Here is a 525,912-nt window from a genome sequence, read left to right as displayed (position 1 = left end):
CTGTAGTTCGAGTGCGCGCTAGCTGACTCCATCCGCTCACTCACCTCCGAATTGGGTATAACCCTGTTTCATATCACACAGTCTCTGGACCAACATTTCCACCGGGATATCCTCGTCGTACGAGAAAAGGTGTTTCTGCGCGCTATTTCTGGCAAAGTTGACCAAAGAGTTGGCATCGGACGTGATACCAGCGAGACCAGCGAGTATGTTGCTGCAAGCCGGATCGGGTCAGCTATCGACCCTTCAGTACTTCTAGATAAAATTGCGGCAGCTCACTTGTTCAACAAGAAAATCTTCTCACCACCACCTCCCATCCAAGCTTCCGTACCTTCTCCACCCATGCCTGAACCACCTGGAGCAAGTGAGAGATCCAGCAGTTTACCAGTCACCTTCTTCTCGGCGGCCATCGCTATACCTTCTTTCGAGAGCACGGCGAGGACTGTTCCCGCGTGAGAGATGGCTTCCATGGCATACTCGACTAGACGGGGACAGTGAGTGTCAGCGCTTCATAGAGTGACGAATGGAGTATGTGAAGATGTACCTTGGAACAGTCGCCCTAGAAAGTTCAGACACCGTCAGCTGATTCTTCAGATGCGAACGTAGCACTAGAGGCAGCTTACCCTCTGGGGAGAAGATTGTTGTCCGACCTAAGGAATCACAGTGGTCAGCGACATCGTCCACGTCTATCCTGTTATCCAAAGCTAGGATAACGAGTTGAGCTGAGCAGTACGCACTATCGTATCGTCTGGCCTACATCGCAACAAGTGGATCAGCTCGTGGCGCCATCTCACGATGCGGCACAGAGGTAAGCTGACTCACCATGATGACTGTTGAGTGCGTGAGAGGTGTCGTTCAAGAAGCAAGTGAGAAGCAGCAGAGTCGAACGATCCTCTGATGTGTGATCGTTGTATGTGTAAAAGGTAGACGCGAGTGCGTTTGAATGGCGTCGTGCGGGGAAAGGTAAAGCGAGATTTCATGACGTGGCAAAAAAGAGTGAACTGGTGATAAGGTGGGGCGGACTCTATGTCCGTGCCTTGGGAATCTGATAACGACCGAGACGTGTCGTGACCATGATTGAACTGAACTGAAACAACATTGACCGATTGACATGAGTACCAATTCAGCTGGACCGTTATCATACAGTCAACAGAGATCATGTCATCTTAGAAATCATATACGGATCTTCAGTACGTCCCGTCCCGACGATCCACCTCAGCCCTCAGCATGTCAGTCAACCTCTCTGAAGCGGAAGAGTATGAAATGCCACCACTTCGCTCGAGCGAGGAGGTGAACCGACAAGCGGGAGCCCCAGCGTCCAAGCTCTACGCAGAGGATGACGCTGGAACGTCGGATGAAGATGCGAGACTGCTCCACACCAGCTTGGAGGCTGGAGGTAAAGTTAACGAAGATGGAGAGGAGGAATTGGACAATGATCCTGTGTCATATAGGCGGGCCGTCACGGATGAAGAGATGGTAGGCAAGGGATCCAATGTGGAGGCTTTGATTGCGCGAGTAAGTCCAACGACTCCGTCAACAGAACTTCTCTGATATCTTCCTCATATTCCGCATACGTGAACAATTCAACTCCTCTCAGTCGGCTAGTGTTCTCGCTCACGCCCTCCCCCTTTTAGACTGTTCCTACAACAGATGACCCGTCTCTTCCGACCTTGACCCTCCGCGTTCTTCTCCTCGGCATATCATTCTGTATATTGGGGGCATCCGCTTCCCAGATATTCTACTTCAAGTCCAACGCTCCCACTTTCTCATCCTACTTTGTCATACTGGCCACCTATCCTCTGGGACATTTGTTGGCCAATGAACGTATGATACCGAGGGGAAAACGGATAGGTGGATGGGAGTTGAATCCTGGACGATTCAGTATCAAAGAAGCGATTCTGGTCAGGTGAGCTTCGAAACTATGTTTGCATTCTTGATTCTAGCCGAGATTAAATGTCTCTCCCGAATCTTCTCGTAGCGTGCTGAGCTCTTCGGGAGCTTCATCAGCCTACGCCGCAGATATCCTTGCGATCATGGAATTGTACTACGATACACCTCTGTCTACTATCTCATCTCTGCTCTTGCTCCTGACGACCCAATGTATTGGCTTTGGCCTCGCAGGTGTGTTCTCGTACAATCCCCACCCTCTCAATCTCTTGCGCTTACAGGGGAACGGCGGCCTCGCTGACTTCTGGAACTCACAGGTATGGTCCAGAACCTCCTCGTGTCGCCTCCGGCAATGTACTGGCCATCCACCCTAGTTACAGTTCAGCTGTTCACCACGCTCTACTCCACCACCTCTTCTGCACTCTCATCCTCAGCTCAGCAGCTCACTACAAAGCGACTCCGCATCTTCTTACTGGTCTTTCTCGTCACTTTCGTCTATCAATTCCTTCCTTTTCTTCTCTTCACAACCTTGACATCGGTGTCGATGTTCTGCCTCATCGACAACCGTTCGTGGTGGCTACGGACTCTGGGCAGTGCGTACTCTGGTCTAGGGATTGGAGATCTCAGTCTCGATTGGAGCAGCGTTGGATCGACTGGACCGCTCTATACACCTTATTGGGCTTTGGGTAACTATTTCGGTGGACTGGTGGGAATGCTTTGGATCGTGAGTTGTCCTTCCTAGCTAGTCGAGGTTCGACAGCATTCTTCCCTAGACATGACTCTCCAATTCTAACTCGCAATGTCGACTCACGCCTCAGATCATGCCCGTGCTCCTGATGTCTGATTTCTGGGATGCGAAAAGTTTCCCTTCTCCCGTATCCGCGGGATTGTACAATGCGACATTCCAAAAATTCGAGGTCACCTCGATTCTCAAACCGGATCTATCTTTGGACGAGGAGGCTTGGGACAGGGCAAAACCGCTCCTGTTGACGCCTTACTTGTGAGCTGAACGCTTCAAGACATCTAGTTCGAACTCAACTAACGTGATCGACGTCGATTGCAGTGCTCTATCTTACGCCTTGTCGTTCGCGGCGCTGTCCGGAGTACTGGTGCATGTCTGGCTTTGGCATCGAGACGAGATCAAGCAAGGTGAGCTTCCCGACTCTCTCTGAAGGGAGGAGAACAAGCTGACTCAAGGCACTTGTGCAGCGTTATCAAAGCGAACTATCCTCGACGATGTGCATAAGTGAGCTTAACGCATGGCTTTGGACCGCCATCACAAGCTGACCAGGGCAAAGCAAGCTCATGAGAACATATCTGTCCGTACCGTCGTCGTGGTATATCGGTCTGCTAGCTATCAATTTTGGCGCTGCAGGTAAGCGCGGCGGCTATCTCTTTAGAGCAGGATTCACTGACATTACTTGAGCTTCGTAGTCATTCTGGTCAAGATCACTCCATTGCAGATGCCGATATGGGCGTTAGTGCTGTCGATGGCCATAGCGGCGGTGAGTTGCGAAGACTGCTGAGGCTGAAGAACACTGATCTGACCTTTGTTCTAGATCTTCTTGGTGCCGTGCGTCACATCAGATCGAAATGTGTAGTTCCTACTGATCCCTCGACAGAGTAGGTATCATCGCGGCCGTCAGCAATACAACCATCGGTCTCGTAAGTGATCTGCAAGCAATGTCATTCCTGTGTGTTGCTGATCATCCGTTCAGAATGTTCTCACGGAGTTGTAAGCTGTCGTTGCACCTTTTGCTGGCACTTCGCTGATGTAGACGTGATAGCGTTGCCGGTGTCCTGATGCCTGGTAAACCTATCGGCAAGTGAGTGATCGGTTGACAGATCTCGAGCCGAAATAAGACTGATCTGATTTACAGCGTTACCTTCAAATGTTATGGTTGTGAGTCAATCGTAGTCCCTCCCCTAACGAACAAAATTGACCTGTAGCAGACATGGCCATGTCTCAAGCTCTTGCTCTCACAGAAGACCTCAAACTGGGATGGTATACATCCATTCCACCACGGGAAATGTTCGCTTGTCAGATCATCGGAACAGTTCTTGGTGCACTTGCGAACTGTATGTCACCTGTCTTCAGTGATTGCACCTCTCTAATATCTGACTCCGTCGTCTCTAGACGTCACCCTCGAGTCCGTCATGATCTCTAAGAAACCCTATTTGGATGGCACCACAGTCGACCCTACAGGACAATGGACAGGCCGAGCCCCAGCGATCTTCTACTCTGCAAGTGTCATCTGGGGCGCCGTTGCTCCAAGACGATTCTTCAGTGGAGGTTACGAGGTTCTATACCTTGGTTTCTTGCTGGGCGCCGCAGTGCCTATCGCTTGCTACTACGGACACAAGCGTTGGCCGGGTTACAAGCTGAACAAGGTGAGTATGTGACCTCTCCCGAGGATTGTGGAGGGATGAGGCTGACGAAGTGGCTTGCCTATCAGGTCGTTTTCCCCATCATCTGTAGCGGAGCATCGATTGTACCGCAATAGTACGTCACAAGCGTCGTTCTCAATGTCCTTGTAGGCTGACCACGTGGGCTGTCCCCTCAGTCCAACCAATATCATCCTTACCGGAGCCATCGTGGCAATATTCGCCAACAGCTGGTTTGCCAAGAAACATCCCAAAGTACACGGTCAATACATATACGTGGTCAGTTCTGCCTTGGACGCTGGCACGTCCATCACTGCCCTGAGTATATACTTGTTATTTGGAGGTATCGTATGGAGTTGGGAAGGACCGGATTGGTGGGGTAATTCAAGGATTGATTCCGAGCATTGTGTTCCTGGCAGTTAGACGTTTAGAGACGGAAGCATGTCCATCATTGTCAATCGATACAACAGCAAGGACGTTGATGCATGGGATCATTACGGACGCACTCCTTGGATTTCACCTCTTGTTCTTGGCACAGGATGCGATCGGAAGAGGTGCCACACCCCGGACAAGTCACCGTGAGTGACGGACCGACCCGTAACGTGCAGTATTTCGGAGATGTGCGGTGTGAGAGGGGTGATTTGAGGTAGGACAGGACGATAGAGATTGTTCCACAGTCGTCGCGCAGAGCAGAGCAGTCGTCCTTCGATCTCTCACCTCGTGAGATGTGCAGGATCAGCTCGATGACATGGAGAAAAGTGAGACGGATTTGTAACAAAAAGGTAAACAACCGGTCAACTGCGAGTATATATAACTTGGGGACATGCGAAGGGGACACGTCCACCTGTTTGGTGGGTAAGAAGAACCCTAAACACACGCACGCCTATTTCTCCTTGTTCGTAGCTTACAAGCTATTCTATCGTGTGCACATATACGCCTCTCACCGTAGTTGGTTCTTCTGAATTGGCATAACGAGAACTCACATACACACACTGAGAGAGAGAAAGGGGCCCTCACTCAGCATCATCCTCCTCATCATCATCATCATCGTCATCATCATACCTTGTACATACGGGACTTGGGTTCTATTTTTCATCTCATCTCTAAATAGATCATTGCACTCATACACATACACACACTCACGCATCGTACCATTCTTGTGTCGAGTAACCTGTCAAGTCAGTGGAAGAGAGAGGGAGAGATCAAGAGGGCATTGACACGACACGATAACGGTACGGTACGATTTGAGACGAAACGAGACAAGACAAAAGACGCGTTTTCAGTTCAACCACCATCGGCCAAACGACCAAACGACCAAACGACCGAACGACCAAACGATCTGACCGACCAAGAGAGAGATCATTGTGCATTTGTGTTCCCTGTAAAACATACTGCGGTGCAGCGGACTCTCGCATTACAGACAGTGTGGTCCAATTATATCGCCTCGAACAGCCAACTGCGATTCCATCACCTCGGTATCGGAAGGATCAAAGTCAACAGGAACGTTGTAGATCTTCGCCTAGTGTGGAGAAAGAGAAACAAACCCTTGAGACCAGTCAGTGTCCGAGGCTAGGCGAGTCATCTTCGATCCAACGACCAGGTCAGGAAGATGCCGTCCGAGGTGTCGGAACAGGAGATTGAGAGGGAGATCAACACGTTACGGTGGGTGATTGTTCCTTGCTCAGATCCCACCTCGGTGTTCGGCCATCTGCCGCACATGTCCGTCCGTACATCATGATCTGACGTCTTTGCTATTGCAGAAACCTTCGAAGACGCTCAGTGACATCCGCTGGACCGGGAGCTTTACCACTTGATCCCGATCTTCCACCTCCTTCTCCCACATCACGATCGCCTTACTCTCATGATGGATCCACCTCTTACTCCTCCAACGACGATATCACCCTTTCCACCCCTGACGGACTGGACGGCGATGAGGCTGGTCTCTTCTGGGTTCCAGCTCATCTCCATCCTGAACTTGCTCCTGGCGAATTCCGGGCGTTCTTGAAATCACACACCCATCCTGATCCGACACATGCAGATGGCGCCGAAGCGGGGGAAGCTCCGGGACTGAGTAGGAGTCCATCATGGGTCTCTAGAAATCCGAGTAGGAGAGGAGTGGAAGGATTGGGTAGGAAAAGATCAATGCTGAGTAGACAATATCAACCTAAACCAGGTGATAATGTCGAGCAGGAAAGACCACCTTTGCCCTCGAGAAGACCGTCGAGTATATATGGTGGACGATCAGGTGAGAAGGGGTTGACCCTGGAGGATCTGCAAAAGCTGGAAGAGTTGGTGGAAGAAGCCGATGAGGTGGACGATGATCCGAATACCATGAGAACATTGCTGCGAAGGAGTCTGAGTATGAATGTTGCGCCGGGTTGTGAGTGTATTCAGTCATAATCGATCGTGTCGAGTTGCTGACCGAAACTTCGTGTATGCAGTCCTTCAGGACGACATTCCTCAGGGCGGGGACGAAGCCGATGCTCCTCTTGTTGTACCTCGGCCCGGCTCTATTCTTCGTCGGTCGGCACGTACCAAGATCCGTAAAGCAGGCCTACAAGGCGACGGCGGCGGTCATCGATTCGCGGCCACACGAAAGGGACGAACGACAGCCGCGCCTCACATCGAGATTCCAGGTCTGGAAGATGATGATTCCTCTGACCAGACGCATCACCGTCCAGGATCAGACGAGAACGAGACCGAAGACACTAGTGCTGATTCTCACAACGAACAATTCCACGATGCTGTACAACATCTCGAAGTTCGAAGAGGATCCGATGAATCTACGGACGAAGCGAACATTTTTGACTCGTATGCAAGAGATTCTCGGTCGAGCTCCATGTCTTCTTCCTCTCGCGACCACTCTTCTCCAAGTCCCGAGTCTTCTCCCCCAGGCAAGAAACTGTCCCTTCCTCCAGTGATCACCTCCGGACCTATAACAGCCGACCCGTCGGAGGACTGGTTCAGAACAGATTACGACAAGACTCCGACACAGGAAAATGTCGCTGATCCGATGAAGGGATTGAGGAGACCCTCGCCAGGGGCCGAGGTCTCAGGTGACAGACCGGCGATTCCTCTTATCTCCAGTGGACCCACTCTCCAGGTGCCAGGTGTGGAAGGAACGGTACCTAAACCCTCACTGAGTGCCACTCCTCAACAGCGTTCGTCAACACTGCCGACCCCTCAGACAGATCTTCCTCCTGGAATGGCACCGCCTCAACGATCCTCCATACCGCCTAGCGTCGCAGTGCAACAGCAGCAACCCGGTATGACACCTGTCAATCTTGAGAAAGTTACTCTCGCTCGCACCGATAGCGGTGTATCGACCGCCTCTTCAGCCACTTCGACCAGTACAGCCAGCAAGGAGAAGGAAAAGAAGGGTGGCTTCTTTTCGAAGAAGGACAAGAAGGACAAAGACGGTAAGGGGAAGAAGGAAAAGGATCGATTCCTCGGATCCCTGTTCGGAGGCAGCAAGAAAAAGCAAGAGGAGCCGTCATCCTCAGTCGCCAACTTTTCGTCAGCTGGCCCTGCTGCTGCTGCTGCCCTTCTCGGAAGTTCAAAGTCAGCGAAATCCCTCGGACACCCTCCTTCCCCTTCACTCTCTTCGCAAGGCTTCAATAGCTTTGCGCGGTACCCTATTCACGTGGAGAGAGCTGTATATCGACTGAGTCACATCAAACTCGCAAATGCTAGACGCCCACTGTACGAACAAGTCCTGATCTCCAACCTCATGTTCTGGTATCTGGGTGTGATTGGTAGAAACGTGTCCGAGGAGAAGAAAGCGGGTTCGTCGAACGGGGACGAGAAGAAGGAAGAAGCGAAACCTGTCATCGTGAAAGGCACTCCACCGAAACCTGCTGATTCGGGCTCAGCTGGGAAGCTGTCGCCCGTCAACATGAACAGTCCAAAATCCTCATCGCCCGTCCCTGCCGTCATGGCGAATAGCTCGAACGTTGAAACTCTTTCCCCTCAACCTGTCAGTAACAAGAAGACCAGTCTTTCAAAACCTGAAAGAGCTCGGGATGGGCGGAATCATGAAGCGGCTGTCAGGACACCGCAGTACGGAATGCAAAACGCGCAAGTCGATCATGAACTTCGAAGTGGACCGGTCATGAAACCACCACAGCAACAGCAACAACCACCACAGCATCAACAACCACCACCACTTCAACGGCCACCTATTCAAAATCAACAATCCATCCCTCCTCTGGGAGTCTACAATCATCCACAAGCATATCCCCCACAGCAACAACAACGTACATCACCTCAACAGTTACCGCCTCCACAGCAACAACGCTCGATGTCTCCTAATGCTCCGGGTCGGACCATGTCACCACCCGTCAATGGACAGGGACAAAGACCTCCTAGTGGCGGTGGCGACATTTACCAGGGCCATCAGCCCGGCATGGTACATCGCGATCTTCAAGGCCCACCTCGAGGTCTTCCACAGTCGTCTTTCGGGCCTCCTCCCCCTGGTGGCGGCGGTCCACCCTCGCCCCTTGACGAACGACGTGATCCAAGACAAAGAACCATGTCGAATCCGAATCATGCCTTACCGCCTCCGGCTGGTGGACCTAACACAGCGGGTATGCGACGTGTAGTTACCGACGGACGAGCGCCTTCCGAAGTCGGTGCTCCAGCTTCAAGACCGATGTATCCTCAACATTCCGGTCCGCAGCCCGGGCAGATATTCCAGTACCCCGGTTCCTCACCCACGACGAACGGTCCACCTTCGCCATTCCCTCCGCGACCTACAGTCAGTCCTGGTCCACAACCTGGACAGATATTCAATCCTGCTTTAGCGCCTGGTGCTCCTCAACCTGGTCAAATATTCCAACATCCTCAGTACAGTCCATCACAAGGACAACGACCGTTACCTCCCCCCGGCGGTGGTGGTGCCGGTGGCTGGGAACCTCCTCAACGCTTACCTCCCGGTGCTGGACCTCCTCAATGGGCGCCCGGTCATCCTAGACCACCACCTCTGGCGGGTCCACCGTCCTTAGGTCCAGCAGCGGGCAGTCCACCGTATGATCCGAGAAGAGCTGCACCACCTCATCCTCACCCTCACCCTCATCCGCAACAGCATCCTCATCCACAGGGACATGGTCCACCCGCACCGTATAACGCTCATCAGGCTTTCTTCGGTCATCCGCAAGTCAGACCAGGTCAACCGATACCTGGTACTGGACCGCAACCTGGGCAAGTGTACAATGCGTATCCTGGAGGATCTTACGGTCATCATCGGTAGGCGAGGTCGGTATGTCAGGGCAAATGAAGTCGGAGAAAGTGTGATGGTAGACGAAGATAGGGCTCGAACTTCCAACCGGGACTGGGTTTAGAAGCGAAAGGTATGTTCTGCGCGGAGGAAGCTTAACATACAGTATACAGGTGCAGGGCGGGGCCAATGTGTGTATGTGCGAGATATGAGCTATATACAGCTGTTGAGATGGATGGACACTGCATTATTTGTTGGAAGATCTATCAGGAGTGTCGTTTGTCGGTCGCACTCGTCAGGCAGCTTCGCTGCGTGCGGTTCATGACACAGGACACGACGTCGACAGTGTCAGTGTCAGTGTCAGTGTCAGTGTCAGTGTCAGTGTCAGAGAGGTCTTGTCACAAGGTATCAAGTTGCCGTCGCATAGGACACATGAGTGAGGTACTTTTGTCAACGACGGCGTCTGGCCTATGATTTCTGCGAGCAGACCTCTGTGAGATTTCCCTTTCTTCTTCCTGTCATAACTCCCGGCCAAACACCTCCACAGTCAGCCTCGACGATCCAACCCAAGTGGGTGTCACGTGACTCATCTTTCGCTTGTTTTTTCCCGTTCGGAGCAAGTTGTCTGCACATCATTATGACTGATCATACTCTATGACCGCTCACATATCGACATAATCTGACGAACTCGTGTCGATCGATTGAGACTGAGGACCGAACGATGGCTCGAACCAAGACGGCTGCGAGAAGAAATGGGCCCAAGAAGGAGAAAGGACCGAGTGCGAGTGCGACCACAACGATTCATGATGCAGCGAGTCTTATAGGTGAGTCTGAGTTCTGAGTCTGGCTTCTCCCATGTCTCTCTCTGCCCATAACTAGCATGAGCAAAGTCAGCACATCATCCTCTTTTTCCTCCAAATCTCGCGTGACATGATGACTGTAGCTCACTTGTTCTCTTATCTCATATATATATATATTTCGTTATGTGGTCCAGACAAAGCACATACGTTGCTCGCTCAAAGTAACTTCGAATTGGCGATCAAGTTCTTGGAACGTGCTTTGGAGGTGGAACCGACGAATCTGGAAGCGAGAGAGTTGGTCGGTGTGGCGGAGCTGGAAGGAGGCGATGTGGATGGCGGTAGACTGGTGAGTGGAGTTTTTGGGAGACACAGGTCTCGCTGTTTCATCCCCGAGCACTTTGATGTAGACGGTCGAATTCTCATGTCTTCTCAACTTTCCTTGTCTTGATCACAAAGTCACACATTTCACCTTTTAATCCTGTTGAATCACAAGGCCAGACCTCAGATCCTCACTCTATACTGACCTGATCCCTTCTTACCCTTCCAACCCACCAAAGCACCTCCTCAAACTCCTCCCGCCACACACTGCCGAACCCCCTCCCACCCCTCACCGTACCTCTACCTCGCGCAATCTGCAGAAGACCCACAAGAAGCCCTGGGTTACTATACCACCGCGACGGCCATGCTGGAAAGGACGATAGCGGAGAAGGAGAAGATTAGGAAGGGGAAGGGAAAGCAGGAGGATGAGGAGGATGCGGAGGAAGAGGAGGAGAGACAGATGGCCGTGACGGCTTTGGTCGCGATGATTGAGATTTGGATGTCTGATTTATGGTATGTCGTTGTCTGTCTCCTCCTTCTGGTTTCTCCTATAGTGGGCCTGATCCAGCTTCCTCGCTGGTGGTTGTACCGGCATTCTAAACTCATGTTCATCAGGCCAAATGTGCAAATGAGGAGCTGGAGACGAAAGATCTGAAGCTAATGTTTCAGACAATGTGACAGCTTTGAAGAAGCCGCGGAGAAGAACTGTGACGCTCTGATCGCACGGGCGATGAGCATATTGCCTAGTGATCCAGAAGTCAGATTATCCCTGGCGAGCATTAGAATGTCTCAATCGAGATTCGAAGAGGCCAAGCAAGTCGCTTTGGGACTATACAACGAACTCGACGGGAAGGAGTCATGTGAGTGGATCATGTCTTCCGGACGAGAAGCGGGAGTTTCAGCTGACGCGCGGTATGATATGGCGTTTGTCATAGTTGATGATTCGCTCCCTGCTCTTCCTGCGCGACTTGCGCTATCGCGATTACTGCTAGAACACTCTCAACATCTCGAAGCGCTCGATATCCTGTCGACTGTACGCGAAGAAGACTCGCTCAACGTAGAAGGAGCTTATCTCGAAGGATGGGCATTGTATCTCCGAGCGGGAGCTATCGTCGAAAACCCCTCCTTACTCACCGTCACGTCCAATACCAAAGCTGCCTCGGCAGTCGACGACAAACAAGAAGGGGTGGAGGAAGAGGAGGAAGAGACGCCTATGAGCGCTGAAGAATGCCTGAGCGAGAGTATGCGATCGTTGATCGAATGTGCGAGATTGTATTCGGAGCAGGATTACGTGGATGAAGGGATCGGTGCGCACGTCGCGGAATTGTTGGAAGAAATGGAGAAGAAAGGCGTTCAGCCTGCCATGCCTGAAGATGACGATGCAGATGATGAGGACGTGGAGATGACTTAGAATATGTGTATTTTGCTCTTGACACTGACGACATTATGCAACGTTTTCTCGTTTCCTATCGTGTCATGGAGATATCTGGTCTGAAACGATGCAGAAATGCGTGACTTCTTGTTGTACGTGATTTGGTTCGGTCGGATTTGAGATGATACATCTCATGTCCCTCCGTGACCTGGCATCTTACCAGCCCATTGATCTCTATCTCTCCCTTGATCATCTTCCTTCGTGACCTGTGCTGTTTCCCGAGCGTTCCCACCATCACTCAAGACTCTCGAGCCTTTGCTTACTTGTCCATCCCACCACGATCTCATCTCGTCGCTCACGTTGATACGCTGTACGCTTGGATCTGATAACATCTCGAGCGTCCTTGACATCCTTCGGAGCTGTCACGATAAGTAAAAGTAACACAAGTGAGCGAAATGATCAGGTGTAACGTTGAGGGTCAGAAAGAAAAAAAAGAGCTATGTGGAAGAGACCAGCGTCATCGGAACAAGTGATGAATACGAAAGGGGACAGGTAGGATAGTCGCGGTTGGACGCTTGCACCCACCTGATGTTCAATCGCTGTGTAGTCCCGAGGACGTAATGGTGGATGACGGAAGTTGTATCGTATATGTAACAAGAAAGCAGGTCTAGCTTCCTGTGATAAGATAGTTGGATCCAGTATGCTTGTACATCACTCATCAGCTTGACTTGGACTTACTGCTGTTTTACTCATTGCGTTCCTCACTCCTCTGCATACGTCCAATGTCAGCATCACACTCTGCCTCTGCGCGATTCTTGTTGCAGCTGGGACAGGTATAGGACACGTACTGTCGATACATGTTGATGACATCTTGTTGTAGCCCCGATCTGACCATTGTGGTGGTCCGTCCCTTGTCTGCACGTCAGGAGTCTATCAAAGTCTCGAGCAGCTGTGTAAGAAATGACGATCGGATTCCTCTCAATGAGGGATAGATAGATACATCGGTAAGTTTCATCGGTTGAGGAGATTGTGAACCGGATGTCGAGGGTGGAGGGAGAGGATCATCGTAGAGTTTATTTGATCGCCCCATTTATCTTATCCCGACTGGTCATCGCTCGCTCGCTCACTCACTCGACGCGGGGGTTCATTTCAATCGCTGTCGCGGCGTTGCATTCGTGTAGTGATAATACACCTTGACAGTGACACTGCTCACAACTGCTACCCTTCTTGTACTCCATCAACATCCACCTCACACAGACACACACAGACAGAGAACACCTCACGGTCTAGCTCAACGATGAACTCCGTCTTATCACAACTACAACCCCCCGCACCCCATCTCGGACTCGATCAGGAGGAAGATGAGTTCACTAGCTCTGATCCGTCAGCATGGGGAAGTATGGGAGGGTTCGGTAATCTGGCCAGAAATGGGGGTGTACAAGGGATGAGCATTCCCCGTGTCAACGATGTGAGTGATACTGCTTCATCCATGTTCTTGCTTGCAGCTCGTTGGTATAGAAGTCGTAGTGTCATAGCTATGTGCAGTTACCCGTATCGAGTCACCAATCACTTGACCTCTTCCCCTGCCGCGATCCCTCCAATGGTTGTACATATCGGAGAAGACAAAACTCACATCTGATGTCACCTAGCCCACTGCCTTCCTCGACCTACACACTGATAACATGTCCTCCAACCCCGAAGCGAAGATCAAGATCGCACACGGTACCACCACCCTGGCATTCCGATTCCAAGGAGGTATCATCGTCGCTGTCGATTCGAGAGCCACCGCTGGAAGTTATATCGGTGAGTCTGCTTTCTCATCACAAGCACCTCCTCCTGGATCAGCATCGCCAAGTGGTGGTTGTTGACTGACCGTTGTCGTATTGATCATCAGCTTCGGGAACCGTGAAGAAGGTCATTGAGATCAACAAATTCCTCTTGGGAACTATGGCGGGTGGTGCGGCGGACTGTCAATACTGGTGGGTGGTGCTCTCATTTCCTTAGTATGATGTTCGGTGCTGCTTGGACTTCAGTTTCACATCTGCCCCCTTGTCTGAAATGGGTCCTAATGCGCGTCTGGTATCGCAGGGAAACATATCTCGGTATGCAATGTCGACTTTACGAGCTGAGAAACAAGGAGAGAATCTCGGTAGCGGCTGCATCCAAGATCCTATCGAACATCGTCTACCAGTACAAGGGAATGGGTCTGAGTATGGTTAGTTCTCATACCCTTTTGCGATATTTTCTCGTCCTCAAAGTATTTCGGGATAAGCTTAAACAGACGGATATGCAGCTGACATGTGGATTCTGCTGTGTAGGGAACAATGGTCTGCGGATGGGACAAGACTGGGCCGTGTATCTTCTACGTGGACGATGATGGGCAGAGACTGAAGGGCGATCTATTCTCCGTCGGATCTGGTAGTACCTTCGCCTACGGTGTGCTCGATCAGGTGAGTGAATGCCGGGTCTCTGTCGAAGTAGTCGACCTGGACTGGGCGATCTGTAATACACGAGCAGCCACCATGGTGCTGACCACACACTTGGTGTCAGGGATACCGATGGGATCTGACCGACGAGGAGGCTCAAGAACTCGGAAGACGGTCGATCGTCGCTGCCGGTCATCGAGATGCCTATTCAGGTAACACCTCCAATGTCTTCCACGTCAGAGAAAATGGATGGGAGTTCATCGGTGGGTCGTCAGTACTGCCTTGCTATAGAACTGCTCACTGACGACTATGTGTACTTAGGAAACTACGATGTCAACGAGCTGTGGTACGAGTACGAAGTCAAGAAGAAGGCAGCGAGAGAAGCGGCTGCACCGGCTGCTTCACCTATGGCTGTAGAGGCGTAGATGAAGTCGAAGGTGTCATGCATAAGTGTATACCATGGCATGGGACAAGCTAGTGACGGTTCTCGTCGTCAACAAGAGTGACGTTCTTGATCTCTGCAGAGATCGATCTTTGATCGATTCTTCACTGTGGAAAGACGTATGTCACTGCCGTGACAAAAGGACCAATACTCGTACCAAAGATGGGCTGCGCGCCTGACAAGCCCCAACTGACGAAGTCCTCGCTTTGTATGTTGTAAGACCGGAGTTTTGTCAGCTCTGCTCCATCGGTGTCGACCCACAAACACGATGCGTGCAGGCAATGTACCGGGACCAGCCAAAGTATCCTATTGCCACGACACCAATCCTTCGTGTGAACTTGGCCGGCCAGTCCTGGGCTCAGGATGACTTCGATCGGTCCCAGTGATTCCCAGCAATTCTGACGGCCTTGGTGATGGTCAAGAGATGAGGCAAGCCATGAAGTGGACGCAGAGGATTATTGGTAGCTTTCAACGGTGAGGTTGCGAAACTCGATTGGGCGTAGTAGAGAGGAGCGAGCATGAAGTCAGGGGGAAGAGCAGGGCGCCATACGTCGAGACTAAGGAGAATGACAACGAGCAAGCATTAGGCCGATCTGGAAATTGTAATGACAATGGAATTTAGACGACATGAGATGCGTTGTGCATCCAATGGGTCTGTGGTATTATTGACCTGCCGCATCGAGGAAAAGCGCAAGAGACAGTCTGCCAATCGCTCAACACCACCAGTCGGTCACTGCCTGCATTGAAGCGAATGTCAAGTCATAGACATGGCCGTGTAAGTGATACCAGATCCGATGTGCTCCGACCTGTGTATGATCAGGTGCATCGTGATGACGGACCGTATGGCGAACGACTGGATTTAGTTGACTTGACTTGCAGAATCTCGGAGATGCCCTCCGCCGCGCCGAATTGCCGGTTTGTCGCACAGGGCAAGATCCAGTGATGATCAAGATTACTGATTAATCATTCCGTAGACCGTAGATCTTTTGTCGTCAATGATTTGGCAGCTTGATCAGCATCATCGACACGGTAGATCACATCGTGCATATATATTGAACACCCCCCCCCCACCCAAGAAAGATGCTTTCCGACCTGTTATCTTGTCGCACTACCGCCCGCTCCTTCCAAACCATCATCTGTCAAGCACCTTTCTGCAGAAATGGCCACTACATCACCTGTTCTTTTGATCTTCGGAGCGGGACCCAATATCGGTCAAGCCGTGTCTCGCACTTTCAAAGCACGAGGATACAAGGTAGCCCTGGTGTCCCGTTCTTTGAAAGAGGGGGACAGCACAAAAGATGAACTGCACGTCGCAAGTGATCTTTCCGATCCTCAGTCGGTCGTCAAGGCTTATGAGAAAGTGAACAAGGAGCTGGGCATCCCCAGTGTAGTCGTTTACAATGGTCAGTACTCCTGTTCACCTCTATCCTCCTACCATACCATCCCAACATGCCTGATACTGTATCACATCAGACTGTCTGATGGTGTGGATTTATCTGCTGACTCGGCATCTCAGCTTACGCGAGCACTCCTCACAATCCCGCCGACGACCAATTCGCCGTCCCCCTCGACCTCTTCGCCAAGGGTCTGAACACCAATACCGTCTCAGCTTATGCCGCTGCCCAACATGCCGTTCAGGGCTTTGCCAAACTCCCAGAGACGGCGTCTCGGACTTTCATCTATACCGGCAATATCCTGAATGAGGGTCCTTGGGAAAGGCTGCTCGTTCTGGGCACGGGTAAGACGGCCTTTGCGCATGTCATCGAATCTGCTTCGAGGGGTTACAAGGAGAAGGGCTATAAGTGAGTCCACGGGTCATCTCGTTTCATCCGATCCGTCGCCGAGATGGCACGTCGCGCACACCCGATCCACGAGTAGTGTGAAGAGTCAACAATATGAATGCTGATCTCTCACCCTTCCGCATTTTAGCTTCTACTATGCCGACGAGAGAAAGGCTGACGGTACAGCCATCGTCGACGTGAATGGCGATGCCCACGCAGACCACTTTCTGACCCTCGCAAATGAAAAGGAACAGGGACCTTGGCAGCAGACATTTGTGAAAGGTGTGGGGTACAAGCGGTTCCCTATTGCCAAGTAGCTTTCCCACACCACAGTAGCAGATGTAAGAGCGTTTCTATGAATTGAATCGCCAGCGGATGTCTATTCGGTCCGGTGAGCACAATGCTGCTTCCAGACGGATTACATTGTACTGGCACACTCGCGTATGCATACACATGAATCAAACGGATCAAACGTGGCTTCACACAACATCACCCCACATTGCGATAGCATTACTGACGCACTCCGTTTCACGCTTCTCGGCACAGAGACACCACCGGTGCCTTCCAACTCGGATTTTTCCGATTTGACTCGTTCATCCTGTCGATGATACAGTATACACTGCAGCACCTGCTCAAATACACGTGAGCAGATAGATCGATGTCTGCGGGAGTGAGTCATTGGAGCGTCACCATCAGGTCAAGAAGATTGACGACCCATCAATTCCAGATGGAAAACCATGTCGAGTCTTCAGTCTCACGAACCGTCGCCATTCATCCAGGTGTGGTCGAATCACCTCATCACACAAAACATATTCAGGCAGCTTCACCCGGAGGATCTCACCCGCGTCATCCGAGTATCGAGACTGTTCTTCGAGATCGGTGTTGCAACAATGTATCACGCTCTTCCATACAGGTACTGGCCGAGGGTCAGCAAGAGGTGCAAGGATCCCGTAAGCCAACACCGTCCCATAGATCGTCAGCGGTGTTCGAATCCATGCTGATGTGTGGGTGTGTGTGTATCACGGGACACAGAATCGATTGACGACTTATACGAACGCTGTCACGGTGTTGAAGCTCGATGATATGAGCCGAGCTATTCATTATCTGCATTGGCCAGAGATCCTAGCTCGCTTCCCCCACGCATTCCGTATCCAACGATACACCGACGTTTTGACCAGACCGACCGATGGTCTTGCTCGACACACTTTCAACGATGAAGCGATGTACGACTTTAGCTATATCTATCCAACTGATCTCAACCCATCTAACCCATCCCACTCCTCGCCTTCGCCACCAACAGGAGTCCCCAGAGGTTGGAGGACATCACCCCGTCTGTTCATTCGCTCGCGCGGCCGACTTCCCGCAAGCTCCAGGAGAGGAGCGGGATGCAGCTTTTCGAGATGCTTTGGTAGAACGTGTCCAAGCCCTAGGTTTGGATCTGGAGGACCTGGTCATCGACTTTCCCGTCTCCAACGAGTCCATAGCGCAAGCGTTTCAACAGCTGAAGACCGTGGGAATCGGATTACCCAGATCGATTAAATTGCCGTCGTTCGATCGCGACTTCATCCCACTCATGCACATACTGCCGAGCTCACTTGAGGGAAGCCTGTTCGGTCGAAGTGGGACCCCACCATCACCAAATTTGGCTTCAGTGAGCTGATAACTCAGGTGAAGTGAGAGCGGTCTAAGACGTTCAGAGTGGACTGCTGCGGACCTTCGATGTTCATCGAAGGCTCATCAGAATCCCTCATGCGCCATTAGCGAAACGGCACTTTGCGAGATGCAGCGGCACTGCTTTCCGCAGGGTTATGGCACGACTGCTGGACCATCGCAGTTGATATTGTCTATTCGAACAAGCAAGCAGAGCGGTTGGAGTGAAAAATTCTGCTCCATGTTACGGATCGAAAAGTCTGCAGATTTCGACGGGCCCTCAAGGGGAACCTGTAGTTCGGGCTATCAGGCCAATCGGTTTTGTTTGGTAGCATTTGATAGAGGTCGCTTCCTCCCCCTCGCAACGGCGTCTCCGCGGTGGGGGAGCGATGCATAATCAGTCATGCTGATACAATGCCCGTAGTGAGCGATGAGATAGCTGTCATGAAGACAGGTCACGTGACGAAGAGTGTCCAAGTCGGCGACCTCGTACACAAGTGAATCGACCCTTTCTACTGCTACTCGTCTTCTTGCAATCTTTCCTGTACCTCTCCGCCCATTCTGCTAGCTTCAGGACATACAAGTACAGCAATATGGATGACAGCAAAGATGATGTCGACGTCGCCGAGACCTCCAAAGCTGGTTTGCGTCGTATGCGGCGATTGCAATCTCAACCACCGACATTGACGTCCTGGTGAGTCGCTGTGCCCCTTCAATCTGGGTACTTCTTGGATGATTTCGCTGACTACTTTCCCGTTTGCCAGTGCTCAAGGGATAATACATCCCACTACATCTCAGCTGGTGTATCCTGCGCCGCCCAACGCGCGCGTCGAAGGCTATCTCAGCACTTCAATCTTCGCTCCTTCTCATCCTTCCCCCTTGAACACCACGCATGTCTTCACCCCAGGCAAGCAGATCTCAGTCTCAGCAGGAGGCGACTGGGTCATCATTTACCACCCCCATGTGTCTGCAGAGGGTGGAAACCTTGTCGTATACCCTTCGACTCTGCTTTCACCTGTTGCTACCCCTACTTCGGTACCCATCACGACATTACCTCTAAATACCGAACCACTAGCGCTCATCCATTTGTATCCTCCACGGACTCAACTTACACATTCTCGAGCACCGCCCTTCGGTCCGCGACCTCCCGCAAACTATGACACGTCTCATGGACCATCTTTCGTCCTTCTCACCAATTCGAACATCCTCCTCTTCCATCCTCAACAGGTTCATATCCCCGCAAGACTGGATGTCCAACCCCCGATCGGATCCTCCGTCTCGTGGACGACGAACGTGCTGAGATGTCCGCTGCATACGCGATGGCACGCACTGCCAGGAGAAGTCGGACCAGTGGAAGACGTGCGGACGATAAGCAAAGGATGGCTGGGCCTCGTACCGGGCAATGAGGGGGTCTGGGTCGGCTGGGAAAGGGATGGTGAAGCAGGCGTGATCAGAGCTGAGATAGGCGAGGATAGATTAGGGAGATGTTGTGAGTCTTGATGGAAACGAGCACAAAATGTCTTGGCTCCTGGTAGCTGATTGATCGATATCTATCGTCAGACTTGCAAACCACGCCGATGCCGCCTCTTCCTCTTCTGCGAACGCCCCCATTCGGGGGGCTCGAGGACGACCTCAAGTTTCACGCTGAATTGCAAAGCGTAGTCTTCGTGTCCCTGCCGTCTGCTCAATCTCAGACTGAATTAAAGCCAGAAACAATGGACCTTGACGAAAAGGACACCTCACCGTCTAGGACCGTGGAAAGGGTCGGTGCTGTACTGATCTACCATGACTTGGGTACGTTTTGATCCATATATCGGTGCGTGTATCGCTTACGCCAGTTATGTCTTGGTAGCGATTCCGTCGAGCGTTTCAGTGCCAGTGGGCTCAAGAACACGACTTGAAGTTCACTCTTTCGAGCGAAGAGAGGTAGAACTAGCGGAGGGGTTCAACGACATCGCAGCTGGCAGCGAAGGTTTTGACCCTAGCTGGGACTGGGTGAGTGGGACAAGAGCAACTTGAAGAGACTGAGCACATGTTTACTTTCCGCTTTCGAGTCCAGTCTACCGTCCCACATCCATTGCGCGTCACGACTTCACCGAGCGATACCTCCATCGTCGCTCTCCACCCTACTCCTGCCATTCCCCCTCACACCTTGGCTATGACTTTGATATCTCAACCTTCCGGATATTCGCTCGTTCACCTAAATCTCGCAGCGGAGACCTGGACGACTGTCGGCTCTCCAATCGATTTGGGGGAGCTTCGTGGAGAGGTGGAGCTGGGACTGCTCCTAAGTCAAGGAGCTATGAGAGGGCACTTGGGACTTGCAGCCGTGGTAGGGAAAGAGATTGGAGCCATATTGGTTGCTCTACCCAGACTGGAAGGTGAGTTCCACTCCGCCTGAGCAATCTAATTACGAATCAAGTAACTAAGACAAAACTCGCCTCTGTAGACCAAAGGGTTTCTGGACAGATGGAAGAATCGACGATCCCGTACGAAGCTACAGCTGTCGATGCTGTGACATCCGTTATCCTAGCTGAGAGACAAGGCGTCGATTGGTCCGATGTCATTCGTGCAGCTTGCGGTACCGTAGGCAAGGGACACCTGAAAAGTAAGCCTCTGTAGATTATGTTTTGACTACCCGGCTGACGATAATAACAACGTAGCCTTTTTGTCCTTCTTTCTCAAACGAGCCCATACCTTGGTGGCGGAAGAAGTGGAAATGGATCAATTCGACCTTCTGCTGAGGCTGCAGGTTGCGCTCTTCGGGTAAGCTTCTACAATGCAAGTTGCGGTTGTCAGGTCACTGATGCCATTTCCAGTGCAACACACGATTCAAGACTTGATCTTGCAGCTGATATACTACGGCTCAACGAAGCGAGCTTGCTCGTTGACGAGTGTGCTCTTTTTGGCGAGAATGGGAAAATAAGCTTCGATCTGGGTAGGTCTGGTCGGCTTCCGGGTAGATTGCCGTACTGACCTCCTGTGACAGACTCTATTTGGCCTTTGATCGGCGTGATGGAGTGGACAATGAGTGTAATGGCTATCGCCATGAGGGAGACCGTCCTGCTTGGCGCAAAGATGGACTGGGAGGGCCCCGAAGCACTGGAGTTTACGAGTAAGGTTCAGCGTCCAGACTATCGTGGTCGCACGAGGCTCACGCAACGTGTGTTTCCAGAATCATCGCCAATCATACTACTCGCTCATCCGACTCTTCGAGCTTTGGTCTTGCGCCTTCTTTCACAATTATCCCAATTGACGTCCTTCTTGCAATCACTTGAACGGCCAATCTTGCAACCTGAAAGCAGATTCTTGCCCGCTCCACTACGACGTGACGCAACGGCCACGATCGTTGCGAGGGACAGAGTGAGGGATGTAGGGTACAGTGAAGGAGTCGACGTATTCGAGTGGGGAAAGGGATTGCAAGGACGTGAGTCTGATCCGATACCTTTAAATTCAGGCAAAAGAGCTGATTTCCTACCACAGTCACGACGACAATTGATGGAGAGGCAATACAGTCCTCGCTGATAGATCTAGATCTCGCACCTCTCCAAAACGCCTTGCCATCCCTGATCGAGGCATTACCAGGCGTCGACTCTACCCTTTTCCTCTCATCATCCACAATCCAAGGCGGTGGTGATCTCGAATACGACGCGGTAGACTTCACACCTCTTCCCCCTATTTCTTCCCCTTCTTCACAAGCACGGGTCAAATGTGGAAGATGTGGATGGAGAACTGAATCGTTGTCGTCGATTATGATGCAGGGTCATGGTCAGGCCGGTACTCAAGGCGGTAGAGAGAGTCCTTGGATGAGATGGAAGAAAGGGTGGGAAGGGCGATGTATGTGTGGTGGAACTTGGGTCAAGTAGGTCGACAGTGGTAGATCGCATCAGAGTATCATTTAGCTACTACTCTCACATGGTTGGACCATCCCTCATGATCCAGGGTCAATTGCCGTCACGGGTATGAACGATATGCCCATTCATTGATCGATGATCGATGATCCATGATCCATGATCGACGATGAGATGGATTCTGCTCGAACGCATTGTCTGTCGACAGCCGATGCTGTATCTCTTCTCCCAACGATGCATGTCACAGCTCAACTAAACATGATCCAACCCTCTCGTGTCTTTCTCGATTCGTCAAACTAAATATCGAGTGAATTGGAACAACGGCGGACTGATCCCGGGACATACAAGATTCAAACCAACCGGGGAGTCTTTCTGGGATGGGATATATACAAATGGTGATATACAGAAGAGAAGGATATGCAAAGGAAGAAAGCGACGAGATACAAGAAAGTTTTCAAATATAACTAATACATCGACCTGTCCATCAGCCTACTCTTATCATCTTCCGCGTGTCCTTTGTATTCCGGAGCTCATCACTCCGGGATGGGTGTGACGCTTGCGGGGATGGGTGTCTGACTGGAAGACGACGAGGCACCAGGTGCAAAGTTCCACACCATCACGTCTCCATCATCTGAGGATCACAAGGTATCATCAGCATAAGTCTTTTCAGTCTTTTCAGGATGACTTTCCCGACCGGACTCACCTGATCCTGAGATGATCATATCGTCGCTGAGCTGGAGGGAGGTGACGGCGCCTCGATGGCCAACAAGGGTCTGAACGCATTGACCAGACTCTCGGTCCCAGACTTTGATTGTACGATCTGTGGGGCGCATAGCATTGATGAGAATCCACACTGAACGGCAAGCGAAACTGGACTTACCATGTGAAGCTGAGGCGAGACGCAGTGCATCAATGTCCACCGCCCAGACACCTTCAATATGCCTGGTGACAGAATCGTCAGCCCATGTTTCTTTGCTTTGCGCGACGAGCCAATTCACTGACCCAAACAAGGTCGATTGCACCCTTCCACTGTCAACGTCCCAGATCTTGACCGTTCCATCCAAGCTACCGGACGTGAGGATAGCTTTCTTCTCCCTACCTCTCGACCTATCCCTCTGTTCTCCTCCTTTTGCCTTGCCCGTGCCGTCTGGCGAATGAACATACACCCTCGGTTGGATGGCCTGCTGTCTGGACCGACCCCGGGACTCTGCTGGATCGTATTCATCCGACGTGTTGTCCAAATGCAAAGTATCTGACTGTACTTGCGTCGGGGAAAGTGAAGAAGCGGCGACGAAAGTACCAGATAAAGGAGTGATGCGTCGCTGTTCCCGTCTATCCTGAGCCAAAATTTCCTCTTCTGTCATATCCACCATTAAGATTTTGATACTTTGAACTTGGGCCTTGTGGCCCTCGAAAGTCCGGATACAAGTCTGCTCAGTGAGGTCCCAGAGCTTGATAGTCCCATCGTCGGAAGAGGAGAACAACATCGCACCGAGATCGATATCCGGTTGGTTGACTTCGGGTTCGCCGTTAAGGCCAGGTGATTTGGCTTTCTGACATCGGCTGGAGGCGGCCTGTGTGAAGCTCGGCATCGCAGTGGGATCAATGTCTGATGGAGAGCTTTTGCCATCCCACAAGACCACGCTGTTCACCCACTCCTCATGGCCTCTCAGGGTGAATTTGTTTCCGGTTCGGAAATTCCATACTTGGATGGTAGTGTCAGCGGAGCCACTTGCTAGCAAGTAGCCGTTATAGTTGAGTGCAATGACACCATCGGAATGGCCATCCATGACTCGAAGACACTCTCCGGCCCGCCAGTTCCACATGCGGACAGTACCATCCATCCCTCCGGTGAACAAGAGCATCTGGTCGAACTGCAACGCACGGACTGCACGGGTGTGGCCACTGAGAACGCGGACTTCTTCACCGGAGTCGAGATTCCAGACGCGCACAGTCCGGTCGTATGAGCCGGTGATGAGAACGGGATATGATGGATTAGTCAGAGCAGTGTGGTATTGAAGACACATGACACCGTCGGAATGGCCCTGGACATCATTCAGTAAGGCAATTGAGTGCAGAGGACGGTACTTTTACTCACTTTGAGCACTTTCGTGTTACATCTTCCCTTTCGCCAGTTGCGCTCCACCAACAATCTTTCGCAGTAGACGGTCTTCCACGGCCGCGTCAATCTGACTTCTCGGGTCAAAGCGCCGTTCGCAGATTTCACTGACGACACTGTTTCGTCCTCTGATTCACTCCCATCCATCCTTGCCTTCTTGAGCGCCGTCACCGTCGGTGGTTCCGGTGCGGACCGTTTCAATGACTTGAAGATCGCATTGGCGACTACCACTGGGTTCCCGATCTTCACCGTACTCGCATTCTCGTTATTGATGTCGAGGAACATCGCGGGGGTATCGCATAATTTCAGACCCACACCACCTTTCGAATCTATTCCATCCAGATTTCCGGCCAAAACTTCACTCCTAGTGACCAACCGGGATTCTCCATCTTCATCATCATGCCGGTGGTCGTGTTCCACCAATCCTGCTGGACTACGATCCTTCAACTCCACCCTCAATCGTTTTCTTTCAAGAAGAGGAAGGCCCCATCCACACTTCTCACACTTTCTGTCGATGTGTTGGCCGCACATCCGTCGCCAGAGGAGATCATCGTCGGCAAGTGCCTTCCATGATTTCGAGACCTGGGCCGCGCGCCCGAGGGAGAAAGCGTCGAGATAGCCAAGAATCCGGAGCGACGTTTCTCGCGGGAGTAAGGAGAAAGGATCGATTCGGATGATTTGATTCAGTGAGTCTGAAAGGTGGGACAGTTGAGAGCTGTATTCGGGCCAAAAGTCAGGGTTGCAATACCAGAGACAGGACGAATGTGTAAAAATAACTCACAAACAACACATTGTAAGGATACCTTCCAAAATTATCTTTCTTTTCCCGTGAGGAGCGTTTGAGAACGTCGACCACATATGTGTGATGTCTGCTCGTTCCGTTTGACTGAGACTGTCGAGAGACTATCAAGTCGTGAGCTCGATGTCGGGTGATGCACATGATGACTCATCCGGTCGCGCGACTCACTCGTTGCAGCTTTTCATTGACATTCTGGTTCGCCATCTGCTTATGCCGAACGCACAGCTTCCGGCCTGCTCGAGTGGGGATCACATCCAGTGGCTCTTGATCTGGAGGAATGTATGTTGAGGAAGAAGCGTCGACCTGGGCATCGAGTGGGAAGGATGTCATGGTGGGTGGTGCAGAGAAAGGTGGCATGGTCTCGAGTGGCAACTTGAAGTTATTCGCCTTCTTGAGGTCGGAACCAAGACAGAGGGAGGGTGGTTCGTTGAACGGAATGAGAGGTCGAGAGCAGCATTGACAGTCCAGTCTGTCTATACTTGTGTTTCCAAGACGATCAAATGAGAAGGAAGAGATACGACTTGGTATGAAAGAGGAGCGAAGATGAGAAATGTAAGGAAGCCGAGGGGGTGTATCGTAGGTTTACGTATAGATCTGTTGGCGGGTTTGACCTATCCTAACAATGAGCCCGTTTGTATCTGGACATGGAGGAATACGGAAGATTCCTAATCTCAGGGAGGTGGAGTTGTATTTCGAGTGCAAGTATCGATTCCCGAACGGCCTAACGGCTATTTTGTCGACTGTGCGTAGCAGCGGATCCCGTCCCACTTGACATGAGGCAAAAAGATGGCGAAAGACTGCTGCATGTGGTGTGAAAGAGAAAAGCAGGAGTGGTGTGATTCGTAGTGTGTACTTGATGTCGCGCACACCATCTTGCGCCCATTCTCATGCAATCACCGATAAGACAATGCTGCTGCTGCTGCTGCTGCTGCTATACATGCCTTGTCCTTGGGTACGACGCCACGGCACCAGGTGACGAGATAAGGAGCCCATTAGCCAGCTGCATCGCAGATACAATATTGTACTCGCACAGTACGAAGTACGAATCATCACGACATCTCAACTCATCTTGTGATATTCTAATTCCAGATAAACTCACCTCTGACAGTAGGGAACAAGTTTCCGAATTCCAGATGATTCCGAGCGGTGATGTGATGGGTGATCATCGTGACGTGAGTGGGGCAGCTCCACGTGGCAACTCACAACCAGACACAGATCCTCGGCTCTGGCTCAGCCAAATATATATGTATCCACCCCTCATTTACTGCCATTTTATCCCAACCGAAATTCAGCAAGACCTTCTGATTCACTCCAACTCATTCGCTGTCATTCTATCTATCATCTTCAATCAGCTTCCCATCTCAACTTGTTCGACAACAGACATGCATCGCCAGTGATCAGATGGGGCTGCGTGAACGCACATCGTCAGTGCCACGATTCCCGATCCCCGATCCCCGGGTCCCAGTCAACAGCGCGATCTTAGCTCAACCTTCCTACCACGCTACCTCATCGACACCGCTCTCGCGAGTTGCAGGTGTCTCGCAAGCGCAACGCGTTCCCCTTTTCCATGAGATAGATATCCACTTGATTTATCACGCTTCTGACATCTTCCCAACCCCTCATTCCATCCATTCCCCATGGCTCCATCTGCACGTCTTCGCATCACCACCGCGAATTTCGTTTCCTGAACGGGCCTATATCAACTTTCTCTTCTTCGGAGAGATCTCTTCCTTTCCTCACGTACATCTCTTCCACTCTCGAATCCCGAGTGCAGGAGTGGGGAACGGGATGAGGTACAGTCCATACTTGATATCAATTCATCGCTTTTCGTTGCTCTCTCGTCCCGTCTTGACTGTGATCGCCATCGCCCTACTTTTGATCGTCAACCAATGTGTAACAACATGCAATCATCATTCCAGCTCCGAATCGTTGACAAAGCGTTTCGTCCTGACACATTCCCTCGGATAACACACTAAATGGAAGGTGGAACTCATCCGATGCACATACCATCATACAGACCGATCAATATCCGCTCGTAGCTCATCATTTCATCCTCGCGCCCACTGATTTCTCACACTAGCTCGTACCCCGCCCATTAGCTTCCCCTTTTTCTCGCGGCCTTACTCAAGACCTCCTCCCCTTCACCCACGGGAAGAAGTCAACTAAAAGGCCCAAATCCAGCCCCGGTCCGAGGACAAGCTTCACGCCTGATCCCTCTGACCTCGCTCCGTCTCTTTCACTCTTCCGCGCTCAGCGACGGTAATAAGCCAACACCTTCCGTGAAGGTGGCGCGAGAGATTTTGCGGACATCCTGATGGACTTCATCGTTCACTCCTCGGCAGGATATACGCTATCAGTGTGGAAGCATCTTTGTATGCTTCACTTGGTTCATTTACATAATAGCTGCTGCTTCGAGGTATGCATCTTCTCACAGGTAATTATCGTCCATCATCTATATCGTTGTCGTAAAGGTAATCAACCAAAGGAAAGGGAACAAAATCGAAATATGAACATCGCCATCTCCCTCTTGAAAGACAAAATCTCACATCATCTTCCGACCACCTGAGCAAGAATCGAGATCACGGATCAGCGTCTTGCCAATTTCTATGCCTGCCCGACCAGTTAGTAAAATACTCACCTCCAAAGCAAATCTGCCCACCACCCTCTCAGCGTCTCCTCTCCTCTCCACAATCCTCAAATCCACTTCACCTCTGTTCGCTTCAGTCGGTACGCCCCACAATTCCCCATCTTCGAAATGTAACCAATCTGGCAACTCCACCAATCTCTTCATCATCCCTTTCCCTCCTGGCTCTTTCTCCTCTACGAAAGCGAGATATTCTGCTCCTTCTCTCGCTCTGTTCTTTCCCGCCCCTCCGGAGATGGATGAGCTGGTCGACGAGGACGAAGTGGAAGGAGTTATGGATAATGGTGGGTAGAAATGGAATGGTTCCGAGACTCCTAACAGTATCCGCTGAGGACTAGCAAGTGGTGATTGCTGTCTAGAACCGGATGCTGGTTGGCGATGCTTTCGGGAAGTCGCTGAGGTCGTGGAGGGCAGTGTCGGAAGTGCAGGTAAGGAAGGCAGACTTGAAGGTGGCGTGGCACTTCTCGAAGGGGGCAGTGGGACGGGAGCCCTTGGTCGAGCTTGTTGTCGAGTGAAAGCCGCTCGAGGGGGTTGAGGTGAAGGATTATCAGGCGGTGGAGTTACGGTTGTGCCAGATCTAGCCGTCACCGGTGTCCCTCCTGCTCCTGCTCGACCATCGACACTGGTGCTGCTTGCGCCGACGGCGATACCCAACCCGACGCTTCCCGCTTCCACTACAGCACTTTGACTGACAATACCGCCCGTCTGTTCCACTGCCACTGTCCTCTGTCGACCGAAACTGACCAACCTAGAATGGGTTGTCATGACAGGACTGGGAGCTCCACGTTCAGTATGACTACTCGCCAGGCTCGCCGCCGCAGGACTGTCCAGTGTCCTTCTCGCATCGACCCGACTGGCGGTTGTGATAATTACATCGTCCCCGGCCGTATAAGAAGATTCGGTATGTGCGATATCGGAATCGGTCGGGAAATGGATGTTATCGATCGAGATCTCACCCATCCCGTCATCGCTCGAGTCCACACCTGGTGGAGTGGGTGCGCGGGAGGAAGGGACAAGGCGGAAATCCGCTCTCTGTACAGGTGCGTTGGAATCCAATGCTCTCATCGAAGAGAATGCAGTCCCTGTTCCCGTTCCAGTACCCGTCTCATGAGTGACCTCACTGGGTGTTCCCACCGTGGAGGCTCCACCACTGGTACCGGTGGCTCCTACCTCACTTACGCTTTCGCTACCTCGGGGAGTATCTGCCGACGTCCAGACGAACGGGGGCTCGCTTTCCCAACTCGCTCTCGAGCTTTGACCTGAACCGGAGAACCCTGATCCAGCGAATTGGGAATCTTCGGTGATGGTCGTCCGTCTCGTCTGCCCTGTCAAATCTGACCTTTGGCTCGCTTTGCTTCCCGCTCTACTTCTGTCAACCTCACTGCCGGAAGCTGTGAAATCGTCGCCTTCTCCATCCAGATCTTCGTCCTCCATCGTACCCGAAGCCGAAGTTCCTGATCGGCTAGAGTACGCTGTCCCGGTCCGATTCACTATACCCGCAGAATCAACCGCGGCAGCCAGTTGAGCTTGGAACGCAGCATTCGATAGGGAAGGCATTATGATAGGGTTCGAGATCTTGGGAGGGATACGACCGTTCTTCTTCGATGCGAACGGATTGGAAAGGAAGCTTTTCTTGGCGACTCTTGTAGTTGTACTGACACTGGTTGCGTTGGTGATTCCAGTAGGGAGATGTGGAACAGAGTTGACCACTGTCGTGTCGCTGGTCGAAGCCATTCCCATCACAGCGTTCAGCATCTGTGTAGTGGCTGGGTCACCTCCCATCTTCTCGGTGTATTCCAGCGCTGGAGTCTCCGCCGCTTCATAAGACCATTTCCCGGCTTCTCGTTCCTCCTTTTCCAAACCCTCTTCAAGGGCTTTGGCCTGCCGAGATGCCTTTCTTCGTCGAGAACACGTGACAAGCAAGAAGCCCAGAGCCAACATGCCTACCAAAGAACAGATGAGAGCGATTGCGAGGGTCGTTCCCTTTGACAGACCGTGATGCATGTGAGGATGAGCATGCGTTGACGCAGCGGTGCCATTCGACATGAGAGCAAGGGTCAGAGTGGTCTGAGACCAAACGTTGGTCACAAGATCTTGAGCCTGGAGATGAACCGTCACGGAGTCGTAATCTGTGTCTTCCGGTGGAGTTCCTGTCAAGCTCATGTCGCTTGCTGAGTATTTCAGCCAGGCAGAAGTGTCTTTGGGGCTGAAGGTTGCGCTGGTATTAATTGCGTTGGTCGTAGCGTTGGAAAGATACTGCCCAATAGGTAAGTCGAAGGCGTGTCCAACGCGGAGAATCATCGAATCTGGCCGATCGGAAATGAACACAGAAGGGAATAAGTTGATGGCGAGCTTCGTTTGCGCGGTATCACCGTAGTTGCCTGTGATGGTAACGGGAAGGCTGAATGTGAATTGCCCAGAAGGTGGGGTACCCGCCACACTCATATTGCTTGGGGTATAAGTCAACCAGCTAACCGAAGAGGTGTCGAGCGCGAAATTCGCATCGTCTGCCTTTATGTTCGCCTTGCCATCGACCGTCAGACTCCCGAAGACTACGTCTTTGATGGACAGATCGACCGGATAGCCGATGGTCATGTTTATGACTGGTTGTGAGATGACCTGCAAGTCATGAGCTGCAACGATCACCTTGAACGACTGGTGGATATCCGCGTACCCCAAAACGTCCGAGCCGGAGAGAATGAGATCGTACGTTGTCCCACTGACTGATTGCGGCGTTACTCCGTCGAACGTGACTGTCTGATTGTTGAAGTACAACCAGTCGGGTAACGGTGATCCGTCGGCGAGACTCGCAGAGTAGAAGACTCTTGTCGGGGCCGTAAACGTCGACGGTAGGAATCCAAGGGAAAACGACCAATTTGGTGGGACTCGAACTCCGGGAAACAGAGGCGAGTTGACAGGATAAGGGTACGCAGAGGTTATCGCTGAATCCGAGGAAACGAGTTGGTCTGCCAATGGATTTGTCAGGACGATTTCGCCAGATTTGTCCGATACGAAAAGCGTGACATGATCCGTCAATGAAGACTGTCCATCGGGGGACGTCGCAGTGATTGATACTTCACGACTACCGACATCCGCCTCAGTAGGTTGTCCAGTGAATGTCCGTGTGCCACCAGAGAAGGAAACCCAGGGTGGGAGATTGAAGGCCGTGTAGCTCAACGGAGAGGCGGATGAGGTCGTGTTGAACGTCGATGGGGAGAAGGTGAAGGAGTAAGCCTGCTTGACTCTGGCCACTGGTGGCGACTGTTGCGAAAGTGGAAGAATGAGAGTGATTGGTCCGATAGTCGACGCGAGGACCACCTGTGGGACGGCAAAAACTATCCAGAGGAACAATGTCGATGGTAGATAAAGGAGCATGGCGGGAAGGAAGTAAGGGCTAGGAGAGTGATTGTATAAGCTACCGATTGGAAGATGCTCCACGATCTTGCACTCACCAGATGCCCCCTTATTATACTTAATGTTTTCGAGAGAAAGAGCGTGCGGATACAACAGTGTGCGCAGAGATCGGCCAGCGAGAAAAGAGAGTGAGTGCAAAGTGGAAGTCGAAGTTCGATTATAGGTAAAAGAAAACGTCGATACGAAAAGTGAGTGTGGGTAAAGTGTGACGCAGACAAAGGCAGAAGAAGAATGACAAACATCACAATAGCACCTCGGGATAATGCATATGTGAGCGATACTCTGATCACTCATTGTTGAGTTGTGGGGAATGGCGGGTCAGACACAAGACGAAGGTGGAATGACCAACGGTTCTAGGTGATATTGAAATATGGGCTGGGGAGGAAGAAAACCTGGTGATCAGTGGCTGGAACGATCAGCAAATGATCGTCGAATTGGTGTGCAGATGTAATACCTCCATGGTCTGACTGCAGGCCTCGCATACGATTGCTTGACGTGTATCTAACAATTGTATCAGTTTTTAGAGAAACGGTTGGGCGGATCCCGATTTCATTCATGTTGCATATGCTTTTTACGCTGACCGGCATACAACTATCAAATGATGTTAGCTCCCGTGGAGTCGTGATGCTCACTCTAACGTACGCTCTACTCAGACTCACTTAGACTTCTTGCTTGTCGATAACATTCAATCGTATTCCAGATGATCTACCCACTCCTCCTAATCGGCGTACAGACCACCACCATCGCCCTCCGCCCGCTCAACATCTTCATTCCTCTCTCCGCCAGCCTCTTCGACCTCGGGTAAACCCTTCCCGGTCCTCCAACCGTCGATCTCATCTCGCATAGATTCCAACTTCTTGATCAAGGCTTTGGCGACCGTTCCGAGACCCGACGCAGATTCATCCTCAACGGCGTTGATCGCGTCCGTGAATGCAGACGAAAGAGTGCCGAAAGTGTCCTTGAACATCTGGGGCTGCGTTGCGGTCATGTACGAGGGTCAGAATCACGTTCTCGCGATATGATGCTTCGAGGGGGGAACGAGACCACTGGAATGAAATTCGCACTCACGTTTCCGAAAACACCTCTCACATCTCCATGGTGATCGGGTGGTCCTGATCCTGGTACTGTTCCTGTCTCGGCTGAGGTTCCACCGACTTGAGGAAAGACCTAGCAAATGGATTCAGATACTGTCAGTGTCCCATACCGAAGGCAGTAAGCATAGCATGGTCGTACTCACACCTGCGGGGTTCTCGCTGATTGCGAATATCGAAAGAAGAACGATTGAGGGTTAGCGCGCGCAAGCCATGACCATAGAGTTGGGTACATACACGGTGGGCGCTGGTCCCGTTGCTTCGTCATAGTGAAGCACACCATCACCGGTCTTGTTGAAATCTAGAGCATGAATGATGAGCCATCAGCCAGCTGTTTCCAGGCTCTGTTTCCGGACGTTCACCGAAATCGCAGATAGAAGAAGCGCCAGCGACGGTAGAAGCAGTGATACATGCGATCGTGCCAAAGAAGGGATTCACTGACCTTCAGCGGCTGATCCTGAGAGCGACATATTGTGTAAATGTGTTTGATTCTAAGCTACGTAGAAGAGAAGAAGAAATCGAGACGATTCATTTATGACCAAGGTGAAGGTGTATATGGAATGGATGACTTTCTAAAAAGGTCGAGATGGGATTGGACGGGTTTTGACGTCATCGATATAATCTGACCGTAATCTCGTCCGAAAAGAATCTCTCTTTCATTCAAAGAGAAAAGTATCCCCCAATAATCTAGCTACCGAACCTCCCTTGGGTTGTCTCTCCATTCCCATCCTAGCTCCGTTGTGTTCTGCCCCCCAATCCATGACACAAGGTCATCATGCTTTGTGGAATATCATCAACGTTGTTACAAAAGGTTACACAAGATCACCATTGTTTAGAAATATACGCATCTAGGTTCCCGCAATGTCACTTTACAACAGTTCTCAGATTTGATGGGTCCTACTCCGTTAGAGAAGAGAGACTAGAGACTATTGCCCTCATCCTCAGAACAGTCTAACCCTCCTCGCCAAGAGCTGCAAAGCTATTGTTTGACTTCTTTGTGACATGACTGGACATGGGACGTCCTCCAGTTTGGTGTGACAAAGTATGGGTCATAGAAGAAGCAGCCCTCAATAAGCTGTTTTTGGCCTTATCCTCGCCCTTCTCTAGGATTCTGCGTGTACTTTTGATGCAACCAAGAGCATCTTCAGAATGAAGTCAGTGATGCAACCTTACAACAGGATGCTGCATAGAACCTTTGACTTACTTGTATAGAGCTCTGGGTCGGTCCTAGTGCTGCTTCCGTCTCGATCTTTCCATGAGAAGGCTGCAACATGATGCGAGCTCTTAAACTCACAACCTTCACAGTTTGAAGCAGTGCTCAGATGGACTGTTGTTCCACAATCTGCTGATGAGCACAATCTTTTTGTGTCATGGTCAGGCTTAAGTGGCACTGATGCAGTCACACATGCTTTACAGTGTTGACATCCACATAAATTGTAGCCCAGCACATATGGACGCATGTTTGCCCTGAGCATGTGGTTTGACAGTCCTTTCTCCATGCCAGTCAATGCCTTTGACGCCACCACAAATGCCTCTCTGTTATTCATGACTGTTGTGATCTTGGCTATTTTCTCAGGTTGATGTTCAAAGAGCTTTTTGGCACATTCTGGGTGACTGACACAGTACTTTGGCCTATCAAGGCTGGGTGAGGAAGATTCAAGGAAGATGGCAATTTTTGTGTCTTCTTTGGTCAGACGCCCACTTTGGCTGATACATGTGACAGTGTTGCAACCAGGGTTGTTGATTAACCCAGCTGCAGGCTCAATAGTGATGGCTGCAGCATCAGCTTTTAGAAGTGTGTCACATATTTCCTGGCGCTTGCTGGTGAACCATTCTACATCTTCTTGTGTATGCTTGTAGACTGAGGGTAGATCAAGGATGTTTCCTTTCTTTGTCTCTGCACGCCAGGAACCATGATTAGTCGAACTTGGATGTGATGGCTGAGGCCTGTCAAAGGCTTTTTTGCCAGGGTACACATGATCACTGGTCTCATGTGTTCCTTTCTTGGTATTGGATAAAGTAGAAGCATAGGATTCAGTGAAGGGGTTTGTAGTCTTGCCACTGGTCTGCTTTGAGGGTGGGGAACCTACTGGTCTTCTGTCAGAGGTAGATGCGACGGACGCATATGAGCGTGGGGAGGGCTTGATGTTCGATGGGGAGGGCTGGTTGTTTGATGGGTAGGGCTTGATGTTTGATGAGGTCCTATGGGTGACAAAGGTTTTGTGACTGGTGAGCACCAATTTAGGCTTTTGAGTCTTGCTTCTTTGCCCATCAAGATTGGTTGCTCTAGCTTTTGTTTTCTCAGTGTATTGGGCATGCATACCCCAGGGCAGACTGCTCCTTCTCAAGTGATTGAAGCCATTGTAATTGGTGCTAAATTTGGTGAAAGACTTTGGGGTGTCGCATATGGTTTTTGGTGTGTCGGACTGTGGCCCAATCCAGTAATCATCCTGACCTCATAGTCTGCAATCAGGCCCCTTGGCTAAAAGAATCGACTGCCACAACTCACCGGAAGGAAGCAGAAGTATGGGTATTCTGATGAAGAGTCCTGAAGAGAGGACTGGAAAGCCTGATCACTCAACAGTTGGGCTTGCAACGCTTGCTCAAACTCTTGTAAGTCCCTGTCAGATGCTACTGTGAGTCAGAACCGCTGTCTCTCCAGGTGCGCAGCAAGCAGGTAAGCTTGTACCACAGCTTACCATGATCTGTGCTTATGCCTTGATGGTTGGTGGTGGTACTGTCTTCAGATAAACCCACAGTAAGATCATAGTTGTTTGAGGTGTATTGGGCCATTCTGTGATGCAATGTCAATGTTTGGGATGAGTATGCAGAACCTGACAGGTCTTTGTGGTGTGACTTGGGAACTTGTAGCCTTTTTTTGGCCTATGCTGCAGGCCCTCATAGACTACTCGGGAAGGCAAGGGCAGAGCAAGATCATCCTGGACCACATGAAACAAAGGGTGGAAGACAGTTGGTGGTCTTCCAAGAAGCACATGCTGCTCTGTGAGGCTTCTAATTCATGTACAGACTTGATTTGCTTTGGAGAGACTGGTTGTCTCAGAGGGCTTCAGTCAAGAAGCCATATCTTAAGGATCGCAGGTAATGCTAGAGATAGCAGAGTGTACTGGACGTGCTCAGGAGGATGACAAGCAAAAGAGAAAATGCGAAATTACATTCACATGCACCAATGCCTGCCTGCGGGAAAAGTACCGTTTCAAGTGCTGTATACTCGATTGATTCCGACGTGTGGACAATGTCAAACGCCTCGTCACGATAGCAGCTGCGACCCGCCGATATCAATATACATCACATCACCTCAATCGCTTCGAGCGCGACCTCAGTGATCTTCGCTCGGTTGTAGCAGTGTCCAGGTCTGTCAATCTCTCGCCGTCGTTCGCTTCGTTGGACTGCGTAGCGAGCTCAACCCCTGCGAATTGCGTCTCCGACACTTCGGTCTGCTCGAACGCCGGGCTTGCGTCCTCGTTTACTGTCTGCTGTCTTCCTTCCAACTCCCTGTCCCTCGCTACCGGCGATCCCGACGCAGTCGGCATTGTCTGACGCTTCGCTCCTCTTCTCCTCTTCCAGGCCAAGAACTCTTTGATCAGCCCCAAGATGAGTGGTACAGCAATTGGCGCGAATAGCGGAGTATACACCGCGAACTTGTGTTCGTCGGGCTATTTCAGTTCGTACGGATGAGCTCGGCTCATGCGACCGGAGTGAGAAAGCTTAAGACCCACAAAATACAACAAGCCCATCATTGTTGGGTCGAAGAAAGCTTGGTTTGCTAATCCTACCGCATCCCGAGTGAGAATGAACATCTCCAAGGCGGTGTTATTGCTTGATAGCTACGGTAGATCCGGCTCATATAAGCCACACACTTGAAGGAAGCATAGATACTCAGAGACATACCTGCTCCAACCTCTCTACAGCGCCCAACACTTTGCCTCTCACCACTTGTCCGACTTTCATTTCCCGGATCTTCTTCACCAACCTCACTATCCCCATCAATGTCTTCCTGGCCTCTTCACTGTTCTCCCTCGTGCGCGCCAAGAGCACTTGGTGGACTTGCCATGGCGTGATAGGCTGAATGAGACTGGAAGGAGCGTGAAGCGGTGTAGGCGGCGGTGAAGGGTGAATTTTATCTGGTGTCGGAGGCAACGCCAGAAGGGAGTAGAGATGTTGAGTGAAGAGGTGGAACGCAGGGGTGAGAGCTGAAAAAGGTAAATGGTATGTTGAGGCTGATGGAGTAGAAGGCGGTGGGTTGAGTAGGACTACTCCGCCGAATTGTGGAAGGAGGAATGATTGTGCCGAGTCTGCGCTGATATTAGCCAGCCGCAGGTTTGTCTTAACCGGGGCACATACCTGGAGTGGACAGCCGCATGGGTCTGTGTTTGGCGGCAGGGACATAGAGCAGGAATCTGAGTACAGGATTGTTCGTACTTCCGGAATCTGCCAATATCAATTTAGCAACATGGAGCTTCCATGTGAGAAGGGACTTACCGAGAGACCACCGTTCCGAGTTCACGAACACTTTCATTTGCTCCTCATCTATGATCCAAGCTTTCTCGGTTTGCTCATCTGCCAGCTCCTTCGCCACGGCCTTCGCATTCTCCTCGTCGCCCTTGCCTGTTTCTATGGCTGCGTCGATAGCGCGTTGATTGCCAGCTGCATCAGTCGCATTGTAAGTGGGTTCAAACGTCAATGGAGCGTGATATAGTAGCTGTGATTCAATAGTGAAGTTGAAAATTGGCGACAATAGTTCGAGATGTGGAAGCAAGTGGTCTATGAGTCTGCCCTTGTCAGCCCAGCCCGTTTTCCACTCCGACCAGAAACGAGGACTAAATTTCTCACCGCGAATGGCACCTTCTATATCCCAACTTCGCACATAGCTTCCCTCCGACGAGTCTTCATTCAGCAGCACGAAGCTCAACGTGATATTCGGTGAATATTTGAGCGCTCGCAATGGAATCTCAGGAGGGTCGGGAGGGTAAAGCCCAAGTAGAGAGTTGATTATAGCGATTTTGTAGTGCTCTGCGGTGAGTAGTAGACGTCAGCTGTACTGCTGTTTACGTTTTCAGCCGAACGTACGTTTCAAGAACCGATCGCCTATCTGAGAAGGATGGACGGGGATGACCAGGGTGCCCCCTTTGATCCCGCTGGTCATGAGTCCCGTCTCGCTGGCTTGGACGTATGGTTCCAGGGGCCAGGAGGTATTGGCGTGTTCCCAACGTCGGATATGCAGGCGCAGAGGAGTATGTTCGCCTATAAGCGCGATAATCGAGCTTTAGCACTCCTCTCTTGCGCTCTCAGGCGAATGAGTTTCGTTACAACGATGAGATCCACAGCTCACGTTTATCATCGTCATAGACCAAATCCCAGTTTCTGAGCTTCTTTGGTCTTCTCTGTTCATAGATCCCATCGATACCTTTCAACACTTCCCTCGCAAGACTCTGAAGGATTACCTTGTGTTCAAATACGGCCCTCCCAGGTGGAGGAGTTGGGAAGGCATCGACGTCTGCTGTGAACAGTATTTTGGGGCGTATCGAGGGAAGCTGTGATCAGGTCACAAGGCCGGATTAGCAGAAGTTCAAGACAAGATGGCACAGCTGTTCTGTGTTACAGTCGCATGTAGATACTAGAAAGTACTGATCAAGGAAAACGTGAGGGACGACTACCCACTGTAGCGTTTTCCAAAGCGGCTATCCTGCTCTCTGGTAGGGGTATCCTCTCTATCGAAGTGACATACCACCAGAATGGAATTGCCAAAACAATCAACAGAGGAAAAGACAGGGTGATCCACAACCTTCGTTTGGTAGATGGGTTGATGGCAGCCGTGACCTCGGCAGGAGTCTTTCGTATCCGACTAGGTGAAGAATTGGCGGTTTTGGGGCCCGTAACAGACATCTCGTATGACCTATACAAGATAGGGCAGATGGAGAAGGATGGGATTGACTTTTGATTTCGACACATTTGTCGTCGCGTCTCGTCTTGGGTTGTTGTCGCTGAGTGGGGCTCCAACCACCGATCAACAATGAGCCAGTCGCTGTCATGTAAGACAGGGCATATTTCTAGTGTACACGCATCTAGTAGCTCTCTCTGATCGCTCTTGACAAGCATGTTTTTGAGCAGAGCATCGTAAGACGATCGCCGGGAAGCTGAAACGATCTGTCGCGAAATGGCAAGTACACCTTCTACTCGGTGTGCTCAGTGATCTATTTCTCTCTTCACTTCCTGAGGATCACTCTGCAAGAGCCGAAGAGTCTAGAGTGTGCCTTCTTCGACTGATATCACTGCGCCTCAGATTCGCCTTTCATGACTTTCTAACCATTGACACAATGACTAGAAGTCAAGGCGGGGTACCTCCTTTGTCCATCTCGACAATGAAGCCCCCTTGGTCGAACACAGCGTCCCCTGCGACATCATATCGGCTCTTCTCTAGTTGAAAGCATCTTTCACTCTTCGACTGTCCTTTACGCACTCGCTGCTGCACGAAAACACTAACCCGGATCCTCGGAAAGCCAATCATGACCTTCCACCACACAAGTAAGTGGTGACTCGTCCTGTCCTCTCTTCCTGGATCTTCTCGCAGCTGACCCTCACTGTTCTTCCTCTCAGTCACTTTCTTCCTTTCTTCGGCTTCACTTGTGCCATATCTCGCTCAAGACATGTTATCGACCATAAAGACGTGTATCAAACCTGATGGATGTCCTTATATCCGATCTATCACGAGTGGAGTCGGACGACAGGTCAGTTCAGGAAGTGGTGATGGGGTTGCGCGAGTGGTATTCATCCTTGGGTTTGAGGTGTGTCCCTCATGCATGTGATGATATGGCTGTTCGGGTAGAGTTGCTGATACGTCAGTACTAGAACAGTGATGATCTGAAGTACTTTGTCAATGAAGATTCGTCACATATCATGTTCAAGGTGAGTGTATCGCCTCTACAATGAGAGAAAAGCTGACGGCTGGAATCCGTTGTCGGTCCGGTCAGACGCGTTGTGAGACGGAGCTAGGTGTGATGAAGGTGGAGACGACGACATTCGAGGATGCAGTGTACCAGACCGCGAGATCGCTATCTGTGCTGTAGCGATACGAGATGCAATCTGTCGGTATGATCATGCTCAGTGCAACATCTTGAAGCTGTCAACTGGGACCGGTGTCTGTTGAGAGGATGTTCTCTGATGATGTCACCACTTTCTCAGTCTCATTTTGTTGATGAGATCAAAGCCGGATTGCAGTCTCGGAATACTTGCGACCTTGATCCATCTGCTCATCTGATCTCGAGTCCAGTCTATCTGAGCCCTCTCATACGCGTGAAACACCAATGCATGATGCTGATGTCCGACTCGGAACCGTCCGGATCGTTCCCACCCATCAAACCCAACCCCAAGGCCACACTGACGACCATCCTTCCGTCCCAAATCTACATCATCGACAACTTCTTCACTGCCTCAGATCTGGCAGCCGTCCGACGATGGGCCTTAGAGCTGACTATGGAGGGACCTAAGAAAGCGGGAAAGGGTGAGGCAGAACGGACAGGGAGTGAGTGATTCTTGTCGTTGTTCGGTCGTGGATCTGTATGGCTATCTTTGTGCTCTTGGCAAGTCAGAGCATTCGTTGCCTGTTCAATTCTGATGTTTCGTTTGTTCATCCATATAGCACTGAGATTCGACTGTCAATGTTCCTTTCACCTTTCGTTTCAGCTCTTGTTTCGACGACTCCTTTTCACCAAAGACGTGTTCACTATCATGTACGCTTCGCTTACACTGACATATTACGTCCATCGATCTACTATAGACCGAACCTCCCTCCCATCCCCATCAATCGCCTCTTCCCTCCTCCCCCTCCTTACGCCCCACCTATCACATATCTCACCCCCCTATCGTCCTACTTCCGGACCCGCCCTACTCTCCCCTAATATCCGAGTCTATCATTATCCCCCTTCGACTTATTTCAGGGGCCATTACGATATGCCCACTTTGGATGTCGAGAGTCGGAGATTGAGTTGTTGGACATTATTGATCTATCTCACGGAGGATGTACAAGGTGGAGGAACGAGTTTCTACCCTCATCCTAATCCGACAACAAACTCGTCATCGAGAGGGAAGGGTGGGGGAAAGAAAGCTGCTGGTAGTGCCGGTGGCGGTGGCGGTGGCGGTGGTGGTACTGCTTTGACAGGTGGAAAGAAAGGGAAAGTCACAGGATCAGAAGGGAAGATAACCGTCGAGCCAAAAGCTGGAAGAGCATTGTTACATTGGCACGGGATGAGCGGAGGTGGGTGTATGAAACATGAGGGAGATGAGGTGATCAGTGGAGATAAGTGGGTGTTGAGAACGGATGTGTTAGGTTAGGTGACTTTTCATGCTCATGACTCGAAAGGAAACGAGCATTTTATGATGACAACGATCACGACAAACACCGTAGGTACAACTGGTTGTATTAATAGGATAATCCGCTATGTCAGATGATCGTTGCTGCGAAAGAGCTCATTCCTGTAACAGATGCGACTTGGTTTACTCGCGGACGACCTCTTCATTATCCATTCCATTGTCCATTCCAATGAAAGGCCCAATGGCGCCCCTGGCAGAGCTCGGTATCCCGAGGACGGCACAACCATGGAATCGATGGAAGTTGCATCTCCCCATGAAGAGCAAGATGGGTATACGTCAGAAATGGGATATCATGTATCGAATATACAAGCCCAGATGCGAATGGACAGCAAAAAGTAGCGTGAGCACTGCTCGACGCCTAAAAGATGAGACAAAGCGAAAAGAAAAGCGCAAGGTTGACAGGAATACGATCACAACTACCAGCGGATGAGGATGAGACCACGGAGAATGGTTGGGAGCTGCGCAAAATATCTGAAATTGTGATGAATATTGGCTTGGCCCTCAGTGATGGATAGTATGATGCCTCGAGCGACGGAGATGCTCCTTCAGATTCAGGTTGGAGAGGATACCTCGCTTTTTGGGCGGTCTGTATGGGAGAATCTCTTATCAGCATCTCTTGACTGATTCACTCGACGACACAAATGAAACATCTATCACTCACTTGCACACCTTGCCTGTAGGCTGTGCGGGCGTCTCAGAAGTATCGATCGACGTGGAGGGTTTGACCTTCGACGTGGCGGTTTCGTGGTCACCAACGGCAGTGGAGGTGGCGTTCTGCGCAATGGCAATAACACCTATCGCTTCCGTCGCTTCAGCAGATTCGGAGGGGGTATTGGCAGATCCCGCATCGGTGGCGTCCGGTGCAGCTGCCAGGGCAACGACAGGTCCGGCTAGACATTCCCAGAGACCTATTAGCGTTTCGTTTGTAAGGCTGATCTGATTTGACTTACGTGTCACATCAGGCGCCAAGCTGTTTATGATGGCCTGCAGGCTTCCGACTTGCTGTGTATCTTGATTGCTGCCTTCAGTACCCCACTCGCCGACCTTGGAAGCTCCGGTGTCGCCTAGTGATGGTACGATCTTGTACGCTTCGGAAGCGTTGCTGACTTCGGGAAGTGCCATTGGGATGTGGTTCCGGAACTGAACAGATCATCCGTCAGTACTAGTGCTCCGAGCGTGCCTGCCACTTACCTTGAGATTCTCAAAGTAGGTATTAGGTGCGGCCCATCCGGGGTTCTCGACCTTTGGATTGCACGTAGGTTTCTTGCTGACGTCGGACTTCCAGACGGGGTTGCAACCGGGAAGCTTTTTGATAGGACGAACGAGGCCGACTTGTCTGGGCAGAGGGAAGATAAATTAGCCCAGGTAGGAAGGAATGATGGAAAAGGCCCCTCACTCATCTGGAATCTGACCCTCCAGGCGACATTCCCATGAGTTCTCCTCGCTCATCGACGCCTTCAGTGGAGCGCACGCCCCGAGATTCTCCCCTGGGCCGTTGCCATCGCCACACTGTTCAATGGCACTTGCGAGCGTCGACGCTTTCCACTGAGACAGGGAGTCAGAGTTATCGTTCAGCTGGTACAAGCAATGATCTCACTCCGTTGATGAAGTCCGCATGGTAGGTATTGCCACTGCAATCGCCATTACCGAGAATCAGTGTGCAGTCGTCATTTCGCCAAGGGTGTGCGTCGTCAAGGTAGTAGTTAAACTAAGAACCGTAATTAGAGCGACTCTTTGCCAACGTTACAACGCAATTCTCACCTCCGCAAAGATAGTAGGGTACTATAGGGCATGATATGTTAGTTCGTATCTTCTCGACTAGGTACATTCACCAATGAGACCTTCCACTGACCTTGATTGGGTGACTGTATTGGAAATTATAGGTCAGTCTCGCTCCTACTGTATCAACCGAGCTCCACTCACGAGTCTGGGCAATGTACACCGTTTGGATCATCAACGAGATCAGGTCCATTATAGCTCTGAGGCCAAGCTAAATGCGAGCTGCAGCCAATTGACTGTCAGTCGTCCCTTCTCGCTTTGACGAGATGAGAAGGAAGCTTACAAGTAATCGTGCGAAGTAATGGCACCATTTTCCAACCCGCAGCTTGGGAAGAAGATGCCCAACGAAATGGTAGAGCAACCGCCAGGGTGACTAGTACCATTGGGAAGCCAAGGAGTCTGAAGTCCATGATCACAGGAGATCATCACCCCCAATGTCTTGGTGTCTGAGAGGTTCTTGGACATAGCGGTACCTGATATCATCTGAAGAGCAGGCGGGTATGGCTTGACATCTTTCGATTTGACGAAGTAGTAGATACGTGCTCCACCGAGAATAGGTGCAAAGCTGCCATTGGTGAATTGGTAGTAAAGTTGGCTGCAGAGAGGATATCAGCGGCGGGGCGGGCTCGCAATGTAGCATCGGCATGCCAATGTAGGAAAATGAAGGACGTACGGTGCCCAGTAATTAGACCTGTCATCACCGATGATGGCGGAAGAGCACGAGGCCTCTTGTTGAACCTCAGGACTGTTAGCATGCCCTGTTTAATCGAGTCAGCACACGTCACACTTGGGTGTCTCCCTTGATGATCAAGAGATTTTGGACGAATCGAGGTGTCACTCACAGCCAAAGTTGGAAGCACCAACGACGTGGTGCACATGACTACTGACGGCGTAAGGATTGACGATCGGGTCGACCCTCGCCAGCATCAGCGGTTGCGCAGTGGTGATGATCCAGTGGTCTTTGGCGCCGAGTGCCAGACCGCTTAGCATAGCCAGGGCCGTCAAGAGGAAGATGGAGAATGCGGCCTGTGTACGCATCTTGAGGAAGAGGAGTTTCTACCGAGGGTGTAGAAGGTTCGACCAGCGAGAACGGAGAACGGACGTTGTGGGGAGGAGTGAGCGTCGATTGAGGTATACGGGCGGACTGATCGGTACGCAAAGGGTATATGGGATTGTCAAAGGAGTGTAGATTTAGCCGTTGGAGGCGTCCGAGTAAGTGCTCTTCTGGCTTATCGTGACAGTCGTCGTCGTCAGAGAAGAATGAAAAGATGAGGCCGATGAATTGAAGATTGAGTGAGAAATGCTTGATGGCTGAAGAAGAAAGAGGAGAAAAGGAAAAGGGGGAAAGCGATGGTGTAGCTGTGAGTGAATATATGTAGACACAGCGTCGAGACATTTTTCGTCGTGCTTTTGGTGTTGCTGTTCTGGCGTTGATGGTCCGTGCGCTGTACTAAACTTATACTTGATTCAACGTGTTTCCTTGTTTCCCCCCCTTTGTTTCATCTTTTCTCCCGGTTTCCGTCTTCACCCTTCTTTTGTCAGGACAGACAGACAGACAGACAGACGATCGATCGATCAATCAATCGACACAACATGACACAATGGATAGATGTTGATCAAGGTGACAGATGCGCAATGTGCATGTGCAGAGTGAGTATACTGTGACCTGAGTCACGAGCAAGAAGTCTAAACGGTCAGTCTCCATATTAGGCCACTATGTTACCCAAAGGATCTGAATGTATTAGAGAATGCGTACAGACCTTGGAACAATCCTCGGCGCATGTCATTCTTTGTGACTGCGATCTGAAGGTCGTCTTGACACGACATGTGTCAAGTACCTTTGCACGGTGACGCACGGGAAAACGGTGCGCGATCAAATCTGGAACGTTGAGTGATGGTGACGGAGATGGTGACGGTGATGGTGACGGTGATGGTGACGGTGATGGTGACGGTGATGGTGACGGTGATGGTGACGGTGATGGTGACGGTGATGGTGATGGTATGACAACGCATGATTGCAGCTAGAGTCAATCGCAGCCTCCACCTCACCTTTGACATGAGTGAATGGACGGGGTGAATGATCAGTCATATGAGCACTCGCACGAAGAGAGCAAAAAATGTCTGAAACGTTGAAAATGTGCGCTTTTGAGCTTCCGAGATCTCGGCACTCCAGAACACTGAGTGTGTTTATTCCTGAACGTCTCGGAACAGAGTGGCATGGCGCAAAGATGGCAGGTGTCAAATCGATGACTTGCATCTGTTTTTCACATCGGTCCATGCACCCGCTTCAAATCCGTTCCCGTCCCACTGTAGATTGCTGCCAAGCGTACCCGTGCAAGGTCCAGGTCAGGTCCAGGCGAGGGGCGATCCCACTGTGCAAGGTCCGCGAGGAAGTGTCAATACGTCCTGGCATCGACGTGAGATCCAGTCGAAGCTTCGAAGACGGTTGACCATCCGGTGATGAGCCAAGCAAAGGCCAAGAAAGGAGACAGCAAACCACTGGCGATACGTGCTACGACTGCCTACTTCTCCTCGCATTTTCACACACGTTCGCTGAATAATTGCGGAGCCTCGTACAAGGTCCAGATCAGTCAGTATTGAGTTAGGTCAACATGATTATTGAGTTCGCTATGTAGAGCCGGTATGGTCGGTATGCATCAACACATAGCCACTCTGTATATTCTATGCTCTATCACACCAATCATGTGATTTCATAATCTTCATAGGTTGCTTTTGTGTCCACTTGTATGATCCGACAGAGCACAGATCAAGATCCAGTCGGCCGTCTTCTTCACCATCTCAACCGTACAAGTATGACCCGTGTCGTCCTGTAACCAGACCTCCACCTTTCCATCTCCACCTTCACCTTCCACACTCTGCTTGATCCGCTCAATATCCTCTTTGCCCCTTGCAAACGGTACTAAGGGGTCGTCCTTTCCGTGCATGGTCAATATGCGTTTCCCTTTGTACGAAGAGAGATCGACAGCGGGTTCGAGAATCGGTTTGACGGTGGTGGGATATGTCGGTGGTTGGAATTGGAGACCAAAGGATTCGGCTCGTGGTCCCAGGACTCGATGGAGGGATTCGAAGGGAAGTCCGACGATGTTGATCCCGGTCGTTACGCGGGGCTCTACATGAGAGGTCGTCTTGTCAGTATACGATGCACGAGTGACTAGTACACCGCATCTGAATGTGGAAGGAAGCCGAAAGTTACAAAAGAGCACATACCATCTCGGAGAGTCAGCCAAGTGACGTAGCCTGAAAAGCATGTCAGTGATCTGGCATCCACTCAGTGGGACATGAGAGAGGAGGACACATCGTACCTCCAAGCGAGATGCCTGCCGCGACAAACTCCTCGATCACCTTCTCGCCTGATGGGAAGAGGTAGGGAGCTAAGAAATCTATTATCAACTTGACATCGTGATATCCCCCAGCTGACATGGACCCAAAGAGCAGTCAGCGTCTGTGTCCCGGCTTGGTCGACTCCGGACTTACTGGTCGTTGCCGCCATGTCGACTCTACATCATCAGGTGATATCTGTCAGCTGCAGCTCTCCATCTTCTTCATCGTCACACTCACAGATGTCGAGGGTTCTCGTCGAAAGAAAGGTTCGCTTTCCTGTCTTTGATTCTGTCACCATGATTCCGTTGATCCTACAAGCACGGAGTTCACTGCTTGATCAGTGCGATGGACAGTGGTTGGAACGAGGTCCAACTCACCAGTGTGACCACTATCAAGTCCTTCTTCCTGTCGGAATGCGAAGCGATCTCTCCCAAAATACCTTGAGCGAACGGTGCCATACTCTGCATTTTGTTCTTCCGTCCGTGAGTTGCAATCTGTCGATTGATCGATCGATCAGAAAGCCAAGGTCGGCTCATCCCTTCCATCTCGGGTGTGTCCACTTACGAGCACGATCAATGGTCGGCCACTATCTTTGATCTCTTCCAAACCGTGGATCTTGAGGACCAGCCCGGCTATGATGAGGTCCGTTTGGCTGACTGCCGGGTGACCTAGTGTGAGTTCTGCTGACATGGTCCGAAAGAGCTCAGATGGTGTACCGGTCCTTCCTTTTCTGCTGTGCAATGATATCCAAAAGCAGTGGATGTGATCGCGGACAGAAAAGAGAGCACAATGATAGATACTCGCAAGGACGATGTGACAACGTACGGAGCCCGCTCTCTTCGGTTCGTTCAACAACAATTTCTCACTGTCTCTCGGCCTTCGGACGACGCGTTTGTCCTCTTTTTTTTGGGCTCATATGTTGTTTGATCAGAGGCAAAGATCAAAGCGTCGAAGCGTCGACCACTCCATCGCATCCCCTCTCTTCCTTGTCGTCTTCTCTGCTCCTCACCGTCAGACTACCACGACACCTAAAACAGTGTTGGCAGGAGGAGAAAGCCGTACACCTCAAATCAAAGCTGCTATACCTTGCACTTCGCTGAACATTCCGCCTCCGCCCTTCATCTCCTCTCATCTCATCGTATCTCAAGCCAGTTACCTTCGCTCAGCACCTTAGGATACACAGAACGATGTCGGAGTATGAGTCCAAACCAAATACCGGATTGGGATCTACAGCTGCTACGTTGAGAGGTCAACAGCTGAAGGCCGTCATCAAGAATGTGGACAGTGAGTGGTACATTTCATTCATTCATTCATTCATCCATTTCTGCTAGGGAGGCCGCGATTGGGATCATGCTCTATATTGACCGTGTCTCCACTTCCTACACTGATCCCTCGGACGAATCTCACCCGCCTATCAATCGTTCTTACTCACTCCCACACATCCGCTTTCTGACCTCTCGCTGTCTCCCGCACGCAACTTACTCCCTTTCCACCCTTCCGTTTCGACTCCTCCTATTCCGATATGTATCACCCTCTTCTCCAGTGTCCGAAGACATGCAACAGAAAGCGGTCGACACCGTCGTCGCCTCTCTCGAGAAGTACGACCAAGAGAAAGATATGGCCATGTATATCAAGAAGGAGTTTGATAGGTTGTACGGGACTACATGGCACTGTGTCGTCGGGAAAAAGTGAGTGTGTTCTGGCATTGGAACCGAACCACCAGTCACACTCACTCGGAGCCCTTGTATGGTTGAGGGACCAGGGCTGGAGAATGAGGTTCTGTCCATGATGAATCGTGCATGCGTAATTTTGTTGGCTGACGATCTTACCTTTTCAGCTTTGGAAGTTTTGTAACTCATGGTATGTCCTCGACGCTTCACAATCAATTGTTTGCCCTTCTCTCTACTTGACCCATCGTCCCCGATACACTCGCCATCTGGCTGACTCACCTTCGTCTTCCTGTAGAGACGAAAAACTTCATCTACTTTTACCTCGGACCTATCGCCATCCTCCTCTGGAAGACCTCATAGTCGGAAAACGTGCTCACAGTTCCCCCCTCTCCACCTTCCTCCTTCTAAATGCTCATTGTCCCGCTCTCCCTCCTCTAGTCACCACCGAACGCATTTACAGTCACGTCCCCGGATATACCACTCATCATCAGATCCCCCGTCCCTTCCTCATATTTTCCAGTACGTCTACCTTGATCATGTTGACCTATGTCATGTGTGAGATTCTCGATTGCAGACATTATGCAATTGATAATGTTCACAAGAGCATTGCATCGGACCCAAATGTCTGAATCTTCATGAAGAAGAGCACAGAAGGTACGGACCATTGAGCACGACTATAACATCTGAAGCGCATTTGAACAATCATTCTGGTACAGTACACTAGGCACATGAGACCTTCATGCTTGCTCTTTCCTTACTTCCATCCAGCCTCGCCCGCCGCCACTCGCAGCTCTCTGCCTGATCCAAGATGACAACCTGACTACTCGCTCGCCCTACATCTCCTACGCAGCTATGCCGACCACCAAGCCACGAACAGTTCCCGGACCGCCCTACCCATCTATTCGTCCTATGTCCTTGACATGTTCTGATAATGCGTTGTCGTCGCTTCGTACTCTTTCACGAACAATCTCTTCTGCTCCTTTATCATCCACTTCATGATATCGTTGATGTACTCTCGGAGAATGTTGAGTGACTCAGTGTCGATATTTGTGTATGCGATGAAAGGACCAAAGTTGACTGTGTCGCGGAGCAAGCAAACGATCAGTCAATCTCCATATATTATATTGGGACATGATCAGAAGATGGTTGACTTACCAAATAATCTGAGCAGATGTTCGGCCCCATAGATCTCGCTCATCGGTTTATCTGGGTTCTGTCGTTTTTGCTCGACATACTGAGCTCTTTCGAATCGATATAGCAGATTGTTACCCAAAGCTTTGTCAAAGTAAAGTGTAATACCGGAGATGATCTCAGAGAGCAGGGCAGTGGCGCGACTAGAAGAGAAAGCCGATCAGGACGGACTGACATACATAGTATAGGTAGACTTGACTCACGCTGGTCGATCTTGTGTCTTCTTGGTAGCATTCACGTACTGCCTATATTCCTCGAGAAGTTCACGAACATGAGGCTTTCGCGGAAGAGTAACAAGCTGATTGTTCTTCGTGACGTTCTCCCAATCATCGACGAGTTGAAGTTTGAGAACGTCCGGAATGACGATTTTCACTTCTGGTCTCTTGAGGTAATCCGCCTCCTGTATCACACCGTAGCATCAGCGCACTGTTCGCACGCTCGCAATGTAATCGAAAGGTGTAATGAGATACGAAAGGTGGGAGGGTGAAGGAACGTCGTACAATGATTCACTCACCGTGTCAACGCCTGAATCTCTTCCACGTTTCTTCCCCTCTGCCTTTTTCCCTCCCTTCTCTTTACCTTTCGCGGCGGACGGAGGAGGCGCAGGCGACGTCGAGGATCCTGCCGCAGAAGGTGGTCTGTTCTTCTTCGCTTGAGCCTCGAGCAGAGCTCGTCGTTTCGCGAAGCCAGCTTCGTTGAGCTTTAGAAGTCGTTGTTCGGGAACCCATTCATCCCATCTATTGTTCCATCCAAATGATCCAATGAGCTTGGATCGCCAACAGCCCTGAGGCGGTGCATGCACCAACCGCAGATTGATGGGACAATGGGATGTGAGCACTCACGTCTGCTTCCACCCTTTGTAGTGAATGAAGTAATGTGGACCGACAGTACCAAGAAGAGTGTTTGACAGATCCCAATTTTCAGCGAGGATGATCTAAATCGACAGACGAAAAGGTATATATCAGTATAACTCTTCGCATCCACCTCGGATTGGTCCCAGACTCGGCACAAAGTAGAAGAGGGGTATGGAGATGGATCTGAAGTGACTTACACGGGCCTCGTAGAGCAATGGACCGTGATAGGCGAGGACATACTCGTCATTCATAAATTGATTCATCGGCGACGGGGCGGACATGTCGGAGTATAACTCCGCGTAGAGCACAGGTACGGAGATAAGGATGGGATCACAAGAACGAGCCTGAAGAGGAGAATGTTTGAGTACTTGTCAGCTGATGTATGGAAGGCGATTGCGGCCTGGAGGGAAGAATATATGTTTGGGGAAGGACGAGGAATGACGCGTACTTTTTCGATCTGATGTTTACTTGGCGCGGAAACAGAGAGCGCGCAGACTGGTCAACTAGCCCCAATATAGTCGCGGGATTCTCGCAGTGAGTATCTCGGTCGTGCTCGATCCCTCGAACTGATCGCCTATGACTAGAGACGTATAGGTTCGCGGTCGAAGTCTATGTCAAGGGGTCTAAAAACCGCTTTCTTGACGTGGCGTTATCTCTCGCGTCGATTATTCGATCAAAGCGAGAGAAGCTTGTGTGACTAAACGTAAAACGTCAGCTCAGGAGCGATGATGAGGTCAGTAGAGTTGTTGACGTACTGATGCTTGGAGAAGTGGTCGAGTCAGGAGATTAGCAATGTTATGATGGGCTGATGTTCGGGGTGTTGGGATCCTCGGGCGGCGTCGAGGAGGGAAAGAGCAGGAAGTCTTTTGTTGATTGTCTGTCAAAGACAAAATGGGGGGAGTGCACAAGTAACTACCTCACAACAACTCCTGCGTTCATATCAACGAGCACTCAATTCTAGTGGGTCTCCTTCGTTCCCTTCTCCTTCTCTAAAACACCTTTTCTCTACACCTTTCCAACCAAAAGACGTATTCCTTTTGACCTCTGTCATACCTCCTGCAAATTCAACCTTACGGGACAGACGATAGAAAGATAAAGGATCGTCCAGTTGGGGAAAGAGGTCAAGCGGCAGAGAACTGGAAGGGACGGCTTAGTAAGTCTCGTCCCAGAGCTGCAGTTGCCTTTGCCATCCAGTATCATCGACTGCCTTGCGGGGTCTCTTCGTCGCTCATATTGGTTGGACTGGCACATCGCATGACAAAGGGCATGATCTTGACGGGGAGTCGGGGCGGATGCATCATCTTGAATGACTTTGAAGAGCGTGGGAATAATCCGCGCTGACACTGTATTTGCCACCGTCTACCTCTTGTCTCTCACAGAACGCTGTATCTCTCCTGTCGAAAACAAACGACCGTTCGCCCCTCTGAGGCAACCCGTTCATCTGAGCATACATCCAGAGCGATAATCGCTTGAAATCTCGGCCAGGAAACGTTTCTTTCCGGCTTGCTACCCATATCTTTGGGCAAAGAAATCGAAGATGATCGCTCTTGCAGCAGGACCGAAGCCTCCAGGGGTGCGCTTCCTTTCAGCTAGAATAAATTGCAAGCTGACAGGATTGTGAATGGGCTATGATCAGCCGAAGTTTGGCCAGCCTGTAGCGCCCAACCTCAATGTGAGGCAGATCTGCCCCAATTGTCGTATCGACCCTCCCAATATCATTGAGGAGTATTCGAAGGGTGATCTGGTGAGAAATTTGACTTGCTGTGAGCGTCAGAATGCACAAGCTCACTCGCCTGTTCAGGTGTGTGGCGATTGTGGTACCATCTTAGGCGACCGTATTGTTGATACGAGGAGTGAATGTAAGTCGACCCGCGGGATCCATCAGTACACCTTGCTGATATCCCCTAAGGGAGAGTAAGTTTTTGATAGATGCCTTCTCAAGCATCTGCTGACCTTTGTGGTCAGACCTTCGCGGGTGACGAGAATGGTGACGACCCTTCACGTGTCGGTGACGCTGGAAATCCCCTGCTTGGTAGTAATCATCTCGACACCGTCATCTCTCACAAAGATGGACGCACCGGTATCGCTCGAGATCTCAATCGAGCAATGGCCAGGGCGAACGGTCTTTCGAACGGTATCAACGCCAAGACAAACACCGCCACTCTTTCCGCTGTCTTCTCGCGTATTGGCGAGAAGTGCGATTCAATGTTGCTTCCCCGGAACGTTCGAGAACGAGCGCAACACGTTTACAAGATTGTCGACGAGCAGAAAGCCGTTCGAGGCAAGAACGACGCAGCCGTCGACGCGGCTTGTATTGTCTATGCCTGTCGAGATGCCGGTGCTCATCGGACATTTGGAGAAGTATGTAGAGCATTAAGAGTTCCTAAGAAGGAGCTCGGACAGGTATTCACCATCGTGAAATCAACTGTTCAAAGAGCCGGTGGAAGCAGGGGAGCAATGGAAAGCGTCCATGGGTCGACCAATGCTCAAGATTCGGCCGAAGCTTTGCTCGGTCGTTATTCCGATTATCTCGACTTGGGCAACGCCGTCTTCAACGTCTCGAAGCATATCGCCGGGGAGGCTGTGGCGAAGAGCGCGATTGATGGTCGTAGTCCTGTGTCGATTGCTGCGGGCGTCTTGTACTTTACCTGTTTGTTGATGGGGAGGCAGACAACAGCGAAAGATATCGCAAAAGTAGCAACTGTGTCTGAGTCAACAACGAAGCTGTGAGTATCTGGCTGTTATCTTCCGGTGTGGAGCTGCAATCTGCAACCTGCAACCTGGTGACATACTAACTATGTTACCTCCGCAGGATCTGCAAGATGGTCGCGAACAAGCTTGATGAGGTCATCCGACCTGAATGGGTGAGTGTTTAGCTAAGAATGTGCAATAGCAGAAGCTGATGATTGATTGCAGAAAGAGGAATACGCAGAAGGGTACGGTTCGTTAGCGTCGCTAGGTAGGGTTAGCGATGCGTCTACCAAGAACTCGCGAGCCGGCACACCCAGTCGTGCAGCAAATGGCGAAACGAAGCCTGCGGCCAATGGCAGTGGCAATGCCGCTGTCAATGTCACTCCAGCACCGATCGCGAACGACGACGTAAAGGCATAAAACGATTATCGGCATCGAGCGCCCCTTTGCTTGTGTATGTAAAACTAAAAATTCGAGATGGCTGAGGTCTGTGAGGTCTGGAGGCGGCGAAAGAGGAAGACATGACGTGAAGACATGACCTTCAATAATAAATAACACTCCGCCTACTAAAGGTAGGCATCTTCTTCGTGATACTCCCACACTCTTTCTACCATCAATCGTTTGGCGCTTTGGCGCGATAGCATGTATGTGATTGTCAAGTGCTCCTCGATCATGGTGCATTGTATTGTACAACGTCCAGCGTTCATGATATTGTTACCGACTTGTCTCCACTTTCAGCCCCTACTCATCGTCCGGCTCAACACCTTGGCCTCTCCTCTTGACACCTTCCCACCATTCTGTCATCATTAATCTGATTCTGAACCAAATCTCGGTCCAACCCTGCCTATTCTTCCATCTCTTCTCCTTGATCCATCTGATATACCATCTCTGTACTCTCCTTCTTTCCTTTTTCACCTCATCCGGATTGACTTCCAAGATCTGTAATTCTACAAATCTCAATAATCGATGAGTCAATTTCTCCACCCCGCCATACACCTGTCTGAGAGTATTCACTGCTCCGATGATCACCACCAGGATCATCAAGATCGTCCCTATCGAAGCTGTGCCTCCCCCTCCACCGGCGTTATTTTCTCCCCGTAATCTTCTCCTTCCCCAATTCCCCAAAAATCCCGCCCCCCTCAGACCATTCATCAGCTGCAGAGGTCCGAACAAGGAAAGGGAGATGAGGAGAGAGACAAAGGACATTGAGCCCAGGACCGCTAATCCTAATAAGAAACGAACGACCAGACCTACGATCCCTCCCGCCAACCTGAAAGGGATAGGTAGAGATTGGACTAATCTCACTTGAGAGTCTGAAAGAGTGTTGGAGAGATCTACGAACGTCTGAATGGCACCCACTAAAACATCCCAAATCAACGTTCCGCCCCCACTGACAATCACAACGCCCCCTCCGCCTCCGCCTCCGCCACCCCCACCCCCACCCCCGAAGAACGCATGATCGTCAAAAAGATCGTACATGGGTCGAACGGACGATCTGAAGGACGTAGTGGAGGAGAGTAAGGTCCGGGAGATGGCGGGAGAACGATGGAGGAGGAAATGGAGCGATTGACCGAGTAACAGGGTCAACGACGAGAAGACTAAGAAGGCAGAGAGGAGGAGGATAGGTCGAGATGTTGCTAGACCTGCAGCCCGGGTTCCTGGCGAAATGAAAGAGACAAGAGTGTGCGTCAGTCAGTCTCGAGGATGAACAGGCGGGTGGACGGTGAAAACAACTCACTCCTCACTCGGTATCGGAAATGGCATTGAGGGCATTCTACATCCAAGGTATGTGTCAGCTTACCTGCGTTGATATCGTGGGCCGCACCATACAGCACGCAGCTCACCCATGAAGGCTTTCTGCGATCGGTGTGAGTCTCAACATCAGCACATAGAGCCATAACGAGAGCCGTTATCAAGCTACTGTGAAACGGAGCGTAGACTCACGGCGTTGGTCCCAGTCCCTCGCCAGGCGTTGATACATTGCACTGCGAGCACGGAATATCTTCAGTCAAGTACCGACAAGCTGGTCGAATGATCCCAATTGTACTGCAGTGATGATCAAGCGTCACATACCATGGACGTACTGACCCCCCAACGCCAAGCACTCATCAGCTCGTCTTCATGTACAAGCAAAGCAACGTGGAGGACTGCGACTCACTCGCATAGATCCCATACACAGACACGGCGAGATCAACCTCCCCAAGGTATCTTCCTCTTCAACACCGGAGAAACAGATCCTACATTGTCTGTCGTCTAGTTCTGCATCTGCGTCGGGTCCTGGTGCTCCGCTCGTATCTGCTCGTCCCGTCTTTGATTCCGAGTCTGGATCTGACGTATCGCTGCGTATTTGGTGATCCCCTGGTGCTGTGCTCGGGTCAAAGTCGCTCGCATTATGCACTCGCGCGCGTTGTTCATCGACTCCTCCTGATGAGGTAGCTCCATCATCCCTGGTTCCAATACGCAGGAGATCCTCTCCGTTTTCCCTCTCGGCAGTCTCCCGATCGTTCATCGTAGCGTGGTACCAAGCCGTCCGACCACCCTCCGTACCGAGAGGTGTAGAAGGCAATGAATCCTCGACGTGTTCTTCTTCTTCGTAATCCAGTTCCGGATCCAATCGATATCCACTCCTGGGTCCCGCGTCGCGACTCGATCCTACAGTGTCGAGATTCAAAGTCGTCGTTGACATGATGACGAAACTGCGGTCGATCTGTCGATCTTTGTCCGATTTAGCAAAGGACAAAGCAAGTTGGACAAACCAAGGGAGTGAGATAGGACGTGGAAGTGGACAATGCCCGTTGCCGAGTGATGATGCAACGAGTAAACGAGACCGACGGTCAGTTCTTCGGACTTCATAATCTCACGTTGCATGGCACGAGGAATCTTATACTTGAAAGCACATTGCCACATATCCGATATCCACGACACCCGATCCAACCAAACAATATAGACCTGTTTTTGCTCTGTGAATTACAAACCTATAGACGATGATACGGAGAACACTGACTGGAAACGAATCGGTTCTATACCGCCGTCATGGCCCTCTTTTCTCTTTCCTTCTCCGCTGCACTGACCAAAGCTGCGATACCTAACAGATGCGGTTGTCCACCGCCATTCTTCTCCCCTGCTGCCGTTCCCGGACCACCCCAGCTCGTCCTCGGCGACCTCAGTCCCTTCATCCCTTCTCTCGGGTACGGATGATGTCTGGGACTCGAAGGCGATTCTCGGAACCGGTAATCCGAACTGATCGGGGGTAGGCTGATCGGTTCTTGCCTGTGACTGTCTCTCTCCCTCTCTCTTTGAGCTTCTGCTGAATCGGAAAGACTCGACATGGAAGGCAGATGTCGATGCCTTACCGACCCAGGAGAAGGTGATCTCCCACCCATATTCATGCCCAAGCCAACGGGAGGGAACGAGCTGGACATCGCCGTTGATGTCGATACCGCTCGAGGTCGGAGGGGCGGGAGACTCGGCAGGCTGAATCGAGGATATGAGTGTGCACTCGGCGTTGTGATTGACATGGTCGAGGTTGGCGAGAGCGCCGAGTCCATAGACACTCGTGCGGGCGAAGTCTGGTAGAGGCCTAAAGACGAGGAGGGGGGAGGGGGCTCCATGAGCGACGACTGGGAATTTCGGAAGAGCGGCGAAGGGAAGACTGGATTCGAGAACGGCAATGAATAAATTCCCCTTTGAAGCAACTCGTGTCTTTCTGCTCCCCATTCAAGCTTCATCTCAGCCCACCACGTAGTCAGGCGCTCTTCAATAATCATCTGTTGCGGCCCTGGGACGACCAGATTTGACATCTTGAGATGCTCTTGCCAATTCGATATGACGAACAGTGGGAAAAGGACTATGTAAGAAGCGGGTATTGTCAGCTTCGCTTCTGGGTGATATCCTCGATGTTATGCACTAACAGCAACATCCCTCACGACCAGCTTTTCCAATCGTATCCATGATTACAGTGAGGTTCTCCACTGCCTGAGACTGTCTCTGAGCGGTATGGCCAGCCTCGCTTTGCTGAGCCACCGCAGCCTGCAGGTAGAACATCCCGCATTCCGCAACAGCGTGCATGTATGCGTACATCCAGCCAGTGGCCTTGACTGCCAACACCGGCGAGTTGACCATGCCTACCGCATTCGCCAGATTGTGCTCGTCGAAATGCAGATGGCGAGGAAGTCCCATCGCCCAGGTTTTGAGAGCCGATTCGAGACGTGCGGCGACGGTCGACTTCGAACCACCGCCTTTCATGTCGGTTGCCAATAGCATGATATCCGTGAAGACTGAGAGCTAGAGAGACTGTCAGCTGAGCCTACAAATATTCCCTTGTCTGCCGCAGAGCAGAGTCGATAACGCATCGTCAACTTACTATTCGAATGACGTGACCGAACTCCCCTACCCTGCCCTCTTCCCCAGGCCAATTACCACTCAGCGGGGTAATACCGTCTCTCCTTCCCGGTTCTCTTCCACCAATTCCATTCCCACCCCATCTAGCCCAATGTATTTCAGTTCCAGGCAACGGGATATTACCCAAATCATGTTCGGTCAACCGTCTAGACCTTCCATTTGCGGCTGCGCAGAGATCGTGGAAAACTAGTAACCAGAAAGTCCGAGTTCTGCTCTCCAGAAGAGTCATGTACTCGACTGGTCCTAGGCCGAGATGAAGAGCAGGGGGGGGTATATACGCATCCCCTCTTGGACGAAGAATCTCGATCCCGGAGTCGAGGTAAGATAAACCAATTTTCGGCTGTTTGATGCAAGTGAAATACACGCTGAGCAGATAACAAGCTTGCGCGAGTTCCGTTTCTTGCCATGTTCCCCGGTCTCCGCTTAGCTCGTCTTCACTCCATGTCTTGCGTAATTCGACACAGCGCTCTGCAGCTGAATGAGCCCTTCGTGCGAAAAGCTCGCCTCGAAGATGAGGAGGGTGGCCGGCAGGAAAGGTGGCAACGAAAATCGGATTTTCGCAAAGTCGAGCAGCGATGGCGTATATCATGTCGAGCAGGATCGGTGAAACTTGGTTCAGATAAAGTCGATAGTGGAAGGTGGGAGCGTGCAGCATGCATGGTAGGGGCAAGCACCGCTTGAAAAAAACTTTGGCATGAACTATTGTTTAGCTTTCACCCTGGCTAGGCACATAGGATTTTTTCTACTCACTGTCAAGAAGTTCTGCACTCAGAGCAGGGCTCGCCTCAACTACCTGGACAGGCCCTAGCATAGGTCGTCGACTGGACTCTCCCTCAGTGTCCTTGAACGACTCTCTTCTTGACCAGTTGCTATCTCCGCTCGTCCGGCGTTCATTTCCGGAATCCGTCCCTTTGCCGCCGTCTTCCTTGCTACCGCGAGCCGTGACACCTGCCGGGGTACTTGATGAGTCACGAGTACGAGGTGGTGGTATAGGATCACCCTGAGCATTGAGATAGAGACATGGTCGATTTGAGAACTCGCAGTTCGAACATGGGGCAAAGCCATCACATCGTCTCTTGTTTTTCTGCATTCCGTTCCATGTCAGCTTCGAATGCACAATTGAGGGGACGACGGGGGGTCCCACTTACGTGACAGGCACTACAAGCTTTCGCCAACCTCTTTCTTTTGCGACCTTTGGTGGTCAATTCCTCCTTTTCTAACACCCTGTCATCCTCTTTGGCACTTTTTGGTCCCTCCCACGCGTCTCTATCCGTTTCTGACCCGGTCTTCAGCATCAGGCTTGAACTTGTCGGTAGTCCAACGGCACTGTACGCGGTGCGTAAGGGTGGTGGATGGGGTCGATCTCCTGCAAAATGGAAAGACTCTCTCCTATGTGGTTGAGGAGGGGGTACTGTCCGTGACGTCGACGATGAGCCCTCCCCAAGAGAGATAGAAGGAAGATTCATCGATTTTGGTGATGGGTAGCTTGGAGGAGTCCGGGCAGTGGCTGAGGATGGCAAAGGTCGTTGAGAGTTATACGATGCGGGAGTCGTAAATTCTATTTTCGATGGTAGTTTTGAGATTGGTCGAGGTGACTGCTCGATGGGAATGGTCAGGGTCATGGGCACGTTTGACGACATGCAACGATGAAATCAGACGCTCGAGGTCTACTTTGATCCTCTTTGGTTAAACGAGTGGCGAGTACCACTGCGATGATAAGAGCCTGAGACCTAGCTTTCTTGCCGTCGAACGTGAAATAAGCCTGATTTATACTCGATAGCGCAAGGTCTCTGTCGTGATATAGGCTTCGCCAAGCTCCGCGTACGAGCTCCGACTCGGTGTTAGGGTTGACAGCTGAATCTGCACTTCGGACGAAATATCGTTCACTCCGGCGGTCGTTTCACTTGGTCGATTTTGTTTGTTGGTGGGATCACGGATGGTCGTTCCGTTGTCCTATACGCCAGTCGAAGAGTGGAAGAAGGTGAAGGAAAAGATAAGAGAAGGCTGATTATGCTAGATTACGCAGTGTTGAGACAAAGGTGGGTCGGGCGGGGCTCTGCCTGGAAGATCCGTCCGAAAAGTACTGGATGGTTTGGTCTTCGATGGTATCGATGCTTCACCTCTTGATCGCAGTATACTTGCCCTGTGAGGATGATTCAACATTCCATGGATGGTGATTGATATCGTGTTAATGATTGAATGGTTTTCGAGGTATGGGATCAGTGAGCACAGACACGGAGGGTGCGGAGAAATAGCGGGGAGAAAGTGAGGCGCGGGGGCGGATGGGGTTCAAGGTGGGGAAGGTGAAATCCGTGAAATGTCGTGTCGTACGGTAAGTGAGTATGTGAATGAACGAGCGATGACCGAGCCGTGCAGATCGGAGATGATACAACAGGTCGGAGTAGCGATGAAGCGCAACAAATGGTTTTGTTTTGTGTATTCGTGCGCGTGTGGATGGGGTGACGTGCGGGCAAGGAAGAAATAAGTCCGGACCGGACCGGTTGATCAGTGGTTATGTATAGGGTCGTTGAGGTGGTTGGAGTCGGTCAAGCAAGCAGTCGACACAGATGTTGACGAGATGAGGTGATGGAAGAGGTAAGACAAGACAGCAGATCAGTATGGGTCCTACCGCCGGGTGTGAACGTGGCCAGGTGACAAGGAGGCGGCGAGGGGTTGAGAGTCAAAAGTATGAGGATGGTTAAGTTCCGGCCGGTTGTTGGCGACGAACCTTGGGTCTGTCCTACTGGCTTCCTGTCCAGATCAACTAGATATGTACACAAACCGTGTTCTAGCTGAGTATGGATCTGCAGAGACTGCAAGTATGGTCACGTCAGCACAAAAGTGGAAGATCGATGACAAGCCCAATCCAAAGCACTCACCGTGCGCCAAAAACGCTTGTCTGGATGATAATTCCAGATCTGTTCCTATCGAACCTTCTCTGCGTATCACAAAGTCAAGCACGCCGATCTAAGTGGTCGGTGTTTGTAGGTGTGTAGGTGTGTAGGTGTGTCGAGACAGCGTGCTGCACCTATTCGCCGTTCTCCAAAGCTATACGTCCACGAGATAGATATTCGGGGGGATTGAAGGTCGATAGCGGTAGCGGTAGGCTATCGCTCCGGAGAGAACGATAGTGAACCAAAAGGTGACGGTGACGTTACAAGTCTTTGCCTTGCCGAGAGAAAGAAGCGGTTCCAGTCCTTTGCCTTCTTTGGAGATCTACCAGCGATGATGATATGTGGTACGACAACAAGAGATTGTCGAAGCAAATGATACGGTCAATAATCATTCAGTTGGATGCGATGGAACGTATGCATCTTTGAATTGTAATGAAATGTGTGTTTCTGCTCTAGCATTGTAATTCGGGTGGAACTGCTACCGCATCCCTTTTCGATCACGATTGCTGCGAACTCGTGCCGCTGACCTGCAACGCCCTGTGCGTGCGTGCGTGCGTGCTCCGATCCAGTTCAGTACCTGTGACCTAAGTCCTGGTGTTGTCTTGGGCCTCAGAGCCTGGAAATACCAATATAACCACTATGCTGTTCATTCGGTCGGGTGGATCGGTAGGTCCGGTAAAAGGGAAACACACATCTGTCCCACTCACACACACATTCCCTCATGCACTCACCTTTTTTTCCCCGCCCTGTTTTTTATTGCCATGAAGACCAAAACAGTAAGCTTACCCAATGTTCCCCGAGACAGAGTGCCCCGGATGTCCGCCGCCGAGCCCCACCCTCTGAATCCGCTCGTTGCCGCTGAACAAAAGCTCTCCCCCCCTTCTCTTCCTGCCCACGGTCCACGCCGCGACGAGGCCTTGGTTCAGGGAAAGACAAAAACTCCTTTTCGGTTTTGCTCGGGACAATAATCTAATTCCGTTTTATAGGAAAACAAGTCCGCCGGCTATTTTAGACCAAACGGTGATGGGGATGCCGCTTTTTCTTTTTCTTTTTCTTTTCGGTCGATGGTGGTACAGCAGAAGTCAAAATACACACGGCTGAGCGGCGTTGCGCGTGACTCCTGTTCCCTCTTTTCCCTTTCCCGTCGTTTTCATGTCAGTCAGCTTGCGAAGATCGCCATGCTGTCACACAGGAATGAAGCCCCCACCTCGAATGACAGCATCCCGTCTTTCTCGCTTTTTGTCACTGACGTTAACAGCGAGACAACAAACACCGCCGGCACATCATTGTTGTCGGTCAATCCGCCCCTGGAACCCAAACAGACGGACAGACAGACGTAGTGTCGTCACTCCACAGATATTCTTGGTTACCTGCAACTGGCTTTGGTTTCGCTTAGCGACTGGTTGGTGCGGCGTGGTGGATGACTCAGTTGCGGTAGTTAGACCGCCGGAGAGGAGATGGGGATGATGATGTCTTGTCTTGTACCTTAGCTTTCTCGTCCCTGCCAAACGTAAGTGAATCGGTCTACATCGGATTTGAGATGGGACACTTGTGGGGTAGCGGTATGGGGGAAAGGGCCGAGGTGGACCTCCTTTTTGATCAGGGAAAACGACACACGTCGCCGTAGCGGCGCGGGGATGAAAAATGGGGAGAAAACATGGGCGGGGTCCGGGCCGGACCGGTCGGTCCTCTTCGACCAAATGAACGTGAAGAGTAATGAATGACAGTACTCGTAGTAGTAATGAGCCGAAGACCTGAGTGGGACTACTGGCATTTTTGGGGCCGCACTTCGGTGACCGGTCATCCCCATGCATCGTCCACGGCCATCCTGGAGGCAGTGGATTGAACGGAAAGAACTCGGGTCGCAACCCATTTGATCCGAAATGGAGAAGAAATACCAATCCCAAATGTAAAAGGCCATGGAGTGGTCAACCGCCTTTTCCCGTGATACCAATGACGTGGATGGAAGATCATCGGGCCGGCGGTATTCATACCGAGGCACATCCTTGACTTGTGCCGTACGCGGTAACGCTTGTTTACCACCTCAACAAAGATGAAAAACGCTCCGTCCTACAACACACCATGCGGTTGCCATGGACGGTCTTTACGTCCTCTCTTACATCGGAGGATCATGTAAACAGCTTTCTCCCGACGACAAAGCATAAGCGAGAAGCAATTGCCGCCAGCTAACAACAGTACGGCAGAAGATAGTCCCGCCGACACAGACTGTCCAAGTACCGCCGGCCGGTATGCGACGGGACGCATCTTTCGCTTGGTGGATACGTAGCGTCAAAACGTAAAGTCGAACGTATGCCGATTTCGACCTTTTCCCTCCATCAAGAAAAACAACAAGTGGGCTTATGAGACAGGCATACAATTGGCACAGAACGAATGAAGGAACGATGACATGGTCCAGATCTCTGCGAAGCCTTCAGATGATTATGACCCCATTGATCGATGGATGATATTAACAAAGACTATCTGATCCTGGAAACCGACAAAGCTGAACGCACAGTCATGAGGAACCGCGCTTGGGTCAGAGCGTCGGAAAAGTGGACAATCCTTATCTGAACGACCATTGCTCGAATACAGTATTAGCAATGGACTTGTGCAGGGAGTCCTGGCCACCACCAAATCAACGAAAAGGTCTTGGAGCTGGTTGGCATTCAGCCGTGATATCATTTGGAATATGCGTCTCAATGAAGGTCCACGCGAGATTTTCCACAGCTCATCGAGATCCACACGAGACCTTCTACAGCTTCTCAAACCACGCCTCTGAGGCCTCTTTCACCCCAATTTCAGTCACAACACTCGCCTGCGCAGTTTCACCTTTGCCCCACATGTTCCCAAACAGTCCGATCCCTCCTTCTGATTCTGAGACGACAACGGTTCCCGTCCCAGCGGCCGTGTAGAGTATCCCGTCTGTTCCAGTAGTGTTGAGTCTATCGGTAGCATAAATGGCGGTCCAATTGAACAAGGGTCCGTCAAAATGGGTCACGTAAATCGCGGACAAGAAATGCTTCCCCATCCAGGCCATATATACCGGACCTGTGACATTAAGGGGTGCTCGGGTGATCGACAGGATGCTTGACGCCGAAAGAGGTTTCCCAGACGAAGGCGAAACCGATGCCGATACCGTCTCGCTCAGTTTTGGGAGGCTCACCTTGATGAGGTCCAAGTCGCCAACTGCTGGAGCACGGTATACTCCTGCCACTTCGAACGAAGGTGGTGGACGAGGATTTGTCGGAACCTCTGGATATGTAGGTTTCACAAATTGTCCTGCGAAAAATCTTCCTTCCCAATCTATCGGTGCTAACCCCAATAGCTCGTCGAAAATCTCGTTTTGGACAGTTTCGTACAGAGTGGCTCCGAAATCTTGATCGTTCGCAGCAATCATGAGACCAATACCCAGCTCGGGAAGACGCGCCATCACTGAGACTTGTCCGGGCACATCTCCAGTGTGTCCATGAACGGCGAAGCCTCGATAGGTGTACATTCTCTGGCCGAGACCGTATGTACCGACCCCGTACTCGGGGAAGTCGGGTACGCCTGAAGGGATCGAAAAGCCAGTGGTAGCTTTCTTGATGAGATCAGGTGGTAGGACCGAGGGGCTCAACAGTTCCTGAACCCATTTAGTCTATCGCACAGTTTCAGACGACAGATTGTCAGTCGAAAGTCTGACCTTGCAGAGAAAAGAGCTTACCATATCCGTTGCACTAAGAATCACACCGCCCGGGCCAGCATCGAACAACGCATCGCCATCTACCCACCAACCGAGACTTCCAGCTTGGCCCACACAATCTTTCAGGGACTGCTTTCTGTCCTCTTTCCAGCTCTCGCAAGCTGTGAAATTCCTATCGTAATGCACGTACCCATCACTTCGATGGTGCTCAGCTGCCTTCGTTGCGTTGTACGTGGTTGAGTCCATCTTCAGCGGGTCGAAGAGATGGATTTGTGCGTATTCCGGTAGAGAGAGGTTCGTGAGCGTATGGATGATATGATCCATTACCACATAATGGTGATTGTTGTATTGCCAGTTCTCCCGCAGCTCAGCAGAAGGTTTTAGGTATCGTAAGCTCGCGACGACTTCTGCTGGTGGACGTCCACTGCAGAGAGCGGATATCTGGTCAGTCAATTGGCAGCGACAAACAGGAGGGGCTGGGCTCTTTCGCTAGACTCACAGGGAAATGTAATCATGTCGAGGAAGTCCTGACCTCATTGCTAGCCATGCTCATCTGATCAATCTCGGTCGAACGACAGAGCACCCGTCGAGCTGGAACTCACATAAAAGGTCAAGCAGATTGGCATGGTCCGAAGCATATTCGTCCATCAATTTCCATTCCGGCACGATATCTTTGATCTTTGTATTCCACTCGAGTGTAGTCTTTCCGTCCTTCAATATGGTGCCGTTGTGGACGAGGAGACTGACACATAGCGCTGTGAACAACTTGGAGTTGGAGGCGATACCGAACAATGTCTACTCGCCGCACTTTAGCAGATGCGATTGTGAGGTCATCGACAGACAGCAAACTCACGTCAGATGTCACTGGTTCGCCGAAACGGTTGGCGATTCCAAAACCTGCCGTCTCCATCTTCCATTCCTCCACCTCCGTCCCATGTACCCTGGAAGCGAATTCTGGTGAGGCCACCAGCCCGATTGCCAGTCCGGGGACTCCCCATTTCTTCCTCAGGTACTCGATCCGGATTTTGAGCTTCGGGCTGAGGATAGATTTGCTAAGCTGGGAGTCATCTGGGTGGTCAGGACCGCCAAACGTGAGCTGAGGGATCGTGGTCGCCAATGTCGAAAGGAGGGAAATGAGCAGGGAGTATGTGAGAATGAGTCTCATTTTCGGTAGCTGGGTGTATTCGACGTAGGATCAGTGAAGAAGTTCAGAGAAAGCGGTCTCAATATGATCGCCCGCCTGTGCCAAAGATGCCCTCCGCGGCGAAGAGTGCTGCTGTTATCGGTGCTTCGCTCACGATTTCATTCAAGTATGTAGTCGCATACATGATTTCGGCGCTTATCTTCTCGCATCAAGCCCCGCATGGTGACACATCCGCTCATGAGGTAGATATCGGCGGTCACCGAAAGACCGGAAGCGAGCGCTGGCTCGGTCGCGACACGTGGGAGAACCAAGACTTCAAAAGGCAGCTGGGAAAGTAGCAGCTGCAATGTCATCGACGAACGACGCTCACGATGGTTTGGATCGATATCGCAGTGTGACATGCGACGCATTCGAAAGATGTCTGTTTCGCCACTGAAGGCATGTGAGCGTTCACCGGCCCCTCGCCGCGGCGTGCAAGAGGATCAGCTCTTGACAGAGAATGGGCCCACAGATAGGCTGAGCCGCAGTCTCTAGTTGTGTCATCTAGAGTATCACGATCATTGGTGCTAGCGTGAAACATCCTCCTTTGATGAAACGATGCTTCTGTCGCACGTACATTCACCCAACTCATCTCTTCACGGATAGCTGATGCAGAGGGTGACAGGCTCATCACGTGACTTCGAGGGAGGGGAACAGCTTGTCGAATTGATTCCGTTTGATTCCGATCTGAACGCGCTTTTTCCGCGGGTACAACTGGGAGATAATTCATTGGAATAAAGCGCGTCGTTGCATTCGTATCTTCCATATCATCGTCGTCGTCGTCGTCGTCGCCGTCTGATCATCGCAAAGAAAGCTCCCAAGTCGTCATCATTCCAACTAGGATATAGTCCCGCGTAGCATACCGTAAGAAGGACCGAAGGCCGCCCTCTTCTCGGCCCATCTGCAACATTCATCATCATTCGCTCCTGATTCTTCGTCGTACCGTTCCTGACCTGGAAGGTCCTCTCACTGACCCATCACTTCGCAAACCAATCAGCATCTTGGCCGTAGCACCCTATCGGTCTGCACTATCAATCCCATCGCTCGAGTCACTTTGCATCGGCTCGACGCCTCACCACGATGGCACCTGGAAAACAAGCGAGTACGCTCGAAGAGCTAGCCGAGCGGATCATCTACTCCGATCGGTATTCCGACGACAGATTCGAATATCGTCATGTCATCTTGCCCAAACAGATGCTGAAGCTGATTCCAAAGAGGTAGCTTACGTGCACTCCCACGATGAGATAATAATCGTAGCTCATTTTGTTTTTTCTTCCCCCCTACTGTACTGTCTGTCGGTTTGGGTCCTCTAGCTACTTTTCACCGGACGATTCGGGCCTTCTGAGAATCTTGGAGGAGAACGAATGGAGAGGAATCGGAATAACACAGTCGTTGGGATGGGAACATTTCGAAGTGCACGGTGAGTTCTGTCTAAGCGAAGCTGAGCTCGGCTGCACGAGAAGCTTCGTCCGGGCGGAAGCATTCGATGTCATTGTTTGGGATGGCAGAACGGAAGTCGGATAAACAGATGCGGTCGAAGATACGAGTCGCTGACACAGTTTCAATGATATAGCTCCCGAACCACATATCCGTGAGTCTAAGCATCACGACTTCCTGCTACCTAATCGCAGAAATACTGACTCCTTGTTCCTGATATGCAGTCCTTTTCAGACGACCACTCGTACGTTGAATCGTCAGACACTTAGATCGTCAGACGCTCCTTGTTGATACGACTGACACTCCCCCAACCAACAGCCCGCTAAGCGATAAGTCTCGATACTCTTCGATGGCCCCCATTTGGGTTGGTCGTGATGTACTGGGAGGGTGACGGATACGGGTATGATCTTTGAAACAACATATATATTTTAGTTAGCTTTCGTCGTCCGTTCGATTTCATTCTGCTCTTCCCAAATGCCCCATCTTCCCTTCTCCCGTTCCATCATTTTTGTGAATTGTCTTTCTCCTGCAATCTCACCCAACAATCACCATCGGCACACTCTGGTCACACGCATCTTCATTCTCCCCCATTCATTTCGTGTTCGGGTCCGTACTGCTCATCCAGTACGAGCATCCCATCTCTCCTTCTCGGTCGGGTATTTGGATTCCATGCAAGTCTCATATGGGGTCTACGTGTTCTCGACACAATAGCTTGGACTGGGTCAGTACGATGATAATGCGAAGGGCAGATGGCCATCGTACGCAGACGTCTGATTCGTGGGGCCTCAATGACCCTCTCCAATGGCTTTGCATTCTTCTGCAGCTGCAGCTTATTCTTCTGTCACATGATGACGACCCTGCAGCCAGGCAACCATAAGGAGTCAAGCTTGTAGTTCATGAAACGATTGAGGAGTTGGCTCTGCCAACGTCCACCCAATCAGCAACTCAGATTAACGTTGAACACTTCGCGAAACGACGAAGGCAAGATCACGGAAGACGGGGATATAGCAGAGACTGGTACATTGGCCGTTCGGGAGAGTTCATGCATTCTCATCCCGTCAAACAACATGGCAATGGATCTAGCGTTTCCACCAAATGTATCCCGACATGTTCTCCGAGGATCAAATGACACGAGTGAGAGGTCGAAGGAAGTTTCTTTCAACGACGCGCTTAGTCGAAGAGACCGAAGCCCTGTCCGCACACACAAGAAAAACAGGTCAGTATGTAAATCGCGGATTGTTGATGAGGGGAACTCAAACCCACCATGTCGTCGTCGGACTCCTCCTTGGCCTCCTCCTTCTTCTCCTCAGCGGGGGCGTCCTCAGCAGCGGCACCACCGGAAGCGGCAGCGGCAGAAGCACCACCAGCAGAAGCGGAGGCACCACCGGAAGGAACGGAAGCGAGTTTGGAAGAACCCTCAGCGATGAGCTGAAAGTGACACACAGATGTCAGTGGTGGTTGTAAAAAAAAGTCGATCACGGATCGGAAGAGGACCACAGGGGTTGAGTGGGAGGGGATCAGAATGTTGATTCGATTTGATCTGATCTAGATCTGATCCAATATGATCCATTTCTCCCTGCTCCTCAGATCCCAGCAACAAAAGATCAAACGAGCACCCACCTCGTTGATGTCCTTGCCCTCGAGCTCAGAGATGAGCTTGGAGAGTCGGTCCTCCTCAGCCTCGACACCGACGACCTCAAGGAGAGACTTGATGTCCTCAGCGGAGGGAGAGGCGTTACCTCCGATTTGGAGGAGAAGGTAGGCGGCGATAAGTTTCATCTGAAGCAGAAACAAGTCAGCGATAGTTCCTCGAGACCTTGGGCAAAATCTTCTGCTTCTTCGTCCTCTGCCTAAAATTCATCCTCCTGCAAGGCAAAATACCCCTCTACTCACTGTTGGTTAGTTTTCGGATAGGGCGACGTACACCGTGTTTAAGCTCAGAAAGGAGCGGGAGATACGTTAATTGCCTGGTTGAGGTTGAAGAGAGAGAAAAGACAGATGAGATGATCTGCACGAACAGTTGAATGTCGGATGCGTACCAGTGGATTGGTGGGTGCGAAGCGATGGAAGAGGGGGGAAGGGGTAAAGAGTGGGAATGTGGCGGTCATACTAAGATTTATCGCCGATGGGAGCTTTCTATTTCGTCGGATATAAGGTCTTTCTTTTAGGAGCGCGCCTTTCAGCAGCGTTCTTCGCGCGCCTATAAACCGCAATCTTTATCGGTTGATACCGTTAGCCGGCTCGTCCGCTTTTTGATTCCAAATCATGTTGACAACTTCCTCCAGCACACCGCAACAAGATGTGATACTACTGGAAACCCCCCGATGCTCAGCACCCATCCTCTTCGAAGACGGCGAAGACCGCTACCTATCAATAGTGACAACGGGAACGACCTCACCGTCAAGAACAAATCACCTGCGCCCGAGAACGAGGCAATCCGCTTATCGCAGTGGGATCGAATCGGCAGAGCCAAGGAGGGCCAGAACAGTGTCCTGTCAAAATTGCTTGAGGAGACTCCACCTAGATTGAGAGAGCTGGAAGAAGGATGGAGGGACCGGAGAAGGAAAGTCGTAGAAGAGGTACCTTATGGTCGGACCGGATCCGGCGCAGCAGATTCGCAAGCTATTGAGCGTGAGTTGGTAAATCAAAGAATTCAAAAACGGAGCCTACCAAGAAGCGCGGGCCTAGAAGCGAAGCGGACCGGTACAGCCTCAAAACATCATGGCATACACCGACAAATATACGATGGGGCGATGAAGAAAACGAATGTTCGCTTCGAATCTTCGTCGCCATCGGTGCTCCCTACTCCACCCAACACACCTCCGCTGAGCGCTCCGATATATTCAAGGAGAAGGACCGGGATGGCATTTCAGGATCCAGAACCAAGAAGATCGACCGGCTCATCGAGTCCCTCGAGACTTGCTGCAACACTACCTGATGTCACGACGAATGTACCTCAGCCGTTCCGTCAGCACTTCTTTCCCATCCAAGCGGATCCTCTTCCTCCTACATCGCGGCCTATTCCCCTCCAAAGGAACGGGAAAGATACCATACATATTCCCACGTCAAACAATGAGGTCGAACTCATCCTGGGTCTAGCGAATGGACGAATGGTGCAAGTACTTGAGGGAGGCGAACAGATCAAACTCATGGGAAATCTCGCAACCAGGACACGAAGAGAAAAGATCTTGAGGCTGGATGAAAGCGATAGCTGGGGAAAGAGTGAGAAGAGAGATTGGCAAGTTGTGCAAAGGATAGTAGAGGACTTCAAGCGCCGTACCCCTCGGGTGAGTCATACAGATCTTCTTCATGATACACGGAAGCTAACGTCGGCGCAGGTGAAGATCTTCGGTGCTCTTGGACACCTCACGGTGACCTGTTCATCGCCTGCGGACATTATCCTTTCCTTTAACATCAACCTCGCGTCTCAAACAAAGACGCCGCCAGATCAGACACCAGGGACGTCCTCAGACCGTCTTTCGCTGAAACCCCATGGCCACTACGGGATAGCAAAAGGCAGGAAAGTCAACGTAAGGCTGATGTATTCTCGAATTGCGAGCGAACTTCGGATCGATACTTCGTACATCGAAACAGGATCGGGAGATCCAAGCAGGCCACCAGACAGACTCAGAACCAAAAGAATGGTGTCTATCTGGGTAGACGGATCGATTGCACCCGAAGATAGCCTTATGGTTCTACGCGATGCAGCAACAAGTCTGGGTGTGAGAGAAGGGTCATGCCGATGGTTGGATGAAGAGCGGGAAGGAATGAGGCGACTGTGGGAATTGAGAAAAGATTGGACCAGATGGGACGCGGGCTAGAAGGAAGCCTAGCTAGGGCAGAGCCAGCCAGCCGCTGAGGTCAGACCAGGCATGGACCTGCACTGTTCATTGTACATGCTGTTGTATTATTGTTGTATTCGATTGTATGCATCTTGTTCGTCCCCTCATCTTAGGATCGACAACCGCCATGGAGAGTGAACGAGTGCCACACTTCTGCAACCATTCTACGGTGGAATCGGGGTTTTCGGGCATACGCGAACTCTGCACCTGTACGCTTGCACTTTGAGATTTCGAGATGTCTCCTCGACGACAACGAATGATGACTTGATCTTGACTTTTCGAACGTAGTGCGGCTCAGAACATGACATGATCAAACAAGACAAGATGTCCAAGCCCATCTCCCGACCTCTCAGAGGACTCCGACAGACTACGCTCACTCGACCTTTCACCCGATCAGCATCCACCGCACCTCCTCCTGCTGTACCTTCCCGATCAACCGAATCGGAATCATCATCTTCATCCGCAGCGTCTTCGTCCAACGCAGCTTCCTCCTCGTCTTTTTCTTCTTCTTCTCCCTTTTTCTCATCGTCAGAAGTCTCAACGACCACGACCAAGACCAACGACCCCCAGTCTACCTCATTACCACGACCCGCCTTCTCTCTCCCTTTCTCACCGGTCCCCCGACTACCCACATTCCCCAACACCCACCAATCACCCTTACACAAACATTACAATCACCCCTCACCCCTCCTCCCCCCACCAACAGCGTCGACATGGCCGACGACGCTGGCGGAGCAGAATCCGCTCAAGAAGGAGATGAAGCTCAGCGCGATATCGGGTTTGAGCAGGGATGAGTTGAGGGGTCTCAGTCGGTTCACGGTCAGGAGCAGGAAGGTGCAACATATGACCAAGAAGGGGAAAATGTAAGTGTAGACAAGTCACTTGATGAGTTGTCTCCTGCCTGTGAGGAGGATATGGGCGAGCGAGACTTCTTAGACAACGGGGAGACCATCAAGCGCAAAAGTAGGGAGCTGGTGAAGTACATCGCGGTAGGGCTCGCCTGTGGGCGGGCCCAGGTGTGGTGGGGATATGAATGCAAGACGGGGTGTGAAGCGTTGAGGCGGGCATGAAGACGGAGGTCATCAATCGCAAGAACGTCACTGACACCATTCTGGCTATCACAGGGGTGTGAGCCAAGCCTATGTCGTCGTTGGATCGCCTGAAAGAGGTTTGGTCGGATTAGGTAGAGGACGAGGCCACAATAACCTCGCAGCTTCAGATGCTGCATTCCACAAAGGTCAGCTCATCCTCTTTTTTCCGCTCCCCGCAAAGGGTTAGAGAGATGTAAGCTGACTTGACCGACTCGTTTTCAGCTGTCATGAACATGGATTATGTGAATCGATACGAGTCTCGAACGCTATGGGGTGAAGGGAAGGATCTGCAAGGGAAATGGGGAGCTGCGAAAGTACATTTACGTGCGAGACCACCAGGTGAGTTGGCTAACAAAGTCAGACCTGGCGCGACCCACTCGTCTGTCAAGTAACTTGCGGGAAACGTGGCTAATCGATCGGCAACGTTTCAGGATTCGGTCTCATGGTCCCTCCCATGATCCATCGCATCTTTACTGCATGCGGCATCAAAGATGCCAGTGCGATGATCGTCGGTTCCCGAAATCGACCGGATGTTCTGAAAGCAACCATTCAGGTGTTGCATGGTGGTGTAAGTGCACTATCGGCTTGAAGCATGGCCTTGGTAGCGCGGTTCACTGATGATCGGTCAATCGGACTACAGGGTAATCCATCTGGCTTTGGTACCGGTATCTTTGGAAAGAAAGGACCTCGGGAGAACAAGGGTCTTGGGATGAGAAGCAAGGATGAAATTGAGCGCGAGCGAGGAAGATACGGTGTTGATATCGGTAGAAGAGTCTAGACAATCAGCATGCACATCTCTTGCGTTGTGTGTTGTACTGCATGACAAAGCTGCACAGAGGCAAGGGATGTGAAAGAACTTCATCACTCATACAACATGATCGAGATATACCCTCAGTCTACGCGACTCAGAGTCCGGCAAAAGATGACAACCTCCCCAGAACAGCGAGAATGACAACCGCAATGACCCATCTCCAACTCGGCATCCAGTTCGGTTGACCAGGACGAGGGCGGTTATTGACGCGTTGTTCAAGGGGAGGCTGATGTTTGGTAGGCGTTGTAGAAGTATTCGTAATTGATTGCGCGGACTCGGGAGACGAAGCCAGGGGATCTGAGGTGACAGAAGACTGGATACCTGAAGTGGAATCGAGTGACAGGGTCGCGCTTGTCGTGTTCACGACTTTGGAAGCCTCAACGTCCCTAAAGTCAGCTTGACGATGGCTATCCTCGCACCAGACAACTTACGGAAGAAGAGGCAGCAGGTTTGCCCATGTCAGGAAGGTCTGTCATCTGCGGTGTTGCGTACTGGAAATAGAAATTAGCGAATGGCATCACGCAGGTATAGCGCGCAGCACGACAACATACATCTGGAAAGACGTCCTGTACGGGGAAGACAATTGGATCAGCGTCGTCTCGCGATGAAGTGAAGTAAGATGCGTTGACTCACTCTAAACTTTCTGTTGTTCAGGTTAAAGGCGTGACTCTGCTTTGCAAGGGCTCGCTTTTGCTCATCCGTGGTCTTGACGGCGCCGGCAGTGATCCTGAGGAATTGCAGCGATCAGCATGAAGCGGGATGTCATGCACTTATTTGGATATATTCAGACTCACTCGTCACTGAGCATGAAACTGAGCAAACCCGTCAGAATAGTCGCGACGGACCATGCTGCGTTCCACCTGTGTTCCACCTATCGTCAGTTTTTCACCTTCCATTGGTCTCCGACCTGAAAAGCGTACGAGCTGGGATGACTGAGAAGTAATTTCAAGTGTCAGCTTTCGATCATTTGATGAGGAAGCAGCTGAGTGACTTACTAGGAGGTCATGCTCATGCAGATCTTATGCCCGATCTCAAATCTACCCGAAGGTGTAAACATCTTGACATCTGGAGGTTTGAAAGCTGCATCAAACCATACAAGTTCAGCAACGTCAACCGCTTTGACCTGCGCACCAGCTAAGAATGCAAGGAAAGACTTACGATAATCGCTAGGGAACCAAATAAGACCATGGTATTCTCCTCCCTCGTACGGTGTGTCAGGAGGACCACGCTAAGTCAGGTCGTATGAGCATTTTTGCAAGGGACTTGGGGCGAAGGGAGATCTCACAATTATGAAATGCCCTACGTATGCACATGTCAGCATTTGTTTTGAGGCGACACGGGGCGAAGGCGATCACGACTCACAATCTAGGATGTTCTTCTCTTCCGGGGATGCCCAAATGAAAGGTGGAGGTGATTTCTGCATGGCGAGGTACTCCTACAGAGGTGTCAGTTGTGTCTGGAGTCATTCATCACGCGGATAGCTGACCTTCTGGAGCTGCAACGAGAGTCGATATCAGTACAGCTCTGAGGGAAAGGCGGTGAGACCGAGAGCAATGAAAGACGTCGAGTCCATCATCACCGTTCTCGGTAAGCTGGGTATTGGACTCACCCTCTTCTGCGCGACTTTAGTAGCCATCGTCACGACTTCCTACTGATGCACCGCTCAATGTTGAAGCGAGGAGATGGTGTGTCTTGGTATCGAGCGTCTGAGATAAACAAAAGATAGAGAGAGACACACACAAGGGATCTTGAACTGTCTTGTCCCCAAACCCGGACTGAGGTGGCGGTGGCGATTATTGTGGCACAAATGACGTGGAACAATCCACTTCCGCTTCCTTTTCTACGGAGACAGCGACAGTCATTTGAACCTCTTTGTCACTGTCGTACAGCCAGAATGTCGAGACTTGGCACACCAGTGGACTCAAGGCTGGATTTACAGGACATACAAATCCTCCTTCTGTACATACCGGCCCCCGTTCCTTCAGTCACCGCCTTAGCATCGCTCATTACCTTATCATTCTCTGCGGATGCTAGACTATGCTACGTTCTACGATCTGCCATCCTTCTTCCTTTCCCAGTGCCTTTCCTAGTGGAAGCCTACATCAGTAGAATCATCAATTCGGAGAAGTACACACCCAAGTGGTAGCTTTTCGAGATCCTTCGCCTAGTCTCTGGGCCCCAGTGAGCTGATTCAGTCGCAGACCTTTCACCAGGTCTCATCTCAACTCTCCAGCCTTGGGTCGCGCTGCAGACCACCAGCCAATAATACACAGGGCTGTATCAGAACCTGAGCGATGCATCAGCAAGTCACAACCGTTGGTGAAAGCCCTCCGTCCTCAAAAGGTCCGGAATTCTTAATTGAGTGGTCTGTCCTCATCATTGCTGCCGTCCCGCACTGACGTGTATCTGTGTTACCCTCCTGTATGACAATCGTTTTCAGTGAAGAATACAGGTCCTGCTAACCTACTCGGGGGCACAGCCTACCCATGCATCACGGTATCTTGAGACGCGAGAGCCAGTCCCTCCCGGAAAAGCTCAACGAATGCAAATGTGCCACAATGCACTCGTCCTCAGAGCTGTGTCTTTCCGCCCATCCACATCAAGCCTTCGGACCAGCACGATTTCTTTCATTTGAGGGATGTCCGCTACTCACCCATTGTCTGATGTGTCACATATACCGACAAGAGGCAAGGAGACATTCAAGTCAGCATTTGATGATACTTGGTCATATGCTCACCGGCCCGGTCAACGCCGAATCTCCTCTACTCGAACGTGACCACTATCAAACATATAACAGACCGTTACAGATGGGCATTGTGCATCCGTCTTCAATTCTGTTGCGACTCACAATCAAGTAAAGCATATCTCTTACGTTGTCAAGATGGTACAGGGACAAGCGAAGACAGCATCGTCTGCTGGAGGGAAGAGGCAGTTCTTGAAAGTCGAAGGAGAACAAATCACCTTTCATGGGAAGCCCATCATACTGAAAGGTGTGTCAAGAGTGTTCTGATCATGAACCTGGACTGACTATCATGTCAGGTACTGGGATAGGAGGATGGAGTAAGTCCGCCAAACCCATCCCTCCAATCTTTGGTCACATTGTCACCGGCTTCCGTATGCGTCGATATTCGTTGACGCCCGTCTACGATTCACAGTGAACATGGAAAACTTCATTACCGGTTATGCTGGACACGAACACCAGGTCCGAGCCGCACTTCAAGAAGTTCTAGGGACCAAGAAATACGATTTCTTCTTTGACAAGGTGAGCGTGTACACCCTCATCATTGCAATGAGCTGATCAGAGACCACGATCGTCTTACCATATCTAGTTCTTGGAGTACTTCTTTGGAGAAGAGGATGCCAAATTCTTCGCCTCGTTGGGATTGAACTGTATTCGGATCCCCGTATGTCCCCTTCCATGAGCTGTTGCATCGGTATGTGAGGTCTGACCTGACCTGGCGCATGCCCTGTTAGGTGAACTATCACCATTTCGAAGATGACATGAATCCTCGCGTGTTCAAGATAGAAGGGCTGAAGCACCTCGATCGTGTCATCGATTTGGTAGGTTCCCCCTTCTGCTGTAACGCTTGCACTTATTTCGGTCTCACAACCGTTCTGACGTGTATCACAGTGCGCCAAGTATGGGATATACACCATCATCGACCTGCATTCGGCACCTGGAGGTGTGTTCTGCTTGCTCTGCATGCGCATCATGGAGAATCGTGATTGACGATCGCGTGCAGGTCAGAATTTTGACTGGCATTCCGACAATCCCACCCACAAAGCCCTCTGTGAGTGGTCTTCCTTCCCTTCCACTTACCGGTGTGTTGGCTGACAATTGAACAAGTCTACGAACACAAGGATTTCCAAGACCGGACCGTCGTCATTTGGGAACATCTCGCTCGTGTGGGTCACTCAGTCCTCTCAATGTCCCCATTCAAAGTCCTGAAAGCTGATTGCGACTTATCCGACACACTCTGAATAGCACTACAAGGACAATACCTGGGTTGCGGGCTATAATCCGCTCAACGAACCGTCTGATGAAAAACAGTCTCGGCTCATCGAGTTCTACGACAGAGTCGAGAAAGCCATTAGACTTATCGACAAGGATCATATCTTATTCTTGGAGTAGGTCGTCATAAATGCAACCAACGTTGTGCATGACTGACAGACCCACGTCTGCTCATAGCGGAAAGTGAGCGCTGATCGGGCGTACACCGTCATGGACCTTGCTGATGCTCAGGCGTGATCAGTACGTTCGCTGCCGACCTGAGTCATTTCGGGAAACCACTCCCGAATAGCGTGTATACTTGCCACGACTACTCGATGTGAGCCGTCGATCAACAGTCACCCAATAGGCAAACAACCATGTTGACCAAAAAGGCGCAGTTATGGGTTCCCCAATCCCCCGTCCCTCTTCAACGTAAGGGCGTGATATGTAGCCAGGCCGGCCGAGGGCTGGAGCCGCTGAGGACTGACTATCCTTTTCATGTAGTGGTCTAAAGACCAGATTGACTTCCACAAGGAGTCTTTCAGAGATAAGACAGAGTATATGCGAAAGCACAAGGCGAGTCTGACCTACACAGCTCTCACTTACTGCTTGTGCTCCTCATATTGACCATTTCGGGACTTGCTTCGACAATAGGGTCCAGTTTGGGGTGAGGAGTCCGTCCAGCTTTGAAAACTGCGATGGCCGTTTATTTGGAGCTGATCCCGCATTGTAGTCGGCGAATTTGGTCCAGTCTACCAGAATGCAGAGGACGGTGTTGACGATTGGGAACATATCAACGACACTCGATTCGACGTGCTCAAACTTCAGCTGGGGATTTACGCGAAAGCGCAAGCTAGCTGGTCTATATGGTTGTATAAGGGTCAGTATGGCGATGAGCGATATGTGACATAGTCCGACCCGTCTGAGCTCGTCAGGGGACGCTGATGGGTTGAGTAGATGTCGGTTTCCAGGGGATGATATATGCGGGAGAAGATACCGCCTACGTCAAGCTTCTCAAGGACTTTCTGAGGAAGAAGAAGGTGGGTAGAGGGACAGACCCGAAACATAGTATAACCCCGTTGGTACTGCCGCCTTGTGATCGCATTCTTGGTTCCACGAGGAACATTTGTCCGACTTGGTCGTCAATACTACCCTTTCGACCAGACGGCTGATTCAATCGTCTTGATCCCAACAGAACTTGGCAGCGGATAGATGGGGATTTGACGATCGCTCCGTCCGTCATCTCTTCCAGCCGTTGGAAGAATGGATCGAGTCCTCCGCTCCATCTATCAGAGATCGATATCCTGCCACATGGGGCGTCGATGGACATCTATCGAGATTGGTCAGGAACATCTTGTTGTCTGAAGAACTGGTCAAGGAGTTTGCTGGGTTCTTTAAAGATAAGACGTTGGATGAATTGGATCAGTTGGCAAAGAGTTTCGAGTTTGGTGAGTCATCCATGATTGGTCCCGTTGACTTTGCCGTTGTGCCAAGGGCTGATTGCGTCGTGCTATGTGCTAGCCCAGTGTACTCAACGCACAACACTCAATGAGATTCTGAAAGCGGACTCGCTGCGATCAGACAAGGAACGGCTGTCGGAGAAATAACTTTGAGAAGCACAATTCAAGGAGTGGTCGAAGACCCAGGTCATCACGAAAGTGTACCATACTGTTATGTTCGCAAATAGAGACAACTTGAGCACAACGGAGGCTCGATTGTAATGTATTCGAGATCAAGTTAATTGGTGAAATGTGATCTTTGACCTAAACAAGTACAGAGCCGCATAGAATCCGATCACACTTTAACGTGACCCATTCCGCAGCAGAACCATTTGAATCCTTCTACAGCTGCCACCAGTTGCGACTTGTGACAGCTTCTCTAAGATCGTAAAGCAACATATCTGCCCAGAGATATCCACCCGGTAGCAGACTGGGATGTAAGCTGTTTCAGGTGACGTACAGATCAGTTTCTCGCCATCATTGCCAGGGCAGCGACGACAGACACAACTTACTCATCCCTCTGTTGATCTTCTGTACCAATAATCAATTCTCCCCATTTGGAAACCCCCACGTCTTTCAAAGCTTTTCGTTGTTCAGCAGACGCATCGTCCAGATCTTCAATTGCTGACATGGCGGCGTGATGGAGCGGTGATAATCGGTTGAGCTTCTGTTGAGGTCTTTGGGGTTTCTGTTTCTGATCACCCTTTTCGAAAAACCACGGGGATAACGTTCGCAGAGCTATAACACGCAGTACACCCTGTCAGTATCTAGAAAGAGACGGGACAGGCAGAGAGCATGACGCTTGACAAAGGGGAATTGAGGGATAAATCGTGAAGCAGACTCACGATAGTGATGTGTCATCCATTTGAGATGAGTCCGAGGGAAGGTTTTCCGAGTATGTACGATAGCTTGTCTTACTCTGGTTCTGTACCAAGCGAGTCGTCCCCTTTCATAGCTCCGATTATCAGCACCTCTCTGGCTTATGGGGCAATTCAAACTACTCGGCTTCATCTCCCGGTGGGAACGCTGTAGCTGTGATCGGGTCACTCACGCTGATAGAGCTTGGGTAATATCTGAGCCCGCTTGAGTGTCTTCCCTCATGAATCTCGTTGTATCCCACAATGCCGAAGCGATCAACGTAAGGTCAGGTGCAGTACTGGAACGTTCCGCGTTCTCGACGTAAGGCTTTGCGAGCATGCTGATCCGGTCCTCGAACGTGTACGGAGGGACAAAGTCGGGCTAAGTCGTGGATCAATCGGTTGGCCTCGATCCAAGCGATAACGTGGGGACTGAAGGAAAGATCGAAAGTAACGACTCACCCTCAAGGTCCAGAAGTTCTTCTCGTCGAGACCGAAGTTGAAGATCTGGATGAGCATCAAGTCGACACCGGGAAGATGGCAGTAATGTCCCATATATCCCATCGGATCGCCAACATGCGGAGCTGCTCTCTTCTCCTTCTGACGAAGGACTGTAGTTCCGTTGCTGAGAGTGTCAAACTTGGCGAAAGGTTCGGGCACATGCTCGTAATACTCTGATTCGGACTGGGATCGAGATCGAGGTTGAGAATCCCGTTTGGAGCTGACGGGCTCGTCGTCGACGTCGCGGCTTCCGTAGGTTTTGAACTTGCCATCTTCGGGTACTCGAAGCCAGTCGGGTTTGGGTGGTGGGGTAGCTGGTTTGGGAGGTGACCATGGATGGTCCCAATCGATCTCATGGACAGGTTCACCGGCCATCTGTGTGAGCCAGCAATGCTTGATCAGCATGGTTCGATCATTCAACCAATCACGTATGCTGGGACATCGTCCGAGTATCCCTTTTCCCTATCGATCACGTCTCACCCCTCCGGAAATTATCACTTCCACGGAGCACACCGAAATATCCAAATACCACGATGCACACGCGACGGACACCCAGCCTTCGAAGTTGGTTGAAGCGAAATTGTTTCCACTCACCTCGCAGAAATACCTCATATTGAATCTCTGTATACTATCTCCCACAACCAAGACCGTCCTGTTCCTCGCCCAATCCACATTCTCCCACTCTTCGCCATCGGGAGCCATCTCAGCTTTCCACCAGTCGCCCGGCAAGTCCGGTAGACCCTTTGCGCCGTGTTCGGACCACGACGTGCGCAGTAACGACGCGAGCAGAAGAGGCGTCTTGCCGCATGTTGGATGATTGGTGAATGGTGTCCATCGGTTCGCGTGAGGATCGTCTGGTGCGTAGTTAAGAAACCCGTTCTGAGAGTATGGGTTGCAAGTTGGTTTGAATGTCTCTCTGCGCGTTAGGAAAGAGGGAACATGGCGAGTAGTGACGAACCAGAAGGGAGACCGGGGTGAGGCAGGCAGAACAGTTGATTTGGTGTGAGGAGAGGACGCGTGGGTCAGACAGCAGTAGTCAAGGAGGGAAGAGGGGAAAGAAGTCAGACGCGTCAACCAAGTGCCATTTACGTGTTCAGACCACCACCACCATCACCACCACCACTCACCGACCACCAGCGAACAACCACGCCGACAAGCTGAAAAATAAGCCGACCAACAAGATCCACCTCTTCTTCCCACTGTATGTGCCCGTGGACACGCCCTTCACTTTCAGTCCATTACCGACGCCGACACCGGCGAGACCACCATGTTCTAGCATGGTGTAGATCGGTCCCGGACCATTCTTCGAACTCGGTTTTCGGAACGGTGACCAAGGTCTGAACGAGGACGATGATTGCCTTTCCTTCTCAGACATCTCAAGAGCTGGTTATCTCCACAGAGGGATGTGCTGGGAAATCGACGTGGGCAGACTTGTTATAACAGTAAAATCAGTTGCGAGGACGGATGATCACTCGCTCAGGAGATGGACGTGTCGTGATCCAGATACAAAGATCACATCAAAACAATCGTGTGGTTCCAGGATACAAGTTACAAGTTACGTTGTTGGTGGAGGCGATATCAGGGCGTTCTCAACCTAACAACCTAATGAAAGCTGGTCTGAACGGGACGTGACTTGCCTCTGGCTCGTAGGCCAGTGATGAACCGAACAGTTACGTTTTATAGTTGAGCCTGGCGTACCTGTGGAGATAGACTTCGCCGATCTGATCTGATATCATTCACCACGAGTACTATCGTCGCCGGTCGTTGGCTACTAGTATCGCTGCCCATGCTACCTGCATGCGCGTACCTATGCTCTTATCACCCACTCGCTCATCTCCAGATGACCGTCGGAGGGATATGTAACTTCGCGAAACGCGACTTGATGATCTCAATCGCTAGCAACTCCTCTCCCCTGGACGCAGAACCCTCAATTGCATAACCCGCCGGAAAAAGTAAGGCGAAAACTAGGCACCAGGTGCCAAGGCCAGCGGAATTAGTTCAGTCAGTTATTATCAATGCCAATATTACATGCATACACCCCTTTCATTTTGGATTTGCTCTCTCCACTCCATACACGATCTGTGGTCATGGTGAATCAGGAAAATACAAAAGAAAGGGAAAAGAGGGACAAACGGAATGGACGGCTGATGGATGATGGTGCGAGAGCTGGACACAGAAAAAAGAAGAAACAGAGACACAATCATGCTGATGGGACGAAATAGTCAACAACTAGTATCAGGCAGAAACAGACCAGAGGACAACAAAGGGTGTCATATGGAAACAGTCCGTGAGACGAGGATTTGTTGGTCGTCTTTCAACGACCCAATGAACCGGATCCCGAAGTCGTCCTTCGATGTCCGGACTTGGCCTGCTGACTAGATCCCGCTCCTCCCGCTGACCGAGGGCCCTGACTGCCATTGTTCGGTTGTCCCTCGTTCGCGCCATACCACAATGCTCCCAGCAAGTCTTTTGCCGTGCTGGCGATGTTCGCCGCTCTCCCCATGATACTCGCGCCATCATCGTCGTCCACTGGTTGTGATAGAGTAGGTTGTGCATTGGTACCGACGTGGGCAATGGTAGCCTTTGCTCCCGTGGTCGATCCGGAGGAAGTAGGGGAAAGGGTGGTGGGAGGATCGGCTTTAGGTAGATCAGATGTTCGGGTGACAGTGGATGTGTGGGGAAGAGAGGCAGGAGAAGTGTCTTTGAGTGGTCGGAAAGTGATCTTTTTACTTCCAGGTCAGTCAGACCGAATCATGCACGGGGTTTGACATCTCGTCGCTCCTTTTGAATGCTCACCTGGGGGGAAGAATGAGGGGTAGGAGTCGACGATCTCTCTGGAACGTAATCCTGAGAAGGTTGCTGGTTGGGACCGGGTTCCCACGTGATGCCTTCTTGCACCTTGTCGAGTCCAGGCGGAGTTTGAATTTTTCGTGGTGTCGTGGAATTGGAGTTGCTCTCCACTGGCGACCTGGATGAGGTAGAGCTGATAGAGGTACTCGAACTGGCTGATGTACCGCGGGAAGTCGATCGATCATTGAGACCGCCTCTGTCTCTCGAAGGGGTCCTGCCCCGACCACGCTCTTCCACTACGACTGGTGAGGCTATTGGTGAGCCAGTAGGGCCGGGAAGGTCTACATTACCGTTTGAACCCCGCATACCACCGATACCGGTTGCTGCAGATGGATTATAGTTGAAATAGGCAAGTGGGGGCGAAGAGGGCTCTGGTGGTGCGACAGGGCCGGGTGATCGGACTTTGAGAATGCTCCTGGAAGGTTGGGGGGATGTGACATTAAGCGATGACGAGGAAGAGCTCGACGAGGAGATAGAAGACGGTTCCACTCCAGGACTCGGTGCAGCTTGACGCCACTTTGGTTGGGCAGGCGGTTGGTTGACCGTGGGAGGTTTCCCGTAAGAAGTACCGACATGCGCCGGAACAGCGGCTGCTGCTTTGTTGTCTTCATCTGCTATGAGATCCGGACCACCAAAGTAATCATAGCCAACACTCCCGTATTCGTCCTCATCCTCCTCGTGGCCCCACTGACCAGTATGCCTATCAACTTGCGGTGACGGGAAATCGAATGAGCTGGAGGTGTTGAGGCCAGGCGATTGGTACTCGGGAGGCGGTTGGTAGACCATTTGCAACGTAGACCCGCCCGGTGTGTTCATAGTCTTCAACATGGTCGGAGCGATCTTGGCAATAGTAAGGTGATCTGCCGAGCCAGATGACGAGTTTCGGCTCATACTGGGTCTCGAGGATCGGCTGCTGGAGCTCAATGACGAAGACTTCATCTCGAGCATCTCATCGTCTGAATCTTCCAGCGGTGCGACGTCTTGTGGACTGTCCACAGCCACGCATTGCTCAACGAAAGTGTTGAAACTGATGTGCTTCTTCCCGCTGTGCTGAGCCTCTGAGGATACCGGACTGGTAAGAGGCACAGCAGCGGCGGGGTCTGCGGGAGTCTCTTTGCCGGAGGCGTTACCCGAGCTAGGGAAGGGACCACGAGGAGGACTCTTCTGTCTCGCCATCGTCCTGTTCCGAATGATATTGGTATCAGATTTTGTCTGCAGGAGGATTGGTCGCTCGCGCTCGCCGTCCATAGAATCGTCATCGTCATCGTTATTGTTTGACGCCTCCAGAATCGGTGAGGATGGCATGGGAATGGTGAGCATCTCAGAGAGGGTTCGATGTTTGAGGATGGGTTTCTTGATGTTTGACGGATTAGGCCGGTCGATACCTAGACGCTCGTCGGTGGAAGCGATCTTGAGAGGTCGGACAGGTTCGACATCCGCAGTATGGAGCGGACCATAGAGCCAGGTGACATCGGAGTCTTTCAACCTGTTTGGCGAGAAAGAAAAGGGTTGGAACAGGAAGGGACATGGCAGAAGAGGGGAGGGAAAGAAGAGGAGGAGGGGAGGGGGAGGGGGAGGGGGGGAAAGGGGGGGGAGGGGGAAGAGAAGGGAGCCGAAAAGGCATTCTATTAGCGGTGAACTCAACAGACGCCAGCAAAACTTTTCGCCAATGTACATACACACCAGAGCATGTGTATAGAGTATGACCGTAACTCGAACGACATGGTCGACTCACCAATTCAACGTTTCCGGACTGATGGTCTTGAGCTTGTTCCTCTGTTTCTGCCATGTTCTCCAACTGGCATTCTCCAACCTCACACCATTCGCAATCTCATGCTTGTGTCTGGTCATGTTCCTCCATGATGCCCAGATGTCTTTTTCTGACCAGTCATGGGACAGATAATCTACACAGATGGAAGGCAGACGATCTTGGATGTCTTCTACCGAGGGAGCAGCACCGGAATCGGACGGTAGAGAAGTCTGCAAATGCCATCCGGAGGAGTGAGTGATTTATACCAACAACAGTATAGACATCGAGGAAAGTTGTCACTCCATTGCTAACAAGAAAGTCGACGACCACTCACGATAGATGGTATGATTTGTGCCATGACGGCTACAAAAGGTCGAAGGGGGTGATGTGATCACCTGCGAATCGTTCTTTACAATCAGGAAAAGTGCCAAATGTTGCGACGATTACAAATCACCCGGATGATGGAGAGGCAGATACACCGCGACGGTGTGGAATCGCAATGAGACAACCAGTGGCGAGATTGCTTCCCGTCGTACTCGTCGGAGTTGATATGTGTTGTTGTAGTAGCCTAGAGATGGATGTCGGTCGTGGAGGCAACAAAAGAAAGAAAGTCGACTGCGTAGAAGCAGTTGTGAGTTCCCCTGACTACTCGAGTGTTTGTCGGTGGTGAAGAGGAGGATGTGTGGTGAGAGCGGAATGAACCGGATCGTTCGGTATATGTATCTCGCGGCGGCCTGTGTCGTGTCGATTGAACCCGTATGAGAGGGCGGTGATCGGTTGGAAGAGAGTGAACGATGAACGGATGAAATGGATGAGGATCAAAGATGGAATGCTTACAAAAGTGGTGGTGGTGATGTAGGTGGGTTAGCAGGTGTCTGATGGAATATATTAACCGACCCCGCCTGGGAGGAGGGAAGCAGGCAGCAGGCAGCAGGCAGCAGGCAGAGAGAGAGAGAGGGGACCGGAATGAATGGGTGGGATTCATTCGGGGATTACAATCAGGTTTTCTCAGTTTCTTAACTTACTCGAATCAGCAATTTTGGATCAGGTCCTTCTATTTCCTTTTCTCTCCACTTGGGTTTTTCTTTGGTGGCTATTACCACATCCTATCCCACCGCTGTCATTACAGACATGTTTTTCTCTTCGGGCTTTTGATCCTGTGATCACCGTTCTATATCCCCCCACAAGCTGGCATGCAAACGTAACCTCGACTCAGAGGCCGAATACAGCAAAAGACACACAGCTGGAAACATGGAATGCATATGCACGTTGGACGGCCGTGATCATAGCAGATGACAGTGGAAGATCACATCATCGTTGCTATCCTTGTGATCATGATACTGCCACACCAAGAGAAGCACGAACCACCATCCATCATGCCTGTATCTCCACAAACGCCACCTCCATCCTTCATTTCCTTAAGCTGATATAGGGTAAAAGGGCTTTTCGCAATCAACCAGAGAACCTGTGTACCCTGCAGAGGGAGATGGGACCATAGCACACCCTAATGATCATTTCGACTGCGAAATTCAAAAGGGTTTTCTTTCTGGGGTTTTCACACTTTACCGCCGGCGACTTGTGGGACAGGTAACGCAATGATGCAGGTGTTTATACACCAAAACTACTCTGCTGTTGCTGCAAGGTGGAAAGGGAGGAGAAGAATTTCTCCCCCCCTTGGCCCTGCGCCTATCGCCGAGGGCGATGGAGATTTTGACCCCCAGACAGGACGTGTTATGATCGCGGCAAGTTGTTCCGTGTCTCGCTTTTAGAAGCAGTCGACTAATATCTGTGGTTCTGATGTCATGGAGCCGAAAAAAGAAAAGCTTAGTCTCCGCATTCTCCGGTTATTGCAGGTCACTGCTGATCTGCTTCCGCTCGATGATGTTCAACTAACTCGTTGCGTCTGGATCCGAAGGGGAATAGTCAACATCTGTATCGGGATCGTATACGGTCCTGTGGTACGACGTGAGATGCGATGGAAGAGATCAAGATACAAATCCACCCTCGTCGTTATTCCCACGCCCACAAGGTAGCGATCAGGGAAAATCACATGACGGCATGATCCTCGCGGGTTATCTCCTCGCACAGGGGTCGTAAGTACGGCCGAACCCGTTGTTCTGTGTACTTGTATCGCAACGTTACAATAGTATGATCGATGTCGCGTTACATCTGATCGAGAACACGTAGACATCGGTCACTCATTGCATCCTTTACATGATGGTGCAGCTATCATCCTGTCTGCCCAGTTGGTCTACTAGTCCTCCTGCATCTCGAGATCTTGGACCGTCACTTCGTCCCGTCAGATCCACAATCAGAACCCCTGCATTCTCGGGATCGACATGAGCAGTAAGATTATACCTGATCCACGTATGCCTGTTAGCTTCCCGTACCGAACAGCTCATTGAAAGCCGACATGAGGAGTGACAAGTATAGCACGATTTCACGATGAAATGGGAGGAAAAGGCACAGAAATAACAAATGGTTACTCACTTTCTCATCAAATCCTCAACGGCGGGTTTGATCTTGGCTACGTGACCTTGCGAGTGAATTCCCTTTCCAACGATGACATTCAGTGTCCCCTGGCCACGTCGCTGTCCTTGTGAGATGGCAGCTTCCGTTCGTTCGATCGCCTCTTTCACATACAGACCATGGAGGTCGATCGTGTCTGCTGGCGAGTCTTCGTTATTTGCTGGGGACGGGGAAGAGCATGGCAGGATCAGCAACTGCTCTCGCGATGATGATGAACTGATTATCTCTAGCCTCGGTACTGTGGCTAGGGCGGAAGGAAGACGAGGCTTGTAATAGTCGGGGTGACGACACTGAAGCAACACGCTCTCATGAACCGTGTCTGTCTCCTCATTGCCCAGACAGAGCATAGCTCGATTTCGACCCTGTATCTATTCGCACTCACCTTCAAAAATCCATGCACTGGCCTGATCATCCAATTGATCCTGTTTCGCCTGATGAGATTTCCCTTCTACCGATAATTCGTGCGCCCGTGCTCCATCTCCGGATCTACATTGTCCGTCAGCGACCCTTCGAGTGTTCCAAGGTGTCCAGGTATCGACAGGAGAGGGGACTCACTGGTATGCTCGTTGTGATTCGGCGAAACATCTACCAAGTGCACAACGTCAGTCCTTTTCACGCCGGCCTGGATGATAGATAGCCGTGCTGAGGATAGACCATAATTGTAGTCGGGCATTGTAGAAAGATTCAACATCTGGATCAGGACACCCACCTATGCGCTTCATCCCCCTCTCTTCGTGCTTGATTTCTCAGATCCGTATAATGGGTATTAGCCTGATTGACCTGGTTGTCATCCTGCGGCAGCCTCACTCGTTAGTCGTCATTGGATCATCGTCGGGAATCTCTCGTCCTGCACACATTGGACATCCATCTTGCTCATACACCCCACATCGTGCGAAGGGTGCATGTATGGAGGGTATGGTAAAATAGCGAATTGATCACTTACATGATATCCTGGATGATGTGGACCGACTACACCTCCCGCAGGTAAATGATACGGTTTACTAGGTGCATGACCGTTCTGATGATGAGGAGCTGCGGGATGCGATTGCCAAGCCGTCCCTCCCTGTTGATGATGTTGTTGTTGTTGCTGTAAAGGTGGATATTGTTGATTACCCCATGGCTGTTGTTGTTGTCCAGCGACATTCGCCCAGCTGGGATGCCCTTGAGGTGGGTATGCAGCTTGTTGTTGACCGATTCCAGCACCTGGATATCCCTGATGTTGTTGTGGTTGTTGTTGCTGGACCGGGCCGGAAGGTTCTTGTGATGAACCACAGCAGATCCGAAGAAGAGAGGTGACTAGTGAGATCAAGGACATGACGCGGTGCCGAGATGTTTCACAGGCCGGTCGGAGGGCGCCAGGAGGAAGTGATCAGGAGACAAGGGGGGACGGAAGGAAGGATGGATGGACGGGGATGGAGGTGACTAATTGGTATCAAGTGATAGATGGACGAAAAGACTTCGTCAGAATTGATGCTTTGACAACGAGAAGTATGGCGAGAATTCAACGTAATGTTTTCTGACTATATCCATTGACCACAATCTGCCTCCGGTGCTCGACCACAAGCATATGCAAGTGGGGGCATACTACGCGACGACAATGGCTGTAGTCCGACATCCATGCTTGGAATCGCAAGACAGGTCTAGGTAGAGAGAGAGCAGGAATGGCCAGCGGGCTGCAGAAAGAGCGTTGCAACAGGAACAAAGTCATTCGCCGGTGTAGACCGGTCCTCCCATCTCGATGCACGAAAGTCCTACCCACAGCGGGTCCACTTTACACTTTGCCTGCAGCATGTATACAATTCTTCACATCGCTCGTATGATCTACTTATACAAGGCTTGTCTTGATGCCTGTTTCTACAGGCCCAGGTCTTGACCACCTTGCTCCACACAGCTCATAGTAAGATGAGCTTGCGTTCTGCCGCGTTCTATCTTCCCTCCACTACGCCTCAATCTTCTTCAAGTTGGCATGCAACTTCGGTTCACTCTTCACCACTCTCTCGACAATCTTCTTGATCACGGCGTCTTTGTTCTTGGCGACGGCTGCGTCGAGGTCGGACAGTTGGGTGGTGGTGGTTGAATCGATGGAGGATTGGGAGGTTGAGGTTTGTGATTTGTGCTGAATGAAATATCAAGGTCAGCGAGGAATATGAATGGGTTATGGTAGTGATACCAGGTGGAGCGTTGTAGTCGGCCCACAAAGGTGGAAGACATTCAGTGGATCTAGGACACCGAAGCAGTGATGTCCAAGGAGGACTACGGTCTATAGTTCGGCGTGGACGTCATGAACCAGATCATGATAGTACCTTCTCTCCTTGTCGACGAGCTTCTTCCAATTCCCATCAAGAGAATGCGCTGGTAGCAGAGAACACTCACATCCGACTCAAAATTCTTGAACTCCTCATCCTTCTTAGCCTTGTACGCCTCGATCTCCTTGGCAGCTTCTGATCTCGCGTCCTTGAGCTTCTGGACTCGGTCTGAGGCAGACAAATACGATTAGCAATCTTCACCTCATCGGTGCAGCAGTAACACGACGACAGAGACTCGATTAACAGAGGTAAGGATGACCGTCACCGATACCGATACTCACATTGTCTGGCCTTCTGGACAACCTTTGCGGCTTCCTTCTCCGCTTCAAGAAGTGTCTGGATGCCTTGGGAGTTTGCGGCCTGATAAAGGGTAAGATCATTAGCGATAATGAAGGCTATGCGTCAAGTAACTCACCATCTTGAACTGTTGTTTTCGGAGATAGAAGACGAGGTGAAAGGAGAGGAGGCACTCATAGATGAAGCAGATGGACGAATACCAGAGGGCCAGCGAGCAAACCCGAACGTCAGCGAAGCGTCACCATTCAATTAGGCGCGCAGAGAGCCTTTCAGATCATGCGATGTCCGGGAGCCTAATTTCGGTCTTTTGACTTGTTTCACTCAATCCAGCTTTAGCCATTGACTTGGTATAATTCGCTTTCAACAAGCTGTACATGTTGACATTAGCCTCTCCGTCACTACAGCACATTCCCGTTCTCAACTCAGTCGGTCATGTCGCTATACGCCGACGATGATCTCGGTGCAAGTTTACAGATAGAAGATGAGAGACCGACTCTCTCCGCACCCGCCGACCCATTCCACGCACTGCACGCGGCACTCGCCTTACCCCCAGAATCACCAGCTCAGCAGGATGGGCTGACAGCCGCTGCCCAACGGTTCGAATTGCACCCTGACAAGCTACCGGAACTAGTCCCTCAGCTGCTTGGCTTGATTTCTGAAGGTGGCGATTCAATGTTGAGGTTTTGGACGTTGGAGATGATCGCCTTGGCTGTTGGAAGAAGTGGTTTGAAGCTGGAAGTCAAGTTGGATGGTGCGTTCAAGGGCTTCTGAACGGCAAGCCTGTGTACTTCATTGGACTCGTACTGATGCTGCCTGTCCATTAGTCACTCAACAATGTCTCGATGCACTAGTAAAGCTTCTCAACTCCAGCTCCATCCCGACTATAAAAGCTGTTATTCCAATCTTCTCAACGATCTACCCCCTCCTCTTTCGTCTTCTAGGAACGTCCAGACCGCCTCCGCTGGTGGTCGAAGCTTTCAGATCGTCGAAATCCAGGATCCTTGCCCTCGCTCTCGATCCGAATAGTCAGCCCGCGAATGTAGGAGTGAGGGCGGTGGCGTGGAAGTTTGTTCAGAGGGTTTTGTTGGCTGGCACCCGTGCAGCAGGAGCTGATCCCAGAGTAAGTACTAACGTATGGCACTCTGCACTCTGAAGATCATGCTTACAGATAGATTGTTTCTTTAGCTACAAGCCCGGGGAGGACCAAGTACCAATGACATCAACGTCAGCATGGTAGCACCTGACAGTGCACTCAATGCGGCCGAAGTCGAAGAAGAAGGTATACAACTTCGGACACAACTTGTCACGCAGATGTACTCTTCATCGTGAGTTGACCGCTGTAATCTCTGTCACTGACCTTTAGTGATCCTGCGATCTTGCACCCGATCATGAATACTCTTCCGATTCTGTGCAAGACGCGACCGGCACTAGCACCGTTATTAGTTTCTTCGATGACTTCTTGGACACCCGCTGCGCTGGCGGCAGCGGGGCGGCACGCAATGGAGATACGAGCAGTGGAAAAGACAATGCGGATGGTGATGACTCATGTCCTGAGGTGCGTCACAATGCAACTGGAGCCCATTGAAGTCCAATATACTGATGACGACCTTCGCAGACATCCGCCGTTCGCTGCCTTCGCAGCCCAGCTCAACGATGCCCTGGTCCGCCAAAAACAACGGATGGATATTGCTTTCCAAGCAGAATTACAAGCGCGCAAAGACAGGAAGAAGGGGCTCAAGCAAACGCTGAAACATCCGATGGAGGCGGAGTCAAGCGAGCAAGCTGCGAAAAGGGCAAGGCTGGAAGTTCAGCCGGGAGTAGGGCTAGGGAGAGGACCGGAGGTAGACGTGACGACTTTGCCGGTTGAAGCTGTTATCGATGCGGTCATGACTGGCCTAGAAGTGGTCCCACCGGATCTTCTGACGCGCGCTTTCGAGGTGAGCATCGACCAGCAGGACACGTCACGGGAATATCATTGCTAACGGCATCTCGTCCAGAATGCGCGACGTGCTTTGGCCGAAAATACAGGAGATGCAATACCCTTGATGGCCGCTGCATTGGGCGTCATCAAAGAAGAGGTCAAGGACGAGGACGAGGAAGAAATAATGAATCCGCTTGACATGGATCTAGATGATGAGGACCTCTTGGTGAGCTGAGATGAATGGGCAGCGCGAGACATTGCTGATATTCTGCAGCTCGAACAACCGGATGTACAAGAAGAGGAGAATATCGCATTTACAGACTTTGTGTTGCCACCTCCCGAAACGCTCGACCCGTCGGAGAAGGACTTTGTGATGGACAGCGCTATGCAGAGAATCTGGACGATAGGCTCCGATCTAGCGACTCTACCGGATCCGAAAGAGTCGGATGCAGTCAAGACTGCTGTACAGCCGAAGGAGATGTGGATGTTACTCCTCGCAAGATTAGCTACCAGAAGTGCGGACGTCAAACGCAAAGCCATATGCGATTTCGTTGCCACAGATTTCATCAGCAGGTAAGCTGTTCTTCCTTCATAAAGGCGCAGCGGTGTCGGCTGACAACAAACAGATCAAAGTTCGCGTCTGTATGGCTGAATGAAGAATGGTACAACGATAAGATAGGAGTTACTTCCTCCAGACAATACGCCGCCAACCTCGACGCGATCATCACTGCTTACCTTCCAAGAGTTGATGTCAAAGACAAGTCACTCGCCGCTTTCATCCTTACACTACCTGAAATCCCTGCTTCTGTCATCGCCATGCTCGAGACTATATGTCAGGATACCGATCGAAACGTGGTTGGTTTTCTTTCACTGCGCGACATCATCGAGTCGCGACCACCAGTTCGACAAATTGCTCTACGAACGCTACTCGAACTGTGTACGCACCCGGACAGGAAGGTCAGGGTGATGGCGATCATCACTGTGATTCGCAGATGGGGACAAGACTCACCGATGATGCCGTCCTTGATCAAGTTTGCGTTAGGAATTCTATGGCGTCTAGCAGACGGCGTCGACGAAGGAGAAGAGGATGCCAAAGCGGAAGATGTGGTCATGGAGGAAGGAGAACAGACGGAAGAGAAAGTCACATCCAAATTCCTTGGCGAAGTTAGTCCAGAGACAGTTCAACAATATGTGGAACTCGCTTTCGCGCTCTCCAAACGGCAACAGGGCATGCTGGACGACATTTTCAGGCTGTATCCAAAACTGGCACAACCGATCCAGGATGCTGTGGAAGCGCAGCTCATGCCTCTAATCCAGAGTATGGGTCCGAGTGAGAAATTGTTAGAGATACTCAAGGCGTTCCCTGCCGGATCAGAGAAATTGGTCATGAAGGTCGTCGCGCTGCTAAGTTCGGAGGGTGCCAGTCCAGTCTTGGTATCGCTCATCAAGGGATTATTGAGCGAGAGGGAGCTTGATCCGAGGTTCGTCGTGCCCATTGTGGGAGACCTTGACAAGGTGAGTTGATACCAGACTATTCACGAGCAAATTATATATCGTAGACTGACTCTTATCCGACTAGGCGGAGATCGAGAAGCAGCTGCCCAGGATCGTTTCGTTGTTGGGCGATGCGGACTCAAAGGATATGGTTCGAACGGCGTTCGCCTCGATGTTGCAGAAGATGACGCCGGCAGATCTCTTGGTAGCACTGCACCAAGAGGGAGCAGCCTTGAAGTTGACCATCGAAGGTAAGGCTTGCTTTATGTTGAGCTGAAAACGCGTGAGCCGAGCACTGATTGACCTCCTTATAGCTATTGGGATCTGTTTTGCTATGACAACAGTGTTCCGTTCCGACGTTCTTGCCAATGCAATGTCTCGAATTGCCGAACTCCCAACTCTTCCCGTCGTGTTGATGCGTACGATGATCCAGGTGGTCACAACGTACAAATCGCTCATACCTTTCGTTTCGAATCACATCTTACCGAAACTCATCACGAAGAAAATCTGGGAAACACCTCAGTTGTGGGAAGGTTTTGTAAGGCTGGCAAGAATCACCGCTCCAGCGAGTTATGGAGCGTTGCTACAATTACCCAGGGAACATCTCAGGGATCTGTTAGAAAAACAACCGGCGATGAAAGCGGGATTGAAATCGTTCTTGGCCAGTAAGCCGGGTAGTAAAGCGGCTCTAGTCGAGGTGAGTCGGAGTTTTCCTCCTTTCGCCGGTATAAATGTTACGGGCCAGTCTTGTGTCCGTCAGAGGCTCATGACTGATGACCGTGCGCAAACTCTCAGATCTTTGGCGAAGAGTCGTGAGCAAAGGTGGCGAAAGTGGCGAAGACTGGTCACATTATGTCAAGAGTAGAAACGCGATATATCATACCATCACGAACAAATCGAGCAAGAATGGAGGCCTACAACGCATATAGCATCACACAATCTGTAACGTCATGTCCATCCATGCAGATATCACCCTGTGCTTTGTGGATCAGGTGGTTCAAGTTGCCTGGATGGATATTGCAAATATCTTACTGTGCTGTAAACCCGTCCAGACGAGAATCCCTCGAGCTTGTGGCCAATGAAGAAACGGAATAGAGGCCGATCATTTCAACGAGCCCCATCCTGTCGTAGACTTACACACACACACACACATACACACGCGATGACGAAATGTTGCGATAGGTCATCCACACACCGTGTCCAGGTCCGAAACGATCGAAACCGGTCAATTACCCCGCAACTGAGCTCAGACCTCCTCACATCGTGATTAGGGGTCGTACGAACGGCTCGCAGGTCAATCGTGCCCTTTAGGAGTGTCCGTCGTCATCGGACATATAGGGTGTTGGGGGGTCTGATTTCAGTTACGCATGTGGACAGTGCCTTGATTGGGTGATCAGACATGCATGTCAGGGTGACTCATTATCCTGTTCGTCGTCCATTGCCGCTGGATCTTTGCTCATCAACTCCAAGAGTAATGGGAAACAGCTAGAGGCCTATCAAGTCGTCGGTGTTGCACCACTATTGATTGCCTGTGGACTACGAGTGATGAGCAAGTCCTCTTATGATCGCCGTCCATTTCGACTTCCACTGATGGGCTGTCGTATGACACGATCACCCACTCACCCACTCACCCGCTCACCCACACAGACAGCAAACACAGAGAACCGACGCTCGAGCCTGCTCCCATTACCTGATTTGGAGGAACGGATCCCTTGACATGAGACCACACGACATGACATGACATGACATGACATGAATGATATCACCTCATCATCACCCGCATCCCCTCTGTCTTTGTCCCTCTCCTCTCTGCTGCTCTGCCAAGACTGAGCAGGAGCACGGACACAAGAGGCGGTACGACGTTCCTGGGTGTTGATGGTGGGGAGAAAGGGAGAAAGGGAGAAAGGGACAGCTGACTTTCTGGTCAAAATGGGGTGGGGTGGCATTGACAGTGATCATGGATTTGACAGTGAGATATATATACAAGTGAACCGAGTGCAGAGATCAATCCTTCATCATCATCATCATCAATCCTTCACACCTCGCCTATCAATGTCCCCACCGATCACCGGTTCTATACACTGTCTACAAGAAAGACTTATCCCTGTACTCGATCTTCATCACCTTGGTCACAAACACCGCTCGAGCGACTCGAAGGGACGGTTTTTACCTCTACCCTCTATATCAGTTTATTGGCGTTCTTTGTGAACTTTCACGTCTCGATCATTCGCACTCCTTCCTTTGACCCCTCACCCACTTCCCTTTGTTCAGGTTCGACACCACACCCTCTACTCAGCTCACCGTAATTCCAGCATCTCAGCTTCGACCCCGAGATCGAGCGCTTTCGAGACTTCGACGACCATTCCTTTGTCGCTCGTTCCCAGTGCTCAGGTTGGCCGACCAGTCCTTTGTCAATCTTGATATTGGGCGAGTAAGTTTCTTGCACCCTCCGAGAGAGAAAGTAACCGACAAACAAAGCGCCGAAGAGGTCCTGATACAACCGTCCACCCAGTCACTTACCGCGTTACTCTCGTTCCTCGACGATCGCCACCAGCCTAGCAACATCGTATGCTGTAGACACTTGGCGACCATGTCTTCTTCGTCATACTATCAGTTCCAATCCCTATTCGAGACTTTGACCTCACCATTCCCAACACAAATATCACACGACCGGTCTCAAGTTGGACCGCCATCCAATCTCGAACCGGAACAAGATACTCCTGCATCACCGTACATCCCGTTCTCTCATTCTCCCCAACGTTCAACTCCATCTTTACCGTGGTCTGCCCCACCGACGCAACTGAATTTCGAGACACATTCGTCACCCCACCAACAGTCCGGAGAGGGAGCACAAGCTGAGTGGACAGGGATAGAAAAGCAGTGCATCACTCCTCCTCAGGTATCGTACACAAGTCCATACGACCAACAACCCCGATCCGATTTTCGCCACATTCAACCTACCTTTACACCGGCGGTGGGATATGCTCGTCCGCCCATGCATGTTTATCCCGGTCAAGTCGAGTATCCATCGACCATGCACCAACTCTACAAAGCACCCCCACCCCCACCACCACCGCCTGTCCTGTCATCGACGGGTAGCTGGCCCTACCCATCCAGCATGGAATACGCTCAACCAATGGAAAGGCTCATGTCCAGCAGCATGGATCATGAAGATATGTGGAGTGAGAGGCGAGGGGGAACTAGAAATTTGAAGAAACATGTTTGGTGGGTAATTTCGATGTAGAGGCTGAACATGCGGACTGAAAGGAGTCGTCTTCAGCGAGATCTGTTCCAAGAAATTTAACAGACCTTCAGCTCTGATCACACATACATCAGTACATACGGGTGCGAAGCGTGAGTGGCTCTGTCAGATTTTGAGTGCGGCAGAGGCACGATACACTGACACCAAGCTACAATCGAAGCGTTCATGTGTCAGCGAGAGGGATGCGGTCGCTTCTTCTCGGTCCAATCGAATCTTCGTCGACATCAGAAGGTGAGTGAAGCAGCATTATTGGCCACTTGCGTCGTGTCCATTTGACTATACCTTGTCCCCATCTCCCACTCCAATCGCTCCCTGAGTCCTTCAGCACTGACCACTCGCCTCTCGCAGACACACGAACGCAAAGACAGTGAAGCGCGAGAAACACAATCGAAATCACCTACTATCATCTCTCCTCCGGCTCAGGGTTTGTCACCCTCCATCCCTCCTTCCCAGAGACAGTCTCCAGAAGCTCACCAGCCTTCTCCATATTTCTATGATTGGTATCAGTCTTATCAGCAACCTCACGCCAATCCGATACACGATGCCACACCGACGTCTCCTGAAATCGATCACGCCACCATATCAAGGTCAGACGACTCGCACCGGTATATGGTCAGTGGAGGTGGATCAGCGGACAACGTCGCGTCCTACCAGACATCAGCGGTGGCGGTTCCTAGAAGGGCTATGTGGGGTACGAATGTCGGTATGACAGGTATATCTGCCGACTACGACCCATTGCAATGGGCAGCGACGCGGGGACCGATCGGACCATATTAAGCAATGTTATGAGGGCACTGCGAACTCGAGGTGGAGGCGAGACAGATGCGAACGTAGGGGGGGAGGGAGCAGTGCAGAAGGAAAGCAGCGCGTCGACCGCTCTTTGCATCGATTTGAACCCCTCTTGGAATATGTACATTTATCTTGCGCATCTTGCTCACGACGATACTTTAATGCCATGTAAACAGCGATAGACACGCCCCACGTTGAATAAAGGAACCCGCGTTATGAGAAAAACCTTTTTATTCCGCTTTGACGCGATGGTATTTGATTTCGGTGAGGTGCCACCAAACAGAGTGTGTTATCACGTTCCTTTCCCGCGTGATAAGTAAAAGTGCGAGTTAGCGTCGATGCCGTGTTTAGTTAGTACCTCCCTATCCTTCGACGTTTTAGACGACCGACCAGAGTCATCTCGCTTCCATCCTTCATCACTGCCTGTCCTCATATCCATCCTTATCTCTCCCCGTCCTCTTCGCGACATCACCGTTTCGTCCCTTCTCGAACGACTTCAGTTTGTTCAGATCCCAAGTGGAAAGAAAGAGCGACAACCGTACATCCGACGCAGCACTTTCGCCATGTCAAAACCATTCACACCAACACCTGATATCTCGCGACCCGGTACTCCGTCGATATTCGGCAAAGATGACACGACTTCGACGTTGTTGAACAACTTGGGGGGACCTGCTCGAGATGAGAGGGAGAAGAAGGAGACGCCTCAGGTGGGGAGTAAAGAGCAGGGTGAGTCTGGGTCTTAGGTCGTGGGATGGAAATCAGTCCTTTCTCATGGCGTGTGAGGGTCGAGATGTCGGTAGGTCTGGAGGGGTGTCTTGTTGGGACGATGCGCTGGCGATGAAGTGGCGATGAACCGGTCACGAAGACGAGAGGGATGCCTTCAGACGTGTTTGGGACTTGGCTGAACAGGGTTGACAGTTGGGCATACAGACACCCGCTGATACTGACACACTCTTGTCGCAGCCCTGCCGATCCTCGCATACTGCGCTGCGAGTATCATGATGACTGTCGTCAACAAGGTGCGTGCGCGACGCTCTTCACGTCTCAATGGCTTGATATCGCAACCTAGCTGACGTATCGCCTCCTGTGTTCGCTTGTACCCTTCTCCGGTTTCACAGTACGTCGTGTCCGGAGCCAACTTCACCATGACCTTCTTGCTCCTCGCTATCCAATCGGCCGTCTGTGTGTTGGCCGTTTTCTCAGTGAAGCGATTGGGTTACATCACCTGTACGTCCCAAGTATCACACTCACGTCTCCTGGTTTTGAGAAATAGCTCCGCACACTGTGTCTTGATCGTTGATAGACCGTGCTGATGATCATCATCTGTGATTCGCAGTCAGAGATTTCGACAAGAACGACGCAAAGGCCTGGTGGCCTATTTCCACTTTGCTTGTCGCTGTCATCTACACCGGATCAAAGTCCTTGGTGAGCCCAGGTCAACGGTTATCGAAGACTGAAGACCTGGTACTGATACTCTGATCGTTCTTCAGCAATTCTTGTCGATTCCTGTTTATACGTGAGTGATTGGTCCGATTAGCTTGTGGAGAAGACGCTCATCGACCACGTCACACTCCACAGTATCTTCAAGAACTTGACTATCATCCTCATTGTGAGTTCTACGTTCTTCTGCTCATACCTTTGGAAACGACTACTGATAGATCCATTTTAGGCCTACGGCGAAGTCATCATGTTCAACGGTCTTGTTACCGGTCTCACTCTCTGTTCTTTCGCCCTCATGGTAGGTAGATCCATCTCGCATCTCTGCTAGTCAAAGACTGAATCCGTGACTTTTAGGTCGGCTCGTCTATCATTGCTGCTTGGGCCGACATCACCTCCGCTTGGGCCAAGTCACCCGAACTCGATCCTACTACTGGTCTTGAGGTGATCTCTGGTCCCATCTCAACCATTGGTGGACTTAATGCTGGTTACGTGTGGATGGCCATGAACTGTCTCGCTTCCGCTGCCTACGTGAGTCTTCTCGACCCAAATCAAGCTTCCGAAGTTGGAATCTGACCTGTGTGCATCACTACACCAGGTTCTCTTCATGCGAAAGCGGATCAAGATCACTGGCTTCAAGGACTGGGACTCCATGTTCTACAACAACCTGCTCTCCATTCCCGTCCTCGTCGTCTTCTCTCTTGTGATCGAAGATTGGGGATCCGAATCACTCGCTCTCAATTTCCCAGCCTCCAACCGAGTCATCCTGTTGTCCGCCATAGCGTTCTCCGGTGCCGCTGCCGTCTTCATCTCTTACTCAACCGCATGGTGTGTCCGAGTGTGCGGTTCAACCACGTATTCCATGGTCGGCGCGTTGAACAAGCTCCCCGTCGCAGCCAGTGGTATGCTCTTCTTTGGCGACAAGGCGAGCTTTGGAAATGTCAGTGCCATCGGTGTCGGTGGTTTGGCCGGTATTGTATACGCTGTCGCCAAGACCAACCAAGCCAAGGTGGCTGCTTCCAACAGCGCGCGAGCTGCCGGTGGTCGAGCGTAAGCGACGTTGGCAGACCAGGGAGGGCGAGTCGCGTTGAGGGGTCAACGCACAAAACACGTCACAGCTCAGCGAGGACATCCTTCTTTGCTGCGGTGCACACATACACAACACAAACACTTTATAGACATGTTAGGGAAGATTCATTCTGAATTGACACGATAATCTTTCAAGCACGCAATGGGAGATGCATAGACGTGTACGCTACCAACAGCTTCTCCGCCATGACAATCAATCCCTTGCTGCACCTTTCATCCCAACTTGCGCTCATTCTCATCCGATCCTTTCCCGCTAAGGTCGGGGTGTCGATGTCGAGACGCTTAAGAGGGGGGAGCACCGGCACCACGGCCAACACCGCCGAAACGCTGAGTAGAGGGTCAGCTCGATGAGTCTGATCACAGATTGGCAAGAAACTTACGGGTCGGTAGTCGCCGGAGGCACCCTCCTTGTCACCAGCATCATCCCTTCGCCTGTACTCTCGGTCACCTCGAGGAGCTCGGTAAGCACCGTCACCACCGGCACGACCACCACCGTAACCGGCAGGTCGACCTTGAGGTCGAGCGGGCTTCATGTGAGTCTGAGGGACGATCTCGGAGGGCAAGTGGAGGAACTCTCGGAGATAAGCCAAACCCTCATCGGTGAGAGTGTAGTAGTACCACTGCCAAGAGAACTGGGTCTTGACGAATCCCTTGGAAGTGAGAGATTGCATGGCCTTGATGACCTCGAGGTTTCGGACAGAGGGGATGTCAGGGTGAGCGGGTCGGTTAAAGTCCTTGGGAGCGACGAGAACACCTTCCTTGAAAAGGGTCTCGTAGATCTAAAAGAACGCCAAAAACAACAACAACAAAATCAGCAATCCTTCATCTCCCTTTTGGCATGATTCCATTCCATCCCATCCTTCTGCAAAAGACAAAACGCGACGCACAGTTCGTCGGTTCTCCTTGGTGATGATCATTTTGGTCGATTATCTACGATTTTACTGATCGAGGACTAAAAAAGTTTTGGTCGATTTGTTGGTCGAGGTGTTGCTTGAAATGCCGCTGACTACGAACGTCGGAAGAGAAAAGAGGTCAGTCGAATGCTCTGCACTTGTCCGATTCCTCGTACAGCATTACTCACCTTCGGCGTACCTTTCTAATGTATTTCGAAAGATGTTCAAGGAAAAAAAGAGCATATGACAAGAGGTAGCAATCAATGTTGTCGAGGCTGCAGCGACCGATCGCAACAACGGACTCTGCGAGATTTCGCACAGAGTGTTACGAAACTCCGTCGGCGAAATGGTACCAGTGATCATGTGGCATTTTCGGGATGACCTTTCCCCTCCTTCAGAGGCCACGTGGCATTTTCCCGTATCTCATCTCATTTCCTGCGAGTCTAGTTCAGGTGTGCAACAGATGCGTAGCAAATTAGCAAGTATAAATAACTTTGAGAGATATATGTAGCAGTTGATGTATGGTGTTGGGTCAACGAGATGCTACAGCCTTCGGTCGACTGCATCCATCTGGGAGAGTAATGGCTTGATGCCGAACTTGCCAAGCAAGCAGCACCGTTTGTTTTCCCAGTCCACCCAATCCCCCCCACCCAGATACAATAAGCCCGGAAGACGCGTCGTATCTTTTTCGCTTTTTCGCTTCTCGCGCGTCGAAATATCTGACCAGGTCCCGTCTGCTTTTTTTTCCCCCCTCCATACTGGGTCCCTCATGTCTCTCTATTCGCTTCATGTAAGAACCAAATCTCTCGGAATGCACAAGATATGCGGAAGAGTCATAACGTGATAGGACATGCAAGGATGTATACGGTGTTTGGTGCAGTTATGAGTCGTAAGGGCTTCAGAAGCACTTACGGTCTGGTAAAAGGGTGCAGTCAGCAAAATAAACAGTTAAGTTAGGTGTGTGCAGTAACCGCAGTATATGATAGATGATTTCCTGAATCCTCCTCATGGCGACCCAACTGTGGGTCTCGGATGTCATAGATTGCGAGTGAGAGTACGATCCACAGTCTTGTTCTCGAATAGAAGACGACGACGACGACGACGATCCGTTCGTACGTGCATGTCAAAGTACAGGACAACACAACCATACCTTCGTCGATCTGATACGAGCTTTGTTATCGGATCTGTTATCGAATCGGATCATCTCTACTGTTATCGTCAACTTGTTTTTCACTTGTTTGTCTCGGAAATCCACATCGTGCTAGATCCGAATCACGCGTCGAAATCCAGATCGTCTTCTCGACGACGCCTCCGACGTCAGTTTCGAGTACGACACCCGCTCGCTCAATCGCGATGGCTCCCAAGTATCCATGGGCTCGCAACGCCCCGGCTGGCAGTTCCTCTTCGCCCTCCAACACCGCTGGTGGTTCCGGTTCCGGTTCCGGTTCATCCTCGACCCCCACGCGGAACCCGTTCGATTCTCAACCCATCGTCGTCTCAGCTTCTGGTCGTGCTCCCAATTCCCCCGCCGCAGGTCTCACCGCCGATTCCCCCTCCACTCTCCGAGCGCGAGGCGTCTCCCCTCGACAACCTTCCGGCCTCGCCAACGACGTGTTCCAGAGCAACACGTCTTCCTACCCGTCGCCTTCGGACAGTCTATCAAGAGGGAAAAGCAGCAGTAAGCGGAAGAAGGACAAGGGAGGAGCTAAGAACGGAGGATGGATACCGCTAAGCACGTCGTCTCCTGCTCAGAGTCCCGCAAAGGTCGTAGCCGTACCACGTTACGATTCGAGAGGTTATCCAGCCCGAGATGGTGGTTTCGATCCAGTTCATCTTTCACCCGAATCAATGCGATATGGAGAACCATCCTCATCATCTGGACTACGACCCTCCCCATCCCACGATTCCCTCGCTTCGGACCTTTCCTCCACTGGCGCAGGCGTCAATGAAGAAACAGGTCATTTCCTCTCGCCCGAAAGAGCTTCCTCGTACTACGTCCCTTCAGCATACACCCATTCCCAAAGCAGTCACACTCATGTCAACCCTACACCGGTCTCCCTCTATCCTCCTACACTGGATTATTCCCTCTCTGCACCCTCTTACTCCCCTTACGACTATCATGCGAACAGTACAGGCATTGTTCCCAATCCCAATCCATTACCGAGCTTGTACGGCGATTCTAGGGTATCGCTCGCCAGTCAGAGAAGCGGGGATAGCATGACACACTTCAAGCAATTCGATTCGTTGAAAGATGGAGGGCTAGGAGCTTTCAGTATCTCGAGTAAAGGTGGCAAGAGACATTTGGCAGACATGGTAAGTCACCCCCACACACTCAGACCCCCTTCAGACCTTTTGGAGGCGTTGTGACGATCAGTCCTCCTCGGAGCCTGTGCTGTCGCTAATGAACCTCGCCAACAGTTCTCATTGCCTGCCGATCCTGCGACCTGGTCATACCTGGGTCCAGAAGCGGACGACGATTTCCATGATCCCGATCTGTTACCTAGTCGGAAGGTATGTCCAACTCTTCTGACCTGAATCGTTATGTCTAGAAATAATGCTTGGCCTTTCGTCATTCTAGAACCGCTTCCTCGGCCCCATCATGACCTTACGAGGTGCATCGAACCTCGGTTGTCTGTTCCTCATGGTCGTTATCCTCGTCATGCTTTTGTGAGTGTTTCGACAACGGTGCGTCTTCCCGCAATCGCGCTAAATGTTCAACTCGTAGCGCGGGATATCCCATACTGGATAATTACCTTTCCAAGAACTCATCGAATCTAGGAGCCTACAATCTTGGAGGGATCAAGTAGGTTGAAATGCAGCTATCCGTCTCCCAACTGGCGTCTCACTGATGTGATTTACTCCTCTCACCTTCCACCCTTGTTTTCGCCCCACAGCGCTACCGGTCAAATACCTAGTGTCGGTCCTTTCCAACTCATCGACAAAGATACCCCTTCCTCAGCGTACACTTACAAGAGCATGCAAACGGGCGATGAGTGGGAGCTGGTCTTCTCGGATGAGTTCAACAACGAAGGACGCTCATTTTACGATGGTGAGTCATGCTGAGTGACGGAACGGTGTCGCGGGGGATCCAACGAAGCGCACAGGCTTACGGCGTGGGTGCGATCAGGCGACGACCCTTACTGGATGGCTGAAGATCTTCACTATTGGCAGACAAATAACTTGGAATGGTACGCTGGACATCACCATCCCAACCTTTTCATTTTCCCTCGCGACCGCTTGTTTGCGCTGACCTTGTGAGAACAGGTATGACCCACGACAGATAACGACCAAAGGCGGTAGTTTAATTATCACCTTGGATAAGCACGAAAGTCACAATATGAACTATACTGGAGGTAGTGAGTGCTCCCGACAGTGAAACGGTCGTCATGTCGCGCCGATGTTGACATGGATGGACGAAATGTGCAGTGATGACGACGTGGAACCGTTTCTGTTTCACGGGAGGCTATGTCGAGGGTACGTTGCTAATCATCCAGCAGACAGGACGACCTGCTGATGGATCGTGTGTTGATAGCTTCTGTATCTCTGCCCGGTAAAAGCAACGTATATGGGTGAGTGCACGATGACCACGTCGACTTGGAAATTCAACCTGATCCAATGCATAGTCTCTGGCCTGCTATTTGGGCGCTCGGAAACCTCGGTCGAGCTGGCTACGGCGGTACCCTCGAAGGCATGTGGCCGTATACCTACGATTCGTGTGACGTCGGGACTCTACAAAATCAGACATTGAACGGTGAGCTGTCATGCTTCGGTTCATCCTTGCCGTGCCTTTTCTCTGATGCAATGCTTACGTCCATTGGCAACGTCTACCCTTTCAGGCGAGCCTGCAGCAGCTCTAACTGAAGGTGACCCGACCTACGGCGGTACTCTTTCGTACCTTCCCGGCCAGCGATTGTCGAGATGCACGTGTCCAAACGACTCTACCCATCCTGGACCGGCACTTGCAAACGGGACCTTTGTGGGACGAGGTGCACCAGAGATCGATATGTTTGAGGCCACTGTGAGTGCATTCTACGCTGTTTTGATCTCGCTTGGAATTACAGCGAAATGGCGGAGAAAGAAAGCAAGAAGCCAAGTAGATGCCGGAGCTGATTCCCCCTGATTTCAGGTCGATGCGACGAGCCGAATAGGAGAGGTCTCACAATCCGGTCAATTCGCACCTTTCAATCCTGGATACGGTGTAAGTTCAGGCGGAGCTTCCGATACGGATGACGACAACTGACATGTGTCTCAGTATCTCAACACGTCGACCAGATACTACCAGGTCTACGATGACGATGTCACACATATGAACACGTATCAAGGCAGTGTTTGGCAACAAGCCGCCTCGGGATTATCGACCACAGATCAAGTGAGTAGTCCACCTCAAAGAGAGGATCAGAGCTGATAAATGTGCTTCACTCGAAAGAATTGCTAGTACGTTCGCATTCTGTATACCGCAAGTCTTCCTATGTTCGTGCTGACCAGTATCCCCGCAGCACCGCTGACACGGGTTGTCACTCCATTTATGGGTTTGAATACGCGCCTGGAGCGTGAGTGGGCTCACCCTTGATACTCTAATACGCGCGTGGACTGACATCAAGATATAGCGATGGGTATATCACCTGGGTCAGCAGTAACGAGAAAGTGTGGACACTTCACGGTGCAGGTCAGTCATGAAATCACCGATGTCGAGGCGTGCCACATGACGGGAGACTGACGATCCTGCGACTGATCTAGCGATGGGACCGAATTCGGACGTCCAAGTTGGCCAACGACTCATAGCTGAAGAACCGATGTATCTGATAGTCAATCTTGGTATTTCCGAGAACTTTGGTGCTGTCGAGTGGGTTTCATTGTCTCCTGCAATAATAACTCGAAGAAGATAGGAACTAACCATTCTCTTATAGTTATGATGGTCTGGAGAGCCTCTGGCCCGTCACGTGAGTGATCACCTCGCTTTCGGTAGGGGGGCTGCGGGACTGACGTTTACGATGAATAATAGTATGAATGTCGACTACATCAGAGTGTACCGTGAGTGTCTTCCTGAAACCCTATCTGACGACGATTTGGACTGACTTGTGTCGTGATCGCAGAGGATCCGAATGCAAGGAACATAGGATGTGATCCACCCGAAAGGCCGACCGCGAAGTACATCTCCATGTGCGTAGTGTCTTCAACTCAATAGCCTTTGTGAAGGTTCCAGGGACGATATCACTGACATCTGAATGCGGCATAGGTATTCCGAGGCGTACAGTAACCCCAACATCGTAAGCGGACACAGTCCATCATGATATGGATTGGCCACGTACTGATGACAGTTGCTTCAGACGACATTTGACCAGATTTCCGGATCGGTCAAGCCTAAGAATCTCCTCATAGATACGTGTTAGATGGCGTCGAGGTGGGCATTGTATTGGATCAGGAAGGGGGCATAGGATGGGTAGGGCAGAGCGATGAGCGACGGACAGAAAGAAAGATATAGGACGATTTAGTTGGCATTTCTCGCATTTGCACTTCATAACATACCACACAGACACTCGTTATTCACCTTTTTCATCATTATTGCACTGGGGATGGATGACGACAACGACGTCGGTAGCCAAGAATAACAAGGCTCACTCCGCCTCTGTGAGATCTCCGGATGCGCCGATGACCGCAAAAAAGTGAAAGTGGCTGCAATGTCGATGTGCATATCAAGACCACTAATACGGATCGAATCTCTTCTCTCTTCTTTTCTCTCTCCTTATTTCTGACCCTGTTCTACCTCTGGTTGCAGCCCCAATCACCGGTCCATATCTCGGTCCTTCATCTTCCATATCTTCATCCTCATCCTCGTCTTCGTCTTCCGTTTCAATCTCACTCTCTTCATCTTCCATATCGTTATCATCGTTATCATCTTCCAACGGATCTCTACCATCATCATCGTCCACCGCATCGTCTCCCACCACCAATCTCTGCTCGAGGGAGGATAAAGACCATCCTGAGAGGACACCGTCCTCTGATCCGGTGTAGATGGCCTCGTTGGTCAGGTCGTGATGTATTGCTCGGATAACGTCTTTGTGTCCCCTTGATGGGTTGGGGTTGGTGAGGAAATAGGAGGATGGGGTGTACGATTTGGAAGTTGGCGAATAGTGTTGGATGATCATGTCTCCTCTGCGATGAGGATCAGCAAACGTTATCACATTTCTGCTTCATCATCTGTGAATGGTCTTGTCCGTTCCCGACAGACTATTCCTGCTTCACGGCCTCGCCACGAACGATAGCGTCCATAGAGCAGAAAAGATGTCCACAAGGGTGAGAGAAGATGAAAGAGTCAAGCCAACTCACTCGTTCGTGCCGACCGAAACGATCGGTGCGCCCGATTTGCTCACTCCGAGGGAAGGGGTGACGTCGATCAAGTAGTCTGACTTCAGGTGTGTTTTCGATTGTCTCTCCTCTGCAGCTGTTTGAGTGGTGTTCGGTCCTAGTTGTGGGAGTTTGAAATCCTTGAATTTGAACAGATCGCTAGGATATTCGATGTGATTTTGTAGCTGTCCCAGGAAGGCAGTCAACATGGAATGTGTAGGATTCGCTGAGCGAGGGGATCTACATTCGTCTAGATGACGAATTGAGCTCCCCCTCCACCACACCACTCGCACTCACCTCCAGTTCCTCTTCGTCACCTTTACCCACATCCCAGATGGCCACCGCATCCATATCGCTCCTTGCCCAAACCTTCATCTTCCCCTTGTGCATATATCCTCCAGCATCAGCGATACTCTGTCCCCAATTATCGGTCGCTACGACCGCTTCGTCCTCATCGCTCTCTTTCATATTCGACAGCGCCACCAGTCCATCCGTCGAAGCCGATAACAATAGTCGATCAGGAAGGGGCGGTCCGTTCGACGACGACGATGAGGAGGAGAGAAACGTATTTGTCGAAGGGAGTAGTGAGAGATGGGTGATATCGTCTGAATGGGTGGACGAATGGGTGTAGGCGGGTACAGAGGGGTGTCGTGTGTCCCAGAATAAAATGTGGGATTCGGAAGAGACCAGCTCTGTACCTCCGATGACGAGGTGGTCTCGCTCGGAAACGGTGAGCGCGAGGACGGGGATAGGTTTTCGGACAGATGCTGCGGGGAGTGAAGTTCTTCAGCTTAGTTGGTTGTCCGAGATGCACAAGTCAATACGATGATTGTAGGATGAGATCAAAGTAGCGAGTACTCAGGGGACAAGGGGAAAGTACCAGCCCAACTCACCCTTGATCACAGTCGCAGCTCTTCTGGTCCTCTCATCCCATCGAACCACCCTCGCATCTTTCCCAGAACTCCATACAGCTCCCTCTCGATCCGTAGCGATCGCACTGATCAAACCTGTATGTCCACCCTGGAGCTGCTCTATCGGTTGAAGCGTCTGGTTGTCCACTATGGTGATGGAGGGACTCGGGTGTCGGAGGAGGAGATGCGGGAACGAGGCTGAAGGGGTGATCGATAGGATGTACGGTGCTGGAGGGGGAAGCGGGGAGGAGAGCGTCGCATAGGTCATGGAAGGAGGTGGAGGGGGCATCTTGGATGATGGATAAAAGAATGATGATGCCCGATCGAACAGATGCAGAGAAGAAATGACAAAGTCGTTGAGAGTGAGATTTGGATGGGATCTTCGAACGTTGCGAAATGATGATTTCTGAAATTTCAGAAAAGGTTACCACGACAATACATCTTCTTCCTCTTCTTCTGCTTTTTCTTACCACTACCATCTGTCTTCTCGCGACATGTCTATAAAGCAACCCAAGCCAGTACAGATACGACTGCCTTTCACCGTCCCAAGGCCCAATCACTCCACATTGACACCGGCAAAGACTTGCGGCATGTTCGTGAGCCTCTCCTCTCATCTTGACCGATTCTGTCACAATTCGCTGACTCAACACTGTCTGGGTTCTGTATCGAATGCAGATGTCGAAAGAAAGATAGCAAATACACTTGTCCAAGATGTAATGTCGCGTACTGTTCTCTAGACTGTTTCAGAGACGAGGTCAGTTCACCAGGTGCCCCTCACAACAATGCATACAACGAGGCTGGATAAGCTGACAGAACCCATAGAGTCATGCTCAATGTTCTGAACCATTTTACAAGGCCACGGTCCTCGATTCGATCGCTTCCGATCCCAAGGCGGGTTTCGATGAGAAGAAAGGGATGATGGAGATGTTGAGGAGGTTCGAACAGGCTCAGGCGGAAGGTGGCGATGCGCTTGCTGAGCTCGAAGAGGATGACGAAGACGAAGAAGAAAAAGAAGATCCGGACGATGAATTGGCGGAAAAGTTGGGAGATATCAATATAGGTGAGTGGGGGTTTTGTCGAAGATGCAGCAAACAAATATCGTCGTGATGACATGGGACTGAGGAGTACGGTACCGTCGCTGACTGTATTGCGCTGGACAGACCAAATAGACAGTAATCAACTATTCCATCTTTTACCTCCAAAACACAGAGAAGCCTTTCTAGCGGCCATACGGAACCCCGAGTCAGAAGAGACAAAGGCTCTAATCGAAGATGCGGCGGCAGGCGCTGAAGGAGAGGAGAATGCTTTGGCCGGACCATCAGTCTTGCCTTGGTGGGAGGGGGATGGAGAGCTCGGGTCGGACGACTTGGAGTTGGAAAGTGCTTCTTCACCTGAGATCATTTCGGACAATGTCTTGGCTGGAATCTCTCCTCCTGCTGGTATAGGCAAGAAACTGGCCTTCAATGCAATTGCCATATGGTGAGCTTCCTTGCTTTCTCAGGGAGTCTCCAGACATGGAAATTGACGGGTGAACCATGTAGTCTCGCCTATGTCCATACCTTGCTTTCGTTCCGACTACCATCTCTGGATCCCACCTATCTCTCTGCACAAGAGGTTGAATCGGCAGGGCTAAAGGGCTACCTGGGCCAGCTGGTACCGTTTCTTGTGGACGCAAAATCAACTGTACGACACGAGACTTTGAGTTTTGCTTGGGGCAGCGTCTGGGAAATCATTGGCTCGGATCAGGTGAGTGACCACTTGCTTCCAAACGGTCTCTCGGATGGTCCCGATTGACGAGGTTTGAATAGACATCACCTTCCCCTTCAATGTTACACCATCTTCTTTCGACCCTCCCTCAACTCCTTCATCCCCCGATCCTAGCCTCATCACCCCCAAAGATCCTCCTTGTCCTCTCCGATCTATACTCATTCTTTTCGAAACCCAAAGCCGGCGGAGCAGTTCCTCGAAAACTAGCGTTTTACATAAAGGCTTTGCAACAAGATCTAATACGTCAAGATTGGTCAAGTCTAGAACATGAGGTGAGCAAGGAGCTGGAGAAGCTACAAGCGGAGAACGAGGATGTGGGACCAGTCACAGAGCAAGATTCGAGAAAAACATTACAAATCGTTTGATGATGTGGTACAACTTCACTATGTATCGGGGAGTATCTTCAAATCATGATGATTTATCCGAGAAAACGATGCGGTATCACGAACAAATAGAGGTCAAGCCCCAATACTCGAAGGACGCGCAGTAGCGGCGGATGTACCAGTCTTAATCGCTTTCAGACGGTCCAGAATGGAAGGTGGTGCGGGCGGAGCCTTACGCTTAGTGGTCCTCACTTTCGCGGTATCAAATTCCTGGTGCAGCATGGTCAGACGACATTTGACTTGATCTATAATGCGACTCACTTCCAAAACATCGATGTAGGCGGTCAACACCCTGCCGAGTTCGCTCCTTTCGACCGATCCGTCAGCCGCCAAGTTGTACTGGCGAACCAGATACTCGCGAACAATCCCTGCTTTCTACTGCCGAGTCAGAAGAACAACGTATAACTCGACCGTCGACTTACTTGATTTATGATCTCGTAATGTTTATCGGTAAGGGAGAGACGGCCTCGTGGTCCCGAGCTTGTATTGGTAGCAACTGAACATGATTTCTTCGCCGAAGCGCAGAAGAGACACCTGCCAAAAAGAAGAAGAAACAACCCGTCAGAACAATACGTAAGCAAAAACTACTCAACTACTCACATCCACAAGATGTTACGATCCGAACCGATCGGAACAATGCACTCTCTGGGAGCAGTACTATTGGAACAATTGCCACAACAATCTGAACGACTTAGTGATGTTGTGTGTCGACTTATACTCATACGATCCATCGAGTACGGCGAAGAAATCACATCTCGCCATAACTCGAAGAGCGTGATCGCACTGAGAAACGCTACCAGTCCAGGGACCATTTCCACGAGGGCGAAGAAAATTGTTGAAATATTGCTGTTTACGAGCGAAAAACAACGCGACATCGTCACAGGTTGAAAAATGGTAGACATAATAATGGACGAGTCACTTACTCGAATCCGATCGTCGTCCTGATTGATGATACGGTAATTCGACACCGATCTATACTGAGTAGGGAGACGTATACTTGGATTGGTAGGGGGAGAAACCGTCGGCGGGATCACCAACTTGTCGTGCCCAAATGCGGGAAAAGGCGGCCTAGCTGGAGGGGAGACGACAGCCGTCGTGTTCGCGGCAGTGGAGGACGACATCCTGACTCGACCGCACTACCATCCAAGGTAGTGTGGGGACTCGCGAAAGAGAAATAAAACGAGAGAGGGATGGGGAGAACGCATGCACTGGCGGAGTTCAAGTGTATGGTCAGCAAATCGGAAACAGAAGCAAGAACGAACAGTCCGCGCGCCCGAGATCATACCGTAAACGGCAAGAACGATAGCGAATCCGAATTTTAGTAAGCACGCTCCTTCCGCGCAGAGCTCAACGAACACACAACACAGAACAGAACAAGACATTATTGGCGACGCTGCACGAGTCGTCCACTCGTGCTTAGAGGGGGCGACTGTCATAGACCGGACAGCGCTACGGCCGAAGACAGAGACCGACGGCATCGAGATGCCTAAGTCGAAAGTGGGTATGCGCTTCAAGATCGGTAATCATTCGGGAACTCCGGAATGACATGGGAATGCTTTTCTAGGCCGCAGTCGTCTCAGTGATATGATAACACGGGACCCGTATCTATATTTCATACATCTCTCCTCGAGCAATGTTTTCCTTGTAAACCAGACCCAGAAACTGAACCTTGTCACGTGTCAAATCGCTGTAGAAGACTTAGGGAAATCGACCCTTACAGTTCATCGACCTGATCTGATGCATTAGGAACCTTGAGGCGGTTCACGTTATAGAGTGGATAATGTGTAATGCATGATGCTTGATACGTGTTCCTTCTGCCAGTGCCTGTTTTCGTTATATGATCTCCCTATGCAGTGATGCTAGTCCCACCAGTCGCCAACCAGTCCTTGGTCTTGGCACATTTTGGGTTGTTGCACCCCGGACATCTCAATAACAACTGTCTGCCTGTCGGACCCGCACTACCGTCTTCGTACGATTTCAGATGATTCGACATGAGATCGGCAAGAGCTCGGATGAAGATGGGAGAATCGTTGAGGGAAGCCGCCCGAGTGAGGTTGACGCCGAGCTGAAATGAAAAGTATAGCAAGGTCAACTTTTGAATGAGGAAAGTGCACACTTGCAAGACAAACCTTGTCTGCCTCCTCCTTGACTTCGATATCAAGTTCGTACAGAGTCTCAATGTGATCGCTTGTGAATGCAATTGGCACAAGACAGATATCCTTGGTGCCCTGCTTGGCATAGCCTTCAATGGCCGCAGCAGTCTGGGGTCCTTGCCAGGCTTTAGGGCCAACTTTGGACTGCCACGTGAGTCGGTAGCTGAGGGGGCAAGAAGAATTCAGCTTCCGGGGATGCGGAGTGAGAGGTACTTCGACAACATACGGGTTGGAGAAACCGAGCTTGTTCATGACGGCGTAGACTGTAGCAGCAACTTCAGCAGTGTATGGATCTCCTCGGCTGTAAGACGGGGTCAGTTGGAAGCATCGGTATATATATACGACTAGCTAGCTCACTTGACGATATCGAGAGGAAGGGAATGAGCAGAGAAGAGAATGACCACGTCTTTCCTCTTGTCTTCGGGGTATGTGGCAAGCGTGGTCTTGATGTTATGAGCGAAAGCCTATTTCGACGAGTGTCGGCAGAGACACGACACATTTTGTAGGTCAGAGTAAGAGCAATATTTCACTCACCTCGATCAAGCCTGGATGTTGTGGCCACCTGTCCAACACACTCCATTCTACCTCACCTGACCCTCCCCATCCCTTGGCCTTGGCCACTCGATAAAGCTCATTCAAACTACTGCCCGTCGTCGAACAACTGTATTGCGGATATTGACTGAACGCAACCGCCCTCTGCACGCCGTCCCTCTTCATCTCCTCCGTACAATCCTCCGTCAACGTTTTCGCGTATCGGAATGCGACGTAGGGCTTATGAGGTGCCGTCGAGGGGTTCAGTTCGTCCAGTAATGCACACATCGCTTCGCCTTGGATCTTGGTCCATTTGAGGATGGGAGAGCCGCCGCCGATTTCGGTGTATTGCTTTTCAATTTGAGGCGTTCGACGTCGTGCGATCACGGGTGCCAGGAAGGATTGCATAGGTAGGGGTATGAGGTCGTGGTCGTGGAACAACCGGGATAGGAAGTCGTGCACTTCAGGTACCTACACATAGAGGTCAGTTGACATGTGCTGTCGTCCACCAGGTGCGAGACTTACGGTCGTTGGTCCACCCATGTTCATCATGACGATGGCTGTGGTGGAGATTAGCAGAACGTCAGGAATCGAAGCAGAAACGACGGACCTGTGGGACTGGAGAGAGGTAGGACATCAGTGGGTGGTCCAGACTGCTTGAGGACCGGAATCGCACTCACGGCTTGGAAGCTTGTACCGGCTCATCTCTTACCGTCGCCAACAATCGTCTGGACGTCAGAGGTCTGAGGGTTGTCCTTGACGAGGTGGCAAGGTTCGATCTCGCGAGAGCTGTCATCGGTCTTTGGGAGGTCATCATGTCGTGCAGCGAACCCAAGGAGGCTTGACAGATGATCAATGACAGACGATAGGAGGTGGAAAGGTGAGGGGTGAAAAGTTGGAACAAGAAGAAGGTACGATGATCGAATCGGGGATCGCCCATTTCATTCGACAAGCGCCGCGGTAACCGACCATTACAAAGACATGAATCAGGTTTGTAATCCGGGATTAGCGGGATCAATCCAGCCTAATTCAAGTAATCACAGATAGCCTTACCCCACAACAACGAGCAATGATGATGACATGCAGACAAAACACACACACGCAACAGCGAGTGACCTCCACGTCTATATCTATATCTACCACGACAGCACACTCATAAAGCTCATCTTCACAAACTTGATGTTTTGAAATCCGACACGAAAGAACCCTTCGCCACCTGCGCTCAACTCGTCCACAATGTCAGCATCAGCCCAACAATCGTTCCGAAGTCAACTGTCCGGATTCAGATGGGCCAACTCGGTCCAGGACGACTCACAACCCGTCGCTTCAGGACCGGGTAGCAGCTCCGCAAATCCCTTTGGGAGAGTATGGAGCTCGATGTCGGGATACATCCCACTGAGGAACGAGGGGCGAAGTCAGGAGGAAGAGGCTTATTTCGCTCTGTCTGTGAGTGACGAGGTGTCGCCATGGTTTCCAAGCTCGGTAGTAAGCTGATTGGATCTTCCTGGATCAGAGATGGGAAAGGTGAGATATGATCTCACGACGCCTGTGAAGGACCGAGTCGCTGCTATGTGTCGTTTCCGTTGAGTCTGAGACTGACCCCTTGTGTCTGCCAGATTCCTCGGCTTCCTCGCGTGCTGTGCTGGCGGCATGGCCTGCTTCGGCGTAGCCTTCCTCTTCCTTCCTATCCGTGAGTGACATCCTCTCTTGTCCACCTGCCCGAGCTGCCGGTCAGACAAGCATCCTCGAACAATGCGTATCCGTGCAAGCTGTTCTTGACGAAGAGAATCGCTGATAACGGATCTCTGCGTCCAGTCGCCATAAAACCTCGTAAATTCGCTCTAGCCTTCACCCTAGGCAGTCTACTGTTCATGCTGGGCTTCGCTATCTTACATGGACCTTGGAACCGTGAGTGGGCCGGTACTTCTGTCCTTCGTCTACATCACACATCCAAAAAGCAGACTGTACCGACGATCTCTGCCAACAATCCTTATTTACTTACCCCCAGACCTCAAACACATCTTATCGCCCGAACGTATCCCTTTCTCGTTAGCCTATTTCGGCTCCCTCTTCCTCACGCTCTTCTTCGCCGTCGGCGTAAGATCCACGATCGGGACCCTCGTCGCTGCCATCATCCAGGTGGTGGCGCTGTTGAGTTACCTCGCTGCTTATTTCCCAGGTGGAATAACGACGTTGCGATTCGGAGGTCAGATGGCTCTCAGAGGAGCGGGGAGTCTGTTGCCTATTTGATTGGGAGGTGACGTGGAGTATGGTCCGATGGTGCACAAGAAGGGAGCTGGTCACAATACAGCTACGAGCAGAGAATCGGGATCATATCATTCTCATCACAAAACGCACATTTCACGATACAAGTACAGTATAATGGATTAAACAATCGGACGCGCGCGCATAGATTCGAGTCCTCGATTGACTCGTATTTTCACAGACCGCATCCAAGGTTCGAGGTGCACATCACATAACTTTCGAAGGCGATGTCCCGCCTGGCGTATCAAAGCAATCCATGTTTCATCTATAATACGGCGTAAACTAAAAACAAGCCAGAACCTGCGCATGCGGAACCGAATGGTATATGTACAATGCGATGAGAAGAGATGAAACCACCAAATCCATTTGCTCGGTCCCTTCTTTCCGTATCCTTATGCCCTTCCATCACGCTTTAGACCTGAATGCCGAGCTCGCTGAGGACCTGAGCTTTTTGTTCGGCTGACAGACCTTCAAGAATCCTCTTGAAACCAGACATGACACCGTCTTGATTTGTACCGCTACGAGTGACAAGGTCAGCGTCTATATTGGAACGCTCAAGATCCTAGGACTTACACCCAGGAGACCAATGTGTCTGAGCAGTACTCGTCTCGGACGGACTGCACAAATGACTCGATCGCCTCGCCTTGTTTCTCGATGAAACCAGCGATCTCGCTGTCGGAGGTGAGTTCGGAGGGTACGAATTGCGCCAACAAGGCTTTTCGGTCCGCATATGAGAGGTTGGGGTTGGCGGTAGCGAGCTTCTTCATGATACGCTGCAAAACAAAAGAGGTGATAAGCGTTTATCGTCTTTGTATCCAGAGTACACTTACCACTTCGCTCAACTTTCGCCTCAAAGACCAGTAGATTGCACGACGAGAGTTTTCCCAGTCACAAGGCGTACAGTCTGCCTTCGCCTTCATTCGGCCACTTCGGTCGTCTGCAAAGTATATTAGTGCAGCCCACCTGACCGGACAGCTTGCAACTTACGAAGATCAGCAAACTCGAGCGCGACCGACTGATAAGCGGGGGTGAGGTGTTTCTCCCTTGCCTCTAGCTTGGCGGTAGCAGCTGACTTCTCCTCGGCCGACGCGTTGGGGTGTTCGGCAGCCTTCTTGAGCTGCGCGTACTCCTCATCGAGTCGAGCCATAGTCGCCTGCACCTTTGGCTTTCGGTATTTGACTGAAACGCAGCAAAGTCAACGGGTGTCCAGCGGGCTGAGCTGTCGGATACTTACCTTCAACAATACCCTCAGGCTCCAATACACCACCACGCGAGTCATTGTCGACAAACATGGTCATATACTCAGGGTTGATCGAAGGGTCCAACACGACCCAAGCACCACCACGCAATTCACCGTTCGGTACGAGGTAAACAACGACAGGCTGCTTGTAACTGCTGAGTCCGTCGACGATCTTGGCGCCCTCCTTGAGAATCGCTTGAGCCATGTCCGACATACCTCCTGAGAATCCTCGGAAGTTTGCGAAGATGACAAGAGGAAGACCTTCTCGATTGGCGTCCTCGATAGCAGTAGCGGTCTTTCGCGAACTGTCCGGGAACCAGACGGTACCGGCGAGAGATACGCGGTTCTCGTGAGAGTTTTCGTTGGCGGGATCGGCGGGGTCAATTCGCTCGATACTTCTGGTTTCGGCGGCAATGACAGCCACCGGGATACCGTTCAATCTCCCTCGACCAGTTACGATAGTTTGAGCCCAGCCGCCCATGGTCTCGAAGAAACTACCGTTGTCCAGGATACCCGACTTCCAAGTCTGAACACCATCGACGTCCTCGGTGCAACCACACAGGAATTGGCGAGGGTCGTAGGCAGCCTTGGTAGGTTTCCAGTCCACGTTTCGATCCCAGTGGTCTCCAGTGGGCAAAATGGGGATTGCTCGGCCTCGTCGCTCTGTGGTTCTTGAAATCAGAAGAGATCCGATGAGCGTGGAGGAATCAGTACTTACCAGGAATGAACATCAAGTAGTTGACGATTTGCAGCGCGCCGTCCAGGTCACTGGCCGCGACCAAGTGGGAGATACCGTTCTTGTACATGATCTACCAATTGATTAGCATTTTCATGACAGATTCTGCACGGAAGACTTACTTGAGGACCACCCAATTGGATGTTGCTCGTGTAAACCTCTTTACCGAGGACTTTGTTGATGGCTTGCGCACCGGTCAAGATGATTGGCTGACCCTCAACCTGGACCACTCGTTGACCCAATCGAACAAGATAGGCACCGATACCGACGGATCGAGCAGTGACCATGGAGATGGTGAAGATGTCGTCGTATGCTCGAGAGGTTTCACCAGCGATGAGACCTGAACCGCGAAGACATTCGACACCAAGGCCCTCTTTGAGACCAATGATGGAGTCGATTCGATGTCTTCGCTCTCCATCAACCTCGATCTCATTGGTAATTACACTGCCGGCACCAAGGGCGTTCAGTTTATCGAGGTTAGCAGGAGTGAGGTAGAGATAGTCGAATCCTTTCTCGGGTCTGCCAGGCTCTCTCCAAGCGACGTCGAATAGACTCATGACCTCCTCAGCAAGGCCGATACGAGCACCAGAGTTGGCAGAAAGGTAAACTCGGGGCAGGCCGTGGTGACGGGCGTATTGAGTAGCCTTGAAAAAGTATTCGTCTTCGACGGGACCGAAGGAACCGATCTGATATGTGATATCGTTGGAGATGACGACCACTCTTCGACCCTTGGGGTACTCGGGGGTCTTCATGGTGAACACCCAAGCGACCATACCGCAGGTGTTGAAGCCAGGAGGTCGAACGACTTCGGTCAACTCGCCGTGCTCATTAAGCACCAGCTCTGCAGCATTGACAAGATCCGAAGGGATCTTGATATGAGGAATGAACTGTTGAAGGTTGTGCCAGGCCTTGTCGACAGCTTGACGGAAGAGATCGGGGAAGTCATAGACGTATGTGGTGCCAATGACATGAGCTTGGTATCGACGAGGTTGTAGAGACTCTTTGGTAGAGTAAGGGAAGTTGATAGGCTGGAGGTGGAATTGTCCTTGTTCTCCGATGGACTTGAGGATGGCCTTGCCCTTATCGTTTGTGATTTCCTGGTATGCTTCGTACTTGACGACAAAACCGGAGACGTTCTCGATGAAGGATCGGATAGGAAGAGCGTTACCTTCCTCGTCCTCAATGACGACTCTGATCTCAGCCTGAGTGACACGCAATCTCCACAATCGCTTGCCATGACGTTCAATGAAACCAGCTAAAGCCTCCTGGAGATCGTCAAATGTGACGTTGAGACTGTAGACACAGTTGACGCTGATGTGGTTGCAGTCGGCCTGTCTGTACTGAGAGCTGACGACTTCGAGAGTATCGAGAATATCGCCGACCAATCGGTCAGTCTCGGAGATGAGGTACTCCTTAACCTTCATGTTGCCCTGGAAACGACCGGGTCGAAGAAGGGCCCGCACGAAGAACCGAACGTCCGAAGTATTCTCCCTCCCGACAGCCTGATAGACATGGATTTGTCTGTTGGTCGATGGGAGAGGCGTGATCTTGAAGTTGGACAATCGTCCCAGCTCGAGTTGATAGGCAAGAGCGGGCTCAATGTTACGGATCGCCTCCTCTTCCTTCCAACTGCCATCAGCAGATGCCCGAAGAGTAACGTATGCTGGGTATTGGTCCTTTCGACAGATGACGAAGCTGACTCGGCGGATACCCTTTTCGACGATCTTAGTCGCATATTGGTTGGCAAGGGAGTGGAACCGCTCGTTGAGCTCAACGTCGGTCATATCCTCGCCGTTGAATAGTCGGAGAGCGACGTTCATGACATGAGGGTCACGAGAGTCGCGAGCATCACCACCGCCGTACTTCTCCACAAACTCGCTGTGGGAGAAAGGAGGGTACATTGAAAGAAGTTTACTGAAACCTTGCTCGAGCTCGGATAGTTGGTTGTACGAGGTCATCAGACCGAATCGCACGGGCTCCGATTTAGCGCTGACGACATAGCTGAGATCAGACATGCTTGCAATACGGGTGAAGTCTTTGGTCGAGTCGACCCGAGGGGTTTGAGATTCGGGTTGAGGTGTACCGAGCTTGAAACGCCAAGTGATGATGTGGGGCTCGCCATTCTCACCAGCCTCATAGTCGAGGTGCATCACATTATACACTCGGTACGCTCGTCGCACATACACTTCGAGAGCTGCAAGAGCAACCCAAGGGTCCTCATGATCGAAGAAGGTGGTGAGGACATCGAAGACCGTGTATCGTGAGTCGGTAACCTCCTTGAGGATATCGCCGGATGGGAGACGGTGGCCAGACCCTTGTGATCCGTAGAAACTTGTGGTAACAGAAGCTTTGAGGAGTTGCTCCAGCTGTCCGAGCCTTTCCTCGTAGCTGGGAAGGCTGCCTACAATCATGACCTCCTTTGCCTTCAACGTGACCTTGGCAGTCGGTCGACTGTCGAGAGCAGCGAGTCTGCTTAATGCGTCGTTGACACGACTCTCAGGGGTCACTGTCGCTCGAGGAGACTCAGACTTGATGATGTCCAGGAGCGCGAGGACAAGCTTGGTCTTGTTGGCGATCTTGCTATGGGAAAGGACAAGCTTGACAACCTCGTCGAGATCCTTGTTGTCCTCGCGAAGCTTGAGAACGATGTTCTCTTGCGTGCGAGCGGTGTCGGCGAAGGGCTCTTCCACGTCGGCGAAGTAGTGGAGCAAGTCAGCCCAAGTTTGCCATTCGTGGACCTTGAGGCCATGAGCGAACGCGTCGACCAAGGTCTGCAAAGGGAGGATAGATGTCCGCACTGCAGCGCGCTCCTTAGGCATAATGTTCTCGTCGATGAAGAAGGTGATCGCCCGGCTGAGTTTGAGGCTGGGGAATTCCAGCTTCTTAGCTCGGCAGGAATCGAGAGTCGATCGGATCTCGTCCTCGAGTTTTTGAGGAATACGACCGCTGAGAGCTGACATGACCTCCTGGGCGTTGGAGTATGGAAGATCGGGGTCTCGAAGAGCAGTTTCAACGATGCGCAAGGAAGTGAGGATCGAAGCGCTGTTGTCGTAACCGGAAAGGTTGTCGTAAAGTACTTCGAGGTGTTCTCGAAGACGCTGGTGAGGCTTGGTGCCGTAACGACCGTTCTTGAGCTCGAAAGTAGGGAGAATACCCTCGAATGGCTTAGCAAATTTGACTTTGGTGGGATCGTCGAGGGTCAGAATACCAAGCAACTCGCCAGAAGCGAGCGTTTGACCGGGTTGCTTCATGAACTGAGCAATACCACTCTCACTAGCAGTGACAGGCATAATCATCTTCATAACCTCAATCTCTGCGTAGGCGTCACCCGCTTCGATGTGGTCACCAGAGTCGATGAGGTATCGCACGAGCTTTCCGGGTGAAGGGCTTCGGAGCTGAGTAGGATCTTGCTCGTCCTCAATAACGGTCGTCTTAGAATCGATAGACAGTACCATAGCGCCGACCTCCTCTCGGAAATAGACAGTGTGAGAAGCACCCTCAAGCGCAATGAGAAGACCGCCGTCGCTTAGGCCGCGGCAGCCAACGAAGATCCGTCCACCGTTGAGGTAAAGAGTGAAGGAGTACATGGAAGATTTGGCCATGGCGAAGGAATATCGCACATTCTCGTAGATGAATTCGCTCTTGAAGAATGTCTGTAGCGAGTCCTTCGGTGGAACCTGACCCTTGTCAAGAACCGACTTGTACTTGGCAATAGATGCCTCTCCGGCGATGTAGGCCTTGACGACAGCACCGCAAACGACAGCGAGGACAGGGTCTGGTCGCTCGGAAGTCATACCCTCGGCAATGAGGCCATCCAACCACTGAGTGGTAAGAGTGTTGTTTTCGAACTCAGGTTTCTCCAGAAGTTTGATGAGGTACTCGACGGTCGTCCTAAACTCTCCTCGAATGCTGAGCTCCTTGAGAGCAACAACCATTGACTTTCTCGCCTCGCTTCGCTCCATACCGTAGGCAAAGATATGACCGAACTGGGAGTCGGCGTACTCGTGTAGACCACCGGCAGAGGAGACAGAGAAGTAACCCCAAACGTTTGAATTGGATCGGAAGTTCAGCTCCGTAAGATTACCGGATGAAGGCTTGAATCCAGCATCGGGGTTCTCACCAGTAATTCGACAAGCGATAACGTGTCCCTTGGGTGTGGGTTTTCTCTGGGTGTTCACTGACTCTGGCTTTGTACCGTCAAAGTCGATCTCGGTGATACCGTGAGGGTCCATACCGTAAAGAGTTCGGATGTCACGGATGTGGTGGAGGGGGATACCCATGGCGATCTGAAGCTGAACAGCAGGGATGTTACAACCACTGACCATCTCTGTGGTAGGATGCTCGACTTGCAGTCGAGGGTTGAGCTCAAGGAAGTAGAACGAGTCATCCGAGTGAGAGTATAGGTACTCGACGGTACCAGCGGAGACGTAACCGACGAGTTTGGCGAGACGAACAGCCGCCTTCTCCATTTCCTCGAACGTGTCAGGCTTCGCGATGGTGACGGGCGCCTCCTCAATGATCTTCTGGTGTCGACGTTGGACGGAACAGTCTCGACCGAAGAGGGAGATGGCGTTACCATACTGATCTGCGATCAACTGGACTTCGAGATGTCGGGCGGAACCTGCAAGCTTCATGATGAAGATGGGAGAGCCTGAGGGAAAGGGTCAGATAAAGTCATATAGCAAAGCGGCGAGTACTCACCTGGTACTTCTCCAGCGACAGCCTCGAAGGCAGTCTTGAATTTCTCTGAATCATCCACCTTTCGGATACCTTTTCCACCACCACCTTCACTGGCCTTGATCATGATTGGGAACCCGATTCTCTCCGCCCTATCTAATCCTTCCTCCCAGTTGTGCACACAGGCATCATCATAAGCCTTGTCGGGAACGGTAACGAAGCCTTGAGGGGACAACATGGTGTCGGCAATGCCGGTACCGGACCAGGGCATACATGGGACCTTGGCGTGTTGAGCGACAATGGTGGACGAGATTTTGTCACCGAGTGATCTCATGGCGGATCCAGGAGGACCGATGAAGATGATTTTGGATTTAGAGAGGGTTTCCGGCAATCTTGGGTTCTCCGAAGCGTGACCCCTGCGTCACGTCAGCAGGAAGAAAAGCAATCGAGAGTCAGGTCATGTCTCTCCACTCACCATCCTGCCCAGACCGCATGTACGCCTGCTCTCTCAGCGACATCGACGATCAGATCAACGTTTGCGTAGTTGTTGTTGTTGGTTCCACCTGGCACCTCGACGTATCGGTCAGCCATACGGATGTACTCTGCGTTGATCCGCAAATCCTCAGGAGTTGCCATAACAGTGAACTCGATCTGTCTGTCTGAGCCGAAAGTCTCATAGGACCATTTTCTGATGGATCTGATCTCCTTGACAGCGGCGATACCGTTGTTGGCGATGAGGACCTGGAAGCGTCTTAGTATTTCGCTAGGATGGATAGGTTGGGAATCTGCTTCAACTTACCTTGGTGATTACGGTGTGACCGCCTTGAGCTTTGACAAAGTCGGTCACTCGACCGGAGGAAGCAACTTCCAGTGAGTTTGCACCTGCGAAGATCACACTGTATCAGCTGGATGATCTTTCGTGTCCGATGCCATAACCCTCTGTGCTTGATAGAACGACCTCCGGCCTGCCTCGTGCGTCCCCAACGGTGGTCGTTAAGCGAATCTGCAAATGGCGCTGCAACTCACCGATGAAGTGAGCGACCTTTGCATGGTCGTATGTGTCAGACTGGCCATCCACGGCCGAGCCGTTGGGAGCGCCTGAGGCCATGATGAGACGGCTGTCCAGACGTCTGGGGGAGTAGGGATGTGTGGTTTAGGCTGAAGAAGCAAGAAGCGAGAGAAGTGGTGGGTCTGGTAGGAAAGTGGAGGTCGTCAAGGGATCGTGAAGAGGAAGTCTAGTGTTCGAACTGGCTACAATAGGAGACGAACGCAAGAATCGATTGAGAAGAGACAGAGAAGTGCCCCGTTGGGAGATGGGGCAAATGAGAATACGAAGATTGGGGGAAGTTGTGAGGGATGGGATTGAGATGATGGATGTGGTCCGGAATGATTGATTGACTATATTTCCAGCAGCAGCTGTGTCTGTAGAGGTACGTAACTTTTGGGAAATGTCTGGTATCCCCAACAACTTGCCCCGATCATATTATTATTATTATTCAACACCCCCACGCGTAGAGAACAAGCAAGGAGATACCACGTGGACCACGTTGCTGATTTTTTAATCTATTACGTACATCCACACCACACACTGGTCCGTCCCCAAAAATCAATCTGCGAAGCCCCGATCATATCCGAACACATCGTCCATTCTAACATCTCGGTGTGTTGTCTATGGTGTTGGTCGAGCGAGGGAATGGGAAAGAGGAGGGACCCTGTCGAGGGATCGGCAGCGTTTCCACAATTCCCAAGGTCATGGGCCGATACCTGTCAGATCATCTCTCTGCAAGTCTCATCACTATAAAAAGCGTTGCCATTCCCTCATTCCCAGAAACGAATATTTTGACAGGATGACCGAGTCAATCTATTTCAGCTGGTTGACACTCTCGATTCTGAACTGTGAGATGATGTATCTGCAAAGTGGCCTTCCACTCATCTACATCTATATAGCCTGCAGCAAGAGGTCTACGGCATCCTCCGCCGTGCCCCAACAGCTCTGCCACCCCGCTCCGCCATGTCCATAATTGTAAATGACCGCTGTCTGTATCCCTTCTTCCAGCTCAAGATCAGGCCCCCTCTCCAGTCTTGTCCCAAGCTCCCTCGAAGGCCTGAAGCCCACCAGTGTCTGCACGACCAGGGACTGCAGTGGCGAGATCGCGGTCCCCTCGTCCCTGTCGAGAGGATGACCTGTGATGGGCTTCTCCATCTGGTTCTGCGCCTGAACAAGGGGAGGTGCGATTTTGTGCTTCGGACACAGATCCGGACAGATTTCCAGGACCCTTCTAAGGATATCTTGCGAGGTTTCTTCTCTTGGATAAGGGAACCAATCTCCTATCTCTCTCGTACCACCAAGTATGACCTCGCCATCCGGTCTTGGAATGACATAGGTCCTCTCCCCACCTTCGCTGCCCGTCAGAGAACCGACCTGCCTCGTGTAGCCGGATCTGATCCATGGTGCGCGCACTTTTATCACTTGTCCCCTGGCAGGCACAACCGTTTGATCTTCTACTCCTCCTAGGGTGAGAGCGCCTATACCCGTACACACGATGACTGCGCTGGGAGGACGATCACCAATGATTGCTTGGCTGGAAGGGTGGGACAACGCGGACAGTGAAGAGAGATGATGGCGGTGTATGAAGACTTGATGCTCGGATAGCGCGTTGATTCGTGTCAGTAGACGGTTCAGATAGACTAGCGGTGTCATGGTGAGAGATGTGAAGCTAACAGCATGATCGACGTACTTCGGTCGCTGACTTTCTTCGATTACGGTGAACTGTTCTCGCCTAGTCAGCTAAAGTTCTCCCCAGCTTGCCATGAGACATGAGAACACTGACATCGGGATGCTCTTCGTATATCTCCAGATGCTTGGTCTCGCCCACGAACATCTCTGTCTGTTTGAGTGCCATCAGACCAGATGATTCGCCCAGCTTCCTCCACTCTTCATACATGATCAGAAAAGCTGTCCGACTCTCTGTCAGCCTGTCGTCAAGGGGGCCTGGGCGCCGTATGGTCACTCCTTCAGGATCATAAAGCACAGCTCACTCACTTTTCCTGTCCCATCTCCGTTGCCTCTCATCATTATCATCTGCAAAACTGAGATGATGCGCCCCAGCAATTGTCGAGGCGTACTTGGCGTCCAAGGGGTCATTTGGCAGATGATCGGTGACGATATGGACCGGTGGACGAGTAGATTGGTAGAATTCTGATTCCAGAAGCTGGACGGCTGTTGTCAATCCGATCACTCCTGCACCGAGGATGACGATTGGCCGTTGGGTGCCGGTGCTGGTGCTGGTCGTTGCCGATGCCGATGCCGATGCCATTTGTCGCTGCGTGTCTGAGTGAGAGCGGTGATCGTCCATCATCGTATGACACCTCTCTTTGTAGGCTATATCGCGCGCCGTCGCGTGCTCTTCATATATGGATGCGTTATACAGTCAACGATTGGCGAGGTTGGTGATAATCGCCAATTGCTCGATATATCGGTAAATAACCTACCACTGATTGGCGAAAGGTGGACTTTCGGTCTAGTCCGCACGAGCGTTCCTTCCGAATCAGTCACTGTCGCTGATGATCCACATCAATCCCATACATCTCTGATTCAGGTGTCCAACAAACCAACCACCTCGAAGACTGATTCGACATCCACCAGCGCTCTTCGACCGTCCTCTGAGGCACTGCGATGGGATGGGAGAAACAACATCATCCTAGATGCCGGATCAGCGAAGATCGTCACCTACAGGGAGACAGGATCCAACTCCGGTCCTGCGATGCACGTGCGGGGTCACCGCCTTATCCCCCTTCCGATAATCGACGAACATCATTGATCTGCTCTCAGTTCCAGCTTTTATATATTTCGGGATTCACACGTCAAGCACGATGCCTCGCAAGACCATCAAAAAACTCCGTCCCGCTCAGCCGTATCTTCCCGACACCTCACCTTTTGAACTTCTTCCCCTTGAGACCAAACTCCAAATCCTCTCGCATCTTCCTCGAGCTGTCGCCTTCGCCTTGGCGGTTGTCTCGAGATCATGGCGTGATCCCGCCGAGTCGGTCATCTGGAGCAAGCTCAGCATCACTTTTCCGAGGAACCAAGGCACATCTGTCTGTGAAACGTCACCACGTGTACAGAACAAGAATCTTGAGAATAAACGAATGGAGCGAATCAACCTTGCGTTTCGAACTCGTCCAGAAAGGATAGGCTGGGTGCGGGAACTCCGGATCGAGCCTGATGGCGACGATATCAATCATCTCGTCGATCTCGTCGAAAAGGTGGGACCGAATCTGACCGAGCTTCGTATCGGACCTCTGGACCAAACGACATCTATGGCCACTGACTTTTTCGCTGCGATGATGAAAAATTATGATACTATTCGACCGTTTCCACGTCTCAAACAGTTGGAGATCGGCATACACAAGAAGACATCGATCGAATCTCAATTCTCTGATATAGTCCATCTCGCCCCAACCCTCACCAAACTTACTGTCAGCGGCACCTTATCGCGAGCGCGGCGGAAGATTGACGAGTCGCATTGGCCATCTTCTATCCCGACTCTCACTCGGATTCGTATACTGGATTTTGAACAAGGGTGTATCCCGCTTTTGGCTCAGATCGCAAGAAGTGCTTCTGAACTGACGGAGATCTCGATACAGTGTAAGGACCACAGTGGAAGTTGGATGGACGATCCGTTCGTTGCTAGTGAGGATGATCTGAAGCTCCTGAGAGGACATGAGGGATTGAGGAAGTTGGAATGGAGAGGTGATTGGCAATCGAGGTACTTCTTCGAGAGGATATGCGAAGACGGGTTCGACAAGCTGGAGATGTTGGTCCAGAGTGAAGGGATCGGTTGTGAATCGGAAACGTATATCGAGGTGAGCTTGATCACAGCCGGATAGCTCAACGTGTCTGATCGCTCATCGGCTGACCTAATCTGTCATCACCACATAGAACATTCACGTACCCCCTTTCCCCTCCCTGCACACTATCTTGATTCCATGTCGCTCGACGAAATGGTACAATCGGCTCAACCTGCCGGACTGGGCCAAAGCTCCTCCCCCTCGATTCTCTATATCATCACATACCATCTCTCAACTCCGACAAGCCTCATCTCTCCTCCAAATCCAATTCATCTCATCATCATCATCATCATCATCTGCTGTCTTGTCTGATGCCGTCGCCGTGGAAGAATGGTGCAATAAACGAGTTAACGGGGTCCTGGTGAGGTCCTACACCCACAAGACGACTGGGGAAGAGATGTTCCATCTCAAGAGATTGGCATTGAAAATCGTCCAACCGAAAATATACAATGAATCGAGCTATCAAAAGGGATACGAGACGATGAAGCTCTGTACAGGGACTGTGACTGGGACGGATCACGATTGGATAGACCATACGTCTTATCGAGGCTATCCGATCCCTGAAGATATATTGAAGAGAGTTTATCATAGAGTAAAGAAGGAGAAAGGGGATTGGATCACGCCGGGACGAGGATTGGATATGCCGGAAGAAGCTTGGGAGGTCTTGAGGAGATGGAGAGGGAAGTTACCGGATGACGGGGAGAATGGAACGAGGGTGATGACCAGGAGTATGAGGATTATGGGGGAGTCGTAAATTCTGATGGGCGATACTTTATGCCTGCGGATCGCGTCTAACTTCAGACTATACCTACTCGGGTGCTGTGTGTATTGTGTTACTATCAGATGATTGAATTATAGCTTATGGACGTACCTATCGACGACTCATGACTGACAGTCAGGCCGCTGATCACAGTATGCATTCCCGTTCGTGTTACGGTACAGGTATAGTCGATGCTGGTATCCTCCGACGAGCTTTGTACATATTCAGACCAATATCTGTTTACCCCTGAATTCTTCATACCCTTCTAACAAATTGACTTCGACCTTGATTCACCCCTACTTACAATCCTTATCTCTCTTTCCCTATGTTCTGGCTCCCACTCGCATACAGTACAATTCGCCTCATATATCTCCAAAACTCTTTTCCGCCAATCTCCTCAAAACCCCCAACATCCCTCCATCAGGAACCAACATCGTTCTGAGATCACCTTGCAGTTCTCGTATCACCATCCCTTCCCTGTTCCCACCTCCTCCATTACCTCCTTGAGTGTTTGTCGACATTGACACTCTTCTCTTGCCCCCGGACATACCACCACCCGAAACGACGTCTACATCCATTGACATTCCGGAATCATCTTCCTGTAGATCTCTCTCGTCTTGCGGTAATAGTGATTGTCTGAGCATCAGTTGTGAGAGAGATAAGAGTCCTGCCGACTCCATCAACTGCGCCGTGACATTCCGGATAGACCCTGCTGGAGTAGCAGTAAGTCGCTCACTGATGTTGGAAACGAGTATGAAGATATCGTTAATGACGCCGACTGGATCCGAGGACGTGGATCCGTTACTCTCCGCAGATGAATGGTCCGATTCTAAGATGTAATCTCTCGCTCGATCGGGATCGACTTCCTCTCTTATCGTATCCCAAGAACGAGTAAGCACTATAAGTGTCAGGATTACCGTTCTGGTAATTCTTAACAGCGCCTTCATCCTCTCTGCCAGGACTGGAGTCCGTTGCACATCCAACAGATCGACCTCCTTGTCTCCTTCAATGATTTCTAGCTCGCCTTCTAAAGCCGTCCGCCCTTCTGTAGTGCTAGGGACGACGAGAGTGGACAGCATTCTCGGATGAGAAAGCGCGTAACGGATGCCCTTCAACAGCTTGAGAGCGGGCATCGAGTAATCGGCCAACGAGCCCGGACCGAGCGCGCATGCGACTCCGTAGAACACATCCACAACTAGTTCGAGTTCCGTTGCTCCAGGTCCAGTGATAGGTGTTTCTCCATCCCATGACATAGCTCTGAGCATTTGGGCGTTCGATACTCGAATGAAAGGGATCACTTCAGTTCGAGTGAACGTTGTCGTATCAGGTAGCGTCGAGAGAAGTGCTTTGACGACAAGGAGCATACCGCACCAAGCGTCATGCATCGTGTGACCGTATGATTCAGGAGGGGCTATCCGTCCATGCTCTGCTTCTACCACAATAGCGTTATCCGAGTATGCGGGAAGGGTGCCTGATATTGCGATCTTCTCGGCCGATGAAGGGCTACTAGCAAGAGCAAGGTGAAGCAGTAAGATGCTTGAGATGTGTAACGGCACCTGATCCTCGACGATTCGTGCGCGTACTAGGACATCCAAACTTCTAGTGATGAGGTTGACACCTTGAAATCTCTCCAACCAAGCTGTGGTCATCGTCGTCAAATTGCTGATCTCGCAGAGAACCCCCATGACCAAACTAAGGTCACCGGCGAATGCAGGTCTATCTCCCCTGACTATCGATTCCAACAAAAGGTCCGCTGACTCAAGCACCAAGGACGTGCCCGCGTCGATCAGCGATTCTCGGACAACGATGTTGGACGAAGCCGCCTCCGTCTTGCGGAACACTTGAAGGAGAAGATACAGTATTCTCAAGACGGGCTGATGTATAGCAGGCAGTTCGGGATGACGAAGAGACACAATTGGGGGGAAAGATCGGCAGGTGATGATGGCAGAGATGGAAACGGCAAGTTGCTGAGCCAGTTCGACATTTGGCAGTTGTTCTTCCGTATCCAGTGCTGTTTCGAGAATCACCGCAAGAATGGACAAACGCTCAACTTGGATAGCGAGCATGACGTCGCCCTCTCGATACTCTTCCGCCACCGTTTCCGCGATAGCAACACTAGCACGGAGAGCAGCCGTCATCGCCAGAGCGTCGCCTTCTGTCCAACCAGCCACGCTTTCGGCGAGGAGGCGGAATGATCGGGTGAGCGCAATGTCCGCATCGAGCATCGACCAGTTGAGGTTGAGAAGGTCCAAAGCGAGGTTGACAGTGACTTGTTGGGCCGTTGATTCCTGGACTACCACGCTACCGTCTGTGGAAGGAATGGCCTATGTCAGTAGGTTTCCCTCCTAGTTGAGCTTACGTTAAGCTAGGCTTACCGTAAAGATATGCTCGCCCATATTCTCTCTCAGAGGGAAACATAATCGTTTTGAGCGAAGGCAGACTGCCTCCGCTTGCCTTCACTTTCTTCCCTTGCTCCTCGTGCAAGTCTGGCACGCAACTCGAATGGCTGGCCATCATCCCAGCTTCTTGCAATGCCGAATTGTTTCTAAAAAGTGACAATACAAGTTGCCTAGCTTTGGTCTCGAGCTGCGAATCGTCGTCATTCTCCAATGCATATGCAAGTTCGGCGGCAAGTAACGACGTAGCATTAGCTTTGGCTTGGACCGCGTAGGCATATCGCTGGATGCGACCTGCGAAGTCGTCCGCATGCATCGAGAGGGAGAATGTCGGCGGAGCAGGGACTATTCGACTTGAAAGGTCAAAGACTGATTGCCAGAAGGAGTCGATCTTCCTCAGAATCGAGATGGCCTTTGTGGCGCCAGCAACTCGCATGACCGACAGAATAAAGTTGAGGACCGCGGCAAGACTGTGCGGTGTGTCGCGAAATTCTGCTTCCCAGGTCATCAATTCTCCTACAGCGGGTTTGAGCGTTCCTTGGACTTCGTTCCCGGTCGCGAGCCCAATACACGCCGGAACGCATCCTGGCTGTGTAGCAACGGTTGTGGCGAGCAAGTGCCACACTGCAGCTTTGATATATGAGTCGTTTGTCGTCCTCACGACCTCGGCCAGGCCGTCAAAAGTTCGTGATGGACTACGAAGCATGCTAGCGAGCGACGGACGATGAGGGTCGGCACCGACCGTTTCGAGATACGCTCTAACGGTCTTGAATATGTTCAGTGTATTGCTGGTTTGTGCGGTGGGGGCGAAAGCGATGTCCAACAGACTGTCAATCAGCTGGATCTTTTCTCCTGAAACAACAGATATGGGAACAGCAAAGAGCGACTTCGGAAGAACGTTTGCAGGAGTGGCCACGAGTGACGACACCCGGCAGAGAGTGCCCAAAAAGGATACGGATTCGTCAAGACATTTGATTACTAATTCCGCATCGCCCTGTCTGCGCGACCCTATCAATTTTGGGATAAGGGATCCGGACTGTGTGATGGCTTCTATCAGTGGTCGATATGTCAATGGCGAAGTAGCAGTGATGAATATATCGATGAGGACTTGAGCCGCCGTCGTCGGACCAGATCCATCCATCGTCAAGGGATGGCGTAACACAATGTCAAATATCTCAACGACTAGCGAGGAGACTTCGTACTTCCTTGCAATATCTTTGTATCGCCAAGCGGTGAAGTTGGTCCAAATATCGGCGAATACGAGATGGAGAGCCGATTTGACGATGGTCAAGTCTGACTCAGGGATGTGGTGCGTATTTGTAACGAGTGTGAGGATCAGCCGCAGAACCGCAGTGGTCAGCACATGCTCGCCACTGATACTATCAGCTTGTACCAAAGCCGCAACGCTTCCGCGTCGTTTGCCGCTTGAATCGAAGAAACCGGAAGACCGAAGGCCGGGCCAAATATTGCTAGAAGGTGCCGTGATGAGAGCCTGAACAATGTCAACAGCATCTGACACAACGCTGGTGTCCATCGCCAGTTCAGGGAGTCGACTGTGATGCAACACGGTAAGAGCGAGATGTAAGAGCGTTTGACCTGACGAGTAGTGAACATCGGGACTGAGATGAGTGAGAAGGGTCGCTTTGATGTAAGAAGAAGAGTGAAGAACCGATCGCAGGAACTTGATCCCCGCAGCGAGGATCTCGGCTGTGTCAAGTTGCATGTCAAGGTCTCGTACCGACAGATAGACGCTGTCTGGAGGGTGGGCTGAGGTTGGAGGCGTTGTCTCGTCAGCCGCGTGGATACCTGCAGCAGCTTGCAGGATTTCGAGTAACAGACCCCAGCCGGAGATGATCTGGCTTGTCCACATGACCTGTGACGATGTCCCGACCGATTTGACAATCACACCCTTCGACCCGCGGGGGACACTGGCGCCACCAGGGAGAACAAGCGTTCGAATCGCCTCGACCACTTCTCTCCCTTGTTCATCCTTCCCCACATATCGACACCATGAGGGCTTTACGGTGTGCGTAACTGAGGGCAAGTTTGAGAAGTAGTGGTAAACCTGTGCAGCTGGATCCGTCCCATAGATGTCTGGTATCGAAGTAGCAGATGAGGAAGTCGAACCTCCTAGAGAAGCTAATATTTGAAGGAGATGTACGGGTTGAGAGGGAAACTGACTACGATCGAGGATAGAACGCCTTTCATCGTAAGGGAAATCGGCAATCCAAAAATCGGCGGCAATCAGAGAGGCAGTGGAAGGCGATCCCTGTGTCGAAATCAGTCAGACCTTTAACCCTTGCACAGATCGAAGATGACTCACGCCACCAAAGAGCAACTCCCAGCTTCGATATAGCCCGGGTCGATCGGCGATACTTTCGAGTTGGACGAGTTCCGACAGACCAATGAGGACATCTGTGCGATGTTCGTCAGCGATGGTAAAGCGGCGGTAAATTTCTATCCACCTTTAAGCACTTTTCGGTGATATGATTCGACATCGGCTGTTCCACCAGCGATGTCGCCATTTGACGCACGTAACAAAGGTCCCGATAGGATTTCTTCCAACCATGGGAAAAGTCCAGAAGGTAATCTCAACGCTCGAATCGTCATGTCTTGCCAGCTGATTGCGCCATCTCCGCCCGTTGGCGCTTTGTCTTGGGGAATTGATCGGAGGATAATAGACCAAGCCAAACATATGATCGCCATCGGCCAGATCGGCAACGGGATGCTACTAGGTGCAGGTTCGGGATACCGAGGCGACAGGTCGTTGGAATAATCTACAAGAAATTCGTGAACCGAGGCAATCTTGTCTTTTGCTTGCAGTAGGGTTGATTCGTAGTCGTCCATAAGTTCCGCGGGCGACACGATCTGTCCCAGGCAAAGACTTTCCAGTGCAATGATGACCGTCAAGTCTCGTATCCTGATGGCCAGCCGCTGAGACTCCGCATCATTGTCCCAGAACTCTCTGTTCGCTTGTGAGGTACCGAACGCGGACATGACTGTTCCTCTTATCAGCCCCTCAGATATGGATGCTGAACGTGAGGGGGTTTGGTAAAGCGAAACAAAGAGGAGATTCAGAATCGTCTCTTGTACGCGTAGTTGATGTTTAGCCCTACTTCACGTCAGCTTCATGGTCGCTCAACGATCGACACTTGACCCACCAGAACAACCCATTTGTTGATCTTTGCTTCTCCTCCAAACCCTTTTGAGCCAGTCCGCTAAAAGCTCTAAATAACCCTTCGATGTACTTCCCCGGATCTGCCATTGTGTCCGACCTGACCTCGTGTGCCAGTTGGCCCATAGGTCCTTCATCATCCGACAGCTTGAGCAGCGCCAAGGCGATTTGAGGTACGGCTAGCGCCTCTTCTGAATACCACAGTATGACCCTCTCCACCATCGTCTCTTCATCCGTCTCCTCATCGACGCTGAAGGTTAGATACGATTTCGTCATCATGAAAGCCCCAATCTCATCCAGATCCAACGCAACAGCTACTTTCAATGCGGCTTTGCGAGTAGACTCGTCGACATCATATTGGGCGGTAGTACGAGGAAGCGTGAACGATGGTTTGTTGAGCATGGACCTTGACTCGGCTGTAGCAGGACTGAAAGGTTGCCATGGTGTCTCTATTCGTCTCTTGTGCCATGAGAGCAAAGCGCGAAGCTTGGGTATGGAGGTCTCGACAGCCGCAGACTCGGGTCGAAGCAGTGTATCTCGTATTGTCGTGAGCGGGCTAAACAAACAATGTCAGTCCAGTGAACGACATTGAGAGCACAAATGCCTCGACAGCAAGATCCTCACGTACCATAGATAATCATCAGCGACCAGCAAATCCGATGGACCAGCAGCCTGTACCATCATCGGAGGTGGGAGCTAACTGAACGAGAGCCGGAATGTAGGAGACAAGCTGGAAGACGATGTCTGCATGGAAATGGTGGATTGATTTCTTGGGTGAAGTGAAGGAGGGGGCGACTTCCTTCCTCGTTCAGAGCGACTGACCGCGTGTATGTCACGTGACGCACAGGGGTTGCACACCGTGGCATTTCCTTCCCGATTCAGTTACAAGTCATTAGCGGATTTGAATTGTGAATGGTTATCAGGCAGGATCAGGCTTCTTGCCGTTACCGACCCATTACCACCACCTCTCTTGTTCCTACCTCGTCTCATTCTCAACTATACGTCTCTGTAACAGCAACACATCATCCAGCAGAACACGCCCCCGCTCTGTCATGTTGAAACACGCTCCCCCTCCTGGGACATTCCCAACCATTATCCCTCCGCAACATGCCGAGTCCAAGCGGGATAGGAAGAGAAGGGAGACGGTGAACAAGATTGAGATGCTTCATGATGAGAGCTGGCGCAACCGCGATGAGTGAGTGTCAATGGTGACATTCCGCTAGCTGTGTACTGTGTTCATCCTTGATATTCTGTCTCTGAAATCCTGTACTGACTCTGTCCCGGCGGGTGCAGGAAATTCTCTGGTCTATATAAAGAATATCATCTCGAAAACAAAGCCGTCAACACCCAACCGCCCACATCTGCAAAATACCTTCTTCGTGTATATCCGGCTAGCATAGAACGTGACGCGTTGTTAGAAGCATCAGAAGTCGAGTATCAGTACAAGTGAGCTGACGCAAGCCGGGTTTTTGTGTAATTTGTACGCTGACGAATATCGCAGGGCAGGACAGGCGAAGAAAATGTATGAATCTGAGAGGGAATCGATCGAAGCCCAGTATTGGGATGCGAGAGACCAGGTACGACAGAGACTGTTGGCAGCTGTAGAGGATCGAAGACGGCGATTACGAGAAGAGAAGGAAGGCGGAGACGTCGTTACCGGTGCGTTGCAAATAGTCTCATTATCGTTGCATACTAACCGCCGTTTGGCTGGTCAGAAACCCTACTCGAAGCTCAAATCAGACCGCGTCCCACTCGTCGTATGCCATTCCGGAATCGATCATCCTCATTCAATCCATCTCGTGGCGATACTCCTATCACTACCCAGAATGGCACAGCGCCAGTTCCCCTGCTACCCCGCTCATCATCACCACCTAATGGGGTGAAGACTTCTGATATCCTTTTACATTCTATGATGGCTCCCGCACTGGCGGTGATCTCTGCCGACGACATCATCTCCTCTCAGTCTTCTTCACTTGCTGTTATCCCTCCACCGACTGGCACACTGACCTACGTCCCGGTTCAAGGTGGAAAGCGTGGGCCTAGGGGGAAAGGCAATGCGGAACCTGCAAATGGAGATGGGAAGGACCCAATCGCTGCGCCAGGTACGGCTACGGCGTTGGGTATCGCGTCCGGTCAAGTACCTGGACCTGGAAACAATAGGTCGAGAGGCGTAGGCGGCACTCGAGATCAAGCTTTGACACTCGGTAGAAGTCTGGCAGATCTAGCGAAGATGACACAAGCCAATCAGCTGGAAATTGATAGTGATTGGGCGAGGATGCAGGGAACTCAAGGCAGAGGGAGAAGAACGAGGGGAGATTAGGGAGGACGATGTTTGTGTATGATAGTGTGGGATTGAGAGTTTGCGAGAAACCTTTCACGTCATATTAGAGTCATTTGTATGTACTGCTGTGAGTGTATCTGTCACCAACGTCGTCTGTCCAAATCAGGGCCTGCCTTCCGCGCCGCCAGCAAGCACGAAAGCAGAGACGTGGCCGGATCTTATACATAGAGAAATATCGCGATGCGTCGTAATACGTCCGCATGATGACAACTTTTCCCCCACAGTGCGTCCGCTCAGTCGTCGTCTGAATCGTCGGAATTGAGTTCCAGATGAAAGACAGCGTTGGGGTCGTATCTCCTTCTTGGTTCTTCATGTTGTATGACTTCTTCCCTTCTCTCTTCCTTTGGAGGCACCGCAGCACCTTCTGTTCCCAAAACAACACAAAAGAAAGCAAGTCACCATCAGCTCTGGTGGCTGGCGACCGACTGGAATCGCGCGAGGACAAGGTATATTGCTGATTCGTATGACTCACCGTCTCCCACGATGCCTTTCTCGCCCATACCGCTCATACTTCCTTCGAGCTGGAACAACAGTCCCTGTCTCATATTCATCTCTGTTGGCCAAGGTGTACATTGAGCTTTGTCGATCGGTGCTAGGAGACTCGATACTGGTGCAGAGGAATGTCGAGCGAGCGCTTGAGCGTGTGATAATAACGTTTTCGCAGGAATTGGATCTGATTCAGGTTGAGAGGTTTTAGTGAAACTCGTTGGCTGAATGACCAGAACCAGCTGATGACAGTCCACTCACGTTGTTCAGATCTTTCGATATCATTCAACACTTCTCTTCCGGATTGAACCATCCCTTCCATTTCTTCTCTACCTTTCTCCAAGCCTCTCACCAAACCCCTCACTCTCTGTTCCAGCCTCTCCACCTCCGCTTTCTGCTCCATCAGAGCTCTCCATTCTTCTTGATGAGCATAAGCCTCTCTCACCAGGTTCGACAAGTCGAGAGTTGACAGTTCCAATGCTGCGTACAGTTGGGAGATCTGTTGGGGGACAGGTGACGAGATCGTTGATGAAGAGGTGTTGGGTGCAGGAGGGGAAGCGAGGAGAGTGAATAGTTGGGAAAGCAATAATGATTGAGTGCTCAGGTTCTGTAGAAGAGACAATCGAATAGGAGGAGAGGAGGACACAGAGGGCAGAGGAGGAGCCGGGTTGGTCATGTTGCTTCAGGTGTCTCGTCCGTGGTGAATGACAAACGGAGGGAAAGACGGGACATGATGGGTCAAAGTTGATGTCAGGATTTATTGTTGATAGCCGAGTGATGCGCGTCGATGTTGTTCGTGGCAGATCTCGTAACGGTTGCCAGACAGGACATCTGGGTCAGATCTGCTAGACCATTGATCATTCCTCTATGCACAAATCCCTCGCAATACGACTTGCTAAGCAGTATGATGACCCGGAGGAGCGAAGCAACATTCATTGAAGGATACCACAAGTCACTGCAATCGTCTGACCTGACGGCAGAGAACAAAAAACGGCTATATGCCCGCAAAATGACCTATCATGAAGCTGGCCGCCCTCTCCCCTTCCCGTAATCCCTCGAGTGTTTTCAATACACTTGTGCCCCACAGCGGTTCTTTCACTACCACCTCGTCGTTCGGTATTGCAACACCTTAAGTGTATGCATACGGAATTTAGTCACCAGTGAACACGAGTAGATGCGGAGTGCCACCAAGGGGCTCCCTTTCACCGTGCGGTGCTCGCCGCCGTTGACATTCAGCAGACAGACGTCACTTCGTTGCTACTCACGATTACTGTACGTGTCGATCTTCAGTCACAGAATTTAGCAGTACACTGCAAGGCCTACTCTGTTCATACATTCGACATAATCACGGGTGAGACCTACCTGGGATCTACCTAGCAAGCACCAGATCTAGCTCACGGACAAAGAGGTGCGATCAGGTCAAGATGCCCCGACTGGATACATCCCCGTCGGCTTCATCAGGAGATCTTCCTCTCTCTCAGAAGGTCAGGAATGCATTACATCGATTCAAGGGATTACCGAGAGAGACATTACATCGGTATCATAAGCTTGGAAGGAAGGGGAAGGTACGTATTGATGCTTTGCTGACACATCCCCGACTTTCAACGTGGAAGCGGTGCTGAAGTTTCTTGTGCACTTTCTTCCCCTTAGGCGACAATATGGTCAGTCATATCATTTGAGAGCTTGCACTGGTTGTCGAGCATGGTGTTGACGCGAGATTGTCATCAGGGTGATTACCGCCGTCCACATCTTCATCCTCGCCTTAATCATCATCATCACTCCGACCCGGATCGGGCACTGGTTCACTTCACTCGCGTTGAAGCTGAAAGGTATGGGATGGAGAGGTGTTCTGCTATGTATGCTTTTCTCAGGTGAGTCGGAAGCTCTGAACCTTTCATCAATCACAGTTGATAGACACTGATGAACGATTGTGACTACAGTACTCAGCTCACACCCTCCTTTGTTCGGATTCATGGGCTCTCTTACTCTGATCGGATTCACGTACGGAATCTGGCCTGGATTCCTCATCTCTTTCATCGGATCGATGATTGGTGCTGCTATCGCTTTTATCTCAGTCAGAGTGAGTCCTTCGTCTGCATCGACCTTCCCCTCTGAGACTCATGAGCTGATCGCCGGGCTGTGCACGTTGTAGGCTTTCTTTCTCGGTTATATTGGCAGAAACGACAAGTGGGATGCGTTCGGTCATGTCATGCGGAGTAAAGGTCTACCACTTGTGATCATGATTCGATACTGTCCTATCCCCTGGGCGGTGGGTAATGGGCTTTTTGCTGTGAGTATGGGAGTTCCTGCAACTAGATCCGTGCGGTGAGAGTCAAGCTAAGACAAGCCTCGGTCTAGTCGATTGAGAGCGTCAAATTTTGGCATTTCATGTTGGCGACTCTGTGAGCGAGACCGCAAGTCGTTCCGCCATGACTGTGACTGATCTACCCCCACAGCTGCATCCAACCTCGACTGCTCATTCCCGTCTTCATCGGATCCCGACTCACGTCCCTTGCTTCTGATTCTCCTTCTTCGGACCCACTTCGATTCTGGCTCAACCTCTTCTCTATCGGTCTATCGGGGAGTATCTCCGTGGTAACCGGTATTGTCATATATCGACTCACCTTGGAACAGATGCGAAAGCTCGACAGGGATGGAGGATCCGGACAAGGGTTCGGGGATGGAGAGTTGGCTGCAGAGGTTCTGGAACAGGATGCTTTACTGGGAGAGTATAACGACTCATCATCTGATTCAGGAGTTGAAGCTGAGATGTTGACGGAGAGAGAAGGCAGGGGCCTGAGTGCGGGAAGAGGGGGAAAGTTGGCTCGAAGGACCAGCGGCAGTGATGCAGGTGAGATGGTGTAGAGCAGAGACGTTCTCATCTCAGGGCCCCCAACACTATTCTTTTCCTTTGTCACGTCTAGAGCCCATGTTTTGTATGTAACAGTTGCATGCCATACTTGATCTCACTTGGCATACCAGTCCAGAAACAACAGGCCAAGACTGGCTCCAATGAGGAATATCAACAAGAACAATCTCCCTTCTTTCCCTCTTTCTCTTGCTTTTCGTAACTGTTCGTTCGCTCTCCCCACATCTGCGACGCTCCCCACCGCATCTTCATAAAGCTGTTCTACCACTTCTGTCTGTTGAGCTAGATGTCTGACCAGCTCCGATTGCAGTTGTGAGATTTCCAACAGGGATGATTCTGCCGAAAGTACCGAGGAGAGGGTGGATGACATGTGTTCTAGTAACGCGTTGTTCTCAGATTCGAAAGCCTGTATCTGTTCTTGGGACAACTGACTTTCGATGGGTGGTGAATTCGGGTCGACGATACCCATACCGAGATTCGCACCCGAATGAGGATCTGGAGCACCGACGATTGGTGAGAAGGCAGGATCGTCCACGCCAACCACCACGCCGTCCGGGATCTTCCTGCCTTCTGCACCTTTCGGAACTGGTAGATGAAACAGTCCTTGCGTTGATGCTTTGGATGACTGGACACCAACCAGCCGAGCAGCTTCGGTACTTGCTCCTGCACCCAATGTTTTGCTTCGTTCTTCTTTTCGTTTCGCTCGCTCCTCCTGCATGTCTCCTACGGATCCCGTGAGTTTCGCAAGGAAATCGTTCAACGTCCATAGGATCGAAGCTCGATGAGCGGTCAGAAGCGGCTCATAAGTGTTGCTGGGGACTAGTGGGGCAAGGGAAGGAAGGAGTGAGAGGAGTGTGGTGGTTGTCTTCGTTTGTTGCAATGTGGTCAATTTGGATTTACGATCTGTACCCATTGACAAAATCAGCGTCCAATCTTCCGCTCGTTCTCGTGAATCCTAGCTTTGAGTTTGAAAGGTAACGACCGCTGCACTCACTGTGTTCAGATTGTTCCAGCGCTGCGACTCTCTCCTTGCATCTTCTCAGAATCATTCTCGCTCTCAGATCAATCTCGTCCCTTTCTCTATCCGTGAGGTATTTGACCCTCTCCCATTTCTTCCATTCCTCGAACTCTCCTTCGCCCTCATCTTTGGTCCTGCTTGTATCTCTTTGAGCTCTACGTGATAATGGGGGAGGTTCAACAGTCGAAAGGTATGGTTTACGAACGGACGAGAGGAGATTTTGTAACGATGAGAGATGAGTGTGCTGCGATAGGAACGAGTATAAGATCGGATCAGATCAGATCGTTCAGCCAATAAATCAGGAATTCTGTCAACGGAAGAGGGATGGAGCACATACTATCCGGTACGCTTCTTTGAGAAACTCTTCTTCTCCCTGTTCCTTGCCTTTCCCCTTGCCTCTCCTGTCTCGACTCGCAGCTCTACCAGCCGGTGACTTTGACCTGGAGGAAGCATGAAGCGAGCATTGTTGAGAACTGAGGATGGTCTTGAAAAGCGACGTTTGGTCTGTTGATGGCATGGTCGTTATGGTATGATGTTACGCATACAGAGAAGGTCGGGACACAGGTATAGATGGAGAGACTGCAGAGAAACAGGTAAAACCCAAAAGACAACAATGTGATGAACCGTCGTCATCATTGACCGGTTGAGCGGAAAGGAAAGCGCGACAAGTCGTTGCGTCATCACATCAGCTTCATAAGCGAACGATATGCATGGCATAAGTCTTGCTCGAGGCAGATGGACAGACTGTATAAGATGCGATTGGTATAGTAGATACAAGGAGCACAAGAGCAGTGTCTCCTTCTGTGTGATGAACGAAGGGGGAGAACACGAGAGAGTGTTGACTTACTCACACGGGAGAGGATCGTCTTAAGAGCATGCTTTTCCTTCTTGGGCCATACCTCGAAGGAAACGCTTCAAGTAGCGACTTCACACTGGGGCACATCGGTCTCTGTCTCCAAGGCGTTGATCCCAGTAACCGAAGGTGAGCTCATTGTACATTCATCATGCCAACAGCTGGCTCTAGAACGATATCGTCGTCGTGACGAGAATCGATCGAAGTTTCCTGTGCGCTCGATGTACGGCAAGGATAGTTCATGGAGACCAATCTTCTCCAAAAGCGTCGTTCGGTCGGATTGAACAAGACGTGTACCGACTTCGCAAAGCATTTCTGACGATCGAAGCACTGTATGATTCCAAGAACCGACACGAGGTAATGCGATAAGCTCAGCTCAGTGCTGGTACAGTCATCCTCGAGTAAGTGAGAGGCACGTCACTGCGTCATCTCTGCGCTGCCAATCCCATATCCCGATGTGTACGAGATCGCGGATGACATCGCCCACGAAAGACAATCATAAATTCTCATCAGGTTGAGCGCATCTCGCATTATCATAAGTGACGTTAAATAGGACCGCAAGCAGAAGATGTATCAATATATACAAGAGAAGTTGATAATGGTTCATTATTGAGAAAAAAGTCGTGTCGAGAGAGAAAGGGCGAACAATACGTCTGAAATCTTGAGGTGGATTGGGAGGCAGTGAAAACGAGTCCAAAAGTAGTGAGCGAGACCTGGTCAGAGGATCTTGGCTCGAAAAGACATGAGCGGCCTTGTGACAGTCATCGACTGAGGGAATGACAAACGGTTCTGATCAGTTGCAATCGATGAGCGCCCTTCTTGACGACCCTGAACACATACACACTTACTCTTCATGAAGCTCTCAATGAACTGGCTCGATCTTCAGCTCTTGCACCTTTGCAGTCAGGTTCTCGACGTTACGCTTCACGAGTGATCCTCTCAATCCGAGTTTGTGCTTGATATCGGGCCGACACTTGGGCGAGGCACGACGGGGAATATTCTCCTCATCATATGACCTTGAGCGACAATAGCCAAAATCCCGGAAAAGTTGAGATAATCGCGTTGGTTTAGGAGACGAGGTTGGCGTGGGAAAAAAGTGACTTTTGGGATCGAAGAGCTTGGCTGATAGCCTGAGGAGAGAGCGGACAACAGAGAAGACCGGCACAGTAAGTTCCTTGAACAGAGGGGAGAAATGGGGAAGCTGTTCGGCAACCTGTGATACCATCCGTGTTAGCTTCTCGTTCAGCGGGTATGACAGTCAAGAGACAACTGCGTCGGGGATGTACCTACCTGTGCTATGACAAGTTCGAGGTGCATCTTCACCCCCGAGAACCATTCATCGTCCGAACGGGGCTTCATGTGTTCGGGTTTATCGCTCATCGGTTCAACACTACGTGATGTACGTGGTCAATCAACGAGTTTCATACACACTATACCGATTTTGCCTGGGACTTACTGAGGACGCATCATCGCAATAATTGCCCATTTGACCAGTTTGGTATCGAGACCTGAGAAATCGCCTGTTTTCTACGTTTTGTGTATCAGAGCTTGAATCAATGTAGATAGGCATAAGTCACAATGCTTGACTCACTACTGCCTGATGCCATCTTGTCTCACTGTCATCTAAGATAAGAGCATCGTATCGTTTTGAGATCAAGACGAGAGAAGTGTTGATGACCCTGCCTCTCTCAGACGCTGCAACGTTGACACCCATGTTCGCATCTGATTTGGAAGACGCGAACGCTAGATCAGAGAAAGATGGAAAGCAGAGAGGTTGAAGGATACAAAGCCGACCGCGGAACTCTGAAAGAGGCGCGAAACCATCATCTTTATTACGTAAAGCATTCATCGGTGGCGGTCGATGCAGATCAATTGTCTTTTCGGTATCAGTAAATGATGCATGCTCAGCCGACGCAAGCAGACACTCTGGTTATGATTGCCTTTGGAACTGTTCAGTCCAACGGGTGGCAGGGTTGAGGTCTTTGTCGACTCACAGGTGCCCTGTCTCTGGGGTCTCATGACTGACCCCGCCGATGATGGATCGTGTAGTCTGATTGATCGAACGAAAACGGCCGGGGGCTCAGCTATGATTGTGTGTGGAATGGAGAGTGAAAGACCGACACTCCAGGCCATGGTAGCTGGGAAGGGCTCGGAGGCAGGTGGTGGATGACGCTCAATAGCCATACAACGTCAACGAAGTGCCAGTACAGGATAGATGCCGCTTGTTGTGTGTCTGACCATTTGCAATCCCCTGGCTTGAAATGGTCCGAGGGTGGCAAAGTGAAAAGCAAAGTGCACGAGCCCGTTTCTCCCAATGACCATTAGTTGACTCACCACGTACTGTATACGTATATAAACATCAACAAGTCCAATATCCTCTCTCATCCCTTCTCTCACTTCACTCTCAACACTTACCGCTCAATCCCAACGCAACAGACCATCAAATAAACTATTTTGGACCATTCCCTTTCACATTGGCAAACAAAATTGGGATCACCTCAAACAAACTACTTCCACCCTCTCAAATCCCTCTCAGAGGCAATCAGACCTGCCCCTCGCACCACCTCCATCCGATTTTCCTCCACCTTCGCCATTCACCTCTGGTCCGGATGGACTTGCTAAGATATTACGATTTGTTGGCTTCAAACAATCCTTGGCTTCGAGGAGCACCAAGTCTGCGTCATCCAGTCGACCTGCACACGCCGCCCTGCAAGCTGGCCCAGGTCTTCCTATTCCAGGTGGTAAGTAATGACGTCAACTTACCATAAGTGTCTGCTTGCTGTAGATATACTGACCTGTCCACTCTCCGCTAGGACCACCTGCCTCCGCCCCAAACCTTGCTTCCGAGTATCTGGCGAGCGTGGAGGACAAATCGGTGGATGCGATTAGCATCCACCAATGGGCACGTCGAGATTGGCTCCCAGGTACGAAGTTCACCGCACATGACCCCTCTCGACAGTACTGTACATGGAGAAGCTCAAGTACAACGTTTTGAGAGTCGAGGCGGAGAGGAAAAATTACCTGGAAGAATTGCGGCACAGATTCGACGTTGCCGTCAGCGACATCTCGACCCCTGAAGGCGCCAAATTAGAATTCGCTAGAGGCAAGATGTCCGTACAGGAAGGGCGTGCTGGGCAACTCCTCTATGGCGAATCAGCCCTGTCGATGTCTTTTTCGGCAGATCTTCAGACCTTGATTCGACTGCTCCTAACTTCCGAGCCCTTCACCGAACCCACCAACGGAGCAGCCGACTTCTTTGCAGATGGAACATACGGAGGTTCTCGTATCGATTTTTTTGCTGGCATGACCGGAACCACGGGAACCGGCGATAATCAGGCAAGTCAGGGGGAGGCTAATGAACAGAGTACTCCTGGGGAGACCGTAAGTTGCTCTCATCGATGTCAGAATAGTCATTGATTGCGTGAATGCGAAGCAGAGCAATTGGAACCCCTTTGACACCACAACTATCCGTATCCGAACCGTGGCGGGTATCGAGCTCAAGCCTGCTCTCCTCATTCGCAGCGAAGATTCACTCGAGTCGTGGCAAGCCGCATTTGACAGGGTGCACTCTATTGGCTACGGACCCGATATTCTCCTTTACTTCGACAAACTGAACAATAATCTTGGAAGGACAGTCTTGCAGATCTTCGAGTACATGGAAAGGCACGATTTCGACCATAGCTTTGTCGTCAACGGAGATGAGTATATACTGGTTAGAGTCATTGGATACTGGAGGGTTTCAATCTCCCCTTCTCAGACGGACCATCTTCTCAAGGACTTTTTAGCGGTCACCTGGCATGGAATTCAGCTCTGGAAGACTGGAGAGCGTGAGTGGGAGAAATCACCGGAAGACCGTCCTGCAAAAGAACGCGTCTTCGTTGACTATATCAAGGCTGGAGCATCCACCGCGAGTCCCAGCACTGGCAGCGAATCACGCGACCTACTTTCCTTTTACCCAAAGGGCGCAAGTCGACCCGAGTATCTGAAGAGCCTGTAACGACCAGGTCGAGGTTTGCAAGACTTAAAACGTTGCTGCCTGCCTCCCAGTGAGTCTCTCAATCGTCAACCCGACTATCGTTTCACTGACCAGTAACCACAGGCGTCGCGCGGTCTCTGGCGCTTCGAGCAGCGAGAATTTCGAAGGCCCCCGCGAAGGCGATCCGTGAGTTCATGTTTCCTCAGTCCATGGTAAAGACTGACTGTTTTGCCTGCAGACGACGCTCTGTGGTGGGTCCACGCGGTGCAGAAGGTGAGACGACCACCGGGGGTAGCTCGGGCAGTGTTAGACCCCAGAGTCGGTGAGTTTGACTTGACGATTTCATGAGCTCCGTCTGATCTGCTCACCCCTCCCCAAATTAATCGCCAGATCGGGTTGGGTCGACCCTCGGAGGGATCGAATAAGTGAGCGTATTTTCTTCGTATTCCACTTGGCTCATGCTGATTGACACTCATCATGGGAAAAGAAGGAGCGCCTCGAGAAGTGTGTCGGTTCTGAAAGCCACGGTATCCGAAACATGGTCAAGGTTGAGGAAAAAGTAGCAGAGATCGGGTCTTGACGACGCTACTGTAGTGTATGGAAGTCTGGGGGGTCAACTTCACTTGGCTCTTGTATCATGGTAAAAGAAGATTAATACAATGTAAAGTTGACTTCGATCCGAATACGTTCCATACGGAAGACTTCACTATGAATCAGCCAGCCATGCATAATGCGTACAAAATCATGAATAAAATCGTCAATCTCCATCCGTGCTCGGAACCCGGTCCAATTACCAATTACCAGTTCTTGAGCATCTCCCTCGACAAGGGCTCTGTCTCCATCTCGTACTCGACATCGACCTTTGGTCTTCTCGCTCCACCCTTCTTCGCCGCGCCGCCCTTTGGTGGTGCCTTTCTCTTGACACCTGCCACGGGTCCCGGCGCCGCATCTGACTTGCTCGGTTTCGCAGCTTTTGGCGCGTTGGACGGTTCTTGGACGTCTCCCTCTTCGTCTGACACTTCGAGATCTGAAGGGAAGTCTTGACCGGACTCTTCTCCTTCTTCCGAGTCGAATTCGTCAAACTGAAACGGAAAATTGTCAGCACCTGACTTGACTTGGCCATACAAGCATTAGACAAACTCACCTCGCTTCCACTGTAATCTTCCAGATCACCGACATCGCTCTCATCGTCCGTATCCTCGACATACTCTCTCTCTCCTCCTTCCCATTCTTCCTCGTCCTCGTCGACCAAGCTCTCATCATCCTCCATCTCCAACTCCAACTCGTCTTCTCGGCCTTTACCCTTCGCTCTGTCCATGTCCAACACCTGCTTCCACACATCCTCATTGACGTTGAGAGGCGCATCGCCATAAGCTTTCGATCGGAGCCGTTCCAGAAGCTCTTTCTCGATGTTCTTCTCCAGATGCGCGGCGGCAAGAGCCTTTCGTTCACGAGTAGCTTCTCGTCTTTCAAGCTTCTTCTTGATCCCTACCATCTTCGGTCTGAAAGGAAAGAGAAGCATGTCAGTGTTGATGCGGATATTAGACTGCAACAAGCTCCGTACGGTTCCAGAGCGGTAGTACGGTAGTCGCAGACATTCACCAAACTCACTGTTGCGTCATGCTCAATCTTCTCATCTTGATCAGATATTGCGTGATCTTCGTTATTCTCTGCTTGCATTTATGCGTGATGAAATTTGGCCAGTATATCAATTCCTTGTCAATCTGGAGAAAGAAAAGCAGTGCAAGTCATCAGCGAACCTATTCTCAGATCATATTTCGACAGTGACTCGACGTATGGCTGGAGATATGGCCACTTACCTGCTCTAGCGCTTTCGCATAATTGTTGGACAGCTTTATTCTCTCCCACATGTTCGCCGGTGTATGAGCTCGTTCAATAGTCTTCATATAAAGGTAAAGCACGCCTGGACCGATGACAGATCAGCAGCTGAAACCCGTCACGTCCCAAGCGGACAATGGGGGACAATGGGCTGCTCACCATCCTTCTCTCGGACTGTTGCATATCTCGAGTTGGCCAAAGGACATGATTGTCTCGTACAGAAACCTGTCAAGTTGTATTCATTCCTGCAGAAATTTTGTGTTGCGGTTCTGTCCCACGTAGATGGTCAGCTGACTTCCAAAGCACGATCTACTGCGTCTGTCGTTCGACGCTCACTTGACTTTGTATGAACAGAATCTACGAGCGAAATGGGTCAGCGGAATGTAAATCTACTGAGACTGACAGGGGACTCACTGATGATTGATAACCGACCAAATTAGCTCGTCAGACTGTAAGGAGAGATCATCAGTCTATGCCAAGTGCCTGTATCGCCTCGGCGAAGATAATATATACTCACCTGCATCTTGCTTGGATCTTGGCCTTGCTTGTTGATCTGGTCGAAAGAGACGATGAAATCAGAAAAAGTTGGAACTCGGCACCAGAAAAGGTGGACGTTGTGGATGGCAGCTTTGCCGGAAATTATTAAATCGATCGTTATTTTTCGTCATTTTATCCGGGACTATCCCACCGAGTTGGCCACTACGAGTACCAACTGATTCACCCACCGTCATCATTTGACGAATGCACCAGCAAGCGAGCGAGCGAGCGATCACTTTTGAAACGTGCTTCCTCTTCTCCTCACATCTCGACAGCTGAGCAGACAGGACAGGACTCGACATGTCATCCATCCTATCGCAACCTACGACCAGCAGAGCAGGTGCTCTTCTCGCCATGTGTGAGTCATCATCCGTCATTACATGAATGCCCCCGAATCTGAGACACATCGTTATGATACCCGTGGCAGCTCTCGCTCGGCCAGACACTCGAATCACCCTTGCTCGTCGCCCTCTCCCGTTCCGACGAGGCTTGCACTCCACGTCCTCCACCCGAATCTCACACTTCGATACCTTCCTGTTCGCCGAGAAATTGGAGAAGAACGGGATGACGCGTAAGCAGGCCGAAGGGGTGATGAGCGTTTTGGCGGAGGTCGTGGACGAGAGTATTAGAGGGATGGAGGCGAGTCTGGTCAGTAAAGCGGATCAGGAGAAGGTGAGTGGGGGTCCCCATCAAGGCGATCTGTCGTGGGCAGCTTCTGAGCGTCCCATTTGGATACAGCAACGATACACTGAGAAAGTCGATTTTGCTCGACTGAAATCCGAACTCCAACTACACGAGAAGAACGACTTGACCCTCATGAAAGCCGAGAACGATCGTCTGATGGCAGACGTCGAAAAGCTCAAACAGAGACTGCGTGAAGAGGTCACTCGGACGCAAGCTGGCGTGAGACTCGATCTCAATCTCGAGAAGGGGAGGATCAGAGACGAGTCGAGTCAGCAGGAATTGAAGATCAAGGAGGTGGATACGCGGATCGAGAGCGAGATCGCGGGGTTGAGAACTCAGATCGAACAGGCTAAATTCAGTATATTGCAATACCTTGTCGGTGTCGCTACCGGTTCAGGAGCCTTGTTGGTGAGTGCACTGTCCCTATTCGCAGGTGAGCGTAGACGCCAAGTACTGATGAGTGTGATCGCTGTCCCCAGCTCGCTTACATGAGGATGATGGTGAGTCTTCACTCCCTTCTGTCGACTACAATCTGTTGCTCATTCTCGTCTCTTCGTTGCAGAGATGATCCCCAAAAGACCCGAAATCAAGACTGTTCGGACATGTACAAGCATATTACAAGTAACTCTATGCATTATATCATCACTGCTACTTATGTCATCAAGTCGTCTCGGTCGTTATCTAGTGTTCGCACCTGTGATCATAGGTGGGCCTCCTCGACCGGCTCCTTCGGAAATTTCTCTCGCTTCATCATGCTCTCAAGCAGTCTGTCTTTGCGAGCCCATGCGTCCTCACACCATTGTTTGAGCCCTTCTTCGTCCTCCGGTAAGTCGATGAGCGGTATTCTGCGACAAGTCTAGGCGTTAGCTACGAGGAAGCCTCCACCGCCCGAGCTCCATCCGCGCTGACCTTCGCACATGTATACGGAGCTTGTATCCTGCTTTTGCCAGATCGTCACACGAAAGCTGTTCTGCGAGCGAAGGGACCTGATACTGGTCAGATTTCGGGGACGTGTAGAGGAATGTCAGGTCATAAAGATGTTGGATATGCGAAGTTTTCAGCGCTGGGGAAGATAGGACGCATGAGATGTCAGCATAGATCCGTTTCATCGTACAAAAGAGATAGCGACCCACCTCGAACCGTCGCCGCAAAGCCTTTCGTTCGAGGGAAGAGGAGATGGTCCAGTTCCGGCTTGTCATTGGCCTTGGCATAAGCTTTTGACTGCGACGAGAGCGATCGATCAACGCTTCAGAGATGCAACACGATGTCATGGTGGACAGCACGAGATGAGTAAAATCACTCACTCGGAGGACCTTGTATGGAGTTCGACGCGTGCCCTCCGGATAGAGGACGATCCAACAATCATGTTCGTTCTCTTTGACCTGACCGAATGCTTTCCTGCTCGACACGAAGGGTTCAGTCCAGAAAATCGTGGAGGGGATGTGACATCTGAACAAGCAGAAATGAGAAAGAGGAAAAGGGAACGCTCACTCGATGAGATTCTGATCGTTCGTCCAGTTCCTCGAGACAAGTATCATCCCTGTCATCCGGCATTCGGGCCGCCTAGGTCAGCATACACTGTGTTTGATTGATTCGCACATGTACACACACCCATGGCCCAGAATGCCCATCCGAAGAGCGGTATTCGCATGATCTCCCTCTTGACAAAGTATCTCGATTTGCCCAGCATCCCGGCGCGTGAGGCAAGGTGTTGGATGAGATAGTAGTCGGAATATCCGAGGTGGTTCTGTGAGATAGATGGGTCCGTGTGCAATGGAAGTCAGCAAATGGTCAATGGAGTGATTTCGATCCCAATCCCAATCCCAAGGGAGGATCCGGGAGGTGTGTAGGGGTAGAGCACCAGAGCCATATACATGCAGGAGTAGACAGGCCGTGGCAATCATCCGTGAACGATGGAAAGATTCGGACCTGTAAGAATGACCACACTCACACAGATGACCAAAGCCGATTCCTCCATTGGGATATCATCGCCCATCACCTCGATAGCTTCTCTTCCATTCAGACGATACTCCCAATGCGTCTGCATGTAAGACCAGAACCATTCTCTGTGTGGTAGTGGCGTGTAGGGGTGGTGGTAATGGTATGGTCAGTCCGAGCCTTATATCCAGTGTAGTGAGAGTGAAAAGTCGAGCGCATTGATTCTGGAGAGTCAGGTGGTAAAGTCACACCCACCCAGTCCAACAAGCGATATCCCACGAGACCGATTCCGAAAAAGGTCTCACAGCCAACGCTCCCAGCAAACAGACATCCGCCAGGATGATGAGTATGACCAAAGCGACCGTGTGTCGAATCAGCAAGACCATGTTGCCTGCTATCGAATATCGAAAGGCACGATCGCGACCACCTCCACTTTCGTGCGATAGCAGAGAACGTCGTAGAGCGAGGATATTGTTCTTCATTCAACTCCGCAACGTGTTGGATGCGAACGATGCGTTGTCCTCCAAGTTTCGATCTCGACCTCGACCTCGATGGTGGACTGGACAGAGCAGAAATGGGACGAGATGCGGATGTGGTCCCAGTGCGTTGATGGGTGGGAACGAACGTCTGTGTGGAGGGAAGAGAGATGTTATGACTCACTCGGATGTGGCGAATTATCAGGGGGGTGGAAGGAGGTGACAGACCCTTCAAATCATCAACAAGTACGAGCGTTGTGAATAATAGATAAAGTAAGGTTAGTATTATTATATTTCCTCGTCGTAATCCTTTTCTCAATTAAATGGTAACGTATACTAACGAGTACTACAATCACGGGTATCACCCACAAACCGAGACCCGGACGTAATTCGCACGATGATGGCTTTCTTCCATATCAGACCTGATAGTGATGCTCCCACGCTGCATGCCCGACATGTATCTTATCGTCATGCATGCGATATCACCAAAAGGAACGATGCTATTCTGACCATGCATCAAGCACACACACAACTATTTTTTTGGCGTAAGAAACCTTCCCTTTGAACGACAGGTGCAGCGGGAGGTGTGACGTGAACACGCGAGAGGAAAAAGCGGGAAAGAGGACCGGAACTGATCACAACATATATGTGACTACTGAACATGGTGGGTCGATCATGCTGGGTTTGCTGTTGTATGGTACGATTCTGTAAAATTCAATTGATTGGTCGCGGCTGGACCGTTGCTTCGGGCCTGGATCTCGAGTGCGGGACTGCTGGACCGATAATATAGTCGTCGTGAGAGGCTTTGGGAGATGATATGGCGCGGAAACTGGCCCGAGATGAGACGAGCGTTGTAGCGAGTCCCTTCCATCTATATTTGCAGCGCTGGCATGGGCAAACCGACCTGTGGCACTGCGACTCCTCCGCCTGTTCGTCTCTTCTTTTTCCTCTCCCTCCGCTCTTCCCCTACGACCGGCGCCAAGACCGGGCTGATTAACATTCTTCCGCCCATCGGCCCTACCAGCGTGTCTTCCAATGCACTTCCCATCCCCATCCCCAGACCTCTCCCGTTGTTTGGCGAAGTGAATCCAGCTCCGGCATGATTTAGGCCGTCGTCTCTCCCGGCGCCCACACCAAAGTTACGTCTGAGATAGGTCGATACGCCTACTCTGTCAAACCTTATCATATGTCGAAGATGCTCCGCATCGGCATCCGTCCCCAAACCGCCGTTTTCCTGCTCTGCTTCCAGCTCGTGCATCAAGACAGAGGTCTCCAACATGTCTTCCAAGCTGAATGTGTCCGAATCGGTCGGTGTAGTTTCTCTGTCTTGCGGATCGAAAGGTGGTTCCGCAGCACGTCGAGCAGCAACATATCTAGGATGACCGGGGATCGAAGAGTATCTGGCTCTTTTTCCAAGACCGAAAACAGCATGCGAAGGAGCGGGTGAGAATGGGTCGGCAGAGACTTTGCGCTTCTTTTCATCGTTCGATTGCTTGGTGCTGGCAACCGAAGCGGCATCTCGTCCTCGACGTGACCGACGACGGTGAGTGAAGGGTGATTTGGTGGCAGTACCGGAACCATCAATCACAGCATGTTGAGCTGGGTCATCGCAGATAGGATGGAACGTCCCCATGACTGGTGCCGGCGGTGCGACAGCTGGAGCTGGTGTCTGAGGGATTGTGGCTGTTGGACCGGGGGCGGGTCCTGAGGAGGACGTAGTCGATAAGGCCGGCGTGTGGACGTCAATGCCAGCGGCATCGGTGACCACTATTGACGGACCGGCGAGGTCGGGTAATAATGGAACGTCTCCGGCTTCAACAGCCATACGAAGCACTGCTTCCGCCATCTGTTGCTCCATTAATTCGTTGAGCGCTGGACTATCCAGCATAGGCATGTCTTCCTCAGCCATGGAATCAGTCGTGTCACCACCATCGTCCTCATCACTCATGCCGCTCCAATACGACGAGGAATCGCTGTCAAACTCATGGCCCTCGGCGTCAGGATCAATGAGAAGACCCTGTTGATCAGTTCCCGAAAGCGTAGTACTTCCGCTAACAGAACCATTAGTCCTGGAACCCTTCTCACCACGATGACGTGAACGGGATCGCTCCTGTCTCGGTTGGACGAGGACGAACTGGCCATCCCAATTCTCCATGAGAACCAATCCGGGGTCCGCCGCGTTTCCATTCTCCTCTTCTTCGATGGGAAACAGAGAAGCACTGGGGATGGGGAAGCCAAACTCATCCAGTCCGTCATCCGAGCTGGAAGAGAAGTCGGAATCACACATGGAGTCGTCCGAGTCCGTGCCGTCGGCAGAAGATTGGGACTGTTGGTCGATCTCGGACCCGGAAAGTTGATTTATGAATAACTGTCGCAGTGTCAGGTAACCGCCGATGACAGTGTGAGAGATGTCGCTTACCTCTTCCTCGTTCTCTTCACTGTCATCTTGTTCATCCCAGAAAGCCATTGCTTGTCTTTCCAGATCTCCATCGGGTCCTGCTCCATATGCCAGATCTTCAATCTCATGCCCGGCGAAAGCTTCTGGAAGACCGGCAATGATGTCGTCTTCCGTAATGTTCTCTAGGTCAGATTCGTCATCACCAAAGGAGGATGTGGCATCATCGACGTGATTCGTTGCGACGTGGAGATTGCTCGAGCTTGGCGTAGGAGTCTGAACAGCATCCAAAACCTTTGTCAATGCGACGAACGTAGGTGAATCTGATAAAACTCACGATAGCACCGCCGAATGTGTCATCCAGACTGAATTTTGCATCTCTCGCTCGTCTTCTCTCGACCTCTTCCAGCTTGATAGCTCTTTTCTTGTCTCTACCTGCCGGTCCGGTCGTAGTCTTTGACGAGCTCGCCACCGCCGCAGCGCTCGCATGACTCTTCTTCTTCGTTCCATCGTTCTTCTCGATTGGTTTTGACTTGACTCCACTTCCCAATGCCGACTTTTTCTTCTCCGCATTTTTTCTTATAGGCGTGTTTTGAGAATTGGATTGTGTGGGCGTGTTTCGTCCCTTATGTACACCTTTTCTAGGTGTGATCAGATCTTCATGGAAATCATCATCGTTGTCCCCCTCATCGTCATCTTCATCATCGTCGGGAGGTGTGAGATCGGAGCTGGAGCCCTCGTCGGAAGATGGCACTCGTCTTTGGTTGCTGGCTTTGGACCTTGGCCGCGGGTTTGATTTGGAGGTTGAGGGGGTAGAAGGAGAAGCGTTAGGGAGCTTGAGTTTGAGGCGCGGTAACGAAGAATGGGGGAGAGAAGGGGAAGGATGGAGGGATGGTGTTGGGGAGGTGATAGTGGATGTCACTGGGATGAGAAGGTGGTGGGTCAGCGAGTGCTCGAACGCAAGCCGAGCCTCCCTCAGAGGTCAAGTCAACAATGGCAGGCTCCCGCCCACAATTTTGTCGCTCGAGCAATTTTTCCCATTCGCTTGCCAAGAAGATGCCACCACCAGCGAAAGCCACCTTACAGGGTGCGCCCTATCTCAGACGTTGAGTATGTGCCCACTCACATTTGGTCCCACTCCCACCTCCAGCTCTTTTCTTATGACTACTCCCAGTAGGCATCACTCAAGCTCTCCCAGCTCTGTTATGTTTGTCTATTTTATAATGGTTCTGATTCTGATTGATCGACGACAAGTGTGAATTTTCCCTGCTGCGCGATTCGAGACGGTCTTTCGTCGCTATCTTTGTTTTGTCGGTGTCGTTAATGGTGTTGATGGAATTGGATAAGAGGAAAGTAGGTTCGAGCTGAACAAACATTGATTGATAGGTAGGAGCTAAAGCAAAGGCGGAGCAGAGCAGAGCAGGGTTGCAAGCCGGTATGTGATGCCTCGTGGAAGGAAGAGAAGACTATGCAAGGGTGGACAAGCCACAAGACAGGCAGATAGTGAATAGGTGACGAGCGGTCCGTGTAGCAAGTAGTATAAATGTGTTTCGTAGAGAGAGAGAGAGAGAGTGAGAGAGAAAGATGAGAAAGGTTTCAACGGTCAACCTGTCATACGCAAAAAAGACCTTGCACTGTTGAAAGAATTATATTTTAAACGCTAAGGGTCCATCTCTGTCTCGTCACAAACCACAATAGAGATTCACCCAAAGCGGTAATAGTCCACGACTTGAAATCCTGCACACGAGCTTCAATCTGTCCCGGCTCCGGTATGAGTGGAGGAGGAAACATATTCAAAATAGATCAGATCCAACCACCCCTGATTGTATGCCTCTTAGTAGTAGTAGTGTGCTCTTAGCTCGATACCAGTACACACCAGTGACACTCGGTAGTGGCAGCGAGGTCATCAGTACCCTCCCTGCATGTTGTATCACGCACACCATATCATGCAACATCCCTCGCAGTGTTGATACCAGCCTACCCTCTCGCTTCCAACGAGCACAGCCAGCGATCCCCTATCAGAGCACGTCATGGCCACGTCACACTGTGCGGTCATCCGAGAATGTCCATTCATGAATCATGATTGATTGCGTGCGTTCGAGTGCAACAAAACTGGTAGATTATTGGAACAAGGCAGGAATATCAATGCGGGAATAGCGACTTGAATGTACTGAGAAAAGATTCAAACGAGTCAAAGCAGCCCCGCTTGAACATGGTCATCCAAACACATAGTCATTACTCGCCACCCTGCAGAGCCCAACATGTGTTCCTCCTAAGCAGCCAAAGCCATACCGGCAGCAACAGCCCCCAAAGCAAATATACCAGGGAGGATGTTACCCAACTCCATTCGCTGACCAGCAGCACTTGCAGCAGCAGAAGTACCCGCAGGAGCCCTAGACCCAGATGCAGATCCCGATTGAGAAGCACCAGAACCGGAACCAGAGCTCGCAGCGCCAGCGCCAGAGCCGCTAGCAGAAGCAGAAGCTGATGTGGGGGTCACGACAGCCCCTGTGGCTGTGCCGATCGAGGGCTGGAAGAACGTGCCGGAAGGCGCAGACGAGATGACCGTAGCTGTGGAGTTGGAAGAAGTCTCGATGTATGCCTCGGACACTGGCAAGCGCAGTAAATCAGCGATGTACTATGGTTGAGTGGTATGTGCAACTTACAGGGTCGACCCAAACAATCAATGATGGACTTGAGCTGGAATCGGCCGGAAGCGATAGCTTGCGGCAAGACGTAGCCGACGGCAAGGTCTACAGTCTGCTGGTAGATGTCGTGCGCAAGGACGATGAAACCGGTGTCGAGCTGAGGAACGTAGGTGTTGAGAATCTGTTCAAACGTCTCGTACGCCGATGCACCGGTAGCGGTACCTCCGGGGATGTGCCAATCGTTCTGTATTTGTACCATCTCATCAGCAAGGTCTCGCCACCGCGCAAAAAGGACACCACTCACGGTGTCAAAGTTGGTGTCAGTACCGTTGGCTTTGTAAGAGGTCCAGATGATAGGAGTAAGACCCATCTGAGCGGCGATGGCCCGCACACGATCATCGATGTCTCCGTAAGGGGGTCGGAAAGTGTTGGGTGTGACACCGGTAACGTCCCTGATGACCTTCATCGTCCATCCGAGCTCAGCGACAATTTGCTCGTTGGTAAGGGTCGTAAGAGCAGGGTGAGACCAAGTGTGAACGGACAATTGGTGACCGTGCATGTATTCGGTTTGGACCATTTCCGGTCGAGAGAGGACACGGGAACCGACAAGGAAGAAAGTGGTTTTGATATTGTTGTCAGCCAAGTAGTCGATCAGGAGGGGAGTGTAAGGGGAAGGTCCGTCGTCGAATGAAAGGCCCCAGGTGAATTTGTCGGGACACTCGGTGATGTCGGTTTCGCGGGTGCATCCACCGCAAGTCCACCAGCATCGTCCGTCTGAGATAGCACCGGGGTCGGTTGCACAATCACCAGTAGTGACATTGTACGTGGGGACTTTGCTGAAGTCAATCTGAGAAGAATAGAGTCAGCAACATCGGTATATACTATGCTCGTCAAAACTCACAGTGGAGAGCCACCCTTGCACCTCGGGAGAGTTGGTGGGTGGAAGCATGTCCAGTGGAGGATAGTTTGCGTTGGTCAAAACGGCGGTGGGAAGAGCGGGAGCTCCAGAGACGGCAGTCGCAGAGGCACCAGCGGTGTATGTGCTATCAAGAGCGACAGTAGCGTCTGATGGGGCGCCAGAGGTGAGAGCGCTCAGGGGGCTGTGGCGACAAGACGTGAGTGAGCAAAGGCAGCCACTCTGAAGCTTGAGACACAAGAAGCGAACGTGGGGTATGGGCTAGCCATCAATTCTGACTCCCATGTCCTACACAAGAAGACAGTGATCGAATATGAGCAAGTCAACTCACGGGATTGTGAAGCCAGCAGGGCCGGTGGAGTTGGCAGTGATGGTCAAGACTGCCGTGTCAACACTCGGCGTCGCTGACTGGGCCAAAGCGCCAGAGAGGAGAGAAAGAACGAGAGCGGTAGTGGCGAAAGCAGACATTGTCGTCACTGTTCGTCGCCTATGTTGTTTAGACCGAGTGAAAGGTGATGAAGAGCGGTATCCAGTTTGTTTGCGATGGCCTTGAATGAGAGTTCGATGAGACGTGGGAGCTGGTGAGATGAGATCCGATTCCTACGTTATAGACTAACACGGAGGTTAGGACGCGTCAGAGATGGTCGTCTGGAGGCAGAAGTGTTATCCGATCGGAGAGTGATCGACGTGGTCGTGAGAAGTGGAGAATGAACAGGTCGTGAAAAGAAGGTGGAAGGAAAAGATATGGAAAGAATGAATAGTCGATGTAAAGTAGATGTAAATGGTAGAAAGCAAATAGTTGTCGGCTGGGTTTTCGTCGCACTATCGGTGTCTGGGGTCTGTCGGTCCGAGCGAGAGAAAACCAACGAAGCGAATGGGGGAAGAGCAAAACAAAACACGTACAAGGAAAAACGTAATACGAGGGAAATCAAAACCGATGACAAAGTCGCTGGAAGCTGTGCTGTTGTGACGTTTTCCTTTTTGGTGCTTTCTCTCGCTCGCACAGAGAAAGAGACAGAGACGCGCACCTCCCGTTCTGCTCTACAATCGGCACGAAATCATCGTTACTCGTAAAGTGACTTTTTCTGCCCACTAACAAGGTCTTGGCAATCCTTTCCCTTTGATGTAATCGCCCTGAACCACTCATCAGAAAACCCTGAAAACAGGGGCAAAAATTGGGTTCCAAGTCTGTTGGCCTGGTGATGGTTGTTCTGCAATTGATGATTTTGCTTCGTGTCGCTTGATCGACACCGCAACAGGTGCTGCGAGTTCTGATTCTGAAACGAGCTGTCGTGGTAGACAGAACAGACTGGAGACGATATTGGGGGTAGCGGTTGGAAAGTGACCCACATGGTCCATCATGCATGATGTCAACACATCGAGTCGTGGCATACATTAAACGAGCTGAATGAGCTTTTGTGAAAGAGACTAACGGTAGGATCCGACGCGACGGGGTCACAATAAAGTGAGACTGATTCCTTGGCGAGAAGAAAGCAAAATACAAACGAAGCGATACATACCATGCAGTGCGATGGCAGTGCCGTGCCATGCACTAACGATTGCGACGGGATCAGTGAAACGTCCAAGCATCATTTTCCTACATTGTTTGGTTCCCGGAACGCCTCTGGGCAGATCTGAAATCCGACGATGCGGCAGTTGCATCCATGATTGAATCAACACATGTCCATGTCCTCCCTCTTGTTAGAGAGACTTATCTTCTGTCGACGAAGAGTGGCAGTTAATTTTACATAATCACTTGTCCCAGATGAGGTCCCAAATCATGAGAAGGAGTATGGCGATTCGGGGTCAAGGCCATTTAGAAGACGATGTCAGTTTTCTCCGCATAAATAGTATGTACCTAGCCTGAGCAGGCGGTGGTCAAAGGACACATATTCCGTTGAAGATCGAGCAGACAGCCGTGGAGTCCAGGACAGGTTACGAATGGCGAGGATGAGACGGTGCATTAAGGTTGCTCAGAGGAACCATGAAGATAGATTCGATGTCATGGGACAGCATGGGAGTCTTGTAGGCAGGTCGAGGCCGGAAATAGCTGGTCATGCAAGCATGTGTATGAAAAGCGTAGCTGAATCGCAACCCAAAATATGATAGCAACGCAGCGATCGGATATAAGGACATGTCCGACGTAAGTGCCACATTGCCGTATTCCCTCTGTACGCATCCACAAACACCGAATTTCGCCGCCAGTCAATTCGCACTTATTTCGCTAATCCTCGTTGCTTCACCGCTCACACCAACGCTTCGGCTCTGTACCAGCTGGCTCACTCGCTCGCTCACTCACTCACTGCCTCCTCACCCACTCTGTTCGGTCACTGGCGGTTCGTTGCATGCTCAACTGATTCGAGGTTTTGTCACACTCTACTCGTCCTCCTCTTTCTCAACCATAAACACCAACAAAATAGACCACGAAACGGGACCTCAAGATGGCCGCTACTCGGTGAGTGTGTGTGCGGGTGTTTTATCGGTCAGCGGTTTGCAAGAGGGAGAGGAACGAGAGGAAGATGGGTGAAGGAGATCCGAAGGATGGTTGAGGGCATGGGATTAACTTGGTGTGAGACGTTCGGAAGTGGTGCGGACATAGATGGTTGGATGGATCATGGAAGAAAGAATGTCTTGCTGATCTGATCTGATCTGATCTGCTTTCTCCATTCTACTCCGCCCCTTGCGCTATACCGAACCTCGATCATCTATTATCTGTTCACCATTGCCGCTCCCATCATCCACAACCATTGCTGCGACGACATTCCAACCCAATCACCATACTTGGTCTCGCTCGCTCTGCATACTTGACGACAACAGACTCTACACCAAAGGCCGAATCCTCGGACACAAGCGCGGAAAGCGAAACTCTCGACCTAACCAGTCATTGGTCCAGATCGAGGGTGTTGACTCCAAGGAGTCTGCCAGGCATTACTTGGGAAAGGTGAGCGGGGGTTCCTCTCGAAACCAATCTGGGCTGGACACTGGGTATGGGTATGGGTATGGGTCTTGGGTGTGAGGTGTAGAGCGTAGAGTGTGAGGAAATGGCAAAGGGCGAGGAGACGGGTTGGGTTGGGCGGAGATCTACGAGGAAAATCAGGTGTTGCCAGAGGTCGTACTGGTCCACAGACTGGAGAGTAACAGGCATCTTCGTCTGTAGCGTGGACTAAAAGGGGGGCTGGAGAGACGTCGAACATTGGAGGTAGTGGACCACCTTGTGGAACGACCAGAGATGACAGCGGAAGACAACCCATACCCACGGCCCACGTCCTATATCCATACAACCCAGACACCTTCCGTCATAGTCCTACACAAGAGTTGCTTGCTGATTCTGTTCTTTCAATTCACCACAGCGAGTCGCCTACGTCTACAAGGCCAAGCGAGAGATCAACGGCAGCAAGGTCCGAGTGATCTGGGGCCGAATCTCTCGACCTCACGGTAACTCTGGTGTCGCCAAGGCCAAGTTCCGAACCAACCTTCCCGCTAAAGTTTTCGGTGCTTCCGTCCGAATCGTGGGTTGTTCATTATTTCCCTTTTGTCCAGCAGGTGTTGGAGGCAGGTGTCATAGTTGTGTTGTGAACGACCACTTTGCCATTTCCCGTCACACCTGGTCTGGTCGTCGTCAAGTCTGTGATGAGTGTAATAAGATGCTGATACGCCGTTTGTCCATTTTAGATGCTTTTCCCCTCCACCATCTAAACCTCTCTCTCTCCCTCTACACATCCCCTCCTCTTCGCGGCATCCTTCCATACAAACACCATAAACCCGAGATTGATACGATTGTGATGTACCATTCCGGGAGATGCAGACAGATCAGCTAAAACATGTGGCGTGGTTTCGGCGTGGCATGTGTTCTTGTCGGTCGCATACTCGTCCATTGATCGTGTACAGTGTGATCTGAGGATAGCGGTTGGGTTCCGAGTCTATAGGATGTGGTGGACTGGTGTGGTCGCCGCAGGTCCGTTGGTCTGTGAAGGTGATGTGCGACCTGTCACACTGATTGCGAGACGATCATAGACTGCCGCATCGTTCTGTTCAAGCCAAACAATGGGACAATTGCAATTGACAAGCTTCGTTACATCATGATCATAACTCATCGATTACATATGATATCGGTCTGTTACACCATTATAGACACCTCACGACCCATTCTTCTCCTTTCTCTTCTTCTTCTCCGCTTTCTTCTGAGCTTTCAGCGCTCTTTCTCTCTCATCCAACGAAGACATGGATTTCCCGGAATCCACTTTGACCTTCTTATTGCTCTCACCGAGCGATCCATGCTCATTCTCTGCTGACGACGGAGAAGGTCGTTTCTTCTTCTGTTTAGGTGTTGCCGTTGCCGTTGACGTAGGTGTTTCACCTTTCGCACCGTTCGTTACAGCTGTCCCTTGACTCGCGGATGGACTATTTCGAGAGGACGTGATGGTTTGTCTCATCTTCTCTGCCATTGACATTCTAGGCTGTGAAGAGAAGGAGGGGGAGGAGGAGGAGGGGGATTGGTGTTGTTGTGGTCTCTTGGTAAATTTGGATCGACCGGTCCTATCGTCGCTTGGCACGTCGATCTGGGATTTTGAAGGAGTGGATGAAGACGATTGTTGAGGTGGTGGCGGTGGTGGTGGTGATAGTTGAGGTCTTTGGAAAGTACGATCTTGTCTCGAAGACGAAGTGGGGGGTTCGGTCTGTGATACCAGTAAAGCAGACACAGTAAGCTTTGATTTGATTGCGGACGACGGTAGATGAGAGTGAGGCAAAGCTCGGAAGCCCTCGATTCTCAGACGACGGGACGTGGACAGCACAAGCAAGCCAGCCTGGCAGAAGAGCTGAGGGGTGGATGAGTCCGGGTCGTGCGATACCGGACAAAGTATGGACGACATCACAGCTTGACTCCAGAACATACCTTTGACTTCCCCTTGCCTTTCTCCAACTTGACTCTGACCTTTTCCTCATCATCGTCCACTTCCTCGTCTTCATCCAGCTCATCCCCTTCTTTCTGTTCGATTGGTTTCTTCCCAAATCCACCAAACGTCATCCTACCTCCTCCACCACTCGTCGTCTCCCCTGTCTCCTTTGTATTCCGGCGCGGGGTCGATTGCGCAGGAGTCAGGAAAGGCACGTAGCTTGATTCGAAGACGAGTTGGGAAGAACTACTACTGTCACCGGCCCCATTCGCATTGGCGGAGGCGGTACGCGGGGGTAGAAACCATCTCCCTTCTTCTTCACGCGGTATGACAGCTGCTGGCAGACTCGTACTTGAACCTGCTACGGGCACAGGAGTCGGCGTCGCTTGAGCTGTTGATGCAGTACTCGGTCTGGGAGTGGTAGGCGTAGATGGGGTCGAGGCGGCGCCGCTGGACCGGGCTAAGCCACGCTGCATGAACTTTAGAGAGAGGGTGGAAGAGGAGAGCGACATCGTGCAAGGTGTCTGCACCTGGTACAGAGAGATGGTAACGAAGTATTGTGGAAGGGGAGAATGCTCTTGAATTGAGCGGGTCGTGCTGCCTAAAGGAGGATCCAAAATATTTATCCACTTACTGGATCACTTTGGTTTCAGGGTGAAGTGGAGGGCGAGATTGCTCACTTTTGGTTCGGTGGTGTTTCTGGGTAACTTGGGTGCATGACAGCTCGTCTTGTATCGTCAAGTGTCAACTGTTGACACTCAACGACATAAATAGCATCATCAACTGCACGCTGCTAGAATCGCCGGCCAGAACCCAAGTGACAGTCAAACTTGATTCCCAAGCCGACACCGCGTCGAACGCCATGTCGAACACCAATCCCTTGACTCGCTCTTCGATCTCTGCCGACCTCTCCCTCCTCCAATCTTTACCTTCTTCGACCCTCATCTCCCTCGTCTCCCCCTCATCATCGCGTGCCACCCCCATCGCCACAAGCACAAACGACCAATCCGCTCCTTCTCGTCCGATCGACGTGCTCGACTCGTTCTCGCCCAGCCACGCGGCAGATCACGAGAAGAGTCAGGCTCTCGTCAGAGCGTATATAGACGAGATGAATGCTGTCAAAGCGATGGGCGAAGATGGGGATGGTGATAAGGTCGGTGAGAGGATCGATAGATTACGAGAAAAGGGGGAAGAGATAGTGGATGTACTGGGGGAGATCAAGGTGTAATAGCAGCTCGGGTGGAAAAGGGAGATAGGTTTCATGGCGTGTGACGAGTGGGGAGAGGCAGTTGACAACGGTAATCGAGACGAGCACGAACTTCATGACAAGGTGAATGGTCGAGTCAAGGTCTGAGGGACATGTGGTTGACCAGACCTTTGCAGCAGCGACAGAATCACACGACCCCGCAGTCCGTCCGGAACTGGGCGGTGCCCATGCCGCACAGATGTGGCCCAGGACAGAGACACGGCCTCATCGTCGACGCCCGACAGGACATTTCGGGAATTGAGAGGGGAGCTCACTTCACGGGGCCTAGCAGTGGAAGAGTCATAGAAGTTACAAACGAAGCGTAGCAGCCTCGCAGTCAAGATGACGACTCATTTCGTTGCTCATTTAGATCAACCGACAGGTCATGACCTAGTTCACATATGCAGGGTATTCATCTGTCCTGTCATTTTCATCTTCGCGCCACACTCAACCACGAACCTGATACATACACTCATCTCTTCCCCTTCTTCTTCTTCTTCCCTCCTCCTCCTCCACTCTTCCCCGCCGGTGTTCCCCCATTTTGAGGTATTGTTGCCGCGGCCGTCGACGCCTGTTCTCCGTCCGCTCCCATCGGCGCTGGTGTCCCTCCCCTTTCTGGCGTATCGACAATTGGTAGGGTTGATGAGTTTTGTTGGTGTCGTGCTGGAGGTGGTATTCGGACGGTACGGTTTGACATTTTGGTGAGAAGGCGGAGGTTTAGGGATTCGAATCGGTTGAGAATGATAGATGAGAACGTTTTGTATTTGATACACTGTGGAATGGGACATTGAAAATGGGACAAAAATGAAAGACATGTCAGCATTTCATTCGATCAGATTATTGGAGAGAGGTCGCTTTTGTCCATTTGCTTGCAGGCGAAAGAGGTCAAATGCAGTAGCTATGCCGGATCCATGTGTAGCGCGTGCGCGAGAGGGGGGGGGGGAGGGAAAGCAAAGGTTGACCATCCAACCCAATACTCACCTTGACATCGTCGGTGAGTTTCAGAACCAAATGTCCCGTTTTTGCCACGAACTTGACACTGTAACGAACCTATAGCAAAGTCAGAATGATCAGCATCCAATTCGTGTCCAACATATGTTTAGCCCCTTTTCAATGACCCCAATGCCAAGGACCGCAACTAGCTTTCTACCAGCAAGCTCCTTCACGACGAGAGCAGATCGCGAGTGAGCAACAAGACTGAGCGAGCGGGAAGACCGGCTAGGAAGAGCTACAAAGGAGTTTGATTTCTTGAGAAGATGTTCGAGTGGGATTTACCTTGTCAGGTGAGCGTGCATAGAGATCTGTCGCTGCCTAAAGTATACATCCATTCAAGTCAATATATTCCTTCTCCTATTGCGAGTTGTACTAATCTCGATGCCAGACGTATGGACCGCACTCACAGTCTCGAAATCCGTCCAGTTTTTTATGTACACCATATTGATCCGGCGTTGATGCAGAGAGAGCTGCAGTCTGTCTCCCTGTCTTGCAGCTTTCGATATGGATCTAGATGTAAGGTTGAACGGACGAGCAGATAATGTCAACTGGCGTTTTGGTGTCATCTTCGAGGTGAAACGAACCGCAGCGTGAGGGAGCTTATGTAAGGGTCATTTTTAATGCCCAGCTCTCCACAAATTCACTCGAGAAATACCCGGTCTAGCCTCCCGTACTCCAAGCCTGACCTCATGCATGGATGCATGAACACGATCTTCGTGTTCGCCTATGCAAGCAGTCCAATTGAGGGTGAGTGTGAAGCGTATGCAATACATGTGGTCGTATGACACGAGCAACCAATCGATCAACCTACATTCCCTCTCCCTTCTCCCGTTCTATATTCACCCGGTATTCTACCCGTATCCAGCCCATCGATACTATCCCCATCCATGTCCATAACCACAGCGAGACTCGCTCTCTGCAGAGATTCACGTGAATATACCACACCCTCTTCGCCTTCGTCCACCTCTGCCACTGTAGGCAGTGTAGGTGGTAAGGCTGTCGCTGGCGTGATAGGAGGTGAAGTCTGAGGTGTCCCGGCTAATGGTGTTCCGCCAGAGAACGCTCTTGGAGGAGGAGGTGGGGCGGGAAGATACAAGATTAGGTTGACGATGTGACGAAGTGGTAATGAAAATATTAGAGGCGGTTCGGATATTCTTGTTCGTCCAAGGCGCATGGGGGATGCTAAATCTCGATCGAGTCAGTATTTGACAACTCACAACGGGCGGGATTGCATGTGAAAGTATTGCGATGCTCACGTCCACCTTGTAACTTATCGTCGTCATCGTCCAACCACAGCTCCCTTTCTTCCGCATTCACCTGCTCATATGCTGCGCCTTTCCCCTTCCGTCTCCGTCTCTTTGGACCCTCGCCACCTTCCAGGTCCAATTCGCCATCGTCCTCGTCGTTCTCAGATGCTGTCATCAACCGGTTGGGTAAGTCAGGAGGAAGGAGTAGATCGTCGTATGGCAATGCAGAGGAGGCGGGGATATTGGTGCTGTGGTTATTGATGTATGATACGGAGAGACTGGTGAGTTGGAGTATGTATAGAAGGAGGTCAAGTAAGAGGATGCGTGCGAGTGACGCCGGGTTGGCTATGCAACAATCGATACGTTGAGTTAGCCCTGTTTTGCTTCAGATTCCACCCAATCCCTCATACCTGTTAGGGCAATACAGCCTCTGAACTGTACGAAACCTACGACACTCACCTTGTCCGACGAAGTCCAACACAAGCCCTTTGCCGCCATTCATCCCGCCCGCAAAATCCAACACATGTAACAACCCCGCAACGAGGTTCATGACTGTGAGCATCGTTGTCAGAGCGAACAGGGATCTTGAGGGATGTATGAAGGCCGATGCGTTTATTTGCATCTGGATGAGGACGCGAGCGACGAGGATCAGGATGTTGGGCGTGTAGAGATGTTGTATGACTCCCAGAGCTTGCGTGGTGGTTGCCAGCTGCGAGCCAGAAGGACAGGAGATATTCCCAATGTCAGCGAGCTGAAAATTACAATATATGCAAGTTGTGAGGTATAGCTATTCGTGGGGGAAGAAAGACACTCACCGACGCCACGGCATGGCGACGTTGGGGACCATACACCATGAAGATGGTGACGCAGCTGCTGCCACGACTCGTTTAGTGTTCCCGTTCTGCCTATCTCGATTCACTGTCAACAGATAGGAGTGACACGATCGTCTCGTATTGGTTCGCCTACTTGACTTGACGACTGACCGAACAGGAGCGATCGAAAACCCAAGAAGGGGGCAGGTTGAACCTTCGTAACCGAATGACGAGACCGGTCGAAAGCGTGCTCGCTCTAACGCTCACTCGGTCATACCACTCCTCGCAGCGATGGACTTGAGATGTCGTTTCGATATCACCTCCCTCTCTCGTGTGATATTTGAGAGTTGTCCAGTCCCGTCTCGATCGTCGCGCTACGATATACACATCTGACGGAGCAGTGATCTGATTGATGTTCATCGTGAAATGACAACAAGAGCCAACGCAACACGGGAGACGAGAGAGAGCGGAGATGAGGGTTGCGATCTCCGTGGTTGATGTGCACGTGCGTGTGGTGCCCCTCGTACCGGTCTCTCGGGGCCATCACCACTGCTACTCTCACAGCAGCATCACGACAGGTCAACAGATAGTCGTTGTCTGCTCTATCGCGGTTTGAATTGCTCCACCACTCTCACTTTCATGCAAGCCGTCTCTTACGGGTGAAAAGAACAGCAACGAGAAATGACAGTCAGGCGAACAGTACACCTCATCGTCAACCCCGTTGCGGGACATGCGAAAGCGCCCGAGGGTGAGTCTCCATTGATGGCAACTCCACTCGTTCACCGTGATCATCCTTCGCTCTCGGCCACTACGCAGAGTACTTTGCCTGCGCTCGTGCCATCGCTGATACCCTGCTTAGTGGTGACGTCTCACGTGATACCTATACTCGATGAGTCTCAGACACCATACAAGCTTCATACGACCACAGCTCCTCGAGACGCTGGTACGATAGGTCGATCTATACTCGATAACGACAGGGCAGGAGCAGCCGATAGTAGCAGCAAGATCACGGTGATCATCGCTGGTGGGGATGGGACGACTCATGAGTTCATCGAGGGTGTTCTCGATGTTTCAAGCGAGTTGAAGAACGAGCAATCAGTTTTGAGAGGTGTTTGGGAGATTGTCATCCTTCCTTTTGGAACCGTGAGTGGAACATCCCCAATCAAAGTCGAATCACATGACCGGCCGTACGTACATCCAAGCTGATGTATACCTCGATCATATGTGTAGGCCAACGCGTTGTACTCTTCTCTCTTTCCACCCACGACCCCGACGCCCGAATTTGAATCTCTCCAATCCCTCTCTCATCCCATCCCTTCAGACGTGCTTCCCAAATTGTACTCCCTGTTCTCCTTCCTCGACAAATCATCCACACCACTCCCACTTCCTATCACACTCACCACTCTAGTCCCTCCTGTCTGCCACACCCCAATTGCTTCTGAGCAGCCTATACGACGCTCTGGAAGGGAAGAGTCAACAATCATCCCATCTCATGTTGTGCTTTCGACCTCGTTACACGCTTGTATCCTCCAGACATCAGAGACGTTGCGGGCCGCACATCCTGGTCCAGAACGATTTAGGATCGCCGCCCAACAGAGCGCTTCGAGGTTCTTCGAAGCTAAAGCGAGGTTATCCCCTCCTCGTCAAACCAGTGGAGAGGTAGAACAATGGGATCCGAAGAAAAGGGAATTCGTCAAGCCATATACACATACCATTGGTCCGACACCAAACGTCGATGGGCGAGAGAGGAGAGTGGTGGAGATTGGCGGTCCGTTCGCATATTTCCTATCGACGAGTACGGTAGATCGGCTCGAACCGACCTTTGTTGTCTCCCCGAAAACATCACTACGACCGGCTGAACTGACACCGACTACCATTTCAAGCTCTCCCAAGGAGAGTACATCCCTCCCAGGCGCGGGCGAAGGAAATCGACAAGAGGATGGTGGGGACATCGACAACGGACGATGGATCTATGTCACTATACTCCGACCCTTACGAGATCCTCGAGTCATCGCTGCTCCAGCGGAACAACGAGGCGAAGTATGGTCCAGACGGGCTTTCGAAGTCTTAGGAAAAGCATATCAACAAGGAACACATATCGATCTGACATATCCCGTCAGTCCCCCAGCAGAAAATCTAGACGATGAGACTGAATCGAGGGGCCAGGGCGATACTGTGGTGGAATTGTTCAGGTGTGGTTCGTTTGAGTGGATCCCGCTGGAAGAGGATGAAAGGACGAGGTTGGTGTGTGCGGACGGGGCATTACATCTGATTCCGATAGGTGGTCATGCGGAGGTCGGGTTGAAAGTGCCAGTTGAAGGTGAGGATTGTTGGAGTTTTGCTGTTTGGGCTTGAGACCGATACCACAGATCGTTGTGCCCTTCGGGGAGGAAAGTTAACGGCGTTGGCTTCGTCCATAGAATTTTGTACCGTGTTATATAGATCATATGCTGCAACTTGTCCATTTGCAGCAATCGTCCTGCTGGACGGGTCATTTCGTGCTTCTGGAAGCGAAGTCTGAGGACAGGATTCAAGGGTGCAAGTACCCAACAGAAGTGAAATGACAACCGGTGATGCTGTCTTTGTCTGTGGATTAGATAAAGCGGCAGCTGATGAACACTGATCACTTCAAGTTAGGTTACACTTTGCTCACGGCGAAAGCTTTCTCTGTTTCGATCTTCCATCCAAGTCTGTTCAGAGGACGCGACGCACCTCCGTATCACAACGAGCACATGCGCAACGATTGTTGAAACACTGCCGCCACGATTTATCTTCTCAGTAGAAGCAATGCATGCATTCAATCACAAATACTTTCTACATTGCACCAACCATACCTGACATGCGTTTCGGTCCCCGAGTCGTATGTGAGAAGGACAGCATGCATGGTCAAGGATAATAGAAAGTATTCATCAATATGCAGGATGTACAAGGAAAGTTTTGACTTCTGGTGCTCTCATGGGGAAAATGCGGGTATATATGGGTGGTAAAGATCCAATGTCTGTGGGTGAGATAGCAGGTGCTATGTATGGAAATGCAAGGTTGACGAAATCGATCAATCGGGAGAAACCACCGGCCGGGGATGCGATCTATACCTTACGAGCTGCTCGAATCATGTTCGACAGCGAAGTCAGAGGTGCACAGTGCTTGAAAAACTCATGCTGCAAATACGATAGCAATTAGTCACCGCCGCATCGTGTTACCAAGTCTCGAAACAATAACTCACCTTAAGCAGTTGGTCCGCCGTTGGTCGTCTCTCCGCATCCACCGTCAAGGTACACTTTAAGTAGTCTCTGAACACGCCGCTCAGTCTCTCCCAGTCCTTGACTTTCGGTGTGCCGTTGGTCGCGATGAGGTACAGAGCCCTAACAGGGTTCTCATTGAGGTAAGGTGGTTCTCCTTCGAGCATTTCTGCAAATTCGAGAACGATCAGCGCCACACAAGGATACAAGCGATATTGGACACTTCGATCGAAGCGATGCTTACCAATTGCTAATATACCCAAACTCCAAATATCGACCTTGGGTCCATACTCTTTTCTCGTCACGATTTCCGGCGCCATCCAGTAAGGGGTCCCAACCATGGTCGTTCGCTTTGTTGAGAGTGGGTCGGCTATTCGAGCACAAAACCCAAAGTCGGCTAAGCAGATAGATGCATCAGTGCCAGGTCCTCGCTCTTCAACTAAAAATACCACTCACTGAGTTTGACGTCGCCATTGATCGACAAGAGAATGTTATCACTCTTGATATCTCGGTGAATGACGCCTTTCGAATGCAGGTGTCGCAACCCCTCGCAGACCTCGCGACTGACCGCAGCAATCTGGGCTTCACTCATACAATGTGCAGTGACGACGTCCGTCAAGCTGCCTCCCTCCATGTATTCCATGATAACCCAAAGATCTCCCTTCCATAGATACGAGTCTTTGAAATTCACAATGTTTGGATGCGCAGATTCTCGCATCACAAGGATCTCGTTGATGATGAGATCTTGCTTGGGCTGTTTCTCAAGATTCATTTGTTTAATCGCTACGGGGAGATTGTTGCGGTCATGGCAAGTGTAAACACCACCAGAAGCACTTTTGGTGACAAGATGAGGTCAGCAAACCCCTCCATACCTCAACGTCTCATTCGTTACTCACCCCTGACCGACTTTGGTGAGATTCTTGTACACCTGTGTAGGATCTCCGGGAGTGCAAATGGCCCGCAGCTGTCTAACCACATCTTCGTTCTCCTTTGGTTTATCACGCCGTCTGGGAGTGCTTCCATCCGCCTGTCGCCCCTGGGTTTGTTGTCTCGTCAATGCCGCAGCAGCCGCAGCGGGACCACCAGCCTGAGGAACCTGATCCCGTTGAGCACGATGCCCTTGCTGAGAATGCGATTTCGCCAGGGGAACAGCCGATGATCCCGATGGCTTGCTCGTCGGCGCTCGAGTAGTATTAGCCCGGTCGAGCATTTTTTGCTTGACCGCATGAGTGGGCGGAGTACGTTGTGAAGTCGATCTATCAAGTGGAGGAACGGCTCCGCTAGACGATGGACCAGTGGCAAGACGAGGGGGTTTAGTGAGCTCAGTGGGGAGCAATCGACCAGGAGGAGCAGGTGGAGGTCTTTCGGCCTGCAAGGAGGTCAGTCACTTCTTCCTTTTTGGCATTTTTTGCCGAGCACTGATTAACTCACCTGCAGCCGAGGAGGACCAGCCGCTTTGGCAGGAGGAACTGGAGCTGTTCTCTGTACGTATGTCAGCGAGATTCTTGGTACCATCTTGAGCGCGACTTACGGGATTGGCGAACTGATCGGGCCTCAATGGACTACCGTCTCCACTGTTTTCCCTAGACATATCCTTTGAGGGGATAACAGGTGATTGGGCAGATGGTCCCGCGTTTCGCATCTTCTGCCAGACCTCGTCTTCTCCTTGGTTCTCCTGCACGTCACGATCTTTGAAATATTGCACGACAGCGAGGACCTTGAGAGATATCAGCAAACGCCTCACTGTGCAAGTGACGCGTATACTCACCTCATTTGGATTCTCCTCCTGCTCCGCACGAGTGATACCATTCTCATCCAGAATCTTCTGCCATTCTTGCGGCATACCGGTATCTGCATGTGATGTCAGCTTTTGTCCAATTGTCCTTTCTGACAGAGTCTACTCACACTGTCCGGTGTTGTAGTCGAACCCAACATGAGTGAGATGAATGGGGTCGTACGGTGTAGAAATGACGGGAGGTTTGCTGATGGTCAAAAGGTCTGACAGCGACAGGAGGGATCCCGTAAGCTGCGGTCACCTCGACAGCACTACTTTTACAGACTCACCACTCATGAACCCGAAGACGCTCTTCTTGTCTTTACTGCTCTTCCCTGTCCCACTCCTGTTCCTGCCCACCACTGGTGGCTCCTTGGGCAACTCTTTCTCCTTTGGCTCAACAACGTTCATCGGAACCCCCACACCCAGACCAATCTTGGCTTCTTCGAAGTTTTTCTCCAGTGTCTGTGTTGAATATGGATTACCCGGAGTGGTGATCGGTTGATTGATCAGAGCTGGAGGAACAGGTTGATGATGTTGTATGAAGGCAGAGCCTGCTGAGGGACTTCCCGTGATATTTGGGCTTCGAGCGGATGGGATTGAAGGCGAGACGGCGTCCCATCCATTGCTCGCGCCAGGATGTTCGCCAACAGGAAGAGTGCCAGCTCGAGTAGGTCTGGGTGGCGGGACCCCGTTGCTTCCGGACGTCATGGTCATGTACGATGTGCCGGCGCCTGCTGAATATCGATTAGGATTTGGTGAGTTCTGCGCCGATTTGTTATGATAGCTCGGATTTCGTGAACTCGACGAACTGGATGGATATCCTTGAGCAGGAGACGAGGTGAGGTTGGAGTCGCGTCGTGTGGGAGGTCCAGGCGGTGCGGGAGCGGCACGCGTCGGTTGGAGACTGGTTTGAGAATCGAAATTCATCGGTGGAGAACGAAACGCTGATGGTGCAGTGGGTTGTCCACCTTGACCTTGAGGGAGACGAGGGCTTGTCGCAGCTGATGGCTGGAGAGTGGGACCTGATGATACCATTCCGAGTGACAAGTCTGTCCCCGCGGAATAGTGCGCACTGTTCCTAGATGGACGATGATATTCTACGGTACGGGCGACAGAAGGCTGAGAGTCGTTGGGAGACATGGGGGTCGCGCCGGTGTCTATGGGATGGAAAGTGGAAGCATGAAAGGGAAGATAGGTTTGATTATATTTATATCGAGGGAGTGAGAAGGAAAGGGAAGATATGATGTTAGCAGAAGGACAACAATCAATCGCGGCTCAGAATTCTTCCCACTTACACGACGCTTGGGGATGTCGTATTTGCCTCTTCGGGCTGGTGTTACTCCCGGACATGTTGCGTTGCTGATGTGAGGTAGAGTGAAGAGGCAAGGTGAGGTGAGGCGAGGTTGACACGTTGTCGATGTTGTGTGCTTCGGTCGTCTTTCGATCGACGTGTCGGCCGAGCACAATCAACTGCTGTGTTGAACCTCTATCGCAGGACAATCGGGCTTGCTTCGATGGATAAACGAGCTTAGGGTTGATTGTGTGCGATGTTTGCACGAGATTGAGTGATTCTCGGCTGGACGTTCTGCTCGCCCACTCAGAGGTCCACACAGTCAACCACTATCTTCTGAGGGCGAGATCTGAAACACCGGTTCCAGTTGCACTGATATGCCAACTCCACGCCAAACTGAGGTTGTTGCTGGAGAAGATGTGACACCCAAAGGGAAGGGAAGAGATGTGGAGGAGGTGGATGACGATATGTTCCTTTCTTCCCTCCTGGCAGAGGCCCGTTGATTGTTGCAAGGATTGTCGATTGATCAAGGAATGAGAAGGACGGTTGGGGGGTAGCTTTAAAAATGATAGGTGTTTGGAACGAGAGACGCGTCAGCTGGAAAGCGTTCCGGATGTTCCTGATCGATCAATGTCGACGTGGGATCAGGTGTGATGTGATGTGTGAGGAAAGGAAAGGAAAGGAAGACAAGACTACAAGGTTGAATGGGACGAAGGATGTGTGTTGGTAATGAGTTGAATCAAAAGGCAAAACTCGGGACGCGCGAAAGAGAGGGCCCCGTGCGTGGTATGCATGGTTTTGCAGTTATTTTGCTTTTGTCTGCCTCCTTGTTTTCTCTCTCTCTCTTTTTCCTCAAATCGATGATCACGATATTCCTCACAAGTGTGTCGAACTTACCTTGGGGATGCCGCAGACCAGCATGTAACGTCGGTGATGCAAGGTGAGGAAGCAATGGGCCAGTCTATACGAGCTCTTTGTGTACACATCTGGCAGTCTCCTCCCTGTCGAAAGGGGTGGTGGTTTGGTGTTTGATCCTCCTCAGGGTGGCACTTCCTCCCACCTCGCTCCTCACCCCAAAAATCCCCCCCCTCTGCCCTTGTCTCCCGGATCTTTCTGGTTTTCCAACATCAAAAAGTCTCGATTTTTCTGTTTCTCGGTTTCTGATTCCGATCGATCATTCAGTTACGGCATTAAAGCATGGCATCGGGGAAACAACCCAACGTGGCACCCCTGGACAATGGATCATAGAGCGGATCAATACTAAGGTTTCATCACTGCGTTGGTTCTGAGCGCGTCAATGCTATTGAGTGAGATTGAGATGGGCAAGATCATGCCTCGTACCAACGTCAACCTCCGTGGGATGGAATGCTCTGTTCATCAAGTCACAACATGCCGTAATGTTCTATGAGCCTCCATTCTGCCCGTCTCGTACTTCACAGCGTTCCAAGATTGTACATCCTTGTCCGTTTGCACCTCTCAACCTACGTAGGTGGCCACACTACCTTCTCTCCACATCCTACCTCCATCATCAGCTTCCTCATCAAGACCCCACTCCAATCCCGCTTCGTCCCCTACTTCCCTCGCGACTCTCGCGAGACTCCTCATCACCCTCGTCTTTCTCGTGGGTGTAGACAAGGTTTCTCTCAAGTCTCTTCGTCTGGAAGAATCCTGGCTTGGCGTGGCAAACCTGTCTTTCTCTATGGCCGAAGTTGAATAAGATGCGATAGACACGCTCCTCGATCTAGATCTTGCGTTAGCTCGAGCATGAGCTCGGACAACAGCAGCCGGTAACGAGGTGAATTTGATCGGAACAGGGGATTGTGATGATGATGCTTCCGAAGGTGTCGATGATCGTCTCACAGTCTCGAGTCGTTTCATAGGCACAGGCGGTGGCAACATCAGGCCAGCCGTGGTTGGAGTAGAGCTCTTCGTTGTAGCATGCAGTGGGACTTGAATTGGGCTGTTGCCGTCCAAGCCTCGATTCGAGCCTGAGCTAGAAGTCGATGCAAAGCTCGGCGGAGGGGTCGCATAAGGAACCGGTGATGACACCATTTGACTAATACCTGACAGCAAGGACGAGCCAAGTGTAGGCCTGTACGCGGATAACGAAGGGGCGAGAGCTTGCACCATTCGAGCAGGTACTCGACCCGTGTGCTCCGGACCGAGCTTGAAACCAACATCAGCAGCCCTCACAGTCCATTCATTACGCAATGGACTTGAACTGCTAGCATATCGGGTGAAAGCAGGAGACGACGACTGCGCTATTGTGACCGGCGAGGAGCTGCCGAATTCGCACCCTAACGCAAGTTCGTCTTCGCTGGAATCGTCTTCCGCCCGCAATGGGTCTGAAGACGCCTCACGAGGCGGAGAGCGGGGTTGCAGTGAAAATCTAGCGCGCTTTACGCTCGAACTGCTCGATCGTGGAGCGCTTGTGTCCGAGGGACGTCTCAAAGCGCTCTTGCGAGGCTCTGTCAAAGGTAATATGTCACTCGAGATTGATAAACTACGCATTCCGTCCACCGATGGCGGCGGCGTTGGTCGACAGCTTATTGTACTTCCAGGCAAAGGCATGATAGACCTGTAGAACTTGGTTTGCGCAATAGGCGTGGGATTCGAGGGGTCATCAGTCACCGCGGCCACAGAGACAGTTGGAGAAGGCGTAGGGTGCACTGTTCGTCGAGATTGTAAAAAGTACGAGGTCGGAGGATTGGGTGGAGAGGACGGAGGCAAGGAGGAGATGGGTGATGCCGATCCTACCTCCAGTGCAGGTCGGCTATTTTCGGAAGCGTTGATAGCAGGAGGCGAGGAAGGTGGCACCGAACTTGGAGGCGGTGAAAGAGGAACTGTCATTCGCGCAGGAGATACGGCCGAAGTACGATTAGGCGAGTTCGGTTCGCTCGCGGTCCTAATGCCTCTTCTCAGTCTGGTTCGCACAGGATTCGGAGGAGGTCTTGCTGCCACGTCGAACATTGCTGCCACAGAAGGCATATCAAGCTCATTGTTCGAAACGACCGCAACAGATATCTCTTCGCTTTCCGTCGTCGACTTCCTCTCTGCTTGCTCTGACTGAATGAACGAGCAATACTTCGTCCAAGTCCTGCCTTTGCACCACCACGCGTTTCGCATTCGATTCCCTCCGGCTATTCTGCACTGCTTACATCTCCTCGGAAGACCTGTCGTGGCATAGCTGAAACCTTCAGAGTAGAGGGTTGGGTCTAAATCGGGAGGCCTGACAGGAAGAGTTGTTGACGCCGATGCGGTGTTGGGCCGACGGGGAGGCATCTCGCTTTCTGATACGCTCTGCAGATCGTCGCTTTCTGATTCAGTCAAAGGAGCACGACGTGACGCCGATCGACGGAAAGGCACGTTGTCGGCTTCATCCTTGTCCTTTGGATCTCCTCGAGAAGCTGAGGCAGGGTGGGTCACTGGCGGGGCGGCGGGTGTCACCGTTTCACCAAGAGAGCCAGTTCGCCCACGATCGCCGCCAGAAGCCAGGCTTGCCAGATCGTCTACCGGTCCGTTTTCGGTCTCTGAGCCACTTCCATGTTCCTTCCATTCGAAAGGACAGATCTTCCAACTCTTCCTGCCTTTGCATAGGGTTGCTTTGTCAGCACGCTCTCCACCTGCCTCGCTACATGGTCTGCAAGCACGTGATTTTCTGCGACGTATGCTGGCACTGGATGTGGCCGTCCGGCGAGCGGAGTGAAGATCTGGAGACGGTGTGACTGGATCAGGTGCTGAAGCGAGCTTGGTCGACAATGCGGGAGCTGTGTTCGGTGGAAGAGAGGAGTCCAAACGTGAAGGATCTGCTGTGACAGGCTCGAACCAACAATCCCCTTTCCTACCTCGACACCACGGAGCTCTTCTCTCCCGCTCCCCACCGGCCACCTTGCAATGTTTGCAGGCGTGCGCTCCTCCATTACGAGTCCTCCAGATGTTCTTGTGGTATGGCGAGTTGGGCGTGCCCCATGCCTCTTCGACGAGATCGTCCGGTCTCTCTCCATCCATTCGCTCCTTGCCCTTGGAAGAGGCTGCAAATCGAGGAAGTGAAGTTTTGGAATCCCGGATGACGCGAGTGTGGATGCTTGGTACGAGTGCATCGGGCAGAAGCGACGGAACTGGCGAACGTGCATGGGTGGAGGGAGAGGAAGGTCTCGGAGACTCAGCCAATCGAGATGACGATGCAGGCGGAGGTGTGCTGAACAGATCAGAGAGTGATGGGGAAGAGGCTGGTCGCATGAGCGACTTGTAAGTGAGATCTCGGAGAGGTGGGCGGGTAGGAGAGGAGTTGAAAGAGGAGGATGATAGCGTTGTCGGGCGTAAAGACCGCGATCGGGTAGGGATGACAACTTCGAGGGTCGTTTTGCTTCGCGAGGAAGACGAATGCGACTCAGCGCGCCAAAGCTGTTCAGCTGTCAGCGTGACAGGACTAGCGCATGTGATAGAGAGGTTATAGGACTTACGCGAGAGTCGCCAGAAGCAAGAGGAGTAAATCGTAAGATTTCGTCATCTGAATCCCTGTCGGTAATGGCGAGCTCATCCTCGGATGGTTCCTCCTCTTCTCCATCTGACCTGAACAGATCTTCTAGACTTGCCAGAGGTAGTATTCGAGTTCCTCTTGACCTCGGGGATACATGGTCTTCCAGATCAAGATCGCTGTTCGCATAAGGGGATGGCGTCCGTGCTTGGCGGGTTGGTACCCGATCTTCATCCTCTTCGTCGTCACTATCTCTTCTTCTCATCGCTTCGGCACGCATGAATTCCTCGTAATCATGTTGATCATCTATGGTCCAAGCTGGTCTTTGTGTCTCCTCTTCTTCCACTTCATCTAGGTCCGGGATTTGAGGATCCAGACCCGACCGGTCGTCCCAATCCCCAATTTCATCCTCGTCAGATTCAAATTCGAAGGCTTCCGGACCATCCAAGGCTGAAGATCCATCTCCATCTTCATCGCTATCCGTGATGTCTCCAAAATCTCTACCCTCGACAGCTCTCAACTTCCCTCTATCCTTGACCACTTCCCCTGAGACCAAATCGATCTCATCGTCATCCTCTACAGCTCTATATTTCTCGAACAAGAGATCCCAGCTGGATCGTAGCCGATTTCGGGATTCCTGACGCTTTCTCGTGATCTCCTCTTTCTTGAATTGCTCTCGATTGAAGACCGAACCGGATCGAAACCTGGCACCGTTGGGATACAAGGGCGTGGAAGACCGTGACGATGTTGAGGGTGCAGGTCGATACATCGATGGGGAATCGAGGTACCGAGAAGGCGTCAGAGTGTATCCTAGCCGAGATGGGCCGGCGACGGGGGCGGGAGAACTCATGGTGAGATTTCGTCGTTGTTAGAGTCCATTGAATTTATGATTGAACGAAGCGGATATTGTGGCCGGGCAATGTATAGCACATCAAGCTCGGAGATTGCCAGTCGAGCATGCGTCATACAAGTGATAGAGGGACGGGAAGCCCGCTGACGCTTGGTTGTTTACAGGAAGAAATGAGCACGATCGTAAAAGCAACGAAAACCGGTTCTGAAAGCAGAAAGACAGGGCATCTCTGGCCGTCAGTCTGTGGGATAGACGCGTCTCGGCACATTACAAAAACTGTCTCACCCGATTAGTGTTGTCATTCTTGTATTGACGGTTACAGTGCCTGATGTCGGTGACCTGCATTTGTTGACGCGCAATATCGCGAGGTTGATTTCCCTTTGCCATTATCTCTTGACTTGTTCTGATAGACACCACAACAACCCGACACCGCTCTGGCCGACCTTTATCATTCTCTTGCGCCTCACAGTGTAGGTTGAGAGCGTCTCACGATGCGGAAGCCTCGATTGGAAGATGCCTCCTGCGCGATCTGCATGGATCAGCTTTTCGACCAGAGAGATGATCTGGATGATGTGATACCTATAGCAACTTGTGATTGTGGTGAGTGTCTGCCTCATTCCGGTTCCTCTCATCGTCTGATCGCTCCCCGTCCAACGAACACGAGTATCTGCTCTCCAAAGGTCCCTCCGCTAAACGCTTGGCATATTTTGTGCAGGTCATGTTTTTCACGAGATCTGTCTTCTAGAATGGTTTCGCACCCAATCCATCCAGTATCTCAATGCTGCTAGAGAACAGGGCGTCCAAGGTCGTCATGGCTCTCCCTCTCTTTCCGATGCACCTGCCGAATGCCCGTCTTGTCGAGCGGAATGTTTCGCAGATCCTGAGACAGGTGAACCGACCATCCACAGGCTATTCATCGATTTCGGCAATGCAGCCGGAACAGCTAGTCAGGCTGGCTCATCGCCGGTCAAGTCAACAAAGGGAAAAGACAAGGAGGTGATGGGACTGGCTAGACGAGCTAGGGGCGTTGCGGAGGAGGTAAACGGTCTCAGCGCAGAGTCAGAGGAAGAAGACATGCAGGGAATGCTGAGAAGATCCGAAGGATTAGCGGAGGATCTGGTATCGGTCAAAGCACTGAATGGAGTCAAGGTGAGTCACATCCATCAGTAATCACATTCATACGCTGAAAGTCTGCGCTTTATTGCCAATAGAAATACGTCGGCCATTTGACTGTAGCTATCCGTGATTTGAAGACAACTCTCGAGAACCATCCCCGATTGCCTGGACTCCTTGCAAAGAACGAGCAACTCGAGGCGAATATTAGAGATCTTCGGTATCAGATTGACACAAATTTCCGGAGAGAAATCAAGAACGCTGTTGACGCTGAGAGGGCTAAGGGGGACGTAAGATTGGGGAAAGTCCGAGATCAGTGCCAAGCTCTGCGACGAGCATTGGAGAAGGAGCAAGTCGCTCGGAAAACTCAACGGAAGGCTGTTGAAGAGAGGGAAATGGCGGCCAGGCTGAGTCTGCATGACGCCGAGGAGTGAGTTGCGGATGCGCTCGTAAACCTGACCATGAGCTGACCACATCTGTCAGAGAATTGAGGAAAGAGAGAGAGGACAGAGAGAGATTACAGGACACACTGAATGAACGGACGAAGCAGCTTCGTCTACTTCAGTCCAGGGTGAGTTGGCCATGATATACAAAAGTCTATAGTGGGGCAATGCTGATTGATTATGTTACAGAACGAAGGTCGGAAGAATTGGAAAAGCGAGGTTGAAAAACTCAAAGCTGAAAACGCCAAGCTCAAGTCTGACATCCAACAAAAGACCTTCCGCAACCCCTCGTCCCCGTCACGTCATGCTGCAGCTGCAAGCCCAGTACTGGACGCCGACCAGTACGCAAAAATAGGGGATGATAGCGTGCAAGCGATCTCCGACGTGAGCGGCCGGTATCGAGCTTCCGGCAAACAACGAGCCGTGGACGACTCTCACGACGAGTCACTCCAGATCGATATGCCTTCCTTCGACGATGACCCACTTAGATCCCTCTCACGTTTGCTGCCTCGAGCGACAGTCAGTCATGTCAACAAACATAACAGTCCAACTCCGAGTGAGAATGGTGCACGTGCTGGGCCGAGCCGAGCCCATCCTACGGCTAGGACGATTCAGTTCGATTTGGATCAGGGTCTAGGAAGGAAGCGCAAGTCGAGCAAGTACTTTACTGGCAGCGACAAGGAGAATCTTACGGCTAGCAGTACCAAGAGCGACCTCGACGATGAGTGGGACGAAGTGGTGGAAGAAGCTAGTCCGAGCCCACCAAAGAGAAGCAAGACGAATCCTTTCGCGACGACGAGGAAAGATAGCGAGAAGAGGAAAGAGCTACCCTCGGCAGCAGCTCGAGCTAGCAATGGCAATGTCATAATCCCATCGTCGTCGCCGCCACCTCGATCTTCAGCATCACGACCAGCTGAAGTGATCGATCTAGCAACATCCAGTCCTCCTTCCGAGCGGGCGCTTCTGAAAGAGATAGGTGGCAAGGGAAAGGGAAAAGTAGTTGAGCATAATGGTAGGAATCTGCATCGTCAGGGAAGCGCTGTTGACCGTTTAGGTCTAATGGACGTGAATGGTAGACCCAAAAAAGGTGTTGCTACAGGTCAGAAAGTGAAGCGCAAGGTCTAAATAAGTATTCGGGACACAAAGGCCATATAGTTGTATGAGTTGGTTGCTTGGCTTGGTTCGATACTCTACAGCTGTATGATGAAAGCGGGCAGGACGCACGTAACGATACGAGCTTGGATCAGATGGGGATGCAATCTGTATCTGTCGGTTCCCTTTCTGGTTGTCAGTTTCAATCCCGTCTTCCAGGCCGGAAGTCGTCTGCTGCAGCAAGTCTGTCGCGTTCGACGGTCAAGTGCGAACGTAGGGCGTCGATTGGTATCAGCAGAGAGTCGATCAAACTCTACACTCTACATGCGTAAGAACCCATATTCAAATCTCAGCCAACTGGGGGCGGTCCATTCGCTCGCTATTCAATCCTTTTGTGGGTGTTCGCCGGATCCAGTTCCCGTGCCTGAACGGACCAATCATGAATGGCTTTTTATTGTTCTTTCGTAACTGCCCTGATCGTCCCCGGACGACAGAACTACTTGCGGTCGGATGTCATGTCTCAAGCCACATCATCAAGTCGAACAAGGACAATAGTCAAAACGATCGAGGAAGAACGTGGTCCAGGATCATGGATTTGGGTCAAGGGCATCGAGAGGAGAACAATAAGATCTCTCTCGGATAGCATCGACTCATCCCGATCACTCCTACTCGTTATGGTAAATCGGAGGTCTCATCGACCGACGCCACGTATCTCGATGAACAAAGATGATGATGATGATGATGGTTGAGGCAAGGGAAAGAACAATAGAGATTTCGGATGAGAGAGATGAACGGGTTCGACTCCGACTCTCTTCTGCTGTTGTCACATTCTCCTCGTCACACGTCGGCTGGGACCCGACTTAGCTGGACACACAAGACAACAGCGATACCTATCCTCACTACAAGCTGTCCTTCTCGTTTCAGTTTGTCTTGCCTTTGCTTTTTCTTCTTGTTCCATATCGACAAGCAGACATGGACCCATTACTGTCGAGTAGCTCCTCGCGATGACCTGGCTCTCACCACATCCTCCGTCTGAGGGTCTCGAGGAAAGGAGCAGACTGGATGTCCCTCGCTCGCCGTCCCCTTCCCCGCTATGCGACTTTCAGGGAGAGAAAATGGAGGCGACACATGTCGAGTTTGGATCAGTACCGGGAGAAGGTCTAGAGGTGAATCTTGATCTTGAAAGGTCAGTGGAGTTTCGTGATTCTAAGGGGGCAAAAGATGAAACGCCGACACGCTTTCCTTGCTTATTGTCTACCTTTTCGTTAATGTATGGTCAGTAGTGAGGTCGAAGACGAAGAGGAAGGACACGAAAGCTGGATGGACATTGTATCGGCACCTGACACAGAAGCAGTACTAGGATTTCAAGAAAAGAAAGAGATACGCGCACGGATCTCCATCTCATCGTCGTCCTCTTTCATCAACATCTTCCCTCCAGATACACCACCATCACAATCAGAACAATACGATCTTGTTTGGAAAATACCGACCACTGTGACGGAAAGGCACGAGCCATCACTCCACTCAGTAGAGCAGGGCACTTCTGGTCGTACTGCCGGTCACCCACCTCTACCACTCCTTCTCTCTCAGAGCCACCTCAACGTCAGCTTCATCCACCTGTCTCCGACTTCGCTCGAACCCCCTCCTTCCCGCCGATCACATCGTCTGTACTCGTCCTCCCCCAGTCCTTTTGTAGAAACAGACAGCTCCCAGCGAAGAAGTACTTCCGCTCCGTGCACTTGTCGGCGCTCCTCTCCATCCACTCGCTCGACCACCATGTCAGTCATCGTTCCCGGTCAGTCGTCCATGGATTTCGGTGAAGAAATGGAGTCCACATGGCATGGTTTACGCAGAGCTCTGTCACTGACCTCGAGTGGATCGAGTGTCAGCGGAGGTCATAAGCAAGGACGCCGGGGTGGACGATCGTGGCGTGTCTTGGCTGATTCGCCTGAAATAACGAGTCCGAGGCGTAGGACCGATTCGGACTCAAAGCATCCAGTGACGATCGAATCGAGTCCAAAGCCTGCCCAAGAGGGTGGTGATTTTGCCTCCGAAGCGAGAGAGAGGGAGGGTTTGATACCAAGTGGCCCGAGCTCACCCGTCGACACTGACCGCTTTTCATTGTTGGATCTCGTCCTGCCATTCCCAAGGCCACCTGGGATGACCTTCAGAGATATCGGTCGACTTGGAACGACCGAGGAGAGCGACGAACACACCATCATGATTCGACCTCCTTCGACCTTCGCTGGTAATGAACAAGATGAAGGTGACGAGTGCAAATTCAATGGGCAACAACAAAGGCGAGCTTTGGTCCCTTCAACTTCAAACACAGCCCCTGACAATTATCCTACTGAAAGCAGATTTCCTTCAGTCTCTACTCAACGTCGGTGCTCATCGCAAACATCTTGTCCTCCCTCACCTGCACTCACTCCCTCCCCGCATCTGTCATCGGCAGATTCACCTATCCTCGCCACACCTTGTGGGCTGGATACTCAGGTCACTCACCTTCGATCAGAAACAGACAACAGTAGAGAGGCATCCTGTGTGAATACACACACATCATTCAACACTCCACACAAACGCGCCATAATACCGCCACCCTCAGCTCTGACGCCTGCATCGGATGAGCCCCCATCAAAGGCTGAAGAAGCACAACAACATCCTTTAGTTACCTTTCCATCCTCTCGCTCCACGCCGCCTCTGAGCTTGCGGTCGCGTAGGACCTCATTACCAGCAACGTCAACAACCACCGCGTTGGATTCTGGTGGTAGATCTGTATCTACTGTGTCACCCGATACCACAGATAGCAGCATAGATTTGGCTTCCGAGAAGACGCCGCAACACGCCCGAAACGAGACCTCGATGCCTTTTAGTGACTTTGACCCCACTGGCAGGGAGAGGACACGCTACGACAATCAAGGTACGTGCTGATCGGTCCATTGCGCCCTTGCTCCCGGCTTCTGGAGTTTTCTTCTGTTTATCATTTTCTCGGTACTCTTTCACTCTGATCATTCACCTCGCCAAGTCAACCATTCTTCCTCGTCATATCTGCCTTGTCACAGACCACTTATTGATTTGAACGCACAGACTCACCTGACCCACGTAACTCGCCACTATCCTCCCACTTGTCCGACGACAATTCTCGTCCACCCGTTGCGATACGAGCGAAATCTGTCAACCCTGGCGTGTCGCCGATCAATTCAGCCTCTTCACCACCCTCTTACGTGCCCTTGACCAACACATCATCTGGCACCAAATCAAAACGTATCTCCAAATCCACTGCCCTTTCAGGATCGAGCGGCAGTTCCGTCCTCTCTTACTCTACCACTACCGATTCGTCTTCACTTCGCGACTCGACACATCGAAGTCACGGACAGTTGTGGCATCTAGGCGACCGATCCGACATCTCTACCGTCTTTGAAGAAGAGAACAGTATCGAGTTGAAAACCACGGACGAGAAAGGCCGCGCGCATCATCCATCAAAGGGCTCTGATTTCGGCCATCAACCTCTTCAGCCTAGGTACCCTACGATCACTGGCTACTCTTCCTCACAGAGCACGCTGGTCAACCGCGCACCGAGCATTTCAACTTCCAACTACTTCTCCAAGGAGCGAGCGAGCACTATCATTTCTCATAGTGGAACGATTGCGTCCAACCGATCTAGTCAATCTGGTGCATCTGTCAAATCAGTTCACCCGTTTGCAAGTGCTGTCATCAGACCTACTTCTCCCCAATCTGCCATCTCCTTCGACAAGAACAAGGACAACACTCTCCTCTTCCCGCGAGTTCCTGCTCGACCAGGATCCCCGCAGTTGTCGAACTCTAGATCTTCACCCAACCTCGCTGAGACATACAAAATGACTGAATCCTCTCAACAAGTCGCGTTGGTATCGATGGCAGACGATTTAGAAGATGAGGACACCTGTCCGGTGTGTGTGGAGAGTCTGAGCTTCACATATAGACTGCCAGGGGAGAAGCCACATATCGTTCCAGAGTGTGGTCACGCGCTTCATGAGGTGGGCTCGTCACGTACCCAAATCAGAAATGTACGAAACTGATCAACAATTTCAGGAATGTTTCGTCACTGTGTACGGGGACGTCCCGCCAGAAGGCTCCAAGAAGATCTTGGGTGTCTGTGGAGTGTGTAGACAACCTATGAAAATGGCTGAAGGTGTATCCAAGCGAGACAGTAAGTGACTGTCCTTCCAAGCAAGATGTCCAGCACTGATCTAGATACAGAACTCGCCATACTTATGGGTCAATCTGGTCAATCCTCAGGACCAAAAAATGCTGCTCAGTCAACGCCCTCAATCCGATCATCTAGTGGGCAAGGGCCAACTTCTGCTCTTCCTTTCGATCCTCATGCAGACGACCCACTGGAAGGACCAAGTGGTAATTCGAGCGGTCTGCGTACTTCGAATGGCGACACCACTCAAGCCAAAGTCGTTATACCTTCCATCTCCATCCGATCTGAATTCCCGTCCATCTCCAGAGGTCACAAGCAGGGCAAACAAGTCTTCACTACCATGGTGACTGTAGAAGTTCCTCCCGCCGGGAACAAAGGAAAGTATCCTTCCAGACCTAGGTCTATCGAGATGTCATCGAGCCGTTCAATGGAGAGTCAGCTTTCTCCCCGATATCCGGCTTCGCTTCATTCCACCCGGGAATCACCCACTATTCCTACTTCGGCTCGACAGTCAACACCCGCCGAAACCCCTGATCCCTTCGCTCATGTCGTCAACGACCTGAAACATCGCGTGCTCAACTATAAAACTTCGGGTTTGGACACTCTTGGAAGTGTGCGTCTTTTCGACCTGCTCTCCGTCAGGAAAGGTCAGCTCGTACGGGAGTTCCACGTGTATCTTTTTCAAGAAGCGTTAATCTGCGTATCGGAAGAAAAGAAGTCTGGGCTTCGAGGGATCTTCTCGTCATCTGCCTCCACTCGAAGTGATCGATCTACCGGAAGTCATCATCGAGGCGTCCTCAAGCTCAAGGGGCGGATTTACATCAAGCACGTACGAAGTGTTTCCGACAGCTCTACACCTGGTGAATTGAGCCTGACTATCTCGATGAAAGATGAAACCCTCGACTCTTTCATTCTCACGTTCAGAGATCGTGGGAGTCACGAGACATGGCGTACGACTATTCTTCGTCTGCAGGAGGAAGGGCAGAGCAGCCATCAGAGTAAAGCAGAGAGGATAATGGGTCCTGGAGCGCCTCGCTCATCTGGAGGTCCGACGTCGGCACCAGAGGCAAGTTTTGGTGATTTGACATCCCCGGCTTCGACGACGTTTTCCTCCAGCACACCTTTCACCTCAACCTGTGGTCCTGGATCACCTGTTTTGGGCCAGGAAACGAGTCCCGGTGACCTGGCGTACGTGCAGCCTCTCGGTCCCGTTCATACCCCTATCGATCTAGTTGTCGTCCTCTCCCTTCCCGCACCCTCATCTTCAGGTCAATTGCCCCTCAAGGTCAAGCTCATGAAGAGCTCTCTCGAGTTTGCGCTCGCCTTGCTTGGTCCTCGTGACCGCATATCACTGGTCACTTGTGAGATGGGTCTCAACGGGATGGTGCGCAAGACCCCCTTCTTGTCCACCGCTCGATACGAGAGCCGAAAACGACTTGAGATGTTCGTCGAAGCCCTGGGTTCTGGAAGAACATCCAGAGACGAGTTCCAAGTGCCGGTCGGGCAAGACGAACGACTCGACGTGGTCACGGCAGTCAATGTAGCGCTCGACGTCGTTCTTCAGCGAAAGGCGAAAAACCCGCTTTCAGGCATGGTCTTGATCAGCGATACCTCCGATATCATCAAACGGGCGCAGATGGATTTGGTCACTGCTCGACTGGACGCGGCAAATGTTCCGGTCCATGCTTTAGGCTATGGACGGTCACATGACCCCTCGCCACTGTGGATGATCTCAAACCATACTCACGGTACATACACCTTCGTCAAAGAATGGTATGATCTACGCGACACGCTTGCTGGAGTCGTGGGAGGTCTCATGTCGATTGCGATTAACAATATGAAGCTTCACGTCTCGTGTCAGGAGAATGACTTTAGGGTGACGAAGGTGTCGGGAACCACCCAGGCGATAGTCTCGCAAAACGGAAAGACTGTTGACATTGAGCTAAGGGAGTTATGTCACGGCGAGATCAGAGAGATCCTCGTTGAGCTGGATCTGGAAGACTCGGAGGGGTCAGGAGAGCAATGGTACTCCGGTGAGAGATTGAGCAGATCAGGTCATACCTCAGTCACCGGTAGCCAACACGGTGTTCTGCGAACCAAGACAAGCTATAACAGTGGTGCGACTGGGCTTGGAATCGACACACTCGCTATTTCCGACCACGATTTGGTCTACGAAGCAGCCTTGATCGACGAGGTACCTGTCATGGAAGTGGACTGTTCGTTCCACGATCCAGGGGCTGGTCGATCAGTGGCAAGATTAGCACATCCGGTCTTATTGACTCTCGCCATTACACCTCCTAACGGGGACTCTCCCGGGAGAACTCCCCGACCTGCTGATCCGATGATCGTTCGAAGAAGAATGGAGTTACTCGCTTCTGACATGATCACGAGAGCACTCCTGATCGCTTCGAGGAAGAATTTCTCTCACGCAAGTCGGATCCTGAGAGAGACCAAACGGATCATCGAGACAATCGTCGAAGGCCTTCGAGGACATACGGGTGGGAACGGGACAGCGAAATCGAAACGAGAAGCGCAATCTATGTTCGCTATGGAAGGTCTGGGGGGCACGATCGATGATCTGGAGACCTTGCTGGAGGGCTTGGAAGAACACAAAGAGATGTTTGAGAGGGATCACAGGAATTATTCAGCTCAGCAGGTGAATTCAGGCCGTGGGTTAAGACGGAAATTGTTCGCTAATCTGATCTATCCCGTCATGGCAGGCTGGTGTGCTGCGCGCTCAGAAGAGCTGGACGATGAGAACGCCTACAGAGAGAAGCTACTGTACGAAAGAGGTTCAACAGATCATTCAGCTTTCGGGAGAATGGCAAGGTGGTAACGGCGGAGTGAGGGTGTGATGCCAATGAGTTCAGTAGTAATTTGGCGCTGGGAGGGTGTGACGCCGATGATGTAGGTTTACACTGTTATAGAGAGTGCGATATAGATATTGTGGATATTCATTCCAGGTGTTTGTTGGTTTCCTTGAGTGTTTCGCATGTATGTAGTTGTGGTAATGATGGCTTTGTAGAGAAACGATCTACGCAGACAGTTGCTCAGTTCCAAGGGGGATGAATGGTGGAAAATGCCACATTCGAATGTAATGCCGATTTTCCCCGAAGCATGTCCCATCCGGGATCCTTCCTTGACTTCGTTGCTGAGCCAGTAAGCAGCCAGTAGCAGCACCAATGAGGTTGTCCACATCTCATCTCTGGACAAGATCGACCTACCTCACCAACTCACTCAAGAGCCAGATAGACATCATGCCCACCATCGACAAGATGATCTTCGGGAATGGACCTCTAGGTCCTTCGTGAGTTGTCCCTTCCGTGCATAAACAGGTCGAGTTTGTCTGACTGACGGACGATTTGTATGACCTCTTCTTCATCTGCCAATATCACTTGCTTGGTGCCCGACGTAATCCGACAAACGATACAAATCCCCACCTATATCGACCCTATATCACTCTCGCGACACTCTATGTTGCACGTCCCTCGACGCTCCAAAACCATCTGATACTCTCGGAAACAAACGATCGTCCACTGCACTGCACTGCACTGCGTCTGCCCATTCTTCTCCGATTCCCACACCCCTCGACCTACAACCTTTCTGATCACGACTCTCGTTCGCTATGATCGTTTGATTCTGCTGAACCGCGCACGCTCGTACGCTCGCTGTCGCTCCACAGCCTCGCCCCCTGGATCCGACAACGACCGACCCTCCAGAAATTCTGGGCCCGTTGGTCAAACTGGTACAAGAATGCGGCCGGGTATCGTCAGAAGGGGTACCTTTACGATGATCTGATCGTGGAGGAGAACCCTACTGTGCAGAAGGTGCGTTGGGGCTCAGTTCTCGGTAAAGCGATTCCGTCGTAATTCAGATCGGTTCGGGCTGTTTCCTCCTCACGAGGGGTATCGAGTTTCAACTCGATTGAAATGAAAGAAGGGAGATGGTTTACAACGGATCGCGGATCGCGGATCGCGGACTGAGAAAGTGTTGTGTGGGACTTGGAAGGTCGAGCGTAAGAAGAAGGTTGTGGAGTAGCACGGAGGGCGGCAAGATCGTGCATTGTGGCATGAGAGTGACTCAGAGGGCGATGGCCGACGTCACAGTCCAGAAAAGAACACGAGCATGTGATCAGAGCTTCAATCGAGCCTATTACGGATGACATGGATTCTTGGATCTTGCTCTTTGACGCAGCATATTAACACAACATTCTCCTGTCCAGGCCATCTCTCGACTCCCCGCGAACCAATCCTACGACCGAGTCTTCAGAATGCGACGGGGTCTCATCCAATCCATGCTCCACACCCCTCTTCCCAAAGAGCAGTGGACCAAAGCCGAGGCTGTGAGTGACTAGGCTCTTCATCATGCAGATAATCAGGTACAATTCATGGACAAAATCTGATTTACCTTTCATCTATTCAGGACGAGCGATACCTTACCCCTCTCATTGAGCAGGTCGTCGCAGAGGAGAAGGAGCGGGAGGAGTGGGACACCATGGTCGTTGAGAGGCTCAAGCAGAGGAAGGAGGGCAAGAAGAACATCTTCGGATAAGCGAGAGTGGCAGTCACAGCGAGTGGACCGTGATCTGCAGCGGGTCGAAAGGCGGGCGATGAATGCATTGCATATCTTTCAATCCAATCGAGTTTGGCTATCTTCGGCGTTCAACTCTCGAGATTCTTCATCTGGCTGTGGTCCAAGTCTAGACGCGAACTGCACACTAGTCCCACCTCCGCCGCCGCCTCCTCGAGGTGGATGAGCTCCGTAAATGATCCGCTGGGCAAGTACAGCTACAAGTGTCACAAGGTCAGCGATAACATGATGGACTGATCCCGAGATTTACGAACCGCTGTCCCAACATAGTGTCATGATGGCAGTGACTTTGAACTGGATAGGCGAAGCACGAATGAAGAAGTAAACGGTTCTGGAGGGCACAGCAATGTCAGCTCCAGGGGCAGTACCACCGTAGTGAGTCATCCTCAAGATCCTTCACTCACTTGTAAGAATCACCGAAGAACCAGCCGGCAAGAGTTGATTCGCGGAAACCATGGCATGACTTGTTGCGCCAGTTGGCTATAAATTGAGGGATGGGAAGCGTAGATTCTGCGATCAATAAGGACTTGATCAGTACTAGGAGAATTGCGTCAAAACAGGTGTAGGACCGACCTATCGTAAGGGCTATGAACCCAAGTCTGAGTGATCCCTGTCAGCTTTGCTTGTTTTGCTGACCAGTAACCACCACATAATATAATCTCACGCGTCAATATACCTTCGAGTCGTCCAACATCAGCGTCAACATCGCAAAGGTATAGTTTCAAGATCTCCACTCACCACATCCATCTGCCCAGGACGATCTGCAAGACACCCAGAACCACTATCAAGCCCGCTAAAAACTCCAAATAACTCCCATATCCCTCCCATTGCCAAAATTCAAAAGGTCTTCTCCCTACTTTCAGTCCCTCCAATACGCCCTTCATCCCTTCGACAGGCCGAGTGGTCGAGTTGAAATGGTTCACGTAATCTGTATCGGACTCTTGGCGAGAATGTGCAGGGTTTGGAGAAGAAGGTAAGGGGGACAGGGGAGCGTATGTTGGCAGTTGGGGTGGGAGAGGGGAATAGGTGAGACATATGGCCAGGAGGAGGAGTTGGGAGATGATGAGCAGGATCGATTGGACCAGTAAGGCTGTAATCAGGCAGCATCGTCAGCGGGTCTTATTGGGAAGAGAAAGTCCAGGACTGAGGTTGTGGTTGTGATTGATAGGACAGCGCCCGACTTTGCGACGCACGAGTCTCGAATCTTGAGCCGAGCCAGAAGAAGACACGGATGATGTTCGCGATTATGACCACACCACAGACGTCTACGACGAGGATGTCAGTCAAGCATATGGTCTGATAAGTTGACAGACATCAACGAACCGTGTGAGAAGCCTGACGAGTCTCTGGAAGCTCACGTAGGTCAGTAAGAAAGACTGTCGATGTGTTCGCGTGGATGTGAGAGAAGAAAGCTCACTTTCGTTTGATGATACTATATGCCTTTTTGTGCATGAAGTAGGGACGCTGAGCTCAATGCTCTTGGACGTTATGAGTCTCTCGCTCACCTGATCTGCGTACACCAGAGGTGGGCTATATTTGACATGATGATCGTCAGCACAGCGGTCGGATACGCGGCGCCAAGTAACTCACCCAACTGCCATACCTACGGTAGCAAGCGTGGCGAGTATGGTCATGGCGTCTTCTCTTCCGGTCTATCAGTCGTACGACGGCCAAGAGATGTGCATCGCAGAGAGAGAAAGAGAGAGACCGAAAAGGTGAATAGAAACATATAACGAGTTGTTTCGGTCCTCTCTTGTGGACTTTGGGATGTGTGGCCCCGCATCGTCCCTTGAAGAGATTACCGAAGCGGCGACGGGTTTCAAGGACATTTTCATCGAACGCTCCTATTCTTGCTCAACAGAGAGGCGCTCTAGTAAGCGATACGACTATAACGAAGGCACTTCTTCACTCAAGAGTAGATCACAGTCGATTGCATCCAGATCCTACGAGTTCGATCACGATGGCTTCCCAGGTTCCACCTTCGAAGAACCCTACTCCGTACGCATCTAGACCGTTACCGCCCTCTCCGGCTCTCGAACAGCCAGAAGATTACAAGAACACTTTCAGAGTGAGTGAGCTGTCCTGTGCCCTCCTTCTGCCAGGACTTGCACTACCTTTCAACGCCTTGGAAGGCCAAAAGAAGCTGACGGAACGATCATGTATAGGGACGAATGTCTGCTAGCAAGGTGTGTCGTCGTCCATTACTGGAGATAGTCTTCTGGTGGAAAGGGTTGGAGATCGATCTGACACGCCCTTGACCGGTAGTTCGCCGATCCATGCGAAGCAGCCAGCAAAGCATCGTTAGAATGTCTCGAAAGAACGCATTACAACCGAGACGAGGTGAGCACCATCTCTTGCCGTCTCTGCCTTGACCATGTCCTAATCGATCTTTTCAGTGTACGGACTTTTTCAGAGCGTATAGGGAATGTAAGGGCAAGTGGGTGAGTGCATCGCCTCCCAGTCTTGTGATCCGTTGTCGTTTCAGAGAGACAGTAAGCTGAACTGAGTGTATATCCGGCAGATCGCTCAACGGAAAGAGGACAGAATGAGTGGGAGAGATACTGTCTAGCTGTATCTATCGCTCTGTATGTACATTATCACCTCTCCGCTGCAGTCCTCCGTTCTGGACTGTCTATCTGGTCTGGCAGTCCGGCGATGTGTCGCAGACACCAAAGGGAGGCAGATGTGGTGTTCTGCGACTTTTGAGTGCCAGCCAGCTAGCTTGTACACAATCTTCTTGCCTGCATTTGCTGTTGTCACAGCGTGTTTAGGATTGCGCGGACGCCTTTGATTGGCCGTTACATCCGATCTATGGGTGGCTACGGGATGAAATTGACCACCATGTCGCAGAGGAAGGGAAGAGATGAACAAATCAGAAAAGCAGCAGACAACCAAGAGGGCCACTCGGTCGGTGGTAAACCATGTCTCGAGCACATACATGCATTTCTCTCACCATCTATCAATCACTGCTTGCATTTTCATCCATGCATGAACATGGCCCCCACACGCCGACTAACGAATCGGTCTCGCGAGATGCAGTTGATCGGCCGAATGCGGGTGCCATGAAGCATGATTGATTACCTGATCCGGTCCCAACCGTTTTGTAACTTGTATCTGATTACAAGGTTTGGTTCATGCCGTCAATGGGAGACGATTACAAAACTGCAATACCCAGTTTGTAATCACCGCCACCGACCACCACTGCTGGGCCAACGTCGTCATTCACTATCACTCATGATTTTCGATTATTGATCTGTTTTGTAGCCCCTGATCACAACTGTCATCGCTCGTAAAAGACAGCTGTTCAGCGCAGCAGGATCACAGTGCATCTCGCACAGTCGCACTGGTCTAGGCGGGAGCAAGAACGATAGAGGTTGACCAGACCAAAGTCCTACCGCCTTCGACGACCAACAGAGCGGAACGCGAAACAAATAGCCGCACCTGTACGACGTTTCTATCCGACTTTTCGAAGAGCCCGCACAATCACATATATAACAAACCCCAGCAGGATCTTCCCAGCCAACGTCATATCCATCAGCACATCATGTCCACATCACATGCGCGTACACGCTCGGCGTCTGGTGCTGGTCTCCTTTCATCCATCGTCAACACCATCCCCATCAGTCCCATCTCAAAACTCTTCACCTCTCCGCGAATACCTCAAGGAATCACGCTTGGCGATGAGGAAGGAAAGCTGGGCGAGTCTAGTAGGACCGGTGCAGGTCTGAGCAAAGAGGCACCATCAGGTCTGAAACGTGTGGAGCTGAGGGTTGGAGGTATGACAGTGAGTCATACAACTTTCAAGCTCCGTAAAGGTGCCATTTCGCTCATGAGATGTCTCTCCTGTCTATTCAGTGTGGAGCATGTGTGGCTTCTATCGAATCGCAGCTGAAACACCAAGTCGGTATCAACTCGGTGCAAATATCCCTCCTTGCTGAGCGAGGGGTAGTAGAATACGATGAAGCGTTTGTGGACGCTCATGGACAGACTTGGAGCGATGCAAGAATCGCCGAGGAGATAGAAGATATAGGCTTTGAGGCGACTGTAGTGGAGAAGAGTGAGGTGGATGAGGTCGAACTTAGAGTCTATGGGTGAGTCACATATGGTCATCATGGCGGAAGCGCAACTAACCTGATTTGTTTGGATCCTTCAGACTTGAGAATGTGGAAATAGTCTCTGCACTGATATCGACGACTGAGTCTCTCGCCGGTGTCCATTCTGTCACCCTACCATCACCCTACACACATCTTGCCTTGACTCATTCCCCACTGCTGATATCGCTACGAACCATCGTCGACACGCTTTCTGCTGCGTATCCGCAACTATCTTTTCTACCAACGACTACACAAGACGATTCTCAGTTGGCGTCTCTACAAAAGCATCGAGAAACAGCGCTATGGCGACGATCATTCATTGCGTCCGCCGTGTTCGCCGTACCGGTGTTCGTCATTGGGATGCTGAGCATGTATCTCCCGCGTTGGTTGATGGGTTGGACGATGTGGAAGATTTACACCGGAATATATCTTGGTGATCTAGTTTGTCTTGCTCTCACTATTCCGGTGCAAGGCTGGTTAGCGAGGAAGTTCTACATCAATTCTTGGAAGTCACTCAAGCATGGATCGGCCACTATGTGAGTGGCGTACGGCTGACCATTTCATGAGCTTCAGCTGACAGTTTGTGACATCAAAGGGATGTCCTCGTCGTCCTCGGTACATCCGCTGCATTCTCGTACTCTGTCCTCGCCATGTTCTTTGCCATGTTCTCATCCGATCCTGATAATCACCCACAAACGTTTTTCGACACCTCCACAATGCTAATCACCTTTGTGTCTCTGGGTCGATACATCGAGAACCTGGCCAAAGGAAAAACATCGGCTGCTCTCACTGATCTCATGTCCCTCACACCTTCATCTGCAACCATCTACGTCGATTCTCCAGTTGAAGGACAGACACTCGACGCCTCTGCGACTACCAGGAAGATCCCAACTGAACTGGTGCAAGCGGGAGATGTGGTCCTCCTGGTGCCCGGAGAGAAGATTTCAGCGGACGGAGTCGTCTTGACCGGCTCTACATCCGTAGATGAGTCGATGGTGACGGGTGAGGCCGTGCCGGTGGCGAAGAGAGTCGACTCGCAAGTGATTGGTGGCACCGTCAACGGCCTGGGTACGATTACTTTTAGAGTCACGCGAGCTGGCGCGGATACTGCTTTGTCTCAAATCGTGAAGCTTGTAGAAGACGCTCAAACATCGAAAGCTCCCATACAACAATTTGCGGACCGGGTTGCTGGTATCTTCGTACCGATTGTGATCACTCTTAGCCTCCTTACGTTTGTCATCTGGATGTTCATCTCACTCGGCAGCTCGACAGGCAATCTTCCGGATGTCTTCCATTCTCCAGGCGTAAGCAAATTTGGCGTCTGTCTCAAGCTTTGTATTTCGGTAGTGGTCGTCGCTTGCCCTTGTGCACTGGGCCTTAGTACGCCGACCGCAGTCATGGTTGGCACCGGAGTCGGTGCAAAAAATGGGATTCTTATCAAGGGCGGCAAGGCCCTTGAAGCTTGCAAGGATGTCAGAAGGGTCGTGATGGACAAGACAGGTACCGTCACGGAAGGGAGGATGAGGGTTGTCGCCGCGGCCTGGGCTCCATCCAACAACCTCACAGTGAACACTGGTACCGACCTTGACACGGCGGCGACCCTATCCTTGACGACTTCGGCAAATCCACTTCAAAGACATACCCTCATGTCAATCCTTTCGCTCGCTGAAGCTCGGTCGGAGCATCCGCTTGGAACTGCTGTCGCTGCTTATGGTCGAGAAGTATTGTCGAACGCCGGTCTATCTCCACCTAACGGTGAGGTGGTCGACTTCGAAAGTCATACAGGTGATGGACTTGAGGCCGTCGTCAAGTTGTCCAGTGGAGCGGTGCAAGAACGGATTCGTGTAGGCAAATCAGACTTTATCCTGGGATCGAACGAGAAATCAGCAGAAGCATTCGGCTCCGACTTGAAGCTGCCCGCCAACATTGTCGACTTTGAGCGGTCCCAAACGGATCTTGCTCGAACAGTCATCTTTGCGTCAATCGTTCGACCAACTGGAGGGGCAATCCCAGTTTTGGCTCTATCGCTGTCTGACTCTCCGAAAGCGTCATCGGCACAAGCAATCAGAGCTCTGCAAATAATGGGCGTCAAAGTGACGATGCTCACCGGGGACGCTGTGGCCACTGCGAAAGCAATCGCAAGGGCAGTCGGGATCGATGAAGACGAGGTTTACGCTGGCGTCAGTCCGAAAGGAAAGGCAAAAATGGTGAAGGACCTGGGTGAGCGGGATGGTGGTGGTGTAGCCATGGTGAGTATCTGGGTGCCCTATCGATGTCGGGTATGTTCGTTAATTGTTTTCAATATGAATAGGTTGGAGACGGCATCAACGATTCCCCTGCACTAGTTGCTGCTTCTTTAGGCATTGCGCTGTCATCCGGAACGTCCGTCGCAATCGAAGCGGCTGATGTCGTACTCATGCGTTCGGACCTTTTGGACGTCGTAGCGGCTCTCGACTTGGGTCAGACCATATTCCGGAAGATCAAGGCGAATCTCCTTTGGGCGTGCTGTTACAACGTATTGATGATTCCTCTGGCCATGGGGGTATTCCTTCCTTGGAACATTCATCTACATCCCATGATGGCTGCGGCAGCGATGGCCTTTAGCAGTGTATCAGTCGTGGCGTCTAGTCTGACCTTGAAAGTGAGTCTTCTAAGGCTTGTGTCGAATTTATGAAACGGAAAACTAACTTTCCTTTGTTGCAGTGGTGGAGACGACCTAAATCATCTATACCTCCTGGAGGGATCTACGAGATCAGCGGGGTCAGACGAGGTCTCTCGTCCCTGATTTCAGAGACGAAGGAGACCTTCTCAGAGGGTATGAAGAGTCTGGTCCAATTTGGGAAAGCTGTAGAGAGACGAGGTAGTACCCTGCCACTGTTGAGGAGACTGAGTTTGCGGAGTGTCAGTGATCGAGTACCCATTGCGGAGTATGAGGCTATCCCATTAGATAGTACGGTAGAACCGATATATTCGCCGGTATAGATTAGGATGAAACTGTACGTACGACGTGTCGGTTGTCATGGCCATTTCAGTTACAGTAGCCATATGTTATCGGTCCTTGTGTGAAAGTATGCAGGATTGAATCTTGTATCGTTACTACAGTGCTCGCCTCCATGATCCATGGATTGCTACTGTACGAATGCGCAAGCAAGGTTGCTGGACATGAGGGTGTGATCAATTGGCGATGAGCAGTGCGCTCATGCACTGGAGTACCCGTACAGCGCAGCTTGAATCGATACTACTGTATGGTCACCTTGCATCCCTCTCGAAGTAGTACAGACCAGGAAAGAACCCTTAAATGCCGCTGTCCTCAATGATGGATCGTACCACCCTTCCCCCATTTCTCATCGAGGAAAGCTGTCATCCACTCATACACTTCTCTGAACGCTTCTCTCTTATCCATCGAGTGGTTCCTACCGGCCCCCAACGTAAATAATCATCAGTAAAATCAGTCAATGTCCATCGTATAGTACCATCCGAACTTTGATTTGAACGAATTGAATCCGACTCACGAATCTGTAAACATCCTAAATCTCCATCCTCTCACATGTCTTTGAGTCAACTTGTCTAGCAGACTCGCCGAATTGGCATAATGGACATTATCGTCTCCACTCCCGTGAGCCCAGATGAAATCGACCTTGTCACCCGAGAACGACGTGACGTTGTTCACTGCCGATGTGAGGTATCCTTGGCCATTCGCAGTGGGAGTCGACATGTATCGCTCTGTGTAGATGGAATCGTAGAAAAGCCAGTTCGTCACTGCAATAGTCAAGTAAGGGGATCAGCCTCGATATACGGAGATGACCAAGGGCGCCGTTGGGAGACAAGATCTAGTGATTGCACTTACCTGGTGCTACAGCCACTGTAGGAAGAGGATATCAAGCTCAGCTATGGACCCCAGTCATCGCAGAAGGCAAGCATGACTCACTGCCTAGTGTGAAGATGCCAGAGTCCGCTTCTAGCGTCTTACATGTCATGTATCCTCCATAGCTCTATGGCATCCTATCAGCGTGATCCAGCGTGTGGTCGTTTCATTGACAGGCCCACTCACCCAACCCCAGATCCCGATCCTCGATCGATCCACATAACCCCTCTTCACCATCTCTTTGGCAGCTGCAATCTGATCCACCACCTCCCAATGGCCCAGATCATCTCTGACGGGGTTTCTCAATGCTCGTCCTCTAAATCCAGTCCCTCTTCCGTCCAGCATAATCACGATGTATCGCTGCGATGTGACGAGGTACGTGTGCCAATCTCTTTCGAAACGATTGTGAACCATTTGGGAGCCGGGTCCCCCATACCTGTACAGAGTAGGCTTTTTAGTTAATGGGCCTTTAAGACGAGGCGGAGATGGTCACTGACACCCGGATCAAAACAGGGTACTTCTTCCTACCGGTGGTATCCATATTAGGCGGTAACATCTCCAGCATGTTGAGCTCTGAGAAGAGTACGTCAACTTGCATCATCTGAGATCTTTCAGATTACGCACCATATCCATCACTGTCAATGGTCGTTCTCGAGATTATTGGTCTGACGAACTCAGCCAAAGTCTGATTCAGCTGACCGTTTCCCTCGAGCAGGACATCAACCTCTACACAATCTAGATGTCAGTCCAATAGGCAAGAGCAGGAGGCAATGTGACTCACGCTCATCGTTGACAGCCACCAGCCTTTGCCAAGGTACTTCCGGACCTTTGTAACTCAACACAAAATAGCCAGCATCCGGGGAGAATGAAGTCTCATAGTATCCAGAGGGAGATCGTTCGGTAGCGGTGAGAGAGGTAAGCTTCTGCTCATACTCTAGCTCAACCGAAGTGGGTAGGGAAGCCGAGTAAAGATGTCGGTCAATCGAGGGAGTCGCAGCCATGAAATAGCTGATTAATGTGTCAGTCCCAGTCATCGTCAAGAATCGTAAATACCTCGGTTTGCTCACATGGAACCATTCCGTGTGTCAACGGCAGAGATTTGGGTCACTTCCCATTCTCCTGAGGTGATCCAAATGGGTTTACTGGCGTTATATGGACTGAAGAATGCGATGTGATTGAATCCCTCGTTGGGAACGATGTCAAGATATCCTGCCATAGGCCCTTTCACCGGAATGACATTTTGTCCCTATATAGCATGATCAGCCTTAACCTAAACTCCCGTGCAAAGCCAAAGGACGACGTACATGATCGATCCAACCATCGTCTCCCTCCTCGCCGTCTTTGCCCAAGATACGGACAATGTCTCCTCGACTCTTGCTCCCTTGAAAGAGTACGACATTGCCCTTTCTTGCAGCTCGATCTATTTCCTTGACGAGCAGAGCGTCATCCGCAACCCATTCAACTTCGGTGATGATGCGGTCATCCAAGGGCATCTCTCCCTCCCAAGCCAGCTGCGCTCTGGAACGAGTTGACAGTGTATAGGTATGGACCGAAACGATTGGATTTGGCGTGCCAGGTTTGGGATACCTGAAAGTGTTCCTGTCAGTGGAAAGATGCTTTCAAGGATATGTAGAGACAGACTTACTTCATATCTAGCTCCGAGGGATACTGGTGGGCTTCGAAAGCGTCACCGGAAGGATTAAAGTATTGGAGCTTGAAATCCTTGACGGCACTCTCGTCGCTTCTGAGATAAGCGATTGTCGACGCATCAGGACTCCACCAAAGGGCTGAATCAGTTTCGAAAACCTCTTCCTCGTAGACCCAATCCGGAACACCATTGAATAGGACCTCGCTTCCGTCGTCCGTAACTCGAACGGGTCTCGGTTCCGTCGAAGCCATCTCGGATTCTGGGATGACATAAATATCATTCTTGCTAACAAAGGACAGAGCATGGCCAACAGGTGCCCAAGTACAATGTGTTATTGTCGGTGGGTTCGTCGGAGCGATGACGGGGAAGGTGACTGAATCTGATCGTCGATACACCCAATAGTTCCCGAATGAAGAATGTCGCCATTGCTTGATATGATTAGTCTTGAATAGAACATACTCCATATCAGCGGACAGGGCCCATGACTGCCACTGAAGCTTGTTGCCGTTACCATCTTGGACGTGGGATGAGTCCACAAGAACAGTGTCGAGAGTCATGTTCTGGACAGTGTTGAGCACGATGTTGCCCTCTTTGCTGACATGCGAGAAAGTACCGTCTGGGGCTGTGAAGGAACAATCGGCATGAGCAGCCATCCTACCATCATGAGAGTATGACTATTCATAGGCGTGGAGACATACCTTCTTTGACCCAGTCGAGCTGTTTGGAGTAGGCGTTGAAAGTCCCATTGAATATATGATCCATGGTTATCCTCTTGGTACCGCTCTTAGCATAGTACGAAGGGGCAGAGTAGCCTGTCGCTGCAAGACCACCGATGACAGCAGCGAAAGCGACAATGGTAATAAGCACGGCCAGTATCTTGCGGGATTTCTGCCTTGGTCGTAGCTAACAATATGACATGAGCTATCTTCTGTCTGCCAGATGCGAAAAGGAGTTGATACTCACTCGTCTGGGTTCGACCGCATATCCTTGTTCATCACCATCACCATCCTCTGCCTCTAGTCTTGGATCATCTCTGAACCTATCTCCTTTCTCATCCTGAAAAGGCTCGACATCTAGAACATCCTTGTAAACGACAGATGAGCCACCTCCGTCTGAAGACACGTCAACCGATCTGCGAGATTGCTCAGGTAAATCCCGGTGATCAAGCGGGATATCGTCGGCTAGGTGACCATATTGAGCGGTCGGCATGGTGCCAAACGGAGGAGACGTGAAGGTTGAGATGTGCAAGATGTAATGATTGCAATGTTATTGACCCATATGGTGGAGAAGGATCGTTGATTCCAGGCACGACAACAACCAGCGACCAGCGGCGACAACATCAGTCATTCATCTTTCAAAGCTCCCTTTTGTTATTCATTCCAGCCTATCCGACTTACATCAACAGCCAAACACACCTGGCCAACTGGCCACCATCAAAGCATACCTCTAAGGAGTATATTGGACCCCTGTCCCAAGTGATTCTGCGCAGAGGATTCTTCGGTGAGACAGCATAGCTCTGTCTGATAATCGCGTCACTTCGACTTCGTCACCGCTCTTTCGTCCTCGAGCGCCTTTTCATCTTCAGCAATGATCAAGTTCATTCTCGTACAAGTACGTTGCTGGCTGTTACGATATACCCATTACAGGTCCTGTTGCTCACAAGATGCGCAGAATCGGCAAGGAAAAACGAGATTGTCGAAATGGTATCACCCTTACGATGACGATGAGAAGGTCCGTGTCCAAGCATGACCTTTGTCTAGAAACAGACAATCCCATTCCTCGCACGCCCTCTCACGCGCTGACATCTTTGTTTCATGATGGATTTCAGGTCAGATTACGAGGTGAAGTCCACCGACTGATCGCCCCTCGAGATCAAAAATATCAATCCAACTTTGTCGAGGTCAGTCCTTTCTGCTTGTCTCATCCCCATCTAACAGGCTGATGACTCCACCTGTGCCCAGTTCCGAAACGACAAGATCGTCTACCGTCGTTATGCTGGTCTTTTCTTCTGTGTCTGTGTCGATTCGAACGATAATGAACTGGCGTATCTCGAGGCCATTCATCTCTTCGTGGAAGTGCTAGGTAGGTGACTCTGACAGGTCACCATACGACGGTTTGGAAGCGATTCTGATGAAAAGATTACCACAGATGCTTTCTTCCAGAACGTTTGCGAGCTCGACTTGGTTTTCTCATTTTACAAAGTGGGTCTCTCCTCTTTTACGGAGAATATACACGATAAGAAGCTGACATCACCTTCCATAACCTGTTAGGTCTACGCCATTCTCGACGAGGTGTTCTTGGCTGGAGAAATAGAGGAGACGAGCAAGCAGGTAGTCCTGGACAGACTGGATTATTTGGAGAAATTGGAGTAGCATCGGAGTTGAGAGGTGCTTTACGACCTGATCATGAGAGATGTAACACCATTGTATATTCCGTGATAGGATGTCCCTCAAAGGAGCTTCATCGTTCCCATTGACTAAGCAGCGATCACTGAAGCGAAAACGACTCGATAGTATGTTCTCACTGTATGCTGGTGCGCACGATTGTCATCCAATGGACATCACAAGGCAGAATGTCATGCATCATCTTCGACTGCACAATGACTGATTGAATGAGAGACGCCCTGTCACGTGGTTTCGACATCTCGTCGGTACGTTGTTACGCGTTAGTAGTGTGGTGACCGTCGCTGCGAGCGATTTCCATCATTCCTTCCACTCTTAACACCCATAGCGTTCATCCTCACTTGTTAGCTGCATGTCTCAAGAGAAGAGGGATAGTCAATAGACAGTCCTTCTACACCTGACGTTGCTCGAACTCTTCCTTCGTCTGCACAGGCTCTTGGCTGCTGAAGATGTCACTCCCGCGACTCCTCGAGTATGAGTCAAATTGTGAGCTGTAGCATCTGTCCAACGACTTGCTAGTCCTGCTAATTCTCCCCCTTGCGTTCAGACCCACTATACGGCATCGCATTTTCCCATTCTCCTAATCATCCTTTCCGAGTAGCCCTTACTACGCTTCTCACCGGTCCTACCAACAAGCTCCTCCTCGTCGACCTTGCGTCGCCAGACTCTATACAAAGTCACCACCACCACCACCACCACCATCACAAGCACCGCACTCAAAGCTCATATTACCCTCAAACACAAAATGGTGGCGGAGGAGGATCATCTTCTGCTTCGGGTTCCGGCCAATCTGGTTTCGGACAGATCGCTTCCATCAACATGAATTTCCCCGCCACGAAAGTCGGTTGGGAACCTCGCGAGTCGATGGCGATGTCTGCTTCGTACGAGGAAGGTGGGAGAGGTGAATTGATAGCTACTTCAGGAGATGCTTTGAGAATATATGAAGTCACTAAAGAATGGGGGCACGAGTCTGGTGGTTATGTAGGGGCAGGAAATGGTCAGAACGGGTGGTCGTCAGAGAATGGAGGTGATGGAGGGTACTCGTACTCGCTCAAGAGCAGAAGTATGCTGAGTAATGTGAGCTTCGCGACTTGGCAGACAAGGTGTAATCAAGGCTAATACGGGATGGTGATTCGGAGCAGAGCAAAACACCACACACAAGTCTACCTCCCGTTACTTCTTTCAGCTGGAATCCAAAATCACCAAATTCCATCGTCACCTGCTCTATAGATACCACTGCGACTCTGTGGGATATCAACACTTCCCAAGCTCTCACGCAGCTCATTGCGCATGATCGGGCCGTGTATGATCTGTGGGCTTTACTCTTGTCTCCACTCACCATCCTCGCACCTTTTACCGCTGATACGCTTCGGCATGTTTCGATGTGACAAGCTGAATACTACTCCTTGCACAGGTCATGGCTGCCCGACTCATCCGACATCTTTGTCTCAGTTGGTGCCGATGGATCCTTACGAGCTTTCGACCTCCGACAATTAGAACATTCCACTATCCTTTATGAATCGTCAAAAGACACGCCTCTCGCTCGAATAGCTTTCAGCAACAAAGAGCAGTGAGTGGGGTTTGGGTCTTTCTTCTTGCGTGATCAAGCCATTCGATAGATGGTCGGTGAAGAGGGAGTCAAGAGAGAGGAGGAAAGGAAACGGATAAGAAGACTGACATTATTTTCCTTCGCCGCAACAGACACATGATGGCATGTTTCGGTCTCGACGATTCCAAGATCATGATTCTGGACATGCGATCTCCTGGTCAACCGGTGGCAGAGCTGGTGGGACATCAGGCTCCATTGGGCGGGATCGCTTGGGGATCGCCAGGGACGAGCTCGCGCAGCGATGTGACGGGCGGTGGATGGATAGCCAGTTGTGGTGAGTTGATTCGCCCCTCCCTTCCGACGTCCATCCCGTGGATTTGGCCCTCATACACGAATGCAATCACTCATTCATGACGTCCTCTACGTCTTGGGTATCACGTTTCATTGATTGCTGATCTATCTGGATCGCAGGAGACGATTCCCAAGTCTTACTATACGATCTCACTTCACCCCTCCCCGAAACCAGGCCACCATCCACCCAACCATCAACTACCAAATCACCCAACAACGTCCTATCCCCACCCATCACACCTAGCTCACACGGCGCACGCACACCCTCCCCCGCTCAAGCGCCCGACATCTTACCGGTCAGTGGATGGACGGCCGAATCCGAAGTGAACAACCTTGCTTTCTCAGAAAAAGGAGATTGGCTAGGATGTGTGAGTGGAGCCAAGTTGAATGTGTTGCATGTATGAGTGTACGCAATCAAGTAGCAGAGGATTAGATAAAAAGCTAGATCTTCCAACTTCTTTATCAATCAAAATGTGTACTTTCTCCAGGAAGTCATCTCCACACGTTGTATATCCCCGAACCCCTTTGCCAATCCCTTCTTACTCGGCTATGTTCCACTCATATCAGGTAGATAGATATTTCGGTTTCTCATTCACTCATCACAACCCAATCTTCGTTGCATGCATGACACAATCGCGCTTCCCATGTACAAAAAAAAAGGAGAAAAGAATGGTATATAGCCTGGCATCCTGAACCCTCCCGTGACGCACCGCACAGCACATCTTCCCCTTCTCTAGTATTCGTCTGGAGCCACGAATCGTAATCTCGTAGCGTTTGCTGTCCTGACCAAAACACCCATATTCTCATACTATTCGAGAGAAATTTTACACAATCAGTCATGCTTCTGTCTCTGACCACCTGGACCTAATTCAAGACAGACGGAGGATGGACTCACCTCAAGAATGGTATCCATTAATTGAGTTTCTGTGAACCCTTTCGCCAAGACCCTATTTCTGACATCGACCATACCCAATTCCTCCATCTCCTCCTCGTCATCTTCATATTCTTCGATATCTCTCGCGGATCTCTGTGCCATGTCTTTGATGATTCTGAAGATCTTCGAAGTGTCCGTCTGATCCTCGCCGTGTCCTCTGTTCGCGGCATGTTCATACAGACTCGCTTTCGAGACATCCATCAATCTCAGGGCTTCATCGACATCCCCTTGTCCTACCACATTGTCCATTCGCAGTCTCGCCAGAGCTTGGGAGAGACGTAAGACCGCTAGCAGAGTACGAGCAGAGACGTATGAGTAGGACTTGTCTTCTGCTTCATCTTCCTTCTGTTGTTTTCGCATTTGGACATAGCTTGAGACGATGTATTCGGACATTTGGGGAGGAACAATCGGTCGAACGCGTCGACAGGCAGCAATGTAATGTCGCATAAGCGTGGGTTCAATGGGTTCAAAGTCTAATTGAGGATGGGTGTTGTGCATGTGAACATAGGTGACGTGTTGAGCGAGTCTCTCGTCGTCCTCTCGAGCAGGTGTGTCTAGAATGAGGAAGATGACGTCGAATCGAGAAAGAAGAGCGGCGGGCAGGTTGATGTTTTCGACAGGTGAGACTTTGGGGTTGTATCGACCGTAAAGAGGATTGGCAGCAGCGAGGATCGAAGTTCGCGCGTTGAGAGTTGTGGTGATACCAGCCTTGGAGATAGAAATGGTCTGCTGTTCCATCACCTCGTGGATTGCTGTTCGATCAGATTCGTCCATCTTGTCGAATTCATCGATACAGCAGATACCGTTGTCGGCGAGCACCAAAGCACCACCCTCTGCAGATCGAGATCAGCATCAGTACTGCACCATTGCTGGCTCGTCTCTGCTACTCACCCAACACCATCTCGTCGGTGACGGGATCTCTCATAACGGCAGCTGTCAGACCGACGCCAGAAGAACCTCGACCAGTAGTGTACACTCCTCGTGGGGCAACCTTTGTAATGTACTTGAGCAATTGAGATTTAGCCACACCGGGGTCACCCATCAAACAAATGTTGATATCACCTCGGATCTTCATTCCGTCGCCGACAGTCTTTGTGACGCCTCCGACCAACAAGAGCAGAAGTGCTTTTTTGACATCCTCGTGGCCGTAGATCTCAGGTGCGATCGAGTTTGCCAATCTCGAATAGAGGTTGGCATCCTCCTTCATTTCTTCGACGGACTCCTCGATCTCGGGGGTTAGCTCCATTGCGTGATATTGCTTCTTGAGCTGGTGGACATGCATCGCTTCAAGGAAGGTATCTTGCAGGAGACCTGCTCGGATCGCTCGGAAACCGGTGTACGGTGTAGGAAGGAAGATACCTCCAACGTGGACTACATCTCCTGGGTTCACTGATCTTGCAAGCGTACCGTAGAGGTGGACCGTCATGGATCGAGGGATATGTCCGACGGGGACTTGATCGGCCATCTCCTGGATCTTGACCTCCTGGAAAGGTCGGAATCGACTCGCCCGAGTCTGCATGTGAAGCTGACCGGTAGTTTGGTTCTGCTGGCATTCCTTGCTGGGACAGACTGTGAGGGGTGTGAAAGCCTTCTGAGCGATCTCTTGGAAGATCTCGTTACCACATGAGTCGCAAGTGTAGGCGTTGACAAGCAGAAGAGGCTTAACCTCAGAGACACGGGTGACGATTCCTCGTACAGTGATGAGTTTACCGAGATGGGCGCCCCGGACAGCTCGAACAGCCAGAACCTCGTTATTTCGTGGCGGGCGGAAGTAGATGTTGCTACCGTGTATCATCGACATCAGTCATGCAGATCTCCACGGAAGACTCGACTTGGGCACACTCACTATCTTCTCATGAGCTCAGGAGGGAACATCCCGCCATCATCTCCGCGCTCTCCTGCTGCAATCTGCTCATTCATCTCTCTTCGCTGCTGCATAATGAGGTCCAGGACATCGGAAGTGAAATCCAGCTCGTGATCCGGCTCTGGCATGATCTTGTCAATCACCTCGCAGAACAGCTGAATGTATCGTCGTGTGTTTCGAGTGATGTTGTGAAGGAGCGTTTGATCGTTGCTGAACTATGGGTGGGTCAGCCGGCAAACTCTCTATGCATTGTCCGTTGTTTTCGCCTACTTCGAACAGCCAGCCCCAAGGAGCTCTCACATCACCTACTGGTCCACTGATGACTCACCTTTCTCAAATCCGCCAGATCCACGACGACCTCGGCCGTCTGTCTATTCGCAACCCTTCTCAACGCCTTCATATACTTTGCCTTCTCCCTCTCCCGCCCCCCGCCCCGCATATCCAATTCTGACAGACCGTCCGCCAGATCTTCATCTTCCTCTTCATCATCCTCATCTTCTGCCTCTTCATCATCATCTGCGGGAAGAGTGCGACGGTTCGGTCGTGCTTGCGGCACGTAGGTGGTTAGGAATTCTTCGATCTTTTCTGTAAAATGCAACGGTCGATGATTCGATGATCAGTATTTTCTTCTGTCGAAGAGGTCATGCCCAAGCTGCAGATGAACAAGGTGCAGAACGATCACGAACCAAGTTCTTCGTCATAGTTAATCTAACAACTCATAGATATCAGCCAGGACTTTGATCAAGTGTCAAGTGTAACGGCACAGACCCACCTGAATACTCGCGACGGGCAGCACACCGACGTTGGTGCTAGCGACAGCGGCCATGTTGACTGATTATATGACCTCTCAGGAAGGAGCAAGGGAGTCGCGTCTGGTCTCAACGATTATCGACTATCGAGGCTTTGTCAAGTGACGTGCGTAGGAGCTGCGTCCAGAGAGAGGAATATGTATGGCGAGGAAGCAGTATCAGGTAGTGAGGAATATAAATGAGATGTTCAGGAGTAAGAGGAGTGGCTGGTAATCAATCTCGTGGTAGGACGCGTCTTTGCATGTTCCCATTTCAGCGGGGAAACGCGTCAACGCGTTTGTGGCACCTCTCATTTATCGCATCACCCGGCAAGCGTCTCCTCTGCACTCACCGCCCTACAAGATCATACCATGCATGTGCTTGAAGACGCAAGCAACACAGACCCATATGCCTCTCTACATCGCTACATCCCATGATCACATGCCCAATGCTAAGCCAACAGCTTACTACCAAAGGCTTGACGCTAATTCGCGGCGATCATCTCGGCGTTCTTCATCCGACACCTTACGCGGTAACATTCAATGACCCGACATCGGGTAGGTCTTCGTTGCTTTCAATCAGTTTGGTCACTTTACCGATTGCCACTGTTTTACCTGTAGTGTGACACCAGGGATTAGCGTTGATTAATGGGGAGTGAGACGCTGAACTCACCTTCATCTCGAAGGGTAAATCGACCCAACATCTTGTAATCCTTCCAACTCTCGATACAGATCGGAGCTGCTGTTTCGATCAGGCAGGACACAAGCATCCCCTGTTTTGCGTGAGTCGGTGCCTTCTTTGATTTCCGCTTAGTCTTCCTATCGTAATAGTGTAAAAGTTTCTGAAGAAGGAAGGTGTGTCAGCAGTCGACACGATAATGATCACGGATGTCTCAAAACCGCCACAATCGTCAGCTTTGTCACTTACAGTGATCGTGACTTCCTCTGCCAGTGTATGAACGTGTAAAACACAGGTGTAACCCGATGTGATGATGTTCTTGGCTTCTACGATACTCAGATCCGCTCTGAATTGGGTGACAGCGTGGACAGGCTTCTTGACGGAGGTGAGAACGTAACCGGGAGTGATGTCTTTGTCAGACAAACCGGATAATCGAATCCTGATATTGTCACCGCAGAAGGCCTGCTCGAGCTCGTCGGTTTGTTCAGAGTAGATACCAGCGACTTCGACAGTGGACTGACAGAGAGCTCGATCAGTATCGCATTCAGAAGCGGGGTGTTCGCTTCCTGCTTACCTTGTTAGGCATCATGAGCAATTTGTCACCCTTCTTCACTCGACCGGACTCGATCTTGCCCATGATCATGGTACCCATCTCGTTGTATTTTTCGGAAACGGGAAGCATGAAAGGAGCATCGATGTCTCGGTCCATGATCTGCATGCTGTCGAGGTACTCGAGGAGTGCTGGACCGCTACAGCATGGTGAAGAATTATTAGCTCGCTTCTCGCAGGCACTCGAAGTGTATCATTTATCAGCAATGTCACTCACTCATACCATGGAGCAATCTTCTTGTCCACCCTATCCTTCATGTTCTCGCCGATTTGCGCAGAGACCGGGATGAAAGTGATATCGGTCTTGGGGTTGAAGCCGACAGCTTTAAGGAATGGAGTGATTTTTGTGCAGATCTCGTCGTATCTGAATCGTAGACGCTGTAAGCTTTCGCGATCGACATCAACTGTGACAAAAACTGCTCACCTTCCCTTGTCCCATTGGACAGTAGAATCGTCCATCTTGTTGACAACTACGATAAGCTTGTTGATACCGTTGTTCTTGATCAACATGGCGTGCTCTCTCGTCTGACCCTCTCGCTCGAAACCAGTCTCGAACTCTCCTTTTCTGGCAGACAGCACCTGTCACCGAAGTATGGTCAGTAACTGGGACGAAGTTTCACTTTGTACCAGGAACGTCTACTCACAAGCAATGCAACATCTGCTTGAGCAGCGCCTGAGATCATACTAGGAACATAGGTCTTGTGTCCAGGAGCATCCAGAATAGTGTATCTTCTGGTCTCTGATTCGAAATAAGATCTTCCAACTTCGATTGTCTTTCCCTTCGCTCGTTCCTCCTTGTTACTATCCAACGCCCAGGACAAGTACCAAGTCTCCGTACCTGCCGCTTTTGCTTCCTGCTCATATTTCTCCATTGTCCTTTTGTCCACGGCTCCTGTCAAGTACAACAGTTGACCGCCCATAGTTGATTTCCCGGCATCGACATGTCCCGTGAAGATGATGTTGAGATGTTGTTTGATATTGGAGTCCTTCGCATCGTCACCGTACAGATCTCGAAGAGCTTCGGCACCTGCTGCTGCTTGCTCCTTGTAGATTGCTTCGGCGTCGTTCTTGGCGGAGACCTTGGAAAAGTTGGTAGCGTTGGGAGTGGCTGTACCGGACTTGGCCGCGGCAGCAGGAGCAGGAGTCGATGATGTCGCAGGAGTGGAAGCAACGACTTTCGCCCGCGCGTCGGTGGCAGGCGCAGGCTCAGCGACAGGAGCAGGAGCAGGAGTGGAAGAACTCGCTGATGTGGTCGATTCGGCGGGTTTGGGAGTGGAAGCCTTGGCCGCATCCAGGGTGGGTGCAGCATCTGTCTTCTTCGTTCCGCCAATGGACAACGAGACAGGAGCCGCCCCGCCAATCTTCATACTGGGAGCACTCTTTGGCGCACCGCCTCCAATGCTCAGTGAAGGAGCAGCTTTGGGTGCACCACCACCGATGCTCAGAGACGGTGCAGCTTTAGGAGCTCCACCACCGATACTGAGGGATGGAGCAGGACCGGGTTTAGCACCGCCGCCGATGGAGAGGGAGACGGGTTTACCAGCAGTACCGGTGGAGATGGGTCGAGTGGCATCGGGCTGAGGGGAAGAGGAAGTGCTGGGTGGTTGGAAACCCTGTACAGATCGAATTTGAGGAGGTTGGAAACCCCTGGCAGCAGGAGGGACATAAGCCTGTTGTTGTTGGGGTTGATAGGCCTGCTGCTGTTGAGGATGATATCCACCCTGTTGCTGCTGACCGTATTGACCACCGTAGACGCCTTGCTGTTGCTGAGGGTAGTAGCCCTGACCTTGCTGTTGACCGTAAGCGGCATACGGATCATAAGGTTGTTGTTGGCCAGGTTGACCACGGGGGATGAAAGGAGCACCCTGTCCAGGTCGGAACTCGAAGGCTCCGGGGTTGAAGTTTGGAGGAGGCCCGGACATGTCGTATGTGCTCTGTGTGGCTGCTGATCTGGTGTGATATGCGACTTTTAGAGAGGTGGTGTCGAGGTAGGAGGAAGATGATGGAGTGTCAATGGACGTTTGAATGAAACCCGCCGCCACCGTAAAAAGACAAAGGGGACCACCACATTTTCAAACAGAAAACAAAAATCCACGTCATCTCTCACCATCATCCCGTTTCACTCGACCAGGACTCTGGTGCTCTCGCAGCAACAATTTCAACTCATACAATGTCATTGTCATCCAAAAGTATTGATATCTCTGTTCCGTGTCGACTCAGTCCGAACAAGGAATATATGCTCCTCATCCCGTCACGGATCCGAGCCATCTCATCTACCGCCAAATTCTACCCATACATTCGAGTCAGAGCGATGTCTGCAGTGTCAGAGTTCGTAGCAGCCGCCGAGAAGGCTGATCCTTCGCTCGTTGGCACCGAGGACAAGGACAAGGCTGAGATCGCAAAGCTTGTCGGACAGACCGAGGCTATGGTCAAAGATCTCCCTGTGAGTGTAATGCTCATTCTATCAGTCAAATTATCAAACACGAGAGCGTTTATTTATCGCTTCCCACCTAGGCACTTGACGAGAAACTCACCCCTCTGACATACCTTTACTCCAACTTCCCTTCCTCCGCCGATGTCAGCTTGTATGCTCATCTCCACCCTTCGCTCGTGAGTTTGAGTAGCTTAACTCTTACTCTACTCCTTCGCCTTTACATACTTACACATTGGCCTTGATATTATCGGCGCACAGATCTCCGCTTCACCATCTCAACATCCGAATCAACCTTCCCTCCTTCGATACTTCCTCCAGATCCAATCCCTTCCCGCCGTCCAATCCGCTCAATCTTCGCTTCCTAACTCGTTCCCATCGCTCGACATCGACGTTTCCACCCTTCCTGTGCCTGAGCGAAAGGCCCCCGCACCAAAGGTGAAGAAGGAGAAGAAGGCCGCTGCTGCACCCACTACCGCTGCCGGTGTGGCGGAGAGCGTAAGTGGAGCTGTATCAGCTGCTGTTGGGGCTGTGACAGGTGCCGCTTCTTCAGCTGCTCAGACCGTCAAAGATGCTGTTGTCGGTGCTGTTCCGGAAACCGCGGCCGCTGCTGGTGCTCCTCAGGAAGGTGGAAAGAAGAAGGAGAAGAAGGAGAAGAAGGAGAAACCGGCAAAGGCTCAAGCGGTGAAGGAGGAACCGACCGGACCTTTGCCTAGTATGATCGACATGCGAGTGGGTAAAGTGCTTGATGGTGAGTGGAGGTGTGACCTTCCCCAAACGAAGAGAAGGACAGAGGGGGGGATCGCTACTACCCCAACGATAGTGGAAGAATGATACTGACAGTCCACTATAGTCAAGCGACACCCCGACGCGGACAGCTTGTACGTCGAGTCTATCGATGTTGGAGAAGCAGAGCCCCGAACGGTCTGCTCCGGCTTGGTCAAGTACATGACCGAGGAGGAGATCAGAGGAGCGACAATTATCGTCATTGTGAGTTGGCGCTTCTATATTACGGATGATTATATCGTTGTATATCTTTCTGGCACAACATACTGAGAATTTGCAAATCGCTCAGTGTAACCTCAAACCGGTGACTATGAGAGGAGTGAAATCTTTCGCGATGCTCTTGTGTGCTTCCTCAAAAGACGGAAAGACAGAAGGAGGAGTGGAATTCGTCCTTCCTCCTGCGGGAAGTCAACCTGGAGAGAAGATCTATTTCGAAGGCGAGAAATACGAGAGTGAGTCATCCGACCCTTCGTCCCTTTTTTGTTCGGTGCTTTCACGGAATACTAACCATTCTCTGTTTCTGTACAGATGCCACACCTGAACCTCAACTCAACCCCAAAAAGAAGGTGTTCGAGACGATCCAACCGGGTTTCATCACGCTTGACAACCTCGACGCGGCATGGGTCGATCCTGAGACTAAGAGCGTGCACAGGATCAGAACGAAAGATGGAGTCTGCAAAGCCAAGAGCTTCGTGGGAGCAAGCTTGTCTTAGGTCGTCTCACGTCATGAACGCGTAGATTGAGTGAGGATGTCGAAGGGTCCGCTCGCCTCTCCATGTAGAGGATGCGAGGGGAGAATGCCCATAGATCTTCTCAGATAGCTTGAAGAGAGATGGCATTTCCATTTGCACAACATTCACTGCCTTCGATCGACCAACAGAAATGTACCAAAACAATGCATATGATAGAGCAGATTGGCAATGCGAAAAATAGTGAGGGAAGAGAAAAGAATGAATGAAGAATTGAATCAATTTACTAAATGACATGACTATCGTCCGTGTTTGCGTTATTGGGTTTCAGTGCATCGTTCCCCCCTTCCTCTACTCCGCCACCAACTTCTGCGCATCCTGTGCGGAAGCCAGCACTCCGCTCTTCACAAATTGCAGACCGTTCACCCACTCCAGACCTTCCCCACCATAAGTGATACTCGGTGTGACCTCGACTTCTACCCCGTCTCCGACAATCGCGCCATTCTTCTGCAGCCACCTCTTCTGTTGAGCGAGCAGATCCCTTCTCGAGGTTTCCGGACAATCGGCCTTGCTTCCAGGAGCGTTCTTCAACGGTGAAAACTCCTCGCTTCGATCCACTTCGAGAACGCAGAGTGACTTGGTGAATGGGAAAACATCGAAGATGAATTGCTCTAATTTCATTCCGTTAGGTTCGGAAGGTTTGATAGATTCTCCACTAGTCAGATCGATCGTCGGGATCTTCTTGCGAGCAATGTGGAACGCCATCTTCTTCTCCATCGCTTCGACCGATTCCAGGAATTCTAATGTGTAGAAATGGTTGGCGATGTTCGCGGCTCTGAAAGCCAGCTGACCATCGGAAGTGCGAGCTTCCGCTTTTTCTTTGCTCAACTCGGAATATTCAACGACAGCGAAGGCATCACCTCGTGCCGCCAAGACACCGACGCTCTCCGTGGGGTTTATTTTTCGAACGACCTTGGCACCGGCTTGAGATCGTCGAGAGATACAACATCCGACGAAGACTGGATCGGCGACCCGGACGAGACAGTTGTCGACACAGTACGCGTGGACGTAATCGATGTTGTGGGTTCGCAAATCGGTGAGTACGGAACGAGATGATGAAGGGTCAAGAGGTCGTCGAAGCGCCGCGTAGACACCACCGTTCCCATCCGGAGCAACACAAACGGATGAGGGAGAAGAAAGGAGAAGCTTTCCATCATCTGACAGGGCAGGGAGGACACCTGAAAATAGGGAACATGACATCAGCACCGCAAAGATAGCTATCAGGTAAGACCAAATCACTCACCTTGCTCAAAGAAGATGATATTCTCCTTGCGAAGACCAAAGTACCCTTTCTCCCTGAAATACTTTTCCGTCTCCTCTCTTGTCGGTCCACTCGTCATGACATACCATCTGATGCTGACACTACCTCTTTCCTTGCCTGCGCTCTCCTCTGCGAGTCTTTCCAACTTGCTGATTCTTCCCGCTTGGTATTCGAACAGCGACAAGCCAGAGGGTAACTTGATATCGTACATGCCTTTAGGAAGGGATGATCCCAATCTCGTCCCTTGGCCACCAGCAAGGAGCAGGACAGCCACCTTGTTCTGGGCAATGGCTTTCAAGCCGTCCTCTCGCCATCTTGCCTCTTCGGCAGGGTTGTTGATCACGCTCGCGCAAGCTTCGTCGGGCAGAGGAAGGGCTTCTTCGGGAGGTTGAGGAGTGGGTGTTCGTGATCTACCAATGAGGTTCCCGCCTTTCACGTCAAGGGCATCATTCTCGTCAAGAGGGATATTCCCGTGTGCAGGAGTGATAGATCCGTCCGCGGCGACGGCATTTGTGTAGATTCGATTCACTCGGTGAATGTCGATGTCCGAAAGTTGGGAAAGAAGGGATACCTGATCTGAGGGGGAGAGTCTGTCGTAGAATGTGAAGACATGCGATTGGTCAGCTTCTGCGTACAGGGCTCGAACCTTTGCGACGAAAGTGGGATCAGGGGATGAAGTAGAATATCCGTTGCTGATCATTGTATTGATGCTGTGCTGAGTGGCGTCGTGTGATACAGTTTTGCTGACTCTAGACGTGGTATATTTGGTGATGCAAAAGCTCCAGGACAATCGTGAGGTAGAACGGAAGCGTTATCTATTGAACTCCCTCAGCTCGGAAAGGCGAAGGCAAAGGTGTTCTGTATCGGTTGATTACGGTTCCGCAGAATCGATTGGTTGCTTGAAAGGAGCGGCAGATCGAAGAGCAATGGAGCGAGAGAAAGAATGGAACCGTGAAGAAAGGACGTTTGGACAGAGTGATTTTCAACAGTCGTGTCGTCGACGAAACCGAAACAGAATTAGGGTTGATTGACGAGGAACCGAACGAGCGAGGTTCGGGTGTACTTTTGATACGCCGCCAGAGGTGAAGGGGAAGGGAGTGTGAAAGTGACGGGTGAGACTTTGGCGAGTTGGCTTTTGCTTGTGAAGATATGAATGGGTAGCCGATGTATGTCTCTGAGATGTCGCCGGGTCAAATGAACGTCTGATTGAATGTATATCAGATGGCTGTTGGGGAGACTGAGAAAGACATGGTTGTATGAAAAGAGTTGTTCTTGTCTTTTCACTTGTTGTATTTCAGGTTTCGAGGTTTTTGTCAAGTTACGGGAACAGAGACACCCTTTTCATGACGCGCACAGCAAAAATCACAACCACAACCACAACAACACTCAACTGAGATGGACGGATAGATGGGACGGCTCAGACCAACTTGCATGGCGTAGATTACACAGCATTCAAACACAGTCTCACTGCGCGCGCCCATCCCCCCAGCAAAGTAGAAGCGTGGACCAAGCCACCGACACGAGCAGTAAAAAGCTCCCAACTACACAACTTCCCTCATCCCCATTGTCCCGGCCCTCCACATGTCACTTCCTGCCCTCTCTCCATATTGGGCCTTCTTGACGCTCCCGCTCATTCTCCCATTTCTCAAATCGACCCCGCCGCCTTCAAGAGAACAAATACTTCCACCCGACACAGAGAGAGTCTTGCTTCTCGGAGCTAGCTCGGGTGTGGGGAGAGATCTGGCTCATGCTTACGCGAAGAGAGGAGCGAAGATATGTTTGTTTGCAAGGAGAAAGGATGCGTTGGACAAGGTCAGGGCGGAATGCGTGGATTTGGGCGCGACGGAGAGTGATTTGTTGATTTTTGCGGGAGATGTGACGAGTACGGATGATTTGGTGAAGGTCAGAGAAGGTATCGTCACTGGTGAGTATTGGATTGCTGCATCAAGCTTTGTGGGATCGCCCCTTGACTTCTTGACATTGATCACTTGGGTCCTGTGCTGTCCTTGACGCCTTTCAACGCGTTATATGGATGACCTTTGACTGACCACTGAAAACTCCGCTTTTGCAGCATGGGGCGGTATTGATACAGTCCACATTCTCGCTGGATTACCATCCACTGCTCTACTCCTTGAACTCGCCGGTGTATCGCTCCAACGTCCCGATGGGTCTTCTTCCTCCTCGTCCATATCATCAGCAGCCAAGCTCCATTTCACCGATATGTCCATTTCCGATCTACCATCTTCGACGGGCCTCGCAATACCCACTAAAGAAGGATTGGACGTCGTGGCTGCTGAAGCAAGAGCTCTGGCCGAGGTCAACTACCTAGGAACAGTCCTAGCTCTGGCCTGTTTCGTGAGTTCCTCTCTGGTCATGGAAGTGCCAGATCAGGGGTGATGTGCTCAATGAGATGAGCTAAATCAATGTGAGGCAGCTGCCACTTCTCGCTTCCACTTCGGTCTCACCAGCTCTCCATCATCTCTCTTCCGTCGCGGCTACAGTCCCAGCACCTCATCGAGTGATCTATGCAGCCACTAAAGCAGCAGGCTTGCAGGCTATTGAAAGCTGTAGGGTGGAATGTGAAGGATGCGGTGTCAGATTCTTCTGTGAGTGGTGCTATTTCCGCTGCAACAGTCCACATCCTAACGTCTTCCGTACAACGGGCAACATTTTATGTCGAAACCTAAATTCAAGCTTGAGTCCAGTGTGAATGCATCGAGACTGACTGTCATTTCGACTCACTGTAGCTTTTTGCCCAGGAACAATCGATAATGATTTCCGATTGAAGACGGCGTTCTCGCAGAAAGGGGGTCGTGATGAGACCAAACTTCCCATCAAACATGCATGGGAGGGTCTACTCCTTTCGCCTGAACGAGGTGCGTCAGGTTCCTGTCAAACCGACTTGATCACCGCCACAAAAGGCTGTCCACGCGTGCTAACGAGACGACGACCATTATAGTCACTTCAACGATCCTATATCATCTCTCGCTTTCTCCCGCACCACAGCCTCTTATACCGTATCCTCCCTTCTCATGGATTCCAGCTCTTGCTCAACCGCCCAAGCATCTCGTTCATCTACCATGGATGTACAGATTCGCGTTCATGGTCAGGGATACGCCGTTGGGATGGGGTTATATCGAACCCAGTGCCAGGAAGAAGTATGGATTGATAGGAAGAGCTTGAGTAGAAGGATGTCGCTAGGTCGTTCGCCACTGGCCGTACCACTGGTCAAGCCCATGCCGCTCAATCCTGGTCGTGTCCTTCATTCAGTCCGATGCGGTGGAGATGATCATTTCTTTGGGTGTGCAGGTGGTCTGGAAACATCAGTCAATCTGCCTCTCGTGACATTTGGCTGTATTGACTTGTGAGAAATGCACAACAAGGATCCCATTGATGACAGTATCAAAACACCCCTTTTGCTCCTCAAAGTGCGTGGCACGACATGATTGTTTCGCATATGCAAAAATATCGTCTGTATGTAAAATATGAATGTCACGTCTAAGCAAAGATCCCGGATTCGCCGTTTTTCACACTCTGCCACTTTGCCACTCCCCTCAGATTTACGTAATCACTCGGGTGACTGTATTCTGAAACACTCAGCCCGTTTGTCATTCATTAGGTTACCTTTCCTCGTCATCATCTCACTTTCACTCCGACTCCAGCCTTTCTCACCGTGTTCCCTTTTTCTCTCTTCTTCAATGCACTTGACATACCCGCCTTCCACATCAGCGCATCATGCCGAAAGCTGAACAGATCAAGGCGACCCGTCGTATCCTTTCACAATTGAAGGATGTCGACAAGATGAGCAAGCCGCAGGGTTGGCATCCACGATGGCTGACTGATGGGGAGCGGTATCTCGATTCGGTCCAAGCGTGGAGGGACGCCATCGTAAGTGGCCCAATATCCACCTTGTACATCGCAAGCCGTGTGGATTGGTGTGATGTTGCATTTTAGGAGGCGGAAGACTTCGAACATATCTTTCTGCCCGATTTACTGCGAGCTGTCATCGGCAGCGTCAACTCTGTGTACGTGCTTTCCCCTGTTTCCACTGTTCGTCCAACGAGGTCTCGGCAGGCTTTTCGACTAGTCCCATATAGGCGATGCATTCAGTTCATATGCACACTGGATATCGACTGACAGCGTTCCTTCTTCTCATAGTCTCGAGTTACTTCACAACCAACCCACGCATTTGCGCGCGAGATCACAGCGCGAGTGGCAAGAAATGTTGCGACTCACACTTCAACATCGATTGCGAACTGTGAGTCTTCTCGCATCTTTTCGCAAGCCTCTTCCAAGATTTTTGGAGCGTAGTCGCACTTTATATACCCTAAAACACTCGATTTACCCTGGAAAGGTTCACACGCTTTTTCTGCAGTGTCAGACGCTGACCGCCCACAAACTCAACAGCTGGTCTATCAACTCCCTTCGGCTCACCTCATACGCGCTCCAAACAATTTCCTCCCCTCAGTAGAAGCGGTGTTCAAGGGGGCCCACCGCTTCTTGCTCCGCTCGTTCCTTTCAAACAGACACCAACTATGATTACAACGCAGAGTTGTGGGCCTTCACCAACAAGTTGATCATCAACGCCAGGATGGAGCGACTGAACATGTGAGGTTTTGCGAGGGGTGTATTTTATGTTCTTGTGTAGAGCGCTTCTTCCCTTTGACGACAAATGATGAATCATGAATTTCGACGATGATCAAAGCCAACGAGGCTTCCAAATGACCTGGATGGGAATGCATATCACGGGTTACTCCAAAGAATCTGACAACAATCATCTACGGGCCTTCTTGCCCTTCTGGCGCGCGCCTGGGGATAGGTATACGTCGTCGGATGAAGGCAGACTGAAGGGGCTTGAGGGTCCCAGCAATGCTCCGAGATGCTCTCGCTCTGTTTCCGGTTGAACTTCATCTTCCGCTCCCATCGCACCAACATCGCTCCACCCCGTCTCCTCCGACTGACCCTGACTTGACACCTCTGCATGGTCAGCGGCACTCCAATCCCTCTGTCCATCTAGCCTCAATCGCAGTGCACCATATGCGACTATGAGAACAGATCAGAAACGCCGTCAACACACGTCAGTGGACATCCCCTTCTCCCCGTATACCTCTTGTCAATCGGAACATTTCCTCAACTTGCAGGAACCGGCCAGGAGCAACGCCAACATCACCGAGGTTTCACGTTTCGTGTTTTTGTCACCACTCGTCTTTCCTGAATCGATCGCAGAATAGGTTATACATCCACTCGTCCCTTCTACAGCTCCCAGAACACCAAGAGTGTACGATACTTCAATGAATGATACGAAGGAAGAAGAAGAAGAGCTTTCAAAAAAAAAACATATGTGTCGCCGACATGGTTGGGAGGACCAAACGACGGTGCAAAGGGTCAAAAATGGATCATACAGGGTATAATGTGAATTGCGCGTGGAAATCATGATTGTTGTGATGTGTAGTAAGATGAAGTGATTCAGGATGACTGTGTTTGGTTTTGTCTGTCAATAGATCGATTGCTGGACTTCCTTTCGGCGAGAAGTCTGACAATTAAGCTTCAGTTCGCTCGTTGAGGTTCATAAGTAACGTCGTCAGACATCGCTTGGTGACCATATCGCCTTTGAGAAGTGGGGTGAAAGTGTTGTCTTGTAGTGCTTTTGGCAAACAGGCTCGGAGAGCTTCGCGTGCTCTACGTGGAGGATAAGCGTCATCAGAGACATGTTGACTCTCGCCCATGATTTCTCGTCACTCACCTTGGATTGTCGCTCATCCGCAAATAACACCTCACCACGTGCTTCAACAACCTGACCGCCTGACTTTCCACAAGAGCATCCACCATGTTTGCCAACACCGTGCCGACCGCGTAGAACCGCTCGTAAGTCTGACAAATATACTGTAAACCGAGATCGTCGGCAAGAATCTTCTGAACAATGAAGATGGCGACAGTCTTGGAAAGTTCGGAGCCAGTCTCCATGATTCGAAGGCACAGGGGGATGATCTCGGTGGACAGGAGGAAATTGATGACGTCGGAATTATCATTTTGCTAGGTTTTCGTTTGAGTATGAGCTCCAAGCGAGTAAATACTCCGGTGCCCAGTAGCAGATTGACTCACCTTCACGAGAGCTCCAATCACTCCTAATGATGTCAATCTCAGGTACTCGAACGGTCTTGTTTTGCTCGTCGTGTTGAGGAAAGGATAAAGGAATAGAGGGATGTGTGCTGATGGACCATGTATGAGCCGACTTTCGATGACTCGACTGGAAGATCCGACTCACCATTCAGAAAGAGCGCCCTGGTGTCTGAATGACTCGCTACACACTGTAAGAGCGCCAGTGCGTTGCATACTCGGTTTGAGGCGTGCGCCGTGAGAGATGGCGGGGAGAGTGCCGGATAGACAGCAACGATTTCCAGAAGAAGGGAGCTCATGATACCTTGGAGACTAAATCAGCGTTCTGCCCTCTCTCCGATGACTTGTAGTGAACTCACCGAATCCACCCCAAAGGACCAACGCCAGATCCTCATACAACTCCCTCTTCTTACTCAATTCCAACAAAGCCCCCTCCCTTGTCTCCGGCTCCAAAAGCTCCGTTATCAGGATATATATCTTCTCCTCGTCACTACCTGCTGGGGGAGGTCCTCCATTTGGCATCAACAGGACCTTCCCACCACCCCCAGCACCAGTCGTGACTCCACTACCACCGTTCGAGCCGGCTCCCGAACCTGAATTTTGGATCGAGATCGAATTTCCACTTGAGCCATGACCACCGGCGCCGCCGCCGCCCAATTGTTGTTGCTGCTGTTGGTTTGATGTAGGAGGTGCAGGTGGATTGTTCAGATGTTGAGCTAAATTTTGAGGTAATAAAGGTCCACCACCACCACCTCCTCCTGACCCGATAGTCGATGTTCCTCCTGCTGAAATTTGAGGTGTGTGTCCTGATGCTCCTCCGCCGCCCCCACCGCTCATCACTGAGCTAGGTCTGATCCCACCCCCGCCACTTTCGACACCGCCCAGACCTGAAGGAACACTCCCGTAGTTCGGATAATGTTGTCGTCGATCAAACATGTATGGAGGAGCGAGATTCCCGCCTCCAATCTGATGTTGTGAAAATCCCCTCCCCTCCCCTCCCCTCCCCTCCCCTCCCCTCCTGCTCCCGCGGTGGACGAAGACGTCGACCAGGCACCAGCTTGCCCTTGTCCTGGTCCCTGGTCTGTATCGGGTGTAGGAGGTCCCGTGGGCGGTCGATGATGAACGTGTGCTAGATGAGGTGGTGGGTGCGAATACATTTTGTTTTGTCGAAGTGTCGAAGTGAAAGATGGGATGCGAATTGAGCGCGACTGACGAGAAAGAAGGCCGCGGTAAGACAACTGATGCAAGGGATTTGGTATACTCCTGGAGTCTAGATGTAACGAGGGAGAAGGGACTTGGACGATGAGGCGTTGTTTGTGATGAGCGCAATGCTATACGATGATGTCGGTCAGATACGCTTGAAATGATTGATGACACGAAAACGACTGCTTTGCACTCTCGTTCACTCGCCACGCGGTCCAATTAAACGGCGTTTACCGCTTTGTGGCAGTACAAGCATCCATCTGATCGTCGAAAAGTGGTCAGATAACGCATGCATTTGGTACGCTTGACTTTCCTCCATCTACAATCACGGGAATGAATCGGACAAGGATCGAGAACGAAGATGGGAATCACACATTGTATACGGGGTATGGATGTTCAACACGGACAAAACAAGGAGGAATCAAGTCAAAGCGTATTGATCCCCGATTGATTGGTTTTGTTGGTGATAGGTGGAGGAAGTTTGTGGGGTTGGTTCGTCAAGGTCGTAAAGCTACTACTCGTTCTATCTCTCTGTTCCTCTTCGCCATTATATATCCTACACTGCCCAAAATCCTGACGGTCCAGAACTACTACCTAAGCAAGACCGGCAGCAGCCACCTTGTCCGGTACTTGTGATTTCAGGTGCTCCACCAAAGCTCTCAGCTCCGCCTTTGTTTCGTCGGTGGTGTCATCCGCGTGCGATGGATCCAACAGAACGTACGCGAAAGCTTGGAGCAGATGATCGATATGAGGCATCAAGAGCTGAGGTTGTGTCCTGAATAGTGTGAAAAGTGCCGCATAGACCGCTCGGTTTTCCAGAGGGTCGAATCGAAGGGGAAGGACAGAGACGAGGACAGCGATGACTTGGTCGAGAGGAAGGGCAGCAGGGTTCTTGCTTATCATTCGAGCGAGAGCACCGGCAGCATTGTCTCGTGCGTTGTAGACGGCAGGAGCGGCATGCTCGGGTGGTGAGAAGAAGGGTTGGAGAGCAGTGAGGACAGCCATGTATTGACCTGAGAGGTCGGTTTCCGAGTTCTCGACAAGAACACCGGCTGCGAAAGCAGCGTTCGATCGAACGTCGGCTTCCTCGTCAATCAATCCTCGAGAGATGATAGACATCAAGGGCTGAGTGAAAGTGGTGACACCACCCTTCAAGCCAACGATGACCTCACCCAAAGATCCAATGGCCATAGACCTCTCTGAGCTTGATCGCTTGGGCTCAGTGTACTTGGCGATGAGTGGCAAGACCTGACCAAAAGCCTGAGCGAAGTCGGGACCAAGGACCGAAGCCATGGCGCCAAAGACGTCGGCAGCGTTCGAGACAAGGGCAGATTCGTACTCGGAAGAATCGGCGTCAACACCCGCAGCCTCGTCATCTCCATCGGGATCTTGTTGACACAGAGACTTCTTCTCGAGGATCTCAATGGCGAAAGTGGCAATCTCATCGAGGTCTGAGAGATGTACCGTTAGCAGCGATTTGTATACAAGCTTGAGCTGTACTTACGACCCTCGATGACTGCGGGACCACACTTGTTCATGGTGTCGGCCAACTCAGAGCACATCAGAATGACAACAGACCTGACGAAAAGTCAGCTTCAGTCCATTACAGAACGAGATATTATGATCGGATGGAAGGAGAGGATCAGAGGTATTGATTAAAAGTAGCAGCTTGGTGTATATTTATTATATGCACATCAGAGTGAGCTGAGTTAAGATTTCTCATCTTGTATTGGACCTTGGGAGGTGGATGGTGCGGATTTTTGAACACTGGAGGTAGACTCACTTGTCATCTTCGGTCTTCCAAGCTTCGAAGATTGGGGGAAGACACATGTCGACGATGGCCTTGACGTGCTCGTGGAGAGGAGTCTTGACGTGAGCTCCGGGTTGCCACTCGGCAGGCTCGGACAACTCATACATGGTCTTGATGAATGAGAAGAGGGCACCGACAGCTGACTTCCTGATACCCTCGTAGTAGTGATCGAGCAGCTCGACAAGGACCTTGACGGTCTCCTCGACGTAAGGCATGAATGCAGACTTGGTGGCCGCGAAAAGCTCTCCGATGGTGTCGGCAGCGACTTCCTTCTCGATGGCAACGGCAGAGTTGACCTTGGAGAACATCTGTTCCAGAGCTGCGAGATCGGTCTCGTCCTCTTCGTCGTCCTCTCCGGTGATGTCCTCGCCGGATGTTTTGGATGATCCCGCAGCGGTGCTGAACGCCTCCGCCAAAGCATTGGGGTTGGAAGAGCCGCCCTCGCCATCTTCCAGGAAGTCATCGGCAGCCTCACTTTGTTGACAGCTTGCAACGAGTGCGGGAACACATTGTTGAAGGTATGGAGCAAACTCGCCCTCGAACACCTGAGCCATGACACCCCAGAAGATGAAACTGCTCTCCCTCAACCGGGAGTTGTCCATGGTGAGAGCCTCGAAGGAAGCCTTCATCAAGCCCTGGAAGTAAGGTCGGAAAACCTCAGCACCAACGGCATCAGCAAGTGTGCCGATGGTGTCTGTGGCGACACCTCGAAGATCGCTCTGCTCGTCGTTCTCTTGCAGCTCGAGGAAAGGCACGAGTCGTTTGATGGTTTGGTCGAAGTAAGGGATGAACTTCTCCTTGGCGGCGTGGGCAGCGGAACCAATGGCACCGGTGACAGTGATTTTGACGGGGATGGTACCGGTCTCGAGGAGGACAAGAAGTCGCTCCATGAGGAGGGTGAGGTAGTTGACGATGTCGTCACCAAGGATTTCAAGGTATGAGTCGAGACATGTACAAGCGTTCTTCTGGGTGGAAGGGTCGACGATAAGGTTGAAGAGGATCTGTAGCAGTATTATCAGCATGACAAGCGCTGTCGTAGGACAAAGACAACCGACTCACTGGAACAATGACACCGTGTCGGGTAGCGCACTCTTCGGCTAACCATTCGCACAGACATCCCAGAGCGATACAAGCCGCCTTTCGAACGATGACCTCAGGATCTTGGAGACCGCCTTCGATGACGGGCCAAAGCTGGTCAACGTGAGGTCGAATGAACTCGCTGCATCCCTCAACAGAAACACCGAAAGCCATAAGAGCGGATTTCCGCATCCTGGGGTCACCCGAGGACATGTAGACCTGAAGTTGTTGTGTGAGGACGGGGAAGACTTGCTGGGGAGGAAGTGATTGGGAAAGGTTGTCAAGAGTTCGGAAAGCAAGCTGAAAGACATGTTAGCATGAAGTAGGAAAATTTGTGTTGTAAAGAGCTTACTCGTGATGGTGAATCCTCGTCGACATCCTCTGGGTCATCCTCACATCCGATAGGGAGCAAACCCTCAATGATAGGCCTAGCGAGACCAAGAGCCTGGACTTTGCTCTTCTTGTAACGGATGACCCAAGAGAGCACATTGAGCGCACCACATCTCATCTCGTCGTCAACCTCCTTGTTGGCGGCGATACCCATGAACATCTGAACGAGTTCGGTGATGTGCTTGCTGACCAAAGGAGCCTCGATGATCAAAAGGGTCTCGAAGGCATCGTAACCGTGCTTGACTCCTTCGTCGTCGTCGTCCTTGATCGCCTGCTCGAGAACCTTGAGCATAGGAACAATCAACTCCTGGAATGCCTTGACATCGTGCTTGTCTCCTGGCTCGATGTATTCCGCGACTTTGGCAAGGGCTCGCATGGTAGTGATTCGGACTTCAGCAGATTCGGGATCGACGAGAGAAACGGAGAAGACCTTGAACAGGGTCTGGAGATGGGATTCGAATGATTCGGCGACAGTGTCGAGGACAGCGTATAGAACGTAGATGGCTGTTTCTCGATGGGTCTTCTCAGGAGAAGCAGCGGCCTGGTAGAGACCGGGCATGAGAGTGGGCCATTGGGGAGGTTGAACGGTGAGCTCAATGTCGGCGATAGCAGCGACAGCTCGTGCGTGAGCGTGTCGCACAATAGCGCTGGAGAAATAAAGGATCAGCATTCCACTTGGTGGAATGTGCAATCTCATCATATACTCACGATGGCTCCTGTGTGAGACGTTGCAGAATGCTCTCTTTGAGCTGTTCCCTCAGCTGTTGAGGGTTCTTCTTCCACATTCGACCATCATTGTACGATATTCTCTTTCTCAGCTCGACAGCAGCGAGTTGTCGGATCTAAGCATGTGACAGATCCATCAGCATCGATGATCAACTTGGTGACTGGCCGTGAGCAGAGGAAAGACACCCACAGCCTGATTATCATCGGTCGCAGCGATTTCATACAGGGCAGGAATGCAAGTGGGGTTCTTGTAATATTGAGTGTTGAGCTGAGTGGTGGCCTAGAATCATACAACAATTTCGTCAATTTCGTCTGAACTGAAGCCCTTTGATCATGAGGGAGGTATCACTCACAGCCTTGATCACATTCGTGTCAGGAGCGATAGTGGCCTCGAGCAGCTGTCTCAACGTGGAGACGAAGGATGCCTAAACCAGCAGAACAGATATATCAGTTGGTAGCTCTTCGAAAAACCTGCGCCCAGCTGAGCACAACGAGGAAATGCGCTCACGTCCATCTTGTCAAACGACCACTCTAATCTAGATGGTAAGATGGGACGAGAAGGTTGGGGAGGGGGAAAAGGATCGAATGGACTGTCAGACGCAAAGACTCTTTCTTTCCGAGAGAAGGGCAAAGTGAAATATTCCAATTTCCAGCAACAGAAGAAAAGTTGGTGGATGGGGGCCAACACACACTACACACGCCGCGTCTCGACGCTCGGACAAAATTATTGTATTATCACACCGAAATGTCTCTGATCAATGCCACGTCACTGCCATGAATCGCGATAGACAAACCCCGTTTTTCCCGGGCAAGCGACTTCATGTCATAAACGCAAGATTTTGACTCTCTTTCATCTACGGCCATAGAACACAGAAAGCATTCCATCCCGTCCGCTTTGGAAAATTAAGCTGTGTATCGCTCGGTTAGTACCAAGGTGGGGGACCACTTGGGAATCCCGGGTGCTGTAGTTTTTCTTTTCTTTTTTTAACCGGGGAGATAGGCAGAAAGGAAAGATCCAGAAGTGGTAGAGAGGAAAATGGGAGAGAGCGGGGAAGGGATCTGCGAATTCTCTCCATGAAGGATGAGTCGGTTGCGACTCATCTGTTGGGCGCGTAGTGATTACGAGACGAAAGATTGACAGGTTCGAGATGCAATCGTCGATCAGTGAAAGAGGAAGACGCTTGTTGCACCCAGAACCGCAATGTGATGAAAGCTTGTCCTTGCCGAGGAGCTGGGAGAATACGCCAGGTCATGCATATTCTGATAATACGTATATATATCTCTAAGACTAGCTGAACTACTCTGCAACGTCCTGGACACCGCTGTATGATTCCAGCTTCTTCGATGCACCCTCCCAGTCCAGAGTACCCTTGACCAGCTCATCAACGACGGCGATGACATCGTCGATCTGACCGATCAATTGAGAAGTAGAGTCTCGCTCTCGAAGTGTCATGGTACCGTTTTGTATAGCTGAGCAACAACCAAGTCAACGCTGGTAGCTTGGAGAACGAGAAACGACTCACAGGCAAAGTCGACAGTACAGCCGAAAGGTGTACCAAGCTCATCATTTCGAGCGTACTTCTTACCGATGGAAGCACCAGAATCGTCAACTCGACTGGCGATGCCGAGTCTTCTCATTCTTCGGGCTGTTTGATGCCGATCAGAACTCTCTTCTCTCGAAGCGGAAGAATCGCCAACTCACAAACATCGTGAATGAGGTTTCGGAGCGAGGGGTCTTGACTGATGGTGACGATCAGGCATTTGATAGGCGCGACAAGCGCGGGAAGGGAGAGTACCTAGAACGCGCTACTTCAGTATCAACCAGAATCGTGTGACCGAGTTGCACTCACACCTCGTGCTTTGTCCTGTTCTCGAGCCCAGTAGCTGTGTTCGAGCAAAGAGTAGAGGATACGACCAATACCGAAAGAGGGCTCAATGACGTTAGGAGTGAATTCTCGCACTGCAACGTGATGTCAGAGTCTGAGAGCAAAACCGCGAGTCATTCACTCACTGTGCTCGGTAACAGTGATGGGCGCAATCTTGACCAGATCAGGGGTGATCTCGTAAGACTTGCCGTCAGCGCATTGAACGGATGAGGATCTGTAAATACCACTATCGATTAGAATGCCCTGCATAGCACAGTGTCGAGAAAAGGTGTGAAAGAGGAGAACTCACCCGTTGGCCAGCTCGTCCTTGATGCATTGTAGTTTGTCTTTCTCCATTCCCATTAGAGTCTCCTTAATCAGTGTGGCATCCTTCTTGAACTTCATCCCGAAGGCCTTGGCCTCAAAGGTGACCTCGAGCTTGTCTACCACTCTGGGGGCGTCGAGTTTCTGTTGCACCCGAAGGGGTTGCTTAGTTCGAACAGAGTGAACAGTAAGGTCGTAAGCGGATCGATCCGCACAACCGACACATTCGATCCATCCATATGATGATTGGATTTCAAAGTCCCAGCAGTCCTACAAAAGGCAGGTCAGCTCTTGCAAAGCTTATCACCGTTCCAGTAACCGACGTACCGCAGCGTAGTGCGCCATCTCGTTTGCCATATGCTGTCTGCATCGCAATCTCTCCCCGTCGATACCAATCTTGGTCAAGAAGAGCTGCGTTCGACCAAGGAAGTAACCGAGAGTCTCATTGTCGATGATTTTCTGGGACACTCGTCAGCTGATGCCTCTCCTGACAGCGTAGATCACTTACAGCGGCAACGGCGTCACCGACTGTCATCTTGGTGAGCTCAGTTCTACCCTCGCTTTGGACATCCTTGGGCAAAAGAGTCAAAACTACGTCCTTGACCTCGTTGAATCTAGCATGTCGCTTGTCCAAGGGGTCGACGTAGTGCTCGATCTCAGCCATGGTAAATTCTCTGTCGAGCCAACCAAAAATCAGCTACATCTTCCTCAATCGCCTCGTACTAGCTCACCGAACTCGGAGAAGACCCTGTCTTGGTGCAATCTCGTTTCTGAAACTTCGACCGATCTGAGCCGAGGCGAAGGGGACTTTCCCGTTGTTGAATTCGAGGAGTCGGGCAAAGTTGACGAAATGACCCTGGGCAGTCTCAGGTCGGAGGTAACTGCGTTGAGTAAGCGGCCGCTGGATGATAGATTGTGCACAAATGATGAACCTACCCCTTGATCTGACCAGTGGGACCGATGTTGCTCTCGAACATCAAGTTAAATTCAACGGGCTCAGAAACCTCGTTCCCAGTGTCGGGGTTAGTGATCTTGTGTTTTCTGATGATGTCACCAAGTTCAGGACCAGTATAGTTGTCGATCTACACTTGCCATTAGCCTTCTCATCGCACGTACATACGATTCACAAGCAGGGCAATACTTACTTGTGCTAACAAGTACTCGTACTCTTGCACGGTGTTGTCATCCAGCTTGACAGCAACACTCTTGACGACCTTCTTCTTCTTCTTCTTCTTGTCGCCATCTTCCTCAGCAGCAGGCTCATCCTTGACACCCCTCGCCTCCTTATCACCCTTCAGACGCGCCTCCAGCACACCCTCGACAAGGTGGTCCGCTCGGAAAATCTCTCCGGTCTTGACATCTTTGCACATCCAATCGGCGAACTTGTCAACATGACCCGAGGTCTTGAGGACTTCCGCGAGGGTCATGATGGTGGTGTCGAGCTCGAGCATGTCTTCCTCGATGATGTAGTGTTTTCTCCATGCGTCGAGGATATTGGCTTGGAGGGCGGAACCGGTAGGTCCATAGTCGTACAGTCCAGCGACGCCTACAAGGATTTGTGGCCATCTTAGCTACGAATGCATGCCAGCATAACGGCTATTTGACGAGACTCACCACCATAGATCTCAAAAGCGGGAGCAAAGAAGAACCTCCTGGCCAACAAGGCATCGAGCACGCCCTTGTCGAAAGCGTGAACGGTCTTGTTGACGGGGGCGGTCAATTCTGAAGGAGTCGAAGTCGAAGCAGCAGCTGCCATTTTGCTTGTACTGTTTTTGGGACTGAACTTTCTGTTGAGGGGTAGTGCTACAGTCGATCGATTGCTGGTTGCGGTTGTATATCGTCTGAGTGTTCGGATCAAGCTCTGACGCATCAAGTGGTGAGATGTCAGTGATACCTGCACCTGCAAGGGAAGTTGGTCGGAAAGAGAGTGTGTGAGTGAGTCGAACTTTTGGATGAGATGGAGGTGAAACACATTCAGAAATATAGCATGACGTGGCATTGATACTCTTCACAGATCCGTCGGAAAGAGGACAACGCATTCAATCGTTATCAATCGATCATACTCGTGACAATGGTAACTTGTAACTTATAACCGAGTAATGTCAATGTCATTGTTGTTGTGTTCGACTTTGATTCGTGCTGCTTGACACCTCTTCCCGCCATCCACCCGTGTTATCTTGACAAAGGGCACCCCTTCGCGGATACACCGTATCGCATGCGTCCACTTCGCACCGTCGAGAAACAATGGCTCTTTACCCCTACAGCGCTTCAAAACACCCCATCGCTGGACGACGGAATCACCCTACATGACGAGCTTCAAAGACGAAAGACGGCTATAGAGTATATGAGGAGTCTGGCGTTGAGAGCACACACGATAGCGTGAGCTTCCATTCTCCACTCTTTTAACTTGGGAAAGGGACATCAGCTCAAGCGGTGCTCGACGATCTGTAGGACTGGCGTCCAGGATGCCGAAGCTGCTCATCTGAGAGGATCGATGATCATCGGGGCAACATTGTTACATCGATTCTATATGCGACGATCATTCAATGACTTCAACGAAAAGGTGAGTAAGCTCCACCATCAGACCATTGATTCTGTCAAGCCAAGCAGTGCCCATCTCAGCTCATGACTGTCCTTTTACGTTTCATAGCTCATCGCTCCGACACTGTTGTTCTTGGCCACGAAGATTGAGGAAGAACCACTCAAGCTTCGTCACATCGTGAACGCCTGTCTGGCCAAATTCGAGCCTTCCAACACGAGAGGCTGGTATCCATCGGGAGATCAGCACGAGGTGAGCGGAATGCCCGTCTAGCGATAAATCCTTCCTCCTTACACCTTGGCCCAAAACAAGGCATACATGTCGAAACCGCCAAGCTAATGCTTTGTTCACACTCTCGTAGCAACCGCCTCGAGAGTATCGCACTTGGGAAAAGGATATTCTCGCGACTGAAGAAGTCGTCCTTGAAGCTTTATGTTTCGACATGGGTGTTGAACAGCCTTGGGTGATCCTTCGGCGAAGTCTAAGAGGCTTTGACGAGATGACGATGGGTGGGGCGGGAGAGAGTAGCAGCAGTTGCGGCAGTAGTGGTCATGGTGGAGTGGCGAACAGTAATGGACACAGTCAATTGAATGGGAAGGGCAAGGGGAAGGTCACGGAGGAGATAGTGAATGAACTCGGTTGGGCAATATTATCAGAATGGTAAGTGCAAGATCTGGCTTCTCACAGCATCATCTTTTGCGATTCCGACACTCCATATTACCCCGGACTTGCTCCTTCCGTTATATTCTGCTGACCGGGTTGGCGGTCTGTCAGCTGCCTGTCCCCTCTACCTGTCCTTCAGCCCGCACCCATCGTTGCATTTTCCGCCTTCGTTTTCGTCCTCTCGTTCGCCGAGCAAATACCTCTTTCTCTGTCATTCTCAAACGCATCCGAACTCGCCGACAAATTCCATCTAGATATCACGTTCTCCCCCGATGGACCCCTAGGGGAAGACGTAGTACAGGTACGAGGTGAGTCGCGCGACAGATGAGAGACATATGAAAGAATCGATCTGCTCCGCTGACAGTCAATCCAATCTAGAATGCCTGGAACAGTTCATTAACTATTGTCGAGCGGGATTGATAGATCCCGAGCTGAATAGATATATCGTGGTCAGTCTTCTTTGGTCAAAACTTGAGTACCAATCGCTGACAAAATTGTGGCCAGGCCGAAAGTCCAGAAGGGCAAACTGGACCGTATCAGCGGCGCTTCGCTCTGCCCGCAGTCAAAGCAGGAATGGTGAAGAAGGAATCTTCGAACGAGAGTCTGTCGGAAGCCATCGCGAAGGCCGCAGATCCTGTGCCGTCGTCAGAAACAGAACTAAAGATCAAGACTGGAGCAGAGGACTTGGACATGACAGTAGAAACGGAATCTGGGGGCAAGAAAGAATGGTCTTCTTGATGAGTACCAGGCCATGTCATCCGTTACTGGCGTAACCGATCATATATACAACATTTATCTATTTTGTCACAGATAAGCATAACCATATCTCAGACTCCTATTGTGGCCAACCATCTTCTAGCTCCATCTGAGCTGCCGCCCCGATTACCGCTCCTTCCGCCAGGTACTGCCAACATGGACGGTATCAGAGGGTTGGACGATGCTGCTGAAGCTTTACGATTTCGAGAAGCGGCTTGTACTGCGAGGATGGATGGTGGGGGTCAGTACTCCGTTACATGACCGTAAACGTGACATGATGAGCGTCAGTGGGGTAGCAAACCTACCACAAGCTGAGATTTCATTGATGTTCGTCTCTAACACCAGCCCCCCTTGTATTATCTCCGACAGAACGTGATGCACCTTGATTGTGCAATTTGTCAGTTGACAGTCATTGAGGGGTGGTATCTGATCGATTGATGACTGACCTCGTCGAAATGGAAGATCAAGTCGAGTTCACAGACATTCTCAAACGATCTGTCGAGGGATTCGACGAAGACCTAAGAGCGGCGTGATCAGCTAGCTGCCCAGGTGAATAGCATCGGAGGGCTTGTGAAGTTGGCAGGGAACCAAGAATATGGTAATCTGGGTTAAATGTAGCGGATCAGGTAGTGAAAGGAGTGACGCACCTGTATCAGATCGAGTATACCCAATTCCGACTCGGCGCCGTTGACCACGAACCTGGTATGTGATGAATCAGCTATGAGTCCCACGAATGTCTTTCGCATCCCTGACCAGACAACATCGATCTCCGTCAACACTCACACGAAATACAACGTGGCATAATGTCTGTATATGACCCTCGTGTCATCCTCCTCCCTCCTCCCTCGCCCATCTTTGGTCTCTGACCCATTCCCAGGAGTCGGAAACACCAGTTCTGGCGCATCCAAGAAATTACATACTCCCGCAGGCCGGTCGGATATCAGGGAGAAGATCTGCGAGATCAAGGATTGTTGGACGAGCGGTGGGAGGGGTGTGAAGAATTTGGACAAGCGGGGTTTCCCATGGGTGTTGAAGATGAGTACGGCGTGGATCATCTTTTGGTGGTGTGGGTTGTGAGCGTCTATCTCTGTTCGGATGCTGAGCGATCCCAACAAGGTGGACGAATGAAAAGGAAGGGGAGAATGGCTTGATGGGTTGATGCGTAGGTGGAGGATGCAAGATGGGATGGGATGTCGAAGAGTGGAGGAAGATTATGGCCAAGTACCGAGTTGCGTTTCAATGCCAATCTGGTTCCGGGTCAAAGTCAAGCTCCGGGGTGTTGCACAAACTCTCCCAGTCGTAGATTAGTTCTCACAACGAATGGTATCATCGTTCGAGACACACGACATCAACGCACTTGTGCAGAGACCTACGTCATGACCGATCACGTCCAGCTGGAACCGTCTCGATCACCCTCGCTCTCACCTTCAAGCTCGCAATCGGGGACAACGGCTCCTACCTTGGCCGATTCAGCGTCAATGGCTTCGTCCTCCCATCTGTCTCCTCGACCACCACCACAGACTCAGTCACCCCTTCTCCGATCACCTGCGGAGGTGAGCACTCGTGCTTCAGAATCCGCAGTACGATCGTGCAGTCAGAAGCAAGGCTGATGATTGATATCTCACCTTGCGAATCTTCCCTGCAGATCATTCAAAAGGTGTTGGTCATAACGGGAGGAGAGTGTCTCACCGCGTTATCAAGAACTGCACGATGCTGTCGAGATCTGAGAAGATATGTTTACGGTGTATGTGTGACCTGCCTTTGTGATTGACAGAAAGGTGCGACACTGACAAACCCCCCTATGTCTGCCTCAAGAATTCCGACCAAGCGTTATGGCGGAATATCCATTGTCTGGTTTACGACGATCCTCGACTCGCGGGCGCATTCCCAACCAGGAGGCAGACGAATGATATCGATTGGCGAACGAACATACAGAATCGCGAGTTCGTAGGGAGGATGTTCCGCGAGTGGGATGAGGAGAGGTTTCCCGAGGTGGTGAGTTGGACCTCTGATCATTTCAACACCTCCTACATGCCGTTTGACTTGATCAGTGTACCATTGGTGTGCTGACATTCGAAGACTTGGAATAACAGTCTCAACATCTCGATCTCGTCCTGGAAACACTTCTCGAGATGTATCTCGATCTTCCCGCCGCTCCCGATCAAAACAACACGAATCCCCACGCGACACACGAATCTCGCAACGTCTATTTCCTCAATCCATATCTCAATTCTCCGCTTTTCACCTACATATACCACCACCTGCGACTCGCAGAGGTCAAACAGGTCCTGAGACCATTACCAGGTCAAGCGGGCAATCCAAATCGCCGGACCGTTCGACGGGTGATCAACCCCGTATTGTCGAGATTACATTGTCTAGTCCCGCCAGATTACGATGATGCAAACTCTGAGGATAGAGAGTGGAGAGGATATGTGAGAGAAGTGGTGTATTCCGGGAAGAATTATCAGGAGAAGAATGACTGGGGTCCATTTCATCCTGATGGGAAAGTGGATTGGACATTGGTTGATGCAATCAGCTCGGTGATGAGTGAGTGGACCCCTATTCTCCTGGCATGACCATGGGGTCTGATATGCTATATGCGTCATGACTTCGCAGTGTCCAACGCGAAAGAAGTTCTGGACAGCGAAGACGATGGCTCTTGGCGAGAGGCGATCCATCCAATGTCATTTGGTGTTGAAGCGGTCCGAGGATGGGGTTACGAACACCTGCAACGTCCTGCAGATCTGCCAGACGGAGAAATCTGGGATTGGGCGGATGTCCAAGGATTGTGGTGTGGGTCGTACGCGTTCTTGGAGTGAGTGACTGATCCTTCTAGACTTGAGATTGTTCCATATGTCGGGTTTCCAGAGATTGACAGACTTGTATGTATCCAGCTACGCCGACTGGGTATCTCTAAACGAGCCTCGATTGATCTTGCTTCGTGGTCGGGTCTCCCAATTGGACCTCACGAGGTATCATGAAGCGGTTGGCGATCTCATGCGACTCAACTTGGTTCTGGATAATGATCAACCGGCAAGCCACAAAGCCTTAGCCGGTCATGGTCGAACGGGCAATTCCGCATTGCAGCCCATCGAAACACATCTCCCCACTTCTGATCTCCTTCCACCGATCTACTTCCACGGTGATTCGGTCCAACATCACGGTCTATCCACGTACCCTTCACACACACCGATGAGCTTTGTGAGGGGTGTGGTGAGATTGACAGCGGATAATCCCCCTCAGGTCAGATGGACGTTGGTCATCAGGTATGGGGACGAAGATAGATGGAGATTGGAATGTGTTCAAGTGGGAGGAAGGGGATCGAAGAGAGGTTTCTTTGGCGTGAGTGTCATATGCAAGGATACGAACAGAGTGAACAGAAACTGATCGACGTGCTTTTGCAGATCTGGACTGACGCCTTGAAGGAAGAACACTCACCGAATGGCCCAGTCTGGTACTGGAAAGCTTAGGTGGAGGTGGAAATGTCGATGGTGGATCTCCATGATGGCGCTGGGTATCTAAAGTCACGGTGAAGCGTTGTATTCGTCTCTGTTTGGTTGGGTAGATTCAACCTGTTGTTCAGTTTCCGGGCTTTGCAGTGATTATGCCTGGTCGTAGATCGCTTGTACAGATACAAATGTACCGAGTCTGTGTGCTGCCGACCAGTACGACAGGGAAGAACAGAACAAGTATACTGCACTGAGTCTGCTTGGCATCCATCCTGGCGTTTGCGTTTGCGTCTGCGTTTGCGTTTGAGCGCAAAGAGCAGGCGGTCGAGAAAGGTGATATTGCATTCCATGCAGAGAAATATGCGAAGGAATCTAAATCTATCCGATATCCTCACACCGACACCGACAAGATCCGCTCTCACTCAGATTCGCCGTTGATCCACTCTTGCACGCCCACCTTGATCCTCTGACTGATGCTCTCGAGATCGTCGAGCGCAGGTCTGACATCGAGGGAGAAGACGGGATTTCCATCTTCGTCAGGAGGGGCAGAGTAGTAGTCGATCACATAACGAGTGGTGATCTTCGGTTGATCTGCGGCTGCGGACGTAGGGGTAGGTGAAGATGTGGCAGGTGCAGGTGCAGGTGCTGAAGGATCGGGTCTAGTGACAATCCAGTCGTGACGATCGAAGGGGGGAGTGGTGCTGCGAGTGGAGGATGATCAGTCTTTGATATTACACAGTGATTTATGATGACAGGTGCACGGTAGCAAGGGGAGTTGTATCACTGCTGGCACAATATGAGGCGAGTGAAGTAGGGTGGACTTCTCGATCTGACGGAAGCCTAACTTACTTGAAATGCTCAGGGAAGATCTTGCCTGCGAGAAGATGTAATCTCGCTTTGGGTGAAAGTTCGCCTGGTCTACCTGTAAATCTCGCAAGAGTCGCCTTGTCGCCGCTGAGTGGGCAAAAGGGATAGGCTGATGTTAGCCAGGATTATTGATACGCTCAATCGGAACGGCTGACTTGATGTCGATCCAATCGAAAAAAAGAGGGGAGGGGGGGGAACGCAGGCAGCAATCTCTCTAAGGGGAAGGGTAGACTCACTTGGGCTTCATCCTCTCCCATTTCATGACCTCATCCCATGCTCTCTCATTCAAAAAATTATGGATTGCCACCATGACTTCGACGCTATCTTCCGGCGTCTCCCACCCCTTTCTCACCAGAGCGTTATAGAACTGTTGAGGACTCGGATAATCCCAAGTATTCCCCGTACCGTACGCTTCGCCGCCCGGTGTGTCTGGCGATACGGGCCGGGGGATCGACGACGCCGTTCGATCGGTCGGTAAGTCCGATTTCTGATCCGGTTGTCTCGTCAGTGACAAGTTGGCAGGTATGTTGTTCAGTGGGTTCATGGTCGCACCTGAACCTCCGGCGGCGGCAGAGGCAGAGGCACCATCGTGTTGGACGGGACATCTGGCCAGTAGAGGTGGGGGTGCTGAGGAATAAGCGGAGGAAGGGGAGGATGTCGAAGATGACATGGGACATTGGGCAGGAAGCTGCTGCTGAGAAGCAGATCGAGAGGTGGAGGTGGTCGAAGACGACGATGAAGATGGGATGGGAGGGTGATTGGGAGGTAGAGAAGAGGTTTGGGTTGTCGTGATGGGGTCTGAGCCCGAAGAGAAAGAGGTAGAACCGATGTTCCACTTCATTTTTGGTGTTGTGATGGCCAAACTTGCTAGATCAGGTGTGGTGTTGAAGAAATAAGAATAGTCAGAGAAATCAACTTTTGAGTCCTCGTAATCAGCAAAGCGGCAAAAAAGGGATTTCCCATTCGTTACAAACGTTAACGGAACTTTCCGGTTGGTCAGTGGTCGGTTTCGATCTCGTATTACGTAAAGTGAGCGATCGGTGCGAGTGACGCGCCCCGACTTGACCTTTTGCGCGTTGTCAACAAATGATAGAATGAGAGGCAACTGACGCAACTCACGGCTGGGACGAGAGAAGCTTTTGATTCATCCTTGACATCTCATTCTCGAACAACAGCGGTCTCGTCTCTCTCACAAGAGTCATACAACCAAACAGATCACCTCCAGTCTCACCTCTTTCTCCCTTTGGCTCGACCCACTCCGAAGATGTCGACATCCACCTTGAAATCCCGTCATTACACCGCTCTCTCCTCACGACTGCGATCGCTCCAGTCCAACCTTGCAGAGACGGAAACGCAGTTGGATCTGATGGCCGAACAACTCAAATCGATGGCGAGATTGGGTGTGGGATGTGGTGCTCAGTGAGTTTCTCTGCTTTGGGGTTGCACTTCTCCGTCGAGAGGATACTTATGAACCTTGCTAATGAATGTTGTCTTCCCCCTCTTCTGTTCCTCTTTTTTTTAAACAAAAACCATCACAACACCTTTGGTATATGACCTGTACCGATCAACTTCTTTGATATCTTCTGGCTTTCCCCCTTTTCTTATACAATAATCCTTTTTTGGATACGTCCTTGAACCTCACCTACCCAGATTCATGGCAGTGTCCCGATTGCTTGACGAGGAACTCAAGTTGGCCACCCAAGAAGCCCAAGAACAGATCGAACCACAATCACCCACACCTGGGAGATAGACTGCGACTACAGTCTGCTGTCAGTCTCAAATCGATGCCTTGGTGTTGAACATTCGTCAGACAACGCCGAAGGAAGGCAAATCGCCTCGATCCAGTGCGACCAGATGATACTCAAAATAGACAAGGTCTAGTTCATGATGTACCAACCACCAATTATCCACACATGTATTGTTATATGTTCGATCAATTCAACACACACAGTAGCACGTATTGCATCAACTTCTAATAAACATGGCTGGCTGAATGATCGCCAACAGCTCAAAACATATGAATCCTTTTACTCCATTCGTAATCGACAATCTACCCTCACCTCCTAGTGCGTGATCTCAACGACAAGATCGCCTTGAGCGATCGAGTCATTCTGACTGACCAGAACACGCTTGACCTTGCCTGAAACAGGTGATGAGACGACTGACTCCATCTGCAGAAGGAGAATTTTATTAGCGCTTTGAACTGAAACAGTGAAATGCGGCGGTCGTGACCCACCTTCATTGCTGAGAGAACACAGAGAGGGTCACCAGCTTTGACTTCCTGACCTTCCTTGACTCTAACATCGATTACGACACCAGACTACAGAATTGACCATCAGCTCCTCCGTCCCCGACGCTTCCTGCCGAACTCACCATGGGAGACCCAACACTGCCTGGGTCACTTGATGCCTTCTCTCGCGAAACGTGCTCCACAGCAGCGTTCGTGTCTTCGACAACAACTGCTCGAGACTATACGTTCCAAGCAGATTCGTGAGTACAGTGCGCAGTATGAACAATGCTCCAGACATCGCTCACCTCTCCATTGAGCTCGAAGAAACATTCTCTGGTTCCCTTGGCTTGGTTCAAAGGACCGATAGCCAGCAACTTGATGGTCAAGGTCTTTCCTTGCTCGATGGCAATGGACATCTCCTCGTTGATCTCGGGCTTAGCAAGGAAGTATCGGGTTGGGACCACGCTGAATGGTAAGTGTAATGTCAGCCCACGACATCTCCAGTGGCGAACAAATGGCTCACCTCAAGTCACCATACTTCTCAACGAAGCCTTGGAACTCCTCGAACACCTTGGGGTACATGTAATGACTCGCCACATCGTAGTCGGTAATATGAGGGCCATATTTCTCCCTGAGTTCCGTCTTGATCTGCTTGAAATCGAGAGGCTTCATGCCAAGACCAGGACGCTTGTCGATTCGCTCCTTGTCACGAATGATGTTGGATCGAAGAGGTTCAGGGAAGCCGCCGTACGGTTGTCCGAGGTAACCCTGGAAGAACTCGACGACAGAGACGGGGAAGTCAAGAGTAGCAGCTTGATCGATAACGTCTTGCTTGCTGAGGTTGTTGGAGACCATGAATTGAGCGAAATCACCGACAACCTTGGATGAAGGTGTGACCTTGACGATGTCGCCACACTGCAAGGGCCATCAGCAATTGTTCGTTTTTACGGCGTGCACCAATTGGACATACCAGCTGGTTTGCATCAATGTATCTCTTCTTGATGTCAAGCCATTGGGTACCAAGACCAAGCTGTGAAGCTTGGAATTGCAAGTTGGTGTATTGACTAAAGCAGAAGATCAGCAAGGCATTCACGTTTTCGAGGGGACTTGGCTCACCCTCCAGGCATCTCGTGGTCGAAGACACCAGAGTCGGAAGCTCTGACATTGGCCTCGAAACACTGGTAGAGCTTTCGGATTTGACTCCAGTATTGGTTGAGAGCCTGGATGTTCTCGTGCGAGATACCCGTGCCGAGCCCGGTTTGTTCGAGAGCACCGCATACGGCACCCATGGCGGGCTGGGAAGTAAGACCGGAGAGATCTACCCAGCTTTGTCAGCCGCCGTGCTATTCAAAGGATGTATACGCGCAGGATCAAAACTTACCGTCAATGGCGACGTCAACCACATCCGCACCAGCCATGGCGCAAGCGATCATACTGGCCGCGGCGATACCAGCGGTGTCGTGAGAGTGGACGTGGATAGGAAGATCGGGATGAGCCTTTCGGATGGCACCAATCAGAATCTTGGCGGCCTCTGGCTTGAGCAAACCGGCCATATCCTTGATACCCAACACGTGAATTCCCTCCTTGACAAGTTCGTCGGTCAAATCGAGGTAGTATTGAAGGGTATACTTGGTTTTCTTAGGGTTGGCCACGTCACCAGAGTAACAGATAGCAGCTTCCACGACACCACCCGCCTTCTTAGCGGCGTCGATACCGACCTTCAGGTTCTCAACGTAGTTGAGTGAGTCGAAGATTCGGAAGATGTCTAAACCAGCCTCGACAGCCTTCTTGGAGAAGTCGTAAATCGCATTGTCGGGATAGGATGTGTATCCTACAGCGTTGGCACCTCGAACAAGGGCCTGGAGCGGGATGTTAGGCACAAGCTTTCGGAGGGTTCGCAGTCGATCCCAGGGGTCCTCGTACAGGAATCTCATCGCAACGTCGAAAGTCGCACCACCCCAGCACTCAAGTGAGTAAGCATTCTGGAGGGCATGACTTGTCTCCTTGGCAATGTTGGCCATGTCAACGGTTCGCATACGGGTAGCAAGAAGAGATTGGTGAGCATCTCGCCATGTGGTGTCCATGATGAGCTGTAGTGAGAAAAAACGTCAATAAGGCCATCAAGTGGATAAGCATTAAGCTAATACTCACGGTACCCTTATAGGCTCGGATAGCCTTTGCGAAGGCTTCTGGACCCTCATTGACGATGATGTTTCTCCAACCCTTGAGACAAGGCTCAGAGGTGTCAACCACCTTGGTGGGATCCGCGTTGTCAACGATCGGAGGGATGATGGCCTCGGTCTTGAGTCCAGGCTCTCCCATTTGCCCTTTGATGGAGGAACCGTTGACAGCGATGTCTCCGAGGTACGCGAGCAGTTTTTGGGCTCGGTTCTGCGAGTGAACAAGCTTGAAGAGCTCAGGAGTATCGTCAATGAAGGTGGTCCAGGTCTTGCCGGACTCAAAGACTTCGTGTGTGAGCAGTCGGATGAGGAAGGGGATGTTGGTCTGTAGCATTGTGAGCGAGGAGCGAGAACAGCTCGGAGGAAGGGCGTGCGCTCACCTTGACACCTCGGATACGGAACTCAACCAAAGCTCGGAGCATCTTTCTCCTAGCGACTTCGTAGGTAGCACCGCTAACGGAACATTTGACGAGCAATGAGTCGTAGTGAGGCTAGCGAAGACGTCAGCAATCGTCGTGATCTGCTACACAGATAGTCACTCACGGTGATCTGCGCACCAGCGTAACCTGAGCTCGCGTCGAGTCGCACACCGTTACCACCAGCAGATCGGTACACCTCGATCTTTCCTGTGTCAGGCTGGAAGCCAGCGGCAGCATCTTCGGTGGTGATACGACACTGGATAGCGAATCCTCGTCGGTGAATGTGCTCCTGGGTCAATCCGAGTTGCTCGAGCGTGACACCAGCAGCAATCTGGATCTGAGCAGCAACAATGTCGATACCGGTGATCTCTTCGGTAATGGTATGCTCGACTTGGATACGAGGGTTGATCTCGATGAAATAGTGTCGGTTTTGTTGGTCGACCAAGAATTCAGCTGTACCAGCGTTTCGGTATTGGACGGCATCAGCGAGCTTGAGAGCATCGCTGAGGATACCTTGTCGGACGGATTCGTCGAGGTGTGGAGCGGGGGCGACTTCCACAACCTAAGGAGGACAGATCTGTCAGCTGTATTGTAAAATGGAAACAAGGCGTACTCACTTTCTGGTGTCGTCGCTGAACGGAACAGTCACGCTCAAATAGGTGGACACAGTTACCTTGACCGTCCGCCAAAAGTTGAACCTCGATGTGTCGAGGGTGATCCAAGAAACCTAACGCTGAATTAGCCTAGGCAAAGCACACGTCCATCTCAACTCACGCTCGATGAAGACAGTCCCATCACCGAAAGCACTCTTCGCTTCACTAACGGCTCGCTCAAAGTTCTCCTTGAAGCTCTCCTGGTCCCTGACGACTCGCATACCACGTCCACCACCGCCCATGGCTGCCTTGATGATCACGGGGAAGCCGTACTCCTCGATGAAGGCGGCAGCCTTGTCATACGACTCGACAGGACCGGGAGTACCAGGAACAACTGGGACACCAGTCTTGATGGCAAGAGAACGGGCTTTAGTCTTGTCACCGAGAGCGTCGATGGTTTCGGGTCGAGGTCCAATGAAAGCGATACCTGCGTCCTCGACCTTCTTTGCGAATTCAGCGTTCTCAGAGAGGAAACCGTAACTGCCAACAACGTCAGCGCTAGTTCTGTTGTATCGACTCCTGTGACTTCGTATGTGAAGACTCACCCGGGATGGATCATGTCGACCTCATGCTCAAGAGCAATCCTGATAATGTCGTCCTGGGACAGATACGCAGCGACGGGTGCTAAGCCTTTGCCGACGAGGTAACTCTCGTCACTCTTGTACCTGTGTGCTCCCATCCTGTCCTCGTAAGAGTAGATAGCGACGGTCGACATGGCGAGCTCGTGAGCGGTACGGAAGACACGGATGGCGATTTCACCTCTGTTGGCGACGAGGACCTTCTTGAGGGGACCGGAATGACCGGCTTGCTTCTTCCTCAAACCATGGATGCTGTCGATGAATTTGAGATAAGCAGCTGTAACTAGACAGAGAGATGACGTTGTCACTCACGTATGGTCAGGAGTGCTGGGACTGCCAGGAGTACCAGGTCGGGACGTGTCGATGCCGAGGTGGGAGACCCAGGCCTCGATCTGTTGATGGGTAGAGGCGGTTTGGCGGTGGTAGGAAGACGATTCGGTGTCAGTTTCAGGCAGGACATCGATGGTCATTTCGGATGGCAGGTTGAAGGAAGGCAGAAGGCGGTGACAGCGAAGGCGTGAGATGAAGAGGAGGTGCGGTAAAGCGACGAGTAGGAAGGAGACAGTGTCAGCGTTGCGGTCCTCGCCATCTCCTCAACGACCATGTACGGCCAAAGGACATGAAACATCCGGGGAGGACAAAGCGATTGCAGAGCGTATGTAATTGAACCCCTCAAAGAAGTCGGCGGCTGACCTCAAAGGAGCAGCTCCGAGCCGACAGAACAAGAAGAGGCTATTGTCACTCACAGGGGTCTGAGCGGCCATGTTGGTTGTGAGAGTCTGCTACCAACAAAGGAGGATACGACGGAAAGTGTGATTGATCCAAAGGACGTGTGGTGTAGAAGCGAGGGTCAAGTCGCTTCTTGGAAACGGATACTGAAACCGGGGAGGAGGAGTCCAAGCCAGTATGTGAAGGTATGAGTGTAGGAGGATCCAACAAAGGATGTCAAGCTCAACGTCGGTAGTCGAATGCAGAAAAGAGACGGGATGAAGATGAGCCGTGTCTGAGAGATTGTTGATCGGTGGTCAGCAAAGCGCAAAGCTAGACTGATGTGCTTGCTACTGCTTCTGCTGCTGCTACTGCGGAATTGGTGATGATGCTCGACTCGGTGGTGAGTGGTGAGTCGTTTAGGGGATTGTCAACGGGGAATGATCCCTGATTACCGGATTGACGGGATCTAATAACCAGAAGACGGGGCACCGTGAACAGATGTTCGATCAACCGTCCAATCACAGTGGACATGACCATTTCATCACAGATAGCGAGTCCTTTTGGATTCGGTTGAGGTGGATCTCTATCATTCACAGGCCGATAAGTCCGAGTGTCAGATACAGTCGTCATGGCTGTGTATGGGACCATAGACACGATCAGTCTCGTTGTTGCAAGTTTGCCCGTCTGCGTTCAACCACTGCTGTTGCTCTGACAGCAACCCTTTTTGGGTCGGTATGACTGTCCGGTCCTGCCGGGACTCGTGGAGACGGGATCAAATTTCACAGTCTTCCTCGTGTCTCCCACGCGCCGGCTTTCTTTCTCGCCCTAAAAAGAGGCGAATAGATCTCTCAACGACCAGGATTCAGGTGTTGGTGACTAGAACGGCCAATATCCATATGTTCTCATCTGACTGAAAAGGCCAGGATATCCATCACGTCTCCCCAGCATGTCTGTCAGACGGCTCGTCGCGTCCCCCCTGCTTAGATCATTGCGGCCATCTTTCGCTTCTCCACTCTCCATCTATTCCGCAGGATATGGCTCAGACAGATAACGAACGCGTTTCACTGTTTTTCAGACGCGTCCAAGCAAGAACATTACAACTTGATAATCGAGGCCTTCGAGCACGACAACAGATACAAGGCGCAGATACGATATGGAAGACTACATCAAATCGGGTTTCGGGGGAGAGGCCACTGACACGACCATCGCGTGAGCTCAATTCATGGTTGTCGTTGGTCGACAAAGCTCACTTTCACTGTAGAATCACTCAAAACAAGCCGATATGGCATCTCGCACCTCTCCCTCTCAATCAAGTCCAAACATCCTATGAACAGAATCCGCTATCTCGCGGCCCTACCAGAACCCTCCATTCGCATTGTCTCGACAGTATCTCTCGTAATTTTCATCAGTACACGCCCGATTCCTTCATCGGCCTGTCACCGATACTCATTAAGCGAATCATGAGTCGTGTCCGAGCGGACAGAGGATACGATGAGGCTCAAATGGGCGGGCGAGCTTTCAATCCTGACGAAGCGACTATCTGGGCATTCCAAGCTCTAAGTGATCCAGAAGATGCGGAACCATCTTTCAACCTAGCCGTGCCAATGTCGTCGACGCTACCACATCTTGCTCCTAATTCGATGTCCAGATATCCAGAACATCCATTTGTAGAATTACCAAAACTTTACGCCTCGCTCCAACCTTCGACCCTTATCTCGCTTCTCACAACGCTATCGCTGGACGGGATGGACGAGATAGTCAACGATCAGAATGTACTTACGTTGAAATGGTGTACCCATCTCACGGCACTTTGGATGAAGGGATCGAGAGTGACAGATGCGGCGATCCGTCTACTTGCCAGTGCTCTGGAACTGCCGGGCGAAGAGGATCCGAAACAAGGTAGAGGAATGTGGAGGTTGAGAATGTGGTCTTTGGCCGGATGTATGAGCGTGAGCGATAGGTCAATGAAGTCGATCGCTCGATGGCCCGGTCTCGTGATGCTAGGTGAGTGTATTTCAGACCAAGTACTGAACACAAAACAGCAATAAAGGATGCTGATCGTTTCCTGCTTTGCAGACGTCCGAGATACGTCTTGCACGAGCTCCGGTATCGATGTCTTCAATCGATTCTCTCAATCGGTATTCTCTAATCGTAACGCGGATTTCCAGCCCTGCACCGATGGTCTACTCCCCCTCTTCCGTCGCAACATAGCGCCTTCTGAGATTCTCGACAACCTCTGCTTATCACTGCTCAAACTGCCCACTTCCGCCTCGTCATCTTCTCCGACACGAAGCCACATCTCCTTCCACCTGAGTCCGACCACTCGGCCATTTCCCAACCGGTATCTACCTGAACCACCATTCCTACCTAATAACCAGCGGAACGACTGGAGATCTAGAACTGAGAACCCGACTTCACAATCCGTATATCGAGGGAACGGCATTGGCCAGATCTACGGGACGTCCGTTTCGAGAGTTACGGACGAGGTACGCTCTTTCCGTGACAACGTCAAGACGGCGTTCAAGATTCAAGGTGAGAAAGAGGCCTTTGAGAGGATGACGCCGGCGGAAAAGAGGAAGAAGACCATGGCAGAGAAGAAGGAGAGAGAAGAGTGGAAACGGAAAGATAGAGACTGGTACAAGTCTGGACCTGGAACGACTTCGCGGGGGGGAAACGCCGGCAAGATCTTCAAAGATTCGAAAGGTAGAGGGAAGGACGCGAACGAGCGGAGTAAACAGTTTGTCAAAGGTGCGGTGCGGCAAGGAGGACACGATGAGCATGAAGATGAAGACGTGGCCGACGATGAAAGGAAGCTCATGATGGTCAGGATGGTGGATGATCACTGGGAGAAAATGCAATGGACAGTAGGGGGCCCAGGTCCACAACAAAGCTCTCCGGCTTCAGCAGGGCTTACTTGGCCGAAGATTCAGAAAGCCTCAAAGGCTTCTGATCTACTTGACGATATCATCGGGACGACCAAGCGATCCACTTCTTTCGCGGCATCACCCTCCACAAACATGTTCCGACCAACCCTCACGCCGAAACCGGCGCCGTCACCTACAGCTACATCCAACGCGCCCTCGTCATCACCTTTGGGTTCGTCGCTTGTTCCGCCGAAAAGGGGCAATCCGTTCAAGCAGACCCGTCGATCATCTTCGGGAGGAGTTCGCCCACTCGCGGCTTCATCTCAATCTTCACAACGACCGAACTTGTCACCTTCCAGTCAACCTCCTCAAAGCATCATCGGAGAATCACCTTCCTCATCACCGTTTGCAACGAGACCAGCGACAGTCTCTTCGAAGAGCGAAAAGAAATGGGATGATGACGATGGATTGTCGTTCTCGAGCACGAGTAGGAAGAGGACCTTCGGAGCTGGGGGCGGGTCGGACCATAGTGTCGAGCTGAAGAGAAGAGGGATGAAGATGTTTTCCGTTGGAGGAGTTGGTAGAGTTTGATGAGCCACAGCGTGTACTACTGGGTGGCTGTCTTTGCATATCTGTATAATCAACGAACAAGTTGTAACGTACCCCCTGGTCATCGCGTCGTTTCGTTTCGTGAAGCAGCAAACATCACATTTCGAGAAAAAAATCATACGGACAAATATACATTCGTATCTGATTCACTCCAACCCAATCTCAAGACCAAAAGAAATACTACGACTAAAAAAGACAATCTTGATCTACTGACCTATCAGATTTGAGTGTGTTTTCACGTCGTTTCATCAATCAGTGATACTGTAATTCGAAATACGGTCTATACGGGTGCAAGAGAGTTAATCGCGGAGGAGAAAAGAGAGAATGAATACTATTGTCCTTTCGTCACCATATATCGAGACACAATAGGCTAGACGACGTTACTCTCTCCTTGAGCTTGAGAGGCCGAGGAATCGGCTGTCCATCGCCATCTTAATTACGTCTGACTTGGTCAGCTGGGAACGAGTGCGACTAGGAGAGAACGATAAGATAGGAGGTGAAGGCGTAATGTCTACCAAGGTGGGAGACGTAGTAAGGAAGAGAGACTCACTCGTATGGAGCGGTGAGGGATTGAGGGGCGACCATTGGCTATCGAAAACGGAGCAACAGAGTCAGTCATGCGCGACTCGGAATCATGCCCGTTCGACTTGACTCACCCTTTGACTACCGGCGTTGGGCTGCACGATAGGCATCGTCGAATCGCCTTTGGGCAAAGCCATAGCTTGAGCAATTGGAGTGACAGTGGCGCGGGAAGCCTTGGCTGATGCGGAGGAGGTAAATACAGGGACGACCGGACGAGGATGACCACTGGGGAGATCACCGGTGTAAGCTTCTCTGTTCAAGTGTCGTCCTTCACCATCGTAATCGGGCATATGCCATCGTCGAGTCAAAGTCGCTTGAGTCTGAGGCTGTTGATCATTCACTTCTGCGTCATCCGTGTCGTCACTGTCGCTGAGGGAGGCGGCGTTGTTGATCATTGCTGGAGTGGCGGGTGTAAAGATCAAAGTGACGTTAGATGCGTTGGTGGAAGATTGCGGGAGCGCCTTGGAATCGGTAGACGTATTTGGTCCGGATGTGATTAACGGAGGAGGGGAGGATGCTGAAGAAGTAGAAGAGCCGCTGGCAGAGGCAGGGGCAGAGGTCGAGGTTGACCCGCTCGTGCTGGTACTGGTAGGTACGGTGGAGGAGGTAGAAGGTGAAGATGAGGTAACGGTGCTGGTAGTGGGTGAGGCAACATTGGTAGCTCTTCTCACCCAACCAGTAGCAGCTGCAGTAGGAGAATATGCTATACTGTCCGAGAGAGTCTGGTAGTCTCCACTATCAGTCACGCTTCCAGTTTGGTAGCTGTCTGCTCCGACCATCGTCGCACTGGCGCTGGCAGTGAGCATAGCATCGTCCTGACTATCATCCACATTGTCCGGAACGGCTTGTAAAAGTTGCTGCGCGTCGGCTGACGGTTGCCAGTCGGGATGTATCATGCCAGTGTCCGGATTGTACAAGAACACTTGGGACTCGTGCGTCGAAGTGTCATTAGTGCAAGGCATGACAGTGAGCGGTGCGGGCGACTCGGGCGAAGGGTCGAAAGTGGCACAGTAAGGTTCGACCGAAGCTGAAGAAGCTACAAAGATAGGTAGCTTGAGATTGACCTGAAGAGGGGTAGAAGAGGGAGAAGCCATGGTGGAAGAGTTTGAGGAGGAAGCAGCGGACATGGTGGGCGCTCCAGCTGTCGAGCTGGAAGGGTTAACGGGTACTAGATAGACTTGGGTACGGATGTTGTTCGACGCGTTCAGAACGAAGGTCGAGTTGGCATCGGTACCGTTGGAAGTTGATAAGACCAGAGAGGCAATCCGTTGGGCCGTGGTGGAGTTGAACACGGGGCTCTGGAAAGGGGACATCAATCAGTACGTCATGTCCTTCTGACTAGCAGAGAGATGATTAGAAGAGGCGGAGGCACCAGGAGGACAGAATTCACGATGAGAAGAATGAAAGTTTCCAATCACTCACCGTGACATCAATGTAACCTGGTGCACCACCCATACCGTTCATTCCAACCTGCCTCTTGTGATTGTTCACCACCGTTACATCCTCGCCACCATGATGACGATCATGTCTAACCTCTCTCTTCTCGTTGTTGACGATGGTAACATCACCACCACGTCTATCGCATCGACCATCTCTGCACTCTTCGGACTCGTGATGATCGTGTTCATGTCCGTGGTGCTGATCGTGATGTCGGTGCTCGTCGTGATAACGTTTAGCCATGTTATTAACAACAGTCACATCGTGACCACTCCCCTCGTGATGAGTGTAGTGATAGCCATCATCGTGATGACGGTGATGGTCGTTGTGTCGAGCGAAATCACATCGACCGTCGTGACAATATCTCTCGGAATCATGTCGATCGTCTTGCTCATGTCGACGTTTCTCGTTATTGACGATTGTCACATCCCCACCATGATGATGATGTTTTCCACCTTCATTGACGACTGTCACATGATCGTCATCACCTCCCCATCTTCGCTTTTCCTCGGTCGAGTCTTTCTCTGCTTCCTTTGCAGGTCCTGCTTTTTCCGACGAAGACGACGACGACGGAGATTTCGCTTTACCATGCTTGGAATGTCTTTCCTTCCTACTTTCCCCGCCGTGACTCCTCTTGTAATACTCGTAGCCGACAGGTTCGTATCCCACTGTCGAATCGTAAGGTACAGGAGAGACATAATCGCCATGACGACCATTTTCGACCACTCGAACGCGATTGAAGTCGTCTCCGTTGGTGAAGTAAATCGGTCTGCCATTCCTCAATCCTCGGTCCCATGAATTACGATAGTAGAAATCTGCATTGTGGTACCGTCTCTCATCACCGACGACAAGTATCCGTTCAGAATGGTGTCGCTTCTTGTTGTTGATCACTGTAGTGTCACTTGCTCCGTGATAATGATGACGATCAGGAGAATTGTTCACGATGACAGTATCGTCCGAATGACCGCGATGTCCTCCGCCAGCGTTGTTGACGATCGTAGTGGAGCCGGATCCTTCGTGAGAATGCTGATCGTCGTGACTTCGACTTTTCTTGAGGAAAGCTCGACCTAAAGCAGCAAGTCTAGAGGTGAGTCCGGGAATGTCTCGCTTGTTGTTCACGACGGTAGTAGCTCCGCTATGATGACGATGAGGACGATCATTGTTATCGTTATTGACAACCGTGACCTACGTCCCACCGTAAATTGTCAACATACTAATATCCAAGGCGGCAGAAGAGGAAGAGAAGTCAACTCACATCCCCACCATGTCTGTGACTTCCGCCTTGAACGACGATCACATCTCCCTCTCGGCCATGACTCCTAGCATAGATGTCTTCATGATCGTGAACATGATCATGTCCGTGTCCAGCTTCGATGACTGCCACCTCGTGTTCGTGAGGTCTATACGGAAGATGTCTGTATCTTCCACCATCCTCAATCACCTCAATAGGACGTCCAACATGTTTGTATTCCACTCGATCGGAATCGGCATGTCGTCGTTTGTCCATATGTTCATGAATATGCTCGTGGTCGTGAACCTTTTCGTGGTGGTCGTTATGAATGATTTCGATGATATCGTGGTCTTCGTGTCGTCGTTTACCGTAGACATGCCCATTTTCGCCATGGAAATGTTCATGTGTGTGATCATGAGCACGACCGTCGTCAACGATGATATCATCGTATCGGTTTCCGTGACTTCGATATCCATCACCGATCACTTCAAGTACAGAGTGATGATTGCCGTGGTGTGAATGACGTTTCAGGTGTTCATGCTCGTGTTCGTGGACTTCAGCATGAGCACGACCGGACCGGAATTCGGAATTCGCATTTCGGTAATACGCTTCTCCATCACCTGTTAAAGCGGCTCGATCTTCATCGTCGTGACGGGGTGACCGAAGGTCGAGATTGATTAGATCGCCTGTTCGGTGCTGTGTTAGGTAGACAACATCAGCTCTATAGTGGAACGTCGAGCCACGAATAAGAGCTTACTGGCACGGAGGAGGGAAGAGCAGCGGGGAGAGAGGAAGAAGATGCCTCAACGATTTCACCGAGATTGATGTCAAGCAACTAAGTCAATAAAGGAGCTTCAGTGACAGCCTTGTACTCAGAATAGCCCGGTAAGCCACTAACATCATCTCCGGGAACGTTCCTCCAAGGTCCTCGACGACCCAGACGACCTCTCCAGACTTTATCGTTCTTGGATTGCGAGCCAAATGGTGTCGGTGACGGTTGTTCCTTGCTAGGCTGCGCCTTCAGGACAGAACCTGCTTTGGAAGCCTGGGAAGCAGAGGGGGATTTCTGAGCTCTCTACAACAAGGTCACATCCCATCTCTGTCAGCTTTCCAGTCCTTAGTTATCGGATAGCATTCCACCACAACATACTTTGGTAACTTTGACATCGACGTCGACCAAATCCGCAACATTGGCAGTGGCACTAGCCAGTCCAGTCTCCGTAGAAGTCGGACCATCGTCAGTTGACGGCGAGGAGGAGGGCAAGACGAGACTCTGGACGGGTACTGCTTGATCGCCACCCAAGTTGAGGTTGACGTTGATGGCGGCTTTTGACGGACTGGAAGTCGGACCAGAGGCAGTCGTGTCGTAGGCTGGGAGAGCGGAAGCTGTTGCGGAGAAAGCGGCAGCTGCCACGAGGACTGATGATTTGATATAAACCATTTTGATTGAGTCGTCTCGAAAGATTAACCAGGAGAGAGGGAGAGGAGGATGGAGTGATAAGATTGGTTGCTGGACAACCTGTTTTCGTAGGTTGATGGGGCGTATTCACTTCGCGGTTCGGTACTGCAAGTATACCTTTTTGTTCGTTCGTTCGTCTGTTAAGGAGCACTGCTCACTCTTCGTTCTTCTGCGTGGAGAATTCGGGACCCGCCGAAAGCAAGAACAATAATCAATTCAAGTTTACTTATCCTTGTTGTGTCGTGTCGTTGAGCAGACTAATCAAAGTCTCTAGCACTTCCGTTAGCGATTTTCTTCTTTCTTTTTTGTTTTTGGATCGATTTGTTTTGTTTTGTTTTGGGATGTGGGCTGGTCGTGTAGAACGTTTGGGGTTTTTTGAGTGAGGAGGCAGTAGGTGGGCAGGCTTGCAAGCGCTTGTGAATGATACGGATCACCAGGAGTCCAGTTTTTTGGGGTTTGGGGGAGAGTGTGAGGATGAGGTGGGTGAGGAAAGAGAAGTAATGAGTAGCAATCGGTGAGTATATATGTACTCCCGCGCATAGTCACGTCGGGGACTGAGCCGCCAGAGCTTGTTGTCTCAAGGTGGCTTGAGAGGGAACGGTTCAGAGTGGTATGGTCAACATTCAAATTTGGCTGGATGTACTGGTACGAAAAGGCCAGTGCCACGAATGTTTCAGAATCAAAACAGTGAGTCGGCTGGGCATGCTTCAAGCGCAGACATGACCTTGTATCAGAGAACATTTGCACGGCGTGCTCAATGGCCTAGGACGGGGCAAAAAGAATGGCATAGAGGAGAAAGTAGGATATTGGGATAAATGAAAAGCGAAGTGAATGACAAAGCGCTTGACGGACAGAGACAGAGATGCGCATATGGCTATCCACGTGGGATTGCACTTCTGCATCATAGTGAATGAACACGGGAAGCGCTGTTGAAGGCTCACGTAAAGGTTTCGCCGTAGGACCTAGTGGGGGCGTTCCGTCTCCTCGTGCATAGTGTTTAGCATATCCCTTCGAAGCCAGGTCTCAGGTTTGGTGAACCACCAACAAAGCAAGCCGAAAATTGTGACAGCAGCAAAGATGACACTAAACGTGAGGGATCATCAGTGGAAGACAGCAGCTTGTATTGGCGTAACTTACACAGAGCAGTTGAAGCCTGCTGCGGTCTTCACAGGGAAATAGAAGGGAGAAATGTAGGTCTGAGAGGACGAGGCATCAGCGGGCGAAGGAGACACCTCAGAAGTGGCGGAAAAGGTGACTGACAGCAAAGACGATACAGTTCCAGAGGAAAGTGACGATGTAGAAAGGCTTTGCAAAGAGGCCCAAGCCAAACTTGGAGGTTTTGAACGGATTCGGAGTGAAGACAAGCCCTTAGAACGCGATCAGAGCATATGCTGCAATCGTCGCTAAATTTTACAGATAGTCAGCAGAGGCGTCGAAGAAGCGCAGACAGATGAACATGGAGAAGTTTTCTCACGAGTTCCTCCAGCTGAGACAAGCGACGTAAATGCAACTGTTGAAGGCAGAATGGTGCACAACAATGCCGCACCAAACACCATCATGACATTCACCGCGTTTGCGGGTTTTCCATCAGATGTCACCTTGCCAACGTATGAGCTGAAGGGTAGTACCCCGTCCCTGGCTACTGCGAAGACCAATCTCGAAGCGGCGACGATAGCGATGGAACTATTGAGAAGTAGACCAATGATAGCGATCGTAGTCATGATAATGCAACCCATGTGACCTCAGGCAAGATCGTACACTTGAATGAATGGCTGGGGAGAGGTGAACGTTGACCAAGTCTCGAGGTCGGGCACACAGAACAAGAAGAGGATGCTGGTGAAGAAAGCGCAACCACCGCTGGCGAAAGCTGAAGTTAAGATGCCTCGGGCAGCCTTGACACTCGCATGCTTCAATTCCTCGGCAACATGTCCGCTAGCAACAAAGCCGGTGACAGCACTGGCGCCGAACAGACTGATGTGACATCAAGTTAGACTTGATCAAGCAGCATACAACGAGCGAAACCTACAAGCATCCATCCTGCTGGGGCACCAGTACCGTTATCTGTGATTTCATTAGCAGAGCTCGCATTTTGGTGTATTATCGAGCTCACATTGGGAAGTGAAAACCTCCGAAGCATTTCTGAAGCCATAGGTCCTTGATACGCCAATCTGGGGCCTCCTTAGCACACATGCTCATTGCGCTTGCTCGGAGTCAACTCACAGGCAGCCAGATCAAGTTGAGAAGTGTATCAACCAGCATCAGACACATGCTTCCCTTGAAGATCCAGGAATACCATTTCTGAGGAAGGTAGTTGAGCGAGATGCAGATGAACAAGAAGATTTCTGAGAGAGCCCATGTGAGCGCTCGGAATTTGATCGAGTTATTCGTGAGACCTCCAGGGAAGTCCACCTCGTAGACGACAAGGACCGAGAGAAGATGGTTGGCGGCGTTCTACGAATCATACCGGGAACGTCAGCTGTTGCATGACTTGACGCGACAAACGTACCTGGCAGACGGAAGCGCAAAAGGTCATCCAAGCAGTACAAGCCCACCAGGCGACAACGTAGCCAATCACTAGGGCACTGGTCAGCCCTGTAGAACGATGTTTCCAGCTGAAGATATAACATACACCGGGAATGACCACCAGCAGCTTCCGCAGCCCAGATATAGATCGATCCAGACAGTGGTAGGGCAGACTGTGGTGTTGACAACGAGTCCAGATCAGCTGAAAGTACCCCAATGAAGAGTTCTATGGTGAAGACGCACGCAAATCTCAGCTAACACAGCAGCAGTGACAGTCATTAGAACCCAAGAAATAAGAGCCGACGACCTGTTCCACCTCCTATCAACAACAGCAGATGGAAACGGAGAAAAAGACGTGGAACTACCGCGATGTCGATTCGGACTCCGAGCAATCAACCAATCAAGTAGAGAAGCTGTCATGGCCCGTTTGCGCCGGACCCTCATCGACATCGCGATCACTTAACTACAAGCGGGGGTTCCCTTCGCGAGCATTGTCTCGAGCAGGTTCAGACGGTTTTAATCTCAGCCCTCTTCTGTAATGACCCGACCCCGTCCAGTCTGAACGACAGCTTGTAGCCGCTCATTCGGACCAGACTACCGATTCCTCGAATCCTACAGGATCGCACATAGAGAACTTGCGCGACGACCGATGAGGGATCACCCTCTGTATTGTCGCGCATGATCAGTTTTCCGAGTGATGATCCTATAGAATCGTCTTTGGACTCGTTCAAGGGGATCGAACAGAGAGCACCCGTACCCAGCATCTGGTATATATACAAAGGTAGGAAAAGCGATATCAACCTTTTGCAAGGCGACTGGGTTGAGCAGACTACAATGTACGGATCCAAGCCAAGAGAAGAGTAGTTGAAACCCTTCCCTGACATTGGAACCCCTCCTCAAGATCGAGCAAGCACGTGTTCCTTCATCGTTTGATGGAAGAGCAACCCGAGTTGAGTCGACCTTTTGCGTTTGCATTGTCTCCGAGGTACATATAGTCTGCGACAGTCGCTTGATCGCTGCTTGTGGGAACCACCGGTTGTCGTTTGGTCGATACGATTGGTGAGATTTACCAGACAGCAGCGGGACCACCAGCAGAGATACCGAGGAAGATGTAGCTCCTAACGCAGGCGATGAAATTCCTGCTCAGAGGTCACGTCAGCTTTCTACATATAGGGTGGAAAGAACTCGAAAGCGAACATTGCGCAGAATGCAGCTGCAAAAGATTCTGCTTGGCCCCATCGCCGAGCAAGGGCAGATTTGTAGCCGAGATTAGCCTGCAAGGATGACCCGATCAGCGTCTTTATTGACGTTACTCGATACCCAGTCTGTGGCTATCAATCCACATACCAGCTGGACGGCATCTTGATCGAGAGTGGACGACGAGTCGTAGGTGATTTCGATGTCACGGTTTCGTCTTGCGTGGTCGTCTCGCAGCTGAGTATGCATGGAGGTGCTCATAGCTGGATAGCAATCGATGCCCGATATGTGCGGGTGAGCAGCAGTGTCGTACGGGATGTCGAATGCGAATGTGATGTTGGAACGATGAATAGGCAAGAGCAAGAGAGTATCGCACGGCGCTCCGTTCATGGATGAGGTGATCTGCCTCCACTTTTGTCGGTCTCAATGAAGTGGCACCTCCACGTGGTAATACCGGCCTGAACTTGCCGAGGTCTCGTCGGTTGCTTTCAAGCATCTCAAGTCGACGTGTCTTGACAGATCGAGACATATCACATCGTTCCTCCTCGTCACTCACACGACCTGCGCAGTAGCATCCAACTACCACAACAATGTCCTTGAGTCTGGAACAGGAGGAAGCTCTACAGCAACTGTGTGCGATCACCGCTTCCGACACTGCGGCTGCTCGAGAGAGGAACGAGAGATTGTTGAGAGAGAATGGGTGGAATGTCCAAGTGAGCAGAGGTACATCTCTTCATACTTCCTTTGTGCTCATCCGTGTCTTAGGCAACTGTAGAGCAGATATTCTCTATGGGGTCTTCTGATCCCGCCCCTCCACTCTCTCCTTCTTCGTCATCCATGACGTCTCCTGGATCGATGTACGGCGTTGCAGCAGGTGCTTCGGCAGCATCACATCTCGAAGTGGAAGATCCGTTGCTTCCCCGACCTCCTCCGGGAGCTCGACGACTATCAGGATCACATCGACCGCATCGAGGCGCTCCTGGCACAGGTGGCGTGGGACTAGGATTATGGGGGTTGATCAGTTGGCCTGTTTCGTTACTGGTTTCGATAGTAGGAGGCGTATGGTATCTCTTCGGTGAGCGGTTGCAACTGCATCAATCTGCTCGATGCCTAACTAATACTATGTCTCTGTGCTTAGTACGCACTTTCGTACCCCTCTCGCTCCTACCTCGATTCCCTTCTTTCCTTCTTCCACCTTCCACCCCGACCTCTTCTATGCAGATGCGTCCCCCTCAGGACCCTACGACCACGTCTCTCGCCTTCATCCGAGAGCTCGAACGATTCACCCGATGTTCAGCTTCCAACGGCACACTTCCCGAATTCTATATCGGTCCCTATCGGGAGTTTGTCATGACGTTGAGGAAGGAGGGGAAGCTCGGATTGGTGGTGTTGGTTTCGTCGGAGCATGAGGATGATGAGGAATTCAAGAGGGATGTGTTATGCGACGAGGAGCTGATAAGGACGTTGAAGGATAAGGAGGTGTTGATTTGGGGCGCGGACATTTCCAGTCGAGAGGGATACCAGGGTGGGTGTTTCGTCGCAATCACTAGCGCCGTGTCACCGTGTCAGGCTGATTATGGACTTGGATCATGACAGTATCACAAACCCTTTTGACAACCACCTATCCCTCTCTGACCTTTTTGTCCCTGCTTCCTCATCCGACATCATCTACTCCTCGTCTATCGATCCTTGCCAACTTATCCGGTCCTCCATCCACTACCACCTCGACGACGTCGATCCTTCAGACACTCACCACGTCCATCCTCCCACGAACCTCGCCGTTCCTCTCTCGGCTGAAACGAGAACGATTGTCACTTGAGGAATCCCGTCATCTGAGAGAAGAACAGGATCGCGCTTTCCGAGAAGCGGAGCGAAAAGACCGTGAAAAACTACATGCTCAACGACAAAAGGAGGAGATGGAACGTGTACAACGCGAGAGATCTGAACGGGAAGCGAGAGAGAAGGAATTGGCAAGAGAGCAGAGGAAGATATGGAGAAGATATGCTAGACGTTGTTTGCTCCCTGATATTTCCGGAGGAGGCGGAGGAGGAGGAGAGAGTCTACGAATAGCTCTTCGAACACCTCTTTCGGCGGAACGGAATATACGACAATTCCAATCTTCCCCTTCTACTCTCTCCCTGTTCATATACGCGGACACACTTCTCATCCCGAAAGAAGATACACCGGAATCAGACCCGGTCTCCCCCCCAGAAGGATATCCAGGTCCAGATTGGGCCGTCGCCGGCGCAGATGGTACGGGTGTGGATGTGGATTCTCTAGAGTTCAGAATCGTCACGGCGTATCCGAGAAGAGAGGTCGAGTGTGTGATATCTGGCGGAGAAAAGGTTTGGGAGGTGGTGAAGAGTTCAGGAGGGGCTCTGTTCGCCGAGAAGAAAGAGGGTAGCACTTGGGGTGAAGTGGATGGTGCGGATAGCGATGATGAGGAGATTGTAGAGGATAGCGATTGATGCTGTTAGTCATTAAATGATATGTCATAGGCTGTTGGAGTGTCAAAGTAGTATTTCCACAAGTTCTCATTTCCAGTATTCACATTTTGATGCACTATTATCATTCATACCGAGGCGACGGATCCCAAATGAACTGACTTCGAAATAAACGTTCTCGGAACTAGATGTAAAAAGAAAAATCAGGAACTTGGTATATAATCTGTCTATTTCTGCTACGTTCCAATATTGCTGCACCATCGGCTACTTGGACCGGCAAGAGGACGTCCAATCGTCCCTTCTCTCCTCTTCCCTCGGCCCCGCGTTTAGACCACTTATGAACTCCTCGAACGGTATCACATCACTATCAGGTCTGGCGGCCGAGACAGCCGAATAGTTGCTGTGATTCCTGATATGATATCGGTCCCTGGCTGGCCCCCTCCCGCGTTCTGGCGTTGCAATCGGACTCGCACCATCCCAGATCGATCTTCTTACAGACCTCGGTGGGTCGGACCATGCCGAAGGTGGAGAACCACTCTCAGCCTCACCACTTCGTAGTGGAGAACCATCGACTCCCGTTGCAAGCCGAGCTGTTGAAGTGGGTGTGGGAAGTGTAGACGATTCAGCGTCAGAACGAGCGCTGAGTGAAAGATACGGCAGTCTGAAAGGACTTGAAGTGCCGAGATCACTCGTGTTCAGATTTAATCGAGAAGGGATAACATGGGTCGGTGTCGGTGCCGTAGGCATCGATTCACTTCCACTTCCAGGAGGAGATTTGATCGGAGTCTTCGGTACAGGTGAATAGTTATCATAGTTCACCTGAGTATGGAACAGCGAATGGTTGGTTGTGAAATCGGTCATGGCCGAATATCGTCGATCCGAGCGTGGTGACATAGCAAAGACTGACATTATCGAAGGGGCTGCCGTTGAGAATCTGACAGAGGAAGGTGATGCTTCGTCTTGATCGGCGTGAGACCTTCCGGAGGTCGATCCTTGCTCAGGGTCGACAGCTGGCGCCAGGTCGCGGAACAAACGAAGCTGAGCTGCTTTTTCTTCTTCCGCTGTTGGGTGGCGAGTAGATGATGTGGGACTGGTCGCATCAATGTCATTATTGTCGACATTGTTGGGTCCACTGGATGGGGTGATCGCTGTCGTCGAAGTGACTTGTGCCCTCTCTGGAGTGTATGCAGGCAACGGTGTGCCCGCTCTTGAACCTCCATAGTTTGTTGCAGTATGTATTGAATGTGGCAGCGATCCAGGTCTGTTTATCCTGTCCTCTTCTGTGGATGTAGGAGAGGGGGACACAACGGGATCCAAATTCTCTTGAAAGGTCGATAGCGTTAGGGCCGGACTCGCCGTCCTACGAGTTCCATAGCTGTCTCGAGAAACGCTGCTATTGGACGAGTGCCACCTTTCGCTTAGACGTTGTTTCCGTCCTTCGTCATACGAGACAAACAGCATATCATCGACAGTCGGTGTGCTACCGGTCGATACTACCGAACCACGACGTTCCTTCTCCTGGCCAAAGATGCCCAAAGGAGAAGATCGAAGTGAGACTGAAGAGTCGCGAGTCACGCCGCGCTCGACTAGCCCATGGTTGTCGTCGGCGAAGGATCAGAAATATGATGACAGCAGCGATCAGCACGATTGAAGTGACCGGAATAGCCACACCAAGCACAATTTTCCCGGCAAGGGTATGTACGAATGTTCGATGGAGGCTACTATGTGTGCTACGTCGATGATTTGGGTAAGCTACAATCAATCAATAACCCCTACCAACGATACATACAGCTGGGATACTGTCTCAGCGTCGGCGGTGAGAACAACAAAGTCGAGTGTCATCTTGCTCGATCCCAGGTTGGTCATCGTCACGTTGGTGACAGACGAGTTGTCTAGACCGGTTTGGAACCACAACAACTCGTAGGACATCGCCCAAGGGTACTTCACGGGATGGAATCGCGGTCAGCCTGTGAAAGATATGCCAGCTCGACAAGCAGACCCACAGTCAGGTTCAGAGAAGGTGCGACAACCTGTCCATTCACAGAGACTGAAGCGAGACCATAATCGGGCCCAATTGTGCCATACAGATAGATTGCAGATCCTATGATTGTTGGATGTCAACCATGTTCGGTTGGCACGTGAAGGAGAGACACTCACCGCTGCCAATGAAGGTTACAGCCGCACCTTTGGTCTGGGTGATGGCCAACGTGCTATTGAAATCCTGGTCCAAATGGCTTGCCTCGCTGAAAGTGCTGGAATCGCTGCTCGCTCCCTGGCTCAGATATGTCCAACTCTCGACATCACCGGGCGAATCGTAAGTGACAGAGACCGGACCCGGATGGTTGTACGTATTGTCAATCGTGACATTAGTCATGCAAGAAGCATCGGCAGGCCTAGCACCATCTACACCCCAGAACACCACTTGATCGGTGGAAGCCAACGAGCCGGAGTTCCACAAGACTTCGTGTGTACCCGCAGGAAGGTTAGACATCGTAAAAGGGATGGTCGACGACGCCATATCGGAGCCTGAAGATTCAGTTGCGCATGCCGGCAATGGTGTGCTGGAATTGACACTGATTGTCGCTTGACATTGTGGGTATGCAGGAATGAGAAGTGAGAATGATGTAGCTACAGGGAAGAACGAAAGTCATGAGCCATCTCATCGAGGTCCAGAGAATTTAGAAGGGGCAAAAAGGCAAAGATCACGACTGCCTTCAGAACACCTAGGCAAGCTTGCGGGTAAAGGAGACATGGGATTTGAAGATGAGTCGGAGGGACAATATAGTACGGGACAGGCACGCACCAGAGACATTGAAGGCGATGGTGGAGTTGGAGTTTGAGGTAAGATGCAGAGTCTGGTCGTAACCATCGTCTTGGCGTGCATATCCGGCGTTCCACGGTGAAGTTGATGATCTGGCGGCTCCGTAGGTAATAAATGGGGAGCTATGCAAGACGAATCACCATCAGTATCGCTCTCAAGCATTGTAGACACAGGACCCACCTGTCAGGGAAGAAGAATGGGGTTAACACCGCGGCAGAGGACGCCGATTGATCGCGTCGGGCTCGCCGGTGCATTCTGGACGACGACTTTACGTTCTCGAGGTGATGACTCATCCTTGAACAAGGCGATTTTTGACACCGGCAAGTCGTTCTGCAGTCTTGATGTTATGACTTTCTCGATTTGGACGAGATAAGTTGTAAGATGAGGAGGTTACTGAAAGCGCTGTGAGATCTGTGCAAGACCGCCTTCGGAGATAGATGATACGCGTTGCACTCTGAGCTGACAAAGTGAGGTGTGTAGGAATAGCTCGGTGTTGGACTCTTTGTATACAGTCGGCAGGCGCTTCCGGTGGCTTCGAGGTACGGGTGGCGAAGAACGTCCGTTTCTACTTGTGTACATCAATCAGTTGTGTGAAGGTGTCTTGGTCAGGCAGGTATACTGAGCAATTGAGATGAACATTCCGCGGTCAGTGCAGACGTCGAAATGAGGAATGTGAAGCGGCCGGACTGAGACAAGTCATCATCACGCAGTGGAGGGGTGAGAATGGGTCTGAACACCCGAAAACGCCTTCAGACACACATCCTCCTTCGTAAGCACGCCCGGAGGAGTCCAGCTTCTATCCTTCGCACACACTTTACTCATCCAAAAGGCAAGGATGCTGACAAGCCGAAGGACCTTTGGATGGGAACACTGATTCCTGCTCCTTTCATACGCCTTGCCAGCGTTATTCAGAGCTGGAGTGCTGCGCAAATGGCTTGAAAGGCAGGTAAGGAAACGGACGCGGAGTACATGACCAAGGTGAGCGAATGGCAGAAGTGAGACTTCGGCCCATGGCCGAGGGGCAACGGAGGAAGAAACATTGAGGGCCAGCTCGTGGAAGATACTCATGGGGGGGTTTAAGTCGATGATGGCGAAGAGGGTGATGGAATCAGTAATCAGACGAACGCGTCGGTGGAGGTCCAAGCGCAGTGAGCAGGTTATTATCGACTGAATGGTCAATTCGTCGGTTTTGCCGGATTCGGCGGGATCAAAGCTGTGATTACGTCGTTTGTTATTACCCGATTGTGCCTGTGTGGGGTCTCCGCAGCTCTTGACCAACCCCAACGATTTGGGAAATGAGCAGCGTTATTCACCCCAACAAAAAAGAAAAACAGAAAAGAGTCGGAGTTTGACCGACCACTTACTTATTTGTATCGATATGTTCTGACTTCCAAACCATTGCGTCTCTCACTTATGAATCCTACCAGCACACCATCGACATCCGCTCTCTCCACTTCACTGTCGCGCACACCACACAGACTGGACAGTCATAGCCGTGACACCTGAGTCAGTTTTGCACCTACCAATCGCACACCACCAAAATGAACCGACCTACGTCTTCTGGAACACATTCCGAGATGCACTCTCCACCAACCATTACGCCTACTTCACCCACCGAGAAACAGACCTCGGTGTCCGCTCCATCCGAATCATCACTCTCCAACCGCTATCCAAGGGTCTTCTCCGATAACTCTTCCCACTTGAACCAAAATGCCTCGTCCACCTCCACTCGATCAATCAGACCTCGTGGACTCAGTCCACTGACCCCAGCAGCCGATAGACCACAGAACACCTATTCACATACAAGTCATTTGCATTTGCCGAAATCCCAGCCGCTCTCTAAAGCTCTTTTTGCTCGAAAGGCGGATACACCCCATGCCGGGACACCGTTTGGTGGACAGAAGAAAGGGATCAGTCAGAAGATTATCGTTCCGACCAAATCGTTTAGGACGACATTCGAATTGGATCTCTCGTCGAGCGAGTTGGCGAGGAGGGCTTGAGGAGAGCAATGGAAGGTTATCTTGTCTTCAAGCTACGCCAAGGTGGAGGAGGACATGCGACTCCAGGTTTGAGGGAGTGATATGGAACGAAGACAAAGATTCTGATTACGCCACCATTCTCCTCATATGTAACACGCCACGCCCACACAACAGCTTCGATACATACGATCATCTCATTCCGACCCAGCATTGTTCTCACACCCGCAATCACATAAACCCCCACATTCCGATGCATACCATCAGCAAGATGGCACCAGCGAAGAGAACGGAGACAATATGCCCGTCTGCAAGGTCTGTCATGACCTGTATGTACTGTATATAAGAAATATGTTGACATGTAGAAAATATCAATGGATCAATTATGACGAAAGACTCATGCATTTGATACCTCAGGCAAAAAACTTATCCTCCTTACAGTAGACACTCTGTTATCCTCCAAGTACCGCCTCTCAAGTGGAACATCGTGGTTGGCCAGGAACGCTGATCAAAGATCGAGGTAAAAATGCATGCAATATCTAATCTACGAACAGCTTTGGCCTACAGGTCTGTGGCTTCACCCAGAGTGTACAAACATTTCTGTGATTAGCAGAAAGAACTGTTGATAGCACCTCCTGGAAGGACCACGCCGTCCTTGATGAGATTGGCGAAAGACCAGTAATCATTCTGATTCCCATGTCAGCGAGGATCTGACGAGTCTGAACCTGCGCAACGCTCTCACCTTGGTACCCTCTCCGTCGACCCTGTCAGTGACATCAAGCTTACCATCCCAGAAAGCGGATCCGGAAAGGTACTGAGCATAGGCGTATTGCTGAGATTGGTAAATCTGGCGACGAGCAGCAAGAGTGTTGTTGTACTTGGACTCGATAGAGCTGATGGCGAGGAACATCAATGAGCTGTCGTCGAGAGAAGAAGTGAAAATGAGATCACTCACAACTCGCCGACGAAGACAGGGAAGCTAGTGGCAGCGGCAGATGCTTGACCACAGGTGATGTCGGAAACGAACTGAGAGTAGACTCCAGAAGCAGCGAAGAAATCTGATTTATCGGATGTGAGTTACACTTTCTAAATGTTCTGACTCGAGAGCGAAACTCACAGAAATGACTGTCGAAGACGATGTTCTGGCCTTGCTGCCAGAAAGGAGCCCAGTACGAAGCGCCCATAAAGGCATCTGAGATCATCATAGGGATGTTTCGGTTGACTTTCTGGATCTTGGCGTAGACCGCTCGGAGGTAGGTGTTGTAATAGTTGACGCCGTTGGGATATGAAATAGTGTTGGGAGTGGCGAAGTTTCGGATGTCATCGCAAGGCTCGTTTGCCGGTTCAAAGGTGATTTGGTTGGGGTTGATGGTCGTTTGGATGAAACCAAGGACCTGGTCGACGACCTTCATGCTGAAATCGAAGTTGGTTTGATTGTACCACCAGTTGCCATGGCCCAAAGCCTCTCCGATGTCCAAGCTGTTCGCACCTCCTGGAAGGGAGTGAAGCCCGATGATGACGTGCATTCCCTTCGAGAGCGCATAATTGGTGATGGTCCTCAAATATGCAAGCTGGTTACCGGTGTAAAGCTGCGATCCGGGAACGGCGTACCAGGCGGCGTACGCTGATGAAACATGATCAGCTCAATGTCAGAGATGTCATCGGGTGTGCCCTTTGGTACTCACTTGTAGGGATACGGATAGTGTTGATGCCATATCGAGCGAAGTTGTCGATGTCGGACGTGGTGAACCAAGTTCGGTAATGGTTCTCGAGTACTGGACCACAAGCCCCCTTTCCTACAGCGGAGCAGAATGTCCACTCGTCCGGGTACTGCGAGGGAATAACATTGGGAGTGTTGCCTTGCTCGACCTCGAGCCACGAGCCTGATAGACGACAGCATCAGCTGTAGACCGACCGAGGCGTAACAAACAATGCTAGGTCACTGACCCAGGTTGACTCCGTTGGCTTTGTATGTCGACCATCCTTGGAAGTTGTTCCTCCACGGGATAGAATGGGATACAGCTTTTTGCCACGCTCCGACTCCATTTCCATGAGCGTTATAATTGATCGAGAACGTGGGACCGTGTTTACCAGCATCGTTCGATACTGATATGCCAAACGCAGACAGGATCGAGGCTAGCCCCCAGCCGCCGGAAGACGCCCTGTCGGAGATGGCGGCGGCGTCTGCAGACGACCCCAGAGCCAGAAGAGCAGTTATGGCAATACCGTATCGCATTTGGGCGGACTTGAGGTTGTTGAAAGATGAGGGAGTGATTCAGAGAAGATTGCGAAGTGTAGTTCTCGATCCTGGAGCTTATATAGAGCTGGATGGCGACCTCCAGTCTCGCTAGACAGAGAGCATTCAGAGAAGCGGGAGGAGTGCTAGGTCGTTTGTAGCGAGGCCTGGCCAGGATTTCGCTAGTACAGATCCTCAATCCCCGGCATCATCGACGGTAAGGCCACGCTCATCATCTGACATATTCGTCGAGCGAGTGGTCGATGGACATGTTGGCCTAAGAGCGGGATCGTTGGTATGCCGGCGGCCGTTCATTGAATGCTCTGAACCCTGCCGTCTGCTTATTAATCTGATGCAACAGGGACCACACGCCATAACAGTCGATCAATCGTGTTGACGCACCGGTACCGAAGACCATGGTGTTCGCCCAAGTTCTTTTACTGGAATCCCACATGCCTGGAAGTAAAACAAAATACATGAAATACAACGTTCCCAGATATCTGGATCGATGATTATGCCGTAAGTGAGATCATACTGTATGAGACGAGGACCCGAATTATGCCTCCGGCCCCACAAGTTCAACGTTAGCGGGAACTGCAGTTTTCAGTCAAGCCAAAGCGCAGAGTATCATGATCAGTCCCATGAGTGCTCTCCCAATAGACCAGGTCGCATATGACAGATCGAGACAGGAGCTCATCGGCGTCTCGTGGTGTCCTCGACGTCTGTCACTGCAGTTGACTGATTGACGATCAGCCAGTCGAGGTAGCATCTTTTCTTCTTACCTCCCAATGTCGGCATTGCAGGGGGTTCCCGCTTCCCGTACCGTATACCGTATGATCGTTGTTTACGTTTTTGCGTTGCCGACCAGGGCCACAACTCCTCGCTAAAGCAGACTAGTCCACTTCTCAATGGCCGTTGTGATCGGCTGGGAGGTCATCGAAGGATTGCCATGGCCCGTGGAGGAAGATCGTCGTGCGGGACGCCATTCGACTCGCGGCGTTCATAGTTATACCAGTGGCTCTGACACACGTGTATGTGTGACGACATCTGTGACGTGGTCGACAACTTGCTCTTTGATGGAAGTCTGTCCCGGAATAAGGGTGGATCCTGAACCGGAGTAATGCAAACCAGTCTATGTGATCGGCATCCATGCGTCACGATGGAAGACCGTATTCTGTATTGTGATTGCTCGTCTGACACATATTAACTTAGCAAAGCCTTCTTAAAGCTGCCAAGCCTTTTTCCATCATCCTTGACTACCGGACTGCGATTCTTGATACTAGTTGCAGGAAGAAAGGTTTCGAACCGAAGACGAGTTTGCGCGGACCGACACCACGTCCAGGCGGCTTTACTTGCCAATCGTAATGGGACAGTCCAAATGATCGTCGTGTTTGCCACCTCTTTTGGCACCCATGGCATTCAAATGACATCCTTTGAGACTCAAGAAATCGATAGCTGATAACCAGAATAGCGCGACTGTGCAATTGCTGTCGTTTCGCTGTACTTCGCCAGCACGCTCATTGGGCCCCAACCATAGCTCAAAGCGCCAGATCGTGGATGTAAATGATAACCTCGCGACGTCCAAATGCGCTGTCGACTTTCCGATGTTTGATTTGACATGACGAAAGCCGATCCCATACCATGATCGCTATGCCGCTGTACCCGCTACCGAGCTGATCCTTATTGCAGCGACCATCTCACCCCGATGGAAATTAAGATCGTCAGTCTGAGCGATCTCGAGGAGGCCATCCTAGACGATGATGGGCGGGGCATGACACATTTAAAAGCTTTATCTTCCTATCGGAGTCTACAAGGCGGACGTGTTCAGAACAGCTATGGCCTGTTCGAGTATGACTCGAGTATTGACGGTTTGAGAGGTCCAAGATGTTCCCGGACATCGGAGGCGTTGTCATGGCAGTCGCTACGGAGTTGAGACCCAGTTCAAAGGATATTCAATATTCACCTGGTCGAGGCAGACTCGGGCATGAGATCATTGTGAGCGAACCGCTCACACTTATCTGTAGGTTGTGCTTTTGCACTCTGCGTGCTATCTTTTGTGCGCGCGCTGACTAGGACCGGGATCAATTGATGATGCCTTCGAACGCTTGCCTGTGTACATTACATGCGCGGTAGTTGCCTCATACTCGTCGTAAACAGCAGATATAGACTCGAAGCGTTGTCAGGAGTTGGAAGTCTCTGGGGAGACCGGCGATCATTACTGTATTCGAGCGGAATCAGCGTCGACATGAAGAGACGTGAAGTTTACGAGTGACAATAAACGATTGATAACGGTTTTTCTATCTGTCATGACCACCTTGCTCTAATGAGCGTATGCTTGACGTTTCAGAATAGATGGTGTATAGCTTCGAAAATCGTGCATATCAATTGAACTATTATATAAACCCTTGTACTCAGGGTGTGTGAATGTGAATGAGGCTACGCGGCTCTGCATTCCTTAAAGCTTAAAAAATAGAGTGATCCGGCAACAGTCAAAAACATTGCATTGTTGTTGTTGTTGTTGTTGTTGTTGTTGTTGTCCTTCGTTTAGCGCAATCAAGGCATACTTCCTGCTTATACGTTTCAGCGCCTACTCAGCTCAGTGAACACGTTGATTTTCAATAACTATCTCACATTGGAACTGGGTTGATGATAACGAGGCAGAATGTCGCCTCTCAATCTACCGACGCTACTCTTGACTGCTCTCGTGACGATCGTACTGCATTCTCAAGCTCAGACGACGAGCTCCGAATTCGTAGGATGTCTCAAAGGAGATTATAAACCCACAGGAGGACTGAAGATCAAGGATCTCGAATCGAGGAAATCATACTATGATTGTGCGGTAAGTCAAGTCGAAGTATACGCCCATCCACCCTCCTATCCAGATACCATTTCTCAGTCTTTGTGAGATCCGGATTCAACGGCGTATGATAATGATACTGACAGAAATGGACATTGACAGGACGCATGTGTCGCTTCTGGCGGATATTCATATTCCTACTTCACAGATCTGGGGAAAGGCGTACATGCATGTAGTTGTTCATCGGTCGGACCTAAACCTCGAGATTACGAGGTGCAGCCAATTGGATCGTTCGGATGTCGGATGGGTCAAACAAGAGTGAGTGGTGTCATGCTGATATGGAGGATTCGATGCCACCCCATACGTTGTGCACCTCCCTATGATCGTTGTACCTCTTTTCGTTGTCTTCGACATGACGACGACGACGAAGACGAAACTGACAGGACACCTCGTTCGTCCCGCAGGCCGCTCTCACCCAGACAGATCATCATTTCATAGTCTGTTCTTCAGGCTTCATTGGCTCCTTCGTCCCTGTAGGGACATACCAATCCCCACAGGACTGTTTTCGGGCCTGCGAGAACGAAGAAGGCGCACTCTTCCTCCCAACACATTCCGGCTACAAATGTCGTTGTGGTGGAGTCACGTCGGTCAAGAGCGTGGCGGCGTGTGGTGCTCCCGATGCAGAGTTTTCTTATGTCAATAAACCGACGAAGAAGAAGAAGACCAGCAGTGGGAAAGGGAAGGGCTCAGTAGCGGCAGCAGCGCATGTCGCAGGGGGAGGTTCAGGTGGAAGAGGATCGATGGGTAGTTCAAGGAAGAAATTGGGTAAAGGGAAAGGCGGATCAACGAAGAACAGGTTGAGTCAGGAAAAGGAAAAAGAGAATGCTCAAGAGCCGTTGAGTCTCGAGGGCAAGAAGAAGTACGACAATCCGGTGAGTGTTCCCAAGCGATCTCGCCAAAGGTGACCTCGGCGGCACTCTGACTGACAAAGCGTGAAATCATCAGTGCGACGATCCAGATTCCATCCTTGGATACTGCGGTTTCGGCGAAGAGGACATTCCAGTGTTCTAGCGGGGCATCCCACGGCATGTTGTGACTGCTTCTGTACGATGCGGATCGAGCAAGACTTCCTTCAATCTTTCTTATCATCACAGTTGTAATGTATGATAGCTACGGTCCCTGTATTTTCTTTAGTCCACTGAATGTCCGCAAGGCTCGGCTGGACAACATCGTCTGTCAGACCTCGTTCGTTCGAGACGTGTGCTATCAGATTCCGGCCCGGACGAGGGCGCAAACGCCAAGTCGGGCACAAAGCCGACGATTCCTTGACCGTCATAATTGGTCGCGACCTGGCTTTCGTAGCTGTCGCACCAAGCACCTTCGTGGGCGCTCTTTCGGACGGACGGAGCAAAAAGTCTATCCACATTTTGCCCGACCCGAAAGGTGTGAGAATCCCAGGGTATGTGGTCAATGTGTTGGACTCCATTTTAAGTCTATTATAGTTGTACAGAATGAGTGAGCCACGGATATCGCCGCACTTGATAAGCAACCTCCCATGATCGCGGTGAATGCCGTGGGTGGAGGGGGTCAAGGGAGCGTGTGATTCGTGCGTTACCATCGATCAGCGCATCAATGAATCAGCATTTGGAATACCGCACGTCGAACGGAAGAGTCATCGGAGCTGGCCGATGGGCGCGTGTGATGGACGTCGCCGGTTGCTGGGGAGGGGAAGTGGGGGGGGGGGGGGTCAAGTGAGCAAGTAGTGCAGGAAACGTTGGTTATTGGATGTCGGGATTTCAACCGGTGTGGAGGTCGTCGTTTTTGGACTGATGTAAAGGGATGAATGCGATGGGATAAAGTCTATCCAGGTCGAGCGGTCGGAACTGTCTTCCTGACTGTATAAAAGACAGCGAAGCCCTCGACGACCTCTGCCATCGAAAGCTTTGATCCTAGCTTACACTGTCGACTACAATTCCGGTCAGTCGTCACGCCTATGTCTGCCGATCGTTCTGATACAGATCGCTTTGACTTTCAGATCACACTTGGCCGTAGCCACCGTCACCGTTCTGAGACCAAGAAGACCAGACGATATGTCTCGAGACGAGAAAAACGAAACGATCATAGGTGTCACACCTGTTGTCTCTCCCTCTGTAGGAGGAGAGAAAGGGTATACCACCTTTGCGAGTGTGGAGCACGAGGTCGGCCTTGATCTGTATCAGAGATCGACAGACGTGGAATACACACCTCAAGAAGCTAAGAAAGTGTGAGTGTCGTATCTTCAATGTGGCTGGCATCGATCTCTCCAACGCGTTACCACTTCCCAAAATGGGTCTATCTCCTAACTGTCGTCTCTTTGACCCACGCTGAGGCTCCCGTAGACTACGAAAGATAGACGGGTGGATCCTACCTGCCTTCTGCATCACGCAAGGTCTAGCCTTCCTGGACAAGACAGCGTTGAACTATGGTAATCTGTGGGGTATGAGAGCCGGACTTCATGTGTCCACCTCTCAATTCGTGAGTGGCGATTTGGTCGTTTTCCATACAACACCATGTCAAGTCAAGTCACATTGAATCCAAACAAGCTTGATTCGACTGTCAATGTGACTTGATCCGGCATAGTATCCATTTACTATTCAGGAAGCTGATCACATGCTGGGTGCCTTTCATACAGAGTTGGTTCGCTTCTGCGTTTTATCTGGGCTATCTCGTCTTTGCCTGGCCGGGCAATATATTGCTTCAAAAATATCCTGTGCGTTTGGATTCATTCTTGATCATTTGGATCATTTGGACTATGGTGTTGACTGATGGGAATCTTGAAAGACCGGCAAGGTGATGGGTTCTATTGTCTTCCTCTGGGGAATAGTTTGCGCGGTGAGTTCGAATGACGGCTGCCCATGTTTAGGGAGGGTTTTCGTTCACTCTACCCCACAAATGGACCGGTCGAGCCAAGTGCAAATTAGGTACCCAAGTCGAGCAAGGCTGATTATCCTCTTTCACCGTCGTTCGCAGTGCACAGCAGCGTGCCACAACTTTGCTGGCGGGCTCATCAACCGGATCATTCTCGGTTGTCTCGAAGCGGCCGTTACTCCAGGATTGGGTCTCATGACTCCGATGTGGTGGAAGCTCGAAGAGCAGCCGGTCAGACATCTGACTTGGTACTGTTTCAATGGGGTAGCTTCGATCATTGTAAGTTGGCGGGCCTTCCACACGTAACGGCAGTGAACGCAACGGCGGATCCGCTGACAATGTACTTGACTTAGGGCTCTCTGATCTCGTAGTGAGTGTGGTCGGATCCAGCTCAAAATCTCAGAATCTCGTTTTCAGCCCCGTTGAGATGGCATTGCAGTGGTCTCGGCCATGTAACGAGCACCAAGGTTCCTACCTGGGCATTGATATTCATTGTGAGCCCGACTCACGGCGTCTTTCTGATGCGAATCGCTCATCCTAAGCCCATCTTAGACATTCGGCTCATTCACCTCGCTGTGGGGTATCTACCTCCTGATCTTCCTCCCTGACTCGCCCGCGTCCGCTCGGTTCCTCACGGAAGATCAGAAGATCATCGCAGTCAAGCGAGTTGCGCAGAACAGGGTCAGTCACCCACAACCTAACAAACGGCCAACGAGCCAGTGGAGATCTGACGCGAAATTCGACACAGACTGGAACGAAGAATACGGTATTCAAGATTGAACAAGTCAAAGAAGCGTTCATGGATCCGAAGTAAATCCAGTTGCAGGAGATCGCCTTGTGGTAACATACTGACATCGAGCAGGTTGTATATCCTTTTCCTAGCCTCAATCGCCGCCCAGATCCCCAATGGTGTCGTATCCAACTTTTCGTCGATCATCGTGAGCTCATCCTATCTGAGCGAGCTGAGCAAAAGATCGAAGCGATCCCCTACTGACCATTTTTGCCATTCGTAGATCTCCGGCTTTGGCTTTGATCAATTGCAAACTACGTTGTTGGATATCCCCAACTCAGTAGTACAGATCAGCTCATTGATCCTCAGTGGTTACCTTGCGGGACGATTCAAGAACAGTCGAGCAATCATGATGGTGCGTCAGACGATCCAGCCAGCAGAGAGGAAATCATTTCTTTTTGCGCGTTGCTGACTTCTGACTTTCTCGAACGAAATCAGTTCATCGGCAACGCGACTTGTATTGTAGCAGCGTGTGCTCTGACGTATGCGCCTCACCACGAAACGTGGGGTAGACTCGTCGCCTTCTGGTTCACATCGTTCCAATCAGTTGGATTCTCCCTGAGTTTGGTCATGATCTCCGCAGTGAGTTCCTGCTTTCCCAGTATGGTTGTATCTGCTTGCTCCGACCTGACAATGAAACCTTACAGAACGTGGGTGGCTACACGAAAAGACAGACTATGACGACTGTCACCTTTATCGGTTATTGCGTAGGCAGTGGGTAGTTCCCGCTTCAATATGATGAGTATCCAACGGAGGCTTGTCACTTACTCGTCGTTTGCTTGATAGACATCGCAGGACCCCACGTGTTGATCGGCTCAGAGAAAGCACAAGGCTATCCGACTGCGACCAAGGCGATGCTAGCGGGATATGTGGCGAAAACATGCCTTCATCTCGTCTTGGGCTTCTACATGTGGTTCTCTAACCGTCGATGGGACAAAGCGGCTGCCGCACGTGGGGAGGTACTGTCGGAGCAAGAGCGAGCGAAGAAAGCTGAAGAGATTGGAATGGTGAGTACATTCCCCTACTTCATCTGTATTTCTCTTCACTGGTCCCAAAGTTCCGCCGCGTCTTCTCGATGTCAGCCTCCCTGCAACTCCGTCGAGGGGATCTAACCGCTAACGTAACGAATGATTGTTTCATGATTACAGACCGACGCCACAGAGTGGAGTGAGCTACTGCATCCCTGCTCTTCAGCCAATAGGAGCATATGGCTGATTCTCCGTTTCATATCGCAGACAACCCATACTTCCGTTACGCTCTCTAAGCGATGTACAGTTGTCAGTCATATCAGATTAGAGGGGAGCATCGATCCTGCTGCAAAAGGTACCGGGGTGCTTTCTGCACTGGCGCAGATGCCGATGTATTGCCTATTTTGAAAGCTCTCCTCTCCAGAGCGCAGTTCCTTCGCTTGGAACAACACAGCACAAGGGACTCAGCCCACACGGAGTCGCTCGATGTCTTGAAGTCGCGTTGGGTGAACGCGATAAACGAGCATCCCATCGTGTTGCGTGGTCCGAAACCTCCGGAAAATCAGAGTTGGGTCGATCGACGTGTTTGAAGCTAGTGAACGAGGTGTTATACCCTGGCCATGTAGATGGGTGTGGTGACCCTGTATAGGCGTACAGTGGTGCACAGGAAGGACCCCCGGGACCTCATTCAGGTCGTTCTGGGATTGTAAGGAGGTCATCTCGTTCATGACGGGATCTATCTCATTCTATTCTGTGTGTAATTGAGATCGAGGGGGTTCTCCAAGTAACAATTGCCTCCGAGCAAGAAGAGCTGTCCATCATAATAAGAATGATTATAACGCATCACATCTCAGAGCTGGAATGGCCGTACTACGTAACGCCTGCGATCATCTATCATCATGCCCCACACGTTGTCGTTGTTCAGAATGATTGGTATCGTACGTTAATCTATGAGAACCGAATGGACAAGCTTACGGAACGGGACACGAATTAACTTTTCCCATTTCATTTCCCCACTTTCATTTGTGGCTGTAGGTAGTGTTTCTTGTTGACTTGCCTCGATCGACCGTGCGAAGGGAGCATTCATCATCATTACATGGCATGTATCAGAGAGCAAGACGAACATACATGATGGTGGTGGGTGGTGATGATGATTCATCATATATTCTCGATCACGTTGAGTTTGAAAGGGGTTTTTTTTTTTCCTTTTCCCTTTTTTCATTTAACTCACTTCATGCTTCGATGCGCGACGCCAGCCAAATGACCGACCCACCGGCTATCATAGTCCTTGATTCAGGGTCCAACTCAGAGATAATGAATGAAAAAAAAAAAACACAAGAGAATGGGAACGAACTACGGAGTTGGTGACGGCCGATGTTGCTCATTTTTGCTTGTTGTGGCTTATGGCCCCCCCACGAGGGCGGTGCGAGCCGCGTATCGCGAGAAGGGGATTTTGGGTCCGGAAAGCCGAAGTGTATACGCACATCTGCAGAGAACCAAAACAAGAGAAAAAGACGCTAGTGGAAGCCGATTCTAATATACGACGATACAGTAACGATCCCCTTCTCTCTGGTCCTGCCCTTTGCCAGCAGCTTGTGAAACTGAGCTGCATATCTCAATATCGGCGTCTGCAGAGAGACAAGTGACCGGGGCGAAAGAAGACGACACGCAGAGTAAATGATCCAGATTCACGATGATGAGATATGTAACTATGTAACAGGTAAACCACAACCTGTATCTCTTGAACTCGTTCCGACGACGCCCCTCTCTCTCTCCCTGCGCCCCCCAGCCCTCCCCTCCCTTATCCTTTGCCAATACCCCGCATAAACTCGTAAAAGCACACTAAATTAGCACGGCACGCATCCACTTGCCATACACCCTCCCCCCCCCCCCTTGTCCTTACTCCTCGTTCTCACATCCTCGTTACAGAACCAAATCCCACTAGCACCTTTCCTATCATCATCATCATCGTTACATTGTACCACTTATCCGAACCTCTTTCGATTTCTCTCAATCTGATTATCCTTTGTCACATCCATACCTTCTACCGTCAGCAAGTAGGTATAGACCTAAGGACAGAGGTAGATTCGACTCGACACTACTACAGTCAGACAGTCAGCCAATCAGTCAGTCAGTTAGCCAATCGACTTGGGCACCTGTCGCCTTCCATCTCAAAGCACACCACCGTCCCGTGAGCACCCGGTATCGTCGCTGCGACCATAGCCCGATCGACGAGATCTTCTTTTCGACATCAGAGACTAAACATCTCCTGTTCATCAATCCGAATCCGCGGAGGCTCCTTTTGCGCGGCATCCTGAGAAGCTTGTTTCCATCCTACCTTTGATCACAGACATAATCCACCCAATCTCACAGCGGTCATACGACAAATACGTTCCACTGTTCGAAGCTTTCGAGAGCCACAACGTATACCTTGATTACCAACTTCGGGTGATTGTCAGAAACCAAACCACTCCTCCGGTGAGCATTCCTAACTCTGTTATTTCAATCTTTCCCACCCACCCCGTCCGGTCTGTCTCCTCACACAAATGTCTCACATACGCGTATTTCGATCTGGCCCGGCTGACTCGTTCATTGCTCCTCTTATGCCTATCTCCTCCATTCATCAATTGGTTACACTCCTCCTCCCTGTGCCATACTCATTGCAACGTTTGTTCGTCCGTATCTTCACTCGTCACACGCTCCCACGCAAAATTCAATGGATCCCCTCGACATCTATCTCAACACGCATAAAATGCAATGATCTCAACTTCTACCAATCATGCCCCCCTCTGTCCAAAAATCTAACTATTCTCGCACAATGATTTCCAACTCGCTACGCGCTACGCCTTCTACTCCCGGTCTCTATTCGTCCCCTGACCATGCGCTATATCCGTCTTCCACCATCAGTTGGTCAACACCGTCATCTTCGATCGGAATTATGACCGGTTCAGACAATTCTTCCCCAGTTGATTTTGCTTTTGAACCCCCCGCCGTCCCCAACGACTCCAACTTCAACGCTCCGTACAAACCGGCACCTATCAAGACAGGTTCTTTTTCTTCCCCCACCAGCATCTCACCCAGCACCGTTCCGTACACTCCAGGTCCTGGACAGCTCAGCGCTGGAAACTCGTATCCATTTAACAACGGTTCTTTCAGTTCCTCTTACGGCCTCTCTTCCGCCTCTTCTTTCTCCTCTACCTCTGGCTCTGCTACTGGCGGCTCTTTCTCCTCCGTCGACGCTCTGCCCGCTATCTCTCGCGAATTCGTCCGACCTTCCCCTACCGAGACCCGTCGTCCTGCGACCGCCGGTGGGGCCTTACAAAGTAGAAGTCCTTTCGCAGGTTTCATGCCAGGAGGCGCAGACGAAGGTCAGAAGTTTCGAAGAACGAGTCAGAGACCAACTTCTTCGGACGGCGTCAGAATCGCAGAGACCATAGACGAAGGAAACGAAGGCATGTTCAACACCACCAACCCGTTCGCCTCGACTGACAAGGAAGTGGAGGCGGAGCAAATCAAGCAGATTTCTCCACAGGCCCCTGAAACAAGCACCTCGGTTGATCCCCGCTTTGTCACTCAAAGTCGCAGGGCCTCTGAACCCCAATTCAACGTTCCAGGTTGGCAACCGCAACCCTCGCCTTATGGTCAAACAGACCAGGTGCCCTCCGCGGCTGCTTTCGGGGTACCTCCTCATTCTGTGAGCCAACAGGGCTACCTTCAACAACAGCAGGTCCATCAAGGATATCCCCGCCCAACGACGTACTCTGGTAGACCACAAACCAGTGATGGTCTTCCTAGCTATCCTCATGTTGGAAATGGGATCGCCCTTCCCAGCGCTCAATCCATTGCTCGCCAAATCCCTGGTATGAGTAACGCTATTGGCTACTTCCAACCGATATCTTCGGAATCTAAGGCTATGCAGCCCTCTTTGATGCCCTTCCGAGACGACCGTACCAACTCCCTTGGCAACTTACCGGCCTCTACCAGCTTCCTTGGCGACCGCGGCTATTCTCTTGACTCAGGTATTCCTCGGGCCGCTGGCGGCGCAATGCGAGCGTCTTATGTCGGAAAACCTGGCTCATCGAGCGAGATGAGCCAATACGAGCTGACTTTTGTTCAGCTTGGCGGTCCAGCACCAAAGAAGAGGCCAAGGAGAAGGTTCGACGAAATTGAGCGATTATACGACTGTGGATGGAATGGTTGTGAGAAGTCGTATGGGACTTTGAATCATCTGAACGCGCATGTCGCCATGCAGAAACACGGAGAGAAGCGTCTTCCTCAAGGTCAGTGAGGATTGGTGCAAATGAGGATCGAAACTGAATTATTGCCCCCCACAGAGTTCAAAGATATGCGTAAAGCTTGGCGAAAGAAGAAGCGGGAGCTTGCTGCGATCAGTGCCAACTCCCAATTCGGTGGGAATGCTCCGGGGTGGTCGCAACGAGCGTCGATCGGTTCTTCCTCCACCGACTCCGATTGGGATCGGAGAGACAGTGCAGCTTCAATGATGTCGGCGACCTCAGGGTTCAGTCATCGCCCATCTGGATCTTATCCAGTAGGCTACCCGGCGCCATCATGGAGTAACGGTGCCGAATCTCGACCATCAACCTCTTCGTCCATCGCCTCATCCGCAGACGGTCGATCATATTTCCACCCTGTGCAGCCAAACTACAGCATGAGCATTGCACAACCGCCGTATCTGAGCAATGTCGGCAACATGGCCGCGAGTGCTCGACGCGCTTCGGCACCTCAGCATCTCCCTATGCCTTCCCACAATCCGATGGTGGACGGATTCAGACAAACGGAGAGCGATCATCTTACACCTACCGCCCAGAATCCCTTTCCACAGCAAAGGCACGGATACTCATTCGCGACACTGACGTCCCCCATGAACGGTCAAGCGATGACACCTGTCGGCCCCAATGGAGAAGCTCCTTATGGCGGTAACAATAGTGGTCTATTTGCGTTCCAGCGATAAGTGTCTCGCGGTCGCGATCCGGATCTAAAACGGCTAGGGAAAGCGACCATCCTCTATCGACCGGATGGCACACTTTCATTTTCAATCGACCTTTCCATAGATATCTTTTTTCCCCCTTTATCATTTGATCTGTCTGATTTTGCTCCCCAATGTGATATGAGTCTCAGTCCTCGTTTCAGTTTTCTAATCGGTCAATATCCATGATACAATTTCACTATCGAAGAGTGGTGTCGTCAATGGTGACTAGTACACATCTTGTAGCAATAGCCGGCTCCGCTATGAAGGAACAGCGGCAGTAGTTAGGGTTCCTACAAACCCCATGCCGGGGACAGTATTGAGGTAGAATTGAATGCAAACATGATTGGTATGATCCTGTTGCCGTTGTCGCTGTCATCACAAGATCGACAAGTCAAGAGACATGATTGAGGATGTCGGTGGAATATGGTTCCATGCTGGCACATCGAGGAAGCGTTCCAGTTACGACCTCCACTTTTCAGCTCCATCCCAATCACTCGCTCGCTATATTTGCACCTCCATATGTTGGATTCGACGATTCTTTGTCTTCACGAACTGCCCAACCGGCTCTGCCATACCTAGAGCGATCGGACCAGACGACAAGATCGAAGGAGATCTGATATGAAGCAGGAAGTCGTCGAGAGAGACGTCATAGCCAGTCCTGCATCTCGAGCTTTCGCAGCAAGGATCGCGAAATACGCCTTGACTTCTACGATCGAAGGTGGACCGTCTGCTTTGTCTTTGTCTTCGTCGTTGTCGGCAAGGCGGTCGTCTACATGTCTTCGAGACAAAGCGGATGAGGAGAAGGAACGGGTGCCTGATCTCGATGCGACTTTGGGATCGACGACAAGTACGACATCGAAAACAAGATGGAATGGGACCAAGCCAGATGAACTCTCATCAAAATCGAATGAGAAGAACGTTGTGCCGGGCAGGAATGAACGTGCTAGAAGATCGACTCGGAACATCAAGTCCAAGACGACGTCCATGGAAGAGGAGAATGCGAGTTCCAACAACGACTCGACTTTGAGTTGCAGTGATTTGACGGAACTCCAATCGGAGATCGAAGACCATCGTCCCGATCTCGATTCGCGTACGAAAAAGAAGAACGGGAAGCGGAAGGCTTTGAAAAAGGAGGCAAGTACACTGAAACTCAAGGTGGTCAAGAAACCGAGAGGCTATGCTGGACCGGAGACGTACGAGCATCTGCGACCGGTCAATGATCTCCTAAGATCAGGTCTGGATCGTGAGTGTCTCTCAGTCTTAGCTGTGGGGCTCAGTGTACAGAGTCCAACGGGCATGATGGGTCAAGGGCAACATGCTCTCCTTGAAGTCTGATGTTGATGGGCTTTGGTACTGTTATCACGTTGCGATCCATCCGTAGTGGTCTTTTGTGGTATAAAGTGAGTGACTTCTGAACCGAACTCTGCTCATCGCGCCGATGTATTTTGAAAAGCTTACAATCTATCGCCCCTCAGTCCAGGTACGACCACCGATATCAGATACCCTTGCAAGCTGGGGTGCAACAGCTGACCTTCCTGATCAATGCGACAGGGAAACGATCTTCGACCTTGGGCCATCATTTCTCCCATCCCACCAATAAATTCTGGGTAAGTTCGCGCCATTACTGAACCAGATGGCTCAGAGCACAAGGACATTGTGAAGAGCTGACTGCTTGGTTCTCAATCCGTAGCGATCCGTCCATCAGTCAGGTGAGTCGTGCAATCCGATCCAGCACAACATCGGATCATCCGCTTCGGACTTGGACCGTATCATCTTTGTTGATCGACACTGAAGATAGTTGACACAGGTCTCACTTCTCGACTGTTCAGTCCTCTGGAAGATGGGCTTATGATGGAAGAATACAACTATGGAATGGTGGGTGCAAGTCGTACCAACCTCACACAGCCATATCCAGATCTAAGCTTACAAGCTACCTCTTGATCCGTCAGACGAATTTAGTCGACCGACCGACTTCCGAGGTAAGTGCGATTCCCGCGTGACGAGTCAGATCACCAAGTCTGACTGATCGCATGATTGATCTTTGGTGATTTTGTCTAGCAATCTGAACTTTCCACTTTGGAAATGCGACTCAACGTCCGCAATCTCACGCTCAAATTCATACGACATCGCCCGAAAGTGGTCTGTTTCGTAGGGAAAAAGATATGGGATGTGTACGAAGGCGTAGTGGGGAAGACTGCAACCGTGTCGGAGACGAGACCTGTCGAGCACGCCCTCGAGCAAGAGGTCAAGCTCAAGCCCGAAATGATCGATGATGTAGATATGAAGTCTGATCTGGCAACTGTCGACATCAAAATCGAGAACGATGACTTGGATCAGCCCGCGCGCAAGCGTATCATCGACCAAATCCCTCTACCCATTTCAAATTCTCAGGGGAAAGGGGTCAAAGTCGACGATGCACAGAGTCGCTCTCGGCCCAAAGCGAGATCGAAACCACACGGGATCCCATTCGACCCCACTCAACCACGATTGTACCGACTTCCGCATCTCACAGCACCTGTCACGTATACTTATTTCTGGGTGGTCCCAAATACCTCTGGTCTCGAGAGGACTCCGGTGAGTGTCTTTCGAAACCGTCCCTCGTCTCTTATTTGGTCCACCATTCTCAATCCCTTCCGCCCTTCCCTAACGTGCTACTCCTTTTTTTCCTCTAACCCTCGTCCCACTTCAAAGGTCGGTTGGAAAAGCTGCAAAGTGAACACTAATTCTGTCTTTCCGCGCAAAGCTGTCTGACCAAATCGTGAACTTCACAAGTCTCAGAATGTTTTTGGCAAGCGTGAAGAATGGTTGGCAACCTAGTCCTCATGATGGTTTTAATGAAATAGATGTGGATGGGGTCGGGAAGACTGTCGAGGAGATACAGCGTGCAGCGTTGAGCAAGAGCAAGGCGATTTGAAGTGGACAAGAGGTATATGTAGCATTGATCGTGTTGTATGAGGAATTCTGTGATTGACATTGATGATCCGTAGTATATCTGCCTGCTGTAAGTACGCCATGCTATGCAATGCATCGATTGGTTCGAGTGATGGTCTGTTCTGTTCTGAGAAAATGGCCACCATTTGTTGATTTTCTTCGCACAGTATTGACAACACGACACAGCACAATGGTGACGCCATCTCTCGCAAACCCGCTTCAAAATCACCAAAACCCTCCTAAAGCTTGTAAATCACTAGCAACGGTGACTGCGTCCGTCCCGATCTGTCTCATCATCTCCTTCTGTCTTCCCAGGGGTTGGAGCGCGAAATGACCTAATAGATTCCCATCCAATATACCCTTGGACATGGGTTTCGGTAAGAGATCGTTCCGGACGGTGCGGAATGCTCTTGGATTCAGACCTGCGATATGTTGAGCATTTCGGACCAGTTGATCAGAGACTAGTTGGAGTCGTTTGAATCTCGCTGGTTTGACAGACACCAGTGTCGTAAGTGCTCCGTCTGCCGTGGCTATCGTGAGCATCATGACATGTCAGTATGACGCATGGACCGTTTATCAATTCGACGATCGATCGATCGCTCACCATAGACAATCTGAGTTTGAGGTGCCCATTCTTCTTCTGCCGTCTTCCTCCTCGCGATCACCTTCGAACAAGTGACAGGTCCGCCCGTATGATATTCCGTCCGAAGCATCAATCTCTCCCCATTGAGTGAGTCAGGATCTGTACGAAACAACAAATCAATCAGCAACGACACGAAAGTGACACGGTATCTCAAGTAGCTCACCTGAAGGATCATACTCCAGCATTCTCATATCACCGTTTCGATCGTTGGACACGAAATTGACCTGACCTTCATGGACCAGGAAATCTGTCGTGACAGTCGACACCTGTTGAAGATCTTTACTGATCGTAGTGAATTTGTATGGATCTTCCTATTAGGTGTATCAGCCACCTATCCCCTTATCTCCCAGTTCCCATACTCAAGGTTGAGCTCGTCGCAGCGCCCTACTGACCTGCAAAGCAACCAGCCAAAAACTCTTGCATAGATCGCCTATCAGGATGAAATTTTTGAACACCTTCATACTGGTAGCGTAAAGCATCATATCGAGGAAAGCGAGACCCATCAATCGATCATCGTAATCCATTCCCTTGACGTATATCTTCATCCACCCATTAGCCAGTATCTTGATATTCTGTTTCATAATCAAGTACTCACTTTGGGTCCATTAGAATTGAGAAGGTAACCATTGATATGGTTTACCGCACTGACAGGGTTCCTTGCGGGGTCCTTGGTCCTCATCTTGAGTCTCCAACCTGATCCACCGGCTTTCCCCCCTTGTCCAACCGTCTCGACAACCTCGAAAACATATAACTGCGACATGATCCATCAGCATGCGTGGCTTTCCACTGTCAATCGTTGCCCCCATTTGTTCCGATAAACTGGCACACGAAGAGCTCGAAACACTTACATTACCTCTAGTCGCTCGATCTTCGCCAAAATTGAATCCAGTTCCCACGGCTACAAAGTCTCTGTATCCACCTGTCGCACCAGGCGATTCGAGCTTCACACTCTCCATTGACAGCACTTCTTCATTCTGATCAAAATCATAACCGTCGATCACTCGCCAGGGATCTGAACCTTGAGAAAACAATTCAAGCGTAGATCTCTGGTTGGTTGGCGGGATCAGATCTTCTCCTGCACGACAATTGTCAGTAGGACGTCCACTCTTCACAGAGAGTGCCAAGGGAGAGATATACCTTCTGGACCAATCTGGATCTCTCCTTCTTCATCATAAGCCTGGAACGGGACTGTAATCGATGCAGCGCCCACGTAGTGAGCCGATGTCGGATCGAACGATATCGCAGTGTACGTTCTCTCCATAACATATCTATCGCAAGGAATGGCGAAATCGGTGTTGAGAGTGGGTGGAAGGTAACAGATGAAAGAGCCCTGCAGTCAGCAAGAAGAGGATGTCAGCTTCGAGAGCTCAATTCAGTGTCAGCAGCCAATACGCACGTCTTCGATCCTGATGAAGTACTCTCCTGCCCCACCGAGATGTGTAGTCTTTCCAAAAGCCATCGCAGCCTGCTTCAATGCAAATGACCTGATGGGATGCGCATCTGAAGAAAGAATCCAGTGTGGTTTCTCCCCGGTAATGAATGCTCCGGTCAGTCCTTCAATGTTGAAGAATGGGATGACGGTATACGGTAGCTTGGTGGTCCCTCCTGCAATGGGCAAAAGCTGGGTGTGGACTTTTCGGAATCGCACCGCCAGCGATCGTCTGGAGTGTGCGGACGCATCAACTGTGAACCGGGGCTGCGCCTCATATACGTTCAATCGCCCTGAGTGATGCAAAGCCTATAAGAAGCGAAACGATAAGTTTGGCTACCATTTTCATCTATTTTGATTCTGCTCACGATAAGATGCGGCCTCAAGGTACCCTTCCCAATAGGACAGAACACCATCTGACTGACCCCATCCTCTACATCCTGCTCTCCTGAGCGTCCTTCTACCAAGTCGTCGGTGAAACTAGGGGCGGACGAACTCAAGCCGTTCGACTGGAGTACCAAGGTCAGATCCGGTAATGATCTGACTTGCAATTCTCCCTTCTCGGTAAGCATCGCCAACCACTGTGACCCCCTAGCTGTGTTCATCGCCGTTTCCATACTTGGTGCGTCCGTAGAGATGGCGGGTTCCTGCTCCTGCAATCGCTTGATTTGCTGTTGGGTGAGCTGCATACGAGCGTGCTGGCCCTGACGGATGGCAGACATCCGCGAAGCGTTGCCGTTCACCTGATGTTGATCGGCTTGTCGAGCTGGTTCAAAGGTACGGTAGATACCCGTAGAGTCGGAGAACACTTCGATGCTTTGGCAGAGCGGTCGATCGGGGAAGGGCGCTTCCGCCACTGATCGAGCTACAGTGTCTCCGATGTACAGGGTGACGCTACCGTCCACTCGGCGCATCACTACATAGGGATCTGAAATACTAGCAGAGGCAATTGGTGGTGAGTCGCTTCTCGGGCAGATGGTCTGCACAAGCTTGCCATCTGAGACTTCATTAGCATCAAGCTACTGATTGAATACCACAGAACTCACTCGAATCCAGAAGAGACACTTCTGCGGGAGTGACATGCATCACGCAAGATCGTTGAAAGAACGGTGCAGCTGTCAATGTCTTCCCATCTATTCTCCCGATCTGTTCGGGGACAGCTTTGGTCGACAGCGCAAATATCCGAGTTGCGTTTCTCTCTGTGCTGATAAGCAATGTGGTACGTTCCGACTCAGGTATATCCTTGAACTTTTGTCCTGATTGTCGGTCGATGGGGAGGAACCAAACCCCTTCGGCCGTGGACAGTTCATTGAAACGACGTCGTTTCGTGATGGGTATACCTCGCTGTTACCGACGTTGTTAGTCATTAGGTGACGGTGTCGGTCTGACGACTCACCCTGAGAACGTTGAATGTAGAATTTCGACTTCCCCCGCTGATGGCGACTAACTGGGGATACGTGCGCAACTGCATCGGAAGTCAGCTGGTCATTCGCACCTGTCAGCTCACTCCTTGGTTGGTCGTAGCAATACCAAACTCCATGTCCAAAATCTTTCCTACTCCTGAAAGAACGTCGTAGGGCGACAACGCAACATTAGCAGGACCGGTTGGTCCATGACTATTCCCGTTGACCAAGCCGCCGTTTGCGGGATCATTCTGGTCACCATATAAGTCTGCCGACCCTGTCAGCATCTGGAATATTTGAAGGAGCAGAGGGGACGAGGCGCACCTTCATCCCAGTCGACGTCCATCTCCTCCTTCTTGGCCTCTCCATTTCCATTCACGCCGTTCACTTCCAGAGCTTCCCTCACCATTTCCACCTTCGCCAAGACGGAGTCACCCTCTGCACAGCCAATGAACACTGCTCGATCTCCAGCAACTACTACACTCGATGGTGGAGGTACGGTACTTGACTGCTCGTCGACCTTTATTGTCCCCACTGCCCTGCCCTCCATCTCGAAGCGTACTTGATGCACATCGCCGTTCTGGAGGACCAAGAGCATGTCCCTTGCCGCAACAAACACACATTTTGATCCTTCCAAGGATACTTTCCGATCTTCCGAAGACTTGTCGGACCTCAAATCCGTGATGTAATCCCACCAGGCATTCACCCTCGCGCCTACGGTCCTTCCACTCTGGTCGATGTGTATTACACCAGTCGTAGTGATCAACACCACACCGCCAAGTTCAGCGGGACACGACACGAGGTAAAGACTGTCGCTGGGCAGACCAGCGACCGATGTGAGAAGAGGGTAGGAGCCGCCTGATGAAAGGTCGAATGTCCGGATCTCGAGACAGTAATTGTCTTTGACGGTCTGATGACGCCCTGACCATGTATGAGTGGGAGAGTAGAGTAGGGCGAGGGTGGGCGAGTGGAAACCGGGAAGGAAGAGGAGATCTTGTATGTTTTTGACGATTGGTGAGACATCTGACAAGGATAGGACGAAGGACGGGGAGTAAGGCATATCACTGGAGACAAGTATTAGCGATGACGATAAGTATACGGAAATGAATAAATATACCGAGTGTAGCCGTCCTGTAATGGATCTAAATCTGACTGCTCCTGCAAGACAGGCAACACAGCTAAAGAGTCCTCGGGTAGTGACAAGATCGCTAGTCTGGACAAGGGATCCGTCCGTAACATCGGAACATAACTCTGCAGGTCTCCCGTGTTCATTTGCGGACATCGTTCGTATGTGTGCAGTGATACCGTCGCGATATCACCTCTGGACCACTCGAGAAGGGCCATCTGAGAGATGGTCAGCGAAGCTTGGGGCGACCGCATGACCGCATAACCGCGTGATTGCTTACCTTAGCATCCTTGAACGATACTAATAATCTGTCCAGACCATCCACGCTGCTCTCAATCGTTCGCAGGCCGGCCAGTCCTGTTATTGTCCCGTGCAACTCATGTTGACTTAATAGATGCAATCGTCTCGTCGTGTCGTATTTTAACGGTGCCCGCTGTCAATGTCAACAATCGTATGAGCTCATTGTCCCTCCTATCTCATGCCTGATCCTGTCAATACGAAGTTGCATGCGAAAACCCACTTCTGCATGACCATCATCGAAGAAACCATCTCCCAACTCGGTATCTCCAACTATATCGTCATCTACCCCATTTAGACCTTTACTGCTGCTCTCAGCAACGGGCACTTGCTCTTCTCGTATCTCGAACACACGCAAGTTCTCCCCTCCAGCAACAATCAGGTTTCCGGCCACTTTGATGTCGGCCGTGTCGGTCACCGTCGGTGGTTTCGGTAGAGGATAGATGGTGGAGGGGGTGAAGTTTGGGAGAAAGAGAGAGAAGTGGATGGCGGAGGAAGGGAGCAGGGTCTGATGTATAGCGTGCATGGTGAACACGAGTAGAGAGAGCTCGAGCTCCTCAGCTGTGATTTCTGCAGGGTGTATGCGAGTGAAAGAAAGCGACCAGATGTCTGTCTAGATCAGATGTTGAATTCGTTTCCACCTATGCGTCTGGACCTCGCTGAATTGTCGGAAAGTCAACGCCAGAGCGGAAGCAAATAAGCAAATAAGCCTGTTGCAACTCTAGTTTCATCATTCTCAAATTAGGCGCCCCAGAGGTCCACAGCTTGGGGTGTTCCGAGTGCCACACTCGAATTTACGGACAAGGTGGAAGATATAACACCGATATGTTCCGAGATGGTGATCTCCCCTGTAGAGAGATGTGCCACAGTGTCAAGCAGAGTATTCCGCCAACCCTCATTGGAGCAACTCATCTCGACGCATCCCTCAGACAAGCAAAGCGCTTCCAGTACACTTGGACAACTCGACTTTCAAATCTCTTCCCTCTCCTCCTTATCCTGTCATCAAGAACCTCCATTCTCCTCTCCATGTTGTCGCAAGCCTTCCCTCGGCTCGCCGCCAGGGCCTCCGCTCGGGTTTCCCCTCTTCAAAACTTGGGCAAGGTAAAGCTCTCTTCTCATCCATCCATCCCTCTATTCTCCCGATCATGCCATCAGAACAAGAGTGACGAACTGACATGACAACACTCGACGAAACTACAACAGGCTCGATTCTCATCCGCTCATGCCGCCTCTTCCCAATCCTTCTTCGCTTCTCGGACTGCCGTAGCTGGATCGACCGCCCTCGCTGCCGGTTCGATCGCCTGGTACGGTCATCTGTACGGCGTCCCTTCCTTCCTCCCAGAGGCTTCGGCAAACTCTGCGGCGGAGAACGGAATGCACCCCACCTCTTTCCCCTTTGAGCACTACGGACCTTTTGAAACTTTCAACCACTCGGCCATTCGACGTGGTTACCAAGGTGGGTAAAGTTCCGATTTAGGAACCTGATGAAAACCGGGAGGCAAATCAAGCGATGTCGAGAGATCCAAACTGATGTGATCTTGGTTCGTGTACAGTCTACCGTGAAGTTTGTTCCGCTTGTCACTCTCTCGACAGAATCGCTTGGCGAAACTTGGTCGGTGTGTCGCATACCGTCGATGAGGTCAAGACCATGGCTGAGGAGGTCGAGTACACGGATGGACCCAACGATGAGGGAGAGATGTTCCAGAGGCCGTGAGTGAAATTTCATGTTCCCTCACTCAAAATCACAATGGCTGACGCAACTTGCAGGGGAAAGCTCGCCGACTATATGCCCGCTCCTTACCCCAACGAGGAGGCTGCTCGAGCTGGTAACGGAGGGTGAGCTGCGTTGGTGCGCAATGCACCGAACATCCCAGCTGACGCCTCTGTAGTGGTCTTCCCCCAGACCTTTCATTGATAGTCAAGGCCCGACATGGTGCTGCCGTGAGTCTTGTGGCCTCTCAGCATCCGACCATACTGACTGTGTTTGTTCCCGCATGTAATTCCAGGACTACATCTATTCCCTTTTGACCGGTTACTGTGATCCTCCCGCTGGTGTCAAGCTTGCCGAGGGTATGAACTACAACCCGTATTTCCCTGGTGGTGGTATTGCCATGGCTCGTGTTCTGTACGATGGTTTGGTCGAGTACGAGGATGGTGAGTTGTTGACCCCGTTTCTTCATGGCACTGCTAATCATGTATTATGTGTGATCCAGGTACACCCGCTACTACTTCTCAAATGGCCAAGGATGTCACTACTTTCCTCAACTGGGCTGCCGAGCCAGAGCACGACCACAGGAAGAAGATGGGTCTCCAAGTGGGTTCAGATCCCCTCTGGTTTCCGTTCCATCTTGGACTAACGACTGTCGTTGCCTTCTCTTAGGCACTCATGATCCTTACATCCCTCTTCGCCATCTCCGTCTACGTCAAGCGATTCAAGTGGTCTTACATCAAGACCCGAAAGATCGTCTACGAACCTCCCAAGCCCGCGAGGCACGGTCCTCTTTAGAAGCGCTGTGGACTAGCGGATTAGAGATGATTGTGATTTGGGCATGCAAAACATCATTTTTGAGCAGAGTGAGGTTTTAAGCAGCAAGTCTGGCGGATCGAGGAGCCATGTCATACCTGACTTTGGAGAGCAAACCACTGGTTCATTCATCCTCTATCCTGAAACACGAGCGCTGTGTGAGATGATCTCTTGACAGTTCTGCTTGGTGGGTGACAATCCTTTCCTATAACGGGTCTCTATCGCAGTGAAAATCGAAACGATATCGCCGTACAAGTGAATCGCTTCTTCTCATTAATCCTTGCCAAACCACTCGCCGGACCTGTTTCTTTGAGGCACTACTGCACTAAAGACAATTGAAAGCCGTGTTTCTACTTTGCATCTGGATTGCCTGACGAGAAAATCTAGCGGTGAGGAGGTAGCTTCGAAAGTCAGGTAGGTCGTTTCAACTCTTGACCCATATTGCAATCGAGAGGTTGGATCTCATCATCTATCCACACGCGTATCGTCACCCTTGTGACTGTTGACTGTGTCCTCTCGCTGTTCATCCTCTTCATCTCGGTCATGCTCCTCCTTCTCCTCCTCGTCCTCCTCATCCTCTTGCCATCTTCTTTAAATGCAACCTCGCTTGTTATTCAGAAAACGACCAGATCTCCAGCACCTGACAAATGTGCAAAGTCGACTTTTGGTTCCGTTTTTGAGATGTGTACGTAACCGAGTCAGTAGTCCCTCGTTTTTATCACAACATCTCGCCCAGGGCAAAGTCACTGCTGCTACCATCAAGTTACTTGGCTGCGAATGACCGTCGTAGACCGTCCATCTTCATCGTTATCTTGATGGCTGTAGCATAGACTTGTGGCCTCGTAGCGACTGCCATCTACCAAGGGTGCCACCACCTGTCACCTACGGGTGCTTCACACAGTCATTTCCATACGACGCCTGACACATCGGATCCGCTCCGGTCACATATTAACTCACTCCACTCGACTCGAAATCTAGACGGATAGCTGAATTCCGTCATCTGGCTATTGACGCAAATCAGACTACCCTCTGGCTCATCAAATCTTCGCTTGCCTGTCCAACTACTGGCGAATCGGTGCTCCCATCCCCGACATGGCTGCAAACGGGTTCAAACATCCCGCACCGGTTTTACCGGCTATGGGTCTACATAGTTTCCACAATGATTCGTAAGTCACCTCTCGACATGCAACGTACCTTCCGCTGCCTCCTTCCCACCTGCTCTGTGCGACAGGTCTGGTCAAGACGAAGATGAGCTGACGATTCATTGTCATCTTCCCATCCTCTTTCATACTTCATATCTTTCATCCTATACAGGCCCCCATTCGCCGGCGCCGCTACTTCTGCAACATCGGAGCATGGTGAACCCGAAATCCTCTCTCTAGACTCATCTCAGACCCTTCCTCCTCGACCTGATTCAGCATCACCTCATCAGAACGACGTTTCACTCTCCTCTCCTCCGTTGTCCGCCAGTCAAACCACCATAAATATCGGTCAGACACAACCTCTAGTGGTCCCATCTCCACAATCAGCAGAACTTTCATTGACCGGCGACGAACATCTGTCTTCGTCTCGTTCTCGCCGTCTTCTTTCAGGCTACATGTTTGGCAACCCTCCTTCGCCCATCCGTATCGGTCCGAATGCCGACAAAGACCCCCTAGCCAGTCTGGACCTCGTCGCAGAAAGTGTTGCTGTAGATATCGGAGAGATTGAGTCGACCGATCCAATGTCTTCCAGACGATTCAGTCCGCAGTTGGAAGGCCCTCGATACCCACTCACCACCCCTCCTCTGCTGGATGATGATTCCCCACCTCTGTCAGAGGCCTTCAAATCGTACAGCTCCCCCGATGCTAGTTCGACTCCCGCTGTCGCTACCGGATCCTCTCAACCTCAACGTCCAGGGTTGTCACTCGACCATACAGCTCAACCGGCGGGATCTGTGTCCTTGAACGATACTCCCCAACCCATTGCGACGGGTGCTGGAGCCAATCACAGAGACGATACGGGATACGATGCTCTAGATGGAAGGAACGATGGAGAGGCGGATCTGGACGAAAGTGCACCGCAAGCAGAGGGCGGAGGCTCGGAGGCATACTTGCAAGGCAAGGGAGAATATGATTTCCCTAGACATAGACTGAGACGAACAATGAAGGGTAGGTCTCAGATCTGGAGGATGCAGTGATTCAGAGGTGGTTGCTGATTTATTACTATCTCACCACCAGACGAATCAAAGATCCCGCTCGTCATCGTTGCCTGCGGGTCTTTCTCCCCGCCTACATATCTCCACCTGAGAATGTTCGAGATGGCCAAAGATGAGATCGTGGAGTCTCAAACGTATGAGATTATGGCGGGGTACTATTCACCTGTGTGAGCGATAAAAACCATCGTGTGTAAATTATGGATCGCTGATAGCTATCATGTTAGCTCATCATATTACAAGAAATCCGGCTTGGCTCCAGCCAACCATCGTGTCCGAATGTGTGAATTAGCTGTCGAACACACGTCGACATGGCTTATGGTCGACCCTTGGGAGGCTGGTCAACCGGAGTATCAACGCACCGCTATCGTTCTGGACCACTTTGACGAGATGCTCAATGGAGGCAAAGATGGAAAGGGTGGATGTGTCATGGGTGATGGGAAGAAGAGGAGATACAAGATCATGCTGTTGGCGGGAGGTGACCTGATAGAGAGCTTCGGAGAACCGGGAGTTTGGAGTGAACCTGATGTGAGTGAGATTGAGCACTATATTTTGTGAGTCAACTGACAGTGGACGAATAGTTGCACATCATTCTTGGCCGGTTCGGATGTCTGATCGTTGAAAGAGCTGGATCAGACGTATGGGCCTTTTTGCTCTCGCATGATATTCTATATCATCACAGGTAAGTGATCCTTCTCACGTTCTCGCCCTGGTGCTGTTTGGCTGATAGGTCTGCTCTGCACACAGACGGAACGTCATCGTGATCAAACAGCTCATTTACAATGATATCTCATCGACCAAAGTCCGACTGTTTGTGCGTCGAGGGATGAGCATCAAGTGAGTATCTGACTGTCAGACGGGTGAGAATGCTTGTCGTTGTGCACTGCTGATCTGATCTCGTCTGAATCGATGTAGATATCTCTTACCGAACAGTGTGATCCAATATATCTACGATCACAGGTTGTACAGAGGGTCAGATACCAAGGCGATGAACGGGTATTAGTGGGCCGCAGAGTGGAATGAGTGTGGAGGAAGGGTTCTCCATGTGTATCCTGTGTGTTCTCACTACCACGGAAAGGAAGGAAGGTCGATGTACACTATATCTCATACTATAGACAGATTATATGCGATATTTTACATGTTTCCTGGGATAAGCAAAACAGAGCACACGAATGTTGCCTCGGGCGGTGATGACCGACGGGGGTGTGTGTGTGGGGGGGTGAAATAACCGGAGCGCCTGAATGAAATTAACCAACTTAGACGAGGTGGTATGACGTTGTGGGTTCATGAACCGGGTCTCTCGGCTCATGTTCTTTCGTTTCACCGCTTCCTCACTCTCTGTCTTTTCAACAACAATCTCGTCTTGGTCATCATCAACGTGCGACATATACAAGGACGTCTTGTATCACCACCGCACACCGACTCGATCACTTTTGGACTGTACAGCATACATAACAAAGGTTCCCACGAAAAATACGGACCCGCACTCGTCCAAACCCACTCAGAATGGGAGTCAACAGTCCCATACCCGGTATGTCCCCTCCCCTCTCCCAACCATCCCTTAGCTTAGATGCATCAACTGTTACACGAAATGCTGATGTTCTAATGAATGGATGTCCCGTGGTTCTTAGTACGGTTACAAGACGAGACCCGTAAAGCCGCCAAGATCCGTACGTCCTTCCTGTTGTGGCCGCCGTCCACACGATGTCGGAAGAGACGACAAGCTTACACTGTGGTTGGTCTGGGCAGTACGAAGTTTTGTCGATGTTAATAACAACGGGCTGGATAAAGTGTGTAGTTTTTCTCCCCCTTATATGTCTCCTTTGCCCGATATCTTTCCACCGGTCCGGATTGATGTCTACATCCAACGACAAGAAACGTCTCTCTCATCTCCCGTTCTCAGTCCGTATCTCACTATCAAATCCACACCAACCAAGCCGAGTCGAAAGACTATCGACAACCCCCCCTCTCTTCACGTCTCCTCGCCCACTCACACTCGCACTCGCACTCGCACTCGCTGAACCCCCTCTTCCCCTTCAACAGGTAGTCCCCCGAACAGTCCTCGAACGAGCCGCCGGCTTCGCCATCTTCACAGTCTTCAAGGCCGGTTTCTTGTTTTCCGCAAGAGCCGGGTCAGGTATCGTCATTGCCAAATTGCAGGATGGGAGCTGGTCACCGCCCAGTGCGATTGGATTGGGAGGATTTGGGTTCGGTGGACAGATGGGCGCGGAGTAAGTGGATTGTTTTCCTCCTCATAGCTCGACAAAAGGGCGGGCATAAACTGGAGAAGAGGGTGTCGCTGTTGACTGTCTGACCTATGATCACCACTGCAGAGTGACAGATTTCTTGATCGTGCTCAATGTGAGTTAAGCTGTCAGTCGCACATCTGGACGATACTGAAAGATCTCTCCAGTCCAAAGCAGCAGTATCTACCTTCATGTCGGCAGGTAGTCTCACACTAGGTGGGAATCTATCAGTAAGCTGCTGCGCTACCATTGAAATGACCATACTTTGCCCTGAGCTTACCTCACATTAGGTCGCCGTCGGTCCCCTTGGTCGAAATGCCGAAGGTTCCGGCTCTGTCAGTTCAACAGGTCAAGTCGCCGCCATGTACTCCTACTCGAAAACCAAAGGTCTTTTCGGAGGCGTGTCCGTCGAAGGCTCTGTCATCGTGGAACGACAGGATGCTAATCGAATAGCTTATGGTGGACAACCCTCCGCTCGCCAGATCCTATCAGGCTCGTTCGAGCCACCAGATTGGACCTTGGGACTGATAGAACAGCTGGACAAAGCCACTGGACTTCCAGGCGGACAGAGGTGGAGGGACAAGGATGAAGAAGGCGAAGGAGGAGGGATGGGCTGGAATGCACCTGGTACTCCTGAAAGGAAGAAGAACGGTGGTGGGTCTGGTGGAGGTGGCTATGTCTTTGGTGAAGGAGTCGGTGGAAGGGGCAACACACCACCTATAGGGGGAAGGAAGAGATCCGGAAGTTTGTTCGGAGGTGCGGCGGCGGAGAAGACGGGATCACCACAACGACCGAGTAGTGCAAGTCGACGGACGAGCAGTTTCAACCCGTTCTCCAATGGTGGAGCTTCCAGTCCCCGTAGAGGGACTATCAGTGCCGGAAACGGACATACCTCAGAGGCATATACGGCTGGTCTGACCTGGGACTCGTCAGGACCGATGGGGTTAGGAATTGGGAACATGCCTCCCACTTCGGCCACTGGGACGAGATCGAGGAGTGGATCGAGCGGCCTGAGAAGAGAAGGCGAAGTCCCGCAGCCGTTTTTGTTCATGGCCGCGAAAAACGCCGAGAAAGACAAGGAGAAGGATTTGCTTGGAGACTGGGACTGGGGAAAAGACCCATTCGGTAAGCCTACGAACGGCAACGGGGCAGGAAACAATGGTCGCGGCAGTATTGGCGAAGAGCAAGATCTGCTAGGAAAGTGGGACACAGACGGTAAAAGTCTTTCGGCATCTTTCGCTCGGTTAGGGACAAATGGCGGTGGGGCTGCTGCTCGAAGCCGGAGTAATTCCAAACCAACGCCATTCAATGACATACGGGAAAACGAATCAAAATATCCATCCTCGGGCACGGACTACACGCCTAGAGAAACACAATCGACATTTGCGGCCATGGACTGGGCAACAAGCATGGATCAGCAGAGGAAATCACCGTCAAAACTGAGCAAAACGAATGGATCAAATAGGGAACGACCATTTCCGTCGTATACATCCGTTGGTTCCCGGAACGAGTTCTCGCCTTTCGACGATGCCCCCGTAGGACGACTTCGATCCGATTCTGGTGGAAGAAAGCCGTTCGAAGACTATGGGGACGAAATCCCCTCGACTCGCAGGCGAAATTCTGGTCTGGGCAGTCCGGGAATCAAGCCTGATATCCGATTGAAAGCGGGATTGGAACAAGAACAGATCAACGATGGATATCCACGTGCGGTCGGACTGTTCGATTTCAAGACTGGAACCAGTGGAGATTTGACCTTCAAGGCGGGTGAGATTGTGGTGATCACTGATAAGGTGGATGATAGTGGAGATTGGTGGAGGGGGAGATTGGGGAGTGATAAGATCGCAGGTCGAGAAGGGATTTTCCCGAGTAGTTACGTGGAGGTCTTGGAGATTCCGAAAGAATTGAGGGGTGGTGTAGGGAGAAGTGATTTGAGAAGGAGAGTGGGAAGGAATGAATTTGATTAAGCTCAGTATTCGGTGGATATACCGGTCGAGGTAGGGGAAGAAGAAGAGGAAGAAGAAAGAAAAGGAGAGGGTGCAGTTTGTATATAAGACCATTTCGATGGTCAATGATGGGCTGGGATGAGGGACACTACGAATGGAAAGGAGAAATCAGACGAAAGAGTTGTACAGCGTGTGCGGATTTCTGGCATAGATGCAGCCTATGATGGACATGACAAGCACAAACTATTTCAGATAAGGATCTGCATGAAAGTTATTAAGTATGATTATGATGTCTTGTCTACGAAGCGTTGAATACAATGAGAATGATATCTTTCAATACAGACGCGGAATAGAAGCTGAGGAGAGGGAGATAAGGTGAGTGTACAACTTTGTAAGCGATCAAGTTGGAGAGCAAGTGCGATCAATGATTCTTGAGATTATTGTCAGAATATCTTACATGACTGTTCATGGAGACGACAAGTCAGTCAGCGGTTTGGTCGAATTTCGAGACGAGACGAAGAGAGAGTATGAGTGCGACAGGAATGTCAAAAGTGAGACGCGGACGGAAGCGACGACATTGGATATCGTTGACTCACCTAGACAGCAACCTTTTTCAGGCGGAGCGAAAGGATCTTCTGTCTTTCCTGATGATCCCCATACGGAAGGAAGCTGCGAAAGTGTGAGGTTGAGCGAGTCAGCCCGGGTGTTCCTTCTTGCTCGAAGCGATGCGATGCCGCCTCCGTGATCTGCCCCCTCGGCTTGAGCGAGCGATTGCGGGGATGCAGGATGGTCACGTTGACGACGAGCACAATCGCTCTTTTCCCCTCCCAACCGTCTTCACGCCTCGACCCCGACCCTCAACCTCATACATATCCATGCAGCCAGCCACCCACCCACACACATACATACACAAAAATGCACGAGAATCATCAAACCCTCGCCCCCGACTCACCATAGGATCCTTGGTCCCCGTACAATACTTTATCAGCCCCAGACTGGCCTCGCTCACCCTCGCCCTCGGTCTCGCGAGATCCTCGCGCAATCGCTGATTGTGTTCTGTCAATCTACGAAGTTTGAGTTCCGCCATGGACTGTTTGTGTGGTCTTGCCAGCTGGGCGGGGATGGGGTGGTGGTGGTGGTTGAGAGAAGATGACATTGTGGGTGTGGGTGGTGGTGCAAGGGTTCCGGACGTTGTTATATGGATGTGACTGTAGGTGACTTGTTGGATAATCTCGATCGAAGACGTGTAGACTATGAAGCCGAGGTCCGTAGGAGACGACGACGACGATGATGATTTATCGTGACACTCGAGACCAAGTGGTCAATGTCCGGATATGGAAGTGGCGGGCGGGCTTTACTTTCGCTTCTATCTCGTCAAAGAGTCAGACCTGCTGAAGCTGTTCCGCGATGCGTGTTTCTCCGATGTTATGACCGGTCAGATGGGCTGTCGAGCAGATGGATAATGAGCGTAATGATCTGATCTGACAACAGAGTTATTGGAGGTAGTACAGAGGAAGAGTGATGGCCGTTCGAGAGGAAAGTGCAATGGGTCAACGTGCGGGTCAAGAGCGCAGGGTGATCAATCGGTAGTCTCTTTCAGGCACACGACCGGAACGGAAATAAATGTGAATAATGATTCCTATTGTTCTTTTTTGTCATTTTGTATTAAATCGGGTTAAATCCCGTTCAGCAAGATAGAACTCGTCGTTCTGCTTTGCCTGTTTCTGTATTGTCTGTTGTCTTTTGTCTTTCTGTTCTTTCACTCGTCGACATGCAGCTCTTACGCCTCTCAAGTACTGACACATATGCGACACACGCTCCGCTCCCCGTCGGATCGGACGCGACGCCCACTGAGTCGACGTCCGTGTCTCCTCGTCATCAATCCTCAACATCTGCGTCTGTATGCTCGTGACGCTGCAGCACTGCGTCCAACATGATACATCTTCTTTTTCCCCATCCCCCGCTCCAGTCTTCGAAACGAACCCCCCTCCAGCGCCGAGTGACCCTCGTGCCCCTGCTATTTTGTCACATCTCCACAAAACAGCGGTAACCCCTGGAGGGGCATACGGACGAAAAACCCGACGACAACGACTGTCGTCGTTGGGATTCTGACTTTGACATAAGCCGGAGATCTCTGTTGATGTCGATCCACTCGTTGAGGGATCCGGCAAATGGGGAGATCTTGACTCGGGTTCAGGACATCTAACATCATCCATCCGTGTCGTGCTATCCTATGCTGTGTTGTGCTTGAGAAAGCAAGTGCGTCTGCCATCTGCCTGCATATGTATCCTGTGTGTTCATCGACATGTTCAACTTGACATGGACGTAGCAGCCGCTCTTGAAAGAAAAGAAAGATCAGGTTATTACACGTGTCAATAAAGACATATGTGCTGCGGTGCACTCGCTCTGCGCAGACGAAAGGAGAAGCCGTGATAACCCTCTTTCCGTTTCTGTTCCGGCGTGCTCGAATCACCTGCAGCTAGCTGGTCAGTGGTGCAAGTGGGGTCTTCCACGGATCGATTCGCCACCCAGAAAACAACGAATTTAGGTTGTAGTAGCAACGGACGATACGTGGTTCATACCAACTTGACATCGCCTCCTTCTCAATCATTACTTTTCATCCTGATCTCGATACAAACGATCGATCATTTCTACACTTTCCAGTCGTACTTGTTGATAAAAGCTTACACTCATACACTCATACAAACACACACATACATACATATCGCGCACAATGAACAAGCCAGCTTATCCGCAGGTGAGCACCGCTAGCTCTGCTTGCCATAATCCTTCCCGCTCCGCTTTCTGGTGAGGGATGATTCACTGACAAAACCCCCCTTGCATCTCTCTTGATTCTGACGATCCTGCCGTCTCTTCACATACACTCTGCCGGACCTGATCCTTAACTTCCCGCAAACCCCTCTTGTCTCTCTCTCTCTTGCGCCCCCTCCCCCCCCTGCAGGCCGAACAAAACGGTCAACAGATGTATCAAGCTTCGGACGGTAAATGGTATCCGACCGCATCCATGCCGCAGAACTGGCCAGGGCCTCAACAAGGCGGCGGCGGTGGATATGGTGGATACGGTCAGCAACAGGGCTACTAGTGAGTGATGAGTGGGGTCGTCGTTTCCTCGTCCTTTGAGCTGATACGTTTGTCATCGATCCTCTCATCCAGCGGTCAACAACAACCAATGTATCCACAATCGCAACCGGTGTACGTGCAACAAAGACCTGCTGGTGCAGGCGCTGGTGCTGCTGCCGGAACAGGTATCTTCGGTAAGTTGTGCAATTGCTGTCCAGTCCATTCTTCATCTGCTACCTGTCGATTCCGGGTATGGCTGGATTATCCTCTTACATTCACCTGTTTATCTATCCCCTCCGCCTCCCTGTCTCTCTATGCTGCATGACAAAATCATCGCTGACGATGCTCTTTCCCCTCTAGCCGCTCTATGTGGTGCTCTTCTCTGTTTCGATCTCGGAGCTTGTCTCTGCTAAACCCCTTCTAGCAGAAAAGGATGACGGCCGGGAAGCGGAGCAGTGGAGATTTACTTGGATAAAGACAGAATCTCATCAAATACAGTCTGTTGTGCAGGTGTCTGATAACAGTCGAATTTATAATTTGTTGTAGCTCAGTGGAACAGAGCTCAGTGGAACATTGAAGGTACATAGGCACAGGTCATGGAGACATATGCACTCTGCGACTGGTGGTCATGTTATACCCTTCAGTTGGTCGGTGTTGATGATGTTATCTATGCATTTGTGATTGTCCTTTGTGATTGTGGGACATTATGGAAGTCGCGAAAGACAGGTGCTGCTACACCCTCTCCTCAACCCATCAACTGCGAGACATCCTCTGGCGGTCTTATCGTTTGTGAAAAAGTTAACAGTCTATTCGACACAAAGCCAAATCAGCATGATGATCAAGACCCTTATCACTTATCAGCGATGAGGAGCACCAACTCACCGCTTGACAGCCTGGATATACTTTCTCGAAACCTCATCGTTCAACACGTGCGCGATATTATCCTGACCGATCTTCTCTCTGGCCGACCTCTCGTGGATACCGACCGAAGTGACACCGATTGGCCAAGCTGCATTTCCGATAGACAGTCGGAGATACGCATCATTGGCTCGTTGGTATGAACGGGATTGCATGTGGTGGACAATCTCAGCGAGCATACGAACGACATCCGGCGTGAGTTCCTGCAGGCAAGAAAGAGCGCAATCGAACACGAGTCAGCTTGACGATACGAAACAGGTTGAATGTGGTATCTGTGTCAGCGCTTGGAGCGAGAGTTGCACTCACTCTGGATCGTAATGATCTGAAGAGAGGTTTCAGATTCTGCGCCGACTGCACTTGTAAGGTAGCAGCGACCTTGCCCTGTGTCGATCGTTTGATCTCCTCGGGTCGGTTGTCCATCCATTCTTCCCATTCTTTGACGACGTTCTGGGGTAAAGATCGAGTTAGCACCAATGGAAAGTGGAAAAGCGGCGGCGTACGGAAGATAGGGAGTGAATGGGCAGGACGACGTAGAGGTGTGGTATGAATTGAGATGGTCCCGGAAGACCTTTCGGACTCACCTTCAATGCATAGTAGATCAAGGGATACAGCTTGTTAGGATCGGTCTTGATCAATCCAAGATCCAAGACGCCCAGATCCGCTCCTCTTCTCTTCTTCTCCTCTGCATTCGCTGCTTCCTTCCCATCCTGATCACTCAGACGACCCGGCGTCCCCCCTTCCTCCTTCTCCTTCTCTTTCACTCTCTCCTCCGCAAGTCTATGCAATTCCCTCGCTTTCTTCTCCACCTCCTTCTTGTCCAACCCACTCTCCATCTCCTCCAGAGCCCTCTTGAAATCGTTCCTCCCGTGCGCGCCTGATCTCTCACCCCTCTCCTCCAACAGCTCCAGAGCACGTAATCGTAATCGCCTGTCTTTATCGGATTCACCGAACAATCGGATAGGCTGCCCCTTGGATCTCAGTCGACGTACACATTCTTCGGGGGAGATGTTGAACGCTTCTCTCTCGCCTGTGGGGATGGACGACGGTTCCGGCGTGCCTCTTGCGGACGTTGACGGTGTAGGTGATGCAGCTAGTCGGGACAAGGAAGCATTTCGAGCCTGTTCCGCCTGAACAGTACATTCATTGTCAGTGAATCGAAACAATGAAGGAAGACGAAAGACACACCTCCTTACGCATCTTCCCCGCCCTATCTCTCTCCTCTTTCAATCTCTCCTTCTGCTTAGCCTCCTCGACCTTCTTCCTCCTCTCCTCCTCTTCTCTCGCACGCTCCACATCCGCTCGACGCATGTATTTCTTCGGCGCAGCGCCGCTGCCGGACGCACCATCTCCTTCACCTGGAAGCTCGAGGGCTTTTCGTTTTGCAGAGATCTCAGCTAAGAGGCCGTCCATCGCTGCGGATCTCACTCGTGTCGAGTCGAGCACGTATGTGTATGATCAGTACACTGTACTACTGTTGCAGATAGAGGGAAAGAATCGTCACCGTATGTCAATGAATTCTGCAAGGACTGAGGTGAGTTGCTTTGGTGGCAATTGTGACATCAGGAATTACCGCTCTGGGAAGATTACACTAAAACCTCGTCGTCGGTGCGTCACTACTGCTGCTGCTGCTGCTCTTGCTTGCTGTTTGCTGTTCATTCATTCGTTGATTCCAGCTCATCCTCTATCGTCATCTCTTTAATCAACCCTCTTCGCCTCGTCACAATCGACTCCCTCCTCTTGCCGCGACACTCTCACTGACGCAGCTACAACATGGCAAAAGGTGAGTCGATCAGCATGTCTTTTCTTCGCCTACTTGCATCAGTCATCCCGACTGGGTCGCACGAGCAAAAGCCCGTTCAGTGACAGCTACCCAACGAGCGTGCTTTCTCGTCCTCAGCGACAGTTGCATATCATGTGGTCGAGGTCACATTGTGCTGATCACATACATGCTTAGTCCCTAGGAGTTTCCGACTGCTCTCAGAGCTCGAACATGGTGAGAAAGGTATCGGAGACGGATCGTGCAGTTATGGTCTGAAGGTGAGTTGCTCGGATCTAGCCTTTATCCTTGGACCTCGAATGGGGATTGGAAGCAGCAGCATTCCATTTCACATGCGATATGCTTTCTCCTCCAGTCGACTACGCTGTCATATCCCGAAAGCCATGACTGACAACTCCCATAGGACAGCGACGATATCGCCATGTACGAATGGAACGGCACGATTCTCGGTCCTCCTCATTCGGCCTATGAGAACAGAATCTTCAGCTTGAGCATTTACTGTGGTGACAATTATCCTGGTGAGTGCTCTTCTCACCTCACTCAGTCAACATTCCCGGATTTTTAAATGAACACTGAAGTATCTGTTTCTCTCCACAGATGCTCCTCCTCTGGTCAAGTTCGAGTCCAAGATCAACCTTCCTTGCGTGGACCAGCGTGGCCTGGTGAGCCTACCTTTCGCGGCTGAGATAGCATCTGCCAAGCACAGCTATGACTCGATACTGATCTGGGGTAATTGTCCAGGTCGATTTCTCCCGCATCCCTTCCATCTCAGCTTGGCGACGAGACTTTACGCTCGAGACTGTCCTCGTGGAGTTGAGACGGTGAGCGCCATCGTCTCGGCAGCCGTCACTAACCCATGGTCGAATTATCGTTGTTATCTTGCGGACATAGGCCTTCTCATGCAATAGCTGACAATCATTGTTTCTGCAGTGACATGGCTTCCCCTGCCAATCGCAAAACCGCTCAACCCCCAGAAGGCACCGATTTCCCTCCCTCCGACCTCCAAACCCTCGCCAAGCAACGAAAGGCATAAACGCGACACACTCATCCCTTCCATAGTGGCGATACCCTTTGATGACGAACGGTGATGGGAAGTAGGCATTCATGATTTTCTGGATGGAACTTCAGGGAATTAGAGGGCAGTCATATAACCCGAAGCAACATACGATGACCGATTATGCAGTTCTTAGCATGTCAAACGGGTCCCTCCTCTTTGTTGCGTGGCAAGGCAGGGAGAAGGAAGAAGGGAGAAGCCACAAAATGCAAGGAATGAGGTGGCGGTGTAGCGTGGCGTGTAGTGCACAGCGTCAAAAGTGAAGGAGATGAGAGTCGTTCACGCATTGCCGACGTCGTCCTTCGTCATACCGATGCATCGCTAACACGCAGGGCGAACAACTCGGAAGAAGCGAAAGTGAGTGAATTTCGCGAGGTAAAGTCAGCGTGGACTTGCGAAGACATGAAACAAGGGGTGAGTCGAACGCTCTCTTCGTTCTTCATTGTCGATTGAGTTGACCATTCCTTCTCGTAGTTTCACTTTCACCTTTCCTCTCTCGCACACGTCCTTTGTCCGCCCCCATCATCTCGGTGCAATCCGTTACGGAGCTGTATTGCTGTGCAATCCCAATGCAATGACAGCAAGGGAACAGAAGGGCCTTTGATGAGGGATCGATGGACTGGTCTAGAACATCAATCCAAGTCTTTGACCCGAGATCAAGATGTAGTTGTTATACTGACCGATCACATCTACGCTTTTTACTCATCTCTCCTTTCTCAACTACTCACTCCTCTTTCTACACGTATTCCTATTCCCACTTCAGACGGGCATAGCAGAGCTATAGCAGAATCACCCAAGTCACAGCCGGTCTATTTCACTCAACTTTCCACACTGATCCTGACGTACCACCACTCTCCTCTCCTCAGTACAGTATATCATTCTCCGCTGCCTGGACGATGACGACAATCGCCTTTCCGCCTCTCGGGAACGTGTATACGAAACCACCCAAATCACCCAAATCTCCCAAACGATTCTTCACATTCACGACCCATAGTCACTCCACCGCTTCCACGCCGCCTGTCCCTCCTTTGCCCAGTCAAACACACACGCCCTCATCATCTTACTCGTCAATGTCGTCTGGCCCGCTCCATCCTTATGCTTATCCGACCGGAGGAGGGGGGTTTAGCGGAGCGATGGTGGTGAAAACACCACAAGATGGTTGGGAAGATATGAAGAGTTTACCGGGTGCTGGTGCTTCGGAAACCAAACCTCCTTTGAATATTCCCCCAACTCCAAACAGCTCACCTCCGAACTCGAAACCGAATATCGTCAAACGAAGTACGAGTGCGAAAGAAAAACTGAGATCTACCACGCATACGCACACCTCATCGTTCAAAGGATATAGCACGCCGAACAAATCAGTCAGTCATGGAGAATTGCGTTTAGGAGCAGTGACAGGGATAGATGTCGATGCTGGACAATGGGCAAGGGAGAGAGAGAAAGAGATCGCAGCGGCCTCGGCCAGCGCTACACTTACTCGCGCATCGGCTCTTCCTTTTATTCCGGCATTGGATAGTTTCTCTCCATCGGGATCATCATCGTTCTCTTTTTCCGAACTGAACTCAGCTTCGAGATCCGGAACCGACAATTCTCCCCGTCACGGTCGATCATCACGTCAATCACCGATCTCCCCAATCTCTTGTTATTCCACCGCTCCAACCGCTATCTACCCTCATGACCCTGCATCTTTCCCCTTGACACCGCCTAGGACCGAGCATGACAAACGACCTCCGATCCCAACCCGTCGGTCAACAGTCAAACCCCCTCCTCCTCCACCTGCGTTCCCACCTCCGTCTTGTCATCTACCACCCACCTCATTTCAACCCACGATCCTCTCGCTAAACCTCAGACCACTCCCCCCTCCAATGTTTTCCGATGCACACGTCAGACCAAATCACTCTGGGCAGACTGACATTGGGCACGGAGAGGGTAGTGAGATTCTACTGATATTGCAATTTGCGTATTCTCTCGATTCCCAGCCGAACAACGAGAACGTGGTCATTCCCATCAAGGTTCTTGAAAGGGGAGGCGAGAGTAAACTTCTGACTTGGGTAGATCAGCAGTTGGAAGGTGGCCGCAAGGGGGCACATGAACAGTTGGGTGGAGCAGAAGCAGGGGAGCGAGAAAGGGGAGGAGTAGCGGCGGTACCTGATATGACTGATGGGGAAAGCGATGACGACGAGAGTGAGTTGTTGAGTGGGGACGATTATGGCTTGGAAGAATTATTACGGTGAGTGCGCGCCGGTCAGCGCTTTATCTCCACACGCATGCCATACATTGGTGTCTGTCCTTCAGTTCGTGTCTCCAACATAGACTTATCTACCCATCGAAGATGATCGAATTGTGTAGGACGCGTGGCTGACCAGAGGAGTTCCGGTCTCTCCCTTCCAACAGTGACGAATATCTCAAATCGATATTCATCACCTCTGGCCTCGAATCCGAGTCTGGACATGACCCTGACGACCCACCGATCCCTTCTACATCTCCGCAAACTCAATCACATTCACGAACGCAATTCTCGCACCTTCCCACATCGCCGTCCGATCACCGACCGACGAGAACTCGATATCAATATCAATATCAATATCAATATCAATATCAATATCAATCGATAGATAGATATGGACGAAAACGCGCCCAAACTCGTAATCAATATACTCAACTACTCAACAAATTCCCCACTCCAACCTCTGCGTACATGACCAATCCCAATCTTCCCTTCTTCCCCACTCTCAACCAGACAAGAACCATACCACCACTGAATATCCGTCGTAATGTCCATCCGCTCAAAGTCAACTCAACAGTTGCCGCTGCCGCTGAACCATTTCCACCTCCACTTCCGTCTGTACGTGGTCGAGAAGTTGTGGAGATGAGGATATATCTTCCTCGCGAAGCGGGGGTGTATCATCAGATTGTGCACAGACTGACCATGGGTCGATGGGCTAAGATGAGTAAGGAGTTGAGTAAGCGGGTGGAGGATGAGTTGGAGTGGTTGGACATGAAAGAGTTCCGGGAGGAAGTTAGATGGAACGTGCTGGAGATGGGGGTTCAAAGAGTCGCCAGGAGACAGAAGAGTATGGTGTATAAAGGTGGTCAAGGGTATATCTGATCGACACAACATTGGCAGTGAAAACGCCTGTGTACACAGTATACATATGTTTTCAGTTGGATGTTTGATATGTGCGTAGCGTATACTACTGAGATCTTCTCGCCTTCGCCTTGAATCGGTAGTGAGACAACCGAATCACTTCTTCGGATCTTGACCCAGGCCAGCAGCGCTGAGTTTAATCCATTATCAGCCTAGGTGACATGAAAGAACAGTAGGATATCACTCACTGGTTCGTCGCGACTTGAATAGCACGAGCCATCGTCGATCTCACTCTTCCATCTTCCAACGTCAGCAGACCAGCGATAGTACATCCTCCCGGGGCTGAGTGAATGTAGCATCAATATCATTTATGGCGCTCGCTGAGCCAAATCCATTTCAGCTGAAACGACTTACTCGTCACGCTGTCTTTAAGTTGAGCAGGATGAAGACCACCATACAACGCCATTCTTCCAGTTCCTTGCATAGCTTAATCGAACCTCGTAATCAGCTACTGCAAGTCCCCTTGACATCCTTTTCTCAGAAAGGGAAAGAGAGGAAGAAGGAGCGAGATCCGAAGACAACCCACTCTGAGCAGCCAATTCCAATGCTTCAGCTCTAGGCAAACCCATCATCACACCTCCATCCACCATCGCCTCCAGCACCAAGGCGACGAAAGCGGGTCCGGAACCGGCCAGAGCTGTCGAGGCGTCGAAATGCTTTTCGTCGAGGAAACGACATCTGCCGCAGGATGTGAAGATGTTCAGGATGAGGGTCCGAGAGAGCGGATCAGAGATCGGCGTCACGACCGTCATGCCTTCTTGGATCTGAGGAAAGCATGTATCAGCATGTGCAAAGCACCGAACAGTCGATACCAAACATCCGGAAGAAGCAGCGAAGATAGCGGTGAACAATGTCGCAGGGCGCAGGCTACCAGCGAATAGTCCAACGAGACAAATGACCCACCTTGCAATTGGTATTAGGCATGGCTCGGACGACGTTTGCGCTCGCCGGAACCCAGCCTTGCAATTGAGAGATGGTGACACCGGCACAGATGGAGATGACGAGTTTGCCGTCAAGAGCTTCGGACATGCCTTCTTCCAGAAGGATAGATCTAGCAATTTGAGGCTTTGAGCTGCGGTAAAAGAAAGTTGGTCATGGTCAGCTCAGTTTCACGGTCTCCAGAGACATCTCAGACGAAACACACGAGTACTCACCAAACAAGAATCACATCTGCCTCTTTGACCGTCCTAACGTTGCCCTCACCCGCTCTCACCTCCACTTGAGCTCCCAGACTCCCCATGGTCGAGAACGTCTTCCTCAACTTCCTTCCCGTCTCTTCCCGACCGACCGTCGCGATGAACTTGCTAGGCAACGATTCTTCCGGCGCGTCCAGGAACTGACTGGCTGTAGGAGTTGAGATACCCGACGGAGGCTCGATCTTCCCGTCTCCGTTGGGCGACTGGTCGAGGGGCCGTTGAGATAGACGTGATTCGAGAGAGGTCAGGACACCAGAGAGGATGGCTATCCCCATGGTTCCGCAGCCTGCAGGTCCGAGTGTCGTGTCATTGGGAAAGTGATGAGAATGCCGGAGAGGGGATGTTGTCAGCTTAGCGCCGATATGACAAGTCAAGTCAGATAACATACCCAAAACAGCCAATGTGTAACCCATTGTAGATGGTATATATTTTGCTGTAGATGACGGACGGGTCGATTGAGGTTGCTGAGAGATGCAAACAGGTCCATGAGCATGCATGGAGTGTTCGATGTTCGACGGTATGTCACCTTTCACTCACTTTTGCCCCTAGTCTCTTGTCAACGGAATCAAGACAGCCAAACGATCAATGACATTCACAACAAGAGAGAACGGCCTTCACGACGGATGTTGAAACGAGTCGAAGTGAAAACAACAGGAGCATTCGGCTCTCAAAAGGAAGAAAAAAAAAGAGTTGGTGACTTTGTTCGTGCATTTCGATCAACAGATCAGTATCGTTTCTCACTCTTCATCATAGGATTCCGATTGCGGTATCACCTTGGCGCTGTACAAAATGGCCTCGACATCTGTAGGGCCGCCGTCCCGCTCGGACATGGCGAACGACTCGGTGGGTCTGCTCGTCATTACGAACCAAGCTTGAATCGGTGCAGGACGCTGAGATATATCTGTTCCAGCTCGCCTCCACTTCCGAGTACCCACCCATCCAACCTGGAGCATCACTCATGCTCGCGTTGCGACTACAAGACCGACCTATCCTCCTTATCGGTGGAGGAGTGGTGGCTTCCCAACGTCTCTACTTCCTTCTCGAATCCGGTGCTCACATAACGCTCGTCTCACCATCACCTCTCGAACCCTCGATCGCTCATCGGATATCTGACCCGTCGACCTCATCCCAGATCAAATGGCACGAAAGACCTTATCTCGGGCGGACCGACCCCATCAAAGTATCCGACTTTGACCTGGTCATGACTGCGATCGACGATAATCCTCTTTCGGCACAAGTGTGCGAGATGTGCAGAGAAGAAAGGGTCATGGTGAACGTGGCGGATATACCACCTCAGTGCGATTTCTATTTCGGAGCTCAGATACGTCAAGGTCCGTTACAAATCATGATCTCCACAGGGGGTTTGGGGCCAAGAGCAAGCGCCATGATCAGAGATATCATACGGAAGGCTTTGCCGGAGAATATAGAAGAGTCTGTCAAGGGGATAGGTTCGTTGAGATCCGATCTGAGAAAGAGAGCGCCGGGCGTAGGAGGAGAAAGAGGTCAACAGAGAATGGATTGGATGAAAGATCTTTGTGATCTGTGGGGATTGGAGCAGATGACAAGATTCAACGACGAAGAGACGAGGAGATTCGTATTGGACCAAGGCTGGGACAACGGAAAGATGGTATCGCCTACAGAGGTGAAAGGAAAAGTGCAGAAGGTCGGACAGTTCTGGGAACAAGTCAAGCAGTTCGGCCATACACAACTGGCAGCTGGAGTGAGCGGTTTTGGGGCGGGTTTGGCTGTAGCGACAGTGGCAACGATCTATCTGACGAGGAACGCCGCGAGATGATCCAGTATGTATCCGACTGTATATTCTATCAAGGGGTCCGTCACAACAAGACCAATTAGAATCTTATGTTTGACACTGACCGCGCTGTGTCAAACATTCCATTGGCACTGTTGTGTACCCGATTGCATACCTAGCATCTGGTCGCGTTCCTGCTACTCTACCTGACGTCTCGTCGCTGGGTTATTCTATCACACTCTCCTGTGCTCTCACCTCACGCAGCTGTCAAACAGATTCCTCCTTGCGCAACCGCCGCCTGACTCTCATTCTCGGTCTCCAAATCCACACTGAAAAGAACATCGCTCCTATCGCCATTCAGATAGACAGGGAGGTTGACCTTCTTCGTACTTGTGGTTTGCAATTCATCACTTCGATGCCATCGGATCTGAGAAGAACGAAGTGAAACTGATTGGCCGTCATTCACTTTCAGTTTGTCGGACGTCCAAGATGCTCCTTGCAAAGTCAAACCTGTCATGCAAACAGACGAGTTCACATTCAGCCATAAAACCCAGAGAAGAGTAAGTTGACTTACCTCGAATCGCGAACGAATCACTGCCAACTGTCTTCTCGATGTCCACGCTCAGAACCAACTGTTCTAACGACCAACCCTTCTCGTGCGCCACAGTCTGTCGAGTGGCTGTGATATAGGCTTCAGGCCGGAACAAGCCACCAAGCCAAATTCCTCCACGATTCGCCAGAGCATCTGCGCTCGATATCGTCTCGAGTTGAGCCAACCGATCTTTCAGATCGGTGATGTATTGAGATACGGCGATTCCTCTCGGTGTCTTGAACTTTCGCCAATGAGAAGGTATAGTCCCCTTATTCAAATCCGACATGAGAGCTCGGATTTCGTTGGTCTGCTTCAGGTCGCCATCACACACTTGGATGAGTTCCGAGAGATCCCGTCGGATCCGCTGCAGAAGTTGCGAGCCGGTCGACGCTTCTCGAGCGAAGAACCGAGATAGAGGAGAGTTGTCGTTATTCGGAGAGGAGAGAGTCTGCACGTACCACGTCAGCGTGGAAGGCCTCTCTGATACGCAATCGCCAGTCGACAGACTATTCACCTTGGGTAGACTGCTCAGCCATTCTTCGGCATAACCCTTCAAAGCAGTCATCCAAGCCGGTCGACCAGCAGTATCAGCCGACGCGACGCCCGTATCATCCTCTTCATCCTCTGTCGTTCTCATTTTCCTGAGCTTGACCATCAATGCGTCTCCTACAGAGGAGATCCAGGTCATTAAAACAGCACCTTACGTTGAGCATTGAAAGACACACTCACCCTCTGCTGCTGCGACTAGACCTTCTGCTGTCCCTGGTAAAGCCAACCAAGCGGGTGGCTCTCTTTCGGGTAAACCTTGCGCCCAGGCAATGAATTGCTCCATCTTCGTGCCTTCGGGTACTGTCAACTCTCCGCCTTCTACATTCCCTTCCACGAGTCTGAAGTCCGGGTCGTAAGCTCTTGCCGTAAATATCTTATCCACAAAGGCGTCAACCACTCTCTGATCATAATCCGAATCGACCCTTCCTCCATAAACAGCTTGTTTGATAAGCGTGCACAGCGCTGCCCAAGGGATCTGTGCCGGATCGACATTTGCTTTCCCCTTGGCCAAAGTTGTCAGCCAAGAGTCAATAGTGTTCAATGCGGCATCGAAATCCGAATCGTTGAACTCGTATCCCTTACTCCAGCCCAGTGGGAGGTAGCGAAGACGTTCCTGTACAACAGCATGGAACCAGGCAAGGAGGAAGAATAACCTGGATTTCTCTGCAGGACCTCGTGACAATCGAGCTTGTGGTATGCTACGCAGAGTATCGATGAGGTTTGCCCGGACACCGGGAGGAGGTTCGTTCATGATGATTCGAGATTGTCGAAGGATATTGACGGGAATGACAGGATTGGTCTCCATAGTCAAGAATAATCGGAAATTGAAGTTTGGAGTGAGACTATGCAGTCGTTTCTCAAGCTGCGCCAACCAACCAGGTGCGAGATGAACGTTCTTGAGCAGAACCCAAGAACCAACTCTTGCAGCATTGGCGATAGCTTGATCTGCCAGGGTAAATCCCTCTGCAGAACCCATCGCGACCGAAGTACAGGTCGTTCCAATTGCTCGACACAAATTATCAACTCGGTAGCTTGCATCGTAGCCGGGTACCGAGGCGAGGGCGATAGGATGCGTTGGACCGACTTCTTTGAGCACGACCGCCTGCATATTGTACTCTGCCTGACTTGCTAGGTCTGAGCCAAAAACCAGGTCGGCGAAGGCGGAAATCGCTTGAATGAGTCGATCGGGTCGGAAGAGCTTGGTCATAGTCATACGACGAGCAGCCACATGGAGCGCTGTTGCGGTCAGCTCAACCATCAATCAAGGATAACTCACAGTCTGCCTCCGGCCAAGGCCAGGGCATATCACGATCAGGCTGCGCAGTCTCCTCGAACTCGTTCCACGTAGACGCATTTGTTTCCAAATCCTGCTCCAAGACTTTGGTCATGTCCACTCCGACACTCGCATCCAAGGTTCTCTTCTGCTCCTTGGTCAATTGCAACTCCGCCTGAGCGCCTCCACGCGGCACCTCCATCACCGCGTCCAGCTCGTCTAGCACCGCTGCAGCCGTTTCGCCGCGAAGTCGAAGCTTGGCCAGACTAATCGCCAGCACCAGGTGGTCATTGTGCAGGAGCGAACGAGAAGCACGCTGGTAAGCTATAACGAAGAGGTCCTGAAGCAAGATAGTCTTTCTCGTTTGAAGGTCTGTGATACCCTTGAGGTTGGGGTTTTGAAGCAGAATATAGTCGAAAATCTCCAGGAAGTAGTCGAGCGAGAATTGGTAAAAGTGGTTGATGTTTGCCAATTGTTCCAAAGTGAAGTAGATCCCGCTACAAGCCTGGGCCAAGGGAAGGTATTCTCCAGTGACCGCTTCGACTTCCTTCATGACCACTTCGGTATCCTCAACCTTCCTCGTGACTTCTGCTGCTTCCTTCTTCAGCACTTCGAGCGTTTCGATTACCTTGTCGTCATCGAGAATACTACCGGACGACTCGTTGAGCGCTTGGAGGAGAGATCGTTCGAGATGTCGTAAGCGGAGTCGGAACTCTCCTTGCAACTTCATCAAATCCGTTCTTTTTTGGTCGATCTCAGGCCTTTCCACCTTGAGCACCTTATCGAGAGCTTGAGTCTGCAAACTACTTCGAGTCATGGTGAAGTTGACAAAAGTTACTCGACTGCAGATATCAGGTGAGAATTCGACTGAAGGATCTCGAGTAGATAGGAACATCGTGAAAGCAGGCGAGAAGTCGATGTCTTGATTGCCTATTCGGATCAGCACTCGCCCACCAGTCCTTCTCAGCTCGCGATTAAGGACTGAGTTCAGAATAGGATCGAGATTCTCCACATCCTGAATGAGTAGCGGATTGCCAAAACGTAAAGCACTTTCGAGATTTTTGAGGAATGCTTCATCCAAGAAGCTCGTGACGGTAATTTTCTTGTCTTTGTATTCTTTCTGCAGGAAGGCAGTCGCTTGCCCAGTCGGATCGACAATTAGCGGGTATCGATTGTATCGCTTGAGCATGACCGCGTTTTCCACACAGAGATTGTCTGCAGGGAGTGAGTTGGCTTGCCAGCTCAATCGTTGATCGGCGGTCGAAAGGAACTCGGCCGACGCAAGATCGGTCTTGAAGCTGATCCCTGATTCAGAAAGATGCTCGGTCCATTCTCGCCTCATGAGTTCTCGATAATGTTGATCGAAGAAACCGCTGTACGCAAGGAAAGCTGCCGAAATCAAGACGTCGCCAACTATCGTCCCCATCTCAGTCTCGAATGTTTTGCTTGCGGCATCCCATCTTTCTTGTTCTGATGACAAACTCTCGAGTAATGTCATGCTTCTATCGACCTTACTTTGAACCCTATCCATCTCGCTCTTGATGACTTGAGTCTGGCTAATGAGCAGGGCGTATTCCTCTTTGTATCGAGCGATACTCGCTTCGAGTTCAGCGACAGTGTCTGTGACCACTTGCGCTTGTTTCTTGGTATTATCTGCTTGTTGTTCGAGAGATGCGACTTCCTGTCGAAGAGGTGCAACCTTGTCGAGGATCTCGGAGAACCTGACTTGAGCGATCACCCATTGTACAAGAGGACCGCAAGCTCTACTGGCTCGGTTGACCGTCTCGAAATTGAAAGCTGGTTTACCGATATAGTCTCGCATCATCCGGTCTCGGACTGCCCTCGACATCTTCTTCGTATCGAAATTCTGTATACTCGAAATGAAATCGTCTCGACGAATGATACCCTGAACAGATCTCCAATTGTCAATCTGATGACCGAGGACCGTACAGGCTGACTCCATAGCAAGTTTGACCGCTTCTGGTGGATTTGCCATTGATCGGACTTCCGAGAGATGTTGTTTTTTGATGTTGCCAACAGCTGCTAGAGCTTCCAAGACTGCGGGCTCTGCTTGTGCGAGGTCTTCTTTGACGATCTCTTGTCGCTGTTGGATATACTCGTCTTGCTGTTCCAACGCGGCCTGTATCTCGATGGATGCAGCTTTCTTCGCTTCCGCTTCTTGTTGGTCAGTCACCATTTGTCGAAGTTTGTGGTTCGCCTCGGAATTCTTCGCTTCGAGCTGCAAGCTCTTGGCTGCAAGACTGTGTCTCAGTTCCTCAACTTGACTGACTGTGTCGCGTAGTTTATCGAGACCAACATTGAGGTGGCGCTGTTGATCTTCGAGCTCTTCCTTCTTCTCATTGAGCAGGCGCACATAGTGGTTGATGCTGTATCGTACATCAACACAGAGGTCACGCGCAATCTGAGAGAATATAACTCACAAGTCAAGGAAGTGCCTCGGCGTTATGTGGTTGTACTTCCCCTGTCTCTTCGCGAGTTTTGACGTGAGACTCTGCATCGATTGATGCACGTAGACCATAGCATTGACGACTGCCTGTCGATGAGTGGGCGGTACTGCCAGATCTCTGTACGCGATAGGGAAGGGTGCAGCAGGAGCGTAATTTGCCATGTCCAAGTCGAGACTTTGCGTGAATTCCAGGCCAACCTGATAAAGAGCATGATCGGACCAATTTCCAAACCAATCGAGAACGCATCTGTTGAACAATGCTGGAGATGTAGCTGCTCGGGTAGCGAGACCGTTGGAAGGTGGGTTCATCGTGAAGACTACATGCAAGTTTCGAGCAACTTGCTGAGTGAACCACCTGTACAGCTCTTCGTGAGAGTCCAGCATGAGTCCATCACGTTGAGACCCTTCTTTACAAGCCGTCATCAAAGATGCGTAATCATCGCCTTCGAACAGTCCCGGAACTTCAGCGTTAGCGAGTAAGGTGTTCATCCGTTCGAGGAAACCGGAGTCGAGGACATTGGATTCGTCCATGATGAAACAGATCTTTTCACCTTTGCACCCGGCTCGTCGCAGCACCGTTCGGAGATCCTCGTCAAAGTCGGCGCCAGTGTACTTGTTCGATACCTTGATCTGGTAAATGCTGAGTCCGTTCATCCAGGCAACGAATCGAGATAGCGTGGTCTATGCAATAGTCTGTAAGCATTATGTCGATAAACGTCCACAGTTGCTTACCTTTCCACCTCCGCTGACACCGATCAGAAGCAAATGCCCCTGGATTTGACGGAAAACTCTATCGATCCTGAGCACATGGTCAAGGACATCATTGAATAATACGAGCTGTACGTCCAGCTCTTCCTCGTGAAAGACACGTAATCTCGCCTTCGTATAGTCTCGAAGTTGATCTCGATTGACGGGGATGTAATGTCTCGAAGTCCAATTCGAGTACAAAATAGGTCGAGCAAGCGCGTCGTTCAAATTGACATTGGGGAACACTTCGGCCGCTGTCGAGTCGATCTTCTCGTCCGTCCAAGCTTTTTCGTCATCGGAGACTAAACGATCTTGGAACAATCTAAGTGCCTCATGGGCCCAAATTCGGACCAGACCCTCGACCGAGAGAGTCTCCAGTGGCTTGATCGCTTCGTAGATACCCCTACTCCATCTTGTAAGTTCACGCGGAGAATAAATGTAGTGGGCTTGGATGTCAGCCGTGAAACGCTTCTGCGATGCGAGATAGAAGGCGACCATAGCTTCCGTGAGGGCATCTGAATGTCCCCGTAGAGTTGGAACGACCTTGAGTAAGGCTCGATTGAAAGTCCCGTAAATCTGTTTGAGCGAAATCTCCCCCGGGTAATCGACCATGACCACAGGAGCGTGACGCATGAATCGATGGCTGAGCGGGACTCGACCAGGATCAGTAGGAGGATTGCATGCTCCGACGAATTGGATCCTTTCCATCTTGACCCAAGAAAGATCTGAAGTCCTCCAGAAACCGTTGCCCTCCATAAGCTGTCGGAGGAATGAGATGACTCGTTGCGTTCCATACTCGTCAGTCGCGGGTAGATTGATCTCGTCACAAAAGACAACAAGCCATCGTCCAATCTGGGCAGGAGCGAGAATCACACCGCTAGGAGTCTTCCGATACTCGCAGTATTGCTCGAAAGTCTTGAGGATAAGCTCGGGGGTAGTCGCACTGGAGAAGTTGAGACCAACTAACTCGAGATCGGGAAGTTTTCGTAAAGCACTGAAGAGAGTCATAGTCTTACCAGAACCAGGAGGACCACAGAGGATCAAGGGCTTATGTTCTGCCAACCAGCTGTACAGGACCTCCTCGTGACGAATCGTGTCGATAGTAGGGATGACGACATCAGCTGAGGTGATAGCGTGCGTTTCGACCTCAACTGTCGGGACTCGAGACTGCCAAGCCACCCAAGCGGTTGAAGCTACATCTACATCGTAATCGATCAAAGAGCCACCAGGACCCATGGGAGGAGTTTCAATTCCCGACCCCACTCGAAGATGATCTCCCATCTCAGCGCGGATGTCAAGTTTCGCGTCACCAACGAAAGACCAGACGATATTGAGCAGCAATCGTCGTGAAACATATGCTTCCACTTTCTCCATGGGCAGCGGGAAGTCTGAGTGGCGAGCGTTGTATTCCAAGACGTTTCGAATCGTTGCTTTGAGAAGCGAGAAGAGTGTATTGAAGGCTCGAATAAGTGTGAAGTCCATAATATGCTCGCGTTTGGCGGCGAAGTCGAGCGCAGCGTTGACAAGACCGTTAGGTCCAAAATGAGGTTCAAGTATCATGACAATCTGTCTTTGGATATCCAGCTGTGTTGTCGTGCCACCATTGGGATTGACAGCGGTCGCGAAATCAAGCGTTTCATCATCATCGGCTCCGATGGGAATCACAGCCAACATATCGAGATTGTGACGACAAATCATGGCCGTATCGATTACGTCTTCGCTAAACCAGATCATGCCGCATCGACTGACTGTTGCGAGTGTAGCATATCGCAGATGTTCAACCTCAAACATGACTCTAACATTTGGTGGAAGGTTCAGCCGTTCTCCATTGGGAAGGGTCAACAGTTTGTTATCGTCAAGAACACTGTTGAGGTTTTCCACCCATTCAGGATCGACATCACCATCGAAGATGATCCAGTGTCTTTTTGTCGTTTCTCCTCTGACATTATCCACGATCTTGCGCAAAATATGCGTGAAGAGCCCATCGTTCCACTCCCTGGTCGTCGGATCGAGCGTACCGTACAGCGCTTCTTTGTCGATCGCTTTGGGATCAATGACGTAAGATGTACCCTCGACCCCATCAAGCCTTTCGAGTGCTGTCAACAGGACTTGCCAAGCCTGAGTCTTACCAGATCCAGAAGGTCCCACCATCATGAGGCCATGAGAGATATTTTGAATCTGGTATAGTTGGACGACCTTTTCGACCCATGCCGGTCCAGCGACGAGATGTCTTTCTTTACAGACTTCGCTGATTTTCTCCTTAAGACCATCGAGATCCACGGGCGCATACTGCACGCCCGGGAATACATCCTCGAGTAGGCTGATAGGATAGTCGTAAGCAGCTAGACCCCACCGTTGCGATTGAGCACTCACGACTTCAACAGCGGTACATCCTCTGCCACCAACTTCGGTACGATAGTCTCGGTCACGCTTTGGATCATTATTTGTTGTTCCTGAGTCTGGTCCCTTCGTTCCGCATCACCTCCCTTCAAGTGCCTGTCTCTCTTCAAAATACCTGCACTAGCCAAGACAGCTTTCAGGGCACGCAGTCCGAAATCATAATGAGGCTGAGCCGAAAGCTGTTCTGCGCAAAGGTTGAAGAAAGGTACGATCTTCGAAGCCAGAGTTTCGGCAGTTCTGAAACCCTTCGAGAACAGCAAGACTTGAGCAATGAGTTCTTGGTCAGGGCGAGTCATTGACATGCTCCTGAAGAGTTTCTTGAGGTTGTCCGGCAAGTTAGATCGTCCCGCATAGCCGGGGTTCATCGTGATGAAGATTCCGGTCCTGGTATTGATCTTCAGTCTCTTGCCTACTAGCTCGACTTCTGCATCGGGGTTGTGGGCAGCTTGCGCCAAACCTTGCTGAATGCTTTGGACTTGCTGTGACACAGCCGAGAGAATTCGCTCTTCCAGTCGATTGAACTCGTCGAAACATCCCCACGCACCCACTTGACACAGACCGACAAAAATTCGTCCCATAGCTTGGAAATCGAATGTCTCGTCGCAACAAAAGACTAAGACGAAGCGACCGAGTTGTACACCAAGCGACTTGACAGACTCCGTCTTTCCAGTACCAGCAGGTCCGAACGGTGATCCCCCGAGCTGGTTGTCGAGAGCTTGTGTGAGGGTGAGATAACATCGATCGGTGAGAGGGGTCTGTACCAATCGATCTGGAATACCAAGGTACTCGTATCCGTAGGGAAAGACAGCATCAGCCATGCGGATCTCCAGTCGCAGTAACGGGTTTTCGACATTGTCGATCAGATAGAAACGCATGTGGTATAACCAGTCGAAGCTAGTGGCATTACGGGTACCGGAGGTGATGAGCGATCGGATGACATCTCTTTGATGAACAAGCTCTGTGATGAGATGTTCGCATTTGCGTCTCTGTAGAACAGCAATATCTTGCAAGACGGTGTCCGCGAGAAGGTCGAGGGTCTTTGACACAAGTGTGAGGACACCGGTCAAGCCTGCAGCAGAGATGGAAGATTCTGTTAAGTCAGTCCAGACGACTTGAACAGCCAAGACTACCAGTTGAGCCGGATATGAATCGATCCAAGCGAGCAGATCGGTAAGAGGCACATCCGAATCGATTCGGAAGATTGACCGGATTTCGGAGACGGCTTGAGCTACGAGATGCGCAAGAGAGAGTCGCATCTCGAGTTCCACCTTGGCCAACCAATCGTTGATCTTGGGGAAATTTTTGAGAACAATGGGGGCACGGAAAGACACTTCCTCCCCCTCTCTCGATGCGAAACCTAGTAGTTGAGTCTCGTCCTCGTCCAGTTGCAAAGTTGAAATACCTGCAAACATCTTCTTGAGGTGTTTCATAACCCTTCGGATGTCCTTGCTGTTGCCGATGATCTCAAGAAGGTCCTCGTCTCCAACAAAGTAAAACCTAGGGAAAGAGGATCGTTCCTTCTCCAGGTACTCTCCCAGAGCCTTCTGAATCTTGGTAAGAAGGTCCGCCAATCGCTCGAGATTCTTCTGAATACCAGGGATATTGAGCACGTCCAGAACGAAAGGCGACTTGTTGACCTTCTTCATGACAGTTAAGAATTCGGAGTTGATATTTTGGAATCGAGCGCTTTCCACTGGTAAAAGATGCTTGATATCGGCGCTACCAGAAAAGATCCCTTCAAGATATACCCATTGCCGTTGAACGTCGATCCAGACGTCGAAAAGGACATGGATTCGGTTCAGCTTCTCTTCCCAAGACGCGGCCTCTTCCTCGAACACTCGGTAGTAAGGGGACATGCGCATAGCAGAGAGGGAGTTGAGATGCTCTCCACACTTATTGAATAGATCATCCCAGCCGCTGCACCCGCAAGTGAGTTCACAGACCTGCACTACGCGACAGTGAAAGCTCACCGGATCAGTCTGCACCTGTTCTGATAATTGATCAGGTCAAGAGAGTATGACGTCCAAGTCTCCTTGACCTGCTTGACGAACTCTTCCAAAGCCATCTCGCCTTGAGCTTGAATGACAACTTCCTTGATCAGACTTTCATTCCTCTTCAGATCGAGATCATAGACCTGACCCAATGTCATGCTACAGTGCTTTCATGAGTACGTATCCGCATAATTCGCGCCTATATGGACGAGACACTCACCTTGAAGCTTGACTGGAAGGCAATCGCAATGCCTTGTACAACTTGGACCAATGCCTGTCCCTCAATGCTTCCGACTTGAGCTCTCCGATAAGGATGTTTGCCTTGAGCAACATTCGAATCGTATCTTGTACATATTCAAAGGCGGCATACTGGCGCATCCGACTTGGCATGTCTCTGGTCGACGACAGAATGCTATCCAGTTCTTGACGGAGTTTCCGGGGCTATCATTCCGTCCCGTTGATTTCAGTGTCACACGTGCAAGATGTTCATTCGTACTTACCTGAACAGCGGACCACAAAGTTTCACGCAGCTGTGCCAACCTTCCCCAGATTCCTGACAAAGCGGTCCAGACAACCTTGAGATCTCTAAGTTCCTCATTGACAGGTTGAAGGCGATCGTCCTTCGTATGCTCAAGATCAAGAGCCTCCTTGGCTCGACGAAGGAGGCTGTACTCCTCCAGGAGACGCGATAGACGACCGTCAAACACATTGAGTGTATTGATTGCGGTTTCGGCCTTGATGCTTCCTTGCAAGGGTCTACAGCAGGATGCGATCAGCATGAGCAAGAACAATCACAAGTCTTCCACTCACTTGCTCGCCTCCCATTCGGTAACGAAGTCTTGTATCCGTAAGTCAATGACCTTATCTTCCGCCACAATCTTCAATTGAAGACCGGCGACTTGCTCCTTGATGGTATCATCCTTCCTCTTCAATAATTCACTGAAGGCCCCCCACTCTCCCTGAACCTGATCCACATATAGCCAATCCGATGAGAAACTATATCGCTGTCTCTCCAGGGTCTTCTGACCCGCTGCAAATGCTTCGATCTCGGGCCCCCACTTCTGGACTTTCCTCTTTAGATCCTGCACAAAAGTGATGAAATTCACTGCTTGGGCGGTCGAACTACCTTCGATGGCGAGGGTTTCAAGATCTGTTCTCGCTTTAAGGATCGCCGAATAAGTGTCCTTCATGCAAGTACCGAGCTTGGCTCCGTATCGCGTCAGGAGTTCTCGTTGCCATGAATCGTACTTTGCGTTGACCTTGCTTTGGGCATTGGCGTAGTCGATTATGCAGACACCAAACTCTTTCTTCGTATCGGCTGTGTCAAACGTCGTTCTAGCTTGTCTGATGTCCAGCAATAGCTGACCCCAGTCGGCAAGCGAGTCACCGAGCCGTGAGTAAACATATTCCGCTTCGAGATCCCATAATGACTGAAATTGAAGCCATTTGTCCACGTATGCACTGACGGATTGCACCTTGTTCTCAATGAGATTGAGAGGTTTGTCGAGGGTCCCATCCGCAAATGTAGTAAGCTAGATCTATTAGCAACCCTCGATGTTTCAGCGTTCGTTTGCTCACCAGTCCAATATAGGTCGTGTCCTCCACGCTCGCCTCATCAACTTGTAAGCTGATCTCATATCGTGAAGATCGGATTCGGTGAAGGTTGCAGACGACGCCTTGGTAAATGTCAGCACGACCTCAGATGACGATCCGAATCGCTCTCACACAAAACATCTTCGAACTTCCCAAGCCATTCGTGCCTCGCTAATTCGATTGGTGGATCAAGGTATATGACCTGGTTTCGAATCCTGATCTCATGAACAAGCGGCTCGATGTGTATACCAGACTTGTGTGAACTGCTACTGGCAATTGGCCCGTCACCGTTTGGTAATGTTCCTTCCTCCTTGTTGAACTCCTCACACCATTCCTCGATCGCGCACACAAGTCTCTCGTTGAAGACCTTGTCGATCCGCTCGTTCAGAGTGGAAACCCAAGCGTCGAGATTGCTGTAATTTTCTAGATTGAGATGATCGACTGTTTTCTGAATTTGAGACAGCAACCCAGAAAACAAATTCGCGCTGAATTCGCAAGTACTCAACTCATCAACGATGCGTGTGATCTCAGTGGAGATCTCGATGAGCGCATTGGCCTTTTCTTGAAAGACAGACACGACGCTTGCGAACTCTCTGACGAAAACGACATGTCGGTGATCTCGACCGTCGGCGGTGGCGCCGGGCATGTACCGTTGACCATCGTAGGCGTTGACGAGGTGATCCCATTCCATTTTCATGCCTGTACTACACTTCAGCTGTGCTACTCGGCGCATCAAGATTCGATAGCTTACCTTTTTCGATCATCTGCTGGGCATGGGAACGGTAGCTAGCGAGAAGTACAGCAATGTCCGGGTTGTACTCTATCAAGTCCAAGGTCTGTGTGTAGGTCCTTACTGATTCCATAAGGCTGACCGCGTGAGGATACACCCTCTTCGCATCCTTGGCCTTGTGGCTGATGGTCAGGGGGACCGGGAAACCAAGCCAAATAAGACCTCGGACCTCCTTGTAGAGAGCGATCACCTGGGGGTCAAATTGAACAACCAGCTGGAGATGGCCTTGCGCGTTGTTCGCAGTCGCTCGAGCCCGGATGATGTCGAAGAGCCGACCAGTGATCGCAAGACTTCCGCGCTTGGTTATGTCGCTGATCCACGCGTCGTACAATGGTCGTGTGTCAAGCTTGGCACGGAAAGATGTGCTTTCCAGTTGAAGTTTGTGACCTTCGGCATAGCTCTCCCAACCTGTTCCCAGAACGTCTTCCACTCGCTTCATGTACGTGATAAGTTGGCGCTCGATTTGCCTAGCCCAGATGATTGCACTGGACACAGAAGGGATATCGCGCATCTGAGACATGTGGTATGCCTCCGAATGGCGATAGTTGGCTGTGAATTTCTGGCGAAGTTGTCGGATGTCTTCCTTGACCGACTCGATCAAACGGGTCTGATACTCCTGGATAGCTCCTCGGATCTTTGGTCGAACGAATAAGGTATTGAATTTGGAAAAGACCCGAAACATTTCCTGTGCGTTACGAGCCGTGGCCAGCTTGTCTCGCAATCTTGAGATGATCTGATTCTCAATCCTAGCCACACGATCGTTGTAGGCGGTCTCAGCTGTGTACCAGATCTCGGATCCCTCTGGCATGGATTATTAGCTTTGCCCTGTCCGGAAAGGGTTCCGCTTACCAGGCGAAACGTCGAGCACATCGACATTCTTGACACTCTCGTAGCTCAATCGTACCTCCTCGCCCATATCTATATCGAACGGTGCGTCCGTCCCCAGACCGCTGAAGGTTCTCGCCGAGCTTGTCATGACGCGCAGCTGATCGTGCGAACGTCGAAAGGCTCGGAGGTAAGTGATCCTCTCCTGCAATTTCGCCTGAGCGGGGTTGATCTTGATGGAGATGAACTTTTCGGATCGTTTTCGAGACACTGCGGAGACAATAAGCTTCTACCAATAGCTGTCATGCAGGTATATGACACACCTTCACGCGCGACATTTGTAAAGTCCTTCATGTTCTCGTCCCATGTGCTGAAGACATCTGCAGTCATAGCCATAACCTCCTCGAATTTCTCATAGTCCATATACATAAGCCGCTGACTGCTGAGTACTCTGAGAAGCTGGTCATTGAAGTCAGATGATATGGCTTCGACCAGAGGCAAAATACGGCGGATGGGGTATGGCGAAAGCTTGAGCTTTTTGTTGATATGGGCGAAAATCAGATATATCGCATCTTGGACCTTGGCAAGGTCGGTAGCTGCCAACAGCTCATCGAGTGGGAAGTCCTTCATCAACACGTTGTTTTTGTGCACTAAGATATTATATTAGCTGTTGTTTCACGTCGGCTTCGCTCAGTGGTCCTGGCTAGCAACCCACCAATGTCCGTTGCCTCTTTCAATCCCGTATCAGCAATGAAACTGACTGTGGCGTGGAACCTCTTGGCATGCTTCAAGACGTCCAGGGCAAGTGTCACTTCCTCTCCTCTTAACTGAGCTTCTATACCTTCCAGGGCATGTTCCATACTGAGCCAGAAGTTGATCTCCTGCGAAGCTGTCCCCGAACCAACGTCTCGTGAGAGCTTGGTGACAGCTTGGATCTCTTTTATCCAAGAGTTCACGTCGGCTTGGAGCTTGTTAAGGAAGGCTGGATCTGCAAGGAGGGACGAAGGCTCGACGGCGTCGACAGAAACACGGTTTCCAGTCGCGTGGCACTGCAAATCACGACGAACGACCGTTTGTCAATCAGCGACAAGCGCGATAGATACATGTGAGGGATCCGGGCGACTAACCTGACCAACGGCCTTCCGAATAGCAGGATGAACAGATAAATGGGCCTCTGGAATTTCCACATTCTGTTTCAAGTGCAACAACGACAGTTCCAGCTCCGCGAATTTCTTCTTGGTGATCGGTATACCCATCTGAGCTTCTCCACCTTTCTTACTATTTCCACCCGTGATATTCTCATTGTAATTGTTCAACGTCTGTTTTGAGCTGACATAGGAGTCGAACCATGGCGCGACACCCCAATGGACCAGACTGTGAAGACCGTCGTATGGGGTCGCTTGAGAAGTGGGGGTGGTCACGACGGTAGATGTCCCGGATGGAGCTGTGTCGTCTTGAACTAGGAGAGGGGCGGTGAGAGAGGAGGAGGAGGAAAGTTGGACAAAGTGAAGTTGGGTGCCGAGCGGGTTCAGAGAGTCGAGCGTTGGGGAGGTCTTGATGAGGGCGAGAGTGGAAAGGACATTGGCGGAATGTGGAGGTGTTGGAGGGAGATGCAGTCGGTAGGTGATCCGTGCGATTGGGTTGTCTGAGCGTTCGATAGGTAGAGAGACTCAGTCAAGTTGCAACACATTCAGGCAAAAGGGCTTTCGAAACGGGCGACATACCATCCTCATCTACGTCCAGGTACCTTCCCTTCGTAATGTACACCACCTGGCAACCCGCATCTGCGGCGAATCGCTGACACTTGTCGTCGAAAGTCGGATCTTCGAATAAACTATCTTCTAGCTCCTGACGGGTTGCCGACATCACTTCGGTGCGGAAGCAGGAGCTCGTCAGCGATCGTAGACGGTAGCATGAGAGTGAAATTGTGGATTTAAAGCTCACCTGGCAGTAGTAATGACTCAAGGTATGTCCTAAATACAGCTACATCGAACTCGAGTCCACCCTCCGTGGTGGAAGGAGGCAAGGCCAAGGCCCCATCCTCAATCTGGGACGAGGCCATCTTTTCCTTCTCCTCAGTATTTATCTATTAAGCCACGCGCGACGTCGGAATCTTGGAGACCGTCCCTATCATATGCAGTCCAAGAAATGGAGAATCGTGAATGTGGGTATCGTTTATTGATGAAGCGAGATGATGGTTTGAAAGGTATGAGCGAAAATGGTTGATTTTGCTCCTGACTGGCGCGACGCGTTTTCGTCAATGCACAGAAGTGGAGGTATTATCACCCCATTTTTGGATCTCCGATCAAGCTGTTTGGATCCAAATGCATTCACACAACTCATGCAGCTGGATTCTTTCCGTTAAAAGTTATATCATCGCAACACTGCTTCGACCAATATGACCAGGGTATATGCCACACTCATGACAAAGGTTGAAAAAGGGAACGGGAAGAAGAGTGGTGGTAGGCAAACAAGTAGAAACAAAGGTGTCTGTCAACGTAAATGTCCTGATGAATATAGTTGATAGATGAGTTACCCGTGATGGCCACGAGGAGAGGTGTGAGGTTGGTTCGAAACAAATACAGGATGGTGGAATGGAACGGAGGAGAAAAGGGGAGACTGAAAGTATGTATGATCATACGAAAAGCGCCATAAGACCAGCGGTGAAGGTCAAGCCGACCAATGCAGTCATACCCGCCACACCGCTTTGTCCCATGAACACGCTCTGGGCGCCAGACGAAGAGTTGGAAGTCGCGTAAGCGCCGACCTCGGACATGATAGCGTTGACGAAAGCGGGACCACAGGTACCGTTGATGGCGGTCCAAAGAGCGGATTGTCCTCCAAGGATGGGAGACTGCTTGAGACCGAGAGCGTAGGGTACTTGGGTCTCCCATTGAACGTAGGCGACCATGACCTCTCGGGTACAGGGAGTGCAGAGCGCCTTGGAGTTCATGGAGGGCTGGAGGAATAGGAAGGGAAGGTTGGTCGACTTGTACGTGGTAGCGTTGGGAGCAACGATAGTAGCCATGTTAACGGATTGGGCGGCACGTCGAGCGAGGACAGTGTCGACGACTCGCTTCTTGAGAGCAGAAGCGGATGTGCTGATCTCAATGTAAAGATTTTGAGCGGCGAGCTGAACGGGTGAGAGAACGCTTCCAGTAGCGGCAAAGTTGACAAGCAAGGTGTTGTTACCAGCAGCGGTGCCGTTCATGGCAGCAGTGGAGTTGGCGGATCCGGTAGAGTTGGAAAGAGACTCTGAAGCCACGATGCCGTTGATACAGTAATCCTGGTTGGAGGAGTCAATGGAACAAACGGCGTCCTTCAAAGGGTTGACGACGTAAAGGATATCGTACAGCTCTCTGACCTGGGCGTTGTAAGCATTCGCAGAGGTCAACTCGGCGTAACATTGGGAGTAGAAGTTGGCGAGCCATCCTCGGATTGTGGAATCACTGCAGCCAGCGTTGGTCTTGCAGATTGACGCGAGGGTGTAGTTGATGTCATCTTCGGAGAGGTTGGTGGCAGCAGTAGGGGAGAAGGAAGCAGTCGCGTTGATGAGAGGAGTCACGCAAGATGCGAGCGTGGCATCCGAGTTGAGAGTGGTGAGGAAGGTGGAACACGATGAGGTGATGTTGGAAGGGATGAGGACTGTTGTGCCGTTGACCTAGGTGGATGGTAGGTTGTCAGTGATTGGCTTCGTTTTTGTTGGTGTATCAGTGACCCCTTTGACATCCATCCTCTCTCATACTGGCGGCGGATCCTGTCATTCTAGCCCCACGATCGGACAAGAGGGTCGATTGGGCATGGCCCATGCCCTATGCTCCCCGAGTACTCTTTCTCAGTGGATACAGAGTTCAAAGTCATGCATCCGTCCCTCCAGTCTCCTTTCCCGGCCAAGTCTTTCATCCCATCATGTTCAATCACTCACCGCTGCCTGACTGAGACCGGCCAAAGCGAGACCGAGGACCGCGTACTTCATGATGCTAATGTAGATGATCTATTCGGAATCGAAAAGGGATGGTAGTGATGATGATTGATCCTCGTGGATATGGACGAACGGCGAGATTCGATTTGATGGTTGATTTGTTTGTCTGATTATGTGAACTAGGCGAATGTCGTGATGCCTATAAGAGTTCTCAATGAGTGTCTGTCGTTGGTCGAATGAGTGTGGTTGTCGTATGTTGTCGATTGTCGATCTCGAAGATCTGTTCGATGTGAATGTTCTTGTTTGGATGTAATGTTCTGGAGGTGATGAAAAGATGCAAGCAGTCACAAGAGGTGAAGAGGAGTGTCGAAGCAATAAAAACGGGGGTGCTCCGTGTCCCTTGGTGAGGAGGCGTTGTTGTGAGGGTTTCCCCCCTTTGTGTGTTTTTCTCCTCGAGTGTGGCACTTTCCTCCCGCTCTCACCCCAGCCAAGCCCCCGGCCTGAGACCTTTTTGGGATTTCAAGACCCTGAACATGAAACACAAACATGCTGTGGCAAAGTCGACGAGTTACCCCAAAACCCACGTGGAAGACATGCGTTTCATGAAAGGAGGTTCGGATCTCATCTCTGGTTAAAACCATGCATGATGTTGGACAATAGCAGATGTCCATTACCAGAAATGACAACGTAGCCAAAGACATTCTGTCCCAATTATCGACGTTGCAAGGCATCCTCAGTGTACCAGTTCAGGCCGAGAAGGGCTACAAGATCATCAGCGGGGTGTCTTTGACCTGTCAGTTACGATGCACTCACAAGGCTCTTGCAATGACATGTGTTGGTAACCCAGCACGGCGAGCTACCGTACCTTCAATCAGTACAACATGATACAACCGTCATCCTCAAGTTGACAATACTCACACCACCTGGATCAGCGGCAATGTGATATCCAGTTTTCAGGGGTAGATCACACCACCTCGCGATGAAGCAACGGGAGAAATGACCATGAGAGAAGATGATCACGTCCGAGTAGTCGATTTCCTCGGGAGTAGCAGCGGTTTTCTCGGCCTGAAAGTATATCGTTCTGATCAAGCCTGTACCGTCTTGACCTGTACCGACGAAGGATTCACATACCTCTTCGTGGATAGCTCGGACTTTCGCAATGACCCTATCAACCCGGTCACTCATCTGCTGAGGAGTTTCTCCAGGTGTTTCTCCAGGTGGACACCTGCGTCAAATCATAGTGTTCAGCCTTCGGGAATGCAAAGCGCGGGATATGACACCCACCCATCATCCCAGATACTCCAATCTGGCTTCTCCTTCTTGATATCCTTCGATAACATCCCCTCGTACGCTCCATAGTCCCACTCTCCAACATCAGGTTCCGTCTGGAACTTGCAGTTCGTGGGTTTGTTGTCCCCAAAGAGCTGCGATTTCAAGCGGATATATTAGCAGTGCGGAGATGGGGATAGGAAGGAGGACACTTACCAGCTCAGCAGTCCGCTGAGCTCGTTGACGTGGGGAAATGAGGATATGTCGAAGATGTTCGGGGTTGATGAGTTCTGATAATTATGTCAACGTATGTTAGTCAATGCAAATTGAGATTCGCAAAACTCAACCCACTGCCATGTCCAATGACACGAGGTCCCATCTCTTCGACAATTTTCTCTCCGTTCTCGGTGAGTGGGATATCGCTGACACCGGTCTGATAGAGTGGTTGAGTCAGTACATCAGCAACGGAGGGAGTTGACTGAGCGTCAGACAACGTTAGACGGTACACATACGTGTCTGCCATTCAAAGACCATTCAGTCTCACCTGTTCAACGTAGCTCGAGTCAGCTCGCACCGCCCTCATACCGTCAACCAGGATAGAGAAGCTCACCATGACGGATGAGATACACTCGGGGCATGCGTCTTTGACCTTTAACCATGTTGTGTGTTATTTCTGAGCTATGTGAAGTGGAAAGGGGAGACTGGGGAAATGGAACTGACTTTTGTCTACGTGAATGTTCTCGGTCCGAAAATGGAACGCATGCCGTCATCATACCTTTGTTGGTACTCTAAGTGGTGCTCCCAAATAAGGTGAACCTGTTTGTTATCGATATCTCGCTCCGAAGATCTACGGTCGACCTGGTGTTTTTCGTGGATCGGTCATATCCGAGGACCGAGCAACGAGGAGGGAAAAGTGAGAACGCATGACTTGCTAAGCACGACATAAAGTGACCGAGGTGATGGAATTCTTCATAACTCTTGCATTCCCTCTTCCTCTCAAGGTGTGCAGATAAACGAAGAACACGAGAACCGAGTCATGTCCTCGATACCAAGACCAGAAGCGGGGGAACGACAATTCCTCCTTCCTGCTGCCGAGAGAGACTCAGCCAATATCTCAGAGGAGGAGAATGGGAATTATGGAGCTGTCGACGATGAAGCTCAATTGACGCCTGTGGGTCCACCCAAGGTCGAAAAGCAACTACATCACAAGAAGTTCAGCGAGATATGGGCCATGTTCTTAGGTCTTGCGTTTGCGTGAGTAGTGGTCGATTGTCCCTTGATCCCTCCTAGTCGGTTCAGATGAGAGCAGCAAGGATTCTCATTGACGTGTTGCTGACTATGGTCTGGTCTGTCTTGCCCTACAGAGTCTTCTGCTCGGCCCTTGGAGCTACGATTGTTGCCAACTTGACGATCGAGATTGGATCCTATTTCCATGCCGGCTCATTGGTACGTCATTGCTGCAAGCTCAGACGGGCATATGCAACGTGGTTGGTCGGAAGATAGGAGCTGATACATGAAGTTTCAGTCTTCATGGCTTGGTACGGCATTCTTGATCGGTCTGACAGCTATGACCCCACTGTATGGTCGTCTGGCCCAGGTTATGGGTAGGAAGGGGGTCATGATTCTCGCCTTGACACTTTTCTTGGGTGAGTTCAGAACCTGGGGGTCATCGCTTGCGTATATAGCGACAAATGATCTTCAATCGGCGTTATGCACTTCAGCTGCGCGTGAATTGTGTCCTGATGTGTTCCTTTGCCTTCAGGTGGTACCATCATGTGTGCTGTGGCACCCACGATGGGGTTCATGATAGCTTCCCGAGTCATCGCCGGTGCTGGAAGTGGTGGACTGTTGACAGTGACGGTGAGTGCAAAGTAGACCGTGGGTAATCGTCACGTCACTCTTCCTTTCTGCCTCAGTCCACGTATCTGATCCTCCCAATCTCGTGGCTGACTCGTCGCACGACGTCAGGCGATCATCATCTCCGACCTCGTCTCTCTAGCGGACCGAGGTCTCTATCAAGGTGGTATCAACCTCCTTTTCGGCGCTGGCTCAGCATCAGGCGCAGTCATAGGAGGATCCATTGCAGATCATCTTGGCTGGCGAGCGGCGTTCTGGATCCAGATCCCACCGATCTTGTTCGCGTTCGGTATGGTGGTCTGGAAAGTGGATGTGGACAGGGAGGATGGGGAGGATACGGGTGGTGTGACGGCTTGGGAGAAGTTGAAGGGGATTGATTGGGCTGGTAGTGCCGCACTGGTGGTTGGGGTGAGTGAAGAGCCTGAATCAGGAATTCGGCACGCTTGTGTACTCTGTGCTTGGAACTCACGGTCGGACAATGAGAGGCTGAAAGAGACTAAGCTGACAATAAGACCCCGACGGCCTGTAGATCTCTTCGTTCTCCATTTTCTCTTCTCTTCTCACATCGTCTCACTACCCCTTCAAACACCCTCTCCCCCTCTCCCTCTTCATCATCTCAATCATCACGCTCCCCGTCTTCTTCCTAATCGAAAGGCGGGCCCTTCATCCGATTCTACCGCTTTCGCTGTTGACCCGTGCGCAACCGAGTCTGGTGTTGCTCGCATTCGCGTTGACCACCGCCACAACCTTCTCAAGGGTAAGTGAATGATTCCCTTGGCTTCATGCGCCGTCGAGACTCGAAACTCACACAGCGGTATCTCAGCTGTACATGCAGCCCGTCTATCTGCACGTTACACGAGGTCTGAACGGCTCAGAAACCGGTTTGCTTCTGTTACCCAGCTCCGTAGTAGGGGCAGCATCCTCATTCTACGCAGGATGGCATATGCGTGTAAGTGAAAACTATGTGTCACGATGTGTATGCGAAAATCCTGTTGCTTACGATCCTTTGTTGTCACCAGCATTACAAGGAGTACAAGTGGTTCCAGGCGATCATGTCTCTCGTCCCTTGGATCCAGGCATTCTCTATTCTGGTCGGGTGGACACCCGAGACCTCGATCCATCGATTGTGGAGTGAGATGGCTGTCGGTGCATTGGGTGGTGGTATGACCATCACCACGTTGTTGAGTGAGTGTGGCGAAGATTGCTTGCTTCATTGACGTGTTGATCTAATGAGAATACATTCCGTAGCTTCCTTGATCGCCTGTGTTGAGGTGAGCTCCATCAAAGATCGACTCTCACCGTGCAAATGGAACGTCAAAAATAACCTCCTATCTCCCAATAGCCATCCGAACTATCACTCGCCATTTCCGCATGTTATCTCTCCCGAGCGATCGGTCAAGTCATCGGAGTAGCCATATCCGCCTCGATCCAACAGTCCATCCTCCTCAAATCGCTCACGTCGCGATTCCCCACCGATCCGACCTTGGTCAGGAGATTGATCCAGGAACCTTCGGCGATGTTGCCTCTGCTGAACGCGAGGGACGCGTGGGAGGCCAAGTTGGGGTATTTGGATAGTATCAGAGGGGTGTTTGGGTTCGTCGTTTCGGGTGGTATTGTTTTGAGTGTTGTCTGTCTGTTCATCAGAGGGAAGAGACTTTGATAGTGTCTATCTGGGATCTGGGATATGGGCTTTCGTCAAAGATCGAGACATTACGGTCATGGGTGGTGAGGAGATCAAGGGGAACGTTAGGCGAGATCAGTACCACTCAGATAGGATAGAATACGGTACACAGCTGGGAGAGGGAAGATCGTAGTTGCAGCTAGAATCCTAGACTAGACATTCGGAACTGCACATGTATGTCAAAAGTATGTCTGCCCACTTGAAGACCAGCGATGCCAATCGATCCTACAAGGAACACCCATCAGTGCCGAACTGATGTCAAGCGCATTTGTAACTCTGAACAAATCAAAACAACAAAGCTTTCATGACATCTATTCTCGTTCTTTTCTTTTCTTCCCCCGATAGATAACAGTCCCTCCATTCATCGCATCTCGCAACTGATACCCGACCTATCTCTTCTGGAACAGATACTTTGCCACACCCCACGTATCTCCTCCGTCCAACGCGAAAAACTCCGCACAGGCAATGAAGAACACTCTGAACCTATAAAACGTTTTCCTCCCTTCTTCCTCCCCCAGAGCAGCTATCAGTCTCTTCATCCCCTCTTTCCCGTTCTTGTCCTGGTTGACCAACCAGCTCTCCAGCGTCTTGGAGTAATTCGTCCCGTTGACCCATTTCGAGTGGAGTAACAAGACATCTTTCTGAAAGTAGTTGAAGAGATCGAAGGAAGGCATCGTACCTCCGGAAAAGAAGGTTTGGGCCATCCACCCGTCGTCAGATTCGAAATGGTAGGGTTGGGATCTGTGTGCGAATATGTGAATGTAGAGGAGACCTTGGGACGCGAGCCAGGTTGAGACTTTCTTGAAGAGCAATGAATACGCTTTCATGTGTTCGAACATCTCGATCGAGAGAATGTGTGTGAATCTGGGAAGTGGGTCAGCTTGGGCTGAGTCAACGAAGTGCTTTTATGGGAAGATTCGATCATGGGATCAAGGATGGAGATACAGTCAGACAACAAAGCGACCCCAACACTCACTGCCCTTTCTCCTCAAAGTCATACACATTGACATCTCCGGTTATCACCTCGACATTCACAAAGCCCTTTTCAGCCGCGACGGAATCAATGTACTCCTTCTGAGTGCGAGAGTTGGATAACATCTTGATTTTGGCAAGAGGGTAGTGCTGCAAACGGTGGTCGACTTGAAATTAGCGATTTACTCGCCTAACAAAGGGGCTATCACTCTCTGCACTGGCACCACCAGTAGTGACCGACTTTTGGATGTCACACTCACCTCTGCCAGGAACAGACCCAGACTTCCCCAGCCACAACCCAGATCCAAGATCTTCAATCCTTCACCTTCCTTACCCACCACACCCCCATCTTCTTCCCTGCCGACACCTCTCAACCCTCTGCCCAACCTCGCTTCCACACAATAACTCTCCAACATCTTGTCCTCCGCTTCTGCTAGAGTCTTGACCCCTTCTGGCCATATACATGACGAGTACTTCATCCTTGGCCCGAGACAAAGACTGTGAAACGAGGTGGGCACTTCGTAATGCTGTTCGTTGGCTTCGGACTGATGGATCGCGATGGGTAGATTGGATAGTTCTTGGATGAAATCCATCTTGGCAGCATGATTCGCGGCGAAACTTCCTGTGAGTGCGGACCACAGTGAGAGGAAGAGGAGTCAGTCAGCATGTGAGTCAGTCATGAGAGTCCGGTGAGTGAAGATGGAATGCACAAGCGTCCCCCCCCCGAACCATGACAGGAAGCGTGGGGATCACATAGGGTGAGACTGACCATGGTCGATCTCTCTCAATCGTTTCCTACATAATTGCCGGATGATGGGACGCAGAGCTGCATCTGGGATATAACCTTTGTCGATGGCAGAGTAGGCGTATTCCATGTTGGCACTGATGGGTGGATGTGTATGAAGTCAAAAGAGATAGTGTAGATGTATTTGAGACCAAAAAAAGGTGATAACATACATTACATCCCAGCTTGTTCTCTCGATTATCACCTTTCCGATGATGCTGTCACCCAGGCACGATCGAACGCAACCCACCCGAAATATACGAGTACGAGTAGCGTTCCTCTGATCCCCACGTGTGAATCGTTCGAGGATTCCACGGTGGGATCTCAAATCACAACGAATAGCGATAAGTTTATGCATACGCCAAGCTGACCACATCCTGCTTTGCTCGCCTCGTATATCCACCACAACTATTTCGGTCAACGCTTACCCGTCGAGCTCGATTGGCCCTCGACCGAAGGGGCCCGACTACGGGAACGTGGCGTTCGACCTCTTCTAGGAGTATTCGTTCGGCTCGCTCGTGTTTGGCTTGTGGCGCGGGACGCAGCTGGTGGATTGCCGGATACAGATGATCTGGTCGTTGCTACCGTATCGATACTCTGCGCCTGGTGTCTTGGTCAGATCCTTCCATAGTCCGGGTGCGACGTTGTCGTTTGCTCACTGTTGGCTCCCGTGTGCTTGCCTTGGCACCTGTCTGATTTCTCGTCCTTGGTCTTGATTCCTTTTCTCTAGGTGTTTGCGTCACCCCTCGAACTCTCCCTTGCTTCATGCCTTGGCCGCTGTCTACCGGTGGAAGTGGTGCTGTCGGCGGCGACCTCATAGAGGGTACGTATGCTGGGGGTTTTGGGTATAGGGAGCGATCGTACTCTGGTCGCAACACGTACAGAGCCACGGCAGCCAGGAGATTGGGATAAGAGATGGTCTGACCTTCCACCGCCGGATCAATGACTCGGTGATCGATCGACCTGGAGATCCGAATGAAACCCGCCGGCATCCACTCCCAGACATTCGACATTTCCCAGCTTGTCAAAACGCAAAGTCGACACTTGTTGAGACACATGCGGATGTAGATCTACGACCAACGTTTTGTGTGGTGTAGTGATCAGTCCATATCTGGCTCGAGTCACCGAAGGAGAAGGCTTACCTGTGTGGCTACAGGTGCCCATTTGCCGTGGCCCTTGATCCCACTGACTGTCACTGGTTTGACTCCGCTTTGGCCTTCACACAAGACCTGGTAGACTCGTGTCCCTCCGTGCGCGACAAGATACTCATCTAGTCCTCGGAAATCTTCCTCGCGGAGGACAGAGGGTAGTTTGCTTTCGCCTTCGATCAGAATAACCGATTTACCTTGCTTTTCCCAAACGTAGACTATCTCTCCGATACCCGATTTGCTGGCAGGTGAAGGGGGGTGCTTCTTTTTTTCCGATGGTGCGAAGGGTTCGTTAGGATATGGTAGGCATCGATAACGAGAGGGGACAGAGTACTGTGCCTGAGCCTCGACTTCTTGAAGGAATGCTACTACTTCGGGGCCGGACACGAATGGAAGTACGGGATGATTGAGAGCAGCCCAGCCCCATTTTCTGAGCTCCTCAGTGGTGGAGTCATTCGTCTCTTTTGGTTGGATGTACCGGCATTGCTGAATTTGAGGAGGAATACCGTGTAGGAAGGTAGAGGATGGTGTCCCGTCCGGGTCGCCATTCTGCTCATGTAAGAGTCTGTTTACTCCTTGAGCCGGGCCCTGCAATTGCAAGCCTTGCATGACCAATTCCCCATTCATCGCCACACCTTGCGGATTGTCCACCGCCCTCGCATGTCCGTGCGCCACCTGCATCATCTCCTTGCTCACTGGCACATCACCCTTCAACTGATTTCGGATAGGTTGCATTATCTCCTCGATCATCGCATCGTCTCCTTTGAGCTCGAAAAAGCCTCCAGAAGCTTGAAGAATAATGTGGTCCGAATACGAGGGTTGACGGGTGTTGACCGGGGCCTTTGTCCTATGTATTGCTCGGAAGGTCGGTATCTGCGCTAGTTCCGCGTTGAAGTACTGAGACACTGAAGGGCATGATGTTGTGGTCATGACGTAGACGTCCGGGATCAGACAGTCGCTTTGGAATTGTGAGAGACGTGGATGGTAGGGGATGGAAGAGGTAGAGGACGCAGCAACGCAAAGCGGAGCGTGGGAGTGAGGTAAACCAGCTGTCAACGCGATGTTGCGGCAGTGTCCAGGATTGAATCTCGCACGAAAAAGCTGCAAGTGGTTGGGTTTGACAGTCTGGTGGATCGTTGGTTTTGTTCAAGGACGAAACAGCTCACCCGCAGATTCTTACAGTTATATGAGAGAGAGAAGAAGCGAAACGTATGGATGAGAGAAAAAGGAGTCAACAGTGATCATAGAGGCTCGACCACGCCCAATGACCCTATATTTGACAGTAGCTCCTTACTACCGGGCTGAAACAAGCGCATGGACCTCCTCCCCCTTGTACAGTAGCCTACAGTACACAACAATGCATGACCAACGCTCGACCAATACGATCTTTCGACTCATAGTTGTGGTGTGATTTGACATCTGATGCATCAGGTAGCACCAAAGAGGACTTGTCGAAGACGAACGGAAAGAGAAAGAGGATATCGTGCCACCTCTCAAGAATGCGAAAGGGTTGCTTCGCTGCCATTGAATTACGAGGCGAAAAAAATCGCGACAAGGTGAAAACCGATTGACTTTTAACGCTTGACCAGCTTGCCTTGGTCGCTTCAATGATGACGTTCAGCGACCGGCAGACATCGCAGTAGCAGAGTCATTTGGACACTCACTCTGTGTAGCACGCGAGAAAGGCGAGAACAACGTTCTGTTCGTCGTCTAACGTGAGATCCCTACGGATAGCGCGAAACGTTTGTTTCCTACCGCCCACCCAAGCAGCGTTTTGAAAGTCAATAATGGCCCAACCTCCTCCAGTCTCGTCTCTTCTTCGCATAATATGATGCCCCACCAGAGCTTTATGAGCAACCTTTGCTTTTTTGTGGAGCTCATCGTACATGTCGAAAATGCGTTGCCTGCAGTAAATGGAATACAATCACGTTTGGTATTCAGCCTTCAGTCCTCACGACAGTGGGGATTGGGGATGTGGACGTACAGCTCCTGAACGGCGAGATAGCACAACGAGTAGTCGTCGTCCTCGTATGGGGGCGCGACCCGACCGACGTCCTCTAACAGCATAACGTATACCCAAGGCCTTCCATCTCTCTTCGCGGGATCACGATGGATGAACATGCCGTAATAGTGGGGAACGATACCACCTTGAACCTCTTGAAGATGCTCTCGGTAGAACCTGTCCTCGTGATAAGCACTGCTTTCGGCGCTCGAAACCGTATGAGGGAACAGCTCGTTGTAGTTGTAGTTGAGATAGTCAAAGTAGACAGATTCGTCCGAGTCGTATCCGTCCGAGCTGTCAACAAATGAGTCCGGACTCATGATCTTGACGATGACAGGGATCCGCTCGATTATGTTGTCGCATGTGTGAAGCTCCCCGCTAAATACATCCCACAGTCTGCCCGTGCGAATGAACCGCTTGCAAGTGACATTCAGACTTTTTGATTTGTCGAGCGAAAGATCGATATCAAGGGAGTCCTCCGAGTCGTTACTGACGAGAGATACGCGCTCGATGATGTCAGCCTTGCTTGATGCTATGGTCTTAGTTTCGTGCGCGCCAAGAATGACGTGCGTGGGAGGTGTCGAGGGTTTGTCGTCAGGGGAGATGATCGCTGGGGCAGTCTTGATGTGGTCAGAAACGTCCTGGGTTTCGGAGAATGCTACAGCGCAAGAGCAAGTCATCAGACGAGAAAAGTTGATACAGTATCGTCTTCTGCTCACCTGAGGTCGAGGACGGTTCAGAACTCCCGGAGCTCATCCATTCGGCGTGGGGTGTAGCAGGATTCGGGTAGCGTCTGAAGACATGGCCAGCGAAATCGTCACGAGTCAAGTCGTTTCGAGTCTCGGGTGGGGGTTCGAGCATATCGATCATGAGTGAGTCACGTGCGTTGAACTTGCTCTTGATATCGTCATCAAGAGGTCGGGATTCAGGATCAAGGGCGTTCGCTTGAGCCTGCATGCTTGTGTGCTTGTGTGTTTTTGGTGCGACAGGTCTGGGATGAGGATTTTAGGAAGTGTTACAGAAACAAGAGAAGAGATGGAAATGAATTGGAAAGAGAGATGTAGTGTTTGGGTTGTGTTTGGATCTTGTCTGCTGCATCGCTTTGCCCGATCACACTGTACTTGTGTGCTTGTGTGCTTGTGACGACAGAAGGGACGCGGTGACACGGGGATGACTGTCGGTGAGAAAAGGGGGGGCGGGGCGATGTCCTCAACTTGTCAAACTCAACTTGAAACAAGAGACACACCACGACTGCGAAAGGACCATCGCGTTCCTGAATAGATACAGTAGTAACATTCATGTTACGTATTCGTTTTATCTCCGCTTCCTCCCCCTCTCACTCCGGCCCTCTCGGTCTCCTTTCTTTCCCCTTGGTCATTTGATATCTATCATTACTGCTACTGCGTCATCACCCAGGTTCCAAGGACAACAAGACCAAGTGGAATCATGGCAAACACCGACGTGATCATGCCCGAGTCATCTTTGACCGCAATGTCAAGGAGACAACATCTAGCCAAGACCTTTGAATCGTATCGCGCAGAGCTGGATTCGGACGTATGTGTCCACCATCCTCACTTCCGATGAGTGCAACGAGAACGATGCGATGACTGACGACCTCTGTTGTTTGGAAATTCCAGAACGAACGTAGAGAACGACTCATCATCCTGTCTCGATCCATCACCCAACTATCGAAGAAACTCATATTCCACCTGCATCGAGGAGCCACCTCTCTCGGTCCGGCAAAGGAGAAGACTTTGACGGAAGGGAGGAAGAAGGAGAGGGAGATATGGGTGAATTTTGGCAAGATCAGGGATGAGTTGAGAGTTCGTGGAGCGGGGATGGAATCGGACAAGGATGAGAAAGCTGGGAGGGAAGCCTTCTGGAGATGGAATAGGCAGGTGTGAGTTCATGGCTGTCGAAACTGCTTTTCCGGCTAAATCGAGGTCAAGATGTTGATGTGGTTTGATAGCTCTCCTGGGCTGGAAGAATATATCGAGGGTCTATCGTTCTTGTGGTACCTCGAACATGGGACACTGATCCCGCTAGAAGAGGTACAACAGACTTTATCTGACGAAGCGGGTGAACCGGTAAGCTTCAACTCAAAAGTCCCAGGCGTTCCTCTGCTAAATGCGTTGCTCCTCACCTGTCTTTCTTCCCCCTATCGCAACGTTCCGTACTGCATTAACTCCCTCTCAGCTCGTCGTGGTGACACCCGAAGACTATATCCTAGGCATGTCAGATCTCACCGGCGAACTGATGAGATATGCCACGAATGGTATGTCTGATCGATGCTTTTCCTGCAATTTATCGTTCAGATAGTCAGTTCTCAACTATAAGCTGATCAATCATCCTCATGTACAGCCCTCAGTACTGGAGATCATGGGACACCGCTTGCTGTATGTGAATTCGTCCGAACAGTCAAAGCTCGTAAGTCCTCTTTCACGGTCAGGGCCCCCACCTCTAATACAAGGCATGATATAGCTGACTGGTGTCGAACATAGATTTCGATGGCATCTCTCCACAAATGCTGTACAAGCTCTCAAAGAAGCAAGATGAGACGCAAAGATCGCTCGAAAAGATCGAGAAAGGTCAGTTGGTCGTCATCTGCCTGGTCAAGCATCAGCTGATGTGCCCCACGAGCACAGTATGTTACGCGCTGCGATTGCGATTGATCGAGTTTGCCGACCGACCGGAGATCCTGGCGCAGATGGCGAAGAGAGCTCTGGAGGATGCAGCAGATAACGAAGGCGGTGGAAGAGGGGACGAGTAGATATTTGAGCGAGGGGCCGTTGGAAAGGGATTAACGACCATTCCCATGGCGGAACGAGAAGACGCATTCACTTACAAGCACCGCTGTCATCAATTTATCATATTTCCATCTCGCATTCATCCCATCACATACAGCACATTATAAGCATGCATTTGACGATCAAGCGCTCGTCTATTGGGGTATCTGAGGTTGAAAGCTAATAATCTTTTCGTTGCCACGCCACGATTCAAGTTAGTTGCCTAATCCAGCGCGTCGAGAGCAGAAGTCGCCGTCACTGCTCTGCACCACACAGTCAACTCACCTATCCATCTCCACCAACTTTCTCTCCTGTCGACCTGATTTTTTATCTACGACAAATTCCCACCACGTCGATCCGCAAGATGACAGTGATAGATACCGTCAAAGCAGCTTTCTCATCTGACAAACACCACCAATCCACCACCAGCACCAGCACCACCACCACCAGCACGCCGACACCCACCACCGCTACTACCCCGGCCCCTCCCACTCAACCCAATCCTGCAGGAGCAGCTCCGCCCACGCCGATCAGTCCTGACGCCGATATGAGCTCGAAGGGGACTCCTGCATTGTCGGACAAGCCGGTCTTCGACGCTGAGAAGATTACGGTCATCTTCGTTCTAGGTGGTCCAGGTGCTGGTACGTTTGAGTCAAGCTTTGTCTCACCCCGTATCGAAGGGTGTATGTGCAGGTAGAGATGGGGGCCTCATACACGCGTGGCTCCCAACTGCGATGCGAGCAGACCGACGGCCAACGATCGAGGAGCGTTTTGCTCTGCACGGCTGACCTTGAGCTCACCTCTCGTAGGCAAGGGCACTCAATGTGATCGTCTCGTCAAGGATTATGGCTTCAAGCATCTTTCTGGTGAGTTTCCGTTTGTCCCTTACATCCATCAAGGCCTACCATATGCGACTTCCCGCCTCACACTCCCCTTTATTGACGGGCGCGTCCGGTCCTGGTTGCCAAGCTTCATTGTCATCTTATCTGTTCTGTCCATCTCAAGTTGAATCTACATGTACTCCCAGCTGGTGATCTCCTTCGAGCTGAGCAAACTCGACCTGGTTCGACCTACGGTGCTATGATCAAAGAGTATATCACGGAGGGAAAGATAGTCCCCATGGAAGTTACCATCAAGGTGAGTGAGAGAGAGTCCCCAGTCAGGTGATCTAGAAAGTGGAGTATCAGCTAACATCTCCCCTCCCTATTGTGTTTCCTTTTTCTATCTGATATCACCGCCCCAACCTACGATCACCATATGACCGTCCCACGACCACCCCCCTTCCGACCCAACGAAACAGCTCCTCGAGAACGCCATGTCCGATACCCTCTCTTCCCCTCCCTCAGCTCCAGGCTGGGAATCATCCCACGGTCGGTTCCTCATCGACGGTTTCCCGCGAAAGATGGATCAGGCACTCAAGTTCGACGCGGCGGTGTGTCAGTCGTCGTTCGTGCTTTTCATCTCGACGACAGAGGCTGTCATGTTGGAGCGATTGTTGGAGAGGGGTAAGACGAGTGGGAGAGACGACGATAACAGGGAGAGTATCACCAAGAGGTTCCGTGAGTTTTCAAAGTCTTGCTGAATTTCCATGCGTGGTCGTTCGGAGAGTTGCGCAAACGATGGGAGAATGCACTGTCCACGTCTGCTCGTTGCCTGCCCCGTCGTGTTCTTGGTTCTTCAACACAGATTGATGCGGGAAGAGAGACGAGATGAAGAGTCTTCTTCAGCCCAAACCCACTTGAACGCTGACTGACGTCTGTTCCCTCGACAAACAGGAACCTTCATCGAAACCTCCATGCCTGTGGTGGACTACTACCGCAAACGAGGCAACGTTGTCGAAGTGAGTCTGTGGTATATCTCTGCCATGCCATCGTACAGTCATCATGTCCTATCAATACGACATATCGTACCCATATTCGAAGACCATCAATTTCCTATGATTCAAAAGCATGATCAAGACTGACATGCACCCCTGTTCCCAGATCGACTCTTCTCCACCCGTCGACGTGGTATATGACAAAGTTCGAGTAGAGATTGATCAGCGACTCGGTCTCCTTCCTGGCGCAGGATCCAGGACTTCAACCACGAACACCACCACCGACACCACCTCGACCGCTACTGGGGGAATCGCTCCTCCTTTGCTTGAGAAACCCGTCGTATAGGTTTGACTGAATTCGTGTGATATGATTCAACCGGATTCAGATCATGTTTGCCATTTCTCGATATGAATACAATATTATATATATAGATATAAGTTTCGAGGGATGGGTTGCGCCAAAGACAGACGGACAGACGGATGGATGCATATTGTTGTTAGTTCCAAAATCGACCTAGCATGTACTGCAGTGTATATCGTTACATGACGTTATGGACCACAATCGATATTGGGTCATGGAAAGAACGAACAGGGACCGGAAGAAAGCGAATCATGCAGAGATGTATTGATGAATGAGATAAGAACGAATGTAGTAAGGGACTAGTACACATCGACAGCCATAGGTATATGATCTGACAAGCGGTCTTGTCCTGCTCTGTAAGCAGTCTCGAACAGGAGAGGTTTCTTCCGAGGTAATAGAGGAGCGGGTGTAACAATTGATGCGCTGAAGTAAGACAAAATATAATAAGTATTGTATCGCATTGTCTGTTATGCTATGTGCCTCAGACAGGGGCCACACTCACAGGGAAGTACCACAAGCGGGTGCAGGTGTACCCATGATGATACATTCTGACACTCCTTGGATCTCATCTTTCTTCGAGAAGAGTGAGGCGTCGAACTACCGTGAAGGAATTGTCAGCGACTTGCCCGATTCATCTTACCCTGTTACCGGATACGCACCAGATGATCTGTAGTCTTCTCGAAACTGGCCAACATGAGAACCGAATCCTTCATCTTCTGAACACCAAATCGCGTGATACCCAACACTTCTCCCTTGTAAGTCATGACATCACCCAATAACATGACGTGTCTGGGATCGATTGACATTCCGTGGGAGCGCATGGTAGTCTGGATCTCGTTGTAGATGGTCTGACGAGCTGCTTCGATACCAAGGACCTTTTGGGTTTCCATGACGTGGTTGGTCTTGGTTTTCAGGCCGTCGACACCTTGAAGAATTGAAGAAGAGGAAAAGGAGCGACTAGTCAGCACAGGCGGTGGCGGTATTCCAAAACTCGCAAGGTCAAGCGCTACGGCAAAGCGATAGCGAAACGAAGGAGAGGCTTGAATGGCACATACCTTCCGTGCCCATGACCTCTGACAAACCGTAACCAGTCACCAAGAGCCTGTGTATACTCTCATCCTTCTCATCCTTGGTCACTACACCTCTGTCAACTGCCGGAAGACCCTTGACCTGGACGTAAGGGATCGCTCTCTTGAGGTACTTCAATCTTTCGTAGATACCGAGAGACTTGTTGTCCTTATCTTTGGCGGGTTCGTCGATCCATAATCTGATACGAGAAGTTTTGACGGCAATGTGAATCGACTGCAGGGAAGGGATAGTCAGCAAAGCATCTCCCCGGTCCACTTGTCCGCGGCACTCACACCTTCGGGAATCTTGAGTTTGGGTGCAGCAACCAGAGCCCATTTGATTGATTCGAGGGTGATCTCAAGCTGCACAAAGCTCATTAGTGTATGCCCCCCCCCTGAGACTTGCTACGAGACCTACCTGTAGTCGTCTGACGGCATCCATATCTATATGTATTTCGATGTATGCGTTCGCATTTGTCCAGCTCTCTTCGATGACAGAGGCAATCTGAACGTCGCGTCAGCTCTTGTCATGTGAAAACTGAAGCACTAAGGCGCCACCCACATCACCCAAGACAGTTCTCTCCACTCGACCCTTGACTATCCTCGCCGCAGTTTCACTATCCGGGATAGCCATTTCAGCCGTGATGATGGGCGTACTAATAACCTTTGCAGCGTTGATGATCTCCTTGATTCGAGGTACACCAAGTGTGACGTTCATGGATGCGACACCAGCGAAATGGAAAGTCTTCAAGGTCATTTGTGTACCTGGTTCACCAATTGACTGGGCACCGACGGCACCGACAGTGGATCCTGGCTCGATCTTCGCTCGGAGGTATCTGATGCGACAGTCTTCCAAGAAGAAAACAAGTTGAGCTTCCGTCACTTTGTTGGCATTCTCCAAGACAGCTCGGATCGCAGCTGAAAGATCAGAATATAATTTAGCTTAAACATGACAAGTGATACTCTCGTATGAACTCACGGTCATCAGACGTAAGCAGATCCTCATACTCCTCTGCCATTGCAGCATCATCCGCATCTGGTATTCCTCTCGCCTGTCTCTGGATGACCATCGCTTTCACGATCTTGTCGACGATGAAATTGTATGTGTTCTCCCTGTACTTCGTGTGACATCCTGCCCATTCAGTTGGAAGCGCGGGTATGGGCAGAGGAGTCGGAGGTTTAACCTTCCTGCCTCTACCACGCTTGAAAGGTTGAGGACTGGGTGGGACTATAGATTCGGGGTAGATACGACTAGCTATCTGTCGAACCTCGTAAGGGTAAAGAGCCCGACCACTTCGTCCAGCAACACGCTAAATGATGGACAGATGAATCAGCGAAGGCAGTCGGAGCATAACGGGACAAACTTACACATGCGTGAGACCAGCTCCGCACATACTCGACAGGGGTCGCATCTCCCTCCAGACATGCAGGGTCCAGCATATCATCACCATATTGGAACTGCACAACTCCGCCGACACTGTTCCTCACACTGAGATCGTAATGAATGCAGAGATCTTCCAATGCCTTCATTAACCGACGAGCCATATAACCGGTTTCGGCGGTTTTGACCGCAGTATCGACCAAACCTTCTCGACCACTGATAGCGTGGAAGAGGAATTCGGTAGGAGTCAAACCGGAGAAGAAAGAATTCCGGACAAAACCTTTCGAAGGCGGGTTCTTGGACTTCTTCTTGAAGTGAGGCAAGGATCGATCTTGGAAACCGTTTGGCACACGACTACCGGCAATGATTTGTTGTCCGACACAAGCGACCATTTGAGCGACGTTGATGACGGAGCCTTTACCCAGAGATCATCAGCGATGTCCGGTCTATGCTTGCACCCCACTCACCTTTAGATCCACATGTGGCCATGATGAGTGGTGCGTTATGTCTGCTGAGCTCCTGCATACAAATCTTTCCGACTGCTTCTCGAACATCGGAAAGAGTCTTGGAGATCTTTTGCTCTAGCGTGGCTTCTTGGTCGCATCCCGGCGCATTCTCCAACAAACCTTTTTTCGCCAAGTCGATGAACTCGTCGCACATGACATAAGCCTTCTCTACTCTTTCGTCCTTGCTGGCATGCAAAATTGGACCAGGTATGACATCGTTGATACCTAGCGAGAAACCGATATTAGCCAACCATCGAGCGGCAAGCTTCGCTAGCCGGTTCATCGCAACGGCTGCTTCTTCCGGTCCATAGTCGCGCATGATGACACCGAAGACCGAATTCTTCTTTCCGTCTCCAACAGTGTTCTTGTCGAAAACGCCACACATGATTTCACTGTTCTGAATGACGAGGTAGCCATCATTCGGCGACATGTCTGGTATGAAACGATCCTCTTTGGCGGGGTCTACTTGCGTCCGGCACTTGGCTTCGAGGTTGACTAGAACTTTGGAGTCTTTATTGGGTCTCATGAGTAAGTTGAAGATCTGCTTTCCGGTCCACATTCGAACGGGCTTCCAGATGACAGGTGGAGGTAAGTCGATATTGAGGACACCATCGCCGAGGTACGAGGCGATCTGTGTGAATTGCTGTCGATCGTAGAAACGGTCCCGTCGAGATAGCAGGTATGAGGCAGTAATGAAGTCTTGGATAGCAGCGATGATTGGCTCTCCATTACGCGGTGTCACAAGATTCTTCTTCACCGACATCAGCTCCAACGCTTCGGTCCGCGCTTCCTCGGTCTGTGGTACGTCTGTCGACAAGGTCAACAACCTTCTCTTTGCTCTATCCAACGTGATGCAGACTCACGCAGATTCATCTCGTCTCCATCGAAATCGGCGTTGTATGGGTTGCAAACACATTCGTTCAATCTGAACGTTCTCCACGGTCGAACTCTCACTCGGTGACACATGATTGACAGCTTGTGTAAACTCGGTTGTCGATTGAAAAGAACAATACTACGGTCGCTTCAGTGTTAGTGCCGAGAAGACGATTATCGCAGGAGAGTCACTCACTCTCCATCTCTCACATGTCGATGCACGATGTCTCCTATCCGCAGATCTCTCGCCCACCGCTTGCGACTTTCTCTATCCTTCATGACATGCAAAGCGATTCGCATCGAAGGAGCTCCATTCTCGCCTTTTCTTTCCAAAACATTTGCTCCAGGATGTAACCTGGAACCATTGATAATGGCGTCTCGCATAGCATTCATATTGTAATCGGTTACCCGTTCAGGGTACGACAGCTTGACTGCGACCTTCTCGGGCACAGCAACCTGGAAGACGGATCACGCAGTCAGCAGCTTGCAACCATCGTTGGAAATAACATAGGGCCTACCTCATCGATTCGCAAGTTGGGATCCGGCCCAATGACGGTACGACCTGAGAAGTCCACACGTTTCCCTGACAAGTTTCCTCTAAAACGACCTTGCTTTCCTTTTAATCGTTGTACAAATCCTCGGATAGGTTTCGCCTGAAAGTCACAAGGGGTCAGAATCTGTATTAATCGATACGGACGATCTACTCACGCCCATCTGCTGTAATCCTGGCGCTGTGGAATTGATATATAACGCAACAGATTGGCTGAGAGCTTCCCAGTTCCCCTAAAATGAATTTAGCGGCTCTATTCGCGCTATTTACATCCGGAATACTCACCGTGATCATATCAATACCTCTACCCAGATCCATCATGAGAGTGAGGACATTGTTGAAGTTAACTATCTCCGCCAGCTTCGCTGTCAAATCATCCTCGTTGCTGCGCCCGCTTGGATCAGCTGATACCCGCTTGGGATGGCGTAAGGTAACTCACTTTCCCGCTTCGGACGCCACGGATGGTCGAATGCAAGGCGGAGGAACCGAGATGTACTGCCATATGTAATCTTCGGGGCGACCGACTTCGGGATGTAATGCCAGGAGCTCGCAATCCTGCATCTGAAGTCAGCTTTCGAAAGTTTTGCAAGACTAGATACATGCTCACCTCTGCAGTGACTCGTTTGAAAAGCTCCAATACTTTCAACGGATTGAGATCGTCCACTGCCTTACTCAGATGAGTCGCTACCGCTTGATTTTCCGCTACAGCCGACTTGAACGTCGCCATCCACTCATCCTTCAGTCCTGCCATCTTTGATGCTCGAAAGGGTTCATGACTGATCTTCAACGCTCCCGATTTCTTGACAACTCCATTGGGTGCTCCGCAATAATAACAAGTGGTTCGCTTTTTGCACGCAGCAAGAACCGCTTTGGATGCAGATTGTCGTTGAAGAGATTCGATATTGGGCCGTCTAAATCGTTTGAGGAATGCAGCGCGTTCGTTAGGAGGAAGGAGGACTCGTGCGCAGGTTTTGCAAACGCAAGAAAGCATGTTGATGGTAGGTCGAAAGTAACCGATGTGAAAGACAGGGAGAACGAGTTTGATGTAGCCATAATGTCCAACACATTTAGCAGCTTCTTCACCACATGTCAAGCATTTCTTTCCTTTCTCATTGGGACCCTACAATCAGAGTATGAGCTATACGTCCCAGTCTGTGGGACTGGTCAGCTCACCATTCGCCCATCTAACGGTCCATCCGGAGCGGTTGTTCTCGACCCATCTTCATGGTTCTTGTACAGCTCAGGTACGCTAACCTGTACTTCGGAGATACGAACGATATCTTTAGGTGTGAATGGTTGGAATTGAATGTGTTTGCTGTGAACAAAGGGTGCAAATATCAGCTTCCAGTGCACTCTCTACCCCTGACGATGACCACTCACATCCTTCGAGGTACATCAGAGGTGACATAGCGTTTCTCATTTTGATCGATGACGGTCTGATTCCAAGGATCCATATTGGGCAAGCTGTAGACTGGTCTAGTCGTCAAGCGTTCTCAGGCTGAGGAGACTGAGATGATCCGGTCCGGAAGCCTATGAGAGACTTCCGGCGTGGCGCTACTAGAGGTCCAAACGGAGTATAGAGAGAGAGGACTCGTCGATTGTTGCGATGCTGATGATAATGGTGTGAGTGTAAGTGTTGTGATGAGGAGGATATTGTTACAGGTTGCACAGTGTTCAAAAGTCGAAGAAATCCAACAGGCCACCAATCATTTACGTAAGATAATCAAAGCCCAATCCCATCACGTGGAACTTTAGGTCGACGCTCTCCTCCTCTCGCCCGCTGCATACACTCTTCGTTCCAGCGCGGTCATGATCCATCTGCCACGACTCAAGCCGCTCTGCGTCCATTGCCTAAGCTATTCGTTCATCTCTACAGATTGCTCTGTCAGCTGTGTAGTAGCCGGATAAAGCGGTCCGTCTCTCACGATGTCTAGGCCCACTCTACTTCAATCGCAGACGAACGCGCTTCTCACCCTCTTGAATCTCAACCAACCCCCTCCAACCGCTTCCTCCTCAGCAGGTCCATTTCCTCGACCATCATCTCCTACATCGACGTTCGACGATAACGCTCAAGCACCGTTAGTGTGGAAGGTACTCATCCTCGATGATCTGAGCAAGGATATATTGGCTACGAGCTTGAGGGTTCAGGATCTGAGGGAACAAGGAGTGACATTGCATATGCAATTGCATTCCAATAGACCGCCTTTGGCAGATGTACCAGCCGTCTATCTCGTCTCTCCGACCCTGTCCAATATCCGACGCATTGCCGAGGTACGTTCTCTACCCTGATTGCTACTGTGAAGATCGTTTGTACAAACTAATCCCGTATTGGCATGTAGGATCTCAATCCACCTCTTTATTCCTCTTATCATCTTTCATTCACCTCCTCCCTCCCCCGGTCACTACTCGAGGAATTAGCTTCTCTCATTCTCGCGAACGATCCTACAGGAAGCACTGGTCAACTCATCTCCTCTGTCCACGATCAATTCCTCGATTTCCTGGTTCCTTCACCCAGCCTTTTCTCGCTCTTACCTCGACGAGAAACGAAGACTGAAGTCAACGGGACAGGAGGGAAGAAGGGCGCAAAAGCGCCAAAAGAGAAGGAAGTTGAGGGAAGACCGAGCTATGTGGTATTGAACGACCCAAAAGCTGGAGAGCTCGAGATAACGGAAGAAGTGGAGAGAGTCGCGAAAGGATTGTTCAGCGTGATCACGACCATGAGTGAGTCGGTGGTCGCTTTCTTGACGTTCGGAACCAGCTGACCTGTTCTGTAGACTTTATACCCATTATCCGGTGTCCACGAGGTAATGCTGCAGAGATGGTGGCAAGAAACCTTGACGCAAAATTGAGGGACCATATTGCGTCAATTTCTCAACGAGGTGGGGCAGGAAGGGATACAGGGTATGGGTCGGACGGCCTCAGCAGCCTTCAGAGACCTCGTAAGCTGGTCAAATTCTTCCTATGTTGCTTCCACTAATGACTGTGAGCGCAGTGCTTGTGATTCTGGACAGAAATGTCGACTTGATTCCCATGCTCTCTCACTCTTGGACATATCAGGCCTTGGTTCATGACGTACTTGACATGAAGCTTAACAGAGTGACTGTGGAGGTAAGCATACCAAAATATTGACCGACGACCGGCCTTTGCTGACGCCTGTGTCGCTAGTCGCCTGAAAACGGCCGACTGCAGAAGAAATCGTATGACATCGACTCGAAAGATTTCTTTTGGGCGAAGAACGCTGGCAACCCTTTCCCTCAAGTTGCCGAAGATATCGATGCGGAATTGAGCAGATACAAGTCAGATGCTGCTGAGCTTACGCGGTCAACCGGAATCAGTGACGTCAACGACGTTTCTCAGATGTGAGTGATTTCCTGTCTGTATTCGGGGTTCTTTGCTCATACGGCCTATAGCGACTTTTCCTCGAACACCGCAAACCTCAAAACGGCTATCACTGCGCTTCCTGAGCTGACGGCCCGAAAGCACACCCTCGACACGCACATGAACATTGCTACTGCCCTCCTTCAATCAATAAAGGAGCGAGGCTTGGACAATTTATTCCAGGTCGAAGAGACCGCCACTCGACAGAACAAAGCGACAATCGTCGCCACGCTCAAGGGTCAGACAGACGACCCGGAACAGACCGCTCACCCCAACGCCGACGACCAACTGCGACTTGTGATCATCTATTTTCTCTCAATGATGGACAACGCTCTGCCAAAGGAGGATCTCGCTGAATTGACCAGCATGCTCAAGGAAGTCGGTGCAGACGTGGCAGCATTGGAGTACGTGAAGAAGGTCAGGGAGGTGACGAGGATGACCATGATGGCGACGCAACCCGCTGTGGCAGCACAGGCTCAGACAGGTGGAGAATGGACCCGAGGATTTAGTGCTTTAGGTAACAGAGTGAGTCACGTCTCGACTATAGACAACATCGCGGCTGACTTCTTCTAGATTACGGACAGATTACGAGAAGGCGGTATTACTGGTGTCGGTCTTGACAACATCATCTCAGGCGTGAAGAACTTTTTGCCGGCCCGCAAAGAATTGACAGTGACCAGACTGGTCGAAGCTCTCATGGAACCCACAACAGCAGCCACACAAGCTTTACAGGACACAGACGACTATCTGTTCTTCGATCCCCGGGCCACTCGTGGTCGTGGTCCAACACAGTCTGCAAGGGGCCGTCAGCAATATCAGGAAAGTGTGGTGTTCGTGGTGGGAGGAGGCGGATATGTGGAATATGGCAATCTGATGGAATGGGCAAATAGATATCAAAAAGAGGGTGGTGGGGGCGGGAAGAAGGTCACATATGGAAGTACGGAGATCTTGAACCCTACTGCCTTTGTGAAGACATTAGCGGAGCTTGGAGCAGCATAGAAAAGTCGGTAGTCGGAAGTGAGATACAAATGTAGATTACTCGTAGTGTGATGCTTTGATTATGCTCAATTCATGAACGGTATCAGGCGGAGATCACCGCTGAACCCCCTCGGTTGGTTCGAGTGACCGCATCATCATCACAACGACCGGTTCACTTGCTCCGCCATCAACACGACTGATGATTTGTGTCCTCATCCGCTATATAGGTCAACAACTTTGCTCCCATACAAGAAGAGAGAGCGACTAACATGGCATCACTTCGACGACCATCCGCCGCGATCCCACGCGGTCAAGGGCATGCGTCTGGGCCTTTGGGCTCAGCACCTCGACCACCTCCTATGCCCGAGGATGGTGGACGGAAACGGGATGCCAGAAAGTCAAAGGTTGGAGATAAGATCAAAAAGCGATTGAGCATGAGGTAGGTATGCAGTTCCGACTCGGAGGATCACTGTCACGGCTCTTTGGCTCAAAGATCGTATCATGGGCAGGAAAGGATGAGACGCAGGGCATGTTATTGTTGCTTGTGGGGAAGACACTGACAGAGGTCTTTGCTTTAGATATGTTGGAGAACAGTACACACCCGCTCCACCTTTACCTGGTCAGAGCGATTTTCTTACATTCGATCCATATGGAGGAGCAGACTTCACCCCAGCCGACAACGACAACGACAACGACAACGACAATGATGATCTTGTCGCTGGCGGGGGAGAGACCTATTTCTCACAATTCGGTTCACCTGAATTCTCTCAATCCGGATTCGGCAAATTGCCCCAAGCACCTTCTGTCCCTATCAGCTCGGGGGGAGCTGCTGTTGCAGGAGGGAGAAGAGGTGCTGCGGATCATTCGAGGGAGGAAGAATGGGATTTGGAGGAATTGGGGAAAGATGGGTTCGATCTCGCTGGTTACGTGAGAAGGACTTTGACGGGTGCAGATGAGGATGAGAAGAAACGGTTCAGAGCAGCTTTAATGAGAGCGAGACAGGGCAATGCGAAGGAATTGCAGAGGAATGTGTTCAAGCAGTGAGTGGGACGAATACAACTGTCATGGCTTGGAGGTGGAATCTACATCGCCAGGTCGGATGACAACGGGATCGGAAAGATTCGTCTTTGGCCTGAAAAATACCTTGATATGTTATTGCGAAGAGGAGTGGAGAACGACCTTGCGTTGTTGGATGATCGCTTGAGCTGATGTACCGCCTCCAGCTACGCTGAATTCGTCACTATCTCCAAGGAAATCTCCACTTTGGAAAACGACATGCTCGAGCTGAAAGAGTTGCTTGGCCAGTGGAAGGATCTACCACAGTTGATGGGAATGGAAGCTACTCTTGCTCCCACTCTTGACAAAAATGGTAATCGTACGTAGTTTGTCCAATGAAACTGTGAGACAAGGGAGCTTTTGCTTATCTGACCTGATTGCAGTGGAACGTCGACGGACTCAACGCAACTCAGTCCTTGACCTTCAAAACCTGTACAAAACCCAGCTCACTCAACTCTGGTCAACCGTCGAAGGTTCTCAGAAGTACCTCCCGCTCGTCCCTGGCCGTCATCTGGTTTTCGAGACTCACAACTTCGTCGAACTGAACGCTGCTACGTACAAAGCCAAACAAAGCGTCAGTCTCTTCCTGCTCAACGACCTTTTGTTGATTGCCGGGAGAAGAAGAACCAAAGGTGCGACCACGACAGATGTTGCCGGGACAGGGATAGGAGGAGTGGCAGCAGACAAAGAGAGAGAAAGAGGGAGAATGGTAGCGGAACGCTGTTGGGTCTTGGCGGATTTGATTGTTGTCGATGTCAAAGACAGCGGAGGTAAGCTGGCTAAGTTCCGCATTTGTATGGCGAAACCACACAAGCTTAGGTAACACCGTCCTGTATCTTTAGATCTCACGAACGCCCTGAAAATACGACGAGGTAAGGAAGTCTGCGTATATCGAACGAGCAAACCAGAAGACAAGAAGGCTTTGCTGGGCGCATTCCGACAGGTTTCGCAAGAGCTTGGTGAGAAAAAGCGGAAAGATAGCGAGAAGGAACAGGAGAGGAGAAAAAGCATGTGGCATGGTGATGTAAGCTCCCATAAATTCCAACTTAGCTTGCTCAAAAGGTGGCTGATGTGTGGGTACGCACAGAAGGGCACACCGAACTTGGGTCAACCATCTGGTCCTGGCGGGGTGGGAGGAGGCAGACCCTTATCCATGATCGGTATCTCTATGGCGGACTCAAAAGACTTAAGGTGGATTGACGAATATGGTGATGAGCTCACGATGGCCATCGCTACGAGGGACTGGGAGGAAGCGGTCAAGCTCGTCGAGAAGGGTCAGTCCCGGATGATCAGGTCAATCAGGCTCCAGTGCTGACATTTGAGTCCTTTACCCAGGACGAGACCTTCTCAAGACCGTGGCCCCTAACCCCTCCGCGCTCTCACTCATGACTGCTTGCCTGGACCAACTCGTTCCGTCACTCATCACTCAGATTTCGTTCGACCTCTCTTCACCTCAAATACGTAAATCCAACACTTCTTCACTTGTTTCTCTCCTCGTCCGACTAGATCGAGCAGATCTCGCTAGAGATACTTTCCTCCGAGCAAGACGGGAAGTCATGCTGAAGCGAGTCAGGGGTATAAAATGCGAAGGAGATATCAGCATTTATATTAGCGAATTGGCGATTGTGTGTTTCACCGTGATCAGACATACGAGTGATTGGTACATGAGTGCCTTCAAGGAGAACAAGATGGCGTCGGGTGAGTAAGAGTTTCCATTGATGGTGGGGGCCTCCATGTTCTGATGCACAAATCGGCGCAGGCTTTGTGACATGGGCAAAAGAGCAAATCGAGACTTTTGCGGACTTGTTCCGACGACAAGTCTATGCTCCGAACATCGGACAGAGCACTGTAGACGAGTGTATACACGTCACGGCGTCGCACAATAGGAAGGTCAGTATAGTCGACTGTCGTATTGCTACTAGTGCTGATACTTTTCACGGTAGCTTCTTCGAGATGTTGGCCTAGACTTCACTTATCTCCTATCTACACTTCTCCAACCCGACCCGAAATCATCCGACCCGCATCCTATATTCAACAACAACATCATGATGGCATCTACCCCTGCTCCTGGGTATCATATCGAACCTTCGCCGTATGTCTCGTATGTGCCCGACACTCCTGCTCCTGCTCCACCAATGGGCTCTCGTACTGTCTCAGCTTCGTCTTCTTCGTCGATGAAGAGAGATGGTTCTAATGGCGGTGGTGGCGGATATGGAATGAGAAGAGAAGGATCCAACACAAGCGGTATTAGTATGACTAGACAGGGATCGTATTCCGTCGAAGTGGGTAATGCTGGGGGAAGTACAGCTCCATTGAGTATACCTTCAAGAGCGGTGAGGAGACCGAGTGGAGGAACAGGCCAAGGTCAAGACTCGGGAAGAAGTACACCGACTCTTGGAGGATCTGCCCAGAAACAAGGGACGGATAATGGACCGATGTTACCACCTCGAAGTGAGAGGAGGGGAAGAGCACCACCCAGGAATCCGGATGGATCTCTGATGTGAGGAGGATATGATTTTTGTAAGAAGAGACATATTATTTCGTTCCTTGGTCGTGGCACTCCTTCGCATGACAGTGACAAGTCTCGATCATGTTGACGCTCTGAAGAGGTATAATTGATGCATTGAATAATATATACTACCAATCCCAGTTCCGTGATGTTTCACCAACTCTACCCAAACATCTTACTGAAAGCTTTCCTCTCCTTCTCCTTCCGCTCCTTCCTCTTATTCTCCACATCTTTCAAAGCTTTGATCACTCCCGCATCACCTGGTACACACTGCAAAGCAGCCTTCAAGTCCTTCTCAGCCTCTTCATCGTCCTTCTTCTGGATCTCCGCGAGCGCACGTCGGTAGAGTGCTTTGCCCTTTTCGGCCGGTGTGAGATTGGAGAGCGCGAGTGCTCGTGTGGTCAGTGAGATAGCGAGAGGAGCTGCCGGAGGTGAAATTTTGAGAGCGGCCAAAGCTGCATTGGTAAGAAGCGGTAGACGACTGCGAGATAGAGTAAGATTATTAGCACATACATGTTCTAATAAACCTGGAGGGCAATGTTGGAGAGACTTCGAATACACTTACGTTGCTCGGAAAGCCTCGACTTGCTCGGCTGGCGCATCGTCAGGCAGGACTGGGTGGACGTCAAGATATCGAAGTGCTTTTTGGTACTTGTCAAGGGCGATGGCGAATTGGCCTGCCTTAAATTCTCTACGAGTACGATGGAAGATGAAATCAATCAACAACAGCTGACGGGGTCGAGATGACAACCAAGAGTTAAGGCATACTCACGTTGTGCCAACTGCCTTCAATTTGGTAGCAACGCCCAAAGCCTCTTCTGCCTTTTCCGCATCAACGCCTTCCTCATCTTGCGGATAGTCCTGTAAGTAGATCACCGTAACATCAGCGTCCCTTCTCAATACTCCCCGCCTGGTTCGTACTCACCTCCCAGATGTCTTCTCCAGCAGCTGTTTCCTGAGCCTTCTTTCTCTCCTCATCTTCTTTGGCCACCTCTTCTTCGCTCAACAGTCCCGCGGCAGCAATCTTGACCTCTTCGTTTGGTTTGTCGGAGATGGTGGGAATGGACTCGATCCGTCTAACGAGACCTCTGTTCGATCGGACTTTACCGAAGACGACGTGTGTCCCATCAAGGTGAGGAGTAGGAACGCTGTGTGAGGAAGACCAGCACTTCGGTCAGCTTGGGTCTGGAACATCAATGATGGGAGAAAGGAGAGTGTCGAGCTTCTCGAGCAAGATCAACTCACGTGGTGATGAAGAATTGAGAACCGTTGGTGTTGGGACCAGCGTTGGCCATGGAGAGCAACATTGGTTTCTCATGTTTCAATGTGAACGCTTCATCTTCGAACTATAAATATCTGTTCAGTGAACCCATTCTGAAGTGTGTCCGACCGATAACGCTTAGGAGATGCACTCACCTTATCTCCATAGATTGATTCTCCACCAGTACCATCACCTCTCGTGAAGTCGCCTCCTTGGAGCATAAATCCCTTTATGCATCTGTGAAAGCTGGAACCGGCATAAGCGAGCTGTCGACCTGAAGAATTGGTCCTGTCGCCCAAACAAAGATGTCTGAAGTTCTCAGCGGTCTGTGAAAGGGAACAGAGGTACAAGTCGTCGTCAGCAGATGTTTGATGAGAAAGAAGTAAGAGAGGAGAGGGTGATGCGAACAAGGCCTCTGCGCCAATAGAGGTCGAATCCAGGATAGCAGTAAACAGAGACACACCTTTGGAACGACATCGTCGAAAAGCTCAAACGTCAGTCGACCGGCGGGAGAACCGCCAATGGTCATATCGAAGTAACAGATCGTGTTGGGCATTGTGAGAGCGATCTCTGTGCGTGTGCGTGGTGGTAGATTAAGTGCGGGTGGACAGAGGTGAATGGAAACTGCTTTGAAGACAGCAAGACGAGTGATATACTGGAACACGTTTTCGAGCATGTTCTGTCCTTGACCTGGTCACAACCTCCACTTTCCGCAAATCTCACCCCACAAACCTCCACCTGAGTCTGATACTGCAATGTGGCAGTCCCGTCTAGATCCGTCGTTCCCAGTCTATCAGCATTCACGAGCCTATCGGGCATGTAATAGACGTCAAGGATAGTATGCATCACAATCGGCACCGACAAATACACTGAGCCCAGAAGGCCCATTGAACCAACCTTCTCATCTCTTCCGCTGACTTCGGCAAGGTGGTACATCCAGCTGTGGAATTTGAGACGTTGAATAGGAGCTCTCTTGCTTGTGTGATGTCGTACTTCAGGGAGCAAAAACTTGAGGTAGAATTGTACTCTGAATACCAGAAGCGCAAGTCCATTTTGGAAGAGGAGAGATCAGCCTCGGACGTCCGGTGGGATCAGCCCTACCGATTCGACGCAGAGGAATCGTACCATGACTATGGTCATCAAGTGCAGCAAGGTTGGGATAGTCAGCCTCAGCTGCAACCTATGTACAAGTAGACAGAGTAGGAGTGTCTCATGTCTGATGATTACGACCATCTGTCCGTAAAATACTGACAATATGCCTCATGACATGCCTCAAGACATTTCGGATATTATCTTATGCTCGTTGTCTTCATTTGGGCCCACACGATAAGACTCGTGTCGCCGAATACGTGTGCAGGTACGGGGAATTTTAGACTAGTAAAGCAGATTCCTATCAAGGACCACTCCTTTACGATCGAAACGACTCCGTAAAAGAAGGCAAGGTGTCTCCTCAAGCATCGCCTCAAGGGCAGGAGGCAGTAATCATTTCCGAGTGCTTAGCCCAAATCATGGAGTGGAAGGGAAGTGAGAGTGATTGAAAAGGTTTCACGCACTAATGTGCGAGAAGTGGGAACGAATCTTGCTACATGCCTCACATGACTGGCCATCAGAACACGATTCATAGTAGAGTAACAAGAAGGGATCTCGTATGCCCAATGCCTTGACATCTGAATCAACAAATTATTCACAGCATGCGGTCTGGGGATGTAACTCAGAATATCATTGGATCAATTCAAAGAACGCCAAATGTGGCAATGAGCATACCGCATATCCCGAAATGAAGCACGACTATTCGTTATCCCTGGGTATATGGTGCATACAGGATCGAAAGTCACAAATCGAGGTGTTATCAAGATGAAGTTGATTAGAAGGACAAGGTGTAAAGCGGAATCAGGTGTGATGTTGAGGTGAATGAACAGAGTCTAGGTGCAAGATGAGGTGAGACCGAAAGACGATTGTAATGTCTTAGGCCTCCGACTCTCGCTTCTTCTTCTTCTTCTTCTTTTCACCATCTGCAGCCGCCACCGCTCCATTCGTTTCGGGCTCAACATCATCTGCTCGTCTCTTCTTGGACTTTTTCTCGCCCTCACCCTCCTCAGCTGCCTTCTTCGCTGCCTTAGCCTACAATTGCAACGTTAATCAGCAGAGGTCCGGGGGATCTCACGAGACGCAACTCACAGCCTTCTTGGCCTCCTTCCTCGCTTTTCGCTCTTCCTTTGTCTCACCAACTACCATTGACTCATCGCCATCCACATCCATGGATATATCCGCGACCTCACTCTTTCGCTTCTTCTTCTTGTCCTTCTTGTCCTCCTTGCCTTCTTGAGCCTTCTCTGCTCTCTTCTCCTCCTTGACCTCCAATACAGCCTCAACAGCTTGCTTCACGGCCGCTGGGGGTTGTGTTGGTAACATTCCGTTCACACTGTCAAGGGGCAAGGCGTCGGTAGCAGAGTTGTATGATCCAGTGGCGCCAGACATCTCGAATCTCGGTTGTTGACGACCATTCACACCAGAAGTCACCTTTCGGACAGATTGGATGCCAGCTTGGTGTTCGAGAGCACGCAGTCGGGATTCAAGCTTGACTCGGTTTGTGATACCGACTTCGGCAGCAGCGGCGTCTGATCGAGAATCGGCGTCGGAAAGGGCGTCGACACGGATGGACAACGCAGCCTTGGTTGCTACCATACGAGCCATCTTTCCCTTCAACTTTTGAGGTGCTTGTCCGATCAGGGAAGCCTACACGCGATAGATCAGTATCACCGACGTTGTCGACCGTCACAATGTAAAACTTACGTGGTAGATCAGACCGTATTTAGGCGTATCGTGTTTGGTCTTGAGGGCTCGGAACAGAGCCTTCTCAGCACCAAGAATCTGGACAGTAGATGCAGGGTGCTTGGCCAAGTTCATCAGAGAACCAGCGTGACTGATCAGTCTAGCACCGACTAACTCTCCGACAAGAGCGGTGAGGTTGGGAGCAATGGCTTGCATACGATTTCGGAGGTATTCAGAGAGCTGAGTTCGATATTCGGTAATGGAAATGACTTGGTCACAGAGGGAGTGTATGTGGGCCATATCGGAGTCGGAGATCTCAGTTCCCATAGAAAGCTCTGCCGCAGCTTTGATGGTGGCTTCGAGGTCTTCAGGGAGGATGAGCTCGAAAGATGTGTTGACGGCGTTGGTTCGGAAGCCTAATGATGCGAAGAGTCAGAAGAGCACTACTGTGATGTCGGAACACACGTACCCATAGCCTTCACGACTCGGGCGTAAGCGAGATTGTCGACGATGATCTTGGCCATCTCCGGGAAATGCCATCCATACCATTCCTATAATGATCATCAGTACCAAATTCTTTGTTGCGCGAAGCTCAGTCGAAACCCACCTTGACTCTCATGGAATAGATGTTGATCTCCTTATCAAGGTCGTCCAGGAGCGCAATAGCTTGGATAACCATGGTGTCAACCTTGTCGGTGGAGAACTTGAGCTTGAATCGGGAGAGAGAGTGACCGAGACCGAGAGACATGGTGTTGAGATCTTTTTGGTCGACGCCACCAAGAAGAGAAGCGAGCTGTTGTCTGATACCTCTGTAAAGGTCTTGAGTCGAGGAGTCGGAAAGAACAGGGATAGAGAGTGAAGATTTGATGGTAGAGGCTGATCATAGGAGGTCTCAGTTAGGAGCCAATGTTGCTGGGCAAGCGCGGGTACTCACCCAGTTTGGGATCAGAAACGACCAGCATCTCCTCCAGCTTCTTCTTCTTCTTCTTCTTTTCTCCATCACCCTCACCAGAACTGCCAACAGCATCCACCAAGAATTTTGACAATGAGTCGGTCAATCGTCCATCCTGGATAGCAGTAAGATCTTCGACAGCGGTGGCAGTAGATGTGAATCGCTGGATAGCCTGCACCTTTAGGCTGTGAAAGTATATGAATCAGGTCAGCGGTAAGCACGGAGGAGGCACTGCGACATCGAGACATACGCCTTGTTGGCACCTTCTGGTGTCTCGAACTCCTTCCACAGGTCTTTCGATTCTATTTTGGCATCACTGCTGAGTTTGAAGACAACAAAACCGATAGCGGTTTCGGTGAGGACGAGCATGATCGTAGAGGATGCAGTGACGGAAGGCTATCTTCTTGTAAAACAGGGACTGTGCTTGCTTTCAGCCGGCCTGGAGATAGTAGTCGTGATTGTTCGCCTTATCGAGGTGCGGTAGGAATATCGACTGAGTGTGATGTCTGACTGCGACCTCTCTGAAGATGTCACTGGATCAGAGAAAGAGGATGTTCAGGATGAGCTTGCAAAGTTGGATTGAAATTCGGTTAGCTTTGACCTTATCACTTGAAGTAAAATTCCAGGTTTGAGGTTCTGAAAGTGTGAGAAATCCACGTCATTATAATACGGAGTTGCATTTGGAATGTCCGTGCCACGCGACTTACATCATCCTGAAATGTGTTCGACCTCCGCTTTCCAAGCGTCAGTTTGTGAGTGATCACTGCTGATATTCGACAAGCGTGATCATAGCAACGACACGCCAGTGTATACCTCGCCCGTCCTCCCAACACCCCAGACACACACGTATCATAGCAACCATTCTCTTCGTCTCTCTTCATTCATCACAACTTATTCCTCCTGTTCTTACCTTTCCTTCACGAATCTGACAAGTCGGGCCTATGGTGGTGACGTTTGACCAGACATCGACCTCACTTGGTAAACGTTCACGTCCAGATCATATAACAGGTGGGATCGAGGTACTTGGTCGTAAGCGTTCCAAGGACCTAAGACGTAAGCGTCGCGCACCTTGACTATACAGCCATGACGTGTCGGTTACGACCTACGCACAGCGACCTCTGTATTACGGACAGTTGTGCTTACTATCAATCGTTACTCAGGCGCTACACTTCATTTGTCACGCCACCAGCCACATACTCATCCTGCATACGGAACACAAGCATCGGCAGAATCAGGAGCCTTCTCGTACGACGACGAGTACTACGAGGAAGAGGACTACGACATTGAGGAGGAGATCGCGAAGCTCGAAGAGGAACTAAACGATTGTAAGCGTCGTCGATAGCTCTAGATTGCCAGATAGGTTTCAACGCGTCGGCATGGCCAGTTCCCTTCTGACATTTGATAACAGCCGGAGACGAGGAAGAATTTGAAGTAGCGATGGCAGAAATATGGCCTTCTACGGTGCCTAATAGACTGGGTGACGAGTACAAGAAGGAGGGTGTTACACGGAAGCTCGAGGACGTAAGTTGTTCCTGTACTAAATCCCTAGATGTCTATTTGCTAAACAGGGAATTGACCAAACGTTTCTCTGCTCTTCGAATCCTGCTGTCCCTGGTGACTTGAATTGGCTCATAATCCACTAGCCTGACGACCCTCGATTATCATGTCTCGGTCTTCCCCTTTCTCTCCCTTACGAGGTAGAGACCCTCGCGGAAATGGATGATAAGCTGGATCTCATATGTTGTCGTATGGTTGAATGTGTGAAGGCCAGGGAATTTGGCATGGGTTTCCGGGTATGGGACTCAGCTTTATCAATGTATGTGGTGTATTTTTACGACAGCGGCATGAAACTGACCATGATGCAGCTGGCAGAGTATGGGTTATCCGATGAAAAGGGAGGTCAAGATCAAACTGATATTTCTTTACTATGAACTTTTGTGTGAGTTTGAGGAGCTGTCATGAACGTGTTCAAGGGCTGACACATAAGTAGTTGTACCGGGACTTTCCGCCTCATTCATCGAAGATGCTGGGAATCAATTCATCAGCCTCATAGGGTGAGTCACCGCAAGCGTGGACCAGCGGTCTGGCCATTGACCCAATTGAACAGCGATCGATCCATAAACATCTACGATTTCCGAATCCCATGGCGGCCTTTATACGATGCCCTCTACTTCGAACTCTTTCCCCACCCCAACAAGCTCGCCCGCCATTCTGTCAATCTAGCCCCTTTGTTCTTAAATGTGGCTGAGGCTGCCCAACGATTCTTTCACCCAGGGGACGTTGACGAAATGCTTGAAGCTATCGTTCCAAAACTTGAACCCTCTATGGATTCGATCCTTGCCACTCAGGCATTTCTCGTCCACTTCTTACCCATCTCACATTGTCAGAAATGGTTGCCACTCAGTAAGCTTTTGCTGTCCTATCGAGCCGCCGACGTTCATTGACGGTAGTACAGTATTCCGCCTATGGCACGGCCTGAATAGCGGTCTTTGGGATGATCAGGCTTCGGATCTCATGGGCCAGCTAGCGATTGCTCACGTAAATCCCGGCAAATCAGATCCATCATTTATCGACAAGATCCCAAAAGGGACGTTCAATACTCCGGAAGAGCAGGCAAATAACCCAACATTGCGGAGAAGGATGCGAAATCACAAGATTAGACTCCTGGAAGTCGCAGGGAAGGTCGAGGAGGATGAAGATGGGGTCAATTACTGGGCGAAGCCTGATTTGCTACCCGAAGAAGAGAGCCTTGCAGATCCAAAGTGGCGTGGAATCAGGAAAGACATCGGTATCTTCACACACCAGGAGTTCGAGTTCTTGATGTCGAAATGTCTTCGATCACTGAGTGAGCCTCGGCGTTTCCCAACGAGTGTATTGTGCCTGTCTAACGATTGGTGCAGACGTCCCCGTTGGTGGTAGCATAGCTTCTCAAAATTCAATGTCAGTCACAATGGCGGATGGTCGTGCTAGCAAAAAGGTGCTCGACGCCAAGAAGCCCATCGATAGGGTACAGAGTCTCGCCGAAACGATTGTTTTCTGCATGTCGGAAGATTCCGCCTTTGTTGCCACTCCATCGGGTAATGCGACCCCAGGGACGGCTACACCAGTGCCTGTGCCCTCAGCGATATCGAGACTACAGAATGGCAGCATCATGTCTAGGGCTGGGAGCAGTGACAGTCTGGCCGTGGCGGGTCAGAAGAGTGACGTGAACAAGAAATATCTGGCAGGAAGTAAAGCGCTCGACCACATGTCAAGGCTTTTGACAAGTTGTGAAACCGTGAGCGTTTTGCCGACCTTCCAAAGCTGATGATCGTAGTTCTTCCATCCCAGCAATTCTGGGCACTGGTCCGCATTTCTCACCACCTTCCTAAATCACCTTGCCAGCAATTTTGTCGAACGATGGAAGTCCGAGGAAGAGCCCGATTGTAAAACCCCAGTCGCTTGGCGTTTGACACCTTCGATCAAACGCGAATTTGTGCTTTGTCTCCGGCCGCTGGCATTGACATCCATGTTCAACAAGGTGAGAGCGCCTTTTAGCAGGACTAGGAAAGCGAAGCTGAGTCTAGTCCGGTGAAGGATATGACCTCCGTGGGGTCAGCCATTGGTGCGCTGAAGAAATTAGCCTTGTTGGAGCCCGAATTGATCATGCCAGCAATGATGGAGAGAGCCGTGCCTTCTCTACAAGGTCTTGAGGAGGTACGCAAACAGGCTCTGGTGAAATGAAACAGTCAAGCTGACGACCTTGGATAGACCCAACGAACACCCGCTGTCACTTATGCGCTTGCAGCACTTTCGCAGCCCCTCTCCGCACGCCAGATATGGCGGATGGGCGGAATGTACATAGCCGACATATTCGCTCTCCTCCTCCCCGGTATCGATCTCAACGATCCCGCCAAGACTGGCCTGTCATGTATGGCCATCTCTAATATGGTTGATTTCATTCACATGGCGGACATCTCTGACCTAGATGAGTCGCACGAGGTCCGTCCAGGACCCAGATCCGTGAGAGCTGTAGAGAGACCACGGGTGGACGACGACCCTAATGATCCAGTCCAGCAAGAGATGGAGGATCTCAGTCCAGAGGAAGTGAACGGTAGAGTCCGCTTCGCTACTTCGGCGTTCAGGGACTGGGTACCAGAGTTTCTCGGCAGGGTTTTGTTGCTCTTCTCCAATCTACCCGAAGAAGGAGGAAAGTCTGGGAGAGCGGGCGGCAAGACAGAACAGATGACGTTGCAGAGTGTTCTGGTGCGTTTGCCTCGCCTCTGCAGAATAATACCTTTATAGAACAGTCGTCAAGTCTCGCTGACCCCTGTCGCGCAGCACACGTGTGGAGGAGTGTTCGCCGCGCTTGACGAAAAGCTTTTCGACTCTGTACTCGATCAGATCATCGAGTACACCACTACCACTTGCCGAGCCAACGCAGTAGATGCTGTAGGCGAACTTGTGCGAAACCTAGCTTCGGCCAACGCACCAAAGGTATTCGCGAAGATGTTCCCCATCTGTCGACAGAGGATCATCAACGAGCTAAAGTCTGGAGCTTCGTCCATGAGGACGACAACAACGTCCATTCCTCTTCCCGCAGACGCGGCATTGCACTGGTGGCAGTCAATTATGATTGGAATGCTCATTCCTGGCCGTGTGATGGTAAGCGATAAGTTCAGTACACCTGGCCCACAGCAGCAACTGACACAGGTTTGTTCGGGCAGTTATCCGAAAAGGAGACTCGACAGCAGTACATTGACTTGCTCAAAACCATGATAGACTCAACATTCTCAGAACGAGGTTGGCAGTGGACCGGAAAGATCGTCGAAAAATCGGTCTCCTCTTTGACTTCAATATATTTCAAGGAGATGCGCATGTTGAACGATGATGTCATTAAGAGTGAAGGTTAGTTTCTCGTCTCTCGATTCGCTATAGAAGCGAGCTATAGAAGAGAGCTAAAGAGCCTTTTCAGATTTCGAATCCAATCACACGCTCTACTGGGGGAAGCTATATCGACCGAGCGAAGTCGTACCCGAATGGAGGGTTCCATCTGCCGAGGACATCCAGATGGCATTTGACATAATCAAATTGGCTGATGATGCTGTCTCAAAAGTGAATCAGCTGCTTGATCAGAGCTCATTCGGGGAAACAGTGTGGATCAACGAATTCTGTCGATCAATCAATGTGGTGGACAAGGTTCTTCGGGGTACCTATAACCTTATCGCGGAGGTCGAGTCGAGAAAATTTGGAGGCAAAAAAGCTCCTTCGTGAGTCTATTATGGGCAAGGAGCCCAAGCGGTCACTGATCGAGATACTGGAAAAAGGTACTTGCCTCAAGAGCTTGTGCAATTGCTGCCGCCATATAAGTCTGGTCTCATTCTCACTGATCCGGAAGATCCACGATACCAGCACGTCGCGAAGTTCCGAGAGCGTGTCGGCGAGACCTTGCACCGTGCGGCATCTGCAATGAAGATGGCAGGACAATCGGATAACTCCGTAGAAGGCGTAAAGCTCATTGTCACAACTATTGGAACGTTCCTTACTGCTTATGGTGTGAGATCGAAGCAATTCTCGAACGCGCAGACCGCCTACTCCGGGATGATGGCAACAAAGAAAATGTACGAGAGTCAGAGAAAACACCACCGATCTATCTTCTTGGCGGGAGCATCAGTTCACCATCAAAATCGCTTGACCACACTAGCCTACTATCGACAGCGATCAGCGTTGGACGACAAGCTGATAGTCAACATGCTTGATTTCTGTCTGTCGCCGTTTGTCAGGGTACGGCGATCGGCACAGAGTACTCTCGACACTATTGCCAAGCTTTACAGAGGGGTCTGGATCCTCTGTTTCCCTACGCTGTTCGATGCTTTAAAACCAGGTACTGATCCGGACATCATGAAGGGTGCGCTGTATGTCCTTCGATACAATCATATCGGCCTTCACCGAATCGCCAAAGATTGGCGTCAACTTTTACAACTCACGGAGGGCCTACTCAGTGCACACCACGAGAATAAGGCTTCAGTTCAGGCTCTAGTGGCGAAAGCTACAGATGAGTTGATTTCCCGGATCAAGGAACCCGTCTCGTTCGACATGGATATACGAATCGAACGAGTGCATCTTGCGGCGGACGAGCTAGGGTCCTTAATCTCGTACAAACCTGACTCTGGTCTGGTGGCAAGCATACGACAAGGAACCGTGGATCGCCTCGCCCATCAGAACGAGCAATGGGACCGCTTCGTCAATCGGGTCATCGAAATCGCTGAAAATCCGCAACTCAACTGGAGATACGTCCTTTCAGCTTCGAGATTTCTTTTATCAGTTATGAGAAGAGATCTACCAACGGATCAGCGATTAGCCAAATTCTTTGTTGGCAACGTCCAAAACCCACACCCGAGGATCAGGGATTACGGGACTGTGTGAGTGCGCTTCAGCAGTAGCGTCACAACTGAAACTAACCTACACACGCCGATCAGTGGAACTACCCGTCTCTTATTTCATATCGCTCTTCGATCGCTTTGCCAAGGCTCAGAAGAACTTCTTTTCCTCGAAGAGCCAATCGACGCGTTCACAACCGAATTGGAATTGAAGGATACATCTCCTGCTTTCACCGGAAAGTATCTCGCTTCATTCAAGGAGCCTTTGCCAGAAGACGAGTCCAAGGCAGTTCTCCAAGACAGAGTGCAAACAGGTTGGCTGGCTTGGGGCAAGAAGATCGAGGTCACGAGGCTATCACGATGGGATGAGGAGATCTTCCCGGTCGAAGAGAGTAGCTTACCGGTAAAGGCATTGATATCCGACATCATCAGTAGGGAAAATTGGTGGCAAAAGGTTAGTTCCTGGCCATGGCCTTACAATGCTGTTCGTACCACAGTCAAATCACTGCTCACACGTGTAATATTACAGATCGCCGACCATTGGGCACAAGAAAACGAACGTAACTATCCTTCGGCAACGCACATTGATTTTGTTCTGGCTCTGGCGCAGTTATACGGAACACCGGTATTCCACTCGTTAACGCCTATCGTCGAAGCTTATCTCGCCGAGATGGACAGCACGAAGGTATACGATCGTCACAAGATGAGAGCGATGTGGGAATTGCTTGCAGGTCTATTGAGAGGGTCGATGGAATGGAGTGGGAAGGATAGGAAGAAGTTCTGGGATTGGTTTGAGGGAAAGCTACCCGAATTGTTTGGGAATATCAGACACGATACTACCAAGTGAGTAACGCTGTCTTATTTTGCTAAGTCATGTTTCGATGCAAAGGGAGAGAAACGACTTGCTGACGGAGTGCGTGATCCCAGATGCTGGGATATCTCAGTAGAGTATGTGCTTTGCGATCAAGATCCCAGAAGGTTCAAGCCACTGGTAGACTTCTGTATCAACACCGCTCTCAATGCAGATTTCCAGTCTGGTTCAGCTTTCGATTGTGAGTTGTTTGGGCGTTGCGAAGTATGGTCGCACATGTAGGCTCACGTATCGGACACCTTCAGTGGCACGGCGAGTGCAACTGGTGCGGTCGATTATAAGGTGTCTTCAGTGGCGATTCAATGCCTGGGCGGATGCTTTCGTTGATCTCTACTTCAAATCTGTGGCATGTCCATACGCCGAAGTTCGAGGACTGATGGCTTCCGTCCTTAATGCTATCGACCAACTCAAGGTGAATCCACGCTCAAAGAATGAGGCGATCCGCTACTGACTACTTGTCGGAATCGATTATAGTTCTACCCCTCATACCCCTCGGCTACCGCTTTGACCACAGAGATTCTCAACGATCCAAGCGATGAGAAAGATATCATGCACATACGGAGTGGCCTGTTTGTCCCACAACTTCAGCAGATCATCGATTCGTTGCCAGAGTGGAAGAAAGAGAGACCTCATGGACCGAAAGCTGTCTTGTCTACGCACGACACCGCAGCTCTCACTGGCGAGTCTGGCTCCCGACAAGGTTTCTTGACGATGTAGACCACTGACCGGCGACCTTCTCAATAGCTCTTAGTTGGTTGTCGGTTGAGCTGTCGGATGTTCACGCTGTCGCTACTTTCCCATACATCATCCATATACTGTAAGTGACGAGAGACCACATTATCCAGACGTATGGCTGATTATCGACGACATGCCAGGCCTGAGATCTTCGAACTTCGAGACTTGAACGACAATGCGGATCTTCAGCGGACATCTGGTCGTTTACTGGCTGTCATCACCTCTATCACTCCAGCACTCGACCTCATTGAACCTCTGATGGAAGCCTTGATCTCGATTCTCCAAAACTCAACAGTAAGTTCACACCAAGCAGCGTATTAACGCTACAGTCAGCTGACGTTGATTCGTCTTCTCAGTCTTGGAGAACCAAGATGCACAGTATGCCGGTGCTGAGTTTGGTTTACTTCCGAAATCTGGCTTTACTGTCAGAAACTCTCAAAGCGAAGTGTCTCGATGTAAGTTCCCACAGCGGGGAGGGTGGGGGGTGAGGCGAGCACGGTCCATACTGACGTTTGTATCCAGGTTGTTTCGGTCTGTTTGAGAGATCCCAACCAGGAAGTGAGAGAGATGGCTTCAGCGTGAGTAGACCTTACCATGCTACCACTTTGCCAATAATAAGGCTGACGAGAACACAGCACGCTGAGCGGCTTCCTGAGATGTTCCCAACGAGCCATGGTCGTCGTTCTCAAGGTGAGTGACAGTGGCATTAGAAGAAACACTTAGCTGACTCTGACATCTCGACTTAGGATCGATTTGCCCGCGAGATCAAGTCCACTGTCCTGCCAAAGCGACGCGATGCTCCCGGACAAGTCAATCCCGAGTATCAAACGAAGCTGGTCCAGCTTCATGGGGCTGTGCTGGGCGCGACCGCTTTGTGAGTGTTACCAGGCTCATGATGAACGAGGTATCTGATGCATCGGCCTTTGGCTTCAGAGTTGAGGCATTCCCATACACTGTGCCGAAATTCATTCGTAAGTTTAAAATTCTGCGAGATGACGAGATTGATACTGATATCCCTGGATGTAGCCAAACTTCTGGCCGACGTCCTCGCACCAAGAGTCTCAGATCCTGCTCCTATCTCCACCAGCATTCGAACTTGTGTAGCTGTAAGTGCTTGACACTTTCCCGGGCCACTACAATGCTCACTCTTGGCGGTAGTCGTTCAAACGAACACACGAGAAATACCAAGACAAGTTTTCGGAGGATGAGCTGTCAGCTATGAATTATGCTCAAGCGGGCAACTCGTACTGTACGTGACTATCGCGATCTATCAGAGTTGCAGCTGACGTGACGTTTCGCATTAGATGCGTGACCGGTGGGAAGTGTACCGGGTGAAAGGCCCTCGAGAAAGTATCGACAACAGCTAGCGGACATGAAACCATTCCGAAATCCGGTGAACACAAAGCCGAAGTGAAGTACAATTGTGACGTTTGATATATACCCTCATTCATTGATATGTGATGCATCTGATTCCTCGGAAGCATTGCAACCACCAAAGGAGTGCTGACTATGAAATAGTGAATGACATTAGGTGACAAGAAAAAGATCAGAAAAAGATCAGAACCAGGAAACAATCCTGAGCAGTCAGCGATTGAGTGAAACCATATCATAACATCAGAATTGTCCAGCTTTCATCTACGGCCATAGAACACAGAAAGCATTCCATCCCGTCCGCTTTGGAAAATTAAGCTGTGTATCGCTCGGTTAGTACCAAGGTGGGGGACCACTTGGGAATCCCGGGTGCTGTAGTTTTTCTTTTTTCACAATTTGCGGCATTCATCGTTCGAAAAGGTAGAATTCTAAAGCAGTTGGATTCCTATTTTTCTTGGCGTGAGATGTCGTCTGAGCTGATAAGATAGTTCGACACATCGCGGAGAATAGGAGGTTTTGCAGAGGTTTTGATGGTGTGTTTCTGTGGCTTGTGTGGAAGAGGACGAGGTTCAAATGCTCCGATTTCTACACCGATTGACCGTTTGACCGAATGACCGGCAATCTACCGGAATCGCGAAGGACCGAGGCTCCTCACGCGTTTTGGTCGAGTGACATTAGATGATGGATGGTCATCAATCCTCCTCTTGCGACTCTCTTTCCACACCCTTCTCGATGTATCTGCTATCGTCGATATGATGTCGAGCTCTGGAGGACGACTACCGCATCCCCATGTCAGAGCATGGTACTCTTACGCCTTTGCGACGGAGGTATTCTCAGCTTGTGCTCTGGTAAGTGGACGTACAGAGTCATGGACTTGCTCCTGCTCATGCTGTATTCATTTATAGGCGATCTTCCTTCCTATCACTCTGGAGCGTGAGTTGATCCCTCCGCTACCATCCTACAGTGGATTGCGAGTACCATACCATTATGACATGATATCTGCTTCTGACCTGTGCTGCGACTACCACAACAGAAATGGCTAGAGAAGTGGGATATTACGCTCCTGAGCTTGTCGAACCGTGTGTAATAAATGGTACTCCCTCGGAAGGGATCGAGCGGATCTGCAAGGCCAAGATACTAGGCGTATGGGTAGACACGGCCTCATTCAGGTAAGCGAAGCTGATCTGTATCATCTGCTCTGCTCGAGCACGGATTCGGTGCTGACATGTATTGCGACTCATCAGCATGTACGTCAAGTCTGTTGCAGTAGCTACTCAAGCAGTCTGCATTATCTCCGTTGGGCCGCTCGCCGATTCTCGTGGGTCTCATCTTCCACCTTGCGACTCAGAGCCGATGACGAACCATCTACAGCCTACTGGCGTAAGAGACTGCTTCTCGTCTTTGCCTACACCGGTGCATTATCGGGCATAATGCTCCTCTTCTTCCCTTCCACTCCATACACTTGGACACCCTTGCTAGCCGCGCTTCTCAACACGATCGGCAATGCGACCTACTCGTCTGCTATCCTGTGTAGTAACGCTTTCCTGCGAGATCTGGCGAGGGAAGATGAGGACGTGCAAAAAGCACTGAAGGAGCAGGTGGATATGCGTGCCATCGAAGACGATAGCAGTGGCGGCAACGACGAAAGGGGAGGAGACGAAAGAACACAAGCTAGCATAGATAGCAACGAGGGCACGAGTCTGCTCCCCAAACGACTAGTCCCTACTGTTCGAGCAATCTCGACTGAAGATCTCGCCGAAACAGATCCCATCGCTTCGCCCTACTTGACGACCTCCCCTAAATCGCACTACGAGACATTACTCTCCCTCACAACCTCCAGATTATCTTCGACAGGGACAGCATTAGGGTTCTTCTCCGGCGTTTCGGTGCTCACCTTGCTTTTCATCCCGATCACCGTCCTAGGAGGGACGACTTTCGCTCTGCGGTTGGCGATCGGGCTTTCTGGGATCTGGTGGGCCGTGTTCACGCTCCCGAGCTGGTTGGGGTTACCCGGCGGACAGAGATCACCTGAGGACGATGTGAATATCAAGAGCATCAAAGAGGCTTGGATCAAGATTGGGAAGATGGTCTCGCCTTCTCAGATCAGACAACTGCCAAATCTGTATCTGTTTTTGATGGCTTGGATATTCCTTTCCGATGGTGAGTACGACGGTGGTCTGAAAAAGCGGGCTGTGACTTGCGATGATTCTGATATACCCTTGCAGGGTTTCATACCACCACCTACGTCGCTATCCTTTACGCTTCAGCAGTCCTTTCCATGGGTCCGCCGAAAATCATGGTGATAGGTATTCTCACCCAACTTTCCGCAATGATCGCCGCTATCCTCGTACCGAGATATCAGCGTATGCTCTCGAATTCAGATGCCGCTTCATCGACGACTCGAAAGCCTGTCACGAATTTCAAGATTCTTCTGCTGACTGTGATTGGAGCTGCGCTCATCCCTCTGTATGCCTCAGCAGGGCTGATAGTCCCGTACGGCGGACTGAGGTCAGAGGCAGAGATGTATATATTTGCGGCGTGGTTCGGTTTCGTAGGTCGTCTCGATGCGGGATACCGCTCTCAATCGGACAGAGGATCCCTTCTGATAAGGCCTGTATTTTTGCTAGATCTTCGGTCCATTCTTGAGTTACTCCAGAACAGTCTACTCGGAGCTCATCCCTCCGGTAAGTGACATGTCGCCCCTCCTTGGATTCCGTCGAAATTGATGCGTGATCCCGTTCCCGTTGTAGGGCCACGAATCCACGTTTTTCGCCCTGTTCTCATTCACCGATAAATCGGCCTCGTTCCTCGGTCCAACGGTCGTCGGTCTCATTGCCGATCTGACGGGGAACGCTCGATACGGTTTCATCTTCTTGTTGTTGATGTTGACCGTTCCTATCCCGGTATTGCTGAGAGTGAACGTGAGGAAGGGTACGGAAGAAGCGAGGATCTGGACAGAGACGAGAAGCGGGGGGAGGACTGCTCATGCTTCGACTGGTCATGTGGGAATGGAATGATTTGTCACTCGCTGTGTGAGAATCACAGTTGTATTCCTATGTAGATAGATGGGCTATGGATGATGATATCTCGGGCGGATCCGGATTCACCCATACAACAGGTACAGATTACAATAATGCATATGTTGAGCGACTCAGTGCTTTCATTCGTCCTCGTCATCCGATTCCACTATTCTTCTGCTCTTCGTAGTCGTTCTCACCGTAGCAGGAGGACCTTGATCGCTGTCCTCATCACTATCACTCGACCCAGCGCTCGGTGCGAGAGAAGGTCTCTTCATTCTTCGCAATGGTGACCCTCCTACCTCTTCGTCTTCTCTTTCCGATCCACCATCACTCCTCGCGTCTTCTCTCGATTGAGAATGAGAATGTTTCGGACTCTGAGTCATATTCAGATCTCCCATCCGTTCGTCATCATCTTCCTCGTCTTGTTGCGTTTGACCTTGTCCTTGTCCTTGTCCAACAATCTCCTTCTCCTTCCCTTTCCCCCTCTTCCTCTTCTTTTTCCCACCTTCAGACCTCATGATCCCTCCGACCATCTCATCCATCTCCTTTCTCAACTGTGCTTCCCTCTCGAAGAACCTCCTCGTAGTCTCTTCATCCTCATCGTCCGAATCTTCTATAAACGCCGCACTCTTGAACACCTGCGTTTCAACATCTTTCTTCGTCTTCTTCTTCTTCTTCTCTCTTTCTTTCGGTCTCGGTTCACCCGTCTCTGAATCGAATGATAATCGACGTTGTCTCGATGGTCTCGCTCTTCTCAATAGAGTTTTCGGATCATCGCTCACTTCAGGTGGCGTGAGTAAGAATTGGTTCATGGCACCCAGGGAAGTGGAGATGGAACTCGGAGGTATTGAAGCAGGGAGAAACCATTTGGACGTCGCTGGTACATGATCGACATAGACGTCTTCGTCGCGAGGAGGGATCATGTCGAAAGACAGCAATTTGAGCATAAGTCGTAAGTGTGGATTGATAGTCACAGCTTTCGAGTGCTCGTCACTTTCCGGCTCAAGATCTGTAGGTAGTATATATATCGTCAATATCTAAACCTCAGAGGAAACCTCAACACCATACTCACCATGCTGGACGAACTTCTCCATCGCCTCTATACTGGGTCCACTGAAATTTCTCGCTCGACGCTCGTTGCCCTCGTCATCGCTTCCTTCGTCGATCAGATTTGCTTCGCCGTCAATAGCCAAAACGATCTCTGTTCTTGCCGCCAAGGCGATCTCCATCGTCTGACCGTTCCGTCAGCACGTTCTCTCTTCGATGGACCGTTCCGATGTGACTCACACTCATAATCCACTTGATCCACTCCTCACGACCGTCCTTGACCAACAGAGAAACGACCACTCCCATTTGCTGACTCCAGCTGAGCTTCTTGTTCTTCTTGAACTCAAGTTCCGCTGGACCCATCTGAAGCAATCCTTTGCTATCAGCATCCTTATTACAAGCGTATCACCCTCGTGACATCGACTCACCCTCTCCTGTATACTCCCTTTCTGGCCTCCCATTTCATCGTCGCTGTCGTCATCGCTCTTATAGGAGCTGAGACCCTTCCATTTCCCTCTCGCTTTACTACCAAGCGCCTCAACGATCAGGAATGGGTCGTCTGCCACTCGCTTGAAAAATTTCCGCAGAATGAAACTGATAAGTTGCAGTAGATCTTTTGAAGGGTCAGCTTTAGGGAGTGAATGCTGTTCGTCCAATATTCGACGGAAGAGATTAAGCGTGGAAACCTGTGCCAGGAACATGTAAGCTGTGTAGAGTCGTATGGATAGATGCGATCGCTTACCTTGTAGTACAATCCTTCCGCCTGCGTTTTAACCACTTGGCGATGCATTAATCCCACGACTCGTTTCATCTGTTCAGGCTCGTCGAACTCTTGAAACCTCGATAAATACGCCAGAAGGGTATTGACGACCGGCTCTTGGGCGAATCGCTAATGGTGCACATGGAGCTCAGCTCTTCACTCGTGTTATTCACTTGTTGAACGAGTATTTGACACACCTTCTCAAACGCTTGAAAGGTGAAAGCGTGCTCAGCATAGCTTGGAGCCTCTTTGTCGGGCTCAAGTTCCGCCTCGTCCTCATTCCCGTACTCCTCAGGCATTCCACTTGCTCCTGCGGTATCGTTCGGATCCTCCGCCTGCTTGCGCTTTTTCCTCGCCGCTTTGCGTTTTCGAACGAACATGAAAGCTTTCGTCTTCGAGTACTTTTCTAGCATCCGAAGGAGGACGTAGGCAAAGTGAATGACTGAGTCGAGGTATCTGCAGGTTGACAAGAGATGTGATCAGTCTCAAGAATCCCTCCGGAACAGCGGACAAGCGAGGACTTACGCGACGGATTGATCCTTATATTGCATTACCACCGACAGGGAGGAGTCGAGAATATCACCGTTATAGTACAGCTGATGCTGAAGTACTTCAGCGGTTTCTCGGTCTTCATCGTCTTCCGAAACAGCCATAGAGTCGATGAGGAGCAGCTAAAGGACAATCAGCGTTTATTTCGGTCTGTGCTGCTGTCGAGCGGACCCACGATTTGAGTAAAGCAATCCAGACAAGCTTGCAACTCTGTCCAAGAAGGAGGCTACAATCCCAATCACGTCAATTCCCTTTCTCGAAATAAATGATGCTTCAAGGGAGAAACCCTACTTTGTCGTCCATCGTGAATCTCATCCTGGAGAACAGCCATCTGACCGTATCGATCTCTGCCATCTCCGCCACGAGATCGAGCCCCAGCTCGGGTGTCTTCTCTCCCTTCACATCGTCTTTTTGTCGAAGGAGCAGGAGATACTCGATGAAGAATCGAGCGAGGTAGAATGTTCGTATATTGTCGGACGGCCGAATCTTGCTTCGTTCCATCCGGATATCTCTCAAGATTGATGTCAAGAACGCTGCAAGAAATTGGTAATTTGCTCAGTGCACTGGGAAGCAAACTTTACAGACAACATAATGAGAATAAGCTTACTATTGAAGCAAGATTGAATGAAGGACTTCGCAAAAATCTGGAGCACTCGCATCGCGTCCGGAGACAGCTCAATGATGTGTGTCAAGTCGTCCTATCGCTCACGTTAGTAAAGTGTCTTCGTTGATCGACCCACAATACCTACCACTTTGACGACCTTCTTCTTCCGTTTTCTTTTCACCTCGTCAAGTATCTTTCCGGCAGTTTCTGTGACAGCATTCTGCTTATGCAAGATGATCTTTTGCTCGCCCTGCCGTCGTCAAAGTGTCAATGTTGTTGACATTTTTCGAGCGACAACGGGGTCGTGAAAGTGTACTTACTGCGCGAACCGCAACAGTCGTTCCAAATCGAGAATGCCGTGTCATGCCCACTTTGGAGACAAGCGCTTTGTGTCTCTTTTCTGAGTCTAGTAGTTTCGATAAGTTTTCGATCGGTGCCTGCGCAGGGAAAGATGAACATGAGCTCAAAAATATCAAAGGTGATGCCTCAATCAATGAAGCTCACTCTAGCTTGATCTTGTCCCAAATCCTTGACTTTGACCGACCGGAATACGAGGTGCAAGATGTCCAGCACAAGCACGTTGAACGGGTTGAAATCCGCCTTGTCGGCACATGAAGCGAGCGTGAGAAGCAGTTGAAAGTAAGTGAGTCTGTTGAGCTGGACGATGAGGTTGGACTGCGATGGAGTGATTGTCAGCGAATATTCAGGCCAGAATGACTAAGGGAGCAGGACTCGCTTGTAGATTCGCAAACTCCTCTTTTTCGCCGACGGCAGTTCCCTCGGCCACTATGTCTTTGATCGCCAGCAGATTTCGTACGACATGCAGGCCGAGAGAGATGATCCGCTCGTCTTTCTCGTCTCTGTCAATGACAAATCAGCGCAGGCTCGATTTTGCGTTGAAGCCCCTATGTGTTTGGATAATCAGATTGCAAGGGAACTCACTTCCTCGGCTTAGCCAAACTTGGCAACATGAGAGCCAACAGGCATCTCAATGATCCATTCGTTTGGAGGATCAACGCTTTGTACTCGACCTGAGCACGAAGCAATGAAGCATAGTCTGTGACCACGTCTGGCTCATCTTCCATCTCTTTGAGCTCCGAAGCCACGTCGATCGGCCATGTCAGGGCGGCGATGAGGTCGCCTAGATGATGAGGTTGAAAATCATTAGCTCGATGTCCATTCCAGATATGAATTTTGAGAGCCCATGAGCAAGACCTATATGCAAGACCCAGATCCGTTATATGTCTCACAAATCGACTACAGGAAGGGGAGACACACTCACAGGCTACCAGCGCAACCTTTCTGCCCCAATCACCTCTCTCCGTACATTCCACCAAGATGGCCACCAGCTCCCTCATCAACCCCGACCGATACATACACCTCGCCACCGTCCTCTCATCGTCCTCATCATCCTTTCTCCACAATTTCTTCAGATCCTTCAAAACCCCCAAGACACTATCACCGGGTCTGTAGATCGTTTCGAATTGACCTGATCCTGGGACGATTTCTACTTCTTCGTAGCCTCCTAGAGCGTTGACGAGTGACTGGACGGCCGGCAAGAAGATCTCGTATCGGTCTTGCGGGGTGGGTCCGGTGTCGAGATCGTCATGATCCACATCGAGGTCGAGGTCATCATGATCATGATCATGATCATGATCCGGATCGTCACTGATTGACGGAGTACGTTGAGGATGGAAAGGTCGAGATCGAGAAGATGCTTCGTTCATCTTGTGACAGGAGGGGGTATGATTTACGGATCTCTGACCCTCTCCTCCGAGCTGCACAGCGGTATGGGATGAGCAGACACGGACCGAGTTCAAAGTAGTCTTCGACAAATGATCGTGTTTCAAATCAATCAACCGTCGAAAAAGACGCGTCTGATCATGAGCGAAAACGCGTGCTGCGAACCGACATATGGCTAACACGTGGTTCGCCAGCAGGATATCTGCGGACAACAGTGTCAAGCCTTTGTTGTTTTGCATATCATGATCACTGCAGCGCTACATATCTCCTTGTTGGTTGCAGCCGCTCCAGATGGACCGTCCTGGTAGCCATAGCAGAGTCCCATCACCGAGACACCCGCGGTAACGGTCGCCGTTGGTCCAGCGGAGTGATACGAGGGCCGACGTTGTACAAGTCTCAAGTCGGGCAAGATCATTCATCATCATCACAGGTCGTTCGTGTATCGTAAAACCGTATATATCACTACAAAATCCGTGTAATCGTACATAGCCGGACGTTGATCCTTCGCAGCATGATCAGAATCCGTGTCGTCGTCGACTTCTCGGTCATCCTTCCGAATGTCCTTCGTCCTCTCTTTGTAGGGTCACATATGCACTAACCATCCTCCCGTTCCCAGCCCTATTATCGTTACCACCCCCATCAGGCATTTCATCATGATGTTATCACTCTCAAAGACTCGCATGCCCGCTGCTGCAGTCTGTAGTTGACCTCTTGACCCTTCGGTAGACGTCAAAGTCACAGTCCTGCCACCTACAACAGTAAGATGGACTTCTTCCGTCATTGTCTAGTACAGATAACATGTCAGCAGCGGTCCTGGTCATTGTGGTTGGGATGTTTCCCTGATACGTTGACAATTTCGAGGTGGACGAACACTACTTACATTGACTATCAGAGTCGGATTACCCATTGCGTTGCTCGATGATACAGTTTGTGTGACAGTCACCACAACGACACCGCCATCGCTGCCAGTCGTCGCACCTGGATCTGTAGCCGTAACAGTGACGACGACTGTTTCAGAGAGAGTCAGCTTCAAGACGAACTATGCCGAAAAGAGTCGACACCGCGACGGATAAATGGCTCACCAACACCACCACCTGTTGCAGGACCGGGAGTTGTGACTGTGTTACCAGCATTCGCAGTGACAACAATCACGACGGTTCTAAGCTCTTGCGTAGTGATAGGCGATCCAGCTGAATTAACACCTGTGACGGCCGTCGTCATCGTTTGAGTCGCTGTGACTGTGATAGGACGGCCGGGCGACACTGATGGAGAGATGGGTACCACAGTGACAATTGGACTGGCAGTCGTAGAAGTGGCAACGCCGGAAGAGGGAGATGACAACGGGGTAGCAATAGCCGCATTGTTTGAGGATGTCATGGACATGGACGAGGATGGCGTGATGATGACGATAGCGGTACCTGATACGATGATGGAAGGCGGAGCAGAAGGTGCTTGGGTCGGCCGAACCGACCCGGACGGTACCAAGGCGGTAGCTGAGAGAGATGATGCGATTGGTGAAGCTATTGCGCCAGTGGTAGGAGAAGCCAGGACTGGTGAGGAAAGAATTGCGCTGCCTGACACCGGGACCACTGGGACCACGGTCGATGCCTCAGATACAATGGGTGCCGACGGTGCGGGCAAGGGGGTCAGTCCAACCGATTGTGAACCTCCAATGATCACCGAAGAAGGTGAGACCGAAGGGGAGTCGACACTGGCTTGCGCGGAAGGGACCGGTTGAGATGAGACAGGTGGAGGTGCTATTGAGCTGACAGCAGGAGGTGGCACAGTTGAAGTGATCACCGGACCAGGAATGACTGAAGAGATAGGGATCGCAGACGGTGATATAGGTACAACGCTGGCGACTTCTGCGGAAGAAGTAACATCGGGTGAAGCCGAGGGGCTGATCGGCGGGATCGGAGCTGCAGACGATCTGATAATTGTTTCAGCTAGGTGTAGGGTGGCTGAGATATGCAACTTACGAGAGATCGACGGCAGGCGAAGAGTATGAGGCGGTCGCAGATATCGTCGTGGTCGGCCTGAAGGGCGACAATGTAACAGAGGACAGAACAGACAGCGACGAGTTCGACGAGGCGGACGATGTAGTAGGAAAGATGGAAGATTCGGTGATCGAAGGAGGTAGTGCCGAAGATGTCGTTGAGACGGGGTCAAAACCCGATGACCCGCCAAATATGGACGTTGATATGGCAGGAGGCGTAGTGGACGGGGATGGGGACAAGGTCGTTTCATAGGACGTTGGAGTGGACGAGGGGAGTGTAGAAGAAGGAGATACAATAAGTGTGTCCGTGAGGGGAGTGGAAGGTAGAGAAGAGGAAAGGATAACAGTCAGCGCCGAAGTACCCACAACAGACGGAAGGTCGACCAACGTTGAGGAGATGGCAGGAGGTGTCTCCGAGGCAGAGGGAATGAGTGGAGGGGTGGATGTCCCGGACGGGATGGATTCAGTAGGGGAGAACGATGTTGGTGGAAGAGGTTGCAACGCCGACGACGAGGCGACGACCGGAGTCGGCGGGAGAGGGGACAAGGCCGAGCTCTCACCGCCTCTTCATGCGTCATCTTGACGGACATGTATTGACTCTGGCTGGAACTCACACTGTGGAGGTGGGTATTGCCTCTGTAGCAGACGTTGACACGGAAGATGAGACGACCGATGGTGAGGCGACTATCGACGCCGGAAGCGATGTATCTGACAACCATCTATCAGTATTTCCTACAGTTTCGAGTGCAAGTAGGGAGGTATTGCATGATCATGACCAGCCCAAACTCACCCGCTACGACAGATAGTGTTGAGGAAAGGACATCTTGTCTCTTGTCCAACCTCTGTTGCACTTGTCTCTCCTTTGAGCCATGATGACTAGCTACCCTCGACTGCGTAACACCCGCTGAGGACAATAACAGCCATATCAAGTATACTCGCATCTTTTGGAGGTGGGCTTGGGGTTCTCAAGACATATCAGCAACCACGAAGCTTCAGACAAATTATAGGTCAGCTTCAGATCTTCTCTCTCAAAGTCTTGTCGATCTCTCTGTGAACCTGCATGAGGATGCATGATGGAAGATCTCTCCATCTGTATTCTTGGATGAACGGACGGGAAAAGACGATGTGTGAAGCCTGAATCTTTGACGTCGACGTTGTCAATTCTCTTGTTTCTTTGTGTGAAAGTCGGAATTAGATGACATCACAAGTGGAGGTGAGTACGATCCGGCGCCAAGGCGTCATGGCTTCCATACATGGTTGGCATGTCTTTTATGCATGATGCAGGAAAGGAGGAGGTGCGATGAAGGGGAAGTGAGGAATGTTATGCTGATCTGTTGTATGTATGATGCGCAGTCCCCTTCTCGACAGGATGGTCAGGCGAGACGTCGGTCGCCAAAGATCGTCCAGCTAACCCGTTTGCACCCGTCTTGCAGGAGAAGGAAATGAGCTATGAGTTCTCATTGCGAAACGCAATGGTACCCATCTTCCGTCGTGTCAGACAAACCGCACGCTTTCTGAATCCCATATGATACGACCGGATGTGCAAGTCAGGACAATATCGCTCTGTTTGAGTAGTACGAGAAACTCCTCCTTTGATCAGGCTCTTTGCGCTCTGTCCTTTCATGTCTGCGCTTCAACTGAAGTATCTTTGTCCCTTATGCTGTATCTCGGACAATGCTATCAAGTTCTCATTCATCAACGAAAGAGAACAATCACAACATCACCTTGTTCTTATCACACAGAAGACTGACTGAAGATGATCCCACCCTCAAACCCGTTGTCCCAGTCTCCCATCTCGTCATCGTCCGTCTCCTGCCCGATCTGGGACCGCGGCGCGAGCAAATGGCATTCTTCACCGCACGAATTTGTCGCCTCCTGCTGTCTCTGCACGACTTCCCCTCGAGGTCCCTGCACTGGCGAACACTACGTTGCTGTGCAGCTCAATCGGTTCATGAAAGTGTGGCGGAGGATCGTCCGCCGTGCCCTCCCTACAGAAGTTCGGGACGCTGCTCATCGGATCATACTTGAACTTCGAACACAGGGCGTTGAGTTGACCCATGTGTCAGGTATGGAGATGCCATGCCAACAGTACTATCAATCTGAAATGGTCAACCAGAGAGGATACAAGGAGATCAGAATTCTTTTCTTCGTCCCTGATCCAGTCAACGACAAAGCAAATGGTCATAGATGGGTAGCGGACTTGCTCGTCTTCGCGAGTTCACCTCCAGATTCGGACGAGAAAATCGTGGTGAGAGGGTTTGCCAGTCGTTTCGCTACCGATGAGAAGGACTGGTCATTCCCCCAGCCGTATCGGTACTACGGCGATCCGAAAGATCAGCAGCTTTTCATTGTCGCTCCCGATGAGAGGGAGGGTGTCAGGTGGGATACGACGATGGATAAAATGTTTGTGACGGTGAACAAGCTCCAACCTGGAAAGTACAAGATTAGTCATTTCGCTCTGGTCACTCATATCGTCCGGGTTGTTCAAGAAATCGAGATGACCGGACGCAGACTCTGGGGATTCGAGTTGTATTTGGTTTATCGAAGAGCAGTCGGAGGAGGTGAAATGTACCCCGCGATAAGGATCGGGTTCAAGTTCCTTACCAAGGAGTCGAGTAAGGATATCACCAAAGAGGCAGTCTTGATTCTACAATCGACTGGTCAAGGGGAGAATGGGAGGCGGACTTATGTGCAGATGTCGGTGATGTATGCCAGCGAGTGGCAGATTGGGCATTCTTACACAGAAGGGGGTATACCATTGCTCGACAAGATTGAGTACGAGAGATTGTAACGAAGTGAACATATGTGTCAGTGAGAGAATGACAAGGGAAAGATCGTACGTGTGACAATGCATATGCCATGAACACATTGACCACCTCAGAATGGTAATGACGGTCGATTTCGAGCCTTCTCGTCTGCTTTAGACTGTAAATCGAAAAGACCATCAGCAGGTCGATCACACTTCCCAAACTCGTTGAGAAGACCAGACGTACCTTCTTCCACTCCGCTATTCTCTTTTCCATTCCATCCAGTCTGCCTTGTCTATCAGCCTCCTTCTGAGGTTTATCTCTCTCATCTCTATGCCCCTTGAACATCCTTTTCCTCCCTGCATGAACGCCCTTCTTCGCTTCTTCCTTGATCTTGACCTCTCCCTCCCATCTGATGATCGTCCCATCCGTCCATTGTACCTCCCTAGTCAGTGCTTGCGGGTTCAGTTTCGAGGCCGGCAGATCAGCCCCCGAATAGTATTGCAATAACTGTTTTTGTCGTCGATTTGAGATGGAGGGTTGTCGCCAGTTATATCTAGCTTCGTCGCTCGATTCGAAATCGGCTCGCTGTGCGCCTCGATGGAGGAGGAAAGGGTTGGGCAATGAGACGACCTCAGGTCGTTTACCAGATCGAGAACGGTTGGAGATCCGTTGCTCGATCTGACGATATAGGACTCGAGGGAGGAGTTGAGCTGGGATGGGAGTGGAGGGGTCAAAAGGCAATAATGACTCGGAGCGAACCCGGGAAGTGATGGAGAAGAGGCGACGCGTTATACTGGTCATTTTGAGAAAGGAGGGGGGGGGGGTGGGGATGAGGTGCAATGCGAGACTATTGAATAGAGCCTGTTGATGTATGATATTCTGCAAGGTAGCTGATAACGTATGCTGTTCTCGACTGACTTATTTTTGACTTTACATGATACAAAACCACATATGCTCGTCGCTACAATCCACCGCCACATCCATCCCTCTCATAAAACTCCGAAAGGGAAAACGCCGAGGATCCGTCTGCTGGACCCTTACACTCCGTTTGCCCAACACCCACCAAGGATTCCCCCCCTCTCCTCCTCGCTCCCCACGCATCTCTCGATTTCTCTCTCTTCGACAAAGTCATCTCTCTCTCTCTCTTCCATCTAGAGATCTCTTTGAGACGACCACTCTCCTCTCCTTTCCTCCCTTCTTGTCTAATCCACATCTCCGGAAAAAACAAGATGACTCTTGTCACCCGATCCGCCATCCGTCTCTCCAGGCGAGGTGGTCAGACCCTCCGAAACGCCAGGGCCAACGCGGCTTTCTTCAACACCGCTGCCAACCAGGCTCAGAACGTCTTGCCCAAGTTCGCTGCTTCCAGCTCCAGGGTCACCGTCCCCGCCAAGTCTGGTGAGTGGTCTGGTCATCCTGTAACATGTGGAGATGGGGGAGTCGGGATGGAGAGAGAGAGAGTTTGGGAGAACAATCGACACTTTCGGGATTTGTCGGCCGCTGGCTACCTCGTATTGGTTTGCATTGGACTAACATTCACTGCCTGCTCTTCCTTCAGCCGTCAACTCCACCCGAACCTACGCTACCCCTTCCAACCTCCAGACCGGTTCCATCAAGACCGTCATCGGTGCCGTCGTCGACGTTCACTTCGACTCGGACGTTCTTCCCCCCATCCTTAACGCCCTCGATGTCCAATTCTCTGAGGGCCAAAACGCCCCTGAGGGTGGCCGACTCGTCCTCGAGGTCGCTCAGCACTTGGGTGAGAACACTGTCCGATGCATTGCCATGGACGGTACCGATGGTCTCGTTCGAGGTCAGAAGGTCGTTGACACCGGTGCTCCTATCCGAGTTCCCGTTGGTCCTGCCACTCTTGGGTGAGTGTCTCGACTGAATAGTGGGAGGATCATCCACTGACTCTTTTTCAGTCGAATCATGAACGTCATTGGTCAACCCATTGACCAACGTGGTCCCATCAAGGGTGTCAAGGAGGCCCCTATCCACGCCGATGCTCCAGAGTTCGTTGACCAGTCTACCCAGGCTGAAGTCCTCGAGACCGGTATCAAGGTTGTTGACCTCCTCGCCCCTTACGCTCGTGGTGGAAAGATCGGTCTTTTCGGTGGTGCCGGTGTCGGCAAGACTGTGCTCATCCAAGAGCTCATTAACAACATCGCCAAGGCCCATGGTGGTTACTCCGTCTTCACCGGTGTCGGTGAGCGAACCCGAGAGGGTAACGATTTGTACCACGAGATGAGAGAGACTGGTGTCATCAACCTCGAGGGTGACTCCAAGGTCGCTCTTGGTGAGTGGTATTTTACGTGATAGGTGAACTTCCCAGTGACTAATCTATCCTTGCTCAGTCTTCGGTCAGATGAACGAGCCCCCAGGAGCCCGTGCCCGAGTCGCCCTTACCGGTTTGACCATCGCCGAGTACTTCCGTGACGAGGAGGGTCAGGATGTGTTGCTCTTCATTGACAACATTTTCCGATTCACCCAAGCCGGTTCTGAGGTGTCTGCCTTGCTCGGTCGTATCCCCTCCGCTGTCGGTTACCAACCCACCCTTTCCACCGATATGGGTGGTATGCAAGAGCGAATTACTACTACCAAGAAGGGTTCCATTACCTCCGTCCAGGCCGTCTACGTCCCTGCCGATGACTTGACCGATCCCGCCCCTGCCACCACCTTCGCGCACTTGGATGCCACCACTGTGTTGTCTCGATCTATCGCCGAGTTGGGTATCTACCCGGCTGTCGACCCCCTTGACTCCAAGTCTCGAATGCTCGACCCCCGAGTCGTCGGCCAGAAGCACTACCAGGTCGCCACCCGAACACAACAGATCCTCCAATCTTACAAGTCCTTGCAGGATATCATTGCCATTCGTGAGTGCTTGCCTCTGTCGGTATACAGGGAACGTGTCTGATAGCTTGTTTGCAGTCGGTATGGATGAGTTGTCCGAAGAGGACAAGTTGACCGTCGAGCGAGCACGAAAGATCCAGGTGAGTCTGGCGATCTGAGCCTCGAACGAGTGTGTTTGCTGATGTTAGTTATCCTTCAGCGATTCATGTCCCAGCCCTTCGCCGTCGCCCAGGTTTTCACTGGTATTGAGGGTCGACTCGTCCCCCTCAAGGAGACCGTCATTGCCTTCGAGGAGATCCTCGACGGTAAGCACGACCACATCTCTGAGAACTCTTTCTACAGTGAGTAGATCAGGTTGTTTTTTACAGCAGCATGTCATAAATGCTTATGGTACTCTACAGTGGTCGGTGGTATCGAGGACGTCAAGGCTAAGCACGAGAAGTCTCTCAAGGAGCAAGGTGCTTAAGCGTATTCGCGAGCAGGATAGCAATCTTAGATCTGTCACGCTCGTTAATGGGTTTAAAATGAAAAATGAATGCGATCACGGAGATTGTGTCGTTGCATAAGGGTCGCATCGGGGTACAGGTGCAGGTTGCAGGCCGTTTGCGTAGCAAAAGTACAAGCGTGCCATCGCCGAGGTCGGACATGAACCTGAGAGATCTTTCGATGAACGACTGTGAAGAGAACGACCGACATCCACACTTCAGGCGGACCTGGACTGATGATATTCACGTCATTTCTACAGCTCTGTTGTTTTGAAAGGCATGTCGAACCGTTGACCTGTGGTAAATCAGCAAAACCATGCAGAATGAGATACTTGGTGGAGAATCATCTAAACCGAATGGGTTGATGTGGTGGAAAGGCTCGGAAGTATCCACGAGGGTGCATTTTGGCTTTGACTCTGTCGACGAGATCAGGGTGTGGCGTTGCCGTTTTCATTGCCACAGTAAGTAACCCACAATATACGATTGTCATTGTTTCTTCTCGCCTTCTTTTTTTTTTTCTTTGTCTCTCGAGATGATGAATATCAACTATGACCATGTATTGAGGAATGGTCACCTAAGTGTTCGATGGATGTCTGAGACGGGCGCACTCGTCTTGACAATGTCGAGCAGCTTGATACCTTGTAAGAACTCATAGATAACTTAATGACGCCTTTTCGACGTGGTGTGTACCGTAACTTAATCGTCTGGAAGCTGGAAGCTGGAAGCGGTGGGAGATGAGTCATACTGTAGCAGGGAGCGGAAGTTTCACCCTGGTCCAAATCACAACCGATATTCGTAGTGATACGAACCTTCAGCGGGGAATCAGATCACGCATCCCACCTCGGTCCATCTAGGCTCCTGGGACTGTAAGTTAACTTACGTCGGTGTCCGGACAGATCATCATACAGTAAGGATTATAAGTGAGGTAGGTCTTGGTCGTCATCGTTCTGTTCCGTAGACAAACTGTGCATCGGACTAGCCTCTGCTATGTTACTCATTGACCGAGCCGGACAGAGTTACGGAGCATCTGTAGTCTCAACATTGAGCGATAATGCCAATTGCTGGTAAGTTACTGACTGTGGGTTCAGTCCATTGCGTCAAGCATCATCGTGATCATGCACCAAGTCACATGCAGTGCCAATCAGGTCGTGATGTGTCCAGCCGGAGATGAGATGAGATGAGACGAGATGAAGAAAAGACAGATTATAGCGCGAAGAGTTGTTTTGGACCAGAATCAGAATCAATCTTCTCAGACATGGTCAAAATCACAGCAGCGAAAGTCAGAACCCTGTTCTGATTCTGACCCAAGGGCAATTCGAGCTCCAGAGAAAGCAGAAAGAAAAGGGATGCAATCAGCTTGGAGTGAGTTATCGTACATTGTACAGTGTACAGTATATCATCAGGTCGACGACACTGACTGAACCGTTCGTTCTCCCGTCCACTCTTGTTCCTCTTCCCCTCTTTCCTCTTCCTTCTGCTGTTTGTCCGATTGTTTCGCTTGTCCGTCGACTGTATTCGTTAGACAGACAACATTAAGCTCTAGCTTTATACTCTTTTTTCCACTTCACCGGTCGCACTTTACTTTGACTCGATTGTCATCGAAAGCCACCCATCACTCATCAAGCCCCAACACCCAAGACCCAGGACTCCAATATTCAAGACACCGTCGTAATCTGTTTTGGCGGAAATCAAACTTAAGACTCGGATACCAATCAGTAACCTATCTGGTCGATCGTGCTGTAGGCTGCACTGGTACTGGCTTATCGTACTGTTCCTTCGACGCAATATCACAGATATAGATCAGGGATCTCATCTGTTCTTGACCCCATGGACTTGGTCATTACGATCGTCGCGCTCAGCATCAACTCGCTTTTCGCATCGACGTCGACCTGAGCGCCTCACCTTGACTCAGACAGGCAGCTCAACTCACCTCGTCCCCCGCAGTAGCTGAAGCTTGACTTGACCATGTCTTCCCAAATCCATATCCCTTCCCACAAGACACGATCTCCCTTTCCCAATCATTCGCCTCCCACACAACGGATCTCCATCCCTATCTCCATCTCCCTGTCTATCCCTTTCTTCTCTCGATCAACTTCCTCATCGACGTCGACAACCACCACTTCGTCCGACACTTACACTACCTACACCTCCACCTCGTTCGGCGATGAGACCGAAACGGAAATGGAGACGGACCTGGAAGGGATCTCGCCTCCTATCCCTTACACGCCCCATAAACAGGATTCGACAGACTCAGAAGCGGGTGTAGGTGTAGACCGGCTCTACACTAGTGGTGGCGATGGGAAGCTGACCTTGAGAAGGAGTGGTGGGAGTCGACCGAGTTTGAGGAAAATGCCAAGTTGGACAAGTTGGACTTCTCGTTCGTCGGAAGATGGTGAGGACACAGGTATCGACGAGGTCTTCGACGACGGCGATGTAGAGGTGGTGATCGATGGTGGGGATCGAGCACATCGACAGCGAGAGTCCAGATTGCATTTGGATATAGGGACTTGGGGAAGAACTCCCAAAGTGATATTGAAGAATTGCCATACTCATACTCGCAATCATACGCAAGACCTGAAACTCGGTTCACCCCGGTTGAAAGATTCGAGAACGCATTCGCCGAAAGTCATCCAGAAAACGCAATTCCTGGCCAACGGCACCATGCATCCTTCGGAAGTTGACTTGGTCGATGGGAATCCCTCAACGGCGATGCCTCTTTTCATGGCCGGGACGAAGCAGTCGAACGATGAAATCGACATTGCCATCGAAGACAAATTGAGACGAGGATCCGATTGGCCGCCTACCGTGGCGAGGACGATGAGACTCGACCTGTCAGGGATCCCGACTTTTGCAGATGAGATAATGTCACCAGAACGTATTGACCACCCGTATGATCGGAAAGACGATCAGAATTCCGATCACGAGCCAACGGAGAGGAAGTGTCCAGACCAAGGGCCACCTTATCCAGCATTGCACGTTGGGCTCGTGCAGTCCAAAGCGGCAATGAGCTCTCGAGGGTTTACGCGAGTAGACACGCCTCTGTATATGCCGATGGGGCGTCGACTGGATCTCAAACTTTGTGACATTAATTCAGCGTCTCTGGCTGAGGCAGATGAGGAAGAAGTAGATATAAAAAGGAACGCAGTGAATGTCGAGCTCGGCAAGAACGACTCTAGATGTGAATCTAAAGGTAACGCAATGGCAACAGAAGGAGCAGATCTTGAAAGAGCAGATGAGGATGAGGAGGACGAAGAATTCTTCACACCTGTACCAGTGTCGGCGTCCGTCTTTCTCTCCCATTCATCGTTCCCTTCCCGCTCTCGCCCGACATCGAAGTTCAACCCTCGACCGGCCAGGGACACGAGGTTCGAGGATGCTTCGCAAGACACTTCTCCGACCTTCGACCTCTCAATCTTCTCTCCTCGTCCGAATCTACCTCGTGCCCCCGTTATCCGAGGGATTCTAGACCATCAATTCGATGCACCCATCTCGCCACTTGAACTTCCGATCCTTAGAACAGCCCGATCACGGGATCTCGATTCTTTACCTACGCCTATACTTCCTCGGAATGCCCCTTGTTCTCCTGTCGACAAATCATCGTTCGTTCCCGATATACGAGCTGTTCTGCCCAGTCCCTATGGACTTCGGCGAAAACAAGTGGGAAATCAATCACTACGAGTCCCGCCCAAACGTGTATGGGGAAGTATTTCCTCTGTCCTCTCGCCTCCTTCTGAAAACGCCCCCCAAAGAGACATAGGAGAGAAAACTCCTCCTCCTTCCCATTCACCACCGCATAAACCATTGATGAGAGCATCGACCACGGCTCGACGACCATCTCTCCAATCAGGAGGAGCTAGACCCACTCGAGCCAATTCCATCGCGGGTTTCCCAATCGCTGGCAATGGCAGTTTCAACAGCAGACGGAGGATGTCATTGATCCTCCGACCAGAGATCTTACCTTGTCCCACTCCTCCTTCTTTGTTATCATCACCGAAAAGCTTGGGGAACGGATATTTCCCATCGGTATCAGTATTTTCACCTCCGAGTCCGATCAGTTCGAGGTTCCCGAAATCGAATGGTGGATTGCCGACGAGGAGAGGGAGAGGTAGTATGCGTTTGAGTTTGGGGAATGGGTTGATATCACCTCGTTGTCAAGCGGATCAGGGACAAACGATCAATGTTGAGCAGAATGCAAAGCGGGAAGTCAATACTCATGCAATGGCCGGACTGGGAGTGGGACCAATAGAAGAGACGAACAATGGTGAGGAACACGTCGCGACGCCTGGGACATTCGGATTAGACGGAGAAGCAGAGAGATTGGTCAATGCTGGATTGAACCCGTATTTCGCGTAATTGGCTGGTAACGACCGACATGAAACTGACGGGGAGTGGTGAGATGGGAAGGAGCTAAGGCGATCAGTAGCTTTTTGATTAGATACAGAAGAACTGTACCAAATGCATACAAATGGAGCAATGATAGCTTGCCAAGATAGCAGACACGTCATACCGCCTAATCCCCATCGACGAGAGGTTGGCGTTCGTCGTCCTCTGCTTCGTGCGAGTGATTTCTGATCGGCGCTCCAAAGTCATCGATGCCCAGTTTATTTTGTCGTCGTTTCCAAAATAGACAAATCACCTGTGATCGAATGAAAGAGCCACCTGATCAGCCAATCCCGCATCCACCACATTGACAACGAGTCTTGAAGCGAGCGGCGAGGAGGACCACGGGTGAAATCGATTCCTGACTCACCAACAGAATCCCCTGAACACCACCCGTTACAGCATAGACCAACCAACTCGTCCAATCTGTTCCTGGACGAAGCACCAGACTGATCACGAACAACACACTCCCGGGCACCTGGATAGCCATCGTCCCGAGACTGAGAGCTCCGACCAGTCTTGATTTGTACGTCTTGTGAATCTGGGGTGCGTATTGGAGTAACGAGAGGATGAGGGCTGATACACCGAGGAAAGTGGCTAGGTATCGTAGGAATGGATGAGGGGGAGAAGTGGGCGGGAGGATGAGGAGAAGCGAGAGGGAGAGGAGAAGCAGAAGACCGCTGTAATGAGAGCGAAAAGCAAGTCAGATGCGATCCTTGGGACGGACTCAAAAGGACGTGCCCTCCGCACGGACGATCATGAAGCTTCAATCCCGACACTCACAGGTGAAGCGCGACCACAATCGCTAGGGTGACTGCCAGTCTCCACTCCGGCGTAGTGGCCACGATGGGCTTCGCAGCGTTACTTTCACTCTCATCCGTTGCTCCATACGTAGAAGTGTCGACCAAGGAGTCCAGAGGGAGGACACGTTGGTATTTGAGATGTTTTGGAAAGTACACGAGGTATAATACCAGTCTGCATTTGGTGAACATAGCACGTAAGCTGAGCTCACAACGAGGACCTGCGAGAAGAGACGATAGTACCGGCAGCTTACATGATTGTGAACAGGAGCCATTGCAGGGTGACCTGAAAGAATCCCAGTAAAGATTCAAAACACCTTCCAGCACTCTGATTCCCCGCGATGACACTGAAATCAGCCTCCCGAACGATGGAGCGCGGTGGGCGGGCCACTCACAAGAATTCGACAACATCGGAACAACGGCCATTGGACGATCAAGAGGTTCAGCATCCCAGAAGCTGATGAAGTCGCTCCGAGAAGTAGGAACCACTGATCCACTTGGCTTTAGCAAGGTGTTGTACAAGTGTCTGCACGAGATATGCTTACAGGTGAAAAACCTTCCGATGACTTGGCTGAGATGATGCGGATGTGCTATTGCTCACAGTCAGCTTGGAACACTGGATGCAGCCGAAGAGAAGCTCGACTCGGCTTACTTGGGGCAGGTAGCTGATGATTAGACCCGTACATAGTCCCAACGAGAGGACGAGGGTCGGCAAATCGTGGGTCTGCGATATGCGCCAAGGCAAGATGAGCTGCTGAGTATCGTGCTGTTTGATATTTGAGCTAGAGATCATGCTTACACAAGAGCATTGCGAGGGGTCTGGAGGGGGTCGGAACATCGTACAGACCCCAAGTCTCCTTACCAAGGAGAGATGGAAAACCTTTCAATTGACGGTGAAGGTGTACCGCTAATGTTGCATGAATGCATGGATAGAAGAAGCACATCACCAAGACGCGGCTGATCATCTCCCGACTCCCGATTGATTGATTGATTGATTGCGGAGACCCCAGATCGAACCGAAGCCAAAACCAACAGCGGGATCAAAATCTAGGCCTCATTGTCGGGAATATATTTTCAGCCAAACTCCGATCTTCACATGTCTCTTTTCGAAATCCTCCTTCGCTCTCACAATCCAGCGGGGGCTGCTGCTCGTTCACCTCTATACGCAAAGTTCGACATTTCTGTTTCCTTCTCTGTCTCTCCTTCCAACCCTCAACCCAAAACGACAAAATGGTCAGTGAAATTGGTCCACCTCCAGACATTCTGGGACATGCGTCGCATCACTGATACCGTCGTGCCCTTCGTAGCCCCCCAAGAAGGTCAGAGCCCCTCAAGAAGCCGCCGTCTCTCTCGGTCCTCAGGTCGCTGAGGGTGAGAACGTTTTTGGCGTTGCTCACATCTTTGCTTCGTGCGTTGAGGTCTTTCACTAAAGAACCAGATTGACATACTGAGCTGACTTTTCTCCATGATGCAGCTTCAACGACACTTTCGTCCACGTTACCGATCTGTCTGGAAAGGAGACCATCTCCAGAGTCACCGGTGGTATGAAGGTCAAGGCTGACCGAGACGAGTCTTCTGTGGGTGTGACTGTGTATGCTTTTCATGAGCTACAATCATGCTGACCTCTTCCATGTGCTCCTCGCAGCCCTACGCCGCCATGTTGGCCGCCCAGGACGTCGCTGCCAAGTGCAAGGAAGTCGGAATCACCGCTCTTCACATCAAGCTCCGAGCCACCGGTGGTACCGGTGTCAAGCAGCCCGGTCCAGGTGGTCAGGCCGCCCTCCGAGCCCTCGCCCGTGCCGGCATGAAGATCGGTCGAATCGAGGACGTCACTCCCGTCCCCTCAGACTCTACTAGGAGAAAGGGTGGTCGAAGGGGTAGACGATTGTAATCCAATACTGTCGTTCTGGCGATCTACTCTCTTTTTGTCGTTGCTAGAGCACGCGTCATTGTCTTTACGAATGCGAGAGTAGTCGTGATGTTATGATCCCGTGGCTCGCTGCGTAGTCGCCTGGTCGCATCTTGCACGTTGCATGGCGCAGTTGCCCTTGAACAGAAAATGCGCTCTTTTGACTTCTCCCCGCCCCCTCGAGCTGATTGTACATTTGGTCGCCGATCAGACATAGACTCACCGATTCCTGCCGTCTAACAATTCGATTGATACCAGTGCAAACGACCTTGTCACTACTGACCTCAGTGACCGAAGCACAACCCCTTCGGTCAAGACGTGCCAATTCACTAGCAGGCATATCCGTAAATCTCGTCACTCGTCATGTATTATGTATACAACCGGTCGCCTGTTACAATGTACAACCCAACCATCAAATCCAGAAGATCTATTACCAACCATAGTTGGCACCATCGTCTACGACAGTCCCAAATATGTCAGCTTGATATACCAATTGCATTCCCTGCGTTCAAAACGACTTACAATCATCGTCACCTCCCTCATCCTCCTTCTCATTCTCGTCTTCCTTCTCGTCGTCTTCCGGATCGAGCCTCATCAGACCCTCCGTACCTGCCATTTCAGTCTTGCCCAATCCCAATGATCGCAAGACATCGTAATTGACTCGACTGGAGAATTGCTTGCCCTTCGCAAAGGATTGGATAGCTTCGGTGGCAGTGTTGTAAGGTCCCTTTTGAGGAGCAGCACGTTTTCGCTTGGTCTACGTTACAATATTAGTCATGTCAGCTACAGCGAGAAGACCGCTTGACATAAAGAGTGGGACAAACCTTTGGCTTCGAAGGGTCGATGCCCTTTGCTTTGTTGTAAGCCGCCCTTTTCTCCTGTCGGTCTATTGCGCAGAATGCAAAATCAGCACGATCCAGCTGTCGGCTCGCAATGCACTCGATCTAGCTCACCCTTTTCTTCCTCCAACCACCTCCCATTCGCGCTCAACCACATTCTCGCTCTCGCCTGCTTTTCATCCTCCTCCAACCTGAAGTAATTCTCCAACTCTTCGTCATCCAAATCTTCAAATTCCGTTTCAGCATCCAGTCTGGCCTGTCTTTCCCTCTGTTGTCGAGCCCTATGGACCACTTCCATTTCCCGCATCACTTCCTTCGGATCGCGAGTTCCCCACCACATCTTGATTCGGTTCGTCATATGATCGCCTTTATACAGGAGCTCTTCGTTGGCGAACAATTTCGTCTGAAAGAACTTGAGTACCGCAGATTCGTCATGCCACTCCGTGAACTTTTCGGTTTTTGTACTGTTTACACCACCTGTTCCATCTGCTTCTTGCTTGGCCACAGACCGAAGTTGAGTTGCCGCAGGCTCGCCATTTTCATCCAGCTGCTCGTCGTCCACAACCGCATCCTCGTCGTCTTCCTCGCCGAGATTCTCACCCTCGTCGGCCAATACATCCAGATTGACATCCAGATCATCTCCCTTCTGCAAAGTCTTGGCCTGTTTCATCAAAGCCGCTCTCTCCCGTTTCCGTTCTGCTCGTACTTCGTCGGGATTGTCCCTTGCTCCTTCTAATTCGTGGACATAATCGGATGGAGGTAATGGTTCGAGATTGTCATCCTCTTCTTCCTCATCCTCCTCCTCCGCATTCGGGTGAACTTCGTCACCCAGATCATGGACCGCCGCTTCGACGACTCCAGTCACCTCGTCTGCGTGCGTCCTTTTCCGCATCCTCCTTCTCGGAGTCTCCCCCTCATCGACCTCGTCGTCATCTTCATCCTCGTCCTCGTCTTCCTCTCCGTCCTGTTCTTGCGACCTTTTCAGTTTCTCTACTTTGATTGCCAGCAGTTCCGCTTGTTTGATTGCAGGTGGCTTCTCTTTTTCATCGGGTGTATCCAGCTGTTCATCACTCAGCGCTCTCCATTCCGCCACTGTCTTCTTTGCCATCTCCGTTTGTGCAAACTCCAATAGCCTTTTCTTGATAGTCGACGAATGTACCTTGACGACTTGTGCCACTTCGTCAGGTGTACGCAAGAAGTTGCTCATCCTCGCGGCGATGATGAGACAAGCTCCGCATACACCGGCAGGTCGTCGTCCTTGAGTCATCCAATCTGCTCGGAAACGACGCACGAGGCGAGACGCATCAGTGGCGACGGAATGAACTGAAGTGCCGAAGTCGAGACGATGGGCGAAACGTAGGTTGTAGATTGCAGGATCGACTTCGGGCATAGGCTCCAGGAGAGATAGGATGGATCGGAGCTTGAGATATGTTGCACCGAGTTCGAAAACGTTGATCTGTTACCCATTGAGCGTAAGCTGATGCGCAACTTGCCAGTCCTGAAGCCGGATGACAACGTTGAAAAGCTGAAGATGAGGCAGCTCACACTCAATCTCTCACTGAAATCAATCAACATATGCGCGTCCTTGACCAATCGACATTGCAGATACAGACAGCTCGCGATGATGTATTCTGTCCTTCTACCACGATTGAACCGGTTGTCCACAGCTAAGGAGAAGAATCGTTTGGCACCTCGGGTGATGTTCGAATGCAAATGCATTTGTCGACCCACATTCTCGATTTTCGATGCACCTGCGCCCGCACCATCTCCATCAGCGTTTAACCGTATAGATATGTACAGCCATGAACTCACCTTGGGCTTTGATGTTCTCCGTATTTGGAGCACCGCCCCTACCTCCTCGACTACCCGAGACACCGGTAGCATAGTTCGATACGAAAGCACCTTGTACATGGACTCTACCTCCGGCCGATTCGGCGAACCCGACTTCGGAAACGAGAAGTCCTTCTTCAACGATCTGACCACAGTTGTAGCATCTACACAACGAGTAGTTTGAGTCAGCCCTGTATACTCAACCCTTGGCACTAGCGAGGAGGACGAATGAAGAACAACATGGTGAAGACGTCAATTAAAAGATCATAAACATACACCACGTTACCGGCACTGAAGTCGGTCTGAAGGTTTGAATCCGGACCACAATTAGGACACCTTTTGACAGTTGCCATGGCGAGACCACAACGACCTCACCTCTCAGAGGCAAGGCAGTAGCCAAGAGGAACGGAGGGGAATGAAGAAGGTGAGAGGATTGGTGACTGTTGATGAGGTTAAGATAAAATCAAAAGTCGATCAAGTGGGAGTCGAACGCCGCGACCTTTGGTTCTGGACAGTTTCTATTCAGGATCCGCGCGAAAGGAGATGGAGGAGTTGACGAGTTGGAAACAATGTGGGTAAGTCGCAGGGCATTGGACGTGTGGATCGCTGTGGGGACTGTCACTCGCGATGACTGAAAAGACCTGTGATTGAGACGAAATGCTCAGCAGGAGAATCAGAATGACAAGAATCAAAACGCTGTTTTGACGATGAAAACCTCTTTGCGATCCGGACGCACAACGAACACACCAGGCAGTTTTGATTCCGTTCTAAGAGCAACTCGTCTCGTCCACACACAAACCACGTGACTCAATGTGAAAGGGGCGATTACTCACGTTGAGCTCATGTTGGACAAGGGAATGGACAGAGACTATCGACTCACCGCAAGTGACACGCAATCCACTCCTTCCCCTCTCTGTCTTTCACCTCAACCCAGACCGGCCTTCAAGAGAACCAACCGTGCTAGGGAAAGCAAGTTTGTGCACTGGTCAAAATCGCTCTCATCCCACTCCGTCAGATCACTCACAAGCTTCATCAACATGCCTCGCTCAACCTTTACTCAGGCTCTGCTGGGGCCCGAGCTGTTTGAGACGGTGCGAGATACCAAGATACTAGTTGTCGGGGCAGGTGGCATCGGTTGCGAGCTCTGTACGTGGGTTGTGCTCAGGGTTGCTAGAGACAACAATCACGTGAAATGATGCTGACGATATACCCTCCGTCTCAGTGAAAAACCTGGTCTTAGTTGGCTTTGCCAATATCGAAATCGTATGTGGATTTGTTCACTGTCTCAGAACATGTATTGCCTCCACAGACAAACACGCTTATTCGCGTGGTCTGTTATGCTGACCACCGATGGGTTACAGATCGATCTGGACACTATCGACCTATCGAACCTCAACCGTCAATTCCTCTTCCGTAAACCTGACATATCAAAACCAAAGGCTCTCGTCGCTGCAGTCTCCGCCAGACATTTCAACCCTTCTTCAGGGATCGAGATACATGCGAGACATGGGAACGTGAAGGATAAAGAGAACGATTTGGAGTGGATCAAAGGGTTTGGATTGGTCATGAACGCTTTGGATAATATGGGTGCGTTCGTGAGGGCCAGGGAACGATTGTTATCGATTGTGACGGCAGTACGGAGCAAGCGGCACATCAACGGGCAGGAAATGGCGGACCTGAAAGTGAAGACAGTGGACGGATAGATTGTGTGAGAGGGATGTCGTGGCTGACAAATGATCTCTCTCTTAGACGCACGAAGACACGTCAACAGACTTTGTCAGGCGGCCGGTGTCCCTCTTATCGAGTCAGGAACAGCTGGATACCTTGGCCAAGTGACTCCTATGATAAAGGTAAATGTGGTCGGTAGCCATGCCATCATTCAACGTTTGCTGACAACACTCCCAGGACAAGACAGAATGTTTCGATTGCGTGCCCAAACCGACACCAAAGTCATTCCCGGTTTGCACTATCCGATCCACACCTAGCGAGCCGATTCATTGTATTGTCTGGGGAAAGACATATCTTTTCGGGTGAGCCGACAACCCCGTCTAAATCGCCTGTTGCTGACTTGGCTTTGGCAGGAAACTATTTGGCGAAGACGACGAGGAAGGAGATACAGAGGAACTGGACAAGGCCAAAGCTGGCGGAGAGAATGGTGAGCTGATTGGCTATGACCGTTAGATGCCCAGTGCAGCTGACCAAGATGTTGTCGAAGCTGAGGAGATAGAGAATCTCAAGAAAGAGGCTGCTGCTTTCCGGGAAGTGCGTAAGAGTCTAGGTGAAGAGTACGGTGCTCAGCGGGTGTTTCACAAGGTGCGTCGAGTTGGAAAAATCTCGAATAAAGCGAGCTAGCTCTTACCAATCTTCAGATCTTCAATGAGGACATCAATCGTCTATTAGCCATGGAAGACATGTGGAAGAAGGAGGGCAGAGTCAAGCCTGTTCCTCTAAAGTATGAGGGAATCATGAATGGGTCTTTCTCTACCCCTCCTCTTCGTACTGCGGGCACTGCTCAACTGCAGGCTAATGGAAACAAGGAGAAAGCCAACGGACAACAAACAAATGGCGCTAGTAACGCTCTGCTGAGAGATCAAAAGGAGTTGACTCTAAAGGACAATCTGGTGCTGTTCATTGACAGGTGAGTGAACCGTTCAGTTGGCGCCAGTCCTCGGCTCACGCGCCCACTTGTTCAGCTGCAAGCGACTTTCTGCCCGAGTGGTCGCACACCCTGATGTTCCCCTGTCTTTCGACAAGGACGATGACGATACGCTTGATTTTGTTTTGGCCACGGCCAATCTGCGAGCCACTGCATACGGGATTCCCAATAAGACCCGATTTCAGGTAAAAGGTAAGCTCATCTGCTATCTATCTGTCCGACTAGGCGCATGAGCTGAACCATTGTTACTCCAGAAATGGCTGGAAACATCATTCCTGCGATTGCCACCACCAACGCCATCATTGCTGGTCTCATTGTCATGCAATCACTCAATCTTCTCAAGCGTTTAGCCTCATCACCACCTTCGCCTGCAGCGTCATCTTCTTCCACACCCGTTCCAGTCCGCAACGTATTCTTGCGAAACGACGCGAGCAAGCCATTGGGTCATTCCATTCCCGAACATCCTGACTCCAAGTGCAGCGTCTGCCGAGATGTTTACATTCCCTTCAAGGTGGATGTCTCTCGCTGTACATTGGGCGACTTCTCCGACGGGGTGGTGAAAAGCTGGTTGTGTGGCGAGAACGCAAAATTCGAAGGAACGGCGGACGGCGAATCCGAAGAGGTTGAGTGGACAGTCTTTGAAGGAGGGAGATTATTAGCGGATCCTGACTTTGAAGACAATTACGAGAGGCGTCTTGAGGATCTAGATGTGGGAAGAGGGAAGATGTTGACAGTCAGAGATGAGGATGGGAAATTCAGACCTGTTCATTTCTGTATCTGTGAGGCGTGAGTGATATTCCCTTTCCTGTCACTGAATGAGGTCATCTGGATTGACAATTTCCACTTGTGACAGCGATTCCAGTACGACTGGAACATACACCCTTCCGTCCGAACCGCCGCTTATCCCTCTCGCTCCACCCAAACCCGTTGCCAAGGAGTCTTCGGAAGAGCCAGAAATACTCGGTTCAGTGCCCGTTCCTAAAGCTTCAACAAGTGCAGCGCAAGTTACACCGATCGCTTCGACTACCAGCGTGGGAGTCAAAAGAAGTGCGCCGAATGATGGGGACGTGCGTATGAACGATGGTGATGCTGGAGGAACTGAGGCGAAGAGAAGAAAAGTTGTGGTTGTTGACGAGGAGGATGATTTCGAGATGCTCTAGGGGCCAAGGGGAGTTTGCTGTAAGATGGAGTGAATTATACAAATCATTTATGTGTTTATCCCATGTTATGTGCATAATGCTTTCTATATTCTGTACAACATGCTGGCAGTCAAGATAAATGGCAATCTTGTCCATCTTCGCCCGATATGAGAGCGACCTGGCAGGGCTCGCCCGAACTCTGACTCTAACTCCCAATGACGACGAGTCGTTTCTCATCGCGCTCTTCCTTCTTCTTCATTTTCATGTAATTGATCCAGGTCCATGACCAACCAGTCCTCCTCCTGGTATATATCTATTCTTCGCTATCGAGCGGCCCCAGTCGACCACTCCAACCCATCCACGTTCACCCTCCCCGCCAAGTCCCTCATTACACCTATCATATCCTGTAATCCAACATCACCAGGTATCGGTACCGGACTGACGGGTCTCGACGGATGTAACTGGACGAGATACGGTTCGTCCTTGGACTTGCTATACCCCGACGGATTGGAAGTGTCACGTGGCTTTGATTGGGAGGGGTTGAGATGAGTTATGGTTATTTGCAGTGTGAGGGGCGGGTTGGAAGGGATTGACGAGAGGGGGATGTGGAATAGATGGCCTGTGAGGGTGTATGTGTGGGCGTGTCTGTGGAGATGGATGTCTTTGGTCAGTTCCGTTGCAGTGAGAATTTCTGCTCGTCAGGACAGGTGCAATGGAAGATAGCAATATCCAGTGGATTGCGGAACGAAACGAAAGTAAAGCAATATTGAACAAAGTGTCGGAAGATGGGTGAGAGCAGGTCATCATAGCGACAAATCGACAATCAAGACGAACCAACAGGCGGACAAGGTAGGGTGACAATACCACCCAGGCAATCTACTCACTCGAATCCCATTGTTTCCACAAACTCCTCCACGTCCTTCTCCTCACTTGACCCCGTGATTTCCAAACCAATAACAGCTCTCACAGACGCTTCTGAATATTCCGCACTTCTCAAAGGTGCCGATACATATTCCAAAGAATATAACCAGTTCCCATTACTATCATCGTCATCATCATCATCATCGTCATCATCATCATCATCCTCATCATCATCATCATTATCGTTCTTCATCGACACTTCTTCTGCTGTCCTTGAAATATTCGAACGTGTTGTTCTACGAGATGTTCTTCGCGAACGGAAGCGTAATGTCCTCATTTGACCGCTGACCACAGGGTTTGCGGTGGTGTATATGCGATCGATGACGTGGTATGGTTCTGCATGTATTGATAGGAGGGATAGGTGGGAGATGAATGTTGGGTGTAAGGAGGGCGGAAGGAGAGAGTAGAGTGTGGGGAAGAGGGTCGGGGTAGGATTGGTATTTGGAGTGGACGATGATGCCATTTTCGGGACGTTTACCGAAGAGTCGTGTCAGCTTTATAAGTACCGTCGAGAGGCGGAGAGTTATGGTATCGAGGCCGCTGTGTCAAGTTGTCGGCAATTAGGATGCAAGTTGAGACGCTGTCCTCTACTGTGATACAGACGACTTTAAGTAAGCACACTCTGTCTAATGTCATTCAATTGTTGTGAATCAACCTTCAAAGTCCGAGCAAATGAAGACGTCACGACTTGCGTTGTTACATACACCATGCTCAACCCATCCGCATGATGAGAAGGATGAGAAGCGTGCATAGCTCGAGTTCTTACACACCTGTACTGGTCCCGAACGGCGGATCAGCAGACACCGTACATGGACTGTACACCTAAACCTACAGGCAATGTCGAACGACCGAGCGCTCGACACGATGAAAAGCAATGATAGTCACTACGCCACCCTCAAAGACCAACGGCGCGTTTCACATTGCTTTGTCCAACACACAGACATATACACACGACCACAAGCCTCAGCCTGTATGCACCCTCGCCCTGATCTCAAATCACCTATGGTGTACACATGGATATCGACGCACCGCGCAAGGCATGTGCGCCACCTTTCCAGAAACAAAGGATGGCGACTGACGAAAGCGGAGAAGTGAAACGCGTACACGCTGACATCTTGCGCTCGGACATCTCGTTCATGATCCGATTGCGGAAAGCGTTCAGCGGGTGATGTTTGGGAGCGAACTTGGGTTGAGGATCAAACATAAAAGCAGGTTGACTGATCTCTGATCCGTCTGACATCGGGATCTACTGCGTTTTCTTCACGACGAGGACGAAGGACCGAAAAACCTTCTTCGACTGTACGCTGTACACGAGGCTTGGGATCGATCGGAACCCAAGTTGATTGACATTCTACTTTACAACCTTCATTCTGAACTCACAACGCCATCCTTCATTGTCCAATCATATTCTCATCCGTCTACTTTAGTTGTTCACCATCTTTCGACTTCTCTCGATTGACCTCATCTTGATCGACTCGCAACTCACCATGGCCACCAAGGTGCTTCGTACACAGCAGACATACGCTGCCAAGCGGGGTAACACACCACACAAAGTCGATGAAAGGATACAAGTGGTCGACCGTGGTGAGTAAGCGAGCTCTTGCCCTTTGGTTCGTCTCACCTCAGCCTTCCCTTTCGACTTGTTTCCCAACTTGACTCTTTCTTTATTCCCGATCTGCTTCCTCCTTTGCTTCCACCATTCCCTTCCCTATCATCCTAGAGTATGGTAGCTTCCACCACCATCTTGGCGTTCAGACACACACATCCACACAGAGGCGTTTTGTTCTACCAGAGTGGCCTATTGTTCGTTCGTCAACGACTCAGGCATCCGCTCGTCTTACTCGGTTAACTTCCGTTCAAAGTCTCATGGTTCGCCGCACCCGGAGTCGCATGTGTCTCTTTCCAAATACAAACCTTGCATTCATCTTATACCCCACACTTTTGACCGGTTCCATTCCCCAAGAGTTCCTTTGTCCTCTTTGAGTCGAGCTGTCTGCTTCGATAAATGGTCGAATCAACGAGAACATATGTCACTGACAAGATCTGGACTGTACTCTGCAATACACCAACAATTTATCCTCATCCACCGTGAGATCCTCAGCTCCAAACAAGAAAGACGATCAACCCGCTGTGAAACCTGGAATCGGTATTGGAGGTGCTTCGCACAGATCTACCCCTCCGAAAGACCAAGACTCGAAGAGCTCCGGTCGACCTCCTGGCAAGACGCCGTCGTGAGTGTCCATCCGTTCAGACAAGCAAAGACACATTGTTCCCCGAGTCCACGCAGAAGCACAAGCTGATGTGTGCATTGGTTGATTGTGTATTTGGTCGTGACGTAGCACACGAGCTAAAGGTAAGTTCCGGTTGGAATTCGCTATGGGGAAGGGAGTGAATGTCAAGTTGAATGAAAGCTGACAAACTCTAACTTTGCATATAGTCCTACCTTGGGTTCAAGAATTACAGACGGAAGAGTCATCTATTCCTGAAGGGATGTTTGGACCGTATCCCTCCCGTACGCCTTCGTCTTCCATTTTCGCACTGGAACCATTCTTGATTGACGTTGACCTCTTCCGCAGGACCTCAATCGATGGCTGAAGCACCCTTGCCTCCTGCCCAATCTCGTCATCCCTTCGCTTACTCAACTGGTCCGACACTCCCGTTCGCGGCGTTTGGTGCTGAGCATCCCATTGAGGAGCAACGACGCCATCGTCGTGCTGAAACCGAAGTCATGAGTCGAGGTGCAGGCATCAAAGCAATTTCTCGTCCTGCTACAGCTCTACCCGGTGGCGGACGGGGTGGCGAAGAGACTCCAGGACAAGATAGTCTAACCAGTCCTGGAATGGGAACATTTGGCCTCGATGGGAAGACGTCGTCAGCACAAGGTCTTTTCACAGCTGCAAAGCTCACTGGAGTGAGTACACGATTGAGAGCTCGTGGGCTCATGGGAAGCTGACACGGTTCACTTAGGGAGGATCTACCGATCACTATAAATACATCACACGCCGCTCCCCGCCAGCTGATCGTCTCCCACTCAACCCTGTCACCACCTCCCATCACACTCCCGCTCATACTAAACCAGATTCAGATGAGCACGATGACGCGCCGGATGATCGCTACCCTCACCTCCATCGTCCTCATCACGAATTACCTTTCTCGCCTGCAGAAGCTCAAGGCAGGCAGCTTGAGGCAATGGAGGAGGCTCGAGCGGCTGCCTTAGCTCAACTAGAAGCAGCCCAGAGAAATCCCGACATCATGATGGAACAAGAGATGATGGTGGGGCTAGGAATGGAAGATGGCATTGGCCAGTCTAGAGGACCTCGTCAAACTTTTGATACGACTACAAGCGGTCCATCTTTCGGCCATATCTTACATCAAGATGGATTTCCGCCAACCTCCGCTCAGCCTTCCAGGCAATCACCCATGGAAGGAATGGGTCCCAGGCAAGTTGGAGGCGTGAGCGATCCCTCGTTCTTTCGCATTCTATTTGGTGTCCCCATGGGCATGACGGCCCCAAGGTCCATGATGGTAATGCGTGATAGCGGTAGAGCACGACTCGGGTTGGGAATCCCCAGCTTGTTTGACATCCTCGACAGTCCAGTTGTCGACAAAAGGGGACCAGAAGACCGCAGTGCTTTTGTCGAGACTGTCGAAGATGTGCGTCAGGGTACCTGAAAGTGTCATTCAAAAGGCTAACTCAATCTCTCCACCAGGAGGATGACCCCGCAGTCCGAACTCAAGCCAGCACTCCAAGCCCTAACCTGAGGAGAGAACCGGCTGCACATACCACCGGTCGTTCAACAGTAGTTCCCGAGTTTCAACCCGCTGGTCCTGTTCCCACGGTCGTGGATAGTGCACCTTTTGCACCTCGATCGAGTACCGTGAGTATCATTAATTCTTTTTACTTCTTTGACGTATGCTTGTGTTTCCTGAATTCATTGAAATGAGCTCCCGATCTGCAAGTGCTGATGGGAGTTCCGATCCTACAATATAATAGGACGGATTTGATCCGTATCCTGTCCATTTACCAACTCCTCTCAAAGACAATTATCGCATGAGACCGACGGGGACGAACGTGCCCATCAGATCAGCCAATCTGCAAAACACAACAGCACATTCGAGAGCAGGCAAGGCCCCGTCTACTATCTCACAAGCATCAGCCAGCCCTCGAGTCCCCTCCGTCGACGCAGCTCCTCTAGGTCCGACTGCAAAGAGGTCAGACCAGCCTAGGCAGGTTCCGACTGTGATCTCTCAGCGAACAGTGATCGACCAGCCGGACAAACGAACCGTCTACTCGGTCCGCACCAAGAACACACCAACCATCATTTCTGATCACCGTCACCCAGAAGGGCATGGGGAAAGCGAATCGACATCAGTGCGATCGTCCATGACGTCCCCGCCTCCTGAGTCTGTGGCTCCGACCACGATTAGCAATGTCAAGAAACTGGTCGCCGAGAGCAAGTTCCATGACGAAACGCTCTGTCAATTGCTCGATGCTGCTAGGCTGAACTTGATCGGTGACGAGGCGAAGAAGGCTTTGCAGCGAGCCGCAAGGGCCAGAGTGATTGAATTGAGAGATCTAAAGGGAAAGGGCCAGGTGAGTCAACGGATCGGGATCAGCAGTGTAGCGATGTTGTCATCACTCACAAATTGGACAGCTGGAGGAAGCCATGAACAAGCCTGTTCCGGCTACGACACGAGACGACATAACCAACGAGTTCACCCCCAAGCGCGAGGAACAAGTCAAATCAAGAGGTAAAACGAGGATCAGTGAATCTCATGCCAAAGCTAGGAGTGATAGGACAGAGGTGAGTGTGAAAGATACATCGTCACTTCAAGGCTGAAAAGATTGCGGATCAGATGCCGATTCCTCCACAAGTTCAAGGTCCCCCAACATGGGCAGAGGATGTAAGTCAGAAGGTGTGAGGCTCTCCGTGTACACCATGAGCTGATCGTAGACCATTCAACAGATCATGTCCCGGCTCCAAGCGTTCGACGCCCGTTTCGCTGCCATAGAACGAGGGAACTCCGAAACAACAGGGGCATCAGTATCTGACAAACCTGAGGATCGCCATTCACAAGTAACTCAAGATATCCCAGGTAATCTTATCGACGAGCTGATCTTCCACGAGCTGCCCAGCTCAGGTTTCACCAATGGTATCAATATGCCCAGAGGTCTCTCGCAGTCGATCATTTTCCCTCAACAACCACCTATGATTTCGATGCCTGGTGCAAGCGCCAGTGGACAACCATTACCTTCCCATTATAGTCACAAGACTTTGCATCAGATCTCTCTCGCTGGTACTAGGGTCGATGGAAAGGGAAGTCCACACGCGTCACGAACTCGGTACACGCAGGCCCACTCCCCACAGACCGCTCAATCTCAACATACCCAGCGTCCGACCAATCAAGTCATGGAAGATCACAACGGACGCCAACAGTCTAGAAAGGCATCTCAGCCTTCCTCAACTATCACGAGATCCGGCGCCAATACCTCCGGGAGCGGACCGGTCATCGAAGGGCGAGATGAAGAGGTTCCGTTTTGGGGATCGGAGGTGGAACTCCCCCAACCAGGGGAAAACGTCCACTTTCCCCGAGCGCCGACCATCGCCCCTACGATCAATATCCTCGCGCCGACCGAATCCAACCCGGGTGGCAAGGGGAGCACCCGTGCACCTAGTAACAGCGCTATATCCATAGCAGCGTCCCGTGCACCCACCAAAATGACCCCGGACCGAATCGATATAACGGTCGTCAAACAACAAGCATTCCCAGAGACAGCAGTACCTCGTCCCCAGGAACGGGATCTTCCTTCTCCACACTCAGAGAGTGTGAAGTACCAGCGACCATCCCCTGCCCTCTCGAAGTCGAGGACGCTCGACGAATCATCTAGAACAAAAGCATATACGGCTGGAAGAGCGACGATCCAGTCCTTTCAACCGGATATGTATCCTCCACCTCCTTTCAATCAGGTTCCGAAGTCTGTCTCTGTCTTCCAAGCTGCCCAAACGTCACGCGCAGGAGCCCAATCGCCGGCAGGTCGTAAATCATCTGGCAATATCCACAAGCGTGCTCGAGATCAAATCATCACACCTCCTAAACCGCCTTTCTCGCCTACTCGAGATGTGATACATGTCATCGATCCCCTGTTCGCCAATGCCGTCACCGCGGGATGGCAGCCCTGGGATCGACTGTCCCAGACGCTGTATTCATGGGCCATTATCGCGGAAGAAAAGAGTTTTGTCAGGGCGTTGGAGGAGATCAGTCTGGGAAGACAGGTGGAAGAGTTCCCCTTGTCCATCTTCTTGATGATGACTTTCAAGCGGTGAGCTAATTGCGGGCCTTTTTGGCAGTCACGACGCAACCAGCTGACGGATTAAGATCAGATGGGTGAAAAGAAATATGAGCGAGTCACCACCGGTGCCCTGTGACAAGCTCTTTGTGCCGCCTAACCTGGCCGTTGCAATGAATGTGGCGGTTCACAATGTAAGTGTGATCTCCTGTATAGTTTGACGTTGCTTTATTTCCATTAACGCTGGTGAGCTTAGCGACGATATCACGAGGCCAAGGAGATCTTGCTTAGTCTGTGGGACTGTAAGTATAGAGCCAAGCATCAGGAGAACTCTCACTCACCCTACGTTGTGCAGCTTTAGGCTCGAAAGAACCTCCGAGAGTCATCGTCTCCCTGGCTCCCTTGGGCAACGAGGTAGATCAGTGGGCCGCGCATCGGTACGACCTGGTTTCCAAGCACCTGACCACATATCGGGTCTCACATCTTGCTGAGATACAAACAGACGGTCGTGAGTGCCGCAGTAGCGTTGTTCTACATCTGGACGCATGCGAGACTGTTCAGAGCTTTCAGGCTCGTTCTGGTGGTGGGAAGCCATTCGTCAGGCTTGGCCTCAGCTGCACATTCCCGACATGGAGAATCTGGAGCGACGTGGCGGACAAAGAGTGATCAACCAGCATCGCCAACCCGAGTGGAGACATGAGAATTCTTTGCTCGCGGCAAACATCAGTCGAAACCTGCTTTTGTAAGCTGTGCATTCCGCCAGATCTTTTTGTTACGAAGTGTGAGCTTACTCGGTCATTTGGTTCGTAGGGGTTATCGACCGGAGCGACAGCACGATCTCACGAGGTTGAGAGAGCTTGTCTGGGCCGAGGTGAGTAGTGCATAGGGATATGTGAACGTCGTCTTTGTGTGACTGACAAGCGGCGTGCTCGCAGGTTAAGCGTCTTTTGGTGAAGAAGAGGAAAGGTCGATTGTTGGTCGGATCAGATCCGTATGACCCATAACCGGGTAGTGACCCGATCGTTCGTTTCTCCTCTCTGTTTTCTTGGTCATATACGATACGCTCCAGATACCTGATATCCTCACAACATTGTCAGAGGAGGATAGATAGGCGTGAAATCGTAATGTAGAGATGTGACTTGGGACTGTGATTGGGAAGACCATGCAGACGTCCAAGGTGAACCAGACAATCATGACTTGAGTAATCTCTACCTACTCACTGAATCAGGATACCGATTGACATGTCGCATGGGTTCATGTCAAACACCGAATCACTCTCTCCTTGTTCCCTTCCTTCTTCACCTCTTTGACCAAGCAACAAGAATATGCATGCTACTTTACTTTACTGTACCGCCCTGATACTGTATCCTACCGAGTCTCTTCGAACCCTGGCGTCCCAGCTCTGCTCATACTTCTCTGAGCCAGACCGATCTCACTCAGATTCACCCTCGACGAATTCCTCGACAACAGTCCATTATGTTGAGCTTGACTGAAACTTGATGCTGTTGGAGTCAAGATCCCACCTCCAGTCGACGTCCCGATCCCGATCCCGTGTCCTGTTCCTGTTCCTGTTCCTTCTCCACCGTTCAAACCATTACTCGTTATTCCTGAAGAAGAAGATGCAGTGCCTCCGTTCAAGAGAGATATGGGCGGATCGTTCCATCCTCCTCCTCCTCCTCCTCCTCCACCACCACCACCACCACCGTTTCCACCTCCTCCACCATTACCGGCAGGAGTTGAAAATCCAAGATTGATCGACGACGTCAAGAACGTATTTGAGTTCTGTCTCGATTTGCCCGGTCTCGAATTCTTCAATCTAGGTGGAGAGGTAGGCGTCCCACCACCATTCATGATGGAAGACGATGAGATCCCTTCGGAAAGAGGTGTCGTCGATCCAGGTCGAGACGAAGACGAGGTCGTACCTCCTCCATTGCTCGTCGGCACTGATAAGCCGTTCACACCAGTGGAAGAGGTGTAAGCAGGAGTGAAGAACGATCCTGGTTGATTACGAGGTGACGGTGGTTGACTGGGTGAGAGAGAGCTTGATAGTGGCATCGGGATATGTCGTGGCAGACCATTACCATTGGTGGACCGTCGACCACTGGATCCGCCCATGGTGAAAGGTAACGTCCTATTCAGCGCTTTGCTCAACCGAAGCGACCATAGTCTGAGTCGTCCCACTGAGGTAAATCGAGTTTTGCCAAATGTCGAAGATGAAGACATTGAATCGGAGATGTACCCATCTTCTAGCGAATATGAATCGGAACCTGAACTTATTACCAGGGAGAGCGGCCAGGGGAGTCGCCAAGTCACTTTGCCACTTGGCGAGTAAGAGGATGGCGAAGAGATACTCGGCTTTCTGCTTCTTCGTCCTCCATTGGACGGTGAAGCAGTCGGGGTTCTTCTACGTCGACAAGCAGCGATGATAACAAGAAGTATGAAGCCGATCACTCCATAACCCCAGACAGCTTGTATGCCGTAATCGGTCAGGCGACTCTCCATGCCTCCTAACCTCAACGGTCCAAGTCTCGCCATCCAAGCGTCCTCAACAGCTGTCGACCTCGGTTGTACAGCTTTACTAGCTTCAATCACCATCTTGCCCAATGTCCACGAGATGGCCGTCTCTTCGATCTCGTCCATACTTTGGAAATGGTGCTTCTTATGTTCGTGTCCTTCCAGTAGACCCTTTTCTCTCGCGCGTCTTTCAGCTTCGGCATTGGTGTCACCGACTTCACCGCCGGTGAGCGTATCATTGCCGCCGGCGTCGACCAATCGGGGGATGCCTATTCCTTCGTGGAGAACATTGGAAATCCAGGCACCCTTGAAACATTGCAGTTGAAGTCGAGGGAGGTCGACCTGGTTCGTTGCCAATTGTCAGCTGGTCCATGATAATCCTACTATTCACACTCGAAAGCGAAAGGATGAACACCAACTCACCTCTGCGCCCTTCCATCCCTTCTCCTTCTCCACCTCATTTTCAATCACTTTCCACTCCTTTCCACAGAAGTCGTTCATGCCCTTCTCCCATTCACCCCAATCCCAAACGCCTCCAAGTCCCAGGACCTGCTGAGTGGTGTACCAATACTCGCTGATCCCAATGAACCCTCTCTGGTCTTCTCTCCCAAAATCTATATGTGGTGTAGGTTGACCCGCGAAAAGACAGTGGTCGGTCGGACAGGGTGCTGTATGTTCCAGTAACGGTGTGAGTTCTCTCAGACATTGTGAGAACGATCCGGATCCTACAAATCCTGGATGTTTTGATGGGTCGGGAGAAGGTATTTCCAAACTGACCGGTAGGCATGGGTCCACTATCGGTTTATCCAGACCCGTGCCGGTGACATCGTGTTCCGCTCGCCATTTCAGGATGAGAGCTTCGATGTACCTTTCTCTCGCTCTGTTCGTTCCGAATCCAAGCCATGAAGTGACAAAGACCGGCCATTCCACATCTTCTCCTGACAGTAGACGGAGCGAGACCGTCCGCAAATCCTCCGATGGGAAATTGGATTTCGTCAATTCTCCTGCAGAGGGTGAGAAGGCTAGTTGAGTGGAAGCGCCGCCCATATCAAGGAAACCGAAAGTCGGGGAGTGATGATTCACGTCTACTGGAGTGACCGAATCTGATGAAGAATCTGGAGGAGCATTCGCCAGTGGTGCGAGGGGTAAGAGGTTCGAAGAGCTACTGCTAGCTGCCGAAGAGGTCGTCGTGTGATCCATAGGTGGCGCATGACCAAATCCGTCCATCAAGTAGTTCACCGCTACCCATCCCCACATCCCTTCTTCTTCTCCCGAGATCACTCGTATGCTCTGTCCACAAGGTCCAGCAGATGAAGGTCCCTCCACCCGAAAAGGATACTCTTTTCGGATCAGATCACACGTGGATTTGAGGATCGCATCTCGAGTCGAATCGGGAAGAAGTCGCATGCCTGCCGTTGCGAGGACGTAGATGGGCGTGGAGGAATGTTGTGATGGAGGAATATGTTGCAAGGCATGTGAAAGGAGGGGAGCCAGGTAGGTTGGGACTTGTTTGGGATCGATTGTGGAGATACCTGCGCCGCAAAGATATCTCCTGTCAGCTCCCACCTTGAATATGACTTCTCGTGTAGGACCTAGCCAAGCAGTGCTCGTATTTAACCCTCACCTGGTTCGACTCTCTTCACCCAATCATCCCCTTCTGCACCTTTCCCGACCCTCACCAACCTTCTCAAAGCTTTCGTCTCCATCATCGACTCCTTCTCTTTCCCTTTACCCTTGTACCCATCACGATCATTCCTCCACCACCATCTTCCTTGACCTCCAGCTCCAGGTCTGCTCGACGTCTGCGCAGCCTTGACATCTTGTAGGATCTCTGCGCGTTCGAGGTCCGGGTCTCGCCATGAGTAGATCTGGAGCCGGGATCCGGACGACCCGGCGTCTATGACGAGGGCATAGTGTGTAGAAGCGGGGGTGACTGACGGGACCATGTGCGGTTGACCTCACTTTTAGGTGGATTCGGGGGTCTGTTGTTGTTGTGGAGAGGAGACGCGACAAAGTCGGAGAGAGCTGTTCTCGGTTCTTTTCTTTTCGTTTGGCTTTTCGTACAGGATTCAGTTTGTATAACTGTATGAGCAGAGCACTGACCGCGACACCCAGTAGGAAGAATGACAATGATCCGGTCAAGACAAATGTATGAGATGAGAGATGTAATTCAGAGGTTGATGGTGTAGAATACCAGTTGTTGTCGTTGAAAGTTGTTTTTCCAGGGAATCCATTCGTTGATCGTGGCAACAAAGCAAGGCACGACAACGAAAAGTCTAGACCTCTCACATGACAAGACGGTACGAGTACTCCCTCCTTTTCACCACTCCCGTTCATTCCTCAACACCGTATCGCGCAGCTCGACGGGACGGTCTTGTGGAGTTTGGCAAGCATCTGTGGAGGGATATCCGCCCCCCACTGTACTTCAGTCTGGCACGCTTGCCAAGAATTGCGGTAAAACTTCCGAGTCGTCGTCGATCATGTGCTGCCTCATATCCTCACAGATGGATCGTCGAGCTGCGCATGTTGTTCTCCAGACCGAATCAGATGCGAGAGCCACACGGAACTGAGCTCTAGGTCCAGAGTATGCTATCGCGTTTATCGTGATATGAGGATGGTGGTTCCGCTCATCAAAGATCGGTCTGGTGGCTTTCTCTGCGCTTGATCCCTGCAGTCTACCTGCTTGTCACTGGTAGCAATACGCCATATCATCATGTCGTAACAATTCATAATTTTCCTTGAACAATTCTTCTATTTGTAGCAGATGGCCTTATTGTCCCGGATCTTGAAGGACGACCAGTAGGTATTTCTCGTCTATACACGTCTGGGCGTCAGTCCTTTCGTCCCTTCCGTAGTCTATCTACAGTCAAGATGCTACACTCACCAGGCGTTATAATCAGCTCGTGTCGTTTCGTTCGTATTCTCATCAACCTGAGCTCGTCCTGGGCAACGACATCAGTGATCAAGCTCATAGGAATCACAATCACAATCTGGTGAGATCTCCGGGTCTAACGCGTGGTCATACGTCCGTCGCCAGTTGTCTTCCTGGAGGTGCGATGGAAAGTAGGACCCCCGACTCACCCCTTCATCACACTCCTCGACAGCTCTACCCACGCTCCAAGCCACATTCTCCACCGCCTTCGCATATTTCCTCCCTGATTCTCCCTCGAACACCGTCCCTGTACTCTGTACGATCCCACCGATAGGTCCTTCCTTCGCGGTTGACGCGGACCAAGGTGCAACAGGGGACGGTCGTGTGAGTATCATGACTCCTCTGACGTTTCTGTATCCTGACAATCTCGACAAGGTCGATTCGATCTCTGGCGGAGGTGCGGATTGTGTCGGTGTCGTTTGGGCAAAAGAGGATGAAGGTGAGAGAGGCAGTTCTGTTGACATGTTGTTTGTGTCACGGTCCCTCTTTATTGTCACTTTCATACAAACTACTCGTCGCTGACATCTCCATCACCGTTCTCGTCGCTTGTTGTTGTTGTTGGACTCTGTGAGTGGAGGTAGGTGCGCGGTGCGCAGGAGAGAGAAAGAGAGACGAAGATCGGGGAATCCCGGGGATATTTCACGTGTGGCACTTTTCTTCTCGTACAAGTCTCAGTAGTCAGAGATTTCGATCCATCTTGCATTCTTGTGATTTTGTGATATCGGGTGATATACGACTGAACGATACATCTCTCTTCTTCTTGACAATCAATCGTGAACAAGCCAGTCAACTAGCTAACGAGATGAGCGTGAGTCCGCTTCACCTCCGTTCGCGTTCCGACGACGCAGATATATACACCGTCGTCCTCGCGATCTTCTGTTCTGACACACTTGCTGCTATCTTAGATCCCCCGAACCCTCCTTCGCTCAGCAAGAGCTTCATCTTCCCGACTCCTGATCTCAAGACCTCTGTCTACCTCTAGACCCATATCGGCAGAAGCAGCAGCAGAAGCGGCCGCTGCGCCTGTATCACCCAAGATCGCACCCATTGTCGAATCGATCTCGACTCTGAGTTTGTTGGAAGTGTCGGAGCTGGTCAGCGCCTTGAAGGTGGGTAGAGTCGTGCTGGTGCTTCGGACGGCCCTGTTTGTGAGGGCAGTGGAAACGGTCTTCTGGAACGATGCGAGTATATGGTGGGGGGTTGGAAATGAAGGGTCAAGAGAGATTCCATTCCCAGGACGATCGAGACGAAGGATGTCGTCCGTGCTGGAAAAGTCATGGAAAGGACATCTGGCGCGAGGAGAACAAGGACATGCTCAGCGTCGGGAGGATAATATACGCGAGCGGAGATCCCGCACGCATATGACTTTCAGAGGCTTGAGAAGAGGACTTAACCGCTCAGCCTTGACATCTACCGATCACACAACTGACACTGATCCATCGTTACCATCTCACAGACCCGACTCAACATCACCGAAATCGCCCTCCCAGCCTCATCAGCCCCCGCCCCCTCCGCCTCATCAGATCCCGCCGACTCGGGCGCTGCCGCCGAAGAGAAACCAAAGGAGAAGACGATCTTCACCGTGAAGCTGGAGAAGTTTGATGCGGCCGCCAAGGCCAAGATCATCAGGGAGGTCAAGGCGATGATGCCTAATATGAATCTGGTAGAGGTGAGTTTCGGGGTGTCAGGTTGGTTCGGGCTTCGTCGTGGAGATGGGACAACTGTGCAACGTAAGGGATCTTGCGTCGAGACGGAGGAAGAGATACGAAAGTCGGGAAGCGCGCTTGGGGAAGAGCCTGGGACGATCTACGCCCTGTGTGTGGAAGGGAATCTATAACACGGTCCAATGGAGATTGCGAAGGGGATTCGCTCGATCCTTATCGCACAGCTGGTCAACACCGTGTTTGTCAAGTCTGCGTCCCGGCGAGGGGTAAGCGGCCTCGCGGTGAAGGTTGGATCCAGTCTATTGCCGGTTGGGGGAAGGTCGATAGCCTTCAATAAGAAACCGAATGGGCTTACTAACACCTTTATCTCCGCTTCTCAGGCCAAGAAATTCGTCGAATCCGTCCCTCAAACACTCAAGGAGAACGTCCCCAAAGAAGATGCCGAGAAATTGCAAAAGACACTCACGGACCTTGGTGCTACTGTCACTTTGGTTTAAGCTTGAGCTTGACGGATTTAGAGGGGAGATGGAGGGAAAACTCGACCATTCATTATCATGCATCTCATTTCATGCGTTTGGCCTTTTGACTTGTAGATGATCCCGGCTTGCCAAGATTGTGTCGAGTCGGCCGGCCTTACCTTCCTTTTGACGGCTCGCTTTAGATTTTGCCTCTATCGTCTCATGGTCTATCCATCATCTTTCTATCCTGTTTACAACGGTCATTATCCCCACTGCATTTATCGTGGGCTTTGCCCCCTCAGATGACCCTGTTCACGATCCCTTTCCCATCAAAATAATCAGCCATGATATCGATCGCTCTCGTACACCCTTCGAGTGTGACGCCGTCGGTGCTTCCACCACTGCGAGTCGAGTCGAGCCGAACAATACTATCAGCATTGCGTTCATTGTGCGCACAATGATGGATGATTGTGCTGCTGACATGGACCACTCACAGATGAGGCAGACACACGACATTCAACATCTTCCCCAATTCACCCATGGTCTCCCCATAAGCAGGTTCGATCTCGAAGACGTCGAGACCTGCTCCCCCAATTGTCCCGTCTTTCAATCGCTTCTCCAACGCACGTTCATCCACCATCCCTCCCCTCGCGGTATTGATCAAGATCGCATCCCTCTTCATCCAACTCAGCTCTTTGTCACCTATCAGACCTCTCGTCTTCTCCGACAGGGGACAATGCAAACTCAGAACATCACACTCTCTCATCATCTCTTCCAGACTGTCATATCGCTCATGGGGAATAGTCACCGGATATCGTTGATCTTCCACCGTCCATCTCTCCTTCGGCGAAGTGGGCGAATAGACCAGGATGCGACAGTGGAATGCCATGAGTAGCTTGGAGAGCTCGTAGGCCGTGTCGCCCATACCGACAAGAGTGACGGTCTTGCGGAACAAACCGGGAGAAAGGGCACGGATGGAGGGCACCAGTTCGCCGGATCGGATTCGGTGGTCCACCTCGAGCACTCGACGGAGGAGAGTCAGAATGAGCGTCAGTGTGAGCTCGGCGACGGCCTGTGGTGGGAGAGAGCAGGTTGAGTAAAGGGTCCCGGTGAAACAGTCAGATCGGATATGGTACGATACGATACGATACGATACGATACGATACGATACGATACGATACGATACGATACGATACGATACGATACGATACGATACGATACGATACGATACGACACGATACGATACGATACGATACGACACGATACGATACGATACGATACGATACGATACGATACGATACGATACGATACGATACGACACGATACGATACGATACGATACGATACGATACGAGGGATAATGAGACAGAGTGAACAAGAAGGAGAAAGCGTCATCAGCGTTGGAACTACATCACTCGTATATCTGAGCAGTGCTCTTCCCAAGGTCCGGGAGCCCGAAGACCTGCAGATCAATAATCTCGAGAGCTCACCTGACTATTCCCGCCTGGACAATTAGTCACCACGACGTCCTTCTCCCTCACAGTGGGGATATCCATATTATCGTACCCCACTCCGTTCCGGGCGATTATCCGCAATTTAGGCATGTTCAGGAGCAACGATCGTCCGACGTGGCCGGTTCGAAGTACTGCGTGATGGGGCGGCGTGGAGAAGGGTGAGGAAGGAGCGGAGAGGAGAGGCGAAGCAGGTTGACAGTCAGCGGATACGTAAAACTTGATACGTCCGCTCTTCAAGCACAGTACGAAGTCTGCTCGTCTGCTCTTTGTGGGATCTCAGAACACCTTGTGAATTGCAGTCTGTGCTCGGCCGAATGTTCAGAGCATCTGTCAAAGCGAGCAAATCCAAACTAGAGAGGAGGAAGGAATAACCACTCCTCTCTCCGACTGTCACCTATCTTCCCTCAGGTTCTTCCCCTCCATTCCGGAAAAAAAAAGGCGGTCCTTCAAGCAAGAAATGGGAAAAGAATAAGAACACTCACAGATCCCATCTACAGCACTCAACTCCTCTGGCCCATCACTCGGTCGGATGACTCTCGCAAACCTGCTTGCGGCATACAGCTCCGCTTTGGGATGAAACGGAGTATGAAGATACACCGTCGCCTCTTTGGCAGGAGGACGAGGAAGGTCGGCTTGGACAGGCTCTGACGGAGGGGTCGGGAGGTAGGATTGATCTTGTGACATTGAGATTTGCGGGGGTTTGAGGATCTGACGATCGTTCGGTCTCGAGGGAAGGCTGGGTATGTGGATTCCTGGGAGAGGAGGAGGGGATAGAAGGGGGAGAGAAGATGAGTGTAGATATAATGGATGCGTAATGAAAAGACGGACAAGTCAATCAACTTTTGAGTCCCGATAGACACGCATACACCCGGGATTCCGGGATCTCGGAAGTCACCGATCCTTCCTGTAACTTAACCTAAATGTCAAATAATTCAACGTCCACCGATCATCTCCGTAGATAAGCGAAACCCAGTCACCATCGTCTCCCATTTTCAGCGCATATGCGACGACCTTGTGCTATACCAGAATGCAATCAGGAGCTCCTTTCACATTCTCTACGGTTGTATATGCAACGGTGGTATAACCATTCTGATTTCCATGCTCTATGCACATGCCGCTTATACCTGCATCGCTCTCGCCTTCTCCTCCTTGAACTGTGCGACCCATTCCTGCACGAACAGCTTCTCAAGTTCATGTACGTCCCTGATCCTCGCTGGCTCTTCCTCATGATTGGTGAGACCATTCTGCGATCGGTACAACCTCGTCAGCCTCACGACCTTTCAACGCCAAAAAGAGAGTGTGATCGACCCACCTCGTCGTAGTGATGCACTCCATCTGAGACAAGTCATTGTCAGTTGTTGGCCTTATCGGCAAGACGGTGAATCCAGCTCACCAAAGATGATGTGAACCGGTTTGTTCACGGAAGACTTCCTGGCTTCGGCCAGATCGCTGTTCGGAGTCTGAGACGTTCCGTCTTGTCAATTCTGTGTGATCCCATGGACGAGCCCTGAGAAAAACTTACCATTGACCTCCAGGGATCCCGATCCCCGTCGATGAATGCTAATCTGTCTGCCTCGATAGCATAGTCTCCTCTGCGGTTGATCTCCTCTACATCTGGGATGGCTGGGACGGAGAAGTACTTTCCAGGTGGGTAGGCTTGACGACAGATCTTGGAGTCTCGTTCCAGGGTCAGGCTGGAGAATGATAGGCCGAATATCAGTCGTGTTGTCCGCAACTAGCTACGTGTGTCGTCCGATTTTGGTACGCTTTGTGAGGAAACAAGAGGGGCAGACTCACCGCTTCGATAGAATGCTTGGTCCATCAGTTGTAGCAGTCTGAAAATAGCCCCATTGTGTACAAACTGCTAGCACATGAGCTTTCGTTGTGCCACACCAGCAACGAGCCGCACCTTGGAACTGCCACAATCTCCAGGTTTCTGACAAATCGGTTTGTCGGTACTTGGAATCATCTTGCGTTCCGAAACACTACACATAACATCGAATTAGCAGTAGTAGTGCTTGACAAAGGACCATCAATGAGCATAGATGAAATGTAACTCACGTCTTCGATGTCCGACGCCGGGCTGCCTTCAGACCGAGGACATCTCGATACGACACGCTACAGGCAGCCGGGATCAGCAGTTGTCGGGCATCGATGCCAGTCGACTGGACATACCTCTTTGATGTACTTTCCATAATTGACGATCTCGGCGGGACTTTAGGATCACCCAGATGAGTTTGTCAGCAGATGCTATCTGTCGAAAGTAGCAGCCTCAACATACATCTTGAGCAAACCCAAATGACCATCTGATCCGCCTGCTGTGAGGGTGTCACAGAAGTTGTAGAACTCGGTGGATCCGACTGTTGCACCACAACAATCACGTCAATACTGTGCGAGCGGTCTCTCCATTATCGAGGCGTGCAACTTACCCGCTGGATCCCAATTCTTAGCTTGCCAGTAACCTGAAAATTCATCGTTAGCATCGTTCTGATCCCGCTTTGTGAATCGTGTTTTGAGAGCTCGATCACTGCCTTGTCATTGCTCGATGATACTGACCTGTTGGGGTGACTAAGACATCGGCAAAGTCTGTATTGTCTTCCAATTGTTCCAACCCAAATAATGACTTCAACAACGTTGGCAGTGGCGCTGGCATATCCAAGATTACGTCGATAGCTTTGATAGTGGATCGAAGAGCGGAGATACATTCTTCAGGACCGTAGCGCTGGACTGGGTCAAAGTATTGTGGGAAGTCTACTTGTGCGTGTGTGACAGCTAAAATTGTGATTGATCAGCAGTGCCCGGAGATGAAGTGTTTCGATTGCGCCTATGGGGGAGAGGCCATGGTTGAAAAACGTGTACTCACCACTACTGGCGATAGCACCCCAAACCAGATCTGGGTACTGCGTTCTCATATGAGCGGCCCTGGCACCGGCGTAAGAACCTCCATAATAGATCCAAGGGGTGTTGCTGGGATGCAATGCGTCCGACGAAGACAGCGAGACGAGCAACGAAGGGGCCTTGAAGTTGGCAATGAACTAAGGTAGAGACGGGTGATATCAGCCGGAATTCTTCGCATGCATAGTGCAACTTGGATTTCAGAATGAATTATCGATATGAGGCACGGTGAAGAGCCGACCAGATGACTAGTCGAGCGAGAGAGAGATCACACACATAAGCTGAATCCTCGAGCGCCTCTGCGTTGTTCAGAAACCGCAGATCGTCTGTGGAGAAAGAGGGCACAGGAATCGATTCGCCATAGTACCTAAAGAAAGGAATGTCAGCACGAAAGCTAAGTCTTTCCTCGACGATCTCCCTAGACCCGGTGCTGTCATACCTGTGTTCAAGGACAATGGATAGACCATTCGTAGCATTTGACAAGATCTGCAAGATGCCCTTTTCGAGGAAAGGCAATCTGAAACAGCATATTCATGTCAGCTGACCGCCTATTCCGAGTTCGATGTCATTGAGCTAGACGACGTCATCGGACTCACCGATCTGCCCCGCTCGTCTCTCCTCCGTCGAGGACGAATACTGGACCTCCTTCCTTGTAAGAACTGGCATCCAGCCAATACCTTTGACAAAACGTCTCGATGATGGTGGGGTCGAAGTGACTGATCAGTTGGGGAAAGCAGTGTGCCTCGTACTGCGGTTTCTGCTTGGACAAGAAAGCGTGCTGAGAGGAGATGTCGCTGCGTCATCGAGAAGTGTCAGCCAGCTGCTCGTTGACTATAGTAGCAGAGGATCGTTTCCTACCCTCTGAATGAGGAATACGGAGATCACAACAGAGGAGATCAGAGGTTGTACATACCTGGTCAGAAGGTCCGAGATGGACTGGTCCTCCGACTCCAGGTCCTGCTCTCGCTGACGAAGCAATGCCTTCCACAGCCCAATTTGCGGTCGACCCGTAAGCAACAGTTCTCGGTGGGTCAGAGCGTCGAGTGTCGGCCTGCTTTTCGCCGCCAAAGCGGCGTTGATCAGTGAGCTGGCGCTCAACAGGATGAGGGTGGAGAGAAGCATCTTGTACGCTTGCCGCTGACCTGAGGTTGTACTGAGCGCGATGTAAGCGTCAAAGTTGACAGATGTCGCGATATAGATCGAGGTAAAATCCATGTTGATGGACAGCATGGGGTGAACAAGTCGGGTATACAAACACGGCTAAACCCGAACGGTTGTTGAGCGATGGAGAGTCGCTCAATCTCCGTCTCAGCTCTCTCACCCAGCACGAAACTGCAGCAAATCAATCAATCGAGCATCCAGTCCAGCTGGCACTGACTGACGGACGCATGGGAGCCGAGATCATGTATACATGGAGCAGATATCTAATCAGACCAACAAGTGATGTATCGTTCACCCTTCCATTCCTCATCCTGTCACGAAAAGACGATGAGACACCCGACCGAACGGCGGAAGACTGCTGAACGAACCTCCGTCCTGTTTTATGAGGAGGGAGACTTGCTTCAATCTTAGCGCTTCCGAGCACCTGGTTGTCGTGAGAGATGATATGACAATCAAGCGACTCTGTGAAAGGACACGACGGTAATCAGCTTGACGTTCATGGGCGAGTAGGAGCGGTTGACTTACCTATAAGGAGGCGCGGTTGGAAGAAGAAAAGAGGACCGAACGAGAAATTGCATCTACGGGTTTTATAGGCAAGAGCGAGCCAGTGACGGAACTAAAATTCGGTGTGGCAGTTTCTACTGTACATCTGCAACACCGGCCGGGGAGGTATTTTGCATTGAAGCATTGACATATGCATGAACCTACACGCAGCTCCTATAAATCCTATTCACTAGATGTTCTACATTATGGGAGCTCATATCTCGACCGTGAGCTTAGGGCTCTCGCTTGACTGGTGCTTTCGCAAGATCGCTCTGTTGCAAAAAGGTCTTGAGATCCATCATCCAGGGGAACAATGTCTTCGTGCTCTCTACTCTACCGTCGCATTGGACGTCGATCATGGCCTGTACGATAGTACCGCTTTGTGAGCCTGCGAATCTCCGCGGATGGCTGCTTGACAGAGAGATGTGTCGACAGCAGCCGTTTATAACTCACTTTGTAGAACTTGAGTCTCTCCTCTGACAAGCCGGCAGGCAGACCCTCAGTCTCTTTCTGCCTCAGATCCTGCCCCGTGACTTCTGTCCAGACGTCCATCCAAGCTTCTGGGCTGCCCTCGAAACCTGCCAGCTCCAGGATCGTATGCGAGGAGAACTTGTCAGGGTTGGCAAAACATTCTGCTATGGCGCGACCTATGTCCGAGGTTGATTGTCCGCCTTTCCTTTTGTCGGGATTCCAGAGAGGAATCATACTGGCATACCCGGGCACAACGACGAAGTTCTCGAAGAAGATGCTCGGTCGAATGATGTTCTTATAAGCAATGAGAGAAGATGGAACGGCGAAAAGGTGATCTTCAACGACCTTCTTGGCCTCGACACTGTATTTGCTTTAGTCAACCCGACATCTCGCGTCAGAGACAATGTGTCCACATACACGGGTATCCCGGTGTCGACTTCGCGATACCCGAAGAAATCGGTACTTGAGAAAATGACATGATCGACTTTGTGTTCCGCAGCAGCATCTATGACCCCCTTGCCTGTGTTTCATGGTTCGTCAACAGAGCGAACTTCAAACTTCAGATACCGATGAGGTCTGTCTTAGAGGGCACACGCGGCACACATACCAGATGACACTTGCTCTGCCGCATCATAACCGAAGAGAGCGAATGCGATCCCGTGGATCTTCCCTCCTGCCAGTCTGGCAGCCGCTTCTTCGAGTAAGTCGCTCGCTTTACTTGCATCCCCCTGGATAGGCTCTACTCCCGGTAGAGCAGCGAGGCCAACAGCTGCGGGTGAAGTGACATCGCGGGTGACCGCAAAGATCTTGAACACAAGCCCATCAGACGAGGTGTTGCAATTCGATAACCACTGTATAGATTACAGGCAAGTTAGCCCAATACACTCCCTACGCTCATGCAAGTCGCCTCTTCGAGCGATCAGATCACAATCGGCTCAATGATTCCAGAAGGAGATACGAGAGGGGTCGAGGGTGAGGGGCGCTCACCTGGGCGATTGCATTTCCTTGTTTGCCCGTAGCTCCAAAAACAATGATGTTTCGCGTGCCAGTGCGGCTCATGTTGACGTATAATCCTTGGCAGGCAGCCTTGAAGGGATCGACGGCAACATTCCCATGTTTTGCTCCTCTCTTATACGGCTCCAACCTTGATGACTTGCCAAAGAGAGTAACCGACCAGCATCGGCGACCGATCGGCGACAAACTGACGCGATTGATCAGCCAAAGATAACTGACTGCAGAGATGAAGTACTCCCCTACCTTGACCAAACTTGGATATACGTATGCACTGTCGAACTGCAGAGATAACTTTTATGGCTGCCGACTCAGGTCACATTCGGCGATCAGGTAAATCACAGGTGTTAGTGCTCGGTCATTGGCGGCAGACGTGGCATTGTTTTGATGAGGGATGTCTCGCAGATAGCATTTGGATTTCGAGACGCAGCTTTGGAAGCATTTTATGCACGAAACTCTTTTGTCATGTACCACAAAGCTTGACACAATCTTGTCTACAGTGGCTCCAGATCGTCGCGTCTCACCAAACGAAGTGACCGAGTCGAAAAGAAAATGCACCCAAATGTGTTCTGAATTGATAACAGCGGTGGCCAGGCGTATCTGAACCTCCACACGCTCACCTCCACAAAGATTTCTGAAAAGACACACCAGAATCATCATCATCATCATTGTCATCGTGTCCACATCACACAGACGATTGCGCTGTTGCACAACCATTCCTCCACATCCCCCTGCGCAGCATAACGTAGCAATCAACACCATCCTGCTTCTCCGCCTTTCCTGCAGAACCGGCGGTCTACCCGTCCGTCGTTCTCTCCCTCTCCCATTCCTGCATCGATCGTCCGCCTCCATGGCACCTTCCGGCTCCTCCACTGTCAATACGGAAACTTATCAACCCAATTGGCATATCCGAGCAATCACAGCACCTGGTCCTGACTCCGATCTCTCGCTGCATGTCTCTTTCGACAATGCTAGATTCTTGTTCGGATGTGGGGAAGGGACGCAGAGGGCTTTCACCCAAAAGCGATTGACAATGAGGGGGTTGAGTGGGATCTTCATTGGAAGCGGCGAAAGCAGAGGCAGAGCAGGGCTTGCTGGTAAGCAGACTCTATAGATTTTTCAAGATCTCAAGAGGGCGGACCTGAATTCTTGTTCGATTGTGATTTCTAGGGGTACTCATGACCGCCGCCGATGCTGGGATCGCGAAAGTCGACATCGTCGGTCCTCCCGATATCTCGCATTTTTTAGCTACACTGCGGTCATCAGTTGTACGGTAGGTGCCTCCTACTCCCTCGCCTGTTCGGAAAGTATACACGTTGATGATATTGATCTTAGTGACTCGATCAACGTTCAAATGCATGCCTTTCCACGAATAGCTCCTGACGATGAAGCCGTTGAGATGTTCAAATCACCCAATGTCACCGTCAGAGCGATCAGTCTTGTGCCTTCATCCTCAGCAGACCAACTTTCGGATTCTCATGGAGGTGGCTCCTCATCTTACCTACGTTACGAACCTCATTCTCACAACTTCCGCCCGTCTCGACTCTCACCTACCGACACTCAAAAATGGTGCGACCAAGTGGTTTCCGACATGTTTCAAAACGGGTCGCAAGTCCGATCATTTCGACGTGCGTCTTCCCCGCATAGATCGCCTACTCGGCCCATGAATCCACTCCTCAATCCCGATGGATCGCTCAATGCGGCCAGATCGGACACTCGCATGCCTTTGCCCTTACCTAGTCGAATGGATGTTGAGACGCAGATGGTGTACATCTGTCAAGCACCAGACGTGAGAGGGAAGTTTGATGTCGGCAAAGCGAATGCATTAGGTGTGCCGAAGGGACCATTGAGAGGGCATTTGACAAGAGGAGAGAACATAGAGGTGGTCGATCCCACAGCGGAAGGAGGCAAAAGGGTGGTCCGGCCAGAAGACTGTCTGGTCGGTGGTGGACCAGGATCTGTGAGTTCTCATCGCAAATCGATTGGCATAATGGCTGAGATCTGACCTCACCAGGTTTTGATCGTGATCAACTGTACCGAGGCTACAATGCCAAGTTTGCTTGCCAATCGTACCTTGGAAGAGTATCAGGAGCTCCAGTCCCAGCCGGAAGGACGCATTGCTCGACACGTGCATATGATCGTGCATCGGGTACCCAAGACAGTCTGGCAGAAGCCAGAGTATCAGGCTTGGATGACATCTTTTGGCAATCGGACACAAGTCAGTCCAGTTTGCTGTCACGTAAGAGCTGTCAGGACTCAGCTAATCATGCCGCCTCTTAGCATCTGATCGCTGACCCTGACAACTCGCCCGATCACACCGTCTTCAACTCTGCTGCCTGGAATACTCTTCAACTGTCTCTTCTTGATTCCGAAATCTTCACCCCACCTTATATTGCATCTTCCACCCCAGAGCCATCCTCACCCCTTCCGCCGAACACCAATTTCCTCGTGCAGGGCTCGTACTGCCGAATGCATCCCCCTTCACCTGCTTCGATATTGCCACACCACGAGAAAGACGTACCTTTCCTTGTCATCGCTGCTGAAGGCGACGTGGCCCGAGAGACGATCCTTTCAGATATGCCTGAATATGCGCAAGCGTGCAATGCTGCTCAGGCAGCTGTCAGAGCAGATCCGAGATCAGGGACGCCGCCTGCCTCTCAAGCTGGAGACGACATTGTCGTAACGACTTTAGGAACTGGAAGTGCCATTCCTTCGAAGTATCGGAATGTTTCTGCCACCCATCTGTCCATTCCGGGTCTGGGAGGCATACTTCTTGACTGTGGAGAAGGGACTCTCGGACAATTGAGACGGAGATATGGGAAGGATAACGTGAAAAATATGTGGAAGGAGTTGAAGATGATTTTCATCAGTCATATGCACGCAGACCATCACTTGGGTTTGAATGTTTTGCTGGAAGATCGATTCAAGGTGAGTCAGCTGGTTGTTGACGTTCCTCAATCTGGAATGCTGTCGAGCTGATGTTTGGCTTATGATAGCATGGCATAACCGATCCTCTGTACATCATCGCACCACCATTCATCGCACTAAACATGCAAGAGTCGGCGTCATGGCAGTATCATGCTCCATCGCGGGCAGCGCTCGAAAATGTAATCTACATCAACATCAATCGTCTCGGATCCCAGATCGAAAATGAGGGTTATAATGAGCCGGTGCCATCGTCTCCAGAGGTCACAGAAAGCAGAGCGATCGAGTATTTCGAGAGAGAGACTATGGAAGACGGGACGAGAGGGGTGAAGAGATGGCCATTCGTGAACGTACATGGCTTCTCACCAAGCGTGTAAGCTAGACCTCACTGAACCTCTATCGGCGTCGAGCAATTGCTAATGCGGCCCTATCGAACGGTAGTCATCGGGGTCACGGGATAAGCCTGAGTCGACTAATGATGGGTCTAGACTTGAAGTCGATCTGGGCACCGACGGTTCAACATCGTGGAAAGGCTTTCGGTCTCGCTCTCGAACATCAATCAGGGTGGAAGATTGTGTGAGTGTTGCCACAAAATATCGACATAAAGTGAAATGTCGTTGCTTACCATCAGCGATCTGTCACAGGTACTCAGGCGATACCAAGCCCTGCCAGAGCCTGGTTGAAGCTGGAAAGAACGCTACGCTCTTGATTCATGAAGCGACTCTGGAAGATGACAAGCCAGAGGTGGCAGCTGCTAAAGGTCACAGCACGTTCAGTCAGGCTATCGATATTGGCAAGCAGTGAGTGATTGGTCTCGGTCATTGCCCCCATTGGACATGATCTCGCGGATCGGCTTGATTTCTTTCTGTCTTTTTGATGTCTTTCCCGGATCCTGCTGTTTTGTTATCCAGACGCTAGTTGTTTCGAGCAGAGCTGATGGAGCTGCTCGCGGATCGCAGGATGAACGCCCGCCACATCCTGCTCAACCACTTTTCACAGCGATATCCCAAACTGCCGAAACTACCAACACCAGCTCCTATTATCGAAGTAGGGAAAGTTGTCGGACAGCAAGATATCGCTCCCCGACCAGTCGTGTCGATCTCATTTGATTTCATGTCTATCAAGATTGGTGACATGTGGAAGATGGCTTACTACATGGAGCCGCTGTCTCTACTGTTTGCGGAAGCGGAAGAAGAGGGAGAAGGGGAAGACCGTGTCGTAGGAGCAGTCGAAGGGGATGTCAATCCCACTTTGGATGGGAGTGAGGTTGTAGGGGGGAAGAACAAGAACAAAACCAAAAGTAAAAATGGTGATGAGAAGAGTAAGCCAATGCCTGGACAGGGGAACGGTGTAGAAGGGAAGAAAGCGAAGAGATCGATGAAGAAAGAGGCGGCTCGAGCGGCAAACAAGCCGAATGGTACTGGCAATGAAATCTTAAACGGGAAGAGATCGGATGGCAGTGGAGATGGATTTTCGGAGAAACGAGCCGGGAGTCCGACGTTGGTCGAGCCTGAGGCGAAGAGAAGGTCGGCAGATGGCGGAGTGGAAAGAACTACATGAGAGTGTGGGGAATGGATGGGAGGAGAAGCGTTTTTAACGGCATGTGTTATACCCTGCATTCGGATAGGTATACCACGACATGCACCGATCTTAGATTGTGTTAAGGCTTCGGTCATCGCGATGACTTATCTGCGAGGCGGATCAGGAGGACTGCTCCTCGTAGGGATAGGAATGCCTCACAGTGTATCCATGTACACAATACAAAACATCCTGTACATCGGTATACTGAACACGTGAAAAAGGTGATCCATTCTCCCAGGTATGATGCACACAGCTTCATTGTGACAAGTCCCTGAGTGGTAGAATTCATTCCGACTTCATCTCAACATCCGACCGTACCATCACCCAACCTCCTCTTACCTCTTGAACAAGCGACATCGCGAGCCGTAACAGTGACCACCGACGTCTCTGCCACTTCGACATACACCTTTCCGCTCGAGGTGAAAGTTGTCGTCACTTCGCCTTGTGTACTGGACGCAGACTTGCTCGCTTCTTCTGCCACTAGATCGCTATCGGCCGGAACTGGAGCTGGAGTCGATGTGGGACTGATTGTCGGATCAGGAAATATCCCTTTCGTACTGCTGCCGGCGACCTCGTTCGTAGGGGTCGGGTTCGTCTTGGACGTCATTGCAGCTGGTCCTGCCTCCTGGTCATTATCCGTGGCCTTGGCATAGGTGTTCAAATCATGGCCGACGCCTCGGACAGAAGTTGACACTGCTGATTTCGGATTCGTCACACCGCCACCACCACTACTACTAGTATCACCGTCCATGGCCATCGCCACAGGCTGACCTTTCGCAGCTGGCCAAAATCCTTCTGGCGCTTCCTTCCCCCCATGCTTCACATTACCTTTATTATTGCCCGAACTCGGATCGAGCGACTTGGCACTTGATACGAGAGGCGGATCGAGGCCAGAGCCGTGACCACCTGGACAGAAGGTGATTGTGTACTGTGATGATGGACCGGAGGAGAAAAATCATCACCAGTCAGTGTACCTGTAACTTAACGAGCAAGGGAACAACGGAGATTGTCGGAGACGTTGCCCGGGTATGGTGAGAAGGCGTGGTAGTCGACGTCCCTATGAGACGTTCAGAATCTCGACTGACCTCGGACTTGCTACTGCATGCAGATACAGCGTCGGGGTACAGATCACTTCGAGAGCCGGGAAAGGGGAAAATCAACACCTTCTCTCTTCAGGGTTCGTCCCGTTGATGGTCTAGCTCACTCAACAGGGTATATGTACGCGTTATGACACATCTTCTTTATGGCGGTATAAAAGGCTTGACGTCCAAGAGATCCAATCGCAATAATCAGCTTCCATCTCCACCTGTTCATCTGGAGTGCGGAGTACCGTTACGGTGACTTGCTTTGACTCACGGACATAGGTATTGGGACAATTGATCGAATCGCCAACTGCCACGCCATTCTTCTGACAACAAGCAGGATTATTCCCCTTGTCTGCTGTGATCAATTTGCCGTTGATCCCGTCCTCTGCGCAGACAACAAAGAGATCAGCTACTCCGTTGTGCAATATCTACAACGGTTGACGGTATAGGAAGGGCATGTCATTGAGTGCCAGTAGGGGGGTCATGGACGAAGATTGACGTCTTCACGTAGTGGCACTGACGAAATTGGATATCATTCCCACAAGCAGAATTGCAACTCCCTGCGATGTGCCCCGAGATAAGACCCTATGATCTCCACCCGTCTTCCTTTTCTTTTTCTCTTTGTGCTTTTTTTTGGAGCACGTCAGAAAGGAGCCAGCCACTCACAGATCCTATCAGATCCTTTGGGATAGACCAACTTGGGATCACAAGCGTTGAGCAGATCCGTACCGACACCGCACGATCCAGTCATGCACGAGGGGTCTGAGGAGGTTATCTCCATGGGGAGATTGTAGCCTTCTACGATGGAGACTGGAGATGTACAATTCAGTATAGAAGTCGCCAGAAGTTGTAGGAGCGGGGTGGTAATGTGTATGCAGAAGCAGAAACGCATGATTATAGATATGATCCAGTCAACACAACCTGGGGTTGAACGACGACAGTCACTCACCGTCGTAGTAATCGAGTTGACCGCCATTGGCCATGTTGAATTCGGCGAGCTACGCAAGGCATCATGAGTCAAGCAAGGCTCTAATGCATAGCTATGATACGTTTACCGCAATCATGAGACTCACCGTGGCACCCGGCGATCCATACTTTGATCCGTCACTGCCCCAGTACCCCCAAAAAGAAAATCAGCATGCTGTACCAGCATGTTGCACCAGCACCATGGCCGCCACAGACAGTCTTCCGAATGAGATACTGCCAAGCAGACACAACTCACCATTCCACTTTCCCACTTGTGCATTGGCCCACAATACAACGCAACCCATCCCCGTCTTTTGTCGAACTACATCCCGTCCGGGCCCAGACTCTCCCACCGGTCCCTATCATACGAAACACAAATCAGTAAAAGGCCATCGAACTGGGTCCGATAGCAAGGCACATCTATCCTCGTTATAGATGTGGGACCAAAGACGGACAGTGGTCACTCACAATCGTCAGTCACCCCAAACGTGAACTTTTCCCCTGTCTTCTGCTCCCACCCGCCTGGCTGTTCATCCCCTTGCAAAGTGACCTGTTTACCAGTCGTTGCCCCAACGGCCATATACAGTGAGCCGGAACATTGATTATCGACCGCTATCTTCCTCACTGCTTGACTTTGGGGCAAGGGTAGTGATAGGAGGGAGAAGAGGACGAAGACCTGATTCAGCTTTGAGATAGTGGGAAACATCTTGGATCTTGTGATCAAGTCTTCAGACGACGAGGAAGGTGAGTGGTGTATAGTATCACAGCTGGTTTCTTCCGCCTGGATTAACGGGACAACAGTCAAGCGGTCCACTCTGGAGATGATTCGCTCAATACTTGGGTAGGCATGATATGCCCTCGGCTGAATCGGGAAGTATGCTTGCAAAGGAGAGTACGAAGAGTCGACTACAAGAGGCTCTGGTCGGTGTGGCCGCGGATGAGACGCTGTATTCTGTGCACTTGGACCAGCCAAGCCACCTGCGAGCAGAGTATGTCGAGATACTGGTACCAGAGACGGGATATTGCGACACCTACGAGATGAGCTCAGTACCATCAGCTACATACACATTAATACGTATCATCGTACGAGTACCGTACATTTCGCTGGTGCCACTTTCGTACGCCACACTCCTTTTGACCGACAGATCAAAAGATCGGTTGACGTCCTTTGACTTGAAACTCCTTTGGTCATATCTGTGAAAGGTTCGATGATGAGATCGTGTCATACGCGTTGCACACTGGACAAAGAGGAAGCGGATGCTGCAAAGGTTCAGTACACTTGCACTTGTAGTGCCTTGTGCGCTTGAAGACTGAACGTCGAGTACAGGGATGGGGTTTGAGACAGAGTCAACGCCACATGGTGCTCTTAAGGACAAAGGTCCCCGCTTGGCAATAGGCGACATTTTGCGTCGCGTCGCTGTCACTGAAGTCAAGATAGCATAGGGGCATGTATATATATGTGAGGGGAATAGATATGACCAGCTCGACGGCAGTGCGCGACCAGTGTGTACGAGCGAGCATTCTCGCGTAGCCGAGACGGATAGACAGAAGAGGAAAGGCATTATGCACATGACGGTAGACGTAAAAGAGATCGTAAAGTAGGAACCAGAGGAACACTGTCCAGCAGATGTGACAGCAACAAGCGGGTGGACAGAAGGTATTGGAACTGAGTACGCAAGAGATTTCAGGTAGATCATTTGCCGAGACCGAATCGTTTTTTCTGATTTTTACAGGTTGTCAGCTCAGGTCACAAGTCGCCTCTTGAGGGTAACTCACTGATCCCTTCTCGGGAGTCAGCGGACGACCAGTCTCGACCCTCCTCTTCTTGTCTTCTAGTTCTTGCCTCTGCTTCTCCAGGGCATCTTTCATCTCCCGGTGACGGGCGTAGAGCTCTTCCTCGGACTGCTTGAGTTTCGATTCCTTTTCTTGCACCTTCTGCTGGAAAACCATCTTCATTTCAGCTTCCATCTTGGCGAGCTTGGCCTGCGGGTGGAAGTACAATTAGTATTCGGGTCATATAGGCGCCAAGGAGGCATACAAGCAATGTGTTTTAAGAGGAAGTTTGTGTGATGAGGGGAGCTGGAACGAATGATCTGGAACTTGCGATGCAGACACTCACCTCGTGCAGCGCTCGCTCTTCAGCTTGCTTGGCGGCGGGACTAGAAGGCTATACCGTCAGCTCCTAGTTCCCACTCATCAGGAAGCACTCGCTTGGTCTCTCTGAAGACGGTCTCATCCTGAGAAACACCCATAGCCCTCAGCTTTTCCGTTCGATAATTTTCGTACAGAACATCGTTGGTGTGCTCCCTCAATTCTTCCATATGGGTCCTGACCAGCATTTGTCGAAGCTTGACGAAATCGCAGTGATCTTCGTTGTCCACCTCGATAACTCCCCATGGATAGGCTCGTCCTCGCACTTGACGGCCGTCGGGCAGTTGGACGACGTGATCTGAACCGACAACAGCAAAAGGGACTTTGCTCTGTGCGACGTTGCCAATGAGCGTTTGAGCGCTTGAAGACGGATCGAGGAACACTTGAAAGACACTTACAAGGATCTCCTCATTCTCCTGAATGGTCTCCTCGTCCTCGTCCTCATACTGCGGCGGCACGAAAATCTGGATGCCGTGATGTGCGATATCGGCAAGAATCTGATGGCCTCACAAGTCAATCAGTGTTGTCGAATTGGATGTGACGAGTGTACACACCCTTTGCTTGAACAGTGTAATCTCATCATCGGTCATGGTGTCGGACTTAGCAATGACGGGAATGAGGTTGACCTTGGTATGCAACCTCCTCATGAATTCGATATCAATAGGTTTGAGACTTTTCAACCTATCAGCCGACATTCGCGGGTACAGGCGACACCCAGCTTACGCGTGTCCAGTAGGCTGTATAAAGTAGATACAGGCGTGAATCCTGTTGTCCTCAAACTTGAGACGATTGACGCGGTTCTCGTTCTCGAGGTATTTGTCGAATCGAGACTCGATGTTATCGACAATAGGTCTCCAGCTGGATGGGAGATCAGTCAGCGTGTCTGTCAGTCACGAGCTAACAAAAGAGGACGTGTCACACCTTTCGTCATTGTTGACAAAGTCGCCAAAACCGGGTGTGTCCACCACGGTCAACTTGAGTCGTACACCATTCTCCTCGATATCTACCAAAAGGAAGGTCATACTGTCAGCAGCCCATCATTTGACGCACACCAGTATGCCAGAATTCTGAAGCAAGACTCACCCGCGGAGATGCTTTCGATTTGAACAGTTTTACCCCGGTCGGCGCCAGGTGAAGGGATCGACTTGGGTTGATAGAGCTTGGTTTCGAAAAGAGTGTTGATGAGAGTGGATTTACCGAGACCTGATTCACCTGTAAGGCGGGACACAGATAGAAGCAGTGTCAGTCACGTTGCCATACATTGGTAGGAGTCTCGGAACGCGTCTCGAGTTGCTGGACCGAGTTGGCAGATATCATTGTGTGAAGAGACATGCACGTACCAACAACCATTGCGACGAACTGGAAGCCTCGCCTGTGTTCCCCACAGGATATCAGCCTGAGTCCGCGCACTTCACAGCTTGCAAAGTTGGACATTATGACGCCGGACTGCAACTCACTTGAGACTCTTCCTGTGTACTTGATTGGGCAGGTTACTGAACCCGACCCAGCTTGCTAACTTCTTCCTGGCAGGAGGTGCACTAGCGCTTTGAGCAGCACTCAGTCCTCCCCCCACAAACGATCCGTCCTGTCCACCATTCCCGTAAGAGGCATTGTGGTTGGGTGAGGGTGCTCTTCCTCCTCCATCAATCGCATGACCGTTGGGTGAAGTCAAGTTTGATCTGGCAGAGGTGTCGGCGTACGAAGCATGACCGTTGGGTGAGATGGAGCCTCCGTTGGATGTCGCTGAGAGGGGTTGGTTCTCGTAGTATCCTTCTGACATTGTGACTGTCCTCTCCTGTCTCGGTGTGTGCTATGCAAGGTGGAGACGATGACAAGATGAGGAGGTGACGATTGTATGGTGGTTGGTGGGCGGTGGGCTGGAAGGAAGGAAAGAAAAAGAAAAGAAAGCACAGACCCAGTTCGTGGATTGGACGCGACGCAACGCAGAGCACCGGGGCACCATCTGACCCTTTTCAGGTGCCACACTCGAGCACGTGGCGGGAATATCCACTATATCGCCGTCCGCATCGTTGTGTCGCTTCATGCGCTCGCGATGAATGTTGCTCGACTGCTGCTGATATACATATATCAATCACTCCAGTCTGCTTCACTCCTCATCTTCAACGTATCAAAAGCCACGACGAAAGATACCCGTAGTGTAGTCGGGAGAATCAATTCAGCGTATTCTCAGAGTTCTTCTCAACACTCGACGAGAGATACCACTCAGAATGAGACTTACACCAGAGGTCAGTGAACCTGTTCATCTCCTTCCTCCGACGGTCAACACTAACCCGCATATATCCTATAGTTCGTTTCGAAAGCACCATCCGTTAGTTCAGTCCTACAATCGCGCTCCTCCCTTGTCTGCCTTCATCACGCTGAACATGTAGTAGCATCTCAACCCGCTGAAAGAACGAGAGTTAGAACTTCGAGGTGAGTGGTAGAATACCGGCTTTTACCTGTGCGAGGTCCCGGAAGGATTAGGAGAACAACAGGAGGATTCCGATAGGATGGCAGGACATGGACGCTGATGTATCGACTGATTGTAGGCCTGCAAATACCCGTCATCGAAAATTTGGCTTCTCACCAAGGGACATACGATACATTAAACCTCACCGATAACTCGATCACGGTCTTAGGGAACATACCACTGTGTGCGTTGTCACTGGGAATTCGAAGTGGAAGGAGAGGAGAGGATGCTCACTGACTAGATCTGAACTGTGCAGCACCCCGACTGCAAGCTATACATGCCGCTCAAAATCAAATCACCTCCATCAGCCCATCATTACCGCCAAACGTGAGTCGAACTAACCTTTCCAAGTAGGCTATCTACTGACCTTTGCTTTCACAGATACCCAATCTTGTGACATTAGGTGCGGCCTCGTATTGACCTCAGAGCGCTCCTGCTGGATGTCAACGATAAGAAGCTGATGATCTGCGAATGCTATCCACTCAGTCCTCACAAACAATACAATCACCTCACTCGCTACGCTGGTTCCCCTCGAGACTCTGACCGCTTTACGGCATCTATCGTTGAGAGGGAACCCAGTGACAGAACAACAACATTACAGAGAGTTCGTGGTCTGGAAGGTGGGTCGCTTCGGGCGCTAGCACATGGACCACGCGAAGAGATAGTTCCACTCATAATCTGCTCGATCATTCTTAGGTCGCGAAAGGAAACCTTCATATCCTTGACTTTGAACGAATCAAAGACTCAACACGAGAATCTGCTCGAAAACTGCTCACAGACCCAACGACATCTCTTCCCAATTCTCTCGCCCATCAACTTTCCATTCCTACCACGTCCAGTGTCCCTGGTGCCGCTCTCTCGGCGATCTCAAAGGCGGGAAAAAACGCTGCCGCTACAGGCGGAAAGGGTGCGAAGGGTAGATTGATGACTCCTGACGAGAAGAGAAGGGTTGTGGAAGCATTGACGAGAGCACAAACTGCGGAGGAGGTTAGAAAACTGGAGAGAATGTTGGCGGATGGTTTAGTTCCGGAAGGAGGAGTCGATGAGGCAGTTGCAGCGCCAGTTTCAGAGGGAAACGGCGTCGTGAATGTGTCATGAGTTTGCGAGCGATAGAAAAGTATAAGCTATCATTGCGTGGGCCCACAGAGCCAAGCTCAAACAGACAAAGGGGAAGAAACAGATGTTGTTCTAGATGATTTACGTTCTTCTGCACATCCATGTCGACCATCTAGCAGGACTCTTCCAGCAGCTGTTTTCCAGTAGTCACTTCCAACCGACCAAAATGTTCCCGCGTTGTATCTCTATCACTTTAAGGCCTCTGTTAACCAAGCTTTGAAATCCTCGATCTCCTGAGGGGTAGAAGAGTGACCCATTCCTGGGTATGTCTCGAATCGAACACCGGGGCGTCCAAAAGTTTTGCCGGGAGGCAAGAGAGGAAACCCGAGCTTTTTCAGGAGTTCGACGGAGCGTTGGCCATCTATAAAGCCCAAGTGTGAGCTTACACAAATACAGACTAAGGCGATGGGACAGGGGAGGAGTAACACAGCGCAGACTCACATTGATATCCAACCACTTGATCATTGTCTCCATGACCCCAGAAGATGGGTGTGTCGTGGGCGTGTGGGCTTTTGAGCTGAATAATAAAGTAGATAAGATATCAGCGTAAATCGTCATCGATTTGACCAATCGAACAGAAAACCCAATATCACTCACTTGCTCAATCTTGTGATTCAATGTGACCCAAGTACTCAGCCCCACCACACCGCCCAACTTTCTCTTCGAGGTGAGAGCCGTCAAGATGGAAATTGCACCGCCTTGAGAAAACCCTCCGAGGATGATCTTGTTCTCTGGGATACCGGCATCCACCTCTGCCTGGATCAAGGCGTCTACAGAGGCGACAGACTGAAGGAGACCCTTTTCGTCATCGTGCACCGAGTCGGTGAGCCTGTCGAGGGTGTTGATGTCGAACCACCCGGGGCAGGTCATTCCTACATGATCGATCAGCATACTGCAGTTCTGGGAGGTTGGTACTTGCTGATCATCGAGGCCTATTACGGCGCCACGGAAGGACCGCTTGACGCGCAGAACAGACAGACGACATACCATGGTTGAGAGTGATAGGGATCGAGGGTGCATGAGGCAGGATCCATTTGACGCCAGGGAACGATGACCATAACATCTTGGCAACGGGCAACCAGCCATGACCTGAGGTAGGAAGCGTGCATCAGGCTATCTATTACGCTGGACAGAATGATGACATACCAGTATCTCCAAGACCCTGGCGTCAATCTGTTCAGCACGTATTATGCAAGTCATTATCGTAGTAATACCACTCACATGGAGGAAGATGACCGTGGCTGTATGTGCACCGTTGGGCGCGACTTTGAGATGCTTCAGAGGGGCAATAGCTGCGGACATGGCTTGGACGGGAGATGATTGGGTGTCGATGAGATGTCGAGAACGCGTCGAGATATATAGGAGCGGGAGGAGACAGAAGCAAGCCACGAGTACAAGGATCAGCGGTCGTTTGGCCCTTGTTGCAATTGGCATGTATACTCGAGGAGAAGGAAGCTATACAATGTATGCATAGTAGCAGGTCACAGTGGGACATGACTGTCACAGGCGTATGGCTGCTGCTGCTGCTGCTGTCTCTGCTGTCTCTGCTGTCGAGGGAATCACCGTGGAGCCCCACCAAACTCAAAAGTCTCGATCGATTAACTCAGTGTCAAAGAACGACATCATCCTTTCGTAAAAAGTCCCAATCTTTCACTTTCAGACCTCTTTCAGCTTACCATAGCAGCCATCACACATCGCTTTCCTGGTTAGGATACCATGTCTTCGACCCTAATCCCCCGACTGGCCCACATCCGTCCTCTCCGCTCGTCATCCTCGTCTTTCCATCGATGCTCGGCTCTTCTCTCCACTCGGGCGCTCGCTTCTACTGCTCTTCGCTCCGATATCCTCAATGAAGTTGAGAAACAGTTGCATCCCCGGGAACTCATCGAGAGGAAGAAGAGAGAGTTCGAGGAGAAGTATGGGGATAAGTTGAAACAGAAGATTGAGGCGTGAGTATAAACGACGCTCCCTTCTCAGATATGCCCTTCCTCTGTTGGTGCAGTCCTAGCCGTTGTTAGCCATCCCTCAGAAGCACCAATCCCAGTCAGCGCTGAAACCGTATCGCTCGCAGCGAGGGAGTCCAGGATCTGGAAGAGCTCAAGAAGAAGGTCATTGCACCTAGTGTCCGAGCTGAGCTCAAACGGAGATCACAGAGCAAAGGACGAGCACGGCAATTCGAACCCTCTGCCGCCAACGTTGTCGACGTCGCAGAAACCCCTGTTGATCAAGGTCGGGTTGATCAAGAATCTCTTCCCTCTCCTGCCGAATACGAGACTGCCCCAAAACACGGTCTGATACCAGATGAATCTGAGGAAAGCAAACAGTTACAGTACGACCGTGCTGGCGCCGAAAGAGCTGTTGAGCAGATTCAGAGAGATGCGCGAGAAAGAGATGAGTTGGCCAGCGTCGCAGAATACGAAACTGCTCCCAAAGATGGGCTGATGGAGGAGAAATCTGGGGGAGGGCGGAATCAAGCGGAGGGAGATCGATCAGGGATAAAGGTGGGCTAAGTGATTATCGCTTGTCGCTGTTGCTTGTACCATCCTGTATGAGGCCTCTGTATCTCTACAAAATTCAAAGAGGCCCAGGATGTGACAAGCATGCATGGTTGTGACCTTGTGCTGATCGTCATTCTGTATATTCGATCTCGTCGCAGCCTCTCTCGAGCATCATCAATCTTCCGTTACTTCACTTGACACCCCACGACGCCGCTGCCATCTCTCAGATATGGACTGCATATCACGCAACTCATCCCACAATGTCCTCATCTTTCCTCTCTGCGTCTGTCCCTGCAAAGACCTACAAGTCAATGCTCGAACTCGCTCGTCGGAATCCATTTTTCGTTCTACCTCTCCCTCGACTTGCTGAAGAACCGACATCGGAGTCTACTGCCCCCACTCCCACGTCGCAAGTGAAAACAGACGAATATGAAATGTTCTACCTCCAATGGCTGTTCCACCCAACTCCCACGACTTCCTCTCCACCTAGTCCCGATCTGAATCCTGAACCTTTACCCTTGACAACTAGCATCATCTTCACTCCCTTGGAAGAATTCAAGAAATCAGGCGAATGGGCACAACCATATCTCGTTCTCACGCATTATCCCGATCTCGCCCAAACTCATTCACTCGTCCTTATGCGCGGCGAAATCTCCCCCGCGGCAGCATCATCAGGTTCGGCAGGAAGTCTGTCTAACCCCGGATTCTTGTTATCGCAACAACAGGCTCAGCTTCTAGCTTTGGCGTTGCAGAGGTTTTACTGTACGGGATTGGAAGTGTCCAATGAAGGAGAGAAAGGAAGAGCAGAGAGGATCAAGAGGGCCGAAGCATTAGTGGGCTTTAGAGAGAGACCGGGAGAATGGGATTGGAAGGGACTGGTAGACATGGCTTATGGTGGATTGGTCTGATCGGGATTCATACAGCCGAATAGAGGTCGCATAGTAGATGTACGGCATGCAGTGAGACTGAAGACCGCAGACGACGAATTCTTGGACACAAATTCAAAGTCACATCGGAATTAACCCAACTATGCGACGAGCAGTATTTCCAGGCTACGATCAATGTACAGCATTCACCTGATCTCATTCATCGTTTGCGCAAACTGGTCTATGACGCATGGATGCGGACGCGCCTTCACTCTGTCATACAAGGTGGCTCCTGTACACTGCGCTCTTCTTCACAATGATGTGGTAATACACTCCATCGAGAAACCTAGGCTGTTGTGCCAGATTTCCGTTCCCTTGACCCGTCCCTCATATGATCTTCATGCTTTGGCACGGATTGCCAACTTCGACCTTGTCTCCCACCACTACTCTCCCCACCTCGGTCTTGGGTCCTGTCAGCTGGACGTGAGGAAGAATATCCTGTATTCTGGTCAGTTGTATACCGATTAGACTGGGCTCCACTGGCAAAGGTGGGCCCTCCAGACTGCCCACTGCGATGATTCGATCGACTCGAGGTGTCCGTCGATCGACCGGCTTGAAGGCTGGCCGGCAGTGGCTTTCGATTGTTCAGGGGAATCGGGGCAAGATCTCGGCGCCTGCCCGCCTTATCGGACGGTCCGGAATCCGAAGGACAAAAGCACGACATAGTTCTGAGATGTAGGTGATAAGTGAACGACTGGGTCTGGGTCAAGTCTATCTTATGAGTCAGTATCCGTTCAGGCAGACTGGATGGTAGGCGCACATGTGCAGATGAGAGCACAGAGAGAAGAGATACTCACTGCTACTAAGCTGCAATTGGCGAATAAAGATGATAGGCAATATCGTTTGTTGTGTAATTGTGGAGCAGGTACTGTACTTTGACAGACACCCCAGCCCGTACTCCTCTTTATATATCGCACACTGTCAGCCTATCAACGGCTTTCCACGTCTATACCCCATTTAGCCTTATCGCACTCCCTTGTTCAAGTTTTCAGACGGTTGATGACCGTCCTTTCAGCATCAGGGTTGCCTTCTTCGCCAAACGACCATATCGCGACTCGAAGACCACACACCATGAACGGGAGGCGCTATGTCCAGCTTCTCGCTACATGCTGATATGGACCCTTTGTGGTCGCGATTGGGGATGGGCGCCGGGATCAGACCGCGAAAGGATCACAGGCTCTGCAAAATGCTAAACTTAACCGAGAGAGATAGGACACAGAGTAAGCGAGAGATACTCCTCTATGCTACTGTCCCCCCAACTTATAGTACCTCTCAGCATTCGAAATGTGTTACAGTCTTTCGCTTCTTTGGCTCATCAAACGACTCAATCTCGAGGCAGATTGTCTTGCTATGGGCAAGCCTCGAAAAGGTCAGCATAATATGTACGGGAAGCACAACCCGGCCCCTCTGTTGCCTCTAGTAACAAGTGTGGTCTTGCTGGATTTGGACTACTGTACAGGATAAGTTCAGGGCTGTTTTCGGCATACTGTAGTATCAGTAGAGGAGAGGGAGGGGTGAACGATGAGTACGGCAGAAGGGAAGGGAATGTGCGACTTCGCAACGCTGTGACAACGACACGAGATAGCCTCAGCGTACACTGCAATAGTATACAACCTTGACTCTACTGACCAGACAATCTTTAGAACCTGATCTACGGTAGCTCGGAGTAAATCGTATAGATCTCAGAATTATCTCCACTGTTCCTATCATTCCAATTCGATCCGGACCCCTGCCCACTGCCACCATTAGAATGTGCCCATCCTCCCCTCACATCTTTTCGATCCCAACTTCCCAATACGGATGTGTGCTCCCATTGACCCAATCTGTCGGTTTTGAGGAGAGGGGGGGTATTCGTTGAGGTCTTGGATGCTTCAGGCTTGATGATCCTTCATCTGCGTAGGCGTATGAGAGGAATTTCTCGCCGGTAACAGGGTCTTTACTCGAGTATGAATTGGTATCCGAGTCGATAACGGAGAACTTGGAAGGGAGACCAGTAGTCTCAGGTCTGAACGGGGTGGACTTCCTCTGCCCAATTTTGACCCTGCTCGATCTCGATACGGAACAGGTCTGAGGACTCGCCCGATAATGGCGGAGATCAGGCGTACTGAAACGCGTCGAGCCGTATACGTCATTTGAATATGTGTATCCTCCGATAGGGGATTGCTGTGATAGAGCTCCCCATAGCTGCTGGTGCATGGCAGCCCGAGCGTCCTGTGTACCCTCAGAAGTATATGACTGTGCGGATCCAGATGAGAAGTAGGCGTGGTCTTCTTGCCTTGTAGGAGTCAGAGATCCATAGGTAGAGCTTGGCGTTCTCGATAAGACGGTATCGGATGCAAGATGGGAATTGATGTGCCTCTCCAAGTCTGAACCGGTAGTTTCTCAGTATGACACCACCCGTTCGTTGTCTTCGTCTATTCTACCAGCAGAGACTCACTGCGAAGCAAGAAACTCTCCTTCTCCCTTTCGGCCGCTTCCATTGAGGTAGGGCGACTAGATTCTGATAGATCAGCGCGGCGTCCCGTGTAGCTACTGTCAGAAGGGACATTTAAGTTGTTGGTGAACATCGTCGGCAATTTTGATTTCTGAATGAGCTGCTTTGTAGCATGTGAGCCTTCGAAGATGAGTGTGAGTTTCAGATGCAAACGGATTTGAGACTAATCTTGCTTGTTGAGCACAAGTGGGAGCACAACATCTGATACAATCACATGTGCGCCGTTCTCCTGCACATATGTGTACATCCATGAGTATCGGTTCATCAAGCGCTGCTGAGTTATCGTACCCAAGTCAATCTTTTCCCTTGATGGGTGTAACGCGTTGCTTCAAGTTCCTTTTTTATTCATAACGTCTCATGATTGTCTCCCTGTCATAGATCGTTCCCTACGTATTTGGTCATGAATGGAAACTATAGGCGTGTCTCCAAATGATACAAGTACAGTCAGGTATGTCATGGACGACTGACAACTCATGTGGCTGGTGATCGAGGCGGCCAGCCAAAAAAAAGAAGTGGCGTTGAGGCGCCACGTTACAGATCCCGCTTATACAGTACGAGTACTCGAGTGCAGTACATGTTCACATTCCTTTTTTGTAGTTCGAAGTGGCTGATCCTTTCAAAGCAATGAATATTCCCTCGCAATGATCTGATTGAGCCTCCGAACATCAGTGAGGCTCGCCATCAAATAAGCGTTGTTGGCCTTACGTGTTCTGCCAAACGATTGGGGACGATGTGGTTGTTTAGTCGCCGGAGAGCGTACATATTCTGGCATTGCATCACTGTTCATCTCATATATATGCATCTTCCTCACACTTTCTACAATCGCCACTTAAAACACTGGCATTCTTGTGGTCTTCCCAACTGCCACTGTGACAAGTCCTTGATTCTCCATCAGTTGCCTCCGAATTGACCTCTCCTGCAGCCAGTAAGCTCTATTTCACCTTCTTAATGGCATCTTCAAATTCTACACCGCCTCCCGCTTGCATTTGCAGGAGGGGTACACCACGTCGCGGTTTTGGGTGTTTGATTTCAGGCTCACTATGGACCGTTGGGAAGGCATCGTCAAGGTTGACCTTGGTAGTCAGCTTTTCGACGAACCCCGTCGATGCGGTCGCTCCTTTGGTGCTCGTGCCGGGCCTGGTGCTATTGCTCGAATGCCCAACGGGCGCATGGGAGGTACGTCCAGCCTGCGAGATGTCACCCCTCGAGCTCTCAGTAGGTGCAGGCCGAATGGGTGCCATGCGTCGCTGTAAGTCGAGGATACGTTGTCGCTGCTCTTCCTCATCACGAGATCCCGGTCCAGATGAAGTGATGGAGTCTTCAGACGTAAAGCCGGTAGGCTGCAAGCTAAGGGGCAGATAGCCACTCTGTCTCCCGGCTCCACTGCTTGGGCCTACGTGACCAGGTATATGAGCCTGAACCCACTTATCATATAATCTGAGAGCAATCCAGTGAGTGACTTACCTTGAGTGGAAGGGTCCCTGAGCCCATGGGAGACTCGACGTAGAAGACGCCTCCCTCCCGAGGATCCAGCGTCCGAAACGGTGTCTTGGTTCGAGTTCTTACCCATTGGGGATGGTCTGTGTCTTCGTGTGAACGAGTTATCGTAGGGATGTACGATTGTGGATGGAGAATTATGGAAATGCTATTATTAATGAGTTTGCGCAGGTACTCTATAAACTGCAGGCTTTTTGAATCAACGAAAGTGATATCGGTTGTCAGACCATATCGGCCCAGTAGAGAGCTTTAAATACAGCAGGGTCGCTGTCCTCATATTCCTGGTCCAGGACTTACAGGCGGACTCTAAAACGGATCGATATATCCTTTGGACGTCGTCATGATGACCGAGCAAACCTTTGTCCATGTGGCCCCTGTCTACGCTGCGAGACAGATCTACTCTTCGTTGTCAAGGGCCATAGTCACGCACTGCTTATGATGGAGCCGACTCTACATTACAATCGAAAGCTGAACGTCTGTTCCATTCCAATATTGATCTCCATTCAGAGTGACCCCATCCCCATTCAGGCACAAGCAAAAACATGCTGAAGGTATAAATACTTTGGATGCGACGTGATCAATAGTTATTGGTCTTTATATACATAGAAATAGTGTCCTTAGATATCGTTGGGTCGACCTAGTATTGGAACGTAAATCTCTTTCACCCTCTCAATCCACAACTCTCAGATCGGAAAACGACTTGGTCGAGATCACCTTCATGACTGCGTCCAGCGGGTTGTCCTTCTTCTTCACCTTCTCCGCATCCTTCACCGACCCGCTCCTCTTCTCGACAGGCTTCCCCTCATGATTAATCTCCTCAAAGTCATCCTCCTTGTCGCTTTGCGTGTGCAGGTCATTTTCCACCGGTTCGTCTGCTCTCCCTAGGAAGAACTTCATAAGAGATCCCGAGTATCCGGAGAACAGGGAGACACCTGCTGTGTCTGCGAGGACAGGCTTGGGAGCACCTTCATCCCTCGTGGCCAAGTTCCAGTATACTAACTCTGGCATAGGGTACCCAGCCTCTGTGAATTTGCGCTGTATGGTTTGATGTTCCGTCTCGCCGTACTCTCCTCTAGCGGCTTGGTCGAATTGCATGTCGGAGAAGACAAAGAGCTTCTTTACCATGTCGTCAGGAGCAAGTTTTTCTCTCTTGGCCGTCTCAAGGATCAGATCGAAGACCTTATAAAAGTTGGTTGACATCTCCCAATGAGCTCGAGAAAGAGCAGCTGCTCGATCAGAGAGGGGGAGAGAGGGATCGATGAACTCGCAGGTCGGATTGGATGAGAAGGTGATGAAAGAACCGTTCCAAGGGGGAGCCGCCAATTCGCCCAAAAGTAAAGTGAGAGCGAGGCAAGGCATGATAGGAGCAGGATCTTTCTTCTTCGTCATGGTATAGGATCCCATCGAGCCTGAAACATCGGCGATGGCGAGACAGTTAGAAAGCGGATGCTTGGAGCTGGAACGTATAGAGTCGACCAGTCGAGACCATTGCAGGTCCCCAAGTCGCTTTCGAATAGGATTCTTGCCATGTTCCGCTTGCGTGACTGAGTCTCCATCAGTGTCTTTCGAATAACGGTGTCAATGATGAAAGCGACGCTCACCATCGAAGACAATCTCATGAGGCATCAAACTCGCGCCGGAAATTGAGGCCACTCTGCTCAAGGTCCATCAGTACAGATCATGTGGGTTTAAGCACAGCTCTCACCCTTTAGACACTTTGTCCAGATAGATCTCAAATCGCTCCCTGTCGTGATGAAGAAATGCTACAGAGTTGCGGGCCATTGACCGGGAGGGCACCTGAAGTGGCCATTTAGCTCCTAACTTCGAGGGCCATGCGACTTTGACCAACCTTCTGATAGTTGATCCTCCATGATCCGTTGGACATATTCACTTCTGGAACAGCCAAAGAAGCTCTCAAAGGAGTAAGGATCTCTTTCTGAAGCCTCTGCCTTGCCCAATTGACCCCAGCTCGGGGATAGAGAAACAGCGACAAGGCAGTTGCAAAGAAAACTTGCCTGTCGGCACCATGGGCAGGTGTAGGAACCCACTTTGAAGCATAAGACATGCCAAAGAGATGAGGTGAAGCGTCCCCTGTGAATGGCCTACGCTGTTCGGCGGGGAGAGAGAGGAAATCCTTGTGCTTGTCGAGGAGAGACAAATCGGCTTTAATGTAATCAACGAAGAGGTGAAGAATTGTAAGGTAGAGAACTTGGTATTTTATGTCATTCGCTAGCAAATCATTAGACCGCTCATGCAGCAGTCTATGCTTAGTGGTGCCTACAGATATAGACATAAGAAAGTCAGCGGGCAATGACAGTACGCTTATGGTGGCCACAAACTCACCATCAGGAGCTCTCCATATTTTGGCATGGAAAGAGTCTTTGTCCTTCTTTGCCCTTTTCAAGATATGTTTGAATCCTTCGCGGTTCCGCTTGGATTGTGAATTTGATGTGAGGTTCAGTCTCGACTCCTTGAAGTATTCGGCTTGGAAAGACGGAGCTAGACTTTCGTCGAGAGCGGTCAGTCGCCCAGTGTAGGAAGAGCTGAGTTGACCATTGACATAGAGGACCAGAAGGGCGATGAGACTGGACAGAATCAGCTCACCCAGACAGTGATCTCCAAATAAGAGACTCACTCATCGAAGCTACCGTGTGGACGTGCGGGGTACTGAATCTCCTCTTCGTCGAACACGATATCCCCATTGTCGTCGAGTGCAACAACACCGTCTCCCTTTTTCATCGCCCGCTCTTCACGAGCGTCTCTCTTCGCCCTCTCGCGCTTACCCTCCCTTGGTCGTTGACAAGTAGGCTTGACAATCATATCCAAGCTGAAGGTAAAAGGAGTCAGCAATCAATTGTTCAGCTCAAAACAGTAATTCCATTGAGGAAATAGCTCACTTTTGCAGTAGAGTACGAGGGTGCTTATCCCAAATCCACCCCATGGCTCGGAAGAAGCCGTCTCTGTAGCCTTTGCCCTCGTGGATTGATCTTGCATGGAAGACAATTTTTAAGGTTCTTTACCATGTGTTAGCCGGGCTTTGATTACCGGCCAGAAAAAGGAAGAAGGAAAGCATGAACTGAAGAAGAGATTCGCACTCACGCAAGCGGATCCATCTTCCAAGCTTTCTCGAGCAGGTCAAACAGATGAGGGGCTTCGATCCCGGGTGACAAGTCGAAGAACAGGTCGACCAGTGGTGATTGGCTCGAGTCGTAGGCAAAGGCGCCTTTCTCGGTGAGTATGTTGGGCGCACGCTTCATGGCATCGAGGAAAGGCGCAGAGGGAACAGGGGGGTCGGAAGACAGATCAGGCTGGTCGTGACTATGATCGCCTTCAGGTGCGGGAAGAAGTGTGTCATAGAGCTGCTCTGGACGGTTGGCGAGCAAGGAGAGGAATGCTGGAGGAAGTGACCAATCTTTGGTGGATGCCTTCTTCCTTGAAGATGTGCGAGAGGGACCCGATGTAGGTTGGATCTGCAGCTCCGACATTGAAGTCTGCAGGGGATTTGTCATCTTCCAAAGAGCAAGCACTGGATGGACCTCTCTGCTTGGCCGCTCTGAGAGTGAAGAGAAGAAAGAAGGAAAAACGAATGTGATCTTTATCAAATGGTGCGTATGAGCGGTGCAATCAAAGGTGAATTGACACGAGTGGACCTTTTTAAGCATGCCAAGAGAGCAAGTGTTCCTGAGCGGGGCACCGTCATTCGCCACCCAACAGCAACGAAATGCGACTTTTCGATGACTCGAAGCTGAGCATACCGGAGTAAAGTGACACGGGTCTCTCGACTCGAATAACGGGTTCAGTTCACGAACCGACTCAGTACAAGAGCACGAGATTCGTATTGGAGCCCGTGTGGAACCCCATGACTCCACAAAACTTGGCATTCGACACAGTTCTGTACGACTCTTAAGGCAACGTGCCACATGAACTTTGATCGCGTAGCGACCGGATCTCTTAGGAGCCAACAACCAGTGGATCCTCTAGAGGAAAGTCTACAGAGCACGAACTGATTCCGTCACTCAGTGAATTTGAGTCACTTCATGCACCATAGTCTCCTCATCTGTCCTGGTTCTTCCGCTCGGAATGAGGCTAGGTTCGAGGGCCGACAGTATACGGCAACTAACCTTATGGCAGTTGTCGTGTCGCAACAAATAAGTAGGAAATGGGTAAAGACCATCGCTAGGAGGTGAAGCACTTCTCATGAGGCTATGCGAGACCGCAATCTGGCTTGCCTTTCTTCTATTGGACGGTTTTTGAATCGCTATCTCGCCGCACACGCAGCCATGTGCGACTATGTGTCGGGAAGATCGTTTGCGCGAAATAAACAAGCGCTTACTTCTTATCGACATCCCACTCCACGCTCGATTGGCCGGCGGTACATAAATGCCTCCATCTCCCTGGGCCTTCGGCCGCGTAGCATACTCTTGAAAAATGAAAGCAACACAATCTAAGAGGTAACCAGACTCCCATAAGGAGCGCGTGGTCAAACATACAAAGGATACAATTCCTTTTGCTAGCCACACTGCTGACAACTGTAGGTCAACTTATCATGCATGGCTGCTTGTTGTCCCGTCAAGAACAGAGCCGTGCGTCATCTAGACAGCCTCCCTACGCAAACGTCTGCCTGTTTGAATTGATAGGGGTGTGACCGGCCAGTCCGTTCTGGCCGCGTAGCAAATACCATACACCTGCCAAACTAAAGAGTTTACAACTTGTCCTTCGCAAGGAGGACGCGCGGTCAAATCAACTTGAGGAATTCATTCCTTTTTGATCTGATCCCTTCACGACAAGCGTTGTCACCAGTCTTTGTTGTTGCGATATCGATCAAACAGTGACATCTTCTACTTTTTCATGGCGTGTACTCGGTGCTGCATGCAATGGCGATGTTGATGGAAAGAGAAATCTATAAACTGTCCTAGAATTAAACCTATTGCAAGCACTATAATTCTCGAGGTCTATGAGTACTGAGCACTGCACTCAGGAAACGTACATTAATCATGAACATTCGCAACGTCACAACCAGGCAAAGCTCAGACTGCCCTTGATGAGCCATCAAACTCACCATCGACCCATGACCGCGTAGCAAAAACCGTCAAACCGATCTGCCAGATCCGCTCTTGTCAAAGAGTAACCTTGTCCTCCCAAGGACGGGCGGTCTCTCTCCTCTTCTTTTGCCCTTCTTTCCTCGCACGACCCAGGACGCCTATCCAGAGTGAGATGAGAAGGAAGAGGAGACCATAGTCTAGCTGACTGGAGTCGACTTGAGCCGACTCGAATTGGTTTTGCTTGTGATTTGAGTCGCGAGGGGGAAGAAGCGTTCAGAAACCGGTGGGTGAAAGGGTCTGGCGATATGTATATTCTGACCACGTAGCATGATGATTGTGGCTCGGAGCGGTCATCAAGTATGAGCGTCATTCTGAACATAAAGGCGACGTCAAGGCCCGTGCTGGTATTGAGCTGTTTATTTCGCACAGGAAAACATACATCTGGTTGAGGTCTGAGTGAAGATTATATATTCTGAATGCCAATATAGAGAGAGTCATCGTTGACGACAGTCTCAATCGCATCCATAGTATACCCTATACATGACCTGGTCTCGGCCTGTCTGATCCGGCTCTCAAATGTACTCATGATTACTAGTATGATGAGTGGCAATTGTGCCCCTGTGATGAGTAGCATTACAGCGGACAACCTCCACTAAGAAAGGAGGTTTGTGGGGGCCCAGAAATATTTTTTTGGTGGTCTGCAATTATGAAAAATTGCGTTTTGTGCGCGACCACCATCATAAACAATATCAGGTCAACTCGTCACATCTCTTGCTTCGATAGCTATAGCATCGATTACCCAGAGTTACAAGTGCCATCGTCAATATGTCGATGCTGAGAACAATGTGAGCTCGTTGCTTGCATATACCGCTCGTGTATATGCCATGGCTGATCGGTGTTTCTTGGATGTTCTTCAGAAAACCGAAGAACGCTCGTGTGAAGCGTGCTTTGGACAAGAGAGAAGCTCAGATCGTTGAGAATGAGAAGACTGCGATCTTTGTGAGGGGTCAAACGTCAAGTGACATAGTGAGAAACGCAATGAAGGATCTGGTGCGCTCCCTCTCGTCCCGTCCTCCGTCTTGACGCTGATGTGCCGTGTCGAAACAACAGTACGCTCTGAAACGACCCGAGGCCATCAACTTTTCACGCAAGAACGATATCCACCCCTTCGAAGATGCTTCCTCGCTCGAATTCTTCGCCAGTAAGAACGACGCGAGTCTCATGGTCACCGGACTACATAGCAAGAAACGCCCTCATGATCTGGTCTTCACGCGGATGTTCGACGGGCGGGTTCTGGACATGATCGAGTTGGGTGTGGAGGAGTTGCGGTCGATGTCGGATTTCCCTGTGAGTGACAGACAAGAGAGAAGCGCCTCTTGTTGTACATCGATGTGTTGTCCAATCGACAAAGAGACGTTCCAATCGACAAGAGACGTTCCACTGATACATTGTGTTGTTTTCAAGACCCCCAAAGCTGCACTTTCCGCTCGACCTATGATGGTCTTCCACTCTGACCTCTTCGACACCCATCCCACCTACCAACAACTCAAGTCGCATCTCCTCGACTTCTACAACGGACATCATCTGACTGAGATCCCGCTTCTCAACACACTCGAACATGTCATCTCCATCACCGCCGGTCCCATATCCGACGCGACCCCCCTCCCACTCGTACATTTCCGTGTGTACACCGTCAAACTTCTTGCGTCGGGAAGTCGTGTCCCTCGATTACAACTGACCGAGATGGGACCTTCGATCGATTTCTCCGTTCGAAGGGTCCAGACCGCCGACGAGGACATGATGAAAGCTGCACTCAAGAGACCCAAATTGGCAAAGAGCGATGTCGAGAAGGGCTTGGGTAAGAAGAGGAAGAACATCGAGACGGACGAGATGGGTGATAAGGTCGGAAGAATACATCTCGCCAAACAGGATCTGGCAAAGATGCAAGGAAGGAAGATGAAGGGTCTCAAGGTGAAGAAGTCTGGAAAGGAGGCTGCCGAGGGGGCAGGGGCAGACGAGTCGGCCATTACCGAGGACTAGACTGTTGTATGTATGCGTCGTTCACAGCGAAGGACTGTTCTGGCCATGGGAGCGCCTGCGATAGTAGTGCTAACAAAAGGTACCGGATTTAACCGGGCAAACTTGTTTGAGCGGCAGAAAGTGTAGTCGGAATACTGACCTCATTCATCAATATTATCTCGAGTCTTCTGGTACGCCCATCTCTTATTTTCTGCTCGTCAAAGCTCCGTGAGACCGACTACATCACCCTCATGAAATCAACTACGGATCATAAGGATAGATATCATCCGACGGTTACTGAAATTTGTGCATGGGACATACATCATGTAGTGTTAGACGCACTCACACAACAGCCTGCCAGTTCGTCACCAGATCGTTCTCGACAGTGATATGGTCGTGGAGAATCTAGAGATCGTCAATCCGAACTGGTGGGACTACCTCAACGTTCGTATGTTAGGCTCCACTCACCATACGCGTAGCGAGTAAACCAGAACGACGATAGTCTGAGCATTTGACGGGACCCATATTCAGGACTGGACACACTTTGAATGCCCTGGAAGAAGGTTCATCCGCCTGAATGCAGACGAGCGGACCTGGAATCGGGTTTGTGCTTAGCCGGAAGGTGATAGATGTGTTTACAACATTGTATAACATCGGTCGACGAGGATTCCCGTACCAGCCCAGGTGAACGGTCTCATGCAGACGCGGAACAACGCGACTTGTTGGATTTGTTTCATCTCACGGTACGGAATAATACAAGTCTTACACTTCTCACCGACCGGACCAAACCGAATTGGTGCGGAACCACCAACTCCAACGCCCACATTGCTCCTCTTCACTCCTCACGTCTCGCCCTTTAATCCGTCCACTCTGTCTGGGCATATTCCAAATCGCCGCGCTCCTCTTTCTGGCCTCGACTGAGAACGTATACGAAAACTGAACAGCAAAATTGATGACTGCAGGTATTACTCTGCGACTTCGAATTCACCAAAGGTGTTCTCGGAAGCGTATAGAACGTAGAGGAAACCTGCGTAAAATGGTCAGTGATTGATAGTGAGGCAGTCAGACGGAAGGCGATGGCTAGACGAGAGTGGTGAGAAGGAGAGTTGTCGCGCGAGAGCCCGATGCGGGAAATGTGAAGTAAATGTCCAGTGGATAAAACAACGGAGAAAGCCGACATACCATCTTCGTCTCTATCATAAGCTTAGCCGTCAGCAACGGATCACATGACAGCCCCGCACCAAGCTCATAATTCCACTCACTTGTGCTCCTCGTAGATCGAGCTCATCAACGCAGCTGTTGGGGGAAGGATGTCATCGACGAAGATGAAAATGGCCTTCTCGGGAGCGAGCTTGATTCGTTTCCTGTAGAGAGAGGTTTAAGGTCAGTTGAAAGTCTCGGCGTCATAAACGACCGACTGACCTGATAACGTAGACGAATTGGCCAACAGTGAGATCCTGATGAAGCATGGTCGATCAACAACTTGCTTCATACTGCAATGTAACACTCCTTTCATGGTGGACTCAGTCTGTCGTGGTCACTCACAGACGGTACGAGGTACTTCTTCTTATCGATAGTGGGGATATCGCTCCTCTCGGCCTTCTCGCAGATCACCTATTGGACAAAACACTCCATCAGTCATTGTTGCCTCTCTGTCTCCAAAGGGCCAATGATGCCTCCATCCTCAAATGCGATTTGGCTACTCACAGGGATTCTATCAGTGTACTTTTGACGGATTCGCTCGGCCTCTGCCTTTCGCTTGTCTGAGAACATCGGATTCCCGGCATCAGTACAATTCCTCTGTGACCAGTGAAGAAGAGAGTATAAGATGATTGCTCACCAAAAGGATGCTCATCCTTGAACTTGGATCGAACCATTGTGAATGAAACTGTGAATGTAAACTGGGGGTTGATATATGCGCTTGTCAAGTTTGAAACCTCGATCCAAGTCTGAAGAGGTGGCAAGCTCACAAGATGTCGCTATAAGATCGAATTTAGTCAATGAGGAGTAGATTGAGCAGCAGTGGACTGTTGTAGCGGTATCAAGGAGGAGATGAGTCAGAGGCGCGTGCGCGTCGCGGCGGGTCGAGGAGATGATTGGGCGAGAGATAACGGAAGGTCCATGGGTAAGAGATGACGATCCGGTCAGCTTGTGCTAGAGGTAATCGAGTGGATGAGTGACTTACCAAAGTATAGTAGTGATACGAAGTCTGATGGGAGGTAGGGAGGAGGAGAGTGAGAGATGGAAGGAGATGAGTTAAGTCATGTTATCATGTCATGCTGGTTACCGGCTCTGGGTTGTGTTCGCGGGTGGCAACTTGAGACGTCAGCATCCAAACAAGGTAATAACAACGTGAGCATGGACTTTGCGTGCCTATCCGAGTCGGGAGGTTGGAAGTTAGGCGAGCTGAGTCAAACAAACAGTGTCTACCATCTCGCTGTGGCGAGCATTTGATCCCGCTTCCGACCTCCACCTTTCTCTGTTTTCGCAAGATATTTCTTCGAGGGACTGCGGTTGTTGATGTTACTACACCTTCTTGAACACGATCAGCCACCATCATGCTTCGTCCGACACAGAGAAACATGAAACGCATCTATAAGGGTAAGGGTAGATCCCTCCCGCCCTCGAAACGGCCCCGAGCGACTTCCACCTCACGCAGCAATTCAGACGCTGACAGCGAAGATGACAACGACATCGATGAACGTCAAGCAATGCTAGCTGCGCTAGAAGCGAGAAGCAGGGCGATGCTGGGTCTCGACCCTGCACCTCGGGCGGAAAGCAGCAAGCAGGCGAGGAAGAAGATGAGAGCTGGAACGGCATCACTATCAGGCTCAGATGATGACGAAGATGAGGACAGCGACGGTGGAGACGTGGAAGCTTTCTCGTCGGATGATGGGTGGGGTGCGGAGGATGGATTCGTCACTGATAGCGAGGATGAGCTGGTCGGACAGGCAAAGGGTATGTACGGTCTCACTCATATATGTCTGGAAGAGAAGTTGACCCTACGATTCTAATAGGGCACAACTCGAGATCTGTCATCAAGACAACGGTTGAACCTCGCCGACCGTTGATACCGGAAGTGATCTTTGACGACAATGTGTCTGGTAGAAGCAAGAAGGAGCCTTTTTCAATGTCTCCTGTGGAAAGGAAAGCCTTCTTGGTACGCAGTCACAACGAGATTGGAACTTGGCAGTATTGTATAACGTTATTCTTGCTAACTTTCGTTGTCATATAGATGGGGAATACTGCGAAGCTGATGGGAGTCAAGATCGAGCGAGATTACGGGCCTAAAACTCAAAGACGGACAAGAAACGCTAGCGAGGAGGAAGAGGACCAGTACGTGGCATCTTGTTGACCCCTCTGAAACGGCCTCTTGTGTTGTCGACCTCGTGGGCTGCCTGACTGACCATATTGCAATTTCATTCAGATCCAACTTGAAACTCGATCGGACACTCCACGACATGCTTCTTACATCCCTCATCCCTGACGCAGCCGCCGACTCTGCCTCTCGTCCTGTTGACAAACGAAACGCAATGACCAGTCGACTCCTCGAACTAGCATCATACGAACTGCCAGGTCAAGGGTCCAAGACCGTCTCTTCTGCACATCTCTCTTCGCATCCAGCACGCATTCGAACAGGCATGCTACACGCCAAAGCGAAGAGGGCAGAGAAGGTCATCGCCGAAGCCAAGGCTGCTGGGAACTATCACAAAGGTCTTGGAGGACTTGAAGATGGTGCTGGTTCTAGGAAAGGGCCTAAGGGCAAGCTGGAGAGAAGAGCGGAAGTGGGTGTGGAAACGGGTAAGAAGAAGGGTATGGAAGCAAGGAAGAAGGGAGATAGTGAGAGAGGGAGAGGTCTGGGTATGGGTGTGGGGAGATTCGAAGGTGGCATGCTGAAATTGAGCGAGAAGGAGATTGCACGAGGATCTGGAGAACTGGGTGGCGGGAACAGATTCAAAGGAAAGGGCAAGAAGGGGAAGAGACGATGAAAGGTACCCGTAGTGCTAACTCACATTCATAGCTTCTGTGCATGCTTGTATGATAGCTGTCTTTCTTCCGTTATCTACAATTGTGTCTACACTTTCTCAACACTGGACAGTGTGGCGTCGCCAACTCAGCGGCGTCCGCAATGCAAGGCAAGCTGTGCAGATTGTGAGACGCCCTTGCATTCCTTTGTTTTGCTCATCATGCCTTTTCGTAAAGAAGGGTGAGTCCAACGTACAAGTCACCATAGTCTGTCGCCCCTTGGGCCGTATATACGTATCTTGCGAGCATTCGTACTTCGCTTTTCTTGCTCTTACAAAAAGCCCATGCACTCTGTTAAACCAACAACAGCAGACTTCGATACGGGTCGGGACCGAGACTATTACTGTCCCAAAGATGTGGGTAGATCGTATCAGGACACGTTGGAGAGTAAGTCTGACTTTCACCGCCACCTCCATGCTGCCTCCCAAAAGGGGGGGGGGAGAAGGTGATGCCCATCCCCAAACGCTCTTGTCTTTGGTGGCGGGGTCAATGGCATGTATCTGGTGAGGGCTGATCATGATTTGGCGTAACCTACGTGTCCAGTGAGCGACATTGGCGGGAGGAATTGGCTGACCGAGAATATCGCCCAACTTTCTACCACGTCCGGAAGTTGGCCAGCTTGATGAAGGGATTCGATTGGGAGCCTGGATGCCAAGCTGTCAGCAGTTTCGGACAGCGCTTCCGAACGTTCCAGAGCGCCGACTTTGATTCGGACCGGGAAACATGCACTTCTGGGACAGATACTCGCTTGTTCCGTCACCAAACTGTCTCTGTTCACATTGGGCGAACTTGGATTGTCTGAGAAAATGATTGAGGATCTGGTCGAGCCTGGGGATCACCTCAGGTGTCGTGGTCTATCCTGCACAGCGCCACCATTTGGCCCCGACTCTACAGTATGCCGCTTTCGTCCCAACGTTTCCCTAAACGGACTGGAATCGATTAAATGGATATTCATACCAGTGAGTTGTCCAATTCAAAAGCTTTGTCGACTCTATTCAGATTTACAAAAGGATTCAATCACAGCTACGGATGAAGGTAGGGCACTGGTTGCGCAGCTTCTCGTAGCCTTCGACTCCGCGTTGCTAGGTCCGGCGAATGGCCAGAGTAAAGACGAGTGGGACGCCACGACTCAACAGATTGACCGCTTGGGCGGACTCAGTGAGCACTGGGATCGACGTCTGGAGTCCAGTTTCATGTCCACCAGGAGGATTTCCGGAAATCTCTCAGCTTCTCAACCTCCTAGGTTCAATAGTAAGGAGGTCTACGACCAGATGAAATTGACAGGATCGTCGCGAAGGGATTTCCCACAGCCCGGGACCGCTGCGGCTACCCAGTCATTGACTCGTAACGCCTCTCACCCAGGTTTCAGCTCCCACGGCCACGTAGGTCCATCCGGATTTCAAGGTGTAGGATCGCCCTCTTCCAACGCCCAGCTTTCTCATGATGCTGGTGGACAATTTTCCCAGGCATTGGGCCACTCCAGCTCTCAGCTTGCGTACGGCGCCTGCGTCTATCCCGTGCAGGGCTCCGCGACTGCCAGCCCACAATGCTTTCGATACCCGCCCGGAAGGCCCGTTCAGAATATCCAAAATGTGTTTTCAAACCCTCCTCCTCCGTATCAGAGCCCGAATAGCCTCTATGGCTGGCGATTGCAGCACACCCCGGGGATATCTTCTCGATTGCGTGAGGAGCTCACGATCACTCAGTCGAGCCAACAGCCATCTCAGTCGTCACAAGGTCGATGGGAGTATGATATGGATGGCCGATTGACCTACTCCATCATACTGTGAAATGCGTTCGCGCCCAGCGAGATTGATCAACCAGAGTCATCGATCTGAATTCTTCTGATCGCATTACTGCTTATCGCTAGTCTTTCTACTCTACATTGTTTCTTCTTCTTTCTTCTTTCTTCTTTCTCTCCTGCTTTCGCTACGGTGACGGCGGAACAGACAAGGAAATAGGTATATATACATGTGCTTAGACAAGCGGGATAGAATTGTGACATCATGCTAATGGTGGATGGTGAGGTGATGACTGACGCCGTTGGTCACAATATGGTATATTGGTAAGATGGCTTTCGGATGGTCTGCTACTCCTATAGATATAAGGACTGCGTCAATCTCAACTTCGTCATGAAGTCGAGATGCATCGATAGAGACTCCTAGTATGACTCACTTTTGCTCCACAGGCTTTGACGCAAGGCAGATCTTTTCAAGTCTCAACTGCGACAGGGGTCTACGCAGATGACACCCGCGGTCTCGTTCCAAGCATAACCCCACTCTGCAAGGCATTGCTTGACACTGCTTGCAAGTCTAACCTTGGACGCGCCACGTAAAGGATCTTGAGTTCCTACGTGTTTCTCTTCCCCAACGACGACGTATGCTGCACGAACAATACGGGATTAGCCAATGTAAGTGACCGGCAAAGCCAGTCAGCCACTCACCGAGACCTCTGAAGTTTTCGCGTTCCAGCTGCAAAGTCAGAAGACTAAAGTCAAATACAAATTCCTGAAGTCGACTCATCCCGTCGACCGACCATTACTCACCTCTGCCAAGAACTGCGCAGCAATATCAGCACCCTCACTGCCATGCAAGGTGTGCAGATCCAGCAAACACTCCGTCCTCTCTTCCGCCGAGACTCGATCCCCACCTGGTACGTTTCGCTTGCCGGCAACACCCATGATTACACCCAGACCCCCAGCACATTCTTTCCCTCGTTCTTTTCGATCCAGCGGGTCATCTGACCAGCTGGCCTCTCTCTCGCGTATAGCGGCCTGAGCTTCTTCCCTTCTTTCCTTGACCAGTGATTGGGCAGCTTCAGATGCTTCATTCAACATCCTTTGGTTTAAGGCTTTGCCTTCTCTCGAGAACCGTTTAGCAGCAGCTCCATCTCCCCGACGGAAAGCATCTGCAGCTCGTGCCAAACATGCATTTCGAGCGTGGCCTAATCGGACGGCCGTAGCTCGAGTATTCATGTATTGACTGTTCACAGATGCACCAGTTTTGAGAGTCGGCAGCAGGGTTGGCGGGCGTAGCTTGATTCTCTGAGAAGGTCGGGGGATTGCCACAACCGCGGGAGCTGGAGCGAGGGATCGGGGTTCCAGTCCAGGAGAGTAAGAGCTTTGAGTCGACGAAGGTGGTGGACCTTGTCGTGCTCCTGAGATCTGTATCATATTGAGAGGAGTGGGAGTAGCTCTCTTGACAGCGTTGGCAAATCGATTTCTGGATGGGTCAAACCGTGCCCCTCGGCCCAAACGAGCGGAGAGCAAGTCTGGGAACTCGTCTTGAGGTGTATATACAACAGGCGACGAGGGGCGAGCATACCCGTCTTGGGATATCTCGACGTGCGACATGGCGTTCGACAACGCCGATGCATCGAAATTGGTGGGAAGTTGGTGAAGGAATCTGAGATGGGCAGTCAGCTTAATGCACGCATCGCACCAAAGAAGCAGGCTACTTACTCGCAGTTGGGTCCTTTCGCGCAATGCCCGCGTAGCCAGAAACGACAAAGCGCTCGATCGATATCGTGGCTAGTAAAGAACCATGAGCTCGCATTTTCGATAGGTGATTGAGCTGAGGTATCAACTCACCTGAAACGACAATCTGACCTTCGGCACTCTCCAGCCAGGAAATATCTACACATCTTCCCACCTTGACCGCCTGGACTCCTGGCGCTTCCAAAACCTGGACTCATGTCTCCTCGTAGTGACCTTCCACCTTGTTGGAAATACCCCTCCCTTGGCGCATGATGATTGACTTGTATGCCGCCTCTGTTTCCTACTCCTAATAATGGTCGAGGTGATGAGACGCGTTGAGGAGTTGAGGATCCCGATCGAGGTAAGGTGTGTTGCGCAACCAAAAGACCCATCGCACTTTCAAAGTCGTATCCGGATCGGTGAAGAGCGTCCTCCAGCTCTGGTCGAGGAACCGAAGTGAAAACGGAACATAAAACATCAAGCGGTGTCATGCCTGCTCCTGCTTCATTGCTCATTTCGTCTGCTGTGCCTTCTGTTTGTCCACTCACAGCATCACCTGATCATATGAGAGTACATACAAAACGTCAGCCGTCATATCATCCAAGGAAGAGGGTAAGACATATCATACCGAAATAACTATCTCCACCAGCGTGGACGCTCGGACTGAAAGGCGTGAACGATCTCGCTTCAGAGTTCAATGAGACATTGTCGTGGTGATGTAGTCTGGGTAGTCCCTTCCCAAATGGTGAGAATTCGTCATCATCATCGTCGTCTGGAATGAAGCTTTTGGTGGATGGCCGATTGACAGACGAAGCGGGAGAGGCGAAGACATCGGGCATCTTGATAGGTACACGATTCGGAGTTCCAACAGGTGAATGGAAAGGACTCGAGTGTGCGCTGAATAACGGTGCAGCGATGGCGAGATTTGAACCAGTCCTATTCATGCTGGTCGGTCCGATGGCGCCGAAAGGCGATGCAGATCGAGGAGGCTCAGCAGGAGCATCGCGCCATGGATCGCTTGGAAGGAAGGAAGAATTGCCGTACGAGATGGGGGCAGAGACGACCCGTGGAGTGGGGCTGAATGTGGCAGCTTTGGCATTGAGTAAGCGAGGCGACGCAATTGGCGATCCCGAAGAACTGTAACCGGAGGAAGAGGACGGTGCCGCAGGGCCTGCTGACAGATTTGCAGAAGTGGAGTGTGACGATGAGTGGTTGATGACTGATGCTTGTAACGCTGGTGACGGGGACTGAGGCCGTCCAATCGGTGTACGGTTGCGGAAGGAGGGTACACGAGTCGGTGTGTATGGGCGTAAGGGTAGAGCACTTGGAATGGGCGATCCGCGAGCTCGGGTGGGTGTGAGATGCGGAGCGTATGGCACGTGTTCTCGATCGTCTATATTTTGATAAGACATATCAGCTGCTAGAGATAAAGCGTCAGAGGGATATCTTACCTCGTCTCCGATGCATGCAGTCCAAACAGACTTGATCCATCAGGATATCATCCTGAATGACAGTAGATTAGTCAGCATTAGTGACCGATTAATAGTGCAAGGGAAACTCACCTTGCCTAGGTCTCCCATATGAGGTTTCAGAACGTTCTTCACCTCTTCCTCTTCTTCATTGTCCAATAGTTGAACTATGTTTCTCACCAGCTCATCCCTCTCAATTCCTGTTACACCACCGCCACCACTTGATCTTGCGACGCGACCTTTCTTCGGAGTCTTCTGTTCAACTCCCTCCGACGTCTGGTCTGCTTCTCCATGTTCCGCAGAAGTCGCGCCCAAATCATCTTCATCGCTGCCATCTGATTCGCCAGACGATGAGAGACTCAGAGGATGCTGTGAGCTTGTCGTACGTGGCGGGCTGAATTGCACGTTCTGCAATAGATTGAACAGGTAATGGGCAAGATGAGGATAAGTGGCGAGTACAGATGATGAGGGAAACGGGGTGGTATGACCTGAAGAAGGCGATACTCCTATTCCAAGGGTGTTGTTGTGCTCTCGAGGTGACGGAGAACGAACGGCGTATTCGACATTGGACGTTGAAGGTTGGGATGATGATGGGCTGGAGGAGAGGTCCGTGTCACTATGGTGTGAAGCATCGGTCTTCGGGCCTCCACCAATTCCTGATGGAGTCTCTCGTGAGCCCCATGACGATGCTTGCGACATGATCCAGGTGGATTGAGTGTTTTTGTTGCTGCTATGATCTGACCAGCAGGATGGTCATTTGATGATGAGCTCTGGATTGACAGGGGGGCCTACGTGTAGAGAGCAGTGATTGATTGATTGATTGAAGGAAATAGGATTTGACTATGACGAAAGCATCATTTCATCTCAACTTTCACACGGTCACACTCGATTCATCCCGGCTGCGTCCAATCTCCTTGCATTCACCGCTACGAGCATATGAAGGCATCTTGCTATCACACAAATGGTCCTTTGTTGTGCAAAAAAGAAGCGATAATGTCCGAACCATCTGCATCGTCACCTGCGCCACCAAACGATGCTCAATCCGTACCACCCCCATCTGCACCTGCGATGATCAACGGAACTTCCTCCGGACCAGACGCCGAGCCTCACGCGGAAGCAGGTCCATCCACTTCTCCCACCAGACCTCCCTCTTCTGCTCTTCCTACTGCCGTTCCAGCCCCCGCCCAGTCAGTCGATATCGTGATGAACGGTGAATCCGAACCTCCGAAACTCAATGGGGAATGGGCCTCCACAGGACCTGATTTGACGCAACTGTTTGCGGCGAAAAGGGAAGAGGAAATGGCTAGGAGAGATAGAAGTCTGGCAGAGTTCCTTGTCATGCTTGATGGTTATAAGCCTCTAGTGAGCCATCCACCTCGCGGCACACCGCCCTCATCCCTTATACTCCAGAACTGCCTTGTCGTTCCATTCCAAATCTGAGCCTCCATTGATCCTTGTTCTCAGGTGCCTGAAGAGATCACCGAGTACTTCTTACAACGATCCGGCTTCGAGTGTTCTGATCCACGATTGTTAGTGGACCCATTTTCTCACTTCTGTCCCGGTCATCAAGCTTTTACTGACTGATCTGACTCTCACATGCAGAAAGCGTCTCCTCTCCTTGTCGGCTCAAAAATTCGTTGCAGATCTATCAAGAGACGCGTATCATTTTGCCAAGCTCAGGTTAAACGGAACGACAGCGGGTCGCGGTCGACCCACGGGCGGAGCAGTGAGTTCAATTCTCCTGTGATCTAATACTCCCATGCAGACGACGTACGTGGAGTGGATCCCTATACTGATTGTGGTCTATGCGCAGGATCGCAATCGCGTTGTATTGACTATGGAGGACTTGAGTCTGGCACTTGGAGAACACGGCTTGAATGTCAAGAAGCCAGATTATTGTGAGTTTGATCCATCAAACAGAGGAAAGTGTAACTGACGAATTGTTGCCCAGACATATGATCATGATGTCACCTACTGACGAAGAATGTTGTACCCTGTTGAGTCATGTATAGATGAATGGCCTGCCATCTCCGTTACTCAGAACAGAACGAAATGCCCATTCTGCCAAGTCAGGCCGCAGGCAGACATGGTCTTACGCGCTTGCAATCTTCATATCCACGATCGCAGCCATCGACCGCACTGTAACACTCTCATGAAGACTTGGTCTAGATGTATTCAAACACTTGATTTTATCCCGAATGAACGAAAGGGCACCATCTTCTAGGGTAGCCACGAAACAACGAATGAGACAAGATCGTTTGATACAACTCAGTAGGGATCAGACGACACTTCCTAAGTCATCAATACACTGCGATGAAACCGACCAGTACAAAGATGCGGAATGTGGGCCCCTCGGTGAAGTTGTCCGGTCATCGGAGGAGTAGACCCAATGGCAGAGGACTGACTCGAATAGTCGACAACAGTTGACATCTTCGGCCGGTTACTTACGTAAGATTGCTCCAGCAGCAGGAACGCTTGTTATGTAATCTTGCTCCAGTCGTCATACGTGATGCCCACCACCCTTCTCGTTTTTGCCACCAATCTCTTCTCGGTTCTCCAAAATGCCACGTGCCTTCCGCACGCTGTAGACGAAGCCGTCTTCAGGTGATTGCCATCGGCAGTTGCAGGTGAGGGAACCAGGACAATCCTCTCGGCTGTAGCAAAACCCCTGACGAGCCATTGCCGCCAATTATACATGTTTCCCGAGCAGACGTGTGCCTGTACACATTCAAAGCTTGAAAGATCGGGAACCCACGGGTAGTCGATGGCTATTAAATGATAATAGTCTGTTGGGGTGCGAGCCCTCGTGTAGTTACATGTGCTGACATGCACCGTGCTAGGAGGAAAACGGACGACGGAGGATGCACACTGGCCAAAGTGCAGATAAGATGTGAACCATATAGATCACGGAAAGTTGTTCCTGCTGCTCAAACTTTGGTTCGTAACAACAATTAATCCAGATGATTTGTAAAAGGTGAAGCCTATCACGCCCCTTTCGGAAGAAGAAGGAACCAGTGGCGGCCCCCGCGTGTGACTGTGCGAGCCACATCGGGGTGAGGATCGTCGTCGATTGGAGATGGATGGGTCACCGTGTGGACGTGTGGCTCGTTAGCGGAGAAAGTCAGGTCGGCTGCAGCACCCAGTAACACAACCCTCGGCGATGAACTGGGGGGCAAAGGTGTATCCCCGAGCTGCGACTTGTAGCTCCCCGTGAGATACGGATAAATTCGTTAAGGGTGACAAGGTCTCCACTGATCTCAGAACTGCGGCAAGTGTTTCCACTCATCCTGTCCGTGCGGTAGGTTCGGGTGGATACGGGTCTACGATGAGATCAAAGCTGCGAGATGCCGAGCAAAAAATTTGAAAGATGTCGCTCGGCCGAGTGAAATGCCGCCGGCAAAGGAGGGTTGCCACTTCTTATTTCCCTGAAGTTAGGGAGATCTCTCTGTCCCTGTAGATTTTAGATTCTTCATTTTCCCTCAACCGGCATTTCAGCCACACCATACAGGGAGGTCAAGAATTCTACCTTTTTGCCTTTTTGCCTCTCTCCCACGCCTGCCCTCGGTTAACTTACCTTGTAAACCTGGCATTCCGCATACGTACCACCCTCTCTCTCTCTCTGATTCAGCAATGATCATGCAGGTTTTCCGGATCCAACTTGCACTGAGCGGTGAGAACAGAGGGAAAAGAAACACGGACCCGTCGATGATGACTACGAAAATAAACCACCGATTTTCGTGTTATTCCGGGGACCGCATTTTTGTCTGACTTGTCCTTGGCCCCCGGCACCCCCCCTCTTTTGCCCCTGTTATCGAGCTAAGGAGAATCATGCAAGCTAAGGGAAACGTGAACGCGATACCATAGGGGCGAATGCGGTTCGGGTCGACCGGACGAGACGAGATTGAAGTCTTGGACAAGTAATCTGCTTTATAAACGACGATTCGTGTAAAAATCCTTCCCATCCCCAACTTGCTCTTTGTTACAAGAAAACAAACAACTAATCATTTTGAATACTTTCCATCATTACTATAACATCTTGGTCTCTCATAGAAACCCAATAAACATTTCTCATCCATCATGGCTACCGCAGTACGAAGTAGCAAGAAGGCATTGACATTATGTCTGTTCCAAAGTTTGGCAGGTGTCATCTTTGGTTGGAGTAACTCTGAAGGAGGTGGTCTGGTGAGTGTCGACAAGCAATAGTTTGGGAGTTGTGCGTCTGACACATCGTATATAGTTCAGCATGTCTGCCTATCAAAGACGATTCGGTACTTGTGATGCTGCTGGGATCTGCGCCTTGAGCACCACCAGACAGAGTGCCATCACTGGTCTGCTGAGTGTCGGTGCCACCATCGGAGCTGTTGGATCCGGTACGGTTGCGAGCAAGGTGAGTTTTGGAGCGTTTCCTTCTTCAAACGACTTGGTACTGAATGTCATATTTCCCTCACAGCTCGGTCTGCGTACAACATGTATGATCTTCATCGCTATCTACCTCGTTGGAGCTGCTATCGAGGTGAGTATCCAGTGACGTTGTCTCGATTTCAAGCCCTTTGCAGACGTGCTAAGACTTTTGTCGTTTGATTCAGACCTCGGCTATGACGACGTACGGTCAGATTTGCGTCGCCCGATTGCTCACTGGTTTGGGTGTCGGTGCTACTTCTGGTTTGGTCCCGGTCTTCCAGGCTGAAGCCTCTCCCCCTCGATATCGAGGTCTCGTTACTGGTACGTACGCAAAGTTTTGATTTTTTATTATTTCCATTCTTTTCCCTGAAAGAAAGTGCGGCAAAATATTCATGTCATCATTGTCTTTCTTCTCGCTTGGCAGGTTCTTTCCAACTCTGCGTCACGCTCGGTATCTGGGGTGTCTCCATGACCAACTGGGGAATGAGCAAATATGACGGTGATGTCTCGTGAGTGCATAGCATTGTGTCACACAAAGACAAGCACTGACGAAATATGTGGCGCCAACAGTTGGAGAATCACCACTGGTCTGCAGATGGTTTGGGCCGCTCTTCTCCTCATCGGTTTCCTCTTCTCTCCCGAGTCCCCTCGTTTCCTCGCCAAGAAGGGCAGATGGGAGGCATGTCAGAAGAACCTTGCCAATCTTCGTGACTTGCCCATCGATGACCCTGCCATTGCCGTGAGTAATCGCAATGGTCCAGCTCGTAAGAACGTATTTCTGACCCGGTGACAAACAGGAGGAGATGGAGGAAGTTCGAGCCGCCACCATCAAGGACCAGGAACGAGGTAACGCTCGATACGCCGAATGTTTCTCACCCAAAGACCGAATCTTGTGGAGAACTATGATCGGTATCCTCGTTCAAATCGGTCAACAAGTTACCGGTATCAACTTCTTCTTCTCTTATGGTGTCCAATTCGCTCAGACTGCCGGTCTCGACAGTTCTTGTGAGTTGCAGATCAAATCGTATCGGTTGCCTGAGTTCAACGCTAATAAGTATGAATCTTAGACGTCTTCCAAATTATCCTTGCCTCCGTCAACGTCCTCTTCTCCTTCCCCGGTATTCTCGCTGTCGACCGAGCCGGTCGTCGACCCGTCCTTCTCTGGGGTGCCGGTCTCATGTTCGCGGGTCAGATCATCGTCGGTGCTGTCTCCAAGGCTCATCCCGACAGCAAGGTCGCTGGTGATGTTCTTATCGCTTTCACCTGTGTCTTCATCGCCTCCTTCGCATCCAGTTGGGGACCTGTCGCTTGGGTCGTCTGTGGTGAAACCTTCCCTATTCGATTGAGTAACCTCTGTGTCACTCTCGGTACTGGTGCAAACTGGCTCTTCAACTTGATCATTGCGTGAGTCTGAGCACGGTCCAACACCGAGGCAGAACGCTAACAATCTATCAAACAGCTTTGCCGCTCCTCAAATCCAAGCAAAGATCGGTACTGGTATCACCTTCGTCTGGGCTGGATGTCTCGCTCTGTCCTTCGCTTTCGCTTACTTCTGTATCCCTGAGACCAAGGGCATGTCCATCGAGGAGTGAGTGCACCTTGATCCTCCTCAATCCTTGCCTGAAATCACGTATGCTGACTGTATATATCTTTTCACTTTCAGGGTTGACGCACTTTACCTCTCTCGAACTCCTGCTTTCCGATCTTCCAAATTCAAGGCCGACCAGACCGTCACCGAGAAGCGAGCCAATGAGAAGCACTACGCTCGATCAACGCACACTGAGGGTGGTCACGCCAAGCCTAGTGAACAATCTAGTGCCAGGACCAGTGCCGAAGTATAGGGTAGTGAGGAGATGGATGAGAGATATCTTGTGCATGCGACTGATCGAATCAACCTGATCGATCGTTCGTTTAATATATAACTTCAGTTGATGTCATCCACGATACGTCACGTTCACCTAATAGACATCAATAGATAGATTCCATGCAGCGATGCATGCATGGTGTTAGGAATCAAAGTAAACAGCCTCAAGCCAACGGTCGTTCACAACCTCCTGCTCACAGAGGGATCTCGAGCCCCAATGGATACGTTCGTCAAGCCAATTGCGCCGAAGAGACAGAACATTATGCATGGGAAGCTATGGAACGTAGCAGGTGTTGAGGTCTTGATGCAGATAGTAGACAGAATGTATGATCAAGTCGCTATCCTTTCAGGGTATCCCAGTCCCAACCTGGTCCAGCGTTTGTTCTGTTGTTGCAATTCGTTGAACAATCCATCTTTGATATCATCATTCTGTCCAACCCACTCCTGCATACCTGACTCACGATCATGTCACATGCTTTGTCTAAAGCAGACACCAATCAAGTCGCTGAGGGTCGAGCAGTGTATGACTCGGCGTTGGTGAGTCGCGTTCGATTACCTCAGCGTGATCAATCACCTCCGCATCTAACAGTCATTCCTTAGATCACAGGGACCATCCATTGTCTCTCAAAACACGATCTTGTGTCAGTGGTGATATCACTACTATATTCAATGTGAGTTCCATCAAGATCCTGCTCCAAAGTTCTGCTCGGCATTTTGCATCGTTAACGCCGATATTGTCAGGTTGGAACGCATTCGCACGGGTCCTGAAGATCGTAAACCCTTTGTTCAGTCCGAGTGGCTGCTTCGAGCCAGGAGGAAGCGCACCGTCATTTATACCAAGGTCAGATCAGTAAACCGCAAAATCGTCGGATCATCCAAGTGTACTACCGGACTCAAGGCTGACCCTGCTTTCTATCACATAGTTGATCGAATTCGCTGAAAAGGAGATTCGATCACAAACTGACGAAATGCATGTCACGAAAGACGGGTTCACCTGCCCATCGAATCCCATCACCGATCGACTCGATATCGACCGACAGCCTTCGAACGGTCTCCTCGAATCATTTCCGCTCAACAATCTGGGCACTCGCATGGTCATCAGCTTTTTGGCCAATCATTTCATCGAGCGATACTTTTCGCCGATCTGTGATCTCAATGCCAAAGTCTCTCCACTCATGATCAAGGCTCGAGAAGATCGATTACGGACACGGCAAGATCGATCACGGGCTCGAGACCGGCACAATGGGATGATGAATTCGTTCAAGAGTTTGACCGTTGGATGACTGCTTCAGTCCTCGAGTGCAGACGGTTGCGTAGAATAAGCATAGCGAGTCTGCGGAGAGGTGAGAATCGTCTCGAATGTTGTACCCATAACGAATTTTACACGAAATTTCATGCCATAATGGCCGATCGTGCATGTTGCAGCGAGCCAACTCGAGTCATTTCATTCCATGAAAGCACAAACAAGCTGCACGGAACCTCCGCTCTTCGACAGTCAAATTGGAGCATAAACAATTGGACTCGTTCTTCGCACCGCGCAATCCGACTCTGAGCTTTCCGCACTTCCCCTCTCACTCACTCAAGCATTGACACTGTCTTCGGCTGTTCACCAGCTTTGTATGCTCGTTGATTGACGCCTCACCGTAGACTTCGGGCAGTAGTGACAAATTATTTTTCAGAATGACATCGTCGATGTGTTGATCTACCTGCTTGAGTCATCACGACCGCGCTTTCGTTCCCGATATCAACGTACCCAAGACTGCATTTCGGTATGTGCTCTCACGTGACCTATCATTTGGCAAGTAGCTCGCTATGCATCAGCGTACCCAATTATTTATATGCGCTTCTCATCTTCCAGTGCGACAGTCGCAAGAGGATGTGATCAGTGCTTGACGGTGATATTTGATCACTTGGCGGTCGTCTGATCTTGTGCTGTGCCTCTCAGCCGCAGGCCATCTTGACTGTGACTCGCCCAAGATTCAAGCTCTCCAATCTCAGCGGTCATTCACTGTTTCTTGCACTAATGGTCGAGTCAGCCGCCGAGTCCATACGATGCATGGTATCCCCTTCGTCGCCGACGAGCACGGCGGATTCCAACACCGAAGAGATAGATGGTAACGGTGCCGGAGGATCATTCCTGTCCCTACAGTACCATCCTTGTTCCAGCGGCGATCCAAACATCTACGTCTGTGGCAAATGACAACACTGACGGGATTGAGCGGGCCAATGTGTGAGACGGATGCGGTGCCCTTGCCCCTGTGGGACTCGTCGTAAAGTCGAAGATTGCGCTTCAGACGGTGACCCAGCCTGCTGATCTGGCATCTTGACGAGGGCAGGCACCCGCCGGGCTGCGGATCAGGCAGGTTTAAATGCACCGTGCCGTAATGACCTGGGTTGTTAGCTCTGAGAGCGATTATCAAGGGAAACTTGGAGACAACGGGAAAACTTGTAAGCTTAAAAAGAGACACCGAACTTGTCGCTCAGCACAAAAAGGCGGAATGCGCAGGAGAAGCTCCGCCACATCGGTGATATCATCGGTGTTTTCCTTCCACTGTCAGGAGCATATCCCATCGCCACCCTAAGTGTCCAAGCCGTGCGTCTTGTTTGGGTCAAGTAGTGACTGATTTCCCGTTCAATGAATCCACCTTGAATGTCATCCTGTTCATTCTGTCCAAATTGTCCAATCTGTCCAACCCATTCCTGCCTTGCAATACTTGACTCACGGTCATGTCACACACCTTGTCGAAGGTAGATGCGAACCAAGTCGCCAAGGGTCGAGCAATGTATGATTCTGCGTTGGTGAGTTGACTTGTATCAGCCTGCGCATGAACAGCCAGTTCCGCAAATTGATGATGTCAATACTCATCCCATAGATCTCGGGGACCATCCATCGTCTGTCACTCCGCGACCTAGAGTCGGTGGTGATCTCACTACTGTACTCATTGTCAGTCCTACGCAACACCTGCTCCTACTTTAGTCTTGCACTTTGCATCGCTGACACCTTGTTATCAGGTTACAACTCATTCGCTTGCGTCCTGAAGATCGTAAACCTCTCCTTCGTTCAGAGTGGCTGCTCCTAGCCAAGAAGAAGGTCTCATTGATCTACGCCACAGTAAGATCAATGAATCACAACATTCCTGGATTCTCGTGGTCCGCTGACCCTAATCTGCTATACCGTATAGTTGAACGAACTAGCTGAAAAGGAGCTACCGCAAGCATCAGGCGATGTGCATATCACGAATGACGTGCCATTTTCATCTGATCTCGCACCCGGCAACCGACTCGACTCCACCCAACAGCCCTCGAACGTTGCCCCGAAGGAATTCGAGCTGAGAAATCGGGGTGCACGCCTAGTTCTCAGCTTCTATTGCAACCACTTCATCGAGCGATACTTTTCGCCGCTCTGTGATCTGAACCACAAGGTCTCCCCATGCAAGATCAAAGCTTCAAATAATGAATCACGGACCCGAGATCGCCACAACGGGTTGAGGAAGTCATTCAAAGGTCTGACCATTTGAGGGGTTGAGTTATCAAGCTCGCACGGTATGTCTCCGTGACGACCATTCCCAATTCTTACAAGGTACGTGGGTGCAGGCATGTTGACGTTGCCAATCTGACATTCACGTTCACCTCCGATCAGTGCATTCCCTACGACATTCCATTCAGGCTCTGTATCCGCTAGTCCTTCCATGACCTCCCTCGGCATTACGATCACGCTGATGTCATAACCTCAACGCACACACAATCGCATTTATGTTCGAGCTCCCATGTAACCTCTCATTTGTATATAGATTGCTATGCATAAACGTATCCGTATTCTACAGACCTTTCTCGTACGATTCGATAGTCGAGAGATGCCTGTGAAAGAAGCTTGACGGCGATGCTGAAAGGATTTCGTCGTTCTATTTGAGATGTTGACCCAACGCCTATAAGCTTCTGTGACCCGCCCAAGAAACTCAGCGGTCACTTGCTGTTTTGCATTACTGTTCGAATCAGCCTATTCAATAAAATGCATCGTGTCCCCTTCGTTGCATGAGCACGGCGACATCAATCAGCACCGAGCATTCTCGGTGGGGGACATGAGTCAATCTCCATCAGGGCTCCATCCATCAGGGCACCTTTCTCCTCACGAACCAGCAGGTATGCCTCTGTTGCTTTATATTTGAAGGACGGTTAGTTTGCCACCCGTAACTTATCCGGAAAGCGATGGGTGATGCCGTTATTCGGGGATCACCTTGACGAGCAAGCTCTTGGCAATGACACCACCTCTTTGGCGGAATGCATGCATGCAGTCCACGAACAGTTGTAGATCGCAGACCCTGCCCTCGATCCATCTGCCATGCTCCTCGGTTGAAAGTATTTTCGGAGGGGGTACATCAGGTTGGCCGGACTGTTTACGTATCGCAGCGTTGTAATCGCTCTTAGCTGAATTGCCATAATTCCGTCTCCTGAGCTCAACAGGGCGACGAGGAACATTACGAATTGAGCGGACGATTCACGTCATCTCAATGAGAGAAAAGAAAAAGCTGGAAGCGAAGATCTCGCATCCCGATCTGTCATGTGCAGATCAAGGGATTGCTCTACTCGAGTAAGTCCCGAGAGCCGTCGCCATCAATAACGATCGGTGTCAGGACTGAAGAGGGGCAGCTGTAAGTTGACGAAAGACACGGTAGAAGTGTTTGATCTGCTCCATTGGGATGAGGTGTCGCTCAAGCTCAACAACTGCTCTTAGGCATGTGTAAGCCCACTGCATGCTTGAACTCACACAGTTTTAGACATGTGAGACCTCTGATGAGTCGCGTATCATCCAACGAGAGCTAGCCTCGAATCGCGCGATGGCGTACTAACCATTCCCATCCGATCGATCAGCAAGCGTCGTGCCGGAAAGCGGGAATCACGCTGCTCGCTGCTCCTGCTCCTGTCCTCGTCGCTCCCCGTGCCTTAAGGTCGTTTGAAAGCTTGTGAGGAGGAGCCCCTGGAAATAGCATCATAGTGACCGTGATTGAAGATCGAAGATAGGATAGGACGACAGCAGCAGGAGATGGGGTACTACCTACATACAGTAGTGTTCGACGTGCCATACGAGTGACCTATCTCGTACACGGTAACCTTTTTTTTCGTACTTCGATCTCCATCGGATCGCTTTGATATCGCCGTTCAATCAGAATTCGTTAGATTGATATATAAACTTTTCACGGGGTGTACACAATGCATCAATCTTCTCATCGTCCATTGCCTCCATACCCAACCTGTCTTTTCCAGTGAGCTTTTCCCTCCTATTGTTGTGTTTTTATCACGCAAGTAGAAGTCTGGTCACTGATCCACGCTATTCAGAAATGAGCGGTCTCCAAACAGGTTCACAATACGTGGATAACAGCGAAAGCACATTCGCAGGCAACGGCATCGGTCACGGTCGCAATGCCAACAACACCTTGTCGGACAGTCCCAAGCAGGTGACCAGCCATGGCAGCCCTACCAACAGGGACGCTGGACGAGAAGAGAAACATGATCTTGCTCTACACAGCGAGATTCCTCTGGTGGACCAGAATGACCTCTCTTTTGCCGCCATCATCAAGGGAACGGCAGCTACACCTTTGACCACTTTCGAGCGAAAGGCAGCTTTGATCAACGCGTAAGCTGCCCGTTCGAGCTGATATCTGCCTCAGACATGGTAGCTGAGGGTGTCGTTATCCAACAGTGAAATCGACCAGTTCGGACTTGGCAGATATCAGATGTGTATCTGGTTCCTTTGTGGATTCGGTTATTTCCTCGATCTTGCCTGGGCTCAGGGTGTGGGTCTGATTGCCACCGCTATCTAGTGAGTGAACGTGATGTGCGACATGGTTAACCAAAACGCTGACTAGTTTTACAGTCAGGAGATGAATGTACCTGACAGCCATGCGTGAGTAATGTGACTCGTCTACAGCACGAGATCATGTATGCTGATCCTGTCCAGTGGTATCATCTGGTCTTGTGCCAACGCTGGTCTCGCGTGAGTTGTAATCTGATCTTGTCATCAAGCAGCCGCTAATCTCTGGTCCCAGTGTCGGTGCTCTGGGGTTCGGGCTTTTGGTGGACATTATCGGTAGAAGATGGGCTTTCAACCTTACTTGTTTGATCACCTCAATTTTCGGTCTTCTCTTGGCAAGTGACCGCTCACCGACACGTTCTGGGCAAAATGCTGATGGACTACGATAGGCCGCTCCCAAGTACAACTACTCCGCAATCTGTGGTATCTACTTCCTTGCGTGCATCGGTCTTGGAGGTAACATCCCCATCGACGCCACTATCGCTCTCGAGTTCCTCCCCCAGAGACGACGATACCTTGTCGCCCTCCTTTCCATGTGGCAGCCCATCGGTGTCGTCTGCGCTTCAGCTGTCGCATACGGAACCGCTGCAAAGTATCGATGTGGAGCCGATCTCCCATCTTGTCGTGCAGTCGCCTCTGGTGAAGCATGCTGCTCCCCCTCCAGCAATATGGGTTGGCGCTACTGCGTGATCATCCTTGGAGGTGTCACCCTTCTCATCTTCTTCCTTCGATACTTTGTCTTCACTTTCTACGAGTCCCCCAAGTTCCTCCTCAGTCGAGGTAGAGAGGCCGAAGCGATCGAGGTCTTGCACAAAATCGCAAGGTTCAACAGGGCTCCTCCACCGACGCTCACCCTTGAACACTTTGCTGAGGTTGACGCCACGTCGGTTCATTACGCTACCGAGCCTGTGAAGCCTCTTAACACTACACAGACTACCAAGCGAGTGTTGAGCGCATTTGTCTCTGGTATCAAGAATTTGAAAGGCCTGTTCGGCAACCGTCTTCAGCTGTTCATCTTCTGCCTTTTGGCTTTGGCATACATGGTGAGTTATCGCAAGGCTCCAAGACTTCAAGGCTGTAGCTGATTCTGAGCCAGGGCGACTACTGGTCTTTCAACTTGGCTGGATCTTTCCTTCCCGTCGTGCTTCTCCGGAACAACGTCTCCTCGGGATCCGGAACTGTCACCGATACTTATAGACAATACGTTTACATCTACTTGCCCGGAATCATTGGTGCCGTTCTCGCCCTCTTCTCGATCCAGCTCCCTCTCGTTGGCAGGAAATGGTCTCTCGTCTTCTCAGCGGCCATGCAGGGACTCTCGATGGCCATGTACACTCAGGTCCGTACCACTGCCGGTTACGTTGGTCTCAATGCACTTGAATACGTCATGCAGACTGTGAGCCATCTCTCAAGCCTGTATATTATCTTGTATGATCGTACTGACATTCGCTATCTCGCCTTAGTACTTCAACGCTGTGCTTTACGCTTCCGCACCCGAGCTCTTCGACACTGCATACAGAGGAAGTGCCAGCGGAATGCTATCGTGCCTTGGTCGATTGGCCGGTATCGTCGCTCCTTTCGCGGGTCAACACTATCTCGCCTCGTCCAGTTCCGGTATCCTCTGGCTCGGTGCCGGCGGTATCTGGTTATCCAGTCTGGTCATGATCTTCCTTCCGGTCGAGATGAGGAACCGACAGATGTTCTAGGGCGAGTCAGAGTTTTGCCATTTTCGTGATCGTCTCGAAAATGTTTTCAAGTCGTGATCTATAATCTAATCTATACAAACCAAATAAGCAGGATTGAGTCCCTTTTCTTCATGCATCATGTATCGTCGAATACCTAGCGTTTGACTGTACCGAGAGCAAAAGAAAGCGAAGAGACGCAAAGTGCGTTGAGAGATGCAGGTGACAACAGGATCGTCCTCAGCAGTCCGTGTTCGCGGTATCTCGGCTAACACCGATGAAAGCATGCTTGACCAAGTTAGTCAATCGACTCCAAGTTCAGTCATTGTCTGTGCATCATCAGGTAGACATTGATGTCGTTCACGGATCGGAGTCTGGAAGATCATCGAGCATCGCTGAATGTGGCCATTTCAGCGTCCTCGAACGGCCGTCATCTCGTACGGTATCTCGGACCTACCGATCCATTCTTCTATCTCGGTGACACAGCATGGGAGTTACCGCATCGCTTGTCGATCGGGGAAGCAGAGTTGTACTTGCGGAACAGATCGGAGAAAGGCTTCAATGCTGTGATGATTGTCTTACTCGCTGAGCATGGGTGAGTGGAGAATGTCTTGATTACATGATCAGCCTCGGGACGCACGGAGTCGATCTCTGTTGATTCCTAGCGGACTCGATCATCCTAATCGTGATGGTGAATGGCCCTTCTTCCCACATTCGAACTCCAACGCCACCTCATATCAACCCGACCTGTCCCGACCGAATCCTGCTTATTTTGCATTCATCGATTCTCTGACATCCCTCGCGGCATCACTCGACATCACCCTCGTCCTCGTTCCCACCTGGGGGAGATACATCAACGGCGGATATTATGGTCCTCCTGTACTTTTCGACCGCGATACCGCATACACTTACGGACGGTTCCTAGGGGAAAGATATCCGTTCCACCCGTTTGTGCTAGGTGGGGACAGTAATCGATTTTGGGTGGAGAGCTGGTCCTGGGCGAATGCTGCTTCAGGTGGCAAGGACGTGTTGAAGGATAACGGACCGGTGATTGAGAGTATGGCCAAAGGATTACTCGAGGGCGAGAAAGCAGCAAGGAACAAGTTGGTGACACAAGGTCTGATAGAGTGCGAGGAGTACATACCATTCTTGACATATCATTCTGCTCAACGTGAGTCTATCGTCCACTTCCCGTGTCTTCCCCACGATCCAGTAACCCTGCTTACCATGTCCTCCCCCCAAGTCTGGCTGCCAGACACAGTGGAGACGACCTCTTCGGCGCAGTTTCCTGATGCAACATGGCTCGGTTACGACGTCGTCCAGACTGGACATCACGATACGTATCGAACCGGCGAAAAACGATTACCCAGATGGTTCGCTCGATCGAGCTACATCCCTATCAGGAAGATGTACGCGACGAAAGACAAATCAGGTCGACCGAGACCGATCATGGATATGGAGCCGCACTACGAGAACACACGCATGGGGTTCATTGTACGTGGCATCATCTTGGACAGAGGCCGGGCTGATCCCACATCCACTCCCAGCCCGAAGAACCTTTATGGACGGCGAAAGATATCCGGAATGGAGGATGGCAAGCTGTAGGTCCTTCCTCTCAAACTCCCGCATATCAGAGTCTTACTGACTTTCGTGTCTCCAGATCTTCGCAGGGTGCGTGTCAGACATCTGGTACAGGCTTGAGGATTGATCTGACTCGCTATGACAGTGCTTGCGGCTACACGTACGGTGTCAACTCCATCTGGCAGATGCACAACGCCGAATCGAAGACCCATCCACCAATACAGCCTCCCGTCAGTCGTGTTGCTTCCTTCTTATGGCACGGTACTGACCCAGTTCAGACCACCGCATTCAACAATTGGTATCTCGAGCTAGATCTTCCCGGAGCCTATCAAGCATCTCTCTTTCGTCATATCATGCAGTCCCTACCCAACTTCTTCTCTCGGATCCCCGACCAATCGTTCATCCTGTCAGATACCCACGAACCGACGGACGGGACTCCGGCGGGTGATGCACTGATAAGCGGTATGCGTTCAGAGGGATGGGCGATGGTACATCTCCCTTACGGAGGGGGAGTCACGATAGACTTGACCAAGGCGGGATTCGGAGAGAAGAAGAGCTGGAGAGCTTGGTGGATCGATCCTAGGACAGGAGGTAGGGAAGTGTTCATGAGAGATGCTGGGGGTGGGGTTACGCAGACATTCCAAGCGCCTTCAGGAGGAGATCAAGATGATGACTGGTTGTTGCTGGTAGAAGAAGATATATGGCCACCTCGCCATGACGCAGAGCAGCAACGCTGATGATGCAACGTATCGGACTGGCATGACTGCGTGATTTCGCTACCGAACAATGTGGACCGCCCTCCGCGCAAAAAGGCGAATGATCCACCATAGCACCCAGATGCATCAGTGACATTGCAGGCCATGGTGTGCTACGTTGACCTGTAGTGGATGCAGCATTTGTTTTGTCAGCCAAGACATCAACCATCTTTCTGTTCACATCTATGCATAAGTTATGATAGTTAGTATCCGTAATCTGCATCATCTGCTGACGAGGATCGTGAACGTAAGCAACGAATAAAACACCTCTACTCCCCGTTTTGCGAGTTTACTCATCATCGTCATCATCATCATTACTAACCTCCGGAAACAGCGGGGCGCTACATAGATACATAGATACATACAAGCGGCAGTATATAAGCCGGAATTGATCTCATCTCTCCTGTCTCACGATCATCACTTAATCTTCAAGACGTATCAAAGTACGTGTTCATACTTACATATATCGTCACAATGGCCGGCTTCGTACAAGTGAGTCAAGGCTTTTTGTGGACTGGACTGAGATCGCCTACTGATCTCGCTTTCCGGGCAGTTCGTCACAATCACCACTAAACAAGGTGCTGCTCCCGCGCTGCTCAAGCGTGAGTCTCCCTTCCTTCCGTCTCGCATATCGTTCCCCTTCATGACATCCATTATGCGTGACTAGACCTCAAGGCAATCACTGCGGAAGTTGCGGCCAACGAGCCTGGAACTGTCAAGTATTACTCTGCTCAGAGCCAAGAGGATGAGAACAAAGTCTATCTCTGGGAACAGGTGAGTGATATGCTAAGACCTTGGTCGACTAGAGAGAGATTATCGGTGTCGGTGTCGGTGTTTGTGTTTGTGTCGGTGTTGGTGTCAGTGTTGGTGTCAGTGTCGGCGTCAGTGTCGGCGGTGGTGATTGGTAGTGATTTTGGCGCTAGTGGTGCTTGATGATGATACTGGTGGTGATGCTGACTAACCTCTTGGGTATTCCAGTATGACTCTGACGAGGCGTTGGCCAGTGAGTGATCTGCTTCTTCACGATATGATGTCCGATTCATCATTCGAATGAATCACTGATCGACCGCCGTATGGAAACTCAGAACACAGAGAAGGCACAGCATACAAGGGTGAGCGTGATGTCCTGACAACTTGTCCTACTTTCTCCCAGACGGACCGATATCTGATTGAGATGCGTGACCCTACGACTGACTGCTGTCTCATCATTGTGGTTCCCCCTTGTAACAGCTTTTGCCGCAGCTAGGGAAGAGATCTTCGGTTCAGCCATCAAGCTCGAAAGATTGACTCCACTTTAACAAATGCGAGGTGCGATGGCAGGTATGGACAGACCAATATGGACAGACAGATGTGATGCAAGTCATGAGGCAGCAGGGTCGATGACTTTTCCTAATCAATCATGAAGAGGGAACCCGCGGAAACAGAGTCACCTGTAAAGGAGATGTTACCGTCTCACAGGCGGAAGGAGGACATGGCTGATCGACTAGAATAACAACCTGCACTGCTAACCAACAGTCGAACATTGCCCTCCTCTCCACTGACAATACTGTGCATACAAGCCCAGAGACGCTGTCATTAGACAAACAAGGTTACATGATCCATGCCTACAACCGGAAGCGCTACAATCATACATACTCCAACCTCTTGACCGGTTCGCTGGTCGGCTCTAAATCCGTCTTCTCATCAATGATTACACTTGCGACGCGATCCGTGCCATGTTCTCTCTTCTTCTGGGCGAGGAGCTCTGTCGTGTCGAACGACTTGAACTTTCTGATCGGGACACGGGCCTCGAACATGTAATCGAGCTCTTCCAAAGATCGATTTTTGAGCTCTGGCACCATGAAAAATACCCAGATGCCCTATGATGGGTTGTTGTGATTTAGCTCGACTTGATTACACATAGAGTAATGATCGTGTTACTCACTGAGATGATGGAGAACCCCATCCATACAAAAGCGATCTTACCGCCTAATCCCGCATATTCGGCATGCTGCAAGTAGGGCGATACAAAGACGACGATCAGACCCACGCCGAACCCGGACCAGGCCCCGATGGCGAGCGTCATCTCACGAAGTGGCGCGGCGGAGATTTCGGCGCTGACGGTCCAAGGCATGACAGACCAGGTGTTGGAGAAGAAGGCGATGTATAGGAACAGGGAGGCGACGAGGAAGTTGGCCAGATTGCCTGTGGGCACGGTGGCAACTGCTGATATCGTGCCAAAAACAGCCATCCAGATAGCTCCGGATGCGGAACCGACGAGAAGCACTAAACAAGCCGGTCAGAAATGTAGCCGGCACCAAGCTTCAACGATGCTATTTGCAAAGCAAACTCACAGGGTCTGCGACCGATCCTGTCGGGAAGGTAGAAAGCGCCCAACGAAGTGACGAGGAGAACGCTGTAGATGGCTACGATTATGGCATAAGGATTATGGATACCAAGACCGATCATGGTGATGAGGATGTAGTTGGAAACGAAAGATACCCCTTGGGCTTGTCTACGTGAAATAGGAGGATCAGTCTCCCTATGGGGATCACCACTTCCAGACACAAATCGGAACTCACTGGAGACATTGGAGGCCGATAGCCACCAGAGTTCGCCTCAGATTGGCCCCTCTGAAAAGCTCGACCCATCCAACGCCATCGTGGAGGATCTTTATTTCCTCGTAGGCAGCTTTGATCTCGGCGACCTCGAGCACCACGGCAATCTCGTACTCCTCGGTACCTTGCTTGCGTAACATCCGGATCACCTCGGTGGCCTCTTCGGTACGACCTTGAGCGATGAGCCATCTAGGAGACTCGGGGATGAGAGGAGAGCAGATGATGATGACGACGGGGAGAACCGCCTGCATGCAGATGGGGAGAAGCCAGTTGATCGGTGCCATCTTGAGCACCACACCGTAAACACATCCAGAAGAAATAAGGTAGCCTATGTTCTAGTGTCACCCTTAGTCAGTTTAGGCATGCGATGTGAATCGAGAGGAACCAACCCACTTGGACAACATTGTAGTTGGACAACAGAGTACCTCTGACCGTGGCAGGGGAACACTCGGATAGGTAGACGCCCACGACCGCAGACGCGATGCCGATTGAGAAGTTGAGGATGAGCTTGCCAGTGACGAGGACCCAATATTTTCGTCCAACGGTCGAGGCCGCTTGAACAACGGTACCGATGATCCCTACGACGGCAAGAAGGAGGAAGGACCTTTTGCGACCGTATTTCTCGTTGAACCATGGTGCGAACTGTGACCGTGGCACCAAAGGTTCCGTCAGTTGTGTTGCACTTGTCAGGCAATGCAGTGTCATCCGGCAAATACACACCATAATACCCAACATGATCCCGGCAGTACCAATACCGGTACCTGCGCTCTGCTCGGAGGCTGAAAGTGTTTTGCTGGTAGCGCCGGTCGTGGCGTTGGTGACCGTTGCCGAACCATACTGTTGATTGAAATACGGAGCACCCAGAATGCAGCCCCACCATCCGATATCAAACTATTGATTGACGATTTCGAGGTCCGTCAGCATGTTCGAGGACGATTGACGTTCCTCATTTCGATGGACTCACACCAAAGTTGAGGGCTCCCAAAGAACCGATGAAAGACACAAGCGCCAGTCTCGGTGTGAGCTCGCGATAGATATTCGAACCGGCCATCTTTTCGCGTATAGGCGGTTTGGGTGGGATAGTTGATAGTCGTGATGGAATATCAATCAGCAGGTCCAGGTGTCGGTGGGGCACTGCCTGGGGCCCGTTCTACGATCTGACACGATATGAACCTTAAATTTTTACGTTGCAGAATGTCTTTTTCCGCTCAGCTCCTGTTTGACAACACCACACAGACTTTTGCCACTGTATCTGATAGATTAAAGACTGGGGAGACACGATCGTCGCTTCAGTCTCAATCGGCTCGGGCTCGGGCTCGAAGGTTGTGTTGGCAAGAAAACGAGCGTCTGATGATGGTGATGAGTAGGAGATATGAATCGCAGTCGGCTTAAATAATGGTAGCCTTTCCAACCAGAAGTCCATCTCCCCACACGCCCCTGCGCGGGAATCAGGAATCAGGAATGCAATTTCCAGAATCAAGAATCAAGAATCAAGAAGAATCAGGAATCAAGAATGAACCAGATGGGTACGTACCCAGATCTCTCTTCTCTCTCTGTGATCAGGTACAAAATCAGGATTTCGATAAAATGCGGTTCCAGACTCGCTCGCTTATCCCACACCCCAGCACCCCTTCGGCGGGATAACAATCCTCTCTTACCACACGATCTTGAGGGAGTCTCAGGACCAGAAGACGTCTCAGAACGGACAGGGCAAGTGGGGGAGAAAAAGAGGAAGAAGGAGAGCTCCCGATCGCTTTGTATGCCCTCGACGTCAGGGAAGAAATCTTCGTCTTTCGCTGATGTCGCGGCGTCAAAGTCATTGCTGGTCTTTTCGCGATATCACACAACCTTCCTTGCTCCCGAACGAGTCACGCTTAACGATGATAAATATCATTATTACTTTTTAAACTTGAATCTCTAGAGGAAGCTGTCTGCGTCATCCTGCCACAACACTCTCGTTGTTCACGCCCGCCCGCTCCGTTGTGCTTGAGGAAAGCGTAGTTTGGACCTGGTCTTCGTGCGCCGCCAACGGTACGGTCCAAAGATCTACCATAGATCTTGAGATACATCAGGACAAATATTTCTAGATCGTCCGCACTATCCGCCCAGCTGGTCAAGAGACCATGGTGAAGGGGGGGCAACAGAAAAGAAAGACGATGACCGCTTTCACCGGCGCCGGCGTGTTCTGTCTGTTTCCAGAGGGACCTTCCCACTCACCGTTTCTCCCATTTTTCTTGATATGGCCGTTCTATGTCCTGCTCCTCATCAAAGGGTCTGAGGTCAATGCATACCTACCTGTAGACTATGATTTCGACAGATCTGCCAGATGCTGCTCAGCCTACAAAGGATCAGCAACCATGCATGTCCAACAGGGTGGCAAGACAGGTCTCCGTTGTTTGGAGCCCCGCGTCTCACTCGTCAAAGGAACCGCAGTGGACTTCGATCCAAGTTTGATCGCGAGATGCTGTCACTCATCTGATCTTTCTCCATGTGTTCGTTTCCTCACTTACAACACTCCCAACTGCAGCCATCATGTCAATCCCTCTCCAGCTTCTCTTCCTCGGGACAGGCACATCGACCGGACTTCCTCTCGTGCCATGTCTGACAGCTGGCAACCCCTACCCCCGCTTGTTCACTGAGATGGTCCCTCTCATCAAACCATCCACTCCCAATCCTCCGAAAGGAGCTTGGAATCCTGACGGTCCTTGGCCGAGCAGTATCAAATGCGCATGTTGTCGCTCGGCCGTCGACCCTGAGGTCCCGGAGGGATGGAAGAATAAGAGAGGGAACACGAGTGTCGTGCTGAGGAAGAAGAAGGAGGATGGGAAATGGAGGAACGTCGTGGTGGATGTGGGCAAGACGTTCAGAGAACAGGCGGTGAGATATTTCCCGACATGGGGTGTGGATACCGTCGATGCGGTGATCTTGACTCATGGACGTGAGTGTCTGCTCTGGCGACCCTCCTCTATGATATCCAGGCAATGAGGGTGGCAATGTTCAGTAGCATGCTCGAGTATACGAATGTGGACTGACCAGGTCTCCTTTGTCCTCTCAGACGCCGATGCCTACTTTGGTCTGGACGATCTGCGAGAATGGTGTCAGAGACAAGGGAGGGCAATCCCTGTCTATCTCAACCAGGAGACGTTCGACAAGGTGGCCGACACCTTCCCTTACATGGTAGACAAAACCAAGGCGTCTGGCGGAGGCGATGTGTAAGTGGCTTCTGGCATTGGGATATTGTAGTTGGCTCTCAGAGGACATCGCTGATGGCGCTTATACCAGACCCAAGCTGATTTTCAAGATCATCGACGACGAGGCAGAGTTCGAGGTCGAGGGTATCACGGTTCAAGCTCTTCCCGGTATGTATACTCGCTAAAAAAGAGAACTCTGCTTACATCCGTACCGCTCATGGCAATTGCTTCCACTCAGTCAACCACGGCATCTATTTCCACACCGTCCCAGCACCATCATCAGGATCCGGTCCTGTCGAGAAGCTCGAACCCGAACCTCTGATATGTCTAGGATTCCAGTTCGATCATTCCATCATTTACATCTCGGATGTCAGCTCCATACCAGACCGAACATGGGAACTGATGCTGGCTTCTGGGAAGTCTACATCTCGAAAACCCATCTTGCCGACTCCCGACGATACCCCTCCTCGATCTGACTCCCCCAGCCAATCCGTTGACGGACTGTCCGACATCTCAGCTTCCCCTTCATCCTCTTCATCATCCAAGGTTCTTGTGATCGATGCTTTATGGCCACTGTGGGGTCACGCCTCGCACTTCTCTTTCGGCCAAGCAATCGAGACGGCACTTCGTCTCAAACCAACTTACACCTATCTGATTGACTCGACGCATCCCACCTCACATTACATGTGGGAAGAGCTGTGTCTCTCGTTGTTGGACCAGCACGGAGAAAGGGGTGATCATCCAGACAGCGCGCAGGCAGAATGGCTCGTCAAGAAGGCTTGGGAGATGGTTCTTGGCAGCGGGGCGAACGGAGACAAGGGGTTGGGGGAGCAATGGAAGGAGTTTGGAGGGATAGTCAGGCCAGCTTGGGACGGTTTGGTCTTGGAAGTGAATGATGGGAGCAGGGAAGGTGACGTCGAGCGATTGGAACAGAGTACCAGGGGTCTAGTGTATTAGAGCTACATAGAACAGAGAGCATAGGCCGAGGACACACATCAGACAGTGGGATACATTGATCATATACAGGTGAAGGAGATTTGTACGTCTAGAGGCGCGCCTGCTTGCTTAATATTGCACAGATCAGTACTAGTACCCAAGATGGCTCGCATGGTTGACCATCTGGATGACAAGTGCTACGCAATGCACCAAGTGCTTGGCGCTAGTCCTCGTCCGACATGAGTTCTGCCAGCTCCCTCTCCTCTTCTGTTGTCATTCCTGTATCTGCCTTCTCTTCCACAGACTCGTAATTCAGAACAGGAGGATTCAGTATATCTAGAGGGCGAAAAGGCGATGGAACAGTGAGTAGACCGATCTCATGCAAGTCCACACTTCACCCACCCTGCACTGTCCATCTCCTCAACGTCTGATCCAGACCACCGGTGATCACTCCCCAACTTGTTCTCCCATCCTCCTCATCTTCCCTCAACCAACATCTCATCGCCGTGACTTCCCCACAATGACCCCTGATCGTGCCGACCAACCTCGGCTTCTTCGCCTCGTCCATATCCCATATCCTGATATCCTCATCTTCCGACCCGGTGAGGGTGTATGTCCGTGGGATGGGGAAATCTTCGGGGAGGGGCAGGACGGACTTGACATATGATGGATGAAGGATTGTGGGTTTCGGTAAAGATGAAGAAGAGGGTCGGTCGAAGGGGTGATAGATTGCTGTTTTGTCCATTGACACTGGTTGCAAGAACAGCAAAGACAAGGAGCCCAATGCGATCAGTCAAAGACTTGTACGGTTTAGAATAAGATGCAGGCTCACCGCTCCATAATCCTTCATCCCCTACCACGAGCTGAGCCACACTGGTCTCGTGACCCTTGACATCCTCCGTCCAACCCAGCTTGCCACTGCTTGTCTCCCACCGCTTGATCGCTCCCAGCGAATCACCCGTCCAGACACTCAAACGCCCTGACGGTCTACCGCTCCCATCCAGCTCGACTCTGTACGTCGCACACTCCACCGGTCGAGTATGTTCCTTGATCGTCTGGACCGATCTCGGAGCGGTCTTCTCTGGCGTCGAGAGGGGAGATAAGTCCCACAGACGGCATGTCCGATCGGAAGATGTCGAGAGAAGGCGTGGCGGGGAGGTGGGAAGAACAGTCAGGGATTTGACAAAATCGGTATGACCCTCCAAGGTATGGAGCAGTTCTCCGGACTGTGTCATCTGCGTGTGAGCTTGGTTCGAGAGGTCGCTATGGGTTTTGGACTCACGTCGGCATGCCATACGCGGATGGTTTTGTCCCATGATCCCGTGAAGAGGGCGAGCCATCGTGATCCATCTTGGCCCTTGACGTCGTACAGAGCCACGGTCGTCACCGGTCCCTGATGTCCCTTGTAGAGCTTTATCGTTTTACCCGTCTGACGCAAACGATATCTCGTCGTCAGCACCACATCCTCAGCCGAGGGCTCCATCTCAGATTTCATTCATCTGTAGCCAAGGACGACACCGAGAGCAGTCGCAGCTACGCACGGACTCACACGCAGATCAACTCTCCTAGCTTGCCATCCTGATTCACCCGTCCATCCCTCCTGGCCACGAACCGCGAGATCCAGCACCTTGCTCGAAACGATGATCGGATCGCCGACCTTCTCGGCAGCTCTGAGCTTGCGTTCTCGCTCAGCTGCATGACGGATCTGTTGAGTGGTCTGGAACAGATGACCGGGATCGGCGGACTGCATGGCGAGTCTCCACTCTGGTGTCGTGTGGTCGTCGAAGTCTCACCCACTGGAATGTGGATTTCAACATTAGGTCGACATGGGTGTCCCTTTACAGACGCGACGCGCACCTGACCCGCACGGAGATTGTCGCTTGGTCCGAGGCCGAAAGATAGTTGTCACTACAAACATCTTGTAATCTGAATACAAATCATCCCTTATCTCATTACAATCCTTTTCCCTAATGGCACGGGGGTGGGGGTTTTGCTCCCGGACTCATAACGGGATCCTTTACCGATTGCACCATCATCTCCTTTTTTTGATTCTACCAAATCATCCTCGAGTTTGTCACCTCGTTCCCATTGGACACGATAAACATTGACAAGAGTTTGTGACAAGCCTGATCAACTCAAAGGCTGGTACATCCCAAAGACGACATCATCATCCGTCCAACCGGTTCCGCATCGCACTGCGCAGCAACCCAGTCGTCACCCAATCCCCAGCGCCAAGCCATCCCTATCGGACATGGCAGAAGAATCGCTACCCTCCTCCTCCGGTTCGCTCTCGCCCGACGAATCTCGTCCCTTCCACCGTCGGTTTCTCACGCACTTTGACACCGAGATCGATGCTCCAGGATCCACGAACCTGATCTCCATCTACGCCTGTTTCCTCACCGGGTTCACATCCGCCCCCTCCTTCTCGGCATGTTTCGTATGGTGCGGTTTTCAGACCGGTAACGTCGCCCAACTGGGTCTAGCCATCGCGAGGACGTTCGCGCCCGTTGGGGAGAGGACTTACGGGATGCAGAAACCGGACCAACAGGCTTTGGCGAGTCTGTTGAGTTTCTGGTTGGGGACCAGTCTCGGTCGATTGGGAGACCGGTTGACAGCGAAGAAGAGGACGTGGTTGGTCTTGGCCAGTTTCGTTCAGGTCTTGTTGGCCATGGCGGCTGCTTTGACGGCACATTTCTCTGGAGAGTCAGGTCTGGCCACGTGAGTCGATACTTTCTGGCGTGGTCCTCCAATCCTTGACTTTGAGAATCAGATACGTATCTCATCGTGGCGAAGGGGAAAGACCTCATCGAAGGGCGCTGATATACTCTCGTCCACGCTCACAGTTCACGAGGCGTCCCTTCATGGCAATCACCGCTGGGTATCGCTGCTCTTAGTTTCCTTTCCGCAACTATGGGTATACAAGGTATTGTCGGCAAAGTGTGTACAGTTCGTTCTTGGAACCATCTCGCATCATACTGATAAGTTCGAGGTAGCGTGTCGGAAGTCCCATGAACACGACTGTCGTCCTGACAACCACTGTGAGCAATCTGCTCCTCTCAGTCACCTTCCCTGCGTGAATGTGCTGATCCAGTGGCATGGTGTGTTTCAGTGGGTCGAAATATTCAACGATCCCTTACTATTTGCATTCCGCTACACCCCATCGCGTGACATCAGAATAGCAGGAGGACTCGCCGTCCTTCTCGGCGCCTTCGTCTCCCGTGCGATCCTTGACAAGATCGGATCTGCTCAATGTCTAGGCGTCCTATGTGGTTTCAGGATGGTACAAGCGATCTGGTGGTTCTTCATCCCTGACAAGGTCGTCAAGAAGGTCGAGAAGGCGTAGACGTGGATTTCGATTTGGATGTTCGAATGGGAAAACCAGTGGAGACTGTGCGCGCTAGGGAAGCGGTCCGGTGGGGCATCTGCTCGATTCTGGCGTAGATTGGTTGTCGGATAGATATAGGGTGTAAATGCGAGTTACGGAGGTCTAGGTTCTTTCTCATACAGGTAACTTATAATGATGCATCACGTTTTCGGCTCTTCTACGTCGCCGGTGTCCCGCCGTGTTCTTTTCACCTGTCGTCCAATAATGGTGTCTGATGTCACTGATTTCTCGGGGACCCTATTTCATAGACGGAACATCCTGAGACTAAATGATCGTGGTTCTGTAGTCTCATGATCGTTGACGTGAGAAAGGCTCCCAACCACATGGCCCGAATACAAGATCATCCTTGCTCATGCATTTTGGCGCTCACTAAGTTATCTATGCTGGGAACAGCTGTATGTTTAGCTCAAGTCACAAATCTCCTTTCCGTCAAGTTCGGGATGATCACTAAGCCTTGGCAAAGTTGGACGACTTCAACCACGTCTTGAGATCCATGACTCCCGGGAAATTCTGTTCCGTCCACTCTACGCTCGCCTCGAACTCGTTCTTGGTGAAGAACTGCGAAACGGAACGTCCCGTCCGGCTGATTAGCTTTGCCGAACCTCGCCATAACTACCTGTAACATCATGGACTGGGCTGGATTGGATTGAATTGGATTGGATGAAAACGGATGGATACTCACAGCCATGGCCGAATCAAATCCCGGTGGGAACTGAGGCGGTTCCTTGTCATCCAACAGCTCGCCCGTAACCTCCTTCCACACTTCCACAATCTCCCCAGGGGTCAAACTATCCCCCGCGACATTGAGAGCCTTGCCAGTCCATTCGGTCGGCTGCGCAAAGACCCTTGCAGCGATCCTACCGATGTCGACGACCGAGATCATCTTGTAATGATTCGACTGGAGCCAGGTGGTGGTCACTTGGGCTTTGTATGGGGCCTTATAGAAGTTCTCCATGAACCCGACGGGTCGGAGGACTGTCCAATCGAATTTACGGCCTTGGAGAAGATCTTCGACGTCCTTCTTCGCGTCGAGGCTGGTGGTGGTGGGTCAGAAATCGTACGTGTGCGGACGTTCCTCATACATTGAAGAGGGATGCTGCACTGACAAAGGATGTCCGATACCGATGTCTCGATGTCCACATTGATCCGTACCGGAAAAGACTACATGACGAACGCCCTTCTTCTCGCTGATATCGAGGAGGCTCTTGACTGAAGAGTCCAAGCAGGCAAACACGATCTCCATGATCAGCGATCTGTCTTCTTGTCTCAATGACAATGACCAACTCACTGTCCTTTAGGGCCGCTTCGATGTCGAATCCCATCTGAACGAAGAAGACACCGTGGATGGGCTGATCGAAGAAATGCTCATGGACGCCCACTTCGCCCTTGACAACGTGGACATGAGGGATGTTCACGAGGTTCTTCGCACTCTCGCTCGAAGGATCACGCGTGACAGCCAAGATCTTGAACTTTCCAAGATCGCTCAGTGCCTAATTTACAGGATCGAGTGGTGGTTCGGGTCAGTCTGAATCGCACAGGTAGTCGTGGGGCCATCTTGGGTCTCAGGACCTCGACCCGCTCACCTGCACAGTAGCATGGCCTTGTTGACCGGTGGAATTGAAAACGAGGATGGTCTGAGCAGTCGACATTGTGGTTCAGTGACGGGTTGTGTTGTATAGGTGATCAGTCCAGTGGTCCAAGTATGAGTTGAGTATGTTGGGGGTCAATATCGAAAAACAGTCAGCGCTCAAGTCGTTGGACCTCCTTTTATACCTTGAGTCACAGGACCTGCATGCACCTCTCAACCGACCGTCGAGCACCCATGCAGTTCGCAAATGATCAGATCAGATCAGATCAGTTCAAACAGATCAACGAGTTCCAACCCGTCATCTGGTGACTGCCACTCGACCCTTATCCATGACAAAGACGAGGGAAATCCACCGACAAAGTACCGGATCAAGTAATCCTGGATGAAATCAGCTTACTCAATCCATGAGAAATGGGACAGCGTTCACTGACATCCCGGTGTAATCAGACCGACGAGAATGGGTATCGCATTGGTCGTCGGGCCGGGCCAGGCAGGCATGAGAACTCGATTCAGTGCTCCTGTATGCTCCATCTCGTGCATTGTAACTAGAGAAGCAGATCATGTCCCTTGCATCCCACTTCCGATGGAGAGACCCCAATCGCCCTGGGCGTTACTTGGGATAATCCTAAGCCCAAGTCCCAGCAGGCAGGCGAGGACTTCTCCTCACCGTTGATCTTGGCCCCGTCGAAAGTGTGACCTACATTCGTTTGCACACTCGATACGACGAGGCAGATAAGAAGACATTTCTCAGTGGCCAGAGCTATACCGGCGGTAGCCCGACCGACATCTTTGAGCATCGGTTATGTAGTATCCCTCGTATGTTCTCCGCGCTCTGTATCTCACCAACAGTCTTTGGAAGCATTTGTGTCATTCATATCAAGCAAGCGAGCAAGCGAGCAAGCAGGCAGATGCAATCTCGGGATGACTGATAGAAGTAATCAGTCAGGATCGGCTACCAGATATTTTCGGATTCGGGGCGTCATCGGCCAACTACTGACCACCGCGACCGTGACTGATTCACCGACGTCGTAGGTCAGTCTAAATATATCCAACATTCATTCCTCTCATAAAACAACAATCACCTCATCTCGGTCCCACTCCACCACCTTCGGCTTGGCTAATTAACACAGCATGTCCGCCGCCGTCAAGCTCTCACCCACGCTCAAGTCCCTCCTCGCGCTCCCATCAGCTCGACCGGGAGGTATTCCCTCCCCTGCGTCTCCCGTCATCGCCAAACTATTCGATTCGATCCGATCGAAAGCCCCCTCCGACCTCGGCAAAGATGCTTGGCTGACCTTGGGGACAGCAGCGATCATGACGGTCAACGCGCCCGATGCGCTGGGGCATCTGTGGGATTATGCGGGGCGGAAATCGACAGATGCGGCGGTGATGCGAGAGGCTGGATTGAAATGTATCTCTTTCAACGGAGTGGGTAGATCAATGCTCTGCTTCTTGGCATCGCTTCAAGACTGAAACGATACTCCGTAGATCCCACGAACGATCAACGGTCTCGGTGCTTTCCGTCAACATCTTCCAACAGATGTGCAGGCAGAGTTGGGAACCACGGCGTATCGGTGAGTCTACTAAATCGCGGCACCTATAGTCACCTTTCCTTCCCTACACACCGATGATCTGTCCACCGACGCTACCGCCCAGTGTGCCATGCCAACATATTCTCTCTCTCCTCTGCAGACACATCGATTCCTCAAACGTCACCGAGATCAACACTCGAGGACGTGCATTATGGGACTCGATCTACCAACCGCACCACGAAAAGCTGATCTCCAAACTCGACCAATCCCACCCCGATCTCCCCGTCTACATCCTCGCAGCCCACTACGGACCTCTACTCTCTGACCCATCCTCTCTACCATCTCCGCAGATCGGCCGAGTCCTCACTTCTGTCGTGGCGATCACGTGTCTCAGAGCGCAAAGGGGTGTAGGACCACAGGTGACGAGTCACGTCTTCGGACTGAGGAAGGCTGGCGCAGAACAGGATGCAATGCAGAAGCTTCAAGGTGGCGAATGGCTGTGTAGCGATGAGGGAGCACAGTGGGTGTTGGAAAGTACGGACAAGGTCAGTGAGGTCGTAGCAGGTGGGAAGACGACCTTTGCAGGACCGTCAGAGGTACAGGCCAAGCTGTGATGGAAGCGGAAGACATCCGCAAACGAGTAAAAAGGGTCGGAGCAAGCGAGCATACACATGGAACACCCATGATAGATATATAGGTTAATGCATATGGTAGTCAGTCCACACGGCAATCTCATCTACCAATACCACCTTTCATGGCCAGTCGTCTGTTTGTGATGCGACACGGAGTTTTCAGAACCATCTCCGGATGGGATCAGTCTAGATGACTCACTCTTCCTTTCTCATCCAACATCATCACTCTCAACAGTTTGTGTCGATGCAGAATGACATGCCATGGAGAGACATGACGACGACACCACAATGTCCATGCTGTCAACTATCGCAGAACCCCCTCTACTGCCCAGCATGTCTACAGGAAGGGTATGCAGTGACACTCTAGTGAAGGATGACAGTCGACCTGAGCTGACTCATCTCGACGGCTTAGTATCAACTTGCACAAAGAGCTCCTTCGTAATCTCCAAATCCACATCGATTCGCTGATCCAACAATCCCGACAGTTGCTGGAAGGTCCACCTGCGAGGTCGGTGAATGCATGGAGGGAGTTGCGTGCAGAGGTGGCGAACAGGGGGAGAAGATGTGCGAATCTGAAGCGAGATATCGCTGTGCGGGAATCAGGCATCTCCACTGGTGGGTCGGATACCTATGACCACGGCACAACTAAAATCAGACCTAACATGAGATTCATTAGCTAGACAAGGTACGCAAGCCAAAGACAAGGATCACAAGTCTCGTCGCGCAACTCTTCAATCTCTTCGCACAGCTCCATCTGTAGCACTCCGACTGGAACACGCCTTGAAACGGATCCGGTTTCAACAACAAGATGCGACGTCTCGGATCGTCCATGCCCGTCAAGTACTGGTACGCGAAGCCCTCAGTGTGTTTGGCCTACACCAGAATTCCAGGAGGGATTGGGAGATAGCAGGGATCGTGCTTCCAAGTCCAGAAGTGTTCCGATGTGAGTCCTCACTGCCGTCGTCTACACCATTGCTGATCTGAATACATCATCAGTACATCCCTCTGCCAGTATCAACGGAGCGATCTCCCACACGGTCCATCTCCTCTCGCTCATCACATCATACCTCTCCATCACACTCCCGTTCATCCCCACCCCTCCGCCCCCTGCATCGCTCAGACACGTCGGTCGCACGCTCATCAAGGCAAACACGCCGTTCCTCGGCACGACCAAATGGCGCGACAAGCACGTCTTATGGATGTCGAGCACCGCGTCCATCCCCAGCAAATCGCGGATGACGAACAAGACGACGATGTTGTCCAGTACGATTACGAAATCCATATCGAAACATCGTCAATTCCTCACTTCTTTTGCGCTCCTGTCGTTCTCAGTCGCTTACCTCGCTTGGTCTCAGGGTGTACCAGGTATAGGGATACGCGGTGAAGATGATGGCGAGGAATCGGATGAGGAGGAAAGAAGCAGTCGACCAGAGAGTAGGACTTCCGCCCCCACATCACAAAGCACGGTACTTGTCTCGGCGACTTGCATCCTCCAGCTCATACACGCTTTATCTGTCTCACCGACGCTCGGTCAGAAGGCTCATGAACCAGGAGGAATTACCATGCTTCCGCATCTCGGCTTCGGTCTGGACGTCGCCAAGGTGGTTCAAACTGTTCTGAGCGCAGAGGAGAACCGATGGGGCACCAGATTGGCAGAAGGACCCGGCGATCAGAGTGAAGGGTGGGATCTGCTAGACGTGGAGGGCTGAGAGATGTATGTGCGACTTTGTATCAATCATCCGTGTCTCTATATGTCATATCCCTTATCATGCTTTTATAGATCTCCGCTTGATCTGCTCAAGACACCAGAGAATCTCCTGTACACAGAGCTCCGGTTCCCAGAGCGGGACCATATGTCCCGAGACAGAGGTGAGGATGAGTCGATGAAGGGACGAGAGTTTGAGGACCTCGTGAGCGAGTCGCAATTCGATTTCCGGAAGTCGTTCACAGAAATCTTCGACGACAGCGTGATCCTCTGGTGTACCCAGACCAGCCTGTTTACCAGCTTCGAGGGCCCGTCTGAGATCGCGAGCGAGATTCGCGACGATGACGCTGAGCGGTCTATCGCCCAGCGCTCGACGATCAAGCTGTCCATGTCGTCCCAGAGCTTGGACGGAGGATTTATATTCCATTGCTTCTCCATAAGCTCTCGTATGACCCTCATCATCCTTCACTTTCTTCTTGCCATCCGAAATACCGATCTGTTCCCATTCTTCTTTCGTACATCGATGGCCCTCCTTCAGACCAACGATTTCGTTCCAATCAAACTCGACGTCCCTACCACTGACGACTTTCCCCCAAGCCTCTTCTGGCCAATCCCGTTCTCGCACCGTATTCTCCTGGTTCGCATCCACATACACCAGCCCGACCACGTCCTCATCATACTTGGCCAGAAACTCTCGACATATGATACCGGCATACGAATGTCCCACGAGCAGATATGGTGGTGGGACATCACATGCTTTCAGCGTGGATTTCAGTTCTTGAGCGAGGATCGTTGCCGGTCGAGGGAGATCTGTGGCATCGCTTTGACCGAGTCCGAGACGATCGTATGTGAATGACCGGATCGAGGGAGGGAGTAAGCGCTGGACCGCGTTCCATGCTGAAGTGACGTCTCCGTGTCCCGGAACGAGTACCACGGAGGCTGACGTCGCAGTAGCATTTGACGACGAGGGCGTCGATGGGCCGCCTAGACTAGATTCTACCACATAGATGTTGTGTCCATCGACTTGGACGTGATGCTTGAGCATGACTCGAGACGAGATGATATTTTCCTGAGAATGAACAGTATATGAAAGAGGTGAGTGAGAGAGAAATATGTCAATCAGTCTTGGGATTGAACTTTTATACCCTCGCCAAGATAACGATAGGGCCTGATCCAGGGCACATGGAACATGCTTATAATTTGAAGGTGGTTTCGGCCGACTACAAGATCTATCTATCAGTATGACTACCTGTCCCTGTGGCTATCTGCTCTATGCATCAGACGAGGATGTGCTGGACACGAGTAGGAAGTGAGGGGTAGCTTGCTTCTTGACGTTCTCGTACCGGCACCTCGCTCTCGGCTAAGCGTGGCGTTGACTATAGCGGCCCCTCGCAGTTCTCCTCTGGCGGGACTAGAACACCTTCTTCAGTTGTTCAAAGAAGGCGAATGTTAAAGCGGTAGTAGGCGTCATCCTCAGCCAAGCGGGCAACCATCCTCTGAACAAGACTGATACCCCCTCCTTTCCCAACGAGCTCGTGATGATCTCCATACTTGTCTGCGAAATAGCATATCATGTCATATCAGTTCATTTCAGTCCCGGCTGGGATGTATGGTGGACGGTACTTGACCTACCACTCCTGTAGCAGTCGAGGACTGGATGCGTGACTTCATGACGTCGACAGGGGCAACGAGAGTGACGGCGATTGTGCCGCCCATGACCGAGGTCAACAGATGGGTTGGAATGGTATCTGTAAAGTAGCCTGTGCCCAAGAGAGCCTCTTTGATGATGTCGTAGCTATCACGGTGAAAATCACGTAGATTGAGCACCGATTATCCCGTCAGGACGAAAAGGCAAAGAGAAGGAGAGGGGCCTCACCAGGATAGTTGAGCCGCATTCATCATGACACTCCTGAGACAAGTGACTCCAGCACCTCTGAACAATCTGGACGCGCCTTCTTCCTTGACAATCCGATACACTCCATGCAAAGCCGAGGGATACCGCACGCGTTGATCGGGAGGTTTCACACCGTCCGCACACATCCTCACCATGACCAGTTCTTGTCGGTGGTGTCAGTGAGATATGACGATGGTGAATGGTATGAGATTGACTAAGACTCACCGCCTGGTCCACCAACGATCCCAGCACAAGCACCTGCTATCGCCCCATTCTTCACCAGATTCCATCTTGACCCCCGCTTCCCCTTGCCCTGTTTAGCAGCGTCCCACTCTTTCAACCTCGCATAAACGCTGAACCTCGCTATCCCATAGGTCGCCTGTCTCAACAGACTGCCCGACAAGCCCGTCCATAATCCGAGCGCTCCGCTGGTCCGCACGGTCTGGAGGAAAGTCGCGGTCATGCCGCGCCGGACGGCTTGGGTTTGGGATCGGACTTTGGTCTGGTCGATCGGATGAGTGATACATACTGCCATCATTGATGCGGCGCCTGTGAAGGTGGAAAACACATGTTGTCAGTTTGTCCGTGTTTACTTTCTTCTGGATATGAGATAGCCAAGCCATCGATCGAATCTTGAAGTGGAGATTTCACTCACCGCCCAACCATACAGGATGCGTCTTGACGTTGATCCCCACCTCGGGCACCGAGACGGGAGAGTCGCGCTCAACATCTTGCGATTGTGACGAGCTCATCCGTCAAGTGTCGTGGCGATGCTCAAAAGGGGCGATGTTCATAGAAGAAGATGACATCTGAATCAGTCTTTGGGCCAATCGAAAGTCTATGTTTTGATACACTACAAGTACTGCTTCCTCAAATGTCGCTACTCGCACCTCCTCGTGCCCAAAATAGACACGCTGTGTTCAAATCATCTTTCGACCGATTAAAGCCCCGTGTGCCTCCAGATCTGTCGCCCCGCTCAACACCTGGCTCATCTGGCCTTGCCGATCACACACATTCTCAGCATAACCCTCGGATTGCAGCTTGGCATCGTTCGGTCTGCATCTCGGGCGGCATATCGTACGTCTTCACCGGTGACATGTTAGGATAACGACTCTTTATCTCCACATTCCTGCGCCCACAGGCCGTGTCTCGTTTCACAGTATCACGTCACTTGAACACCGGCACCTGTGATCAATCCAAGCGCCTCCTCTTCCTCTTCTGACGATTCCACCATCGCAGGCAAGTCCTTCTTCTTCAACAACCTGGCATAATGCATCTGTGAGAGGGACTTGGGCTTCAGCATAAACTCAGGAGAGTTGAGGTTGACGCTCAATCTCACTCACTCCACAAGTGTCACAAAGACTCTCCGGTCCATCTGGTCCTCTTCTCCACTCTCTCGTCACGGACGATCCACAACCATGACATCTTCCCATCAGCGTCAGACTTCTCGGCGAGAGCATATCCAACGACAACATCTGAGATTGTTGAGGTTGCGGTTGTGCATGTGCTTGTGGAAGTGGATGTAACTGGTTGGAAGCCAACTCGCTCGCCTCTGTCAAGGCTGACAAGTTACCCAATGACCCTGACATTGGAAGATGACCATTCCTCCCTCCCTGTCCTTGTGTGTGGTTGGAGATTGAATTCCCAATCTTGTTCATCGCAGCCAGCGGCATCGCTGCCAAAGCCGCTTTCGCGATGAGCGCGTCGCGACGTTTCCGGATCACCTCCATCTCTCTCTCTGCAGGCGTCATGTCCTCCAACTTCTTGGTAGGTGCGGGAGGCGAAGCCGCTGCGACCTGTTCGACAGGTGATGAAGATCGTGCAGTCGGACCGGTGAATATCTTGGTGAAGACTGGTGATAGGAAGGGATGGACGTAAGGCGAGAGAGCGACAAGAGTCGAGTGGATGAGGGAGGACAGACGGGCGAAACGGGTATGAAGATACGGCGGTGGTGGGGAGGGAGCCGGAGTCGTAGAAACCGGTGCTAGAATGTGGTCACCTTGTATCAGCACACTGGTAGCATAGTGCAGAAGAAAGACCATATACTTACCAAACGGTTCAATAAGATTGATCAGCTGTGTCAGGTATGTTTTCAGCTGTGATGTTGGGAAGCCCATCAGTTGTTCCGGATCGCTATCTGGCGAGCATAGGAAACTCACTTGTTCAATCTCTCTCTCGACGTCGACCGGCATCTCGCTTTCCACCCTGATCCTTTTCATATCGCGCTCATCTTCGCTCCACACATCACTCGGATCTCTTCCTTTTCCTTTTGCGCCATGCACTGGCGGCGACGACGACGATGACGACGACACGTATGACAACATGTACGGCGGTAGACCATAATGGGTGGCATCTTGATATCCCGCATGATATGATGGTTGCGATGTCGAAGACGGTTGCCAACCCGCCGGCCCGGACCCGGCTCTCCCTTGTTGACTGTATAAGCCTTGATTCGAACTGTTATAGGGATGATGCATCCACGGCGGTGTGAGAGCCGCTTCGAACGATGCTGGCGGCGGTAGAGGAAGCTGGGAATCCAAGGGAGCATACTCGCTGTTTGTTGTTGTGGACGAAGAACGAGGTTGATGTTCCTGGGAGTGCGGATGCGGGTGTTGTTGATCGTCAGGATAGGAAGATACCGGGTAAGCGTAAGGATATTGATACACGGTGTTCATTGGATGACCATCGTGTTGTGATCTCGCAGCGTCGGTGGATGCGGAAGGGTAGGAAGAGGAGGCAGATGGCCCGCTGTCGGGGGTCGAGGAGTGATGATGATGCTCATGATGGTGATGCTGCTGCTGCTGCAGTGAGTTTGTATGTTTGTGTTGATGGTGTGACGAGTGCTGATGTTGTTGTTGATGACGCTGATGTCGGTGTTGATCCGATAGTCCAGACTCTGTCGTACGAGCATCCGCACTACCGGTGGTGCTGGTGCTTGACCACATTATCGTGTCTATGGTCGGGAAGAGTGATGGCGAAGAGATGGATGTATGCAAGCAAGAGATGTGTAAATACGTATATATCCACCTAAGCTTTGTCGTCGGTTTTGGTGCCGTAAGAGACGACTTCGCGGGAACGACGAGGAAAAAGGGCCGACGTTGTTCGCTGTGGGTGGTGGTGACTGACTGATCGACAGAACAATCACAATCCTCCGTACAGTGAGCAGGGGGGTGTTTGTGATGGTTGGGGAGGGGTCGATTGGTCTGTACTTGTGGTCTCAACGGATCTATCCATGCGGGATCATCGACGAGGCAAGGAATGAGAATGGGAAATGAATGGGGAACTGAGATTGAGTTCGAGTGTCCAGTGTGGAGTAATAACGTCAAGGTTCCAGATCTCATTCCCCCCATATCTGATCGACCTCGCCGATCAGCATACTATCGCCTTGGCATTGAGTGACTCAGTGCATCTGTCGAGGTCATCCTATTCATCCCATGATATTTGGCTATGCATACGCGATTGTTGTTCTGGAAATGTGCCGGTTTCAGATAGATACCAGCGCACCTGTTCCGTTCGATCGTGTCTTTCATGCACATCGTACATATCTGTGGATTTACGGGGATGTCCGTAACGAACATGATCAAACCTATGCTATGCGCTCTATCTTTCGCGTCGTGTTCTCTCAGCAACGACCATTTTGGGTGGCTTGAGAGCGACCTTGCAGCACGTTGCCTTCTACCCTCGGTGACATAGCGGCTTTCTGATCAAACAGTGACGGCTTCTGCTTCGACCCCTCAATAGATCAGTTTTTGTCGAGGCATTCGAATCAATCTCAGATTGACTGATACCTTGGTCATGGTCGCCATATGGGTTTGAAGATGCTGAGGATTTCAGCGATCAGCATTGAAAGAACCAGACCGCCGAGGAATATCGCAGCAGAGATTGAGAGCACTATCGACAGTCACGTCAGCTCGACTCCATTACAAGAGACACATAGATGGGCAATCACGCTGTATGGCTCGGATGAGCAACCGACGTTTACTCCTCTTGCTCGCAAGTCTCTCTTTGACCCTGACGATCTCAGAAGTGAGGTACATGTCCTAAAGTGGGCGGAGGGATGTGAGATCAGCTCCGATCAGCCTTTGGCTCACTCATGGAGAGAAACGGATGGGTCCTGGCTGAGAGACGTACCACCTCGTCCGCCCAAAGTTCCACTCGAGTCAACGCATCCCTCTCCCCATTCCCTGGTCCATCCACAATCCTAGTCAATCTCTTCAATCCTCCTCCATCCTCCTTCGTCTTCGTCAGCGGCCCATCGCCGTTGATGGCGCTTCCAGCCGTCTCCTTATCTTCCACCGAGACGACATCTCGCCAGGGTGTCGTCCGTCTTCGCATGAGATCGACGTCGCCCTCTCTTTGCTGTATGATCTTGCGGAGGTGGGATTGGAACGGGGGGATATGATCTTGTAATGATTGTTGGATCGACGCTGTGATTGTCTGGAGAGCGGATTTTGCGAGGGGCTCAGTCGGTATGGGCTGTTCACGAGAAAGACAGATCGATGAGACTCACCTCGGCGTCGTCGTCTGACTTATGTAACCGTTCAATGATATCAGGTGTCATTGTCAGAAGATGATGTTTGACCGTGGACTGATTGACCGAACAGTCAGCTCGGCTCTCACGGAAGCTCCCGAGCACCGCAGACTCACCAAGCCTGACCTTATCACCCGCTCGTGCTCCTCGCATACTGCCGTCAACCTATCAATCTCCATCTGTAAAGGGCTAAGCAGTTGCATTAGCACAGCGCAGTGATCCCACTCCTCGACCCTGTCGGTCTGGAAATGTACTCACTGCGTACTCGGCGCAGCCATAGGTAGAGACCTCTTCCTGACGGGGACTACATGGGGGGTGACGCGTGATCTCCCGATGGGATGACCAGAAGGGCCGGCTTCTGTATGGTTGGCATGATTGCGATCAGAAGTCACTGGCGGCGTAGTATGAGGAGCGGGTGAGACTGCGCGATGGTGTGGCGGACCAGGCGCGACAGCCAGCTGCCGACGAGACGGAGGTGATGGAAGAGTCGACATTGTTCGTGTGGTGAAAACGGTGTCCATATGTAGACATGACAAAAGGCGAGTGAAGATGGATGTCGACAGATGCTGAGCACGAAACGCTGCGGGATGATTACCACGTGGTTCTGCTGATTCTGTCAGCCAACTCTGGTTATGGGTACCATTGTTGCGGTACTGTGCACCTCTCAGTCCCAATTGCACGCATCTGCAGAATGTGTATGATCTGTGTGATGTCCGGCTAGGCTCTTGTCGCAGCAACTGTGGAGTACCAATTGGTCCGGTGCTACAACCCTTCTCGTCTGGACACCGGATTTCGATCTCATCATTTAGGCTCAGATACGTCCATCCTTGCTCTCGCGCCACGAAGATGAGCTGTTACAGCTCGAGTGCCATACATGTACTACAGTGTACGAGACGCAGCGACTCAGGACTTGCAATCTAACTCGACAAGTGTGTGCAGAGATCCTTTCAACAGCAGTGGTGAAGCCAGGAGATGTGATGTGATGCTAAGATTCCAGTGGTATATTCCCTCTGAACCGCTATTTACCGATGAAGAGTCTCGGTAAATACCCGTTCGGAACCCGGACCGATGTAGCGCCCGTCGTGATATCTATGTCTAACTGTGGATAGCTTAGATTGATGAAGTGGAAGAGTGGAAAGTCTGTCTCTTCAAACGATATACATCTGTCGACTCCACGGCACGCTCTGCTGCAAGCTTCTTTCCTCATCCAGCTGCTCAAGCACCTGCTCACACAGCGCAAGAACAGATCCCTCACTCTACCATGTCAGCCAACTCACCTCAACCGCTCGGCAGTACCACCGCCGCTTCCGAACAGTCATCTCGTCAAGCCGTCTATCTTCCCCCATCAGATCTAGCCCAGAAATACAACAAGGGCATCCATCTCTCCGACAACACGATCAAACCCCACCCGAGCGCTTCCGTAGCTGGATCCACCAAGATCAAGAGCATCGAGAACTTCTACGTCAGACCGAGATGGTTGTTCGTCCGTGTGGAGACGGAAGGCGGGGTGGTCGGTTGGGGTGAGGGGACCCTCGAAGGTCATACGGAGGCTGTCCAAGGCAGCTTGAAGGATGTTGCGAGGAGGTCAGCTCAGAGTCCATGATTGGGAATCGTTGAATCTGCTGACTGACACTCGTCCGGTATAGATTGGTCGGATGGGATGCCATGAATATCGAGGAGATTTACACGTATCTCTACAGACATCGATTCTACAGAGGCGGCGAGGTCCTCATGTCCGCCATGAGTGGGTGAGTGTGACCATCAGTCGCCTTCATCCACTGAGACTATCGTGCACGCTGACAAACGATATCAGAGTCGACATCGCCCTCTGGGATATCAAGGGTAAAGTCCTCGGTGTGCCCGTCTGGGAGCTGCTCGGCGGTAAGATCCGAGAACGATGTGATGTCTACGGCTGGGTGTGAGTGTTTATTCTCCCTTTGCTCCATCCCAGAATACACTGCCCAAGGCGGAGGGTAACACTGATCGTACTGGACCTTTCTTTGACAGTGGTGGCGATCGACCTTCAGATGTGGTAGAACAAGCCAAAGTACGAAAAGCACAAGGTTTCACTCGAGTCAAGATGAACGCCACAGAGTCTATCGGATGGTTGGACTCGCCTCATGCTCTTGACGAGACTGTCAAGCGACTAGCAGAGGTCAAAGCGATCGGTATCGACGCTGGTCTGTAAGTGCAGCCATCACCTTGGGATCCGTCTTGCTCGGTCAATTCCTGATGATGGTCGTTTGTCCTTGTAGTGACTTCCACGGTCGTGTTCACAAAGGAATGGCGAAGCAGCTTGCTGCTGCTCTCGAACCTCATAGACCTCTGTTCATCGAGGAACCGCTTCTTCCTGGACACGTCAACGAGCTCAAGGACTTGTACAACAAGACCACGATCCCTATCGCTGTGAGCGATGGTGGATCCTTCCTAAAGAATCTTGGACTGATCTTGTGGTCGTCGTTGTAGCTCGGCGAGAGATTGTTCACACGTCTGGACTGCAGACCATATTTTGTGGGTGACCTGCTGTTTGAGATAAGAGCACACCCAGAATGCCTGACGTTTGTTTTTGTGACGGTAGGAGGCGGGATGTATCGACATCATCCAACCTGACATCGCTCATGCTGGTGGAATCTCCGAAACCAAGAAAATTGCCATCATGGCGGAGTGAGTCTTCTCGACCTTTGCAGCAGACCTCATCCTTCCAGCGGCGGTCCTCATTGCCCTTTCTTCTATGACCCATGACAAAGCTGATTCTTCTTGGATCCGTCCACCTGTGCAGGGCATACGATATCGGTGTCGCTCCTCACTGTCCCCTCGGTCCACTCGCGTTTGCCGCTTCCCTCCACATAGGCTTCTCCACGCCCAACTTTGTCGTCTGCGAGATGTCCTGGAAGATGCACTACAACACTGGCGGATTCGACCTCTTCACGTACATGACCAATCCGGACGTGTTCAAGGTCGAGGGCGGATCCGTGGGGCTGCTCACTACTCCCGGGTTGGGTATCGAGCTCGATGAGGAGCTGATCAGGAGCGAAGCAAAGGAGGCGGAGAAATTGGAACCGTGGATCAATCCTCTTTTCAGGGGAGATGACGGTATGATCAGAGAGTGGTAGAGGATGGGAATAGAGTCGAGTTTGTTGGCTGAGGCAGGGGATTTTTATGCATAGAAGTCTTGTTTGCGATCGACCGCGCGTTCAAATCACTTCAGCCAAACTGGAATGAGATCCAAACTGAAACAGCATGTAGGTCTCGTCCGTCCCAGGATGATGCAAGATGTCAATGGCCGCCTCTTCACGATGTAGCTATTAACGGACCCTTCCGTAACGGTCGGTGCGGTTTCTGTGGGTCGATCCTTTGGCTGAGCACCAGATCAAGTGTTGATCCGAAATCATATGCATGGAACCTGCCTTGACTATGTTTGATATACAGTCCTATCACGCAGGAGTCTCGGCAGGATTCTTATCCTGTCTCTGTCTCAGACCCATCACGTCCACTCCTGGCGCCCTACTAGACTGAATGACCGCTATCGTGTCTGACTCGTCAGTCGTCGCAGGCTGGGGCGACGCCTTCGATATCAGATTTGAGGAAGGTGTTTCTGATATGCTCTTAGGTCCAGGAGCGACCGAGTACAATATCGTTCCCACTGGAAAAGAACTCGCTCAGCTCTCGGCGTTTCACAACACAGAAGCAGAGCAATGGTCCTCGTAAATACTCACGCATGACCATTCCTCCACCGATCGCTAGACCGGTCGAAAACCCACTACCGTAATACCAGACGGAAATCGCCAAGCTGACAGCCTTCCTCACCGTCAATATCAGATTGACCGTGACAGCGTTGACCCTCGTCGTCAGCCTATTCACGCCTCGGATACAAAGGCCTTGCGTGAAGACGTTGAGGAGCAAAGCAAATATGGCTGATGGGACTACGATGTCTCGGCCTGCGCGAAGCCATCCCCACTTGGATGTTTGTGTCGCAGTGTTCATGTCATTGCCGACGGCGAATAAAGAGGGCTGAGGTAAGGAGAAGAGCGTGATGGGAGCTGAGCTGGCGAAAGAGTTGAAAGTGGTTGAGAGGGTCGGGTAGAAAGGGATGAAGAATGGTAGAGAGAGGAAGTGCTATGTTCGAGCACACATCGATCAGCTCATCGGTCGGCCGTGGTCTACGCATGTGAACGGGACGACGAGCTTACACCATAAAACAACGCTTCCTTCCATTGTTTCCCGTAGACTCGATACGTGCTCTCTTGCCATAAGCCCAAAAAGGCAGAGAGAAACAGCGCGGCTGCCAGAAGGATGATCCCGGCAAAATACTCCAGCTCGTCAGGTATCCAGGATGTGGTCGTGGTCGTGGTCGTTTCGAAAGTGTCGGATGATGATGGTCGGGGAGATTTGCGATGAGGCGCCGAGAGGGTGGCAAGGACGATACCGATCGTTATCAGGATGCTCGATAGCTGTTCAAGACAACTCAGATTCACGTATGGTACGCACGCAGACGAACATAGGGAGGATCGGGACTCACCACCTGACCTAGAGAATACCGTCGTCCGCCCGCAAAGTGTCCTACCAGCATGGACACACACAGACCTGTAGGAGCATGTCAGATGACGTGCGATTGGATCTCACTCGGACTCACCACCGCTCCGGAAGATGATATGGACCGTGACAGGTATCTAGAGCCGCGTCCATCAGCCTCGCACTGGCAAACTAGCGATCAGAAGGGTGTTTCTGCTCACCTTCAGCCCAAAGGCGTAGTTGTTCACTGGAAGGTATGGTACAACATCAGTCTATCGACCACACATGAAAGTACCGACACACTCACTCAAGCTGATAGCCAGGAACAGTACGACCTGTACCAACCATCTCCTCAGAGGGACTTTGCGAGACTTCAACGTAGGATACGCGAAGCCGCTCTTGGTTTGTCTCCATTCCACTTGAGAGGAGAGGTTCTGGATCGCGACATAGATGAACTGAGCGAAAGTAAGGAATGTGCCTGTCGGGAGAAGGGTCAGACCACATCCACGAGGATGAGGTATACAGGTGTCGAGCTCACCTGCTTTAGGATGCGACTTGAGCACTCCTTCCAGAGCCCAGACATTGCTGACAGCGGAAGGGGATGTGAGCCTGATAGACCACACACTGGTACGATCTCTCCAAGCTCACGAGCAACATCCTCCAAAGACTAGGGAGAGGATCATCGCCCATTCTCCTGCTGAGCTCTGGAGGAAGGCAGTGGTGAGGGTCGAGTCGAATTTGACCATCGTGGAGCAGTCTAGAGGGTGTCGTTATCTTGGCATGTCGGTAGCTGGACTCGTTCGACTGGCCATGTCCCGTTCTCTGGTCTGTGTCAGGTATGGTATGGACAAGAAAGACGAATCCTACGAATCCTAGCGACGATGAATGGACCTGCAAGGTGTTTGGTTTCCCTTCCCAACGATGCGATCATCCGGTCACGTGCATCACACAAAAGTCCCGATGACCACCTCCATCATGACAAGCAACTGACCGAAGAGTACACAACGTTCTCCATCAGAACAACCAATTATCAACCGGGGTCAACATACATGGCAGAATCAAGTGCGCAAGGCAGCATCTCCGGTGCTGGTGCTGGAGCAGGAGCAGGAGCAGGAGCAAGAGGAGGGAAAAGAAAGCTCGACACCGGAGGAAAGAGTGCTCAGAAACACAAGATCTACAAGTACAGAGACGGTGGTCGAGGAGGAAGAGGAGGTCGAGGTGGTGGTGGTGGTGGCGGTGGTGATCGAGAGCGAGGCAGAGGTCGTGCGAGCTCTACGCATGGTAGGCAAGAGGAGGCGGAAGCAAAGGTCTATCCTATGGACAAGTACCGAGCGACACCGCTTGTGAGCTGCTTTCCTCCCTTTCGTTCTCTCCACGCTGCGTTCAATGACAGACACTGTATCGATGTGCTCTTGATCTGTTCAGCCCGATATGCTCATTTCTCCTGGGATATGCGTGACGACAGTGCAAGGCAAAGAACGGTCCGCCGAACGGGAACTGGTGGAGTATCTCGAGACGGTGAGCAGGGCATGAACTTTCGTCTCGGACAGATCTCTTCTGACCTGGGTGAACCGAATGCAGGTCGCAGACGAGCTGTATCCCGAAACTGCCGAAACGGAAATCAAGGAAGAACCAGATGGTGGCGAAGTAGACTTTGAGGTCATGCTGCAGAGGGAGCTGGACGGTTACAAAGGCGATGGAAAGTCGAAGCGATTTAGTGAGTGACCGGTGGATCTTGAGACGAAATGGCCAAGAGCTGAATTGACACTGAGATAGGTTTATGCGCTCACGATATTATGTGTGGTGAGCTGAACCATGCATGTGTCTGAGATGTGACCTCCTTGAAAGGCAGCTGACACCATCTCAAGTCATTCACATCAACGTCCTTCCACCGCTGGATCCTCATCGACTCGTCCGACACATACTCGAACAGGCCGAGACGACAGGTCGCTGCCCGCTTAGGTGAGCCATTCTTCCCTGATTGGTGTTCGCTTCACGCTATGCAATCACTGATCATCTGTTGTGCAGATTCTGCAAGCGCATACTGCCCATCTCCGATACCTGCCCAGCGACCCTCAAACAGGTCAGTGATACCGCAGCGTCGCTTGTCAAAACCGCCTTTCGCACATCCGATAACAGGGCTCTGAAAGTCAGTCAAGATATCATCATTTTTTGCTTCGTTGCGGTATGTCATAAACTGACAAGACTTTGTCTCTCAGTTTGCTATCGACACCAATTCTCGCAATTCTGACAGGTTAGAAAGGATGGAGATGATCCAGTCTATTGCCGAGCAAGTCACTAAGCTGCAAGCGGGACATTCGGTCGATCTGAAGAACCCTGACAGAACAATTCTGGTCGAGGTGTACAAGGTGAGTCGATTTGTTGAGAGCAAAGACATGTTGTCGACTAAGATCTTCACCAGAATACACTCGGCATGACTGTCCTGGACGATTATGAGCGATTCAAAAAGGTATGTCTGTTCATCTCTGGTACGTGTTAGTAGATGGTCGCTGATGTTCGAATGACTAGTACAACCTCAACTCTGTAGCCACTCAAGCTGCCAAGAACAAGCATCGACCCACCTCGTCCGAGCCTGTCCCATCGTCTGAAACTTCTACACATCGGCGCTCATCGTCACCTGCCAAGCGCAAACATCTCAATCGGGACCGGAAGGCAGCGAGTCTGGCCGAAGCGAGTGCGGCAGGAGGACCGTCGTCGACCGGTGTCGTTGGTGGCGATGAACACAACACAGAGCAAGGGGTCGGCTCCGGCGAAGATGGCAAAGATTTTGAGGAGATCATACTGGACGGCAAAGTCTACAGGCGTACAACGTGAGAGAGATCGCGGGGCGATCGCGCTTGAGCGCCGATGGTAGATGGTGAGACAGCATTGAAATTAAGTCACAACATGGACAGATCACTCAAATACCCCGCATATGCATATCCTACCGAATACGGTCGATTATCGTCGACGCCTCGTTGCTCTGACCCTTTCAACGTGGACTGCTACCTTCCTGATTCCAAGTACTGGCATGGCACAGCTGATCACGAAGGTACCATTGTCCATTGAAATCTGCACACAGATCTCGATTCTTAAACGTACTGATCTCACCAAACTCGTCACTCATACACGATTTTATTGCACAGCGTCCCCACTCCGTTCGAAAGCCAGCAATGAACCTGATCTCCATCCTTGAGCCAGACTCTAGGAGTTCTCCCATCTCCTATGCCCGGCGGAGTACCCGTGATGATGATCGATCCGGGAAGAATCGTGGTCCCTTGTGAGAGGTAAGAGATGACTCTGTATCAAGAACTGCCCCGGTCAGTCATCGAGTCTCCGCTTCTGAATGTGGACAGAGTGGCCGGTGAGGAGATGTACAAGCGTTAGGGGATGGACTAACTAGACTCACTTGGCTAGCGGGAAGATCATCTTCCTTGCACTTCCATTTTGCATGAGCTGACCGTTGAGTGTAGTCTGAAGATCGATCACATGGGGGTCGGGGAGCGCGCGAGTGGAGACGAGACATGGACCGAGGGGGCAGAACTTGTCGAAGCCTATCAAACAAAACAACGGGGAATGTCAACTATCACGAGGCGGATTGGCCTTTCTTGGGGAGACGCTAAAACCTATCCTGCAGACAACGGGATGCTATATTTTTACTCACCCTTGGAATAACCCCACTGAGTACTTGCTGTTTGATGTTTCCTCGCCGTCAAGTCGTTCGCCCCCGTCCAACCCAGAACACAATTCAACGCATCTTCCTCCTTGACATCCTTACATGCTTTCCCGATGACGATGGCAAGTTCCACCTCATAATCCATCTCTTCTCTCTGGCACCATTTCGGGATAGGTATCTCTTCGCCTGGATTGGCGAGACACGTAGACGGCTTGAAGAACAATGCCGGTACAGATGGAAAGGGAAGACCCATCTCGGCAGCGTGGTCTTTGTACGAGAGACCGGTGGCTCGGATGGTACCTGCCTGTTGAGGAGTGACGGGTGCGAGGAGAGTCTTGACAGTCAGGACAGTACCGGTCAGATGAGCGAGAGGATCCCACGGTGTGAGAGCGTTGAGGACGTAAGCGAGGATAGGAACTGAATCGTGATATGCGAGCCCGACTGGGGGAAAGTTCAAACACATGTTGATGAGCCAGTTCGTGCAGAGCGTCGAACCTCGAGTTCAAAGCGAGGAAGCGTAGACTCACTGTCGATATCCACGTCCACAGGCTCACCAAGATGTTCTTCCCCATCCTCGGTGGCGATGAATCGGATGAGTCGAAGCCAAGTCTGCTGATGTGATCAGCAAGTGGGCTTTCCTGATGTTCAGGGATTGACTTGTAGAAGATCACTCACTGATTCGGTGGTAGTGCTGACGGGCATGATATGCTGCTCTTTGTGTGAGATGATGTCCGAGGAATTGGACAGGTCAAGTGAGGGGAAAAGGCTGTTGAGATGAGACAGAAGAGAAAGGGACGGCGACAGAATGAAGACTGACAATTGGAAGGAAAAGCTCTGTAGAGACAAAGATCGTCAGAAGTCAAGGGGGTGTTTTTTCTTTGTGAACGATAGTGGAATGCCAATGGCGCCTTTAGCTGATCGTTTCGAAGGACAGAGTTGAGTGTGTCGATGAAAAGTGTTCGTAACAAAGGTGTAAACTTTCGCTCGATTTGAAATCTCTTCCTTGTCCGTTGTGATCGTGAAGTGATCGTAGACCCGGCCGATCGAAGAGACGTTTGATCGAGCTGAATGATCGGTGTGAGTACGAAACAAGCCCCTCAAAGCAGAAGAAAGAGAGCAAGAAGGATTAGCAAGAAGGAAGGAGGAAGAAGGGAATGTACTTGCGAGTGGTCGTGGAAAGGAAGATGGGGAAAGGAGGCTCTTTGCGTGCTTGGTACTTTGTGCTTGGGATTCGGTGTTGCTCAGCGAGACATACTAACGATGCTTCCCTACAGACGTGCATCGTGGCTTGTTGGCTGATCTGCTAGACTTGGCCGAGTTTTGTTGGTCGAATCATGTCGTTGATCAGCTGAGGAGGAAAGGTTGAGTGATCGTTCGCCATCGATCATGAACGTCCTTCCTTCAACGTCACAACACGAGGTCGGCCAACACACACACACACACACACACTCTCCACGTCCCGTTGTTAACGACCGAAAGCTGCGGATGCGCACGAAAGATGAATGTGCATACAGGTCACTTGGTTCAGGTAGCGATTCCGTGTGTAACATCCGTGTAAGTCACAGTAAGTTATGTCTTGATGTGCTAAATCAGCCTGTGGCAGAGGCATTCATAAAGCAACTGGAAGAATGTACCTCCCATCACCAGAGGTATCGTCTCTGCTAGATGAATCACTCTGAGAGGTATGATCGACGATGAGCTGACAGTATACACGTCAAATATTGTGCTATGATGACTCACGACGAAGAGAATGAAGAAAACGAGTAGTCGACTGAGCCTCGAATCGTCTTCCTCTCCACTGGTCTTGCTTCCAGGGCAGATCACGACAACCAAACCTGACTTCCCAACCATTACCCGGAATGGGTGAGAATTCTCGAGAACGATCCCTACAAGGTCTTCATCGTCGGTCCTGGATGGACTGCCACCACTCTCAGAGGATTAGATCCCGTTTCGATGGCAAGCTACGGTGCGATCGGCCGAGTTCCTCGCCACTGTCATAGGTGGTAAGAGGGCTGCTAACCACGGCAAGTTCATCGAGAAGGATGGTATCTACCCGTGGTAGAGGAAGGAAGGGTCATACTAAAGTAAATAATGATAGTCCGTGGCATTCTAGTGGGTCCCTTTCGTTGTGAGAAAGGTGCAAGGAAGTCGTCAAGTCTACTACATGCACCTCTTCTCCGCTTCTCATGCAGATCCCGCTCTTCATGGCATTACTACTCCTTATGACTCTTGTAATACCCTCCGCCAAACTCCAAGCTCCCTTTATCAAAAACTTGCCCTTCCACCTTTGTCCACCCCTCCCACGGCCACGTTCTCTCCATGACTTGCACTTTGACCGTTGCTGCAAAGGACTGAGCGCAGTAATCCGGCGCATGACCCGTATTGAGTGGCGCCGAGAAGTGGAAGAACGTATCCCGAGGACATGTCGCCTCGATCTTCAATCTTCTCCACCATCCTTTCAAATCCAGCTCCACCTTGCCAAGATCGTACCGTATTTCTCTCGTGACGCCGAGACTGATCCCGAAGATCGAAGTGGAAGTCGGTGGTGCGTAACTAAGAAATCGAGTGGGTGTCGAATATCCTACTAGGAAGGCGTCCACTCCAGGTATCAAGGATCCGCCCGCCACGCAGAGTCCGCTGCTTGATTCCTGGCCGTCGTCCGGATGATGATCTCTGGTCTGGATCCAGATGTAAGAGTCTGGGAAAGAGATGGCCCAGTTCTTCTCGATGTGTACTCGTGCTGAACCCGATCGATCCAGATGATCAACTTGAAGTTCGTCAGGGGATGTGGAGAGGTTGAGGGTGAAGTCGCAAGGAGAATCGATCGAATGGACATGCCATTGGATAGGGAGTGGGGCTCTGGCGAGGATACCTGCAGGTGTGGAATTCAGATCGTCAGGTCTCCAAGGTGTTCGAGATGATCTCGATGAAGTGAGATTCGTCGTCGCTTCAAAGTGGATCTCGTCGGTATGAACTGTCCACCAGACCGTGTCATGACTGTCCGAAGATCCTTGCGTGCCAGGAGCATCCCAACCGAACTCTCCTTGATCCCACTTGATTCTGAATCCATCCTTCCCAGCTTTCCCAACCAGATCCACATCGAATCTCTGTGGCCAATATTCTTTCTGATAATATCGTTTCGAATCAGGGGACACATACGTGAACGAGATCATGTACGCTCGACTCTTCACCAGATCTTGATGTGATTTGGCTTTTCTGGCAGCAGCAGGAACGGAGGATACGATGAGTGCGACGGAAGCGGAGGAAGGAAGTCGGAACTTCGAGTAGTATCCCTCGAAGGTCGTCCCGAGGTGTGGGGCGAAGTGATCCATGGAGAGGTCGATCGAGTGAGTGAGTGAGTGAGACGCAATCGATCGCGTCGAGGAAGGACAGAATGAGGCGAGAATGAACGCTTGGTATTAAGAGATGGTGCGATGAAACGTGGTCGATGTTGACTGATGATGATGGGAAGAAGATGAAAAGTCATTCACGGTTGAAATGTTGGCATGACGTCGGTTCCCGGTTACAACGGTTGACCTTTGTATCTTCTTCCTTTCCACCTTGAGCCTGCATGCATTGCCATCCTCAAGAAGCAAGCGGAACAAGCAGGGAGGGTGAACGTGGGCCCGTCAAGGTGTGCAGAAGACGATTGTTGGATTCGGGTATGAAGATGGGCGATAGAACGCAGCGAGTAAGCACCAACCCCGTTGCCGCTGATATTCCTGCTGCAATGTCGATCTGATTGATGTCACAGTCTGTCAGAGGCAATCTCATTGCAGACTTTGATCCTGTTGCAAGGTACTGACACTCGCTCTGACAGATGGACCGGAAAACCAGGGTGAACAATCGGCAAAGCCATGAACTCACGAGCGAGACCAAGACCTAGCAAGCGTTTGAACAAGGGAGCTGTAGCGGTTCGACGCGCGGGACATCACTGCGAGATGCAGTCGTGCGCCGACCGGGAAGATCCAGTGAAGGAATCGAGCGACAGCTGCGGAAGCGATGCATGAGACCATCCACTAGACTGACATTCTCTGCTCGGATTCATCGGCTACCTCTCTCAGGGTGTTGTTACAACCACAGCGGTACGTTCCGAGCCTTCCTTGATCCCTAATCGGCAGGTTGCTACCAATAGATTCAAGTCTCGACGTTCTCATCGAGCACAACAAGAACATACCAGGAAGTCGTTCTCTTCGATGGCATGATACTTAACCACCAACACCCGACATACACACCTTCAACCCCACCTACGACAGTACATCGAAAACAAAAAGACCACAGTGGACTGTCAACATACATTCACTGTGCATTCAAGCCTCGCCTCGTGTGACCACGGCATGACCTCTGGGTCACCAGATCTGCCAGCATCCAATAGCAACGATACGTTGCCCCGTGATGCGACTCGACGACCCAACATAGCATACGACGATCCCCAAGGTGGAGACGATGCGGAGAAGACGACCAGAAGAGACGATCCGGTGGCCATACCAAGAGGGTGGAAGGAGCGATCCAAGTACTGGACATGGAACTGCTACACCGTCAACATGGGTACTGGAGCTGTGTCCATCCTGATCGGTGGGATCCCATTCAAGATGATGGGTTTTAGTCAACGGATCCTCGGCACCATCTTCTACATACTCAACATCCACTTGTTCATCATCAACACTTCCGGCGTCATCTCCCGATTCATCTTCCATCGCGCCACGTTCCTCGAATCGTTCCACGACCACAACGACGGGACTTACATACCATGCTTCGCTCTAGCCATTGCGGGTCTCTTCGTCGGGTCTGTCGACTTTGCCCTACCTCACGTCGGGTTTTGGTTCACGAGGACATTGTACGTGATATGGATATTCTACATCGCGTTGAATCTCCTCGTCGCGATGACACTGGAGAATACGTTGAGAGGGAAACGCAGGAGCTTGGAGACTATCACTCCGGCAGACTGTCTGTTCGTTCTATCTTTCATGATTGCTGGAACACTGGGATCGGCTCTGGCTCCGAGACTACCGTCAGAAGAAGCGGGATACGTCATCATCGTCTCATACATGATTCAAGGGCTGGGATTCATGATCTCGTTACTGAAGTGAGTGCCAGTCGTCTGCTCCCCTCTCCTACCTCAGCTGAGGCCAGTCTCCCATGATTGCTGCAGATTGAGTGTGTGGCAAGCACGCAGCATGCTCCTCCCCAGCCCCGATCCATCGTCATTGCCCGGATACATCATCGCCGTCGGACCCCCTGGCTTCACCGCGTTCGCCTTCCTGCGGCTCGCCGATACGTCACGGACGGCCTTTCCTGCATCTGGCATACTCAGCGGTAGTGCCGGAGACATGTTCGTCGCCATCAATGTATGGTTCGCGTTGATCTTGATTGTGAGTCTGGCCCTCCGATGTAAAGCTGTCCCAGCAGATCGAATGAGGAAAGTATGTGCTGATCAAGACTCCACTCAAAGGGCATGGGCCTCTACATCTTCCTGTCAACGCTGTCCATCTGGATCGGAGGATCGATCATGCGGGGCAAGCTGCAATGGAGTATGGCATGGTGGTCATTCACTTTCCCCTTGGTCGGTATATTCATGGCATTCGCCGAACTGGGCAAGCTGCTGCCGAGTAAAACATGCGAGTGAGTGGTGACGAGCCTCAGCCCCTGCAGATGCCTGAACAGACGCTGAAGAACGTGTGTCTGTCTGTCTTTGATCAGTTCTGTCCAGGTGTTCGGCTGTTTCTTCGTATCCATCGCATGGACGGTTGACATCGTCATGACGTTCTACAGTGTCTTCATAAGCAAGACAGTTTGTATGCCAAAAGCCGTCGAATCCCCTTGCCCCCGAGAAGGACTTGATGGGCTGGACGGATGGGCTGCCAAAAGACCAGAGAGAGATGCCGAGGAAGGTCGAGTACGACAGCGATCGAGTGGCGATCGAAAGGAGTGGGCACGTAATTCAATAGATGCATAGAAAATAGAAATGTTATAGATGGCTCAGCTGTACAGGTCCCTGCGATCCCCTCCGTGCCATTAACTCGGCAAAATCTACCATGTCTACCCCTTCTATCAAAGCCCAGAACGGTGGGCGTTGGTCATCTTCTCTCCCCTTCCAGACTCGCTTCTCCTAGGCCTTCACCATAACCTCCATCGTTGATCCCGCCTCCGCTCCCCTTCATGATCCTCTTCTCCTCACCGTGCACTTCTTTGTATTCGATCCAGAACGACGAGATCAGAGTCACGAGCGCGACGACGGCGCCGACGGTCCAAACGGTGGAAAGGGAGTTGGCGTAAGCTTCCAGGGCTAAGTTTTGGAGTCGAGGCGGAAGGATCCGAATGGCTCCTTTGGAATGAAGGATCGCGTTGATGATCTAGCCCACACAGGTGACGTTAGTCACGCACATCGCACAGCTGCTGAACTGAGGGTGAATGAAAGATCACCCACTTCATCTCCGTTGTCGAGAGCCTGGAATCTGACTTTCAAGTTTGACACCAGTGCTCCAAGCTGCACAGATCCTCCCACGCTCACACCCAGAGTGCCTCCAAGACTTCGCATGGTGTAACACACGGCAGTGGCTTTGGGCTGAATGCGGTTCATATAGGTAAGTCGCACTTCATCCATGGAAAGGATGATCCCACTCACCATGATCTTACTGTCCACCGATGAAATGAGAGCGACTGGAGCACGTAGTCAGCTTCGCGACGCAGGAAGACACGGATTACTCACCGATCTGAACACATAGGAACATCGCGTAACCAAGTATACACGGGAAGATGGTCGCCCAATAGGTCCACCATGCCCAGGTCGGTTCCCAATATGCCGCAACAGAGAGGGCGACGACTGGCGGGGCGAGGGAAAGAGGAGCCATCCATCGCCATGACATACCGCTGCGAATGTAGCTAAAGTAGGTGTGAGAGCTGAACGGGTCCACATCGACTTCCACTCACTGCCCGGCGACCAGAGATCCCAGAGCTAATCCAAGTCCACCGCATATTGACATGATCAAGCCTGCCTGGGCGGTGGAGGTGTTCACGATGACGGAGAAGTATACCGGGCTATGTCAAGGGGTTAGATGATTCTCTTGATGTCGGATCGCACAGGTAGTCTCACATTTGGTAGGTCTACGGAAGATAACCCACGTAAAACGTCAGCTCCTTCTATCAACCAAGAACATGTCCACTCACAAAAGCCTGATTTGTGAACGACAGCAAAAATCCACTACCCATGACCGCGGCGATATGACTCGACTTGAACAAATCCATCGGCACCACCGGTTTCTCCACCCTCAATTCCGTGAAAAAGAAAGCGACACCTAAGACAGCGCTTGCGACCAGCATCCCCCATACGATTGGCGCAGACCATGGCTCAAGATATGAAGTGTGGAACGAGAAGCCCAGGATGAGTGTGGTGACGGATCCGATGAGGAAGAAGGAGCCTAACCAGTCGAGGGAAGCGAGACCGGCCAGGAGAGATTGGTGAGTGGGAGGGATAGCAGGGGTAGGCAGGAAGATGGCGACGATGACAGCGCAGAAGATGATGACCGGTAGCTGTGGTAAGTGTCAGCGCTCTCAACCAGCAGGTCTAGCACATCTGAGTGATCGACCGACCTGGACCCAGAAAGACCAATGCCAGCCGTATTTGTCTGTCAACCAACCGGAGACGGGACCCCCAAGCATCGATCCGACCCCGAAGACAGTCATCATAAGGCCTGGGTCGATAAGAGATTGATCAGCTTCAGATCCGGATACTGATATGTCTCGAACTCACCTTGATAGAAACCTCTGTCTCGAAGAGGAACAAGATCGGTCACGATGACGCTCGACACAGTTAAGAGGCCGCCTGATCCAAGCTGTGATTGGCGTCAGCTCTGTGTGACACGTCACTGCTCGATTGCTCCGCTCAGCTCACGCCTGCAAAGATTCTCGCGCCAATCAACGAGTACATGTTCTCCGATAGAGCGCACATGACTGTTCCGATCGCAAAGAAGAAGCAGCCTGTGACCATGGCAAACTTCCTCCCCAGCGTTTCCATGAGAACGCCGTATAGAGGTATCACTGGGCAACCGTCAGCTCGTGAGTCATCAAGTCATGTCAAGACCATGTAGACCCGATCACGCACCGGCAGTACTAGCCAAGGTGAACATGCTGCCCAGATACGCTGCCAGTTCAGCATGCTCAAACCAGCTTCCAATGGCCGGTGCCAGAGTCGGTATACCGGTGCTCTGGAAGGCGAACACGAAATTGGAAGACCATATTCCGGCGCACACGGTCACGAAGCGTAGGGTGGATATCGAGTCTTTGAGCGGTGGAGATCGGACGAGGGTCTCATTGGACGATGACGAGCTGGATGACGAAGACGAGGAGGAGGAGGTGGAGAGGGAGGAAGTACGATTCCGAGAGTGGGATTGGGAACGGAGAAGAGGCGTCCGCTCGGTGTATGCTGGCGCCGTGGAGATGATTATAGCGGACATGGGATGACAGCGGTCGGTCTATGGTACATGATCTGTCACGAGTGGTAGGAACGAACAAAAGAGAGAGACAGAGTCGTCAGGAAGGAAACAAAAGGTGAACCGCATGGTCTTTTGTCATGCTCTCAAGCTGACGGTCATCTCCGGAACCGAGAGGGACGACAACAACAAATCGTAGTATGCTGTTCCACATGCATTCTCATCATCATCGAAACTTCTATGCTACACCTAGTACCTTGAGCAGGACCTTTCCGACCCTCGCTCCATCGTGTGGGAGTTTGGTCTGTTTCCTAGCCTTGTTAGCTAGTTCAGCGTCATATGTACCCTCTTTCTCGTAGTTGTCGATGAATGGGATGATGATGTCCTCATGCCTGAGGTGGGTCAGCGTAGGGTCATAGCCATCAGGCATACCGGCTTACCATTCTGGGTGACCTGCAGAAACATGGCGATGAGCTTGAACGCTCACTCCCTACATATAGCACAACTCACCCTGGAACGCGATGATATGTACTCGACTCCACGGATCGCCAGGCAGAGTATCCTCTTCCGAATGCGTGAATGCAGGAGGCTGCTTGTCGTCCGCATAGAAATGAACGATGCCTTGCACCGGTGTGAGCTCGGATTTGCCCAGCAAGTGGAAATCATCAGGAACCTCGGTGACGATATCCGAGTGGATCTGTTGCATCGTCTACGGGAGGGCAGGTGTGAGCATGCATGTCGACGAGAAGAACGGCTAGCCGTACCACGCTATTCTTCAACCTGGAAGTGTCTGACTCTGGATCATTCTCCTCGGACCAAATCAGACGCTTCCCAATGTCCGTCAGTTCGATCTTGGTGCTGCCCACTTCCCTGACTATATCAGCTACGTTCAATCCGGGTCAAACTCACCATCCCTTTGGGTTCTCCTTGATCTGACAAGGACCGAATGCACGAGCGATGACCTGTAGACCGAAACAGATCCCCAGCAATCGGATACGAGGGTATTCGTCCTTCAACCCGGTCAGCGCCATCGCCCACCAGTGATTTACCAAGACTGACTCACAAAGATCTTGATCAGATACCCTGCCAGTTTCAGGATCCAGATCGAATCTGAATGAGCCTCGTCTTCGAAACTTCCCGAGACGATGATCGCGTCGATCTTATCCAGTTCATTGTCCTTGGGATACTCCCTCTTGTTCAACACGTCGTAGGTCAATATCTCCAGGTGGAGATGGTCAGGCAACAACGGATCGAACAGGTTATGTACGACGTCTTGATATTCGCCGTGTTCCTCTATCGATTCTTTGGCCAGTGAGTCGCATTTGAAGAATGCCAGAGTGAGCTTGCCTGGTGGACGAGAGTGGTTTGATGGTGAAGGCATCGTGTCTGAGGGTTGATGACAGGTCCGAGGAGCACCATGATGGGCAAAGAACGCGTTGTATACTGAATCGATGGACGGTTCTGCATCGTCTTTCGATGGCGTCACTGCCAAGATGAACGGGCGTTGTCAGGAAGCGTAGCGAGACTGAGACTTTGACGTAAAGATTCCACGTCTCAGGCCCCGCTTTCAGAGATTCTCGAGACGGTGAACCGAGGCAGACGCTCTGGTCTGATCGAGTTGCAAAGGTTTGTTGCATTCTCTGTACTGTTTCTGTGTCGTCTACCTTCATCTGCCGTCCGGGTCTCGACAGAAGATCCTCATCCATCGACCAACTGACATCGTCCGCAGCAGGGTCGGCGAGGAGATAGCCACGTCGCCTGCCACGAAACTCGACCACTATCTCCATACTTGTTCTCAGCCCGAAGCCAGTCGTCTATTGCATCGCAACCATACCAAATACACAGATGCGTTTCTAAAAATACACACGATCAATGTACACCGGTCAACGGCTGGTGATCCACTTTGATCACTTCGATCACTCCTCGGCGATGAATAATCAGCTGTAATCTTATCGCCCAGGTCGGTCGCCGAGAGAGAGGTGTATAAAAGCGCCTTGCATCTCACACTGCTTGGATCCGTTCACACAACACGACAACTCACAACTACGACGACTCTCATCCATACACTACCAATACATACACCCACAACAAACATGAAGGTCTTCGTCACGGGATCCGCCGGTCGAATCGGTTCTCACATCATCCCTCACCTCCTCGCTCGCGGACACACCGTCACGGGTCTTGTCCGCTCCGAAGCATCCGCATCTTTCATCAAGACCTTTGGTCCCGGAGTCACCCCTCTTTTCGGCGACATGTCCAACAAGGAGTTGATGATCTCTACCGCCAAGTCGCACGATGCGATCCTTCACTGTGCGATGGAACACAATAAACCCATGCCTGAAGCCTCCGCTCAAGAACGACAAGTCGTCCAAATGTTCGGTGACGCCCTTCAGGGTAGCAACAAGCCTTTCTTGATGAGCAGCGGTACTGCCTTCTTGAAACCCGGCGAGGACGAGTTCGCCAAGGTGGATGCAGAGAAGATGTACAGGGCTGGGACGGATGTGATTGTGAGAGAAGAGTTTACGAAGAAAGGTGTACGAGGGATCTCCGTGCGACTCGCCATGAACACTCACGACATGGACAAGATGCACCCTTTCCTCGGTCTGCTGCTCAAGGCTTCCGACACTCTCGGATACGTCCCTTACTATGGCGAGAACGCTTGGTCGGCATGTCCTTCCGAAGATGCTGGGTTGCTCTACGTACTGGCCATGGAGTCGGCTGAGCCTGGAGCCGCGGTCCACGCGTTGCAGGAGACCGTCAAGGTCAAGGACATCGCAGAAGCGTTGGCGAAGAGGACGGGGAAGAAAGCTGGCGAGGTGGAGAAGGAGAAGCTTGGAGAGTTGGGATTCGTCGGGAACTTGTTGCAGTGGGATGCGACAGGCATGAGCTCCGAGTGGACTCGGAAGACGTTCGGATGGGAGCCGAAGGGTCAGAGGTTGTTGGAGGAGTTTGCTGAAGCACCGGAGGAATACTTTACTGGGGAGATCAACTATAGGCGATAGAACAGGAGGAATATCAAATGAATTTGTAGTATAGTTCTATGGCTCATGATTAACGTTGCGAGTGGGTGCTGACGCAGTCACGATCAGTTGAGTCACCGTTTCTCATCGTGAACTTGACACTGTATCTACAGATCGTCGCCGTACTTCATCTTCTCTCTGCACCCCCTTGTTGTGTCCACCTACGCCTCATCTCTCACCGCTATCTCATGGCGTGTCTAGCACAATATAGACGTGCCAGAGTTGGTTCACAAGTGCTCCCAGCCATACACTTACTCCAGCCGCCCCTCCTTGATCCCATATACCGTCAAATCCTCATCCATCCCCTTAGTCACATACACTGCGCTGGGATGACCACCAAACGCCTCGAGAGGGTACGCTCCTCTGTTTTCGAGGCCCAACCTCTCCATCGCCTTCTTGCTCTTTGCGTTCTTGTTGCTTGTGAATCCGAAGACACCAGCGTATCCCAATCCTCCGCTTTCTCTACTGGTCGTAGCATACTCGATGAGTCTGAGCGCCGCTTCGTTGGCGTATCCTTGACCGGTGTATTCGGGGAGAAGGGCGAATCCGACATCAGGAGCGGTGTAATCACCTCGCATCATCGTGACGTTGCCGATGAGCGTCCCGTCGTGTAGGGAGATCAAGTATGGGCCATGACCGTTCTTCTCGAACGCCTTGCCGATGAACCCATCTCTGATTTGGTGCTACACCCAAGACGTCAGCGAGGTACAGATGCGAAAAGACTGTCAGATTCACCAAAGCCTTTTCGGTCGTGTTGATACCCGTGTCACCCTCTCCGGCGATAAAGAGAGGGGTATTGAACAGCTTCACGAGGAATTCCGCATGAGCATCGGTGGGTTCGAAGCGTATGATGTACAGTCGTTCGGACTCGAGTCTGAATGTTGTGCTCATGATATGGTGGTGAAAGAGAAGAAGAGGAAGAAAGAGATGAGGTAGAAATCACCCGTTGTCATAGATAGGGGATCGGTCTCTAACAGGGTAGATAAGATGGACCGCATGGTACCTGGCAGCCAGGTGATGGTATCCCATCTCTTTCGACTCGATATGTTTGGAAAAGACTTCTGATATACGTTCACCGCGACGATGGACCCCTTTCTCCCAGAGAAAGTACCGCCCTAATTTATCGTCACCCACGATGATGTTGCTTTTCAAACAACATCCCAACATCCCCTTCGCAGTCTTACCCGGCGCTATTTATGACTTTACATCTCAAGAATGATGCCAAGTGCTCGGGGCCGAGACTGCGATTGATCCAAAGGATCGTATCAACGGCCTCGATCTGTCTGCATACACAAAGGAGTGCCTCCGAGCCTGAGGGGCTTTGGTGTGAACTGCTTCCGAAAATGAACTCCTCGGCCTCGACGCTGACCAGTCCAGGATCGATCACTGACGCCACTGATGCTTACCATCCGCACAGACAACGGACACACCGTTTCAAGGGGTCTTCCGTCGCCGCCGCCGCCGCCGCCGCCGCCGTCCTTGTCGTCGTTGCTCCGTCGCAACCGGCATCTCTCGAGCGAAGCTGTGCCGTGCTCGGATCATACAAGAGCTGGACGTGACATTTGACCTTGCGTCGTCTTTCATCACCTTTTTCCGATCATCCATAACCCCACCACGATGTCTTCTCCTAAAAGAGCTTACTCCATACCTCCACCTCCCGTCTCAGCGACATCGTCCACGACACGCATGGTCCAGCCCAGTCTCGACATGATGGATCAGGGTGCACTGGCCGGGAAGGGACCCGTCAACGATTATGCCTTCTTCTACACTGTCAAATTCAAGCTCTGTTTCATATCCATGTGGTGCGTGTGCAGTCTGACGAACGGGATATGCTCTGATACGGTCAACAAAAGCCTTAACATCGTCCTGTTCGCACTGGATCAATTCATCATCGTCGTGGCCGTGCCCCAGATCATCAGCGAGTTTGGAGCGCTGGATAAAGGTCAGTGATGGCTATACGATTTGTACCAATGTGTCGCTGATCTATGTCGTCGCCGCAGTCGAATGGTAGGTCTGATCCGGTGATGAGACTGAGCATTCGACATCGTATCGATACTGACCGTCCTCGACAGGTTGAATACAGCGTAAATGAAATGGTTCCAAGCTGCCATCAGAGTGACTGATCCAACTTGCTTGACCTGCAGATTCTTCATCACCTCTGCTGGTTTCATTCTTTGGTATACTCAGGCAAGTGCAGTCGCTGATTGGCACCGGTCGCCGAGCTTATCTCCCTATCAGATTATGACTATCTTCAGTCCGAGATATGTCTACCTAGCCTCGATCCTCATCTTTGAGGCTGGGTGTGCGATCTGCGGAGCTGCGACTTCTATGAACATGCTGATAGTCGGGAGAGCCGTTGCCGGTCTTGGAGGTGCAGGGACGTACAAGTGAGTCTATGATTGGCCACCCGTACCAAAGACCTTCCTACAGAAGCTCATTGTGAGGTCTCAGCGCGACATGGTTGATCGGAGGAGAAACCATACCATCTGAGAAGCGACCGGGATACTTTGGATTCTTCGGAGTGGTAAGGGACCAAGATCAATGCCTCACACCGCAACACACGCCCATTGATTATGGTGATGGTCACAGAGCTTCATCCTCTCGTCTGTGATGGGTCCTCTCATAGGAGGAGCGTTCACCGACATGAGCACTCACGGGTGGAGATGGTGCTTCTATATCAATGTGAGTTCCTCGTCCTGACAAGCCACAAAGGTTGAATCGACTGTCGCGGAACAGCTTCCCATCGGAGGCGTGACGTTTGCCCTCCTTCTCCTTCTCCTCCCGGCCACCCCGAAACTACCACCTTTCGGTCGACCTCCTGACACTCGACCTGTTTGGCGGCAGCTTATCCAACTGGACTGGGTGGGAGTGGCTTTGACCCTCGGTTTCGTGACTTGCTTGGGAATGGGCATGCAATGGGGAGGCATCAGCAGAGAGTGGAATAGCGCAAGTGTCATTGTGGTGAGTGAAGAGTCCGAGAGGTAGTGGGCAGAATGATGACACTTGGCTTCAAATAGACTCTGGTGCTAGCCCTCGTGCTTGTCGTCGCACTGGCGGCGTGGAGCACTTTGCTGGGCGTACGAGCGATGGTGCCAATGTCATTGTTTCGAAGTGTGCATTTCAGGTGAGTCGAGTGAACTTCATCGCGGTTTTGAACCCAAGCTAATTTCTCATCCTCTCACAGCGCCGGTTGCTGGGTCTCTTTCTTTTGTGCGTACTCGGTTCGCTATCTATACTTTGGCCTTGACTCACACCACTGCCAGCGTACGGAGTGGTTGTGCTTTACCTATACTACCTTCCACTATGGTTCGAAGCGATCAAAGAGTGAGTCGAGCTTTTGACCATCGAGCGATGAGTGGCTCTACTGACTTGTACCTCAGCAAATCAGCCACTCGGGCAGGAGTCCTCCTGCTGGCGATACAGTTGACAATGGGCCCTGTGCTCGTCATAGCAGCGAAGGTCGGAGAGGTATGTCTGTATGTTTCGTAGAATCGACGCTGATGTGATCGCAGAAAACCGGTATTGCCAAATACAACATCATGATCGGATGTGCTTTGTCTGCCATCGGCAGCGGTCTTTTCACGATGATCACCAAGGATTCTTCGCTGGGAAAGACGATAGGTTTCCAAGTCGTTGTCGGAACTGGGTTGGGCATGGTTCTCAATCTCAGTGAGCGTGGATCGATTCCTTCCTGGCTTGAGCTGAAAGAAGTGAACACCATCAGTGGTCATTCTCATGCAAGTGAATTATCTTCACGAACCGCACATGTTACCGCATGTGACAGGCGTGTTCAACTGGGTTGGATTCCTTGGAAGGATCATCTCAATGTCGACCGGCACCAACATATTCAACAACAAGGTGTGTGATCTTCTGAGTCGTTGCGATGAAGACTGAGATTCGACTCGATCATTTATATAGCTTCGACAAGCCCTGGACAAGATCGAAGGACTGGATCCACGCGTCAGAGTCGAGATTGCAGCGGCTCCAAAGGCGATCTGGACGGCTGTACCACTTGCCTTAAGGCCAGAGGTTTTGGGAATCTACTCGGACTCGATCGTCCAGGTGAGTGCGCATTGCAACTACAGCCGTCATCATGTGATGAGTAGGCTGTGCTGACAGAGATACCTTTGCAGGTATTCTGGCTCGCTCTAGCTTTTTGTGAGCCATTCGAAAGCAATAAGGGAGACCGATGCTCATCTTCACCTTGCGTTCTAGCCATCGCATGCCTACTCGCTGCCGCCTGCTACACGAACATCAACCTCAAAGCAGCGGCAGAGAAAGACAAGGAACTACGCGAGGCTGCTCTGAATCCCGTGTACCCTATGGGGAACAGCTCGGAATTTAAACTGGATGATCCACCGGTTTACGAGTGACGAGGGGTCCAATCTATCAGTGGAGCAGACATAGAGAGTATAGCAGTGATCAGGCCGGTCTGAGTGCAGTACTCGTAGTGTGTGCATCTGTCATGGTTGAGATTGAAGTCATACCGGATGGAAGATGGTAGTCACTGTCGGAGGGGATCATTGGAAGACAAGGTGCAGCCGACAGATGCAAAGCGACAGACGCAAAGCGACAGACGCACATGAGGCGAAAGACGCACATGAAGCTGACCCAGCGATAACACAACGCATCTCACTTGACCGTTCGCTTAGGGCATTCAAGTGGCATGTACCCAAGAGCTGTAGCTAGCAATGTCACATCGCATCGGGGGCAAAGGAGAAGGTGAGAGATGAAAGCGATCATGACATGATAGATCACAAAAAGACTGCGCAGTTGTAGAAAGTGAAAACAATTCATGCATGGTACGGCGTCATCTCCGATCTCTTCTCTTTTCTCTTCACCTCGTCTCTCCATCTCACAATCATTCAATGCATACACGATCACTAGACTCTCAAATCATCGCATCGTAGCTCGCCATAGAAACTCATCGGACGCAAACATATCCACCCCAACGAGCAAGCTGTCTTCCCCGCCTTCATCATCGTCACTCGTTAGAGGGCCGCCGAGTCCACCTACGTCGACCTTTACGTCCCTCTCCACCATCCGATCCATCCATCATCGCATACGGAACCTGGGTCACGATCCCAACGCCATGTCGAGCACATCGGCCACGGCCACTGGCGGTGGACAGTCAACTGTTGGGACGTCAACGAGTAGTTTTAATCTGTTTCCGACTCAGACACAGGGACAAAATCAGAACCAGGATCAAACGAGAGGTACTCCGAATGTCTATTATCTAGTGGTGAGTGAGAGCAGTTCATGTTCTGATGTATGCACCGTCGCATGGATCTCACGGGACTAGATGCTCCTCTACTTCAACCGAGCGATCGTGTCTCATCCCATCCACCAGGAAACAACCACCCCTGTTCTCCTTACGCCTCCTTTGCCACCTCAACTCGAACAAGTACCAGTGTTAATTACTCTACCTCCCCCAGTTCCTCGGTGTCCTCGTGATCCTCATGCTGATAGCGGGTTGCCTCACTCTCCGAGCCGTGCGGATGAGACGACGATATCGGACCGCTACTCAGATCGCCTTGTCCCGCGGAGAACCCATACCGGAAGGCATGCGTGAAGACTTTTGGGGCTTGGGAGGACTGAGCGGGTGGACCGCGGAAGGGTTGGATCGACTTGGTGCGATCAGACCTGGGGAAGAATGGGTTGGAGCAGGGAGAAGAGGAGGGAAGGGCAGGTGGGAGAAGGTGCCGGTGCTGTATGAGGGGCAGCTTTTCAAAGAGCCGGCTGTGGAGAAACAAGTGAGCGAGGATCATGGAGATGAGCCGTGGAACACTCTCAGAGTGAGTGGATCCCCAGCGTTTCCCTTCGTCTTTCGGCAGAACTGTTAAGGATGCGACCGATTGAAGGTTCAACTACTTACAAATCATCCGTTTTATCAGCCTCTCACCCTTGTCTCATTACGACCTTCTCAGACCCCATTCCCCGAAGAGCCAGTGGAACCACCTGCTCTGACTCCTGTACGAAACATGGGTCCCCGTCCTCGTCCTCCACCCATGTTTAATTTCTCTCGACATCGACCCCCCTCTACAGCCGACCAAGCCATCGCATCGACCTCAAGAGCGCAACCGCTTAGAGAAGAAGATCGGGAAGTCGTCCCAGGCGAGGATGTGAGGTTGGGGATTATCATACAAATGCCAACGGAGGGCATGAGCGAGGACCAACGGACACGGAGGGCAGACGACGACGACGACGAAGTGGCTTGGGAGAGCGGCATGGAGTTGGGAATATGGGAAGGGGTGGTAGGTGGTCAAGGTGCGGAGATTCATCCGGGATATATATCACAACGAGGAGATAGGGGAAAGACGTCGATCGACAGTGTAGAGACAGAGTGAGTGGTCTTGGTCAAGTATACAACAGCGATCTATGTAGCGTATCATGCATATATCTACAAGACGAGCGTCTGTTGGTCGCCGAGGGAGGCTTTGACAAGGAGAAGGCAAGGACATGGTTGTCGATACATGTCAACACTCAGAAGCGTCCTCTCATATGAACCACTATTCTTTCAGAAGATAACACTGAGCACGTCGGCAAGTCGGAGCACTGATTGGGAAGGGTATGCATGCCCCGATTGACCGACCATGGGTTAGATGATGCATGGGGGATGTCTGTGGTCAGAGATGGATGTATATCCCGGGGAAAGAATGCAGAATATGAATGCGAGTCAGAAGTGAACCTGATAATCCTGGTCATGGTCTTGTTCCGCTGCTGCAGATGGCGTCCAACATTCCTCCTGTGATTTGCTCTCCTCTTCTTTCCACGAACAGTCCTCGCCATCTTGACTGATTCACTCTCACACCTCGACGCATCATGTCATCAGCTCCGTTCACAGAGGGTACGTGATCATCCCGCTAGTCGTCCTTGCAGGCTGATCGTCCCCGCTGAAAACAACACTCGGCCCGCACAGATGCACTCAACCGATATCGCATAACGCACTCGGATCGAGAGCTCCGACCTCTCTTACGTCGACTGCATCGGCTCTCGCACGATGACGACCCATCAGGCTCGGGGACAGAATCAGTCGAGGAGAGCGCTGAGAGGGATCTGGTCAGGATGGAATTGAAAAAGTGGAAGATCTCGGTCGAGAGAGTGATGGGAAGCGTGGGGAATCTGGAGAGACAGAAATGGAGATATAGGATGAAAGCAGAAGAGACTGGTGGGTGTCCAACCCCTTTCGCTTCCTTTGTCCTGCTCGAGGGTGCATCGTTGCTTCAGATCAGCGTCGCTACTTGAGCTGGATCCAACATTCGGATCGTGCCGCAGCTTGTGAAATCACCTCGCGCACGGCTGACCCCTCCTTTCTGCAGTACGACGAACGCAGCAACTTCGTCAGACCCTGTCGCAGGAGAAAGAGGAGCTGGAGAGAATGAGACGGCTGAGAGACCATCAGATGAAATGTGACGAGGTTGCGGCCAGGATTGCCTCGCGGGGAAAGAGCAGGGCAGAGCTTGATGAGTGAGTGCGATCTCCATCGACCTCGTTCGGTTCTCTGCCACGATCGAGATGTTGACGCATACTGTGACAAAGGCAAATACTAGCTCTGGAATCCTCACTCGAGGATCACCGCACTTCCCACTCCCTCTATCTCCAGACAACGCAATCGAGACTGGACACATTTTCGCAGATCACTCGGCTGATAGAGGACTGTCGTGGGATGAAGCTGCCTGTTGATCCCTCCAATTCAGTGCCGGCGGGAACATCAGGAGGAGAGGAGATGGATGTGGACCCTCCTGTCGCTGCAGCACCCACCAAGCTCAGTGCGGCTGCCCAACCCTTTCAACCGGTTACGACTACGACTACGACTACACCTACTTCTGCACCACGATCATCGACCCCAACCATCTCTCACCCTCTCCCCAACCCTGTGACCTCTTCGTCGACCCTGAAAGCACCCACCGGACATGGACTTCCCTCTCGACCCGGTTCTGCTATTCGACCACCACCTAGCGGACCGTCAAGAACGAGCTCACATACTTTGCCTAACCGTCCCTCCAGTCTTCGAAGCTCGACCACACCGGCTGCGACGCATGGAGGCTCTCTGGAGGATGGCGAGGTGGGCCCGGAAGAAGGAGAAGTGGCTGAGGAGAGAGGGAACAAACGCGCGAGGGAAGAAGGATCGACAGTTCCAAGGAGTACGAGAAGCAGGGCGAAGTAGCTGGCGTGGGCGGGTTCCCTTTGACAACAGAGGGCGACGGAGGAACGGCGTGGTCGATGCGGGACACGGCGGTGTAACTGTACATATGAAGCGCAGATCCATATGATGGACCTGTGCGATATACTCTTTTGAACCAATCTTCTGTCGGAGCGATACCGGACTGCAGAACTTTTGTCTATTTGCATCACATAGACAGTACTTTCCGTGTTCAACTCAATGATTGCTGACAGACAGGCCATTGTGCTTGAAAGCTTTCTTCAGTCATCTTGATTGCTGCATCGCCTGAAACCGCAGAAACCCCTGTAAATCATTATAAATCCCTACCCACTCTTCTTGTCTGCTTCGCATCAAGCCCCTTTTTTATTTCCTTTTTTCCTACTACAATTCCGTGAAAGGCAGCATACCGATCACTTGGATCCCCTGGGAGACCCAGCCTAATAGGTGGTACCGTTGTAGAAAGCAGTAGCGGAGTTGTAGACAGTAGCCCGGATGTCACCCTCGAACAGTCGACGGATACCGTCAAAGTCGTAGCCTGAAGCCATGGCGAGTTGGAGCTGGATTCGAGACTGCTCTCCATGCAAGAACCCGGAGCTGATGCTGTGGGAGAGGTCAGCGAGTCCCCAAGAGCAGAAGGGCATACCAAAAGACCACATACAGCTCGGCGAATTGAGGTCCAGGAACGACAGCACCGAAGAAGGGGCGGAGGGAGGTGACGGTGATGACGCCTCGGCTTCTAAGGTCGAGAGCGGCGTTTCGAGCAGCGGTACTGATCCCACCGGGTCCGACACCCATGATGACGATACCGCTGAAGAACGGTCAGCTTGAGCTGGCGCCTAACCAGGTAACAAAACTCACGTAGCACCGTTGTTGGCGGCGTCGTAGAGGAGTTGAGCATCGAAGCCCTCTGCAAAGATGTGTCAACGAGGCGCTACCCCTTGAAGGGTGAACCACTCACGATGGCCGTAGAGAACGTCAACCTTGGGAAGGGGATAGGTGATACTGAGCGGGTCAAAGTAGTTGCGGGCCTTTGGCAACGAGGCACCGTAGAAGAAGTACGGCTGACCGGCGATGAACTGGGCAATGTAACCCTGTTCAATGGCCAAGAAGGTGTTGACGGTGTTTCCGTTGGTCTTGGTGGCGTAGAAGGCGGACACGAGGTGGTCGGTGAAGGCGATCATGGCACCTCGATCACGAGACTCCGGGTGAATGGCAGCTCGGACGGCATCGTAAAAGTTGAAGGGGCCGTCGGGGGACAAAGCAGAGTTGGGACGCATGGACCCGGTAGCGATGAACGGCTTGGAGCAGTTGAACGTGAGGTCGACGCCGAATACCTGCGAAGGGGAGTTTGATGCGTTAGATGCGAGCCAAGTTGCATCTCTCACAGGCCACTCACAGTCTCGGCCAGAGAGTTGGTGCCGTGAATCATGACTGCACCGACAATGTCCGAGTTGTCGGCGCAGAGTCGCTGCGTGGCATCCTTGGAAATGTTCAAGAACCTGTCCGAGTCTGCATTGGCACTCCCAGTCCCGGGGATGTTGACGACGGCAAACTGAGCGATGTCAAGGACCTCGCTGACGTTGTAGATCAGACCCTCAGGGGTGAGTCCGTCGACACCACCGCCGTAGTTGATGTTGTCCAATCGTCCGTTCCTCGATCCAGACAGGATGGTACCGTCACCGGTGTTGTACAGCCTGTACTTTGCGTTTCAGCGTTGAAGTGTCAGTGTACACCACCCCACTCACATGACCTTGGGAAGAGACGAGTCCTTGTAGATCCAGGTCAAGCCTGAGTTGGGATCATCTCGCTTCTGGATCTGCAGTGGGGAGGCGAGAACCGCCGAGACGGTGAACGCGGCAGCGATGAGGGAGCGAAGCATCTTTTCCAGTCAGTTGGGCTGTGTTGGACGTCGCTGTGAGTCACCTCATCCCGACGCTCTTTTTATACTCGCCAGGCCATCCATCGCAATAGGGGATGGCATAAGACGGACGAAACGGACCAACATGCCTTGATAAGCAGGATCGCGGGAATGACATCCTTCTCGATTGGGCATTCGTCAGGAACCCGGTCAAGAGTCTGTCCCCCAGAATCGGACATGTGCCGTTGGGAGCTCCGGGTCCAAGTACGGGGGCGTGGTCGCGAGTCCTTGACGCACGTCTGCTGTTCGGGAAGGGCAAGGGAGAAGACCGTCGGGTGAGATGACATCGGTGACAAAGGGTCATGTCACCATCTTCCACATCCGGTGTCATCTTTGTTCAGATCGCATCGGCCGAAGTCATCAAGCGATTGCAGACCGAAGCGCTTGCGGGTAAGGCTCTGCCCGTCGTCTGATTCGTCAACATCGATCCAGATCTGATGCCAAGAGATTTGTTAGATAACGAAACATCGGCAATTTCACGGGTCGCCTCCACTTGTGCTTTTTCAATTGGCTTAACCCACGGCCAGAGCCGAACTCGATACCCAAAGCGTCTTTCACAGCATCTTATCGTCGTCTTGTCCTGGCATATTCCTGGGAAGGACACCAGGGAGCGGGAAGGCTGGCTGGCCCCTGTCATCAATGGACCCCAGAAATTCGGGCAGCGCCACCGGAAAGTCTGTCGGTCGGTATCATCCAATCACAAGTCTCGATCCCGCAAGATACGGGCTCCGGTCGGACAGTAGAGATACGTTGTGTGTTTCGGAAGAGGTATGGGTATGATCTCGAAAATAGTAGAAATAAGAGCGAGCATCTTTGATCCAGATGGACGAGTCTCAACCTCAACCTCAATCCGCACTCCGCCACCATGAGATCCTACGAAGTGTCCCTCGCCTTGCTCTTGCCTTTCCTGGCCACTGCATCCATCTCCGCCAAGTTCGCTGGGAACGAAGACTATGCCCTCAGCTCACGTCAGCTCAAGACCCCTGCCGTCAAGGCCCGATCGGCCACTGTGAATTACCAGTCGACTGCTGTCTCCTTCACTGTTGGCGAGGGCGACGATGCCAAGCAATACCTTTCTCCCATCGGCTCCAACTTCAAGACCCACACCCTCTCTCCCGACTGGGGTCTAGACGGTTACAAGGGACAGAACATGGCCGTCACTGTGTTCAACGTCGAGGGCGAGGTCACCTGTGATCAGCTTGGTCAGCAAGTCTCCGCTTACAAGGCTGACGATGACGTCTGGGATGAGGTGAGTGAGGTCATCTGAAGCGCTTGACACCGGCTGATGTGTATATAGGCCTTCCTCCAAGCTGTCATCCTCCAGTCCAACACTTCCTACCACGTCACCAGCGGTGTTGCCGACTGTATCAAGGGATGGGGAGGCAATCTCATTGTCAAGAAGGACAATGCTACTTCTAGTGTGTCGGACATTGGTCTTGCCCATGTTTCCAGCGGCACCGTGAGTCGCCGACTTTGCCATGACTCATTTGCCATGGCACTGACGCGGCTTAGATCCCCGCTGGACCCTACTACGCTCGGATCGAGGACGACATCCTCCTCACGGAGATGTACCGAGTCTACCGAGACGAGAACCAGGCTTTCACCAGCGCCGTCATCCCGACCACGGATGGCAAATTCACCGACTTGTCCACCACAGCTCCCGGTATGAACACCTTGTCTATCCCCGTCCCTTCGCGATTGTACACCATGAACATGGCTTCTCCTCGACCACTCGAGGGCCGCCGAGTCGCCGTCAAGGACATCTTCGACATTGCCGGTCTCAAGACTGGTTGCGGAAACCGTGCCTACTTCAACACCTACCCTCCTCGTGAAGCTTCCGCCTATGCCGTGCAGAAGCTCGTCGACAACGGTGCGATTCTCGTCGGCAAAGCCAAGACTTCCTCGTTCGCCAACGGAGAGTCGGCCACCTCGGGTACGTATGATCACGTGTTGCCCAACTCACGCACAGAACTCACGCTGACCCCCTTCCAGACTGGGTCGACCAGATGTGCCCCTACAACCCTCGAGCGGATGGCTACCAACAGCCTTCATCCTCATCTTCCGGTCCCGGTGCTGCCATCGCTTCCTACGAGTGGCTCGACAACACCATCGGTTCCGACACGTAAGTCGCCTGCTCAGTGGAAGAAAGATCTGCGCTCAATCCCGCGCTGACTCCCGCTCAGAGGCTGCTCCATTCTCTGCCCTTCCAGCTCCCAAGGAGTCTTCGGTCTTCGTCCCTCTTGGGGCAAGATGTCCTTGGAAGGTGTGATGCCCATGGCCCCTCCTATGGACACTGCCGGTTTCTTCTCTCGTGATGCCGTCAAGGGACGAGACTTCTCCAAGGGATGGTACGGTGATCTCTTCCAGTCATACACCGAGCTTCCCAAGACCCTCATCTTCCCCACACCGGACTGGACTTTCCCCGCCAGCTCTCCCGCCAAGCCCCTCTTCGACGCCTTCCGGGAAGCGGTCACCGACTTCATCAAGCCCACCACCATCGACAACCGGACCTTTGAGGGCTTCTGGAACTCGACCGGAATGTACGAACAGACCGGCAACCAGTCCACCGCTGCGTTCCTGAGAAACACTTGGGGCACTCTCGTCGACTACTGGCAGTGGAACAACTTTGCCGTTCCTTGGTTCGAGGACTACGGTGCTTCCAACGACGGCCGAATCCCCTTTGTCGCTCCTTCTCCCAACATCCGATGGGCTTGGGGACGAGTCAACCTCACTCAGGCGAACTATGACGAGGAGGTCCGACGCAAGGCCGTCTATCAAAGCTTCGTGATCGACAACGTTCTCACTCCTGACAACACCACCTGCTCCAAGACCATCTACTTCTCCCCTTACAACACGGGCACGAGCCCTGCGTACAGGAACATCTACCGATCTCCTCCAAGCAACGGGTTCTTCAACACCGGCATGGAGTCGTTCATGGCGGGTAATCCCCAGATGATGATCCCTATCGGTCAGCTCCCATACCAGTCGACTGTTAGCAATCACACCGAATACCTTCCTGCGTCTGTCACCGCCTATGCTGCTCCTGGCTGTGACTATGTCCTGTGGGATCTGGCTGCTGCTCTTCAAGAAGCTGGCATCCTTTCGTCCGTCGCTACGGGCAGAACGGCCTTCCCTCAGTAGAACGGTTCGTCATGGTAATACAAAAGTGGACGGGAGTCTGCGCGTGGTTTATAATCTAGTCCTTATAATATTGGGTTGATGATGATGATGAATGACATCGTCCTTTGGCACAATTTGCTTGGCACAATTTCCGCCGGCGGCGCGTCGAGATCCGAGTGAAGGGGCTTGGGTTTTCCGAGCTGACAATCTGGATTTGCACCGACGTCGAGAAGCAGGATTGCGTCTTGTGCCCACAGCCGGATGATCGTCAAGCGTAACTGGTTGACATTCAGTACCAAGACTCCAAGACTCCTTGATCTACACATCCGCTATCAGTCGATCATTCTGTGTTGGTGCTGAAGTGGCTACTACTCGCGATATCGGCAGCTATTCCTGCAGCCTCGGGGGATGTATTCGAGCAGGTCGCGAGCTCCCCGTTAGACAACGGGGTCTATCAAGTCATCTTTCGGTAAGTGCTTCGTCACGCAACTGCTGTCGCATCGGATGGTGACCAAACGCGTGTCCGGACATGACCGATGGACGCGTGTGCGACCGGTGTGCACGTCTCGACAATCTATCGACGACATGTCTGCGCGTAAGATACATGATCGTACTCTGGAACCAAGCTTCCATCAACAAGTCATCCGAAACATATCACCTTGATGCAGTGGGATCAAGACCTGGACGAGCCTTACATCCCCGTGAGGGACGGTGTGCGCTTGACACCGTTTCATGCGGGAGATACAGACGCATTGGTGAGTCAGACCGTGGTCTACACCATTTGCTGGAGATGCTACCACTGATGCGATGCTTAGTATGCTGTTCGCTCCGATCCAGCCGTGCTAGCGGCCAGTGAGATAGACGCCTCTCAGTGAGCTCTGATGTACTGCTGGCCAAGACGACTCTGCTGACAGGACCTCAGATACACGCTCGTGAAAGCACGCGAATACCTCGACCGCATGATCAAATCGAGAGCTCGAGTGATCGACCTGATGCGACGGGGTGAACAGAATGATCAGTCGCCGTTCGATGTCATCCGCTCGTATCCCTCTGGTGAACTGTTAGGTGCGTTCACCTTGGCCGGGCATGGAGGTGCCCGCCAGCTTATTCGAACTCGACAGGCTGCATCCAATTACACCTCGTGGAAGAAAACAACGGCACTGGCTCTTCCGATCAGTCAGGTGTTATGGAATCTAACCGATCTCGGAGAGAATATGAAGTGGGATTCTCCGTGTCGTCTGCAGCTCGAGGCACGGGTCTTGCACAAGCTGCTCTCAGTGCTCTTATCGAGGTTATGATTGTGAAAGTCCTCAAGGGAGCAGCCGTGATCGCGGTGAGTCCCAATCTCGGCTGCAGAGGATCGTCGGTCTACACCACGCTGACAGCTCGCGCGCTGGTCGATCCACCTGACAGGATGTCAAAGACGACAACATGGCATCGCGACGGACACTGGAGAAGTGCGGCTTGCGAATGGTGAAAGCCTTCAATCCCGAAGACAACCCTCCGCCTTTCGAGAACTACAGGGGGTCCATTCTTCTGTATCGGCGGGACCTCGCTATCTCGTCCGCAGACGTTGCTACTCCCGCTCCTCGCTCCGGACAATAGGCTCTCGGCAAGCTCTGCTTCAGAGGCGGCGATGCGTGATCGTCCCGCGAAAGATAGCATGGTGCAGGCCGGAAATGCATTTCTGCCACTGTACGATCGAATTAGCAAGTACCCACTGCGTTGTTCTGGCCCATCTTCTGTGCGTAAGACTGACACTTTTCCATAGAGCTGGTCAAGGGCTGTACATCGGTGTGACTCGCTCCGCCATGAAGCGCGTATTCATGCCGGACTAAGTACTCTAAGCTACCCCCGGATCTGCGTTTTTCTCACCGTACGGCCAAAGGTGCATGTATCTTTTGCTCGGCCTGTGTATGACATAGATCGCTCGGTCTTGTACCAATCGAGAGTGCATGAAAGGCTGGGTCTAGCCGTGCAGTCCAGTAGTACATCATGTCAGAGTCGGCAGAGAAGAAGATAATCTAAATACCCTGACTCTACGGTGAGAAAAATGGCTCAAGCATCTTTCTAGATGCAGCTCTTTGTTGAAACGGCTTTCACCTCTACCATTCGATAAGGCTAGAAGGGCTCTTCATTCTTATTTGAAAGGCCACCCGTTTGCAGCTCGAAGGGGAGTCGCAGTAGATGCTCAAACATCGCCTGGGCGAGAAATGAGGTCAATCCCCCTCGTAGCGTGCGGCACACAGAATATCTTTTACGGCGTAGCTTCACGACCCCCGTCGATGAGCGGTGCGATTTCGGATGGGCTGAGTCCTTTCATCGAATGCTGTAAGACCGAGAGATACACAATCAACAGAAAGATCATAAAGATACTCAAAGATAGGTCACGTACGGTGAGAAATGGCGTTCTCTGGTTGGTCTCCGAGTATCTTTGTTCGATCCATCGCTGCCTTGAGAGCGGTACGAACTCACCAGTCATACTCAGCCCCGGGAGCTCTTTCGATTGGTAAAAGTTTCAGGTCTGCAGCCATGACGGAAGCCCCAGGAAAGATACTCAAAGTCAGCCTTGGTACGGTGGGGAAACTTGAATGAACCGCGAAGAGTATCTTTTATGCAACAGTCAACAATGCAGCCGATGTCTAGAACGTACCAGATGATAGACTTCAACGAGCACTACAACCCCATACCACTTGTGCTCCGGCGGGAGGCCCTGGAGCCGAGAAAGAGATACTCGGCGCTGCACTCGTATGGGAGCGTACCGAGATAAATCATAAAGTATCTTTTCTCAGCCGAGTAGGTGTCCTAGCCCGATCATACCGGTACCATTCGATAGGGCTCATCATGCTGAATCGGTTGGTCAAAGATTTATCCCTTTACGTAGGATGTGTCCTCCAAAAAGATACTTGTGATTTCTCACGCACCACACGGAAGCGGGGAAGCAGGTGAGCTCCCTATACCTTTGTTTATCTTTTGCGAGTCTTCCCACTATTCCACACAAGTAAAACCCTCCATCATTCGAAAGAACTCTTCGAAAGCTTTCTCGTGGTGCAAGTCGCATCGCGATAGCGCCCTGGCATCGTTCGGAAAAGATACTCAAAGTCGTAGGCCAGAAAATGGCTTAGCAATTGTCACCGACGCGACTCCGAGTATCTTTCCTGAGCGCTACGTTGCTTTTTTGGCCAAGTGAGTGGTATCAGTAGCCGTGGCTTGATGATGGCTTTCACCTGACATAGCTTGTGCGATGTAGGTGTCCCCAACGATGCACCAAAGACACTCAAAGATCTCACGCAGCCTCGGGGAGGAGCCACAGTGAGGATTTTCGAGTATGTCTGACAGCTGCTCCAGCCCAGCTGTAGATCCCGAATGGTACCATCCTGTAGAGACGACTTGTAGCTTTCAGATGATGTATCTCAATAATCTCTATCGCAAGAACTGCGGAAACGAATGATAAGTTACTTCAAGGCTATCCCGCTGCTGTCGATGTCCTCCTGCCCGTACGATATCGTTTTTGAACCATGTTTCCATTCGAGCGCTTGCAAAAACAGTACCAGCCGATAGAGCGGCGAGCGCTGAGGCCAATGGTGCCGTTCACTGTTCCAGAAAGATACTTCTGCGGCTACAAAAGATACTCTGCCAGAGGCCGACGTCCCACCGTAGACCAGGGAGGCACCACAACCTCGAGTATCTTTTGTTGGCGCTGCAGGCCCGTTGCAGCAAAACAAAAGGTACCACTGGAGAGAGCAAGGCTGGAAGCGCATTATGGAGCAGGGAGAATGAACCGACAAAGGCTGGCGAAAGTTACTGTAAGTTGCTGGGGATGTGTCGCCACCGGATAACTTACGCTGGCCTACTGTGGGCTGTAGCGACAGACTTTGAGCATCTTTCCTCAGCGCTACGCGAACAATACATGGATGAGACTTGTACCATTCGAAAGAGCTCGGCGGACTGCATATACAACGCTCGCTCTTTGGGCCGGAAAGATACTCTAGCGGGAGAAAAGATTCTTTACGATCCTACCGGCTTGCGAACCCGCAATCCGCATATTTGCCCCCCATACCCACCGCCTTTGAGTATGTTTTGCGGTTGACACGTCGGAGCTGCCATCTTGGGACCACTTGGAGACGATTAATAGACGCAGTCTGCACTGACTGATACCCTCAAAAGATACGAATAGATCCCACAGGGGGCACAAAAGATACTCTCGTCTGCGTTACACCGTTTCCCCACCATACGGCTCGGAATGTTTGAGTATCTTTTGTGAACGCTACGATACAGATACAGATAAATGATGTGAACCGTATGAAAGAGCTTGTCAAGATGTATATGATTGTGCTACGTTTCATGCGATAAAGATATTCTTGCGGCGAGAAAGATACTCGACGCTTGCAAGCAAGGCCTACACCAAGAAAAGGGGAAACTGATGTATAACGGCGCTATTCCGAGTATCTTTTGTGAGCGCTACAGTAAAGATACAGGCCTGATACCTTTACCGTTCGAGAGAGCTGGTCTTGATGTACCCTCTTTCACCTTTCTTTGAACCTGAAAGATACTCCTGCGGCAACAAAAGATACTTGACGCTAGTGATCCATACGCTCATAGGTGGCTTTTGCTGTATAGCAGCGATGCTATTCCGAGTATCTTTTTTGAACGCAACGATACAGATACATACACGAGACTTCTACCATCTGAAAGAGCCAGTCTGATTGTACCTACTGACACCACTCTTTGAGCCAGAAAGATACTTTCGCGGCGAGGAAAGATACTCGAAGACCGAGACCCATCCGCTCACCTGGGTGATCTGCTCTAAAGCGACGCAACTCCGAGCATCACCTGCGAATGCCAGGGCGCAGATGGATAAATGAGAGTGGTACCATCTGAAAGGGCTTGTCCAGACGTATCCTTGAATACCAGTCTTTGAATCAGAAAGATACTTTTGCGGTCAGGAAACATACTTGACGCTTAGCACCGATGCACTCGTAGGAAGAGCCCACCGTGCAGCGGCGGTATTCCAAGTATCTTTTCACACGCTAGGATGTAGATGAACCCATGAGACTTCTACCGTTCAAAAGTGCTTGTCCATGCGCATCTAACAGTACAGCTTGTGAGCCTTGAAAGATACTTTTGGGACGTGGGCAGATACGCAAGGTGTGGAGAGCAGCACCGTTTGTAAGGTTCTGCCTGGAAGTGACGCGTTTCCGAGTATCTTTCATGAGCGCTAGGATGGAGCTGCATGCACGAGAATTGTACCATTCGAAAGAGCGAGCCGATGCGTATCTCGTAGCGTAGCGCGTGAAGCCAGAAAGATACTTTGGCAACACTGAATGATACTTGACTCTTCTGAACCAAAACGGTGAGGGTGCACATCTGCCTTACAGCGACGTGATCCCGAGTATCTTTTCCGAGCGCTACGCATTCAATCCAGAGATGCCATTGGTATCATCGGATAGAGCTTGGCGACTTGCACACATTGATACCGCTTTGGAGCCCAGAGAGATTCTTTTTAGCCTACGGAAGATACTCCAAGTGTGTACTCAGTGACCGCCTGGAGGCAGAGCCAGTCACCACCACGATCCCGAGTACCTTTCTTAGATACTACGCGGCCGATCTAAAGAAGACATAGGTGTCACTGGATTGGCCTAGACCGGCTCTACACAACGGTACCACTCGTGAGTGCAGAAAGATACTTCTGCCGCTCCAAAAGATACTCCAAGTCCGCGCCCAAACCCCGTTTGGCCGGAAGGAGTTTACAACGCCGGGTACCAATGCAGCTTTGAGCATCTTTTGTGGGCCTTGCACGACAGATACATGGATATGATTTGAACTCACTGGGTAGGGCTTGACGACATCTACGCAATGATGCCGCTCATGCATGCGGAAAGATATTTTTGCGGCTACAAAAGATACTCCCAGGTTGTACGCAGCGTCCGCGTTGGATGAGGGAGTCATGGTACCAAGTAGGGACAAGTTCCCAAGTATCTTTGTGAGTGCTATGCACACCATCCAAAAGTGAAACTGGTACCAATTGAAAGGGCTTGATAGCCTCTACATGATGATATCACTCATGCTTGCCGAAAGATACTTTGGCTAGCACAAAAGATACTCGAAGTTGGAGAGCACCGCCCGGACTAGAGGTTTTGCAGCTTCGAGTACCGACGCAATCCCGAGTATCATTTCTGGGCGCTACACAAGCGATACAGGAATGAGACTTTTACCAATGGATAGAGCATGATGACAGCTATACAATGATACCCCTCATGCACGCTGAAAGATACTTTTGCGGCTACAAAATATACTTGAAATCAGTGTGCAGCGTCCGGATCGGCGGAACCACATAGCCAGATGGCGACACAATCTCGAGTATCTTTTCTGGACGCTACACAAGAGATACAGAGATGAAATTGTTACCAATGGATAGACCGTGATGACATCTATATAATGGTACCACTCATGCATGCTGAAAGATCCTTTTGCGGCTACAAAAAATACTTGAAGTTTGTGTACAGCGTCCGGATCGGGGGAGTCACAATGACATACCGACGCAATCCCAAGTATCTTTTTTGAGCGCTACAGCTCCGATGCATGCAGGCAACCTGCGTCGTTGGATCGAGCGGGTTCAGCTTCACCAATGCTCTGTTTCTCTGATCCGGAAAGAAGCGTCAGCAGCGATAAAAGATACTCTTGTCCG

The 525,912-nt window shown here is 51.1% G+C and overlaps 190 protein-coding genes and 2 non-coding genes across 192 annotated transcripts in view; 96 read left to right on the top strand and 96 right to left on the bottom strand.

Annotated features, from left to right (window-relative positions):
* IAR55_006899 (uncharacterized protein) overlaps positions 1 to 822 on the bottom strand; it is a gene marked incomplete at both ends in the record, with an annotated part of 1,375 nt that extends 553 nt beyond the window's left edge. Inside the window, 6 exons of the mRNA XM_066949977.1 lie at positions 45 to 211; positions 277 to 478; positions 542 to 556; positions 621 to 647; positions 735 to 750; positions 820 to 822. Coding sequence (XP_066799669.1) covers positions 45 to 211; positions 277 to 478; positions 542 to 556; positions 621 to 647; positions 735 to 750; positions 820 to 822 — 430 coding nt within the window. The remainder of the gene's footprint in view (positions 1 to 44; positions 212 to 276; positions 479 to 541; positions 557 to 620; positions 648 to 734; positions 751 to 819) is intronic.
* Positions 823 to 1,224: 402 nt separating this feature from the next.
* IAR55_006898 (OPT family small oligopeptide transporter) lies at positions 1,225 to 4,692 on the top strand (the record flags this gene model as incomplete). The annotated part of the gene is made up of 18 exons (XM_066949976.1): positions 1,225 to 1,512; positions 1,632 to 1,903; positions 1,976 to 2,118; positions 2,202 to 2,608; positions 2,703 to 2,884; positions 2,948 to 3,033; positions 3,094 to 3,130; positions 3,183 to 3,259; positions 3,319 to 3,389; positions 3,444 to 3,457; positions 3,507 to 3,549; positions 3,603 to 3,619; positions 3,672 to 3,710; positions 3,765 to 3,787; positions 3,838 to 3,963; positions 4,022 to 4,275; positions 4,341 to 4,387; positions 4,449 to 4,692. 18 exons carry the CDS (start codon positions 1,225 to 1,227, stop codon positions 4,690 to 4,692), a joined length of 2,370 nt encoding a protein of 789 aa, XP_066799668.1.
* A 1,186-nt stretch (positions 4,693 to 5,878) lies between these two features.
* On the top strand, positions 5,879 to 9,517 carry IAR55_006897 (uncharacterized protein; the record flags this gene model as incomplete). The annotated part of the gene is made up of 3 exons (XM_066949975.1): positions 5,879 to 5,931; positions 6,030 to 6,649; positions 6,711 to 9,517. 3 exons carry the CDS (start codon positions 5,879 to 5,881, stop codon positions 9,515 to 9,517), a joined length of 3,480 nt encoding a protein of 1,159 aa, XP_066799667.1.
* A 688-nt stretch (positions 9,518 to 10,205) lies between these two features.
* IAR55_006896 (uncharacterized protein) lies at positions 10,206 to 12,013 on the top strand (the record flags this gene model as incomplete). The annotated part of the gene is made up of 6 exons (XM_066949974.1): positions 10,206 to 10,308; positions 10,479 to 10,630; positions 10,842 to 10,896; positions 10,986 to 11,115; positions 11,284 to 11,462; positions 11,538 to 12,013. 6 exons carry the CDS (start codon positions 10,206 to 10,208, stop codon positions 12,011 to 12,013), a joined length of 1,095 nt encoding a protein of 364 aa, XP_066799666.1.
* A 1,258-nt stretch (positions 12,014 to 13,271) lies between these two features.
* Positions 13,272 to 14,825, top strand: IAR55_006895 (proteasome subunit beta type-5; the record flags this gene model as incomplete). The annotated part of the gene is made up of 7 exons (XM_066949973.1): positions 13,272 to 13,442; positions 13,624 to 13,777; positions 13,869 to 13,953; positions 14,063 to 14,189; positions 14,293 to 14,424; positions 14,525 to 14,663; positions 14,722 to 14,825. 7 exons carry the CDS (start codon positions 13,272 to 13,274, stop codon positions 14,823 to 14,825), a joined length of 912 nt encoding a protein of 303 aa, XP_066799665.1.
* A 1,176-nt stretch (positions 14,826 to 16,001) lies between these two features.
* On the top strand, positions 16,002 to 16,940 carry IAR55_006894 (uncharacterized protein; the record flags this gene model as incomplete). The annotated part of the gene is made up of 3 exons (XM_066949972.1): positions 16,002 to 16,245; positions 16,359 to 16,644; positions 16,772 to 16,940. The coding sequence occupies 3 exons, from the start codon at positions 16,002 to 16,004 to the stop codon at positions 16,938 to 16,940; spliced, it is 699 nt and encodes a 232-aa protein (XP_066799664.1).
* An 896-nt stretch (positions 16,941 to 17,836) lies between these two features.
* Positions 17,837 to 18,774, top strand: IAR55_006893 (uncharacterized protein; the record flags this gene model as incomplete). The annotated part of the gene is made up of 3 exons (XM_066949971.1): positions 17,837 to 18,274; positions 18,606 to 18,651; positions 18,698 to 18,774. 3 exons carry the CDS (start codon positions 17,837 to 17,839, stop codon positions 18,772 to 18,774), a joined length of 561 nt encoding a protein of 186 aa, XP_066799663.1.
* Positions 18,775 to 18,866: 92 nt separating this feature from the next.
* On the top strand, positions 18,867 to 22,139 carry IAR55_006892 (uncharacterized protein; the record flags this gene model as incomplete). Its single annotated transcript, XM_066949970.1, has 11 exons — positions 18,867 to 18,967; positions 19,038 to 19,762; positions 19,834 to 20,067; positions 20,126 to 20,268; positions 20,333 to 20,654; positions 20,723 to 20,881; positions 20,937 to 21,039; positions 21,093 to 21,211; positions 21,263 to 21,388; positions 21,449 to 21,700; positions 21,757 to 22,139. The coding sequence occupies 11 exons, from the start codon at positions 18,867 to 18,869 to the stop codon at positions 22,137 to 22,139; spliced, it is 2,667 nt and encodes an 888-aa protein (XP_066799662.1).
* Positions 22,140 to 22,657: 518 nt separating this feature from the next.
* IAR55_006891 (uncharacterized protein) lies at positions 22,658 to 25,399 on the bottom strand (the record flags this gene model as incomplete). Its single annotated transcript, XM_066949969.1, has 7 exons — positions 22,658 to 22,755; positions 22,828 to 22,944; positions 23,005 to 23,066; positions 23,127 to 24,169; positions 24,223 to 24,958; positions 25,025 to 25,146; positions 25,211 to 25,399. The coding sequence occupies 7 exons, from the start codon at positions 25,397 to 25,399 to the stop codon at positions 22,658 to 22,660; spliced, it is 2,367 nt and encodes a 788-aa protein (XP_066799661.1).
* A 2,190-nt stretch (positions 25,400 to 27,589) lies between these two features.
* On the bottom strand, positions 27,590 to 31,061 carry IAR55_006890 (uncharacterized protein; the record flags this gene model as incomplete). Its single annotated transcript, XM_066949968.1, has 2 exons — positions 27,590 to 27,604; positions 27,681 to 31,061. 2 exons carry the CDS (start codon positions 31,059 to 31,061, stop codon positions 27,590 to 27,592), a joined length of 3,396 nt encoding a protein of 1,131 aa, XP_066799660.1.
* Positions 31,062 to 31,818: 757 nt separating this feature from the next.
* Positions 31,819 to 32,661, bottom strand: IAR55_006889 (uncharacterized protein; the record flags this gene model as incomplete). Its single annotated transcript, XM_066949967.1, has 5 exons — positions 31,819 to 32,073; positions 32,169 to 32,267; positions 32,338 to 32,353; positions 32,429 to 32,492; positions 32,634 to 32,661. 5 exons carry the CDS (start codon positions 32,659 to 32,661, stop codon positions 31,819 to 31,821), a joined length of 462 nt encoding a protein of 153 aa, XP_066799659.1.
* A 2,841-nt stretch (positions 32,662 to 35,502) lies between these two features.
* On the bottom strand, positions 35,503 to 38,095 carry IAR55_006888 (uncharacterized protein; the record flags this gene model as incomplete). The annotated part of the gene is made up of 9 exons (XM_066949966.1): positions 35,503 to 35,865; positions 35,929 to 36,036; positions 36,101 to 36,504; positions 36,554 to 36,640; positions 36,692 to 36,973; positions 37,043 to 37,222; positions 37,280 to 37,453; positions 37,542 to 37,743; positions 37,871 to 38,095. 9 exons carry the CDS (start codon positions 38,093 to 38,095, stop codon positions 35,503 to 35,505), a joined length of 2,025 nt encoding a protein of 674 aa, XP_066799658.1.
* A 620-nt stretch (positions 38,096 to 38,715) lies between these two features.
* IAR55_006887 (uncharacterized protein) lies at positions 38,716 to 39,276 on the top strand (the record flags this gene model as incomplete). The annotated part of the gene is made up of 4 exons (XM_066949965.1): positions 38,716 to 38,734; positions 38,807 to 38,994; positions 39,059 to 39,115; positions 39,181 to 39,276. 4 exons carry the CDS (start codon positions 38,716 to 38,718, stop codon positions 39,274 to 39,276), a joined length of 360 nt encoding a protein of 119 aa, XP_066799657.1.
* Positions 39,277 to 39,517: 241 nt separating this feature from the next.
* On the top strand, positions 39,518 to 40,540 carry IAR55_006886 (uncharacterized protein; the record flags this gene model as incomplete). Its single annotated transcript, XM_066949964.1, has 2 exons — positions 39,518 to 39,731; positions 39,987 to 40,540. 2 exons carry the CDS (start codon positions 39,518 to 39,520, stop codon positions 40,538 to 40,540), a joined length of 768 nt encoding a protein of 255 aa, XP_066799656.1.
* Positions 40,541 to 41,080: 540 nt separating this feature from the next.
* IAR55_006885 (uncharacterized protein) lies at positions 41,081 to 43,396 on the bottom strand (the record flags this gene model as incomplete). The annotated part of the gene is made up of 12 exons (XM_066949963.1): positions 41,081 to 41,165; positions 41,241 to 41,469; positions 41,530 to 41,719; positions 41,771 to 41,915; positions 41,976 to 42,124; positions 42,177 to 42,287; positions 42,341 to 42,361; positions 42,432 to 42,444; positions 42,503 to 42,580; positions 42,642 to 42,953; positions 43,032 to 43,116; positions 43,201 to 43,396. The coding sequence occupies 12 exons, from the start codon at positions 43,394 to 43,396 to the stop codon at positions 41,081 to 41,083; spliced, it is 1,614 nt and encodes a 537-aa protein (XP_066799655.1).
* A 1,682-nt stretch (positions 43,397 to 45,078) lies between these two features.
* Positions 45,079 to 46,390, bottom strand: IAR55_006884 (uncharacterized protein; the record flags this gene model as incomplete). The annotated part of the gene is made up of 7 exons (XM_066949962.1): positions 45,079 to 45,488; positions 45,587 to 45,616; positions 45,682 to 45,792; positions 45,854 to 45,876; positions 45,938 to 46,011; positions 46,078 to 46,194; positions 46,265 to 46,390. The coding sequence occupies 7 exons, from the start codon at positions 46,388 to 46,390 to the stop codon at positions 45,079 to 45,081; spliced, it is 891 nt and encodes a 296-aa protein (XP_066799654.1).
* Positions 46,391 to 46,887: 497 nt separating this feature from the next.
* Positions 46,888 to 47,730, top strand: IAR55_006883 (dynein light chain 2, cytoplasmic; the record flags this gene model as incomplete). Its single annotated transcript, XM_066949961.1, has 4 exons — positions 46,888 to 46,984; positions 47,244 to 47,388; positions 47,538 to 47,560; positions 47,666 to 47,730. The coding sequence occupies 4 exons, from the start codon at positions 46,888 to 46,890 to the stop codon at positions 47,728 to 47,730; spliced, it is 330 nt and encodes a 109-aa protein (XP_066799653.1).
* Positions 47,731 to 48,277: 547 nt separating this feature from the next.
* IAR55_006882 (uncharacterized protein) lies at positions 48,278 to 49,696 on the bottom strand (the record flags this gene model as incomplete). Its single annotated transcript, XM_066949960.1, has 6 exons — positions 48,278 to 48,447; positions 48,526 to 48,704; positions 48,765 to 48,961; positions 49,076 to 49,298; positions 49,404 to 49,495; positions 49,613 to 49,696. 6 exons carry the CDS (start codon positions 49,694 to 49,696, stop codon positions 48,278 to 48,280), a joined length of 945 nt encoding a protein of 314 aa, XP_066799652.1.
* Positions 49,697 to 50,952: 1,256 nt separating this feature from the next.
* IAR55_006881 (uncharacterized protein) lies at positions 50,953 to 52,526 on the top strand (the record flags this gene model as incomplete). The annotated part of the gene is made up of 6 exons (XM_066949959.1): positions 50,953 to 50,988; positions 51,052 to 51,159; positions 51,217 to 51,274; positions 51,358 to 52,141; positions 52,228 to 52,279; positions 52,332 to 52,526. 6 exons carry the CDS (start codon positions 50,953 to 50,955, stop codon positions 52,524 to 52,526), a joined length of 1,233 nt encoding a protein of 410 aa, XP_066799651.1.
* Positions 52,527 to 52,847: 321 nt separating this feature from the next.
* On the bottom strand, positions 52,848 to 54,792 carry IAR55_006880 (uncharacterized protein; the record flags this gene model as incomplete). The annotated part of the gene is made up of 6 exons (XM_066949958.1): positions 52,848 to 53,764; positions 53,845 to 53,880; positions 53,951 to 53,963; positions 54,051 to 54,091; positions 54,180 to 54,189; positions 54,265 to 54,792. 6 exons carry the CDS (start codon positions 54,790 to 54,792, stop codon positions 52,848 to 52,850), a joined length of 1,545 nt encoding a protein of 514 aa, XP_066799650.1.
* Positions 54,793 to 55,126: 334 nt separating this feature from the next.
* IAR55_006879 (uncharacterized protein) lies at positions 55,127 to 58,129 on the bottom strand (the record flags this gene model as incomplete). Its single annotated transcript, XM_066949957.1, has 5 exons — positions 55,127 to 55,953; positions 56,018 to 56,390; positions 56,470 to 57,194; positions 57,258 to 57,591; positions 57,656 to 58,129. The coding sequence occupies 5 exons, from the start codon at positions 58,127 to 58,129 to the stop codon at positions 55,127 to 55,129; spliced, it is 2,733 nt and encodes a 910-aa protein (XP_066799649.1).
* A 4,024-nt stretch (positions 58,130 to 62,153) lies between these two features.
* On the bottom strand, positions 62,154 to 64,248 carry IAR55_006878 (uncharacterized protein; the record flags this gene model as incomplete). Its single annotated transcript, XM_066949956.1, has 6 exons — positions 62,154 to 63,038; positions 63,105 to 63,219; positions 63,274 to 63,507; positions 63,583 to 63,622; positions 63,686 to 63,878; positions 63,937 to 64,248. The coding sequence occupies 6 exons, from the start codon at positions 64,246 to 64,248 to the stop codon at positions 62,154 to 62,156; spliced, it is 1,779 nt and encodes a 592-aa protein (XP_066799648.1).
* Positions 64,249 to 65,346: 1,098 nt separating this feature from the next.
* IAR55_006877 (uncharacterized protein) lies at positions 65,347 to 65,956 on the top strand (the record flags this gene model as incomplete). Its single annotated transcript, XM_066949955.1, has 4 exons — positions 65,347 to 65,483; positions 65,580 to 65,686; positions 65,840 to 65,857; positions 65,928 to 65,956. The coding sequence occupies 4 exons, from the start codon at positions 65,347 to 65,349 to the stop codon at positions 65,954 to 65,956; spliced, it is 291 nt and encodes a 96-aa protein (XP_066799647.1).
* A 917-nt stretch (positions 65,957 to 66,873) lies between these two features.
* Positions 66,874 to 67,482, bottom strand: IAR55_006876 (ribosomal protein P2; the record flags this gene model as incomplete). The annotated part of the gene is made up of 3 exons (XM_066949954.1): positions 66,874 to 66,894; positions 66,967 to 67,131; positions 67,324 to 67,482. 3 exons carry the CDS (start codon positions 67,480 to 67,482, stop codon positions 66,874 to 66,876), a joined length of 345 nt encoding a protein of 114 aa, XP_066799646.1.
* A 545-nt stretch (positions 67,483 to 68,027) lies between these two features.
* On the top strand, positions 68,028 to 69,524 carry IAR55_006875 (uncharacterized protein; the record flags this gene model as incomplete). The annotated part of the gene is made up of 2 exons (XM_066949953.1): positions 68,028 to 68,990; positions 69,042 to 69,524. The coding sequence occupies 2 exons, from the start codon at positions 68,028 to 68,030 to the stop codon at positions 69,522 to 69,524; spliced, it is 1,446 nt and encodes a 481-aa protein (XP_066799645.1).
* A 345-nt stretch (positions 69,525 to 69,869) lies between these two features.
* Positions 69,870 to 71,414, top strand: IAR55_006874 (mitochondrial 37S ribosomal protein uS5m; the record flags this gene model as incomplete). Its single annotated transcript, XM_066949952.1, has 5 exons — positions 69,870 to 70,408; positions 70,670 to 70,782; positions 70,859 to 70,975; positions 71,068 to 71,204; positions 71,277 to 71,414. 5 exons carry the CDS (start codon positions 69,870 to 69,872, stop codon positions 71,412 to 71,414), a joined length of 1,044 nt encoding a protein of 347 aa, XP_066799644.1.
* A 127-nt stretch (positions 71,415 to 71,541) lies between these two features.
* IAR55_006873 (uncharacterized protein) lies at positions 71,542 to 72,870 on the bottom strand (the record flags this gene model as incomplete). The annotated part of the gene is made up of 10 exons (XM_066949951.1): positions 71,542 to 71,823; positions 71,879 to 71,938; positions 71,999 to 72,013; positions 72,081 to 72,174; positions 72,242 to 72,307; positions 72,368 to 72,379; positions 72,443 to 72,527; positions 72,606 to 72,675; positions 72,733 to 72,746; positions 72,810 to 72,870. The coding sequence occupies 10 exons, from the start codon at positions 72,868 to 72,870 to the stop codon at positions 71,542 to 71,544; spliced, it is 759 nt and encodes a 252-aa protein (XP_066799643.1).
* Positions 72,871 to 74,328: 1,458 nt separating this feature from the next.
* Positions 74,329 to 77,045, top strand: IAR55_006872 (uncharacterized protein; the record flags this gene model as incomplete). The annotated part of the gene is made up of 17 exons (XM_066949950.1): positions 74,329 to 74,437; positions 74,487 to 74,507; positions 74,603 to 74,709; positions 74,777 to 74,851; positions 74,922 to 75,008; positions 75,079 to 75,130; positions 75,191 to 75,238; positions 75,295 to 75,353; positions 75,433 to 75,575; positions 75,701 to 75,775; positions 75,837 to 75,870; positions 75,943 to 76,014; positions 76,093 to 76,105; positions 76,172 to 76,318; positions 76,396 to 76,478; positions 76,634 to 76,886; positions 76,960 to 77,045. The coding sequence occupies 17 exons, from the start codon at positions 74,329 to 74,331 to the stop codon at positions 77,043 to 77,045; spliced, it is 1,464 nt and encodes a 487-aa protein (XP_066799642.1).
* Positions 77,046 to 77,279: 234 nt separating this feature from the next.
* On the bottom strand, positions 77,280 to 79,670 carry IAR55_006871 (uncharacterized protein; the record flags this gene model as incomplete). The annotated part of the gene is made up of 7 exons (XM_066949949.1): positions 77,280 to 77,379; positions 77,450 to 77,675; positions 77,783 to 77,883; positions 77,989 to 78,176; positions 78,257 to 78,670; positions 78,890 to 79,211; positions 79,423 to 79,670. 7 exons carry the CDS (start codon positions 79,668 to 79,670, stop codon positions 77,280 to 77,282), a joined length of 1,599 nt encoding a protein of 532 aa, XP_066799641.1.
* A 939-nt stretch (positions 79,671 to 80,609) lies between these two features.
* IAR55_006870 (uncharacterized protein) lies at positions 80,610 to 83,253 on the bottom strand (the record flags this gene model as incomplete). Its single annotated transcript, XM_066949948.1, has 4 exons — positions 80,610 to 81,017; positions 81,092 to 82,631; positions 82,881 to 83,125; positions 83,230 to 83,253. The coding sequence occupies 4 exons, from the start codon at positions 83,251 to 83,253 to the stop codon at positions 80,610 to 80,612; spliced, it is 2,217 nt and encodes a 738-aa protein (XP_066799640.1).
* A 1,852-nt stretch (positions 83,254 to 85,105) lies between these two features.
* IAR55_006869 (uncharacterized protein) lies at positions 85,106 to 86,739 on the bottom strand (the record flags this gene model as incomplete). Its single annotated transcript, XM_066949947.1, has 6 exons — positions 85,106 to 85,253; positions 85,386 to 85,584; positions 85,807 to 85,910; positions 85,980 to 86,009; positions 86,134 to 86,216; positions 86,368 to 86,739. The coding sequence occupies 6 exons, from the start codon at positions 86,737 to 86,739 to the stop codon at positions 85,106 to 85,108; spliced, it is 936 nt and encodes a 311-aa protein (XP_066799639.1).
* Positions 86,740 to 87,363: 624 nt separating this feature from the next.
* Positions 87,364 to 88,148, bottom strand: IAR55_006868 (V-type ATPase, G subunit; the record flags this gene model as incomplete). The annotated part of the gene is made up of 4 exons (XM_066949946.1): positions 87,364 to 87,540; positions 87,798 to 87,898; positions 88,012 to 88,090; positions 88,146 to 88,148. The coding sequence occupies 4 exons, from the start codon at positions 88,146 to 88,148 to the stop codon at positions 87,364 to 87,366; spliced, it is 360 nt and encodes a 119-aa protein (XP_066799638.1).
* Positions 88,149 to 88,459: 311 nt separating this feature from the next.
* Positions 88,460 to 89,356, top strand: IAR55_006867 (uncharacterized protein; the record flags this gene model as incomplete). The annotated part of the gene is made up of 3 exons (XM_066949945.1): positions 88,460 to 88,778; positions 88,852 to 89,147; positions 89,213 to 89,356. 3 exons carry the CDS (start codon positions 88,460 to 88,462, stop codon positions 89,354 to 89,356), a joined length of 759 nt encoding a protein of 252 aa, XP_066799637.1.
* Positions 89,357 to 89,526: 170 nt separating this feature from the next.
* Positions 89,527 to 92,258, top strand: IAR55_006866 (uncharacterized protein; the record flags this gene model as incomplete). The annotated part of the gene is made up of 8 exons (XM_066949944.1): positions 89,527 to 89,582; positions 89,643 to 89,964; positions 90,025 to 90,174; positions 90,223 to 90,521; positions 90,575 to 91,463; positions 91,528 to 91,693; positions 91,757 to 92,139; positions 92,238 to 92,258. 8 exons carry the CDS (start codon positions 89,527 to 89,529, stop codon positions 92,256 to 92,258), a joined length of 2,286 nt encoding a protein of 761 aa, XP_066799636.1.
* A 1,774-nt stretch (positions 92,259 to 94,032) lies between these two features.
* On the top strand, positions 94,033 to 95,481 carry IAR55_006865 (uncharacterized protein; the record flags this gene model as incomplete). Its single annotated transcript, XM_066949943.1, has 4 exons — positions 94,033 to 94,667; positions 94,723 to 94,796; positions 94,865 to 94,935; positions 95,053 to 95,481. 4 exons carry the CDS (start codon positions 94,033 to 94,035, stop codon positions 95,479 to 95,481), a joined length of 1,209 nt encoding a protein of 402 aa, XP_066799635.1.
* A 575-nt stretch (positions 95,482 to 96,056) lies between these two features.
* IAR55_006864 (GDP-mannose transporter 1) lies at positions 96,057 to 97,984 on the top strand (the record flags this gene model as incomplete). The annotated part of the gene is made up of 9 exons (XM_066949942.1): positions 96,057 to 96,219; positions 96,457 to 96,512; positions 96,612 to 96,720; positions 96,830 to 96,918; positions 96,984 to 97,009; positions 97,072 to 97,102; positions 97,163 to 97,231; positions 97,288 to 97,461; positions 97,529 to 97,984. The coding sequence occupies 9 exons, from the start codon at positions 96,057 to 96,059 to the stop codon at positions 97,982 to 97,984; spliced, it is 1,173 nt and encodes a 390-aa protein (XP_066799634.1).
* Positions 97,985 to 98,301: 317 nt separating this feature from the next.
* Positions 98,302 to 98,936, bottom strand: IAR55_006863 (40S ribosomal protein eS10; the record flags this gene model as incomplete). Its single annotated transcript, XM_066949941.1, has 3 exons — positions 98,302 to 98,346; positions 98,400 to 98,798; positions 98,907 to 98,936. The coding sequence occupies 3 exons, from the start codon at positions 98,934 to 98,936 to the stop codon at positions 98,302 to 98,304; spliced, it is 474 nt and encodes a 157-aa protein (XP_066799633.1).
* A 1,329-nt stretch (positions 98,937 to 100,265) lies between these two features.
* On the top strand, positions 100,266 to 104,302 carry IAR55_006862 (uncharacterized protein; the record flags this gene model as incomplete). The annotated part of the gene is made up of 22 exons (XM_066949940.1): positions 100,266 to 101,225; positions 101,331 to 101,423; positions 101,491 to 101,579; positions 101,638 to 101,715; positions 101,807 to 101,961; positions 102,040 to 102,100; positions 102,177 to 102,268; positions 102,339 to 102,386; positions 102,445 to 102,481; positions 102,536 to 102,663; positions 102,749 to 102,930; positions 103,039 to 103,110; positions 103,165 to 103,281; positions 103,339 to 103,346; positions 103,409 to 103,462; positions 103,520 to 103,578; positions 103,650 to 103,755; positions 103,820 to 103,852; positions 103,915 to 103,943; positions 104,006 to 104,072; positions 104,149 to 104,179; positions 104,240 to 104,302. The coding sequence occupies 22 exons, from the start codon at positions 100,266 to 100,268 to the stop codon at positions 104,300 to 104,302; spliced, it is 2,562 nt and encodes an 853-aa protein (XP_066799632.1).
* Positions 104,303 to 104,614: 312 nt separating this feature from the next.
* On the bottom strand, positions 104,615 to 106,457 carry IAR55_006861 (uncharacterized protein; the record flags this gene model as incomplete). The annotated part of the gene is made up of 4 exons (XM_066949939.1): positions 104,615 to 105,065; positions 105,240 to 105,442; positions 105,555 to 106,024; positions 106,151 to 106,457. 4 exons carry the CDS (start codon positions 106,455 to 106,457, stop codon positions 104,615 to 104,617), a joined length of 1,431 nt encoding a protein of 476 aa, XP_066799631.1.
* Positions 106,458 to 106,662: 205 nt separating this feature from the next.
* IAR55_006860 (uncharacterized protein) lies at positions 106,663 to 108,300 on the top strand (the record flags this gene model as incomplete). The annotated part of the gene is made up of 6 exons (XM_066949938.1): positions 106,663 to 106,760; positions 106,844 to 106,922; positions 106,991 to 107,228; positions 107,329 to 107,647; positions 107,710 to 107,914; positions 107,977 to 108,300. 6 exons carry the CDS (start codon positions 106,663 to 106,665, stop codon positions 108,298 to 108,300), a joined length of 1,263 nt encoding a protein of 420 aa, XP_066799630.1.
* A 1,864-nt stretch (positions 108,301 to 110,164) lies between these two features.
* On the bottom strand, positions 110,165 to 111,545 carry IAR55_006859 (ferrochelatase; the record flags this gene model as incomplete). Its single annotated transcript, XM_066949937.1, has 6 exons — positions 110,165 to 110,383; positions 110,448 to 110,634; positions 110,698 to 110,772; positions 110,829 to 110,935; positions 111,006 to 111,473; positions 111,528 to 111,545. The coding sequence occupies 6 exons, from the start codon at positions 111,543 to 111,545 to the stop codon at positions 110,165 to 110,167; spliced, it is 1,074 nt and encodes a 357-aa protein (XP_066799629.1).
* A 693-nt stretch (positions 111,546 to 112,238) lies between these two features.
* IAR55_006858 (uncharacterized protein) lies at positions 112,239 to 113,252 on the top strand (the record flags this gene model as incomplete). The annotated part of the gene is made up of 5 exons (XM_066949936.1): positions 112,239 to 112,448; positions 112,516 to 112,526; positions 112,619 to 112,692; positions 112,818 to 112,910; positions 113,011 to 113,252. The coding sequence occupies 5 exons, from the start codon at positions 112,239 to 112,241 to the stop codon at positions 113,250 to 113,252; spliced, it is 630 nt and encodes a 209-aa protein (XP_066799628.1).
* Positions 113,253 to 113,679: 427 nt separating this feature from the next.
* IAR55_006857 (uncharacterized protein) lies at positions 113,680 to 121,028 on the bottom strand (the record flags this gene model as incomplete). The annotated part of the gene is made up of 11 exons (XM_066949935.1): positions 113,680 to 113,785; positions 113,841 to 114,040; positions 114,098 to 114,204; positions 114,255 to 114,446; positions 114,502 to 115,170; positions 115,226 to 115,316; positions 115,366 to 119,894; positions 119,945 to 120,336; positions 120,396 to 120,661; positions 120,720 to 120,802; positions 120,947 to 121,028. 11 exons carry the CDS (start codon positions 121,026 to 121,028, stop codon positions 113,680 to 113,682), a joined length of 6,717 nt encoding a protein of 2,238 aa, XP_066799627.1.
* An 831-nt stretch (positions 121,029 to 121,859) lies between these two features.
* Positions 121,860 to 123,237, bottom strand: IAR55_006856 (uncharacterized protein; the record flags this gene model as incomplete). The annotated part of the gene is made up of 3 exons (XM_066949934.1): positions 121,860 to 122,690; positions 122,752 to 122,912; positions 122,964 to 123,237. The coding sequence occupies 3 exons, from the start codon at positions 123,235 to 123,237 to the stop codon at positions 121,860 to 121,862; spliced, it is 1,266 nt and encodes a 421-aa protein (XP_066799626.1).
* Positions 123,238 to 123,793: 556 nt separating this feature from the next.
* IAR55_006855 (uncharacterized protein) lies at positions 123,794 to 125,525 on the top strand (the record flags this gene model as incomplete). The annotated part of the gene is made up of 2 exons (XM_066949933.1): positions 123,794 to 124,786; positions 124,863 to 125,525. The coding sequence occupies 2 exons, from the start codon at positions 123,794 to 123,796 to the stop codon at positions 125,523 to 125,525; spliced, it is 1,656 nt and encodes a 551-aa protein (XP_066799625.1).
* Positions 125,526 to 125,893: 368 nt separating this feature from the next.
* On the bottom strand, positions 125,894 to 131,786 carry IAR55_006854 (uncharacterized protein; the record flags this gene model as incomplete). The annotated part of the gene is made up of 6 exons (XM_066949932.1): positions 125,894 to 127,839; positions 127,907 to 130,196; positions 130,251 to 130,342; positions 130,393 to 131,039; positions 131,089 to 131,658; positions 131,731 to 131,786. The coding sequence occupies 6 exons, from the start codon at positions 131,784 to 131,786 to the stop codon at positions 125,894 to 125,896; spliced, it is 5,601 nt and encodes a 1,866-aa protein (XP_066799624.1).
* A 368-nt stretch (positions 131,787 to 132,154) lies between these two features.
* On the top strand, positions 132,155 to 133,422 carry IAR55_006853 (uncharacterized protein; the record flags this gene model as incomplete). Its single annotated transcript, XM_066949931.1, has 4 exons — positions 132,155 to 132,297; positions 132,396 to 132,548; positions 132,604 to 132,761; positions 132,818 to 133,422. 4 exons carry the CDS (start codon positions 132,155 to 132,157, stop codon positions 133,420 to 133,422), a joined length of 1,059 nt encoding a protein of 352 aa, XP_066799623.1.
* Positions 133,423 to 133,676: 254 nt separating this feature from the next.
* On the bottom strand, positions 133,677 to 134,605 carry IAR55_006852 (uncharacterized protein; the record flags this gene model as incomplete). The annotated part of the gene is made up of 3 exons (XM_066949930.1): positions 133,677 to 133,807; positions 133,916 to 134,116; positions 134,191 to 134,605. 3 exons carry the CDS (start codon positions 134,603 to 134,605, stop codon positions 133,677 to 133,679), a joined length of 747 nt encoding a protein of 248 aa, XP_066799622.1.
* Positions 134,606 to 135,353: 748 nt separating this feature from the next.
* On the top strand, positions 135,354 to 136,794 carry IAR55_006851 (uncharacterized protein; the record flags this gene model as incomplete). The annotated part of the gene is made up of 7 exons (XM_066949929.1): positions 135,354 to 135,494; positions 135,580 to 135,590; positions 135,658 to 135,800; positions 135,870 to 136,009; positions 136,082 to 136,219; positions 136,288 to 136,331; positions 136,386 to 136,794. The coding sequence occupies 7 exons, from the start codon at positions 135,354 to 135,356 to the stop codon at positions 136,792 to 136,794; spliced, it is 1,026 nt and encodes a 341-aa protein (XP_066799621.1).
* A 101-nt stretch (positions 136,795 to 136,895) lies between these two features.
* On the bottom strand, positions 136,896 to 138,333 carry IAR55_006850 (uncharacterized protein; the record flags this gene model as incomplete). The annotated part of the gene is made up of 3 exons (XM_066949928.1): positions 136,896 to 137,701; positions 137,793 to 138,060; positions 138,154 to 138,333. 3 exons carry the CDS (start codon positions 138,331 to 138,333, stop codon positions 136,896 to 136,898), a joined length of 1,254 nt encoding a protein of 417 aa, XP_066799620.1.
* A 1,198-nt stretch (positions 138,334 to 139,531) lies between these two features.
* IAR55_006849 (uncharacterized protein) lies at positions 139,532 to 140,518 on the bottom strand (the record flags this gene model as incomplete). Its single annotated transcript, XM_066949927.1, has 4 exons — positions 139,532 to 139,882; positions 139,960 to 140,059; positions 140,126 to 140,196; positions 140,261 to 140,518. 4 exons carry the CDS (start codon positions 140,516 to 140,518, stop codon positions 139,532 to 139,534), a joined length of 780 nt encoding a protein of 259 aa, XP_066799619.1.
* A 1,118-nt stretch (positions 140,519 to 141,636) lies between these two features.
* IAR55_006848 (uncharacterized protein) lies at positions 141,637 to 142,993 on the top strand (the record flags this gene model as incomplete). Its single annotated transcript, XM_066949926.1, has 4 exons — positions 141,637 to 142,050; positions 142,106 to 142,496; positions 142,769 to 142,831; positions 142,884 to 142,993. 4 exons carry the CDS (start codon positions 141,637 to 141,639, stop codon positions 142,991 to 142,993), a joined length of 978 nt encoding a protein of 325 aa, XP_066799618.1.
* A 449-nt stretch (positions 142,994 to 143,442) lies between these two features.
* IAR55_006847 (uncharacterized protein) lies at positions 143,443 to 145,007 on the bottom strand (the record flags this gene model as incomplete). Its single annotated transcript, XM_066949925.1, has 8 exons — positions 143,443 to 143,727; positions 143,790 to 144,147; positions 144,257 to 144,369; positions 144,466 to 144,569; positions 144,644 to 144,753; positions 144,821 to 144,841; positions 144,899 to 144,933; positions 145,002 to 145,007. 8 exons carry the CDS (start codon positions 145,005 to 145,007, stop codon positions 143,443 to 143,445), a joined length of 1,032 nt encoding a protein of 343 aa, XP_066799617.1.
* Positions 145,008 to 145,321: 314 nt separating this feature from the next.
* Positions 145,322 to 146,273, top strand: IAR55_006846 (uncharacterized protein; the record flags this gene model as incomplete). The annotated part of the gene is made up of 5 exons (XM_066949924.1): positions 145,322 to 145,379; positions 145,449 to 145,693; positions 145,760 to 146,113; positions 146,185 to 146,205; positions 146,268 to 146,273. 5 exons carry the CDS (start codon positions 145,322 to 145,324, stop codon positions 146,271 to 146,273), a joined length of 684 nt encoding a protein of 227 aa, XP_066799616.1.
* Positions 146,274 to 146,405: 132 nt separating this feature from the next.
* IAR55_006845 (uncharacterized protein) lies at positions 146,406 to 148,029 on the bottom strand (the record flags this gene model as incomplete). The annotated part of the gene is made up of 8 exons (XM_066949923.1): positions 146,406 to 146,550; positions 146,615 to 146,768; positions 146,839 to 146,926; positions 147,010 to 147,103; positions 147,197 to 147,245; positions 147,317 to 147,452; positions 147,657 to 147,771; positions 147,899 to 148,029. 8 exons carry the CDS (start codon positions 148,027 to 148,029, stop codon positions 146,406 to 146,408), a joined length of 912 nt encoding a protein of 303 aa, XP_066799615.1.
* A 961-nt stretch (positions 148,030 to 148,990) lies between these two features.
* IAR55_006844 (uncharacterized protein) lies at positions 148,991 to 151,695 on the bottom strand (the record flags this gene model as incomplete). The annotated part of the gene is made up of 4 exons (XM_066949922.1): positions 148,991 to 150,487; positions 150,539 to 150,790; positions 150,852 to 151,435; positions 151,641 to 151,695. 4 exons carry the CDS (start codon positions 151,693 to 151,695, stop codon positions 148,991 to 148,993), a joined length of 2,388 nt encoding a protein of 795 aa, XP_066799614.1.
* A 1,091-nt stretch (positions 151,696 to 152,786) lies between these two features.
* On the bottom strand, positions 152,787 to 154,546 carry IAR55_006843 (uncharacterized protein; the record flags this gene model as incomplete). Its single annotated transcript, XM_066949921.1, has 5 exons — positions 152,787 to 153,124; positions 153,181 to 153,406; positions 153,467 to 154,009; positions 154,064 to 154,262; positions 154,410 to 154,546. The coding sequence occupies 5 exons, from the start codon at positions 154,544 to 154,546 to the stop codon at positions 152,787 to 152,789; spliced, it is 1,443 nt and encodes a 480-aa protein (XP_066799613.1).
* Positions 154,547 to 156,519: 1,973 nt separating this feature from the next.
* Positions 156,520 to 157,774, top strand: IAR55_006842 (60S ribosomal protein eL33; the record flags this gene model as incomplete). Its single annotated transcript, XM_066949920.1, has 4 exons — positions 156,520 to 156,533; positions 156,896 to 157,019; positions 157,429 to 157,587; positions 157,751 to 157,774. 4 exons carry the CDS (start codon positions 156,520 to 156,522, stop codon positions 157,772 to 157,774), a joined length of 321 nt encoding a protein of 106 aa, XP_066799612.1.
* Positions 157,775 to 158,214: 440 nt separating this feature from the next.
* On the bottom strand, positions 158,215 to 159,485 carry IAR55_006841 (uncharacterized protein; the record flags this gene model as incomplete). The annotated part of the gene is made up of 2 exons (XM_066949919.1): positions 158,215 to 158,754; positions 158,973 to 159,485. 2 exons carry the CDS (start codon positions 159,483 to 159,485, stop codon positions 158,215 to 158,217), a joined length of 1,053 nt encoding a protein of 350 aa, XP_066799611.1.
* A 350-nt stretch (positions 159,486 to 159,835) lies between these two features.
* On the top strand, positions 159,836 to 160,201 carry IAR55_006840 (uncharacterized protein; the record flags this gene model as incomplete). The annotated part of the gene is made up of 1 exon (XM_066949918.1): positions 159,836 to 160,201. One exon carries the CDS (start codon positions 159,836 to 159,838, stop codon positions 160,199 to 160,201), a length of 366 nt encoding a protein of 121 aa, XP_066799610.1.
* Positions 160,202 to 160,691: 490 nt separating this feature from the next.
* IAR55_006839 (uncharacterized protein) lies at positions 160,692 to 161,655 on the bottom strand (the record flags this gene model as incomplete). Its single annotated transcript, XM_066949917.1, has 4 exons — positions 160,692 to 160,991; positions 161,201 to 161,269; positions 161,495 to 161,530; positions 161,620 to 161,655. The coding sequence occupies 4 exons, from the start codon at positions 161,653 to 161,655 to the stop codon at positions 160,692 to 160,694; spliced, it is 441 nt and encodes a 146-aa protein (XP_066799609.1).
* Positions 161,656 to 162,014: 359 nt separating this feature from the next.
* Positions 162,015 to 163,313, bottom strand: IAR55_006838 (uncharacterized protein; the record flags this gene model as incomplete). The annotated part of the gene is made up of 4 exons (XM_066949916.1): positions 162,015 to 162,394; positions 162,469 to 162,804; positions 162,919 to 163,168; positions 163,275 to 163,313. 4 exons carry the CDS (start codon positions 163,311 to 163,313, stop codon positions 162,015 to 162,017), a joined length of 1,005 nt encoding a protein of 334 aa, XP_066799608.1.
* A 639-nt stretch (positions 163,314 to 163,952) lies between these two features.
* Positions 163,953 to 165,626, top strand: IAR55_006837 (uncharacterized protein; the record flags this gene model as incomplete). The annotated part of the gene is made up of 3 exons (XM_066949915.1): positions 163,953 to 164,019; positions 164,131 to 164,414; positions 164,502 to 165,626. 3 exons carry the CDS (start codon positions 163,953 to 163,955, stop codon positions 165,624 to 165,626), a joined length of 1,476 nt encoding a protein of 491 aa, XP_066799607.1.
* Positions 165,627 to 166,357: 731 nt separating this feature from the next.
* On the bottom strand, positions 166,358 to 169,427 carry IAR55_006836 (uncharacterized protein; the record flags this gene model as incomplete). Its single annotated transcript, XM_066949914.1, has 10 exons — positions 166,358 to 166,429; positions 166,495 to 166,679; positions 166,755 to 166,907; positions 166,967 to 167,343; positions 167,407 to 167,879; positions 167,942 to 167,992; positions 168,042 to 168,227; positions 168,279 to 168,361; positions 168,416 to 168,508; positions 168,575 to 169,427. The coding sequence occupies 10 exons, from the start codon at positions 169,425 to 169,427 to the stop codon at positions 166,358 to 166,360; spliced, it is 2,526 nt and encodes an 841-aa protein (XP_066799606.1).
* A 1,627-nt stretch (positions 169,428 to 171,054) lies between these two features.
* On the bottom strand, positions 171,055 to 174,905 carry IAR55_006835 (uncharacterized protein; the record flags this gene model as incomplete). The annotated part of the gene is made up of 2 exons (XM_066949913.1): positions 171,055 to 173,982; positions 174,042 to 174,905. 2 exons carry the CDS (start codon positions 174,903 to 174,905, stop codon positions 171,055 to 171,057), a joined length of 3,792 nt encoding a protein of 1,263 aa, XP_066799605.1.
* A 491-nt stretch (positions 174,906 to 175,396) lies between these two features.
* On the top strand, positions 175,397 to 177,586 carry IAR55_006834 (uncharacterized protein; the record flags this gene model as incomplete). Its single annotated transcript, XM_066949912.1, has 5 exons — positions 175,397 to 175,505; positions 175,621 to 176,054; positions 176,117 to 176,448; positions 176,502 to 176,589; positions 176,651 to 177,586. The coding sequence occupies 5 exons, from the start codon at positions 175,397 to 175,399 to the stop codon at positions 177,584 to 177,586; spliced, it is 1,899 nt and encodes a 632-aa protein (XP_066799604.1).
* A 971-nt stretch (positions 177,587 to 178,557) lies between these two features.
* Positions 178,558 to 184,594, top strand: IAR55_006833 (uncharacterized protein; the record flags this gene model as incomplete). Its single annotated transcript, XM_066949911.1, has 6 exons — positions 178,558 to 178,739; positions 178,837 to 180,473; positions 180,641 to 181,569; positions 181,625 to 181,742; positions 181,793 to 184,395; positions 184,460 to 184,594. 6 exons carry the CDS (start codon positions 178,558 to 178,560, stop codon positions 184,592 to 184,594), a joined length of 5,604 nt encoding a protein of 1,867 aa, XP_066799603.1.
* A 402-nt stretch (positions 184,595 to 184,996) lies between these two features.
* IAR55_006832 (uncharacterized protein) lies at positions 184,997 to 186,290 on the top strand (the record flags this gene model as incomplete). Its single annotated transcript, XM_066949910.1, has 4 exons — positions 184,997 to 185,046; positions 185,422 to 185,566; positions 185,962 to 186,081; positions 186,162 to 186,290. 4 exons carry the CDS (start codon positions 184,997 to 184,999, stop codon positions 186,288 to 186,290), a joined length of 444 nt encoding a protein of 147 aa, XP_066799602.1.
* Positions 186,291 to 188,289: 1,999 nt separating this feature from the next.
* IAR55_006831 (cytochrome c oxidase-assembly factor COX23, mitochondrial) lies at positions 188,290 to 188,898 on the top strand (the record flags this gene model as incomplete). The annotated part of the gene is made up of 5 exons (XM_066949909.1): positions 188,290 to 188,397; positions 188,495 to 188,515; positions 188,595 to 188,669; positions 188,726 to 188,770; positions 188,851 to 188,898. 5 exons carry the CDS (start codon positions 188,290 to 188,292, stop codon positions 188,896 to 188,898), a joined length of 297 nt encoding a protein of 98 aa, XP_066799601.1.
* A 975-nt stretch (positions 188,899 to 189,873) lies between these two features.
* On the top strand, positions 189,874 to 193,405 carry IAR55_006830 (uncharacterized protein; the record flags this gene model as incomplete). Its single annotated transcript, XM_066949908.1, has 6 exons — positions 189,874 to 190,113; positions 190,185 to 190,420; positions 190,483 to 190,959; positions 191,019 to 192,672; positions 192,735 to 193,064; positions 193,127 to 193,405. The coding sequence occupies 6 exons, from the start codon at positions 189,874 to 189,876 to the stop codon at positions 193,403 to 193,405; spliced, it is 3,216 nt and encodes a 1,071-aa protein (XP_066799600.1).
* Positions 193,406 to 193,733: 328 nt separating this feature from the next.
* IAR55_006829 (uncharacterized protein) lies at positions 193,734 to 197,145 on the bottom strand (the record flags this gene model as incomplete). Its single annotated transcript, XM_066949907.1, has 13 exons — positions 193,734 to 193,836; positions 193,936 to 194,182; positions 194,271 to 194,285; positions 194,352 to 194,415; positions 194,475 to 194,724; positions 194,786 to 194,861; positions 194,913 to 195,014; positions 195,070 to 195,296; positions 195,356 to 195,534; positions 195,593 to 195,875; positions 195,934 to 196,558; positions 196,635 to 196,839; positions 196,900 to 197,145. 13 exons carry the CDS (start codon positions 197,143 to 197,145, stop codon positions 193,734 to 193,736), a joined length of 2,622 nt encoding a protein of 873 aa, XP_066799599.1.
* A 378-nt stretch (positions 197,146 to 197,523) lies between these two features.
* IAR55_006828 (AP-2 complex subunit sigma) lies at positions 197,524 to 198,308 on the top strand (the record flags this gene model as incomplete). The annotated part of the gene is made up of 6 exons (XM_066949906.1): positions 197,524 to 197,547; positions 197,608 to 197,667; positions 197,765 to 197,836; positions 197,898 to 198,018; positions 198,085 to 198,137; positions 198,207 to 198,308. 6 exons carry the CDS (start codon positions 197,524 to 197,526, stop codon positions 198,306 to 198,308), a joined length of 432 nt encoding a protein of 143 aa, XP_066799598.1.
* A 479-nt stretch (positions 198,309 to 198,787) lies between these two features.
* Positions 198,788 to 200,642, top strand: IAR55_006827 (uncharacterized protein; the record flags this gene model as incomplete). The annotated part of the gene is made up of 6 exons (XM_066949905.1): positions 198,788 to 198,824; positions 198,886 to 199,415; positions 199,481 to 199,650; positions 199,753 to 199,908; positions 200,040 to 200,221; positions 200,359 to 200,642. The coding sequence occupies 6 exons, from the start codon at positions 198,788 to 198,790 to the stop codon at positions 200,640 to 200,642; spliced, it is 1,359 nt and encodes a 452-aa protein (XP_066799597.1).
* Positions 200,643 to 200,971: 329 nt separating this feature from the next.
* IAR55_006826 (DNA replication licensing factor MCM7) lies at positions 200,972 to 203,862 on the bottom strand (the record flags this gene model as incomplete). Its single annotated transcript, XM_066949904.1, has 7 exons — positions 200,972 to 201,046; positions 201,134 to 202,005; positions 202,064 to 202,953; positions 203,019 to 203,251; positions 203,365 to 203,621; positions 203,723 to 203,744; positions 203,809 to 203,862. The coding sequence occupies 7 exons, from the start codon at positions 203,860 to 203,862 to the stop codon at positions 200,972 to 200,974; spliced, it is 2,403 nt and encodes an 800-aa protein (XP_066799596.1).
* Positions 203,863 to 204,349: 487 nt separating this feature from the next.
* IAR55_006825 (translation elongation factor Tu) lies at positions 204,350 to 207,033 on the bottom strand (the record flags this gene model as incomplete). Its single annotated transcript, XM_066949903.1, has 7 exons — positions 204,350 to 204,438; positions 204,497 to 204,665; positions 204,752 to 205,018; positions 205,077 to 205,251; positions 205,329 to 205,475; positions 205,536 to 205,690; positions 205,756 to 207,033. 7 exons carry the CDS (start codon positions 207,031 to 207,033, stop codon positions 204,350 to 204,352), a joined length of 2,280 nt encoding a protein of 759 aa, XP_066799595.1.
* Positions 207,034 to 207,422: 389 nt separating this feature from the next.
* Positions 207,423 to 209,041, top strand: IAR55_006824 (methionine-tRNA ligase, beta subunit; the record flags this gene model as incomplete). Its single annotated transcript, XM_066949902.1, has 6 exons — positions 207,423 to 207,554; positions 207,626 to 207,721; positions 207,804 to 208,293; positions 208,396 to 208,532; positions 208,618 to 208,780; positions 208,857 to 209,041. The coding sequence occupies 6 exons, from the start codon at positions 207,423 to 207,425 to the stop codon at positions 209,039 to 209,041; spliced, it is 1,203 nt and encodes a 400-aa protein (XP_066799594.1).
* A 327-nt stretch (positions 209,042 to 209,368) lies between these two features.
* On the bottom strand, positions 209,369 to 211,038 carry IAR55_006823 (uncharacterized protein; the record flags this gene model as incomplete). The annotated part of the gene is made up of 2 exons (XM_066949901.1): positions 209,369 to 210,255; positions 210,321 to 211,038. The coding sequence occupies 2 exons, from the start codon at positions 211,036 to 211,038 to the stop codon at positions 209,369 to 209,371; spliced, it is 1,605 nt and encodes a 534-aa protein (XP_066799593.1).
* An 881-nt stretch (positions 211,039 to 211,919) lies between these two features.
* IAR55_006822 (uncharacterized protein) lies at positions 211,920 to 213,521 on the top strand (the record flags this gene model as incomplete). Its single annotated transcript, XM_066949900.1, has 5 exons — positions 211,920 to 212,262; positions 212,410 to 212,693; positions 212,773 to 212,944; positions 213,086 to 213,214; positions 213,298 to 213,521. 5 exons carry the CDS (start codon positions 211,920 to 211,922, stop codon positions 213,519 to 213,521), a joined length of 1,152 nt encoding a protein of 383 aa, XP_066799592.1.
* A 2,357-nt stretch (positions 213,522 to 215,878) lies between these two features.
* Positions 215,879 to 217,612, bottom strand: IAR55_006821 (cell differentiation protein rcd1; the record flags this gene model as incomplete). Its single annotated transcript, XM_066949899.1, has 6 exons — positions 215,879 to 216,017; positions 216,082 to 216,371; positions 216,441 to 216,547; positions 216,604 to 216,759; positions 216,815 to 217,342; positions 217,390 to 217,612. The coding sequence occupies 6 exons, from the start codon at positions 217,610 to 217,612 to the stop codon at positions 215,879 to 215,881; spliced, it is 1,443 nt and encodes a 480-aa protein (XP_066799591.1).
* A 640-nt stretch (positions 217,613 to 218,252) lies between these two features.
* IAR55_006820 (uncharacterized protein) lies at positions 218,253 to 222,175 on the bottom strand (the record flags this gene model as incomplete). Its single annotated transcript, XM_066949898.1, has 9 exons — positions 218,253 to 219,109; positions 219,163 to 219,236; positions 219,442 to 220,469; positions 220,528 to 220,845; positions 220,898 to 221,582; positions 221,644 to 221,777; positions 221,852 to 221,941; positions 222,015 to 222,086; positions 222,170 to 222,175. The coding sequence occupies 9 exons, from the start codon at positions 222,173 to 222,175 to the stop codon at positions 218,253 to 218,255; spliced, it is 3,264 nt and encodes a 1,087-aa protein (XP_066799590.1).
* A 341-nt stretch (positions 222,176 to 222,516) lies between these two features.
* IAR55_006819 lies at positions 222,517 to 222,631 on the top strand. Its single transcript, XR_010824804.1, has one exon. It is a non-coding gene; the product is annotated as a 5S ribosomal RNA (ribosomal RNA).
* Positions 222,632 to 222,958: 327 nt separating this feature from the next.
* On the bottom strand, positions 222,959 to 225,606 carry IAR55_006818 (glycine-tRNA ligase; the record flags this gene model as incomplete). Its single annotated transcript, XM_066949897.1, has 12 exons — positions 222,959 to 223,131; positions 223,185 to 223,307; positions 223,364 to 223,457; positions 223,512 to 223,621; positions 223,673 to 223,761; positions 223,837 to 224,120; positions 224,178 to 224,309; positions 224,359 to 224,524; positions 224,582 to 224,731; positions 224,787 to 224,932; positions 224,996 to 225,396; positions 225,465 to 225,606. The coding sequence occupies 12 exons, from the start codon at positions 225,604 to 225,606 to the stop codon at positions 222,959 to 222,961; spliced, it is 2,010 nt and encodes a 669-aa protein (XP_066799589.1).
* A 459-nt stretch (positions 225,607 to 226,065) lies between these two features.
* IAR55_006817 (uncharacterized protein) lies at positions 226,066 to 227,790 on the top strand (the record flags this gene model as incomplete). The annotated part of the gene is made up of 7 exons (XM_066949896.1): positions 226,066 to 226,229; positions 226,302 to 226,413; positions 226,501 to 226,641; positions 226,751 to 227,049; positions 227,164 to 227,360; positions 227,431 to 227,501; positions 227,557 to 227,790. The coding sequence occupies 7 exons, from the start codon at positions 226,066 to 226,068 to the stop codon at positions 227,788 to 227,790; spliced, it is 1,218 nt and encodes a 405-aa protein (XP_066799588.1).
* Positions 227,791 to 227,879: 89 nt separating this feature from the next.
* IAR55_006816 (uncharacterized protein) lies at positions 227,880 to 228,863 on the bottom strand (the record flags this gene model as incomplete). Its single annotated transcript, XM_066949895.1, has 5 exons — positions 227,880 to 228,028; positions 228,114 to 228,189; positions 228,255 to 228,326; positions 228,456 to 228,507; positions 228,592 to 228,863. 5 exons carry the CDS (start codon positions 228,861 to 228,863, stop codon positions 227,880 to 227,882), a joined length of 621 nt encoding a protein of 206 aa, XP_066799587.1.
* A 321-nt stretch (positions 228,864 to 229,184) lies between these two features.
* Positions 229,185 to 231,278, top strand: IAR55_006815 (uncharacterized protein; the record flags this gene model as incomplete). Its single annotated transcript, XM_066949894.1, has 7 exons — positions 229,185 to 229,361; positions 229,454 to 229,552; positions 229,624 to 229,803; positions 229,902 to 230,355; positions 230,425 to 230,623; positions 230,703 to 231,150; positions 231,213 to 231,278. The coding sequence occupies 7 exons, from the start codon at positions 229,185 to 229,187 to the stop codon at positions 231,276 to 231,278; spliced, it is 1,623 nt and encodes a 540-aa protein (XP_066799586.1).
* Positions 231,279 to 231,675: 397 nt separating this feature from the next.
* On the bottom strand, positions 231,676 to 232,965 carry IAR55_006814 (uncharacterized protein; the record flags this gene model as incomplete). Its single annotated transcript, XM_066949893.1, has 3 exons — positions 231,676 to 231,958; positions 232,107 to 232,211; positions 232,361 to 232,965. 3 exons carry the CDS (start codon positions 232,963 to 232,965, stop codon positions 231,676 to 231,678), a joined length of 993 nt encoding a protein of 330 aa, XP_066799585.1.
* Positions 232,966 to 233,388: 423 nt separating this feature from the next.
* Positions 233,389 to 233,874, top strand: IAR55_006813 (uncharacterized protein; the record flags this gene model as incomplete). The annotated part of the gene is made up of 2 exons (XM_066949892.1): positions 233,389 to 233,543; positions 233,775 to 233,874. The coding sequence occupies 2 exons, from the start codon at positions 233,389 to 233,391 to the stop codon at positions 233,872 to 233,874; spliced, it is 255 nt and encodes an 84-aa protein (XP_066799584.1).
* Positions 233,875 to 234,187: 313 nt separating this feature from the next.
* On the bottom strand, positions 234,188 to 238,654 carry IAR55_006812 (pyruvate carboxylase; the record flags this gene model as incomplete). Its single annotated transcript, XM_066949891.1, has 15 exons — positions 234,188 to 234,295; positions 234,361 to 234,444; positions 234,498 to 234,593; positions 234,660 to 234,819; positions 234,878 to 235,269; positions 235,325 to 235,418; positions 235,471 to 235,672; positions 235,736 to 236,444; positions 236,506 to 236,859; positions 236,915 to 237,025; positions 237,078 to 237,515; positions 237,571 to 237,680; positions 237,728 to 238,086; positions 238,152 to 238,436; positions 238,497 to 238,654. 15 exons carry the CDS (start codon positions 238,652 to 238,654, stop codon positions 234,188 to 234,190), a joined length of 3,660 nt encoding a protein of 1,219 aa, XP_066799583.1.
* Positions 238,655 to 240,048: 1,394 nt separating this feature from the next.
* Positions 240,049 to 242,350, top strand: IAR55_006811 (uncharacterized protein; the record flags this gene model as incomplete). The annotated part of the gene is made up of 3 exons (XM_066949890.1): positions 240,049 to 240,104; positions 240,157 to 240,899; positions 240,972 to 242,350. 3 exons carry the CDS (start codon positions 240,049 to 240,051, stop codon positions 242,348 to 242,350), a joined length of 2,178 nt encoding a protein of 725 aa, XP_066799582.1.
* Positions 242,351 to 242,914: 564 nt separating this feature from the next.
* Positions 242,915 to 247,059, bottom strand: IAR55_006810 (uncharacterized protein; the record flags this gene model as incomplete). The annotated part of the gene is made up of 8 exons (XM_066949889.1): positions 242,915 to 242,956; positions 243,025 to 244,248; positions 244,373 to 244,453; positions 244,514 to 245,572; positions 245,643 to 246,314; positions 246,376 to 246,453; positions 246,517 to 246,693; positions 246,769 to 247,059. 8 exons carry the CDS (start codon positions 247,057 to 247,059, stop codon positions 242,915 to 242,917), a joined length of 3,624 nt encoding a protein of 1,207 aa, XP_066799581.1.
* A 980-nt stretch (positions 247,060 to 248,039) lies between these two features.
* Positions 248,040 to 249,879, bottom strand: IAR55_006809 (uncharacterized protein; the record flags this gene model as incomplete). Its single annotated transcript, XM_066949888.1, has 12 exons — positions 248,040 to 248,160; positions 248,215 to 248,273; positions 248,338 to 248,382; positions 248,453 to 248,480; positions 248,552 to 248,587; positions 249,035 to 249,048; positions 249,104 to 249,138; positions 249,188 to 249,245; positions 249,298 to 249,528; positions 249,584 to 249,651; positions 249,707 to 249,773; positions 249,844 to 249,879. The coding sequence occupies 12 exons, from the start codon at positions 249,877 to 249,879 to the stop codon at positions 248,040 to 248,042; spliced, it is 798 nt and encodes a 265-aa protein (XP_066799580.1).
* Positions 249,880 to 250,666: 787 nt separating this feature from the next.
* IAR55_006808 (uncharacterized protein) lies at positions 250,667 to 251,187 on the bottom strand (the record flags this gene model as incomplete). Its single annotated transcript, XM_066949887.1, has 3 exons — positions 250,667 to 250,739; positions 250,798 to 250,874; positions 250,948 to 251,187. 3 exons carry the CDS (start codon positions 251,185 to 251,187, stop codon positions 250,667 to 250,669), a joined length of 390 nt encoding a protein of 129 aa, XP_066799579.1.
* A 200-nt stretch (positions 251,188 to 251,387) lies between these two features.
* IAR55_006807 (uncharacterized protein) lies at positions 251,388 to 253,265 on the top strand (the record flags this gene model as incomplete). The annotated part of the gene is made up of 4 exons (XM_066949886.1): positions 251,388 to 251,510; positions 251,563 to 251,872; positions 251,936 to 252,322; positions 252,394 to 253,265. The coding sequence occupies 4 exons, from the start codon at positions 251,388 to 251,390 to the stop codon at positions 253,263 to 253,265; spliced, it is 1,692 nt and encodes a 563-aa protein (XP_066799578.1).
* Positions 253,266 to 253,505: 240 nt separating this feature from the next.
* On the bottom strand, positions 253,506 to 256,355 carry IAR55_006806 (uncharacterized protein; the record flags this gene model as incomplete). The annotated part of the gene is made up of 7 exons (XM_066949885.1): positions 253,506 to 254,601; positions 254,747 to 254,971; positions 255,031 to 255,182; positions 255,245 to 255,342; positions 255,399 to 255,869; positions 256,045 to 256,184; positions 256,243 to 256,355. The coding sequence occupies 7 exons, from the start codon at positions 256,353 to 256,355 to the stop codon at positions 253,506 to 253,508; spliced, it is 2,295 nt and encodes a 764-aa protein (XP_066799577.1).
* Positions 256,356 to 257,031: 676 nt separating this feature from the next.
* On the top strand, positions 257,032 to 258,062 carry IAR55_006805 (uncharacterized protein; the record flags this gene model as incomplete). Its single annotated transcript, XM_066949884.1, has 2 exons — positions 257,032 to 257,040; positions 257,574 to 258,062. The coding sequence occupies 2 exons, from the start codon at positions 257,032 to 257,034 to the stop codon at positions 258,060 to 258,062; spliced, it is 498 nt and encodes a 165-aa protein (XP_066799576.1).
* A 582-nt stretch (positions 258,063 to 258,644) lies between these two features.
* On the bottom strand, positions 258,645 to 260,274 carry IAR55_006804 (uncharacterized protein; the record flags this gene model as incomplete). Its single annotated transcript, XM_066949883.1, has 6 exons — positions 258,645 to 258,725; positions 258,781 to 258,931; positions 258,994 to 259,096; positions 259,156 to 259,662; positions 259,724 to 259,921; positions 259,986 to 260,274. The coding sequence occupies 6 exons, from the start codon at positions 260,272 to 260,274 to the stop codon at positions 258,645 to 258,647; spliced, it is 1,329 nt and encodes a 442-aa protein (XP_066799575.1).
* A 2,662-nt stretch (positions 260,275 to 262,936) lies between these two features.
* Positions 262,937 to 264,142, top strand: IAR55_006803 (uncharacterized protein; the record flags this gene model as incomplete). The annotated part of the gene is made up of 4 exons (XM_066949882.1): positions 262,937 to 263,113; positions 263,234 to 263,389; positions 263,536 to 264,003; positions 264,077 to 264,142. 4 exons carry the CDS (start codon positions 262,937 to 262,939, stop codon positions 264,140 to 264,142), a joined length of 867 nt encoding a protein of 288 aa, XP_066799574.1.
* A 1,019-nt stretch (positions 264,143 to 265,161) lies between these two features.
* Positions 265,162 to 268,032, top strand: IAR55_006802 (uncharacterized protein; the record flags this gene model as incomplete). The annotated part of the gene is made up of 16 exons (XM_066949881.1): positions 265,162 to 265,334; positions 265,450 to 265,585; positions 265,743 to 265,820; positions 265,892 to 265,942; positions 266,081 to 266,257; positions 266,332 to 266,348; positions 266,418 to 266,472; positions 266,531 to 266,659; positions 266,727 to 266,788; positions 266,841 to 266,916; positions 266,992 to 267,123; positions 267,207 to 267,350; positions 267,416 to 267,482; positions 267,555 to 267,775; positions 267,917 to 267,935; positions 268,004 to 268,032. The coding sequence occupies 16 exons, from the start codon at positions 265,162 to 265,164 to the stop codon at positions 268,030 to 268,032; spliced, it is 1,566 nt and encodes a 521-aa protein (XP_066799573.1).
* Positions 268,033 to 270,554: 2,522 nt separating this feature from the next.
* On the top strand, positions 270,555 to 272,708 carry IAR55_006801 (uncharacterized protein; the record flags this gene model as incomplete). The annotated part of the gene is made up of 2 exons (XM_066949880.1): positions 270,555 to 272,016; positions 272,071 to 272,708. 2 exons carry the CDS (start codon positions 270,555 to 270,557, stop codon positions 272,706 to 272,708), a joined length of 2,100 nt encoding a protein of 699 aa, XP_066799572.1.
* A 636-nt stretch (positions 272,709 to 273,344) lies between these two features.
* On the top strand, positions 273,345 to 275,640 carry IAR55_006800 (uncharacterized protein; the record flags this gene model as incomplete). Its single annotated transcript, XM_066949879.1, has 8 exons — positions 273,345 to 273,969; positions 274,108 to 274,126; positions 274,207 to 274,333; positions 274,417 to 274,435; positions 274,534 to 274,601; positions 274,676 to 274,705; positions 274,785 to 275,300; positions 275,470 to 275,640. 8 exons carry the CDS (start codon positions 273,345 to 273,347, stop codon positions 275,638 to 275,640), a joined length of 1,575 nt encoding a protein of 524 aa, XP_066799571.1.
* Positions 275,641 to 275,882: 242 nt separating this feature from the next.
* Positions 275,883 to 281,081, bottom strand: IAR55_006799 (protein CFT1; the record flags this gene model as incomplete). The annotated part of the gene is made up of 16 exons (XM_066949878.1): positions 275,883 to 276,187; positions 276,262 to 276,399; positions 276,464 to 276,611; positions 276,693 to 276,839; positions 276,896 to 277,051; positions 277,149 to 277,375; positions 277,438 to 277,630; positions 277,697 to 278,038; positions 278,098 to 278,726; positions 278,776 to 279,073; positions 279,126 to 279,194; positions 279,237 to 279,400; positions 279,457 to 280,196; positions 280,250 to 280,476; positions 280,539 to 280,691; positions 280,779 to 281,081. 16 exons carry the CDS (start codon positions 281,079 to 281,081, stop codon positions 275,883 to 275,885), a joined length of 4,239 nt encoding a protein of 1,412 aa, XP_066799570.1.
* Positions 281,082 to 281,581: 500 nt separating this feature from the next.
* On the top strand, positions 281,582 to 283,061 carry IAR55_006798 (uncharacterized protein; the record flags this gene model as incomplete). Its single annotated transcript, XM_066949877.1, has 8 exons — positions 281,582 to 281,656; positions 281,759 to 282,011; positions 282,109 to 282,265; positions 282,323 to 282,391; positions 282,445 to 282,496; positions 282,562 to 282,709; positions 282,769 to 282,869; positions 282,936 to 283,061. 8 exons carry the CDS (start codon positions 281,582 to 281,584, stop codon positions 283,059 to 283,061), a joined length of 981 nt encoding a protein of 326 aa, XP_066799569.1.
* A 1,110-nt stretch (positions 283,062 to 284,171) lies between these two features.
* Positions 284,172 to 286,276, top strand: IAR55_006797 (nicotinate (nicotinamide) nucleotide adenylyltransferase; the record flags this gene model as incomplete). The annotated part of the gene is made up of 7 exons (XM_066949876.1): positions 284,172 to 284,245; positions 284,394 to 285,229; positions 285,299 to 285,443; positions 285,501 to 285,801; positions 285,855 to 285,955; positions 286,021 to 286,110; positions 286,189 to 286,276. 7 exons carry the CDS (start codon positions 284,172 to 284,174, stop codon positions 286,274 to 286,276), a joined length of 1,635 nt encoding a protein of 544 aa, XP_066799568.1.
* Positions 286,277 to 286,779: 503 nt separating this feature from the next.
* Positions 286,780 to 289,483, top strand: IAR55_006796 (uncharacterized protein; the record flags this gene model as incomplete). Its single annotated transcript, XM_066949875.1, has 7 exons — positions 286,780 to 286,804; positions 286,905 to 286,943; positions 287,023 to 287,063; positions 287,317 to 287,504; positions 287,607 to 287,634; positions 287,687 to 287,749; positions 287,810 to 289,483. The coding sequence occupies 7 exons, from the start codon at positions 286,780 to 286,782 to the stop codon at positions 289,481 to 289,483; spliced, it is 2,058 nt and encodes a 685-aa protein (XP_066799567.1).
* Positions 289,484 to 289,915: 432 nt separating this feature from the next.
* On the bottom strand, positions 289,916 to 290,618 carry IAR55_006795 (uncharacterized protein; the record flags this gene model as incomplete). The annotated part of the gene is made up of 3 exons (XM_066949874.1): positions 289,916 to 289,923; positions 290,059 to 290,131; positions 290,415 to 290,618. The coding sequence occupies 3 exons, from the start codon at positions 290,616 to 290,618 to the stop codon at positions 289,916 to 289,918; spliced, it is 285 nt and encodes a 94-aa protein (XP_066799566.1).
* A 1,578-nt stretch (positions 290,619 to 292,196) lies between these two features.
* On the top strand, positions 292,197 to 292,956 carry IAR55_006794 (uncharacterized protein; the record flags this gene model as incomplete). The annotated part of the gene is made up of 4 exons (XM_066949873.1): positions 292,197 to 292,220; positions 292,425 to 292,564; positions 292,637 to 292,737; positions 292,904 to 292,956. 4 exons carry the CDS (start codon positions 292,197 to 292,199, stop codon positions 292,954 to 292,956), a joined length of 318 nt encoding a protein of 105 aa, XP_066799565.1.
* Positions 292,957 to 293,288: 332 nt separating this feature from the next.
* On the bottom strand, positions 293,289 to 294,871 carry IAR55_006793 (uncharacterized protein; the record flags this gene model as incomplete). The annotated part of the gene is made up of 5 exons (XM_066949872.1): positions 293,289 to 293,349; positions 293,426 to 293,664; positions 293,768 to 293,908; positions 294,043 to 294,588; positions 294,647 to 294,871. 5 exons carry the CDS (start codon positions 294,869 to 294,871, stop codon positions 293,289 to 293,291), a joined length of 1,212 nt encoding a protein of 403 aa, XP_066799564.1.
* Positions 294,872 to 295,231: 360 nt separating this feature from the next.
* On the top strand, positions 295,232 to 296,271 carry IAR55_006792 (uncharacterized protein; the record flags this gene model as incomplete). The annotated part of the gene is made up of 6 exons (XM_066949871.1): positions 295,232 to 295,241; positions 295,416 to 295,498; positions 295,642 to 295,756; positions 295,836 to 295,900; positions 295,980 to 296,059; positions 296,169 to 296,271. The coding sequence occupies 6 exons, from the start codon at positions 295,232 to 295,234 to the stop codon at positions 296,269 to 296,271; spliced, it is 456 nt and encodes a 151-aa protein (XP_066799563.1).
* A 917-nt stretch (positions 296,272 to 297,188) lies between these two features.
* Positions 297,189 to 299,401, top strand: IAR55_006791 (uncharacterized protein; the record flags this gene model as incomplete). The annotated part of the gene is made up of 2 exons (XM_066949870.1): positions 297,189 to 298,522; positions 298,687 to 299,401. 2 exons carry the CDS (start codon positions 297,189 to 297,191, stop codon positions 299,399 to 299,401), a joined length of 2,049 nt encoding a protein of 682 aa, XP_066799562.1.
* A 135-nt stretch (positions 299,402 to 299,536) lies between these two features.
* Positions 299,537 to 301,049, bottom strand: IAR55_006790 (pyrroline-5-carboxylate reductase; the record flags this gene model as incomplete). The annotated part of the gene is made up of 7 exons (XM_066949869.1): positions 299,537 to 299,570; positions 299,629 to 299,722; positions 299,795 to 299,866; positions 299,967 to 300,204; positions 300,344 to 300,512; positions 300,595 to 300,922; positions 301,025 to 301,049. 7 exons carry the CDS (start codon positions 301,047 to 301,049, stop codon positions 299,537 to 299,539), a joined length of 960 nt encoding a protein of 319 aa, XP_066799561.1.
* Positions 301,050 to 301,425: 376 nt separating this feature from the next.
* Positions 301,426 to 302,431, top strand: IAR55_006789 (uncharacterized protein; the record flags this gene model as incomplete). The annotated part of the gene is made up of 2 exons (XM_066949868.1): positions 301,426 to 301,479; positions 301,565 to 302,431. 2 exons carry the CDS (start codon positions 301,426 to 301,428, stop codon positions 302,429 to 302,431), a joined length of 921 nt encoding a protein of 306 aa, XP_066799560.1.
* Positions 302,432 to 302,642: 211 nt separating this feature from the next.
* IAR55_006788 (uncharacterized protein) lies at positions 302,643 to 317,675 on the bottom strand (the record flags this gene model as incomplete). Its single annotated transcript, XM_066949867.1, has 21 exons — positions 302,643 to 302,896; positions 302,961 to 303,426; positions 303,493 to 303,644; positions 303,708 to 304,661; positions 304,804 to 307,187; positions 307,242 to 307,948; positions 308,000 to 310,334; positions 310,388 to 312,331; positions 312,385 to 312,564; positions 312,626 to 312,846; positions 312,906 to 313,161; positions 313,216 to 313,937; positions 313,984 to 314,081; positions 314,131 to 314,697; positions 314,750 to 315,589; positions 315,638 to 315,883; positions 315,937 to 316,263; positions 316,329 to 316,662; positions 316,741 to 317,258; positions 317,338 to 317,481; positions 317,558 to 317,675. The coding sequence occupies 21 exons, from the start codon at positions 317,673 to 317,675 to the stop codon at positions 302,643 to 302,645; spliced, it is 13,767 nt and encodes a 4,588-aa protein (XP_066799559.1).
* A 573-nt stretch (positions 317,676 to 318,248) lies between these two features.
* On the bottom strand, positions 318,249 to 319,589 carry IAR55_006787 (uncharacterized protein; the record flags this gene model as incomplete). The annotated part of the gene is made up of 2 exons (XM_066949866.1): positions 318,249 to 319,274; positions 319,539 to 319,589. 2 exons carry the CDS (start codon positions 319,587 to 319,589, stop codon positions 318,249 to 318,251), a joined length of 1,077 nt encoding a protein of 358 aa, XP_066799558.1.
* A 657-nt stretch (positions 319,590 to 320,246) lies between these two features.
* IAR55_006786 (uncharacterized protein) lies at positions 320,247 to 321,463 on the bottom strand (the record flags this gene model as incomplete). The annotated part of the gene is made up of 9 exons (XM_066949865.1): positions 320,247 to 320,296; positions 320,349 to 320,391; positions 320,454 to 320,600; positions 320,667 to 320,760; positions 320,820 to 320,959; positions 321,021 to 321,094; positions 321,156 to 321,237; positions 321,317 to 321,348; positions 321,415 to 321,463. The coding sequence occupies 9 exons, from the start codon at positions 321,461 to 321,463 to the stop codon at positions 320,247 to 320,249; spliced, it is 711 nt and encodes a 236-aa protein (XP_066799557.1).
* Positions 321,464 to 321,840: 377 nt separating this feature from the next.
* Positions 321,841 to 324,321, top strand: IAR55_006785 (uncharacterized protein; the record flags this gene model as incomplete). The annotated part of the gene is made up of 10 exons (XM_066949864.1): positions 321,841 to 322,058; positions 322,169 to 322,250; positions 322,330 to 322,450; positions 322,567 to 322,664; positions 322,773 to 323,069; positions 323,191 to 323,418; positions 323,485 to 323,610; positions 323,681 to 323,846; positions 323,910 to 323,932; positions 324,004 to 324,321. The coding sequence occupies 10 exons, from the start codon at positions 321,841 to 321,843 to the stop codon at positions 324,319 to 324,321; spliced, it is 1,677 nt and encodes a 558-aa protein (XP_066799556.1).
* Positions 324,322 to 324,731: 410 nt separating this feature from the next.
* On the bottom strand, positions 324,732 to 326,189 carry IAR55_006784 (uncharacterized protein; the record flags this gene model as incomplete). The annotated part of the gene is made up of 5 exons (XM_066949863.1): positions 324,732 to 325,206; positions 325,319 to 325,464; positions 325,575 to 325,625; positions 325,680 to 325,936; positions 326,084 to 326,189. The coding sequence occupies 5 exons, from the start codon at positions 326,187 to 326,189 to the stop codon at positions 324,732 to 324,734; spliced, it is 1,035 nt and encodes a 344-aa protein (XP_066799555.1).
* A 1,030-nt stretch (positions 326,190 to 327,219) lies between these two features.
* IAR55_006783 (uncharacterized protein) lies at positions 327,220 to 328,176 on the bottom strand (the record flags this gene model as incomplete). Its single annotated transcript, XM_066949862.1, has 1 exon — positions 327,220 to 328,176. The coding sequence occupies one exon, from the start codon at positions 328,174 to 328,176 to the stop codon at positions 327,220 to 327,222; it is 957 nt and encodes a 318-aa protein (XP_066799554.1).
* Positions 328,177 to 328,820: 644 nt separating this feature from the next.
* On the bottom strand, positions 328,821 to 330,205 carry IAR55_006782 (uncharacterized protein; the record flags this gene model as incomplete). Its single annotated transcript, XM_066949861.1, has 4 exons — positions 328,821 to 328,848; positions 328,911 to 329,150; positions 329,231 to 329,906; positions 329,968 to 330,205. The coding sequence occupies 4 exons, from the start codon at positions 330,203 to 330,205 to the stop codon at positions 328,821 to 328,823; spliced, it is 1,182 nt and encodes a 393-aa protein (XP_066799553.1).
* A 489-nt stretch (positions 330,206 to 330,694) lies between these two features.
* IAR55_006781 (uncharacterized protein) lies at positions 330,695 to 332,018 on the top strand (the record flags this gene model as incomplete). Its single annotated transcript, XM_066949860.1, has 7 exons — positions 330,695 to 330,802; positions 330,886 to 331,148; positions 331,218 to 331,335; positions 331,445 to 331,523; positions 331,610 to 331,675; positions 331,750 to 331,836; positions 331,894 to 332,018. 7 exons carry the CDS (start codon positions 330,695 to 330,697, stop codon positions 332,016 to 332,018), a joined length of 846 nt encoding a protein of 281 aa, XP_066799552.1.
* A 380-nt stretch (positions 332,019 to 332,398) lies between these two features.
* IAR55_006780 (uncharacterized protein) lies at positions 332,399 to 334,196 on the top strand (the record flags this gene model as incomplete). Its single annotated transcript, XM_066949859.1, has 6 exons — positions 332,399 to 332,675; positions 332,844 to 332,900; positions 333,062 to 333,171; positions 333,335 to 333,593; positions 333,810 to 333,874; positions 334,017 to 334,196. The coding sequence occupies 6 exons, from the start codon at positions 332,399 to 332,401 to the stop codon at positions 334,194 to 334,196; spliced, it is 948 nt and encodes a 315-aa protein (XP_066799551.1).
* Positions 334,197 to 334,510: 314 nt separating this feature from the next.
* Positions 334,511 to 340,042, bottom strand: IAR55_006779 (uncharacterized protein; the record flags this gene model as incomplete). The annotated part of the gene is made up of 20 exons (XM_066949858.1): positions 334,511 to 334,634; positions 334,714 to 334,808; positions 334,871 to 335,136; positions 335,267 to 335,513; positions 335,573 to 335,641; positions 335,697 to 335,783; positions 335,841 to 336,196; positions 336,258 to 336,410; positions 336,477 to 336,588; positions 336,647 to 337,074; positions 337,127 to 337,972; positions 338,029 to 338,177; positions 338,235 to 338,494; positions 338,557 to 338,691; positions 338,747 to 338,821; positions 338,874 to 338,973; positions 339,028 to 339,143; positions 339,196 to 339,708; positions 339,762 to 339,903; positions 339,969 to 340,042. The coding sequence occupies 20 exons, from the start codon at positions 340,040 to 340,042 to the stop codon at positions 334,511 to 334,513; spliced, it is 4,347 nt and encodes a 1,448-aa protein (XP_066799550.1).
* A 472-nt stretch (positions 340,043 to 340,514) lies between these two features.
* On the top strand, positions 340,515 to 342,965 carry IAR55_006778 (uncharacterized protein; the record flags this gene model as incomplete). Its single annotated transcript, XM_066949857.1, has 7 exons — positions 340,515 to 340,859; positions 340,928 to 341,309; positions 341,363 to 341,527; positions 341,581 to 341,696; positions 341,754 to 341,947; positions 341,999 to 342,491; positions 342,540 to 342,965. The coding sequence occupies 7 exons, from the start codon at positions 340,515 to 340,517 to the stop codon at positions 342,963 to 342,965; spliced, it is 2,121 nt and encodes a 706-aa protein (XP_066799549.1).
* Positions 342,966 to 343,213: 248 nt separating this feature from the next.
* Positions 343,214 to 346,504, top strand: IAR55_006777 (uncharacterized protein; the record flags this gene model as incomplete). The annotated part of the gene is made up of 9 exons (XM_066949856.1): positions 343,214 to 343,383; positions 343,523 to 343,984; positions 344,168 to 344,319; positions 344,384 to 344,770; positions 344,843 to 345,024; positions 345,088 to 345,274; positions 345,336 to 345,698; positions 345,760 to 345,890; positions 345,944 to 346,504. The coding sequence occupies 9 exons, from the start codon at positions 343,214 to 343,216 to the stop codon at positions 346,502 to 346,504; spliced, it is 2,595 nt and encodes an 864-aa protein (XP_066799548.1).
* A 167-nt stretch (positions 346,505 to 346,671) lies between these two features.
* Positions 346,672 to 348,326, bottom strand: IAR55_006776 (peptidyl-prolyl cis-trans isomerase D; the record flags this gene model as incomplete). The annotated part of the gene is made up of 7 exons (XM_066949855.1): positions 346,672 to 346,990; positions 347,075 to 347,200; positions 347,282 to 347,370; positions 347,435 to 347,657; positions 347,755 to 347,855; positions 347,926 to 348,096; positions 348,234 to 348,326. The coding sequence occupies 7 exons, from the start codon at positions 348,324 to 348,326 to the stop codon at positions 346,672 to 346,674; spliced, it is 1,122 nt and encodes a 373-aa protein (XP_066799547.1).
* Positions 348,327 to 349,735: 1,409 nt separating this feature from the next.
* Positions 349,736 to 351,863, bottom strand: IAR55_006775 (nucleolar protein 58; the record flags this gene model as incomplete). The annotated part of the gene is made up of 7 exons (XM_066949854.1): positions 349,736 to 349,891; positions 349,949 to 350,506; positions 350,564 to 350,958; positions 351,012 to 351,093; positions 351,150 to 351,418; positions 351,477 to 351,679; positions 351,745 to 351,863. 7 exons carry the CDS (start codon positions 351,861 to 351,863, stop codon positions 349,736 to 349,738), a joined length of 1,782 nt encoding a protein of 593 aa, XP_066799546.1.
* A 572-nt stretch (positions 351,864 to 352,435) lies between these two features.
* Positions 352,436 to 360,771, top strand: IAR55_006774 (uncharacterized protein; the record flags this gene model as incomplete). The annotated part of the gene is made up of 31 exons (XM_066949853.1): positions 352,436 to 352,547; positions 352,655 to 352,819; positions 352,903 to 353,015; positions 353,138 to 353,310; positions 353,360 to 353,433; positions 353,485 to 353,548; positions 353,602 to 353,897; positions 353,950 to 354,339; positions 354,395 to 354,771; positions 354,901 to 355,014; positions 355,071 to 355,190; positions 355,245 to 355,739; positions 355,815 to 356,138; positions 356,201 to 356,381; positions 356,449 to 356,743; positions 356,801 to 357,895; positions 357,953 to 358,307; positions 358,383 to 358,696; positions 358,781 to 358,905; positions 358,970 to 359,136; positions 359,199 to 359,403; positions 359,469 to 359,541; positions 359,600 to 359,753; positions 359,816 to 359,914; positions 359,982 to 360,037; positions 360,095 to 360,149; positions 360,206 to 360,333; positions 360,393 to 360,430; positions 360,486 to 360,565; positions 360,618 to 360,708; positions 360,764 to 360,771. The coding sequence occupies 31 exons, from the start codon at positions 352,436 to 352,438 to the stop codon at positions 360,769 to 360,771; spliced, it is 6,336 nt and encodes a 2,111-aa protein (XP_066799545.1).
* Positions 360,772 to 361,095: 324 nt separating this feature from the next.
* Positions 361,096 to 361,210, top strand: IAR55_006773. The gene has a single exon (XR_010824803.1). It is a non-coding gene; the product is annotated as a 5S ribosomal RNA (ribosomal RNA).
* Positions 361,211 to 361,585: 375 nt separating this feature from the next.
* On the top strand, positions 361,586 to 363,847 carry IAR55_006772 (uncharacterized protein; the record flags this gene model as incomplete). The annotated part of the gene is made up of 8 exons (XM_066949852.1): positions 361,586 to 361,678; positions 361,736 to 361,763; positions 361,864 to 361,999; positions 362,075 to 362,148; positions 362,202 to 362,990; positions 363,056 to 363,381; positions 363,458 to 363,514; positions 363,581 to 363,847. The coding sequence occupies 8 exons, from the start codon at positions 361,586 to 361,588 to the stop codon at positions 363,845 to 363,847; spliced, it is 1,770 nt and encodes a 589-aa protein (XP_066799544.1).
* A 143-nt stretch (positions 363,848 to 363,990) lies between these two features.
* IAR55_006771 (uncharacterized protein) lies at positions 363,991 to 368,537 on the bottom strand (the record flags this gene model as incomplete). The annotated part of the gene is made up of 16 exons (XM_066949851.1): positions 363,991 to 364,859; positions 364,923 to 365,082; positions 365,138 to 365,260; positions 365,326 to 365,583; positions 365,640 to 365,786; positions 365,855 to 366,113; positions 366,183 to 366,328; positions 366,382 to 366,432; positions 366,498 to 366,739; positions 366,814 to 366,904; positions 366,956 to 367,060; positions 367,131 to 367,247; positions 367,315 to 367,485; positions 367,547 to 367,670; positions 367,753 to 367,951; positions 368,093 to 368,537. 16 exons carry the CDS (start codon positions 368,535 to 368,537, stop codon positions 363,991 to 363,993), a joined length of 3,507 nt encoding a protein of 1,168 aa, XP_066799543.1.
* Positions 368,538 to 369,136: 599 nt separating this feature from the next.
* IAR55_006770 (uncharacterized protein) lies at positions 369,137 to 371,490 on the bottom strand (the record flags this gene model as incomplete). The annotated part of the gene is made up of 6 exons (XM_066949850.1): positions 369,137 to 369,337; positions 369,434 to 369,561; positions 369,636 to 370,483; positions 370,533 to 371,114; positions 371,164 to 371,257; positions 371,340 to 371,490. 6 exons carry the CDS (start codon positions 371,488 to 371,490, stop codon positions 369,137 to 369,139), a joined length of 2,004 nt encoding a protein of 667 aa, XP_066799542.1.
* An 815-nt stretch (positions 371,491 to 372,305) lies between these two features.
* On the top strand, positions 372,306 to 373,340 carry IAR55_006769 (uncharacterized protein; the record flags this gene model as incomplete). Its single annotated transcript, XM_066949849.1, has 1 exon — positions 372,306 to 373,340. The coding sequence occupies one exon, from the start codon at positions 372,306 to 372,308 to the stop codon at positions 373,338 to 373,340; it is 1,035 nt and encodes a 344-aa protein (XP_066799541.1).
* An 86-nt stretch (positions 373,341 to 373,426) lies between these two features.
* Positions 373,427 to 374,100, bottom strand: IAR55_006768 (mitochondrial 54S ribosomal protein mL59; the record flags this gene model as incomplete). The annotated part of the gene is made up of 2 exons (XM_066949848.1): positions 373,427 to 373,474; positions 373,543 to 374,100. 2 exons carry the CDS (start codon positions 374,098 to 374,100, stop codon positions 373,427 to 373,429), a joined length of 606 nt encoding a protein of 201 aa, XP_066799540.1.
* A 428-nt stretch (positions 374,101 to 374,528) lies between these two features.
* On the top strand, positions 374,529 to 376,618 carry IAR55_006767 (ATP synthase subunit beta, mitochondrial; the record flags this gene model as incomplete). The annotated part of the gene is made up of 7 exons (XM_066949847.1): positions 374,529 to 374,697; positions 374,858 to 375,173; positions 375,225 to 375,598; positions 375,657 to 376,175; positions 376,231 to 376,292; positions 376,352 to 376,493; positions 376,554 to 376,618. The coding sequence occupies 7 exons, from the start codon at positions 374,529 to 374,531 to the stop codon at positions 376,616 to 376,618; spliced, it is 1,647 nt and encodes a 548-aa protein (XP_066799539.1).
* A 1,846-nt stretch (positions 376,619 to 378,464) lies between these two features.
* IAR55_006766 (uncharacterized protein) lies at positions 378,465 to 380,990 on the top strand (the record flags this gene model as incomplete). Its single annotated transcript, XM_066949846.1, has 2 exons — positions 378,465 to 378,473; positions 378,585 to 380,990. The coding sequence occupies 2 exons, from the start codon at positions 378,465 to 378,467 to the stop codon at positions 380,988 to 380,990; spliced, it is 2,415 nt and encodes an 804-aa protein (XP_066799538.1).
* Positions 380,991 to 381,147: 157 nt separating this feature from the next.
* Positions 381,148 to 382,655, bottom strand: IAR55_006765 (uncharacterized protein; the record flags this gene model as incomplete). Its single annotated transcript, XM_066949845.1, has 8 exons — positions 381,148 to 381,273; positions 381,388 to 381,697; positions 381,801 to 381,992; positions 382,072 to 382,145; positions 382,213 to 382,305; positions 382,363 to 382,407; positions 382,470 to 382,541; positions 382,617 to 382,655. The coding sequence occupies 8 exons, from the start codon at positions 382,653 to 382,655 to the stop codon at positions 381,148 to 381,150; spliced, it is 951 nt and encodes a 316-aa protein (XP_066799537.1).
* A 392-nt stretch (positions 382,656 to 383,047) lies between these two features.
* On the top strand, positions 383,048 to 383,708 carry IAR55_006764 (40S ribosomal protein uS11; the record flags this gene model as incomplete). The annotated part of the gene is made up of 4 exons (XM_066949844.1): positions 383,048 to 383,050; positions 383,125 to 383,225; positions 383,292 to 383,394; positions 383,463 to 383,708. 4 exons carry the CDS (start codon positions 383,048 to 383,050, stop codon positions 383,706 to 383,708), a joined length of 453 nt encoding a protein of 150 aa, XP_066799536.1.
* A 448-nt stretch (positions 383,709 to 384,156) lies between these two features.
* On the bottom strand, positions 384,157 to 386,748 carry IAR55_006763 (uncharacterized protein; the record flags this gene model as incomplete). The annotated part of the gene is made up of 7 exons (XM_066949843.1): positions 384,157 to 384,182; positions 384,249 to 384,483; positions 384,551 to 384,612; positions 384,680 to 386,021; positions 386,111 to 386,316; positions 386,378 to 386,559; positions 386,672 to 386,748. The coding sequence occupies 7 exons, from the start codon at positions 386,746 to 386,748 to the stop codon at positions 384,157 to 384,159; spliced, it is 2,130 nt and encodes a 709-aa protein (XP_066799535.1).
* Positions 386,749 to 387,432: 684 nt separating this feature from the next.
* IAR55_006762 (uncharacterized protein) lies at positions 387,433 to 390,211 on the top strand (the record flags this gene model as incomplete). The annotated part of the gene is made up of 11 exons (XM_066949842.1): positions 387,433 to 387,541; positions 387,618 to 387,658; positions 387,757 to 387,982; positions 388,145 to 388,245; positions 388,301 to 388,425; positions 388,477 to 388,550; positions 388,611 to 388,708; positions 388,765 to 389,033; positions 389,089 to 389,243; positions 389,306 to 389,837; positions 389,905 to 390,211. The coding sequence occupies 11 exons, from the start codon at positions 387,433 to 387,435 to the stop codon at positions 390,209 to 390,211; spliced, it is 2,037 nt and encodes a 678-aa protein (XP_066799534.1).
* A 302-nt stretch (positions 390,212 to 390,513) lies between these two features.
* IAR55_006761 (uncharacterized protein) lies at positions 390,514 to 391,574 on the bottom strand (the record flags this gene model as incomplete). The annotated part of the gene is made up of 2 exons (XM_066949841.1): positions 390,514 to 390,835; positions 391,075 to 391,574. The coding sequence occupies 2 exons, from the start codon at positions 391,572 to 391,574 to the stop codon at positions 390,514 to 390,516; spliced, it is 822 nt and encodes a 273-aa protein (XP_066799533.1).
* A 1,024-nt stretch (positions 391,575 to 392,598) lies between these two features.
* On the top strand, positions 392,599 to 398,404 carry IAR55_006760 (uncharacterized protein; the record flags this gene model as incomplete). Its single annotated transcript, XM_066949840.1, has 17 exons — positions 392,599 to 392,695; positions 393,153 to 393,342; positions 393,451 to 393,464; positions 393,549 to 393,623; positions 393,688 to 394,022; positions 394,079 to 394,765; positions 394,822 to 394,989; positions 395,106 to 395,705; positions 395,767 to 395,916; positions 395,969 to 396,016; positions 396,079 to 397,433; positions 397,495 to 397,594; positions 397,657 to 397,702; positions 397,756 to 397,908; positions 397,971 to 398,142; positions 398,211 to 398,271; positions 398,336 to 398,404. The coding sequence occupies 17 exons, from the start codon at positions 392,599 to 392,601 to the stop codon at positions 398,402 to 398,404; spliced, it is 4,320 nt and encodes a 1,439-aa protein (XP_066799532.1).
* Positions 398,405 to 398,768: 364 nt separating this feature from the next.
* IAR55_006759 (uncharacterized protein) lies at positions 398,769 to 401,860 on the bottom strand (the record flags this gene model as incomplete). Its single annotated transcript, XM_066949839.1, has 3 exons — positions 398,769 to 400,256; positions 400,338 to 401,446; positions 401,539 to 401,860. 3 exons carry the CDS (start codon positions 401,858 to 401,860, stop codon positions 398,769 to 398,771), a joined length of 2,919 nt encoding a protein of 972 aa, XP_066799531.1.
* Positions 401,861 to 402,684: 824 nt separating this feature from the next.
* IAR55_006758 (uncharacterized protein) lies at positions 402,685 to 403,310 on the bottom strand (the record flags this gene model as incomplete). The annotated part of the gene is made up of 3 exons (XM_066949838.1): positions 402,685 to 402,728; positions 402,799 to 402,856; positions 402,996 to 403,310. 3 exons carry the CDS (start codon positions 403,308 to 403,310, stop codon positions 402,685 to 402,687), a joined length of 417 nt encoding a protein of 138 aa, XP_066799530.1.
* Positions 403,311 to 403,648: 338 nt separating this feature from the next.
* IAR55_006757 (mitochondrial 54S ribosomal protein bL12m) lies at positions 403,649 to 405,007 on the top strand (the record flags this gene model as incomplete). The annotated part of the gene is made up of 4 exons (XM_066949837.1): positions 403,649 to 403,654; positions 403,752 to 403,955; positions 404,303 to 404,515; positions 404,891 to 405,007. 4 exons carry the CDS (start codon positions 403,649 to 403,651, stop codon positions 405,005 to 405,007), a joined length of 540 nt encoding a protein of 179 aa, XP_066799529.1.
* Positions 405,008 to 405,266: 259 nt separating this feature from the next.
* On the bottom strand, positions 405,267 to 407,165 carry IAR55_006756 (uncharacterized protein; the record flags this gene model as incomplete). Its single annotated transcript, XM_066949836.1, has 4 exons — positions 405,267 to 405,369; positions 405,463 to 406,040; positions 406,458 to 406,612; positions 406,964 to 407,165. 4 exons carry the CDS (start codon positions 407,163 to 407,165, stop codon positions 405,267 to 405,269), a joined length of 1,038 nt encoding a protein of 345 aa, XP_066799528.1.
* A 434-nt stretch (positions 407,166 to 407,599) lies between these two features.
* On the bottom strand, positions 407,600 to 410,498 carry IAR55_006755 (uncharacterized protein; the record flags this gene model as incomplete). Its single annotated transcript, XM_066949835.1, has 16 exons — positions 407,600 to 407,725; positions 407,794 to 407,816; positions 407,875 to 407,941; positions 408,004 to 408,175; positions 408,279 to 408,342; positions 408,391 to 408,466; positions 408,543 to 408,599; positions 408,657 to 408,696; positions 408,763 to 408,841; positions 408,911 to 408,943; positions 409,038 to 409,253; positions 409,345 to 409,516; positions 409,653 to 409,743; positions 409,816 to 409,893; positions 409,973 to 410,170; positions 410,290 to 410,498. The coding sequence occupies 16 exons, from the start codon at positions 410,496 to 410,498 to the stop codon at positions 407,600 to 407,602; spliced, it is 1,701 nt and encodes a 566-aa protein (XP_066799527.1).
* Positions 410,499 to 411,313: 815 nt separating this feature from the next.
* IAR55_006754 (uncharacterized protein) lies at positions 411,314 to 412,610 on the bottom strand (the record flags this gene model as incomplete). Its single annotated transcript, XM_066949834.1, has 5 exons — positions 411,314 to 411,442; positions 411,534 to 411,912; positions 411,969 to 412,071; positions 412,159 to 412,402; positions 412,539 to 412,610. The coding sequence occupies 5 exons, from the start codon at positions 412,608 to 412,610 to the stop codon at positions 411,314 to 411,316; spliced, it is 927 nt and encodes a 308-aa protein (XP_066799526.1).
* An 802-nt stretch (positions 412,611 to 413,412) lies between these two features.
* Positions 413,413 to 417,047, top strand: IAR55_006753 (uncharacterized protein; the record flags this gene model as incomplete). Its single annotated transcript, XM_066949833.1, has 9 exons — positions 413,413 to 413,659; positions 413,733 to 413,835; positions 413,898 to 414,522; positions 414,577 to 414,780; positions 414,843 to 415,490; positions 415,559 to 415,860; positions 415,929 to 416,063; positions 416,132 to 416,287; positions 416,447 to 417,047. 9 exons carry the CDS (start codon positions 413,413 to 413,415, stop codon positions 417,045 to 417,047), a joined length of 3,021 nt encoding a protein of 1,006 aa, XP_066799525.1.
* Positions 417,048 to 417,369: 322 nt separating this feature from the next.
* On the bottom strand, positions 417,370 to 420,345 carry IAR55_006752 (uncharacterized protein; the record flags this gene model as incomplete). Its single annotated transcript, XM_066949832.1, has 11 exons — positions 417,370 to 417,996; positions 418,154 to 418,199; positions 418,273 to 418,327; positions 418,425 to 418,538; positions 418,675 to 418,713; positions 418,820 to 418,963; positions 419,103 to 419,151; positions 419,227 to 419,260; positions 419,376 to 419,478; positions 419,588 to 420,150; positions 420,218 to 420,345. 11 exons carry the CDS (start codon positions 420,343 to 420,345, stop codon positions 417,370 to 417,372), a joined length of 1,902 nt encoding a protein of 633 aa, XP_066799524.1.
* Positions 420,346 to 420,812: 467 nt separating this feature from the next.
* IAR55_006751 (uncharacterized protein) lies at positions 420,813 to 423,050 on the bottom strand (the record flags this gene model as incomplete). The annotated part of the gene is made up of 11 exons (XM_066949831.1): positions 420,813 to 420,839; positions 420,896 to 421,102; positions 421,239 to 421,278; positions 421,331 to 421,599; positions 421,669 to 421,767; positions 421,825 to 421,942; positions 421,994 to 422,128; positions 422,192 to 422,273; positions 422,354 to 422,482; positions 422,611 to 422,642; positions 422,728 to 423,050. The coding sequence occupies 11 exons, from the start codon at positions 423,048 to 423,050 to the stop codon at positions 420,813 to 420,815; spliced, it is 1,461 nt and encodes a 486-aa protein (XP_066799523.1).
* Positions 423,051 to 423,498: 448 nt separating this feature from the next.
* On the top strand, positions 423,499 to 424,838 carry IAR55_006750 (uncharacterized protein; the record flags this gene model as incomplete). The annotated part of the gene is made up of 8 exons (XM_066949830.1): positions 423,499 to 423,516; positions 423,579 to 423,599; positions 423,664 to 423,703; positions 423,820 to 423,924; positions 423,997 to 424,067; positions 424,122 to 424,143; positions 424,227 to 424,360; positions 424,437 to 424,838. 8 exons carry the CDS (start codon positions 423,499 to 423,501, stop codon positions 424,836 to 424,838), a joined length of 813 nt encoding a protein of 270 aa, XP_066799522.1.
* A 206-nt stretch (positions 424,839 to 425,044) lies between these two features.
* Positions 425,045 to 426,290, bottom strand: IAR55_006749 (acyl-protein thioesterase 1; the record flags this gene model as incomplete). Its single annotated transcript, XM_066949829.1, has 6 exons — positions 425,045 to 425,217; positions 425,298 to 425,373; positions 425,454 to 425,728; positions 425,844 to 425,945; positions 426,003 to 426,018; positions 426,078 to 426,290. 6 exons carry the CDS (start codon positions 426,288 to 426,290, stop codon positions 425,045 to 425,047), a joined length of 855 nt encoding a protein of 284 aa, XP_066799521.1.
* A 282-nt stretch (positions 426,291 to 426,572) lies between these two features.
* IAR55_006748 (uncharacterized protein) lies at positions 426,573 to 428,262 on the top strand (the record flags this gene model as incomplete). The annotated part of the gene is made up of 3 exons (XM_066949828.1): positions 426,573 to 426,805; positions 426,928 to 427,357; positions 427,513 to 428,262. 3 exons carry the CDS (start codon positions 426,573 to 426,575, stop codon positions 428,260 to 428,262), a joined length of 1,413 nt encoding a protein of 470 aa, XP_066799520.1.
* Positions 428,263 to 430,047: 1,785 nt separating this feature from the next.
* Positions 430,048 to 430,760, bottom strand: IAR55_006747 (uncharacterized protein; the record flags this gene model as incomplete). The annotated part of the gene is made up of 2 exons (XM_066949827.1): positions 430,048 to 430,646; positions 430,718 to 430,760. 2 exons carry the CDS (start codon positions 430,758 to 430,760, stop codon positions 430,048 to 430,050), a joined length of 642 nt encoding a protein of 213 aa, XP_066799519.1.
* Positions 430,761 to 431,706: 946 nt separating this feature from the next.
* On the bottom strand, positions 431,707 to 432,344 carry IAR55_006746 (uncharacterized protein; the record flags this gene model as incomplete). Its single annotated transcript, XM_066949826.1, has 2 exons — positions 431,707 to 432,167; positions 432,239 to 432,344. 2 exons carry the CDS (start codon positions 432,342 to 432,344, stop codon positions 431,707 to 431,709), a joined length of 567 nt encoding a protein of 188 aa, XP_066799518.1.
* Positions 432,345 to 432,940: 596 nt separating this feature from the next.
* Positions 432,941 to 435,780, bottom strand: IAR55_006745 (uncharacterized protein; the record flags this gene model as incomplete). Its single annotated transcript, XM_066949825.1, has 8 exons — positions 432,941 to 433,806; positions 433,873 to 433,925; positions 433,977 to 434,068; positions 434,121 to 434,548; positions 434,615 to 434,856; positions 434,907 to 435,098; positions 435,169 to 435,285; positions 435,371 to 435,780. The coding sequence occupies 8 exons, from the start codon at positions 435,778 to 435,780 to the stop codon at positions 432,941 to 432,943; spliced, it is 2,400 nt and encodes a 799-aa protein (XP_066799517.1).
* A 2,358-nt stretch (positions 435,781 to 438,138) lies between these two features.
* On the top strand, positions 438,139 to 439,353 carry IAR55_006744 (uncharacterized protein; the record flags this gene model as incomplete). The annotated part of the gene is made up of 4 exons (XM_066949824.1): positions 438,139 to 438,158; positions 438,231 to 438,363; positions 438,424 to 438,660; positions 438,778 to 439,353. The coding sequence occupies 4 exons, from the start codon at positions 438,139 to 438,141 to the stop codon at positions 439,351 to 439,353; spliced, it is 966 nt and encodes a 321-aa protein (XP_066799516.1).
* A 944-nt stretch (positions 439,354 to 440,297) lies between these two features.
* Positions 440,298 to 441,209, bottom strand: IAR55_006743 (uncharacterized protein; the record flags this gene model as incomplete). The annotated part of the gene is made up of 7 exons (XM_066949823.1): positions 440,298 to 440,359; positions 440,515 to 440,525; positions 440,595 to 440,696; positions 440,755 to 440,789; positions 440,878 to 440,946; positions 441,040 to 441,095; positions 441,173 to 441,209. The coding sequence occupies 7 exons, from the start codon at positions 441,207 to 441,209 to the stop codon at positions 440,298 to 440,300; spliced, it is 372 nt and encodes a 123-aa protein (XP_066799515.1).
* Positions 441,210 to 441,890: 681 nt separating this feature from the next.
* On the top strand, positions 441,891 to 443,321 carry IAR55_006742 (uncharacterized protein; the record flags this gene model as incomplete). Its single annotated transcript, XM_066949822.1, has 4 exons — positions 441,891 to 442,290; positions 442,350 to 442,492; positions 442,568 to 442,668; positions 442,760 to 443,321. The coding sequence occupies 4 exons, from the start codon at positions 441,891 to 441,893 to the stop codon at positions 443,319 to 443,321; spliced, it is 1,206 nt and encodes a 401-aa protein (XP_066799514.1).
* Positions 443,322 to 444,301: 980 nt separating this feature from the next.
* Positions 444,302 to 445,148, top strand: IAR55_006741 (uncharacterized protein; the record flags this gene model as incomplete). Its single annotated transcript, XM_066949821.1, has 2 exons — positions 444,302 to 444,317; positions 444,382 to 445,148. 2 exons carry the CDS (start codon positions 444,302 to 444,304, stop codon positions 445,146 to 445,148), a joined length of 783 nt encoding a protein of 260 aa, XP_066799513.1.
* Positions 445,149 to 445,576: 428 nt separating this feature from the next.
* IAR55_006740 (uncharacterized protein) lies at positions 445,577 to 449,001 on the bottom strand (the record flags this gene model as incomplete). Its single annotated transcript, XM_066949820.1, has 8 exons — positions 445,577 to 445,740; positions 445,802 to 445,829; positions 445,904 to 446,762; positions 446,819 to 446,887; positions 446,948 to 447,389; positions 447,462 to 448,226; positions 448,285 to 448,336; positions 448,396 to 449,001. 8 exons carry the CDS (start codon positions 448,999 to 449,001, stop codon positions 445,577 to 445,579), a joined length of 2,985 nt encoding a protein of 994 aa, XP_066799512.1.
* A 294-nt stretch (positions 449,002 to 449,295) lies between these two features.
* On the top strand, positions 449,296 to 450,238 carry IAR55_006739 (uncharacterized protein; the record flags this gene model as incomplete). Its single annotated transcript, XM_066949819.1, has 4 exons — positions 449,296 to 449,664; positions 449,767 to 449,831; positions 449,905 to 450,028; positions 450,116 to 450,238. 4 exons carry the CDS (start codon positions 449,296 to 449,298, stop codon positions 450,236 to 450,238), a joined length of 681 nt encoding a protein of 226 aa, XP_066799511.1.
* Positions 450,239 to 452,379: 2,141 nt separating this feature from the next.
* Positions 452,380 to 454,544, top strand: IAR55_006738 (uncharacterized protein; the record flags this gene model as incomplete). The annotated part of the gene is made up of 10 exons (XM_066949818.1): positions 452,380 to 452,484; positions 452,540 to 452,689; positions 452,753 to 452,815; positions 452,889 to 453,024; positions 453,128 to 453,212; positions 453,274 to 453,442; positions 453,501 to 453,708; positions 453,771 to 454,107; positions 454,163 to 454,291; positions 454,367 to 454,544. The coding sequence occupies 10 exons, from the start codon at positions 452,380 to 452,382 to the stop codon at positions 454,542 to 454,544; spliced, it is 1,560 nt and encodes a 519-aa protein (XP_066799510.1).
* Positions 454,545 to 459,903: 5,359 nt separating this feature from the next.
* IAR55_006737 (uncharacterized protein) lies at positions 459,904 to 462,082 on the top strand (the record flags this gene model as incomplete). Its single annotated transcript, XM_066949817.1, has 8 exons — positions 459,904 to 460,199; positions 460,266 to 460,385; positions 460,440 to 460,469; positions 460,524 to 460,559; positions 460,612 to 460,711; positions 460,766 to 461,419; positions 461,473 to 461,772; positions 461,840 to 462,082. The coding sequence occupies 8 exons, from the start codon at positions 459,904 to 459,906 to the stop codon at positions 462,080 to 462,082; spliced, it is 1,779 nt and encodes a 592-aa protein (XP_066799509.1).
* A 329-nt stretch (positions 462,083 to 462,411) lies between these two features.
* Positions 462,412 to 464,376, top strand: IAR55_006736 (uncharacterized protein; the record flags this gene model as incomplete). Its single annotated transcript, XM_066949816.1, has 7 exons — positions 462,412 to 462,653; positions 462,724 to 463,229; positions 463,302 to 463,552; positions 463,606 to 463,659; positions 463,719 to 463,729; positions 463,785 to 463,869; positions 463,918 to 464,376. The coding sequence occupies 7 exons, from the start codon at positions 462,412 to 462,414 to the stop codon at positions 464,374 to 464,376; spliced, it is 1,608 nt and encodes a 535-aa protein (XP_066799508.1).
* Positions 464,377 to 464,868: 492 nt separating this feature from the next.
* On the top strand, positions 464,869 to 465,692 carry IAR55_006735 (uncharacterized protein; the record flags this gene model as incomplete). The annotated part of the gene is made up of 6 exons (XM_066949815.1): positions 464,869 to 464,886; positions 464,948 to 464,996; positions 465,062 to 465,168; positions 465,373 to 465,397; positions 465,480 to 465,506; positions 465,625 to 465,692. The coding sequence occupies 6 exons, from the start codon at positions 464,869 to 464,871 to the stop codon at positions 465,690 to 465,692; spliced, it is 294 nt and encodes a 97-aa protein (XP_066799507.1).
* Positions 465,693 to 466,019: 327 nt separating this feature from the next.
* IAR55_006734 (uncharacterized protein) lies at positions 466,020 to 468,042 on the bottom strand (the record flags this gene model as incomplete). The annotated part of the gene is made up of 7 exons (XM_066949814.1): positions 466,020 to 466,253; positions 466,319 to 466,659; positions 466,728 to 466,888; positions 466,956 to 467,326; positions 467,385 to 467,633; positions 467,712 to 467,882; positions 467,956 to 468,042. The coding sequence occupies 7 exons, from the start codon at positions 468,040 to 468,042 to the stop codon at positions 466,020 to 466,022; spliced, it is 1,614 nt and encodes a 537-aa protein (XP_066799506.1).
* A 1,481-nt stretch (positions 468,043 to 469,523) lies between these two features.
* On the top strand, positions 469,524 to 471,139 carry IAR55_006733 (uncharacterized protein; the record flags this gene model as incomplete). The annotated part of the gene is made up of 4 exons (XM_066949813.1): positions 469,524 to 469,929; positions 470,047 to 470,203; positions 470,274 to 470,350; positions 470,421 to 471,139. The coding sequence occupies 4 exons, from the start codon at positions 469,524 to 469,526 to the stop codon at positions 471,137 to 471,139; spliced, it is 1,359 nt and encodes a 452-aa protein (XP_066799505.1).
* Positions 471,140 to 471,341: 202 nt separating this feature from the next.
* IAR55_006732 (uncharacterized protein) lies at positions 471,342 to 472,868 on the bottom strand (the record flags this gene model as incomplete). The annotated part of the gene is made up of 5 exons (XM_066949812.1): positions 471,342 to 471,454; positions 471,521 to 471,868; positions 471,951 to 472,344; positions 472,401 to 472,547; positions 472,668 to 472,868. The coding sequence occupies 5 exons, from the start codon at positions 472,866 to 472,868 to the stop codon at positions 471,342 to 471,344; spliced, it is 1,203 nt and encodes a 400-aa protein (XP_066799504.1).
* Positions 472,869 to 473,369: 501 nt separating this feature from the next.
* IAR55_006731 (uncharacterized protein) lies at positions 473,370 to 474,461 on the top strand (the record flags this gene model as incomplete). Its single annotated transcript, XM_066949811.1, has 4 exons — positions 473,370 to 473,836; positions 473,962 to 474,055; positions 474,112 to 474,156; positions 474,228 to 474,461. The coding sequence occupies 4 exons, from the start codon at positions 473,370 to 473,372 to the stop codon at positions 474,459 to 474,461; spliced, it is 840 nt and encodes a 279-aa protein (XP_066799503.1).
* Positions 474,462 to 474,950: 489 nt separating this feature from the next.
* Positions 474,951 to 476,152, bottom strand: IAR55_006730 (uncharacterized protein; the record flags this gene model as incomplete). Its single annotated transcript, XM_066949810.1, has 5 exons — positions 474,951 to 475,061; positions 475,186 to 475,537; positions 475,610 to 475,712; positions 475,792 to 475,993; positions 476,087 to 476,152. 5 exons carry the CDS (start codon positions 476,150 to 476,152, stop codon positions 474,951 to 474,953), a joined length of 834 nt encoding a protein of 277 aa, XP_066799502.1.
* Positions 476,153 to 477,222: 1,070 nt separating this feature from the next.
* Positions 477,223 to 478,237, top strand: IAR55_006729 (uncharacterized protein; the record flags this gene model as incomplete). Its single annotated transcript, XM_066949809.1, has 3 exons — positions 477,223 to 477,519; positions 477,580 to 477,665; positions 477,784 to 478,237. 3 exons carry the CDS (start codon positions 477,223 to 477,225, stop codon positions 478,235 to 478,237), a joined length of 837 nt encoding a protein of 278 aa, XP_066799501.1.
* A 289-nt stretch (positions 478,238 to 478,526) lies between these two features.
* IAR55_006728 (uncharacterized protein) lies at positions 478,527 to 479,964 on the top strand (the record flags this gene model as incomplete). The annotated part of the gene is made up of 4 exons (XM_066949808.1): positions 478,527 to 478,603; positions 478,668 to 478,870; positions 478,932 to 479,198; positions 479,252 to 479,964. The coding sequence occupies 4 exons, from the start codon at positions 478,527 to 478,529 to the stop codon at positions 479,962 to 479,964; spliced, it is 1,260 nt and encodes a 419-aa protein (XP_066799500.1).
* A 57-nt stretch (positions 479,965 to 480,021) lies between these two features.
* Positions 480,022 to 481,005, bottom strand: IAR55_006727 (uncharacterized protein; the record flags this gene model as incomplete). Its single annotated transcript, XM_066949807.1, has 1 exon — positions 480,022 to 481,005. The coding sequence occupies one exon, from the start codon at positions 481,003 to 481,005 to the stop codon at positions 480,022 to 480,024; it is 984 nt and encodes a 327-aa protein (XP_066799499.1).
* Positions 481,006 to 481,371: 366 nt separating this feature from the next.
* IAR55_006726 (uncharacterized protein) lies at positions 481,372 to 482,606 on the bottom strand (the record flags this gene model as incomplete). Its single annotated transcript, XM_066949806.1, has 5 exons — positions 481,372 to 481,515; positions 481,593 to 481,755; positions 481,837 to 482,017; positions 482,080 to 482,403; positions 482,510 to 482,606. 5 exons carry the CDS (start codon positions 482,604 to 482,606, stop codon positions 481,372 to 481,374), a joined length of 909 nt encoding a protein of 302 aa, XP_066799498.1.
* Positions 482,607 to 483,016: 410 nt separating this feature from the next.
* On the bottom strand, positions 483,017 to 484,799 carry IAR55_006725 (uncharacterized protein; the record flags this gene model as incomplete). Its single annotated transcript, XM_066949805.1, has 4 exons — positions 483,017 to 483,130; positions 483,198 to 483,838; positions 483,905 to 483,950; positions 484,014 to 484,799. The coding sequence occupies 4 exons, from the start codon at positions 484,797 to 484,799 to the stop codon at positions 483,017 to 483,019; spliced, it is 1,587 nt and encodes a 528-aa protein (XP_066799497.1).
* Positions 484,800 to 485,647: 848 nt separating this feature from the next.
* On the bottom strand, positions 485,648 to 486,879 carry IAR55_006724 (uncharacterized protein; the record flags this gene model as incomplete). Its single annotated transcript, XM_066949804.1, has 6 exons — positions 485,648 to 485,745; positions 485,804 to 485,894; positions 485,986 to 486,291; positions 486,365 to 486,442; positions 486,502 to 486,574; positions 486,644 to 486,879. 6 exons carry the CDS (start codon positions 486,877 to 486,879, stop codon positions 485,648 to 485,650), a joined length of 882 nt encoding a protein of 293 aa, XP_066799496.1.
* Positions 486,880 to 487,646: 767 nt separating this feature from the next.
* On the top strand, positions 487,647 to 489,498 carry IAR55_006723 (uncharacterized protein; the record flags this gene model as incomplete). The annotated part of the gene is made up of 8 exons (XM_066949803.1): positions 487,647 to 487,969; positions 488,032 to 488,133; positions 488,199 to 488,303; positions 488,393 to 488,569; positions 488,641 to 488,791; positions 488,852 to 488,896; positions 488,964 to 489,049; positions 489,165 to 489,498. The coding sequence occupies 8 exons, from the start codon at positions 487,647 to 487,649 to the stop codon at positions 489,496 to 489,498; spliced, it is 1,323 nt and encodes a 440-aa protein (XP_066799495.1).
* A 321-nt stretch (positions 489,499 to 489,819) lies between these two features.
* IAR55_006722 (uncharacterized protein) lies at positions 489,820 to 491,643 on the bottom strand (the record flags this gene model as incomplete). The annotated part of the gene is made up of 9 exons (XM_066949802.1): positions 489,820 to 490,028; positions 490,102 to 490,501; positions 490,576 to 490,836; positions 490,905 to 490,969; positions 491,019 to 491,055; positions 491,119 to 491,144; positions 491,205 to 491,375; positions 491,436 to 491,482; positions 491,546 to 491,643. The coding sequence occupies 9 exons, from the start codon at positions 491,641 to 491,643 to the stop codon at positions 489,820 to 489,822; spliced, it is 1,314 nt and encodes a 437-aa protein (XP_066799494.1).
* Positions 491,644 to 491,946: 303 nt separating this feature from the next.
* Positions 491,947 to 493,732, top strand: IAR55_006721 (uncharacterized protein; the record flags this gene model as incomplete). The annotated part of the gene is made up of 9 exons (XM_066949801.1): positions 491,947 to 492,240; positions 492,323 to 492,415; positions 492,479 to 492,614; positions 492,674 to 492,700; positions 492,766 to 492,859; positions 492,926 to 493,046; positions 493,117 to 493,266; positions 493,320 to 493,367; positions 493,427 to 493,732. 9 exons carry the CDS (start codon positions 491,947 to 491,949, stop codon positions 493,730 to 493,732), a joined length of 1,269 nt encoding a protein of 422 aa, XP_066799493.1.
* Positions 493,733 to 494,016: 284 nt separating this feature from the next.
* IAR55_006720 (uncharacterized protein) lies at positions 494,017 to 495,275 on the bottom strand (the record flags this gene model as incomplete). Its single annotated transcript, XM_066949800.1, has 5 exons — positions 494,017 to 494,197; positions 494,307 to 494,451; positions 494,562 to 495,014; positions 495,101 to 495,182; positions 495,249 to 495,275. 5 exons carry the CDS (start codon positions 495,273 to 495,275, stop codon positions 494,017 to 494,019), a joined length of 888 nt encoding a protein of 295 aa, XP_066799492.1.
* A 1,511-nt stretch (positions 495,276 to 496,786) lies between these two features.
* Positions 496,787 to 497,905, bottom strand: IAR55_006719 (uncharacterized protein; the record flags this gene model as incomplete). Its single annotated transcript, XM_066949799.1, has 1 exon — positions 496,787 to 497,905. The coding sequence occupies one exon, from the start codon at positions 497,903 to 497,905 to the stop codon at positions 496,787 to 496,789; it is 1,119 nt and encodes a 372-aa protein (XP_066799491.1).
* Positions 497,906 to 498,910: 1,005 nt separating this feature from the next.
* On the top strand, positions 498,911 to 500,529 carry IAR55_006718 (uncharacterized protein; the record flags this gene model as incomplete). The annotated part of the gene is made up of 4 exons (XM_066949798.1): positions 498,911 to 499,659; positions 499,726 to 499,945; positions 500,026 to 500,195; positions 500,274 to 500,529. The coding sequence occupies 4 exons, from the start codon at positions 498,911 to 498,913 to the stop codon at positions 500,527 to 500,529; spliced, it is 1,395 nt and encodes a 464-aa protein (XP_066799490.1).
* Positions 500,530 to 500,650: 121 nt separating this feature from the next.
* IAR55_006717 (uncharacterized protein) lies at positions 500,651 to 503,026 on the bottom strand (the record flags this gene model as incomplete). Its single annotated transcript, XM_066949797.1, has 11 exons — positions 500,651 to 500,926; positions 501,001 to 501,138; positions 501,199 to 501,233; positions 501,283 to 501,455; positions 501,504 to 501,611; positions 501,667 to 501,677; positions 501,741 to 502,103; positions 502,164 to 502,264; positions 502,324 to 502,405; positions 502,465 to 502,610; positions 502,675 to 503,026. The coding sequence occupies 11 exons, from the start codon at positions 503,024 to 503,026 to the stop codon at positions 500,651 to 500,653; spliced, it is 1,785 nt and encodes a 594-aa protein (XP_066799489.1).
* Positions 503,027 to 503,240: 214 nt separating this feature from the next.
* Positions 503,241 to 504,383, bottom strand: IAR55_006716 (uncharacterized protein; the record flags this gene model as incomplete). Its single annotated transcript, XM_066949796.1, has 6 exons — positions 503,241 to 503,394; positions 503,443 to 503,455; positions 503,513 to 503,711; positions 503,767 to 503,860; positions 503,912 to 504,012; positions 504,066 to 504,383. 6 exons carry the CDS (start codon positions 504,381 to 504,383, stop codon positions 503,241 to 503,243), a joined length of 879 nt encoding a protein of 292 aa, XP_066799488.1.
* Positions 504,384 to 505,095: 712 nt separating this feature from the next.
* Positions 505,096 to 506,004, top strand: IAR55_006715 (uncharacterized protein; the record flags this gene model as incomplete). Its single annotated transcript, XM_066949795.1, has 1 exon — positions 505,096 to 506,004. One exon carries the CDS (start codon positions 505,096 to 505,098, stop codon positions 506,002 to 506,004), a length of 909 nt encoding a protein of 302 aa, XP_066799487.1.
* A 269-nt stretch (positions 506,005 to 506,273) lies between these two features.
* Positions 506,274 to 506,913, bottom strand: IAR55_006714 (uncharacterized protein; the record flags this gene model as incomplete). The annotated part of the gene is made up of 2 exons (XM_066949794.1): positions 506,274 to 506,705; positions 506,758 to 506,913. 2 exons carry the CDS (start codon positions 506,911 to 506,913, stop codon positions 506,274 to 506,276), a joined length of 588 nt encoding a protein of 195 aa, XP_066799486.1.
* Positions 506,914 to 507,639: 726 nt separating this feature from the next.
* Positions 507,640 to 510,395, top strand: IAR55_006713 (uncharacterized protein; the record flags this gene model as incomplete). Its single annotated transcript, XM_066949793.1, has 4 exons — positions 507,640 to 507,824; positions 509,403 to 509,481; positions 510,156 to 510,180; positions 510,238 to 510,395. The coding sequence occupies 4 exons, from the start codon at positions 507,640 to 507,642 to the stop codon at positions 510,393 to 510,395; spliced, it is 447 nt and encodes a 148-aa protein (XP_066799485.1).
* A 719-nt stretch (positions 510,396 to 511,114) lies between these two features.
* IAR55_006712 (uncharacterized protein) lies at positions 511,115 to 512,369 on the top strand (the record flags this gene model as incomplete). Its single annotated transcript, XM_066949792.1, has 3 exons — positions 511,115 to 511,264; positions 511,458 to 511,817; positions 511,917 to 512,369. 3 exons carry the CDS (start codon positions 511,115 to 511,117, stop codon positions 512,367 to 512,369), a joined length of 963 nt encoding a protein of 320 aa, XP_066799484.1.
* Positions 512,370 to 512,844: 475 nt separating this feature from the next.
* On the top strand, positions 512,845 to 514,189 carry IAR55_006711 (uncharacterized protein; the record flags this gene model as incomplete). The annotated part of the gene is made up of 4 exons (XM_066949791.1): positions 512,845 to 512,869; positions 512,942 to 513,190; positions 513,342 to 513,489; positions 513,562 to 514,189. The coding sequence occupies 4 exons, from the start codon at positions 512,845 to 512,847 to the stop codon at positions 514,187 to 514,189; spliced, it is 1,050 nt and encodes a 349-aa protein (XP_066799483.1).
* Positions 514,190 to 514,623: 434 nt separating this feature from the next.
* Positions 514,624 to 516,065, bottom strand: IAR55_006710 (uncharacterized protein; the record flags this gene model as incomplete). The annotated part of the gene is made up of 6 exons (XM_066949790.1): positions 514,624 to 514,786; positions 514,845 to 514,994; positions 515,045 to 515,093; positions 515,145 to 515,520; positions 515,583 to 515,880; positions 515,932 to 516,065. The coding sequence occupies 6 exons, from the start codon at positions 516,063 to 516,065 to the stop codon at positions 514,624 to 514,626; spliced, it is 1,170 nt and encodes a 389-aa protein (XP_066799482.1).
* A 904-nt stretch (positions 516,066 to 516,969) lies between these two features.
* IAR55_006709 (uncharacterized protein) lies at positions 516,970 to 519,245 on the top strand (the record flags this gene model as incomplete). Its single annotated transcript, XM_066949789.1, has 5 exons — positions 516,970 to 517,353; positions 517,402 to 517,563; positions 517,617 to 518,037; positions 518,097 to 518,226; positions 518,288 to 519,245. The coding sequence occupies 5 exons, from the start codon at positions 516,970 to 516,972 to the stop codon at positions 519,243 to 519,245; spliced, it is 2,055 nt and encodes a 684-aa protein (XP_066799481.1).
* Positions 519,246 to 519,886: 641 nt separating this feature from the next.
* On the top strand, positions 519,887 to 520,829 carry IAR55_006708 (uncharacterized protein; the record flags this gene model as incomplete). Its single annotated transcript, XM_066949788.1, has 5 exons — positions 519,887 to 519,979; positions 520,040 to 520,095; positions 520,147 to 520,289; positions 520,346 to 520,557; positions 520,638 to 520,829. The coding sequence occupies 5 exons, from the start codon at positions 519,887 to 519,889 to the stop codon at positions 520,827 to 520,829; spliced, it is 696 nt and encodes a 231-aa protein (XP_066799480.1).
* Between the last annotated feature and the right edge of the window lie 5,083 nt (positions 520,830 to 525,912).

Source organism: Kwoniella newhampshirensis (genome assembly GCF_039105145.1).
Source record: "Kwoniella newhampshirensis strain CBS 13917 chromosome 10 map unlocalized Ctg14, whole genome shotgun sequence".
Taxonomy (NCBI): Eukaryota; Fungi; Basidiomycota; class Tremellomycetes; order Tremellales; family Cryptococcaceae; genus Kwoniella; species Kwoniella newhampshirensis.
This window is presented reverse-complemented; position numbering and strand designations above follow the sequence as displayed.